The sequence below is a fragment of the Dipodomys merriami genome, unplaced genomic scaffold (assembly GCF_024711535.1).
Source record: "Dipodomys merriami isolate MVZ:Mamm:240054 unplaced genomic scaffold, mDipMer1.0.p SCAF_11, whole genome shotgun sequence".
Taxonomy (NCBI): Eukaryota; Metazoa; Chordata; class Mammalia; order Rodentia; family Heteromyidae; genus Dipodomys; species Dipodomys merriami.
The window spans coordinates 41,957,017-42,429,183 of NW_027202382.1; the positions used below are offsets into that span (position 1 = coordinate 41,957,017).

General features: G+C 45.5%; 5 protein-coding genes and 1 non-coding gene across 22 annotated transcripts; 4 read left to right on the forward strand and 2 right to left on the reverse strand.

Moving 5' to 3' along the window:
* The first annotated feature begins 1,333 nt into the window (after positions 1-1,333).
* Positions 1,334-28,139, forward strand: Zbtb43 (zinc finger and BTB domain containing 43). Of its 2 annotated transcripts, none has more exons than XM_070013816.1 (3): positions 1,334-1,430; positions 5,074-5,191; positions 22,737-28,139. In XM_070013816.1, the coding sequence occupies exon 3, from the start codon at positions 22,760-22,762 to the stop codon at positions 24,161-24,163; it is 1,404 nt and encodes a 467-aa protein (XP_069869917.1). In that variant the 5' UTR covers positions 1,334-1,430; positions 5,074-5,191; positions 22,737-22,759; the 3' UTR covers positions 24,164-28,139. The 2 variants fall into 2 exon arrangements, with proteins under 2 accessions (XP_069869917.1, XP_069869924.1); XM_070013823.1 differs by lacking the exon at positions 1,334-1,430 and adding an exon at positions 3,509-4,103.
* A 100-nt stretch (positions 28,140-28,239) lies between these two features.
* Positions 28,240-78,601, forward strand: Zbtb34 (zinc finger and BTB domain containing 34). Of its 6 annotated transcripts, none has more exons than XM_070013929.1 (3): positions 28,240-28,291; positions 29,319-29,462; positions 71,979-78,601. In XM_070013929.1, exons 2-3 carry the CDS (start codon positions 29,458-29,460, stop codon positions 73,501-73,503), a joined length of 1,530 nt encoding a protein of 509 aa, XP_069870030.1. In that variant the 5' UTR covers positions 28,240-28,291; positions 29,319-29,457; the 3' UTR covers positions 73,504-78,601. The 6 variants fall into 6 exon arrangements, with proteins under 6 accessions (XP_069870030.1, XP_069870048.1, XP_069870023.1 ...); XM_070013922.1 differs by lacking the exons at positions 28,240-28,291; positions 29,319-29,462 and adding exons at positions 49,664-49,733; positions 51,990-52,110; XM_070013956.1 differs by lacking the exons at positions 28,240-28,291; positions 29,319-29,462 and adding exons at positions 52,070-52,110; positions 61,563-61,611.
* A 10,779-nt stretch (positions 78,602-89,380) lies between these two features.
* Positions 89,381-337,266, forward strand: Ralgps1 (Ral GEF with PH domain and SH3 binding motif 1). 7 transcript variants are annotated; one of them, XM_070013843.1, is made up of 21 exons: positions 89,383-89,605; positions 120,839-120,962; positions 125,301-125,408; positions 134,611-134,661; positions 169,246-169,329; positions 176,571-176,660; positions 179,853-179,945; positions 197,490-197,616; positions 294,105-294,242; positions 296,324-296,417; positions 300,677-300,744; positions 310,268-310,394; positions 311,568-311,725; positions 313,646-313,697; positions 316,278-316,358; positions 323,284-323,367; positions 324,427-324,532; positions 326,391-326,483; positions 326,644-326,749; positions 328,905-328,996; positions 332,726-337,266. In XM_070013843.1, the coding sequence occupies exons 2-21, from the start codon at positions 120,906-120,908 to the stop codon at positions 332,753-332,755; spliced, it is 1,839 nt and encodes a 612-aa protein (XP_069869944.1). In that variant the 5' UTR covers positions 89,383-89,605; positions 120,839-120,905; the 3' UTR covers positions 332,756-337,266. The 7 variants fall into 7 exon arrangements, with proteins under 7 accessions (XP_069869999.1, XP_069869944.1, XP_069869954.1 ...); XM_070013853.1 differs by having other exon boundaries at positions 323,287-323,367; XM_070013863.1 differs by lacking the exon at positions 316,278-316,358 and having other exon boundaries at positions 89,384-89,605.
* On the reverse strand, positions 93,217-93,281 carry Trnaa-ugc (transfer RNA alanine (anticodon UGC)). The gene has a single exon. It is a non-coding gene; the product is annotated as a tRNA-Ala (tRNA).
* Angptl2 (angiopoietin like 2) lies at positions 213,010-244,918 on the reverse strand. Its single transcript, XM_070013832.1, has 5 exons — positions 244,501-244,918; positions 231,728-232,592; positions 218,676-218,869; positions 216,940-217,210; positions 213,010-214,660 (listed from the first exon to the last, which is right to left on the reverse strand). The coding sequence occupies exons 2-5, from the start codon at positions 232,542-232,544 to the stop codon at positions 214,461-214,463; spliced, it is 1,482 nt and encodes a 493-aa protein (XP_069869933.1). The 5' UTR covers positions 232,545-232,592; positions 244,501-244,918; the 3' UTR covers positions 213,010-214,460.
* Positions 337,267-338,567: 1,301 nt separating the features above from the next.
* Positions 338,568-469,706, forward strand: Garnl3 (GTPase activating Rap/RanGAP domain like 3). 5 transcript variants are annotated; one of them, XM_070013977.1, is made up of 30 exons: positions 338,568-338,672; positions 355,621-355,791; positions 371,714-371,783; positions 394,189-394,263; positions 405,176-405,275; positions 406,888-407,006; positions 410,797-410,861; positions 413,752-413,815; positions 417,797-417,823; positions 420,852-420,927; positions 421,642-421,740; positions 424,092-424,195; positions 424,437-424,545; positions 426,928-426,973; positions 428,176-428,282; positions 431,940-432,055; positions 433,660-433,764; positions 434,725-434,799; positions 438,251-438,362; positions 444,266-444,364; positions 444,666-444,782; positions 445,481-445,656; positions 446,795-446,953; positions 453,281-453,347; positions 457,440-457,547; positions 459,465-459,583; positions 463,479-463,617; positions 465,189-465,404; positions 467,398-467,524; positions 468,972-469,706. In XM_070013977.1, the coding sequence occupies exons 2-30, from the start codon at positions 355,649-355,651 to the stop codon at positions 469,147-469,149; spliced, it is 3,117 nt and encodes a 1,038-aa protein (XP_069870078.1). In that variant the 5' UTR covers positions 338,568-338,672; positions 355,621-355,648; the 3' UTR covers positions 469,150-469,706. The 5 variants fall into 5 exon arrangements, with proteins under 5 accessions (XP_069870078.1, XP_069870071.1, XP_069870108.1 ...); XM_070013970.1 differs by lacking the exon at positions 338,568-338,672 and adding an exon at positions 339,191-339,386; XM_070014007.1 differs by lacking the exon at positions 338,568-338,672 and having other exon boundaries at positions 355,777-355,795.
* The last annotated feature ends 2,461 nt before the right edge of the window (positions 469,707-472,167 follow it).

A 472,167-nucleotide genomic window follows, 5' to 3' on the forward strand; every position in this document is an offset into this window, starting at 1 on the left:
TTTTTGGGGGGGGGGGTTCCAGGCGTAGGGCCTGAACTCTGGGCCTGGGTGCTGTCTCTCAGCTCTTCAAGCTCAAGGCTAGCGCTCTACTACTTGATTCACAGCACCACTTCCGGCTTTTTTCTTTTTGCTTATGTGATGCTATGGAATCGAACTCAGGGCCTCAGGCATGCAAGGCAAGTGCTCTACCACTGAGCCAACTTCCCAGCCCAAGAATTCTGAATTGAGTGTTAGAAGTCGGTTTTAGAATTTTTCTGTAGAATTCTCTTGGAAAGTTTTCATTTTCTTTTCTGAAGTCACTTGGGATCTGAAGTCCAAACAACAAACATCCAAGCAGGCACACAGCTGGGTAATTGTGGGGTTTGTGCCAGGACAGAGACAATACCCAACAGGTCTGTCTGGCCCAACAGGTCTGACTATCCACCCTCAATCCAAATGTCACTCCGTCCAAATTCTTGCTTCTGCCTGAATTTCACTTTTTCATTAGCTTAGACGTAAAAGAAGAGGCCTTGTTTCCTAAACATATCCCATAGTAGGAGACTCAAGTTGCATTATTGTAGACTTTAAGTCTGTCCTACATCATTTGATTTGAGTACTTGGGAATTCAGAGGGATAAAAGGGATAGGTGAATTCAGGAGGTTTTTTTGGGGGGGTGGACCATATCACTATTAGAGACTGAAAGACACCCTTCATTCCTATTGATAGTCCTCGTGCTTCACACATAGCAGATATATAGAAGCCACTAGGCTTCTATGCCATTTACAGCTCTGTGATCACCCACTAAGTGCCAGATAGAGGGGTAGTCTCTATGGATTTAAACAATCTGTTAGGCATGCTGAAACTGGTTAAGGTTCTACGAGGTCTCGAATTTGTTACTGGCGCCCCAATTGTTTATTTTTTGTCCGTCGTGAGGCTTGAACTCTGGGCCTGGGCGCTGTCCCTCAGCTATTCAGCTCATGATTAGTGCTCTACCACTTGAGCCACAGCGCCACTTCCGGTTTTCTGGTCTTTTATTGGAGATAAGAGTCTCTGGACTTTCTTGTCCAGGCTGGCTTTGAACCATGAACCTCAGATCTCAGCCTCCTGAGTAGCTAGGATTACAGGTGTGAGACACCGGTTGCGCCCCAATTTCTATTAGTGTCCTGAGGGTCAAAAACCTATCCTTCTTGGGACAGAACTGCGCAGGCGCGTGCCTTCATTAATCTGCTCACTGGATGCCCCGCCCCGAGCAGGTTCCGGCCAGTGCACTCAGCTCTCTCGCCTATGCTCCCCCCCGGAAGTACTGACAGTTTCGAGGGGGCGGGACCTGGAAGCGTTTCCGGGGGCGTGAGGCTCTGGGGGTGGTTGTCGCGGCGGAGACGGCTTGAGTAGGCCGGGTGTTGGAGGCCGCTCTTTAAGGGCTCGGGATGTGATCGCTGAGCTCTTGGCAGGTAATGGCGGGATAGGGAAAACGCTGTGTGCGGGATGGAGCAGCGGTGAGAGGAGGAAAATCCGCCGGGAGGCCTTAGCGTGTTCTCCGCAGGCCCCGGAGCGCCCGAGCGCTCCGCCAGGCCAACGGGTCTGCCGGGCTGCTGCGGTGCGGGCGGGCGCAGTTCTGGGGTCCCATGTCCTACTCCATTCCGTCTTCAACCGTTCCGGCGTGGAGAGCGCGACACCGTGGGCCTCTCGGGCAGCCTCTTGCCAAGGTCACCCTGCCGCGCCGGGTACGCTGGGCCGGAGCGCTTGGAGATCCTGCCCGGTTATGCCCGCTGGCCTTTTAGCGGCCTCGAGTTCGAGGCTGCCGTGGGTGAGTCCTGACGAACCCAGGCCTGTGGAAAGGCTGCACCCGGACTTTGGTCGTCTGTTTTCCTCGGTTTCATCTCTCTTGACTCCTCTCACCTGCTGTGTCCCCTGTCTTTTTTTGTACCAGTTCGGCCCCCGTCCACCTGGTATTGCTCGCTGCTTTGCCTCTCGAAACGTCTCTGTGTCTGGGCCTCTGCCTTTATTTCTGTCTCCACCTTGCCTTTCTGTGGCTCTTGACCCCTTGTCTGCCACTCATTTGCTCCTTTCACTAATTACCTGAAAGTCAAATCCACTTTTTTGGTCATCTGATGCCCCCTTCTCTACCAATTTTGGATCTGTCTTGTTTGTCTCTCCCCCTCCCCCCCCCCAACTGTGTTTGTCTAGGCGGGTGGAGCAGGCCTGCCTGGATCTCTGGGCAATGGAAGGTGACTCATGACCTCGTGAAACAACCCACACTGGTGGCATTCTCAGTGACTATAGACTGCAGTCTGGTCTCAACTCTGACAGGTGTCGCCCAGCCTTACCAAGTGTCAGGATGCAACAGCGCTTGGGTAGCAGACAGAAGGCCCATCTCAGGGCCAAAGAAGCTTAATCAGGCTTAATGAATCTTGGTCTTTTCACCCCTGTGTTGTTGTTGTTGTTTTGTTTTGTGGGACTCCACAGCTCTCCATATCTCATGTGCCAGATAGTTTCCAGGATTGTCAGGAGCCTGACTTTTGAGTCACAGCTAATGCATTTCTAAAGGGTAAGGAAGGTCTAAGCGTCAGGTGGAGATCTTTTGCCTTTCGGGACCCTTAGGATAGTAGCTGAATTTCTTGAAGAGCTTTATGCTTAGCTAGGAGATTATGTCAGTTAAATTATGAGAAACCTACTAATTAGAGATAAAAATAAAGAAGACCCTGCTTCACCAACATACATTGGAGAGAAATAAGCTGGACACAAAGACAAATACTTGTTGGAAATATCAGAAATGAACTAACCAGAATCTGTACAAAAATCTGCCTGAGGAGGAAACTTGAAAGATTCTGATGCAGAAAGCTTTACAAGGTTGGAAAAAAATATCATTTATTATCACAGTACCAAAGTGAGGGTTGTTTCTTACTGGGGAATGCCCTTTTATTCATTTCCCTGTAAAAGTCTTGAATTTGTCTTCAAAGTAGTTTATTGCTGAATTATTTTCATATTTTAATGAATCTTCATCAATCCATTATTGTCACTAAAAAGAGACAAACACTGGCAGTTATAATGTTTTCATTTGGCCTTCCTATTTTATCCTTACTGAAAACAGTGACTTAGACATTTTAAAAAGCACTATATACAAGAAGAGTAAAAATAAGAGAACATACTTATTAATTTTTTTCAAGAACTTAATCTTTTCTAAATTGTATTTTTATTTAAGTAGTTGTAATAAAGGGTTACCTAGTTTCATTGATATGCCTTGACTATTATGACTTCATTCTTCCCTTCACTTTCTTTCTTCATTCATTTGCCCCCCTCCCCTTTACCTTCTACTTTTCTGAATATTTTTCAGTCTATAGTAGTCTATGGTTTTTCCAAGTGGTGCCATCAGAAACATTGACAGGCTCTCCAGCCATTATCGCAGGCAGTGACCAAGGCTAAATGCACCACCTGCGATCATGTCCTGATTTCATGCATTTTAAAATGTGTGTCTTAAAATGAGGAATCAGTGCCCTATACTCATTTGTATGAACTTTTCCTTTTTACTTTTTAGTTACAGTAGAGAGATTTTTGTCTTTATATGTAACTATTGAGGGGAAGAATTCCTTTTATGTGTTGCTGTGAGGTTTTGAATTTTAATGAAATGAGTTTCTTATCCTAAATTCTCTTGCATGAGGCTATAGTTAAAACATTTCCTTGGCTTTATTGAAGTGTAATGGAAGCATGACTTTTAGGTGGAGGTTGGGATCTACTATAATGTCTTCTCTTGGATCTCAAAGAACTTACTTAGTGGGCCAAGAAGTGCCCTAGAAGTTCTAAGTATGTTCTCAGTTGTTGCTTAAAATTGGAGGAAGTTCTGAATAAAACTTCATAAACTAGGTGGCTTGCTTTTAAAAAAATCTTAAAAGAGAACTTACTGAGTTCTTAAGCTAAAATGTTCCAATTAGGGAAAGATAGGAGACTGATAATTGACAGTCAAGAAACAAAAGCATTTTCCACAGCATGTTTTATTTAAAAATGGTGTTTTGGTGTTGTGGATTGAATCCACTGAGTCATCCACAAGTTATATCCTTCAAGGATTTGTAGGTTGGTGTCAAACTCAAGATCCTCCTGCCTCAGCCTCCAGAGTACTGGGATTACAGGTATGTACCACCTGGTTTCAAAGGGTATATTTTGTTTTGTTTTGTGGTTCTGGAGATCTTTCTTAGGCTTTGTGCATCATAAACAAGCCCTGTACATTCGACTACACTCCTAGTCTGGAAGGATGTTTTTATTCTGCAAAAGTATACAGGCATTGACAGTGTTAGTATCCAAGTTTTACAAACATGAGATAATGGAAAATGTTAACATTGAAGGAAGATGGTGAGAACTATAAGTGAACTCTGTCTTTGCAATGTAAAATTATTACAAAATAAAAAGTTTATTTAAAAGAATAATACATAGAGCCAGTCCCAGTAGTCCACGATAGAATGGCCAAGGCAGGAGTGTCTGTAGTTAAAGACTAGCCTGGGAATGGTGTTACCTTGTCTCAAAAATTGATAAATAAAATTCAAAGACAAAGACAAAGATAGAAACTCAAAAGTTTCAGAATGAAAGTTTGTATGACCCAAAACCATTGTTTTGAGTGGTTTGTAGTTTTTTTTTTTTTTCCTTCTTGTTGTTGTTCTGGTACTAGAGCTTGAAATCAGGGCCTCAGCTCTATCATTTCAGCCACATTTGCAGTCCAGCTTTTTTCTCTGGTTAATTGAAAATAAAATGCATTTGCCTGGGCTGGCTTGGAACACTGATCCTCAGCCTCCGGAGTAGATAGGAATCTAGGCATGTGCCATCAGCACTGGGCTATTTTTTTACTTTTTTGAGACTTGAGGTTGCCCTATAGCCCAGGCTGGCCTCAAACTTACTATGAAGCCCAAGTTCACTTCAAATTTGAAATTCTGTGTCTGCCGCCTCAATGCTGAGGTTACAGGTATGCACCACTATGCTTGGCTAAAACCAGTCTTGATGTGTTTCCTGTCTGTTACTCAAACAGAATGTTTGTTAGGGAGGCACAAGTACATAGCCATTGTTACCAGCATCTCTTACACTTTCAGCATGCTTTTTTTTTTCTTTCAGAAATCAATGTTATTTAATTTGAAGCAAAACTGAAAAATGAATCCATCTTCGTTCATTTATACATACTACTTTTTGATGGTCATGGCATAAATATCTGAGGAATTCAAGTTTGCATTAGGTAAGCTATTGACTTGCTAATAATACAATTTTTTAAAGCTATTACTGAAATCATTACTCTGTGAGCAAAAATAGCAGGGTAATTTGTACACTTTTAGAGCAAAGATAGTGAAGATTTTTGTGTGTGTGTGGCTTGAACTCAGGGCCAAGGAACTATTCCTTAGCTTTTTCACTCAGGTTGATTCTTCATTTCTGGCTTCTTGCTGATTAGTTGGAGATAAAATTCTCATGGACTTTTCTTGCCTGGGCTGGCTTCAAACTACAGATCTCAACCTCCAAGTAGTATTATAGGCATTAGCCATCGGTGCCAGCTAGGAGTACAGGTTTTTAGTGGCCATGGAATAAATTATTCTTCTCTTCTGAGAGGAGATATTACACATTTTAAGGCCAGTCACTAGCATGTAATTTCACTGAGATGTAATTTCAGAGAATATTTCTGTTGCTTTTTTTGTAGCTTTGAAAATAATAGATTTATAGTTCTATTTAAATCTTGATGTACCCTTCTAAGACATATAAGCTTGAACAGGTCTTTTAATCTGTGCTTTTGTTGACTTTAAAATGAGTTTGAAGATAACAAGTTACAGAATCTGAGTTTATATAATGTGCTTTGTGGGCTGTAAAGCATTTGACTCATGTAAAGAATTTTGTTACACATAGGGCGTCAGTGTTTTTGTACATTTGTGCCAGACTTTAAATTTACCAAAGCAACATTTACTCTGTTTTAATGTGCTTCCTACAGTAAGCATGCAAATTACCATATACTTTGATTAAAGAAATCTCTGGAGGGCTTCAGTACAAATAGCTGGTGGGTCTACTTCCCTGTTTTGTTGCTATCCTCTATGCTTTTTGGTTGTTTAGTCATTGTTTAAATAGTGTATAAAATTTGATGTACAGTTCCTTAGCCAATTAATAGTGTCCACTATTAAATTTGAGATTGGAGTTTTAGGCCACAGGTCCAAACTCCAGGAGTTTCACATGTCAAGTTTGGCCACCAGCCTCCACGAGCAAATAAAGGGACATGGTAAAGAGCTGAAAAAGGAGATTTATTACATGGTGTGTGAAGACCACACTTCAGGCCATCTTCAGCTATCTTGGGAATATAGATATGAGCTATAGGTTTAAGGAGACAGAGAATTGAGGATGGGAGAAAGAGGTACACTTAAAACAGCCCCAGACCCAGGTATGTGGTCAGAGATGGTGGCATGTGATTGGCATGTGATGAGGCATCTATTGCCTCAGGATTGCTTAGGTGAGGACTTTTTACAATAAGAGTCATTGACAATTCACAAGTCCAGTCTCCTGTGGTCTTCTGTCCAATTCTGTCCATTCCTTCTTGGTAAATGACTGCAGAAAAGAATGGCTCAGGTAAAAGGACATTGATACACAATGGAAGCAGAGATGCTTAGACTTCATCCTGCTTTTAATTAATTTGTGAGCCTAAGTAGGGAGTCAGTGTTTTAAGCAGCAACAGCTTTTAAGTACCTGTTACTAACTCCTCAAAGAAGAGATGTTAGAGGTCTAGTTCAGGTACTCTTCAATAAGTTGCACTTCATCTGCTTAAAAGAAGCCAGAGCCAAGCCCCAGAGGCTCATGCCTATAATCCTAGCTACTTAGGAAGTTGAGATCTGATGATTACAGTTCAAAGACAGTCTGGGAAGGAAAGTCCATGAGACTCTTACCTGCAATTATAATCACCAAAAAGCCAGAACTTGAACTGTGGCTCAAGTGGTAGCATGCTAGCCTTAAGCAAAAAAGCTTAGGGATAGTGCTCATGCTCTGAGTTCAAGCTCCAAAACCCGTGCCAAAAAAAGAAAAAAAGAAACTTGTTAATTGGTTTGTTGTAGAATTAAATAAGATATACTATGTAAAGTGTTTTGCATAGGCTGAGGGCATTTGCTGCGGGTGCGAGCTTGTTTCTACATTTTGCCTTTTAGGATTATTAACGCTGTGTGAACATCATGTTTTTTTTTTGTTGTTGTTGTTGTTATTTTTGTTCTTTTCTCTTAGGTGTATGTTAGGAGTAGAATTGCTGAGTTACTGGTAAACTCTACATCAGTTGTACCATTTTACATGCCTATGCAGGGGTGTGTAAAGGAAGGGTTCTAATATCCACATGTAATCACCAACACTTGTTAATGTCTCTTGCTTATCTTAACCTTCCTAATAGGTGAGAAAGGATTTCTCCTAGTTGATTTGCAACTTCAACAACTTCCCATCCCTTTCCCCCTCCCCCTCTTCCTCCCCTTCCCCCTCTTCCTCCTCCTTCCCTTCTTCCTTCTTATCCTCCCCTCCTACCTCTTCCCCCTCCTCCTCCTCCCCCCTCCCTCCCTCTTCCTCCTTCCCTCCTTCCTTCCTCCTCCCCTCCTCTCCCCTTCCCCCTCCTCCCTTTCTCCTCCCCTCTTCCCCCTCCCTCTTCCTCCTTCCCTCTTCCCTTCCTCCTCACTTCCTCCCCTCCTCCTCCCCCTTTCTCCTCTTCCCTCTCTTTCCCCTCTTTCTCCTCCTCCCCCCTTCTCCTTTTCTTCTTCCCTCCTCCACTCCTCCTCTCCTCCTTCTCCTCTCCTCTCCCCCCCCCCCCCCATCAATTTTTGGGCTTGAACTTGGCCAGGATTCTGTTCCTGAGCTCTTTTGCTCAGGACTAATGGTCTACCACTTTGAGCCACAACACCACTTCTGGCTTTTGAGTGTTTAATTGGAGATAAAAGTCTCATGGGGACTTTTCTGTCTGGGCTGGCTTCGAATAGCAGTCTTCAGATCTTAGCCTTCTGAGTAGCTAAGATTACAGGTGTGAGCCACTGACACCAGCTGATTTGCATTTTCTTAATGACTAGTGATACTGAATAATTTTTATAAGTTTATTGGTCATTTGGACATGTGCTCTGGAAAATTTCTAGATAAATCCTTCATCTTTTTTAAGTTTGGCTATTTGTCTTTTTATTTATGAAATAGAAGAATTTTTTTATTTTGCATACAAATCATTCCTTTGTTATATTTTCTATAAATAAATCTCTTCTTTGATCTGTCTTTTCATTTCTTGAAGGTAGTGACCCCTCTCTTGTAAGTCCATCAATTTTTCCCTCTACTTTCCAGATCCCCTACTACATTCATTATCAGACCTTGATTACTACATTTATTGAATCTTATCATTAGCTTCTACTTCATTCTTTCTCCTGCTTTAGCCCATCAATAGTTGAATCTTCCTAAACTATGACTCATAGAATCTCCAAAGTAGTCAGTGCTGCCCATTGCCCACATTAAATTCTTTTTTTTTTTTTTTTTTGGTCATGGGGCTTGAGCTCTGGGCCTGAGCATTGTCCATCAGCAATTCAGTTCAAGGCTAGCACTATACAGTTGAGTCACAGTGCCACTTCCAGTTTTCTGGTGGTTTATGGGAGATAAGAGTCTCACAGACTTTCCTGCCCGGGCTGGCTTTAAACCGAGAACCTCAGATCTCAGCCTCCTGAGTAGGTAGGATTACAGGCATAAGCCATCGGTGCCCAGCCCCACATTAAATTCTTTTTTTTTTTTTTTTTTTTTGTGGGCCTGAACTCTGGGCCTGGGCACTGCCCCTCAGCTCTTCAGCTCAAGGCTAGTGCTCTACCACTTGAATCACAGTGCCACGTTTGGCTTTTTTTTTTTTTTTTTTTTTTTTTTTTTGCTTATGGGTGCTGAGGAATCGAACCCAGGGCCTCAAGCATGCAAGGCAAGTGCTTTACCACTGAGCCACCTTCCCAGCCCCCCACATTAAATTCTTAAACTCTGCCTTCAGCAAGTAGTTCTCTTCATCCTTTCTAGGATGTAGAGCTATCCATCTCTGTCACCTGTAGAAGGAAGCACAGGCAATGATGTTTGTTTTGACTGGAAGAGAGCCAAGAGAATCTCATCAAATTGGTCATTTTTCTCTTGGCCATTTTTACTGTAGTTGAGAATTTTGTTTTCAGTGTAAAGATACATACTAGTTACTCAGTTTCTTCAATATGCCATACTCAGAATGCACTAAATCCCCAAGAGATAAATGAACCAAAATGTCAAGTGACTTAGAATATTTCTTTGTTAATAAATAAGATTCATTTGTAGTTACTTCATTTGTTGCCCAGGTTTTGTTTGTTTGTTTTTGCTTCTTTAGGGCTTTGAACTCAGGGCCTCACATTCTCACTTAGGCTTTTTCACTTAAGGCTCGTAGTCGACCACTTGAGGTATATCTACACTTCAGCTTTTTTACTGGTTATGTGAAGAGTCTTGCAGATGTGTATCCATGTGGACTAGCTTTGAACCATGATCTTTATATATCTCAGCCTACAGAGTAGCTAAGATAACAGATATGGGCTATTGGTGCCTGACTTCTTGTCTATCTAGTTTTGATATCAAGGTTCTTTAGAGTTTTGTTTGTTATTTTGTTTTTTTGTGCCAGTTCTAGAGCTTGAACCTAGTGCCTGGGCACTGTCCCTGAACATTTTTGCTCAAGGCTAGTGCTCTACCACTTGAAACACAGCTCCACTTGAGGCTTTTTGGTGGTTAATTGGAGATCATAGTCTCAAGGACTTTCCTGCCCAGACTGGCTTTCAACCATGATCTGCAGCCTTCTGAGTAGCCAGTATTAAAGGCTTGAGCCACTGGTACCTGGTGATATCAGGTTTTTTTGTTATTGTTTTTTGTTGGTCGTGGGACTTGAACTCTGGGTCTGGGTGCTGTCCCTCAGCTCTTCAGCTCAAGGTTAGCACCTCTAACACTTAAGCCACAGCACCACTTCCGGTTTTCTGAGTGGTTTCTATTGGAGATCAGAGTCTCGTGGACTTTCCTGCCTGGACTGGCTTTGAACCGTGATCCTCAGATCTCAGCCTCCTGAGTAGCTATGATTATAGGCTTGAGCCACCAATGCCCGGCTGATACCAGGTTTTATAATACTAACCTTTCCCCCCCCCCCCCAGTTTATTTCCTATCCCTTCTCCCTTTTAATACTTCTTGTTTGATTACATTGTATAATCATATGTGCCCTAAATATTTCTGTTTTAGGGAATTTTGTTGATGTTCCCTCCTGTAAATTTCTGCTACGTTTTAGTTTCCTTTGTCCTACCTTTAACTCAGAAAGATCTTTGTTGACTGTCATTGTGCTAGTCTCGTGCCTTAAAATGATCAAAATCAGTGGTAGCTCCCAGGTCCAGAGTTTAGGCCCATGACCAAAAAAAAAAAAAAAAAAAAAAGCATGATTTATTGAAATTTTTGGAAGACATCAAATTAAGAAACTCTTAAGATGGCTCAGTGGTAGAGTGCTTCCCTTGCATGCATGAGGCCCTGGGTTCGATCCCTCAGCACCACATAAGCAGAAAAAGCCAGAAGTGGCACTGTGGCTCAAGTGGTAGAGCTGTAGCCTTGAACTGAAGAGCTGAGGGACCAGAGTTGAGGCCCATGACTGACAAAAAAAAAAAAAATACTTTCTCCTATCATCATTGCTTTCATTTTTGATATTGTAGGATATATTTGCAGAACCTATCTTGGTTTTTATTCTTGAGAAGAAAACATTTTGTTTAAGTTTGGCATTTTACCTACTTGTAGATTGATTGCTTCAAAGGTCTCTTGTTGAATACTTGTTAGACTTGATCTTGGTTCTTAAGCTTGGATGTGGGGCTGAACCATAGTCTGTGGTTGAGCATAACTGGAATGACATTCTCAAGAGAGCTTAAAACACTCTAGACTTTCTTTCGTGTTTGTGATGTTGTGATACTGAACCAGAGCCTCTTTTGTGTCTTTGGCCCAGATGACAAATGATGGCATGTGCCTTCCTGGGCAACTGAATTAAGTTGGGCCTCTGACTAAGATTTTTTTCCTCCTGAGGCAATGTGCAACCTGTGGTATCACCCACCTCTGAATGTTGCCAAGCTGCAGCACCTACCTGTGTGTTCCACCCTGGCTTTTAGCTCTGGGTATCTGAATAAAGGGTATAGCTAATCTTTTGCATGGATTGCTGCTTCTCTCTGCATCAATGGGAGCAGGAAGCAAAGTTGTAGGGGCAGTGTCTCTTCTGTCCCTTCTCTACTCTGTCTTAAGTATTTTTTTTTCCTGCCAGTACTAGGATTTGAACTCAGGGTCTTGTATTTACTTTATTGCTGAGCCACACATCTAGCCCCTTCTTGCTGAGGTTGTTTTTCTGATTAGGGTCTTGCTGTTTCCCCAGGTCTGAGAACTTGACTGTGGAAGGTCCTCCTATTTTATACTTCCTAGGGTTGCTGGGATGACAGATGTACAGCATCATACTCAGCTTCTCTTATTTAGAGTCTTGTGAAAGTTTTGCTTAGATTGTCATGAAACTGACTTTTTCCAATCTCAAACTCACATAGTTGGCAGATGTGCACATCTGTGCCCCTGCTTTTGGTTGAAAAAGGGTCTCAAACTTTTTGTCTAGGCTGCCTTCAAACTTCAATCCTCCTGATCTCAAGTAGCTAGGGTTACTGATGTGAGCTACATGTGCTAGCTCGTATCATGTTTTTTTTTTTTTTTTTTTATGGGTGAGTTAACATTTTAATAATCTGTCTTTTAATTGGAGAGATTAGACTAATCCATTTATAATAGAAGTAATTACTGATAAGGATTTTTGTTGTTGTTCTGTCTTGAGTCTTGAAGTTAGGTCCTGGGTGCTGTCCCTGAACTTTTCTGCACAAGGCCAGTGCTCTACAACTTTGAGCCACAGTTCTACTTCTGGTTTTCTAGTGGTTAATTGGAAATAAGAATCTCACAGACTTCCTTGCCTGGGCTAGTTTTGAACACTGATACTCAGATCTCAGCCTCCTGAATAGCTAGGATTACAGTGCCTAGCCTGAGATGGATTTAGTTTCATTTTTCAGTTATTTCTTTTATCTTTTATATACATATATTACTTAACTGTTGCTTATATTCCTCTTCTTTAAAATATAACTTTATTGTTAGTATTAAGGCATTGTAGAGAGCAAGATTGCCATTTTATAAGTCATTTGTGGTTTCTGATGAAGAGTTAGCTGGTATTTTTGTTGTTGTTGGTGGTGGTGGTGGTCATGGGGGCTGAACTCTGGGCCTGGGTGCTGTCCCTCAGTCTTCAGCTCAAGGCTAGTAGTGCTCTACCACTGGAGCCACAGCTCCACTTCCAGCTTTTTTCTGCTTATGTGGTGCTAAGGAATTGAACCCAGGACCTCATGCATGCAAGGCAACACTACCACTGAGTCAACTTCCCAGCTTAGCTGGTAATTTTATTGAAGATAACTCACAGCTTCTCTCTGGTTTGTTAGTTGTTGTTTTTTGTCAGTCCTGGGGCTTGAATTCTGGGCTTGTGTGTTGTCTTGAGCTCGTCAACTCAAGGCATACACTCTACCACTTGAGCTACAACACCACTTCTGGTTTTCTGTTGGTTCATTGGAGATAAGAGTCTCAACAGACTTTCCTGCCTAGGCTGGCTTTGAACTGTGATCCTCAGATCTCATCTTCCTGAGTAGCTAGGATTTTAGGCGTGAGCCACTAGCTCCAGGCTTCTCTCTTGTTTTTGAGATTCTTTTTTTTGGGGGGGGGGCTTGAACTCTGGGCCTGGGTGCTGTCCCTGTGCTCTTCAGCTCAAGGCGAGCACTCTACCGCTTGAGCCACAGTGCCACTTCTGGTTTTCTAGTGGTTTATTGGAGATAAGAGTCTCACGGACTTTCCTTGCCCGGGCTGGTTTTGAACCTCGATCTTCAGATCTCAGTCTCCTCAGTGGCTAGGATTACAGGCATGAGCCACCGGCGCCTGGCTTGAGATTCTTTATATGGCTTTCTACAGCTTGACTGTAAGTTGCTCAGTGTGATCTCTTTATCTTTGTTCCCTTTGAAGTTGAATTTCTTAGATGTCTAATATCAATTTCAGGAGTTTCTGATCATTGCTTCATCAAGAATAATTTTATTCTTTGGCTCTTCTTCAGTGTTTCAATACATACTACTAGGACAATCACTACAGAAAGAAGGAGATGTTTGACAGGTCTAAAAGTGGAGCTCCAAATGTCTAGAGAGCAAAATCCATGTTCTTCCTGGTGGTTGCTCTAGGGAAAATGCAGGTCACCTCTCCATTTGTGTGGCACCTCCCCATGTGGCAGAGCAGAGGAATGGTGGGTGTGCTGCTCTCTGAGTACACTGCTGTGAGTGTGGATCAGCTTCCATAGTTCTCAACAACTATGATTTTGATTGTTTTTTTTCAGTTTCCTGATTATTCTTGTTGGGGTGGGGCGAGCAGGCACTTATTTATGGCACCTATTTTTGTAGCTTCATTTCAAATGTCTTATTCTTGGTCACTTAGAATTTCACAATAGATTCTTGAACTTAAAGGTTCAAGAAAGATGGGTTAGTCAGTAAATGGTACTAGAAAAATAGGCTAGTTCTTTTGGAAGGAAAGGGCTGGGTTCCAGCCTAAGTTTCTGAAGAAGAAAATAACACATATATTACAGATTTAAATGCTTCTTTTTAAAAAAATGTAAGTAATTAAAATTTTTTTGAAGTTTGCAGTGTTTTTCTGTGCCCAGCACAAAATCCTGGAATTATAAAATGGAAAAGAATGGTTACCTTTAAATAAATTTCACTGGGCTGGGAAGGTGGCTCAGTGGTAGAGCACTTGCCTTGCATGCTCGAGGCCCTGGGTTCGATTCCTCAGCACCACATAAGTAAAAAGCCGGAAGTGGTGCTGTGACTCAAGTGGTAGAGCACTAGCCTTTAGCTGAAGAGCTGAGGGACAGTGCCCAGGCCCAGAGTTCAAGCCCCACGACCGGACCCAAAAATAAAAAATAAAAAATAAATTTCACTGTGACAAGAAACTCTGTCTAGCAACTGAAAGAAAATTGCTGCAAAGGATAAAGTTAATTTCCTGAAATTGTAAAAGAAATAAATGGTGAGAATAGGAAAAAGAGAAAAGGGAAAACAATATAAACTGTCCAATTTATTTGAGCAAAAGATAATAGCTGGTGAGTTATATAGAAAAGTAAAATGACTAGTAAATTTTAATAATGTATGAGTCACACTCATGATTAATAAACTGCAAATCAAAATCATAAACGAGCCAGTGGCTCACACCTGTATTCTAGCTACTCAGAAAGCTGAGATCTGAGGATCACCATTCCAAGCCAGCCCGGGCAGGAAAGTCTGTGAGACTCTTATTTCCATTTAACCAGCAGAAAACCAGAAGTAGCACTGTGGCTCAAGTGGCAGAGCGCTTACCTTGAGCTGAAGAGCTCAGGGACAGCGTCCAGGCCCGAGTTAAAGCCCGGTGATAGACCAAAACAACAACAACAAATGAATTTGATTAATCATCTAATGGGTTTTCTGCCTTAACATCTAATCTTGGGGGCTGGGAAGGTAGTTCAGTGGTAGAGCGCTTGCCTTGCATGCCTGAGGCCCTGGGTTCGATTCCTCAGCACCACATAAGCAAAAAAGCTGGAAGTGGTGCTGTGGCTCAAGTGGTAGAACGCTAGCCTTGAGCTGAAGAGCTGAGGGACAGTGCCCAGGCCCAGAGTTCAGGCCCCACAACCGGACCCCCCCCCCCAAAAAAAAAAATCTAATCTTGGAGAGGATAGGATGTGACTTTCTGAAAAGTGGTTGTAAGAAATGAGAGGTAAGCAACAAATATGGGCTCAAGGCTTTATTGGGGGACAGATCTAAGCAGGAATGGAGGCAGCACTTCTAAATACAGAGAAAGAGAGGTTGAACTGCTCCTAGTACATTTACAAGACAAAGAAAGCCACCTTTCCAGAGGAGGTGATTGGGAAGCTTTTGCCTATCTCATTCTGTGTCAGCCACACAGGCCTGGCAGGCACGTGGATGAAGGTTGACAGAGGGAGTTTGTTTAGAAAGACAAGAGAAGGACCAGCGAGGAGATGAAACCTCTGACCATATACCATTTCATTGGCAGAAATTGCCTAGATCTCTGAGTATTGTAATATGGCCAGACTCCATTATGATTTAAAAAAAAAAAAAGTCATTTGGGCATTATGTAATCCTTTAGAGGATGTGGAGGGGGAGGAGTTCCTGCTGGGGAGTGTTGGGGCTGTCCTCAAGTTTTCTTCTCATACGGGGGAGTACTGGGAAAATGAGAATAGGAATGGATGGGTCAATATGGGTGAAGTAGTGAAGGGTATCTGTCAAATGGCCCAAAAAATTACCGCAAGTCTCGTTGGGGTGCTGTATTAGCGCCCTCAGTTTATTTGTGGATGACAGACTTGTGGGCAGTCCAGTCAAAGCTGTGGAGGTGGTAGAGGATCATGTCCTCCCGAAGAGTCGGATAGAAGTGATCAGACTGATAATTCCACACTGGGACAAGAGCGAAGGACAGCTTTCTGACCAACAGGTTTTTGATTAAGATAATATAAACTTCTATTTGGGACAGGTTGGAGAGGGAGAAAGGAATGTGAACATGAACAATGCCTTTAGTGCCAGCCACCTCTTAAAGAGCAAAGAGGTGGGCTGGTGCCACAGCAGATGATTAATGGGCAGTGTTGAAGGGTGGAGGGAGTAGAAAATGGGGGTGATAGGATGAGCAGATTGAAATGTGGAGTTGGGTGGAGTGTGTGGAGGAAGAATTGTGGTCATCAGGGTGGAACAGCAGGTCTGAGTCAGGGAGAGGGGCAGAAAAAAGCCTGAGCATAGGGATTTAAGGGATTTCTCCAGCCTTGCCACTTCAGTGACAGAAGTTATCCAGGTCTGTGAGGATATTAAAGTTGAAGGTTCTGTGAGCATTATACCCACCTTTGGACGTCAGCTCCACCCAAACCTGAGCCCCTCCCCTTCCTGGAGTTCCTGCCAAACAGCTGGCTCCTCCCTCTGGCTGCCCAGACCCACCTGAACTCCCATCTACCTCACTTCCTACCCTCAGACCCTGCTGCTATCTCGATAACAGAGGTCGCCATGTGTTCTCTCTGGGGCAAATATGGCTCCTCTAATAAACATTGTAATAATCTTTTACTTGTGCCTGCCTGTCTCTGTGTGGTCCCCTGACATGGATATGACAGATCCTTACAGGTACCATTCTTGGGCTATCAAGACACATTGTTCAACTGGTATTGAAGCCATACCCTATTAGAAAATAAGCCTCTTGAGTTTCATGGAGATTAGCCAAGAGACAGCCCAAAAGGGTGTTTTGAGGAAGTTTAAGTTGAGAGGTACCCATTTTAGGCAGAGGGTGGCAGTTGAGATCCTGTTAGAGGAATTCTCTGTTGCTCTGGACATCTCCAGGAACACGGAAGAATTCCTAGTTGAGTAGGACAATGCCTCAAGGGGTCATCACCCCTTCAGACAAGTCACTGGGAGCATTTTCCAGCCAGACACCTGGTCTTTCAAGAACAAAATGAAAACAGAGGTAAGGAGGTTTGTAGAGGTAGGAGGTCAATGCGCACCCTTGCAGATCCAAAATGGCTGGCAGAGGAGAGGAAAGGTCACTGTCTCTGAGAAGGTTCAGGAGGCAGGCCAGGGGCCAAACCCAAACCACTGCTGCTGGGTTTCGGCAAGAAATGAAAGGCAAGTGACCAATATGGGCTCAAGGCTTTATTGGGGGACAGACCGGCCAGGTGTTCCAAACAGGGATGGAGATAGCAGCAGTGGACAGGTGTGGGCAGAATTTAAACAGAACTTTAGGGGGCAGTCACATGGACCATAGGAATTCTGGGAGGTGAGGAAACTGTTGCAACTGGGGCGGGAATCTGTAAGTCATACCTGGAAAACAGTATAGCACCAAGGAAATAGAAACTTAACAGATCTTTGTAAACAGGTAGGGACATAGGGTGGGGACTTAATGGGCAGCTGACTCTTGAGACCTTAGTTTGGTAATAAATGTCAGAAAATCAAATACAAAGTCCCTGTAGATACCTTCAAAGGTTTGCCAAGGTAGTTAAGCATCAATATGCAGGATGGGATAGATGAGTAGACAGGAAAATTATATATTATACTTACACTAATGGGCCAAACTCAAAAACTAAAACCAGGAAGTAAATTTCCTGGAAGCAGATAAACTCCCCTTCCACTACAACTCCTTTTCAGTGGTAAATTGCAAGATTAGATTTAGGGAAGCTCTTCTCCTTTGAAATGGTAAAAATCTGGAAATTCTTCTTTAATGGGTAGTGACTGAAAGACTGCTTGTGTGGCCAAAGGAAGTTCTGAGGGTTGTGCCTTACCATCTGTCTAAGGATTAGGAGTAACTAGACTGATATAACCCTGATAGTTGCCTGCTCAGAAAAAATCAAAACCAGATAGGAACCCTGATATAGAATCTTTAGCATTAATTTTCTGCTTGGGACGCAGGAAATGTTTCTCTTTGTTTTTCTGTACTTTATTATTTTAAATTAATTCTTGCTTGAACTTTCACCTTGTGAGATTCTCTTTACTGAAATACCCTGAATGCTCTTCCTTTCTTCCTTCCTTCCTTCCTTCCCTCCCTCCCTCCCTCCCTCCCTCCCTCCCTCCCTCCCTCCTTCCTTCCTTCCTCCCTTCCTTCCTTCCTTCCTTCCTTTGTCATCTGTTGTGGGGCTTGAACTCTGGGCCTGGGTGCTATCCCTTAGCTCTTCAGCTCAAGGCCAGCACTCTACCACTTGAGCCACAGTGCCACTTCCGGTTTTCTAGTGGTTAATTGGAGATAAGAGTCTGATGGACTTTCCTGCCTGGGCTGGCTTTGAACCTCGATCCTCAGATCTCAGCCTCCTGAGTAGCTAGGATGATAGGCATGAGCCACCACCACCATCACCACCCCACCCTGGCTTGAATGCTTTTCTTTTTTTTTTTTTTTTTTTTTTGTCGGTCGTGGGGCTTGAACTCTGGGCCTGGGCGCTGTCCCTCAGCTCTTCAGCTCAAGGTGAGTGCTCGATCCTCAGATCTCAGCCTCCTGAGTAGCTAGGATTACAGGCGTGAGCCACCAGCGCCCGGCTTGAATGCTTTTCTTGAATGGATCTCAGGAACATGGTTTTCAGTGGACACTGGGAAGCTAAGGGAATCCTTTCTCCAGAGACATAAGCATTGTAATATTGTTTATAATTTCAAAAATCCAGACAAGTGAAATTATGTAAGGTATGAGAAATGCTCAAATTAGCATACATTCATGTACCAGAAGACATTATGGTCATTAAACAGAATGAGTATATCTTTGGGGGCTAATGTGGGAAGATTTCTGATATATAGTAAATGACAAAGCAGAGTGCTGAGTAAAAACAGATAATAAATCAATTTGAATGAGTATTCTCAGAGAATATACATGATTTGTTCTGATAATTACACAGGAAGGTTTCTAGAAAGACATTTGTTAGTAGTAATTTTCTTTGTCAATGCTTGTAGTTCAGCCTGCTGCTAGAGTGGAGCTCTGCCACTTGAATCACACCTCCAGTCTTGTTAATTGCTGGTAATTTTTGTTTGTTTGTTTGTTTTTTGGTCCGGTTGTGGGGCCTGAACTCTGGGCCTGGGCGCTGTCCCTTAGCTCTTCAGCTCAAGGCTAGCACTCTACCACTTGAGCCACAGCGCCACTTCCGGCTTTTTTCTTTTTGCTTATGTGGTGCTAAGGAATCGAACCCAGGGCCTCATGCATGCAAGGCAAGTGCTCTACCACTGAGCCACCTTCCCAGCCCAATTGCTGGTAATTTTTGAAGAACTATTCACAAATTACTATCCTTCTACTCAGTCTCCCTATTAGTAGGATCACAAGCCTGAACCAGAGGTACCCAGCTAACTTCTCTTTTTGAAATTACAAATACCTAAGTCATTTATATCTTAGTCTGCTGTGTTTTAAGTCATTAGGAAATGTATTAAGATGTATAAAAATGGATTTTTAGACCCCATACTAAAGTTCAAGAATCCCATGTTAGGCCTAGTTGCTCATCCCCATTAGATAAATAGGTAGGTTTAATAAGGTAGCCGATAAAGAGAAAACCATGTAGTATTCAGGCTGGAAGAGAAGTTTATTTACCAAACCACTGCCCCACCCTTGGTGGTGGAGAGGTGTGGCCACAGGGGCTGGCTGATGTCCCACCTGGGTTTAAGTAGGGAAGGGGGTTGGGGAGAAGGGGTTGCCAGGTGAGAGAAGTTGTAGCCACACTGGCTGCGGATGTGACCTCAGAGCCTGTGACCCTCTCTAGATCTGATAGGCGGTGTGACCTATGGCAGCCCCAGATAAAACCCTGACCTTGGAGGGGGAGATGACTGCCTCCTGGTGTGCCAGTTACCTAGGTGACACAGGTACTGAGCAGAGACTTAGCCAAGAGGTAGGAGTCTGCCCTGCCTTCCCAGGGCGGACCTAACAATCCCCATACACCAAAGGTGAAAGACTGAGAAAGGAGATTTATTACATGGCAGCCATAAAAAGATAACATGTATCTCCTCAGCCCTCTTCCAAGGTACAGACATTTGTCTTAGGTTACATCTGAGAGTTGGAGGCAGGGGGAAGAGAAAGGGATGTGTAATTGAACCAGTCTCAAGTCAAGCCTGGTTTACCATTAGCTCAGTCTTGTCTCTGGAGAAGTTACCATTTTATCAAGGACAGATCAGGAACACATTGTCTCATGGGTGATTTCCTGAGTTTTTCAATGTTTCACTTAAGATGATAAGAAGATGACATTGTCTGTTTAAGGTATAGTTTGCCTTCTACATAAGATACTTATTAGTGAATTTTCTCTTTTCTGGAGCCTAGGGTGGTAGTAAAGTGACTGCAGCAGAGACTAGCTCAGGTCAAATGGCACCAATAAAATTGAGCTATTGGGCTTTTAGTTAATTCACAGGGCCTAGCAAAGGCATCTTTTAGGCTTCTTCTTATGAAATTGTAAGTTAATATTTTGTTAGTCAAGTACCAGTGGTTCATGCCTGTAGTCCTAATTACTAAGGAGGCTGAGATCTGAGGATTGAAGTTCAAAGCCAGCCCATTCAGGAAAGCCCGAGACTCTCCAACTAACTGCCAGAGAATCTAGAAGTGGAACTGTGGCTCAAGTGGTAGAGTGCTAAGCTTGACCATAAAAGCTCAAGGACAGTGTCCAGACTCTTGAGTTCAACCCCCAGAACCAGCACTAAAATAATAATACTTGGTTTAAAAAAATACTGTTTTTAAGGTAGAGGGAGGTGTGTGTGTGTGTGTGTGTGTGTGTGTGTGTGTGTGTGTGTGTGTGTGTGTGTGTGTGTGTGTGTGTGTGTGTGTGTGTGTGTGTGTGTGTGTGTGTGTGTGTGTGTGTGTGTGTGTGTGTGTGTGTGTGTGTGTGTGTGTGTGTGTGTTATTGGTCATGGGTCTTGAACTAGGGCCTAGGTGCTGTCCCTGAGCTCTTTTTCTTCAGCTCAAGATGAGCACTCTGTACCACTTGAGCCACAGCAGGACTTCCAGTTTTCTAGTGCTTAATTGGAGATAAGAGACTCAGACTTAACTGCCCGAGCTGGCTTGAACCTGGATCCTCAGATCTCTGTCTCCTGAATAGGATTACATGGGTGAGCCACTGGCACCTGGCAGTGTGCGTGTGTTTTTTTTTTTGGTCGGTTGTGGGGCTTGAACTCTGGGCCTGGGCGCTGTCCCTCAGCTCTTGAGCTTAAGGCGAGCGCTCTACCACTTGAGCCACAGTACCACTTCCGGTTTTCTGGTGGTTTATTGGAGATAGGAGTCTCACAGTCTCTCCTGCCCAGGCTGGCTTTGAATCGCGATCCTCAGATCTCAGCCTCCTGAGTAGCTAGGATTACAGGTGTGAGCCGCCAGCACCCGGCTTGTGCATGTGTTTTAATACCGGGGTTTAAACACAGGGCTTCACACTCTCTCTTAGCTTTTTAGTTCAAGGCTGCTGGCACTCTTCCACTAGAGCTACAGCTCCAATTTGGCCTTTTGCTGGTTAATTGTAGGTAAGAATCTCTTGGTTTTGTCTGCTCTGGCTAGCTTTCAACTGGGATCTTCAGATCTTAGCCTCCTGAATAGTTAGGATTACAGATGTGAGCCTAATGACTAATCTTGAATTATGGTGTTTTCTTTATTCTTTCTTTTTCTTTTCTTCTTCTTTTTTTGCCTGTACTGGGACTTGAACTCAGTGCCTGAGCACTGTTTCTGAGCCTCTTTGTGCTCAAGGCTAACACACAGCGCCATTTACAGCTTTTCTGTGTAGTTTATTGGAAATAAGAGTCTCATAAGCTTTCGTGTAGAGACTGGCTTCAAACTGTGATCCTCTGATCTTGGCCTCCTGAGTAGCTAGAATTACAGGCAATAGCTACTAGCACCTGGCTGCATTATGGCAATTTCTTAGAAAAGGCAGAGGGATGTGCTAGGAAAAATACTATACTCTTTGGAGTCACACTAACCTAGATTTATATCTCAATATAAAAAAATAAAACAACTATCTTTTAACCTTGGGAAAGATACTTAAAATAGCTGAACTTGAGTATTCAAGTCCTACATTTGCAGAGTAATTTATAAGACAAAGTGGAAAATGATGTACAGTTCCTGCCATATAAAACTTACTCAACATACATTAGTTTCTTCTTGTCAACGCTTTCTATCCCTCAAGAATGACTTTGTTCGGGTTGTCTGATTCTATATCTCATACTTGGAATTTAGTGATGTTTGACTATTAGAGAAGATTGGCACATAGCACTGTTTTATCTTTTGGGCCATTTACAACTGAATTGGGAGGGGTCAGGCACATCTATAGTTGAGTTCTTGTGTTGTTGCTAAGTCTAGTCCTAACACAGACAAACCCACCAGATACATTTACAGTAACAACACATGTAATCACTTATTTGTTGTAGCTTTATCTTCTGGGTCTATTCAGTAGCAGAGACAGTGTCCTACTTGGTCTATAACTTTCAGCACTTTAGGGAGACAAGTTTTAGAAAAACCTTGATACTTGCAACTTGATTCTCTGTACCTCACACGTGTATCAGCTTTTAAGGAGTGAAAATTCCCACCAGTGTTAGAGAAACCTACATTTCAGCAAGAGTGGTACCAAAAGACCAGTGTAATTATCTGGTCCCTTGGCACCAGCCTCTTGTCTATCAGTCTCTACCTAGATTCTTCCTAGTAATCTCCTTTCTTCCTTGAAAAGGCCAGTTCTGTTCTTGCCTCAGAACATTTGCATCTGAATTTCTTTTTCCCCACAATTTTTTTCTGGGGTTAGGATAAGGGGCATGGAACAGAGATCCTCTACTGTGGGTCTACACCTTCAACCCTATTCCCACAATTCTAGTATGACTCCTTCACTTCAACTTGACAAATGTGAGTTGATACTAAGGCCTGACATTCAATAATTTTGGTAGGAAGCATGTTTGTTTTGACTAGAAATATTTACTTTGTGTTCTGTAGGGGATTTATATAGCTTACAGTTGCTATTACTGTGGTAGGTTCTGTTTTCTCACTCACACACTGAGGTAACCTTGAGTCAATACTGTGATGAGTGCTGGGGGACCCAGCTTTTGGTGCCCTCATATCTGTCTTCATACCAACCCCCTTTCCACCAGTACCCATAGGCAAGGAGACTTTATGGAATTTTGGAACTTGTTTACATTTTCTTGGTGATAGAGGAAGAAATAGGAGTAAGTTCTTTTTTAGGCTGGGATTAGTAGTAACTTTCCTTTCTCTTGTAGCACTAAACAAGATTTGTGATGAAATGGAGCCTGGAACAAACTCTTTTCGAGTCGAATTTCCTGATTTTTCCAGCACCATTCTGCAGAAACTGAACCAGCAACGCCAGCAAGGACAATTATGTGACGTCTCTATTGTTGTCCAAGGCCACATTTTCCGGGCACACAAAGCTGTTCTTGCTGCCAGTTCACCCTACTTTTGTGATCAAGTACTCCTAAAAAACAGTAGGAGAATTGTGTTGCCTGATGTGATGAACCCAAGAGTGTTTGAGAACATTCTCCTATCTAGTTACACAGGACGCCTGGTTATGCCTGCCCCAGAAATTGTTAGTTACTTAACAGCAGCCAGCTTCCTCCAGATGTGGCATGTGGTGGACAAATGCACAGAGGTTTTAGAGGGAAACCCTACTGTCCTTTGTCAGAAACTAAATCATGGCAGTGACCACCAGTCTCCAAGCAGCAGTAGTTATAATGGCCTGGTAGAGAGTTTTGAGCTGGGCTCTGGGAGCCACACTGATTTCCCCAAAGCCCAGGAATTAAGGGATGGTGAGAATGAAGAGGAGAGCACCAAAGATGAACTGTCATCTCAGATCACCGAGCACGAATACCTTCCTAGCAACTCATCTACCGAGCATGACCGGCTGAGCACTGAAATGGCAAGCCAGGATGGGGAGGAGGGGGCCAGTGACAGTGCTGAGTTCCATTACACCCGGCCCATGTACAGCAAGCCCAGCATAATGGCTCACAAACGCTGGATCCACGTGAAGCCTGAGCGCTTGGAACAGGCTTGTGAAGGCATGGATGTGCACGCAGCCTATGATGAGCACCAGGTCACTGAGTCTATCAATGCCATGCAGACCGAACACTCAGTCCAGCCTTCAGGAGTGGAGGAGGACTTTCATATTGGGGAAAAGAAAGTGGAGGCAGAGTTTGATGAGCAGGCCGACGAAAGCAACTACGATGAGCAGGTGGATTTCTATGGCTCTTCCATGGAGGAATTTTCTGGAGAGAGGTCAGATGGGAATCTGATCGGGCACAGACAAGAGGCCGCCCTCACAGCAGGCTACAGTGAGAATATTGAAATGGTAACTGGGATTAAAGAAGAAGCTTCCCATTTAGGATTCTCAGCCTCAGACAAGCTGTATCCTTGTCAGTGTGGGAAAAGTTTCACTCACAAGAGTCAGAGAGATCGACACATGAGCATGCACCTCGGTCTTCGGCCTTATGGCTGTGGTGTCTGTGGTAAGAAATTCAAAATGAAGCACCATCTCGTGGGCCACATGAAAATTCATACAGGCATAAAGCCCTATGAGTGTAATATCTGTGCAAAGAGATTTATGTGGAGGGACAGTTTCCATAGGCATGTGACTTCTTGTACCAAGTCCTATGAAGCTGCAAAGGCTGAGCAGAATACAACTGAGGCTAACTAAAAATAGAGGCTGGCCCTTGAGTGGCATGCACAGAAATAAACTATGGTAATTAATGCAAATCTGGGCACAGATGATGCGTGCTACTTGCTATTATGAGAAAAGCTTAAAAAAAAGGAAGATATTTCTGAAAGACCAGCTCTAAGTAGGCCAATTAAAAAAATCTAATTCGTTGGATTGGTATGTGCCAGTCCTGGCCTGGAATGGGTGAGAGGGATAAGTTCATCCGCTGCGCAGCTGGCAAGGGAAACCTTCAAGCCAGCTGTGATTGAGGCAGGTGGACTTGGGGAAAGAGACATCTGCACTTGGAACTGGACTGCAGCCTACCAGTTCCATCTCAGGTGGCAGCGATTTTCGACCACACATTATCACAAGGTCATGTTGAAGTTTTACTTTGCTCTTATTATAGATCCTTAGGTAATGTGGATTTGTTTTGGTAGCTGCTTCACTGAATGAAATGCTACTTATGTAAAAGCTTCAAATAATGTGATTCCTGGGATGAGAAATTGGTTAACACAGCAATCTTGTCTGATGTTATTCTTTCTAAAGGATACTTTAGGACTGGGGAGGGCCTAAGAGGGTGATATTGGAGGCCTGAAATCAGTAACCTATGAGACAAGTTTCAATTTCTGTAAGATGCCATTGTCACAATGTTTCAAACTTTAGTATTTTAATACTAAAATACTTTAGGTGAGTTTGAACTATTGTATCTAATTATAATTCTCTTGAGTGCCAGAGTTAGTTGTTTCTGGTTACCCTTCCCTCAGTTCTGTCTAGTTGTAGCATCCACACATGAGATCCACTTCAGCTAGGAGACTTCTGACCACAGGATGGAGGAGTGCACCAGCTGTTGCTCTTGAAATCATGGTGCTTCCCAACAAGGACACCTGAGACCACAGTTCATGGGATGGAGCTAGAACCATAGCTGAGAGTTGAGTGCCATATTAACCCTCACTGTCAGAATGATAGTTGGGGAGAAGCAGAATCTTGTGTGTCAGGTTATACTAGAAAGTAGATGGCCCAAGAAAAAGATAGAGGAATACTCATATGGAGGAAAGAGTACAGTGAGCTAAAACTGGCAGTTCTTTAGGCTGTGCTGTGATATTTGTTTAAGGGAGAAAGAAGGGTGGGAATGGCTCACACCTGTAATTCCAGCTACTGGGCAGATTGTAGTTCCAGGCCAGCCCAGACAAAAAATTTGCAAGACCCCCCCCCCCTCACTCCGAGCTCAGCAATTAAAGAAAGCTAGTCATAGTGGTTCACACCTGTCATCCCAGCTAGATGGGAAGTGTAAATGGGCGATCACAGTCCAAGCTGGCCCAGCCCTATTTGAAAAAATAACTAAAGCAAAAAGGACTGGGGGCATGACTCAAAGGGTGCAGTACCTACCTAGTGAGTAGCAGGCCCTGAGTTCACACCCTAGAAACCACTGGTTAAAGGCTGAGGAAGAAGTCCTAATTTTAGCAAAATAGTCTGACGGATTCATGCTCCCAAGTTACAGAAGAAGCTGCATAAATTTACAAGTCTGCACATAGCTATATCTAGCAAACAATAAGCCGAGCTACTAGTCTAAGGCCTTTTCTGCTGATCAATCAGTTGTTTTAGGGTCAACAGAAGGCATGTATCCAGAATGCCGTTCAGCTGTGTAGCATGTCTGAAGTTACCAGGATAGGACAGGGTGCTACTGTTTTGTCATCTTTTTAGAAACTTACTGCTCTATTACTTCAAAGTAGAAACTTGTTTTCGTCCAAATAAAAAAATAGTTTTTCTTGGACTTTGGGTGAAATTTTGTTTTAAAAGTTTTGCTTTGCTCTAATGTGATAGACATTACTGGCAAAGGCCTCTGATCTTCAAGCACCCCTCACCCAGGGTTTCCCTGTTGAACATTATCTGGAGAGTGGGGAGAAAGTACCACTTAGCTCTTGCAATCAAGATTTACAAAACATTACATAACAGGGATCTACTCACTAACACTGTATCAGTCTATATAAAAAGCACTTTGTATTTAAAACTTTATTATAAATATATATAGTTGGTTTTTTTAAATTTAGAGACTAGATATTACCTCTTGGTTGTTTGTCACATGAATACTATCTTCTCTTAATGTTGAAACTTTGGCACTGGACAGTCCTTTCTCAGTACCACATGGACATGCATTGAGGCTGGACATATATGTTAGAGACCAGGGTGGGTATAATATTGGCCACTACAGTGAGGAGAACTCAATCTATTGCTCCTACTAATTTCCATAGTAAAACACTGAAGCCATCTGTTCTACCCAAAGCTGGTCACCGCTCCCATGGTATCAGCAGAACTTTTTTTTTTTTTTTTTTGCCTGTTGAAAAGGTTCAGCGTGATGTTTTCTATTAAAGATTCTATTTAAATGAGCACTAGGACATTTGGGGTGGAATCTAAATGGTAAAATTAAAATCTTCTGGGGAAACCATAGTCCCTCAGTTAGGCTGAATCAGCACTCTCATCCTGAGTGGTGATAAAAGAGCTTTTGTTCAGCCAGGAGTGTGGCCAGCCCCTGGGGGCCAGCTCTGCTGGGACTTATCTAATATGTTTGAAGAGTAGTATCTTACTGAATTCCTTCTGTGAACATCAGCTGCTAAATGTAGAACTTAAGTTCTTCACATATGCCCTTTTTTGTAATTGGGTTTTTGTAAAACCTGGGGTTGCTCATTGGGTCAGCCACAGCCTGTAAGATATTTGAGTGTATTGAGATACTGGCTGTGTTCAGGAGGAAGAAGAAGGGACAGCCTTAGCCTGGGTGTTCAAAAGTAAATATTAATAAGATGCTCTTTTAGGTTAGGAGATCATTGTAATGACAGTCTCTTCCCTTAGTGTCAACACAGCTTTAGAAAATCTTCATCCTTCCAGATGAGGTTGGATAGTTGTGGGTGGCATTTTCCAAGCAATCTTTCAAGGATCGTTTCCATACATGTTTAACTAAGGTGTTTGTCTCCTATTTTGAGTCTTAACTGTGATTTTCCTCCATCTTGGTAGTAACAGGCTTCAGACACTGGTGGCATTTGGTATTCTGTGTAGACCATGCCCTTTGTTTGGATGCACACAGATAACAGTAATCCACTTGGTCCAACTAAGGAAGGAATGAAGTGACCGGTCCTCATGTGCTAAGGGCTGTCTTTAGGCTCTTCTCAGCGCTGACCTGTCAGTTTCTATGTCTCACCTTTCTCCAGCTTAATTTGGCCTCTGTTTTTAAGGCTCTCTCCAAAAGGCCCCTTTCCTTATAGGAGTACTTGATGCTGGGCAGGTTCTAGCTATTTAGCAAGCTGTGGCCCCAGCAGCTCCGCTTGCCGAGGGATGCAAACCCTGAGCTGGTGTGGGAAGGAAGTTGAAGAGCAAGAGGCTGTGTCTTCCCCAGGCTGAGGAGAGTTTGTCTACCACAGATCCAGGGGTTTGCTCTGTGGTACTTTAGGGATACTGGAAGAAACCAAGGGATGCATTACCCCAACCCCCTTTTGTGCCACTAATTTAGGTTGCATTCATGGGTGACTAAATTTGTCCAGAGAAACCAGGGTTTATTTTGGTTTTTGGTTTTTTGCTACTTAAAGGTACATGTTTCTTATCTCAATTTCTACTGATAATGCCCTATGGGAAGATGCTGGAACACATTTTGCAAATGTGACTTTTTTTTAAAAAATTTTGCTTGAAGCCTGTGTCATGTCAGTTGCTGCTGCTGCCTTCTTTCTTTTGATGAGGTTCCCAATGTTTCCCCTAGAAAGTTACTTTATTTATGCAAGTCAGGTGACTTAGGCCATTTGATGATAAACAGATTATCATTAGGTGCATATCTTATTGACATTTTGTGAAATGTTATGCCTGTATTGCAAAAGTTGAATAGTTTTGTCTTTATATAATTGCTGTCTTCAGTGTACAGCATGGTTTTACTTAATTGAATGTTACTGTTTAATATTTTCTTCTTATAGAAGAGACCATGCCCTTTTGTATGACATGTTTTAATAAATGTTATCTGTCAATTTTGTAAAAGTTTCGTTTTTCACTCTTGAATAGATGAACACTTCTGTCTTGCTTTCCAGTCTGGCTTTTGCTACCTAAGAATAAGGTCATATCGTGGGCTTTTCATAAGTAAACGCCGAATAGTGGGTGAGTGGTGGGCATTTACAGCCCGGTCCAGGGTATACGTATGCAGGGTATGCCCTGAGTGCCAGCTGGGTCCCCTCACCCCACACATGCCCCTGGGGAAGCTGGCCTACATGCCAGCCAGAATCCACCATTGACATTGGGAGCAGCCAGTAGGTGAGAGAAGGGAAGTGCTCCTCTCTCCTGCCAGGTGTGGGGTGATACCAGTCAGGTGATTTCTTAGGTCTGCTAACCACACCCTCCCCTTGTCCTGAAGCCCTGGATTGGTTAGCACTGTTGCTTTTGCCAGCTATCCCTCCCTCCTGTGCTTCATTGTTTCCTGCCAGGAACCTGGCTCACGCCTCAGGTGTCCTCAATTCACAAATGAGCTCCCTGGGCTGTGATAGAAACACATGGGTATTTACCAAAGATTGCCCAGAATGCAAAGAGCATTATAGAGCAGGCTCTATAAATGTCCCTGTGATGGCTGTTCACTCTTTGTTTCACTTTGCTTTGCCCTCCTTCATCCCTTCCCCTCTCAGACTCCATCCCTGGAGAGGTGGCAGTGCTCTTTTCAGTGCCTAGAGCCCCACGTATTTCCTAACAACAGCTCATTACCAGAGACACTGCTTGTTTTAGACCAAACTTAACCATCTTCCCACACAGGCCTTCTGTTACCACTGTTTGTTGTGAGGTTGTCCCCCTCCCTGTCACTGATTTTGAAGCCAGCTCCTGATTGCTGCAGCTCACTCAGCCCATCTCTGGAAGGGAAAGAAGTTGCCCCAAATGACCCCTGGTCTAACCTCTACTTGAGGCGAGGCCTTCCCTCCTGACCCAGGGCAAGCAGCTCCACCCCTGCATATGATGACCTGTCACTGGGTTCTCTAGTGGTCTCTAAAACATACATCTCCAGGTTGGAGGCTAGTGGGGTGAGGGAGGGAAATAGCACGTGAGGGGCTGGGAGGAGAGTGGCGTGTTTGGGAACAGAAGGGGGTGGGATGTGAGGGGAGTTACCCAGATGGAGCTTATAGCACCTGTGCGGTTTATTTAGCTTTCGTCGGCAGCTCAGGGACCAGTTGCCGCCACAGAAGCATTCCTCGAGACAGTCCTCAGCCCTGGGCGTCTTCAGGGTGCACAGCCCAAGAATTAGTCCACAGTCCTCCAGCCTAGTAGCAGGTCACCAACTGGAAATGAGGTAAGCCCAGACCTGCTGTAGCAGGATATTATTATTTGGTGGATAATCTAAAATAAGTTTTTTCTCTGTGCAGAAATGTGAAGGAGGAGGGCTCTGCTCTCCACTTAAGTGTCCTTAAAATTCTGGAGGTGTGGCCCAGTGGTACTTTGCTTGCCTAGCTTGTCTAAGGCCCTGAGTTTCATCTATAGCAACACCCAACCCCCCCCCCCCCCAAACCCACCTATTTTTAAGCATCTGTTCAGGGATTGAAGATGTGCCTTTGTTTTTCTTAAGGAGGAATCACAAAAGCAAGTGGGGGTAGGGAGAAAAGTCTCTCGGTCTTTAATTGATTTAGCTAATTGTAAATCAAAACTAAACCACTTAGTCATAAAAATCTTGGACCACTTTGAATTTCTCCCTAGCAGATAAGCCAGTAGCAAATAGCCTGACACAATTACAGGAGAGCTACAGTTGTCCTTTGAGTGAGCACACAGGCTCTATTAAAAAAAAAAAGATTAATAAGAATAAGGTAGGTAAATACACATTATAAAAACTAGTGGCTTTTTACTTAGATTCTAGTGATTATTCTTTTTTTTTCTTCCTCATATTCCAAAATAAGAAACGAGTACTAAAGTCATTAAATGTATTTATAACTTAATAAGATACTAGTTACTCCCCAGAGCATACTGGTCTGCCTAATATCGCAGCTAACCTTGATGAATAGAAACTAAAAGCTGCTTGTAGAACCACCCTGTCTTGTTAATTTGGGGTCAGCAGCACAGTGATAAAAAATCTCACTTATTAGGGTCTCTATAAAGGTCCCCAGCAGTGGGGGCACTCCACGCATGATGGACTGAGGCCAAGAGTATAGACACTGCTGGAATTCCCACGAAGATCTTGCTTGGCTAGAAACTAAGCTTTGTAAAGAAGGGTAGCAAAGTGACCTTGACATACCCGATAAAGTACTAATTTTTGCCTCATTTACATGGTATGTTATAGTAGAAAGTATTTTTTGTCTAACTGGGCATCAGTGGCTCATGCCTAGAATCCTAGTTACTCAGAAGGCTGAGGTCTGAGATGTTGGTTCAGAGCCAGCTGAAATTCCTTGAGACTCTTATCTCCAGTTAACCAGCAAAAAAGTCAGAAGTGGAGATTTGGCTCAAGTTGTAGAGCATCAGCCTTTGGGTGGGTGGGGGGGGAGTAACTAAGGGACAGGACCCAAGCCCTGAGTTTAAGCCCCCATACTGGCACACACACATACACACAAAGTTGTATGTGTGGCTTTTTTGGGGTTTTTTTTGAGACAGGATCTTGCTGGATTGCCCAGAATGTCCTCACACTTAATACTTTTGCCCCCACCGCTTGACTGACAGATTGCAGGCATGCACTATCAAAAAGTATTTTTGACTAGTGTTACTGGGTTTTTGGTCTCAGAGCTTCATGCTTGGTAAGTAGGCCCCTTTACCATTTGAGCCACACTTTTAATTTTGCTTTATTTTTCAGGTAGTGTTTTATATTTTTGCCCAGGGCATTACCTCAGACCTTGATCACAACCTAAGGCCTTCTGCATATCTGGGACCACAGGTTCACACTCCCATGCCCAAGTTGTTGGCTGAGATGGAGTCTCATTAACATTTTGCCTTGACTAGCCTCAAGCTTCACCTCCTTCACCCAGTCTTCACCTCCTGATTACTTGGGATTGCTGAAAGGAGCCATCAGCCCTTCCTGTCCTTAGAATTTGTTTTCAAATTGCATTTCTATATATTTTCAAATTGCATTTCTATATATTTGGGAGACTTTGAACCAAATTTCTCAACACTCCAAATGCCAGATCTACTTTAATCGACATAAGGAGAACTGGAGTTGCAGAGTAAAACTGACTCTAAGAAAGGTCTATTGCATGCTTAACGTGTGTTACATATTTGGATTAGCTCATTTAGGATAGAATCATAGGGTGAAATTTCCTTCCAGGCCATAATATGTAGCAGGAAAGGTGACAACTTAGGTTCACTTGAGGTTTTTTCCCCTCAGGGAAAGCCCCTCTTCAGACCCTTCTAAGCCAGCTGAGATGTCTGTATGTGGGATGAGATTTGCACATGTGTCTTCCCATACTTGTAGGGCTCTTGTAGGCATTCCAGCTTCTGATACTGGACAGTGTGGGCCTATGCCTGATTATCTTTCTTGGTTGTGGGTGGTACCCAGCCCTCTTGGAATTCTTGAACTCTGCTGCCTGTGGAGAAACAAGACTTGGTGTCAGCAGTTATCCCTACGTGAACTCCTTGCGTTTAAACACATGTAGAAATTCACCCTAGAAATGGAGAGTTCAGTGATGTTTAAACTGGTAGAAAAGTTCTATCAAGGCCTACTCCAAAGAATGGACCTCTTCCCCTCTTGAAAGTAACCCTACTCTCCTGGGGCTCTGACCACCCACCAGGGCTCATTGTGTTCCCCATTATTCTAGACTGGATCAAGTCTTCCCCTCGAACCTCCTCCCCCACCTCCCCACCCGCCCCTGCTGGTCCTGGAGCTTGAACTCAGGGCCTGGGCACTTTCCTTGAGCCTCTCTGTGCTCAAGGCTAGTGCTCTACCACTTGAACCACAGCGCTACTTCCGGCTTTTTCTGTTTATGTGTACTGAGGAATCGAACCCAGGGCTTCATGCATGCTAGGCAAGCACGCTAAGCCATATTCCCAGCCCCTTGGATCAAGTCTTAACCCTCACACCAGCCCTGTGAGGCACATTCAGTGCCACCCTTGCAAACATGATGCTGACTTGCAGAGAAAAGGAAAGTGCTCTAGAGACAGCCCAAACCCTAGATTCCTTCCTCTGAGCTATCATCCCAGCTGAGGGCTTAGAATGTCCAGAATAAACTCCACTGTCCACTGGTGCCCCAGTAAGAGGCGTTCAAAGGCTAAAAGCTTATCTGACCACTGCTCTGGTGTTTATCGCCAGCAGATTGTGTGGGTCTTGGCACTAGTAGAACCTGCTTATCTCTGGATTGGTGGGCCCCACACAAGGCCAACCTGTTTCCATCAGCCTCTGGGAGAGCCAAAAGGGATTATCCCCCAGGGATCTGAAGGGCGCTCCTCATACTGCCTCCTTCTCCCACCTAATCTACCCTTGATTGTAGCAAGGCTTCTTCCTTCCAAAGCAGCTGACCCAAAGCTGACATCAGCCTACTTGTCCATTGTATGTACTCCTTCCCATTAGGGTCTGACTCTTCTCCTGTGGCTTTTCTTGGTCCCTATGTGGTTCCCTATCTCTGCCTAGTTCCTATGTACCCTCTCCTAACTTTTTCTTTTTTTCTTTTTGTCAGTCGTGGGGCCTGAACTCTGGGTGTGGGCGCTGTCCCTCAGCTCTTCAGCTCAAGGCTAGTGCTCTTACCACTTGAGCCACAGCGCCACTTCTGGCTTTTTCTGTTTATGTGGTGCTGAGGAATTGAACCCAGGGCCTCATGCATGCAAGGCAAGCGCTCTACCACTGAGCTACCTTCCCAGCCCCCCCCCCCCCCCCACTCCCAAACTTATCCTCCAGGAAAGCTCCTTTTTTTTGTCACAGGTTCTTCTCTCTGTCCCAGTCTGTGGCTCTTTCCCTGAATAGCCCCCAAAATTCATACCACTTTTGTTTTATTAATTTTTTTTTTTGGGGGGGGTCTGGTTGTGGGGCCTGAACTCTGGGCCTGGGCGCTGTCCCTCAGCTCTTCAGCTCAAGGCTAGCGCTCTACCACTTGAGCCACAGCGTCACTTCTAGCTTTTTTCTTTTTGCTTATGTGGTGCTGAGGAATTGAAACTAGGGCCTCAGGCATGCAAGGCAAGCACTCTACCACTGAGCCACCTTCCCAGCCCCACCACTTTTATTAATCCTATCTCATTTTGAACTCAGCTTGGTGGTGGCACTTGTCATTATATTGTAATTTTGTAAGTGCCATCCATTCTTTACCCTTTTGCACCCATATCTGCTGGTAGACAGTGAGCTTCCCTGAAACAGAAAGTATATCTTTTGGGGGGACTTTACTGGGCATTGAACCCAGGAGCCCCATCTGTGCTATACCCACCTGACCCCCAACATTTTAAATTTCATTTTTGACAGGAATTCACTGAGTTGCTAAGGCTGGCCTTGATTTTTGATTCTCCTGCTTCAGCCTTTTGAATAGCTGAGGTTACAGCTATTTACTAGCACACCTGACAGGAACTGTGTTATAATGGTCCAAATGGCTGCCCAGCATAGTTCTCATTAATAGCCAATACTGTTGAATGTTTTTAAAGTACAGATGTGAGCCAGGTGATAGTGGCCTATATCTGTCATCCTAGCTTTTCAGGAGACTGAGATCCAGAGGATTTTGGCTCAAAGCCAGTCCAGCCAGAAAAATCTGTTGAGACTTGCATCTCCAAAAGTAATCAGCAAAGAGCTGGGCTGGAGGTGGGACTCAAGGGGTAGACCATCAGGAGAGCAAGCTGAGCAAGGAGTTCAAGCTCCTATAAAGGCAAGAAGAAAAACAAGAAAATAAAAGCAGATGTGTTTGTTGAACCTTAGCTGCTAGTTGTCACCTTGGACTTTTTGCTTCAAAAACCTTTCTAAAGAAGCTGAGGTTGTGGCTCCCTAGCAGGCACTTGCCTATCGCACAAGAGATGCCTGGGTTCCATTTCTGGCACTGGAAGAAAAAAAAAGCTGCAACAACAATCTTTCTTAGGAAATACAGCACCCAACACTCTTATGAAATTGCTGAAATTGCCTGTTAGCTGAGAATTTTGAGATAAGTACAGGTTCTTTTTTCAACTCAAAGGAAAGATTTTTTTTTTTTAATATATGAGCAGGTACTTGACACATTGGCTTAGGTAAAGTCAGGCAGAACAGGGTAGTGGGAGCTACAAAGGAAAGGTTTCTAGATGAGAAAAGTCAGTGTGTAGCAGCAGAGTCACTCAGAGCTAAGCACTTGTTTGGGAGTAGAGCAAACTGGACCTCCATGCTCCTTATTAAATATACCAGCCTTACAGTTAAGCAGAGTGAAGAATTTTGATGTTTATTTCTGCCAGGAAGCTTGTTCTAGAAGAGTCTGTGCCCAGTGAGACTTGGACACTGTTGCAGTAGATGGCCCTCTTTTGTTTGATGCTTCATCTAATACTAACATTTATGGCAGTTGATTCAGAACCAAAAGTTGCTTTTGGACAATTTTCAAACTGTGCTGACCTAAGCTTTAAGTAACAGCTGAGTATTAAGCGTTGGAAAACAGAATTTGAGCCAGACAATATGGGGAATTCTTGAATCAGCTCTGAATGGGGCTTGACATGAAAAGTTTTGTCTCCCTTCCTGAAAGGAGAAAGGGTAGAATGAGATCTATGGCTCTGCCAGGAAGGTATTAGGCAGTTAAGCTGTGGTCCAGGAGGCCTCTTAAGGTATTTATTTCCAATCTTCAATTAGAGGAACCAGCTTGAATATTAGAATATTTTGGAGAATTTTCTCTCCCCTGGAGAGGTGGCCAAGAAAAAATTTAAATCTCAAACCACCTACTATGAATTCAGTGGTGCTAATGTGTGTCTATATTTGTTCTTCCAAAGTACACAATTTGTCTGAGTGAAGGTGACTCATGCCTGTAATACTAGCTACTCAGGAGGCTGAGATCAAAGCCAGCCCAATCAGAACAGTTGTTTTTTTTTTATTATTATTGTTTGTTGTTGTTGGTGGTGGTCATGGGGCTTGAACTCTGGGCCTGGGCATTGTTCCTCAGCTCTTCAGCTCAAGGCTAGTGCTTTACTGCTTGAACCACAGCACCACTTCTAGTTTTCTGGTGGTTAATTGGAGATGAGTCTCTCAGATTTTCCTGCCATGGCTGGCTTTGAACTTTGATCCTCAGATCTGAGCCTCTTGAGTAGCTAGTATTACAGGTGTGAGCCACTGGTGCCTAACTCAGAACAGTTTTTGAGACTCTATTTTCAACAAAAAGCCAGGCTGGGAGGTATGGTTCAAGTGGTAGAGCATTAGCCAAACAAATATGAGGACCCCAGTACAGTTTTTTAAAAAAGCATACAGTTGACAGGTATTAACACAAATATAGAAGACCTTAAAGTAGCTTTATATTCTTTGGTTCAGTCTTTCACTCCTTTAATAAATGTTCATTTATCCATTTATATTTTTAGATGGGAGGAGTCTCATTAAGTTGCTTATTACATTGTCATGAATTTATGGGCTCAAGCAAGCAATCCTTCTGCTTCAGTCTCCCAAGGTACTACTACAGGCATGCACCATTGTACCCAGCCTACTAAAAAGTTATTTAGCCCTGGACTAGGCCTACAAATGATTGGTTCCCTGTCTTTAGCAGTTGTAAAATTTGCTCCTGTAGACAAAAAAATGGGCATTGCCTACTAGGTCCTTTGTTGTCTGCGTCACATAGTTTATTATGTGACAGGCTAAAATATAAGATTTAACCATCAACTTTTTTTTATTGTTGTTTTATTTTTGTTTTTGGTTTTGTTTTTTTTTTTTTGTCAGTCATGGGGCTTGATCTCTGGGCCTGCGTACTGTCTGTCAGCTCTTCAGCTCAAGGCTAACGCTCTATCACTTGAGCCACATCGCCACTTCCGGCTTTTTCTGCTTATGTGGTGCTGAGGAATTGAACCCAGGGCCTCATGCATGCAAGGCAAACGCTCTACCACTGAGCCACCTTCCCAGCCCCTTAACCATCAACTTTTGAAGAGCAATTCTCAAACAAAGCCAACTGTGGATGGTACCTGGTACATTCTCAGCTATGGATATAGTGTAAGCTACTGAACATAACTGACCTAGACAGACTCAGGTTATGGCCACTTCTGGTTAATCGCTGTAGAGTTACCCTCAACCTCATCTGCCTTTTTGGATTTTCAGTTAACTCCCTACTTGCACTTCTGGGTGGAAAGGGATGAAACTTCCTTATTAAGATTCTGGCTGGGAACTGGGAACCAAGTGCCAGTGGCTCTCACCTGCAATCCTAGCTACTCAGAAGGCTGAGATCTGAGGATCGAAGTTCAAAGCCATCAGGTCAGGAAGTTTGTGAGACTCTCATCTTCAATAGACTACCAAAAAGCTGGAAGTAGAGCTATGGTTCAAGTGGTAGAGTACTTGCCTTGAGCACGAAAGCTTAGGCACAGCACCCAGGCCCTCGAATACACTCTCTCTCTCTCTCTCTCTCTCTCTCTCTCTCTCTCTCTCTTTCTCTCTCTCTCTCTCTCTCTCACACACACACACACACACACACACACACACACACACACACACTTCTTGTTTCTACCTCTCAGGAGTTTCCCATTCCCATTTTTTTTTAAGGTGAATCTTCTCTCTTTTTGGGGGGATTGAATTCAGGGCCTCATGTTCTTGCTTAGCTTTTTTACTTGAGACTGGTGCTCTACCACTTGAACCATACCTCTACTACCAGTCTTTTGCTAGTTAATTGGAAATAAGAGCCAATTGAATTTGTGTGCTTAATCCTCAGATGTCAGCCTCCTGAGTACAGGCCTTAGCCACTGACATCCAGCTTGAGATGAACCCTTTCTTGTATTCATCCACTGTAGTTCAGTGCATTGAATTCACAAGGACAATATGGAAGCTGTGTTGTCTTTGCACATTGTTCAATAGTAGTTTTCCAAATGGTGCTGTACTAGGAGGCAGTCATGTTTTACAAACAAAAACACCACAAAAAGGGCCTAATATGATATGTTCTAGGCACTAGTGATAGATGGTAAGTAAAATGAGTTTTTAGGATCCTTTCTCTCCTAGAGTTTACCTAGATAAACCTGCAACATCTCTAATACTACTTTGAGACTTTCCTAGACACAAACAGGAAGAGTGGGTAGACTTCTGGCCTGGGTAAATGTGGACTGGAGTGGAGAAGAGGTATCCTACCCATAGAGAATAGTATAAAGTAAGGGTAGCTGTGGGAACCCAGCAAGAAAGTTAACTGTGTATATGGGGGAGGGGGTTTAGGAGGTGGTTACCATGGTAACATGTCAACTACTGAGCTTTTATTTATGCCAAGCTTCATGCTCTATTCTTTGTGTGTAATATTATTAGATCTGTACTGCCACCCAGCTTGAAAGGGTAAACCGAGGCCTAGAGAGCTGAAGTAAGTGGCAGAGCCAGAATTTTAAACTAGGTACCTGTTTCTAGTCCCCAAGTTCATGATAATTACCCCTTGCTGCTTTGTAAGGTTATGCTGGGCAGCAGCTCTCAGGTTGAGGAGAATCACATTGACTTAGTAGGAGATCATCAGGCTGTCAGGAAAATGAACCTGATGGAATGATGTGACCTCAGTCAGAAGTGATATTTACACTGCATTCCCTACATGGGGGTGAGTGACTAATAATAGGCTTGGCAATATAATCTCTTGGGTGTGGAGCCCAGAGGGAGGAGCTACCAGAAGCCCAGGTAGGTCAAGTTCAGTCAGTGATGAAAAGCTGCAAGCCCAACTCCTGTAGCCTAATTGGGGGAGGAGGACAGTTGTTAACCCATACTCACCAGAACAAGAACTGCAGAAGCTTCTGAACTTGATTTTCTTCTGTGAGATTTTTGCCTGTGATACTGGTCACAAATTCTCCAGTCATGCATGCCAGCCAAATCACATTAGCAATTCCTTAAATATAATTTAAAATTACCATTATGCCCAGAATGAGCAATATGTACTCTCTCTCCGTGATGGTCTTTCTTTGTTTATTGGGTTGGTTAGTTTTTGTGTTTATTTGTGCTTGACCTAGGGTTTGAACCCAGGGCTTGAGCTCTGTTCCTGATCTTTTTGCTCAAAGCTAGCATTCTATCACTTGAATCAAAGCTCCACTTCTGGCCTTTCTGTTAATTTATTAGAGATAAGAGTCTCACAGACTTTCCTACCTGGGCTGGCTTCAAACCACAGTCCTCAGATCTTGAGTTCCTGAGTAGCTACGGTTTACAGATGTGAGCCACCAGTGCCCAGCAGGTTTGGGGTTTTTGTTTTGTTTTGAGACAGACCTCATTATGTAGTCCTCAACATCATGATTCTCCTTCCTCTAGTTGGTAATTACAGACATGTGCCACTGTGTCCAGACTCTCTGATGGTCTTGAGGGGAAGGAAAGGCAGCTAGCAGTGGATGTCATGAATCCCACCCCTTCTACTCATACTCCATTAAGTCTGACTCTTCTGTCACCATCTTGACCTCATTTTCACCTAGCTTGTCACACCAGCCTGACCTCACCCTCCACTCTCTTGTCTGCCTTCATTTCATCCTGCTGAGATACCTCCATCAGGTCCCCAGTTCCTACTACAACAGGCCCAAACTGCCTGGTTTGTTCCTCCTCTTCTTCTCTGTCCTACCTATTCTACTCTAGCCAAAGCCTTTCTTCCTTTGACTCTCCCTTGACTTCCTGGTACCCAAGAGCATTGTTAATGTTGTTCAATATGCTGTCTACACTGTCCTCACCTATCAAAGTCTTGCCCAATAATCAAGGCCATGTTTTCTTTTCTTTTCTTTTTTTTGGGTCTGGTTGTGGGGCCTGAACTCTGGGCCTGGGCGCTGTCCCTCAGCTCTTCAGCTCAAGGTTAGCGCTCTACCACTTGAGCCACAGTGCCACCTCCGGCTTTTTTCCTTTTTTGCTTATGTGGTGCTGAGGAATCGAACCTAGGGCCTCAGGCATGCAAGGCAAGCACTTTACCACTTCCATCTTCCCAGCCCCCATGTTTTCTTAAGAAACTTCCATTCTCCTTCCAGCCCAGCAGCATCCGCTCCTCTGGAGATCCCCAGAAAACTCAGGTTGGGTCATTCTGGTCTCATTTGGTCTCATTGTGTGAGGAAGCAGAGACATTATTATTGTGTTTCTTGCAGCACAGGCCTGGTATCCAACCAATATTTGTTCATTTGAAATCTGACTAGTCTCCTAAAGGAGCCTGGGCATGGTGGTTCATGCCTGTAATCTCAGCTATTTAGAAGGCAAAGAGGTAGGAGGATCTTAGTCAAAGGCCAATCTGGGCAAAAAGCAAGACACTCTTACCTGAGGGCATGGTTCAAATGGTAGAGCACTGGCTTAGCAAACAAGTGGAAGGACTGATATTAAGAGAGGAGAGAAAGCGTGCAAGCGAGCACATGGTGCTGCTGGCTCATACCTATAATCCTAGCTACGTAGGAGGCTGAGATCTGAGGATCGTGGTTCAAAGCCAGCCTGGGCAGAAAAGTCCCCATGAGATTCTTATCTCCAATAAATTGCTCAAAAAAGCCGGAAGTAGCCCTGTAGCTCAAGTAGGAGTGTGCTAGCCTTGAGCACAAAGAGGCTCAGGGATAGTGCCCAGGCCATGAGCTCAAGCCCGGGGGGGGGGGGGGGGGGAGGGGGAGGAAGAAGAAGAAGAAGATAGAGAGATAGAAAAAATCTTCAGTCTTGAGGCATGGCACCTGTGTGGTGAGAGATGGGGGAGAAAAAAATATCCAGCCGGGCACCGGTGGCTCACGCCTGTAATCCTAGCTATGCAGGAAGCTGAGATCTAAGGATCACAGTTCAAAGCCAGCCTGGGCAGGAAAGTCTGTGAGACTCTTATCTCCAATAAACCACTAGAAAACTGGAAGTGGCGCTGTGGCTCAAGTGATAGAATGTTTGCCTTGAGCAGAAGAGTGCAGGGACAGCGCCCAGGCCCAGAGTTCAAGCCCCGCAATCAACAACAACAAAAAAATCCAAATAGAGAAACATCAATTCTTCTTGTGTAAGAGGTACCATTACTATTTGTGTTCTGTCTTGTAAGTTTAATCATCCAGCAAATGCAGTTTTTTGTTTGTTTTGTGTTTTGGTCAGTCATGGGGCCTGAACTCTGGGCCTGGATGCTGTCCCTCAGCTCTTCAGCTCAAGGTTAACACTCTACTACTTGAGCCACAGTGCCACTTCTGTCTTTTCCTGCTTATGTGGTGCTGAGGAATTGAACCCAGGGCCTCATGCATGCAAGGCAAGCACTCTACCACTGAGCCACCTTCCCAGCCCGCAAATACAGTTTTTTAATAACCAGTCACCCACAAGCCAGGCATTGCATCAGAAGGCATTTGGTGACAAAAGGTTGGCTTTGTCACCTTGCAGTTTCTCCCCCGCTCCCTTGGGAATTGAATTGTGGGGTCCACTGGGGGCTCCAGCTGTTTCTGTCCCACCTGAGAGCAGCTATCACAGCCAGTGTGACACAACCAGAGATCAGAGTGGTCACCCCACCTTTTAGCTATTACTGTGGGCCTCTCCACCCTCTCTGTAACAGGCCCATGGCAATTCAGGCTGTATTTTGTTTTTGAACTGAGGGAAAAAAATGAGTAGCTTGGCTGAGTTTGAAAACACAGTCTTCGTCTTGTTCTTTGAGTAATCTTTCACTCTCCTTCCAGCCCATCAGCCTCTTATCACAAACCACTCCTTTCAGAAATCTGGACCCCAGAAAGCTCCCTTGCCTTGGGTAGGATGAAAAGTCAACTTTTTATTCTACAGAAGGCTGGGATGCAACTTGACCTGTGATCAGAAAGCACTTGCCAGGGGTTCTGCAGGGTTGGAAAGGTGGCTTCTGAATCTGAATATGCTCTATTCTGCTCTGGGCCAATTGCATACAAGCTCTTAAAGACTCCCTTAGCAGTTGTACTCTAGCAGTGACTAACCCCTGGCCTTCCTGGGGTCAGTCATGATTGGGGATGGGGTGGGGGGGTGAAGAACTAGTTCTTGTGTAGAAAGTGATCCAAGAAAGAAGCCTGGGGGATTCCTCTCCATGTTCACCTTTAGGGCCCTGTAGTCACAGGAGAGTCAGACTGGGTATGCTTTTCATTGTTCTCTAAGTTAATTTATGTGTGAAGTTTGCTTTATCATTGTACAATTTATTCCTGGACCTCAAGATTTCCTGCTGGCCATATGTACTTTTTTTTTTTTTTGGTAACTGAAGTATGATCAAACATAAAAGAGTTCCAGTCATGCATGGAAAACTCAATGGGTTTTCACAAGAAGACTCCTGTCTGATGGAAGAGGCTAGGTACCGATTACCCATATAACAATGCCTGGAACATACTATGACAGGTATTAGGGAAAGACTTTCTGTATACATTGCCAACAAGGCCAGGTGTGTTTTGGTTCCAACCAGAAGTGTAGGAGGCAGAGAGACTGACTGCTGACTGGAGTACCCGGGATGGATGGAACCTCTGACTCATTTGGCAATGATCACCAAGGTTTGCTGGGCCTTCCAAATGGCTACTTATTCTCCAAGAGGACAAAAGCACTGTCTTTCCAAACCAAGGCATTAAAAAATAAAGGGCTGAGGGCTGGGAAGGTGGCTCAGTGGTAGAGTGCTTGCCTTGCATACATGAGGTCCTGGGTTCGATTCCTCAGCACCACATAAGCAGAAAAAGCCAGAAGTGGCACTGTGGCTCAAATGGTAAAGTGCTAGCCTTGAGCTGAAGAGCTGAGGGACAGTGCCCAGGCCCAGAGTTCAGGCCCCATGACCCACAAAAAAATAAAATAAAATAAATAAAATAAAGGGCTGAGCTGGGTACTGGTGCCTTATGCCTGCAATCCTAGCTACTCAGGAAGCTGTGATCTGAGGATTGTGGTTCAAAGCCAGCCATGGCAGGAAAGTCCTATGAGACTCATCTCCAATTATCCACCAGAAAACTGGAAGTAGAATTGTGGCTCAAAATGATAGAGTGCTAACCTTGAGGAAAATAGCTTAGGGACAGTGACCAGACCCCAAGTTCAAGCCCTTTGACCTACCACCAAAAAAAGAAAAAAAAAGCTGAGATCCTAGCCTACTTGAATGACAAGAAAGCAGCCTCATCTTTGAGCAGATTATTCTTCAGGCAATGAGGTAAGAGGGAGGGAGAGTGTGGGCAGATCAGTGGAAGCGTTTTCTCATTAAGTGGCCAGAGGCAAAGATTCCACTGGGCTAAGCTCCTTGATGAAAGGGGAGTGGAAAATGACAGCCTGTCAGGATTGGGGTGGAAGGGAGGCCTGGACGAGATGGGAGGTGGGAGACAGCCTGAGTGAACCACTACCCTGTGCTACCCCCTGCGTGTGTGTGTGTGTGTGTGTGTGTGTGTGTGTGTGTGTGTGTGTGTGTGTGTGTATGTGTGTGTGTGTGTGTGTGTGTGTACACATTTTAGTTCTGGGTTTGAACTCAGGGCCTGGGCACTGTCCCTCAGTTTTGGTGCTCAAAACTAGTGCTCTTGAGTCACAGCTCTGCTTCTGGCTCTGTGGTGGTTAATTGAGGATAAGAGTCTCAAGGAACTTCCTGCCTTGGCCGGCTTTGAACCATAATCATCAAATCTCAGCCTTTTGAGTAGCTAGGATTACAGGTTTTGAGCCACCATCACCTGGCTGCCCCCTGTATTTCTGCCTGTGCTCATACTCTCCTAAGCCATAGTTCCAACTCAACTACTAAGTACTGGACTCCATAAACTACTTCTCTCCTGATTCTCCTAATAATTGGGAGCTGATAATATTACCATAACCATTTCAGAGATGAGAAAACTGAAGTTCAGACACTGACTCACTTTCTCAGGGTCTTAAGGTTTTTATCACATGAAATCAGAAGTGTCATGAAAATGAAGCATCTGGTAAGGGAATCACTGAGTTGGAAAGCCAAGTGCTGAGCCAGCAGTGGGGAACAAGACTACAGATGTGAGATCAGACAGCAGAGGCCCCAGGAACTGGTGAACACATCCCAAGGAGCTCAGTAGAAGAGGAATGGGCAGAGCAAAACAGGAACCCAGGGCACAGGAGTCACCAGATCAATGTCAGTGGGAGGGAGAAGATTGACAGGAAGTGGGTAGTGCCAGGAACACTGCCCCTTGGCATCTGTGGAATCCTCTTGTCTATATAGAAGGGTAAGGCTAAAAGTTAAAGCACAAATTCAAACTAGCATTGAAGCACTGTCAGTAGGTGGCTCACGCCTGTCATCCTAGCTACTCTTGAAGCTGAGATCTGAGGATGGAGGTTGAACCCAGCCCAGGCAGAAGAGTCCATGAGACTCTTACCTCCAATTATACAGCAAAAAGCCAGAAATGGAGCTGTGGATTAAATGGTAGAGTGCTATCCTTGAGTAAAAAAGCTAAGGGACAGCCCCTAGTTCAAGCCCTAGTACAGGAAACAAAACAAAACAAAACAAAAATTTAAAAACAGTGTCATTGGGGAAATCTCTTGTTTCCTAGGAATGCAAGGTGCCATGTAAGTTCCATAAAAGTATGAGTGTTTCTCCCATCCTCTTCTAAACCTTTGGCACTTTGTAAATGTTTAATGAGTGTCTAGTGAATGAATAAATAAATATACAACAGTCATTTACCTGACAGGCTCTCCTGCAAGCACAGTGTGGTTCCATGGCCAGCGGATTTTATTGGCAGCAAGGTGACTTCACATGTCCTACAGAGACTCCCTTAAATTACTATTTCTGGCAAGGTGAGGATATGTGTGGTCTATAGGAGAGGGAAAGAATAAAAATCAGGCACTGACAGCTCTGTTCATGCTCAGCCAAAGCAAAGGTGGTAGTGGCTGAGAACAAATGCAGACATCAATCTAGACTCACTCCTCATTAAAATTAAAGACAGGAAGGAAGGAAGGAAGGAAGGAAGGAAGGAAGGAAGGAAGGAAGGAAGGAAGGAAGGAAGGAAGGAAGGAAGGAAGGAAGGAAAAGCAAAGAGTAAAAATGGACTCTTTTCCCTGGGATGATTCTACAGGTTCCTGGGGACTCTTCTGATTCTGTTATGAAGAGGAAAGGAATAAAAGACAGAAGGGAAAAAGAAAGAAAATTATAGGCCTCCCCCCCCCCCCCCCCCGGCCACTCTCTAGATCCTCATGTTTGAAATCTTCAGTGAGGCCTTCAAGCAATCAGATGCAACAACTTATCTTTTTAAACAGCTTTCAAGTCTGAAGAAAGCGCTGAAGTCATGTCTAAGGTCAATGAAAGTATTTGCTCTAGGGAAATTTACTTGGGGTGTGGGGGTAGCTTCCATCTTCCTGGGTATCTTTTTAAAAAGCCTTGGTCATCAAAGTCATTCTGCAAAGCCCTCTGACTTCTGAGGGAAGGCAAGCAGTGTTTCTGGTCTGAAGTTTGATGGACAGAATGTTGGCTTTACATTAAACGCATGTGGCGGCACGAAGGCCCTTCATGTGCCGTTTGCTCACTTCACAGAAATCCAGGGTGTGCCCAGCGGGTTTCTGCCTGCTTATAACAGAGCATAGTCACCTTTTTAAACTAGGCTAGATGTTCCCAGATGTCTCCACTCTCCTGACTCCTTGGGAGGAAAAGCAATGTGAGTTGCAATAATCAACCTTAAGATGTTACAGTTTGAGAATGTCATTGATTCTGAGATATATTCTGGATTTTGTGACAGAAAACAACCAACAAGATTAAATGATTAAATATAGGCCTTGATCATTAGATGGCTTTGAATTCCAGAAATGTTTAAATTTTAAGAAAGAATGCTTTTTTTTTTTTTGGATGGGCACTGGTAGTTTACACCTGTAGTAGTCCTAGCTACTCAGAAGGGTGAGATCTGAGGATCATGGTTTGAAGGTACAAAAGTCCCTGAGACTCTTATCTCCATTTAACTACCAAAAGGCTAGAAGTGGAGCTGTCGCATAAGTGGCAGAATGCTAGCCTTGAGCAAAAAGCTAAGGGTCAGCTCCCAGTCCTTGAGTTCAAGCCCCACTGCCAGTACCAAAAAAAGTGCTAGGTGGTTTTGTTGTTGTTGTTTTTAAAGCAAAAGAAGTGACATTAGTCTTTGTTTTCAGAAAAGCAAGAAAAAAGTTAAAAAGGTTCAAGATTCACCCAAAACAACTAGATTCCAATCACTTCTGCAGCACAGCCTGCTGTTCCTCTGGTAGCTACCATAGTTTGTGTGGGTGCAAGTGTGAAACTGTTATTAATGGCTCTGATGAAAAAGCAACACGCAGGTGTTCCTGCATGGGTCTGTTTGCCCACCCTTGAGGTGAAGAAGGAGATGGGGAAGGAAGCCAGTGTAGATGACCAAAATCCTCAGTTTTTCAAATGAGCATATCCCTCAAACGTGGAAGGCATTTTTGACCCTTCTTGCCTATGATTCTTATGAAGCCTGGAAAGCTGCAAGATACTTACAGTTAAAAAGAATCTTAAGCATGGTGCAGGGAAAAGGGGAAGAGAGGTGGGTGTTCCTTAATCATTCATTCACTCAGCAAATGATTAATGCTGACTATTCCATACTATGTTCTCTGCAAGCTGCAGGGGAAATGGATCAATAAAACAATCCATGCCCTCAGGAACATACTTAGAAGCAAAAACAGGTGGCTGCTTATTATCTATTCAGCACATATTTATGAAGCACTAAGTGCTGGGGAATTAGCAGGGAAGAAGTCAAACAAGTTCTCTTGTGGAGTTTACAAGCTAGTAGTAGGGGACAATGATATCAAACACAATTATATAAGTAGTTTATTAATCACAAGTGTGGTTACTACAAAGGAAAAGTACAGAGTGGTGGGAAAGTTAACTACAAGGGACAGTGTTGCAACTAGGCAGCAAAACCATAGAGAGAGGACCAGGAAAAAAAAATTACAGCAGGGAAAGATGCCAGAGGCAACACCTGGGTGTCAGTAAGGCTCAGGTCAGAGAGAGGTGAGATCTATTTGAGGGCTGGGTCTACTTGAAAGCTGGACAGGGGAGACAGGCAGGAGGGGGAAGAGAGCAAGCCACCTCTAGGAAATGAGATGGCTATACGGAAGTAGGTGGCAGCTCTTGAGGCCATCCTCATTCCCTTGCTTTCTTGCTAGCCAAGAATATTTACTGGAATGCAGCCCTGAGGTAAAGTGCTTACCTAGCAAGCATGTAACCCTGAATTCAATCTTCAGTACTGAAAAAAATATTGGAAGCATTATTATATTTACCTGCTGATATACGGATGAACAGTGTAGCACTCAGTGGGAATGAGGTGCTTTGCTCCAGATCAATAGTTCCTGGGTGGCTGACCAGCTGTTTGGACCCAGTTTCAACTGAGATCTGCCACATCACCTATCTATAATTTTTCTACTGCCAGGCTTGGCTAGGGGATGTGGGGACTCCACATATAATACCTTCAACCTAATCACAATTTTTTTTTTTTTATTTGTCAATGATGGGCCTGGGCACTGTATCTGAGTTCTTTTGCTCAAGGCTAGCACTCTTCCACTTTGAGCCACAGCACCACTTCTGTTTTCCTGGTGGTTAATTGGAGGTAAGAGTCTCACCAACTTTCCTGCCCTAGATGGCACTGAACTGCAATTCTCAGATCTCAGCTTTCTGAGTAGCTAGGATTAGAGGCATGAGCCACTGGTGCCCAGCATCTTATCATCTTTTAACAAGAAATGCTCAGAGGTATGAACCACAAATGGTCCCCATTACACAGGCAGTGGGTGCCAGAAGGGTCACCAAGGGCTTTTTCGTCCTCCAGGTGGAATGATGAGTCTTTACAGAGACTGTGATGGAAAGAATCTTAACCCACTGGGATGTTCTTTAGGTCAGTGAACATCTTGGACAGGCTCCCTCTGCTGGCACAGTTCTATCTAGGTGGAAGGCACACCAGTGTACAATCCTGGTGAGGGAGCAGGTAAGGAGAGGCCAATGGATTCATGTAATTGTGTGTTATGTGTATGCCAGTATTGGAGCTTGAACTCAAGGCCTAGGTGCTGTCCCTTAGCTTTTTGCTCAGGCTAGCACTCTATCACTTGAATCATAGGTCCACTTCTGGATTTTGGTGGCTAGAGATAAGTCTTAGGCTTTCCTGTCTAGGCTGGCTTCAGACCTGCACCCCCAGATCTCAGACTCCTGAGTACCTATGATTATAGTCATGAGCCACAGGCAATTGCTTGGTGGAATTCATGTACTTTTTTGTTTAAGGGAGACTCATATCAACTGTGTCCCACAGACTCCCAAAAGGTAGCAGCCCCTCCCCACCCCCCATACACTGATAGGTTTAACCAAATGACTGCAAAGTGTGCTTGAGCTAAGTAATAATAGTAGATCGCTAACAACTTTGAGATAGTGGACAGAAAAGGCAAATAATTAACCTTTTAATCTTTGTCTTTCAAGCATGCAAGTACTGTCCTATAGCCAAGAAGATCCCAAATCTTACTAAAAAATGTAATAAATATCAGTTAAAATGATGAGGCCTAAGGCTGGGTGTGCAGAAGAACAAGAACTCACTGCTCTGAGCATATGAACCAAAATAGTGTTATGGAGGAAACCTGGCCTGACAAAATGAGGCTTTCCTGTTCCTTTCATTGACTTCACTCTTAGAGACAGATCTCAAGAAAAACAGCTCAAGAAGAATAGCAATCAGTAAGCATGACTGTCTGTCTGCCCAGGAGCCTGCAGTTATAGGCTGGCTATTTCAAGGCCTGTGCTTAGACCTTTCTGTTGACAGAAGGCAGAGCTCCTGGTCTAGATCTAGAGATATGCAATAGGTCAATCCACATCTGCCACAAGTCTGCTATTTACCTGCTGTGTGGCTTTGGGTAACTTACTCAATCTCTTTGTGTCTCAGTTCTCTCTTAGGTAAAACAGGAGTAATAGAGTGCTGTCTCTAGAGGTTGCATTAAAGGAGGTCAGGCTGGAGATGTAGCTCAGTGGTATGATGCTTGCCTAACATGTGAAAGGTCCTGGGTTCCATCCCTGGCACTGCAAAAATAGGGACTTCTTATTTTTGGCATTATGCACAGAGTTTGACCAAGGATTGAGAGCTGGATCCTGGAGAGTTAGTTTCTGTTTGCGAAGGATGACATGGCATCAGAAAGTCTTCCATCTTGAAGAGAGGTTTTGTTTTTGGCCTGAACACAGGGCCTAGTTGCTGTCCCTGAGCTGCTTTTGCTCAGCACTTGAGCCACAGCACCTCTTCCGGCTTTTTCTGAGTGGTTAATTGGAGATCACGGTTCAAAGCCGGCCCAGAGTCCATGAGACTCTGAGCCACCTGAGTAGTTAGGATTACAGGTGTGAGCCACCGGTGCAGGCTAAACCAGTACTTTTGATTCCTTGTTTATTTTTGCTACAAAGTCAGAAAAAGAAAAGCAAACTCTGCCCCAACTACTCAGCTGTCCAGAGACTTTCAAAAAGTGGTAAATTCGTCCTAAGCTGTAAGTAAATACCTACAGGTGAGACTCCCACACAAGAGTTTGGGAATGCACAGTTTTTGAGGCCCAAGTGCAAGATCTGTTTTGAGGAAGGAAAAGACCCCTCCAGGGTGGTGGGTGAGTGATTGGGTGGGGCAGGTCCCGAATCCGTGCCTAGCAGCCTAACCTCACTGCCTTCCGCTGTTCGGCCAGCATGCAACGGCCGGCACCGGCCCGGGGACAAGGTAGCCCCCTGAAAGGCTGGGGAGTGAGGGGCTGAGAAGGCACGGCTGGAACGGGCCTGGCCGGGTGGGGCTGGGAGGCCGGGGTCAGGCGGCCCGAGGCCCTGGGCTCCCACCCCGTTGGCTCCGGAAGCCCCGAGAGCGCCCCGCTGCTGGGCCCTCCTCTGGCCGGCAGGGGGCGCCGAGGAGGGCGGCTGGCAGCGATCTGTCGCTGCTCCTGGAGTCCAGATTCGGAGTGGAGGCCGAGGCGGCCCACCGGCCTGTCACACCCGGAGTCGTAGAGGATCCGGGGGCATCCTGACAGAAAGGAGAGGCTCAGACCAGCCGCCGCGCTCTCGACTCGCTCCTGCTCTTGCCCGGAAGCGCGGGCACTCAGGGGGCGGGGATTTGAATTGCTTCCGGGGGCGGGGGGTGCGGGCAGGGGCGGCAGCCGGAGCGGCGGGGACGGGCCTGGCGCCGGCGGCGGCGGCGGCGGCGGTGGCGGCGGCGGCGGCGGCGGCGGAGGGGTCGCCGCGGGCGGGCGATGTGAGCGCGGCGCTCTGGACAGGTGAGGCGCGCGGGCCGGGGGCGCCGGGCAGCGGGCGAGTTGCGGGCGGAGTCGGCAGGATCGGGGGCAGCGCCCGGGCCGCTGTCCGGCTCCCTCAGGGCGCGGCGGGGCGGGCGTCTGCGCGCCCGGTCAGTCTCCGGGCAGGCCGGCCCGAGCCAAGGCCTGGACGGGTCCGGAGGCTCGGGCACCTGCTTGGGCTAGGTATGCGCCCCCGGGGGCCGCTGGGGCTGGGCTCTGAGGTCCGGGCGCCGCCGGCAGGGTCGTCAGTAGCCCCCCGGCGGCTGCCTGGGCTCCTCAGCCTCCGCCCAGGTGGCTCCAGCACCCGCGGCGGTCCGGACTTTCGTCCCTGGTGCCAACTGGAGGCTGGGTGGTTGAGGCCCCTGGAGAGCCAGGCCCGGCCGGGGCTCGGCCCTGTGGGTGGCCGCCAAGGACCCTGAGCCTCCTGCCACCGCCTTTCTCCAGGTAAACGGGCGGCCGAGGCGCGCCGTGCTGGGCCCGGGAGGTCTCCGGGGTCACCCTCGCGCTTAGGCGAGTCCTGCGGTTGTGGAGGGCGGGCCGGGCTGCAGCTGTAAACCTTGCCTTTCTAAGCCAAATGGCACTGGTCTGGGACGCCCTGACTTGAGGCATCGAGCACGCCTTTTCCGCTCTGGGCCTCAGTTTCTCCCTGTGAGAACTGAGGGTTTAGATGAAGTGCCCGAAAGACTTCAGGCTCCACCATGCTGGCTGTCCTTGGGTCAACATGCTGGACAGTTTCACTGAAGACTTTTTTTTTTTTCCTTTCCAAATGTAGACTTCGTAGCCAGTTAATGCATCTTGCTTCAGACTGGCTTGAAAAGGACCCCAAGAAGCGTTTCTAAACCTAGCCTTAACCAGCTTTCACCCCTGACTGCTGTCCCTAGTTTTCATTATTCACATCCTATAGAGCTCTTATAAGCAAGCATTTTGTTGTTTATATTTGCCCATATTCCTCTTTGTTCCCCAGTGCAGGCCTTCTTTGCCTCACATCTGGATTATTGCAACAGTTTCTTAGCTGGTTTCTGACTCCAGAGGCTTCCCCCTCCCCCATCCTTCCTTTATGCTAACGCCAAATTTACTATAGGAAGTCAAAAAATAGTTGGGTGCTTTCTTATTAAATGTCAAGATGTTGTTCTCTGTGGTGGAGGAGAGTAGTTGAAAGCACATGCAGTTTTTACTGTAGAGGTTGGATATTATTACTCAGTGAAAAGGTAATTTTGATGAGACAAAGTTGTAAGCAGAGGTCACATAGGCACAGTGGTCAGGACGGCTTTATGAGGGTCAGGATTTGATCTGGGTGTTAAAAGGATGAGTAGGATTCACATAGGAAAATAGGAGTCAGGATCCCAGTGATCCTGTGGAGTTAGTGACTAAACCAACTTCCTGGCAGAGAAGGGTTCATACTGGAGGGGGAAAAGAGGAAAGATTGGTTGGGGCTAGTTACTGAAAGAACTTGAACACTAGGCCAAAGTTGAAACTTTCCTAAAAAGTGAAGCATAGGTAGGTAAGTGACCAGAGACTAGGGTTGGTTCTTGTGCTGGCGGCTCAAGTGAGAGGCCTGAGACCAGAAGATCAGATAGGAGGCCAGAGTGTCAGACAATTATTCACACCTGAGTGGTACTCTCCTGCCTGCTATGTTTTACCCAGCCACCATCTGCCCTTTTCAAGGCTTCTCTTATTCCCTCCTGTCCCCAATCCTTATTCCTGGCCATTCCATCTCTGCCAGGTTACAATTGCTGCTGGGCTTTCAGTGCAAAATCTCTATTGCACTCCTTCAAGCTCCTGCTGAAAACATACTTCCCCCAGCCGGGTGTTCCCTAGGGCTCTGCCCCTAGGCCTTGGTGGCACAGGATTCAGCACTGCTTCCTTGGGTCACTGTGTTTGTTCTTGGGCTAACTGGATAGGACACTGAAGCTTAATGGTCTCATCCCTTCTGGTGCCTAATACTAGAGCTAGACTTTTAGAATGGGCACTTAAATGCTTACTGAGTTTTGTTAGTAAACAACTTTTTCACCCCATAAATTGACTTTTTTTTTTTTAAGGAGAACCGATTACTAGTTATCAGTCTTCTCTGTCCTATATAACTGAAATTTGATGCTGCCATTTGAGGTGAATGCTTTCATCTTTCATTTTTAAGCTGTGGAATGCACAAAATTAATCTTTGAAACATTAACATGTTTACTACAGATTATGGGAAAAGAAAAATGTACTGTAATTCTTCATTCGGAAGTTGTAGGAAAAGAACCTCAGTTCTTGGAGTCAGTCCTCAATTTGAATCTTAGCAAGGCTACTTCCTGACTCTGAACTTGAGCAATTTCCCAAATTCTGAGCCTTTCTATTTGTAGTGTATAGAAAAATAAAAGCCCATTTCATAGGACTGTTAGAGGTTTTTAAGTGAAAATGGTGTGCAAAGGTGGTAGCATTTTGTAGCACCCAGTAATTTCTTAATATATTTAATTAGTAGGAGTAAATTTATGGAGGTGGAGCAGTGATAGGCTGCCGGACTCTGCTGTCTGTGAATATCTATTAAGAAGTGTTCTGCATGCCTCTGTATCCTACTTGCCTTCCACTTGTCAAAAAAGTCTGTGTCATGAATCTAGAATGCCATCATTGTGTTTTATCCCCATTAATTTTCATGTTACTTTAGTTTAAATTCTGCTTAATGTTTTTCAGACTTAACTGTGTGCATTTAATGTTTTGTAGCTGACAAACTGCAGCATTTAGCTTAGTGAAGGTCATCAACTGAATGCAGTTAAATTTCTAATGGTTATTTTCACGTTGATGTTGATGGCATGGAAAACCTCATGGAAGAATGCAATTCAAGGTGAGCTTTTCTCATCCTTTGCTTATAAAAGGCAGAACATAATGTATTTTTCAGGCCTAATACCCCTGAAATGCCAGCAGTAAGCAGATAAGATGCTACTCCTTAATATTTTTACATTGAGGTCTTGCCCTAAGAAAGAATGTTCTTTTATTTAAAACAAATCATTTCAATTCATGGTTAGAATTTGAAACATGTAACCAGGTGTGTGATACTGCAAGTCTATAGTCCCACCGAGGGTACTCAAGAGGCTGTGGCTGGAGATTGATTGAGCCCAGGTCTTTGGGGCCAGCTGGGTAACATAGGAAGACCCTGCCTCAAAAAAATAAATAGAATTGAGACATTTTGGGGGCTACTTCACTGACAGAGTAAAAGGGCCAGACATTTCACAGACAAATGGCTACATGCCACTTGAAATATAGCATACAGTGACCCTCTTAATTATCACCATGTTAGACCCAGACTGACATTATTCCTGTAGTATATCCTTAAATGGGAATTCTCTTTCCACTTCAAATTAATTAGTAAGAATCCAGCACTAGTAGTAACACTGAATCTCCTCAGTGGGCATAAAGTCTTATTTTCATAGGAGGTAAAGTTCTTACTGGAGAGTAACAAATGTAGGTACAAGTACTGGCCTAGCTAGTCATTAGCTGAGAAACCTCAAGGAAAAGTTTCTTAGTCTGAGATCTTTTCCTCATCTGCACAATGGGAATAATTGCGACATCTGTCTTGTGTAATTACAGAGATTTAGTATGCAAATAAAGAGTGAGTTTAGCATACTGTACACAGTAGGAGCTCAATCGCTGTTAATCCTTCTCTTGCCAGGAAAGTTAAAGAGGCCATTCCTCTCCGAAGCAGCCTCTTATGCTTGCGTTGACTAAGACAGATCACACTCTCTCAGAATTAGTGTAACTGAGCAGACCTGGAGAATGTTAACGCCTTGGTCGGAAATGTAACAGTTTGGATAAAAATGTTCTCTCAGGCTCACATGAATTAATGCAGTAAGAACTCTAAACTTGTTTTCCTTTAAATTAGGATGAGTGCTTCATGAATATCCATCACAGAATGCCATTTTCTTTCTTTTTTTTTTTTTTTTCCTTTTTCTTTTTCCCTTAGTGTTGGGTTTGATCAGCACCAGAATGTTTTGTGCAGCCTTGGTGCTATTCAGCGGCTGCTGCTGCTTTCCAAAGGATTAGATTGTAGCTCATGACAGCTCCGTTTTAGTTTTGATCTAGACCCAGGCAGAAATATCTAGAAAAGTTATTTTTATGTGGTTGTTACTGCTGTTACCATGCTTTTCATCTTCATTGCCTCAATCTTTAAGAGTGAAAATGAGTTATCTTCAGCATTGGATGAAGAAAGCCTCATTTGAGTTGTGTGTCTCAGGTGTCAGAGAGTGAAGCTGGCAGGTGCAAATCTGAGTTAGGAATCATGAGCATCTTGACTGAGAATGAGGGGTCCCTCAAGCAACTTCCAAATTAGTAACCTTATTTTCCTTTCTTGGATGTGTAACTGGGTATTTTTACAGAAGTGTAGCATCTTGTGATGTGTGTTAGAGTGTTTCTAGGTTAGGTGGGAATAAGACACCTTGCTAGATTTTGCTTCCTGCCACAGACTGGCCTGCAACTTGGTGGGGAAGGGGGGGGTCTTCAGGAAAAGCTGAGAGCTGAGAGTGCAGCTGTAAGGGGTGGTCCATTGGTTTTGGGTCACTTGGTTTAGGTTATATTAGCTGACCCACACTTAGTACCTGCCCTCAGAGAACTCATCTGTGGGAAAGCTCTGCAGTTCACATATTTGCAAAATGAGTACAGCTCCAATGGCTGAATGAGTCAGTCTATCTTGAGTCAGTCAGTCTGTCTGTCTGTCTATCTATCTATCTATCTTTGCCAGTACTGGGGCTTGAACTATAGGCCTAGGCACTGACCCTTAGCTTTTCATTCAAGGTTGATATTCTGCCACTTGACCACAACACTACTTCCTGCTTTTTGTTAGTTAACTGATGGAAGAGTCTCACAGACTTTCTTGCTGGAGTTGACTTTGAACCATGATCCTCAGCCTTCTGAGTAGCTAGGCTTAACAGGGTCAGCTATCAATTGCTTAGTCTTTACTCTTTGTTTTATTTCTGCTTGTCATAATGAGGAAGTGGTTCTCAGGTTTTATCCAAGAAAAAGGGATTATAAAAGGAATTTCAAGACCCACTCAGGTGTTCTGCCTATTTTATTTTATTTTATTTATTTTTTTTTTTTTTGGGGGGTCCGGTCGTGGGGCCTGAACTCTGGGCCTGGGCACTGTCCCTCAGCTCTTCAGCTCAAGGCTGGCGCTCTACCACTTGAGCCATAGCGCCACTTCTGGCTTTTTTCTTTTTGCTTATGTGGTGCTGAGGAATTGAACCCAGGGCCTCATGCATGCAAGGCAAGCGCTCTACCACTGAGCCACCTTCCCAGCCTGTTCTGCCTATTTTAGAATCCCCTTATCTGACGGATGCCTATATAATCCTAGTTTCTCAGGCTTAAATCTGGAGGATTGTGGTTCTAGGCCAGACTGGGCAGAAAGACTCCATTTCTAAAATAAAAGTTTAAGCTGGAGGTGTGGCTCAAGTGGTAGAGTGTCAGTCTGGCAAGCAAGGGACACTTGAGTTCAAACCTAAGTATTTGCCCCTTCAAAAAGAAAGTCTTAGGGTTGGAGATTTAGTGCAAGGCCCTGAATTCAGTCCTCAGCTCTGGGAAAAAGAAAAAAAAGCTATAAAAAAGAAAGTCTTTCCGGGTGCTGGTGGCTCATGCCTGTAATCTTAGCAACTCAGGAGGCTGAGAGCTGAGGATCGTGGTTCAAAGCCAGCTCAGGCAGGAAAGTCTGTGAGACTCTCTAATAAACCACCAAAAAATAAAAATTTAAAAAAAAATCCAGAAGTGGCGCTGTGGCTCTAGCCTTCAACTGAAGAGGTCAGGGACAGAGCCCAGATCCAGAGTTCAAGCCCCACAACCGACAAATCAAAACAAAACAAAGTCTCCTCATCTGTAAGTTTTCTGCATTACAGATGAACAGTATGAGAGGATGTTATTAGTTTTCATTTTTCACTTTCCTCATTTAACAGAATGTGGGGCCAAATTATACTTATGCATACTAATCACTGGAAATGCTGTTTTAGGTGAAAACCAGGTATGAATGTTGCCTCTTTCACCAGCTACTATGTTGTAGTACTTCATGTTTTGTTCTCACTCCTTTTCCATGTTGTCTGAGTATTCTCATCTTATGTTGAGGCTCTCAGGACAGTTCTTGATAACTCCCCACTCAGTGTTTTTTTCTTTTTTCCTTCCACCCTATTTCTCCTGCCCCCAGCTAGCAACCTAAAACTCAGTTTGTCTTATCCTAACTGAACTAACTTACACCCCAAAGTAGGTGTCATTGCGAATTTTATAAGTCATGTTGAATCTTTCTTTGGAGTCATGTTCACAGTAGCTACCCCCAGAATTCCATTTTCAAGTGTGTTCCAGGGCCTCCATGCTGTGGTCTGCCTCCATGTGCCTCTGGGCTCCAGGGTCTTGTCCACTCTTACAGCTTGCTGCACTCCAGGCCTCATTGGCCTGACCTCAGCTTCTGCCATTTCTTCTGCCTGAAGTGTTATGTCTGCCCTTTTGAAATACAAGGACATGTTCAAAAATATCTTACACCACAATTTTTTCTTCATTCTGTTTTGAATTTTTGAAAAATGTTTTTGGTCAAAAGTAACCAGTACTGTCATAGTTACTCATAGTTCTTTGTTTCTGCCTCTGTAATTGTCTTCTTAATATAATAATTATCGATTTTCAGCCCATCTTTCTCTATATTTTTTAACTTAAAATTATGTATTTTTAGGTATAAGCCCACTTGTCTTTAAAAAACAACCTCTCCCCCCTCCTGCCCTGGGTGAGGGGGATAACTTCCATTAGTCTGGAGTGCTGGTGGCTCACATATGTAATCCTAACTACTCAAGAGGCTGAGAGATGAGGATTGCGGTTTGAATCTAGTCTGGGGAGGAAAGTCTATAAGACTTTTATCTCCACCTAACCACCAAAAAAAGCCGGAAGTGGAGTTGTGGCTCAAGTGGTAGGTAGCGCTCCAGACTTAAAAAAGAAGCTCAGGGACAGCACCCAGATCTGAGTTCAAGCTCCAGAACTGCACAAAAAAACAAGAACAGCAAATCTTCGAGTGAGAGTAATGCAGCAATATGATTTTAAAAAAGCTGAAAGGACTTAAAGTCTTATTTCTTTTCTTCTTCTTGATCATGAGTCCTTCTTCCAAAGAGTGATGGTGCTAACAATATGGCATTCCTCTCAGAATGGATACTGAAATGCAAGCACTTGACCTGGGAACAACATGGATTAGAATTGCATTTGTGCATCTACATGGACTATATTTTCTTTCTTCTTTGCAATGATTTACAAAACATCAGAAACCATGAGCCTAGAAATATGGAAAACTTTAAGAAAAAGAATGTCATGAATGAATAAATAAATACAGATGATTGTCTATTTTATTATTTATTACCATAAGTATACACACATTTATTATATAAAGTTAAAAGTAATCAAAATGTACAGATATACATGATGCCATTTGCATTTGAGAGAAATGTAAACAAACTTAAAGGTATGAAGACAATGTTGAATCAAGCTGAATAGATCACACACTGTAGTACCTAGTATAGTTGCAGCTGAAATAATTTTGAAGCTACCTCCTATTGCTATTGTGGTGAGTTCAGATGTTGGAGCATCTTCTTCAAATCCCTGTGCGCTTATCATCTCCACATCTCTCCAGTAAGTTTCATGTGTCAGTAAAAAGTTATCTCTTGAGTCTCTTTTGTGTTTTTCAGTATACAAAATACACATAAGAAACCAAATAAGTGTTGGTTGATTGTTGATGCTATTGACAAAGCTATCAGATAGCACCAGGTTATATTAGTAGTTAAGTTTTTGAGTAGTCAAAAATTATAAATGAGCTAGGTGCTGTAATCCTAGCTACTCAGACTGAGATCTGAGGATTGTGGTTCAAAGCCAGCCCAGGCAGGACAATCCCTGAAGCTCTTACCTCCCATTAACCACCAGAAAACTGGAAGTGGCACTGTGGCTCAAGTGGTAGAGCGCTAGCCTTGAGCTGAAGAGTACAGGGACTGTGCCCAAGCCGAGATCAAGCCACCTCCTGTTGATCAACAACAATAACAAAAAAGTTTTGAATGGATTCTTGACTCAGGTTCTGAGCTTTTGTGCTCAAGGCTATCGCTCTACCACTTCAGCCACAGCTCACTTCTGTTTTTTTGCTGGTTAATTAGAGAGGAGTCCCAACTGACTTTCCTGCCTGGACTTGGCTTCAAACTGTGGTCTTCAGATCTCAGCTTCTTGAGTAGATAGGATTACAGGTATGAGCCATCAGCACCTGGATGTGTAGTTATTCTTTTGAGAAATGTGCATTAAGGACATCACATATATGTATACATTGTTCTATTTCTTGGCTATTCTTAGCTAAATCTTAGAGCTCTTTCTATATTAAAAAGCTTTTTTTTTTTTTAAAGCTTCAGGTGTTTTATTGTAGATTTACTTTGTTTTTGTTTTTGAGACCTAGTCTTGCTGTGTTGCCCTGGATGGCCTCACTCTTGGGCTCAAATGACCTCCTGCATTTAGCCTCCCAAATAGCTGGGACTATAGATGAACTATGTCACCCAGGGTTTGTTGTTTTGTTTTATCTAGTCGGTTTTTGGAGTCTCTTCTTGGCTATAGCAAAGAAAAATGCTTTAATAGACATCGTTGTTACCTATGTTATCCTGGCATACTTTTTTTTTCTTTATTCATGTCTGGGGTTTGAACTCAGTGCTTTCAGCCTGGTAGGCAAGCACTCATCACTTGAGCCGTGTCTCCCTGACCACCTCTTCCTGATATAAATTGTGTTAAGTACTATATTTTTTTGTTATCTCAATTTTTAGGCTCTGCTTGTAAACCTACAGGAAGATAAATTCCTTGTACATTTTGATGGATATTACTAAATTATCCCTTATGATTATGTCTATCAGCTCTTTAAAAATATGTACAAATCTGATGGTTTTACAATGGAAACTACCTTACAGAGGTTGTAGCTCAGTGGTAAAGTCCTTGGCATGTGCCAGTCCTTGAGTTTGATATCCCTAGCACCAAAAAAGGAAAAAAAAAGTATCTTTTTTTTTTGCCAAACTTGGGCCTATACTTTTTCTCCCAGCTCCTTTTTTTGTTCAAGATAGGTGCTCTACCACTTGAGCAACAGTGCCATTTCTGGCTTTTTCTCTGATTAAGTGGAGATAAGAGTCTCATGGACTTTCCTGCCCAGGTTGGTGTCTAACTAAGATCCTCAGATCTCAGTCTTCTGAGTAGCTAGGATTACAGGCATGAGCCACCAGTGCCCAGCTCATGTGCATTCTCTCTCTTTCTCTTACTCTCTCTTACATGAGTCAGATATCTTTAATCACAAATAAAGTTAGAACATCTTTTTTATGGTCTTTTTTTTTTTTTGGTTGGTCATAGGGCTTGAATTCTGGGCCTGGGCGCTGTCCCTCAGCTCTTCAGCTCAAGGTGAGCGCTTGAGCCACAGCGCCTCTTCCAGTTTTCTAGTGGTTTATTGGAGATAAGAGTCTCATGGACTTTCCTGCCCGGGCTGGCTTTGAACTGTGATCCTCAGACCTCAGCCTCCTGAGAAGCTAGGATTACAGGCGTGAGCCACCGGTGCCCACCTCTTTTTTTTTTTCTTCTATTTGTTTTGAACTCTATAGCCTTTACTCATTGTCCAGTAGAATTTATGTTAGCCCAATTTGATTTATAAACTAAAATAATTTGGAACCATGTTCCAGAAAAGCCAGGTCTGACAATGTCTCCAACTAACCAACAAAAAGATGCAACTAAAGCCATGTCTCTAATCGTAAAGTACTAGCTATGAGTGAGAAGAATTTGTAAAGTAGCTTCCAGTCAAGTATGTATGCATTTTTCTCCTCAACATGTCCATGCATTTTCTTCCTCAACATGTCGTGTGTGTGTGTGTGTGTGTGCGTGCGTGCGTGCGTGTGTGTGTGTGTGTGTGTGTGTGTGTGTGTGTGTGTGTGTGACCTGGGGCTTGAACTCAGGGCTGAGGCACTGTCCCTAATGGTGCTCTACCACTTGAGCTTTTTGGTGGTTAATTGAAGATCAGAGTTTCACAGACCTTCCTTCCTGGGCTAGCTTTGGACCAGGATCCTCAGATCTTAGCCTCCTGAGTAGCTAGCATTATAGGTGTGAGCTACCAGTGCCCAGCAAGATGTGTGCTTTTTGTCATACACTTTTATGCTGACAAGTGCATTTATTTATCTTTGTGGCTTCTGGAATTTATGCCAGGCTTGGAAAGGCCTTTACATCAGTATAAATGAACTTACCCATTTTTTTCTATTAGTTGTTTTTCGGTGATAGCAAATCTTTCCAAGATACTAGTTTAAGAAAACAAGATACTAGTTTTAGCAAACAACAGGGCCCTGAATATATTTCTCGATATTTTTAAGACACTGTTAAACATGCAGCCACTCTGAAAATGTGGGAAGGAAGCTGTCTTTTCCACACATCAGACCTTTTAATTTAGTAACTGCAGTATCATCATTTTATAAGGGCAGTCACTGACTTTGCTTAAACCCAGCAGGAGTATGGGATGAAGGAAAAACAAGCTCTAGTCACTGGTGTCTCTTCTGGAGCTCAGCCTTGTCTGTTGGGTAATGGTTGAGTGCTTTCCCTGTCTCTCCAAAGCCACTCTAGGTAAATATTTTCCTTTTGGGGAGCCTTGGAACCCAAGTTCCAAGCATTTCCTTAAATGTGGCATTTCAGGACATTGACTTGTCCTACTTCACAATGATGTTCATGGTGGGTCCTTGTAAGCCTTTTGGCATCTGGTCTTGCATTAGGCCTTGTGTTTGTTTTCTTTTCCTGCACCCCTAGCCCAGAAAATTCTTCAGACCTGTGGGAGGAGTCCAGGCAGGCTCCTTGATCTATCGATCATTCTCCCTCCTCCTGTGACTTACCACAGTGCTGCCAGAGTGATTTCCTTTCTCAGTGTTCTGCCACTCAGCATTCATCTTCTTACCGAAGCTGCTGGCCTTACCCTGAGCTCACCTCTGTGATTTGGCTTCCAGACCTGCTGACCCCTGGTGTCATCAGACTTGGCTTTCTCACTACTTGCTCAATCCTGGGTTCCCCTCAACTTACTCTTGCTTTTTGAACACCTTATTCAGTGCTGCTTTGAATTCTGTTGAACTTGGGCTGAACCTTGTGTCTTCTTGGCAGCATCTGTTCTCTGGGTCTTGTACCTTGAAACACCAAAGGGCCACTTACATGAGCCCTAGTTCTGTGGTTTCTAATTAGTTGAGGCTTTAGTGTGCAAAGATTGCTTTTTATGTAATGCTGGTAAAATGAGGAGGGGCAAAGGGATCAAAGCTGTGGAAGGCATAATGCACTTTTAAGCAAGAGGGCCCATTTGGGGTGCTTTTCTGCTTATTGCCCTTACCTCTACAGGTGGTGGTGGTGGTGGTGGTGGTGGTGGTGGTGGTGTGTGTGTGGCGTGTGCGCTACACACACACACACACACATACACATATGGTGGTGGTGGTGGTTGTGAAGCTTGAACTCAAGGCCTTGGCTCTGTTCTTAAGTTCTTTTGCTCAGGACCAGCACACTACCACTTTGAGCCACCACTCTACTTCTGGTTTTTGAGTGGGTAATTGCAAGTAAAAGTCTTATGAGGACTTTTCTTCTTGGGCTGGCTTTGAACCACGACACTCAGATCTCAGTCTCCTGAGTATCTAGGATTACAGGCATGCTGTGATATTCTTTAAAACATTAAAAAAATCCTTATTATAAAGGTGATATACAGAAGGGCTAGAGTTATGTAAGTCAGATATTGAGATATTGAGTACATTTCTTTTCGGACAGTGACACCTCTTTCCTCACTGCCAGTTTTTCCCCTCTTGTCCTTACCCTCAAGTTGTACCTCAAGTGAGTACCACTGCTACATTTGTTCACCCTACAGGGAACAGGGTCCCCTATCACTATGTAACCTAGAGTGACCTTGAACTCAAAATCTTTCTGTCTCCATAGTGCTGGAATTACAGGCATATACTGCTATACCTAGTCTATAGAGATGATTTAGATGTAGCAAGAGGGTGCTGTAGCTAACTCATAGATCTGAAATTGCCTTGTCACAAGCTGTATTCATGATTTCTTCATTTCACCTCCCTGGGGCAAGAGAAAAACCTATAGCAAGCATTCTTTTCCTTCTACCTTTTCCTCAGCTTCTTCTCTTCCTGCACTGGCCTTGGCGTTTTCCCATAGGCAAAATAAAACAGTATAGGGGGTTATAGTGCAGGGATCTAAAAAGGAGACATTAGAACAATCCTGAAAAGTCAGTTTCTTGTACTCTCTGTTTCCTCATCTCTAAAATAGTGCCTGCCTCATGAGGAAAGTGTAAGAAGATTCAGGGAAATAATGCATGGTAAGTGATTATGTCATATGATGCCTAGCATGTATCAAGCATTCTGAATCTGTTGGTTGCTGATGATGGTGCTAAGGAAGGAGTTTCCCAGTAGAAAGAGAGAGCACCCCCTTTTACAGTTACTGAGCCTGCTGAGGGGTGCTAGTGTCTGTGGCAGATGCTACAGTGAAGTTGTCTCCTTGGGTTTGACGTGGTTCTCTTTCTGTGTGAGAAACTTAAGAATTCTGGATGGGTATGGCTTAGTGTCAGAGTACTTGCCTAAGATACAGAGGCCCTAAGTTATACTGCACTAGGTTCTAGCACTGCAGAAGAAGAAAGAATTTTCAAGTAAGAGGTTAAAGAGGTTGAAAGAGCAATTAGTTTGTCTTTGGTCAAAAGAGGCCTGTGAAAATTGAGGAACCAACAGACTGTTTCAACTAATTCCTCTTCATATGTGGTTTTTGAAAGAAGTACTTTATTTATTAAAAAAAATTTTTTTTGTTGATTGTGGGGCCCTGGGCACTGTCACTGAGCTTTTGTGCACATGGCTGGTGCTCTACCACTCTGAGCCACAGCTAATTTCTAAAGTATTTTATACTGAGCATAGTTTTTATAAGCAAAACTAAATATTGTTTAAATGTCTTGGTGTGGTGACACCCACCTGTAATTCCAGCTACTGTAAAGGTGAAGATCAGGATAATCAGGGTTTGAGGCCAACCAAAAAGTTAGTAACCAACTAGTTTGCTGTGGGGGTACATGTCTATAATCCCAGCCACTCAGGAGGTATAGGCAGAAAGATCATGGGAAATAACTAAAGTAAAAAAGGGGTTGGTGGAGAGGCTTAAGTGGTTGAGTACCTGCCTAGAAAGCACAAGATCCTGAGTTTAAACCTCTGTACAACACACACACACAGACACACACACACACACACACACACACAATAGAATGGTACTGTAACTTTACACACACACACACACACAATAGAATGGTACTGTAACTTTACACACACACACACACACACACACACACTAAAGTATTTGTGATGTATGTGTGTAGGGTTCTAAATGTCTAGGCGTATGTTTTTATTTTTTTCTAGTGTGGTGTGATGGAAAAACCTGTGATTAATCTACTAAATTAAAGAATACTAATTTTAATGTTTTTAGTTAGTGGAATAATCAAATTCATTATTGCTTTCTGAAGCAGCTGCAAACTTAATCTACATAAAAAACTACTCTGCATTTTCAAAAATGAATTCTGTTCCCTTATCTCTCTAAGTTGAGAGGCAACTGCATTAAGCTGTATCAAACTACAAGACTGGGGCCTTTATTCATATTCTTATTCTCTCTGGTTTTGTGCGTGAAAAAGACTGACTCTGAGTATTTCATATATAAGTATAGGAAAAATAATTGAAGTTCCAGTTAATGTGCAATTTAGTAATTGAAGTGAAACCTCATACCGTAGCACATGTGACAAAAGGCTAATTTCCCTAATTTCAAAGACCTCTGACAATTCAATAAAAAGGCAAATAAGGACACAAGATAAAAATAGGCAAAGGCAAAGTTAGATTGCCATTAAACATGAAAAAATATATCAACCTCATTTATTTATTTATTGAAGGTCCTGGGGCTTGAACTCAGGGTGTAGGCACTGTCCCTAAGCTTTTGTGCTCAAGGTTAGCACTCTGTACCACTTGAGCCACAACTCCACTTCCAGCTTCTTGTGGTTAATTGGAGATAAGAGTCCCAACTTTTCTACCAAGGCTGGCTTCAAGCTATAGCCCTCAGATCTCAGCCTCCAAGTAGCTAGGATTATAGGCGTGAGCCATTGATGCCTAGCAACCTCATTTATTAATAGGCACATGCATGCCAAAACAATATTGTACCATTTCCCACCTATGGGTTTAGCAAAGGTGAAACAGTTCTCTGCCCACTGCTGGCCATAGTGCTGCTGTGCTGAGTGAAGGGAGAATTGATGCCATCTCCTAGCGGATAGTTTGGCATTACCTATTGAAGTAAAAATCCTTCCAGTTTCTTTGTCAGAAGTTACAGAAGATATGTGTAATATCATAAACCATTCTGTATTTGCAGTGGTTGTTTAAACTACCTCCTGTTTTGGGGGGTTCGTTGAGATTGGCTAAATACAGTGTGGTCATGGAATGCTATTAAATAAGAAAAAAATGTGATCATCAGTATGTGCTGTTATGGGGAGATTTTAAGGTATATGAAATACTCATTTTGGTGGTGGTTTTTCTTAGTATCTTGCTAATAAGCTGTGCTCTGCTGTTTGAGCCATGCCCCTTCATTCTTTTTTGCTTTAGTTATTTTTGGTATTGGATCTCTCATTTATACAGGGGCAGCCTAGACTGCCTGTTTTAAGCCTCCAGGAACTTAGGATATAAGATGTTACCTACCATGCCCAGCTATTGGTTGAGATGGGGGAGTATTATTAACTTTTTGCCTGGCTGGTCTTGAACAGTAATCTACTCAATTTCCAACTCCTCACATAGCTAGGATTATAGGTGTGAGCCACTCTGGATGGCTTAAATACTTTTTTGTTTCTTTTTTTTGGGGGGGGGGGGAATCCGGTCGTGGGGCCTGAACTCTGGGCCTGGGCGCTGTCCCTCAGCTCTTCAGCTCAAGGCTAACGCTCTATCACTTGAGCCACAGCGCCACTTCCAGATTTTTTCTTTTTGCTTATGTGGTGCTGAAGAATAGAACCCAGGGCCTCAGGCATGCAAGGCAAGCGCTCTACCACTGAGCCACCTTCCCAGCCCTTAAATACTTTCTTAAGAGCAGAACATTTTATGCTGATACATGTTTAAAATTTCTCTAGACCATCACTGCAAAATTACTACCAGTAATTATCTTGGGAAGAGGAAACAGTTTTGCTATTTTTTTATATTTTTCTGCATGATCTGAATAATTTTTACTTTAAATTAATTTAAAAATTGACATAAGATACATGTGAGCCTGGCATTCCATGCTTTATGGGGAGAGATCCAAGACCTTACAGAAGCCAGTGAGTACTCAGCCCATAGAGAAACTGCCAATTCACAGGAGTGGAAGATTGCATTGGAACATTTCTATGAAAGGTCTGACCCCTTCTATCCTGGGACCATTGGTCATTGTGTGGAGAACTTGTGATTAATTAATTATGCCTTTTGTTTTCTTTAGCCTGGTAATGTGCCTAGAACTGGATGAACTGTAAATTTGCCAGTTTTTCAGAAGCTTCTTATTCAAGAGTGTTGCTTGTTCACAGCTCAAGGAAAGTCTTAATCTCATTGTTGCTGTGGAAGGAAGTGTTAATGAAGGGGAGAAGAGAGCAAAGCACTTCCCTTCTCATTTTGCAGAAAAATGGAATCCCTCTTAAGTGTTAATCGTGGTTTGCTGTTTTTCTTGTTAGTGATTTTCTTTCAAGTATATTTCTCTACTTCTGAGAAGATAAAGGGCCACTCACAGGCAAGTAGGCCTCAATGGATTCCATTTTCAGTTTTACCTCCTGTTTCAGAAAACTTTCTTGCTGTTCTTTGACCAGGACTCCACACCTTTGGAAAGCCCAAGCCTACCTTCCGTTCACCCTTTCATCCCCCAAATTGCTATTCAGAAACCTTGTGTCCTGGAAAAGCTCTATTGAGTAGGTACATCTGACCTGTGTTAGAAGACAGCTGGTTGCAGTTTGTAAGTTTTGCCAATTTGAGAAAGAAGGACTGTGTCTCGTGTTAATTTTTATTTACTGATAAAGTAGTTATGTATTGTTTTCTGTTTAAAGGCTATTTTTTAAAATGGTTTCAAAGCACCTGCTCATATTATTTGCTGAGTTTTCAATAGTTATATTTGGTTTTCATTGATTTATAAGTCTTCTCTGCCTTGTATGTTATATTTTTCATGATTTTCTTTTTCATCACAGCCATTTTTTAGATATATATATAAAAGTTTTAGTAGTGAACTACAATATCTGACTTGCATTTAGACATTTTTCTTTTAGAGGTTATTTCAGGGTATGCTGTGAACAAAGAGTCTAACTACTATTTACTCAAATTCCCTAAGCAACATCTGTTTAATGATTGTTCCTTTCTTACTGAGTTGAAATGGCTCATGAGGCCATCTCAGTTTTATTTCTTCTTAGATGACAGCCTGGTGTGTCCTCTGTTCTTCATGCCTGGTCTCCACTTTGTGAGTACACTTTCTTTGTGAGTACATCTTGCCTTTCTGACTTGGACATTTTTATCTTTTTGTACACATGAATCCCTTTGCTGAGTAGTTTCCCTGCAGTACCATCACACCCTTATAGATCTAGCTAACCTTTACTTGTTCTATTGGGCCCATCTTAAATAGCATTTGTACAAGTGGCTTTTTCTGATCACTCCTCCATTATAAAAGATCTCACAGGTCTTAGCACCATCCCTAGTGCTTGGCATACTCAGCACATATTTACTAAGTGAGTTACAGTCTAATTATGTGTTAAGTTCAGCTGTATTTTTCTAAATGTCTTTAGTATTTTTTGCCCTAGATCTGTACTGTTCAGTATGATAACAACACGTGACTTTTAGCACTTGAAATACAAGTAGTCCAAATTGAGATGTGTTTTGTATAAAATACATTCCAAATTTCAGAGTATACACAAAAAAAAACCCTTAAGATGTCTCACATCTTTCTAATCTAATTTAATTACATACTATGATTTGATGTTAGGTTAAGTAAAATGTATTGTATTATTTTTTAATATTAAAAAAATGTAGCTACAGATAGTGCTGGGATGTAGCTCAGTAGTTGAACATTTGCCTGGCATGCTTGAGGTTCTGGATTGGATTCCCAGAACTAAAACAAATGAAAGCACTGAAAACCACTAGAAATATGAAACTATAAAAATGTTTGGTGGGGCTGGGAAGGTGGCTCAGTGGTAGAGTGCTTGCCTTGCACGCATGATGCCCTGGGTTTGATTCCTCAACACCATATAAGCAGAAAAGGCTGGAAGTGGCGATGTGGCTCAAATGGTAGAACGCTTGCCTTGAGCTGAAGAACTGAGGGACAGTGCCCAGGCCCAGAGTTCAGGCTCCATGACCAACTAACTAACTAACTAACTAACTGACTAACTAAATAAATAAATTAAATAAATAAATAAATAGTGTGGTGGCAGTAGCTCATGCTTGTAATCCTAGCTACTCAGGAGGTTGAGATCCTAGGATCACAGTTTGAAGCCAGCCTGACAGACAAATTTGTAAGACTCTTATCTCCATTAACCAGCCAAAAAACCAGAAGTGGACATGTGGCTCAATTGGTAGAGTGCCAGCCATGAACAAAAAAGCCAAGCAGGAGCTTAATGTCCTGAGTTCAAGTCCTTATTTGGCACAAAAAGGGCTGGGAATGTGGCTTAGTGGTGGAGTGCTTGCCTAGCATGCATGAAGTCCTGGGTTTGATTCCTCAGTACCACATAAACAGAAAAAGGCCAGAAGTAACGTTGTGGTTCAAGTGGTAAAGCACTAGCCTTGAGCAAAAGAAGCTCAGGGACAGTACCCAAGCCCTGAGTTCAAGCCCCAGGACTGGCAAAAAAAAAAAAAAAAAAGGTGTGTGTGTGTGTGTGTGTGTGTGTGTGTGTGTGTGTGTGTGTGTGTGTGTGTGTGTGTGTGTGTGTGTGTGTGTGTGTGTGTGTGTGTGTGTGTGTGTGTGTGTGTGTGTGTGTGTGTGTGTGTGGTGTGTGTGTGTGTGTTCTAGATGGATATTGAAATCATGTTTCTAAGAAAATATTTCATTGACACTTGCATTATAATTATAAATTCATTTTAGAAGAAAATGTCTATATAGTATGGAATTTTCTTGCTGTCTCTTCATTTACACATTTTTTGTACTCATTTTCTTCCTTTTAACACTTATTTATTATCCCCAGGTATTTTATAGTTCCTGTTATATGGTTGGCTGTAACTTGTTACTATCTTACCTTCTTCTTTTACTTTTGTTGTTGTTGTTTGTCATGCATGGGGCTTGAACTCTGGGCCTGGGTGCTTTTCCTCAGCTCTTCAGCTTGTGCTCTACCACTTGAGCCACAGTGACACTTATGGCTTTTTCTGCTTACATGGTTTGAGTAATCAAACCCAGGGCCTCATGCATGCATACCACTGAGCCACCTTCCCAGCCCTATCTTACCTATTTTTTATGTACAATTATTTTTAAATCTTCTGCTTAGAGAGTTAGATTATAACACAATACAAGTGATTTGCTTGTGTTTTTTTGGTTTTTGTTTGTTTTGTTTTTTTGTTAGTTGTGGAGCTTGAACTCAGGGTCTGGGCACACTTTACCTGAGACTCTTTGTTTTGTTTTGTTTTGTTTTTTTTTGGTTGGTTGTGGGGCTTGAACTCTGGGCTTGGGCGCTGTCCCTCAGCTCTTCAGCTCAAGGCGAGCGCTCTACCACTTGAGCTACAGCGCCACTTCCGGTTTTCTGGTGGTTATTGGAGATAGGAGTCTCACGGTCTCTAGGTCTCTATTGCCCGGGCTGGCTTTGAACTGCGATCCTCAGATCTCAGCCTCCTGAGTAGCTAGGATTACAGGCGTGAGCCACCAGCGCCCGGCACCTGAGACTCTTTGTGCTCAGGGGTAGTGCTCTACCACTTGGAGCCACATCTCCACTCCCATTTTTCTGGTAGTTAATTGGAGATGAGTCTCATGGACTTTCTTGCTTGGTCTGTCTTTGAACCTCAATCAATCCTCATTTCTCAGCCTCCTGAGTAGTTAGGATTACTGGCATGAGCCACCAGTGCCTGACTTGTCTCTTCTTTTTTTTTTTTTTTTTTTGTTGGTCGTGGGGCTTGAACTCTGGGCCTGGGCGCTGTCCCTCAGCTCTTCAGCTCAAGGTGAGTGTTCTACCACTTGAGCTACAGCGCCACTTCTGGTTTTCTGGTGATTTATTGGAGATAGGAGTCTCACGGTCTCTCCTGCCCGGGCTGGCTTTGAACCTCGATCCTCAGATCTCAGCCTCCTGAGTAGCTAGGATTACAGGAGTGAGCCACCAGCGCCCAGCGTCCCTTCTTTTTAATGCCTCTATTCCTTACTTTTTTCTTGCTGCTTTGGTGGAAGGTTCCAGAACAAAGTTAAGTAAGAGTGACAATGGGAAGAAACCTTGTCTGTCTTCCAGGCCTTGATGGGAATGCCTCTATTGAAGTGTTTACCAGAATGTGCTCCAGAGGGAGCACTAATTCTTTGGAATATTAATGTATGTACCTTGAGAACAGAGTTCCATAGTTAAATGTGTTCACAGACTGCTGAGTTAAACAGAATGCTTGTCTGCAGGACTTTTCAGATGGGTTATTATACTAATATGTTTTTAATCCCTGGGAGGGAGGCATATTGAGGCTAGCTCATGGACTTGTGCACTATTGAGTACATTTTGGGAATAACATAATGTATCTTTTGAAGGATGATGTTGCCAGCACTTTGTAGTGATACTGTTTATTATATTAACAAAATATTGTTCTATTTCTAGCTTATTGAGTATTTTTTTCTTACTCTGAAAGGGAGTTAACTTCCTCATATGCATTTTTTTGGCCTAGTACTGATTTGGTCATAGGAATTTTTTCTCCATTGACTTTCCATTATTACTGATTATATTAATCTATTTTACAACATGGAACCATCCTTACATTTGTGTAGCAGCCCTTCTTGGTCATACTATATTCATTTCTTAATAGGTTAGATTTCCTAGTATTTGCTTTAGGACTTAAAGTCTACTTAGACCAAGTAGAATTTTATGCTGCTTGTCATTTTCTGATGTCAGAATTTATGCCAGATGAGCTGAGATGCCTCAAATCTTTCTCCATGCATCTAGAACAGTATGAATGGCCTGAAGATCATTTGTGCCTTGGCACTTCTGTTTCTTTCTTATTCAGCTCTGCCAATGTATGTTATTCTAAGAATATGTCCATTCCATACAATTTCAAAGTCTAGGATAAATAAAGGTGCAAAATTCCTCTTTGACTAAAATATTCTAACTCAAACCTCGATATGATTAACAAAGAATTCTGTTACCATCTAGTCACACCATCTGACTGATCCTTTCCTGAAAGTCTTAGACTTGTCTTAAAATTTCTGATTTTTGCCGGGCGCTGGTGGCTCACGCCTGTAATCCTAGCTACTCAGGAGGCTGAGATCTGAGGATCGCGGTTCAAAGCCAGTGCGGGCAGGAGAAACCGTGAGACTCCTATCTCCAATAAACCACCAGAAAACCGGAAGTGGCGCTGTAGCTCAAGTGGTAGAGCGCTCGCCTTGAGCTGAAGAGCTGAGGGACAGCGCCCAGGCCCAGAGTTCAAGCCCCACGACCGACCAAAAAAAAAAAAAAATTCTGATTTTTTTCTGTGACTTAATGCTTTTTTTTCTGTAATATTCTTTGAGCATAGTTTTTTCTTTTTCTAATTTCATGAGTTGAGTTGTTTCATTTATCTTTAGTATTTAATATAGAAAAGTAAGGCACTAATTTTCCATATTGTACTTCTTTGGTGTTGATGTTTTCTGCTTTTTGTTGTTGCTGTTGATAAGCTCCAATGGTCATGAAAAATTAAAATTTGAAAAGTTGAAAAGCCAGGCACAGTGGCTCATGCTTGTAATTCCAGCTACTCAGAAGGTTGAGATCTAAGCATCAAAGTCAGCCCAGGCAGCAAAGTCCCTCAGACTCTTCTCTCCAGTTAACCAGCAAAAAAGCAGAGTGGAGGTATAGCTAAAGTAGTTGAACACTAGCCTTAAGCAAAAGAACTTTATAGTAGATATCCAAATAGGGACTGTCTCTAGATGCTATCTTGTTTATCTTTCCATCTGTGTTTTGAGATACATTTTTTTTAGAATTTTATTGTAGTTAAGGTGTTGTATAGAGAGGCTTCAGTTCTGTAAAACAGGTAATGAGTATTATTCTTTTTCTTTTTTTTTTTTTTTTTCTTTTTTGAGTCAGTCATGGGGCTTGAACTTGAGGCCTGGATGCTGTCCCTAAGTTCTTTTGCTCAAGGCTAGCACTCTGCCACTTTGATCAACAGCTCCACTTCGGTTTTTTTGGTGGTTTATTGGAGATAAGAGTCTCACAGATTTCCTTGCCTGGACTGGCTTTGAACCATGATATTCAGATCTCAACCTCCTGAAGAGCTAGGATTACAGGGGTAAGCCACCAGTGCCCAGCATGAGTACAATTCTTTTTTTCTTTTGCCAATTCTGGGGCTTGAACTCAGGGCCTGAGTACTGTTCCTGAGCTTCTTTTGCTCAAGGCTAGCACTCTTATCCCTTGAGCCACAGCACCACTTCCAGCTTTTTCTGTTTATGTGGTAGTGAAGAATGGAACCAAGAGCTTCATGTATGTTTAACAAGCTCTCTACCACTAAGCCAGTTCCCAGCCCACATGAGTACGGTTCTTTTTGGAGAATATCATCCCTTTCTTCACTTTCCCCCAGAGAGATATGTTCTTTTTTTTTTTTTTTTTGGTACTAGGGATTGAACCCAGGACGTTGCGCTTGCTAGCCAAGCGCTTTGCCACTGAGCTACATCCCAGCCCGAGAGATATGTTCTTAAGCAAGTTGAAGACAGGTCAACTTGACTCCTGAACCTTTTTGCTGCATATTGTATGTTCTAAGTCCTTTTGTTCCATTTTGATTTTTATCTGATACCATACTTTTAAGTTGGTGTTTACATTTCTTTTGGTTAGGTTTTAAAAGCTAATATATAATTGTTAGAGCTAGTGTTTTGAGTGATCTGCACTGCAGAGAGCAGGCAGGAGGGAGCAGAGCTGTCCCAGGTTTGCAGGCTGAGAACACTGACAGAGGGCAGTGCCCACTGATGTATCCATGACTCTTTTTATTCCTACTGCCTAAAATAGCTCCTCACTAGAAGGTCAGCATTGCTCTGTCATGCACTGCTGAAGGAGAAGTCAGTAAGACAAATAATAGGAAGGGGTGAGTATGCTGACAAGTGAATGTGTCCAAGTGCTGTGTTTTTGAAAAATACCAATTAGAAATACACAAGTAAGGCAAGACAGTCTTTAAATAAATTTACATTTGTATGGATTTTTGTTAATAGAGACCTTCAAATCCTCAAAAGTAGATGGTCCCAGGAAGTATTTTTCCTTAAATGGATACCACTTTCTCATTCAAAGCTAAAATAGCCTTGCGGTATAGTGTTTTAGTTTTGCTCAAGGTGAATGTAGGGCAATAATGACATTGGGTTAATTGATCAGTTCTTTTGTTTTAGATGAATTAAGTGAAAGACGAAAGACTAAAAAAAAAAAAAAAGAGGGAGAGAGAGCCAGAGGAAGAACGTTCAGGCAGTCCTCAGGAAGTACAATAGCTGGTGTCTCAATGTGGTGAGCTTGTGTTCATGCCGCTTGTAAAGTCTTTGGCAAATTATAAAAACTCTCTCTTTCCACAGATTACGCTTCATGTCAGTAGAAATGGACAGCAGCAGTTTTATTCAGTTTGATGTGCCCGAGTACAGCAGCACCGTTCTGAGCCAGCTAAACGAACTCCGCCTGCAAGGGAAACTATGTGACATCATTGTCCACATTCAGGGTCAGCCATTTCGAGCCCACAAAGCAGTTCTCGCAGCCAGCTCCCCATATTTCCGAGACCATTCGGCACTAAGTACCATGAGTGGCTTGTCAATATCAGTGATTAAAAATCCCAATGTGTTTGAGCAATTGCTTTCCTTTTGTTACACTGGAAGAATGTCCTTGCAATTGAAGGATGTTGTCAGTTTTCTGACTGCAGCCAGCTTTCTTCAGATGCAATGTGTCATTGACAAGTGCACACAGATCTTAGAGAGCATCCATTCAAAAATCAGTGTTGGAGACGTTGACTCTGTCACTGTTGGTGCTGAAGAGAATCCCGAGAGCCGTAACGGAGTGAAAGATGGCAGCTTCTTCGCCAACCCAGTTGAGATCTCCCCTCCATACTGCCCTCAGGTACGGCAGCCCACCACCAGCAGTGAGCTCCGGATGGAGACAACCCCCAGCAAAGCTTTGCGTAGCCGTTTACAGGAGGAGGGGCACTCAGACCGGGGGAGCAGTGGGAGCGTGTCCGAGTATGAGATTCAGATTGAGGGGGACCATGAGCAGGGGGACCTTTTGGTGAGAGAGAGCCAGATTGCTGAGGTAAAAGTAAAGATGGAAAAGTCCGAGCGGCCCAGCTGTTCTGACAGCTCCTCTGTGGGGGACGATGGGTACCACACGGAGATGGTTGATGGGGAGCAAGTTGTAGCAGTGAACGTGGGCTCCTATGGCTCTGTGCTCCAGCATGCCTATTCCTACTCCCAGGCAGCCTCACAGCCATCCAGTGTATCAGATACTTTTGGAAGTTTGAGTAATTCTAGCCCATCAAGATCAATGCTAAGCTGTTTTCGAGGAGGACGTGCCCGCCAAAAACGAGCTTTGTCAGTCCACCTGCACAGTGACCTCCAGGGTGTGGTGCCGGGGTCTGACAGTGAAGCCATGATGAACAACCCAGGCTATGAGAGCAGTCCCCGGGAGAGGAGTGCCAGGGGTCACTGGTATCCATACAACGAGAGGTTGATCTGCATTTACTGTGGGAAGTCCTTCAACCAGAAAGGAAGCCTTGACAGGCACATGCGACTCCATATGGGAATCACCCCCTTTGTGTGCAAGTTCTGTGGGAAGAAGTACACACGCAAGGACCAATTAGAGTACCACATCCGGGGCCACACTGATGACAAACCATTCCGCTGTGAGATTTGTGGGAAGTGCTTTCCATTCCAAGGTACCCTCAACCAGCACCTGCGGAAAAACCACCCAGGCGTTGCAGAAGTCAGGAGTCGCATTGAGTCCCCTGAGAGAACAGATGTGTATGTGGAACAGAAACTAGAAAACGATGCGTCAGTCTCAGAGATGGCCCTAGACTCTCGCATGGAAATTCATACAGTGTCTGATGCTCCTGATTAGGATGGTAAAGAAGTGCACCCAAACAAAGCACATTAATCAATGCATATTTGTGATTTGCTTTGTGTAATCTTTTGTTTTCCCAACCATCTGGAAAGCTCTTGGTCTCTTGGCAGTTCTTCTAAAGTTTCTGGATGGAACACTTCTTTGTGTTTATCCTTTCTCCCATTCTGTCTCCCCCAAGGAGCTCAAAGCATGGAGGTCAACGTATCCAGGGAAAACACAGGCTGACAGTATTTTTCTTTGGCTGAACTCTTAATCCCAAACCTGCCAGTGATTTAGCTATGCCAACTGGTTGACCCTACGTTCTCTGCCAAGAGGCATCCTCTCTCACTGTGGGCACTAGCACCAGTGCATTTATTTCCACCGGGAGACTAGGATGCTATCCAGCTGATACAAATGGGTAACCTTTTCTAAGTTAAATTTACTTTTTGGGGGTAGTTAGACTATATATATATATATATAATAAAGTGATTATTATATATATAATTATATATACATTCTGAAATTTGAGTTTATTCTGGTTGAGGTGAATGTAAGAGAAATATATAATTTAATACAATGTGAACAGAGCTTTTAACTCTGTCTCATCCCTACCTAATATGTTAGTTTTGCCCCATGGTTTCCCCTACAGAAGAATGTCACTAGGTTTTCATATCTATTAATCATTGTGTCCTGAAGCAGACAAAGCAAATCACAGTGTTCATAGCTCTGCTTCACAGCAAACTACATAAACCAAATGCCATAAAATTTCTTCAACTCTAGTTTGAAACTGTTTGGAATTTTTGTTCGTTGTCCAGCAAGTAAGCTGGATGACCTGTGGTGCTGACCTTTTTACATAGTATAGTGTTCTATTAGCCAACCCCAAAGGAGCAGTGGTTTTCAAGGTTTTTACTGGCCTACAAATCTACCTTCATTCCGTACTGTAGAAACATACATTCCAGGTAACTGAATCGAATCACTCTACCATGAGTTATTACTCGCACTAAAGGAAAAGAATTTGTAGTTCTGTCTACAAAATTCTTCAAGCAGTGTTGTTTGTTTTTCCTGTTTTTTTTTTTTTCTTTCTCTTTTCAAGCAGCCAGTTCAGGTGCACAGCAACTTTTTCTATGTGCAGTTCCCAGGGAAACTGCAGAACTTGGAATTTGTACTTTTTGTAAAGCTATACTCTATGGGAATTGCAAGCAATATATCTATCTTAGTATTGTGTGTGCTAATGCGAGCCTCTGTGGCTCCCCCACTCTCTCAGTGTTTCCTGCTGAAAGAAACCAACAGTTCAAAGCCCTCTAAGATACTCTGTGTGTCACCAAATCTGTATGTGTGTCACCATATTTTTGGTCATGTGGTGCTATTTTTATGTTCAGTGTCTTTTAGGTCAGTATAGTTGTAGAAAATGTGAAATCCAATGATAATAGTGAATTAAGTTATTTTCCTCCCAAGTTCATTGCTTGAAAAGAGACCTCAAAAGCATGTGCTGGCAAACAGGTTGCTATACAAATACTTTAGCTTCAGTTCACTGTTGTACCAACAGGCTTTACAAGATCACTTTGGTACTGTGGACTCTGGCAGAGAGAACTTTTAAGAACAAGTTGGTGGTGAGTCTTGCTGCAGGCCGCCCAGAGAATGTCAGCACTCTTAATCTCTCTTCCTGAGAACCTGAGCTCTGAGACCCACAACCAGCACATATCCACAGCCACCTAAAAAATCCAGACAGACCAACCTCACAGGCTAGGAGTTAAAGAATGCAGAAATCAGTGTTTGCTGGTTTCCCATGCTTTTCTGGCTCTTAAAATACCAAGAATGGTGGGTTGGGGTGGGGGGATCTCTTTGTTTTGGACTTAATTTTTTTTTTAAGAAGTCATTCAAGCCCTCCCTGTGTGGCAGCTCCCCAGCCGCCCCCTTCCAGTGGTGGCTGAGCAGTAGCACCTCTTTAGCACACAGGATTTGTTCACATGTGAACTGCTGGGCTACACCTCAGTGTTAATTCACGTAGATTTCACTCTAACCTTGCTGCTCCTGGGAGCAGCTCTTGCTAATCGGGTATATAGTATGCCTTTTTCCTCGTCAAACTGCCTAAGTCGGGGTTTGTTCTCTCCCTGAAGCACTTGCTCAACTTTGTGCCTCAAGGGGAGGCTGGACTCCAAGTGTTTACCCACTTAAATGTGTTCTGGGGTTTCAGGTAAATGTTTGTGATTTATTTTCCTTACATGAATAAGTTTGCTTTTGATTTTTCTTTTTAAGAGTTAAATGCAAAAAAAAATTGTGATACAAATTTAAGTTTGTGACAAGAAAGACCCATATCCAAGGACAGAAGAGGTCAAGCTCAGGGAAGGAACCTCCTCTTCACTCAGGCTCGGGCCTTCTGTGAGGTCTCCAGAGCTTTCCACAGGATGTGAGACAGGTGGGGAGTGGAGAGAGCTCTTGAGGCAGTACCTCCATGTCCTGGATCTTGTCTCTGTGTCTGTCTGAACCTTATTTACATGGAGTTCTTGTGTTTGTAAATGTGTTTAGCTGGTTTGAGTTTACCAAAGAGTGACTTATCCAAAATTGTCTTTGACAAAAATATACATTGCTTTGATTGTACAGTTCAGGTTCAAACATTGTAATGGGACTGTTAAGGGGCAGAAAATTGATTGCGTTTCTCTCTAATAATCATGATATCGCATTTTGCAAGTTCCACTTGCTCCCATTCATGTTGCTAACACTTTACCCTCTCTCTCCACTGCTAGCAGTGTTAGAATGAATTCTCAAGCCATAACACAGTACTGTAAAGTTCGCAGGGCTTCAAGGGAGGTGTGTAGGCCAGCACAGTGCTGAGGAGCCACTGAGCTGAGTGCTCCACGGTCTGCCTCTAGTGGGTAGGGCTGTGGGGTGGCTCCACTCTGATGGGCCGCAGCAAGTTGATTGTGCCTTGCATCAGGAGGATGTGCCAGGAGGTTAACATGACCACAGAACAGAACCATTCTCTCCCTGAAGTTCACTCCACGTCTCCACAGACGAAGGACGCTGTGTAACTAGCTCCTTAGAGCAACTCCTTCTGGAAAGCAAAGTCCCTATTTCTGTACAGTTTTAGGTTAGATGTTTCATTTATAACAGATGCAGAAATCAACTAAGAGAAAGTGATATGTGAAGAAATCTTTTACAGTAAAATATATCCTGAATTCCTCTAGGCTTGTTCATAATTGAGTCTCTGAGCTACCTTTTCCATATTTGACAATGTGAAACAGTGACAGCGTCCTTTTCTATTAATGTCTAACCTGTTATTACAAACTGTGAAGACAAAATATTTTATACTTTTACTAATGTTTGTGGTTTTAAACAGTTTTCATTCCAATCAGTTCTCTATCCTCTAATTTCTACTAAAGCTGTAAATACATTTCAAAATATATTTGTAAATACAATTTATGAAGACAAGTAAATTTTTTGGTTAGTGGGAAAGCCTCCCAATCAATTGGCTCTGCCTTGACATATTTTTTTTTTCTTTATGTGTGTTGTTTTATTTTCTTTCCTCTTTTTAAACCGCAGAAAGGATACTGTCAATTCACTGTTAAGCAGAATATACTGTACAACTAAATTGCTCATTTTTAAATCTTTGAGAGCATGAATATATGTCTCTTCTAATGATAGCGGTTATTGCCAACTCTGTTTTTCCCTTAGCCTAGGTCATAAGCCCTGCATATTTTTGTGTGATTGTTTTTATTTTTATTTTTATTTTTATTTTTTATTTTTTGTCAGTCGTGGGACTTGAACTCTGGGCCTGGGCGCTGTCCCTCAGCTCTTCAGCTCAAGGCGAGCGCTCTACCACTTGAGCTACAGTGCCACTTCCGGTTTTCTGGTGGTTTATTGGAGATAGGAGTCTCCCGGTCTCTCATGCCCGGGCTGGCTTTGAACCGCGATCCTCAGATCTCAGCCTCCTGAGTAGCTAGGATTACAGGCGTGAGCCACCAGCGCCCGGCTCTTTATTTTTATTTTAATGTCCTGGATTCTAGGAGGAATTTGCAGGAACACAAAACAAGGGCTGGGGGAGTCATCCACATGAATGAGCTTTACTTTAGAGATCAATGTGTTTTATTTTAACTTTTTTCCTATTTGTTACTGTGACTTTTTGTTGTTGTTGTCATCGTCATTATAGTTTTAATCTATAATGGTTTCCTGTGAAGCCTCCACTGAAAGGGACTCAAATATGCAACAGCTAAACTATTTTCCAAGGGCACATGCCCCTTGAATGGTGCTTCTAGACTGGTCAGGGTTATTTATTAAATTTTATATATGAAAGTATTGGGGAATTATGTAAATTCTTTATATGAAACTAGTTCATAAGTCATAGATTTCATATTACTCAGTGCAACTGAACTGAAAGTTCAGGAAAGTCATTCACATTGTTCCAAAATTGTAACGGTTGTCACCCATCACATGCGTCTTCTTCAGTAAGTGCCAGAGTGGTCCCACTGTTTCTGTCCAGTGCTTGACTTCTCAGCCCAGAAGAGAACCGGCATCCTCTGGTTCCCTCCCTGGGTCTGGCACAGACAGGGCTATTGTAGTTCTTCATCAAGTCCCGGAGTTGGCCTTGTGGCCTTGGTGCTCCGTATGGCAGATTCAGTAAATAGACCTCTTGCTGCCCCTCAGTGTCAAGTTATGCTGTGAATTCAACCTTTGGACTTGAGACCCAAGCCTCTGGTTGCTGCCCTGACTAGAGTAAGAGGTAGACTTACTTTGTTTTAAAATAACCATTTTTCTAATGTGAAAACCATCTCTCTCACCACTTTATTAGTAGGGCTAACATTGTTTTCCGTTATAAATGGTTGAGCAATTTGAATGACTTAACACAGTGTCATTACCTTGCAATATAAACTGGTAACCTCACAACTCCACACTTCATTGCCATGTGAAGTAAATGAAGCTAGCTAAGCGGATGCTGTATCAACTAGTAACTTGCCATTAAGGATTATTTTATAGCATGGAGTTAAGACTATTTATTCAAATGATATTTTACTCTTGTATTCATTTTGTTTTAGATTTGTGACATGAATATTTCAGTGCTGCTTAATTTTGTTTTGAATTCTTGTTTCTTGCTTGTAAATGGCTTTTTTTATGGTATAAAGTCAATGGAAATTGCTGTTTGTAAATAAAAATGCTGCTAGAGCAATCATGCTGTGGTCACCCTCTGTATTTGCCTCTCTTAGCCTCTGTGTGTTTCCCTGGCTCTGACAAACATTTGCTGTATCACAGTTTCTGTAACCACTGTTTTTGAAAGCCTGGGGTTTCATAAGAGACTCTTGTAGTGCCATCATTGTGCTGAAAGAGAAAGAAGCAGATGGAGTTCTGATCTTTCTCTTGTAAAACCAATATTGGATTGTCACACTCCGGTCTGCACCCAGGCTTCCCCACTGCCTGTGGGTACACCTTGCCCAGTCCTTCAGGACTGTTTCTTCTGCCTGCACTGTCATCTTCCTCTTAGCTAGTTCCTTCCCCTCCTCCAATCCAGCTATGGAGCCCTTTTTTCCTACAGCAACCCTTCTAGGTCAGTCCCCTTTATAACAGAATTTTGTTGAGCAGTGTGGTCTTGACCATTGAAGTACTTACTTTAATTTGTGGTTAGGTAATCAGTGGGATTTTTCAGTTGATGCTTCCCTTGAGATCCTGTGAGCTACTTGTTGAAGGGACCCTATGTCCTCACCCTTGTGTCCTTAACATAGGCCCCTGAACACCACAGTGGGTGCTTAGCTAGTGTTTGTAGGACCTGATGGAACAGGGAAGTAAGGCTGTGAGGTGAGTGGGGATTCAGTTTGGCTCCCATGGGGCTGTCTTGCTGACATGTTCCTTACTGGTAAGTTAGGGTTGCTGCCAGGCCAAGTCCTATGCCTTCTCTCTAGGACTCCTTTATGGTGTGGTGACAGTGAGCTAATACATAATGCAGTACTCTGCTTTCCCTGCAAGCTGGACCCTGAGGTGAATAAGGAAGAAACTAAAGAAGATGATGGAGAAAGGGCACTGACATTCCTGACAGGAGCAAGGTCTGGCTTCTAGTCTTCCTGTGCCTCAGCATCATCTTAAACAAGTCAGGCAGCTGTGGCTTCTGATAGGTTTGTTCCTTCCCTCAGGCTGGAAAAGTAGCCCAACATCAGGAAACAGGCAGATCTCTAGAGGACCATCCCAGGAGGCTGTTTCCTGTCAGTACCATCTGGGAGCAGACACCCTGGGTCAGCAGATAGAGCGAGATTATATGGCGTTGCATTGCCAGTAAAGGCCATGGCCTTTCATTTGTCCTGAAGTCAGACTGCTCTTTACTTTGAGTTCCTGCTGATTATAATTCATAAGAGTTGTTGGCTAAGCCTGTTTGGCTTTAGGGAAGCTTATTGTTGCTTTCTAATGTCAAAGGACACCACCAGTCCCTAATTGCTGACTGGCCATCATCTCCTAGGCCACTTTATTGAAAGCTCCTCAAAGATGTTCATATTTATCTCTCATGATGTTTGCTTTGGGGTTTTCAAAGTAGCCAAGCTACCTCACCTTTTGTCAACAAGTAGGGTCCAAAACATCAGAACACAAAAATGGCAGAAAAAGTCCCCCATGAAGGAAATTAAATTAGAAAGCACATAGATTTGGAAAAGGTGTATCATAAAGCTTACTCTTGGAACTCTCATTAGTCGAGAGAGTATACTTTTGTTCCAAAGTGGAGGAACACATATGTTACACTTTTTTTTTTTTTTTTTTTGGTCCATCATGGGGCTAGAACTCAGGACCTGGGCCCTGTCCCTGAGCCTCTTTGTGCTCAAGGCTAGCACTCTACCACTTGAGCCACAGCACCACTCTGGCTTTTTTCAGTGACTGCATGGACTTTCTTGTCCAGGCTGGCTTTGAGCAGTGATTCTCAGATCTAAGCCTGAGTAGCTAGGTTTACAGGCATGAGCCACTGGTACCCAGCATGCACACATATGTTTTGAAATGTAGATATTGTCCAGCAAATGCATGTTTTGAAATGTAGATATATTCATAGCAATATGCCATATCCTGTGTTTTCTACACTCCCAAGAGGATAAGTTCTCAGAACCTTGTCCCTGAAACATACCAGAGTGAAAGGAGAGCTCATTTTGTTCTGCCTCTACCATAAGGGAATTTGGGCCTTATCAGTGTGGGATCTAGAAACCAGGGGTGTTGCTGTTGGATGTCCTGCTCACTCCTGTTATACCAGGGCAGCAGACAAATTTTGCTGGGAAGGCAGTGACACAGTGAAGCAGGAGGGTCCTACCCCCCCCCCCCCCACACACACACACGTAGGCTCAGCCTTGATGTTCTCATCTGCCCAAGAACTCTCCTTTTTTTGTCAGCCTATAATTTACTCCTGGTGGGCTCCCCTCGGCTCACTGTGACTGCATGGCCCAAGCCTCTGAGTTTTAGCTAGAATGGATCCCACAGGTGCTGTGGACCACCTTCAGGTGTGTGTGTGTGTGTACACACATTCATTTAAATGGACAGCTAAGATGGTAAGTCATTTCTAATTCTGTCTTCTTTCCCAGAGTGCCGGAAATGGAAAGATCACTTTCATTTCAGGAAGGGACCTCACAGATAAGTTATGACTGTGCTGGGACTCCTATAGTAGTCCACATACACTTCTACAAGATTCTGCTTATGGAAATTCCTGCATCCTGAGAGACTGCAAGTTTGACAGCTTTCAGTGACACAAAGCCCTTCCTTATCCCGAGTCCCAGATCTGCCTCCCTGGGGTCTGTGCCCTTGGATTTGTTCTCTTGAAGGTCACATGTATTGAGTCTGTGACATCCCATCTCTGAACTATTGTGTGCTACATGTGACTTTGGGCTGACTGTCTTTTCTCAGAGACTAAGCCATGGGGACATTCATCTTTGTCCCTACCCACTCCCCTCCATTTCAGGATTTTAACCTGTAAGACTGTGGGACCTGTTACAGAATCTTTTTTGGGGGGGGGGTCCGGTCGTGGGCCTGAACTCTGGGCCTGGACGCTGTCCCTCAGCTCTTCAACTCAAGGCTAGCGCCCTACCACTTGAGCCACAGCGCCACAGCGCCACTCCGGCTTTTTTTTTTGCTTATGTGGTGCTGAGGAATGGAACCCAGGGCATCAGGCATGCAAGGCAAGCACTCTACCACTGAGCCACCTTCCCAGCCCCCTGTTACAGAATCTTGTTGGAACTGAGGAGACAGAACATAACTTGGAGGAACACGCCTTTGGCAAGCAAATTACATTTGTGTGACTTATTTTAACTAGCCTGTTGCTGCCAGACAATCTGTTCATCACACATCTGGGTGCCTGGAACTGGCTTCAGTGTTGCTAAATTATTTCTTCAGCCCTTCATTTTCTTCCCTCACTTTTCTAAATAGCTAATGCCTTGGCTTTGGAAGATTTTAGCCTAAACTCTAACATAGAGTCTCCCTTTGGTGGCTAATTTTCCTTCCTCTCTGGGGTACCTTGGCTCCACCGGGGACCTGGGCCAGTGGCACTACTCTATTTGGGAAAAGGGATTTGGTCCTGCCTGTGTGTGTCTGTGCACAGAGAAGGCGCTTGAGCCTGTGGCTCATCCAGAAGAAGTAGTTTCATCTACTTCCTCTGCCCTTTAATCCTAGCTGTGCCTTTTTGCTCTGGCCTCTCTTATCCTTGCCTGCTGCACCCTGACTAGGCTGGTGGTGAAATGGGAATGCTTAGGTTTCAGTAACTGAACTACCACTTCCTTCTTTCCCTGCTCTGTGTCACCTCCTGATCCCCTGAATGGGCCTCTTGCCACCAGGCTGTGTTGAAATGCTCCAGTTCTGACTGCGGTTAAGGGAACCAGCTACATGTCCGGTAAGTTTGCAGATTTCTACCCTGATGTTAAGCCCTAAACCTCCACTCCACATACCATTGTGGTTTTGGAGTCTACACCTTTATAAAGACTCAAGCAGCATCGGCTATAATGGTATAGCCTAGATGAAAGAGGGTGGGTTTTTTCACTCCAAGGGTGCTATGGATAGATGAGGCACAGAGAGCTTTGCTGATTCCTCTGGAAAGCTGGTGGCCAAGCCTGGCAACCTTGAGAACTCCCAGAAGATGCAGGATCCAGGTTTTCAGATTATTTCTACCTGGTACTAAGATGGCCACACTCAGGTTCTGGAAGGCAGAGTTCAGGTAGAGCCAGGGGCATAGCCTCTTTAAGTGGAGGCTCAGCTTTCAGAATAAAATAATCTGGGACTACCTTTGACATCTTTTAAGAATCTATATGCTAGCCAGGGGATTGGTGGCTCAGGCCTGTAATCCTAACTACTCAGAAATTTGAGATCTGAGGATCATGGTTCAAAGCCAGCCTCAGCAGGAAAGTCTAGGAGACCCTACCAGCAAAGAGCAGGAAATGGAGCTGTTGTTTCAAAACATGGGAGACTTCCAGCTAAGCTGTGAGTTCATGTCCCAGAACTGGCACACCTGTGTGCACATGTGTCCACGTGTGCTCACACACACACACACATACACACATACACACACGCTTCTAAGGGGAAAAGCACTTTGACTATATTCAAGGCAAAACAGAACCATAAAAAAGGAATAATTTAGGGGCAAACAGCTTTTCAACATATAAAACAAAGCTTTGAAAATTAATGAGAAAAAGACAAATACAAAAGTTTGAGAAGAGGAAAGGAATGTAAAGAAATGATCCACAGAAGAAATATTCAAGCCTAACAAATGCTGTCAAGTCAAATATATTTTGCCTTGCTAGAAAGCAATGAAAGCAGAAATGAGAGACAATTTTCCTGCAATGTCCTACATTTATGACAGTGGAGAAGTTAGACATTCAGACCCTGCTCTTAGAAATAGAAGCTGGTATAACAGATTGATGTTGTGTTGTAATTTTTAATTATGTATGCTCTTTGATACTGGTACTACTTTTTAAAATCCAACCTAAGAAGATACTCAAAGAAGTAATCAAAGATGTAAAATTTATTTGCCTCAGTGTTGATTATTGGAGCAAGGCATGGTGGTGCAGATATATAATCCCAGCAACAGCAAGCTACCACTCTAATAGCCATCAATAAATCTGGTACATACCTTCAATGCTACACTGGAGTTCTGGGGCTTGAATTCAGGGCCTGGGCACTGTCCCTGAGCTTCTTTTGCTCAAGGCTAGCACTCTACCACTTGAGCCACAGTGCTACTTCCGGCTTTTTCTGTTTATTATATGGTTTTGAGGAACCGAACCCAGGGCTTCATACATGCTAGGCAAGCACTCTACCACTAAGCCACATTCCCAGCCCTAGAGTCATTTATAACATTATAAATGTATTACTAAGCCCTTATGGCACATATATGAGCCTTTATATATCCATATTATGCTATCAGGTATAGCAAAGTAGTTTTTAAAGGAATATGTGTCACATGAGACATATAGGTTACAGTATGTACATGTATGTACAAGGTATGATATAGATATATACATAATAGCCTCTACTTAATGCCTACAGGTTTCTATTTGTATTAAATAATGGACTAAATAGGATAAAAATATAGTAGATACTTTAAGAAGCTTCCAGGAAATAAGCTTGGGTAGGGTGGTTAGAGCCACCCATTGAAGTATACTGAATTTTATTTCAAGCTATGACATTTACATTGGACCCTGTGGCCACGGGGAGGCAGTAGAACGCAGTTTATTCAACATTGATGGGGCTTCTACTCTTAGAAACTTCAAGTTTAAAAGGTCTTCTCATCGAGAATATTGCTGCAGAGAATGACAAATCATAAGTCAGAGTTAGCAAACTGTCTCCCTCCCAAGGTAGACCCTTGAAGAAACCTGATGATGAGTTGGCTAGCTAAAAGGAGAAGAGGAGAAAGGACAAGAATTTCAGGCAGAGGGAACAACATGTAGAAAGGTTTTGAAGCTTTAAGAATCTTAGTAGGTATAAGGAGCTGAAAAAGACCAAGACAGCTGAAACACAGGAGACTGGCCTGGGATGAGGTACAAATAGGGCAGTCCTGGTATTTGGCTCTGCATTTTCATTGAGAATCTTGGTGACTGTATTCTTCAGACTTTCTCACTGTTGTGAAGAAGAAGGAAAAAAGCCCACCAGAAACAACTGAAGTGGGGGAGGGTTTACTCTGGCTTCTAGTTTCAGATATATCAGTCTCTTGTGGCAGAAGTATGTGGCAGAGCACAGCAGTTCACATTATGGTAGCCAGGAAGCAACAGAAAAGTTCAGGGTATGGCTGGGAATGTGGCTTAGTTGTATAGTGCTTGCCTAGTGTGCATGAAGCCTTGGTTCGATCCCTCAGTACCACATATACAAAACAAACAAACAAACAAAAACCATGGAAGTGGCGCTGTGGCTCCAGTGGTAGAGCTAGCCTTGAGCTGAAGAGCTAGTGGACAGCACTCAGGCGCAGAGTTCAAGCCCCAGGACCAGCAAGAGAGAGAGAGAGAGAGAGAGAGAGAGAGAGAGAGAGAGAGAGAGAGAGAGAGAGAGAGAGAGAGAGAGAGAGAGAGAGAGAGAGAGAGAATGTCTTCAAAAGATAGTGTGAAGAGAAATCTTCCTAGTGAGCCAAATATTTGGTTATTCATTGTGTGTGGATTAAGAGATGGTCAGAGTGCAGATATATTTAGATCATCAATGACTCATGGCTTGGCTAGAGGTTAGGAATTTCAAAGGACAAAGATTTATTATTATTATTATTATTATTTTGGGTCCGGTCATGGGGCCTGAACTCTGGGACTGGGCGCTGTCCCTCAGCTCTTCAGCTCAAGGCTAGTGCTCTACCACTTGAGCCACAGCGCCACCTCCGGCTTTTTTTCTTTTTTGCTTATATGGTGCTGAGGAATGGAACCCAGGGCCTCAGGCATGCAAGGCAAGCGCTCTACCACTGAGCCACCTTCCCAGCCCCCGGCTTTTTTTCTTTTTGCTTATGTGGTGCTGGGGAATCGAACACAGGGCCTCATGCATGCAATGCAAGCACTCTACCACTGAGCCACCTTCCCAGCCTCTCGAAGGACAAAGACTAGATGATAGTCACAAGAGAACTTTGGGAAAACCTATGTGAATAAGCCTTTCACAATACTCCCAGAACATGAAGATAGAATTGATTATCTGTCACTATGTGACAAATAGCAATGTAACCATTCCCAAAGTTATTGGTTTTAAACAGTAATGATCTCACGATTCAGTGGATCAGCAATTTGTATTGGGCTCTGCAGATTGGTTCTTCTGTGGGATTTTCTGGGAATCATTAATGTAGCTACAGCCATCCAGGGGTTGAACGAGGGCTAGACTGTGATGGTCTCATATGAGTGATAGTTGGGACTGGACCATGTTTCTCTAACAGACTAGTTTAGGGTTCTTCATAAAGCAGAGGAAGAGTTTTTTTAATTTTTAAATTTTTCTTTATGTAGTTGTACAAAGGGGTTTCAATTCAATAGGTTAGTTTCAATTCAATTCAACAGGACAGTTTTAAAGATATGACCAATATCACCCCTTCCATCATTCTCCTGCATCTCTCCTAACCCCACCGATCCCCTTGTTACCTGGTTCCATTTTCAGATATGTTCACTGAATATTGTCACTGTATTTGCCTACCCTTTCTCCATTTGTCTGCTCTATCTCCCCCTAACACCTTGTCCTTCCCAAGCATGCTTCAGAATCTTGGTTTTCAATTTGTTAAACTATAAGTAAGTTGATCAAAGGAGTTACACCATTGGAATTCTCCCCTGCATAGTCAGTTTGTGTATATGTGCATATGACTCTGTATGTTTTCATATATGCTCATAATTTAGATCTAACTTCCATATATGGGCCCTTTGTGTCTCTGAACCTAATTTGCTTCATTTCACATAATTTTTTTTCCAGATTCCTCCATTTGGCAGTGGAAGAGCTTTGAGAGAGCAAGTCTAGAAGCTGCAAGGTTTCTTGAGGTCTAGGCTGGGACCCCCGCCATATTGTTTCTATCGTATTCAACTCATCAAACAAGTCACAGTCCAGCCAAGATTACGGGGATAGAAACAGACTTTTTCTCTTGTAGTGGATTCATGCAAAAACGGTCATGATGGCAGGGATGGACACTATGGGCTGTCTATTATATAGATTTTCTTCACCACTGCTGAAGGCCTAACTTGTCAATATGGCAATACTCCCCAGGGAGAAGTTCTAATTCCTGGCATTGATTACAGTAGAATTTTCATCATGAAAGAAACAGTTATTTGCCCTCACTAGCAAAGAATATTCTAATAAATATCGTTTCACTTTTTCCACAATACTTATGCCAAAACTACTATCTGTCTACTTCTAAAGTACCTTAGTAAGCTGGGTGCCAGTGGCTCACGCCTGTAATCCTAGGTATTCAGGAGGCTGAGATCTGAGGATCACAGTTCAAAGCCAGCCTGGGCAAGAAAGTCCACATGAGACTCTTACCTCCAATAAACCACTAGAAAACCGGAAGTGACACTGTGGCTCAAGTGGTAGAGTGTTCACCTTGAGCTGAAGAGAACTCAGGGACCTTAGTCACAGCCATTCTTTTTTTTTTTTGGTCGGTCACGGGGCTTGAACTCTGGGCTTGGGCGCTGTCCCTACACTACTCCCCACTACTCTTGGGGCCATCCTGGAATCCAGTTCTCCTATCAACTACCTCCTGCATGGCTAGAGACTACAGATTCATAGAATCATACCCAGCTTGTTTGTTGAGGTATGTGTGGAGCTCAGACTGGTTTGGATTCACCAATCTCTTGACTCAATCTTCTGAGTAGTTAAGATTACAGGCATGAGCCATTGTGCCTAGCTTCCAAAATTTTGCTAATTTTGTGCAGGTCTACAAATGATCATCAAAATACGGCAAATATTCATTTGGAAGTTACAAATAAACTTTTCAGATTCTGTAAGAAATGATCAAATGTATGTTTTTTAAAGCATATTCACATCTAACTTCTGGGGTAGAGAATTTATATTTCCCTGAGAATTGAACGTTGCTCTCCCTACATTTTTATGAGCCATTAGAATTGCTAGAATCCTTACTGAAGTTTTAAGTCCCATGTCCTAAGACAAAAATCAACAACTTCTTATTTATCCTGTCCTAGATATATGATCAAGCACTCTGAAAATACAAAGGCCTCTGCTAATACATACCAGCTAATTCTTGCAATTACATCCCTCCTTTGACTGGCCCAGTGTATCCTCAGCAAAGTAATTCTAGAACTTAACCCTGGTTACCATCCAGGCAATCAAGAGAAGAGGTAGGGGCAGAACCAGGGTGGGGGATTATCTGTTGCTTCCGTGCTTGCAGTAGCCCTACAGACAAATATAATAGTATCTCTTGGTTATTGAGTCCCTGGCAGGTGTCAGGTCCTCTCCATATATTGTCTCATTTCATCTTCCTAATAGCTGTAGAGGGAGTTTTTTTTTTTTTAATTATTACATTTCATTTTCAACAAAGAAACAGAGGCACAGAGAAGTAGCTACCTCAAGTACACAGAGCTTGCTGCTTCAGACCTAGGGTTTGGATTCAGGCAGCCTGTCTTGCCAGCTTTAGCTCTCAGCTTTCACCCTGTAACTAGAGTCTATGAGCAGAACCATTGCATTTGCATCTCTTGCTCACTTTAAGTAAAATAAAGAACATTCTCCAGTGACTACTGTTTTCTCAATACCAAACAGCAGAAGGCGCCCTTCAAGGGTCCCCCCAAAGACTCAGAAAAAGCTTCATTTTTACCTTTTGTTTGTTTCTTCTACCAGTTTTGGGAAGCACAGTAACCTAACTTTTCCATACTCTAATGTTATTGGGCAATGAACTTTAAAACTGTCACATGGGATGGGCTGGGAAGTTGGCTCAGTGGTAGAGTGCTTGCCTCCCATGCATGAGGCCCTGGGTTCTATTCCTCAGCACCACAGAAGCAGAAAAAAGCCAGAAGTGGCGCTGTGGCTCAAGTGGTAGGCCTTGAGCTGAAGAGCTGAAGGACAGTGCCCAGACCCAGTTCAGACCGACAAAAAAAAAAAAAAAAAACAATTGTCACATTGGACTTGTCTACATATCCTGGACACATTTGACCTTTCTTTTTTTTTGGTCCGATCGTGGGGCCTGAACTCTGGGCCTGGGCGCTGTCCCTCAGCTCTTCAGCTCAAGGCTAGCGCTCTACCATTTGAGCCACAGCGCCACTTCCGGCTTTTTTCTTCTTGTTTATGTGGTGCTGAGCAATCGAACCCAGGGCCTCATGCATGCAAGGCAAGCGCTCTACCACTGAGCCACCTTCCCAGCCCCATTTGACCTTTCTGAGGGAATCAGAACAGGGAATCAGAATCTGACTTCAATGGTTTCTAATTGATGATTTCTGTATCTTTGGGTGAGCGAGTTAATCTCTGTGTTTATCAGGTCGTGTCTGGCACAGAGGGATTTGGGAGTAGGGGGACAGAATCCAGGTCCTTTCCCAGCTTTGCACTTGCGTGGTTAGGCAAGATCCTTCACCTTGTTAGGCTCAAGGATCTCCGATATGTCTTTTGGCTTTGACAGTCTATGCTTACCTGCAAGAAGTCGTAATGTCTCGCTCACAAAATCTTTTTTTGTTGTTGCTGTTGCTGTTCTTGAAAACAATAAATCCTATGTAGGGATTTAAGGGGAAATTGGTTGAGGCCTGGAAGAATGTGTAAGGGAATGGGATGCATGGCTACTTCCGGACAGGATGGGCGTGGCGGGTCGCGGAGTCTCCAGTGCGGTCAGCAGAGCATCCCTGCAGGTTGAACAGGCGTCCGCAGCCGAGCGCAAAGGCCGAGGCCAGAGAGGACCGCGGCCGCAGCGGCTGCGCACTGGCGCGACCAAACCAGTCGATTTGCGTGTCTCCGCCCCTGCGACGAGCTGGTTGGGGGGGGTTGATCTGATGCCGCACAGTGATTGGCTGTGCCGTCCGCCGCTCAGGCCGGGAGCGGACGGTTCCTACTGCGGCTGGGCACTGACTCGGCTCCCGCGTCGGCCCGCGCTCCAGCTGCGCCCGGCCCGGCCCCGGCCCGGCTCGGCCCAGCCTCGGCCTCCGAGCGAAGGCGCCGCTGCCTCTGGGCCGCTCCCAGGGCCATGAGGAGGCGGCGGCAGCCACTGCGGCCCGCGTCAAGGTGACCGGCCGGGACTGCGGCGGTGGCGAGAACAGCGGTGAGAGGAGCGGCCGGCGGGGCGGGGCGGGGTGGGGCGGGGCCCTGAGGGCCGGCCGGAGGGAGCTGCAGGTGCGGGAGGCGGGGTCCGGAGGGCCGCTGGGGCCCAGGGGGCGGGGCCTCGGTGCAGGAGGCGGGACCGGGGTGGGGGTCTTTTGGTCGGGTTGTGGAGCGGGTCTGGGCGGGGAGCCTGAGGTACCCTGGCCCCGGGGGTAGCGGGAGGCGTGAGGGACTGTGGGTGTGGGGGTGGCAGCGGGAATAGGGCGCAGGTGCAAGGGGCGGGGCTGGAGGAGGCAGTTGGGCGGGGCCAAGGGGGCTGCAGGGGCGGGGGGCGGGGCCTAGGGTGACAGCGGATTTGACAATGGGAGGGGGCTTCGAGGTGAAGCCAAAGCTGGCATGGTCTGGGAAAACCACAGGTGCCAAGGGCGGGGCTAAGGAGACCAGCAGGGGTGGAAGGGCGGGACTCCCAAGTGGTGGCCGGTCCGGAAGCAGGGCCACAGGTGAGGAGCCGGGTAGGGTTAGTTGTCCCTGGAGAAGAGAAGGCCTCTTTCTTTGCTCTCCAGGGGACTTGGGTGGGAAGGGGAACTTTGGGCTCTTGGCAGATTCTGGAGATATGTAGGGTTGCCACTGAAGGGAAGTTGCAGACCTGCCTTTGCCTGTGCTGAGCCGGACTTGGATCTCAGCAGCTCTAGTTACTAGGCCGGCTGCTTCCCGTATGCTGTTCCCTGCCCTAAGTGGGGCGCGCTGTGTTTTTTTTCCTGTTACTGTTGGAAAGACATGCCCAGATTGAGGGGTGGGTGGTTTTCATTGGATGTCTGGCTTTTAAGAAACGTGTGTTTCTCAAAGAGTAGTTTGTGTGGTGCTTGAGCGTGTGTGGATTATTGGCCCCTGGTACCAGATGCTGCTGCAAACGTTTGCAGTGCTAGCATCAAAAAGACTGAAATGGCAGCCAGGTTAGGAGAAAGTAGAGGGATGAGATTTCAGAAGCTTTTGCCTCTGTTGTCTGGAGGTCTTTCGGCTTTTTGAGCTTTGTTTATCCCTTTGAATAATGAGCATCTTAGTGACTGCCTGCGTGTTTCAGAGATTGGATGAATAGTGCTCCTGAACAAATTGTTGGGTAAAGTTATATCCCTTTGTAACATGGATGGACCGGATTCGTGACCAGGGAGTCTAAAGAGAACAGGGTTATTTGTCAACAGGAAAGATCAGGCCACTTTCTTGTTAAGAGTTGGGATGAGGTTTGTGGCAAGGAGCCTCTCCTTCCACCCCCGCCCCCTGGTCCAAAAAAGAGAAAAGACTAGTGGTATTTTGGATGATGACTGCTTCTCCTTTCGTGTAACATAGGGATCAATGGCAAATGGAAAGTGAAGGAAAGTTTTGTTGTTTGCTGACCTTTACACCCCAATCCCAGTGAGGACTCGGAGCTGGAGGCTGTGGAGCCCTGTGGAATTCCTCCACCCCCATCCAAGCATGACCTCATTCTACAACATTCCAGAAGGAAGTCACCAAAAAGAAAAGCATGGCAGATCTTCATTAGGTTCCTGTGGTGGCAGAGGGTAGGTAGAGAGACGCCAGGGTTCCCTTGTGCCCCAGAGCAATGTCCTCTACCCATGTGGCTGACTTTGTGGTGCCATTGTCAGGTTGACAGATCTGACTTCCCTGCATTGCTTCTTTTTGCATTGTGTGGACAGAAGAGAATATGGCAGAAGCTTCTCTGCTGGCCTGTATCTTTCTTCACTGTAGGAACATAGGACTTTGGGGGACCAGCAGCAGAATGCTGGCATTTCTCACTACCACTGGAGTGATGTTAACCCAGTGGAATTGTGAGGATGGCATCTCAGAGATGGGCCCTTACTGGGGCCAGTGCTAGTGTGGCAGGTGCCATAGGTTTTGAAGCAACATGTATGAGTTGTCCCACTCTGTCTTGTCAGAAACTATGTGAATGACTCTTAGAAACCACTGTCCTCAGTGACCATAAGAAGGTCTAAATGTGGTGGCAGGCAAGAATTAGAGCACATGCTGAATAATGAGTTGCTTGGTTTAAAAAAAAATTCTTATTATTGTATGACAACATTCAAAGTCTAGAGAAAAACTGCCCCGGGCCTTCTGTGACATGTCCCCAGTCTATTTTTTTAAAATGGGAGTTTACTTTCAGCACAAAGGGTAAGAGCTCTTAATGTTTTAGTCAGTCATGTCTGCATGAAAGCCTCCAATCAGGTCCTGATGTGTGACTCTGCAAGATTTCTTAGGTTCTCAGACCTTTGATTTCCTTATTGGTAAAACAAGGACAACCACAGCCACCTTGAGGTTATTATGAAGAGTAAGAGAGAGAAGATATTTGAAAACATCCCATCTATTTAGCACTCAATATTAGGGGTCTTTTCTTTCCCTGTCCCTACACAATTTTAGCTACTCACAACACCATGTAGCATGTAAAGAGAGCAGGACTGGGGATTCTGAGACCTCTGCTTCCCATGTAACTTCAAACAAGTCTCAGGAGTTCTTCTCATTCTGGTTTCTAATTTGTATGCTGTCACCTCTTCCTGAAAAGCAGGAGGATGAAAATCTTTCATGTAGTTTCTCATTAAAAAATATGTCTTGGACTGGGAATATGGCTTAGTGGTAGAGTGCTTGCCTAACAAGCACGAAGCTCTGAGTTTGATTCCTCAGTACCACATAAACAGAAAAGGCTGGAAGTGGTGCTGTGTCTCAAGTGGTAGTATACTAACCCTGAGCAAAAGAAGCTCAGGGACAGTGCCCGGGCCCTGAGTTCAAGCCCCAGAACTGCCAAAAAGTGTGTCTTGCATCTTCCTGGTACATCATATGTGCTCATTAAACACTTGTTGAAGGACCAGATATTTTCACTAGAAGGCTGATAAGGCTGGGCATGCTATATATTTCTCAAAATTCTAGCGCTCTGAAGTCTGAGGCAGGAGGGTTGTGAGTTCTATGCCAGCCTTGGCTATAATATGAGATCTTATCTTCAAACCAACCAACCAACCAATTCACTAATCAGCCACGGGCTGGGGATATATCTCAGTAGTAGAGTACTTGCTCAGAATGTATAGTGCTCTGGGTTTGATTCCAAGCATCACAAAAACAAAACAAAAAGATGTGTTGGGCTGGAGATGTGGCCCAAATGCTAGAGTATCTACTTAGCAAGCTCAAGGCCCCTAGTTCAAACTGCAGTATATAAAAAAGGAGGGTGCCAAATTGTCCCTGCTGCATTATGAATATTGTGACTATCTTTAATATGTTTTTTAATTCACCGCATAAAAATACCACTACGTTAGTGCAGTGAAATGTGAAAGACAAAAGTTGCTCTGCAGTCCTATTTCACCACACATAAGGACCCTCTAGTTTTTGTTCACAAGCATACATAGTTGTCACAGTCATAGTCACACACATGTGAGCATTTAGAAAAGGCCTCACAATAAATGGATTCTTTAAATTGTATTTTATTCAATTTTTTTTATTTTTTTATTTTTGGGGGGTCTGGTCATGGGGCCTGAACTCTGGGCCTGGGCGCTGTCCCTCAGCTCTTCAGCTCAAGGCTAGCGCTCTACTACTTGAGCCATAGCTCCACTTCCGGCTTTTTTCTTTTTGCTTATGTGGTGCTGGGGAATCGAACCCAGGGCCTCCTGCATGCAAGGCAAGCGCTCTACCACTGAGCCACCTTCCCAGCCCCTTATTCAATTTTTTAAAGAAGTAAAAACAAATCACACGTGGATTATTATTATTTTTTTTTTTTGGTCGGTCGTGGGGCTTGAACTCTGGGCCTGGGCGCTGTCCCTAAGCTCTTCAGCTCAAGGTGAGCGCTCTACCACTTGAGCTACAGCGCCACTTCCGGTTTTCTGGTGGTTATTGGAGATAGGAGTCTCATGGTCTCTCCTGCCCGGGCTGGCTTTGAACCGCGATCCTCAGATCTCAGCCTCCTGAGTAGCTAGGATTACAGGCATGAGCCACCAGCGCCCGGCTTGAGTGGATTATTTTTAAGGCATGGGTGGGTGCCGATTGTACCATGGCTTTCTTGCCTCAAGCTGTTGGTTACCAGTTTTTTCACCTTATTACCAGCTTCATGTTTGTCTTATAGTCTTCCTCTCACATTCCATATGTACTCTTGATCTTTTCATTGATTCACTTAATCCATTTTGAAAATTGTTTCAACATTGGGCACTATTCTAATTAGGGCACGTACTTCAGTAAGAAACGTTTCTGCTGGGCAGTAGTAGCTCATGACTGTAATCCTTCCTATTCAGGAGGCTGAGATCTAAGGGTCATGGTTCAAAGCCAGCCCAGCGGAAAAGTTTGTGAGACTGTCTCAAAAATAACAGCAAATATCCAGGCTGGAGGCATAGTCAAGTGGCAGAGCTGTAGTTAAATAAGCAAGCAAGCCAGCCAACCAAGTGCAAGGCCCTCCATTCACCTTTCCTCTCCCCCCCCCCCAAAAAAAAGAAATGTTTTTGACTGATATTATAGACACAGTCTTATATCCTCATCCCCATGATGTTTGCTCAGTACTGGTTGCCATTGTTTAGAAGAGACATCGCTTTTTCTTCTCTAGGAATAAAATAGCTCTGGTCCCAGTAAACAATAGGTTAAAGGGAAGTCCATGTATGTGGATGCAAAGACAAGAAAAAGGAAGAGAAAGGAAAGGGATTTGTTTGCTGGTAACTGAGAACTGATTTTCCATTCAGCCCATGATTCAAAGTCCATCTCTGTCACCTACTGGCTGTGTGACTTGGGACAGTTTACCTAATCTTGGCATCTCAATTTCCTTGTCTGTAAAACTGATGATGATAATAGGATCTGCCTTTGGGGATTTCTGTGCAGAGAGATGAGGTCATGCATGCAAAGCACACAGCACAATAGCAGGTCATGTACATGCTCCAGAAGGGCGGGCTGCTGTGGTTTAATAACCTGAAGTAGACTCTGTGCCTTGTCAGCAGATACTTGCAGGCAGTTAAGAGTGAGCCGTGGAGAATGCCTATCGCCACTGCCTTTGAGAGGCTCACGTGCTGTGTGGAGACAGATATAGGAGCCACTGGTTATAGAGAAGTGTAGTGGGCCCAGAGGTGGGAGGTGGGCAGTATGGGGTGTCACAGAGACAGGGCTCCTCAGCTCCAATTTTCCCTCCTTTGTGAAACCTCAGTTTTTTCAGGGACAAGTGACCCTTCCCTTTTCCCTTCTGTGCTCCCTTGATTCTCCTTGTGTGCATATCTCAATCCAAACTGTGTTGCATTTTGATACACATGGCTTTATGCCTACATCTTCTCCCTGCAAGCAGACAGAGTCCCCTGCTTGCTTTGTTGCTGGGTCTCCAGGGCTCTACCCTGGGTCGACTCCTGGGAATGGCACAATAGCCCTCTGCTCAGATGAGTCATGCTTCCAAACATCGCCTACACTTTTATATAAGTCGGCAGGTCTCTGAGCCCAGTCCCTGGACTTTATTCATTCCCTCTTCAAATATTTGAGTGTTGACTCTGACATGGGCCTGTGTTCTGCTACACAATAGCTGTGGGTTCTGGGAATGGCTGGCAATACTTGTCCTGTGGAGTCTTTAGGCTGAGAAAAGACAGACATATTTCCTCCTGATATTCCATGTCCAGATGGGGCTGGGGCAAAAGCACAAGTCTGAGGATGGGCTGCTAAGCTTGCCAAAGTGCACCTCTCTTTCCTCACACTTCCCTACCTGGGGTGGGTGGAGGAGAGGCTTAGGGATTGACAGTGGCTTGTAGATTTTGACTAGGGGAGGGAGAGAAGTCTGTGAGGGTTGTTGCTTGCAAATGGTGTTGCCTTGATCATCACATGCACTCCTTTCTCCTAGAATGATTTGCTGTCCTCATGTGGGCTTTTGCTCACCTTTTCTGTTGGCTCTTGCTTTGGGCTATACCTTGTGATGGATGCTGGGCACATGGACATGGAGCTTTGTCTTGTCCTATGGAAGTCCATGTGTTGAGGAATCACATGCAAATGGGAGGTGACCAAAAGTGGCTAATGAAGTGGCCAAGCAGATTTAGGCTTTCTAGTTCTATCACAGACAACCTGTGCAACTTGGGCCATCCTATATACTTTGTAAAATGGGGTTAGCAGTATTACTTTACAGAGAGATGCACTTAATGCAGCACAGGGCCTGGAAGGAAGCTCCTGATTAGATTGCTCTATGTGAGAGGATCAGGAAGCACCTGTCAGGCCAGGCACCAGTGGTTCACACCTGTAATCCTAGCTACTCAGGAGGTTGAGATCTGAGGATCACAGTTTGAAGTTAGTCAGGGCAGGAATGTCGTTTGTGAGGCTGCAATTAACCACCAAAAAAAAAAAAAAAAAAAGAGAGAGAGAGATAGAACTGGAACTATAGTGGTAGAATGTTGGTCTTGAGAAAAAGTGCTCAGGGACAGCACTCTGGCCTTGAGTTCAAGCCACAGGACTGGCATACACCCACAAAAAAAGAAGCACCTGCCGGGCGCTGGTGGCTCACGCCTGTAATCCTAGCTACTCAGGAGGCTGAGATCTGAGGATCGAGGTTCAAAGCCAGCCCAGGCAGGAGAGACCGTGAGACTCCTATCTCCAATAAACCACCAGAAAACTGGAAGTGGCGCTGTAGCTCAAGTGGTAGAGCGCTCGCCTTGAGCTGAAGAGCTGAGGGACAGCGCCCAGGCCCAGAGTTCAAGCCCCATGACCGACCAAAAAAAAAAAAAAGAAGCACCTCTCGGGCCATTTCCTCTGGTCCTAGCAATCGAACTAGTCAAGTGGCTAAGGTGGCCAATAAGCCAGCTGAGAAATGTTTAAGGACTCCTCAAGATTCTCCTTCTAGACCTGTGAGCTTGGCCTTAGTATTTCATTTCCTCCTCTTGCCCTAACTCTTCTCAAGGAGGGGTTCAGCCCAGCATCATTGTGAGCACCAGCTCTTTGCCTGTGCATTAGGCTCATCAGTTCTGTGAGATCTCCCCCAGAGAGGCATGAATCAGACTTGTCTCACCTGCACTTACTGGGGAGAGGACCCAGTAGCAAGACTTTCTGCTTTTCTGCAGAGCTTTTGAGTCCATTCTGCTTTTTGTGGCAGGTTTATGTCCTGACCCTCAGGTGGACAAAGTGGTGTTAGCCCAAAGGCCAACTGCACCGCTCATAAGCCAGGTTGCCTGGAGCAAGTGAGAATACTTGTTTCTTATAATAGTACCTACTTCTGCATGGTGCTTCCACAGGGTTTCCACCAGGTGGCGTGGAATGGCACTTAGCAGAGTGCTTACACATGAGCACTAGTACATGTAGGCGGACAAAGCTCTTCTCTCACGAAGGCCAGAGTTTTAAGGATGGCTTTTTGGGGTATTGGTTATGGCAGTTACATGAGCCATTGCACAAGGGATGCGTTGAAACTCAAGTGAGCTTAGTGATGGGACTGGTAGAACCCACCCTTCATTGGCATCACAGGCATAATCCTCAGTCTCACCACGACAGCAAGGTACCAGTGAGGGAACGGTGCTATCACCTCAAGTCATCAGAAGAATATTTAAATGTTGGCCTTAACATGCATAGGTTTCTTCAAAAATCACTTTATTTGAGAAAAAAGAATAATGAAAATCTCTTAGTCCATGTTTATTAGATACAGTAATTCTTACCCACTCTTATATAAGTCTGATATCTAGGGCAAGGGAAATCTTTCAGTACATTTATGAATTAAATATTAATGAAAAACAAGTTACTAAATCAAGGAGATTTTGTTTTGTCTCTTTTTGAGGGCATTAAAATCTGTTCTTTGAAATTAGTCACTCTCACTAGTTTCTTACTTTTCATCTTTTCGGTAGCTTTTATTTTTCCACTAGGCACTAGATCCCCAGCTCTGTCAATGGAGTTCAGACTGACTTCCATGGGGCCCCAGAGCTCACTGCCCTGATAGGGCATGCGATGATACATTGTGACCACCAATGATTAGCTTGGAGCACACTCCCTCTGTGGGGAACAGTACCAGCCCCCAGGGCAGCAAGAAGGATCTGAGTGCTATTCCCTTGCTTAAAACCCTCCAATGACTTCTCATTTCTCTTAGAAGGAAGACCAAAGCTTTAGCACAGCCTGTTAGGTATTAGGATGTGCTCTTAAGAGTCACTGTTGGCCGGGCGCTGGTGGCTCACGCCTGTAATCCTAGCTACTCAGGAGGCTGAGATCTGAGGATCGCGGTTCAAAGCCAGCCTGGGCAGGAGAGACCGTGAGACTCCTATCTCCAATAAACCACCAGAAAACCGGAAGTGGCGCCGTAGCTCAAGTGGTAGAGCGCTCGCCTTGAGCTGAAGAGCTGAGGGACAGCGCCCAGGCCCAGAGTTCAAGCCCCACGACTGACAAAAAAAAAAAAAAAAGAGTCACTGTTGGTTGTGTCCCCTGGTGTAGTGTTCTGTGCCTCATTGGATCATGGACTGTGGCTGTCTTGCTCGTGAACAGGTCTTCAGAACCTGGTGTAGCACCTAGCACTTAGTAACTACTCCATAAATGTTGGTGAAATGAAAGGATGAGGAAAATGAACAGGTGCCCAGAACTTACATGAATCCTTACAATGAGAAGGGTATTAGATCAGAGGTCCCTTCAATTGTTCAATATCTCAACACTTCACAACACCAAAAAGGTCTCTTGACACCTATTATTTTAGCCTCAGACTGATTTGGCAGTGTCACTGAGTGTCACCAGGGCTGGCATGATGTGGGTAAGAGAAGGGGAAGCTCAGTAAGGGTGATTGCCCACGAAGTGGCTGTGGAAGAGCTGAGGGTTCTATTGTCCACAGGAGTTGCAGCTGAAGGAGGGGTGCACTGGAATGGCTAGTTGTGATAGTTCATTTTAAAATATAATTTTGCTGGGTGCCCGTGGCTTCTGCCTGTAATCTTAGCTACTCAGGAGGCTGAGATCTGAGGATTGTTGTTCAAAGCCAGCCCAGGAAAGTCTGTTGGACTATTATCTCCAATTAACCAGAAAACCAGAAGTGGCATTGTGGCCCAGGTGGTAGAGTGCTTGCCTTGAGCTGAAGACAGGGCCCAGGCCTAGAGTTCAAGCCCCACAACTGACCAAAAATGTATATAATTTTATTGTTATTATTAAGGTATTATACAGAGGGCTTGACATTTATTTCATAAGTCAGGAAATACGTACTTTTTTTTTGGACTTTGTTACCCCTTCCTTCGCTTTCCCCCAGTTTCCCTCTTCTGTCCCTGCCCACAAGTTGCATAGTACATTTTCCATGTAGTGTATACTGAATACTATGATTACATTTGTCCATTCTTCCTCCCTCCCTCACTTTCTGTGTCCCTCCTTTGCCCTCCCTAAAAAGACAAAAATGGAAAAAAAAAAACTGAAAACCAAGCACCCCCCCATCACTACCACTACCACCAAACCATGTTTCTATTTACTTAAATTAGTTTGCATAAATAGTATTTTAAATATTCAGATGTTTAAATTCAAGTATTTAGGTTCTTCCCCTAAGAGTATCATCCTTTAATCTGACTGTTTATGAATGCCTAGTGTCCTGTATAAGTTATCATGTCCAGTTGTATTTTAAATCTAGCTTCCCCAGATGAAAGAAAATGTGTGCCATTTGTTTCTATGAGCTTGGCTTACCTCACTTAACATGATTTGTTCTAGGTCCATCCATTTTCCTGCAAATGTCATAATATTCTTTCTAATGGATGAGTAGAATTTCATTGTGTATATGTACCATATTTTTTGGATTCATCTATTGTAGGGTATCTGAGCTTTTTTTCATAACTTGGCTATTGTGACTAGTGCAGCAATGAATATGGATGTGCAGGTGTCTTTACTGTATCCTGACTTGTGATGTTCTGGGTAGAAGCTCATGAGTGGTATAACTGGATCTTAGAGAAGTTCTATGTTTAGTTTTTTGAGGAACCTCTAGACTGCTGTCCAGAATGGTCGTACTAGTTTACATTGCCACCAACAATGCAATAGAGTTCCTTTTTCTTCACATCCCCACTAGCATTACTGTTTGAAATATTTTTGTTGTTGTTGTTACTGTTGTTTGAACTCTCGATGTTGGCCAATCTAACTGGGGTGAGATGAAATCTCCCAAATTGTTTTGATTTGCATTTCCTTTAATGACTGGGATGTTGAGCATTTCCTCACGTGTTTATTTACTTCTGAGAAGTCTCTTTTTAGCTCCTTTTCCCATTTAGTGATTTGTTTATTAGTTTTGGGGGGGAGGGTATAATTTTTTGAACTCCTTGTATATTTTGAATATTAGGCCTTTGTTGGATGTATTGCTGGTGAAGATCTTCTCCCAGTCTGTTGGCTGTCTTTCTAGTTTAGTAACTATGTCCCTTGCTGTGTAGAAACTTTTTATTTTGATGTCATCCCATTTGTCAAATCTCTCTATTTGCCATGTCCTGGGGACTCTTTTCCAAAAGTTCCTGCTTATACTTATAAATTCTAATGTTTCTCCTTCTCTAACTTGCAATAGTTTAAAAGTTTCAGGTCTGACAATGAGATATTTGGTCCACTTTGAGTTGATGTTGGTACATAGTGACAAACAAGGATTCAATTTTAGTTTTCTACCTATGGATTCCAGTTTTCCCAGCACCACTATTGAAGAGACTATTTTTTCCCACTGTACATTTTTGGCTCCCTTGTTAAATATCAGTGACGCTATGTATGTGGCTTTATTGTTGTGTCCTTTAGTCTGTTCATTGTGATAGTTGTGATAGTTTTGTTTCATTTTGGATATTTTAATTTTCTGACAGTTGAACTCGAGGAGGTTGGAATGAGTTTAGGGTCCTGTTGCATAACCATGGAATATCCTGGTGTTATAATTATGGCATTCTTGTAAATATCGAAAGCTAGTATTTTTTTAAATTTTATTTTCTTATAAAGATGCTGTACAGAGGGGTTGCAGTTACATCAGAAAGGTGATAAGCATTGTTATTCCCTCCTTTGTTTTTCTCCTACTATCCAGTCCCACCTCACCTTCCCCAGTTCTTTCCCTCCTCCCCCCTCAAGTTGTAAAGTTCATTTCCAACATAGTGTCTTGTGAGTATCATTGTTGCAATGGGTCATCCTGTGTCCTGTTTCAGCATTTTTTTTTTTTTTTTTGGGTCCGGTCATGGGGCCTGAACTCTGGGCCTGGACGCTGTCCCTCAGCTCTTCAGCTCAAGGCTAGCACTCTGCCACTTGAACCACAGCGCCACTTTCGGCTTTTTTCTTTTTGCTTATGTGGTGCTGAAGAATAGAACCCAGGGCTTCAGGCATGCAAGGCAAGCGCTCTACCACTGAGCCACCTTCCCAGCCCCCTGTTTCAGCATTTTGTTATTTGCCTTCCCCTCCCCAAATTAGATGAATGTATATACAAGATGCAAGGTACTGTGGGCTGGGAAGGTGGCTCAGTGATAGAGTGCTTGCCTTGTATGCATGAGGCCCTGGGTTCAATTCCTCAGCACCAAATAAGCAAAAAGAAAAAAAAGCCGGAAGTGGCACTGTGGCTCAAGTAGTAGAGTGCTAGCCTTGAGCTAAAGAGCTGAGGGACAGCGCCCAGGCCCAGAGTTCAGGCCCACGACCGGACCCCCCCCCCCAAAAAAAAAGATGCAAGATACCAAAATCAAATACAGTGACACAGGGATATGCCATGGGAGGAAGAACATACAAAAGAAACAAACAAAAAAAATCATATAGTACTTTAACAACAACAACAACAACAAAGAAAAACCTCTTGTGTCCATATCACGGGGTTAATTTTACTTAGCATCATCTTATATGGTCATATGTACATAGATTTTGAGCTTTTTCTGCTCATCTGATAAGATTATCTTAGAAATATATAATTGCAAAGAGAAACCATGGGACATATATTTCTTTGGGTCTGGCTTACTTCACTTAATGATTTTTTTCCAAGTCTTTCCATTTCCTAACAAATGGGGCGATGTCATTCTTTCTGATGGAAGCATATGATTCATATATATTACATTGTCTTGAACCATTCATCTACTGAGGGCATCTGGGTTGGTTCCATATCTTAGCTATGGTGAATAATGAATGCTATGATAAACATAGTTGTGCTGGTAGCTTTAGTAGGGCCTTGTTTGTGATCATTTGGGTAAATGCCCAGAAGTGGATCATGGGGGAGCTTTATGTGTAGTCATTTGAGGAACTTCCTCTGCTTTCCAGAGTGGTTGAACAAGTTTATACTCCTACCAACAGTGCAGTAATTTAATTGTGCATACTAATCTAATTGCTTATATATGTGCTGGTTGGTTGCGCTCTTGTTGGGAAGATTTTTGTTTTTGCTTTTGCTTTAAAATTTTGTTTTTAATTGTTGTACTGGTTTTAGAGCTTGAATTCAGGGCCTGAGTGCTGTCCCTGAGCTTTTGTGCTCAGGACTAGTGCCACTTAAACCATATGGCCAATATTACAAAAAGACCAAAGACTGAAGTCCAAATGCCCAAGATACCAACTTGCTTTGAGACACTTGCAAACATGAATATCTCTGGCATAGGTGCATCATTTCTTCAATAAGAAAGACTTGAGCTGGGTGCCTGTGGCTCATTCCTGTAAATCCTAGATACTCAGGAAGCTGAGATCTGAGTATGGCTGTTCAAAGCCAGCCTGAGCAGGAAAGTTGTAAGATCTTATCTCTAATTAACCACCAGAAAACTGGAAGTGGAGCCATGGCTCAAAGTGGTAGCGCTCTAGCCTTGAGTGAAAAGGCTCAGAGGCAGCCCCCAGGTCTTGCATTCAAGTCCCATGACTGATTAAAAAAAAAACCCAAAACAAAAACATCTTGAATTTAAGATTTGAGACTGCTTGTGAGAGCAGAGTCAGAGTAAGGGTTGCTGGAGAGAATTATACCAATATAACGGCAACCTCATTCCTCATTCTTCCCTGTTCTGCCAAATCTGCTAGTCTTGGCTGTTCATCCATCCATCCAACCATCAGGTTCTTGTTCAGGGTGTACTGAGTGCTAGCCATGTCCTAAGTGTAGTGCCATTGTTTTGGGAAGCATCAACCACATTCTTGGCTATCTGTTGGCTTACCAACTAGTAGCAAAGTTAAATAAGTAGAAACAATAATAAGTATGTAAAAAGCTACTTGCAGGACCACTAGTAGCTGTAAAAGAGGAGTACAAGGTGCCAAGAGACCTCATTGAATGGCTTTACCTGCTTTAGAGGCAGCTTCTGAGAAGCAGAGGCCTCCAGGCTGCCACCTGAATGGACAGCTGGAGCTGGCCAGGTGCAGGGGTGGCAGCTGCATGCACAGTATTCCATTCTCCCAGCTGGGAAAGGACCTGGTGAATCCAAGAAGTAGCTGAGTGCTGTGTGCCTGAAGCATTGAGAACAAGGAGAGATTAGTGTTCACACTCTGGGCATAGCATTGCTTTTGTGTACTGTACTCAAAATTCCTGATACGTGCTGTCCTAGCTGCTGATGATGCTTTTTTCAGAACTCTTTAGTTGTCACCCAAAGCATCTATTTCTGCGCCATTATCTGCTGTGGCTTCCAGGATTGCAGTGGCCTTATTACTATTACTTTGAAGATTGGCACTCTCTCTTGCTTCTTGAGGGGATAGAAGGAAATCTTGTTCTCATTAGTGCTTTTTAATCATTAAGTACAAATCTGCTGAGTGTAAGGGGGCTTGATGCTGCATTCCTGCCCCTGGGAGCCCATGACTTGACATAGGAGACAGTAAACAGGGCTGCAGTGTCAGGAATGGTAGAGCAGTGGAAATGGGAGCTCATGTGACCACACAAGACTCCAGAACTTAAAGAAAGGCACCAGCTTTTGCAATAAGGAGTATGGGCAAGGGTTGAGCTGGCTTTTTGGCCCCAGCAGCATGTGCTGTTTGAGTGTGAGGTTCAAATAAGAGGGCAAGAGGAGGAGCTGGCAGGAGGTGCCAGCTTACATGGAAGGCAGCTTTGGATATGTTTACAGAGGGGCATGAGGCAGGGTGGTCGATGGAGAATTGTTCAGAAGTTGAGAGGATCCCTATGACCCAGTCATATCACTCCTGAGTGTCTACCCAGAACATTATAAGCCAGGATACAATAAAGACACTTGCACATCCATGTCATTGCTGTACTATTCACAGTAGCCAAGTTATGGAAACAGACTGGATGTCTTACAGTAGATGAGTGGATCCAAAAAATGTGGTAACTATACACAATGGGATTTTACATAGCCATTAGAATAATAATATATCATTTGTAGGGAAGTGGATGGACCTAGAACAAATCATGTTAGGTGAGGTAAGCCACGCTCAAAAAATAGCACATGTTCTCTCATATGTGGAAGCTAGTTCAGAAATACAACAGGGCATGATAAATAATACAGGACTCAAGGCATTCACACACAGTGAAATCCCAAAGGGGATACTCTTAGTGGAGGTGCAATGCCTATGTGCCTTCAATCATCTTAAAGTATTGAAATAAGCTTATTGACATAAACTCCAGGAAATGGAAACAAGAGGTTTTTCTTTGTTGTTGTTTTGTTTTCTTCTTTTTGTCTTGTTTGTTCATTTTTCTGTCTTTGGGAGGATAAAAGGGGCCCAGAAATGGAGGGAAAAAGGGTGAACAAATGCAGCAGTGGTACTCACTAGACACTGTGTTGAAAATGTACTATACAATTTGTGGGTAGGGATGGGAGGGAAAAACTGGGAGAGAATAAGGGAAGGGATGACAAAATGTATGTACTACCTGATTTATGTAACTATAATCCCTCTGTACATCACCTTTATTATAACAATAAATTCTTTAAAATGCAATGAAGTTGTAAGTCTGTGGGAAAGCAACTTCCTGTATCTGCTGAGACACCTCATAATCATGAAAAAGAGAGTGAGTTTGGTTTTGGCCATTTTGAGTCCGGCTACCTTGTAACTTTCCAGTGGCAATGGCCTGCTTGTCCAGAGCTCAGAGAGAGATCTGGGTTGAGAGATGTGTTTGCTCTTACCTGGAGCATCTGATCAGTTTCCTTTGTGGCCTCGGGAAGGAAGGTGGCCATCTTCACACATGGTTTGAATGCTGCTGGCTGGAGGGTAGTGTTGGATCATCCTTGAGAAGATGGTGTAGATGGCCCATGAGGTCATAGGTGATAGGATTACACGTGAAGGTTGTGTTCTGAGCAGAGGATCCTGGCAACACTCCTGGGAGCATTATTATGAAGGACATCTTAGGAAACAGTGCAAAGGCCAGAGGAGGGGGCAGGATGAAAAGCACTATAGGAAAGACCAAGGTACAGGTACCACTATTTCCTAATTCCCTGCAGGGCCTCACTCCTGCCCCTGGGCCAGACCCTCTGTGGGCAACAGTGTCACAGTCAGCCTCATACATTGTTTCATCAGTCAATCAAATCCTGATTCTGCAGAGAAATCACTTTCATTGGTGTGTACAAAGGCTCTGGGAAATTCTTTCCTGCAGTAGCCATTTTTCCCCCTCACATACCTAATGTAAATCACTGTAGTTTTCTGTCACTGTCCCTTTACTTTAAATATTTACATCCTGAGCAGGAAAGTTGCCCACACCCTGTCTATCATTGTGGGGGTCAGTATGGACCTCAGGCCCAGCAGGAGGGTGTACATCAGATCCTAGGAGAGGCAGTTGGTCAGAACCATTGGAGGACCTGGGATAGAGCTACTCAGATTGGACTGATGTGATCTGGGATGGGAAGCCCTCAGATTCAAGGGTGCATCATAGCCCTCTCTGTGTTCTGTGCTTGGAGAGCAGAGAGAAGACTGCTGTAGAGTTTTCAGAACTCAGGGGTGTGGTCTCAGAGTACATGAGATTTGCCCAGATTGCTCGTGGGGACCAAATTGGCAAAAGTGACCCCTTCTGATCGACTAAGTACTCACTGAGATCAGCTTACAGAACCTGGTGGTGACTATTTCATGTGAGAGTCAGTGGGAAAATGGTCTTCCATTTCCTGGAGCCCAGAGACCTTGGAGTGCAGTCAGAGGCCCTGACCCTGGTGCTGAAAGCCATAGCTAAGGAATAAGGTGGGATCAGGTATCATCCCAGGGAAGTAGCTGTCCTTATCTCCAAAGCCCACCTCTGTGGTGAAGCCCCCTGCTCCTGAGGAGAAAGCAACACTTGGGAAAACAGAAGGACCAGCTTGCAAGAAGGTACAGGAGGGTGGTGGGAGCATGTGGACCAGTACAAAGCTTAAAGTGCTATCAGCTCTTGTGGGACAGTGTGAAAAATAGTTCAGAATACAGACTTCAACTCCTGCCTTTGCCCAAATACTCACTGTCATTGAGGATACCACCACTGACTGTGAATTCTTCTTAGACAAGTTACTTAACCTCTTTGGGCCTATTTTTTCATTTTAAATAGATAGGATTGATAATACCTACCTTAGAGAATTATTAGAAGCATCCAGTGGCATGTTTTATGTCAAGGTGCTTTTAACAAAGGAACTTTCACAGAGTAATGCTTCAAAAAGTGATGGTGGCTGGGCCCTGATGGCTCATACCAGTAATTCTAGCTAGTCAGGAGGCTGAGATCTGAGGATTGCGGTTCAAAGCCAGGGAGCAGTGGAGTAGCGTGGCCTTTGGATGAACTTTATAGCCAGCTGGATTTAGTCCTCATTTGATGATATGCATTCAGTGATGCATGGCATGTCTGTGTGTACCTAGATGTCATTCCTAGGGAAAATCCGCTAGAAGGAGTGCTCCAGCAGCTGAGAGGTGAACTGGAATGAAAGACAGAATGGCAAGGCAGAGTGAAGGACTGGCAGTGACAGTGGAGCCATTCCAGTACAAAACGATTTCTAAATAATTGTGATTTTGAGGCTGGGAAGGTGGCTCAGTAGTAGAGCACTTGCCTTGCATGCATGAGGCCCTGGGTTCGATTCTTCAGTACCACATAAGCAAAAAAAGAAAAAAGCCGGAAGTGGCACTGTGGCTCAAGTGGTAGAGCGCTGGCCTTGAGCTGAAGAGCTGAGGGACATCACCCAGGCCTAGACTTCAGGCCCCATGACCGGACCGCACCCCCCCCCCCAAAAAAAAAATTGTGATTTTGATGATAGAATAGTAATTCTCCGAAGATACAACAATAAACCATAATTAATTGTAAAAGCAGGTACAAAATTCCAATTCAAAGCAGAGTGCATGCATATGAACATATTCTATGCTCTAAAGAACTATGTAGATGTGAATTATGAAGATTTGAAAACTATTGGGCAGTAGGAATTCAGGCCTGTAATCTCATCTATTCAGGAGGCTGAGACTTGAGGACTGCAGTTTGAAACCAGCCCAAGCAGGAAAGTCCATGAGACTCTTATCTCCAGTTAACCACAAGAAAGCTGGAAGTGGACTTGTGGCACAACTAGAAGAGGGAAAAAGCTTAGCTAGAGGGCAAGGCCTAGAGTTTAAGCCTCAGTACTGGGGGAAAATAATTCCAAACTAACTCTATGCACTCCGGTATTCTGGATACGTATCTTTAAGCTACCAAAACACTGTTCAGGTGTGAACCTACCTTTGGTTACTTTTATGACAGTACCCCCCCCCCCCCCCGGTACCATTTTTTCAAACTGTTCTGGACAAGTTTCCTTGGTGCAAATCTAAATCAATTCTGTCTCTCTGGAAAAGTTCAACAATTCCTCAAAATGTTAAATATCAAGTTACCATGTGACCCATTCTACTCCTACGTGTTTACTGAGACATATGCCCATAAAAAACCCTGTACATGAATGTTCATAGCAACAGTACTCATAATGGTCAAAATAAAAAACAACCCAAATACCTGTGAGATGAATGGATGAACAGAATGTTCATATATGTTCCCCTAGAGCTCTGTATAATAGTTTTGTTGTTGTTGTTGTTGGTCATGGGGCCTTAACTCTGGGCCTGGGCGCTGTTCCTCAGCTCTTCAGCTCAAGGCTAGTGCCCTATGACTTGAGTCACAGTGCTACTTCCGGCTTTTTTCTGTTTATGTGGTGCTGAGGAATTGAACCCAGGGCCTTATACATGCAAGGCAAGTACTCTACCATGGAGCAAAAAAATTAAGTACTGATCCACACTGTTACATGGATGAACTTGAAACATTCCAAGTGAAAGAAACCAGACACAAAAGTCCTCATATGCTATGATGAAGTGTCTAGAAGACAAATCCATTGACAGGAAGTAGATGAGTGACTGCAGGATGGGGAGAGACTGATTATGGGTTAGGGTATAGGGTGTTCTTGGGAGATGGATGATGGAATGTTCTGGAATTAGATAGTGGTGATCGTTGTGCAATGTAGTGAATATGCTAAAAACTACCAAATCCTATGGCTTGAAAGAGTAAATTTTAGGATAAATAAACTACATCTCAATTTTTTTAAAAAAGTGTCTTTTCTCATTCTTAAATGTTTCTGTGGGGAAATAAAGGAAAGAAAGGTAGAAAAAGGAGCAGCTACTGTCTATTTTGAGACCCTGTGTCTGCCCCAGAGTTGGATGGAATCTCATAGACTTTTCTACCTGAGTGGACTTTGAATTGTGATCCTCCCACCAGAGTAGCTACAATGAAGGAAAAAAGAGATAATATCATCATGGCAAGATTGTGGGACAATCATAATCTTCAAGTGCTACAAGTTGGTATAGCTGCTTTGGAAATCTGACCTACACCAGCGCTGGACACCCACCTTCTGTGGCCCCGCACTTTCATGGTTTGGAATCAACCTAGCACTGAGCCCAGCACGCAGAGTTGCATGGGGTCACGAGGCCAGCAGGAGCTGATGAAGAGCAGGCCTTGCCTCCTTGCCCGTGCACCAAGGGCAGGGGCATTCCTGTGGGACATATCCAAGGCCTTGGGTGGCACCTGAGGCATAGGTCCAGTGTTTACTTAGCCTGCCAAGTACATTTTCCACGGAGCTGGTATTTTCCCGACAAACTGGATCGAGGCCACGGCGGTTTAGGAGGACAGTGACTAACAAGGATTAATTCCTGTGATTTTAGGACAGGTGCTGCCACCTGACAGGTTCATGATGGTAGTAGCAGATACTGACTGTGGGAAAAGTCCTTGACATTTCAAAGAACAGGTTGAAATCAGATCTTGTAACACTCTAGTTTGTCTGATCTGGTTGAGCTTTGAAAAACAAGTCTGGGCCGTGGACCATCAGAGTAAATCAGATTGTTTCCCTGCTCTGAGCATGATACTGTTGGGAAGAGGCAGGCTGAGTCGGGAGAGGGGGGTGGCAGTTGGCTGGAGGTGTGAAGCCCCACATGTGTTTCCAGTGAATTAGGCCTTGCTGACCTGGGCTCTTTTGAGCAGGTGGCCATGCTGCATAGGCCGCCCCAGATGTGCCCTGGTACCTGGGCTGCACTTGAGAGCCTTCGCCATATGGAGTCTAGGGGTACACATGGTTTGGGGGGTCACATGCAGTGGGAGGCTACAGGCTTAGGTGCAGATGGGAGTCTCACAAAACTCATGTGTTAAAAGACTTGGTTCCCAGGTTGAGGCTGTTGGGAGAGGAACTTTTGGATGTGGGACCTTAGTGGGTAATTCTTGTATCACTGGGCACATGTCCTTGAAGGAGGTTGTGGGACTCTGGCCTCTTCTCCATTCCTGCTCTGCTTCCTGTCTCATGAGGAGAGTAGTTTGCTCTGCTAGGTGATTTTACCATGTCAAAATACTGGGCTACCTCATCTTGGACCATAGCTGGTCAAACTGTGAGCCAAAAATGACCATTTTGTAAGTTCATCACTTCAGATATAGTTGTAGTGGCCGAGTGGATTGGCTCTGGAGTCTTTTCTCGGTTCTCACATCAGGGCTTTTCCCTTTCTTTGTGTCTCTGCCCCCTCTGTGTGCATGCTGGAGGCCACCCTGCCATGCTGCCACCCTTTTGTTTCTGAAGGGATCGGATTCCCCCACAGCTAGGTCACCTCTCTGTCTTCCTTAGCTAGGTTCTTGTGCTGGCCCACAAAGCCCTCTTCTCTCTAGGTCAGTCCCTCACCCAGACCCCTAGTCAGAGAGGGCTCCTCACTGGGGGAATATGGTAGGCCCTGGGACAATAGGGTAAAGGAAAACCAAGACAAACGAGATGGGATCATGAGCCTCAAGGACCTGTCTACCATCAGTGCCTCTACCCCACTGGCATTGAGTTTCTTCCTACCCTAGCTCACAGGAACTCTCCTTTCCTTAAACTTAGTTTAACCTCTTGGGATCCTGGCCACACTTGGCATCATATCATGCTTTCTTCCTCCTCTTCCTCCTGGTGGGGAATCCAGGCTACAGGATTGTTGAAAAGGTTGCTCACTTTTAGTGGGGACCCCACTTGTATGGCAGTTTCCATCTGAGTTGTGCATGAGTTGGGCAGGAGTGCTGCTTCCTGCCCCTCCAGGATGGGCTCCAAGCCATATGCCACGCTGCTCCTCTACCTGCTGCCTGAGTCCCACTGGAAAGCCAGCTGCTGCCAGAATACCCTCTCCTCTTAGGCTTTTGGTACTATTGTCCTGGCATCTTGTTTTGGAACCAGATAGGTGCTGGGGTGGCTTAAGCATCATTCATAGGCTGGGGGATGGGGTGTAGCTCACTTATTTTTATTGAGAACATAGTTATTTTTCTGGAATTGGATGAAATAGCCCCGGGCCAGGCGCTGGTGACCAGCACTTCCTTCATAGAGTGGCTCCAGTTAAGGAACTTGACACATAGGAAGCTGTTAGAGAAGTACGTGGTACCCTGATCCCCCTGATGGCCAGGAGCTGCTATTAGTTAATTTCCATAATGGCCAAATGAGGGAAAATAGGAGCTTAGATGCAGCATATCCAGGATTCACACCCAGAACTGGTGAGTTCCTAAGGCAGTTCCCTCTGGAGGTGACTGAGATAGACTGAACCTTGGTGGACAGTAGTCATGACTGAGCAGTGAAAGCAGTGGTTTCCTGTATAAGTGACAAGTGATAGCTGCTGTGGAGGGCTAAGCGGAGGCACCCAGTGGGAGTACTCAGGGCAGACTGGAGTCTGAGAACGGAGGGAGGAGGCCATATTCCAGGTAGCAGCTTCATGATCAGTTAGTTCCTGCTGACCTACAGGACATGGCTCAGTCACTGCTGGGCTTTGGCAAAAGTTCAGATTAACCATCAAGTGTGGGGAGGAGGCTGTCCATCCCAGCCAGTCTTACCCCAGATTCTCCCACTGAAACAGGTCCATTCTTGCAAGCAAGTAGGGTTCGCTACTCCTTTACAAATCTCCGTCTCTTGAGAGCTGTGTGTGCAAATGGCCAGCTCCCCTGTCACCCTATGTCTGTGCAGTGATGATCGCATTCAGCTGTCCCATGACTGTTACATTGCACAAATACATATTGTCAGTTGCCATCAACAATAGAATTAATAAGAAAAAAAACAAACATTATGACCTGATCAAAAACTCCAGTTAGCTAAATAAATTGCAGCAGGACCCTGATATTCTAGTCGTTTCCTGTCCCTGTCCATAGTGGCTATGTTTTTACACACTCATACAATCCTGTGGAAGAAATTGATCATTTATAATACTGGCCACCAGATGGTGCTGCAGTACCAGACATGATCCCCAACTTCCCATGAGCAGGCACTGAGAGAAGTGCATGTTCGAGGTAGCCCAGTTTCCTCTCTCCTAGATATTGTGTTGCTTATAAGCATTTTCCAGTCATATTTTAAATCGGACAACATTTAAGTGTTCAAAAGATAGAAAATGAAAGTGTTGTATAGTGATTCATTTAAGAAGCAATGATATTAAGAGGTTTAGTGAATATACTTCTATTTGTTCACAGGAGTGTCAAAATATCATAAAAAACCTTTGTAAAAAAGCATTACTTTCTCAGTGAAGACTTCTTTTATTTTTATTTTTTTGTCAGTCATGGGGCTTAAACTCGGCCCGGGCGCTGCCCCTGAGCTCTTCAGCTCAAGGCTAGCACTCTACCACTTGAGCCACAGCACCACTCCCCATTTTCTGAGTGGTTTATTGGAGAGTCTCATGCCCTGGATTGGCTTTGAACCACGGTCTTCAGATCTCAGCCTCCTGAGTAGCTAGGATAACAGGTGTGAGCCACAGATACCCAGCTCAGTGAACACTTCCTATGCCTCTCCCTCATTTAATCTTGGAACCTTGTGTCTTTCCTTACTTTTTTCTCTATCACAAATCACCTGCTGACATACTGCATACTTGCTGAGTGATTTATTATCATCTCTCCTTCGTTAGCTCATCCTAGAGGGTTTTCTTCTGTCCTCATTCTCTATCTCTAGCACCCAGGACAGTACCTAACATTCACTTGTTTGAGTGAGTGAATGGAGTGGTTCTGCCCAAGCTCCCGACCACCTTTCTCCACCAGTAAATACTGAAGTATCTCTTCCTTTCTGCCTTGTGCTCAGCATCCTTCCTCTTAGGCCAGCACACTCTACTGGCTGTATGGTGGCACGTTCTGTGGTTTCCATGCTTTTCAGCCTTCACAGGCAGCTGTGCAGTGGCTATCCTGCAATGTGCCTGCTGCCTGTCTGGTAGTCCCCCTGCTGACTCTGGGCCGTGGCATACAGCCTTTCGGTCAGTCCTCACACCACCCTGGGTTTACTGAGGAAATGGTGGAGGCTAAGGGAGGACCAGCCTCAGCTCACAGCCTATGTCTGCAGAATGTCCAGCCAGAGATCCCTGGGGATTCTTCTGCATTAAGATGTTAATTCCTCATCACTGACATCACAGACACCTTTTCCATTCTTTGTACCATTTTTTTAATGATATTTTTTCCTTTACAGAAGTCTTAAGTTTTTAATGTATTTAAGTTTGTCAATAGGACTGGGGCATGGCTCAGTGGCAGGACACTTGCCTAGCACGCATGAGGCCCTGGGTTCAATCCCTGACCTTGCAGAAAAACGAAACAAAACAAAACCCCCAAAACAAACAAATCTGCCAGTGGTTTCCTTGGCTTGCTGGCTTTCCTATCACCCTTGGGAAGGACTTTTTCACTCCAGAATTATAAAAACATACTCATCTGTTTTTCCTCTAGTGCATTAATATTGTTGTACTTGTCTATTTAAATATTTAATCCATCAAATATTTATTCTTCCTTATGATGTTGGGTAAGGTTTTTAATAAATTCTTCCCTCCCCGAGTGAATAGTAAGTTGTTTGGTCAACATTTATAGAGCAGTCCATTCTTCTAATGCTTGAAATACCATTTGGATCATATGTTGATCCTTATATCTGCTTGATCCTATTTTCTGGACTGTGTTCTGCCCGGCTGAGCTGCTCTTCTCCTTCTGTGCCATTTATGGACTGTGGCTTCCTAGCAGGACAAAACTCCTCTCGTTATATTCCCTCCCCTCCTCCCCCCAAAAACACATTTAAGCTATTCTTTAAATTGTTTTTCAGATGAAATTTGGAATCAATTTGTTTGATTCCAAAAATGAATCCCCTTAGGATGGGAGTGAACTTGCATTTATTTTGTTGATAGGTTAGTTAGGGATAGTTGATGACATTAAAGTCACTATTGTCTCTTTCTGGGATTAAAGGTTTTCCTTTATATCTTTTTTATTAGTAAAATTTTGTAATTTTCTGACTATTGAGTATTTCTAAGCACTTTTCTCCTTTGTCAGTGGCCTCTTGTGCTGTTACATTTTCTAGCAGATTATTGTTAGTACAGAGGAAATGGTTGATTTTATGACCGGATTTCTAACACTCACAGTTTTCCTTCAATCTATTTCCATTTGCTTCAGACCTAGAAATACTGTTTCGTTGATATTAGTCTTTCCTCTATTTCAGTGCTGCAGCAGATTTCCTACTTTTTTTTTTTTTTTTTGACAGAACTCTGGGCCTGGGTGCTGCCCTGAGCTTTTGTGTTTAAGGTAGTACTTGACCCACAGCTCTACTTTCAGCTTTTTGTGGTTAACTGGAGATAAGAGTGTCATGGACTTTCCTGCCTGAGCTGGCTTCGAACCTCAGTCCTCAGATTTCAGCTTTCTGAGTAGGTAGGATTACAGGCATGAGCCACTGGCACCGGGCTTCTGACTTTTTTTTTTTTTTTTTGGTTGGTTGTGGGGCTTGAACTCTGGACTTGGGTGCTAGGCCTGGGCACTGTCCCTGAGCTTTTCAGCTCAAGGCTAGTTGTCTACCACTTGAGCCACAGCACCACTTCTGGTTTTCTGGTTGTTAATTGAGATAAGAGTCTCACAGACTCACAGACAGAGTAGTAGGATTATAGGCATAAGCCATTGGCACCTGGCTCTATTTTTTAAAATTTCTTTTTGACATTTCTACATGATTTGCGGTGGGGGAAAGCAAACATATTGACACATTTTGTCATCTGGAAGTGAAAATGTCATCTGTCCCTTTCCATTTTTGGCACCTTCACACCACCCTACACACCTGCAGTGCCCTGTGGAATGTGGGATGCCTCTTGAAGACCCCTGAAGCCCCATACTGCCCCCTGCTCCAGGTTCTCGTCAAGGGACACAGTTTCCATTCCTAACAGGCTTTCTTCTGTACTGTCGAGACCATCTCCACTCCACACTCCCCCCACCCCAGTCGCACCAGGCCTTGCTTTTTTGTAGACAACTTCCTTCCTCTTCCAATAGAAAGCATCAGGCTGCTGCTCATTCTGAAGATTATTGCTCAGGGACCTGGCTTCATGATGTTAGTCAAGAAGGCCCAGGAACGTGTATCATGACCTGCCAAATGTTTATGGTAGAGGGCCCGGGCTGCGAAGGAGAATAAAGTACCCCATCTGAGCTGGGCCAGCACCCAGCTCACTAGCAAAAGGCTCTGAGCAAAGGAATAGGCTTGCATACTTTAAGTGCAGGAAAATGAACCCTTATAGTGTCCATTCAAGTTTTGGATTTGCATTTTGTTTTGAGTCAATCCTAGGGCTTGAACTCAGGACACGGATGCTGCCCCTGAGCTTGAGCCATGGCTACTGCTGCTGCTACTGTTCCTCCTCCTCCTCCTCTTCCTCCTTTTGATGGTTAATTAGAGATAAGAGTCTCAGGGACTTGCCTGTCCCAGCTGGCTTTGAATTGAGATTTTCACATCTCAGCCTCCTGGGTAGCCAGGATTACAAGTATGAGTCACGACCACCTGGCTCAGATTTGCATTTTGAAAGGAAAAATGGTAAGGAAGTGGGGGTGCATGGACTTTCCTGCCCAGGCTGGCTTCAGATTATGATCCTTAGAACTCAGCCTCCTGAGCACCTAGGATTAAAGGGATGAGCTACCAGTGTGTGGTTACTTTATGCCTTTTATCTAGTGTATCACTTTTGTTTTAAAACTTCACAAAGTTACTGGGGTGGGGATGAGCCTTCCCCACTGGTACCACCACAGCTTCAGTTTTTAGGGCCAGGCTTGCTGCTAGGGCCCTGCACATGGGGCTTGTCTGGCAAGCTGGACTCTACTTCAGCTCCGTAAACAAAGATGCTTCTGCTCTCCCTGGCCCTGTCAGCCGCCTCAAGTCCAGGGTGCTGTGAACAGGGTTCAGACAGACGGTGTGTGTGAGAGAGAGAGAGAGAGAGAGAGAGAGAGAGAGAGAGAGAGAGAGAGAGAGAGAGAGAGAGAGAGAGAGAGAGAGAGAGAGAGAGAGAGAGAGGAGAGAGAGAGTGTGTGTGCATGTGCACGTGTGACTCACAACGTGGATATAACATTTGGTGGGTGTGTAACCAGACACGAGCGCCATTTCCTTCCCATTTGTCTTCGTCACAGCTTCTGTGCATGACCCAAGACGGCACCCCTACCCCCACTCTGGGGATGTGGCTCCTCTCCGCATGGGGGATCCTTTTTCATACTTGTCTGCAACATTTGGAAGAAATCATTCTCTTGTAATTGGACATGCCTGGTGTGTATATTTTCTTTGAAACAGCCCACATTGGCTTAAGAAAAAGTGATTATTTAGCCTTCTCTGTAGGGTCTGCATCAGCTGGTCTCAGGCCATTTCCTTGGTTTCCTGAGCCTGAAACCTTGGGGGAGAGTCTGAAAGTTTGGAAGGAGACCAGCTTGCATCTGGGGTTTTCCTTTCCCTCTCTGGGAGCCCACACACACAAGACCAGACTGTGTCATGAGCAGTGAGCGACGTGGGATTGTTCTGTGGTTCTGATATAGCTGCCACGTTCTTAAGAAGTTACATCATGAGAACTGTTTTTGCTCCTGCTGTGTGTTGGTTTCCAGGGAGGTATTAGCAGCAAGGGGGTGCGTGTGCGCATGTGTATGCATGTGCGTGCATGTATGCACACGTGTGTGAGAGGTGAGAGGCAGAGGGAGGGTGGGAAAACAGGGCTTCGGTGTGGTGCAGACTTAGGCCAGCTTGAGGCCTTAGTCCTCCCCTTCTAGTGTCCAGTGACTTTAGATCTGTTGTTTTCCTCGTAGTAACCAAAGCAAGCTTGAGAAGTTGTGCAGGTCACTCCCTGCTTAGAACCTTTGAGTGCCCAAGGATTCCAAGTGCCTCCAGAAAAGACCCATAGCCCTCCATGAGGCCTCCAAGGCCCTGGTGCTCTGCCCTAGGCTGGTTCTTCTGCCTCTGTCATAAACCTGCCAGGCTCAGGTGCATGGACAAAGAATATTTCCACATGGTTCCTGTGGGCACAGTGCCTCAGCTTGGCTTACTACCAAAGACCGGTGCTTCAGTGTGTCCTGAGTTCTCAGGAGAATAGGGGGCTACCCTCATCTAGTCTGTCTGGCCCAGTTCTCCATCTTCAGGACCCTCTGCTGAAGCAGGGAAATGGTGCTTTGGGCAGGGCCTGGCCAGCCAAACCCTCATGGCAGTCTGTGCCATGATACAGAAGCTATGGGACTGTGAGCCTCAGGACCAAAAATGGATGGGTGGGGGTTTCTCTTGGCCTGGCATGGATGTTCTGTTCTACTTGGTCCTGTTATTTCTTTGCATGTGAAATATCACTTGTCTGAGAGTCTCTGCCCATAAATTAGGCTGTTTCTGTCAGTGGCGAGACACGCAGGAGTCAGATCGGAAACAAGCGCTTGGTCTTTCTTTCCAGCTGCTGCCTTAATGGGTCACACATAGTGGCTGCCATCCTTGGTCTGTAGGTGGACTGGGGCCACAGCTGGGAGGCGGGGGTGGGTTGGACCCCTGGCTTGGCTTGGGACTCTCACAGACTCGAGCCCAGAGCTGGGAATCCCCTTCCCAGCGGCAGAGCCCATGGCTTCACAAGGCTGGCCTCTGTTCTTGAGCATTTACAGCTAAGTTTTTGTTTGTTTTAGGGAAGGAGAGTGGAATAAATAAATGGAAACTTGTTGGAAAAAAGAAAAGAATGGATTAAAAAAAATTTTGAAGAGGCTGGGAAGGTGGCTCAGTGGTAGAGCGCTTGCCTTGCATGCATGGGGCACTGGGTTTGATTCCTCAGCACCACATAAGCAAAAAGAAAAAAGCCGGAAGAGGCACTGTGGCTTAAGTGGTAGAGCACTAGCCTTGAGCTGAAGAGCTGAGGGACAATGCCCAGGCCCAGAGTTCAGACCCCACGACCGGACCCCCCCCAAAAAAAAACAAAACAAAACTTGGAGGAGGAGAAGACTAATACTGGAAATAACCTTGCTACTGGTAATAACCTTGATCAAGTATTCACCTGCCTGGGGTGGACAGAGCATTCTTCACGTGTGACCTGGGCTCTCTTGGGAGGCGGTGTCAGGGGTGCTTGAGAGTTCAGCAGACACTGGGGTTGAATGGCAGAATTTGAATGCTTTGGTCATAGCGCTAAATGGCAGTACATTAAATTACCTACCTATGCCTCAGTTTCCTAAGAATCTAAGTAGTCTCTAGCTCCTGGGGGTGTTGTACAGATTAAATAAGCTAAAAACATAATGCCTAGCCAGTGCCTCTCCCTGAACAGTGCTGCTCACCGTTCCTGCTGCTGCTGCTGGAGTGTGGAGAGGTGGCACCTGGCACCTACGTGTGCCAACAGATGGTGCTGGAGAAGCGAGTGGCATCCTTCAGGCAGGAAGCAGGGAGGTAGCCAATGGTGTCAAGGAAGAGGGCGGAGAGCTGCCATGCCCATGTTCAACACAGGACAAGTAAGAAGCGTGAGACCTCTGGTTTGGGGCGGCTAAGCAGGCTGAACTCCAGGTCTGGCTCCCCTTGGGGAGGTCCAACAAGCCAGATACCCTTGGGTGGGAGCCTAGCCCTGCTCAGCCTTGAGCTGAGCGGGTACAGCCACTCACAGTGGGTCACCCCGGCTGTCTTCCCCTCTCCACTCCTCTGTAGTGACGCTTAGGCCTGACCTAGTTGTGGCAATCCTATTTGAGCTGAGCTGAGCTAGGCTGAGCTGGCTGTCTCCCTTCAAGCTGCTCTGTTTTGGCTTAGGATGGATGACTGGGTTGGACTTAGAAGCCCAGCCTGTTTCTCTCATTTAGTCTGGTTTCAGACAGTTCAGGGGGCCTGACCTAGTCTTGAGTTGCTTCTGAGTGCTTGAGCTGGGTTGACTTTCCATCTCAGGTTTTGGACTCTCTGTTTTGAAGTCTGGGCCCGTCATGGGGGTTTCTCTTGGAGGGTCAGGTCTATTTAACCGAGAAACTTTCCATGGGTTCTTCACCATCCTGTCTTCTGCATGGAAAATCCTCAGTGCTTAATATCAGGACTAATTAATCTTACAGTCTCCCCTATCATATGCTAGTATGATGTGTATTTGGTTATTTCACAGATTAATGATAAACATTCAAGTTGAATCATCATCATGAAATAGCTTTGAGTGCTTTGTTTAAATGTCATACTTTTGAAGTTTCTGGAGCTGTGTACCTGCCACCAGCATCCAGTTCTAAAACATTTTTTATCACTCCCCAAACACCCTTGTGTCCATGTGTAGTCTCCTGTTATGTGCATTTTGTCTCTTTAAATTTGCCTTTTCTGGACATTTCCTAAGATGGAATCATACATTCTTTGGATCTGACTTCTTTCACAAATCATATTTTTGAGGTCTAATCCTGTTGTAGCTTGCATCAGTATTTCATGTCTTTTTATAGTTGAGTATTATTTCATTGTATGGATATATGGCACAGTTTATTTGCCAGCTGATAGACATTTGAATGGTTTCCAACATTAGGCTGTTATGAGTAATGCTGCTGTAGACATTCTGTACATTCCTCTGTGATATATGTTTTCATCCTTTTTAGGTAGATACCTAGGAATAGAATTGCTGGACTGTTTTGTTTAACTTTGTTAAAAAAAACTGCCAGATCATTTTCCAACATTATTGTACCATTTTGCCTTCCAGCAGCAGTGTATGAGAATTTCATTTTCCCATGTCCTTGCCAACATTTGGAATGGTCTCTTTTTTCCCCCTCCCTCCCTCTAGCTTTCCTTCCTCCCTTCCTCTCTTCTTTTCTTTGTGGTATTGGGAACCAAAGCCAGGGTTTGTGCATGTTATGGTAACACTTTTATCACAGAGCTGTATCCCCAGCCCCTGTTTGTGATTTTGGTGTTCTAATTCTAGTTCTAATTTTGGTGTTCTAATCTTAATGAGTGTGAAGTAGTAGGTCTTTGGGATTGTAATTTGTATTTCCTTTATTAGGTATTAATATATTTTCATTTTCTTTCTTTTTCTTTTTTGTCCTAGAGCTTGAACTTGGAGCCTCTTGATTTCACTTGGCTTTTTCCAAGGTGATACTCAATCACTTGAGCCACAGCTCCATTTCCCATTCATATATTTTCTTTCCTGAGAGATGGCAGGTTTTGTTGTCACTACTTTTCTTTTTTTTTTTTTTTTCAGTCAGTTGTGGGGCTTGAACTCTTTGTACTCAAGGCCAGCACTCTACCAGTTGAGCCACAGTGCTACTTCCAGTTTTTAAGTGGTTAATTGGAGATAGTCTCACGAGGACTTTTCTGCCCAGGCTGGTTTTGAACTGTGATTCTTAGATCTCAGCCTCCTGTGTAGCTAGGATTAGAAGTGTGAGCCACTGGCGCCCAGCTAATGATGTGGCAACTTTTTAAAGCAGAGAAAGCCATGAATTTATGATCTTTGGTGGCAGGGAACATGCCTTTTCCTGGGAAAAACTGATTAAGCAATGAACGCTCTCAGCCCATTCCTGCTCCTTACTCATAGAAGAGGTTTTAGGTTCTCTAGCTCAGCTTTTTCCTCTTTACCTGGACAGTTGTTCTTTCTTTTTTGTCTTTTTTTTTTGTTAAGTAAATTACCCAGTATTCGGAATAGTTAAGAGAACAGTTGGAGATATATAGGGTAAAGTGGTGATTATGGCATCATATTGTCTGTTGGACTCGAGTCTCTCATGCTCTTGGGGCCTATGTCTGAGCGGTGGGAGATGGAGACATATCAAGGGGGCTGGCACTTTGCATCTTCCCTGATAAGCCCAGGATGAGGTCTTGCCCTCCAGGACTGACCTCCTCATCCTCCAGAGATTAAGTGTGTCCAGAGTCCAGTTCATCATCTTTCCCTACAAACGGAGTCACTCCTATTCCTTTCTTGATGAAGGACACACATCTGTCTGGCAGTGCCCCACAACAAGCACCTCAGCTATGACCTATTCCCTTGCCTGGTTAATTGCAGTAGACTTCCAACCTGTGCCCCCCCATTCCCCATCCTCCCTCCTTTCCTGGTCACTTTCCTGCTGGAGTGCTGTTGGTGGTGCATCTGGGTTTTGTGGTGATGGATGCTTGTGGTGTGATGGTACATGTGGTGTGGGAGCAGCCTGCTCCGCACTGTGTTGTCCAGACACATGAGCCAGACTGGATTTGGAGTGGGTCTTGAATGATGATGCAATGTGCACAGCATGAGCAAAGGCAATCTGTGCCTCAGTTTCCCCCTGCAGGACATGGGTATAGTAACAGGACCTCCCTCCAAGTGGTAGGAGGCTTAGATGGTACATGATGAGTGCTTTGTGGGGGTCAGCTGTCATTTGGGTTGGGGCGATGGAGCAGTGAGGTGCCAGGGGAGCAGGACCAGCTGGTCTTCACTCCTCCTTTGCCCCTTCCCCCGCTATATACACTTGCTTGCCTGTGAAGGCTAGGCATGGTCAGAAAATGGTTGCGCAGGCCAGGTGGGACTGCAAGCCACAATGCAAGGGCAGCCACTGCTCAGTCCTGCTAATGGCTGCCAGGCAGAGATATGGACCCATGCTGCCAGAAAAGCCAGAGTCTGAGTACTGTGTAAAAGTTTCCAGTTTTTAGATGTTGGTAATTAATTTAAAATAGACTGAGTTCTGTACAAGCTCTACAATCTGCCCCTGTGGGCCATAGTTAGCTTGAAGACCAGCCGCTGATGACCTTTCTCTCAAGGTGTCCCCTGGGTGATTGGCTTCAGTTGTCAGCACAGCTGTCCCCTGGGAGGGTTCCATTGGGTTTGAAGCCTGGTTTTTATGAGCCCCTTTGCCTTGCAGGACTGACTCTCAGGCAGGTTATGTCACCGACAGAGGCTGCCCTGAAGCTCCCCGCGGCCTGGAGACTATGTACAAGAAGAATGGTCTGATGGCTAGCGTGTCAGTCACCTCTGCCACTCCACAGGTATGGAGGCTGCGGGGACCGGGTGGCCAGGTGAAGGAGCCTGCTGGCTGGGCCGGTGCATGAATACCGCCATTCTTAGCATGCCCAGCCCTGGTTCACACCAGGCGTGAGATTTGGGAGGCAGTCAGCCCTGCGGATCAGTGTGTTTTCTGAAGTCGTTCTCTTCAAAGAAAAACAAATACCTGTCCAGTCCAGCCATGGCAAGTACCACATTCCATTTTGGTGGCAAGAAGGGATCAGAGCTTTCCCAGGAAAATCTGCTGCCGATTATAAATAAGTCGCACATTCTGGAATGAAGTCAGACTGAAGTCATTCCAGCTGGCCCCTGTTCTTATTTACCTTGTTCTGTAGGAAATGGCTGTAAAGGCCTGGTGGTCTGGGCCGGGCCCCTGTGCAGGGCTTAGGGACTTGCACTCCAAGCTCAGTAATGGAATAGATGTGGGGAGGACAGGTGTCATCTGAGGCCTGGTGCCTCTGTGTCTAAGGAGAATGCCAGCTCCTGTGATACAGTGTTGGCCCTGAGCTCACCTATCTAGCAGGGATTTTGAAATGATGTTGGATAACTAGCCAGTAACTGCAACTAGTTTATTTCCCATAAAACTCTCAAAAAAGCCCTTGTTTTGATCTCTAATCTTGAAATCAAGCTTGTAGGTATTTAAAAAATTATCCAGCAAGGCCAGTATAGTTTAAATAAAGTTGCATCATCATCATCATCATCATCATCATCAACAACAACAACAATAACAACATCATCATCATCATAATCAGTGAATACGTTTGGAGCAACGTTTGATTATACTAGTCTCTTTGTATAGCGTGTGTTTGAGGCAGGTACAATGGTATTACAGGAAAGTTGTAGAACTTGAAATCTCAGAAATAGAGTGGTAGCTAGAGGAATAGACTTCCCCTTCTAGGATGGAGATGTAGCTCAAATGGTAGGACAAATGTGTAAGGCTAGGAGTTTAAGCCCCAGTATCTCTGGTGGAAAAAAAGGAAAGAAAAGAAAAGAAAAAAAAACAGGAAAAGAACTTAGGTTTCTGTTTTTTTTTTTTTTTTGTCGGTCGTGGGGCTTGAACTCTGGGCCTGGGCACTGTCCCTAAGCTCTTCAGCTCAAGGCGAGCGCTCTACCACTTGAGCTACAGCGCCACTTCCGGTTTTCTGGTGGTTTATTGGAGATAGGAGTCTCACGGTCTCTCCTGCCCGGGCTGGCTTTGAACCGCGATCCTCAGATCTCAGCCTCCTGAGTAGCTAGGATTACAGGCGTGAGCCACCAGCACCCGGCTTAGGTTTCTGTTTTTATATATACTTTACACTCCACCTAGAAAAGAAGGAACTTCTTTCATTACCTGTGTGTGTATTGCATGTATACATACGAGTATACATATATACACTGTCGCATTCTGCTCTCTGAATCCATGGGGTCTTCTAACCATGGTTTAAAAACATTGGAAACAAATTATATGGTCCTGAACATGTATAGACATTTTTCTTGTCACTATTCCCTAAACAGTACTGTGCAACAACTCTTGATTTCTTAAAATTAGTTTATATTAGTTTTAGAGGCAATTTTATTATTATATCTCCACACATACTCATACTATATTTCAGTCAATCTCTCTTACCCTTTTTTTCTCCCACCCATCTAACAACTCTTTATTAGCATTTAAATTGGACTAGGTATTATAAAATAACATAGAGATGATACTAGGGAGGCCATGGGAGGCCATTTTACACAAATGACTTAAGCATCTGCAGGTTTCAGTGTCCTGCAGCAGCTATGAACAATCATGTACAGCTACCGAGGGACAGCTGACTGTCCCATATGTATACCTAGCACATGCTAGGTACTCAGTAATATGATGAGTGAATGAATGAATTTATTCATGTACTTAGAGTGCCCAGTAAAGCTTGGTGACTGCATGGCACATTTACACTCATGTGCACCCTTAATTTAGTGCTCACTATATTCCAGGTACTTATTTCCATGTGTCTCAGTCGTTCATGCTCACAGCAACCCAATTAGTTATGTACCTTTGTTTAGTCCTGTTTGTAGGTGAGTAACCTAAGGTGCAGAGAAGTAAAGATGCTGGCTTTGGATGCCACAGATGGCCCAGTGCATGGGTTTAAGCCAGGCTTTCCTGACTCTCCAGCTGCTACCCCCAACATGATGGCATGCTGTCCTGGAAGAGATCAGCTCTGCTAGCCTGACTGAGCTGCTTTCTGGAAGCGGATGGATTATGCAGAATAACTTCTAGATCTTTGTCTGCATGAAGGATGGGGAGATGGAATTCCGTGCTAATCCGTGCCCATCCAGAGCACTTGTTAGGACTTCTCAGCATTACTCTGACTCAGATTCTAAAGGGGGGTTGTCCCTCCCACAATGGAGCTTTTAAAATAATCATTCTGAACCTGCCCCATGCCTTTTGAGCCAACATCTCCCAGGGAGAAGGATCATGGAGTTGCCTTCTCAGCTTATTTCGGTAACCCATACTACAACCCTGCGATATAGATTTAATATCACCATTTTTCAGATAAGTGAGACCCATTAACATGAGAGCATGTGCCTGAAATCAGATGGCAACCCAGGCAAAGCTGGCATTTTATCTAGGTACATCTGTCTATAGAGCTCTTAAGCACTGTAGTTTGCCTCATCTTAAAACCACTTATGGCCAGCAATGGTGATGCATGCTTGTAAATCCAGCTATTCAGGAGGCAGAGACTGGGAAGATCACAGTCCATGGATAACCCAGATTTGAACCTAGCTACTCTGCAGGCCAAATACAGGAGAATCAAAATCTGAGGCTGGCCCTGGACAAAAACACAACGTCTAAGCAGAGAAATAACTGAAGCAAAAAGGGACTAGGGTGTGTGGCTCTTGCCTAGTAATGAAGCCTCAAGTTTAAATCTTAGGATTGCCAATGGGGCAAAAGGGAGAGAGGAGAGAGAGAGAGAGAGAGAGAGAGAGAGAGAGAGAGAGAGAGAGAGAGAGAGAGAGAGAGAGAGAGAGAGAGAGAGAGAGAGAGAGAGAGAGAGAGAGAGAGAGAGAGAGAGAGAGAGAGAATAAGTAGAAAAAAAGATAACTAGGAGTTGAGTTGTAAGAACATCTTCATAACACAGGCCTGCTGAAGCTGGCAGGTTACCTTCCTGCTCCTCTTCCTCTCACTCTCCCATTGCCAGTGGTTACTATTACCTTCCCTCTCTGGCCCCAAAACATTCTTTTTTTGTTGTTGTTGGTCGTGGGGCTTGATCTCGGGGGGGGGGGGGCGCTGTCCCTACGCTCTTCAGCTCAAGGCAAGCGCTCTACCGCTTGAGCGACAGCACCACTTCCAGTTTTCTAGTGGTTTATTAGAGATAAGAGTGTCATGGATTTTGCTGCCCAGGATGGCTTTGAACTGTGATCCTCAGATCTCAGCCTCCTAAGTAGCTAGCCCAAAACATTCTTGTCTCAGTAAGATTGCAGTGTTTTTTCAGATCTAGCCATTTTGGAATGAATGAAGTAAAGAAGAATTAATAAAAATATTTTCTCTAACCTACACTGTGAGATATTGAGGGAAACAGAAGCCACTAACTCCTTCTTCAGGAGTTTAGGTGTATAGAACTACTTAGGAAGATGACACAATTTGGGGTGGTAAGCCTGTTGGATTCCCAAACCTGGACATGTGAAGCAAATGTGTATAGCATTCTGGGATCCATATAGTGAGGGGTTTCATGAGATAGGCCATCCTTGAGGAGATTCAGCTTGCTTCTTTATGGGACCCCCATTCTTCACAGGCAGGATGCAGAATCCTTTACAAGAAAGACTTCTAAATGTGACTTGTACATGACCTGCAAAGCTGAGTGGTTACCCCTAAGGCCTTCTGAGGTGCACTGGGTGATGAGTTCCTCTCCAAGAGAAAATGGCCCAGGTCTACTATTCTCTTTCAGGCTCTACAGATGGATGGAAGCCATGGTCTCATGCGTGCTCCAAAGCTGAGCTACAACCTCTTCCCCTCCACCCCAGCCCTGTGCTTTTCCCCCATGTCTATACTGCTGGCCAGAAGCAGGAGTGGTAACTGATAGTCTATGTTTTGAGGTCAGATAAGAAAGCAGCTTCACAGCTGAGATGCCTCTACTTCCATTACTGTAAAATGGGGCCAGTAATGGTGTGCACAGCTAGGGTGCCCTTGAGAACGAGATGAGGTCAGACATGTGGCGTGTCTCAAGTGGCGCAAAGTGCTAAGTAAAGTTCTGGGAGCTCTTTCATTGTTCTTTTCTGTCGTTCTTGCACCCTCTGCTCGAGGTCTGGGAGCAATGATTCCATGCCAGTCACTCAGATGCCATCGTCTGTGTTCTCCACAGGGCAGCAGCAGCTCAGACTCGCTGGAGGGCCAGAGCTGCGACTATGCTAGCAAGAGCTACGACGCTGTCGTCTTTGACGTCTTGAAAGTGACTCCCGAGGAGTTTGCCGTAAGTACCACAGATTTGATAGGGTGGAGACACTGTCGGACAAGGTGCTAGAGAGAGATGCTACTTGAAGCTTTCTGTCGGGGTTGTAGATGCCCTGTAGACCCAGTGACAGGGGAGTGCAGAATTTATGTACCATGCAGACTTGAAAAGAAGCTTTTGTTCTAGAAATAACCATCAGGGAAGGTGTGGGCAGTGTACACAAGCAGTAGGTGAAAGGAGTGCGCTGCAGCGCAGCTTATGAAGCACATAGAGCATGCACATGTGTTCGCATCGGATCTACACCTGTGTTTATTCCATAGAGCCAAACATGTTACTTGCTATAGTTTTTTTTGCACTTTATAATTTCCTGCAATGACAGATAATATTGTTTGGGCAATTATTTATATTTTAATAATTGTTTTTCTTCAACCAGTATTGGTGCTGGTTTGACCAAGGGGTGGTCCCTCAGGTGGAACAGAGCTGGCTCCTTATTTTGGCACGACTTGGTTTCCTCCTTTTGGGCTTCATGGTTAGAGCGAATATATTGACTCTGAGGTGACCTTTTGTGTGATTTGGGGCAAATTTCAAGGGCTGTGTTTCTCTGCAGGACCATGGAAGTGTTCCACCACACCCACTTTCCTTGTCCCTTATGGTATGGAGGCTTTGTGACACATGAACCAGCTGTGCCATCCTAGGTTCCCTCGTTCACTCTGTGCCAGGCTGTGCTGGGGCCTTGGTGTGTCCAAGGGATCCATTGAAAACCTGCTTGAAAATTTTCTCCCATTAGAATGAGACCCAGAGTTGCCCCTGGGGCCAGATCTCTCCAGCCACGCTCCTTGCTTCTCTTCCCATGCCTCTCCAGCTCTGTACTGGCTGTCTTTTCTCCCCATACTTGCTGACAGCTTCTTGTCTCACTTGTCCTTTGGTCCAGCTGTTTGCTTTGTCTCCGTTTACATGTCAGTGTCAGAGAGGGCTGGCCCCAGGCTGATGTAGCATCCTTCCATCCCTCTCCTCTTACTCTGCTTTTCTGCAGGACTCCTGTTATTACCTAATACTCCTTTATATAACACTGGCTTTTTATTTTTCCTCCCCTTGAATATAAACTCCCCAGGGATAACTGACTTGTCTATTATTCCCCCCCACACACAGTGCCCCAAATATACCTAGCTCATAGTAGGTGCTCAGTAAACTCAGGTACCCTTAAATGATTCAGTTCTTCCAACAGCCCGGTGAACAGATAATTAGCTACCATTTTCTTTCTTTTTCTTTTTGCTACTTGTGGTACTGGGGATTGAATTCAGGGCCTTGCACATATGAGGCAAGCATGCTACCCTTGAGCTAAACCCCCATCCTCACTACTGATTGTCTGATAGAGAAACTGAAGATACATTATCTTATGTGAATCTTATAGCTGGCTGTTTGCAGAGCCAAGTCTGAAACCCTCGAATTGTCCAGGAGGTAATAGTTAGGAGGCAATAGTAAAGTAATAGTTAGGAGCTAATGCTAGGAGGTAATAGTAAAAGGAGCTCCCATATTGGACATGTATTACATTGTACTAAATGTTTTACATACCTTATATAATTTTCTGTTCATGATAGCTTTATAAATTAGGCACAATTATTATTCCTAACTGATGGATAAGCAAATCACTGCCTCTTCACACAGACAGTAGGTGTCCTATCTCATGTTTAACATTGGCTCTATCTGAATATACTTCAAGCCACATATCCAGTTCAAACCTCCAAGTAACCATATTGAAAAAAAAAGCAAAGAGTTGCTGTAAATAATAGTATGTACAAATATGAAAGAAATCTCAAAAGGAAGCCAGGCGCTGGTGGCTCACGCCTGTAATCCTAGGTTCTCAGGAGGCTGAGATCTGAGGATCAGGGTTCAAAGCCAGCCCCGGCAGGAAAGTCCGTGAGACTCTTATCTCCAATAAACCACTAAAAAACTGGAAGTGGTGCTGTGGCTCAAGCGGTAGAGCGCTCGCCTTGAGCTGAAGAGTGCTGGGACAGTGTCCAAGCCCAGGGTTCAAGCCCTACAACTCCTCCCCCCCCAAAAAAAAATCTCAAAAGGTACCTTTTCTTTCTTTCTTTCTTTCTTTCTTTCTTTCTTTCTTCCTTCCTTCCTTCCTTCCTTCCTTCCTTCCTTCCTTCCTTCCTTCCTTCCTTCCTTCCTTCCTTCCTTCCTTCCTTCCTTCCTTTCTTTCTTTCTTTCTTTCTTTCTTTCTTTCTTTCTTTCTTTCTTTCTTTCTTTTTTGGTGCAGGTCCTGGGGCTTGAACTCAGGGATACTGTCCCTGAGCTTTTTTTTTTTTCTTCCCTCAAGGCTAGCACTCTAGCACTTCAGCCACATCTCCACTTCCTCAAGCTGGGCACAGGTGGCTCAGGCCTATAAATCTAGCTACTCAGGAGGCTGAGATCTGAGGATCATGGTTTGAAGCTGTCCAGGCATAAAAGTCTATGAGACTCTTTATCTCCAATAAACTACTCAGAAAAAAAAAAAAAACTGGAAGTGATGCTGTGGTGTAGTAGAGTGCTAGCCTTGAGTACAAAGAGGCTCAGGGACAGTACCCAGGCCCTGAGTTCAAGCCCCAGGATTGGCACATATACACATGAAAAAAAAAAAAAGAACACCCTCCCCCCAACCCAATTAATAAATGGGCTAATGAGCTAAAGAGAGTCTTCTCAGAAGAAATAAAAATAGCCAATAGCCACATGAAGAAATGCTGAACATCTCTGGCCATAAAGGAAATATAAAACAACATTGAGATTCCAGTTCACTCCATTTAGAATGGCCATTATCAAGAAAACAAATGATAACAGATGCTGGTGAGGATGCAGCCAAAAAAGAGCCTTAATATACTGTAAGTGTGAATGTAACCCCGTTCAGCCACTCTAGAAAGCAGTATGGAGGTAGTTCCTCAAAACACTAAACTTAGAGCTACCCTATGATCCAGCAGTTCCAGTTCTGGGCACTTATCCAAAAGATTACAAACCAAGATACGGTAAAGCCACCCATACAACCATGTTTATTGCAGCACTATTCACAATAGCCAAAGTATGGAATCAGCCCAGATACCCCAGGACAAATGGATTAAGAAAGTGGTATATTCACACAATGGAATTTGTATCATTTGTAAAGAAGTGGAAAGACCTGGAAAAAAATTATGTTAAATGAAGTAAGTCAGGCCCAGAGAGATTTAGCTTATAAACTTATAAGGAAATACATTGGGTGGTATGCAAGTGTATTCAAATGTGTCAACTGAAATATAGTAGATTCATGGGAGAACTCAACTAGTGTAATTCCTTGGAAAGGCAAAGTCAAAGTTCAGCAAAATAAGACATTAGGAAGTGGGTACTTGAAATGGGTGGGCTGGGGTCACAGGGAAAGGGGTGGAAAAATTAAGAGGAGAAGAGGAGGAGAGTGCAATCAAGAACTGAATGTATATCCTGCAAAATTAATTCTGATTTTTCTGGAGTTAATTGGGGTAGGAGACTCATGGACTTTCCTGCCTGGACTGGCTTCATACCTCGATCCTCAGATCTCAGCCTTCTGTGTATGTAGGATTACAGGTGTGAGCCACCAGCACCTGGCTAAAATCTTTTTGATTATACCTTTTAAGGTTATTTAGATTTTTGCTATTATAGCTAAGTAAGCATCTAGATTTCTATCCATATCTATATAGAATTATATTGTGTAGGCCTTAATATAGTCTTTTTATAAGCAGTGTTTTTCTTCTGCATGTGTCAATAGTATGTTCATTTCACTCTTTAGGAAATAATATTATGAAATGGGTAACCCAGAAAAATTACTGTAAAAAACAGTGTTTGGATAATTAGCAAATCCAAGTGTGAACTATGTGTCAGACAAGAAACGGTCTTGATCTTAGAAAATCTGTAGTGAAGTATTTACAGGGAAAGAACACTAGATAGCATAATTATTGCCAGCTTAGTTACTCAAAAGAACAGAGTAAGTCATGTCCCTCTCATCATGGGGTACTGGTGGATAACCACTGCTACTTCCTGTGGAACATATATGGTCAGTCATGTGCTTCCTGTGCCTCTGGGAGTGGGTAGACTTCAGGAACAGATCTCAGTAGTGGACTCCTTCTTGTTCTGTTCTTATGGGCCTTCATGGCTATGTATTGTATTGGTGGAGTGATCTAACATGCAGATTTTAGGGTATCTTCTACTATAAAACCTTGTATTGATTTTTCAGCACTTTTTTCCCTTGTCTGTTTGGAGTCTAGGGAGACCCTCATATTAAGGCTGTGCCTAGGAAGAGAGGTGTTATTCAAACACCCCTAGAGGCGAGAAAAGCTATCGTCACCAATTATAAAATCCACTTTTTTTTCTTTTTGGCTATTCAACTAGCTTACCCCTTTCTCTGTAGGGAGGGAGCCACACTGTGACTTGTCCAATAGATTTCCAATCTGTAGGATTCTTCTCTACTGAAAGGTTTTGTAATGTAGTAACTGGCCATTTCCCTTAAAAACCTGGGTTTTGTAGAGGGGCCTGGCCAGAAGGGACTAGGACTAAGGAAGGTATTGCCAGGTGACAGCTTTCTAGGACACTCTGTATCAAGGCTTTATTTCCCCAAAAAGAAGCCACTAAGAGACTTAGTCATGAGTGTTTCTGTTCAGCTCCATTACTGGGTGCATTTACTGGTTAGAAACAAGTATGGGACGGGTCCTGGCCTCACCCCTCAGACCTCCCGATGGCCACCTCTCCCTTCAGGTGTATGATGTGTGTGACAGGCTGCCTCTGCCTTGCACACCTCACAAGCAGCAATCTCTTTACAGTACTTTGGCATTGGGATAAAATGGCATGAAGCTCATACTCTGGTAACTTTTTTTTTTTTTTGTCGGCCGTGGGGCTTGAACTCTGGGCCTGGGCGCTGTCCCTCAGCTCTTCAGCTCAAGGCGAGCGCTCTACCACTTGAGCTACAGCGCCACTTCCGGTTTTCTGGTGGTTTATTGGAGATAGGAGTCTCACGGTCTCTCCTGCCCGGGCTGGCTTTGAACCGCGATCCTCAGATCTCAGCCTCCTGAGTAGCTAGGATTACAGGCGTGAGCCACCAGCGCCCGGCTACTCTGGTAACTTTTACCAGAGTATTTTAGTTAGTATAGCCTCAGGCTGAACCCTACATCCATTTTGGTCAAGGTTGAGTCGTTAAGGATGAGGGAGTCCTTTATAAACCCCTCACTAGGTGCCAGGACAACCAATCTATTTTTGTCTGGTGCCACTGCCTGTTGTGAGGTTGTGTAGAACACCTAAACACACTTTTTGACCTAGGGTCTGAGCAGAGATCAGAAGGTTTCTAAACTTAGGCTATCCAAAACAACTCAGAATATAAGGTTGGCATTAATGCCCTTCCCCAAACCTAGAAATTTAGTAGCAAAGTCTAGAATGGATGTCAGTGGAAAGGAAGTTTTCTCATTTTCACATGGGCAGACTTTCGGTTTTTTCCTAAATGACACTGCAAACATCCTGCTGGTTCTCCTGGATAGGAGGAGTTAACTTGAACAGCAGGAGAGATTTCCAAGACCCTCTGAGCTTTTAGCTCAAATCTCCTGTTTTCACCAGGCCTTTCTGTTCCCCAGTGTGGCAGAATTAATGCAAATATCAGGAGCACTTGACTAACAATCCTGATGAGTCTGGCAGAAGAAATGGAAGTCTGTTTGTACTGCCCTGCCCTGCCCAGGACATAGCTCTGAGCTCTGCAGCTGTAGACTAGGACAGGGCCTGTAGGCCTGTGTGGCTCACAAGCTATTCCATTCCCAGATCACCTGGGCTGGAAGGTTCTGTGATGTCATCTGTCCCCTTGCCACAGAGCGGGAACGGGCATGGAAGAGCCTGGATTCCCCTTGTGCCACCTTCTGTTGGCTTGCCATGCTTCCATTAGCATTTCACCTCTGTGCCCACAAGGAGCGCTATCCCCTGCTAGGGGCCAAAGAGGCTGAAGCCCCTGCTCATTCCTTCTCCCATGCATCCCTGGCCTGTGTCTTGTGCTTTCCAAGATCCCAGTGGTCTCAAACTACTGCCAAGAGCTGGCTACAGTTCTGTACCTGAGCCCTGGATTGTAGTCAGTGGCGACACACCTTATGTATTGTTTTTTCTAAGTGTATTTTTGACAGGAGGCTTTTTGCTGCCTCAATTTTACCACCTCCTTTCAGTTTTCTCTGAAGTAGCTTCAGTGCATGGGTGACCAGCCAAGCCAGCACTGCCTTGTTTCTTAGTTCCTGTATTGGTTTCGAGTCATAAGTTCACATGCTGATTCATGGCTCCATCTCTGTGACTCACCTTTTGCTAATCTTTATCTCTTCCTTCATATATTTATTGAGCATCTGTTAGGCACCAGGTATTCTACACCCTTATTTTAAATTTTCACCAAGGTCCTGAAGGATGAGTGTTACTGTCACCACTTTCTAGATGTGGCACTTGAGACTGGAGAAGTTAAGTCATATGTCAGAGAGCATTGCTATTACGTGACAGTGTTGAGATATACCCCCAGGCTCTGTGGATTACAGACTCCAAGTTTGCTCCACTGGACAGGTTCAGTGGATAGAGGCATCCAAAGGTCCTCCGCTCTTCCTTTTCCCTGGCCTGTCACAGAGGCCTGTTGTTAACTGACATCTGTTATCCCATGTGACAAGTGGAAGGAGATAGAATTGTCAGTAAGGATGTCTTTTTTTGCTGTCCCTAGATGATTTTCTAATTCTGAGGATGGCCTTTTAACTTGATACATTTATTTTTTCTCTAATGATGGCATTGGTGGCATTAAACTGACTGTGGTAAAGGACCAACCAGTTCTTTCATTTCCAGTCTGTTGAGGCCTGATACTTAGAAAATATGACAGATATGTGTGGCTGTATCAGATTGCCATGGAAGTTTTCCAGGGTGTGCGCTCTGTTTAGTACTGATCTCTATGAGTGAATGGTTCAGGGACTTAGACCAGTCTCTGCAGGCATCTTGAATAGCATGTTACCATATAATGTAAACTTATCAAAAGACAAGTATAATTTCTTCAAGCCACAATTTAAAAATAAATTTAAATTTAGAGTAGTGTATAAAATCCTTGTTTATCATTCTGATATTTAGTATTTAACCCCAACTTTGAAAATTAGCATACATTAGTCATATAAGGGGGTTCCACTGGAACATTCCCACACGTGTATACAATGCATCCTAATCAATCACACCCCCACTCACCTCCACCCTTTTCCTGTTTCCAAAACAATTTCAAGTTTCATTGTTCTGTTTTTATACATGTAAACAGCTTGCACCACTTCAGACAACTTTTTAAATTAGAAAAGTAATTCATTCATGAAATAAAAATCAATACAGCGCAAAAATTTCCAAACTAAAAAAAAAATGTTCCCTTATCCTGGGTCCCACCCTCCAAGTAACTCTGTTAACTTTTTAGTTGAAAGTTCATCTCACAGTCAGAAAGAAGGGTGTGGATGGGGATTTATGAGGTGGGAAAGGGATGGGAGAGGCATTTCAGAAATTTCCCTTATCTCTCACCAGCTATAAAAACCCAACTTGAAACAGATTAAAGACTTAAATGTAAGACCTGAAACTATGAAATACTAGAAGAAAACACAGAGGAAATGCTTCAGGACATTGGAATGGGCAAGGTTTTTTGTTTTTGTTTTTTAATAAAACCTCAAAAACACAGAAATGAAGGCAGTAATAGATTACTAAGATTATAGGACCTGAAGAAAGCTTTTGTATTGTGAAGGAAATAATCATCAAAGTGAAGAGACAAGAGAGGTGCCAGTGGCTCATGCCTATAATCCTAGCTACTCAGAAGGCTGAGCTATGAGGATTGTAGCTCAAAGCCAGCCCAGGCAGGAAAGTCCGTGATATTCCTATCTCTACTAAACTACAAGAAAAGCTGGAGTGGAGCTGTGACTGAAGTGCTAGAGTGCTAGACTTGAGCACAAAAGCTCAGGGACAGCACCCAGGCCCTGAGTTCAAACCTTAGGACTGGCAAAGAAAAAAAAAGTGAAGAGACAACCTATAACTGGCATGGGGTTATTTGTCTAGAATGTCTAAGTAACTTTTAAAACCTCAATAGCAATAAACATAACCATAAAACCTGATTAATAAATGGTCAAAAATAGACATTTGTCAAAAGAAAGCCTATAAATGGCCAGCAGGAACCTGAAAGAATCCTCAGCATCAGCCACCATTAGGCAAATGCAAGTCAATACCAGAGTGAGATACTATCTTACTCCAGGAAGAATGACTGTTAATTGAAAAGATAACAAGTGCTGGCAGGGACTTAGAGACTAGGAAACCCTCGTACACTTTAGTAGGAATGTAAATTGGTGTAGCTGTTACAGAAAACAGTATGGAGGTTCCCCAGAAAGTTAAAAATAGAACTATGTATGACCTGGCCACTCCCACTTTTGGGTGTAACTCTAAAAAAAATCAGTATGTCAGAGACACCCAAATTCCCATGTTTATTGCAGCACTATTTATAATAGGCAAGAAATGGAATTAGCCTACGTGTCTATCAGTTGATGCATAGATCAGAATACTTTGGTATGTACACAGAAGGAATAATATTCAGCCATAAGAAAAGCACAGAATCCTGTTATTTGTGGCAGTGTGGATGGAACGGGAGGGCATTATGTTAATGACATTAGCCAGGCACAGAAAGACAAACAGAGTATGATCTCACTACTATGTGGAATCTTAAGAAGTTACTCTTAGAGAAGTTGAAAGTGGAATGATGGCTTCTAGAGGCTGAGGAACAGAGGAGGGTGGGGTAGGGAGAGGCCGATCAGTGGGGACCAGGTCACTGTTAGTAAGAGAGAGAAGTTGTAGTGGGGTTGTTTCACAGTATGGTGATTGTAGACAGCAACTGTGTACTGTGCATCTCACAAAGCCAAAAGAAAGGATTTGGAATGTTTTTACCATAAAGAAATGGTAAATGCTTCAGAAGATAGATATATTTAACCTGATTTAAATTAAACATTACACAACATATATATACATGTTTCAAACTACCATGTAATATCCATCATGTAATAACCATCAGTTAAAATGAAAGTTTTATGTGTTTATCCATTAAAGGAATTTGAATTAATAAGAAGTGCTCTCTTTTGCTCTATTCTGTGTCATGAGAGGAGTATAGCTTCTGGGTCTGAAGTGATGTGACAGTTGTCTTTGATGTCTAGCATTTCCTAACATGGACTCTCTTTTGTTGCAGAGCCAGATCACTCTCATGGACATCCCCGTGTTTAAAGCCATCCAGCCGGAGGTCTGTACTTCGCCCTTTATTACTCTCTCACTAATGCTGTGGTGGGAAAAGAGAGTACAGTCAGTCACTCTCGGAGTGACTCATTTTCTCACTTTCTCTCTTGGAATCTATAGATGGCATGTTATCGGTTTAGGCCTCTTTCCATTTTCACTGCTGCCCATTGTTTGAGTCCAGTGTTGGGGTTCTGTAGAGAAAGCCAGTTGTCTGGTGTATGCAGGCAGGTTGAGCAGTCATTACCCCAGGCCTGATGCCAGAGAGTCAGCATAGATCTACTCCTCCGTGTCCCAGGCTGCCCTGGCCAAAGAGTGTCAGGAAAGGCATGTGAGGGTGTATTCTAGAGGCCTTCCTTTTTGCTGATCCCACATTCTTGGTGGCCGCCTTGCTTGTTATTGAAACCAGTTGCCATAGCAAAATGCTTACATATTTTATGTTAAAAGTGTATGTATGTTTTTAGAAACAGTAATGGGAAAAGAGTTGATTTTAGTCTTTAAAAATTCCTGGAAATATCTGGCAATTGGTAACAAAGAGGCTTTAGTTATTTTCTCCAAGGTTTCATGTTTTTGCTACCAAATAATAGAAGTCCATTTCAAAGTAGCTGAATAGGCAGAAGAGAACTTTATCCCCAGGAGAGAGGTCACCTCACAGAACCATGTGTGGGCAGCCTGGAGGGCCCTTCAAGACATGGGCAGGCTCCGATTCTGCTTTTGTGCCCTCTCTCCTGTCTGCTTTCCCATCTGTGCATCCTATTTGACCTCCCCAAAGGACCACATCTACATGATCCCCGTTTAAGCAGATATCCCAGGCTAGCCCAGTTTAGTTGTGTCCATTGCCAGTCCAGTCACCTGAGGTTAAGATGAGTAAACACGACCGGAGCATCATCCTTGGGGATGAGGTGTAGATCTCAGAAAAGGAGGGTGAAAGTATGGTGGGAGGATAGGCCAAAGTGTTTGCTGCAACCCAATTCCAGAACATTCCTAGCTTTGCAGTACAATGACTGTGAGACTGAGAGTGACTGCATGTCCCAATAAAAGCCAGACAAAGTATCTAAGCCTCTCCAGAGCAGGTATCTATTTATTACAAATTCCAACGAAACGATGTACTGGCTGTTCTCAGCATGTACCTGAAGATGTCGCAGCAGTTTGAGTTTGTGTGTGTTCTGTCCATTACGCTTGGGGAGCCAACCTCTGTGTGCTTGTTTGAACTGGCTGACTTCATCTTTTTCTGGGTTTTTTTTTTTCCTAATGTGGAACAATTCATTGTTTCTAATAAACAACCCACTACCTCTTGGAGCTCTTGGGTGGAGTTTGGTGTGAGGGTTATCTTCGGTCTCAACTAAGGCATTTCTGATGTCCTCTGCTTAGCTGTGATCTGGAACAGTGTAGACATTTGGGGTTTTTGTTCTTTGTCCTGCATATCCCGGGTTTTCAGGTAGCTAGCATCACTGTCCAGGCAGATTGTGGGAGGGAAGTAGGGTATGTGTGTGTGGTGTGTGTATGTGGTGTGTGTGTGTGTGTGTGTGTGTGTGTGTGTGTGTGTGTGTGTGTGTGTGTGTGTGTGTGTGTGTGTGTGTGTGTGTGTGTGTGTGTGTGTGTGTGTGTGTGTGTGTGTGTGTGTGTGTGTGTTATCTGTCAGCAAGGCCAAGATCAAGACTCTTCTCCTAGGCACCATAATGTGGATATGTACCTTGTCGGGGCATGTCTTTGTCTCAAGTTTTAACTAGAAATTAAAGTGGAATGTTAGCCTTCAGGAGTTTAGTTTAGAGGACAGCCTTGGAAACATGGGGTGGCCAGTCCCACACACTACTCTCTCTCTTTCTCTCTTTCTTGCCATATGCCTGCATGGGTCTGAACCTTCACTGTGGTCTGGAAACCAATCAGTACTATTTTGTAAAAGTTAACCAGGTGTAAAGTGAGCATTCAGAGTGATTGTTTGGAGCCATCTGGAGAAACCCAGTCTTGAACTTTTTGGGTATATGACATGCTAAGGGCTTATACCTCATCATCAAAGCCATGGTTCAAAGAAGGAGTCTGGGAACTGCCCTGGCTCTTCTGCAGCTGTTATTGTTAGCAGACTGAAAACTGGAATTTTTCCTTTGGAGGATGCCTGCCATGATGTGGCTAGAACACCCCAGAGTGGGAAGGGCACGAGTAAAGCACAGTTGGAAGTTGGATATAGTGAGACTTTAGAGGAAGAAGAAGCCAGCAGCTGTGAGCACCATGGGCACCAGGAGTCACTGGGGTCCCAGGAGATCAGGAGGCCTGTAGACCAGTGTCTCTCAAACCCAGTTGAATTTCAGAATGAAAAGAAATACAGAGAAAGGGCTTTCTTTTTTTTTTTTTAATATTATTTTATTTTATTTGAAAACATACTGTACAGTGGGGCTACAATTACATGGGCAGGATAATGCATACATTTCTTACCAAGCATTGCAGCCTCCTCCTTTGTTTACCCTTCACCTCCCTTCCCAGCCTCCCCCCTCCCCCCACCCAATTATACCCCCCTCCCCCCCCCGACATTGTAAAGCTGGTTTTGACATGACATTTTGTACTTCTCATTGTTGCAACAGGTCCACCTGAATCCTTAAACGACTTGTTTGCCCCCATCTCCTCCACATGTTATACTGACATCAAATATAGTGAAGGCGGGGGTTACACTGTGGGGGAGGGACATACAAAGCAACAAAGAAATAATCTTATAAATGCGTTAGAAACATATGCATGAAAGAAACGAAAACATTAAAATACATATTTAAGGGTTCATTTTCCTAACATCACATTATCTGACCTTTTCTGCTTGACTCATACCTATACTAGATATTGCAAATAAGGGAAACCATGGGACCTATGCTTCTTTGGGCCTGGCTTACTTCACTTAATATAATTTTTTCCAAGCCTTTCCATTTCCTAACAAATGGGAAGAAAGGGCTTTCTTGTTGGAGATTCTCACTGCACAGGTTTAGAGTCTGAGGACCTGATTTTAAACAACTTATCAATATACATGGTCAAGGGTGAGAACTAAGGATACAGTTGACTATAAGACCAGAAGCAATGTGTTTTGTGAAATTCTAATTCCATAAAGCTTTGTCTTTGCCTGATTACTGACTGAGAGCACTCTCAGTTCAGAAGAATAATTTGGGCCACAGGCTGTATAGTCAGGATGTGGTCCAGGCCTGTTTGAGTCTAGACAGTGTCTGACAAGTGCGACACATGTGGCTCCCATATCTGATGACAGGAATACACCCATTGTACTGGGCTCCCTTGTGGAGGAAACAGCATATACACCCTCCCTAGACCTGTAAGATCCTTTGGGGGTGGAGGGGGTAGAAGGGTAGGGGGTGAATATTGGTGCTGGCTGGGTTTAGATTAAGTGCTGTGGACTTCTGGGGTTCTCTGGAAAGCAACAGGTGCTTTTCCCACCTGACCAGTTTGCCATTGCCAGCTGGCCTCAGGTCTCTGCTTTCTCCATCCCTCTCTGAGAGTTATAGTCTTGCTCTCTGTTATTAGTACTGAGTGGGGGGTACATAGCACAAGAGGAGGGATCAGGAGAGGTAAGATTCCTGCCTTTGGAATCTGGCTACAAAATGTTCTGGTGAGATCTGGACATTTGGGAATGGTGTTAGGGATGGTTCTGGAAGAAGAATGTTCACATGTATAGATGCATGTCATGGACACTCACTTTGAAGGGGGAAGTGGGAGAGATTTGAACCTGAAGCCATTTCACCCACAGTCATGAGTCTTTGGTGCTGCCAGGAAGGTAGCTACCTAAGGGCAGAGGGCAGAGATCCTACCTACTCAGATACTTGCTTCTGTGGTTGGTTTGCCAGGCCTCTATATCTGAATGCCCTGTGGCTCCATGCATGAACACAGGTTTTTTTTTTAATTTAATTTAATTTTATTTGTGAACATACTGTATAGAGGAGTTACAATTACATGGGCAGGATAATGCGTACATTTCTTTTTTTTTTTTTTTTGCTGGTCGTGGGGCCTGAACACTGGGCCTGGGCACTGTCCCTCAGCTCTTCAGCTCAAGGCTAGTGCTCTACCACTTGAGCCACAGAGCCACTTAAAGCTTCTTCTGCTTATGTGGTGCTGAGGAATCGAACCCAGGGCCTCATGCATACAAGGCACGCACACTACCACTGAGCCACCTTCCCAGCCCAATGCGTACATTTCTTACCAAGCATTGCAGCCTCCTCCTTTGTTTACCCTTCACATCCCTTCCCAGCCTCCCCCCTCCCCCCCAATCCCAATCCCAATCCTTCTCCTTCCCCCCCTTCCCCTCCCCCCCCCCCCCCCCGCACCGACGTTGTAAAGCTCGTTTTGGACATGACAACTTGTACTTCTCATTGTTGCAACAGGTCCACCTGTATCCTTAAACAACTGTTTTTTCCCCATCTCCTCCACAAGTTATACTGACATCAAATATAGTGAAAGCAGGAGTTATACTGTGGGGGAGGGACATACAAAGCAACAAAGAGATAATCTTATAAATGCGTTAGAAACACATGCATAAAAGGAAAAAAAACATTAAAATACATATCTAAGGTGAACACAGGTTTTTAAGTGGATGGATGCTGTTGTGGAGGCTTGCGCAGTGTGCAGACTATAGGCCAGGCACCTTGGATTAGTTCTTACCATGTACCTGCTGTTGCTGTGTTCATTTTATATATGGGGAACAGGAAGAAGTACTGTAACCTGTTACTTAATTACCATATTAATCCTCTGTTGCTGTATAACGAATGCTCCCCCAACTGAGAGCTGAAAACATCTCTCAGTTTCTGTGGGGCCAGATATAGGAGTGGCCTCATTTTCAGCTTTCTTAGAAGGCTACAGTCAGGAAATGGGCTAGGGCTGCCATCCTCTGAAGGTATAGCTGGGGCTGGAGGCTTGTTTCTGTAGTGGTACTCACCTGACACCTTATCAGTTTGTCCTGGCTGTTGGTGGTAGCTTCAGTTCTTGATATATGGAACCTTCCATAGGACCAATTGACTGTCCTGTGGCATGGAAATGTCCTTGTAGCCTAGGAGATAACTTTCCAAAGAACAAACAATCAGGGCTGGGAAGGTGGCTCAGTGGTAGAACACTTGCCTTGCATGCATGAGGTCCTGGGTTTGATTCCTCAGCACCACATAAGCAAAAAGCCGGAAGTGGCGCTGTGGCTCAAGTGGTAGAATGCTAGCCTTGAGCTGAAGAGCTGAGGGACAGCGCCCAGACCCAGAGTTCAGGCCCCATGACTGGACCCCCCCCCCCAAAAAAAAAAGTATAAACAATCAGGGAAAGCAAGCAGAAGCTATGATGATGTTTCTGAGCTGGCCTTGGGAGTCATTTCCTCTTCCCAGTGTCTTACTAGCTTTATAGATCAGCCCAGTCCTTAAGGAAGGAGGTGGCACAAGAGCTGAGCACCAGCAAGTGGAAATCATGGGAGACATTTTGAAACTGCCTGTCACAGGCACTTAGCTAACAGGCTTAGGCAGTCAGAGCAATTATGGAACTTCAATGATGGAGACCTTTGGTAACTATGTCACCTCTCTGTCATCATTTCTACATGCAAAGCAGACTGTATTACATACAGAGCATGGTACTAAGTGGCCAGACTGTATGTGCCACCTTCTTTAATGACATACACTTTCAAGTCCATTTAAAGAAAGAGAAACTTAAGCTCAGATCATGTAACTAGTACAGTGACTTGTCCTAGTTGCTAAGTGAGGGAGTAAGATTTGAACCTGACAGCAGGAGTGGGAATTCATAGCTTCTGTTGCTATTATGGTCATTGTTGCTACTGAGACTATTGTCCCACCCATCAGAAGCCTTTGTTTACTCTAGGACAAATACCCTACTCTACCATTCTTTCATCTTTCTGCCTCATAGTCTCCTCTCATATTTTCTCTCTCTCATATTCTATAGAAGTGTTTGTTGTTAACAAGAGAGAGACGAACACTTCTATACTTACACAAATTGAATAATTATTAAGATTTGGCCGTATTTGCTTCATTTACCTCTTTTTGTTTCCAGAAATCTCTGAAAGCAAATGCATAGCAAGTATTTTCCTTCTCCAAACTTCAGGTGCAAATCTTAAAAGCTATTCTTGCATAACACCTACCACAACTAGCAGTAATTCTTTGGGATCTAATTGGGAAAAATTCACATTTCCCCAGTTATCTCAAATATATAAATTAAATGAAACACATAAACAATAATGCTGAAGTCATGAGCCAGCATATTGCGTGTGGCCATCATGTTTCTCAAATTCCTCCTTTGTTCTAGTGTGGGCCACCCTCCTTAACTTGTCAAAGACTAGGCCCCCTGCACTATGTAATAGTCCACAGTCTGAACACTCTGCTTCCTCCTGGTGATATATCTACTAGCTCATATTTTCTTTTCACTGCAAGTTAACTCAAAGGTTTGATTGGATTTTGGTTCTTTTAGGAACAATGTGTTATATTTCATAGGTAACTCACATTACAGCATGTATTAAGAGACTGCCACTGTTTCACTGTTGTCCTCTTTATCCCATGAAGTTGGATCAGGAAGGAAGTCTTCAGATGTTTAGTTTTAGCTCTTAAGCCATTATTGGAAAGTCCTGCTACTGCCCCCCCCCTCTCTCCACCCCCCCCCCCATGATCTCAGCCTCTCAACTAGCTACAATTACAGGCAAAAGCCACTGGCACCTGGCTAGAACATAATTATTCTTTCTTCATGCTTGCCATGACTTTGCTGTAAGTGGTGTGTATTTCCCCATCCTATTAACTTTGGGTTTGTCTCTGTGGCTTGGTTTTGCCAGTAGAAATGGGGAAAAAATTGATAGTATGCAGATTCTGAGCTGTGTGATAAGATAGATAGTAAGCTTCTTCTTCTTTTTGTCTTCTGCTTATGTGGTGCTGAGGAATCGAACCCAGGGCCTCATGCATGCAAGGCAAGCTCTCTACCACTGAGCCACCTTTCCAGCCCAGATAGTAAGCTTCTGCTAGGCCTTTTGAACCTTAATTATCTTGTTTTTTTGTACTTTTACAGTGACACTGATTTCTAACAATATTAATTACTTTTTTCATTATTCCATCATATATGTGTATGTGTGTATATATACATATATATGCATATACGTATTATTTTAAAATAATATCAGAATCACTACTAACTAGCAGGCTGCTGTTTGAAGTTTCTCATTTCTTTGGAATTCTGTTTGTAGTTGGTTCCTTTTGTGCTCTCTTTTCTCTTTTACACACCAGGTGGTCCTTCTTCCTTGGCTTTGCCCCAAAAGATCTTTGGCAGCCCTAGGGCAGAAAAGGAGAGTTATGCTCACTGGTTTTGGAGGCCTCACCCTGAGAGGCCCTGCTGTAATCCTAGTGCCTGGATCACAGTTGATGTTCAATAAATAGCTGCTGAATGAGTGGAGAAGGAATGAATAACCAAGAGGCACAGTGCCACAACACAGCATAATGTGGCTGGGTTCAGGCCCATGGCCAAGGGCGTACCAGCTGAGTGAGTATCAGCAGCAGGATGCCTGTTTTGCAATGTAGCCCCATCCTCCCAGAGCAAAGGCTTTGCTGGGTGAGCTCAATCTTTTGAAGAGGCAGATTTTCACATGGTGTTGGTTATGGGGGTGGGAGTAGAACTATGGCTTGTGGGACTTCAGTTTGTTTCTGCAAGCGGGACCACAAGAGCCTCATCCCAGGGCTCAGAGGAAGCTCTGCAGGTAGTGAGTAAAAGGAAATTGGAAGTCACACAAATGGAGCCATCACTGCTGGTTCTGGGGACAAGTGACCAGCTTTATCAAGAGTTGGCAAGTTAGTGCAGATGTAACTTTGCAGCATAATAGTTCGCAGCTGTGTTTAGCTTACCCAGTGTGGCTCAGATCCCCCTTCGTATTGTGGTGGATTGGGTTGCAAGGCATGTGTGGATTCCTGGCTCCTGGGCACAGGGTGGGGCCTCATGTGACAGAGGTCTGTCTGCCAAGTCTTGGTGCCTTCAGCCTTCTAAGCAGGCACATTTCAGGGTAGCGTTTTATCCCCACCCCATTTCCTAGGAAATCTGTCCATCATACCCAGTTCCTAGTCTACACAACTACAGGTCCTGAGAGGCCAGTTTAAATGTCAGACCGTATCTGTCATTAGTTTCAGCGTGGAGTGATATGCTGTTCTTAGAATGTGCTGGAAATGGGCATCATCTATGCTCTGCTCGACCCTATCAAATCTGAACTGCTGATTGCTGTCCCTCAATGCTGAAGAGCAAGGGCTCTGGTCTGACAGGATTGCAGTTGAGTCTGGCTTTGCCTGACTCATCGTAGAAACCTTGGACAAGTTATATACTCCCTTTATGCTTCAAGTATCTCATTGAAAAATGGAGACAATCCTAGCTTTTAATCTTACAACAGTTCTATAAGAACTCAGTACAATGCTTGCTGTCTGTAGCAAGTTTAGTAACTTATGGCCATTGTTTTCTACCTGCTGAGTTTCAGCCAGTTCTGTGCACTGTGGACTGGAAGGTGCTATTAGGAAGAACATTCAGCAGAGCCTCTGCAGGAGCTAGTGCCCTGGAGAAGTCAGAGCTGCAGAGTGGCTGTGGGCCCTGCACTTGGAAGCCTCAGGCCTGGGTTCACATCTTGGTCCTGCGATTGCCAGCAAGCTGAAGTCCAGAACAGACTTGCACCATCGTGCCCAAAGGGCCACCCTGCACGGAGTAGAGGACTTGGTCTCAAGTGGGGACATCATCATTGGGCTTTGGAAGGTTGAAAAGGCTCATGCCTCTTTGGCAATTTGGGGAATGAGATGGGAACTGGAAAGGGAATTTCAGGCAGAATGAAGTGGCAGACAATGTGTTTAGCAAGATTTAATACTACTTTTGGTGCCTTGTGTTCTGGGGCAAAGGTCAGCCTGCTTTTTTCCCCATTCTGTGGTCCTACAGGGCATCATTGCCAGATACTGGCATGGGCCAAGGGCTTCCCAGAAGTCAATGCGTTATTCTTCTTCCACTGTAGCTGCATGTGGAGCTGTGGAGGCAGGAGTAAAGGGCCCAGCAGCGCCAGGTGTGATGTGAATGATTCAGTGAGATGGAAAGCCGGTGTTTCCTTCTGTCTTCTTGCTACCCTTGCTAACATTGCTCCATCCATATTGTCAGATTTCCAGTCACTAATCCTACCTTTACTCTTTCACTCAAGCATCCCATAGTCCCACAAGAGTGAGGCCAGCACACAAATAAACCATACCAAGAAGTAGTCGGAGCCATAGGGGAATCTGTGAGAAAGTTGGAAGGGGTGAGTAGGAGGCAGCCAGTATATCTGAAAGGTGGAGGTTGGAAGGAGGGTGCTGGAAATGTGAGAGGCTAAGTGTATTGCAGAGACAGAGAGGTCCAGGTGAACATGGAGTCTGCCTGGAGGAATGTATCAATGTCTCTCCTGCAAGACCAGAGTGATGATCCAGGGGATGGTGCCCAGGACACACAAGTACTGATGGTGAGGTTGGCAGCAAAAAGAGAGGATCCTCAACTGGAGACGAGAGATCCAATTAGCACTGAGAGTTGGATGAACGAGGTTTCTGGCATCTTCAAGGAGCAGGGCCATATATGAGGGTCTGGGTTGGGCAGGGAGGGCAGGAAGGCTGGGGAAGGAGGCTTTGGTATTCCAGACTATGGAGTTTTGAGTTCTTCACTAAGGGATTTAAAAGAGGAATAATATGGGAGGTTTGTGCTTTAGGATGCTCTCTCTTGCTAAGGCTAACTCCCAGCTGGAGTTAGGGAGGCCGGTAAGGGGTCTTCTGTAGTAGTCTACAGATGGAAGGTGGAGACATGGACTGGTGATAAGGCTTCTGGTGGCCAAGGAGAAAAGAAATGGGCTGTGGGTATAGAGGGAGAAAATGAGCTGGGCTTTTGGAGAGCAGAAAGAAGAAAGGCCAAGAGGCAGACACCTGGTCCCAGAGGTATGAGGGACCAGGGAGCACCATTCGTAGAAGTCATGAGTGGTCAGTAATGTTGTGTCAGGAGGAAGTGAGGACAGAGGGCTGCAGGAGCTGGCAGCCAGGGAGACTTGGGTATGACCGAGGGTCCACAGTGCAGAAGAGAGTAAAGCAAAGATTTGGGTAGAGAACTAAGAAGTCACAGAGATTAATAAAAGGTTTTAGTTTAGGGTCTTTAAAGTGGAGGAGCTTTGGTGACTGCTTGTGGGTTGTGGGGAATCAGGAAGATCTGATCTGACAGGACCATGGGCAAGAGGACTTAGTGTCTGAGTATTGAAGCCTCTGAGGTGATTGAAGGTGGAGGGGGGAAGGAGTTGTGAGCCAGATCTCAAGGCAAGAGAGCAGACAGGAACCAGTGTAGCTACCCAGGAAAAAATTGAGGACCTGGCCTGTAATCCTTGTGAGGTGGGCACCAGTGTCACCAGTACCTGCATCTGGCCTTTAGGCATAGGTGAGGAGCTTGATGGCAGACAAGCAGGCAAGCATTGGGAGGTCCGGGTGGACACTGATTGCTTGTTCTCCTTCCAGTGGCCCTGAAAAGAACTGCCCAGTGGGGTTTAAGGACAAGGTAGGTATGGTTAGCAAGGAGGTAAGGCCAGTGGGAACAGACATACTTTGGGCAAAGGGGCATTGTGCAGACAGGAGGCTGGTCTCCATGGATGTTTTACCAGGGTGACTTGATTTCACTTCACTGAGTTGGGCCAAGCTGTGTGGAGACTGTGGTGTCAGCTGACTAGCATCTGTCAGGTGCTTTCTAGTTTGCCAGCATCTGGCCTGAAAGAGTAGAGGGCTCCTACACGGCCCCACAGTTTTCTCTGTAGTACAGGAGTGCAGTTCAGGAAAACATTGCAGTGGGTTCAGGAACCTGACCCTCTGGCCTTTTGTCTGGATGTGTTGCCTGCTCTGAAGATGTGGGCATTCCAAAAAGCCGAGGTCAGTGTTGGATGTCAGACAAACCCCCTGTGTCCTTGCTTCTCCTTGGAATCACAGTGTCTGGCCCTGAGAGAGGGGAGGGGAGCTGGCAGCAGGCAGTCATTTGTGGAGAGATCAGTTTCACTGACATCATTAAAACCCCTCTGTCCGGTCACACGCTGGGCAGTTTTCTCAGACCATTTCCTTCCACAGCATCCCATCTAGGCCACTGCCATCTCCCCTTCCGTATTGATGGCAAGGGCCAGGTCACATCTCCACAGTCAGATCTGGCTTCTAGCCTCCTCTTTGAAGCCAGAGACTTCATTCTAAAGCCCTTGTTAGAGCCCTCTATAGCTCCCCATTGCTTACAGGAGGTAGATCCAGTGATGGGCCAGCAGCAGATTTCAGTCTCCTTGTCAGTCCATCACCCATGTGCATACCAGTGCCCCCTGGTGTTTGCTCACAGTGTAGCTCCCTGCAGGATGAGCCTTGTACTTGGAGTGCTGAGCTTGGCCCTCAGCAAATCTCCAAGTTACTGTAACCTCCTTCACCCACCCCCTCATAGCACCCAACTGCTTCTTATACCTGGCACTGTTCATCCTTATCCAGAGATGTGTGACTTGTGAATGCTGGAATAGTTAGGTCAGAATCTGTCTGTTGGATTATACCTCCTGGAACACACTGATCAGGCCTGTGTTCTTTACCCAGCCCCTGGGACCTAGCACAGCGCCTGTGTTTGTTATTCATCAGACACATTTGGAATGAAGTAGTAATGGTAGTAAAAAAAAAAAAATAAAGTCCCCTTGAGCCCTGTTCTATGCTGTACTGCTTCCCCTCATTCAAAAAACAGAATTAGGTAGTAGGGGCGGTCCATGTGTCCTTTGGCTGGAGCTAAGACTTGGGAAAGATGGTTCCCTGCATGAGGCTCATGGGTGCTGATGTGAGTTAGCACCGGAAGCACATGCAGCTGTCTCCCTCCGTTGTTGCTCTGAGTTCACATTTATTTGTTCTTTTGTTTTCATCCACTGTAATTCTCTCCCTCCCTCCCTCCCTCCCTCCCCCCTCTCTCTTTCCCCCCAATGGACAATTTTTTAGATTTATTTCTTTTTTTGGGGGGGGAGTTCATTTTTAATGAATTGCATCATGATGTTGAAATGATTTCTAGTTGCACTGGAAACACAGTAGAAAAGGACTCTCATGAACTCCATGCATGATGGAGATGGGGTAGAGATTGGAGTCCCTCTCTGGACCCAGAAGATCTGCCTTGAAGGTAGGAAGGACCCATTGGAGCAAGAGTTGAGTCTGGCTGCAAACACAAGCCAACATCACATCAGATCCAAGAAGCTAGCCCTGCAACCTTACACTCATATTTTCTCTTTTCTTGAGTGGGGGATATGACATTAGTGTTGGTTAGAAACCAAATTTCCTTTAAGTGAATTAATAACACAAAGCAGAACCTTTGTGGACAGCTGTTTTCATCTATGGGGACTTGGCGCCTGCTTGTGGTTTTGTCTGCAAAAGAAAGAGGGTTTGTTTGGGCTCTAGTTGCAGGAGCAACTGTGTGATTATGGGCAATTTAGTGTTGGGGGGAGGGTCCCAAGCCCTGAAGACAAGGATGTCTGTCTGGCAAACCTTACTCTTGCTCACTAGCTGTAGGGTCAGGAGCAAGTTCCTTTGCCTACCAGTATCTCTTTTTCTATAAGATAGAGCCTAAGTTCTATCCTAGTGTGATGGTGAAGGACCAGAGCACCATTTTTTTTTTCATTTTTGAGAGAAGACAGAGATGTAATAAAGAGAAAATTGATTGTGCTACTTTGTCAAGCTGAGAAAGGACTTGGCACAGCCCTTCACGGGTAAGACCTTTTCTGTCACTGCTCTGTGCCATACTTTAAACATAGTATCTGGCACATTATACAATCAATATTGGTCTATACTTGCTAGATGGAAAAGTGTTTCTATCTGCATGACTCATAGCTTAAGATCCAGGGCTTTGGAGCTGAAAACTCTAGGTTTGTACCTGTAACTATGGTCTAATCACTTTTAACCCCTGGCTCTTTTTCCCTTTCTGAAAAATGGAATTTATAACACAACTGCCTTAAAAGATTGGAACTGAGGGTGGAACAGAATTTTTTCAAGGTATACTTGATAAAACGTGTGTGTGTGTGTGTGTGTGTGTGTGTGTGTGTGTCTGTGTGTGTGTGTGTGTGTGTGTGTGTGTGTGTGTATAACAAACCATGAATACTAAAGCCAACAGTCCTTTTTGATATGTAAGTATATATCTTGGAAACCTTCACCTCATCAATAAAAGACATACATTATCACGCCCCAAATTGCCACTTTGCAGTTCCTTCCTCCTATGCCCCCAACATTCCCTTAAAAAAAAAAAAGGTAGTGTATGTCCTTCCTTCTTCCATTTCAAGATTTTGACTATTCCTTTACATCTCTATGTAAAGTTTAGAATACCTTGTTAAGTTTTACCAGGAAAGGCTGCTGAGAATTTCACTGAATCTAGATCAGTCTGAGGGGAATATAAATTGTAACAATGTTGAGTCATCTGAACCATGAACACACTCTTATCTCCATGGATTTTGTTCTCATCAACACAGTGTGCCTCTCCATGGGTTTAGATTTTTCTCCAATTGATTTCAGCAACATTGCAACTTTTCAGTGCATAGGTCTTATCTTTTGTCAGATTTATTCCTAGATATTCTTTTGCTTTCAATCTATCTATTCTATTTATCTATCTATTATCTATAAATGGGATTGACATTCACTAGGCAGGCACTCTACTACTTAAGCCATACCCCCAGCCCTAGGTTATTTTATTTAGTTATTTAGTTGCTGGTACTGGGGCTAGAACTCTGTGTGTCATGCACATTTGGCCTTTTTGCTCACAATTGGAACTCTACCACTTGAGCCACACTTCTACTTTTAGCTTTTTGCAGGTTTAATTGGAGGTGAGAGACTGCCTAGATTAGCTTTGATCCTCAAAGATCAGCCTCCTGAGTAGTTAGGATTATAGAATCAAGTCACCGATGCCAGCTAGGTTATTGATTTTCTTTTTTTGGGGGGGGGTGTCCGGTCGTGGGGCCTGAACTCTGGGCCTGGGAGCTGTCCCTCAGCTCTTCAGCTCAAGGCTAGCACTCTACCACTTGAGCCACAACACCACTTCCAGCCTTTTTTGCTTATGTGGTGCTGAAGAATCGAACTGAGGGCCTCTGGCATGCAAGGCAAGTGTTCTACCACTGAGCCATCTTCCCAGCCCATAGGTTATTGATTTTCTTTAGCAAGCTTTGATTCATTTTTGCTTAGCACAAGATGTCACACTCTTCTCAGAAGTGGCCATCCCAACTTTATTCCTATCAGCAGTTTGAGTTCACTTCACATTCAATGTACATTTCTCTCCTGTTTTGTGTGCTCTGATCCTGACTGCTTGGGTTGGTCTCTGTTATTATTAAATAGCTACATTTTTGTTGTTTGTAGTTACTATATTCAATAATTCTCAGATCATTATTTTTGTTAACAGATCATTATTTTGAAAACTATGGTCTATGTAAAGAAATTATTTTTTCTAGCCAGGTACTGGTGGCTCACACCTGTAATCCTAGCTAATTAGGAGGCTGAGGTCTCAGGATTGTGATTTGAAGTCAGCCCAGGTAGGAAAGTCTGTGAGATTCTTATCCCCAATTAATCACAGACAAAGCCAGAAGTGGTACTGTGGTCAAACGGTAGTGTGCTAGCCTTGGGTAAAAGTGGCCCAAGGACAGCTCCCAGACCCAGAGTTCAAGTCACAGGATGGGCAAAAAAATTACTACTACTACTACTACTACTACTACTACTACTACTACTAAATCTCCAAATAAGGTATCAGTTCAACTCCAGAAGGGCTCAGGATGAGATGCAGTGCTGCCACATATCTCTGACAGTTTTCATTGTTCCTCTCTTATGACATCTACTGTTACAATAACTAGAATATTTCCCCCTTGAAAGGGATTTATGAATGTATACCTTTATGATTATGCCCATGTGTTTGTGTTTATATTGATCTTAGTGTGAGTCAGAAAAGGTCAAGTGAAAAACATGCAGTGAAGCTTATATAACCTTAGGTTTTGTTTTCCTAGCCAGACATTGAGGCTGCAGGAACAGGAAGAAGCACCCACCAGCTAGGGGAAAGCTGCCTTATTTGTGAGAAGGCAGCTTGACTTGGAAAGGCTGGGAATTTTCTAAAACTCTGATTTACTCCAACACAAAAGCCTCATTTCAGAATACCCTTCAAAACTGCTTATTGCAATGCCAGGCAAAAAGAAGTCACTTGGACAGGTGAGAGCAGAGGAGGCTACAGATCTTAGATGTGAGTGAGCTGTGGGACTGAACAGAAGAAGGAGCTTCTAGCAGTGCCTGTGTCATTGAAGTCATCTCTAGGCTAGTGTGCCTCTTTCCTGGTATTCAGAGGCAGGTTCTGGGAAGAATTGGCAGCTTGTGCCAATCATCACGCAGACTGCTAATGACAATCTCAGTGCAGCTCACTCCTTTTGACATCTTACAGCCCCCTTGGGGAAGTTTCTAGGTCTTCAAAATGGTTCTTTGCCAAACTACATTTTGGCTGAAAGGAATGTCAAGGCTCTCTGTACAGAGGAAGCATCTGCTTTGTCTGGTAGCACATCTGGCTTTGCAGCTTTGATGAAGCAAGAGGCCCACCTGCCGCCATGGCTGGACTTCGCGTGCCAGCACACGTTGGTGGCAGCTGCAGCAGTCCGAAGGCCTCCTTTGAAAACCTGCGATTTCATCAGAGCTGGGCCTGAGTCACTGCCTTCTCAAGAGGTTTTGTCATGAAATGGAGCAGAACAGAAAGCTGCTTCTACTACAGAGGAGCTCACTGCTTCTCTAAAGCACAAGTCTTGAAGTACTTGACTGAACTTCAAACTGAAGTTCTACTATTTTCCATCTTTGAAAGGAAGGGAAAACCCACAAAATAGAGAAAGAGGAATTCATTCATGGCTTGGCTTACCTACTAGCTATTTTTGGCTATGTTAGTGAGGTAAACCTTTCAATTCACCATTATAGACATGGCTGGAAAATGGGCACTTGGGGCCATGCTGTCCTCCACAAGAGGAGACTAGGGTTTGGGGGAGGAGCCAGCTATAGACTGTGTTGCTGGTAGAAAGGTTTGTGAGCCTGGGAGTGGCAAGGTTATGCTACATTTGCAACTGCAGAAATCTGTTGAGGTATGCAAGAGGGACTCTGGACTCATGTCCTTCTGAGGGACGAGCCAGCAGTGAGGGAGGCCCTGACGCTGAGAAGAATGTGGTACTGGTTCTGGTGCTCTTTGGAGCTGGGTGCTATTCTCTGATATTTGAGGACATTGGTGATGGGCCTGGGGAATGGTCATGTAATATGTCAGTATCTTCCCCTACCTATTGTCCATTTGCAAGCATATGTTGGGATCTAAACAAAAAAGTCAGGTTGATTGAATGTTAAGATGTCCCGTGTCAAGGAATGTCACAAGTGTTAAGTATCAAGATTCTAATAACGTGTGTGTGTGTGTGTGTGTGTGTGTGTGTGTGTGTGTGTGTGTGTGTGTGTGTCTCCTAGGGCTTGAACTCAGGGTCTGAGTGCTGTCCCTGTGCTCAAGGCTAATGCTTCACCATTTAAGCCACAGCTCCACATCTAGCTATTTTCGAGTAGTTTCTTGGGGATAAGAGTCTCACAGACTTTCCTGCTCTGGCTGGATTTGAACTGTAATCCTCAGACCTCAGACTGCTGAGTAGCAAGGATTATAGGTATGAGCCACCAGGGCCCAGCACACTCTAATAACTTCACACATATTAATCCATTGAACATTCACAACATTTGTAGCAAAGCAATTCTATTGTCCTCATTTTCCAGTTGGGAGACTGAGACCCAGTGAGTTATCTGAAGTGTCCATGATTTCAGGGCTACCTACAGATGGAGTCAGACACAAATCCAGGTGGTCTGGCTCCTGCATTCACACACCATTCTTGGTAACTGTTTCTCTTATGCCACTCTGCAGTATACTATAGATTGTATATTGATTTTATTAGCACAACTTGGATTTCTTTTGATTCTTTTCAGGAATGATATTTTGTACATAGAAGAAAAGAGAGTGAAAGCAAAATAACCACTAAAGTTATTTTTTTCATTTAAATTTAATGTTAATATAAGTTGTGTCAAAGATGTCATTTGCCTTGATTGGTCACCTTTTCCCAGAGAGGGGGCCTCTGGCTTTCATTCAGTCCCAGAACTCCTGAGACTCAAGGACTGAGATCACATCTAGTTCATCTTTGTCTCCCAAATGTTTGCTGTGGTGCCAGCTGGCTCATAGTGTTTGTCATATAAATTTTCACTGAATAAGAAGTTGTCCCTAAAGAGTTAAGTTGCTACTACCTGGAAAATATATGCTTACTTCCTGTCAATTGATGTAGGACAATACTCAGTCCATAGTTATTCAGCATGCTCTATGGCCAGATACTTACTTAGGGTGGGTCTGTCTACATTCTCTTTTGGGGAAAGATACATGGCTCAACTGGCAATCCAGTAAAGAAAGGTGAGGGCTGGGACAGCATTACACCTGCTACAGAAGCACATGAAGGAGCATCCAGCCTAGGCTGGAGTGGTGGTCGGGCCTGTCTGAACCCTGGCATGTAAATTGACAGGAACTGAAGAGTGAAGCAGAATTTGCCAGGTGAGTGGGAGAAAGAAGAGGTTTTTAAACAGAAGCAGCATGTGCTGAGGCCTGAGGTGGACCAATAACCCTGGGAAACCATCTTACCATAGCTGCATCATCCCACCACACTTCATAGATGGGTTTGGAGCATGGCTAGAAGACACTTGTGTGTCAGGTCAGGCGGTTTGCACCTGACCTGCTGGCAAAGGGAAGATGCGGAGGGTCTTTAGATTTGTATCACTTACAAGGCATACTCTGGCTGCTCTGGGGAGGATGGCCTGCCGGGACAGCAGGTCAGAGACTATTGCATGGTATAGGAGAAGTATGATGTGGCTCACGTGAGGACAGTGCTGTGGAATGGGGCAGCCATTTAGGGCTCTGTAGGTGCTAAGCAGATACTGAGAAAGAGAGGAGAGTGGAGCACTGGGTTGACTGGAGAGAAAAGCTGATGACGGGAGGGTGGGGCAGGGTCAAAGCAGAAGTGGGTTTTGTACATGTTGACCTTGAAAGTGCCTGTGGCGTGCCTTCATGAGATGTCCAGTGGTGGGAACATGGCTCTACAAATAGAATAGAAGAGGTTGGGCTATTCTGTAGACACGGTCTGTATGCCATCACATACAACTCTGGTGTCTTAGAAATCACTCTTCCTGGCCTTGTCTGTACATGGACCCCTATTCTTGTGGAGGGATCTTGGAGGCTGGTGTGCCACTGGAACCTCAGTAGTGGCCCAGGTTCTTCTGAGAATAAGGTACCAGTGGTAATGGAACAGGGATGGGGGGGAGTTGAACATCTTGTATAAGATCAAGAGTTCCCCAGAAAAGAGGAAAACAGGGCTCCAGACTCTTCTCTCTGGGGGAGACTATGACATGCTGGTTTATAGCATGCATTATGGTACAGGCAGAGCTAGATTCAAGGTCCATCTCCATTATGAACTGAAAGTATAAGTATTAGAAGGTTATGGAACATCCCTATACCTTCATTAGTGGTGAAGTAAAATGGTGATGATAATAGTACCTACTTCCTGGGAGCATGGTAAGATTCCCATGGTAAGGAGCTTAAACCTTTATTTAACCCTCTGGCTGGGCCCAAGTCACTGCTTAGTGAATGGTTGCTTATCATATTCCTTTTTTCTCTCCTCTTGGTTGTCATGGTCATTATCACTTTCTTCTCTAAGAGGTATGGAGATGGGTCTAGAATCCCAGTTCGGTTGACTCAGGAAGGCCCGAGAGTCTGGTAGCATTCCCTAGATGCCAGCACTGGGAGCCAGTGTCTTCCAACATCCTCTGGATCTAAAACACCATTTGCTTCTTGAAGATCCTCTTGCTCTAGTCTTGTCTCTGTGTTCATATTCATGTTATGCGAACTTGGTTAACACTGCCTTTGGTTTCACAGTTATAGAGAGATTTGGATGTTAGGAGGTAAGCTTTATGTAGCTACATGGGGTTAAGAAGGGCAACAGAGGGTAGGAGGAAAATGATCCAGATACCTTATATATGTATATAAAGATGTCATAATAAAGCCTAATTTGTACAATTAAAATTCACCAATAAACAGGTTAAAAAGAAAAGATCCAGCTGTGGGAGCCCATCATGCTTTCTGTAACTCTCTGGCAGTGTCCCCTGTGGCTGCTTCTGTGGTCTGAAAGAACGTCTGGTGGGTCTCAGGCAGCTTGCAGCCGGTCTGGCCATCTGGGGTCTGCCGAGGCTTCCAGACCTCCTCAGAGGTGGAAGGAGCCCCAGAGCTGCCACTGTCCCTTCTTCCTGGGTGGTCATAGCAGCATGGCAAGGGCAGGGGCATGGCAGGCAGTAAGGGGTCTGCCTGAGTAGCTTCTGGATGGAAGTGGGCCAATACAAACCAAGAGGCACTATTCCGCTGGACTCCCTCAATACAGTGGAGAGGGTTAGGTACATTGTATGTTCAACTAGAAAAGCCACTTCTAAACCCTTTGCTTCTGTCTGACTGCTGTGTAAGAAGCCATCTTGGTACCTTTTCACTAGGTTTGTACCTGGATTCAATTGAGATAGTGAAGTTGACTCTCTCACCCCAAGATATTTTTAAAAAATAAATACTTTTTTAATAGGCTTGTGTAGGCCAAGGTTTAGGTTGAATGTCTGAGCATACAAGTGGGTTTGTATGTAACAGGAAGGTAACAGGCCATCCCTGTCCCTCCCCTCCCTCTTGCAGAGTGGCCCTGGCAGCGCCAGCCTGCCTGTAAATACTTGGGGTTGCCTCACTGGCATGTCAGCTCGGGGTGGGAAGCAGCCAGATGATTTTACGAGCCATAAAATCAAGCACCAGACATGCTCCGAAATTCATTAGTGTTTGCTTGTCATTACAAATAGCCTGTGTTGTTTGCCTTCTGACTAGACAGGCCTCCGGCAGCACCCAACTTTAGGCGTGGAAGACCCTGAAGCCTCAGCCCTCCTGAGAAACAGAGTTTAGAGCAAACCTTCCGTTTATGGCTCGAGATTGTTTCTTTCTTCTGGGAGTAGGAACTGAAAGTTTGAATCGTTAGACTCGGACTGGTTTTTCCTTCAGTGGAAAATATGAATTTCCTGAATAAAACCTACTCATAAAATGAGTAGTGATCTCATGTTTGTGTTCTCCCTTTTACATTGCAGATAGACTCTTTGGAGGAAGTGTTAGGCCCTGATTCCCCTCTGTGCCTGTTTTGGACCCCAGGTGAGCCTGCGAGGTGGCTGCAAGTCTGTGATGTAGAGATGGGCAGGGGCTGAGCGGTCTTGGCTTCAGATGTGCTGAAGTCAGGCCTTCGGCAGCCTTGAAGTCTGAGTGGTGTCTGGAGGAAGCCCATGTGCATGGAGCCAGATGTCTGAGGTCTCAGAATGGAGTTATAGATTTGAGTGTAATTAGAGGAAAGATCCTTCCACACAAGCTTCATATGGTTTGCTTAGGAATTCCTGAGCCCACGTGCCATAGTGGATCTCATGCCTATTACTCAGTTGTTTAGCACATGTTAACTAGGCCCATACCATGTGCAAAGATCTGCCTGGTGCTTAAGAGGACTCGGGTCTAGGGGGAAAGATAAGAAATTTGCCTGAATGACTGCAAGGACCACACTAAAGGAGGTAGGCTGAGTGCTGTCTGGGGGGAAGTCAGACCTTCTCACTGGGACAGCAGACAGAGCATCCTGGAGGTGGCCTGTCTGTTTTGGTGTATGTGGGACACAGGAAGGAAGGGCAATCCAGTTAGGGGACAGTTTGGACACAGGTAAGACTACGGAGAAGAAAGTGGTCTGGTATCTGGTCCAGTGAATTTGGCTGAAAGGAAAAATGAAGGACCTTGTAGAAAACAACACCAGAGCCTCAAGTGCCACTGTGGAGGCCCCAAATGCAGGCCTGATGCTCTACCATGGCTCTGAATCCTTGGCAGAGCAAGGGAGCCAGTGGGTCCTTCTTTGTCTTGTGTCCCACAGTCCCAACACATTCCAGAAGCCTGCTGTGTTGCCATGGCTGCTGCCACACTTGTGTGCACCTGGTCAAGCTGGAAACATGGTGTTGGCTGGCTTGTCATTAGTGACTCCATCGTACATAATCTGTTCCTGCTTCTTCTACCTCTCCCTGTCCCTGTGCTACTTGCCAGCTCAGGTTGTTCTCTTGCCTCCTCTTAGCAGTGTCACTTACCCCCCAGCAGGCATCTCTGCACCTTGCCTGTCCCTCCTAACCCCAGTGTCCCTGACCCTGTGGTTTAAAAAGTCCTTACCCACATTACTGAGCCTGTTCAAAATCTCCAGTGGTTTCCTCAGTCTGTAAGATGATTGGCAGACCATGTGAGAAGGGGCTTGTCTTGCCCTCTTGTGACTCTCTCTGCACACTGCTCTGTTTTACCTACTCTGGCCTCCTCTCACCCAGGCCTTTGAGCGTGTCTCCTTCCAGCCTGTACACTTGCCATCTCTTCCCAATTGCCTCCTAAGCCAGCCCCATTGCAGGTTCTGTTTGCATTCTGACCTTGCCCTGTCCGCTTAGTGACATATTTACACTTGATGGCTATGATACTTTCCAGGAAGCAAGTGTGCTACCCCCTATCCTCCAAGTTGAGCAGGTTGTCTGTGTATTATTGATCAGAGGGGGCTGAGAGCGTGAGCAGAGCAGCTAGGCCTTAGACTGGGAATGGAGCCATATTCTTGCTCCCTGCATTGTAAAAAGTGATTTCACTCTATGGAAAGCTAGTGGCTTCTGCACACTTTGAAGTAAGTGTCCCTGTACAGATCAGACATTTGAGAAACTCGTTCATTTTTGCTGTTCAGGAGAGAAAATGGGTTTTCTGAAGGAGCTGTTCTTCCTGGTCTACTTGCATGCCAGCCAGCCATAGTCATTGTCTGACAGTATACATGTCAAAACCTCCCCACCCCCTCTAAGACTTTCCACTGTGCAGCCATTGCTGGAATTTATCAAAGTCTGGGGCTCTTTCCAGAAATCATCTTCTGTCCAGGGACTTTAAGCATTTGTGATCCAGAAGCACGTTCCTGGGGTGGGGAGAAGACTCCTGGTATGAAGAACTGGATGATGCTTATCTTGTGACTATGATGGACTTGTCCTGTGTCCCCTTCTGTGTCCTCACCTGCCACTGCAGGGAGGGCCGGGGAGATGGGTGTAAGCTCCCACTTCTAGACCTGTCATTTTCTACTGTCACTCTTTCTTTTCCAGTGTAGTCTTTGTATCCCCCAGATGCCTATCTGGACACTGTACTGCAATCTCCCTGTTTTTGTTTGTTTGTTTGTTTGTTTTTTTAGTGTGACTTGAACTCAGGGCCCTGGGTGCTATCCCTGAGTGCTATCCCTGAGCTGTTTTGCTCAAGGCTAACTTCTACTTTGAACCACAGTGCCACTTCCAGTCTTCTGGTGGTTAATTGGAGATAAATCTCATGGACTTTCTTGCCTGGGCTGGCTTTGATTTCAGTCTTCAGATTTCAGCCTCCTGAGTAGTTAGGATTACAGGTGTGAGCCACTGGTCCTGGGCTCTTCCTCTTCCTCTTGGATCCTTTTGTACTGAAAGGTGACGCTGTGACATCAGCCTTGTACTGTCTTGATCAACTGCCATGAAATAAGTTAACTTCTTCTAACCTCAGTCCTACATAAAATGGAGTGGTAAAACCTACTTCTTCCCTCTTCCCTTTCTTCTTGCTTCTCTGTCTTCTGTCTCTTTCTGGAACCCAAATTTGTTCTGGTCACCTGTCCCAAGACCCTCCTGTCTCACTTCATTTTCTGTCTGCTGACCTCCACGGTCTCACTTTCCAGTGTGCCCAGCAGAGTGCTGATGAGCTCCCAGACCTTTTGGCTCTCTCTGAGTTGACCTGTCCATGCTCCTACAGTGCACTAGAGGAAGGACTGTGCTGCTGTGGTTCAGGTGCATCCTGTACACTGTGTCAGCACGCAAGTTGCTGGGACAGGCTCTGCTGCTGATGTTGTCCAGTGTTTCTCTTCGTTGTGGAGTAGAGCCTGCGGCTTGAGATAGTCATCACTAAGCTTCTCAGAAGTTCTTTTTCCCTCTCTCTAACAATATCAAAGGACTATTACATGTTGATAGTTTTCAATATCTATTCAGAGGGTCATAACTACTTTTTTTTGTCTTTCAGTTAACCATATTCTTTGATGATTAACATCATCTGGTTCTTATAGACAGACCTGCTAGGCTGGGGCTTCTTGTTCATCATTGTGCTGCTCTGGAATAAATAAATTAGCATGAGTTTTATATTCTTTACAAGTCTCAGAGAACACACTGTGAAGTCATGTGACCCTAGAATCCCATTTCTCACTCAGTTCTAGCACTCATCAACATAGAAATGTCTGTTAGTCCACACTCTTCAGTACAAAGAGTAAGTCAGAACTTGCATCTTCCACAGAAGCACATGCTTCTAGAAGCTGCATTTTTATATTTCCTACAATTCTCAGGATGTTCTTGCAGCATGTGAAGGTCGACTAAGACTGGCTTCTGCTATGAAGCATGATTACCAGGTTTACATCACAATGGGAACAGCGAGCAGCAAATCAGATATTGCAAAAACCTAAAGCAATGAGTTAAGAGACAGGCTAACATTTCTTCCTAAAACTCAGAGAAGAAACAAAAGGAGGTGGATATGAACATGAACATTATGAATTGTTTCTAGATGTCATATGGGTACCTGGAGTTCTGAAAAAAAGGGATGGGCAGATGTGAGGAAATGTTTGTAGTATATTAAGATCAAAATCAGATCATGAGACTACTGATACAGGGTGAGCTCAACTGAGAGAACAGGTCTGTGTGCACATGAGTGTGCATGAGTGTGTGCCTTAGTCCTAGAAATGGAGGTGACCTGTGGCTGAGGGTCCAGGCTCTAGGGGCCAACAGATTTGTTTTAATCCTGAGTTTTACAGTAACTACAAATAAGGATTTGAGCAAATTATTTAACATCAACCGAGATTCTGTTCATCTGTAAAATGAGACAATAATAGTAGCTGTCTCATAGTATGGTAAGTTCAGATTGGTGGACAAATGTTTCTAAATTGACTGTCATTGTGTCTGGCATTAGTTCATACCAGGTACATGTTATTGTTTTTATTTTCATTAGACTGAAATATAAGCTTCAGGTTTTTTTTTTAGGTGTTAGGCTAAGGAGTGATTTAAATTTTCTTTAGTGGGCTTTCTGTATTTTTCAGGTTTTCTCTAACAAACATGTACAAGGTGTCTAATTAAGAAAACACCATGTAGGCCAGGTATGGTAGTTCCTTCTTAGAATTGTAGTTATTCAGGAGGCAGAGATCAGGAGGATCACTGTTCAAGGCAAGCCTGAGCAGAAAGTTTGTGACACACCATCTCAACCAATAATCGAACATGGTAGCTCATTTTTGTCATGCCAGCTATGCAGGAAGCATAAATAGGAGGGCCCATGGTTCAGGTTGTCCTGGGCATAAATTTAATATCTTCTTTAAAAGGCAGAAAAGATTGTGAGTATGGCTCAAGTAGTAAAGCAACTGCTTGCAACTCTGAGTTTAAACCCCAGTACCACCAAAGAGAAAAGAAAAGACAGTATATTTGTATATTTGTGTGTCTGTCTGTGCATCCATGTATGTCCTGGGTCTTGAACTCAGGACCTGGGCACTATCCCTGAGGGTTTTTGTTGTTGTTGTTGTTGTTGTTTTATGCTGAAGGCTAGTGCTCTTCCAATTCAGCTACAGCTCCACTTCCAGCTTTTTGGTGGTTAATTTGAGAGTAGAGTCTAACAGAGGCTTTCCTGCCCAGGCTGGCTTCAAACTAGGATCCTCAGATCTCAGCCTCCTAGCCTCCTCAGTAGCTAGGATTGCAGGTGTGAACCATTGGCACCAGCTAGTATAATTCTTTTTTTTTTTTTTTTTTTTTAAGAGAAACTCTGAGTGATGGATTTGGGCAGAAAAAAAGTTCTTTGAAGAAGGAAGAGACAGGGAGTTGAGTATAGTCTCAATGGAAGGGCAGAAAATGGACATGTGGCCCCATGGGTCTTGCATCCGGCTTTTTAATCTTGTTGAGCTGAGCTGCTGGCAGCTGCTCTCCATTCTGTTAATTGGGGCCCTTTCTCTGTCACAGGGATGGAGACTGTTCGCTGGGATGCACTTGGCCGCTGCCTGGCTCCAACAGCTGGTTCTAATTGTGCGGAGCCGCACAGGACTAGGGTTGGGAAGGGAAATGTTTTGGGAAATCCGCGTCATCTTCATGACCCTAAATCCAGTACATGTTTTCCAAGCGGACGGTAGTTTGAGGATTTAACGAAACAGTAGTGGCTGTAAATGAGTTGTTATTCTATAGGAACTAACAAGACTGAAAGCCAAGAAAGATGAATTACTTCTGTTCTTTCCATCATCTCTCCCACCCACACTTTTGCCTGGCTAGGTCCCTCTAGTTCTCCGGCTCACCCTGTGTAGTTTTTCAGGTGAGGAGTCCTGAATTCTTTGTTCAGGAAGCCTGTGTACATCTCTCCCTGGGCCCTGCCTCTTTCCTTTCTCTATACTCATCCTCCAGCATGTGTTTATTTCAAAGTACTAAGGAATTGCTCTCATGTGAGGACATGGAATGGCTCCATGGTTACAAGTTCAATTCCAGTGCAGCATGCGTGTGCTGCTTGGGTTGGTCCTACTCTGCTGCTCCTGTTACCAGGCCAGTCAGGCACTCTGGACACTGTGCAGCTGTGGGGAGCTGTTTCTGCTTCTTCCTCCATCGCTTTTGCATCCCACTCAGAAAACAAAACCAAACAAGATTCAGTGCTTACCTGGCCTCACACCCATCCTTTTCCACCACTCTCCTCTCACTTTTCCCCAGACCCTTCCTGTTCACTGTTCTCAGCTATGCCACAGTCTTCCTGCTTCCGGGCTGTCACACATGTACTTCCTGCTACCTGGACCCTCTTCCACCAGACAACTGTGGAGTATGCCCTGCACCTCCTTCTGGGGATCTCCCCACCAGGCTAGTTTATCCAACAGGGCCCTTGAGGCATCTTCAAATATACCCTTCCCGATTTTTCAAATAATTCATTGTCATCTGACTTAATAGGATCCTCTCTTCTTTTCCCTCTGTGTAGAGCCTGCGCTGTGAGAGTGAGAGTCCGTGTGTTGTGTTCACGGCCAAGCCTCCTAGCACCTACTTTAACTTTGCAAAATAAGCAATTGTAGGAATGCTTTACAAGCTGCCCCTACTACTGCCCCTTCCTTTTCTCCTCTTCCTTCTTGCTTATCCCCCCTTAGGTTTTCCTCCTTGTCCTGTCCTTTCTCAAATGATCACCATTCATCAGTATCACCATCATCATTGTTCAAGAAAAAGCTGAAGACACCTCCACCCACTGCCTTACAACATCACTTCATTGCTACCTGCCCTCTTGGCATCTCTTTTGTGATGTCTGGATAGGTCTTTTGTCCACTTTTAAAAAATTAGGCTATTTGTTGTTTTTAATTTTTCAGTTGTAACCATTCTTTATATATTACAGATGTTATTTTAAGTGTTTCCTAATTCTTCTTAGTCTGTTATATTTTATTTTCTTACAGGAGCTAAATACAGTAGAGGGAATTTTTAAGTTTTTGTTTCTGAAGAATCTCTGTTTTCTTCTAAGCCTAATTTTTCTGATGTCTTGGTCTGTGTATTTCTTTCACTGTGCTGGTTTAACTCAAATACCGGATGGCTCCTGGTGGTTCATGGCTTCCCTTCTGAACTTTCTTGGTAATTGCCAGGGCAGAACACAGTAGTAGGCTTGTCCTATAGAAGGACAGGCAGGGGGTCCAGGTACTTGCAAAGTAAAAACCTACATGTCAGCAAGAGGAGCTTTACTGTGGGGCACAAGAGGCAGCCTATAGTCCCCCATTCTGTTTGCACACAGGGGTAGATGCCTGAGGTGGCAAGTGGCTGCACTACTAAGACCTTGATTCTGCCATTTGAGCTCCCCCAGGCAGCTGGCTTTACCACCCCGACAGTCTCCACACGACAGAGCCTAGCTTGAGCCTTTCTCTTTCTACCAGAAGTGTATTGAAGCCCCTTATGTGAAGGTAGTCCCCATTTGCTGCCATTCTGCTTGGTTTCCTTTTCTTTCTTTCTCTCTTTCTTTCTTTCTCTCTTTCTTTCTTTCTCTCTTTCTTTCTTTCTCTCTTTCTTTCTTTCTTTCTTTCTTTCTTTCTTTCTTTCTTTCTTTCTTTCTTTCCTTCCTTCTTCCTTCTTCCTTCCTCCCTCCCTCCCTCCCTCCCTCCCTCCCTCCCTCCCTCCCTCCCTCTCTCTCTTTCTCTTTCTCTCTCTCTCTCTTTCTTTCTTTCTTTTTTTTTCCTGGGCCTGGGCCTTGAACTCTGGGCCTGGGCACTGTCCCTAAGCTCCATTTTCTCAAGGCTAGTGCTCTACCACTTGAGCTACAGCTCCACTTTTGGCTTTTTTCAGTGATTAATTGGAGATAGTAGTCTCACAGGCTTTCCTGCCTGGTGGCTCTGAACTATGATCCTCAGATCTCAGCTTCCTGAGTAGATAGCGTTATAGGCGTGAGCCACCGGTGCCTGATGGGTTTCCTTTTCTTCTGGGCTTTGTCAGCGGCATCTTGAGAGCAGCATTAGGCAAATGTATGTCATGTTTCATATCACATTGTCTGTTTTGAACATGCAGCAATGATTGTAGGTCATTTGGGGTTTGTCACAGTGACATAATGACAGGTGGCAGGCAGAACGAAGCAGTTTCTTCCTTTTGAAATATGTTTCTGGTGACAGATTAATGACATTGTTCTCTCATATTTGACTAGTAGTCTCATTGAAGGTGATAGCACAACAAGATATTTAATTGTACAGACTATCAAACACACACAAAAATCCACTCATGTTCTGTTAATAACTAGCAGTATCTGCTAGAACTGGGGATTTTACCTGGGGAAGAACAGTACCCTGGATGTGCCTCCCATGGGGAGGTGCTTGTTGCAAGGGACTGGGTGAGTAGAGTGTTCTTCCCAACTAGTGTATCTGCAGACTGGCACATTTTGCCTAAAAAGACCAAAAAGTCCCTTTCTTTTCCATGTCCTATTTTGGCAGCCTCAGATTGCTCTGAGTTTTAGTATTTTGGTTTTTTTTTCTTCTAGTTTTAGTTTTTCTGGCATTAACAGAGTATAGGCTTCAAAACCAGACCAGAGTTTGGGTCCCACCAGGTTCTAGCTCCTGTGTGATCTTGGACAAATGGCAGCCTCTCCCACTATATGGAGATTACCCTACTACCTGGATCCCCATGCTGCCTGTGCATTCAGTAGGTGACACATGGGTGCACTGTCTTGGAGCCTGTAGGCTATTTGGCCCTCAGTAAACTTTGCCTATGTATCTAGAAGCTATGTATCTATCTGCTCCTATGAGTGCTGCTAGAGCTGGATTCTGCTCTCCTTTTTGTCTTTTATGCTGTACTTGTGCAGCCAGAGGCACTGTGTTCTCTTCTGGCATTGGTAGCCCAATTCCTGGGCCAAACTTGCTTCAGGCAGGGGGCTCTCAGAAGCCCTGTTCTATCACTTCCACTATCTTTTCCATCCTTTTACCCAGCTTTCTCCTAGGCTGATGCCTGCTGGAGCCTCAGTGAAGGTATGCAGCTCTGTTCTGGCTTGATTGAGAATAGGATCCTGCGCTTTGCAAACTCCTCTACTAATTACTTATTTCTTCATTAAGAAACTGGAGGTTAAAGTGATCATGAAGGTTCTGTGAAGATGCAATGAGATGGTGTGTATGGAGCATTTTAGCATGGCTCCTTGCATTAGTAGATGCTCAGTAAGTCTTACAGGTGTCTCCTTCTGGCTGGCCCAGGCCTTCATCCCAGGCATCAGAGTCTTGGTGCCCAGGGACTGTTCTCCTGGAACTTCCCTCATCCCCTCATACTCCAATTTGAACTTTAGACTTTCCTGGCCTGGGTTTTTGGCCCCTGTTCCCACCTGCTCTGTGCTTCTCCCCCTGAGAATTGTTTTATTTATTTATATTTTTATTTTATTTTTGTCAGTCTTAGGGCTTGAACTCTGGGCCTGGGCGCTGTCCCTTAGCTCTTCAGCTCAGGGTGAATGCTCTACCACTTAAGCCACAGTGCCACTTCAGATTTTCTAGTGGTTTATTGGAGATAAGAGTCTCACTGACTTTCCTGCCCAGACTGGCTTTGAACTGTGATCCTCAGCCTCCTGAGTAACTAGGATTACAGGTGTGAGCCACCAGTACCCTGCTTGTTTTATTAATTTAACTAGCCTTTCAGTGTGCCATCCACTGGGCTAAGTAAATACTTTGCAAATGCTAATAACATGTCTTTCAAGGATTCATCCTAATGCTGACTTTCTGTGGATGACAAGGCCTAGAGTCCCTGAGGGACACATCAGCTCCTCTACCACATACCTGTCTCCTGAGCCAATTCCTAATCCCTGTCACCAGAGGACAGCCCTACAATGCCTTCCTCCATATCATTCAGACCCTACAATGGACACTTATTTTTTTTTTTTTCTGTTGGTCATCTCTGAGCTCTTCAGCTCAAGGCGAGCAATCTACCACTTAAGCCACAGTGCCACTTTTGGTTTTCTGGTGGTTAATTGGAGATAAGAGTCTACAGACTTTCCTGCCCAGGCTGGCTTTGAATAGCAATCCTTAGATCTCAGCCTCCTGAGTAGCTAGGATTACAGGCGTGAGCCACTGGCACCCAGCTGGACAATTTTGACTAAGATTATCATGTCCCTCCTCCTCCTCTTTGTTTTTTGTTTTGTTGTAGTGTGTGTGTGTGTGTGTGTGTGTGTGTGTGTGTGTGTGTGCTGGTACTGGGGCTTGAATGCAAGGCCTCACCCTCTTGCTTTTTTGCTCAAGGCTGGTACTTTACCACTTGAACCACTCCTCCATTCATATTTTATGCTGATTAATTGGAGATAAGAGTCTCTTGGATTTGCCTAGACTGACTTTGAACCTCAGTCCTCAGATCTCAAGCTCCTGAGTAGTTTTTATTACAAGCCTCAGTCACCAGCGCCCAGCCCATTAGCTCTTCTGAAGATTGTTCATAGGTTTAAGTAAATCTGGAAATTCCTCCTTTGTGTTTTGTTTTTCTCCTGCCAGAGGGTGGGGGGGGGTGGGGAGGGGAATGAGGAAGGAAAAGGTGGATGTGGAGAACAGTGGTGGCGTGACATTGGCTGGTGCCAGCCTGGTAATGGTCCTGGAGTTTTGATTCAGTGACTCTTTGTTGAGGTGATGTGTTTTCCATGTGGACATGTTCAGCGAACGTGATTTGGAGAAGACTGTGATCTGAATTAAGTGCACATGTGGGAGGGTCACATGTTGGCGCCAGCTTCGTATGGCCTGGCAGTGTGAATGCTGCAGGGGTCTTCAGGGAGGACATGTTACCACTCCCAGGTGTCCTCTTCCAAGGATTACCTCACTGGTCTCAGACACAGTCAGGGTCAGGCCTGTCTCAGGCCACGTCAAGGTGTCTGACTTCCAGACCCCTCAGTTCAAAGCTGGTGGCTGGTAGTGTGAGCCTTCTGGCTGTGGGGCCCAGAGACACTTTGCAGGGTGAGCTGAGACCAGTGTTGACTCTTATTGTCATCTAGGAATGCATGCAGGTGGGGGCATTAAGACAGAGTTGTTTTTTTTTTGCCAGTTAGGGATTTTTCTGTAGACAGTGTCTTGTAATAAACATTCGCTTTTGACTGTCAGAATGAATTTCTAAATGAATCCCATGTTGTTATGAGTTTTTATTTAAGGCAGCTGCCCAGACACTCTTTTGGTATGGTCCTGCTGATTTTGAGGTACTGTGTAGACATCCTCTTGGTCTGAGCCTGCTGACTTTGAGGTACCCATGGAATGCCAAGGGAGGTGTTGCCAGCAGGTAGCCAGGTCTGGGCTGGAGCTCAGGACAGGAATGTGGCCAGCACAGGGACATTCTACTAAAGCCATGGTCTACCTGTGCTCTCCAAGTGAAACACACAAGGATGGAGGAGGCAAGTCTAGACAGATCTAGGTGGACCTGGGAGCCAGATGTGGAAAAGAGCAACTGGAAATAGGACTGAGGATGAAAAGCTTGAGGTAGGAGATAACCAGGAGGATGCAGAGTCCAAAGGCCATGATGCCAAATGGCCTGTAAAGGACAGTTGTGTCCCAGTCAGAAGTTGGCCTTACTGGAAGCAAGAGAAGCTACAGGAGAGCAGGAGGCAGAAAAAGGTGAGAGAGGGAAGAAGAAAGAGCAGGAGCTGGAGGAGTATCTGCTATTATTAATGTTGTTAATGGGAGAGGTTTATGTACCCTGAAATATAACAGGAATAAGGAACTGGAAGGAAGACAGGGGCAAGGGCTCTTCTACGGCAGATTGGTGGGATGGAGCCAAGAGAGAATGGCTTCTAAGGAAGGAAGCAGAGGGTTTCTTGAAAATCCCAAGCTTAGTGGCAGGAAGCTTCCTGCTCACAGCTTCTGTTTTCCCTGGTGAATCTGGGGAATGTCCTGTGAGGGAGGGGAAGTTCCCAGGATACTCTGGAAGAATCCTGTGCAGACTTTGGGGCTCTTATTCTCTCTACCTTAGCCCAAGACCTAGAGGGGACAGCCTGGGTGAGCTGTGGGTTTAGTGCCTTGTGTGGGGGGAGAGCGGCTCACCTGGGATGTAGAGGCGCCAAGCCTTTGTCTCTCCTCCAGAGCCAGCCTTGTTTCCTATGGTCAATTTTAACTTAATTATGATCAAATCAGTTCCATAGCACGGGCCTTTTTTAGGCATTAGTGACTGGAGAAGTTTTGTTCTATTACTTCACATTTTCCAAGCCCACTTCACACAGATGGAATCTCTTGTAATCCTGTAAGGCCAAACACAGAAGGAGAATCTCGCCAAAGAGGTTGGCTGAGAGTTGGTTTAGAGCAGATAGAATGGTCTGATTTCTTCTGACATGGTGATAAATCTTTCTGGACTGAGTTTAGGAGGCTCCAGTGCTGAGAAGCACTGAGCCTTCACTCACTCCACAGATGCTGGCTGGGCATCAGCATCAGCCAGGGCCCATGTCTGCCTGCTGCCGTCCAACAGCTTCTTTGGCCTGCAGTCCCTGCTGCCGTCCTGGGGCCACTTTTGGCAGCCTAGTCTGATGCCTAGAACACCCTTGATAGTGACGGGATTCAGAGCAAGGCATATCAGCTCCAAGTTTTTTGTGCCACCTATTTTACCAAAGCATCTTTCTGAAATAGTGTTTCATGCTACCAGAGTTACCATTTTAAACATTACCTGTCTCCTAGTGCACAGGCTCCTTATGAAACTGTCAAAATCCTCAGGGTCTTAGAAATGTTCAAATCAAGCAAATTCAGGACCTGCTTTGGCTCTTACCTGCTTTGGCTCTTACCTGGCAAAACAAGTGGGTTTTGTTCATATTTCAAGACAGGAACAAGTGTAGAGGGAAAAGGAAGGTGGCTTTTGGCATTTGAGTGAGGGCTGCACACTGCTTTCCATCCTTTGCCGCTATGTGCCTCCAGTGTGACCAAGAGCCTGTGTGTGCCAAGATTTCATGAATTATTCTCAAATGAGAATGTGCAGGTTCTGAAGTTTAACATTGCCCGCCACTGGGATGTGGACAGCTAGGATCTGCTATTGGTTTGACTGTGGCAACACGTCACTCCCTTTCTGCCTTCCCAAGTTGGTGTACAAATAAGACCGCAGACTCTGAGTTAAATGTACATGTACATATAAGTTTGGGTTTTATTAAAATATTCCAAAATTGGGAAACAACTGCACCCCAGGTCTTGATTGTCAGTTAACAAACTGAATTTTGTTTGTGATTATAACCCATCTTTTTCAGCATTGACTTTGGGATTCCCAGGGAGAGAGATCTAAAACACACACACACACACACACACACACACACACACACACACACACACACACACACACACACACACACACACACACACACACACACACACACACACACACACACACACACACACTCACTCACTCACTCACTCAAACTCACACACCCCTTCCAAACGGGCAATAAAATGTATTTGCAAAATGATTCAAGTGTTTAGTGGAAGTTGGAGTAGTAAATGCAATTGGGGCAAGACATTCACAAACATACATTCTGAGAATGAGGTGAATCATAGTAAACAGAAGTAAGTCCTTTAAGAGATTCAGATTTTGTTTTGAGAAGTAAAGTCACAGTATTCGTTCTCCTTGGTTAAAAGGGATGTAGTGGGAATTACATGAGATAACACAAGTGAAGTGCCTGGTCCAGGTTGAACAGTGGCATTAGTTGATATCATTGTTTTAGACTTGGTGTCTATATTAGGAGGGTAAGAAGGAGCTGGCAGGGTCCAGGTTGGTTGTGTTCTTTTGAGGGGGTGACTGTGAGGACATGATGTCATTTATAAGTGCCAAGCAGCCAGGAATAAATGTGTCTCAGTTCCTCAGTGGTGTTCCATGTTCAGTTAGATCATTTGTGTGAGAGAGACATAGAGACATGCTCTCACTCTGTAGCTTTGGCTGGCCTGGAGCTCAGATCTTCCTCCCTTGGTGTCATGAGTGATTATTGGGATTTTAGGCCTGCATCACCATCCTTCTAACCAAAGTTGCTGATGACTTCAGCTAGCTTTCCACATATGCCTATCTAGGGCTTGTCTTTGGATCTTAAACTATACTCAGTGAGCCCAGTGCTTCAGACATAACTGCCTAGACATCAAGTTTGGTCTTTGGCCATTTCCTCTGTTCTCTCTGACTTCCCTGATCTGTGTTTGCTATAGCTGATGGGGAATGGACTCTCACTAAGACACCCTAATTATATAGAGGCCTGATATGAGTTAATAGGAGGTTTTGGGACTTTAGCAGCTACCAACTACCTTTCCTTCCTTTGCTATCAAGTCTTATGCTGGGAAAGCTGGGCCTTTGGATAACAGCTTTACCTTGTTCCTTTTATATTACCTCAAGTAACCTATGAGATTGCTCCTGTCATCTCCAGGTAGGAACCAGGCTCACATTAGGTAAAACTTAGGTGCTGTGTATCATTAAATTATAGTGCTAATCCTGCTGGGAAAGTAGAGACGAGGTTCCTGAATGGAACACCCAAGGAAAAACTGTCCTTTGGTTATATGAGAGATGGGAGGGGCCAACTTCCAGAAGTGACCCCAGGGGACCCCAAAAGCTTCTTGGTTGTCATTGTTTTGGTCTGGTCCTTTGCATGACTCTAGAAATGGAGTTATGTGTCCAGTGAAATCTGGCATTCATCAGATTTTAAAATTTAATTTCAAGTTAGCCTAGAATCCTACAGTCAAATATACAGCAAGATGAATCCTACTCATTCAGACATTTATGCCTTTTTCAAATAGATTGCACTGTTAAGAAAGGTTTCAGAGATGCTGGCAGAGTGGCAGTTGTGGGGTTAAGAATATTTTGGCATCAAAATGCAGGAAATGTGGCCATAGTCGTGGGGAAGGGTATGTTGTATCTCCTCTCCTCTGGTTATATTGGTATGTACTGCTACCTCTAGATCCAGCCCTCCTCTCCCACCTGGTGCGCCTCCATGTCCACCTTCCAAGTTGATAGCCTGGTGTATTTTGTATACTGGTTAGAATCTCTGTTGAAACTGACTCTGTGCTTCCTAGGAACTAGCCAGCTGTGGATGGAGTAAGAAGGAGAAACATAGTCTCGCCCCCAACGTCGTGGCCTTTACCCGGAGGTTTAACCAGGTAAGCTACATCCTTTGCATGTACCTGTCCCAATGGCTCTGTTGTCCCTGTAAAGCTGCAGACTCCTCCAAACATGGCTGAGTCCAATCCCATGTACCAGGTACCTGGCTCCAGGTTCAAACCCTTCTTCCTAAACCATCTACCTTCATTCATTTTTGTGCGATTACAATACTTTTCACAAGGTGAATGGACCTGAACACAATTTCAATTTCACATAAACCAAGGTTTTGGCACTTTAAAGTGCTCAGGGAGGTCCTGCAGTGGGGACCTAGCCTCTGCCCACTCCTCCTGCCTCATTTCCCATCCTTCCCTTTCCCTCTTCTGGCCCCGCTGCCCTTGCTTCCATCTCTAGTTGAGTGCATCTATCTTTCTCTGTCCTGTCACGTCCCCTGTGTGCTATTCTCCCAGCTTAGGACACTGTGTGCGTGTGCGCGCAACCCCCTCCCCCCCCCCCCCCCCCCGTTTAATCTGATTCTGATCTTAGTCTGAGTGTTACCTCCTCAGGGAGCTGTTGCTGGGCCCTGAGTCTGGATGCTGGTTCCCTCTCAAATACTCACCTTGCAGTTCATTGCGCCTTATACTTCTGTGTGATTCCTTACTCACTGGCCCTCATTTTTTTTTATCACTCTGTGGTCTCTGCCTTCCTTGCTGGTCTGTGAGTGCCATGAAAGTAATGCCATGCCCATCTTTTTCATCACAACATCCACACCTTGCCAAGTTGAGGCATTTGTATAATAGATGGTCAATAAATTCATGTACAACAAATGAGTCCTATGTTTAGGCAACACTGAACTTCTTGAAGAATTTTTTTTTTTTTTTTGTTGGTCATGGGGCTCCTAGGATTACAGGCATGAGCCACCAGCGCCCGGCTTGAAGAATTCTTTCTTTTTTTTTTTGTCGGTCGTGGGGCTTGAACTCTGGGCCTGGGCGCTGTCCCTCAGCTCTTCAGCTCAAGGCGAGCGCTCTACCACTTGAGCTACAGTGCCACTTCCGGTTTTCTGGTGGTTTATTGGAGATAGGAGTCTCACAGTCTCTCCTGCCCGGGCTGGCTTTAAACCGAGATACTCAGATCTCAGCCTCCTGAGTAGCTAGGATTACAGGCGTGAGCCACCAGCGCCCGGCTTGAAGAATTCTTTAATACTTCTCAACTCTGGATTCACTGGCCCTACACTACTCCAGACTGATTTAGTCTAGCTAGAACCTTGGCTCCAGGTGTGGCAGCTGTATCTCATTTATTGGAGTGGTGATCACTGATATGGACCAAATGAGGGGGAGAGCTTCTAGAACATATTTTTTTGTAGCAAACACCCTGCAAAACCCTTTTTGCATAAGCCAACATTCCAAATTTTTCTTCCTCATTCTTGTTTTTTTTTTTTTTTTTTTTTAATGAGGACAGTGGCCTTGAGGTTACATAATGTGAGTGACTAGCCCTCTGGGTTCTGGGGCTCATGTTCCCTTGAGGTCTTAGCTCCAGCTGGGCCTGCCTTCACAGAAATGCCTGGTCTTGTGCATCATTGTTGCTCAATCCCTCCAGCCCTTTCTAACCTCAGTGTCCACCCAAGGGCAGTAGGAGCCTCAGAGAGGCACCAGATTATAGTCTAAAGATCAAGGCTGGACTAGCAGTAGTATTCGTTGGGGAGATGTTATAGGAGCCAAGAAAGGTCTAGATGTATCTGAATGAAGAGCTGCACACAGTTTGTTTTGGGAACCTTTTTCTTCTTTTCTCCTTCTTTTGAAAATCCTTTCCACTAAGCATAGTCTAAAAACAAAACAAATCAAAACAAAACAAAAAACAGAACAATACAAAAAGCCCAGATGTGCACAAATTATCAAGAGATTCATAGTTTCCGTAACAAAAATATTTGACTGGGAGTCAACTCAATTCCCACCTCTGACTAACTATGGAGCTCCCTGAGGAAAGGCCATCAGGGACTCTGAAGTAATCTGTTTCACACTCTGATGCCAGCTCAGCTTGGCAAAGGCAGTGTAGCTTCTTCTGTGAACAGTTATATTTGTCCTACTCAAACCAAGTGGTGAAATGAGCCAGAAGTAAAGTTACATTTTCTCAAATCCAGTGCTCCGGGAAATGATCTTTCTGCCGGAGCTACTCAGAGAGCCAGCAGCTCTTGGACATAGCTGTAGTAGCTCTGGCTTACAAACTGGCTACATGCCAGACCTGGCTCACCACTGTGGCTGCTTTCTTTGAGATGAGCTCATTGGTAGACCTGACCCATGTGAGGACAGTATGCCTCATTAGACTCCAGATAAAAGAAAGCACCATTTTCCTCATCTGTGACTGAGAGTAATGACAGTGTTTACTTGACACCATTACTATAGTTACATGAAATATATATCAAGAGCTTTTAGATTAGTATCTGCCATATAGTAGGTACCCAAATGTTTTAGAGGGAACTAACGGAAAGTAGGAAGATCAACTGATTTGAAGGAGATTGCCAGGGACTTGAGGCTCCTTGTGGCCAAAGCAGAAGCCTAGGAGTGAGTGTCCTGTTCTGCTTGCCTGCTTCTCCGTGGAGTCTGAATCCTTTGTGATTTATTCATTGAGTGGCCAGATGGAAAAGCTTGACTAGGTTCACCAAAAGTGTTGCAGGCCTGTCAACCTCACGGAGTTCAACATACCATATAGATGTTTTCAGTCATTCTGGGGTCACTGTCATTAGTCAGGTGCTGGTGGCTCACACATGTAATCTTAGCTACTTGTGAGGCTGAGAATGGAAGGATCATGGTTTGACACCAGTTTGGATAGAAAAGTTTGCAAGACCCTTTCTAACCCATAGCTGGGCCCAGAGGCCCACTCTATCACTGAAGAGGCAAGCACTCTACCACTGAGCTACCTTCCCAGCCCCATAGGTATGCTCTTTAACTAGTTCTACATAACATTGAATGGAAAGTCCTGGATAGTGCAATAAGACAAGAAAAAAATAAAAGATACTCAGAACAGAGAGAAAGAACTCAAGATGTCTTAACTCATAGTTTTTGTGATTGTCTATATAAAAGTTCCCAAGAAATCTTTTTTTCAAAACCCTCCTGGAATTAACTAAAGTATAACTAAAGTAAAACACAGGGTCATTATACTGAAGTCAGTTGTTTTCCTGTATACCAGAAATGAAGAAATAGAATTTGAAATGAAAAACAATAGTAGCAACCCAAAACAAAAACACTGTTTTTGATAGCACTAAAACAAAACTAGGGTAATTTATCTTACAAAATATGTGCAAGTTTATATGTGGAAAACTACAAAACACTGTTGAAAGTAATCAGAATACATCTGAACAAATGGAGAGATATGCCATCTTTATGGATCAAAACATTCATTATTGTTAAGATGCCTGTTCTGCCTTTTTTTTTTTTTTTTACCAAGATGGAGCTGAAAGCAAAGAAGGAAGCTCCCACCCTTCCCAAAGCTGAAGCTGAGATGGCAGACACACACTGCCAAGAAAGCAATGCTAAGAGGCGTCCATAGCCACAAAATGAAGATACTAATGTCACTGACCTTGCAGCAACCTAAGACTTTGCAGATCTGGGGGCAGCTCTATACCCTTGGAAGAGTGTCCTCAGGAGAAGCAAGCTTAACCCCTATGCCATCATCAGCTTCTCCCTAGCCACTGAGTTAGCCTTAAAGAAGACAGAATACAGCAACCCACTTATGTTCTTTGTGAATGTCAAGGCCAACAAGCATCAGATCAAACAGGCTGTGAAGAAGCTCTTGATCAGGCCTGCCTATGATATTGAGATGACACATGTCCCAATAGAAAGATGGGTAAAGCACCTGAGCAGGCAATTCTTCAGCAGTACAAATGGCTTATAATTATTTGGAACAGAAAATGTGCACTGAAAAAAATGCAAAAAAAAGTTAACTGGATGGTCATGAAAAAAAATGCAAACCAGTTACAATGTGATACCATTTTGTCTACTGGGTTAGTAAAGAGGAAAAGAATTTTACCAACTGGTTTTGGCTGGTATAGGAAAACATGGATCTGTTTAAACTTGTTGATGGATCAAAGTCAAACCTTTTGGAAGCCAAGTTTTATGTATGTATGTATGTATATATATATATATATATATATATATATATATATATATATATATATATGAAAAGATGTACACTTTTATTCATTTCACCTTCCAAGAATTTATTCTCAGACTTTAATAAAAAGTATACAAGAGGGGAAGGGAAATAACAAAATGCTGAAATAAGGATACAGGATGACCCATTGTAACAACGAGATGTACAAGACACTATGTTGAAAAATAACTTTACAACTTTGTGGGGGAGTGGGGTAGGAGTTGGGGAGGTGGGGAGGGAAGGGATGGTAGGGAAAAAACAAAGGAGGGGGTAACAGTGCTCTACAGAAAATGGATTCATTACCTTGCTCATGTAACTGTAACCCCTCTGTACAGTATCTTTACAATAAGAAACATATTTTAAAATATTCAAGGTGCAAAGGTGTTTGCTACAGTATTATTTACCACAATAAAATAATTAGAAATGGCCTGCCCAACAGTAGGAGCTTATTTCAGTCACTGGTGATGCATCTCTGTGATGATGTACTTGGACCTGTAAAAAACGGCAGACAAATAGTGACTTACAAAAGTTCTTATGACATATGACTAATGTTCACCAGTTTTGTTGAGAAAGACAACGTATGTAGTATATATGGAAAAAAGAGTGGGAGGACATATATTACCCTGTCATCATGTTCATCTGTACGTGAGACTAGTAAGTTTGCAAATGGTTCTTTGTCCTTATCTCTATTTGCCTTATTTTCTGTGTCAAGTGTCTGTGAAATTTTGTACTTAGAGAGTAAAATCTTAAGGGGCTGGGAAGGTGGCTCAGTGGTAGAGCGCTTGCTTTGCATGCATGAGGCCCTGGGTTTGATTCCTCAGCACCACATAAGCAGGAAAAAAAAAGCTGGAAGTGGCACTGTGGCTCAAGTGGTAGAACGCTAGCCTTGAGCTAAAGAGCTGAGGGACAGCACCCAGGCCCAGAGTTCAGGCCCCATGACCAGACCCCCCCCCTAAAAAAAAATCTTAAGACTGCTGCTCTACCCATTTCATCTTTCTCATCTGGCCCTTCTCATCTCCTTCACTGTGGCCCTCTTCAGGCCCCTCTTCTCTCTTACCATTGCCTTAGTGTTCTAGCTAGTGGCCCTGCCCATCAGAATGATCTCACGTGTTGCTCTTCAGAAGCCTCTGAATTCCCCACATTAGATAGCACCATAGTTCTGTCATCTTTCCTTGCTCCAGGACCCATGGTCTGGTCATCCTATCCTATTCCAGTTTCATCTGCCCTCCCTTTTGCACCCCACAGAGCTCCTTCAGGCCTGTCAGGCACCGCTAGTCCTAGTCATGGTATCTACAGTCATACCTCAGACCTGTTTTGCTGTAAGATCTTGCCATGTTCCAGAGCCTGCCCTCATCAGTCATTACTCCCCATTCTATGGTTCACCTGCTTTGAACTTCTTCAATGGCCATTATCACAGTTGCTTTCCAGTTCAGAGATTTCTGGAGAGTTTTGCTTCCTCCCTTGGTCACTTTGGTGCCAGGTAAGGTGTGGACTTCAGTGGGGGTATCACATAACTCTGTTGAATCAAATTGTTTCATCAGAGCTGCTACTACACACTGTGTGTTGCTGCAGATCCAAAGTCAACTCTGTCATTTTCCAAAATTTTGCCAGAAAAAAGTGAGGTTTTGGCAGGCAAGAATCTGTTAAATTATCATATACATATAAAGCAGCACACTTGAGATTATGTGGCATGAGAATTGTACATATTAAAATATATGATCACTGAATTTACTGTTTGGTACTTAGAAGAACTTTCTTCCATAGCTGGCTAGTAAACATTTGAGACTGAATTTAATTTTGGCAATTCCTTGGAAAAAATGATTCTATGGAAACCCAGGCGTGTCCTGGGGGTAACCACCAGTAATTGCACTGAAGAAAACATTTTCTAATGCTCCTGCTTAATATAAAATGCAAACTGTTGATTCCTGGTTTCCCTTTCCTATTTCCTCTTTGAGAAGGGACAGTTTTCCACTCAGGAGACCCTCCTTTATTGCAACAGCAAGCTTGCAATGTGAACTCTGGGCCAGCCTCTGCTTTTTCTAGTTGTGTGTGTGTGGGGGTGGAAGGGGTGCTGCTGCCTTGCCTTCCTCTTCATGCACACCCCCCCCCCCGCTATGCTGTGCCAGTGCACCCTCTCTCCTTTTACTATGGCGGTGGCACTCTTTGGCATGTGTTTCACACAATACTGTTGTGATGGGAATGAGGCATAACAAGGAAAGCTAGCTGTTTCCCAGCAGCTCTTGGCTGCCCCTTCCCTATGTTTTCTTGAGGTGCTGTGAGTCAGCCTGTTCCCACCAATAGCCCCAGCAGCTCAGCACTATGGCTGTATGTGAGAGGTCAGGCAAGAATGAGGATCTTCACTGAAGCTACTAGCACAGTCTTTGGCATGTGCTAGCTACAGAAGAACAAACCCATAGCTTAGGTTGTTTCGTGGAACTTCGAAAGACACTTCTGTGTTGTATATAATTGCTAATCCTCTCTTAGAAAATTAAATTTGTTGCATTTGTGTAATATTGGCAAAACCTCCTTATCTTGAACCTGGCAGGCCATATGGACTCATGGGTGTTATTGTCAGTGTATATTCCTTTGTCTGACCATTTCCATCCCTCTATCTACTCTCCCATTATCCATGGCCTCATCTGGAGTCCAGGAGTCCAGGCCAAATCATCTCCCAGTTCCCTGAAAATTTGTATTTATTTCTTGCTGGGGCTTGAACTTGGGGCCTGGCACTGTCCTGAGCTTTTTTTTGCTCACTCCTAGAGCTTTACCACTTGACCCACAGCATCACTTCCAGCTTTTTCTGAGTGGTTTATTGAAGATAAGAGCCACATACTTTCCTGCCCTGGCTGACTTCGAATAATGATCTTCAGATCTCAGCCTCCTGAGTAGCCAGGATTACAGGCATGAGCCACTGGAACCTGGCCCTGCAGAGACTTTCATGTCTTGGGGACCCAGTCCTCCCCTTGGTGATGGCAGAGGGTCACTGGGAACAGGGTCCCCAGGGATCCAGGTTCAGATGCCATAAGGAACTCAACCTCATGTGTCCTTAGGCCATGCTCTTCTACCTTCCTGGCCTTCCAGAAATCCCACAGCAGCAGTGGGCAAGGGTTGATGGCAGTTAACAATTTGTCTCTGTGCGTATGTTTGTGTATTGCAGGTCAGTTTTTGGGTTGTACGAGAAATTCTAACAGCACAGACTTTAAAAATAAGGGCAGAAATCCTGAGCCATTTTGTGAAAATAGCCAAGGTAAGCTGTTATATTATTTTTAATGTATTTTTGTCTCAAAATGTATTTCCTCAGTACTTTAGATAGTGTTTTACTCTGAGCCTGCTGGACAAGGTCCAACAGTGTTGGGGGCGGTAGGGAAGGTACCACCTGACTTTCCCAGGCAGAGCCTGATGTAAGACCCACCTGGCTTCCTATACCCCTGTACCCTGTTTGTGCTCTGGCAGCATCCCCCACTATCCCTTAATTTCATCAGACAACCATTCTCCTTACCTGGGTTTTCAGTACTTCCACACTGTCCTGGACGCTCTTCATCCTCCTTTAGACCCTTGCAGTGCCGAGGGTGTACTTAGTACCTGTGCCTGTGATCTCTTCACAGCATACATAATTGTGTTTCTAGTCATCAGATTCCAACCACCCCACCCTGAACTAAGACCAGAGCCAGGTGGCCCTGCCCCTTATGCCCACCTACTACCCCCTGGCCTCATAGTTTCTGCCCTTGTGGCTTGTTGGATCCCTTTCTCCTCTTTCCTCATGTAATCTGCTAGCTCATGGCTTTTCCAGACCATTGTCAAATCAGGTAGCTCCTTCTTGTGCCTTTCTCCCACCACCTGTTTGCCAGGCTCCAGAAGCATTATTCTGCCTTGGTTCAGTGCTTTCTTTGTGTGTACAGGTATTGTCTTCCCACCTGCATCTCCAGAAAGCTGTCCTGAACTGAGCTCTTCTGTCCCAGACAGTGTAGCAGCTCCTATACTAGTGGGACCACACCCAGTGCTCACATGGTATCATTCCATCTGCAGAGTAAGAAGGGGACTTAAGGAGATGACCTGTCATACTCAGGCCCCAAGCTAGTCAGTGACAGAACAGCAATCAAAGCCATGTCTCACTGCCTTCAGGGGAGCAGCTCTGCTGCCCCTCACAGGAAGATTAAGCTTGTCGAGCTGTAAGAGATGTTAGGGACAGTGGTCACTGTTAGGTTTTTAAAAAGAGGTAGCCGAGTAAGAACAGCAGCATGCACGTGGTATTCAGGTAAGGAGTAGGTTTATTCATCGTTCCGGCTAGCACCAGGCCATCTTGGTCCTCCACGAGGTGGGGAAAGGCCTGGGAAAGAGAGCTGGGAAAGAGAGCTAGAAAAAAGAGAGAGAAAAGAGAGAAAGCGAGAAAAGAGAGCTCTGGGAAAGGTGGGAAAGAGAGAACTAGGAAAGGGAAGGGAGCTGAGAAAGAGCTAGAAATGAGCAGAGAGAGAGCTAGAAAAGAGAAGGGAGCTGGGAAAGAGAAGAGAAGGAAAGAGCTGAGAAAGAGCTAGAAAAGAGCAGAGAGAGGGCGTCTGGGCCTGGACTAGGCCTTATCTAGGGTATGGTGTGGCCACATCAAATTCAGATGTGACCTCAGCAGATGCAGATGTGACCTGTTCCAGGTGTCCCAGTTGCCTAGGTAACGCAGGTACTGGGTGGAGACTTTGCTGCGAGGATGGTGGAGTCTGCTAGCCATCCAGGAGCAGACCTTACAGTCACGGTGATGTCCCATAGAGTCTCCTCACGTGCCTGGAACTGGTGCTTGGCTCAATGCTACTTGTCCCTTCCCCTCAATTCTATGCTGAGCCAGAATGGGGAGTGGGATGTGGTTCTAGCTCTCCTGGGACTTGCAGTTTGGAACTGAGTTATAGTCCTCACTCAAGGGTACAGAATCCTTCCTCCTTAACCACTGCCCTTTCCTGTACTTCAGATTGTCATGCTGGCCCTGAACCCTGGGGGTATCCCTGGGCAACCCTCCTTTCTGGGCCTTGATTTTTTCATCTGGAAAATGGAAGTGGTGAAAAATTCCCAGAGACTTCTCAGCTTTAGAAAGAAATTTGGTCATAGGCATAGCAATTGAGATGCTAGAATGAAATTAAGTTCACTTAGAGAATCTATTATTACACACAGGAAGCAGTTTGAGATTGTAACAAGATGTACTAAATAAAACATTAACTTGTGTGGTTAAAGTGACTCTTCCAGTAAGAACAGAGCTACAAGGGACAGGCTTAAGGGCTTTTCCTCAATTTTTCATTATACCTGATGTGTGCTGAGCACTGCCCTGGGTACTGACAACATGGTGGTACCTGCTATCAGGGAACACAAGGCAGACAGTGAAGTAAAAATAAGTACAGTCCGAGTGCAAAGGGATGTACAGACAGAACCTATGTGGGAGCACAGACATTAGTCCCCACACTTCTTAGATTTGCAAACATGGTGAACAAAGGCATTTTAGAGGAAATGGCATCAGAGCATCCCAAGATGAGGGAGGAGAAAAGGAGTCTTCCATACAGAGAGGACCAAGCCTTACCTTGCACTGAATATGCATCCCAGGTCCAGGCACTGCCTTAGCTGGTGACAGGCACCATTTCATGCAGGGCAGGTTCCATGATTACCTTCCTAGTTTTAACTACAAGGACACCAATACTCAAAGAATTGGGTAACTTGCTGTAGGAAATGTAAGTCAAGGGAGCTGGGATTGGTAGCAGGTCTTTGGGTTCCACAAAGCCAGCTCACTAAGCTTAGGTTCACTGCCTCCTAAGAATGAGACACCGACATGGTTCCTGTTAGCAAGTTTCCCCAGTATAAAACCAAGAACACAGCAATTGCATTTTTCTGCACTGACTCTGCTATGGCTCATTCTGTGGCCCTCCACAGTAAGGGACTTGTCTGCGACTGAATTGACTCCAAATGTTCTCACTCTCACTGGTTCAAAGGGATCGGGAAGCGGGGAGCAGGAGCCTTGCCTTTCCAGCTGAGAGAGATTATGGAGATTGATAACATCTTTCCTTGGGCACTTTCTTGTTGGGTGTTAAGGTAATCACAATGGAACCCACTGATGCTTGCCGGCAGGGCCAGAGTCAGCTTACAGAAGCCTGTTGGGACCAGTTCAGATTCCTCTAAAAAAGGACTATAAAGGGATTATCAGATCTCATCTCAAGCCATGTTTCTGTCCGGCAACCAGATGATCAGCCTAGGAAAATTTCCAAGTCTTTTAGATGCAAGCTCACCTTTTGACAATTGAGAGACATAGAACATATGGTTCCTATGAACTTCTTAGAACTATATTTTCTACATGAGATATTTTTAAGTGTAATTGAATTTCATAAATATGACAACATTTGGTAATACTTGAGCATGTTTTTCTTTTGTTGTTTATAGCAGCAAAATAATGTATTCCATATCTTTTTTTTTCCAGAAACTTCTAGAACTCAACAACCTTCATTCTCTCATGTCTGTGGTATCAGCATTACAAAGTGCTCCCATCTTTCGGCTGACAAAAACTTGGGCTGTAAGTTAATCTCCTTAAGTCTGTCCCTTTGATTTCTGAGGTCCTTTCATTGCTGAAGACCTGCATGGCTTAAGCCTCAGGCTTTCCCTGGCTGCACTCTTCTAGGAAAAGTTACTGTTGGTTAATGAAACGTTCTTGAAGCATCTTCATGGCTTCAGTGGCTCTAAGCACCTTTTTGGTTTAAGGGTTGGGTAGGGGTGCTCATATAGATGGGGTTGAAGCCCCTAGTGGGGATCTTTCTGGACCCCTATGTGCTTGTTGTTATCTCTAATGGCCAAGTCCGTGCATAACTTCTGCCTTCCGCTTGATCACACTTATCTCTGCCAGGCTACAAGCTGCACTTGGAAAGGTCTCTGGGCTGATAGTTTGCAGCTGCCCTGGGTCACTGGCCATGTTGCCCAGTTTCTCTAGAGAAACCTGTGACCCTAATATAGGAAAAAGTGATTTTCTTCTTCTTTTTTTCTTTCCTTTTTTTTTTCTTTCCTGAGGCCATGGATAATTTCAGCTCAGAGGTGGAGTCTGATAGTTATATAATTGAGTCTGTAGGAAAGTTTTTCTGCTGTAAAAATACTTTAAAAATATCTCAGACCTCTTTATCCTTCTCAGTTGGCCCAGCGCCTGACTTGGGGGAAGTAATTGCTATTTCCATAGCTCATTAGTATTCACCTCTTGGCCCGCCTTGCCTGGTCCAGGGTCTCTCTCAGACATATAGCCCAAGCCTTTCAAGACCTGTTTATATCCCACTGCACTGACAGGAACTGTATGGAATTGTCAGATGTACTTCAACAACTCATTTCCGACCTTCTTTCTGCCAATTGTAGGGCTGGGCTCTGTTCCTACTTGGCTGGCTTAAGGAACCTTTAAAATACTTAAGAAGTATGTTGTAGGTGATCAGAAATGGACCTGTTTCTTTGAATTGAAACTTTCCATTGATTTAGCCCTAGCAGAGTGGGGCCAGAGGTGTTAGCCTGGAGACCTGGAACTAGGTTTGTGTTCAGGTACCATTCAGAGTGAGGGGCTTGTTTTCCATCTGTGCTCAGGACAGCTAATGTAGAATAGCAGTTTTCTATCAGTGCTTTGAGGAGCCCTGAGGTCCTTAGAGTTACCTTAGGGCTTCCCAGGACTGAGGGAGAGGAGCAAGGGCACCAAGCACATAACCCAGGCCCATTTCTATCAGGAAGTCTTTTTTGTGCCAGTTTTGGTTATTGAGCTTCTGGTGAATTACAGCTGAGCAATGGCTTTGGAGATTGAAAGTAAGTTTGGAAGCTACTGGTTTCTTCAGTGGCTGCCAGTCCTGTGATTTCAAGGCCATCTGAGCAGTGAGACTTTTTTCTAAAGTTGCTTGGAAATTCTTTTTCAAATGAATTTTCCATCATTTGATGCTGTTATTGTTTCTTGGGCTTCCAGTAGCTGTGTAGCAACTGGGAGCACTGTATTTTGTATCTTCTCATAGACCTTACTGTGAGCAATACTGTGACTCCCAGGGGCCCCTAGGCGCTACAGAGTCATTGAGGGCAGAGCAAGTGAAGCATCCCAAACAGCCTGAGCTGTCTAAGACCCCTGCACAGAGATGTGACAGGCAGGGCTCATCCATGAAGGTCTTCATAGTCCTCTCCAAAGGATGCTTTCTGCTGCCAGGTCCATGAGGGCAGCATTAGGACAGAGCAATACCAGGACTTCCTTGCTTGGCTGGTGAGCACTGCTCAGTGGGGCTCAGCCTGAACTGAAGCTAGTGAGTCTATGCTGCAATGAAAATTAACTTGCATGACTTCTCGGAAGGCTAGAGTTCAACACCTATCCAGGACCTAACAAAGGTGTACCCCTTCTCCTAGCTCCTCTCCAACCACATGGATTATTTTCCTGCATGGATTTGCCAGAATGAAAGCATATAAAATGGAAGTCCTAAATTCTTTACACATACTAACTCCTTTAATTCTGGCAGCTATCCATTGAGGTAGGTAGTGAGGTCATTCTCATTCATATGTGAGGAAACAGACTCAGTAGGGTGGAGTGATTTCCTCAGGGCCAAGGCTAAATGGCCAAGTTGTCTGGCTGCACAGTTCTCAACCTCAGTCATCAAACCCCACTGAGCAGAACAGGACAGTTCCTAACTACCACCTGCCTCTCAAAAACAGTACAAGCAAGCCAGGCACCAGTGGCTCACATCTGTAATCCTAGCTACTAAAAAGGTTGATATCTGAAGATCATGTTCAAAGCCAGCCTAGGCAGGAAAGGCTGTGAGACACTTATCTCAAGTTAACTACCAGTGGTATTGTGGCTCAGAGTGGTAGTGCACTAGCCTTGAGTGAAAGAGCTCAGGAACAGTGCCCAGGCCCCAAACTCAGCCTCACTTCTTCCCAAAAAGTACAAGCACTGATTAAAATATTTTTCTCCTCTATCAAAAGTGAAACATTAGAACATAGTTTCTAAACTAGAAAGACAGCTAACTAATTGGGAAAAGATCTTCACTAGCACTACATCAAAGGCCTACCTCCCAATATATACAAGGAGCTCAGGAAACTAGCCCTTCCCAAACTTGATACAGCAATTACTGAATGGGCAAGGGAGCTAAGAAAAGAATTCTCAGAGGAGGTAAGAATGGCAAAACACATCAGGAAATACTCATCATCCCTGGCCATAAAGGAAATGCAAATCAAAACAACCATGAGATATAGTCTTACCCCAGTTAGATTGGCCTACATTTTAAATTCTGACAGTAACAAATGCTGGCAGGGATGTGGGGATAAAGAAACACTACTGTGCTGCTGGTGGGAATGTAAATTAGTACAACCACTCTGAAAAGCAATCTGGAGTTTCTCAAAAAACTAAAAATAGACCTTCCCTATGACTCAGCCATACTACTCCTAGGCATCTACTCTGAGCATCATCAACAAGGATATGACAATGACACATGCATATCCATGTTCACTGCCGCACTATTAATAATAGCCAAGATATGGAAACAACCCAGATATCCCACAGCAGATGAGTGTATCCAAAAACTATGATCTCTATATACAATGGAATTTTACATAGCCATTAGAAAGAATAAAATAATGTCATTTGCAGGGAAATGGATGGAACAAGAACAAATCATGTTAAATGAGGTAAGTCAAGATCAGAGAGACAAATGCCATATGTTCTCCCTAATATGCGGAAGTTAGACCTAAAATGCAATGGGACATGACAAAATATACAAAATTCTACATACTCACATACAAAAGAGGATAGTCTTAGGAGAATCCCACAAAGGTGTAATGCCCAAGTGCACATAAAATATATAAAATAAGATACATACTGAAATGAACTCCAAAGATATGGAAACAAAGAACTTTTTTCTTAATTTTTTTTTCTTTTTCTGGTAACTCTGTATTTTTTACCTTATCTATGATGTATTCATGTATACATCTGCAGGAGGGCAGGGGGAGGACACAGAATCAGAGGAAAAAGGGTGAAAAAGTGCAGCAGTGGCATGCACTGGACATTGATAAAAGTGAACTATGCAACTCATGGGTGGAGATGGGAGAGAGGGTAGGGAGAGAATGAGGGAACACATGATACTATGTGAAAGGAAATGTACTTGTTATCTGACATATATAATGGTAACTCAACTGTGTATCACATCTAAACTACAATAAAGTAAATTGGGGGGGGGAGCGAAGCATTAAGAACTTTGAAGATAAGCTAGGTTACTGTCAGTGCCTCCCTAAGCCTTTAGGCCTTTGTCTTGAACATGGCTATTTCTGGCCAGCACCTTGTTGCCACAGCACAGCAGAAAGAGAAGCCAGAGGCCCTCATGGAGGGCACCAATGGCCAGAAGCCAGAGAGTGGCAACCATGCTATGCAGGCTGTACCTTAAAGTGTGAGACAAACTATCTTTTCAATCAAAGTTGAGTTGTTTAAAAGTTCCTGCTTTGGCCAGGTGGCTTGGCTTTTGTTGATTATTCTGTTACAATAATATCAGCAAGACAAGAAAGGAAAAGAGAAACTGCTTTGGGATAAGGAAAGATTTTTGAAATGTAAGGTTTTGTCTTAACAGGTTGTTCTAAGATGGAATTAAGAGACACCTCAGATTGTTCAAGGCATAGCAGAAAGCGTGGGTATGTTTTGAGATTGTTTGTGTACCATTAATCTTATTTCAAAGTTTTTTTAATGGTCACCTTACTTAAATACATCTTGCCTTCTTCAAACTAACAAGTCTTGAGCAGATTGTGAACCTGAGCTCAACCAATCCAAGCAGAAGAGCAGGACCTGCTGTGTGAGGGATAAATAGGGAGCAGCCGGCCTTCTCTGTGTGCTTGCTTGTTAGATTTTTGGCTGATGGTGCACCCTTCTATGCAGAAGAAATATTTTCCTTGAGTAGAAGTGGGATGGGTGGGGGCTATAGACATGCAGGGAGACCTGTTACTTGTCCATGCAATGGATGACCTTTAATGAGGATCAGTAAGTCACTGATCTGCCCATGGCTGGCTTCTGAGGGACAGGAGTTGGAGTTTGTTGGATAGGATAGACTGACTCTGTGCACAGGCCTATACACAGTAGGTTCTCAATAAATGCTGGCTGGATATGCAGAGTCATAGCTGGCCTGGAAAAACACACACAGGGAATGGTTTATTCTAGTACTGGAGTCACTTTGGAATATTTGTCTTCCTCAAAGCTATGAAACCTACACAAGAAGTTGTATCAGCCAATTCCGATTTCCTGAGTACACATCACCTTGCGGCTCGCATTCATTCGGCAGATCAAATATTTATCAAACGCCTCGTCTGTGCCAGGCCCCAGACTGCAGCCAACGCCCTGTCCTCATGGTTTTCACTTTATCCAGGGCAGATAGATGTTATTCAGGAAGGATGAACATATGCCTGGTCTGGCTGCCTCAAGAAGTGATCCATAGATGTGGTTGAATACATTAAATGATAAGCAAGAAATGACAGGATAGGAGTAAAAGTAACTCAGACTATGTAGGGTGGAAAACAGCTGGATGCTGGCTTTACATTGGTGTTCATGGGAGGCACCTCTAAGATGAGGCTGAATGATGGGAAGAAAGCAGCCACGCCAGGAAGTGGAGATAAGCACTTCAGGCAGATGGTACAGCCAGTGCCGTGGCCCATGACAGGGAGTGAGCTTGGGACAGTTGAGGAATCCACAGATCAGTGTGGCTGGGGCTCTTAGACTGAGAATAAAGTCAGTTCTATTCTAAGTGCACTGATGGGCTTTGAACAGCAGATGACATGAGCTAGTTTACAGTGGCTCTTTGTGTTTTTAATTACTGCTGTTACTGTTTAGAAAACAAATTGGGAGAGGTGGAGACCATAAGTGGAAACCAGGGGATTAATTAGGAGGTGAGACAGAGTCCAAGAGCAAGGTAACATTGGCTAAGGCAGGAGTGGTAGTGGAGACAGACAGAAATAGACTACTATGGGATGTGTTCTGAAGGGAGGGTTCCAGGAGAGGCCCTGAGTGGGATGAGGTTGAGAAGGGGAAGGACTGGCAGCTGGTTAGCCGCTGAAGTCTCTTCTATGAACAGAGTGATCCTGAGAAGAGACTCATTTATTGCCAAGTGACCTTGGGACAGAAGGTTTCTGGAGTGTGAATGAGTTACACATTATGGCAGTCACAGGCACGTGTACCATGTGCTACATACACACAGCATGCACTCACACACAGGGCACATATGCAGATGTGTGTATGCAAACCCACAGACAGCATGCACTGTGCCCACAGGGATTCTCTCTTTCCTACTGAATTGGTGCAGATAGTTTGACTGGTTTGCAACAGCAAAGTGGAAACCGAAATTCTTGACATAGAAGAAATCCTGGTCAGTATCCAAAAGGCCTGGTCTTCAGGGTTTGACCTGCGAAGGGAGGCTCTAGGAGCAAGGCTCTCACTCCCAGATATCGGGGACACAAGCTCAGAGAATGACTCCTTTCATCAAGATTTAAGACCCTTGGCTGATACTTGAGGGGGGCAGATATGTGGCGTTTAATCTCAGAGTCATTCATCAGAAGTGCCTCTGTTTCCCGCTTCTGCTGCCATCCTGCAGCAGCTGCCTTCACACATGGGATGCTGGCTTCTGGGTTCTGTGAGCCTGGGTCCAGATAGGGAATAAGCCGAATGTGGAGGCTGAGGGATAGAGGCCAGAAGAATCCAATGCTAGCAGCCTCCAATCAATCTTTTCTGCTTCTCAGATGCTGAACATCATCTTTTGGGATACTGCCATTTCACCCTCATAGATAGGCTGGATGTTGCTGTGCTGTTTGGCACTATTTATCACCCTACTGAAACAACACCTCTCCCAAGGCTTAATTCTCCTCTTGCTGTTGTGGCAGCTGGCTTTTCCTGACTCCTTTGTACCCATGGACATGGCATTTCTACAAGGTCCTCAGTCCTGGCCTTCATGTTCTGTTTTCTTCTCATGGTGAGCATACCAGCTTGGAGAACTTCATCTGTCACCTGGGTACCTCTGTGGTATCTGGTCAGATCCCTGAATTTTCTCTGGAGCCCTAGACTTGTGCTTCAGTGCCTACTCCATCCAGCCTCTGTTTTCAGCTTACACTTGACACATCTGAAATCAAACTTTGTTTTCCAGAAGGTGACAGAGTGTCTGAACACTCTCTCTACAGACAATATGGTATATGGAGATGAGGAATAGGCCCTTCTTTCTTATCTCCTGCTCTAGTACATGAACCCAATAAATGCTGGATAAAATACAAGTCAAAAAAACTCCCAAAGCAGAGCTATACTACCAACCAAGAGGGAAAAGTCACCATGAGCTGAAAAAAAAAAAAAGAAAGCTATTCAACAGTGAGCAGAGCTAAGAGGAACCATTGTAGTTCTGCCTTTGCAGCTGGGCTCGAATGCCTGCCAGGGAAGGGAGTCTTAGTATCAGACCCCCACATACAGGGGAGTGGGTGGGAATTAAGCTGCCCATAGCATTTAAGCATCAGATGTCACCTAGTCAGAAACTGCAACCAGGGAGAGCCTGAAGCAAGCAGTCACCATGAGAATTAGTCGCCCCAGGCTGTACCCATGTGCTATGCTGTGGCATCTGAATACTCATGACCTGAAGTTATGTGCCAGGAGCCCAGCACCTGGAAGAAATACAGGGCCCGGAGACAGAGAGCTATATGAAAGATGCTTAGAACTATGCCCAAGGTTTAGTAAGAGCTAGAGAAGCACTACCTGCTATGATTATTACCAGTATTTTTATTTACAGTTCTTCTTGGCTATTGTCACATGGGCTCTACGTAGAGGCCCTTCTGTGTAGGACCTGGACTGCTGCCATCTCCCAGCTGGTCTGATCTTACAGTCTGTTCTGCACTACTGCTGGAGTGAGCACTGTTAAACACACAGCTCTGGGGTTTCCACATTATGATAATGGCTGATTTTAGTGTTCTCCTTGCCCCTGTGCCCACTCTGCCCTACCTTGCTGGATCAGAGTCCCCAATTGTTCCTCCAAAGCAGGATCTCCACTATAACCATTGTGATGCCACACTTTTGTTGTTGTTGTTGTTGGTCATGGGGCTTGAACTCAGGGCTTGGGTGCCGGCCAGTGCCACACTTTTTAATATGCCATTTGAGACTCATTCATCACCTCTAGTGTTATGATTATTGTGTCAGCATAGTTTTGACCATTGTAATCCACTGTAATCCTGGCTACTCCAGTGGCAGTAGTCGGAGAATCACTGAGGCCAGCCTGGCCAAAAGTTAGCCTCATCCCATCTCGTCAAATAAGCTCTGTGTGGTAGCATGCTTCTGTAATCCTGTGTGGGAAGCATAGGTAGAAGATCATGGTTCAAGGCTAGCCTTAGGAAAAGTATGAGACCCTCTTTGAAAAATAACAGTCCAGAGCCAGTGGTTCATGCCTATAATCCTAGCTACTCAGATGGCTGAGATCTGAGGATCACGGTTCAAAGCCAGCCCAGGCAGGAAACTCGTGAGATACTTTATCTCCAATTAACTACTCAAAAAAGCCAGAAGTGGCACTGTGGCTCAAGTGATAGAACACTGGCCTTGAGCAAAAGAATCTCAGAGCCAGCAACCAGGCCAAGTTTTCAAGCCCCAGGACCAGCAAATAAATAAATAAATAACTGAAGCAAAATAGGTCTAGGGCATAGCTCAAGTAGTATAGTACCTGCTTACATACTGAATTCAAGCCTAGTACTTCTAGAAGGGAAGGCAGAGAAGGTACTGAGCCTAAATGAGAGAGAGGGTTGTTATGTCCTAGTGGGTGATTTTTGAGGGACAATTGCATCTGGGATGCACTTGATACTTGAAAATACACAGGGAATATAACAGGCATTTTGGCAATGGCAGCAAAGCTTCTGTGGATTTTTTTCCTGCCCTCTGATGGTACTGAGGATTGAGCTCAAGACCTTGTACTTGCTAAGCAGGCATTCTGCCACTTGAGCCATTCCTCTAAGTCATACCTACTTCCAGAACATAAAATAAAACCATAAACCTTTTGGCCATGAGCAGCAGAGCATCAACTACCACTAGCAACAAAGCAGTCCAGAACCCCCAAATCATGTACACAAGAGATGCAAGAATTGGCCGGAGGAATTTTCTATTAAAACATGGCCACAATCAGCTCATTCTTTCTCTTTTGATTGGTATTCACAGTTCATACTTTGTGACTTGTGATTGAAACTCTGTTTTCAAGTTGAGCTAAAGCAGCTGAAAAGTAGAATAAGCAGTGGACATGGTAGTCACATGACATGGCATTCATCTGTCCCAGTCAATACCAAACTGCCAAAGGCAAGTTCCCATCCTTCCCCTACCTTTATTCAAAGCAACACTTGCTATAAACTGTTGTTGCCTTAGAGCATCCCTTAGTGCTCCTACCTTGAAGTCATTTCTCATGCCTTCTGTGGCCTCTGGCACCTCTCCAGCCCCATCTATGCTCACTGAAATCTTTCAAGACTCTTTCAGGACTCCCTCACTCTTTTGTTGCTCCTTCCTGAAATGGACTTTGTTCTCCTCCTCTAGAACCCTCTTGATGTTCTCTGACCCTTCTTTGTCTTTGCTAGACTAGCCCTTTAACATTGCCCAGTCAGTTTGAACAACTGTAACTTACATTTTGTGCCTGGCCATTCATCCATCTCCAGACCAGCTCTGGTCCCCAAATGGATCCATGGAAAATGCATATTAGGGAATCAATCTCAAGGTCCCAGCTCCACTCTTGTTTTCTTGTGGGAATATCTCCTAAGATTGTCATGGGCAAAATTAAAAAATGATCACATACAAAGACATCATAATGAAACCCACCAGACACTTTGAAGAAGAAGAGGAAGAAGGTGGGCTAAGGGAATATAATAGAGAAGGTGAACTTGTTCCAAATACACCATGGAATCATTACAATGAAACCTCTGTGTACTATTCATTTAAAATATGCTAATAGAGAATGTTAAAAAAAAAGAAAAGGAGGGAAAATATTATTGGAAATACTTGATGAAAAGTATGCCATGAGAGTATATGTTGTGTATACATGTGTGGGATTGGATACATGCATTTGTGTGTGTGACTGTTAGATACATTTTTTGGGGGGGTCCGGTAGTGGGGCTTGAACTCTGGGCCTGGGTGCTGTCCCTCAGCTCTTCAGATCAAGGCTAGCGCTCTACCACTTGAGCCATAGCACCACTTCCGGCTTTTTTCTTTTTGCTTATGTGGTGCTGAGGAATCAAACCCAGGGCCTCAGGCATGCAAGGCAAGCGCTCTACCACTGAGCCACCTTCCCAGCCCTTAGATACTTTTTTTTTTTGTCGGTCATGGGGCTTGAACTCTGGGCGTGGGCACTGTCCCTCAGCTCTTCAGCTCAAGCTAGCACTCTACCACTTGAGTCACAGCACCACTTCTGGCCTTTTCTGCTTATGTGGTGCTGAGGAATCGAACCCAGGGCCTCATGCATGCAAGGCAAGCACTCTACCACTGAGCCACCTTCCCAGCCCCATAGATACTTTTTTTTAAAGATAAAATGACTCATAAATATAGAATGAATACTTGTTAATGATTTTATTTAACTCATTAATTAATAAGCAAACCAGTAAGACATAGACATTGTTTTCTTTGGTTCTCCAAGGAGAACCCAGAGTACTACACTGTGTGTGTGTGTGTGTGTGTGTGTGTGTGTGTGTGTGTGTGTGTGTGTGTGTGTGTGTGTGTGTGTGTGTGTGTGTGTGTGTGTGTGTGTGTGTGTGTGTGTGTGTGTGTCCAAGTTCTGGGCTTGAACTCAAGGCATAGGCGCTTGTCCCTGAGCTTTTTTGCTAATGGCTAGTGCTCTACTACTTGAGCCACAACTCTACTTCCAGCTTTTTGGTGATTAATTGGAGATAAGAGTTTCACAGACTTTTCTGTCTGGGCTGGCTTCAAAACCATGTTCCTCAGATCTCTCAGCCTACTAAGTAGCATAGGATTACAGGCAATGCTTTTTATACTCAAGTAAGATATGTTATAAGAACTTTTAGAAGCCGGGCGCTGGTGGCTCATGCCTGTAATCCTAGCTACTCAGGAGGCTGAGATCTGAGGATCGCGGTTCAAAGCCAGCCCGGGCAGGAGAGACTGTGAGACTCCTATCTCCAATAAACCACCAGAAAACCAGAAGTGGCGCTGTAGCTCAAGTGGTAGAGCGCTCGCCTTGAGCTGAAGAGCTGAGGGACAGTGCCCAGGCCCAGAGTTCAAGTCCCACGACTGACAAAAAAAAAAAAAGAATTTTTAAAACCAATGCAAAATAATTCAATATTCCCAATGTAGTAAAATTTGCTTTTCTGTAGGCAGGAATTATTTACATGGCTACATTTTCTACTAATTAATTTCTATCTTAATAGGCTTTAAGGCAGCCTTCAGCAAAGATAATAGGCAGTTAATTCAGATACCACACAATTGCAAAGTCATACCTTCCTTATATTACATATAATCAACTCCATTGCATTTATTATTTTATAATACATATTTTATAATACATTATTTTATAATACATATTATTTTATAATACATATATTTTATAATACATATTTTATAATACATATTATTTTATAATACATATTATTTTATAATACATATGTATTATAAAATAATTTTTTTTTCTTATTTTTTAGAAACTGATATTAGGTATCCAAGGAGGTAAAAATTACTTTCAAAATGCGCCAGTTCCATTCCATACTTACCTGCTGAATCCATTGGTCCATAGATTATTGACTGCACTAAAAATTCTTTCCATACCAACTGTGGACACTGGAATTGAAATCGAATTCTGAGCCAGTTTTAACATATTTGGAGCAACAGGCTCATTGTTGAAAATATTTCCACATATCAGGAAATGTTATTCTCTCAGGGCAAAGGAACAAGATACCAATGTCCTCATAAAGTGAGTTTGGAGGAACTTTTCTTTTTCCCTCTCCATGGAGACAACGTTCCAGATTTGGACTACTTTACCAGAAAGAGAAGGTCATGAATAGCCCGCAGAGCACCCACTTCCAGGTCTGGCAGCATGACCTGTGGTCATCCTGGCTTTGACCCGGTGGTTTATTTCTCTCCTGTATCCTTTGGAGTAGTAGCACCAAGAAAATGAGCTAACATGAATAATAAGAGGACTTCATTTCTACCTTGAAGTTTAATTCATTTTGGCTATACATTCATGTGCCATTGTTTTTTTTCTTAGCCTCTTATACATTTTTGCTTTTTGCCTTTTTTGTAGAGTCCTAAACTTCTTTTATTGATATTTTTATATAGTAAGCTCTTGGGTTTAGTTATTTCCATAGATTTGGTAATTAGATTTTTAGCATATCAATTTCTAATTTTACCTGTCAATGTATTCTCCTTTCCCTGCTAGCCTGATGTTCTTAGCCTCTTGAGTTTAATGTTTAGTTCATTTTTATTGATAATAGTTCTTTCTGTTTAACTATAAATGAATTGCAAATGGTGAACTTTTTCTTAGCATTTTTTGGGGGGGGAGGGTCCGGTTGTGGGGCCTGAACTCTGGGCCTGGGCACTGTCCCTCAGCTCTTCAGCTCAAGGCTAGCACTTTACCACTTGAGCCACAGCGCCACTTCTGGCTTTTTTTCTTTTTGCTTATGTGGTGCTGAGGAATCGAATCCAGGGCCTCATGCATGCAAGGCAAGCGCTTTACCACTGAGCCACCTTCCCAGCCCTGGGCACCATTTTTGCTTTATCACATAGTGATAAAATATTTTCATTGTTGGTGGTTTGTCAGTTGTCCATAATCTTGGTTTTTATTTCCTTTTTGCCTAAGAATTATTAGACTATTTAGGAATTTCCAAGGAGTTGGGTTTCTACATGTTCACTGCCTTTGTCATTACTCTCATGCAACAAATACTTGAGGAGTGTTTTTTCGGTGTTGGAAGCACACATATTCAGGGGACAGTACAGAATGTGGCCAGCACTGTCACCTTCTTCACAGGATTTCTTTGCTAAGTGAGACACACATGCTAAAAAGGTAAAAATACATCAAAATAGTAACATATACCATTGAATAAGATCTCAGGGCCCTAAGACTACTAAGTAGCTTCGTGATGCATAGGCACTGAAGGTTCTCTTAATCTCACATCCTTACCTCTTTTCCTTGACATGAATGGTTTTAGTATCTGTTTGACTCCTGGTAAGCAAGTAATCTATTTTCTCATATGTAGTTCTGATGGCTTATTTCTGAGGCTTTCCATAAACTCTAAAATCTAAAGGACCTCAATTCATGTGAGGTTTACAGTTTGTGGTTCTACTTGTAGTAAAAGTTTAAAACATGTGTAAATAAATGCTGTTATTTTCTGAGTAAACAAACTCTATATTTAAGAAACTAAATCTCAAAAGGCTTTTTATCAGCATAATATGTGCACATTAATTTTTAAAAATCACTAAGTACTGAAAGGCTTACTGAAATAACTGACTTTCTGCACTTTCTCCCACCCACCCTCCCCAGAGGCAGCCACTGCCAGCGACCCAGCAGCTTCTTCTGGTATCTGCCACACTTACACCCATGTGCATTTGCCACAATTTCCCTATCCACTTTAGAGAGTATCTAGTGACATTTTCGTGTGATAGATTTGTTTAGTCCCTAGAACTACTCTTTCTTTCTTCAAAAATACATCACTATAGTTAAATCAGTTTTGTTAAATGAGTAGTGTCTTAATGGTTAGGAGTAAGTAAATATACTTTTCTATATAGACAAATAATAAATTATAGCATGTTCTTGAATATTTTCTCATCCTCTTGGATATTCTAATTTCCTTGAAAAAAAAATAGTTCTTGGACCAGGGATGTAGTGTAGTGGTAGAGCCCTTGCCTAGCATGGTAGAAGGTCCTAGCTTCAATACCTAGCACCATTCTCGCTCTCTCTCTCTCGCTCTCTCTCTCTCTCTCTCTCTCTCCTTATTGACCATTTGTTTATTAGATACACATATCCATGCAAATTTTTATAATGGTCTTTATTTTTTGTTATTTATGCCTCCTCCATACCCCATAGGGAGTCTTCTTTTTTTTTTTTTTTTTTTTGGGTCCAGTCGTGGGGCCTGAACTCTGGGCCTGGGCGCTGTCCCTCAGCTCTTCAGCTCAAGGCTAGTGCTCTACCACTTGAGCCACAGCACCACTTCCAGCTTTTTTCTTTTTGCTTATGTGGTGCTGAGGAATGGAACCCAGGGCCTCAGGCATGCAAAGCAAGTGCTCTACCACTGAGCCACCTTCCCAGCCCTTTTTTTTTTTTTTTTTGAGATGTCCATCCAGGCTTGATTCATTGTGGACTAGTTAGTTGTCTTAAGGACTGATACTCATTGGGCTTCCCAGAATCTCCTTTATCATCCCTGGATTGGACCTACTGTTGCCTGTATATTTCTTACTGCCCCTAGTTTATTCCTTCATATTGCTAAAGGAAATTTTCAGTTGTCAAATCTATCATGAGAAATATGTGGGGTGGGGACGTGGCTTAATGATAGAGTTCCTCAGTACTACATAAACAGAAAACTCCAGAAGTGGTGCTGTGGCTCAAGTGGTAGAGTGTTAGTCTTGAGCACAAAAGCTCAGGGACAGTGCCCAGGCCCTGAGTTCAAGCCCCAGGACTGGCAAAACAAACAGAGAGAAAGTTTCTTAATGTTTCCTAGCAATTCATGCATTATTCTTGAGCAGTCTGCCACTGTCTTGACTCTCATTTGTAGGCACTTAATGGACCAATGAGGTTAACCAGATCTAGCTCTTCTGAGTGTGGGAGGGCACAGGTGACAGGATGCATCTCTGCGGTGTTGTCTGTACAGTTACTGGACTAGAGCTAAGCGAGCTAAACATCACAGGGGCATGGGCAGTGATCCAGCTGAAACTAAAGAAATGTAGGCACTGTATACTGGCATGATTTAGTTGGCGTGGATAAGGACATCAGGGTTGGTTTAATTGCTGGGCAAATGTAAATGCTTGCAAAGAAGTCAGCACATTAATAGGGTGCTGGAGGCTCACACTTACACTCCTATCTACTCAGGGAGCTGAGTTGTAAGGATTGCAGTTCGAAGCCAGCCAGGGCAGAAAGGTCTGTGAAATGCCCATCTCCAATTAACTACCAAAAAAGCCAGAAGTTAAGCTCACATGGTAGAGTTCTTTGGGATAGCACCCAGGCCTTGAGTTCAAGCTCCAGGATTGGCACAAAAAGAAACCCCCCAAAAACAAAACAAAACAAAAAACTTACTGAACACTTAGGTGAGGGCCTGATTAATTTCACAAAGGGGGAGGGGGACAGTACACACCAGGTAAGTGGTTCTGCACTGGGTATGAATTATTTGGTAAATTTGTCTCATGCAAAGTCTCATGGACTTTCCTGTCCAGGCACAATCCTCAGATCTCAACCTTCTGAGTAGCTAGAATTACAGGCATGAGCCACTAGCTCCTGGCAAATTCATCATTCTTTAGGAGCTTAAATTCAGGGACCTTGTTATCATATCCTGGTATAGCTGATAATTGAGTCTTCAGGACTGAAGTTTCTGTCCAGGCTAGCTTCCAAACTAGCCTTCCAATCTCAGCAGATTGAATAGCTAGGATTTGCAGGTGTGAGCCACTGTTGCCTGGCTGAATTTGCCATTCTTGTCATTCTGTGTGTGTTCATGCATGTCTGTGTGCCAGCCCTAGGGCTTGACCTCAGGGCCTAGGCACTGTCCTTGAACTTTTTATGTTCGAGGCTAGTGTTCTACCATTTGAGCCACAGATCTACTTCTGGCTTCCTGCTTGTTAATTGGAAATAAGTCTCATGGGCTTTTCTTCCTGGACTGGCTTTGAATGGCGGTCTTCAAATCTCAGCTTCCTGAGTAGCTAGGATTACAGGAATGAGCCACACCAAGACCCGGCAAATTTGTTGTTCTTTGGGGCTTAAACTCAGGGACTTTGCATTCCTATCCTGGTGTGGCTCATGATTGAATCTTGAGGACTTTCCTACCGACGCTAGCTTCCAACTTCAGTCCTCCAGATCTCAGCTGACTGAATATCTTGGATATTCAGAGGCATGAGTCTCTGGTGCCAGAGTGACTTTGTCATTCTTAAGTGATCCTTTCAAATGCCACCTCTCTATCTCTTCTTGACACTTCTCTTGATGGCAACTTATTTAGGTCCATGGTTTCTACTCATTTACCATATTGCTATAAAACATATCTCATTTTTCTATTGAATCAAATTTCCCAAGTATGTACAGACAAATCACCTAATTCTTGTGATTATGAAACTGAAGTAGAGACAACAGTCTTGGATCCTTTCCCTCTAGGCTTTGTAAAGATTAGATGGGTTGTTTACAACAGTGTTTACAAACAGCTAATTCAAGATGGTATTTCCTGTCCATTTGTTACTGTAATGAATTACAGCCTCAAATTAACAAGCCAGTTAAGCAGCTGCTGTTCCTAGCATCTGCTAGCATCCTACTCTGATGTATCCTGTTTTTTGTGTTTTGGGTTTTTTTTTTTTGAAGTGGAAAAAAAAAAAGATCTCCATTGTTTTCAGCACTGAAAACTTCCTTTCAGTTTGTTCTACCTTTTCTCTGAAAGACTATCACTGCTTGTCTACACTGGGCTGTCTCAGGGTTGATCTCATGGCTGTCTCATGAAGATCATGGAGGCATTAAGCAAGGCCTGGCCAAAGCAGCCTGGGTGTTGCTGCCTGGGGATCCTCAAACCCAGGTCCCAGGAGCTGTAGTTCCCCCCAATGCTGGGCAGTCATTGTTCCACTTGGCCTTGCTGCAAGGTGGGCATTGGAACACAGTCTGTTCCACAGTCTGTTGGTCCAGGTCCTTGCACAGACTATAGGGATTTTTCAAGATGAAGTTTAGTCAAGGATGCTTAGTCAAGGCTTAGCCCTGAGCCACCGACTCCAGAAGCACTGGCCCTGGCAGCTGGACTTGAGGGCATTGCCAGCATCAACCACATGTGTGACAAAGCCAGCCCCCCTGGTCTCCAGTGGCCACCCTAGTCCCTCCTCCCAAGTCCGGCCTCCCAGTCTTGACTCCCTTCTTAAAGTCATTGTGTTTGGGGAGACCTGCTGCTATTTCTGGTATTGGACCTTGACTTGGGACATGCAGGACTCCCACCAACATAAGTCCTTCACATCAAGTCTTGGTCCCTAGGATTTTTTTAATATTTTTTTTGGGGTCCGGTCATGGGGCCTGAACTCTGGGCCTGGACACTGTCCCTCAGCTCTTCAGCTCAAAGCTAGGGCTATACCACTTGAGCCACAGTGCCACTTCCGGCTTTTTTCTTTTTGCTTATGTGGTGCTGAGGAATCGAACCCAGGGCCTCATGCATGCAAGGCAAGCGCTCTACCACTGAGCCACCTTCTCAGCCCCTTCCTAGGAGTTTTGAATTCTACTCCTTCCTTTCCCAGACTTGGTGTACACCTTGAGCCACACTCTCTCCAAGGTCACCAACTTTATGCCTCTGCAAGATAACTCTCCAAGAAGCTTGCTTCTCTCCTCACTGGCTGTGGGTACCTGCTCATGCTGGGTGCTTAGCTAGGTCAATCAGTAGATGACTACTTGTGGAAGATAAAGTTGTCCTTTTTTAAAAATTATACCCTACCTAGTGAAATATGACATAGGTAGGTGCTGGGGACTCTGAAGAAGACAGCATAGGTTGGAGTGAGTCACATGAAAGGTCCTGGCACCTTCTGCCACAATGGAGGGTGGGGGAAGTGGTAGAACTCAAGGAAGGACACCTGGTATACCTATAATATAGTCTCCAGGTGACCTTGAACTGTCAGCTTCACTCTCTGAGTTCCATGCTCAGGTTGAGTCTCTGTACCTGAGGGAGATCAGTACTGTAGGGGATGGGGGGCTGGCTAGGTAATGTGATGGTTACCTTCCATGTGAGAATTTGTAAAAATGACAAGCCTGAGGCTAGGAAACTTTCTATCTCCACATGAAGCAGCCTTTTAAAATCTTGATTTATACAAGGAATTGGCACACCACCATCATACCCTTTAAGATGTTTCTTTTTTGTTCTTTGCTCACAGCTCTCCTCTCCCTTTAGCTTCTCTGCTTTATTTCTTTTCTCTCTTATGATCTATAATTTCTTCTTATTCCAGCTTTTGAATAGAAAAGACAAGACCACCTTTGAGAAATTGGACTACCTGATGTCCAAGGAAGATAATTATAAACGGACTCGGGAATATATTCGAAGCCTGAAGATGGTGCCCAGCATTCCCTATCTAGGTAAGAGTTTGAATTGGCTTATTATTATTTTTTTAAGAAACATGCTTAGTGCCAATTAAGATGTTTTTACAGTTTCTAGTTGAGGAATTTCCAGGAAGCAGCAGGGATCATTGGGTAAAGAGGCAACTGGTTGACTTCTTGGATTGGAACATACTGTTTATACTTCCCTGGGTTGGAAACCCAGCTGTGAGGAAGAAACAAGGGATATTATGCATCTTATATATGTGATCTGTGAACCCCAGCCTCCTAGGGTATAGCCCAGACAGGTCACAGCGATGGAAACCCAGGTGCAAACCTGTGTTCTGGTTCTCTGAGTGCTATTTGCATGTTTCATAAGATTTGTACAAGTAAACTTCTAGTATCAACTGATTTTTGAAATTTTTATTGTTATTATAAAGGTGATGTGTAGAGGGATTATAGTTATATAAGTCAGGTAATGAGTACATTTCTTTTTAGACAGTGTCACCCCTTCCCTCACTCTCTCCCAATTTTTCCCTCCTGTCCCTACTCACAAGTCGTATAGTTCATTTTCGACATAGTTTCTACTGAGTACTGCTGCATTTGTTCCCTCCATTCCTGTGTCTCCCCTGACCCTCTAAAAGACAGATATATGAACAAACAAGACAAAAAAAGAAAACAAAAACAACAATAAAGGAAAAAAATCTCTTGTTTCCATATCCTGGAGTTCATTTTGACAAATATTATTACTATTATTATTGGCCAGTTGTGGGGCTTGAACTCTGGGTCTAGGCACTGTCTTTGAGCAACTTTTTACTCAAGGCTAGGACTCTACAACTTGAGCTACAGCACCAATTCCAGCTTTTTCTGTGATTAATTGGAGATAAGAGTCTCATGGACTTTCCTGCCTAGGCTGGCTTTGAACCACGATCCTTAGATCTCAGCCTCCTGAATAGTAAGGATTACAGGTGTGAGCCACTAGCTCCTGGCTTGATAAATATTATTTTATATGATCAGAGGCACAGAGGCATTGCACCTTTGTGTTCCTCCTCTAAGGATTGTCTCACTGTGTGTGAATGTCCCAGTGTATTTTAGAGCTAGCTTCTACATGAGAAAAAACATGTGCCATTTGTCTTTCTCACAATGTGTCATTAGCTTACCTCACTTAAAATGATTTGTGCTAGGTCCATTCATTTCCCTGCAAATGACACAATATTATTCTTTCTAATGGCTGTGTAATATTACATTGTGTGTAGGTACCCATTTTTGGATCCACTGATCTATTGTAGGGCATCAGGGCTGTTTCCATAACTTGGCTATTGTGAATAGTGCAGCAGTGAACATAGATATGCAAGTATCTTCTTTCTGGTATCCTGGCTCATGATATTCTGGGTAGATTTTGCTGGTTAGAAAATTGTATAGGTTTAATGTAAGGAATTAGGAAAAGAAAAAAATATTACCCATTCATTATCCCACCTGAAGTATTTTGCTCCTTACCATTCATTTGTGCAGATCCAAAGCACATTCACTCTATCATCACACCTAACGTTATCATCTTCATTTCTGTGCTGTGACTCCATCAGATGGACTTGTCAAACTTGATTCTGCTTTCTAATATTGACCACTTAACTTATTTCTATACTTTTTGTAGTAAAAATTTTGTCACAAAAACTCTTTTGTTATTACCTTGCCTTGTGATAATTTCCTCAAACTGTGGTTCAGAACCAAACTCGTGCACAAATGTGTGTTTTCATGTACATTTTCAAAATGCTCTCCAGGAAGGTGTGTCAGCTCACATGTTCATTAGAGAGATGAAATCATCTTTCTCTCACACGCACACTGTGCCTCTCCTCCCTCACTCCTTCTCTTCCTTCTTTGTTTCTTTGCCAACTTGATAAATGGAAACTGCTTAGAGTTTTGGCCTTAGGGTTATATTAATTTTAGGGAGTAAAGTCTTTTTATTCTTTTTTCTAACACATTTTTTAGCACCTCTGAAAAGACGATGCATCTTTCAATTGATGATAACACCTTCTAACATTATTTAACTGGCAGCACTTTTTTCTTAGCGATACATGAAAGATATACCTCATAATAGATGACATTTAAATTTATTGAAATATGAATTTGATACAGTATAGAATATATGTAATTCTTCTCACTTTAATATGCAAAATAGTCAAGGCTATACTTTTTCCTGTAATTGCTGCTTTTGTTGCATCCTACATGTTTGGGTACATAACATTCTCAATGATACTCTACTATTCTGCAATTGTCATTTCAGTTTTTCTGTGTGCTATCTTATTTTCCATTTTTATCCTATAAATTATATTTCATTGAATTTTAGATTTTAATGTTTTAAGTTTCTGTGTTTTAGGGATGATACTTGAAAAGAGCATGTAGTTGGACCTTGCCTTTTACTATGGTAGATAACTCTTTCATATTTGTTTACTCTTATGCTGTATAGTTGAACTAAATTGCATTCTGTGCTTTCTTTTTTCATACTTTCTCACCCTCTCCTTGTTCTTTTCTTTTGCTTGCCAAAACAACACTGTCTTTCTACTTGATGGCTGTCAGTTCCCCATTTCAGGTTGAGAGAAATTAGTCCATCCTAACTTTACAAGAGGCTATCCATCAAGGGATGGGATTGTGTTACAGAGTGAGAATAACTTGCTGCCATCTATTGTTTATGTTTTTATTTGTTCCTTTAAAAAACAAACAGAGGGGCTGGGAAGGTGGCCCAGTGGTAGAGTGCTTGCCTTGCATCATGAGGCCCAGGGTTCGATTCCTCAGCACCACATAAGCAAAAAGCCGGAAGTGGCGCTGTGGCTCAAGTGGTAGAGCGCTAGCCTTGAGCTGAAGAGCTGAGGGACAGCGCCCAGGCCCAGAGTTCAGGCCCCACAACCGGACCCCCAAAAAAAAAAACAAAAAAAAAACAGAGTCTTGCTATGTAGCCCAGCATGGTATCCAACTTGAAATCCTTCTGTCTCTGCCTCCTGAATATTGTGATCATAGGTGTGTACCACTATACCCACTTCTGTCTAATGGCTGAATTAGTGGAGGTGATCCAGGATTGTTAACAATGGCTTCTTTTCTCTAACAAGAATGCTCATGAGAGCTGCCAGGTATGAGCTGCCCTCTGTGCCTAGCATTTTGTTAGGCATTTGAAAACACGAGCTCATTGAGTGTTCACAACAGCACAGGCACTGAGAGGTTGCCTGGGGTCACATAACCAGAAAATGATAAAGCCAGGTCCAGGTCCAGATGGTCTAGCTATCAGCCCTAAACTCTGGACACTACCTCTTCTGATTTCCTGTTTCTGCTGTGCAGAGCATTTTTTCTTATCCCTCCATGTGGTTGTCTCTGTATGTTTTCTACCATTTGTGAATTGTGGGTGACCAGGTATTATCTGAAGTAGATGGCATCTGTTCGGGCCTTTTCTTTTTTTAGTGATGTTCTCTGTTGTTGGGTCACAAAGAAGTGCTACTTTGGGTTTCCAGGGTCATTGGTCAGCATTCCCTGGCCTTTGCGCCTCTTGCCACTCAGTGCCGGGATAGATACAGCTCTCCTTCTCCTAGATCACGTCATCCCAGCTGCCTCTCCCTGGCAAGTGCTTCACAGAGCATCCTGGAGTCCTGGACTCTCCTGCTTGGCTTTCCTGATGTGGCTCTGAGTGAGCCCAGCCTGTGGTTCTGTCCCTTTATTCTTTCTCATGACAGTTGCCTGCTCCCATTTGGAAGAAATGTAACACTTGTCTCAGTATTGCAGAGCAACCCTGACATGTATACTTTGGAGGGAGTAGAGTCCAGAAGGTCCTTGGACTCTTAACTGCTTCCTTTTAGGACTGTATGAGGGGTGGTAACTGTGCGGTTCCACTTTGGATAAAAAAGCACAAAGCAAGAACTCTATCTGTCCTGAGGGAACTTGGGGTGGAGATGGGGGTGTCACCTGCTGTCTGATGGTCATGGATAGACCCTGCTCAAACCCAGCTTGAGGTTTCAATCTTGAATTCCTCTTGAAAACCCAACCTGTCCCAGAATGGATTTGTTTATCTTAAGGAGAAGCAGTTACATAATTCCTGGAAAGTACAATATAGGAAAAAATGTCTGAAGCCATTTGTTTTTCTCTGGCAAAATTCTCCCTGCAGGCTTTTCCTCCTAGAGTGGGAGGGAGTTACTCTTAGGAGGAACTTTAGGTCAGTCTCTGACATTTAAAGCTGATCAGCTGATGCCACAGTTCAGCTCACTGCTTCAGAAGGTATTCACCTCCAATGGCAAACATGGGTTTTCTTTCTGTAAGGATTCTCTTAACCCTCTTTGAAGGTTCTATGCGAGCTGGGTTCCTAGACCTCCCAGTGAAGATGCCCATGAAGTCCTTGTGGTTGTCTGACCTTCTGTGTGGGTGTGTACCCCAGCTACTTTACTGCCTAGCAGAGGGCCAGTTGGCTGCACTTTGGTGTCCTGAGTTCCTTGTGAAGCCTAATTTAAAAAACACAGGGAAAAAATATTGCATTTAAAAAATAAGAGTTTCTTTGGGTCAGTATCTTCCAAATTACTTCTAAGTGTGAAGATACTGTTGGGAAATAGGCCAGCTATTTGTGTCTTATTTTATTATAGCTTTTCCCTAAAACATCCAATTCCAATCGAAATGATAGCAAAAGCAGGCAAAGGTCTTTGAAGAATGGCTATGCTACTTACTTTCTAAATAGATTGATTTAGGAGGTGTTTGGTTTTCACTACTTATTATTCCTTCCAGGAAATAACTAAATAAAATTAGGAATGTGATGGATTTTAAATGCTTTAGAGGTGATTCTAAAAGTATCATAGCAGTGTAGAAATTTGTGACTTCTCAAGGAATAAAAAATTAGGTATCCTGACAGTTTTGAATAGCAGAAAATATTTAGACATTCTTGGTACATTTACCCAGACCTCTAAAATGTGAAGGAAATTTCTAAAACCTAAGCCATTCCTTTAAACAAGCAATCTTTTCTCTTTTTAAAAAGCAAGGCCTTTATTTTCAAATCTAAATTCTGAAGTTTAGGGAGGACATTGTTCAAAAAGAGATTTACTCTTTAGCTGACTTATGTAACTGTAACCCCTCTTAAATAACCCCTCTTTAAATAACAATAAATAAATTAAAAATTTTAAGAATTCTAAAGTTTAAAACAAAATCCAGGTTTGGAAATATTAAACATACAAGGTTGAACTGTCTGGTATCTAAAAAGACTTTCAAAGAGAAGTGGGCATTTTTCAATGTACTCCAATGTCCCAGAGCCCCCAGCACAGCCAGGTGAGTGAAGATCTCCTGTTTTGAGCCTGAGGGCAGCTGCACCAGGCCTCGTCTGATAGCAGGTGCTCTCACTCCCCCCCCAAACCCCCCTGAATGTTCAGGGATACTTGTGACACACTACCTTCCTCCTGGAGCTCACAGTCCAGCTGTAAACACTGTCCATGAAGAAGGAAGGAGATATGAGCTAACTGTTATGAAGGGAAAGGCAAAAGAGCATATAAAAGGTGCCCCACCCCATCTGGGAGTCCTAGGAAGGGTTTTCTGGAGAAAGCTGGGTACAGAAGTAGGGAGATGAGCATCCCTGACAGAGATGACAGCTTATGCAAGAATCCTGAAGTGGGGAAAACATGTTTGCTAGAAAATCTGGCTGGAGAATGGAGAATGAGGGGGAGGGTATTGTGAGAAGCAGCTGGTGTGGAAGGGAGGGACTGAACACTGGGAGTGGGGAGCTCAGGTTCTGACCTGACCAAAGGCAGCAGGGAACCTTGGAAGGGTTTTAAGCAAGGGCACAACTGGATTGGATTTGTTTTTTGCATCCATCATCGTGGCTGCAGCTCAGTGAGTGTATCCAGGTCTGGTGGGAGGACAGAAGAGCAATTAAGGGATCACGTATAAGCCTATGGTGAATCACTGTAGTTCAGAAAGTGTTGGGCTGTGGGAAGAGCTTTGCACACAGTTATTAGAGCAGAGTCTTGGAAAGCCATGGGTGGTTGTCCATGAGCACAGCACACCCTGCACTTGGGCTTTGAGAATCCAGATATGCATCTGAGCAGAAGTGAAGGAGTGAGGATGAGGGAGGGATGAAGCAGATGATACCGGTGCCAGGCTTCTGCTTCCTGAGTTGCTAAGATAGGCATCTTGAGGGGTTCTTGCCCTTTCTATGGGGGTGGCCATCCCTGGACCAAATCTAAGAGTATTCACATCAGTGTTATCCAGCTGGCCTCAAGTTGGCTAGTGTCTAGAGTAGTCCTTTCATTTAATGTTCAGCTGAAAAACAATGTCATTCCACATGCAAGAAATCCAGCCTTTTCTCAGTTCCCTACCCCATGTGTTTTCAAAGATCCCTTGGGAACACTCCTTGTTGCTGGTGCCTCTGCTGAGTACCACATCACTGATTGGTTGCCTCCTGCCTTTCCAGCCAGGTTCTCCAGTTGGCCCTGTAGAGAGCTCGTCTTCTTTTCTCCAGGGGGGCAGCACAGCTTAGGGATCTACAAGGGAATGTCAGTGTTACCAAGAGAGCCTTAGCCTCGGTTCTGGCAAGCCTGCCCCAGTTCACAGGCCACACCCTTCTCTCCTGTCTTCCACAATGGCTATAAGCTACAAGGTGCTGGACTTAGCCCAGGAGAGCATCTTATCAAATTTCCCTAACTCAAGCACTCAACCCTCTCTGGAATCCAACTAGTAGGGAAAATCTTCCCTCAGACCCCAGGCTCAAACATGTTCTCAATCATTAGAATGATCTCAGTGACATACAAAAGGCAAGAAGTGTCCCCATTATTTTGTAGAGTGATTAATTGAATATTGTTCTGAATCTTTCCCTTCCAGAAGGGAAAAGATTGCCTTTACTTGTGTAATCTTAGTTACCTTAAAATTCACATTTCTCTAGGATTTTATAGTCTTTCTTAGCGCATACAATACACTAGACCAATAGGTGTTACTTTTTCATCTCCATTTTATGCATAAAAAATCCCACAATTTGACCAATACATAACTTACCCAACACCATAGACCAGGCAGATACCAGGTTTAGCTCGAGAGTCATGCTCCTAGCTGGATTGCCACCCAAACATAACTAGTGCATCCTCCATTTCACATCTGTGTCTCCATGGAGATAAACATTAGCAAGAATATACAGAGATCAGGAAAGGAGCCCTGAGGCAGGCCTTGCTATCCAGAGTTGGAGAACTTTATTCCTTTGTATTTTTATAGCAAGAACCTGTTTTCTTACTAAGATGCCAATTATCCTCTGACTTCATTTAGTCTTTGGAACTCTAATTGGAAACTTAACAACAATAATCATTGCAGTAATTTAGCCAAGTGCTGGTGAAATGACACATCTGTAATCCTAGCTACTCAGGAGGTTGAGGTCTAGAGGATTGTGGTTCAAAACCAGCCTAGTCAGGGGCTGGGAAGGTGGCTCAGTGGTAGAGCTCTTACCTTGCATGCATGAGGCCCTGGGTTCAATTCCTCAGCACCACATAAGCAAAAAGAAAAAAGCCAGAAGTGGTGCTGTGGCTCAAGTGGTAGAGCGCTAGTCTTGAGCTGAAGAGCTGAGGGACAGCGCCCAGGCCCAGAGTTCAGGTCCCACGACTGGACCCCCGCCACCCCCCCCAAAAGAAAACCAGCCCAGTCATAAAAGTACAAGAGACTTTTTCTGCAAAATAGCCAGCAAAAAGCTGGGCTGAAGCTACGTAGTAGAGTGCTAGCTGAGTAAGCAAGCCAAGGGAGCACAAGGCTCTGAGTTTAAACTTTCAAACCCTAGTACCAACAACAACAACAAAAAAGGCCAGGGGTGGGGGGAGTACAGTAATTCAAGTCAGTTCTTTTACCTTATGACAGACATTTCATGTACAAGTATCTCATTTAGTCCTTCTAATACTCCTGTAAGGGAGGCACTGTTTTTAGCTCATTTCATAGCTACAGAGTATAAATAAGATTCATGTTAAAGACAACTCATTGATGAGATGAGTTTAGAAGACTGTCTCTTCTACAAAGAGCACTTGCTTTTCCTGACTCTCTACTCTGTCAGTCATCCTAGGGAAATCTAGCTATCATGTGCTTGGTAGTCCAGTGAAGAAAAGCTAGGTGTCAAGGGATCAAGACCTGCCACAAACACAGAAAGAGTTTGGAAGTAGATTCTGCCCCAAAGTTGAACCTTCCCAAGAAATTGTGGCTTCAGCCAACAACTTGACTAAAGTCTTATGACTATACTTGTTGCCAAATCTATATTGGGATAAAAATCATGTACTACTCTCCACACACAGAAGACCAAGATTGACCCCTAGGGCTGCAGGGAGCACTGAGCTCCTCCCAAAAGCTGATTTGGAGGAGAAAATTCTATAGGCCAAGGAAGTGATTGCCACTTTGAAAGATGATGAGCTAGCTTTGCAGCTCCCTAAGGAAGGACAGTGTGTGTGTGTGTGTGTGTGTGTGTGTGTGTGTGTGTGTGTGTGTGTGTGTGTGTGTGTGTGTGTGTGTGTGTGTGTGTGTGTGTGTGGTGTGGAAAAGTAGAAGATTGTTACCCTGTGGTTTGCCCAGACCTGTGTGTGTGTGTGTGTGTGTGTGTGTGTGTGTGTGTGTGTGTGTGTGTGTGTGTGTGTGTGTGTGTGTGTGTGTGTGTGTGTGTGTGTGTGTGTGTGTGTGTGTGTGTGTGTGTGTGTGTGTGTGTGTGTGTGTGGTGTGGAAAAGTAGAAGATTGTTACCCTGTGGTTTGCCCAGACCTGTGTGTGTGTGTGTGTGTGTGTGTGTGTGTGTGTAAGAGTAGAAGATTGTTACCCTGTGGTTTGCCCAGACCTGTAGAGGCCCTAAGGCCTGCTTGGGAAGTGAGAAAAAGGTCCATTCCATGTGGCTGCCCAAAAAGGCTGTGTCCAAGAATGGCATGAGGCGCCTACTCGTTCCTCTAAAAACTACAGAACTAACACATTGCTTATAAAGATATCACAGTAAAAAAGAAGTCTGTAAAGTAAAAAGTGAAAATTATGTTCTTCCTCTGCTCTTTCTCAGAGGGACTACAGCCAGGAGCCTGGGCATTCAGATATCTCATCCACACCCACAAGTGAAAGTGCCGGTGGGGGTGCACATGATGGCAAACTCCCTGACTGAATGGGGAGTACTTTATGCCTATTGTTTTGTGCCTTTCCCTTCTTTCCTTTGGGGGTCATAGGTCCTGCTCAGGGGCAGCAAATGTACACCTCCCTCCTTCCTGGTGACCCTGTGGCATCATAGATGTGGGCAGTTTATTGGCTGTTGCAGGTATGTGCGGATCTGTGCAGCTGTGCCTCAGCTGTTAATCACTGAGGTGGTTTCTGTGTCCCCCTTTTACAGGTAGTGCTGTGGGGAATGTCCTTCTACCTGTGTCTGTGCTCATCTGTCAGAGCATTCTAAAAAGGAAAGCTAGACATGGAAGCTCTTGGCAGAGACTTTGTACCTTCACAGTAGCCACTGCTGAGAAGGCTGCCATTGCTTTCACTTCACACTGTGGGCACACCTGCTTCCTCACACTCCCCACCCAGATATTGTCTGCCAGCTATTATTTATGCTGAAAAGATACATGAAGGTGGCACCTTGCCAAGCGCACCCTTCTCCACTTAGCACTTCTCCCCAGCCCCGGGTTAGGCAGTCAGGCCTTCAGGCTAAATGATTAGCTGTCCCTTACCTCTATATCTGCTTCCTAGATATCAGTCCTAATCCCTCTACATGTGTCCCTTGTACAGTCCTTCACAGCCTTGATCCATGAACAGGGGCTGCTTGGCTCTGGGTTCCTGAGGAAAAAAGACAGACCTAAACCCCTGCAGGCACACTTGGCCTGGTGCCTGCTCAGCATTCTGCACTTAGCGGAGACTTTGTGCATGTAATCCTTTCCCCTCATTGGGATAACTAGCATGTAGGCCTCTGTCATGACATGGCTCCAGAAGGGAATTTGAATTCCATTCCCTGGGAATGGAATGAGCTGCCTCTCCAAGCTCTGGGCTACTCCCAGATCTGCTGGGCTCAAGGAGGCCTCTCCTCCCATCATGAAATGTCCCTCCGCTTCGACACTCACTGCAACAGAGGAATTCCTCTTGACCTGCTCATAAGGCCAGATTCACTGTGACCAAATGTGAACAGGACATGGGACAGCCAGCTGGCTACCCACGCCCACCTAGGAGGGGCTACATGTGGAAGTACTTTGGGAGGCTGCACAGATGGCATAAACTATCAAGGCTATGTCTGGAGTCCCATGTATGAGCTGAGCTGGCCCAGACTGCCCCCGGTCAGGAGGATGTCTTAGTACTGAGGCATAGGTCTACAAGAGGCAGAGTCTCAGGCCAGGACTGTTCTGAGAGCTAAGAGACTATGATTTCCAGGCCCCATGCTTGGAGGCGTAGAAGTGGGAAATGTGTGGCCCCAACCAAGACTGCAGGCCAGGAAGAACTGTGCATGAGATGACAGCCAGACCAGCCACAAGTGGAACACTGAGTACCAATTGTAGGATGTAAGACAAGATGCTCTCTACCCTGTAGGAGAAGAAGGAGAAAGGCAGGGTCTAGTGGCCATGAAATGTTCTCTATCACTGTCCACTGTTAATATGTTTGCTTCTCTGAGGTCAACCAGGCAAACACTATGGACTGACATATTGATGTCCTGGGACCTGCTGCCCAGCCTGTTGCTTCTATACGGGCAGGTGGGCTGGCTATTCCTGAGGGCAGGAGGCTGCATACATCTGTGGTTTTCAGGTGCAGTACCATCTGTTGATTGAGTTTGACTGGGAACCTTGGTGTGTTCCTTTCCTCCTTGGGTAGAGTGGTTGGTATCACAGAGGCAGGAGTTCAAAGATCAAGCTATCTGAGTTCAAGTTCTAATTATCTGAGGATGCATGTCCTGGACACTTCTATCTCTGCCTCTATTTGTATGTTGAAGAGAGGGTAATTATAGGACCCATCTCCTGGATTGTTGTAAGATCTAGAGATATGTATGCTGTCTGGCACATGGAAAGTACCACATAGATGGTAGGTGGAATTCGTGTCATCTTTAGTGAAATATAGCTAGGAAGACCTCTGTATTGGGGACCTTGGTGGTTTTTGCTTCCAGAAAAGCTATTGTGAAATCCAGCACATCTGAGGAGAGCAGGGAGAGGCCCTTCAAGATACAGCCAGGTGTCACCTGTAGTGTCCCATTTGGGTCTTAAAAGTTTGGGTGTGGGTTAGATATGCTTTTCAGGAGAGGACAGGAGTCTTTCCTTAGGGGAGGGCCAAGGGAATAGAAACCAATCTGATGAGTAGTGGGACAGAATCCATCTAGGTGGCAAAGTATGGTCCTAGAGAAGATGGGTGCTAACAACAGCTAGAATATAGTCTAAATACTTTTTTGGATAGAGAACTAGTCCTTGACCCTTCCTGTCCTGGGATCCTGGGATCTTCCCTTGCCTCTCACAGGGCATCATCCTCCAGCAGCAGTTCTGAGGCCAGAGCCTATAGAATTGGAGTGTTGGAGTAGACATTCAACTTGGACTGGCCAATCCGATCCCTGTTGGCATTGGAAAGTAGAGGTGCTGGCACATAAGCTCAGAAATGCCATCCAGAGTTATGCATGGGGCCAGTAGTGAGAGTAGACTGCAGATGGGGACACAGTAAGAAAGCCAGTGGGATGTGGAGAGGGTTGCTGCTTTGCTTTCTGGAGGCCTTCCCGACAGTTTCTGGTTCCTGGCTCTCATGAGGCCCAGCTGCATCTCTACCCATGGGCTCAGGGAGATACCTCATGTGTCCTTATATAACCAGCTTATTTAATGAGCTGGACTCTGCCAGGTGTAAGAAGAAACCAAACTCATTTTTCCCCAGTGTCTTTTCAAGTCTGCTCTGTGGATGAGTTTTGTTTTTTCCTAATTGAAGCAGAGAACTCGGCAGGCCCCTAGGTCTTCCTGGTGTCAGGGATGACAAAGTCCAGTCCCTTGTAACAGTCTCCTCCTTTCAGACAGTCCTATGTAGCAATCATGCCTGGATTCCTAAAGCCAGCTTTGCAGGCCTGGAGCTGGTCAGGGCAGGAAGTCAGCTTCTTTACTGGAGCTTGGCCAATCCTACTGCTTCTGTCACCTGCCCTCTCAGGTCTCTGGCCTTGGAGCTTTGAGCAAAGGGAACAGGGGATGCAGGAGACAGGGCCTGTCTTCTGCAGCGAGCTGCTGACCTAATCCAGAGTTTGTGCTCAGTACATAGCCCCAGCTCCTCCTTCCCCATTTGTGTGCTGATTTTGTTTACTCTGAATACTTCTAATCCTGTTCCTTAGTGGCAGAATGATACTTTTCTAGCTGACTTTGGCTCTGGTGCTGTCCTGTCCCCCTACCCTACTCCCAGGCCCTTTGTGTCCAGTATCTCCTACTTCACACTGTTCTGGTGCCTGTGGTCTTAGGCTTGGGGCCTGGGTTAGACAGTGGCACCCATGTTTGCTTGTACTATGCTCTGGGAGTGGTCCCTTAGCTTTCCTGTCACTTGATTTTGGTGAGGGGCACCTGCTGTCCATGTGTTGGAAGAGGACATAGCATAAAGACAACTCCCCTACTTCCAGGATCCTTTCTCTGCATTGCTTACACAGAGCCCAAGTGGGCATTGGCTAATACTGCAGCACCCATTTGAGTATCTCTTCAGGATGGTCTTATACCTTGCTCTGGAATGAAGGATCTTGGGAAGCTATTAGTTTGTCCCTACCCTTTAGAGTCTCCAGGAAAATGGAGGCAGAATGAATGCCATTTTCCATTTGTCACCTCTAAAATATTTGCTCCTTTTCTTTAATCTGGTTGCCTGGATATCTCTTATTATAATGAAAGTCTCAAGTCTGAAACAGGTGAGGTGATCTGGAAAGTCAGGGAGGGTCCTCTGAACTCCTGGAGGATCCAGGACTTCTACAAATGGCAGACTCCCATCACCGCTGCTTTCAGTAATCAGCAGGTTTCTCTTTCAGTCTTGCTCAAATTGGCAAACTGTGAGGAGGGGGGGGGACTCTTCAGTGTCATTTGACAATCATTGGCTGCAACAGAAGAAAGTACTAGCTTTGTTAACTTCTGCCTGGGCCTACAGTTGTGCCCACCAGGGAGGAAGAACTCAATATTATTAGAACTTTCTTATGTTAGATTGTAATCCTTAAAAGGACCCTGGCTGGGATAGAAAAGTGCTGTTGGTCTTACTTGGATCTATCTGCATGTTGACTGTTGAGGGAGAAGATCACAGGTACCTGACTGGGAGAACCCCAGGTTCACCCCATTTCTGACCTTACCTCCAGTGCGCCTGTTCCATTCTGAAACCTAGTGAACTGGCCTCCTTCCTCCCAGTTTACTCTAAGAGCAGGTTGCATATGAGGCAGCCTCCTTTGTCTTTTCATATGGCCAGTGGTGGTTTGGGCAAGACATGGATTTGGGTGCTAGAGGAGAGGGACATTTGGGTTCCAAATGGAATGGAAAATGGGCTACTTCACACTGTCCAGCTTGGCTTTCCAGAGCTCTGTGCTTTAAGGTTTGGACCTAAGACTAGTAACTAGAGAAAATGTATGTACCTTATGTTCCTTTTCCCTACATTCCTCCCCCTGCCCCCAACACACACTCTACTCTAGATGTGTGAGGAGATATGGCTATGGTCTGGGCCAAGTTTGGGACATACTCATAAAAAGCATGCAGGTTCTACTGTGACCCCAAGCAACTGGGAAGTGGGAACAGGGTGAGAATTCTCCCTCAAGGCCTGATACCCAGTGCCTTCTACTTTAACTCTCGTTGGAACTTTTTTACTTAATCCCTACCTCATTTTCTGCTCTTCCATAGAGCAAGAATAACATCCCTTCCTTCTCAGAGCCATATGAGAGTGACATAAAAGGGGGAAAAAAAGGAAAATGTCCACTTCTAAGCACTTTGTAGTAGCCTCCTAACCACAACTTTAATAGAAAAAAAAAAGCTCTCCAAGTTGTTTTGCGTGGTAGTAAATAAAGACTGTTGTGTCTAAGTGGCTACATGTATGCAATTTTGACATGCATATCACCCAAACTCTTCAAGTTTGGACTTTTGCCGATAGCGCAGAAAGTACGTATTTCTTTATCCTCTTATGGGCATGCAGTTGGCAGTTTTCTCATCTTTACCAGTCTGACAGGTGCCACATGATGGCTTATCTGTCATTTATGGTACTTCTCTGGTTCCTACACGGTGTTTGTGTACTTTCTTTCTTTTCAAATTCTTTATTGTGATTAAGTGATTACATAATTTCCCAAATTTCACAGTATTGTGGGATAGTGATCCTTAGTTAAAGTCACACATTCTAACTTTCATGGGGCAAATTGTCTATCGTGGTCTATAACATTTATGAGTTCTTTCTTCCTTCCTTCCTTCCTTCCTTCCTTCCTTCCTTCCTTCCTTCCTTCCTTCCTTCCTTCCTTTCTTTCTTTCTTTCTTTTCTTTCTTCCTTCCTTCCTTCTTTCTTTCTCTTTCTCTTTCTTTCTTCTCTCTCTCCCTTTCTTTTTTTGGTCATGGGGCTTGAACTTTGGGCCTAGGTGCTGTCCCTGAGCGATTCAGCTCAAGGCAAACACTCTACCCCTTGAGCCACAGCACCACTTCCAGTTTTCTGGTGGTTAATTGGAGATGAGAGTCTCACAGACTTTCCTGCCTGAGCTGGTTTCGAACTGTGATTCTCAGATATCAGCTTCCTGAGTAGCTAGGATTACAGGCATGAGCCACTGGCACTCAGCCCAAATTTTCTATTACAGTGTTTGTATGAATTTGAAAGAGGTTCTGGCATGGTATGAATATTAATCCTGTATTTGACAAATAAAAATATCAACATAGTAAACATGTTTCTCTTGGTGGATCTTTGCCTTTCAGTCTTGGTCATGTTTTGTTTTTTGGAAGGCAGAAATATTGGTATTTTTCAGTCATATCTTTCAGTCTTATCCTTTTTGGTTTGGGCTTTCAATTGTGCCTAAAATGGCTTCCCTAAATCCCAGATCTGTTTTGCAAGGAGACAGCTCTGGCAGCAAGTGTGGGACTTGGGTTAGAATGAGGGAGCTCAAGCTCCTGGTCAAGAGCCTGATGTAGCAGGGAAAGGAGAAGCGCTGAGGCCTGCACTGACCCTGAAAGGGCTGTGTGGAGGCTGGAGCAGCCTTAGCGATGGGAGGGAGGAGAAGACCTTAGTTTTGACCTACACGGTTAGTACATGGCCGGCCTGGAGAAGTGTCTTGTGTTAACTGTCTTGCCTGGGAGGTGTTCTAGTGCATCAGTGGAAAAGTCTGGACACACTTGGATGAAGGAGGTTGACTCCAGAAAGTGGTACTTGCCATAATTTCTAGTACAAGACTTTCTGGGAGGCAAAATGTGATCTCTGTGGTTGGGAATGCGTCCTGGTGCTGACTCTTACAGAGGCCCCAGTCTAGGTGATCCTAGGAGACATTTCTAAAATAGTAACAAAGGGTACAGATACATCCATGTAGCACTGATGGCTTTTATTGCAGATTTGTGTCATTACAAGGATAATCTGGGAATATATATATATTAAAAAAACCCTCCCTTTTATATACACAGAACATGCTACATGGTACACTGTGAGAAATGCTGAGGTAATAGACACCCACTCAGATGTGGACAGTACCAAATGCCCCACACCTCACATGCCTGGCCCACATGCCCACTGGGAGGATTTCCCCTTCTAGACTCATCTCTTCAGCCTCTGCATTCATTCTGGTAGCACTGAGCCCATCAGGACTCAGAAGCCACCATGTCCCAGTACACCAGCCATGGGGCCTGTGGCCACTGACAGTTCAGCAACTTATAGGAAGTAGCCACTCCTTCCCCATGTGGCCCCATCTTTCAGGGAAGTGGACTTGGGGTCAAGGTACAGACTCTGGTCCACTGAGCATGGAACCTCAGGTTTGTTGCCATCTAGGGCCCCCAACGTATTGATAGTGACTTCTCTTCAGCTGAGGATCTCTGGCAAGCCAGGCTACTATTTGTGTGAAAGTTACAATGATGTGGAGGCTACAGTATGAACGGAAAATACAAAACTGTGAATACATTACGGTGCTGGTGTCACTTGACCTGGCCTTTCTTTACCGAGCCAAAACTGTTCCTTCTCAGAGGCTGAGGGATCTTGCCTGGATAGAAAGGCCTGTGTGGCAGAGAAGAGTGGCCAGGGAAGGAAGGAAAAGCGGTGCCTTGAACCCCAGTGAGCAGCTAGAGACTGAGGCTCAGAAGGCACTAGATGAGGGGGGTATCTGGGTGGAGGTTGGTAAGAAGTCCTGAGAAGGGGGAGTGGTGTAAGGAAGGACAGGGAGGGAGAGCATGAAGTCTGATAAGGTTCTCACAGGGGTTCTTCAGAGGGGAGGTATGGAGCCCCTATGTGAGAGATGAGCCTTTACAGACATTTCTGGAAGAATCCAGGCACCATTGCCAAGGATTCATTTTGAACTAAGGCAACACAGCCTGTGTTCTACCCTTAGACTCAAGTTACACAGCATTAAGGAAAATGCTTTCCTCTGAAGAGCAAAGCTGTTGGTGATAGCTTCAGCATCTGAGAATTGAAAGTAGAATACGTAGTGTCCATACGTATCACATGTGACCTGTATCTAAGCGCATGTACATACAGTCTGCACAGAGAGGCTCATGTACATGCATGTCACAAAAGTGTACAGTTGGGTTTTTAAAGGAAGAGTTGTGTGCATTCCCATCCTATCCTGATAACATGAGGGGTTGTTGGGTATGAAGGAAAGAAGGGGGACAGAGAACACTGTAGCAGTCCAGTTCCATATGTGGCACAGTAACTTTGGAAAGCAGAATCCTGCGTCCCATCCTCCCAGCTGAGATGAACTGGTGAGGCGTTGTGCTGGGGCTACACAGTCAGGGTGGTTCCTGATGATGGCCACGGAGTCAGGGGCGAGCAGGCTTAGTGGAAGGTGTTGGGGTTGGGCCGGATCATCATCACCACTTTCTTGAGGGAGTAGGAGCCTCCTCGGAACTCAGCCCAGTAGACCCCATCCTGGTAACGGCTCCGGTAGTGACCCCCACGGTACCAGACCCCATTGAGGTTGGAGTGGGCACAGGCATTATACCACCAGCCTCCCTTCTGATAGTGGGCGCAGTTTCCTGTGGAGAGAAAGGAGTGAGGAAGTATCCAGGAGGAGTTGATTCCGCCCCATCCACAGGACCATGTCTGGGAAAATCTTCAAAGCAAGAATGCTTGAGAGGTGGACTCTGTCCATTCCAGATGGAAGGCTGGGGTGTAGACTCCCTCAGACCTGTGAGATGGCAGGCAAATAGCTTCCCCTCTCCCAACTACTGTATTCTTATCTGTAAAAAGGAGGATAAAATAACACCCACTGCATAGGATGACTGAGGATTAAGTGAGGCCATGTATAGCACAGTCCAGGCTCCCTGCAGAGGTGGCACGGACAGCACTGCCCACTGCAGGCTCTGGCCTGGGGCAGCTGGGGAGAGGGAGAAAGAATCTTCCTTTTAGGAGTTGAAAGGGGTAGATCAGAGTCTTTATAGAATATCAAGGGAAGTGATGGAATATCCGTCTTTTTCTTCCCAGCCCGAATTCTACCCAAGTAACTTTTCATATTATTTCATAAAAGAAGGTTATTTCCATGAAACTCCTGGCATTGTCACATCACACTGCATTTTGCTGCCAAGGACAAGCCGTTCAGAACAATAATAAGTGTGGGCAAGGTGCACGCAAGCATGCAGGGGCATTGCACCCCACAGCAGGAGGAGTGAGAGCAGCCGCCATCATCTGGGCTGCTTAGTGGAGTGAGGGGGCAGCAAGGAGGTGACCCCTTGTTCAGGGAGAGGACAGCTCTGCTCCAGCCAAGGTTGTGGAGGGATGAGGAGGTAACAGATAGACTGAGGCAGAAAGCTGGAGGAAAGCCTTTGCCTCAAGCACCCCAGGGTTCCCAGTTTTTCTGGGATTTATTCTGGGCCATGACTCAAGGTCACAAGGACCAAGAAACAGTGCTGGGCAGGGAGAGTGCTTGGCACACCAGTTTGTTTCCCATTTGCCAGAGGAGGCCCCCACCAGGCACTTCACCCTGAATGCCCCAGGGACAGAAACCATCTGACAGTGTGGGTCATAGAAGACTCTTCCCCTTGTCCCCTCTGAGGGATCTCAGGAAGTGTCTGTCTCAGCCCCATGCCCCCAAGACAAGGGGCATCTCCTAGACTGCTCTTCAGTAGCTCTGGCTTAGAAAAGCTACCACTTTAGACAGGGACTGCTCTTTCTCCCTGCCCTTCCAGTAGAGCCCATTCAGGGACAGAGAGGGCACAGGGGTGTCTGGGTGGTGTGAGGAGAGGCAGGTCATGTCCTACTTTCCCCTTGATGTAGGGAGAACTACATACTATACTCTGAACAAGGTGTGGAAAGCAGTGCCAACATAAAGCTCACTTCAAACCATTCCTAAAGTAATCCCTGGGGCTCACACATTCAAGAAAGGGAACTTGCAAGATAAGTAGGAGGCGGGGCAGGAGGGATCAGGCTTATCTGGGAAAGCAGACTAGGCCTCAGCTTGGAGGTAGTGCCATCCTTAGGGCGACCTGGGCTTTGGTAACCCACCAGCCTCCAGGGTCTCTGGCTCTCGTCTGAAGGAAATGAGTGTGGACTTTGGAGGTATGAACTGTGGGGTTGTCTTGTACTGTGTTTAGGGCAGATTGTCTGTGAACCTTGTAATTCTCTGTTTTCCCTTGTTTTTAAGTTAATTAAGACTTCTTAGGAAGGACTCAAAGTCCTCCAAAGTACGTGTTCCAAGTATATGATCTTGGACAAATCACTTAATCTACTCTATCCCGTTTCCTCTTAATAGCCTCATTACAGTGTTGCATTAACAGAACATGCTACCATGTTATCATGCTATCAAGAAAGTCCATGGTATTGAGCTAAGTCGTAGACAAAGCTCTTGAGGTGCATTCTCTTGAACCTTCTCCCTGCCCTGTAAGGTGGGTGTTGACCTTACTTCCAGATGTAGGAAGGCCCAGGAAGATGGTATAGTCCAGGGAGGACGTGTGATTGAAGAAGAAGGGATGGTATTAGAACCCAGGGTGTGTGGTCAAGAGCCCACAGACATGAGTGCCTAAGACAGAGAAGTGAGGAGGGCACAGACTTGGGCATGAGTGTCTGCCCTTATCCATGTGATCCACATACTTTTGCCTTTCCCTTTTCGTAAGTGCCACAGTGACCAAGCTTCTCAGAGGGGATTTGAGGGCAATGGCCAAAGGAGGGGATCATCAAACATTGGGGCAGGGACAGGTGGCTTGGCATATCCATCATCCCCCAGGGACCATCCTGCTCCCAGGACCTGGAGTCAGGAGAGATGGCTTTGGGTAACCTCTTTTCCCAACCCAGCACCTGAGTCAGACTCCACTTTTCCTACCTGTGTAAACATCATGGTCTCTGTCCAGAGTGGTGAACTGCTTGCCATTGTGCCAAGTGAAGGAGTCACCTGCATTGCCATGGTATCGCCCTAGACGTAGCTTATAATATTCGCTCTCAGGCTCCACGCGGAAGCTGGCATATTCTGCAAAGACCTTGCGTCCAGACCAGTCCTCCATGGTCACAAGCAGTTTGTAGTTGCCTTGGTTTGTCAGCCAGTAGATGTTCTCCAGGCCCAGCCAGTACTCGCCATCAATGTTCCCAAACCCTTGCTGAGGAAGACACAGGAAAGCATGAGTGGAGACTATGCTGGGCACTCACCGGCACTGGACACTCAGCTCTGGCCTGAGAGTGGCCCGAGAATTGCATGCAGCACAAAGCCAAGTCTGGGCTCAAATTTCTGTTCCCCCATGTCACAGCTCTGTAACTTGAAGAGTCACTTCACATTCCTGAGCCTCAGCTGCACATCATTCACACAGATGGAGAGGGTGGCTCCTTTGGACAGGCAGCCTGTGAACCCCAGTGAACCTCACAGGCACTTTTCTCTCATGGCTGCTACGGGAATGTGTGGTGTGGCCATCAGATAACCTGCCACATAGAAGGCATGTGTCCATTCCAAGGACAGGGTCCTCACCTCCCCCAAGCCTCAGTTTCCTTCTCTGAGGATGAGCTGTGTGTGAGGAGCATGTGTAAGCCCTAGCATAACAGACAGGCATGAGCTGTGACACATGTGTGACCTCTACCTTCCTTCCAGTTCTAGAACCCAGTGGTTTTGCTATGAATGTTTTTGACATGTAGTGGTGAGGGTGGAGTGGGGTTATATACACAGTGATAGCCAGCAAAGTCTTGTAAGTGTATAGATTCATTAGTGACCATTGCTAGTGCTTAGTGAGACCTCTTGCTTATAATGTACACTTCCTGTAAGTTATTTTATGAACTCTCAAAGCGAGGAGCTATCATGAGCCTCCCTAGGATGGGTGAGCCAGGATGTGCTAGAGACTGTGATCTTGGGCACTGTGCTGTACCATCTCTACAAAGAGGGTGTAGAGGAGTCTCTGGGAACATAGGCTGGTCAGGAGGTGGGCAGGGAGCAGCAGGATGGAAGGAGACCTGAGAAGCAGGCACAGCAAAGCCCACATGTGGAGGCTACGAGGAGGTAGACATTGAAGGCTGAGCTGCAATCATTGCTTTGCCATATGACAGCAGTGCAGCTGTGAGCAAGGTGTGTCTCCTCTGTCCTGTTAGTCAGGGTGATAGTGGTATCCTTCTCAGGGGTCACTGTGAGATTAAATGTCATAAGGGATCACTGAATGGTGCCAAGGCATGGCAGGTGCCCAGTGAACTGAGCCACTTACACTATTTTTCTCACACTCTGCTCAGATTGGGTGCAGCTGAGCCCTTGCAGCCTTTCCTACAGCGGGCCCATGAGCTTCAGGACTTCCGTCTGGGCTTTGAGAACAGGGCTTCCATGGGAAGATAGCAGTAAGCAGCTGGGAATAAGGTGCTACTCATAAGCCAGCTGGGGTGGGGGCCTCCCCCCTTCTGCTTGTCTAGTCTGTGGGGCTTTGATGGTTCCAACTGTAAGCTGTTGTCTTGCAGCAGGTGCTAGTGGCACTTTGCAGCAGGTGCTAGGGAATGAACCTATCCTCGCCACCCTGGTGGGTTGAAAATGGCCCCGTCCCCATCTTTACCCTGTGGGGCCAGTCAGGGCAGCGCACACAGGCCTTGGAGGCTCACCTTGTATGTCTCCCAGTTCCTAAAGAAGTTGACGGAACCATCCAGGCGCCTCTGGATGACAGTCCAGCCCCCAGGGTCATGTCTCTGGTCACACCACACCTGCATGAGGCGGTTAGTGTTCTCAGGCTTTACCAGGTAGATGGAGCTGGTATCATGGCCATCTTCCAGGGCCTGCAGACAGTCTCTCCAGGGCCCTGCAGACACAGATGTGCACATGTCACAAATGCCTGTCACTACACCATATTCCTAGCCATCTAACCATATCCCAAGTAGCACAACCTATGCTAGGGCTCTGGCAGGGAGCCACAGGCCTGTTGTAATATGATATAAAAACAAGAGCTCAGAGCCAGGGTTCCAGATGTGTGATCTCCAAGCTTGGTTTCTGCTCTCATCCTCTTAAAGTATGATCTTGGTCAGCTTTCTCGCTTCTCTCCATTCTTAGTTTCTCTTGTTTATAGTTAAAGGACTTATTTTCCTCATCTAGGGCTCTTAGGGTAGAGAGATCCTTTCTGTGGCAATTCCTGGTGATTTTTAAAAAACTTAATTCCGCTGGTAGAAAGAGATTTGAGCCTATCGAGTGTGACCATGTTCACCAGTACTGCAAAGACGTAGCTGTGCTCTGCCAGCAAGGCTAGCCTGTATCCGGTCTTTCCTTTCCTGTACACCAGACACACCTCAGCCTGACTTCACATATGCTTTCCAGTTTTCTGATTTCACTATATTTTCTAATAAGTGACCTTTTGCAGGCCCAGAATTTGGCCAGGTAGCCTGAGACCTCATGGTGTTTCTGAGAACCCTACAGTAGTCTCTGAACACATCAATAAGTGACATGTCAGGGTCTTCCTTATTAGTCTGAGGGAATTTCCAGAGGCCAGTTAACTATACAGATTAAAATATATACTTTTTTCAAGCCCCAAGACAAATAAATAAATAAATAAACAAGCAAATAAATAAAATATGTACTTTGTGCTATATGTGGTGGCTCATGCCTATAATTCCAGCCATGAGGGAAGCAGAGGTAGGAAGATTGGGATATGAGGCCAGCCAGGCAATAAAATGAAAAGACCTTTTCCGAAAAACAACTAAAAGCAGCTGGGTGCTGGTGGCTCACACCTGTCTTCCTAGCTACTCAAGCGGCTGAGATCTGAGGATCACAGGCCAAAGCCAACCCACACAGGTAAGTCCATGAAACTCTTATCTCCAATTAGCCACCAAAAGGCTCAAAGTAGACATGTGGCTCAAGTGGTAGAGAAATGGCTTTGAGCAAAAAAGCTCAGGGACAGTACCCAGCCAGGCTCTGAGTTCAAGCTCCAAGACCAGCGCCCCTCCTCCCCCCCACACACACAAAGCAAAATGGGATGGAGGCAGGGTTCAAGCAGTAGGGCACTTGCCTAGCAAATGTGACACTCTGAGTTCAAATCCAAGTACTACAAAAAAATAAGTAAATAAAATTTCATTTCATCTCTTTACATGTTCCCCAGCCTGAGAATGGTTAAGATCAAAAGTGCTTAAAACAAAAATCCATCTTGCTCTATTAATTTTCACATTCCTTCAACAACTATTCATTGAGTCCTAGTTCCTGCAGGAACTGCACGAGGACAGTCAGAAGAGGAGAGCAGGCCCCAAAGCCCTCATTCAGCTCCACTTCCTGGTGACCCTGCCTTTCTCCCTCTAAGTGTGTAAATGGGTGCTTGTCAGTGGGAGTATGCTCCGCTTTTGCTGACTAGCTCCAGCTTGGTAGCTTCCTTCCTGTCTGGCAGTTGGACTCAACTAGTCCACATGCCCCACAGCCAGTCAGGCAAGGTCCTTGTTAGACATCTCAATAGGCCTCTGCGGAGCCCTTGCAGTGACATATGAACACTGCACCCAGGCCCAGGTCAGTGTGGGTACTGACACTGGACTGTGGGCTCCCTTCATTCACTGGGGAAGCGGGGCTTTTCACCATTTACCTTCCCCTCAGCTCTCGCCTAGCAGGACTCCTAGCACCCCACCCCAAGAAGCAGGTGGGGCACAAGCTTCTCCTTCCTCCCTTCCTCCCTCTAGTCCTCCTTCCTTCCCTTCCAATTTTTCTTCCTTCCTCCTCTTCCCTCTCCCTCCCTTCTTCTTGCCCTCAGTATCCATCCCAAGGAAGGGGAGGCCCGACTTCAGGAAGAACATTCAGGAAGAAGAAAAAGGTGTTGGTTGTGTTTGGCCCAAGCCCCGGGGACAGAGACAGAGAATGGGAGTCTGTCCTAAACAGCTGGAGCAGAGCACTGGTGGGTGTGGGGAACTCTCGGGCTCTGCATCAGGTCAGCAGTGTGTGTGTGGGGGGAGTGTTGATGAGCATACTGGGGACAGAAGATCCGGCAGAACCTGCAAAATAACGCCCACTGAAAGCAAGCCAGCCACTTCCTGCAGAGCCACTGGGCCCTGTAGGATGGTCAGATGGAGAGACTGTCCTCCAAGGGCACCCATAGGGAAGCTTTTCAGGCAGTCAGCCTTGTGGGTCCCTCCCAGTCTTTTTTGAAGAGACAAGTGGTTTCGAATATACTGGGATCTCCGGTCCCTTTAAGAATTTGTGGAGAGCCGGGCGCTGGTGGCTCACGCCTGTAAGCCTGTAATCCTAGCTACTCAGGAGGCTGAGATCTGAGGATCGCGGTTCAAAGCCAGCCCGGGCAGGAGAGACGACCGTGAGACTCCTATCTCCAATAAACCACCAGAAAACCGGAAGTGGCGCTGTAGCTCAAGTGGTAGAGCGCTCGCCTTGAGCTGAAGAGCTGAAGGACAGAGCCCAGGCCCAGAGTTCAAGCCCCACGGCGGACCAAAAAAAAAAAAACCAAAAAGAATTTGTGGAAAGAAAATATAGGTTCATGCAATTTTATTATAGTATTAGGAGGTAATGGACCTCTAAGCCTCAGGTTATTAGTATCTAGCTCTAAAAAGTCCTCTCTGAACTAGCTAATAACAGTAAGATAACAATAGCCAATGCTACTGAGCATTTCTTGTTGGAAGCCCTGCTCAAGTATTTCCATCCTAATCCTCCTCACACCCTTATGAAGTGAAGATAGTCTCTCCATTTTACAGATGAAAACACTAGAGCCAAGGAACATTATGGGACACACATGTGAAGGTCACATGGCCAGTAAGGGGCAGGGTGGGTCTCTGCCCCCACCCCCTCTCCACTCCCCACCCCAGCCCCAGCTGGACTGGGTAGGCCAGAGCCTTACTTGAATGCACTCTTCTTGCACTCTTCTTTTCCCTGATCAGAATGAATTCAGAGTCAGGGCCCAGGCTCTGACCTCTGTGAAAGGGCTATCTTTATCAAGGTGTTAACCCTTTTTAATTTAGCTTTATTGATAATTTGAGTTGTTGTTGGTTGGTTTTTTTTTCCCCTCTTGCATTTACATCTTGGTGGGGATTTTTTTGTTGTTGTTGTTCAGTTGTGGGGCTTGAACTCTGGGCCTGGGTACTATCCCTGAGCTCTTCAGTTCAAGCTCTCTACCACTTGAGCCACAGCGCTGCTTCTGGTTTTCTGGTGGTTAAGAGTCTCACAGACTTTCCTACTCATGTTGGCTTTGAACTGTGATTCTCAGATCACAGCCTCATGAGTAGCTAGGATTACAGGCGTGAGCCACTGACGCCCAGTATACATCTTTGTGTTTTTTGCCCAGCTTTCAACTCCTGTGTGTGTGCATGCGTGCGTGTGTGTGTGTGTGTGTGTGTGCGCGCGTGCGTGTGTGCGTGTGTGTGTGTGTCTGTCTGTCTGTCTGTCTGTCGGTCGGTCTATGTGTTTGCTTGTTTTGTTTGTTTGTTTGTTTTTAAATAGTAAAACCTGGCAATTCTTTAAAGCCTCATAGAATAGTGGGATTAGGTATAAGAGTGGAGATGTGTTTAGTTAGCATTTTCCACTTTCAAGAAAGACTTTCTACATGTCCCTGCAGCCTGCCCTTCAGATGATATGCGGGCCCATCAGCTTCTATCAAGAGCCATGTCCTTCAGTTTCCTTTAGAAGCCCTTTGCAGACCTCTTCCAAATCACCCACATTCACACACATTTTCTCTTCTTACACTGAAGGTACTAGTGGCAAATGAGGGGTGAAAATGAGTCCGAAAAATAGTTGTATTCAAAAATCAGCAGCAGTATAATGTTGTTGTGGCCCAATTAAAATGGCGTGCCAAAACCTTCTGCTTTGATGAGAGAAACCTACCTCCAATAAAGGAATGATACACTGGCAAATCTGTTATATGCAAATAATGTGATCAGAAATCCTTACTGAAACCTATAAGTAACGTGGTGCCAAGCTTGCCATGGTTACACACAAATCATGCCATCCTTGTGAGGCATCCAACTTTGGTTAAAGAATCCATTGCACAGGACATGTGGGGCTAAGAGAAGGACTTCCAGTTTGGAGCAAGCTCAAATCTTGGTATCTTCACCTGACCACTGGGTGACTTTGGGTAAGTTTCTCACCAAGCCTCAGTTTGTTTTCTGTAAAATGGGGAGTGAACACTAGTCATCTGAGGCTATCAGGCTGTATGATAGACGAAAACTTGACATGTTGTAAGTTGTTCACCCTTCTCCCCTACCATGTGCATGTTACTGCTTGCTTTTGAGTTTCCAAAACTAAATCTAACATTGTAAGTATATATGTACGTGTTATAATGTCTATCAATAGGCGTTTTCTACAAGGTATATTTTAAGTCACAGAAGACCACAAAGCTGTCCTGAAATAAAGAATGGAAATAATTTTTGTCAACAAGGCTGAATTTTTGATGTGTAGTGGGCGAAGCACTGCCCTGGAGCAGTGCGAGTGCCCCGGCGGCCGCTATTTATCTTGGCTCCTCTTCTGAAAGGCTGCTCTGCCCGGAGCACCAGGCCAACACTAACTCAGCAGCACCTATATTCTGCACAGTATGAGTGCCCAACCTTGCCTCCATAAAGACCACATTTACACTATAGCCAGAATGTTCCACATGAAGAGCATTGCAGCCGCCATGGCAAGCTGAGACTTTGTGGTTCCTCAGAGAGTCAGGCAGGGTACAGGAAGCACACAGGACATGGGGCTGGGAGGAGGGGAGAGGGACATTGGTACATAGAATATGAGGTATGCAGGTCTCTGGCCTTCAGACCCCAGGTTCAGCCTGGTAAGTATTGGAGGTGATCATACCCGGGCCCTACCCCTGCTTCCTCTCTCTTCTCTGGGTTCTTAATGGATAATCCCATACAAGCCCCAAGGCCTTCCAGGAAATCAGGAATCACCCCCATTCATAGCCTATTCAGTTCTCACCACTTCCTGGCAGGGCCTTCTGATAAAGGAAAGTTGGACTGGTTAGACATGTCAGGCCCAAGTATAACTTCTTCTTGTTCCTTCTCTGTGATCTGTGATGGACCAGTCTCAGCCCAACTTATCCAGGCCCTACAACTGAAGGTGACTTACAATCTGTAGCTACCTTCAAAGTAGTCCTATTCAGGCCCACTTCAGCTTCCCTTGAAGCCAGGACATTTGTGGAGGGGAGAGCTGCCTCTCCTGCCTGGCTATCCCTGAGAACCAGGAAAAAAGAACAAAGACCTTCAGGGCTGTGAGCCAGCAATTGATGGGCTCTTTGTTCCCTAAATCCAGCCTTGAATCTCAAGACTTGACCACCATAAGCTGTGTACTTGATCTTGTGGTGCGGGAAAATGTCCCCCAAGAGCTGTTCCTATGAGTATTTTAGTACCAGTGAGGCCCTGGTGGAGGGGATTCTGTGATAACATGGAATCACCTGCTTTTGTCTGAGAACTATATGTAGTTTTACTCACTAATGGTCTATCTCCAAAACTACTCTTTTCAGCACTCCCCCAAAACATTTTGCTAACGTAAGTGACTAGTTGTAAAAATAGGATCTGGAATTTCCTACCTGAATTTTTCCATCTTGATTAGTAGGGCACATGGACTTCTTAGGTGTGAGTCCCATCCTGGCCCATGATAGGACTCCCTGAGTATCCTGAGAGGTCAGGAGAACAGATTTTGGGTGTGGCCCATGAGGACCAATCATGTCTGATGCTCTAGTTTCATTTATCCAGGAGTTTGGTGAAAAATTACTTTAGTTATGTCCACATATATCCTATGTCAGTTACTGCTTTTCAGTAAACCAGAATACTAAATCCAGGAATAGTTTTACATTGCTAAAGGCATCTCTAGCTCCTGCAGCCTCCAAACTGGCATTATACATATCATTCTGGTCCCTCCAGAAAAAAAGGTCTAAATGAGCTCACTCTGTAGACCACTTTCACTCTCAGACAAGGGGCACGGTGCCTGGGGCCAACAAACTTTTCAGGAGTTTATGAACATGTTTGAGGACTTAAAAAAATCTTATTGGCTCTAAACTATGATGAAAAATTTATTAGAATATAATTAAATTTCTACTGAGTGTAACATCTTGTCAAGTTCATTTATGGAGGCATTCACAGATGCCGCCATAAAATTGTTACTACTTTGGGAAACAATTTGTAGGTTAGATTTTTCTCACTTCCCAAGAATTCTTGAATATGCCTGATGTTTGCTGAGAAATCAGAGCCAACCATAAATTAATTGAGTTACTCTTAGCCAAATAATTTCAAAGCAAAAGTAAGGAAATCCTTTTGAAATTGTTACATTAAAAATATATATTAGATGCCTGAGGTAGATGTACTTCATTGTGTTTTGATGAAGTCTGGAACTTCCCAAGAGCTCTTAAGGCCAGTGAAGGGCATGAAGGGCCCCTGTTTGTGCCTATTTGACTTCAAGATAAACAGCCACTGCAGTATTGCTTTCCAAGGTTTCTAGCAGAGCATTTAGATAGGAGACACAAGGACAAGTTTCTGTAAGTTAGACAACTTACAGAAAACAGGAGGATAGACTTGAAGGGGCCGTGGAGGTCTCTCTGTTCACAGAGGTTGAGCACCTGAGGGGTTCCAGAGGACTGTTGAACCTTGGAGTTTCTGATGGCAGCCACCTAGGTGAAGAGGTCACTGGATGTGGGAGTTCCTAGGAGTGCCCAGGGCTCTCTGAGACACTAAATAGTATGATCAGAGCTCTCCTCAGTGCAGGCACACATCGTGGACCCAAGACTGCAACTCACGGATACCAGACACATGGTTGGTAGTAGGCCTGTGGATGTCCAACCCATTACCTCTTTCCAAGGAAGGGAGCCAGTTTCATTAGCTACTTCTTAAAGAACTATGTTGGCTTTCCTTGATCACAAAGTGTTCATAAACTTTTTAATACTCTATTCTAATTAATGTAATTTTATACTCTATTCTAGCCATCTAATTTTAAATGATCATATTCAAAAATATTTATTAAAGAAAAAGCACTTATTTGGCGAGGGAGAGGATAACATAAGTATTCCAGGTCTCATAGCTCCATAGGCTCAACTTGAGATACAGGGCAAAGAAGATTCAGGCTTATGTGACACCCCAGGAGAGCTGATCTGAAGGACCAGGAGGGTCCATCATCAGCATCCCTTAAAAAGGTCCCTGCAGCCTGCATCCTTAGTTGATGCAGTAGACACTACCCCAAGTATACCATTTTATTACTTTTACAACAGTGACCTAACTATTGAGCTCAACAAACCCAGCTGGTGAAGTTTTAGACACTCAGTAGTGTGATGCTAACTTAATTTTGCTTTTTGTGCATATGTCTTCTTAGAAAATATCTCTAGAGGCTTCTTGGGGTTGATATAAGTTTTCTATAACAACCCACGTGTGTGACTTGGAAGCTAGCCACAGGCTACCCAATCTCCAGGATTTTCTAGATACTTACAGTTTGCCAAGTGCCAAACTGTTGGGATTTCCAGGCTCCCAGATGTCAGATCCCTAGGAACAAGTTGGTAGTTTATCTCATGGGCTGCAAAGACCTAGATTATTTAGCCCAGTGTCATTCTTGGAAAATAGCCTGAGGCACAAAGGAATAGCTTTCCATCATATTCAAAAGCTCTTTGTGTTCAGTTCCCCAAACCCTCAGAGGAGGAGAGAGAGAAAGCAGAGCAAGGAGGAAGATGCCCCCCACAAGTAATCCCCTCCAGTGACTTTTGTTTACTAAGAAGAAACTAGCAAGTAATTCTCTTTGAAACATCACTGCATTACGTAGTTTGCAATGAATTTAGCGATCTTGTTTTGTTTAACAAAACATTTTAGAAAAACAGTACACCATACACTAGAGACGGGAGAGACCTGTATGCTTTTTCCCAAAGCCTCTCTCTCTAGTCTTGAAGGATGAATCTGAATCAGGGGAAGCTAAGCACTTCAAGAAACCATCAGCACTGTGTCTCAACCTTCCCCAGTTCTCTCTGTGTTCAGACAGGATCTCAGGCTGCTGGATTAGCTTTTTTTTTTTTTTTTTTTATTGCATTGGCTTACTTGGCCTCCACAAAGAGTAGAAGTCACCAGTGTCCTCTACAGAAGTTGTCTTTTAATGAAGTGTCCTACTTATAGTTCCTACCTCATGGGTGAGTGAGATAAAATCAAGGGAGAAAATCCACCAAGGTAAACACTCTTGTTCAAGTCATCTGAGCCCAAGCTATAGATAGCTGTGACAACAGGGGTGATTTTCATATGTGTGATGTGACTATCAGCTTCTGGTTTTACATGGAGAGCAAATACTTAAAGAAATCAGGATTTCAGGCTTTGCTGTGTTGTGGTGGTGGGGCGGAGGCAGGAGGGGGGCATTGACAGGCTAAGACCTCAGGAATGTGTTCAGATTAGATAGAAATTGAATGTTGCATTAGTTTGGGGCCTCTGTTGGAACCCTTTCTGAGCTGTCAGTGTGTACTATGGTTCTGTGGGTGCTCGTGCACCTCTACAGGCTGAAGAGGGCCAGCTGGTCCTGGTGGGTATGTAGCAGGCGTGTCTATGTGGTTAGAGCTGTGAGCATTCTCAGCACACACTGCCACCTAAGCTCAAAGTGCCTTTTCAAGGGGCTACTTGGAACCCAGTGCTGGAAACAGATCAGGTCCCTGTCAACTTTGGCCAAGTCAAGCATTCATAGAGCAATTTTCACACCAGTTCCCTCCAGCTTCTCTGTAGAAATGTGCAATATTGCTAAGTGGTTGGGACAGACAATTTGAGTCTCAGCCGAGCTACTTATTAGCTCTAGTGTAATCATGTGCTAAGTTACTAAACTGCTGTGAACCTCAATATTCTGGAAGCTATGAATTCAGAGACTTGTAAGCTCTGTGACAAGAACGCTATGCTAGGAGATTAGAGGGTCCCTAATAGTTCTGCCATTTTATGTTGTGGCCCCCTTCTTATCCCTTTAGAAACAGACTTGTTCTATTCTCTTTCTCCGGAGAGGAAACATGGAGTGTCCACGCCTTCTAGTTTTTAAATATTTGTTTTCTGATAAGCCCTGCTGGGCAGCTAATGGTTAACACCATTCTTCCCTAGTCCAAGTCTGGATGGGCCTTGTGACAGGAGGCTGGTATGTATGGGCTCTGCCTGCTGTGAGCTTTCAGGGCAGACCATATAGCCTAGGCCTTCTCAAACATCATTTTGAACCAAAATGCCCCTAAACGTGGCAAGCCCTGGGGAGAGAGGACAGAAGCCCAGGTATGAAGCCAGGACCTACCTGGGCCTTTTACCCCAGCTCTTAGCAGCACCCGTCTATGTATTCCTCCCTCCTTGACTCAAGATTAGCCTTTCATGGCAATGGCCAAGAACAAGTCATAAGTGCAGCCTCAGATAAGTGGCTGTGGCCACCTTGGACCCCTGGGGAGGGGCATGCAGTGTGCTGGGTGGACAAAACAATGGGGAAAGAAAGATGGCTCTGAGGTTGCTGAATGAAAGATTTAGAAGCTGCCCAGGGCTGGGTGCACAAGTGTTGCATTGCAAAGGTGTTTCTGGCTGAGTGGTGTCCGAGGAATAAAGGCTTTGTTGGGGAGAACACAGAGGGGTTTTGTTTTCTAGGACCAGCACGTACCTGGGCTGGAAGACAGCTGATAAGAGCCCTCTGCTGATTAGCTGCTCTAAATCTCAGTGGAGGGAGAACATCTTCTTTTTCCTCTACTTCAGTCCAGCCCCAGGAATAGAAGGGCCCTCTGCACCACCTTCCCCAACTCTGAGCTGAATGGGAGCTCAATGGTGAGATGAGCCATCATCAAGAGCCATCATACAAGAAGGCTTTGCTTAAAAAAACTTAAAAATAGAGCAGTAACAGGGTGTTCAGGTTATCTCCATAATTAAATCACAGCCAGTTCCCACTGTTCTCCCCATGCCATGCACCTCCTTAAGTAAGAGAGGAAGCCTGCATATAGAAGCCCACACTAGCCTCAAAGAAGTGGAGCACTGGGATCACTTGGGGGCAGGGGATTGGGGGAGAGGGAGTCAGAGCACAGCGTGTTCCTGTGTCTTTGCACAGATTCGTCTCTGTCAGAGACCTACCCATCACTTGGAGTTACCAGGGCCACCAACTCCCAGATGCCCCTGGGTAACTCTTCTGAATTCTTTAAGATAACAATGCAGAAGGGTGTCTGGCCTTTCCTTTCCCTCTAAGAAGACACAGTCATGGCACGTTAGTGTCCTGTAGCCCCTCATGTGTCCCTCTGTGGGACACTTAGCACACTAGGGTATTGCCACAGCCACTGTGTGCAGTGCTTTTAACTTTAGGTACTTCGTTCTGTTGAACTGATAAATTCTCAGAAGGTTCTGGAAATTTTGGCCTCACCAGATGCTCCCTCCCAGAGAAATCCTTTGTCAAGCCAATCATTTGTAGGCTAGGTTTAGGGAATAGACAATGGCCACTAGATGGATTCCAGATGCTTTCATGCATCTGTTCCTCCTCAGGTTGAGTTCCTAAACATCAACGGCCATCGTTAGACTTGCTCCCCCAAGTCTAACACTACACACAGCACGAAGTAAGGCTCAACCGTGTTGGCCTCAACACATGTATGATGTTACATGCTAGATTCTATGTTTGTGTTTCCGCAATACAACCCTTGAGGGTTATGGCTCTATATCCATTTTGCTGAGAACGTTGAGGCTCAGAGGAGTTAAATAATTTTCTCATGAGTTGACAGCTAACAGGAGTGCAGTCCAGATGTAAACCCAAGCTTTATTCCTAGATTCTGCATCTACCAGTTTAGTTCAACCTCAGAAACATGCTGAAGTTGCTCGATTAGAAACCAGAGACACTTAGGCAAGAGTTATTCTCAGTAACCATGAGAGGGGGGCATCATGTCAAGATTATAACTCATCTGAGCATTCACATGGCATCCAAAGTCCCTTCTCTCCCTGGGTAGTCCGTTAGGAAACAAGAACATACCACCCTCTCTTTCATGTCTAATATCAAAACAAGTATTGATGCAAACTGGTCATGAGCATTGAATGCCAGAGCTAAAGACAAATTATTTTAGTTTCCTTGTTTTAAGATGAAAAGACAAAAGGAGACTCAGCTACCCAGGGCCCAGGGTAAACATACCTTTTCACAATAATCCATTTAGATGAATGGATGAGAATAGACTGAAAATAGTGCCTACCCAAAGCTTCAGACAGGGAAATGGAAGTGCAGTCAGTGTATTGTGCTCTAAAGCTACTCAGTGGAGAAAGTCATTCTATTCCAAAGCACTTGTTCTTCACATCTACATGCTAGCCTGGTCTTTGCTTTGTGATGCTGTGGCAATTGCTCTGCCCTTAGTCTAGCTGTCCCCACGGACCTGAAAATGGTGCCACCCTCTGCCTGTAGACTCAGCTCCATCTGGTGTTAGTAAGACTCTCCTAGAACTGACATTTATTTTTAAAGGTAAGAAATAAGCGTAAAACAGGATATTTTCAGTAAAAATAGCTCCCTGGGAGAGGGACTGATTGGAATATATTGTATACATGCATAGAAATGTCACAAGGAGATTCCCTCTCATATAGCTAATATATACTAAAGACAACAACAGTAACAACAAAAATAAACCCACATTTTTTTATATTAAAAAAAAGCAACAGAACAAATAACACAAAAACCCTCCTTACTTACACAGTGAAGTGGCGCCCAAAGCCCTGGCATAGAGCAGGTAGGTGGTTAATGGTTGCAGCCAGGGAGCTGGTTATTCAGCAGCCCATTTGGAAGGCTGATGCTACTTGGACTGAGGAGAAGCTGAGCTCCAGGGAGCTAGTCTGGCTCTGAGGGGACCCTCTGGCCTGCTCCCTCTCAACTGAAGATCTGAAGGCCTGGAGTCCTGAGCACGCAGCAATCAACTCAAGATGTGAAGTGAAAGGCCTCAATGTTGCCTGAAAATCCTAGGCCTACGAGCACATTACCTAACCTGCCCCTCAGGAACTGTGGGGTTAAGTAGGAAACACATGAAAATGCCCAGTGCTGCTGTCTTCATTAAGCTTCCCAACCAGCCAAGAATCCATTCCCTCTCCATCACAATATACTGAGAAATATATTTTAAGTTGAAATGTATATGTAATAGCCAGGTATTGTGATTCTGTCCTATAATCCCAGCACTCAGGAGATTGAGGCAGGAGGATCTTGAGCCTGAGGCTACATGGTGAAACCCTATCTGAAAAAAAAAAGAAAAGAAAAGAAAAAAAAGAAGAGAAGAAGAAAGAAAGAAAAGAAACAGAGAGAAAGGAGGGAAGGAGGAAAGAAAGAACATCCAGAGCATATATAGAAGACATCAAAAATTCCAGGCAGTGGCAGACTATAGGACATGTGTAGGCTTTAGGAAGTGCCCTCTCCCACCCACTGGCCCCAGGCTGTGTTTACCTTATCTTCATTATGATAACACTCTTTTCTTTGGCTTACTGTTTATTGGCTGGCATTTACAGAATGTCACCTGCACCCCCTGCATGGTACACAAGTTTTTAGGGGCAACGTTGTATCTTCCAACACAGAGCATCTCAACAGGGCCTGGGGAAGCACAGGCCAGGGAAGGTTTACCCTCTCCTGGAACCCCTTGCTTCCTGGTTCTTCCTTCAAGCGTCCATTTAAACCATGTGGTTCCTCTCACCCACTGACTTTTAGCAGTCATCCAAGTCCTGCTCTGGTCTCAACTGCCTATTGCCTTTCCCTTGCCTGTGGTCACAGCCAAAAGAAGGGGTAGGATTGTGGAAGGACTTACCTGATGGTTTGTCAGTAGAGGATGGGAGGCTAGTGAGGGCAGGCATGGTGGGCAGAGGGGGTGGCAGCACCTTCAGGTTCTGGTCACTTTGGATTTCGTTGGTGGAGATCTGGTTAATGATGCGGTTGTAGGTGGGTGGCTGGTAGACCCGCGGTGGGGTGGCAGGAGGCGGCTGGGGCATGGGCCTGGCTGCAGGTACCCTCTGGCAGTGCTCCTCCAGCTGAGCGATGACCTCTGATTGGTTGTGGGCCAGTGTGGCCAGGTGCTGGTACTTGTGTTCCAAGTCCTTGTACTTGCTGGCCAGCTGCAGCATATCGGCTGTCTGGTTCAGGATTCGGTTTTCCAGCTGGGAGAGCTCCAGTGCATTGTCCCGTTTGCGGATGATCTCATGCAGGAGTTGCATGTAGAGCTGCGTGACACGAGAGTTCATGTTGCGGCTTTCCTTGCGCAGCAGCTTTACCTCGCTCACAATGCCACCGTCCACTTCTACCAGCTGCTGCAGTGTCTCGATCTGCCGCTTCTGCTTGAGCAGCTCATTATTGAGCAGCTCCAACTCCTGCTTATGCACTCGGTTCTCTAGGAGCACCTCAGGCTCCTTGGAGTTGACGCAGATGGCACCCGTGACCCGCTGCTGGGGCACGATGAAGGTGTAGGTGCACTTGTCTGGGGACTCACCTGCTCGCTTGTACCTGTTGAGGTAAATATACTCTCTTTGTGAGCCTTCTTCTGTGCCCTCAAAAGCATCCTCAGAGCCTACAGCAGCTCCCAGAGTGGCCAGCAGTCCCAGCCACCAGCACGTCATGCACAGTGGACTCATGGTGCTTGCAGTGTGGTGGTTATTCTCTACAAATGAATTTGTGGTAGCCTGAAAATAAACCAGAAGGGAGAATCAGTGACAGCCCCATTCATGCCAGTGGCCTGTGCAATTGTGATCCTGGCCTTCTGGCCAGTTAGAGCATTCCTTGAGTACAGCTTTGGAAGCCACACTGTACTCCCCTGGGGCCATAGGTGAGCAGCTAAAAGGCTAAGTTAGGCCTTGACAGAGATACCAATGAGGGATCAGGGCCATGGTCCTGTCATTTCTGGAGCTTGAGAACCAGGTCTGTGCAGCTTGACACTGGGGAGAGGAGGTATAGGGCAGGCTTTCCCATCCATGTTCCTTTCCCTTTGCGTCGAAACCCTCTGACTTTTACATTTCTCATTCTACACTCAACACCAGAGTTTCCCATGTAGCATCTAGATCTAAGCTTCCTGAGAGCAAGTACTGGATCCCTCTCTGTAGAACATGGTATTGGTCAGGCTTCCAGCAAGTATGTATTAAGTGAATGAATGCTAGACACAGTATGGAATGTGTTCAGTTTGTAATGGACAATGTCAATAGAAGAGTATGTCCGGTCACATGGCTGTGATCTGTGTGTTAGCCAGGCTACAGAGCCCAAACAGGAACAAACAACTGAGTTCTTCTAAACCCAAATATTTTCAACAGCCAGTGGCTGCAAGGTCTCAGTCACTGCACTGTGATTAAATCAGATGAGGCACATGTCTCCTGACTTGTTTTAGTTCTGCTCTTGGACTATTCATCCCTTCCCCAGATGTCCAGCAAACACTATGGTGTGCCAAGCAAGTGTGCTAGCCACTAGGGACATTGCTACACACAAAATGAGCCCACTCCTGCCCTCACGTAGCTTCCACATCGCCACAGAGTTCCCCAGTGCTGTAAAGCAGCAGTATCACATGCTGTTGAAGGGTACAATGGGTCATTGACCTAATCAAGAGGTCAGTAACACTTCCCTGAGAAAGTGGCTTTTACCCTGACCCTAAGGCGATGAACAGGACTTAGATAGGACAACTGGGAGGGAGGATGTATGCTTCCCTCCTCTTGGCCCCCTGAGGGTATTGCTCCAGCAGTCTTCCCCATCTCTCTTGCAGTTCAAGTTCGTCTTATACTCTTGCTACTGTTTCTCGAAACTTGCAGAAAATCTCTTGACTTCACAGTCCCACTCCTGTTATTATTCCATTTCTCTTCTGCACGTTGTCAAAGCCTTCTAAAGAGTTGCCTGAAAGTCCTTTTCCTTTCCACTCCTGAACCCACCATGTCAGTTCTTGTCCTTCCTGTCCACTCTTGTGCTCTGGCCAGGTTGCCTGTGGCCTCCATTTGCCAGATAGATAACCACTTCAACACTTGCCTGTCAGCACTGTGGGCATAGATGGCAGCTGCCTTCTTGAGTTTTCTTTTCAGAGCAGCCTGTCATCCTGGCCCACCTGGTGCTCCTGCTCAGCCTTCTTGACTGATTCATCTTCATGTTCCTTCTCCCCCTCCCTTCTCCCTTCATTTTCCCCTTCTCTCCTCCCACCCTCCTCCCCTCTCTTCTCCTCTCTCTATAACCCAGCTGGGTTCTCCTCTTGAGTCTACACTCCTCCACCAGAGCTCAGCTGTGGCCTGATAGACATGAGCCTTTACCCTCTCTGACCACACAGAAATGGGCCTAATCTAGTTGTTAGTTGTAAAAACACATAAGCACCAACCATTTTCTAATTTCACATTCATTCATGCTAAAATGTCAGCCATGACACTGGCCCCTGGGCCTCTGGGGGCTTCTCCAGTAAGCACCCAGCTCCAAGCTGCACCTTGTGCCAGTCAGTTGGCAGGAATGCATAAGACCCTATGCTCCCGAGGCTGTGCTGGGGCTGCTTTTTTACTGAAAGTCAAAGCTGGAGCCTGGTTCCAGTGGCCAATGCAGGCTATGGGCCAGGCAGAGAGGGGTCATAGAGCTAGCTTCTGCTCTGGTTCTGTGGGGAGGCATAGCTGCAGTGATGTCAGTAGAAACCAGCTGCGTTTGGAAATGTTTGCCTGGTTTCCAACTCATTTTGGCAGCCCTGGAGCTGGTAGCCACTCCCACCCCAGAACAATGAGGAGGAGTGCACCTGCCTTCACTGGTGGCAAACAGCTCTCCACACCAAGCAGACTGGCCTAGATGATGGTCAAGAAACTACAGTGTGCCTGGAAGGCAAGATGGCTGCATGCAAAGCTTGATTTCCCAACTTTTCCAGGCCTCCTGGCTCTGGAGGCCACACAGTATATCATTGAGTTCTGTTTCCTTCCAAGCATGGGCCCTCAGGGCTTCTTTGGAAACCTCTTGCCCTTGGTCTATAGATCTGGAAAGTTAGGCCTCTGTTACACACAGTATGGAATTGCTTCAGAAACCAGAGAAACCAGAGATTGAAATTACATGGTAGCGACATGAAGGTAAGAGCAACAAAGACAAAAACCTCTGTGCCACTGGGACTGAACAGGGAGTGCTGAGTTACAAAGGCAGTGTCTAGAACACATTTTCCACCTCCATAAATCCTTACAGTTGCCCATGGGGAGACACCACCTGCTAGAGAAGAACTTGGTCCAGGTCACAAAGTCTCCCAGCCCAGAAGCAGTCCACGGGTTAGACTAAGTCCTGGCCCTGTCTCACTACCTCTACCGGAAACATGCAGGTGTGAGCTTAGACCATAATGTATTGAAAGAACTTTTTTTTGTCAGTCATGGGGCTTGAACTCTGGGCCTGAGCGCTGTCCCTCAACTCTTCAGCTCAAGGCGAGTACTCTACCACTTGAGCCACAGTGCCACTTCCAGTTTTCTGGTGGTTAATTGGTGATAAGGGTCTCATGGACTTTCCTAACCCAGCTGGCTTTGAACAGCAATCCTCAGATCTCAACCTCCTGAGGAGCTAGGATTACAGGTGTGAGCCACTGGCGCCTGGCTGAAAGAGCACTTCTGAGATTAAACAGTAAGCTAAACTTGCCTTGTGTGAGTTAATTTCAGGTTTTCAAAACCTTTTGTGGATGTAGTGGTTTACTTAGCCACTCCAACACTCACAGGCTAGTTCTTAGTATCACGCTTAATTTAAGAGTGAAGAAACTGAAGTTCAGAAAACTGTCAGCTCACTGGTTTGTGGTCATGTTGCTAGTAGTGGGACCAGTCAGTGACAAGGGGCTGACTGGCTTACAGGAAGAGAAGGAACAGGCACAGTGTGGGATTGTTATTCCTACATTAGGCCAATGGAGACATGGGATCCCAGACAGGTGGAGTGACTTGCCCAGGGACACAGGGACACAGGCAGGCAAGAGCCGGGCTGCCAGAGCTGGACCTGCTCCCTGCCTGCCCTCAACTTTGGCTTAGGCTTTAGGCATTTGTTTTCCTTAAGGATTCCACCCAACTCCATTACCCCCTATCTTTTGCTGGTTTGGCAGTTCTGAATGAGCAGTAATGAGTGTGTTTACTTTTGCTTTCTTGATATTTATTTAGTTAATTGCATCCCAAGAGAAGTCATCACCCCCCCCCCTCAACACAGCACAACACCCACTCACCCTCCCACCCCCACATTCCAACCATTTTCAGCTGGAGAATAGCTCAGCTCCAATCAAAGCCCTGCTCCTCAGTTTCTTCCTATGCCCAACAAAGTAAAGCAAATCCAACTGTTTTCCTTGGCTGGAAATGAAAATAAAAATGACTCTGGAATTGCTTTTCCACATTGCGTTGCATGGGCTTCCCTCTTCCCGCCCCGCCAGTGTGGCTGGTGTGCCCAGGCCGCGTGACAGCCTTGCACGTGGGAGGCGCCTCTCTGTGCCTGGTCCCGCCTAGCTTCCAGTGGGCTGCATCTGGCCCCACTTGGCCTGCATGACGGGGCCCTACACTGTATGTCCTCAGCCCTCTTGCTACCACTATGCTGCAGCCCAGACAATAGGCTACTGTGTGGGAAGCGGCATTTGGTAAAATGGAGCTGTATCCTGCCCTGTGGCAAAAGTGGCTGGCAGGGGCTAGGCTTCTATGTTCTTATCCCAAAGGTAAGAAATTAATTAAGTAAAAAACTACAGACAATTATCACTGTGGCCCCAATACCTAATCTACATCATCTAAGTTAATCTTCCCAATAGTCCTAGGGGCTGGGGAGGGAGGACCCTCCTTGGGAGTGAGGACCCATAATTTCAGAAAAGCCACATGTGGCTACCGTTGTGCACTCTGCAGCTGTAAGGGGCGCAGTGTACATGCATGATCTTCATCGTATTTGTATTGTAGCTATTTTCTACTTTCCTCAAAGATGTGTTTAAGGCTTTTGATGGCAGGACTGGCCATCATTTCCATTTGCAGGTAAGGGAAGATTTGAAGATCATGTGCCCAAATTCCTAAATTACTCCATAGCAGAGCTGGGCAACAAAACCCCAAAGTAAACAGCCATCCCTTGCTATAATGCGGTTCACTTTTTGTGGCTTCACTGTATCGTGTGTTTAAAAAAATATATATATGTAAGTAGTGATTCCTCACCTGACGCAGGAGTTACATTCCAGAGACCCTTGTGATAGGTGAAAATCTGTGAAGCAGCAGTAAGTGGAATGCGAGATAGCAAGGGACAACTATCTAACACTGCTACTTCGCAGTTTCACCTATCACAGGGGTCTCTGGAATATAACTGCTATGGTAGGCGAAGGATCACTGTACACTGAAGGATTTCTCCTGTGCAAGTGCTGATGTGCCAGGAAAGGCAGAAGAGACAATGCTCTGGCCCTCTGTGTAGAGGAAGTGAGAACATTCTTAGGGTCCCTGGGACTAGAGACTGCAGGGGAACCTCAGAATGCAGTTCAGCTCTGCGAAGTTGTTTTGTTCTGAGTCCAAGTCATAGTCCTGCTGGAAAGAGTCACAGAACCCTCAGCCAGCACTGTCCTGTCCACGTGAGCACAAAGGCCACATTCAGGTCAGGAGAGGTGTCCCAGCCCACAGGAGGCCTGAGGAGCAGCCTCTGCTAAGGATGAGAGGGCACTGGAGCATGGGGACCCACTGCCTGGCCCACATGTGCCTGGCTGTCCCCTGATGTCCAGCTTCTGGAAAGCCTGAAACTGGACCTGTGACTGAGTCTGATGAGCCAGAGCATGAATCAAGATCATTAGACCAACATCAAGACAGAAAAGAGACCAGCGAAAACTTGAGCACTGACAAAAAGATTCTCCTACCAAAAGCTGGTTAAAAGAGCTAGCCTGATATGAGAATGGTACCCATGCTGACTACTGACCCAGGACCAGAGGGAAGGAGCCAGATAAAGAAAAAGTTCAGGGCTAGGAATGTGGCTCGGTGATAGCATGCTTGCCTAGCAGGTATGAGGCCCTGGGTTCAATTCCATATAAACAAAAAATAAAACTATTTTTTTTTAGAAAAGTAGATTCATTTAAAAAATAAAAGAAAGAAAAAAAAGAGAGAAAAAGTTCAGAAAAATAAGGCCTGGTGGGGCCCATCTGAGTATGTGACTAGCTATATTGAGGGTATCAGTTATCATTTGTTATAAAGCTGTGTGCCCTGCTGTGCACTATACATTGATGGCCATATGCCCTTGTTGGCCCCATCCGAGCGAGGCTTGTTGTTCTGTGTGATTATTAATAGCACCCCCTTTTCACCCTCAGAAGTATCCCAATAGCTGGCATATCATACATTCCCCTTTCTTAGGAGGCAGGAAACCCAGTTTCACCAGGGTTCAGTTACTCAGAGTAAATATCAGGACTGGGCTTTGGCTGACACTGTCAACCCGCTCCCTACCTTTACTCCCACCAACTAGTGGGAATAAAAGGTGCCTGTTTGTTTGTTTGTTTGTCTAATGGCCAGGATGCAGATATGTCTTACTTGTTGACTGAATGAGTAAAAATGGCTTTTAGGTCAGCACAAGGGTGAGTCTTGTTGGACATTAGAAAGAGTTTCTTGATCTTGCAGTGTTGACCCCAGACTGGGCATCTAGGATGAGCAGTGGCAGCCTCACCTTGGAAAACCTGGAGAGAGGACTGTGTATCATTTGTCCTGGTGATTCACTCCCAGCCTGGAGGCCAGGGAGGGAATAACCAATCTTCAACTGCCATCCCTCTCAGCCCAGGATCCTGTGAATCATCCCCCACCAAAATGCCGTTGGGGGCACCCAGGGAGTTTGTGGCCAGCTAGCTCCCAAATCCTGCCAGCTCGTTCTCGTAAGACTTTCATGTGCCTCCATCCTGCCTTCCATCACCCATCCAGTGAGTCATTGTATGTTTCTACAACTCTGTGGATGATAGGAATACAGGGATGAACCAAAATCGAAAGGCCAGGATTAGAAACTCTTCAGTTTTACCCAGAAGAGCGATAGGGGGCGGGTTCTGCCTGATGCTGGGCCCTCTTGCTCCTGCCATGGATGAGTTGCTAGCTCCAGGGAAGGCTGAGTGTGTGGAGGCGGCTTGTGGTCACACTGTGAGATCATAGGGCACAATGGATGTGGTTAGGCATGGGGAGCTAGTTGCCTTTGCCAGGGGGTGAGGATACTGCTTTTACTTTTCCATAGTGCGTTGTTTAGGAACCTTTTTAAGATTCCCCCAAAGTCTACATACTGAGCCCTATGTGCCAAGAGCTCTGGCCAGCAGAGTAGAGGCGGGAAAGTCTGCAGAAGCCATTGAGAATCCAGCTTCTGAGTTGGCTGCTCCATTTCCAGCAGGGCCTGGTGAGCTCTGGAGCCCTCTCTCAGACGGGGAGAATTGAGCTGGGTAGACAACACTATCTCAGGTGGGAAACCCGGGTCTGGCTGAGGAGCTAGCCACAGGGCTATTATCTCAGCTGTCAGGATGGTCTTGTGAACCATAGTTTCAATTATCCCCATTTCACAGATGAACACACAGAGGCAAAGTGTTGAGGTCACATGCCCAGGACCACAGAGCTGCCACATGGGAGGACTGGGCTTGGAGCCAGCTTGTTACTCACATGATCCTCAGTGGCTCCCTACCTTTGTGTGCCCACCCTCATGGTCCACTGCATGTACTTCAGGCTGCCTTTGCAAAACTCACATGGGATAGAATCACTGGCCTTCTTACAAACAGCCATGTTGTGTCTTCTGCCTCAGAGTACTGTGCTCTGTGCCTTGAGTATCTACCCACACTGCCCAGCCTGCCATATGTCTGTCTTCCTTTCTAAGGTGATCCCACAGGGCCAGTTAATTTCACAGCTTGTAGGGGCAGTTGTGGCTTCTCACCTCAATACCCAGGACTCAGACTGTACTGGCTGACTGTCCCAGATGGTGAGCTTCTTAAAAACAGGTTGAGAGTTATTCCCCATTGAACACTCAGAACCCAGGATGGCACTTAGGCTATTAAACAGGAAGTCAAGGATTTCATTTATTTCACATATTTTCCTGGTCAGCCCCTGTGCAGGAAGCTGGAAATAGAGCAGGAAAAAGGGGGGCAGGGAAAGGGGGAGGTCCCTGCCTTCAAGGGGCCCACAGTAGCAGGCATTCCTAATGTGGTGATAACATCCAGATAGGGGGCGAGAGGTGGGAGGTAAGGTTGAGGGGGAGGGGAAGTGCCCCGATGAGACTGTGTCCGAGCAGTACCAAAGGGAACAGCATGTTCCCTGGGGTACACAGGCTGGCTGGCTTGAAAGCCTTGTGCTGGGGACACGGTCATCTCACAGCTCTCTTTACTCAGCTGGGATGTGTTGTAGAGTTTCAGCATGGGCAAAAACCAACATAGCCTTTGGGGTGGGAGTGGAACGAGACTACCTTGGGGAGGACTTTTGGGCATTTCTACAGGCAGGCAGGTCCTTGGGCATCTCTTGGAGATGAGAACAAAGTTCGTTCTGGTGGTCTGTGCCTTCCTGTCTGAGGCTGAGGCTCTGGGGCTGCTGGCCCCAAGACAGGCTGATTTCACCAGGGAATGGACCTGGCACAATGGCATGATTGTCAGAGGCCGGGCTCCCCACCTACCATTTTAACATTCCTGTGATCAGAATGTGTCTCACAGTTGATGTGTGTATGGAACAGGACGTTGTAACATCTTAACTGCCCTCCCCCAAAGCTGTTATTAATTCAGTCCAGAGAGGAATATGGTTTTGTCTCAGAAACAGCTCCCAAATGAGGCTTCTGACATGACCCATCTAGCTCCACAAACTGCAGGCTGCCTGGGTCTTCTCTTTGGGATGGTTTCTCTAAATTCCCATACAAGATCCCCTTCTCAGTGCATCAAGTCTTTGTTGAGGTTTGGGTTGAAGGATGGCAACAAGCTGGGCACAGGTTTAGATTGGAATCCTTGCTTGCTTCTTCCCCCCCCCCCCTCAGTACTAGGGATTGAACCCAGGACTTGGCATATGCTAGGTAAATGCTGAACCACTTGAGCTATGCCCCAGTCACTTGCTTGCTTTTTGGCCCACTGCTTAAAAAGACCATGGGGAGAGGTGCTGCACCTCCAAGCTTCCATTTCCACTGTTGTAAAATGGGGGCAACCTTGTTTATCTTGGGGAGACCCTCTGAGCTCCTGGGGCCTCCTGTTTATGACTCACACAGTCGTGTGTTAGTGTGATTATTTACTCTTGGCCTGCGGGCTCTCTATATGGCAGCTCCACCCCCATTGTCTGCTGTCAGTTGAGAACATTCCAGATTAAGTGGGCTATGATTCAGAAAGGCCAGAGGCTGAATGTACCTGCCCTAGGTGGGGCTGCTGTCTGTTGTGTTTGCTCTATTGTAGCTACCAGTTGCCATCTCCCAGTGTTGGCTCAGGACTTGCTCAAGTATGGCTCAGGGGAAGAGGTGAGCTCCGATTCTGCAGCTCTAAAGGAATCTCATGCAGGGTCACAGAGAAGGAGTAAGTGCTGTCTCAGTCACACAGATGAATGCTTCCCCACGCTTGGTTCCCACATGCTGGTACCAGGATTCCTGAGCTGTGGGAGACAGTGGTATGGCACACCCAGGCACGTGGATGTGTAAAGTCAGCCAAGGCTCCTAAGAGCCTCCTCACTCTCTCTCTGAGAGCCCCAGAGGCCATGGAACCTGGCAACATGAATCTCAGATGGCCTGGGCCACCTTCTGCGGAGAGAAAAGGTGGACTTGGCTGCTAGAGACATGGGTTAGAGGGGCTGGGAAGGTGGCTCAGTGGTAGAGTGCTTGCCTTGCATGCATGAGGCCTTCGGTTTGATTCCTCAGCACCACATAAGCAGAAAAAGCAGGAAGTGGGGCTTAGGCCTAAGTGGTAGAGCGCTAGTCTACAGCTGAAGAGCTGAGGGACAGCACCCAGGCCCAGAGTTCAGGCCCCACAACTGACAAAAAAAAAAAACAAAGACATGAGTTAGAGAGTCAGTAAGAGAGAAGTGGAGGTGCTTTGCACCAAGCAGTGGAATGAGATGGGAGAAGTTTTTGGAGCCAGACAATCCTGGGTAAGGGTCGCATAGAATCACTCCACTGGGACCTCAGTCAAGTTAACCTCTCTGAAGCTAACTTGGAGTCTACAGATCTGTTTTCCCATCTGTAAAATGGGATGCTACAGCCGAAACTACTTTCTTGGGTTGTGGAGAGGATGAAGTGAGAGAGGAATGTGTCTCATTCAACTCAGTAGATAACTTTATTAACTAACATGGGATACCTTGTCTGCCCTTGAACCTGCAGCAGTGCTATGCATTTTTTTCCCCTGAGCCATGCACTCTACACAACTTATCTGTTCCACAAGACTGCCTTTTTTGAGTAATTATCCACTCGTGTTTTCCAGGCTCTTACAGTTAGTTGGTTCACTGTTTGGTTGGAGCTGCGTGGCGATCACTGTGAACTACCAAGCGGGGCTGTGGCAAGAAACTTGAGGCTTTATTAATCCCACAGACCTGTGCTAGCAGCTCTCACAAAGCCTCTCAGCACAGGAGTCCATTGGGACCTCTGGAGCTGTGGAACAGGAGCTGCTTTCCTGGGCTCAGCTACATCAGTGTTGTCTGGTGCAAGACCTGTCACCATGGCCAGGCTTGGCTGTAACCAATTTCTTGTCTGTCCCTCTGCAACTCCAGGACTGACCCAGCCACTGAATCCTCTAGGATTCAGGCGGCACTCGTTTTCCTGTACCCTATACATGGGTAGAGCCCAGTGGTTGGGGGTAGTGTGGATGCTCTCTGCCTGTGAGGTTGGTGTCTGAGGCTCTGGTGCATGTGTGTATGTTTGTCTTTAGTGTGGACTTTATTCTGCAGGTGGCCCCAAACCTCAGACATAAAACCGCCCCACCCCAGTGTGGGCAGTGGTAGTAGCCACAGCACTGGCTGTGCCTAATGGAGCTTTCTGGAAATCTTAACAGGATGTGTCTAAAAGAGAAAGAGTTTGGGTCCTTGTTGTCCCCTCTGTATAGTTCTGATCATTGATTCTCACTGGTGGCAAGTGTTTCTGCATGTTCTCCACCTGCCAGGCACTATGCTAATGCCTAGAAAGCAGTAGAGTGTGGCTCAGAGTTGCCACACCAGTAGGTTCAAGTCCTTGTGCTGACACCCAGCTGGTCCTGCAGTCTTGGCCATGCTCTTCCTCTGTTTCCTCACCTATAAGACCAGGATGGATAGCAATGTCTGCATCACAGGGCAGTTGTGAGGATCCTGAGTTGGCAAGGGCCTAATACGGGTGTTATTCTTAGCCCATTTCACAGATCAGAAAACTGAGGTTTAGAAAGGCTAAGCGTTCTGCCAGGGCCACTTGGCTAGTACACAGATTCCAGGACTTGAAGCCAGCGCATGAGCCCTGCTTTGCCTGTACTTGGCGTTTCTTTTTTTTCCTTTTCTTTCTTTTTTTTTTTTTTTTGTCAGTCGTGGGGCTTGAACTCTGGGCTTGGGTGCTGTCCCTGCGCTCTTCAGCTCAAGGCAAGCACTGTACCACTTGAGCCATAGCACCACTTTTGGTTTTCTAATGGTTTATTGGAGATAAGAGTCTCATGGACTTTCCTGCCCGGGCTGGCTTTGAACCAGGATCCTCAGATCTCAGCCTCCTGAGTAGCTAGGATTACAGGCGTGAGCCACTGGCACCCGGCTTTTTTGCACTTGGAAAAATCCAAGTATGAGAGCATTTGGTGGCTTCCAAAGAGGCATTCTCAGCTTTCCTGGGAGTCCTGGTGAAAGGAGATCCTTTTCTGAGTAACCAAACTGGCCTCTGGGAGCTCTCATAATCCCACAGCAGAAGCAATAGCTGACCTGTGACACACATATCACAGGAAGAAGGGAAGGACATGTTATCTAATGCTGAGTGCTTTCAAGGGACTTAGTATATGGTGCCTGCGCCATCCCCTTGGGCTGCCATGGAAATTCATCTTTCCTATTTCTTGACTACAAGGGTGGGAGACCTGGGAGTATCCATTGCTAAGAGGGGTCAGGCATCCTGGTGCACACAGAGAAAGTCAGGATAGCCCTTTACCCTAGTCCTAGTACAAGAAACTTGTGGGTGACATGTCCCATCCTACGCACGATGCTTGGCACCTTTCCTGGCCAGCTGGAGGGATATAAGCAGGGCTGGCCAGCCCCAGGGAACTTTGTGACCAAGGGCATCTGGCTGCCCCAGGCTGCGTTTGTTTCTCCCTGGCACATCCTCCTGCTTGGGTGCATAGGAGCCCAGAGCCTGAAGACCACTAGCCAAGTCCTTAGATACCCTGCAGCCTGCTGCCCCTTCAGCACAAAGCTGCATACAGGCACACCCCAACTGCTACCCTGTGCCCCAGGGATGCCTGCCTTCACCCAACGGCTCTTTGTCTGAAGGAAGAAAGTGGGGACACTAATGTTGAAGTCCTCAGTGTCACAACCTGTGTCTCAAACACCACTCCTGCCACAGTCCTGCCCGGCCAGATGCCTTGTTTGGCTCCAAGTGAAAACAGGGAGTGTCCCCCAGGGGGTCCAGCAGCACACAGCCCCACCTGGAAGGGACAGAAGTCTTGAGCCCCAGTTGGGGGACCAGTTGCTGCCCTCCACCCCCTGCCCCTTGCTGCAGAGCACAGAACTGGCCTCTTACCTCTTCCCTACTGCTTGGCTCCCAGGGCAGCTCTTCACATGCTTCACCCGTCCCCTGTCGTCAGCGGGGCCCGGCCATGGCCTCCACGGGGACTCAAGTCGCAGGCCGAACTGGCCTCCTCTCCTTCGCAGCCCTGCCTCACTGGCCTGCCCTGCAGCTGGTTCCGGGGCTGCTCAACCCTGCTTTCCCTCACAGCGCGGTCAGCAGCTGACTCAGTATCATGCTCGGCAGGTCCCAGCTCAGGCAGCCCCACTCAGGGATTGGGGTCCATCCTCAGGCCGACTGTAGCACCTCAGTTGAACTCCCAACTCCTTTGTGGAGCCCTTACATGCCGCCAGAGGAAACTGTGAGCACAGCCTGACCCTGGTTGGCTGCAGGCGTTTCTCTCCACCCACCAGTGCAAGAGGATCCCCCAGGCCCAGAAAGGCTCTGGGCCTCCCCTCAGCCCCAGACAGGGGCGGGCCGCCTGGTGATGTCACACTAGCTCCGGCCCCAGCTGGCCCAGCCCTCCCTCCCGTCAGCCTGCTTTGGCAGACTCCAGGCCCCCCTCCTTCTTTGGCACCAGCAGCCTGGCCAGCTCTGCTTCTGGCCCGCCTGCTCCCCAAAGCCCAGCAGCTCCCGGGGCACCCTGTGGAGGCAGAGCGCTTCCCCTTTGACTCAGGTAATGGGTTTAGATCCGCTGCAGCTGTACACAGAGCTTGGCTGAAGCCTGGAGCTCTAGAACTCTCCTGCGTATCTCTCCCCAGCCTCCTTGCACTGCTCTGGGAGCCCTGGTCTCAGGACAGCAGCCCACCCTTGGTTCTCCTCTTCAGCCCCCTTCTCAGAGGCCTCATTCTACTCTTGCATCCCTGGGGAAAGTGCCCAGGGCTAAAGGTTAGCCAGAGGCAGTGGCTCAGCACAGTAGAAGAACCATGGCTGAGGGTAGGATCCTGCTGGAGAGAAGCCATCACCTCCAGCTCCTGTCCCTACAGCAGTAAATGAGTCAATTCCTTCCCCTAGTGGTCTCTCATCAGGCTTCCTGAGGTCACTTGGAAAAGGGTTTGCACAGGGTTATGGATCTGTGGGCTGGGCAGTTCCAGACTTATATTCTGAGCCTTGATGTATAACTTTGACAGCCTCACTGTTCTTATTGCCTGTCACTTGTGGGGCTCTTCTAGGAACAAATACTGGGATCTTCGGTGTGGAGTCACATTACTGGAGCTCTGGCATTCAGCAGGTTAGAGCAGGAAAGAAGTGTGCCCCACCACCAAGAGTCTTCTAGACTTATCTCCCTGTCAGGTTGGCCAGAGAAAGGAGGAGCCAGGGCTGCTGCTAGACTCCCCTGCAGGGGTGAGGAGGTAGGAAGAGGGTGAGTGCCCAGACATCCAGGACATGGCTCACCATCTGTTTGGACTACAGCATGAGAAATACTGGTGATGACCCTTCTTTCTTCCTTAAAAACATATTAGAAGTGATGATGACATCTGGGGGAAAACTGGAGAAAGTTTCAGGGCACTCTCTCCATCCAAGGCACCGTGAGCTTCATTGGTGGGCACTTAGGCTGACAGAGTCCACTCTGCTTTCCCCCTCCTCAAGACTGCCATTTCTCTCTGTAGGGAACAGACTTGTTTCCTGCCCATTTCTTCCCAGACTGCTCAGGCACTCATTTTTCCCATTCTTCAGTTCCTTCTCTTAGAGATACCAGTCCTTACAGAATACCACATCAGCCAGAGAAATGGGTGGAAGAGTCACAAGTTCTCCCTCCAATACCATGGGGTAAAGATGTCTGCTGCTCTGATAGGTTCAGGTTTATCCATCTTTTGAAGAAACATTGGGAAGTTGGCATGTATTTCTCTCTTCCTTACTTCCTCTCTCCTTTCTCTTCCTCCCTCTCTCCTTTCTCTTCCCCTTCTTCTTCTTCCCTTTCTTTCTTTCCCTCACCCCTCTCTCCTCTTTTTAATGTTTTTGTTAGGTCCCTGTTCTCATGGCTGTCTGGGAGACAGTCTGAGTGTGGTGTATGAGAAGTGTTGGTTTCTAGGGGGACAAGTCATAGGTAGATATGGTGAGTCCGGGAAGGGTCAATTAGAGTTACTCACTGATGAAGTAAGCTCAAGCCTGAGGGTGGCTCGGAATTCGCAGGTAGAGAGAAGATAGCCTAAGCAGAAAGTGAATACGACCCTGTGGTACTGGAGATTTGAACCCAGGACTTCTGGGTTGCTAAACACACACTCTTACCACCTGAGCTATTCCCTGTCCCATCTGTTTCCTTGACTCTTGAGTGAATTTGTGTTTTGGACCAGTAGAATACAGTGAAATGGCTACCTAACTTCCAGTGCTGGAAGAAAATAGGTGGTGTAGCTTCAGAAGCTCTGTCTTGAGGATCTTTGAGCTGAATGATGGACAGCACTGGCCCCTAGACATGAGGAAAATGCCTTTTGATGATTCCAGCCCAGCCATCAAGTCACCCATACCTGTTGTATTACTCTCAGCTCTGCAGTTGTTTTTAGGGCTCTGGATGTGTGGGAGCAGAGATAAGCCATTCCACTGTTCAGTGTCCAAATCCTGACACATAGATTATTTTAGTGCTAAGTTTTAGTGTCATCTATTACAAAAGAGCAATACCTATAGCAGACCCAGAGGCAAAAGCAATTGTAAGGAACTCTGTGTGTGTGTGTGTGTGTGTGTGTGTGTGTGTGTGTGTGTGTGTGTGTGTGTGTGTGTGTGTGTGTGTGTGTGTGAGTGTGTGTGTGAAGAACATTTGGGCAGAATTTCTACCTCATAGGGCTATTGTAAAAATTAAGGAGTGCCATGTTAGTGTAATACTAGGGACCTTGGCTAGACCATAACCCAGTGGATGCTGGCTATAATTTTTCTTGCTTCCTTCCCTGGACCATGAGTATTCTAAGCACAGGGTCACATGTGGGCTACATGGAGTTCTCATATTGAATAGCCCAGCGTGGAAGGGAGAGCTGATGACTTGCAGGTTAGGAAAATGTGGCGAGCTGTGCTAGCTGACCCTGGCACAAATCCCAACCCTGGCACTAATCTTGGATAGCTCGTATTCTCCTTGAAACTTCAGTTTTTCACTTCTAAAAAGGGAATGCTGATAGCTACTGCTTGGGATGAATGTGAGGCTAGATAGGAAATGTACCCCAGCCTAAGTGCAGTGCTGAACATTGTTCAGGAGTCCGTAATCCCCCTCCCCCCTGCCCCTGCACCTCCTCTAGGAGCACCATTCCCACATTCCCACTTGCTTGTTGGACACAGTCATATGACTGAAGCACTAGAGGATAAAAGGAGTTCTCTTCCCCCTTCCTCCTTCCTCTCTCCCTCTGCCCTCCTAGTACTGAAAATTGAACTCAGGGTCTCAAACATTCTAGCAGGTGTTCTACTACAGGAGCAATATCCAGTCCTTTTTCTTTTGAGATTTTTTAAATCAATATGAAGAATATGCCAATATTTACATGGTAGAATACAAAGAATACAAAGAATCTTAAGGTATGTACCATAATTTATATAAATGCTTTTCTATTGTATGTGTTCTCATTAAGGTCTTGTTCCTTTGTTGTGGCAGTAGGGTTTGAACTTGGGGCCTTGCACTTGCTAGGCAGGCACTCTACTACTTGAGCCATTCCTCCCGCCCCTCCTTTTTTGTGTTGGTTATTTTTGAAATAAAATCTCAACTTTATGCCCAGGCTAGACTAGGCTACGGTCCTCCTATTTGTGCTTTTCTTTTTCTTGCTGGGATAACAGATGTGTACCAACATATCCAGCCACTGGAAGAAATAGTCATATATTTTTATGCCTGAGCTGCCTTGAACTGGGATCCCTGGCCCCTTCTCCCTTCCTTTCCCTGCAAATCTCTGCCTCTCAAGTAGCAAGAATTACAGCCTTGAGCTATCACAATCAGCTTGTCACCTTTCTATGAATTATGATTTTTAGGTGGTTCTGATATATGTGTGTATGTGTGTGTGCACATGTGCATGTATGCGTGTGTGTGTGTGTGTGTGCGTGTGTGTGTGTGTGTGTGTGTATGCTTGAACTCACAGCCTGGGTGCTGTCCCTGAGCTTTTGTGCTTGAGACTAGTGTTCTACTACTTTGAACCACAGCACCATTCCCAACTTTTTTAGTAGTTAATTGGAGATAAGAGTCTCATGGACTTTCCTACATGCCCATGCTGGCTTTGAACCTCGATCCTCAGATCTCAGACTCCTTGAGTAGCCTAGGATTATAAGCATGAGCCACCAACATCTAGATAGTACTGATATTTAAACTCAGACTTTGGTGCTTGCTTGGCAGGTGCTCTACTATTTAGCTGTGCTCCCAGCCTTGATTTGATCACCTTTCTTATTATGACTTCTTTTTTTTTCTGTTGAAAGTGTTGGGACATTCTACTGAGATACTATATATATATATGGCAGGAGTTGAGGGTATACATATAGGATTATAGAAGATATACTAAATACGGGCAACTTTGCTGTATCTTGATGCCAGAGTCCTTCCAGCATTGAAAGCTTTACACATCCCCAAATGATCTCCCATTTCCCATGGTGTGTCTTTCCATTGTCTTCAGGACAACAGTATTTTCTTTTTTGTTTTTTTGTTTTTTTTTGGTCGGTCATGGGGCTTGAACTCTGGGCTTGGGCGCTGTCCCTCAGCTCTTCAGCTCAAGGCTAGCACTCTACCACTTGAGCTACAGCGCCACTTCCGGTTTTCTGGTGGTTTATTGGAGATAGGAGTCTCACGGTCTCTCTTGCCCGGGCTGGCTTTGAACCGCAATCCTCAGATCTCAGCCTCCTGAGTAGCTAGGATTACAGGCATGAGCCACCAGCGCCCGGCAGGACAACAGTATTTTCTACCTTCCTTCTTTCCTTCCTTCCTTCTTTGCTTGCTTGCTTGCTTGCTTGCTTTCATCAGTCATAGGGCCTGAACTCTGTGCCTGGGCACTGTCTCTCAGCTCTTCAGCTCAAGGCTAGAGCTCTACCACTTGAACCACAGTGCCACATCCAGCTTTTTCTGCTTATATAGTGCTGAGGAATCGAATCGAGGGCCTCATGCATGCAAGGCATGCACTCTACCACTGAGCCACCTTCCCCTCACCAGGACAACAGTATTTCTGATGTCAATCTATCTTCCCTGTTTCTGTGTACCCTACTCTTCAGGTTTTTCAAGATTTTTCTCTTTATTTTGTATTTCTTTTTATCAGTTTGACCATGATAAGATTGGGTATAATTTTCTGTGCATTTATTCTACAGGGGGATCACCTAACTTCTTGGACAAATGGGTTGGGGAAAAAGTTTTGGTCATTATTTCCCAAAATGATTTTTACTTTCTGTTCCTCCACCACTATCAGTACAAACTTGCTGTTGTCCCTCAAGTCACCAGAATTTTCTTTACTGACTTAATTTTTGTCTTCTCACTTGTTTGGTTTAGATAATTACCTGCCCAGGTTTAAGAATCACTTCTTCTCCAATACCTAATCTGCTAATTCCATCTAAAATATTTTTCATCAGATAGCTGTAATTTTTTGTTGTTGTTCCCCCTGCAGTACTAGAAATTAAACCTGGAGCCTTGTGTATTTTAAACAAGCAACACTCTGCCACTGAGCCAGATCCCCAGTCCTTAGTTTTTGAGAAACAGTGTAACTTAATCTGGCAACTCATTATGTAACCTAAATTGGCCTTGAATACTCAATCCTTCTGCCTCAAGCCTCCCAAGAGCTGGGATTAAAGGCCTGTACCACCACACCCAACTTACGTAGATTATTTTTATAGTTCTCATTTCTTTTCTGGGATTCTTCATCCACTGCTTTATTTTATCCTTCATTTCCTGAAAAAGCTTGTATATATTTATAATAGTCATTTAAAAATCCTTCTCTCCTAAGTCCAACATTTGCTTAGAGAGTCAGTCTGGCTTTAATGACTTTCTTTCTCTCTTGATCATGTGTTCCAATTTACAGATTCTTCACATATCTATTTTTTTTATTACAACTGGACATTGTGGGCGATACATCAAAGACTATATATAAGGTATATAGTCTATGTTTTGTTCTGTCAGGCAGTTAAGTTAGCCTTGTGGAAGTTCAGTTTTTAGACTGTTTAGGTAGCTTTATTTTTATTTGCCCATAGGTGTAATTCTTAGTACAAGGCTAACTTCTAGGGCATGGCCTCAGCTTTAAGTGCTTGCTAAACTGCCTTAACCTGGTGGAACTTGAACTTGAAGCTCCATCTCCAGGCAATTGCTGGAATCTTCCTCCTAGCTATTACTTTCTGTTGAGGACTTTGGAGTGTCTCTCCACATGCATAACAATTTAGGGATTAGCTAAGGATTGGAGGAGAATTTGTTTAGTAATTTTGTAGCCTCCATTCTTGTAGCTTTTGTAGCCATTTCCCCCTGCTGCTTTCTGTTTAGTTCTATGCTTTTGTGCATCTCCACACACCCTGTGAAGTGCCCTGTCTAAGTTCAAAAAGTCATAGGTTGATGCACACCCTGTTGTGCTTTAGCAGATAAAAGAGATGTCCTGTCCTCACACACCTTGTAGAACATCAAGTTCAACATTTTACAGGTACCAATCCATTTTCTCCTCTTGTTATAGTTTAGCTCTTGAATAGCCCCAAAGGCCTCTGTGCTAAAGGCTCAGTCCCCAGCCCAGAGGGCTGTAGGAATATTTGGGAGGTGGGGTCTAGAAGCAAGAAAGTAGGTTTGGGGCAAGCAAGTTCGTTTGGGGTGAGCCCTTGGGAGGGGAGGGATATTGGGGTCTGGGCCCTTCCTCTTCCTCTCTCTTTGGTTCATGGACACTGTGAAGTGAATAGGCCTCTACCACACACTCCTGCCATAATGTGCTGCCTCACCACAGGCCCAAAACACAAGTCCAAATAACCACAGATAGAAACCTCGGAAGTTGTGAGCCGAAGTAAATCTTTTCTCCTTATAAACTTACCATCTCAGGTATTTTATCACAGTAAAGAGGAAGCTGTTTAACACATCCCTCAAAACCTCACGAGAATAGTGCTATGATTCCATTCTACTACCAAGCAAACTGAGGTTTGACTAAGTGAAGTCCTGGCACACAGGGCATACAACTAAGAAGCAGTGGACTGGGATTAAAACTTTCAGATGAGTTTGAACTGTCAATCAGAAAGATATAATGGCCGCTATCAAAAACACAGACATTGACTTCATTATGTAAAGAGGAAACCATATCAGGCAGTATTAAAATTTAATAAGAGTGTTTGGCCCAATTAATTGCTACTCAAATGGCTCTTTTTTCTATTTACTGGCTATAACCATTCATTGCCATTCTCAAAGTGATAAATGTATTTTACAGTTGGTATGTGGTGTAAATGCTGCTCATGTCTTTCCTTGCTTACAAGCCACCTTCACATTCTACATCTGAGACACACATTGGGATGCATACCCTTGTTTAGTATTCATTTTATGCTGCCCAAGATATCATTTATTTCAGAATTCTATTTCTTTGTGATCAGATTACTCTGTTCTTGTTAATAAAGTGCTGCTGGTTTGACTGGAAAAAAAAAAACTAGGAGAGACATCGTTATCTTGAAAGCATTCATTTCTTCAACTCTGCCATACAGTTCAAGGTCTCTAGAATCATAAAAAGACATACCGTAGTTTCATAGGCAACATTTTTTCTTTCTCATTATAACATGATACATTTTACAGTTGAGGACATGTCAGATTCAAGAAGTATGGCAGTTTTAGTCATCAAGACTGGTGAGATTGGCCCAGGGTTGGTTGAAGGACAAAAAGGTAAAGACTGGTTAGGAATGTGGCTCAGTGGTAGAGTGCTTGCCTAGCATGCATGAAGCCCTAGGTTCAATTCCTCAGTACCACATAAACAGAAAAAAATAGAAGTGGCACTGTGGCTCAAGTGGTAGAATGCCAGCCTTGAGCAAAAGAGGCTCATGGACTGTGCCCAGGACCTCAGTTCAAGCCCCAGGACTGGTAAAAATAAAAAATAAAAAAATAAAAGACTTAAAAAGGTAAAGCCCTTCCTTTCCTGGTCAGCCGGTCTTTGAAAGACAGAAGGTTGTGTTAGAGCATCAGGAAACCCATAGAACTGCCAAAGCGTCCATCCTCCCAGATGTAATAAAACAGCTGTCGCTAGGCTGAGAACAAGCCAACGGTCCCTTCTGTCCTGGCAACATGTGTCAGATTCTGTGACTAGCTGCCCTGTGCTAGGCAGAGGAACTGCAAATTCTCAGGCTTTAGTGAAGAGGGCAACTAAGAAATTTTAGTAGGAGATTTGTGTCTTAAGGAAGATTTCAAGTGACACAGAGGCTGTCCAGTCACCACAGAAAGCCCTTTGAGGGCCCTGTGCCTATTACATACTTGCCAGACAAATCCACCCACATGTCAGAACAGAGTGCACACTCAGTTTCAGAACACATCATTAGTGCACTTGTTACCTATTCCATTCACTGATGTTGCATGTTTATCATTAGTCAACAAAGTCTTGTCTGAGCACCAGAGTTAGGGCTCCAGGTCAGTTTACCCCAAAAGCTTTTGCTGAGACTTTCAATTCATCTGTTTTCATTTGTCTTAGGACAGAGTTTTAAGGAGTGTTCATTTAGATTCCACACATCTCTTTTCTACTGCAGCCGAGCCCAGTGAGAATAGAAGTACTATTGTGGTTTGCCGGTTTCCTTTGTTCCTTCATAACCAAAGTTTCACCAAAATTTTCCAAAGCTATTCAAAATCATACCTATTTGATGTAAATTTTAAAAGTAATTTCTAGTAATATCTAGAGCCTGGTCTGGACTAGACAAGACATTTGTCCCAAACAAGAGACTGGGAACAATTATTACTCTTCTCCACCCCTTCCCAGATACTTGCTAAAATCTTTAAGGGCAGCCCAGATGTGGCTGATGTTGTTTACCTTCCTGGGGCCCAATGAGGCAGCTTCTGGCAACAGTCTGATAAAGCAAGCTTCCCAGGAATGAGAGCGGGCCCAGGGGCAGAGGCACTGGTGCCAGAGCTCTCCTACTACATGTCTGGGGTAGGGGTGGGGATGTCCCAGGGACCCAACATAGGCCTTGCACGGAGTAAGAACAGCAGTACAGGAAGCTTGGCTAAGCCCTGCCAGCCTTCACACTACCCAGCTGCCTTCCTTCATCCTCCATGGGCAGGCCAGATAATTCCTACTTCAGCCCTGAAGCTCTGGAGAGCAGGATCTAGCTTCCCTTCTCTTCTGATGTTCACCATGTACTTCCCCAGACCTGCCATATGGCACCCTCCCTATGTCCAGAGGCTGACCTGTATGGATTCCTCGATGGGCTCCCTTTGCCTTCTGGCTTTGGGTTAAGGCTGGCCAGTAGCAGATGCCAGGAGGGAATGAAAAGGGTGAGAAGAAAAAGGAGGCAGGTGTATTGGCAGCTACCTCTCAGCTGGACCATCTCTGTGTTGGTGCTGTGGCAAGTTGTCCAGGCCTGGCTTTGAGTTTCAGCCACTACTTCTATGACTTCTGAACCCCTCTTAAGTCTCAGTTTCCTTATTTGAAACTGGAGATGTTACTATCCAGGGATAGAGTGATGAATTAAGGGCATCTGTGAGTATAAATACCTAATGCAATATATAGGACACAGTAGGTGCTCAATAAATGCTAGCTGTAACAGTTTGAAGCTCATTTTCTTGGGTCTTCTGAAGGGCATCAGCCATTTTGTATGTCTGCAGAGAGCTTTCTCTTTTTCAATTTACATGTCTGTCACCTTCCCAGGACTACTATGCTTGAGCCTCATTACTAAAAGTCATTTCATCAAAGGAGAACTGATCTGTGCCTTCCTTTGCCTGACGCCCCATAGGGAGTCTGCTTAACCAAAGAAAAGAATCTTTTAAACATGATAGAAAGCAGGCTATGGAAAGAGTCCATGTATAGAGCCCAAAATAGCTCTTAGCATTTACTGAGTGCTATTGCTCCACACAGCTCTGGGTAGGGTGCCATAAACTCAGGCAGCTGTGTTTGTCATTGTTTTCTGGCTCTCCCTAGCAAGCATCTTCCTTTCCCAGTCCATTATTCCTCTCCTTGTCCATTGCTTCTCACCAACCAAGTTCCCAGAAGTCTTTGCAAATGGCACTAACCTGGGCTACAAGGCTTTCCTGTGAATAAAATCCCTGAGACTCAATGCTGGAAGATAGGCTTGTCAGTTTTAAGCATTCCCTTCAGCTTTAAGTGTTCCGGATTTCCACTCTTACCCAACAGCTGCCATCTGCTATACTCCCACATGGGTCTGGCCCAGTAGGAGCCCCCCCACCCCCCGCCCCACATGGATTAATTCATCAAGTCCTTAAAACAGGACCTTCCTGGAGAAGGTCTTGCCACCATCTTCCACCATAGCTGGTAAAGCAGCACAGCTCAGCCTAGCCAGCTTAGAGAAGTGTTAGCCACACTGCCAGAAGCAGCAAAGCCAGGGTCCAGATCCAAACAATGGGGATCCAAAGTCTTGATAGACTTTCCAGCAGTGTGAAGTGCAGCCACTTAGTGATGCTCCTGGCCTTGTTTCTTCATCTGTAGAATAATACTGTGTATGTCCAAGTTATTGCCAAGGCTGACACAATGCTTTGTGGTGCCTTGTGATCATAGTTCAGCCTGTCTAGATCATTATTCTCAGGCTCTTAGAAGCTTGAGAATTAACTAAGGTCTGATTCTGTATGTCTGGGATGGAGCCCAGGAATATGCATTTCGTTCTACCAAGTTCACATGAGGACACAGCCATACCCTGTTACTGAAGGCTGCTTCCTGTGTACAGACGTTGGTCCTGGACCAAGTAGGAAAAGTGTGGTTTGGCTTCTTCCAGCTGTTTCCTGGGAGCTGACTGTCTCCCATTTCTTCCTTCCTCATGTCGCTGATCCTGGGAAAAGGCAGTGTAGGAGCCATGTGTTGTTGTCTGCACTGGGAACCAAAGTTGGCACAACTTATTTCATGTTCCTGATTTCCACTTGTCTTCCTGATACAGAACAGGAAAGAAGAGGCACCTGAAAAACTGAATTATCTTTCAGGAATTGTGTCTGTAAATTTTCCTCCAAAACAAGACATGGACACCTCCTGAGGTGCTGCTCAGATGAGGTACCTGGGAATGTGGGTTGTGCTCCTCCCTTCTAGTAAGATGGCCACTTCCTTCCCCAAAGCATGTGCAAGTTGGCAATAAGTAAAGGGCCTGGTAGTAGTGATGGGTACAAGAGGCAGAGGGACCTAGATTTGAACCCTTGGCCTGCTTTTTTTTTTTCAGTCGGTCATGGGGCTTGAACTCTGGGCCTGGGCGCTGTCCCTCAGCTCTTCAGCTCAAGGCGAGCGCTCTACCACTTGAGCCACAGAGCCACTTCTGGTTTTCTAGTGGTTTATTGGAGATAAGAGTCTTATGGCCGGGGCTGGGAAGGTGGCTCAGTGGTAAAGCACTTGCCTTGCATGCATGAGGCCCTGGATTCGATTCCTCAGCACCACATGAGCAAAAAAAAAAAGCCGGAAGTGGTGCTGTGGCTCTAGTGGTAGAGTGCTAGCCTTGAGCTGAAGAGCTGAGGGACAGCACGCAGGCCCAGAGTTCAGGCCCCACGATCGGACCCCCCCCCCCCAAAAAAAAGAGTCTTATGGACTTTCCTGCTGGGCTGGCTTTGAACCGGGATCCTCAGATCTCAGCCTCCTGAGTAGCTAGGATTATAGGCATGAGCCACCAGCTCCCGGCTTCCTTGGCCTGCTTTTGCCAGCTAAAAGGTCTAAGCAAGTAGGTCTTCATTTCCTCTTTTCTAAACCAGGGATCACATAATCCCTGTATTTCATAGGACTGGCATAGCAGCTAAAATGATCCAGAGTTATCCAGAGGACTTTCACTATAGGAAGCACTTTCTTTTTCTTCATTGCAATCACCATCATCATCCAGCCAGGCAAGATAGTACACTGGAATAGAGTGCAAGCTCTGGAACCAGACTTTGGGTTCAAATCCCCACTCCATCACTCACAAGCTGTGCCCTTATTCATGTTACTTCTCTTTGCTCCAGTGTCCTCTTCTGCAAAGTAGGACTTCAGCAGCTCTAGCCTGACAAGTTCTCTGACCACTGGGGCCACAGAAGCACCTGCTGTGCACGTCAGATGCTTCACTGCATGGCCAGCCCACTGTGCTCAGTATTGACTGTCCTCTTCCACATCTGCAGAGGGGCAAGGAAGGAATTCATGTGGGGAGCAGCAGGGTGTCAAGAAGAGAAGAAAAGATCCAGAGCACCTCAGAAAGGCTGTCCTCTCCCACACCCATCAATCCCATTCAGTCTGGCAGAGGCAAGTTCAAGTGGGAAGTAGCTTTTGCTGCTGGAGCCCCTTTCTCCTGCAGCCCTTGGAAGAGCGGCTCTGACTTGAGTGGGGAGTTGACACTCACAGCAGGTTCCAATTACCCTCATGAGCTCAGGAGCATGTGGAGTTAGCGTCCTCCTCCACAGAGCTGCCCTTGCTAGCAGATGTTACCCTCTTTCTGCTACCTGCCAGGCTGGAGCTGCAGTGGTGATCAGCCCCACAGGGCCCTCTCCTTTTTTTCTGCCAGGTTTCCTCAGAGAAATCCCAGCCTTGTCCTTCCCTCTCAGGGTGCTAAGAAATCCTTTATCACCCCCAAAACCTACCCAGAGGGGTCCTCTCCACCAGGCTCTAGCAAGGAGCCCAGACATCCCTGGTTTCTATGTGTACTGAAGCGTTTGGTAAACAGAATGCTTGAGCTGTGAGCATGACTTGCTGGAAGGGGCAAATCCCAGCCGACGCCCCAGACTCACAGCCTATTTTAGGCCTGGTCTCTCTCCTGTGGAGGTCTGTGGTCAGAGTGCTCATCTGGGGGCTCCCCAACACCCACTGTGGAGCCCAGAGGAACAACATGGCCGGTTTCACGTTTGTTTCCTGTCTGAGTGTTGGTCCAGCCTTGGCCTCCTGCCCCCGCCCCCAGACTGTGTGTCTCAGGCCTGGGATCCTCTTAGTCAGTGCTCTTGTCTTGCACCCCCGCGTGAATGCTGTGATTCAGCACACACACTGAGGAGCTTCACTTAAGAAAGAAAGTATTCACGTTGCCATCCAGTTTCGTCTTGCTATGCCAGGCGCCCAGAGACAGCAGCTGGCTCCTACGCGCGGCCGCCCTCAGGGATGAGAGGGCTGTACACCCTCCACATGTAGCCATCTCTCTTGTTCTTGTTTTTTTCAAGACCTTCAGTTTCTTGGCTGCTACACTTAATACACTTACATCTGTTTTCAGAATACCTTAGCAATTATAAGTAGCAGATAAGTAGGATCCTGGGATTAAGACAGTATTTGTTCAGCAAAATACGTGTCATGTATTGGGCCTGACAAGCACCTAGCACTATGCTAGGCTCCTAGGCAGAGTTGGGAGCAGCCTGGAGAACACTGAGCCCTGGCCTTCACCCTTACGCCACCTGAGACTTCCTTTGTTGCCTTTCCTTACTCTGAATTTGAAGAGCCTACATGCTGTGTAGGTGGGAGATGACACCATGACATCATTGCTTCCTTCCTTCCTTGGCATGGGTGTGATGACCTGGTTCTAATCTCCATGGTATAGGAAACAGAGGGGAAAAGCATTAAATGTCCTATCAGGGTTGCTGAGCAGGGCCTTGCTCCTAGAAAGTTCTTGGCTTTCCTGCTATGTTGTTACTATATATACACTCCTCTCTGCAAAACAGCCACTTGTAGTAAGTAAAAATAAATATCTTACTTCTTTATTATTAACAAACTCGTGGCAAACCAGAATCTCTGAAGAGCTAAGAACAACCATGCAATGTTTACCAGACCAAAACCGGCATGTACCTGCCCAGCTCCATCCTCACCAGCATTTGTTGTTCCCTTGATAGTTGGCATTCTGATTTGGGTATGGTAGCTTCTCAATGTAACTTTTATGTGTAAGAATGTTGAACAGTTCTTTGTGTATTTATTTGCCATTTGTACTTGTTTTGAGAACTATCTGTTCAATATATTGGTCTGTTTATGAATTAGATTGTTCTGTTGGTGTTTAATTACTTAAGCTCTTTATAGATTCTGGATATTCATCTGTAGTCTAATGATTGCTGGAAAAGGTAGGGTTTTTTTCCCCCTTTCTGTAGGCTGTCTCTTCATTCTTGTAATTGTTTCCTTTGATGTGCAGAAGCTTTGTTTTTGTTGTTGTTGTTTTTGTTGTTGTGGGGCTTGAACCCTGGGCCTAGGCACTGTCCCTGAGCTCTTCAGCTCAAGGTTAGTGCTCTACCACTTCAGCCACAGTGCTACTTCTAGCCTTTTCTGTTTATGTGGTGCTGAGGAATCAAACCCAGGGCCTCATGCATGTGAGGCAAGCACTCTACCGCTGAGCCACCTTCTCAGCCCCATGAAGAAGCTTTTTAATGCAATACAATCACTTATCAATTCTTGTTTTTATTTCCTGAGCAACTGGAGGCTTATTCAGAAAGTTATTGCCTATTCTTCTATGTCTTCAAGTGTTTTCCCTATATTTCCTGTGGAAATTTCAAAACTTCAGGTCTGATATTAAGATCATTTTGAACTAATTTTGAGCAGGATAAAAGATAGGGATTTAGTTTTGGTTTTCTACATGTGAATATCTAGTTTTCCCAACAGTATTTTTTGAGGTTATCTTTTGTCCAACATATATTTTTGACACCTTTGTTGAAAATCAGGTGGCTGTATCTGTGTGGGTTTGTTTCTGGCTCTTTTATTCTACTTCACTGATCTTCAATTCTGTTTTTTGTGGAAATACCATCCATGCTGTTTTTGTTACTATGGCTCTGTAGTATATTTTTAAGTTAGGTTTGTGATACCATTGACATTGATCTTTTTAACTTAGGATTGATTTATTTGGGATATTGTAGGTGCTCATATGAAATTTTGAATTGCTTTTTTTTTTTCATTTCAGTGGTGAATGACATTAAAGTTTCTTGATTTTTGGTTCTTTGCCAGTCCTAGGGATTGAATTCAGGGCCTGGGTGCTGACCCAGAGCTTCTTTTTGATCAAGATAGTACTCTACCTCTTGAACCACAGTGCCACTTCTGGCTTTTTCTGAGTCTCACAGACTTTCCTACCCTGGCTGGCTTCAAACTGGGATCCTCAGATCTCAGCCTCCTGAGTAGCTAGGATTATAGGCATGAGTCACTGGTGCCTGGCTGTCACTGGAGTTTTGATAGGGATTGCATTGACTCTATAGTTTACTTCTGGTAGTCTAGAAATTTTTACAATATTATTTCTTCCAGTCCATGAGTATAGTATTTTCTACAGTTTCTCTCTTCATTAATTTATAGTTTTCATTGTAGAAGTCTTTTACCACCTTAGTTAAGTTGATTCTTTTGTTTAAAATCCCTAGGATTTTTTAGGCTATTGTGAATACAATTGTTTTCCTGATTGCGTTCTCAGACTGTTCATTGTTGGTATATAGATGAAGTTACTGATTTTTGTATGTTAATTTATATCCTTCTAAATTGCTAAAAGACTTAAAGAGTTTTCTGGTGGAGTCACTGAGGTCTTATAAGTATTGGATCACATCATCTGGATATAAGGATAATTTGAGTTCTTCCATTTCTATTTATAACCTTTTTATTTTTCTTGCCTTATTGCTCTGTCTGGAAATTCAAGCTCTACATTTAATAAAAGTGGAGAGTGAACACCCTTCTCATTCCTAACTTTAAAAAAAATGGTTTTAGTTTTCGCCTATTCAGTAAAATGTTGATATATCTTTATTATTATGTTAAAGTATATTTCTTCTATTCTTAGTTTCTAGAAAAAAACTAAAGAATGTTGAATTTTTTCAGTCTTTTTCTGTATATATTGAGATAATCATGTCATTTTTGTCTTTTATTCTGGTTATGAGCTACATTATATTTATCAATTTGTATATGTTGAAGCATCCTTGCATTTCAGAAATCCAGAAGCTAAGAATGAAACTGATATGAACATGGTATATGATCCCTCCCTCCCTCTCTCTTTTTCTCTGTCTCTCTCTCTCCCCCTTCTCTCTTTCTCTCTCAGTTTTTTTATATAAAAAGGCAGCCACTTGAGCCATACCTCCATTTTCATTTTTTTGGTTGTTAATTTGAGATAAATATCACGGAATTTTCAGCCCAGATTGGCTTTGAACTATAATTCTCAGGTCTCAGCCTCCTAAGTACTAGAGTTATAGGTGTGAGCCTCTGGTTTCAGATGTCCAGTAATTTCTAATTATGAAACTGGATGAACTAATATTTGGTGCATAGTAAAAATTGTATCGTTTTGATTGTTCAGGATTGTTCCTATAATCAATAGGTGTCTTTTTGGTTTGACTAACTTTGATTTGATAACTGGTTTACTGGACATGAGTATAAGATGACTACTTGCCTTTGGGTGCCATTTGCTGGAAAAATCTTTTTCCATTCTTTCACTTTAAGCCTGTGTTTGTTTTTGGTAATGAGATGTGTTTCTTGCAGGCAACAAATAGTTGGATCTTATTTTTAATCCAGTATACCAGTTCCTGCCTTTCTTTTGGAGAATTGAGACCATTAACATTCAAAGTTATTATTAAAAGGCAGACAGTTAATTCCTGGTTTTTTGGGGGGATGGAGTGTGTTTTAGTGTTTGATTAATACTTTAGTTTAATAGTTTTTGTTTTCATCAAAGTTTTTTTTTTTCTCCTTTAATAATTAAAGATAGCTTTGCTGGATTCAGCAGTCTAGAATGTCAGTCATTTTCTTTCAGAGCTTGAAATACATCTGCCCAGATTCTCCTTGCTTTTAGTATTTCTGTTGAGAAATCTGTTATTCTTAGGAGGTTGACTTTACATGTGATTTAGTGATTTTCCCTCACATCTTTCAATATGCTTTCCTTGTTCTGTTTTCTTAATGTTTTAACTGTAGCATGCTATAGATGGGTTCCTTTCTGTTTTGTGTGCTAAAAACCTCCTATACAACCATCTCTTTCTCAACATTGGGAAAATTTCTGCTGTTGTTTTATTGAATATGTTTTCTATGCCTTTAACTTGCACTTTTTTCTCTTCATTCTATGCACATTCATAGATTTTTAACGTGCTATACCAGAAGCCTGCCTGCCTGCCTTCTTTTTTCCTTTTTTCCTCCCTCCTTCCCTCCTTCCCTTCCTTTTTTCCTTGCTTCCTTCTTTCCCTCCTTCCTTTGTTTTCTTGCTTTTATTGTTATTCAGATAATTCTAGCTCATCTACCTGTCTTCAAGCCCTGATATTCAGGTGCTATATGTGGGCTGAGGGCTACTTCTGGACTGCTTTTACTTCAAAAGCTGACCTTCTTTGTGTGTTAGGAGCCACTGTTAGTTACAAGAAGTTTGGCAGCCTCTGTTTGGGGCATATTTTCTCTTGCTTCGTTACCCACCCTCCATTTTGTGCCCCAGGTGTAGCAAGCATCCAAGCCTAAAGGTGTATTCTAAATGCATCAAAGGATGGGAAGTTCAAACAGAGCATGGAGTTCTGCCCTGGTTGGGAGACTGAGGGTCTTAGGCTGTTTGCATGATGGAGCCAGTGCTTTTGGATCCCACCCAGCAGTACACTAGCCTGTGGAAGGGAAGATGCTGTGGAACATTATATGATCCATGGTAACTGGGCTCAGAGTTCTCAGTCCCACTTGCCAGCAATCACACACAGCCAAGAGGCACTTCTAGAAGGCCAGTCTCAATCCTTTCCTATCCCACCTAGCTGCTCCCATACTATGGGAAGGAAGGGGCTGAGGAAATAGCTTGATTCACAAGACCTTGTCTCAGAGCTCTCATTCTCACATGTCAGGAAATACATATAACCAGGAAGAACTTCCAGAGGCCGCATTCCACTAAAACACAATTTCATTGCTCTCGTTCTGAAGTGATCTTCAGGTGATGGAATTCACTCCTCACCAGGGAGGACAAGGCCATTAACCACAGTACCCTTCACTCCCTGAGCTCCTTCCTGCCTAGACCTTTCAGTGGGTTCATGTGAGATCCTCTTCCTCTCTCTGACTACATCTTATGCCTAACACTGGCAGGATGTTCCAAGACTCCCTAAGATGTAATTATTCCATATTTTTAAGTCTCCTGAGAAGTTCAGTTTCAAGCAATATGCCTTTCTGTCAAGGTAGTGCCTCACTTTAGATCTGAGATATGGGAAATCACAAAATGTATTTCTTCTGCAAAGCTAGCCTTCCATGCAGGATCATTCACTGTTATACAAAATCCTCACTCTAGCTTTAAGACTTATCCAGAAACCACAATTACCAGTTTGTTGCCTAGGCTACCTAACTTCTACTCTTTGTGTCTTCAGGTACCTACCCCATACTGCCAGGATTGGATCTGTGGATTGTTTTATACTTGGTTGCTTCTGTTTCTCCATGTCTTTCAGTTGTACTATTACTTCTTTAATGATTCCTAGTGCTTTCCTTCTCTGTCTCTCCTTAGTTACTCTGACTTTTCATTCACAGAGTCTAATGGGTGAAGCTTCTAATCCATAATTCTGGTTTGCTTCTAATCCCTCTTCCTGATTTGCTTCCTGTGCCCAGAGATTCTGAGATGGTGGGCGTGCTCTGGGAAAGGAGAGTGAAAGTGGCATTCAAATAAGACAGATAAGGCATTCAAATAAATGCCTTTCACAAAGACACTGAGGGTGGAATGAACCATATGCCCTCTACCTACAGACAGCCTAGGAGAACCTCCTAGAATCTGAGAGTAAGGCCCTTATCTTTCAGTCCTCCCTCTGTCTGTGGATCTATTTCTGGTGCCGAGAGAAGTACTGGGGTTTGAATTTAGGACCTCATGCGTGGGAGACAGGCACTGTACCACTGAGTCATATCTCTATTGTGCTATTTTTTCTAATTTCTCTTTAAAATTTTACTTTATTATTATTATAAAAGTGATATACGGGAGGATTATAGTTATACAAATCAGGCAATAAGTACATTTGCCTTTCCACAGTGTCATCCCTTCCCTCACTCTCTCCCAGTCCCTCCTATCTCCACCCTCAAGTTGTATAGTTCATTTTCAGCATAAGCACCATTGCTATAGTTGTTCACCCTTTTTGCCTCAAGTTCTGTGCCCCCACCACCCACCCAGAGACAGCCAAATGAAAAAACCAGACAGAAAAAAAAAAACATAAATCACAACAAAGAAAAAAAGCTCTTCTTTTCCATTTCTTAGAGTTCATTTTGATACATATTATTTTATATGGTCAGATGCACCTAGGCATTGCACCTTTGTGTTCTTCCCTTAAAAGTAGCCTCCTTTGGTCTCACTGTGTGTGAATTCCTAAAGACCTGTATAATCTATCATGTTCCAGTGTATTTTAGTCTAGCTTCTGCATAGAGAAAACATATGCCCATTTGTCTTTCTGAGCTTGGCTTACCACATTTAATATAATTTGTTCTAGGTCCATCCATTTCCCTGCAAATGACATATTATTTTTCTTTCTAATGGCTGTGTAAAATTCCATTGTGTATAGGTGCCACATTTTTGGGATCTACTCCTGTATTGTAGGGTATCTGGGATATTTCCATAACTCAGCTATTGTGAATAGTACAGCAATGAACATGGATGTGCAAGTATCTTTATGGTATCCTGGTTTGTGATGTTCTGGGTAGATGCCCAAAAGTAGTATGGATGGGTCATAGGGAAGATCTCTGTTTAGTTTTTTTGAGGAATATCCAGACTATTGTCCAAAGTGGTTATATTAGTTTACAATCCCACCAACAGTGCAATAGGATTCCTTTTCCCCTACATCCCCACCACCATTTGTTGTTTGAATTCACAATGTTGGCCAATCTAACTGGGATGAGATGGTATCTCACAGTTGTTTTGATTTTGTGCTGGTTATTTTTGTGATTGCATCTCACTTCTGCCCAGGTGTGTTCCTAGACCACAATCTTCCTACTGTTTACCTCCTGTCATACACAGACATGTGCCACCTGATCAGCTTCTTCTGTTGAGATGGAGTTGACCTAGAACTGCAATTCTCCTGATCTCACCCTCCCACATAACTAGGGTGACAGATGTAGACACTATACCCTGCTCTTGACTGAGAAAGGGTCTCAAAATATTTTCTTCTAGCCTCTGTAATTTTCACAACTCCAGTCTCCCTATTAGCTAGGATTAACTATGTAAAGAGCTTGAAGATAGAAGCCCCAGCTTTGACTTGGAAGGACTTTGGCAACTGGCAAGAGGCAGACTCCATTTTCCCATGCCAGTTCCCAACAGTCCTGGGGCAGAGGCTAGGAAACCACCTCAGAAGTTACAAAATGGCACCACAAAAACATGAAGGAATGTAGAGGCTGCAGGGGGTCAGGACCTGTGGGTCCCTCAGCCCAGAGAAGGGATTAAAGACATGTAATCCTGGTGGAGAAAGAGAGGAGACCAGGCTTCCTTTCAGCCACTAGAGCCAGGACAAAAGCAAATACAACCCTAGGAGACCCAGATCACTATCTGTGTGGGACTATAAGCCCAGGATGTAACCAGGCCCTCCCCACCTCTGTCAGGCACCCCCACCCCCACCCAGCCAGCACCTGTTAAGAGTCTGAGGAAGTTAGAGAGGAAGTCCAAAAAGACAGAGAGGGAAACATGTTAAATGCAGAGCATTCTCCCCTCCCCTCTTCCCAACTCCTGAGCCATAAATAGATTGCAGGTTGAGAAGGAAAGGAGAACAGAAATTAACTTTGAGTTGAGTTTGAGTCAGGTTTTCAAATGAACAGGAGCAGGTCCTAAATCTTGAAGTTTCTAAATGAGACTATTCTAAAAATGGAAAATGATTTCAAGGTTATAGAATGTGGCCCATATTTCATTTAGGGACCTGTTGCCCAAAGATGGAAAGGGAGTCAACATAGCACAATTTGGGAGTGGGTATTAGAGAGAATAAAGCACTTCTGGTTTGTATCCTCAGTGAATCCAAGCCTTGATAAACCTGTAGTGACCTTGGTCATACAATGTGACCCCAGGTTGGGGACATGGAAGTCCTGGACACTTGAACTTCCCTACAGATGTGCAGAGGCCCAGGATTACCCAATGCACCTCTGCCCATTGTGACAGAAATACTTTCAGAGACTGATGGCTGCCCAACAGGGGAATTCAAATACATACCCGCCACAGTGAGGAGACTTGGTGAATGGGAGAATGGCAAAGAAGCAGGAGCTGGGAGGCTGCAGGGTAGAACTGAGTCCCCCCTCCCTGAAGGTGTGCGGGGAGAGGGGAGGGAGACTATTCAACCTCTCTAGTCTTACTGTCCTGCCTGTGGAGCAATGACGGGGGTGGAGGTGGGCACTGCCCTCCTTGTGGAGCAGAGATGGGGGGCACTGTCCTGTGTGCAGAGGAGCGATGTGGGCACTGTACTGCCTGAAGAGCAGTGACCAGGACAGTCCCTGATAGTTGGGCTAGTCTATGTAGTGAGAGGAAATGTATAGAATGCCTCACTCACCTAACCCCAAGGACTCCACAACTGTGAACCGCAACCTTCATCTTTTCATTAAGATCACACAGGACCTGGTACAACCCCATTTTCTTTCTTTCCTTCCTTCCTTCCTTTCCTTCCTTCCTTCCTTCTTTCGTTCTTTCTTTCTTTCTTTCTTTTTCTTTCTTTCTTTCTTTCTTTCTTTCTTTCTTTCTTTCTTTCTTTCTTCCTTCCTTCTTTCCTTCCTTCCTTCCTTCCTTCTTTCCTTCCTTCCTTCCTTCCTATCTTCCTTCCTTCCTTCCTTCCTTCCTCGCTTCCTTCTTTTTTGTCAGTCGTGGGGCCTGAACTCTGGGCCTGGGCACTGTCCCTCAGCTCTTCAGCTCAAGGCTAGTGCTCTACCACTTGAGCCACAGCGCCACTTCCAGCTTTTTCTGTTTATGTGGTGCTGGGGACTTGAACCCAGGGCCCCATGTATGCAAATCAAGCACTCTACCACTGAGCCACCTTCCCAACCCCTGCAACCCCATTTTCATGTGTGAGGTTTCCATCCTAATGAGTCACTAAGTTAGGTTCTGGGTTTGAACTCAGGACTGCCTTGCTCCAAACCTACCCTCCTGCCTGCCACTGGTGCTCATCAGGGCTGTACCTCTGCTGCCATGATCTCCTACCACAGCTTCCGTCCTCCCTGTCACCCTCCAAGAGTGGAAGAAGTGGTGACTTCAGCAACAGAAAGCTAGACTCCAGAATGCAGGAATAACCTCAGCGATTGGCTATGGATACAAGTCTAGAAATGACCCATGGGGCAGGGCCTGTGTTGCCCAGACTGGGCCCAAATGATCATCCTGCCTCAGCTTCCCAAGTAGCTACAACAACATGTGTGTGCCACTGTGCCTGGTAGTTGGGCATTTTCACCTTAGCCTTGAAAGGAGTTTATATTTTTAGCTATCTTGTAATTAAGAGTAATTGAATTTGACAGAAAGTTTAAATTACACCAACCTGGTTTTGTTTCAAGGTTTGTTGGGGGATTTGTTGTTGTTTGTTTGTATGTACTGGGGTTTATACTCAGGACCTTACACTCTCTCTAGGTTTTTTTCTGCTCATGGCTGGCACTCCATCACTTGGGCCACGCCTCCACTTCCATATTGCTGCTATTAAGTGGAGACAAGAGTCTCTCAGATTTGTCTGCTCCAGCTGGCTCCAAACTTCAATTCTTAGATCTCAGTCTCTTGAGTAGCCACTAGCACCCTGCCACCAGCCTGTTTGATAAGGCTACCTAAGGGGATGGCTATTTTCTTTGCCTATCTGACACTGGACTGTAGTAGAGTACCTGATCTATCTGGTTTAGTCACAGGCCCCTAAAACCAATCACAGCATGTCATATCCCCCACCTCCCCAGGCCCAAGGCCCAGCAGCATCAGCCACAGTGTGCTAGGAAGTGGCATAATCTAGCCGGTGGACTCTTTGCCTGGGTTTTGTGATGCAGCCTCTGGTCTTATTGGCCATGCAAGATTCTGGCAGTCCTCTGTCTTTTACTGTAACCAGATGAGTGCTGTCATTTGCAAGGGATTCTGAGTTATACATCTTTTTTAAAACCTTCCTTTCACAGGAGAAACATTAATCCTTGGGCTGGGTGCTGAGGAGATGACCATGAGCAGGGGAGGTGAGGGCCTGACCTAATGTCCTCCTGGCCTGGCTGGGTCCGATGTTGAGTAAGCAGCAGGTAGAGATGAAGCACTGGACAGACATGGCTATGAGTCCCACTGTGCCACTTCCTAGCCACTTGTTTAATTTCTCTGAGCCCAGGTTTCTCTGTAAATGGGGCCCAAGTAAGGGTTCAGGAATATAAGTCTGTCAAGTATGCAGGTGACCCTCAGAGGATAGCAGCCCCCTAATATCAATATAATACTTCTTTAGTCATACAGAAACTGATGGTTACAAAGGACAGGCCCAATCTTGTGATCCTCCAATGGAGTACTGACTTTGGTGTCAGGAGGGCTCCACAGAGGTACTGTGGGTTGCCAAGGCAGGAGGACAGCTGGAACAACACAGGGGCTGTCTCTGCAGATTTACACTTCCTTTACTATCACATAGCAATCTCCAGAATCAAAGTACTGCTGAATGTGAAGGCTGCAACTTCTATGGTGTTTCCTACTGTGTTTCCTGAGCCATGGAATAGGCAGTCATGTGTCCTGGTTGCATTGTCAGTGTGGGCAGAGCTGAGACAAAAGGCCAGAACCAAAAATTCTACTGAGCCTGGCCAGTATTGATGAGCACCACCATCCATCAAACGACCAGGAACATGAGGAGTTTGCCCTGGTTGCCATGAGTATGGGAGACAGAGGGTGAATGGGCACTGATAATCACAGTGGACCCAAGTACCCAGACCACCTGGGCTGGAGCTCAGCGCAGGAAACAGGCAACAAATGAGCTCACAGAGTGCTCTTGTTCTGAATGTAGATGAAATTCTGGAAAGAACAAGTTCTTCATGCTACCCATCAGCCCCTCAGAGCTAAAGTCACTTGATACTAACCAACCACCAAGGGACAGACCAAAGCCCACATCCTGACAGACCTCTAACTAGCTCCATGACCTTGAACAATCCCATGTCAGCGTCCATGTGTGTAAAGTTCCTTCTTCAGAGGGTGTGTGAGGTCTCACAGAGCTCAAGTCAAGCTGGAAGCTCACTTAATGAAGTTGTTCTCCAGCATTTATTATTACTGTGCTGTGTCACTGTTACTGGTGAGTAGGCAGGCAGCCCTTTCATTGGTTGCAAGTTCAAATTCAAAGTAAACCTGAAGTTTTGCTGTGGGCTTGGGTCCTTGCAAGGAATGGAAGAGGCCTTGGGGAGTTCCCAGTGCCAGGGCCAAAGCCTTCCCAAGCTCCTTCTTATCAGGCAAGGACCCCTACATAACAGTTACACAGATACACCAGAGTCCAACCTGATACGTGTCTGGTTTTGTTGCTTCAGACATACTGGCAAATAGGACTAATAAACTTCTCAGAATAGCTAATGGCATGCCCCAGTGCTCAGGGAATCTGCCCTAGGCCACGTGTGACTCATAGATAGGCTAAGGGTAGGTGAGTGTCAGCGGAACAAAGGTGAAGGAGAAGAAAGTAGGACCTTCCTCTACTGGGACCAGGGTAAGTAGAGGCCCAGTCTGTGGCCTCAGGTAGGCCCAAGTCACCCCCCTCAGATGTGTGCCATTACCATAGAGCAGCTACTGGAGGTGTCATAGGATGGCACGGTAAGCATCTTCATGATTTCAAGTAACTTTATAGCCCAAATTTTCTCTGTAAGTCTATTTTATTCATATCAGATTTCAAGGGCTGGATGAGCTATTTGTCTACCTAATGCATGTTAAAATAGTTACAAATCTTTATCCCTCTGTATCTGAAGCCCTTCTGAAATGTGTTCATATCTGAGAACCCAGAGATTGTTCCAGGATGTTGATGGCTTGTCCTGATCCTTGGTATACAGTGAGCTCTGAATGGAAGCCAGCTCTATATGTTGTTGTTGCTGTTGTTATTATTATCACCATCATCATAGCAGTGAGTCTTATAGGAGAAGAGGAGGGCTTTCTTGCCAGCTCTTTCTCTCTTCCCAAGGAAACTAGTCCTATTCCTTTCCTGTTTTTGCTCCCTCTGGGAGAATTGGCTTCAGGGCACCTGGAAGGCAGTGATCAGCTTAGTCCCTGACTGATGGGCTCAGGTCTTTGGGTTGCAACAGTGAATTCCTGGGCCCAAGAGCCATTTGGATACTTGTGTAAAGCGATAGCTCTGATTACATGTAGTCAAAAGAATATCCACTAGGCTAATGGTCCCTGTTTACTTCCTTGGGCCTAAGCAGAAAACTGGGGGCATCCAACATTCAAAACAATGTCTTAGTGCCTCCTTAGGTTAGGACCCCTCAACTGCCATTGAACAGCAAATGCCTGGGGCCTCTCACCAACAGAAAATCCTGTCAGGACCTCACAGCAGCTCTATTGTGGCCTGCCTGTGTAGGGATGTGTGTCTGTATGGACGAAACAACTAAATCCTGACATGGGTTATTTCTCAATGGTGGGATTACAGGCAGTTGTTCTCATCTTCTGTATTTTCTTGAATGAATACAAATTCTTTGTTTCATTTGGGGAAAAAAAACATCTTCTTTTAACCCTTAAAAACTGCCATGGAAACATTAAAGATACTCAGACAAGCACTCAACAACAAAGAGTTCCTGGGGAGTGGCACAGTGGTAAGAGAGATAGGGTAGGATGCTTTCTCCCCAAGACAGACACTGAAGAGATGGGAGAAGAGTGGATGCCCACAGACAGGAGCAGAGCAAGAGCCCAAGCTGTTCATTTGGGAAGCAGACGCAGTAAAAACAGAGGGCAGAGGCAGAGCAGAGGTGGAAGTAGAAGTGTGGGAGGTGGAGGTGGAGGTGGAGGCCAAGGCAGCTGCAGGGAAACTCAACCCCCAGAAGGAATGGAGAGGCTGAAGCGGACAGACCCATGAAGGGAAGTGTGTGGTTCGATTGCAGGTGTTTCCTCCAGCCACCCTGAGTAGCCTGTACTACAGATAGGATACACAGGATGGGCCTTGCTGGCTGGCATCTGCAAAGAAGAGATGCCTGGGCTTGAAGGTGCTCAGGATATTAGGGTTCAGGTGATCATCTTGCAGTAAGTCCATAGACTTCCAAAGGCAAAAGGGAAGAAGCAAAACGTTTGAGACTTTGTGCCACATTGAAATTTTAAACTTACTTAACATTCAAGATGTTTTAAAAGTGTTAAAGATCATTCCACCTACAGCCACACAACACTGTGCCTGCTCCCCACCCCCCTCACCAGCTCACCTCCCTTGCAGACACCACACTTGGGGTCTCCAGCTCGAGTCCCATGCCAGCCAGCCTCCTGCCCACTGCCAGAGAGCCCCGTGTGATCTCAGGCCAGCACCCCCAGATGCAGGGATTCATGGGCAAGCAAAACTTCAAAAAGAAACTTGAGAGACTCTTTCCAGCCTTCCAGTGGCTTTTTTGTTTGTTTGTTTTTGTCAAGTAAAGAAAAAAGAAATTATCAGCATCGTTTCCTGGAGGAAGGAACATTTTGACACCAACAATATAAATAGGCCATAGTCTCAGAATAAAGAATATTTTCTCCCAAATAAGAACAATTGACAACATTTTGCTGCTCCATTTTTAAAAGTACTTTAAAACATATTCTTTCTTTAAAATAAAAAAGTTTTGAATGTAGGAAAAGGCAGCATAGAGTTTTATTGTGTTTACCTGATTTATGGATGAATTATTGATCTGAATTTCCAGTTGGGGTTTGTATCTCACAGCACACCCCACTTCTTGGTGTTTGTCACAGCTGTTTGTGAAAACCCAGCCTCTCCCAGGCCTGTGAATGGAAATGCCAGCAGCACTCAAAATTTCAGTGCTTTGTTTGGGACAGCTAGGGAGCCCTGCAGAGGCCACAGGCCTTCCCTCCTACCCCTCCCCAGTGCCGGCCAGGAAATAGCAGGGACTGAGGGGCTTCTGACCAGCCACTGCAAATGCTCAGCTCTGAGCATGAGGCCTAGTCTCCTTCCAGGAGACTTGCCTTCAGAAGGGGGGTCAGGGCCTGCCAGCCTATTGCAGATGTCTGGGAAGTACTGGTCTTGCACTGTGATCATAGGAGCAGAAGTGACTAGAGTGTCCAGAAGACAGCCGTCCCTCCGCAGCCTCTAGGAGCCACTGCAGATCCTAAGCAAGCCACAAGCAGCTAAATCAGCAACAAAGAGGGGCACATAGTACCCTCGTATTTGGGGAAGACACCACTGCTCTTAGAACTTTTTGACTCGTTTATTTACATTAGGTGTGTGTGTATGTATGTGTATGTATATATATATATATATGTGTGTGTTGTTGTTGTTGTTATTTTTCTGATGAAAAACTGAAATCTGGAAGCAAATACCAGATGTAGAAGGAAGTTATGTCTTAATTAAAGATTAATTCTTAAGTGGCTCTGTAGCTCAAGTGGTAGAGCGCTCGCCTTGAGTTGAAGAGCTGAGGGACAACGCCCAGGCCCAGAGTTCAAGCCCCACGACCGACAAAAACAAAAAACAAAACAAAAAAAAACTATATAAAGATTAATTCTTTTTTTTTAATGCACAAACAACTGTGTAACAGTACTATAAAATTTTTAAAGGCACTTAAAATTCTGCCACTCCAGTACTTCACGTTCCCATTTTTTTTGTCATATACTTAAATTTTCTTAACCATTTCCCCATTTATTTGTCTGGCATCAGAATATTTCCAAACACTTCATTGGCTCACCTCACTATCAGCCATGTATGAGCTGTTTCCTGTTGCACCAAAGCCACGCTAGCTTTCTGTGTTGGGCTTTTTTCAATTGGGTGATGTAATGGATTTTAGGTGGTGGGTTGCATTTCTTAATTTACATTCTCTGTCTGCTCCATTTCTCTGCTCAGAGCTCCTGGACTTTTTCTCCCTAGCCCATGCGGTGATTTGAGTGATGTCTGTCTACCTCAAAAGACAGAGCCCTAGTGAATGAGTGATTGTTGAGCTGTACATTCTTCTTGTTTAGGTGGAAATTACCACAACAGGTTTTAAAATAAGACAGTTGAAAGATGTTTAAACTATAAATAGATTTCATGGCACCTCTTACTGAGACAAGATAATTCCAGTAATGAATGCAGACGTTGCCTCTGGGAGTATGTTTATGTCTTATTTGAATTCTAGAAGACATCAGAGTGAGGGTTAGCACATGATATATAATTTAAGCCAAAAATGAAAGAGCCCCCACCAAAGACAAGTCTCTTCTATATACTCCATAATTATCAAGATAGAGCCCTCTAAGCAGGCGCAGGATTCCCACAGGAGAAAGTCTGCAGGATGCTTGAAGATGAGCCCCTTCCATCTTGTTTTGCCCTGTCCTCCTGGCCACCTGGAGAGCCAGCTTCACAAGCAGTGGGTGGGTGAGTTGGGCTGGGAAAAGGGAAGCCTGAGACTAATCCAGGCCCTCTTTGGTTCTCTGCTGAGAAGTCATTTTACTGAGGCCATAGCCGTAGACTCTCATCCTCATTCCTTCTACGTTCATCATCTCTGTTTCTATTCCTGTGACTGTATGGACTGATAGCCTATCTTTCCAGCCCTCTATCAGGTAGCCATGACCCACTGTAGCCTTAGCTTTCAGGCCAACCCAGCAGGAGAGAATCAGCCAACATAGAAATATGAGAAAGTTGGGCTCCAAGGTTATATACCTGTGTGACTTTGACCCTCTTGATTTCAGATGGCAATATATAGGCAGCCTTTCTTACTTTGATAGCTAAGTGTTCTGTGAATGTGTTTAGCACATCAAATCCATGATTTCACTCAAAACATCTAAGTAAGAAAATAATATAAATTGCCTTAGCAATTCAGTTCTAGGTATATTACCCAAAAGTATAAAAAATAGGTATTCAAATAAAAATTTGCACACAGTGTTCATAGCAGCATATGCACTGTGGCCAAAGGATAGATGTGTCCTCCAGTTGATAAACAGATAAAAAGTGGTATATGCATACAGTGGACTACTGCTCAATCATAAGGAGGAACAAATCCCTGGTCCCCGCTGTAGCATGGGAGAACTTTGAAAACATGCTAAGTGAAAGAAGCCAGACTCACCAGCTCTCAGTTGTAGGATTCCATTGATAAGAAACATCCACACCAGGCGTCAATGACTCCTGCCTATAATTAATCCTAGCTACTCAGGAGGCTGAGATCGGAGGATAACAGTTTGAAGCCAGCCTGGGCAGAAAAGTCTGTGAGACTTATCTCCAATAAACTACTCATAAAAAGCCGAAAGTGGCACTGTGGCTGAAGTGGTAGAGCTCTAGCCTTGAGTACAAAGAGATTCAGGGACAGTGCCCAGGCCCTGAGCTCAAGCCCCAGGCTCAGCAAGACAAAAACAAAAACAAGAAATATCCAGGGTCATAGAGACAGAGTTAGTAGTCTGGAAAGATGGGGAGCAAGGAGAGACATAAGAACAGCTGACCCATGACTATCTCTGCATGAAGCACTTTGTCTGCATAATCCCTCTGCAGCCTCCTACAGCCCTTGGAGAAAGGTGCTTTTTTTTTATTCATAGAGCTGATCAGTGCCAGGACCAAAGGCTATACCCACATACCCCATGAAAACCTGCATCTTTTCACCCAGGAATCCTCCAGGGCATCCTACTGGGCTGTCTCTTTCTGGTGACACCTGTTGCTCAGCTTTTAAAAACAGAAGTCACTTTCCTGAACTCATTTGTGTGCTCTTGAAGGCTTTAGATTCCTTCTTCTTGATGCTTGTCTTCCAGAGCAAGATGATCACAGGGGACCAAGCTCTCCAGCTTTCTGACTCAGGCTGGAGCTGCAAGAGAGACCATGGACCTTTCTGCCCTCAGGCAGCCTCCCAATTCTGTCTTTTCCTTGTAAGAAGGAGCCTCCAGAGGTCTAGGCTCTCTGTGGTTGCTAAAATGGGTTTATGACTACCACTGAATGAAATTTGGGGCCTGGCTCTGCCACTTAGCAGGTATTAGTTTCTTCATCTAGAAAGTGAATGTAATAAAGTTAATCAAGTAAAGGATGGCCTTTCCTTCATTGTTCTTACCATAACAGTTTTTATTAAATAATTATTTATTTGTTCCACTGTTTGTTTACAGTCTGACACCTCTGAAGGCTCCACAAAAGCAGAAGCTGTTTGGCCTTGTTCTTGCAGTGTTTCCAGCCCGAGAAATCTGGTGGTCTTTGAGACATATTTGTTGAGTATAAGGGCAAATTAATGACTGGGAAATCCTTGGCACAATCTTGGCAACTAGAAAAGTACTAATGGATGTTAGTTGGTAGTATAATTCTTCTTATTATTGATATATTAAAAGTATCCATAAAATAGCTCTGATTCTCAAAGCAGCCTTGCAAGGGTGGAATTATGCTCATCTTGCAAAAACTGAACACTACAACTGAAATGAATGAGACAATTTGCCTCCGTCTGTTCAGACTGCTGACAGCAAAGCACATAAGCCCATCACTGCCCTAGCTTCCTCCTCAGGAGATATGACTCCTGGGAACCATGTCACTAATGACATGAAGTTCTGCTTTAAGCATGCCTGTCTTCAGAATAAAACTCACTTTGGAAGGTGGGACTGTCCTCATGGGTTTGGTATATGAGGAGTTTCTTTCACCCAGACCATCAGAATTTCCAGACTGATAGATACCTCCACCTCTGTGCAGCAGGACCCCCTTGCTGTGATCTGGGGCTTTTTCCTGAGTGCTACATGAAACCAGCTCCCTGAAGTGGGTGGGGTCTCTGTTGAAGGGAGGAAGGACACAGGATTTCTTCAATACTTACTCCAGTGCCATGCCCATATGCTGGCAGCACATCTGGTAGCCCTAGTTTTGTGTGTGAGAATCTGGCACCGAGCTCAGCAGAGACAGAGCTTAACAGCTATTTGGTGAATGAATAAATGAATAGATGAGTGAATGAGTGAATGAATGAATGAAAACGCATTGTGTGCCAAGCACTGTGTCAGCTAACTGAGATTACATCAGTTAATAGTCAGGATGGATTCATGAAGTCAAGGCTCAGAGGGAAGAGATTGCTTTATTCCTGATCACCCAGTGTAGTTGGTGTTCTAACCTATGTGTCGCTGCTACCTGTGCTTCCCTACTGAGGGAGAGAAAATTTCAGCTCTTGCTAGGGCAGAGGCTGAACGGCAGCAAGCGAGCTGCTCTCAAGGCTGTGGCCTTCTAGTTTAGCCTCCCTATAAGCACAGCAGGAAGTGGAGCTAGAAGATAGAGAGGATAGTGGAGAGGAATGGAAGAGGAGGCTCTTTTCTGTATAGCTTGGGCCTGCCATTTTCTACTAATGTCACTGCCACCACCCTAACTATTCTTCAGCTAGGATGGCCTTGTCTAGCAGATATACATGCATTTCCTCCTCACCTTGCTAAGGAGGGAGGCACCATCATTACCGGCCTCCTGCTCACAAGGCCAAAACGGGGACCTGTCCCAAAGCCACTAAGAACGAGTCAGTGGCAGAGTTGGCCCTCTCTACAGACCGCCTGGCTCCAGAGCCCCACCCTCCCCAAGCTGGCCTCCGGATGGCCACTTGATCCCAGAGCAGCTGCTGCCCTCCCAACCATGGCAGGCCTCCCGAGTCCATGTCCCGTCCTCCCCCACTCCGTCCCTGTCCGCTGGTTGGCATCCATGTCTCACTGTCCACTTCCAGTATTGGGGCAGGGAGGTCTCTGAGGGCTCTGCTGTGGGGTCCACCCAGGTGGTGCTGACACCAGGCCAGATGCTCTTGCTAAAACCTAAGGCCAGCAACATGGAAGAGGCAGGATCAGGCGCCAGTGTCAGTAATGTTCAGTGGCTGTAAACCAAGCTTGGTTTTCTGAGCTCTTGGCAATCCATTTGAACTAAATCCTAAGTGCTAATCTGGCCAAAGATATTTCTAGTCCCCAGAAGGACTTTGCCCCTTTAAGGGCAGGGCCTCTGACTCCACGCTCAAGGGCTGCAAGTTGGCTTAGGGTCACAAAGACCAGAGATCACATGACCCATTCCTGGCTTGGACATGAAATGGAGTGGTTCCTAGATGGAAAGCAGGCCCCTGGGGTTCTTAAACCATGGCAGGAAGGCTGGTCTGAAACCTTGGTTCCTTCCACCTATTGGTGGAGATGCCTTGGAAAGCCACCTTGACTTTCTGAGTCTCTTTCCAAAGGGGAAAGGGATGATGCTTTTCCTGGCCCCTGGTAGGTAGGTGATCTGAGAAGCATCTGAGGCCCAGGATGAGGTCTAGTTCTGAGCCTGGCATCCCACAATGCTGGTGCCCTACCCCAACTCAGCAGGCTTTTCAGTAATGCCCGATCATGAAGGCCAGGATGAAGACAGACAAGACAGCACTTACCCAAGTTATCAGAGCCAGACCTGGGATGCAGTCTTCACTCTGCCTTACACTAGCTCTGTGAGCTTAGGCAAGCAACTTAGTTCTCTGAGCCTTCCTTTTCTCTTGTGTAAAATGAGGGCTTCTTGAGACCACGCATCCCCTCTCAGCCTGGAGCTCCGTAACTGCTGTCGCTTCCCTAACCATTGCTGGCCGGTGGCTCGCACTCTCCTACCCATGCTGAGGAATCCTCTTGGAGCCTTAGTTCTGCCAGGGTCCCTGTATATGAACTGAAGGTCACAGAGGCCAGGTTGCTGTCAGTAAGTGTGAAAAGTAGCCTTTCCTTGGCAGATTCCTGCTGCAGCCCAGAAAGGGACATTTGGAAATTATTCCTCTTTTACCACAGCCCTGAATTGAACCTCCCATTGTAGGTGAAATGGGCTTTTCAGCCCCAAGTGGGCCTCATGCGATGTGGCCTGTGGAGAGGGAGCCCTCCTTTGTGGCCCAGTACAGGCCTAGTTTCCATGCTTGATGTGCTCATACCCAAGGAATGGGCACCAAGCACCATTGCCTGTCCTGAATTGGCCTTCACAGGAATGTCCCTCCCAGTACTGTGACAGCTGCACTCATCCTCAGAGCCACTGGCATCATCTAGATCCAATTCAAGGGTAAAAGCCACTCGAGCATTTGCTTTCTGACTCAGTGCTGTGGGCAGTTTTTCAGAGGGGCTTCTTTGTAGACTGCTGATGAGGCAGTGGACCTTGGGGAAATGATTAATAGTGAATTCAGAAGTGGCTGTTTTCTGCTCCCTCCTTCTGCCATGTCAAAATAAGCCATAAATATATGTGGGGAAAAAAAAACAACACAACAACAAGCACCAACCATATTTTATAGTATCCAAAATCGCATAGAGTCTCTTTGGGTCTTTATACCTAAGTACCATAATTACTAAGGAAAAAATATTTTTCTTCCTTAAAAGATCAAAGTAATTGTCAGTTGGCCAGATGGCCACTCACATTTCATGAAAAAAAAAAAGAAAGAAACCAGTCAAAACTCATTTGAAAGGTCAGGGTTCACTTTCACGGGTCTGGACTTTCTGTTTTTTTACCTGGATCAAGTCTGGTTTGGTTTTTGTTTTTAATTCAGACATTTAGCCAGGATGTATCTAGGTCTGGATCTCTTTTCTGGTCCCTGGTAAACTCTTCTGGGGAAATAATGCCTTTCCCTGGGTCAGCTCTCCGTTCTCAGGCCCTCATTTCCTCTTATAGTCTTTCTTCTTGCACCCTTTCCCTTGGCATCAGGGAGACTTGCTGAGTTGGCCTCCACATTCATAATGTGAGTTCCCACAGAATTCACTTGGCTCCTTATTTCCTCTGAGGTTGGCTTTTTAATTTGTGGGGTTTTTTTTGTTTTGTTGTGTTATGTTGTGGTACTGGGAATGTAACCGAGAGCCTCATGTATGCTAGAAAGTTCTCTACCACTGAGCTAGCCCCCAGCCCTAGTTCTTTCATTCATATCATCTGATCCTCTTGCAGTTTCATCTCTGCCAGTTACCCCCCAGAAGCCTTGTCTTCTTGTACCATGTTCAAAGGGGAAAGTGCCACTCTCCCTCCCAGATGCCAGAGTGGACATAGGGGAGTTGTGTGTTCAGCCTTTGCCCCTCTGGGTACTGTGCAGCCTCATGATTTGAGGGTATTCACTTTCATGTGCTCTTGGTGGCTTTTCTTTCCACAGACTGTATTCTTAAACATGGTGAAATCTATTCAGCTTTGGGGTTTATCAACAGGCTGGCATTTAGGTTCTTCTGTGGGCACACTTCTTTTCTGTCAGTAGCAATCTACAAATGAATGTAGGACTCTGAGCACAACGTGTGGGTCAGACTACTCCAGAAGTCCTCAGATCAGCTCCTGCTGGGCAAAAGTACTGTCCTTAGCCCAAGCTTTATACTTTGCTTGGATATCTGAGTGTGGGGACAGACTCTGGGAAGTACAAGTGTCTCAGTCTCATGAGACAAGGCCTAGATTTGTTTAGTATCTGTCCTGAATATCTGACAGATAATATACTAAACTTCTTCCCAGCTTCTAGCAATAAGACTTTCCTTTAGTCCCTTCATGAGGGGGTTTCTGTTGTTTTTTTGTTTGTTTTGTTTTTTTGGTTTTGGGGTTTTTGGGGGGGGGTCTGAGTACACATAGAGATGATAGTAGTATCTCTGGGAGGGGCTTTGGGAAATTGCCAGGCCTGGTAGGTAGGAACTCTCCGCCCCTCCCAGAGCTTTGGATTTTTAAGTAATTTCTTTGAGTCCTTACTTTATCCAGAAACCATACGAGCTCCTCCCACGTGCATCATTCCCGAGTCTACCACAGCCTTGTGAGAGTTATCAGTACTAGCTCCATTTCCCAGATGAAAAAGGCAAGGCTCAGGAATCAAATGAAACACTTCCCCCACCCCGAACCTTAAGTAGCAATGCTGGGACTTGAACACACATGCCTCTACATCTTTCTTTCAGTGTGTATCTGATTATTGTGCGCAGCATCAAATACCAGGAGCCTGGGTTGGAATCCTGTATTTTGAGTGACCTGGGGCAGGTTATCTAACATTTCTGGGGTTGGGGAAAGGCCAAGATATGGAAAGTCAGATTAATAAACCCCATAGAGGTTAAGAACATAACTAACCCATTTTTGTCTCATTTGGGAGCACTTTCATGTCCTTGATTATTTGTATAATTAATACATATAATCCAGCACCTCTCTTCTGCCAGGTTAGGACTATGCCTGTCTGGCTGTCCTTTAAGTTTGTGGCTAAAGTGCATAAGCCACTCCATGAGTACCTTTAGCACTAACATGGATTTCAGGATGGTGGACATCACTGAGTGGTTTGATACCCTGTCCTTGTGGCTTCTCCTCTCCACAGTGACCCACTACTTTACCTCAAGATCCTTACTGAGCAACCAAATGCCAGGTTCCTTACCACTTTGACCTCTTTCTGCCCATGAAGCATCCTTCCACAGTGTATCCAGGGGTATTCTGAGGTCAGCATTGACCCCAAAGCCTATTGGGACAATAGTAGTTATGAGGAAGTATAGGAGCCAGAATAAAATCAGTGTTTAAGCCAGGCATCGGTGGCTCACGCCTGTAATCCTACCTACTCAGGAGGCTGAGATCTGAGGATCATGGTTCAAAGCCAGCCCAGACAAGGAAAGTCCATGAGATTCTTATCTCCAATAAACCACTAGAAAACTGGAAGTGGCGCTGTGACTCAAGCAGCAGAGCGCTCGCCTTGAGCTGAAGAGCTGAGGGATAGCACCCAAGCCCAGAGTTCAAGCCCCATGACCAACCAAAAATAAAATACAATAAAATAAAATCAGTGTTGGAGAACTGGCCAGAACCAGAAAGATGAGTCTCACTGAGGTGGCCAGGAGCCCAGAGCTCAGGGATCAAGGTCTTGGGTCTGGTGGGCAGGGGAGAGGCTGCATATAGACAGAAGGTGGATGGGCTTTCCAGTTTGAAACATGACTCAGCTAGAGATATCCCAGACTCTCCTCCTCTGACCTATCTCCTGCAAACTTGCACAAGTATAAGCCAAACATAATACTCCCTACTTCTAGCGCCCTCTGCTGGTGGGGCTGAGAGCCAGAGTGCTTGGCTACTCAGTGAAATTGGCTTTCAGGCTTGGTGGAAACTGTTCTGCTTGCAGACTGACCAGTTGGTGGCTGGAAGGTAGGCCGGGACCAGCTAGATTTAACTGATTTGAGCACCTCTAATTCACAGTGCTCTGGAGAAGGGTGGAACCCACAGAGGTGACCCTTCTGCAGAGCAGGAGGAACCCTTGAAACCAAAAGTTTCCTAGAACTGCCTGGTGGGGACTCATATGGATCCTCTCACTGTACAGAAGAGTGGGGAGGGATTAGATAGATAAGTGGCAGATGCCGCCTTCCCTCCAGAGGACCCAAAGGGCCTTCAGCATTTTACTTCAGTAAAGTCAGGAAAGAATTTACTATTAGAAAGTGCAAATCAGTTTGGATCTAACTAACCTTCAAAAATCTGTTGCTTATTTCCTAGAGAATGCAGGGATTGGTAACTGAGGCTTGGAACATGGGGTTGGGTTGCAGAGTTTCCATTGAGTAATGAATAAAGCTGAGTTTTATGTTTGCCACCATCATTATTTTTGGTATACTTAAAGACTAGGTACCAAGTGTCCACAGATAAATGAGTGCATTTGTGAAATGGAAAATACTCTGGCAACTGAAGCGGCTGTCTGTGAGCTCACTCTCTGGCCAGTATCCTGGTGGCCTGAGACGGTCAGGGAGCCTTTCTGTGCACAGTAGCAGATCTTGGAGCCAGCATTGGAAAGACAAGCTCTAGACTGTTTTCCTTGGCACATGGGCAGCTTTGGTTCTACCCAATATAGAGGCAGGTTTCCGAGGCTTCCACTGGGGGAATCATCTTGCATTTCCTGTTGGTGATGTCAGCTCTTCAGGACACCCTTTAGAATACTCAGAGAAATAAGGGTATTTAGCTCAGAGATAGTAGAGTGCAGGGTTATCCCTAGAGTGGGGTAGCCAGCAGCCACAGTCATTTTCTTCCGCTAACCAGACTGAAGAGAACTGATTCTGAGCTGCTAGCTACTCTTTGTGCTGGGCCCTTCAGCACACAGTGCTGTGCAACACACAGCCATTGCCCTTCAGAATAGGATCCATGGTGTGGCAGAGAAAAGGGCAACTTGTCCTGAGGCCACAGGGGCAGCTGGCTGGCAGCCAGAAAGGAAAAAGAGGTACAGGCGGTCAAGGGAGGAAATCTCATGCAAGGCTCAGCATGATGATGTGGAAGACATGTGCAGAGGCTGGGGGCATCCTGTGAGAGGGGAGGAGGAGACTGAGAGAAGTCTCTGCCTCTGCTGAGGAGACCTCAGATTGCTTGTTGGTAGATGGTAGGAATCACCAAGTGACTTTAATAGGAGAAGGGCCTGGTCTGATGGAGGTCCAGACTAGACTGGACATGGAGAGGCCAGAGGCAAGGGAATGAGGGAGAGATGATGAGCTTCCTCTGTTAAGAGGCAGTCAGAAAATGTCTGACCTTCCAGCCTAACCTTGATGACTAAGTCTTCAACCAAGAGCTAAGCATGCTCAGAAAATCATTTGCCAAAACAGTGCTTGCTTATGTGTGAGCAAGAAAGGAAAGAGTGGCAAGAAGAAGGACAAAAGGAAGGATCTTGACTTCTTTTTTTCTAAAATAGTGCATGTTTATAACTAAAAGCTGAAATAATATAAAATTTATATGCAGCAGAAGGCTACTATCAAGCGATGGAACAGTATATTCTCATGTGTATGTCTCTGCATATCAATATAGACACACTTAATTTTTTTCACTTAATCTTATATTACAGATTATCTTTTCCATGGCAGTTCTGAGAAATATATTTTATTCTTTTAATAGCTGCATGATATTCCAGTGCTTAGATATAAAACAATTTGCCCAGACCATTCAATTTCTCACAATTATAAATTGCAAACAGTACTACAATGAATATTCCTCATTTTTTGGCTAATTTTAGTAATATTTCACTTCTAGAAAGTGAAATCACTGCATCCTAAAAAATCTGCATTTGAAATTTTGATAAATATTGCCAAACTATTCTCTCAGAAGTTTCTACTAATTTACACTAGTCAGCCTTGTATAAGAGTGACTATTTCCATACACTCAACACTAAGTATCATCAATATTTTGATCTGTATAAATCATATACACACAAACAATCTCATGTTAGTATATCCTTTCATTGATTATTGGTAAGGCACCAACATCTTTCATATCTTTAGACTCTTCCACAAATTGCCCATCTTCTTTTTTTTTTTTTTCCATCTTCTTTTTTTTTGGTCCAGTCATGGGTCTGAACTCTGGGCCTGGGCACTGTCCCTCAGCTCTTCAGCTCAAGGCTAGCGCTCTACCACTTGAGCCACAGCACCACTTTTGGCTTTTTTTTTCTGCTTATGTGGTGCTGAGGAATCAAACCCAGGGCCTCATGCATGCAAGGCAAGTGCTCTACCACTGAGCCACCTTCCCAGCCCCCATCTTCTATAATATTATTTATCTTCATTGTAAATTTGATTTGATCATAAAGAAGGATGTGTCTGTTTTTTTATGAATTTGGGGTTTATGCAACACTTAAGCCTTTGTGTCCCCCAAGATTATAAAATGATTCTTCTGTATTTGATTCTAGAACTTTTGTTAGATTTCAGTCTCTATTTCATCTGGAGTTTATTCTAGAGAGACCATCATTTGTCTCAGCACCATTTATTGCAGGATCCATCCTTCTCTAGAGGTGTGAATGGGTCTGTTGTTGGTCTTATGCTCTGTGCCACTGAACTACCCTTACCCCATTATGACTTCAGTGTTACAGGGCATTTCATAGCATGCTCTGTCTTCATTTTTCTGATCAAGAATGTGTTCATGTGTTTCCTCTTCTAGGTGAACTTCAGAATCAATTTTATGCTTGATTAGGACAAACACACTTCTTTCAAAAGTATTGTTTTCATTCCAAACTTTAGAATCATGAAACTTGTATATTAACTAGGCAATAATTGACAGACTTACAATGTTGTCTTATTGTATATTTCTCCATTTATTTACATTTTCCTTCATATCCTTAAGATATTCTTACTTTGTTAGTTTGTATTTTGTCACAAAAAGTATTATATCCTCCCTGGGTGCTTATGGCTCACACCTGTAATCCTAATTACTCAGGAAGCTGAGATATGTGGATCATGATTCAAAGCCAGCCTCGGCAAGAATGTCTGTGAAATTCTTAATCCCAATGAACTAGCAAAAGGCCAGAAGTCGATCTGTGGCTCAAGTAGTAAAGTGCCAGCCTTGAACAAAAAAGTTCAGGGACAACACCCAGGTCCTGAGTTCAAACTCCAGGACCAGCCCCCACACACACCAAAATATTCCATTCTCATTGCAGCAACTCAGTTACAGAAAAACATAGAGAAAAAGTTCATGTTCATCTATTTCTGTAAGATAGATTCTCCAAAGAAGAGTGATGAAGCACATGACATATGCATACTTAATTTTAGTATAAGAATTTTGTCATTGTTGTTTTTTGTTTTGTTTTGTTTTTAGTGGTTCTGGGTCTGAATTTGAGGCCTCTCACTTGCTAAGCAGGGACTCTATCATTTAAGCAAATCCTTAGCCCTTTTTTGTTTTATTTTCCAAATAAGATTTTACTTTTTCCCCCAGACTAACCTGGACTACAATTGTCTTTACACTTATCTCATGGCTGAGATGATAGGCACACACTACTGTACCCATTTTTATTGGTTGAGATATGATCTTACGAACTTTTTTGTGTGTGTCAGTCCTGGGACTTGAACTCAGGGTCTGGGTGCTGCTTTATAGTCAAGGCTAGAGCTCTACCAGTTGAGCCAAAGCACCACTTCCAGCTTTTTTGAGTAGCTTAGTGGAGATGAGAATCTTACAGGGAATTTTCTGCCTTGGCTGGCTTTAAACCATGATCCTCAGAGCTCAGTCTTCTGAGTAGCTAGTATTACAGGTATGAGCCACCAGCACCCTGCCAAACTTTTTCTTTGGGCTGGCTTCAAACTGCAGTTTTCCAGGTCTCCACCCCCTGAGTAGCTAGAATTACAAGTGTGAGCCACCATGCCTGGCTACTGTGATGTCATTTTTCTACCAAACAAGTTTACTTGCATTAATCTACACATTTAAAAAATTCACTGTTAGGTATTTTAGGCTTGCTGTTAGCATGAATGACCTCCTTCTTTCCATTATATTTTCTCACTGATGATTGTTGGTAGATAAAAATGATATTTGGTTTATGATTTTACTATGAAGTTAATTTTGTTAGTAGGTCTAAATGTTTTTCAATTGATTACTTAGATTGTTGAACTATATCAACAACATAACTGCAAATAGTGCACGTAACCTGCAAATGATGACAGTGTTATTACATGCATCTTTAATACTTATTCCACATTTCTTTGCCTTGTCTTATCACTTTGGCCGTGCACCTAGATAGTATTGAATGATACCAGTATAGCAGGCATTCTTGTTTCTGTTTAGTAAGGCTTTAAAGAACATTGACAATTTTCTAACGTACATCTTTTATCATATTACACAAGTCTGTTTCTAGCTCAGTAAAGTATCAGGGACGGATATTAAAGTTACCAGTGTCATTTTAGCATCTCTCAAGATCACAAACTGTCATATGATTTCACTACTGTATTAAATATATTTGGTTTGCTATTATTTAATATTCTGCTCATTTGATTTGCCAGTATTGTTATTTTAAAACTCTGATGAGTTTTATTCAAGAATATTTTACTTGCTCTATAGGAAATGTACTCATTACCTTACTCATGTAACTGTAACCCTTTTGTATGGTATTTTTACAATAAAAAACATATATATATATATATATATGAATATTTTACTTAAAGTCAGGTGCTCGTGGCTTACTCCTGTAATCGTAGCTATTTAGGAAGTAGAAATATGGGAGGATTACAGTTTGAAACCAGTCTGAGAGACTCAATCTCCAAAATAGCCAGCAGTGTTCCAACAGTGCTGGAAGTGTGGTTTCAGTGGTAGAGCACCAAGCTAGCAAACCAAGTGTGTGGCCCTGAGTTCAAACCTAAACCTCAGTACCATGAGAGAAAGGAAGAAAGGAAGGGGGGGGGGGACTGGGAAGGTGACTGGGGCTGGGAAGGTGGCTCAGTGGTAGAGCACTTGCCTTGCATGCATGAGGCCCTGGGTTCGATTCCTCAGCACCACATAAGCAGAAAAAAAAGCCAGAAGTGGTGCTGTGGTTCAAGTGGTAGAGCGCTAGCCTTGAGCTGAAGAGCTGAGGGACCGCGCCCAGGCCCAGAGTTCAGGCCCCACAACTGACCAAAAAAAAAAAAAAAGGAAGGAGGGGAAGGAAGAAAGGAGGGAAGAAAGAATTTTTTGTGTTTGTGTGTGTATGCCAGTCCTGGTGCTTGAACTCGGGGCCTGGGCACTGTCTCTGAGCTTCTTTTGCTCAAGGCTAGTGCTCTACTATTTGAGTCATAGCACCACTTCTGGCTTTTTCTGAGTAATTTATTGGAGAAAAGAGCCTCCTGCACTTTACTGCTTGGGCTGGCTTCAATCCTCAATCCGCAGATCTCAGCCCCCTGAGTAGTTAGGATTACAGGAGTCACCAGCACCTGACCAAAAAGAGTATTTCAGATGATGCCTCTGTGTCTTCATTAATGATCTTGGTTTCTTTTTTTGTTTTTTAATGCTCCCTCTGCCACATTTTAATATAATAGTTATTCCAGATTCTTAAGAAAGACTTTTAGTGTTTCTTTCAAAGTTTTATAGATGAGTTTAATAAATAATGTGCTAGGGAGGGGGGAGGCGGGGAAGGGAAGTGAAGGGTAAACAAAGGAGGAGGCTGCAATGCTTGGTAAGAAATGTATGTATTATCCTGCCCATGTAATTGTAGCCCCCCCTGTACAGTATGTTCTCAAATAAAATAAAATAAAAAAAATAAAAAATAAAATAAAAAATAAATAAATAAATAAATAAATAATGTGCTAAATAATGTACTTTTAACTATATTATCTTTTTAAGTACTAATATTTTTCTCTTTTTTGGTTATTCAAGTTTATTTCTCTTCTTGAGACTTCTGAAAAGATTAATTTTCCTAGTAAACATTTGTTTCATCTAGGTGTGTAAATATATTGTCAGAAAAATTATAGTTATTTGATTATAACTATACAATTATAATGACAGAATTCCAAGTATAAAATCATACTGTATTTTTTCTTATTTTCTCAGTCATACATACCAAAGATAAAACTTTTCATTTTATCACTCTATTGGGCTTTTGATTGATAAAGTTTCATCATTTCTGCTTCTGTATTTTGTGTTTTCCTTTTTATCTTGTTTATTCCTTTTCTAAATCTTTTTTTTTTTTTTTGGTCAGTTGTAGAGCTTGAACTCTGGGCCTTGGGTGCTGTCCCTGAGCTCTTCAGCTCAAGGTGAGCACTCTACCACTTGAGCTAATGCCACTTCTGGTTAATTGGAGATAAGAGTCTCTTGGACTTTCCTGCCCAGACTGGCTTTGAATGGCAACCCTCAGATCTCAGCCTCCTGAGTAGCTAGGATAAGATTACAGGTGTGAGCCACCAGTAGCTTGCTCCTTTTCTAATTCTATATAATGAATACTATTTATTTATTTACTTATTTATTGTGCCAGTACTGGAGCTTGAACTCTGACCCTGGTCACTGTCCTTAGCTTTTTTTTTTTTTTGGTTGGCCGTGGGGCTTGAACTCTGGGCCTGGGCACTGTCCCTCAGCTCTTCAGCTCAAGGCGAGCGCTCTACCACTTGAGCTACAGCGCCACTTCCAGTTTTCTGGTGGTTTATTGGAGATAGGCGTCTCACGGTCTCTCCTGCCCAGGCTGGCTTTGAACCGCGATCCTCAGATCTCAGCCTCCTGAGTAGCTAGGATTACAGGCATGAGCCACCAGCGCCCGGCTGTCCTTAGCTTTTTAGCTCCAACTAGTACTCTACCACTTGAGTCACAACTCCACTTCTGGCTTTTTGCTGGTTAATTAGAGATAAGAATCTCACAAACTTTCCTGCCCAGACTGGCTCTGAATAGTAAACATCAGATCTTACTCACTCCTGAAAAGCTATAGGTGTGAGCCATCAGTACCCTACCCATTTAATTGTTTAAAATTTCTCAATTATGATTGAAAGCATTTGAACCTATGAATTTTTCTCTGAGAAGAGTTATAAGGCTTTCACTGCATTAGATGTATATAATTTGTGATTTTAGTTTCTCTTTACATCTCTGAGTTATTTGGTGAGTGTGTTTTTTTTTTTTTTTTACCAGGTTTTTTTTTTCAATTTTGTTTTTACCCTTGGGGCAGAGAAAGAAGTGGAATTGCTCCAGACCCACCAAAACCACAGGGATTATGAGTGTGGGAGGTACAATTTTCCCCAAGGAAGATCGAGGGCCATTTCCAAAAGAATAAGAAGTGAATGTTGGACAAACCAAAGTGTCAGCTTCTTTTCCTGTGCCAGTAAAGTTATTGAAGAATTAAATGAGATGATACATGGAACACAGTGCCTATCACAAAATAAGCCCATTAACAGTGGCCAGCTTGATGCTTTCTTGAGCCCTTTCTCTCTTGATCAGAAACCCAGCATGTGCTGTGCCATCCTAGCACACAGTAGTTATTTTCTGCCCCTATAGATTGCTAGATAAGCCTCAGAGCTGAGAAGATTTATGGCTGTATCCTCATTTCACCTCCGGGAACTTGGCCAAGGTTTGGCTCTCCTGGACCCCAGGATTCTGTCCAGACTGCAGGACTTCGCCCACGTGCCTTTATGATTCATGAGCCACCAACAGCAAGACATAAATGAGGCCACGTGTTCTTCTGAAAAAAACATGGCTTCTCACCACCTGACATGTGACTCTTGGGGCTGAGCTGCCCACTTTCTGCAGACATGGCAAACATTTGTCTCCATGACAGTAAACGTTCAACAGGCTTCTTTCTCATAAGGCTTACATAGGATTCATTCTAGAATTACTGCTTTGCATGTGTGGAATCAATTGGCAGACACAAATTAATACTCACAGTCTTGTTTTTCTTAGGGAGTCAGACCAGCCTGCAGAAAATGGCATTGTTTTATGCTATCTTAAAGACCACGCAAACCCTAATAAGCATTTGCTCTGTTATTTCATTTGGAACTTATCAGGACAGTTTATGTCATGAACCACACAAGTGTAGCTCTGGGTGCCAGCACTCTTTATTCCTGAATTCTGAAAGTCGTCTTTTTAGGCACAGTAGGAGAATGGGGGTGAGGTGGGGGGAGTCTTTTATCTTGAAACTGAAAAAGAGAGAAAAAAATAGAAAGCATAAGATGGAAATGCAGACAATTTTCATTACGATGCTGCGGAAGGGTGTGTGTGTGTGTGTGTGTGTGTGTGTGTGTGTGTGTGTGTGTGTGTGTGTGTGTGTGTGTGTGTGTGTGTGTGTGTGTGTGTGTGTGTGTGTGTGTGTGTGTGTGTGTGTGTGTGTGTGTGTGTGTGTGTGTGTGTGTGTGTGTGTGTGTGTGTGTGTGTGTGCTGTTTTTTCCCCTCAACACAGCAGAATTTTCCTTTTTGAAAAGATATCCATGTGAGAAAAACCAAAACCAGACTCGGGCTGGAAGCGAGACGGGTTGGCGATGGGAGAACAAGGGTGCAGTGAGTCCCTGGGCCTGCGGGAAGCCTGGGCCAGCCACGGGCCTTGGCTCAGCCAAGCCATGAGCACTGGGCTCGCAGAGGGCTCTGCACCACCACGGGCCCGCGGTGTCCCTCAGCCTCATAGCAGGGGTCTGTTTGGGAGAGCACTTCCTTTGTCGGCCTGACGCCCTCTCCTTGGACCTGGGCATCCTGTGGACATCTTTGGTGGGAAGCTTGAGTCCAGGTTAGGAGGCAGAATTGGCAGGGTCCCCGCCCCAGCACTGGTCTCTGTCATAAACCTTTGAAGTCAGACAGGTCCAATTTAGCTTTTCTGAGAGCTGTGTGATCTTGGCCCAGCCACCTTTCTTCCCAAGCTTGTTTCCTCACCTATATGGCGAGGAGGGGCGAGAAGGGGCGAGAATAACCTGCCCACGGTGCTGTGAAGGTCCTGTGAGCCCAGCAGGGCCCACCCTTGCCGTTCAGCTGTCCCTCACTCATCCTCACCCCATGTGGGCCCCTCCCAGGCTAACCCAGTCCTTGGCGCTACTCAACTCCATGGCAGCCAAAGCCCCAGGCTGGTCTTATTACTCTGCATCTTCAGGGGCCAACAGTGTAGTGTCGTCTGTGTACATGGAAACAGGAGCTGTGCTGTCCTAATCCAGATGGACACTGCCAGGACTGGTCCAGCCAGGGGTGGCCCCCATGTGGCTGTGGCTGGCATCTGGGCACCATTCATGGCTATGGCAAACACAGCTGGGCCACCCCTCCATTGACATCCCACTGCCACTCCCAGCAGGACCTCACAAGGAAGCCAATTGGGGTTAGCCTGGCTTCTTAGCCACTCTGGTGGTCCTATCCCTAGGCCAGGAGAGTCCTTCAACAACAGACACTTCCCCATTCACTGTCAAGGAAACTGAGGCCCTGGGAAGCAGACAGACTTATCTGAGGCCACCCAGTTGGTAGGTGACAGAATCAGTGCTCCAAGTCTCCTGGCTCTAAGTGCCACATTCTCTATCTTATACTGCAGCTGCCTGTCATGTGGCAGAGCTGGCAGGGCCCTCAAGCCTGGGTGGGCCACTGACAAAAGGAGCTAAGACAGATGAGGGAGGTGGAAAGCAGTAGGTGGTACTGGTAGCCACAGTGCCATCATGACCCCTCCTACATAATGGTGATCCCAAAGGAGGAATCAGGAAGGAAGAGCTTAGGTCTCCTGGGTTCTGCTATGTCCCTGTCTCACCTCACTGACTGTCTGGTGCCAGCAGATGTTGCTGGAGTAAAAGAAGAACCAACCAAAAGTATAGCAGCCAAGACAGACCTGTGTAGGAATCTTGCCTCTACCACTTCTCTACTATATAATCTCATTCATCTGTTCCTTCCTCTGTAAGAGTTGGATAAAACCCCCAGGACAACAGTGTTTTTACAACTCAGTACTCAAGCCCAAGCTCTTAGTTTAGCACCTAGCTAGTATGGACTCTGTGAACATTAGCAGTTTCATCAACATTTGAGTCAGTATCTCCTTCTTTGGCTATAAGCCAAGGGTAACCAAGATATGCTTCATAAGATTGTCGTATGGGCCAAGCAAAACACACATTCATTTTTTTATTTAAAATTTAAATTCTATTGTAAAGGTGATGTATAGAGGGCTCCAGTTATGTAAGTAAGATAATGAGTTCATTTCTTTATGAACAGTTTTACCCCCTCCCTCATTTTCGCCTTTTTAAGTTGATTTTTACCACAAACTTCCTGGGTGTCCTGTTCCAGATGCTGGGACACTCAAGAACAGGACCCGTTCCCATTCTCAGGGCCATAGGTCTGGTGTCAAGTCAAGAGTTAGTATACAAGTGATACAGACAAGCATCTGTTTGAATTGCTGTGACCACTAACTATACAGAGTGCTCCGCACAGTGCCTGGCATGGCCTCTGCCAGAGGTGGTTATTCTTATAATTTCACTATGCTTCATGTATGTAAATATTTCCTATCATGGACTAATATGACACACAAAGCTTCCCTTGAACCGTGATCATGTTTGTTGTGGGAGTGCAGGTCTCTGTGGTGGTTCCTCTTTGCAGAGGAGAATTGTGGGCATGTCAGGACTCCATCTCTCCATCTCTTATGCAGTAGTGAGACACTCGTGTCTCTAGGATACATGTAAGAGGGTCAGAGCAGGGGGAGGAGCTGTGCAGAAATGACATGCTGTCTCTTGTAGGTGCACTGCTCTAGCCTCTGTATGTAGAGCACTACTGCTCAGAATCCTCCAGGACCACAGAACAAGCACAAGGGCCACATTGTCCTCATGGGGTAGCATAGGGGAGCCTGCCAAGCAGAGGTGCTCTCTGAGAAGGGGCTGCTTCTCCTGTGTTTCCAATGTTGAATAGGAAAACACTGGAGCTGCCACCAGAAAGAGCTAGTAAAGACACCAGCACACATGTGAGGCTCTGAGGCTGTGGGCAGCTCCTTAGTGTCTCTGTCTCACCCTCCTTCTGGGGGGAATAAGTTTTGCCTTGTAGTCGACTCTCTGGCCTTACCCTGATTTGCAGTGTCTCTGCTCCTGGGCCTGCTCTCTTTCACCCAGCCTCTCTGAATCAGCAAGCTGGAGTGTTCGTGCATCTGGAACCCTGCTGCCTCATGGCCCACAGCCCTCCTTCCCTGCTTAGCACCAGCTTTTTGTTGTGGTTGAAGCAGTAATGGGATTTTCAGGATTGCCGTTGTGGAATCCTCAGGGAGTTGCATTTTTAAGAGGGAAGAGGAAAAGTAAAGTCAAAAGAAAGTATAAAATTGGTGGACTCAAACTTACCAAGCCTGGAGCTTCTATACAAGGAAAATTGTTTCCAATTGCTAAGATTTTGAAAATGGTGCCGCCAGGAAGAAAGGATGTGGATATGGCCCCTATGAGAAGTACTAGCATATGTTTCTGTGATTTAACAGTTTCCCGTAACAATGAGCTATTTTAGAAACAGCAGAGAAATGACTCATAGCATAGTGGTCCACTGTAGTGACAGAGGAGGTGGAACAGGATTTGACAACCATTTCCATTTACCAGTTGTGTGGCTTCAAGCAGTTTACAAACCCTCTCTGAGTTTTCCTTTTCATCCTCTACAGAATGCATTGTTGGAAGGACAAATAAGATAATAAATGTCAATGTAATTCTCTGGGTAATTCTCAACCATCCAGGCAAAACTCCTACATTAAGTATCAGGTTAATTCCCATGTCTGTAAAATCCTTAGTAATTTAATATCAACTCTTAAGGCTAAAAGTTTTCCTCTGATGACCACTTTGGCCAGAGCTATACTTTTAATATGTAGTGTTCTCATTGTCATGTCTTCAAATAGATCTTTTATTTTAGGGGTTTTTTTAACCTATAAATTACTGATGAGTGTGTATGTGTATATGTTTTCAAGTAATTAGAATTTTCCTATATTTAAATCTTAGGTTTATCATAGGATAGTCAAAAATAATGTGAGACATTTAATTTTTAGGACTTCATAACCTACCTTCCTTCCTTTTCTGTTCTTTTTTCAGTACTGCAAAAAAAATCAGGCCCTTGGCACTTGCTAGGCAGGCATTCTGCTTGAGCCGTACCCCCAGCCCTTTTAGCTTTAGTGATTTTTTAAAATAGGATCTTGCCTTTATGCCCAGGCTGTCCTGTACCAAGATGCTCCCATGTAGTTGGGATGTCAGGCAATACTGTTATGCCCAGCTTTTATTGGTTGAGAAGGAGGTCATGAATTTTTTTGCCTGGAACCTTGATTCTCCTGACCTCTACCTCAAGAATAGTTAGGATTTAGGCATAAACCTATGCCCAACAGTGAGCTTCTCTTTGTAATATAGTATAAATCAGCTTTTGTAACTTTTCCATAGGTATTTGAAAATAACTGGTTTTTGTTTGGTTGGTTGGTTTTTGTTGTTGTTGGTGGTTATGGGGCTTGAACTCTGGGCTTGGGCGCTATCCCTCAGCTCTTCAGCTCAAGGCAAGTGCTCTACTGCTTGAGCCACTTCCAGTTTTCTAGTGGTTTATTGGAGATAAGAGTCTCATGGACTTTTCCTGCCCAGGATGGCTTTGAACCATGATCCTCAGATCTCAGCCTCCTGAGTAGCTAGGATTATAGGTGTTAGCCAATGGTGCCCAGCAATAACTGTATTTTTATTTATATAGAACCAAGTTTATAGATTTTATTATTATAATACTATATCATAGATACACACATACCAATGTACCAATGTTTATATGCACATCTCCACATCTCCAGACATCCCACATCTCCAGACAGACTGAAGTACAGCTGAGCTGTGGAGCCAGTCTTCTTCCCTCTCCCCATAGAAGATTTGTCCTGAGGCCCCTCACCTCTGCATCACTGACCTGTCATAGTCCTGCTTTCATATCATATAACTTACTTTCTTATTACATGCCTTTGAGCGAAGTCTCTGGCTGTGTTAATTTTTGGACTGAGAAGTGTCCCGTTTTTCACTCAAAGACTGGTACTTTAAAGTTTGAGCCACACCTCTCTTTCCAGATATCCCATTTTAAATTGCTTATTTTGTCGCTTAATTAATTTGTGTTATTTGTGATTGTGTATGTTTGTGTTCTCCTGTACATGACATCTTGGACCTACTAAGCATTATTAGTTGAAAACCATCAATATGTATCTTTTTCAGGTCCATTTTTTTTTTTTTTTTTGGTCAGTCGTGGGGCTATCTGGGCTTGGGCGCTGTCCCTCAGCTCTTCAGCTCAAGGTGAGTGCTCTACCACTTGAGCTACAGCGCCACTTCTGGTTTTCTGGTGGTTTATTGGAGATAGGAGTCTCATGGTCTCTCCTGCCCGGGCTGGCTTTGAACCGCGATCCTCAGATCTCAGCCTCCTGAGTAGCTAGGATTACAGGCGTGAGCCACCAGCGCCCGGCTTTTTCAGGTCCATTTTATCTTACTTTGTTACAAGGAAAAGCTTATTGTTGGAAACTATGTGAGCCAGAAATGCTAAAACTCAAACCCACCAGCATCATTTTGGTTGTTGCTCAGATGTTTGATTTATAGTTGTGCAGTCTGTATGAAAACTGAGCAGTCAGAATTGGAATTCAAGCCCAAATAGTGTCTCTGATTTCATGCTTGTGCTCATCTCTTGAGATTAGCCATGTACTCTTTCCATAATTAAATATCTTCTTTAATTTTAGGGATCTATCTTCTGGATTTAATCTACATTGATTCTGCATATCCTGCCTCTGGGAGCATCATGGAAAATGAACAAAGATCCAATCAGATGAACAACATCTTACGAATAATTGCTGACTTACAAGTTTCCTGCAGCTACGGTGAGTACCCTTGGTTGTTGGAATTATGAAACCCTGTATCATTGAAATTTGGATCCAGCATCTTAGCCATTAGAAAGCTCCAGAAACCTGGCAGTCCTCACAAAGCTCTTCATTTTACAATCTTGTGTTCCAAATGTTTAGCAGATCCTCTACACATCGGTTTGATCTCTGTGAACTAGATAGGATTATTGCTATATTGCAGATGGGGAAAACAAGCCAAAAATGGCTTAGTTACTAAGAAGACTGTCCAGTGAGTGTAGAGCTCAGGTCTGTGGTTTCTGGGGCACTCATTCATGAAAGGCTTGGTGGGCAGTTCTCAGGTGCTCTCCTCCAAGCAGATTTAGGAGGAGACTCCTTCCACCTGTGACTCTGCTGCCTCCTATGAACCCAGAAGCCTCCACATATGCACCCAGGTAGCAGCAGCAGAAGACAGAGAAGCATACAGGGTGGGTTTTATGGGCCAAACTTGCAAAAGGTATACATCATTTCTGCCACAGGAGATGATGCAATATACCCTAGCTGTGGGTATGAAGGAAAGGGGGAATGACTTGGTAAGCCGCTGGCCAGGCTCTGCTACACATGGCCAGATCCATGTGTCACCACCTGTAACAGCAGGTGCTGGGAATGGACGGAAGAAAGGTTATTAGAACTGCGAAGTCAGAATGCTGAATCCACGAAGACACTGATTTCATCCAAGAAGACGGGAGATTTATGAATGTGGAACTGAATTGTGAGCCATGTGCCCTACTCCTTTATGAGTGGGTACAAGCCACCAGGCAGAAGTCATGAACAACAGAGGGGAGAATGTGCCTCTCTAAAGCAGGGGTTTCACAAGAGGGTAGAGGAGTACAAGTCTGGGTGAGTCAAGAGGGTGAAAGAAACAAGCTAGCCCCACCTGCACGTACAGGGTATGAGAACTACAGCATCTATCTAGGAGCAGCACAGTGGAGCCAGGGTGGGCTCACAGACTTCCCACGATGGGATGGCAGATCCACAGTCCAGATCAGGCAGGCACTTTCTCTCCCAGTGCCTCAACTTACAGACAGGCCAGCACCTTGTTCCGCTGGCCATCAGAACAGTCATAGATACTGGACTAGGGTCAGGCAGACTCACATACTGCCACTTGAAGTCATTCTGTCCTGTCCAAGCTCACTTGGGTGTGAAAACAGGCTATGCTCTTGCTAAGTCCTTAGTGCAGTCCCTCACATTACCCAGAGTTCAGAGAACATGGCTTTTCCCACTGTGATTCCTGCATGCCCCTCCCCCCATGCCATCCCACCCATCATCAGCTTGTAAAGCAGGTGTCATTGTCCTCTTTTCAGAGACAAGGACTGAGGTATTAAATAAACAAAACAATGTTCAGAATCTCAGTTTAGAGGCTGGCCTTCAAAATTCTCGAAGCCTGGAAAATGAGGGCTCTCCCTACTCCTCTGCTCCATTCCAAGTCCTCCTCTCCCTCCACCTTCCCCTTGACATGTCTGTTGCACCATAGAACTCTCAGGAGTGCAGTGACCATAAGGGTCAGGGGAGAGGGCCTGGTGTCAGTCACTCTATGAAAGAGAAGCAACATAAGCTTGAGATGACCTGGGGTCAATGCCCGGCTCTGCCACTCAGCAATGCAGCCTTTGTCTGTGGTCTGTCTCTTCCTGTGGACAATAGGGACATTATTTCTCCCACATGAGATGTGGGGTGAAGGTTAGAACAAGTGGTCACTGCAAGTCACCTTGTATAGATCCTGGCTCTGGTGTCAGGCCCCTCCTTTCTTCTCAGGACTTGAGATGATCAGCAGCTCCAGCCACGGCTACTGTCTCCATTGAGCTCTATGGGTCTTTCATTGGTGTCACACACATGGTAGGCAGTCATGGGGGCTTGCTGGTTATCCCTAGGAGAAACCTGGTAAGGGAACAGATTCCCAGTTCTGGTGTGATCTGGAAGCGGGCACCATCTTTTCCCAGTTTAGAGCTCTGAATGGAGGCCTCAGCTTCTTGGCCAGAGAACTGGGAGAATCCAGAAGGAAATCAGTGGGCCACTGCTTTGGGCTCTGAGACTGGAGCCTCTGGGGTTTTTTTGGTATTTTGCAGATCACCTTACCACCCTGCCCCACGTGCAGAAGTACCTGAAGTCAGTTCGCTACATTGAAGAGCTCCAGAAGTTTGTGGAAGATGACAACTACAAGTAAGTCCCCTCCCACTCCTGACTCTGGCCTACCCAATTCCAAGTGCTGTTGTCCTCAGCACTTGGATCCCTGTGGCAGCCTGGTCCTTATTGGAACCAATGAACAGCCTGGTGCAGGTCTCCCAGGTCCCATTACCCACAACGCTTCAGGTAGTGAGACCATTCCCTGAACCCACAGCAATCAGCCCCCATACCCAACTTGCCCTTACCCACAAGGCCCCTGGTCCAAGGTAGCTGTTGGTTTATGTCTCAGTGCAGCCTTCTCACATGGCCTTGGAGGTATGCATGTGTACTTCACACGAGTCATGGCACTGGCTTGCCTCTCTGCTTCTTGCCAGTGGTGGCTTTCTGGCTATTATCTCCACACCAACAAGCAGAATTCTCCATGTTTTGTAGATCTCAGTTCCTTGCAGGACTCTTCTGTCTTCACTGGCCATGGCCTCCACCACTATTCCTGTGTCCCCCCACCCCTACCCCTTATAGGTAGACACTCTTCTTAGAAATAGCTCTGTAGACCCTTTGGTTCATCTTCTACTTGGATTCATCTTTCCTGCTCTGATTCTCAGTTCCTTCTTCATTGGTGGCCCTGGGAATTTGTCCAGCATTGCTTTGCATTCGGGGAGAGGATGTTTTGTTGCCATATTGGTTGAATGTCCTCTTGGCTCCTCTTGAGGTTGAGGTCAACTAAGAACCTCCATACTTTGTCACAGAACCTGATAAGAAGCAGGGCTCAGAGAGCAAAGGAAGGAAGGGGTGAACTGCCAAAAAAGAAATATACTGATTACCTGACTTATGAAACAGTAACCCCTCTGGTACATCATCTTTATAACAACAATAAAAAAGAAGGAAAAAAAAGACGCAAGGCCCAGTATCTTGAAATGGATCATTTGCCACCTAAATGTCACTTTATAGGTATTTTTCTATATCTTGTCTTACTTTTCATACTGTTTCCAGTATGCTGCAATTTCTTTGAATCTTCTAATTTGTGCCTACACAAAACTTATCTTCCTGATTCCTTGGTATTCATCTAAGTCAGCAAAAGCTTCTAAAACCTTAGCCACTAGCATTGCTCAGGAGATTTGGGGAGGAGCTATTTAGTGCCCACCTGAAGAAGACACCTGAGCTCTGAACAAGAGCTCACCACTCTGGCTGTGTGTCAGGCCAGGGCCACCTGAATGAAACACTTCCTAACTACCCAGGCATGTAGTGTAGAGCCAGAGATTCGTCTTTTCTCATAGCTCCCTGTGTGGTTCTAAAGATCTTTGGGAACGTAATGTCTTAGTTGTTATTATAAAATAATTTGTCATAATAAAGAATAATATAAAATTATGATCTATTGCATAATAATAAAAAACACAGATAAAAGCCAGAAGTCACCATTAAAATTATGTTCATCACAAACTGAGCTCATTTTATTTACAGAGCATTTGCTGTTCCTAAAAAGAGTGGCCTGGAGTGTAAAATTATTCCCACTTAGTTTCTGGGATAATATTTTCCATTCATGTACCAGTTTTGTGATTAAAAAGACAGTAGTTTTTCATTAACATTAATATGCTTTAGGGAGAAAAGGGTCTATAAATACTTGTGACCATGAGACAATCCTTGGCAAGCTACAGATTATGAGTAATTACTCCTTCTGTTCTGAAGGACATGAAGCACCCCTAGCTCTGCAGCCCGCCTGGGGTTTACAGAGGCCCTTTGTTGTGGCCAGAATTGGAAAACCCAGAAAAGGGTCCTATTTGGAGTGGCAGGAGGTAGGGAGCCTATGAGGATCAACCAGTACACAGTTCCTAGACAACTCACATCTGGAAGCTGGCTCTCCCCACCCCCCCCAAGGCTTCAGGCTTGGTCAGACATCGATGACATTGTACTTCCATCATCCTGTCCCAATCTGCTTTGAGAAACCATACCAAGAAGCCCCACCAATGCTTTGTCTTCCTTAGCTGTTAATCTATTTTATTGATTTAAAATTACCCGAAGTCCAACCACCAAGAAAGCATGTCCATTATATATACATAAACAAGGATAAATAGACTCAAGTTGTGGACAGTACTAATAGAGCTACTTGGGAGGCAGAGATTGGGAAGAACACTGTTTGAGGCCCCATTTCAAAAAATAAGCTGGGTGTGGTGGTGCATAGCTATAATCCTAGTTATAGCAGAGGCATAGGGAAGAAGATTGTGAGCCAGGGCTAGCCCAGGCAAAAAGTGTGAGATCCTGAAATATAACCTGAAGCCAAAAGGGCTGAAGTGTGGCTCAAGTAGTTGAGTAATTGATCAGCAAGATCAAGGTCCTGAGCTGAATCTCTAGTACTGGCAAGTAAATTTGAAATGTTGGAAAAAGTCAGATCATATTACCCTTGACTTTTTTTTTTTTTTTGAGGTGTTTTGCATCAAACCCAGGGCCGCTTTTGGACATGGTAGGCAAGCACTGTGCCACGGAGCTACATCCCCGGCCCTACCCTTACTATTGTTAACTTAAAATACTAATTTAATTTTTCATTGGCCAGGAAAAGGAATGGAAATAAAAGGCAAGGAATTGCTGTTCTAAATATTTCTGTATTTCAAGAGGTATTATTTCCTAAAAGAATGTTCTAAAATTTATAGTAGGAGTCAGGAAAAACACAAGGAGGCCTGAGTCAGTCAGGGTCCTTATAACTAGGTTTCCCCGTTGGCTCTGGCTAGAAACCGTTAGCACTGCCGATCCTCCCCCTCCTCCTACTCCTCCTCCCCTTCCTTCTCCTCCTTTCTCCTCCTCCTCTTCAACATCTTCCAGATCTTTGTTAATTGTGCTATTTGCGCATCACTTAGTCCAGGTTTATAACATTAACACCATGTTAAAGATCCTAGTTCCTACCATTGCATACTTTGAAAGAATTCGTTCTTACCACCATTGTTCCTCTGCAGCTTCTCTGTTCCTGGAGTCTGTATTTTACATCAATCCCTTCTTTAGCTGGATTTCATCAGGAACCAGGGTCCTCCCCTTTTCTCCATCATTGTTCCTTGAGTTCTCCATGGAAACGTGTGTGTCCAATGGGCCTGGCTTTGCCAGCCACCCTCTGCTCTCCCCCAAGCCTGAATTCCCTGCCTTGTGCCTCCTGGCACTGGATTCTGTTGTAGGCATTCTCAATTGTTGGTTGTTTTCCCTCTTGAACATAGTTTATAGATGAGGTGCCTTGGGGGGTGATGAGATCTGGGAAGTTCAGAAGCTCAGGTTGGGAAGACCTCAGAGTGGTGGGTCCTTTACAGAAAAACCTCCCTGCACTGTGCTGGGCTTCTCTCTTCACTGCAGATGAGCACCAGTGGTGGTTGTCTGGCTTCTTCCTTGTCAGCTCTTGGCTTCTGTCTCACAGAGATCATGTGTTGGGTGTTCTCTGCCCTCTGAAGCTGCAGTCTCCTCCTCAGTTTTTGTCGGTCCCTGGGTGGTCTGTTTCTACTTAGGTATTCCACCAGCCCTCTCTGGTTTCAGTCTTTGATTTGGTCCTTTCTGTCAGTCTCCATTTCATCTGATTTCTTTGTTTCAGCATTGCACTTTTCAAGTTTGGTTTTGTTCAGCTCACATCTTTGGCGAGTCTTTCTTCTACTTCAAAGACCTGAGGGGCTCTCCTGGTCCCCAGGGCTGCCTCCTGGGTCCAGCCAAGAGGCAGCACTCTCCCTTCCTTTCTCTTTCCTTCTTTGATGATTCAAGGGCTACCATGTTGCTGGACCCTTGTCTCCATTTTACTCCCATCCAATTCTGTGGTGATGCTTGGGAGGCATCTGGCTCTTCTCTCATGTGTGGGCGGGGGTTCCCTCCTGCTTGATCCTAGGTGCCCCTCTTCTGGGGATGAGCCTGAAGGAGTAGGAGGCCTACCCCTGCTTCATATATGTGGGCTTGGGGTGTCCTTCACCTCCCGGGACTCTCCACACCACAAAAGGACACGCCACTTTGCCAGTCATGCTCCTTGGAGCCTTCCTTTCCATCAGAAAGACCCACATGTTAGCCCATGAATTTGAAGAAGGAATCTGCTTAACCATTTCTCAGTTTCCTTGACTATGAAATGTTCTTTTTTGCAGGATTGTTGAGAGAACTAACACCACTGCCCATTTATCTGCCTTCCAGACCCCTGCTTCCTCATCATGGAAAGCTCTTTGAGACATGAGAGGGAGGAGGGCTGTGATCAGGAGCAGATCTTACACACCTATACACACATATACACACACACATCCTGTCCCAACCCCCTAGGGCCTCTCTGATCTTATAAAAATCTTTGTTTGCAGACTGTCGCTCAGAATTGAACCGGGAAGCAGCTCCCCAAGGCTGGTCTCCTCCAAGGAAGATCTTGCAGGTATTGTAACTACTTCACTGGGAGCAAAACCACCCAGATCCCAAACCTGGCTACTGGGGGGCCGGGACGGGGGACTTGTACAACTGATTCCTTAGAGTGGTAGACTCAACTGTCTGCTCACAGACCCCTGCATGCATCAGACAGGCTTCTGACACATAGGACTTCTGAGGGCTTCTCTGACCCTGGAGGAGCTTGGACTGAACAGCCCCAAGTGTCACCCCCGAGTGAAGAGCATATGCAAAGTAGAGGAAACCCCATGATCTCCTCCAAGACACTTGGACCTTTGTCATCAGAGCTGTACCCCAACACACCCAAGTCTGGATGCACAAGACACCCAACATATCATGCCACCCACCAGACACTGCCTCGCCTCCTCAGGCTTCAGATTTATTTACTTAATGGGGAAGCATACCTGCGGGCATTCTCTCCCCACCCTCCCCTCCTCCACTCCTCTATACTTCCTCCTTGATTATGAGAACCTGAGCTCTGTTGTTTCCTAGCTGTGTCGCCTACACAGGTCTTCAGTGGCCTCTTCCCTGGGATGGAGCTAAGACTGGATTTCTCAGCATAGGGTTGTTGTGATGCCTGGACAAGTGCAAGTCTTTAAAGTGCTCTGCCTGCACCCAGCGTGATGTAAAAGTATGGGCAGCTGTTTAGTGCTCAGGAAGAATCTAAGGGAGCAACAAACATGGCCTCCTACTACTTTGAGCTCATGGTCACATCAACCTGGGTTCTAAGCCATTGAAGCCTTAGACAAGTGACTTCACTCCTCTGGGCCTCAGTTTCCTTGCCTGTGAAATGGGATCAGTCTCAGGAATGTTGGAATGTCAGTCTGGAAGATGACAACCACATAGTGTGATCTATGATGATTGTTGGGAAGAGCGGGCAACTACTAGATGCTGCCTAGCCCCAGCCTTCAGCCTGCTCAAACCACCCAGATACATTCCAGCTGAGGACAGGTCCCAGTGGACTAGGACCCCAGAGCCCGCAAAGCCTCCTGCCATCCTTCCTGCAAGGGTCCTCCGCCCACCTCCAGGGTAGACTTCTAGCTTCTGTGTCTTTCCATTCTTACTTTTTCTGACCTGTAAAATGCACCCTGACCTGGCACCCACACTTGGCAGAAGGAAATCTCAGAGCCTCCAAAGATCCTGTTGTCTACAACTTAGCACCAAGTTATCATGGTACTGCCCAGAGCCTGATTTTCACAGGGTTCCCCCAAGCCAAGTATTAAAAAGTCTTTGCAGTCTCTTTTGGAACCCATTCCCTCCTTTGCTAAAGCAGGGGTGACTGAGGGAAAGCCCCTGGCACTGTCTCCACCTTCCCATCTCTGTTCTTGTTCTAAAACCCTCCCCCAGTGGACGTGTTCCTCCACGATGCTCAGTTTTGCACTATACACTTGTAAAGCGGGTACAGCACCCAAATCCCTCACAGGGCTGCTATGGGAACTTACTAAGGTCATATGTATAAAGCAGCCAGAGCCTGGCACTGAGCATGCTCACTGTGTCATCATCAATGGTTGTCAATGTTATACTACTGTCACTGAATCATTCAGCATTTAGTTAAATGCCACTGCCTCAGGGAAACCTTTCCCAACCTCACCCCACTACTGGACAGGCCAGCCTCTGCTCACAGGGACGTAAGCTCTGGCCAAATCTGGCTCATCCTGATTCTCTGTAGAGGGAAATGTGGCCACGTGGCTGACATTTTTGTCTGTGGTTTTTTTTTTGTTTTGTTTTGTTTTGATGTTGTTGTTTTGTTTGGTTTTGTTTTTTCTTTTTCACCCAGCAGTGACAGAGTTGAGTAATGAGAACAAAGATCTTATGGCCTGCAAAGCCTAAAACTAGTTCCTGGCTGGGCTGTCAGAGGTTTGCTGACCTTTGTATCATACCTTTCTGCAGGCAGCTCTCTGTACCCCCCTCTTCTGGATGGGCCTGTCTCCCAAGCCAGCCAGCCGTGTATTCCTTTGCTCCACATCTGTCTTCCCCACCAGAGTAAAAGCCCCCCGTGAGGGACTGACCTAGTGTGGAATTCCTAGAACCCAGCATGCTCTGGGTCAGTGCCCATGGTCAGCTGCTCTCCCCTTAGCCCCAGCTGGGAGCTCCTCACTGGGCCCCATGGGCACCTATCCTTGGAGGCAGGTCTAGCACGAGCCAGCTGCTGACTCCGCACAGCCTTCCGGAGAAGTGCTGAGGCCAGCAGTTTCTGCACGAGGAGTGAGTCCCGCGCACAGGAGTGTTTTCCACTAGCTTTCCATATCCCTGGCCTCAGCCACGGAAGCAGGATGTGAGGGCTGGGGAGTGTCCGGGAGACTCCCATGTGATCAATGACCCCAGCTTCCCTGACAGCCAGCTGCTGCTGGGGCAGCCAGGGGGTCCCAAGAGGGCAGGGCTCAAGAGCCAGCTCCAGGGAAGCCTTTCTGGGCCTGGCTGTTAAACTGAGCCGCGTGGCAAGAACCTGAACAGACTCAGGGCCAGGAATGTTCCTCTTACAGTCCCAGGAATGGGAAGAACGCAGATTCCCTCAGCCCCTGGGGGTGGGAGGGGGATGGTGTGGGTGTTTGGCTCCAGCTTAGGGCTCTTTCTAGTAGTCACACACCCCTACACCTGCCGAGGAAAATGTTCCAAGATGTGCTTCTTTGTTCACTCATGCTACCCAGGCCTGCATAGGCCACTCCCTTGCTCTGAGCCAAGTGCCTATCAGGAACAAGACAGACACCCATGCCTCAGCTGGGGACACTGCAGCAAAGCCAGGAGGGCTAGAACGTGCATGTTTGGAGCCACAAGGAGGCCAATGTAAGAAAGATGGCTCAGGGTGGGTGGGCCTCTGAGCCTTCCCTAACCAGTTCAAGGACTGGGAGACCTTGGCCTGCAGTGAGTGATAGCAGCCGTGATCTTGAATGCCTCCCCAACCTCAGAAGTGTTCCTGAGTTGTGCTGTTTCCCTGGTATCTCCCGCCCCCCCCCCCCCCCGCTCCCCCAACAACTTTGCACTCTTGGGAAGTGGCCATACAGGCAGTTCTGCCTTCCACAGGCACATTGTGAGAAAGGAAATGGAGAAACCTTCTCATTCCTGGGTCTGTGGAGAAACGAGTACAGGAATGCCACGTTTTCATTTCTCCCCTGCATGTAACGTTTAGTTTGTACAAATGAACTAATATTTTCCTGACAAGAAAAAAAATCATACAGAATGTTGACCCCCCCAGGGAGGGCAAGTTATGTTTGTGTGTGCCTTGGAGCTGGTAAAGACATTTCCAGATTGACTGACCCCGCCTCCATGGCTTCTCAATGGACAGGTTTCCTCTGGAGACTCCTAGGCAGCACTCAAGTCCAGAAAAGCTCAACCTCAGCCTTAACTCTTTGCACTCACACCTCCGGGACTGCTATATGACTCACTTTCTGTCTCTGTTTTCTTGCTGGGTGGCAAGGACCCTGCTCTGTGGTCAGGCAGACCTAAGTTAGAGCCCAGCTACAGTATCTAAGCTGTGGAATACTAGACAGTTGGTTTGATCCTTCTGAGTCCCAATTTCTCTGGGAACAGGAGTGTGGCATGCAGGCTCACACCACAGGGCTGCTGGGGGAGGTCCCTTGAGGTGATGTCAGAAATCCTGTGCTCAGGGCCTGCATGCACTGTTTCTCCTGAGGGTCGGCTTCTGGCCCCCAAGCATTGGATGGTGTGGGCTATGAGGCAGTACCTGGACATTGCACAGGGAGCTCAAGGGTCACATTCTAGCTCCAGCTCAGGTGCTCACCAATGGTGCCAGGGAACAAGACACCAGTTTGTGACACACAGCCATTCTGTATGTCAGAAGATCAGATGGGGCCAGGGCTAGAGTCCCCTGAAGGTATCTTTACTCACATGTCTACTCTTGCTGCTGGTTGTGGCTGGGCCTACAGTGATGGCAGAACATATATACCTGTGGCCTTTCCCTGCAGCCTGACTTTTCCTCATAAGACAACACTCTGAAGGCATCGGACTTCTGCATGGCAGCTGCTCTCCTCCAGAGTGATGTCGCTGGAGGGCAGGGAAGGAGTCACATGGAAGCATCTCTGTGAGCCAGTCTCCAAAGTTAAGCACCAGCCTCCCACTGGGTCCCAAAGAGGCCTGCTCGGGTCCAAGGAGAGAGGATAGAGACCCTGCTGCTCAATGGACAGAGACGCTGACTTTGTGGACCACCTCAGTCAATTCACATGAAGGAAGCAGGCTCACCACCTGCATCCTCATTCCTGTGTTGTATTGAACACAGATTCTGCCCAGCACTAGCCTTAAACACTGCCCATATGCTCACTCAGTGCCCAACACCTGCCTGGGAAATGGGCCAGGGCACTTTGGGCTCTGTCCCTGTTGTTCTGCACACCTGTGCAGAGCAAGTCAGCACCTGCCCTGGATGACAACCGGAGCACGTCCCAACTTTTCCTTAACTTTGAGTCACACACAGTCCCCACTGCTCCCACATGCTAGATTGTATAGGAATCAGACTCCAAGCCTGATCTACATAAAGTCTCACCTTTCCCAGTGGAATGCTTCAGCCTGACTGCTTATGGCAAGAGGTCAGGAGAGCAGGGCCTCTGCCTCAGTCCTGGTAGGGCACTCACAGCAGTGGGTGCATGGCCTTCCAGGTGGCCATCAATGATGCTATGCTTCCTCTTCGGGTTACTCTCACTTGTTCCAGAGAGACTACAAGTCCAGCCTAGGCAGATGCTAATACACTCCAGGAGCTCTGAGGCCCTTTCACAACTCCTTACAGTGAACTGCCCACCAGCGGCTTCTTGCTTGGAGCCCTTCCATCCCTTAATGACATGCCAGCTCTACTCCCAGGAGCCATCTCAGCCCACAGTAGACCTTAGCACCTAACAACTGTACATCTGAGCTGTGGGATCCTGGACAGTTGGTTCAGTCTGAGTACTCCTGGTTTGATCCTGGCGGACTTGAGATCAGAGCCCATTCTCCTGTGACCACCCTGTCCTCTGGCTGCAGCCATCTTGGCATCTTTAGGCCTAAGGGAGGCACTAAGAGTCTAAGCCCATGAATGGCCCGCAATAGACAACCCCCTCCACTACCGCTCTGCTTGTTGAAGAAGAGAGCAGCTGATGGGCAAGAAGTAAGGGCTGTTCCCTCTCTGTAAGCTCTTCTCTCTGGGGACTTTTTGGTGTTCAGTCAAATCGAGGTCAAGCAGAGGAGCCAAGACTCAACCCCTTTTGTCCAACTCCACTGTCCTGCAGTGGCCCCCTGGCATCCTCTCCTCCTGCTCCCTGTGGTCTTAGAGTCTGTGCCTTCTGGCTCCAGGGGAGCCAGAGCACTTGGCAACCTCAGCCTAGATGAATGATTGGACACTATTTTTCAGAAAGAAATGAACCCAGGCCTTCTTGAGAAATAAACCTGCCTATGGTGTGTGAGACACACACCTGGCTCTCAAGGCAGGACCGTGACAGCTGCGTGTGAGACTCACAATGCATGTGAACATAGCAATGATCAGCCAGGCCCCACTAAGAAGCAGGGGCTAGAGAAGGGGTTCCACAGGACTTGACAACTCTGGCAGACCAAGAGGGCTTGAGCCCCCAGCCCACAAACAGAAGGCTCTGAAAGGGAAGCAGAAAGCCAAGAACGAGGAAGCTGACCATCTTGTGACCAGAGGCTATGCTGACACACTGGTGGCTGCTCCTGCAATGAAGAAACATGCACCCAGGAGGAGTCGCATGTAAGCCCAGGGCAGAGGCAGGACTAGAACTCAAGTCTTGTGACTCCGAGTTGAGTACTTTCCCCTCTGCCACAGCTACCTCCTATTAATTTGCAATGTATGAGACTTGTGCCTATTGGAGCCTGCTGCAGTCACTAGCCCTGGCCCAGGGCTGAAGTCCTGGGTAGGAATCCATGGGGACAAGGTTCTCTAGCTACTTCTGGGAAGCTCTGATCGACATGCCTCCACACCGGACTTTTCCCTAACTGGCACCGTGAATGCACTGTCCTCTGCATACCTGCTTGGCCAGCTTCCTAGACACCTACCCACCTTCTCTACCACAGCCTGTGGCCTGAGTCTCCTCTGGTTGCTCTCAACCAGAAGAAGCCACCTAGGGTTCGAAGCTGAGTCCATCACTCATGTGATGGCCTTCGCCTCAAGAAACTCTAGGTCCTCGGGGGCTCTGCCCTCTGTCGCCTCGGAGCTGGATCAGGCTCACACCAGAGCTCTTGCACCAGCCAAGGCTTTGGGACCCCAGCAGCCTTCCCCCATCCTTCCTCTAGGTCCCCAAATCCTTTGTGCTCTGGGCTTCTACTCATTGCACAAGTTCCTGAGCCCTCTGCACCGCAGGTTCCACATCATAAACTTGACATAACAACAGAACCCACATGGCATGTTATGACGCGCTTAAATAAGGTCCAGTGGATAAAGTGTTTGCCACGATTCCAGTAGTTCTCATTATCACCATCATTATTGGTGTTGTCACACTATTGGTGTAGTTGGTACACTTGCTATATTGATGATGATTTTTTTAGAAAAGCAGACTTTTCTTCTGGGTGAAATTACATGGTTACTCCCTGCTCAAACATTAATCCCATGAAGGCAGGATATCATATCTTTTTCTTTTGCCAGGCTGGGGGGGGGGGGAGGGCCCAATACTGGTGGTTGAACTCAGGGCCTCAGTGCTCTACCTCTTAAACCAATTCACCAGCCCTCTTCATGTTGGATATTTTTATACTTTCCCTGTAGCCAGGATGGCAGACACACCTCGCCACTCTCAGCCATTGGTTGAGATAGAGTCTCATTAACTTTTTTTTTTGTTTGTTTGTTTGTTTTTGGGTCCGGTCGTGGGGCCTGAACTCTGGGCCTGGGTGCTGTCCTTCAGCTCTTCAGCTCAAGGCTAGCGCTCTACCACTTGAGCCACAGTGCCACTTCCGGCTTTTTTCTTTTTGCGTATGTGGTGCTGAGGAATCGAACCCAGGGCCTCTGGCATGCAAGGCAAGCGCTCTACCACTGAGCCACCTTCCCAGCCCTCATTAACTTTTTTGTCCAGACGAACCTCAAACTTAATTCTCCTGATTTCTACCTCCCACATAACCTGACTTACCCACCACACCTGGCCAGGACATTATCTTTCTAATCCAGGTTGCAGCTCCGATGCCTAGACAAGAGATAGCCCTGAGGTCAGGACCCAGGAAACATTTGTGGCAGAGGAGATGCAAATGTTATTGACCCCCCACAGGGAGGCGACAAGGGCAGGATCCCCATTTCTGTTTCACAGGTGTAGACTTGGGACTTGGGCTGAGTGGCTTGTCCAGTACAGATGTAGTTGAGAACCCAGGCCTGTCTTCCTCCAGATAGTGTCCCTTACTGTCGCTGCTCATCGTCCTGCATCCTGACTACTCCAAGGCTGTTATTTGAAGGCTGAGAGTTTTTTCTCTTCCAATCAATGAGTGGTCTGTTGGGCAGTGTGTTGGGTTCTCATAATGAAAACCAGATTTTTTTTTTCAACATAGTATCTCGTTCCCCACAGAGACCGTCAATTCTCATATGTTCCAATAAAACTGCTAAAGAAACAGCCACTTGAAGAGCTTTAAAGATTATTCATGGAAAAATTATGCTGAGGAAAAATAGAGCAATCCTCTGAGATAGTCAAGCCACATGGTCAGTTTTTCCATTTGTCCCTGCCATATCAGGCCAAGGCTGTAACGCCTGTACTCTGCTAAGAAGACCAGAGCCTCCACTCTTCACTGCCTGCTCCCTGCCCCTGTCCCTGCCCCTACCAGAGGACACTAAACCAGCCTGCCAGCCTCCTAGTTCAAAAGATGGCCCTAGAAGACACGTGTCTCTGGCACGGATACATGCCACCCCCCGCCCCACCCCCAGACTTGGCAGAGCAGGAACGTAAGGCCTTTCAGTAGCAAAGGGTGTCACTTACTGGCACATAGCCCCCCCGCCCCCCAAATCTGGGTCCCAGCTGAATGGAAATTCTTCTGCTTCCTCGTCAGTCCCAGGCTGTTGGTCAGCAATGCAGGGGAGGAGTGGCAAAGACCCAGAGCAGGGAGAGCAGCAGCAGCTCCAGAGGCTCAGCTCTTCCACTGGGCCCCTGCAAATACTCCACAGCGTGTCCAGGGGGCATCTGAGGCCAGGCCTGCCTCCCACGTCTCACAGCAGAAAGGAGAGGGGTGCATCCAGGCTTAGTTCTGCAGAGAGAATCCAGTGTTGGATGGAATGCACCAAAATGAGTCTTGAGGGTTTGGGAGATCTCAGAAAGGGAAGCAATGCCGGAGTCAGGTGAGAGTGAGTGCCACCCTGCAGTCCCCTCCACCCACGTGGCCCTGGAGGGGGCTCCCTTAATCATGATAACCACACTAGAGGCTGTGAGGTTGGGCTAGGCAGTGTTTGCACAAGCCTGCACACAGTGGTGTGGGTGGAGCCTAGTCTCCTTCCTTTTCCCTCGCTCAAGGGCAGAGTGGGTCTGACCCATTCCAGATTTCCTGGAGGAAAGGCCTCCTGCTCCACAGACCCCTCACACCTCACACCTGGTCTTTCTGTTCCCTTCCTGGTGTGCTATCCAGTGTCTTGGCTCTGAATATCCCCATGAGGCCTAAGTTCAGGTCTTACCTCCAGCACATAGTAGGTCTATAAGCCCCACTTTCTATCTTGTAAAAATGGGTCCACCAAGGATGCAGTGCCTCTTGTACAGCATCAAATCCTAACCATCACCATCATTTCTGGTCCACCCCCAGGGCCCCTGGCCCTCCACTTGAGACCACAGGAGGAGGCTCAGTGCAGCTGACCTTCAGAGCACACGTTCTGCACACAGGGTGGGAGCTGAGTGACTCAGGCAGGGACTGTAATCTGCTCTCAGGGCTGCTGATAAACAAGGCCGGTTCCACCCTCTGGCTTCTGCTCTGCAGTAGTGTGAAACCAAAACAAAGCAGGATGGTTTTCATTCTTCTTATCCTCTCTGGAGCAGAGCCGTGGTGAGAACTGCTGCCTTCAGGTCACAGCTGCTTGTGTCCTGGCATGTAGAGCAGAGGGTCTTCCCAGGGGTGCCTTGGGGGTGAGGGGTTGGTGCAAGGCCTGTGCAGAACCCCTGTGACCTCACAGTCAGAGCCACCGGGGATGACCTTCTCCCTCCACATAGTTCTGATACAGATTTGGCAAGAATCAGAGCTCAAGCTGATGCCAACATGGAAGCCATGGAGCAGGGTCTACTTGCCCCCCTCCATACCAGCCATAGACCTCTGCAGAGGTCTATGCTTTGGGGGCATGCCTCTCTGGATCCCTATGGATTGGCCTATCACATCCTATTCTTGAGACACCACCAGGAGGTGGGCCTTTGCAGTGCAAAGGTGGCCTGTCAGCATAGGAGGAAGGGGTCAGTACTGGACACGTAGAAATATATGTGGCTTGTGGGAACCTTGTCCCGCCTGTGCCAGCTGGGTCAGAGGCCCTACCTCAAATCTAGGGCCCACCTTCCCTGGGCCTCCCCTGTCCTCAACTCCCTTCTCCATATGCCTACTCCTATGACTCCTGTCATCGCTCTCCTCTTCTGTGTTCACAGGCCCCTCGGCAAGCTCCAGCTCAGCCAGGTTCCGCCGGAGGCCCACCTGTCCTGATGCATCTGTGGCTGGCAGCCTTCCCACACCACCAGTCCCCAGACACAGAAAGAGCCACAGCCTGGGCAACAAGTAGGTGACTGAGCCCCAGTGCTCCCCACCCCCCACATCCAGGCATCTGCCTGACCTCCGTGGGGATGGGCTGGCAGGATTCTGGGAAGTTCTCCCACCTCTTTCTGTGGGCTCTTGGTGTCCTTCTTGGGAGTTTTCTCCCGAGTCAAGGCCTGGTTCAGAAAGAGCAGATAGGCAGCTGGCAGCACAGACCGTATGGCTAGTGGAGGAAGGACATGGGAAAGCAAGGGCAGGGGGGCCAACAGAGGTTCCAGAGAACACACTGAAGCTTGGTTAGCAGCCAGTTGCGGGGAACCAGAGTCCTGTGGACACCAGAGATTGTGTCCAGGCAGCTTTGAGGGGTCTCCTGGCATCTGCCCACAGAGAAGTGCAGCTGCTACCAGCTCACCTGCTCTGTGGAGCCCACAGAGCCCACAGCCGGGGACACAGGTCCTCAGCATGGCTGAGGGTGGCCATGCCCACATGCCCCAGGCATTGGGTTGGCACAGGCTCCCAAAGAGAAATCCATCTCCCCACCCCTTTCCTTATGCTGCCTTCCTCCCCATCTTTCCTCCTCCTTTCTGCCTGCTTCCATCTACCACTGAGGCCATAACTGCCAGCCTCCCAGGCTCGCCTCAGAGGAGCCCCAAGGCTGAAAGAGGTCAGAGTTGCTTTCTTTGTCTTCAAGTGCTTCCTCCACCTACTCCCCAAGATGCCTCATGTCTGTGGGGCGCAGTCTCAGCCAGAGCCACACAGGCCTCTGAGGCAGCTGCTATTACTACGCACACTGTAAGCATGGGCCCCATGAGGCTCACAGGTGACACCTTTGTGAGATTGAGGAGGCGTTGGAACCAGGATGCAGACCAGATGCAGGTGACTCCAGAACAGCCATTGTGCCCAGCTCGCTGCCCCTCCCTTTTGCTGCCCCATCACTCACGGCCTCATCTTCATCCCGGGAGACAGGCAAAGTCAGCAGCATCAGTCCCCAGTGGAAGATGGAGAAACAGAGGCTCAGGAGAAGGATGCGACTTGCCCAAGGTCACGCCCAGAGAGAGGCAGAGGCTGGGCAGCCCATGGCTCTGGGTAGGCCTTTTTCCTGCAGCTGACCTCTGGCCCCAGCTCCCAGGGCAGTTGCGGCCACTGATACTTGTCAGATAAGGAGCTTTGCCTTCTCTTTTCCTCTCCATTTTCCAGTATGATGTGTCAGTTGAGTGTAGTTGAAAGTAAAAGTGCGACATTCCCATCGGAGAAAGCCAGGCACCTTCTGGACGACAGTGTCCTAGAGTCCCGCAGCCCCCGCAGGGGCCTCACCCTCACCTCCTCCTCTGCTGTCACCAATGGACTCTCCCTAGGTAAGCGTCTCCAGCCTGCACACCACAGGCGGGGGCCGCCGGCCCAGTGTGTGCTCCATGTCTGTCTTTGTCACTGTGCCGCGCCCAGTGGCCCCTCTCTACCACCAAGTTGAATACCCTGGAGCTGGGCAAGCCTCCACTTCCTGACCTGCTGGGCAACAAAGAGAACCCCAGGTTGCCCGCGTTCCTTCAGTGTCCCCAAGTGTGGCAGGCAGATAGACGCATGCTTGAGTCTGGCTCAACTCTCAGAGTGGCACTTTGGCCCCAGAGGGAGTCACAGGGCCAAGGACCTGCAGAGCAAAGCAAGGCAGCCACTCGGGGAAAGTGTGGGGTGGGCCACTGTTCTTACCTGTGTACTTGTCCTTCCACTGAGAAGCGACGGGAGGGACAGTGCAAAAGGGACCTTGAGCATAAGCGGAAACGGTGCTGTGTCCATGGGAAGGATAGGACTTGTGCCGCGGAGGCTGAGCTGGGAGTCACTTGTATTAGGGTTGAGGCTAGCATTGATCTCTGCTCACAGGTCTGGTTCCCAGCAGTGCCTCTGAGAGGAGGGCATCCCCCTGTCTTCACTCCCTCAGACCAGTGTCCTGTGATGGCCTTTGGCTTTCAATGTGCCTATGCTGCTGTACTCTGTATGTCTGTGTGTCTGTTTGCTTTCCTTAGCAGGGAGCACTCCCAGAGATCCCAGAGGTGGGGCAGATAGTTACCCTGCTGGGAGTTCGTTCTGGTGAGGATTGTGGGGTAGGGGACCAGGAGCTTGAGGGAACAGGTAATAGGAAGACTCAGTGGGTGTCCTGCTGAAATGAAGACAGTCTGAGAGGTCATAGGCAATATAAGCCCAGGGAGCAGCTATCCCAGCAAGTGTGAGACAAGCAAGCCCCTTGCATGCTCAGGGGAGAGTGTCCTGTTTGGATGCAAGCAGCGGGGTAGGACAGCTTGGGACAGTGCATTTCTGATAAGTGTGTATTCCAAGCAGAGCTCTGGGCTCTTGTGCTGGGGAGAGGCTGAAGGAAAGTAGGCTTCTTCCCTGAGACTTGGCTTTGTTCACAGCCAGTGCAGTCCTCCAGCTTGCAGAGTCCCACAGCCTTTGCTCATGGACCCCTTCTTGGCAGGAGCAATGAGATCTGGGTCCTGAGGAGTGTACTCTGGGCAGTGTGGACCCAAGAATGCTCTGTTGGGCACAACATAGCTCTTGGACATCCAAGAAACTGGATGTACTAAACCTAGGCTGCTGTTTCTGAGACAGAAAGCAAGTCAGGTGCTGTGCTGTCCAGCATCCAGGCAAGATCAGATTGTTTGGTTCTGGCTCCTCAAGTCAGCAAACTGGGGTGGAAGCCCTGAGTGAGAAAGAGTGTGTGTGTGTGTGTGTGTGTGTGTGTGTGTGTGTGTGTGTGTGTGTGTGTGTGTGTGTGTGTGTGTGTGTGTGTGTGTGTGTGTGTGTGTGTGTGTGTGTGTGTGTGTGTGTGTGTGTGTGTGTGTGTGTGTGTGTGTGTGTGTGTCCTGATTGGAGCTAGGCTGTTCCATCACCCACTGGTGAGACCATTGCTCAGGCTGATTCATGGGGTTAGGGCTCCACCCCTACCCCTTCCTACTGCTCAGCCTTGGTGCTTTCTCCCGAGGTTCAGGGAACCCCCAAGATCAGAGAACAGAGTTGTGGTACATGGATGCTTCGGTGGTAGGAAGAAATCTCCTCTCATAGAGGTTTGGGGTAGCCGAGGGAAGCAGGGCATCTCAGCAGCCCAGGGTTCAAGATGTGCTTGGGTAGAGCAGGACTAGAATCAAAGTCAGAAATAGCAGCAAAAACCTCCACTCACGTTGTTTACAGGCTCAGAAGCTGTGAGCTTAGGGGCCTGGTAGCACAGGAGAACAGGCCGCTCTGTGCACGGCCACTGCGCTCACTGATCTGTGTTCCTTTTCCAGGCAGTAGTGAGAGCTCAGAGTTTAGTGAAGAGATGTCTTCAGGGCTGGAAAGGTGAGTGTGGCCTCAGCATGGCCTCTCTCCCACGGGAGGTCCTAGGGAGCTGGACACAAGCTCAGTAGAGTGGCCCTTGGCTCCTGGTCACAGGGCAGGAGCAGCATGGCATGGGGGTTCTATGCCCCTGTGCTCTGAGCAGTCTCACAACCTCTCTGGTGCAGGAGTCAACCCAGGAGCACTTTGTCCAGCCCAGCTGCAGAAGCAGACAGGGTCTAAAGTGTGGGTTTGTGGGTTCTTTACACTGGAAGCCTGAGAATCACTGTCTATTTGATACAGGCACATGGCTCCATCTGGTGGGATCCAAGAGTGTTGCAGCCACACAGCAACAAATGGCTTCCAGCCTAGGAATGAGATAGCACCTAGTAAGACCTAAGATGTGACCACACACACACACACGTTCACACACATGCACGTTGATAGCTGTCTGCCCATTCTCATACATACACATGTAGATACCTGCTCACTCAGCTACATACTCGTTATACATGCACACATGTATACCCACAGAAACCTGACATTCTTACACATGCATGTACACTCACAACTATAACCGGAGCTACCTGTAATGCATGCACATTATATGCACACATACACATACACGCAACTCACAAATACCTATACACTTTCACTTGCATACCTTTCACACGCACACCCAGTTACACACATTTCCTCAGCACACATGCATACTCAGTTATACAGCTTTTGTATATACATACTCTCAGTTGTACACACAACAGTTCTCAGCTATATATGCAATTACACTCTTACACATGCAAACACACATGCACATACTGGACACTTTTACACACTTATATTTACATCCCCTCATGCATGTGTTTCACTCATGTATGTGTATCATGCTCGTGTGTGGACAAGTATTTTTATACATGCACATATGTATATGTTCATGTATAGCACACAACACATACATGCACTTGTGCACACACAGATACAGACTCCCATTACACTAAAGCTTCTGTTCCCCATCTCCATAATCATAAAATTACCAGGGGTTGGGGGGATCATATGTACCCTTAAGGTACTGAATGTCCCCTGTGTGCCAGGCACCATCTTCTGCCTTGCTTGGACTCTGCACACTCAGCATTCCTCTGCAGCAGCCATGCAGATTGTCCTGTTGGTACATGGGGAGAGCAGGGCTCCCAGAGGTCAGGTGACTTGCCTGCCTCACCTTCATTATCCTCTTACTCTTACATATACACACACACACTAAATACTCTTCACATGCTTATACTTACACAGGTACACTCATGCACCTATGGGGGGGATATATACAAAGTAATCTGGCAGGAGCAGAGCTGACCAAAACCCACATCTTCCTCCCATCAAGCCCTCCTCTTTACCACCCCATGCCTTGGCCAGAGAGCTGGTGGTGACTTTGGGGCTGGCCCATGGCAGTCTTTCTGTCAGGGTAAGGCTCTGAGAACTCTGAGGCTTGCTCTTTGTCCTCCCCTGGGACTGCCTGAGGAACATTTGCAATGCTCCCATTTGGAAGTTCAGGCAAAGTGGCCCAGTCACTCCAGCTCTTGGCCACCCAGCAGTAGAAGAAAAAAGCTGACATGATCAAGGAGCAGACTCTAGAACTCAGCCCTGGTCAGGGAACTCCTGGGAGAAGAGGACTACACCAGCCAGCATCCCTCCTGGCCATAGACCAATGAGAGGACATCAGACTGGAAACAGGCCTAGGGCTGAGCTCAAGAATAGCAATCACACCTGGCCTTGTCTGTGTCCATTCATTCATCCTGTCATAGATTCCTTCCTTCATTCACTCATTTATCCATTGACTCATTCACTAGCTGTTTATTAAGAACTACTCCCTGCCAGACTGCCTGCTAGCTGCTAAGGGTGGAGGCTGCATGCTTCCCTAAGTGTCACAATGAGAGTAGCACTATTAGGGAGGAAAGGGGTAGAGGCCTTCCTTGTTCCAGAGTGACAGTGCTGAATGCAGTTCCTGAATGCTGTAAGCTTCTTGATCACTCTCCACTCTCCATCGAATGTCCATTACAGGTACCTTAGGGATAGGATGTCCTCTAAGCATTGTCCTCCCTCCTCCCCCCTTCATTACTGGCTCATCCACACAGCACAGCTCTTCTCCAGCAGTCCTTGAACTGCCCTCCAGGGAAGGCATCTTGTTGTCTTTGTCTTAGGCACCTCTTCCTACTGAGGATAGCAGGAGGCCACTTGCTTCAGAAGATGCTAGTGGGCAGGGCGGGGGGGGGAGGGTGCGGGGGGAAGGGAAGAATTGGGTAGGTGGGGAAGGAAAGGATGGCAGGAGAAAAAGAAGGAGGTAACATGCTTGATAGGAAACGTACCTATCACCCTACTCATGTAACTGTAACCCCTCTGTTCAGTATTTCTACAATAAAAGACATATATATGTATATATATATGTATATATATATATATGTATGTATATAAAAGGAGATGCCAGTGGGCTCTGATGTCCCCTCCAAAGAGGCCTGACAATCTGGGTGCCAGCTGTCCCTAGCCTCTGTCCCCAGTGGCCCAGCTACCACTTCCTGTTTCTCCCTCATACCAGCCTCTGCTCCTGTCCTCCAGAGAACCTTCTTCCTGGAAAGCATGCAGATGTTCCAGGCTCTCCCACAGTCCACAGGAGCATTTGCGGCCATTCCCTTGGAGGTGAGCCTCCTTGTTCCATGTTGCACTGTCCCTGTAGCTCAGTCGCTGTCAGGTTGTTACCTGACTCTCCTCTACTCCCAAGTGCTCAGTCCTACTGGATTCCCCTTGCCCTCACAGGGGTCCCAGGCCACATGTTCCTGCTCTTTAGAAGAGTTGGTTCCTAGATATCAGCCTGTCAGGGCCCAGAGGCCAGCATCTGCCCAGAAAAAGCTTCCATACCCAGAGACCCCACCATTTGTCCCTCACAGATACTGCAAGACCGCAGGTTCCTCTGCATCTTTCTACCTAACTTGACTAGACGTGGCAGACTCGGAACTGAGGTGCTAGGAGGGCTGGACCCACTCCAGATGGAGAGGGAGAGGAGGAGGCTGGCTACTGGAAGAGGAAGGGAACAGCCCTCTGCTCTCAACTCTGAAACTTGAACTATGACCTTTGACCAGCTCCCTTGGCCATTAGTCCCTCAAAGCCCCCAGCCCTGGTAAGAAGCTTCGCCCAGACCAGAGAAATGAAGTCAGATTGCACCGTAAAGGGCAGGGAGACTGTAGACTAGTGACTATACACCGCATACAGGTCTGAATCCCTGGTAATATCACCATGGTGGTCAGCAGAGCTGCCAGTGTCCAGCCAAGGGTGGGGTCATTTAGCTGCCTTAGGAGATTATCTTCCCTGTGTCTTAACACATGGATATGTCCACCCAGGGTCCTAAAGATAGTCCTTGACACTGGCCAGAGTCCAGGCCACACATATCTAGTATGTCCTTGAGGTGGACAGCTTCAAGAGCACCCTCACTACTCTGGTCTTGCTGCATTGTGGGGTGAGGGGGCATGATGTCAGCCTGGCAATGTCAGGGTCTGTGGGAATGGAAAATGGTGGCATCCAGGCCAGGGAGGTATTAGTTGGTTCATTTCTAAGTTCCCAGGCCTCCCTAAAGGGACCCATCTGTCCTTGGGCCCCAGATCATGGGGAAGCCTGGGCCTGGGCCTTTGTCACTAGGGAGTGGGGTAAGGGTTCCTGCCAGCCCTGGCCTACGGGAGGAAGGTAGAAGACAGCTCCTCAACACATGCACTCTCCCAATGAGGGGAGAGAGGCAGTTCTGAAAGGTGTTTTCAGTATGTGCTTAGCGACTGGAGACAGGGCTGGGGACTGATGCTGAGCAGGGCTCAGCCAATCTCAGGCCCCTTAGGCAAAGAGGAGAAAGGAGTTCAGCCAGGGCCAGAGGGGGAAGTATCCGGCTGCTTTGTGCTTGGTTTAAAAGCCAAGTGTTGCCACCGAGAACATAAAAATCAGCTTAAGGATCAAAATATCTTAAAGTAGGTTTGTTTTTCAAAAGGAACAAAATGGATTGTAGAGATGAACATCAGTATAGGGATGACCACACAGGTCATTCATCTTGATTATCTCTGCTTTGGAGAATTCTTGAGACTCCCCAGTCCCTGTGTTGTCTTAGGTTTTCCACAATGGGTTAATCCTTCTTTTCTCCTCAGAAAAAGAATTAGCATTTAAGTTTTCTAAAGAAGATATCATCAAGCCAGGCACCAGTGGCTCACACCTGTAATCCTAGCTACTCAGGAGGCTGAGATCTGAGGATCACAGTTCAAAGCCAGTCTAGGCAAGAAAGTCCATGAGACTCTTATCTCCAATAAACCACCAGAAAATTGGAGTGGCATTTTGGCTCAAATGGTAGAGCACTCACCTTGAGCTGAAGAGCTCAGGGTCAGTGCCCAGGCCCAGAGCTCAAGCCCATGACCAGGGGGGGAAAAAAAAAAGACATCGTCAGAAATGATTAGTGTTTGATTTTTAAGAAGCAAAATATGAAAGTGTGTAAGAGTTTATGACAAATATCTGAGCCATCCATCTTCCCCATTTTGACATTGCCAGCCCTGTGGAGGTCTTCTGATATAGACATGGGTCATGATGGGCAGACTAGGAGGGAGAAATCTTTGAGGGACCCCACAGCCCGCAGAAGCCCTTCCAGTGAGAGAGAGATGAGAAAAGGGACATTGCCCAGCCCTCTGTGCAGTAGAGGGGTCATCTGCCTTCCTTGAAAGAAAGAACTGGTAAGCTCATAGAGCTTTCAGGATGCCATGCACAGAGCCCTGGGAGCCCTGGTACAGTCTTGCTGATTGCAGTGGTTCTAACAGGTTAACCCGGTTTGGCTGCTGGCTCAGAGGTGGCTTCTGGAGGAAACTAATAGAGGCCCAAAGGCGTTCTGTGGGAAATAGCCTGGTGAGCCCTCCTGGGGGGTCCAGGTATCTGAGGAGGCTATGAGTGCTGAGTCAAGTGCTGGGACTAAAGAGGTAGCCCAGGAGTGCTCAAAGCTCAGGAGTACCCCCTGCAGGATTTGTGTTTGCATGACATGTCTTGCTTTGTTGAGTTCCTAGGATACCTGTGAAGTGAAATACATGGCTGGCAGTGCCAAGGGCCTAAGGCCAGGGCCACCACTTCTGATGGCCCCTTCTGACCCCTGAGCTTTCATTCCTTAGCTGTGTGATGGGGACCCACATGGTGAACACTTGGGACCTGGAAGGAGCTGCTTTGTAGAGGGACTAGTGTGGGATTTTAAGAGTTCCCGTCAGCCACTGCCTGAGTCTCACACCTGCAATCAGGAGGCTGAGATCTGAAGATTGTGGTTTGAAGCCACCCTAGGCAGGAAATTGCATGACTCTTATCTCCAATTAACTACCAAAAAAAGCTGGAAGTAGAGCTGTGGTTCAAGTGATCAAATGCTAGCCTTGAGCAAAAAAAGCTCAAGGACAGTGCTCAGGCCCTGAGTTCAAGCCTCAGGTTCGGCACAAAAAGTAAAGTTCCTATCAGATGGTGCATATTACCAGCAAGAAAGCCATGCAGGAAGGAAGGCTGAGCAGGGGGAGAAATCTCCCCAAGTGGCAAGTGATGCTGCTGGATGGACTAGAAAGACCCCATACGTCCTACAGGAGGACGCTCTATAAAGAGTGGCATGAGCCACGGGCGCGTGGGGTGAGGGAGGTCCAGTGAGGCCTGTAGGAGGCTAACTGTTGGTCTTAGCAGATGGGCTGTGAGTGAAGAGGCTCAGGGTGACTCAGAAAACTTCCCCTACCCCTCAACACACATATGGCTGCAGCCAGGAGTCCCAAGCTCTCACAGCTCACCAGCGTGCCAGAAGTCTGTTTTGCCTGGGTCTGTCCTTGTACCTGGGTTGAGCAAAACAGCTCAGTTGGATGACCTCCCAAACTTTGGTTATAGTATCTCCCAAAGACTCCATCTCTTCCTTTACTCCCTTAGCTGGCAAGAAAGACTCTTGGGCAGAATTCTCTGAAAGAGGAGTAGGTCTTGTGCTTGACCCTGTCCTAGGCTGAGACAGTCAAGGCAAGTCCCTGCCAGCTGGCTGCTGCTTCATAGGAGCTGAGAGACCTCTGCTTTTCTGTCCAATGTCTATATCCCCACCCAAGAGCCGTTCCTAGAAATGGCAGTATTTTCTTCCATCTGTGCCAGTCCTTCCCGCTGTGCACCTGCTATACGCGCCCCCCCTTCTAACTGCAGACCACATTTCTGAACTTCTCAGTATGCAGAGAGGAGAATGTATGGGTTCACCCAGCCACTAAGCCTCTGAACTTGTCTAGTCCAGCCTCTGAACTAGATCTTCATTGCTAAGGAAAAAAAGTCTACCTTGGGTTTGCGTGTTGTTCTGTCTAATCAGCCTTGGGAAGAGTGGAGACATGCAAAACATAGTTGAAAAGGTACTGCAGGAAGGGTTGTCCCAGAGATCGGAAGGTGATGATTTTTACATGCAGATAAGGGAGAGTCACCAGGAAGTGACTAGGGTTTTCTGGTACAGTGAGCAATGTTGATGAACAGCACCCCATGGCCTGTCCACAGGTGCACCTTCACAGGGCTCTGTGAACTAGATGCAGGAGGACGGGGTGGGGAGCCCTGCCTCAGCTAAGAGGCCTCAGAGTAACTGTGATGTAAGACTTCACTCCTCTCCCCCCCACACACACTACACCAGCAATAATATTAAGGGCTCTATGAAATTTAAACCCCAAGATGCCTCTAAACCTGATGAATGCTTGGGAAGTGATACCTCAGCTAGGCTAGCCTAAATGCTCATGAGGCTGTGCTGCTTTTACTGTAATAGCCCCCACCTATGCTTCCTCCTCCCAGTGCTGTGGCCTTGGGCAAGTGACTCCACCACTTCCAGCCTCAGTTGTTAACTAGGTGGCAGGGACGGTAAGCACCCTATGATCAATGGAGACACAGAAGGAATTCTGCTGAGCACAGTGCCTAGCACCCATCACCATCACCTCCACTACCACTGTCGTCACCGCTGACACCATCATCATCAGCCTCCGGTCATACGTCATCATCATGGTCATTGTCACTGTCATCTTGCCAACCCTGTGAGACGAGGTGTTTTACCTGGTTAGCAGCCTGCATCTTCCCCAGAGCAAACTTCTCATGAGCCCCTTGTCTGCTGGCCCCACCCACCGATCCATCCTGGAGAGGAGTACTTAGCCTCCTGAGGACATATGTCCAGTCACATGCTTCTAAAATGGCATTAGGAAGGCAATCTGTGGCTCCACTAGGGGTCCTCCTGAGAAAGCCCATGATTTCTGGGGTTTACCAGATACCACTGTCTACTCAGATATTCCAAATTTTCCCATGGTAATCTTCTCAGAGGAGAGCAGGTTTCCACACAGTATGGGACAGCCAGAGCAGCCCACACGCAGTAGGAAACAGGCCTTCTATGTGAGCACTTGCATCTCCATCTCTAATAGCAGACTGGGGGCAGTGGCTCTTAAGTTCTGTGTTGCCATGGCCCCCAGGAGGACTTGGTGAGGAAATCAAGGGCCAGGGGTCTGGGAGGTGCCCCACTCCAGGACATCTGCAGTCTAGGAACTTTGTGGCCATTAAGCTCACAGACACTGCCAATGCCTAGCCCCTAAGCTGAAGAAAAGCCCCCCCCCAATATACACACACACAGTAGAGGTGCAGAGGTACACACTCTGAGCATACAGGGCCAGGAAAGTGCTGCATCCAAAGGTATTAGGTGCAATGAGGTATTAGGATATAGAGTTGAACAGAACTGGATTCTAACTGGTTTTTGAGGCTCCTGCACTGGTCAAATAGCTTCACATTGCTGAGCTTCTATACCCCCTTGTGGGGGAGGGTAATGGTGCTTGAACAAAGCTGCAGAGAGTGAGCACTCACCCCCAGTAGCTCTTCCATCGGGCCAAATGTCCTGACAAATCGGGCTAAATCTCCACCTGTTGCGCTTCTCATGGCTCTGGGAAGTCCTATAGAATGATTGCTTTCCAAGCCAGAGCAGTTGGTAGATGCAGATTTCAAGCTCTCCGTGAACATGCATCACTTCTACCAGCTGACAACAAGGAGCTGCTGACCAGGGGGAGAGCAGAATGAGAAGAAGATGGCAACACTCTTCTGCCTTGTGGGAGGAACAAGTGGCCATGGTACACCGGCCTCCACCCCACGTCCTGGAGCAGCATGGAGCAAGGCCCAGAAGAAGAAGTAGAGGAGAGGCTCCATCTCTGAGCCGAGACAGCTGTATCTCAGAATGGGAGTCTGGATCAGAGGAGGAGAAGATAGCACAATGCCTGAACAGTAGACAAAGCCACAACACATAAGACCACAGAAAGCTTCATTGCCAGACCTTGCTTGCAGTGATTGGAAAAGAGATGACGCCTGGAGGCTGCCTGCCTGCCCTGGCCCAGTAGCACTGCCCAGTCCGGGGGGGAAGGGGGAGTGGGGAGGGGGGAGGTGTCTGCAAAGTCTGAGTGCTCCCTCTGTTTATCAGGCGCCTGGGGCTCAGGACAGCCATGCTCACATACTGTAGTCCAGCCAGTAGGTCAGGAGTTGAACACACCAGGGTCTCTTCATCTGTGCCAGAGCTTAAGGGAGAGCAGGGTCAGCCTGTGAGCATCATGAGACCTGTTATGTTGAGGACCTGTGGCATCAGCACAAGCTATGGCAGGTCCCCCACCAGTCATGGACTTGGACGCCTGCACAGTGAGCCTGAGATGGTCATCAGGAACAGTTCCTATCTGGTTGGAGGGCAGAAGCCCTTGGCCCAGTGATACAACAGTGCCCCTGCTGCAGTGAGTGAGAATGTCCTCATGCCACCACTAGGGGCCAGCGGCCTGGGCAACAGGCAGCAACCTAAGGCTGGTCATAGATGACAAAGGGAACATTTGGAAAGGAAGTTAGGACCTTGTCTGACTTTACACAGCCAGTCACATTGCCAGCTGCCTAGAGTGCAAAGAAAGGGCGCATAACAGCCTCTTGCTGGTGCAGCAATGGACACAGGAAGTGAGTCTTCTAAGATGGGAAAGGACACGGGTGAGAGCACCTCCCCTCAAGGAAGTGGAACAGCAAGCAACACACTGCCCTAGGAAGGCCCAGGCTGAAGTATAGGAAGAGAAAAGACACACGGAGCCCGCAAGGAGGCCCTAGAGTCCAGGCTTTCAAATGCAACAAGTTGCAGATCCAGTTTGCAAGGACAGCTGGAACCAGCAAAGGAATCTGTCTAGAGGAGCAGGCGGAACAACACAGGAATCAGTGGTGGACAGGGTAACAGGGGAGCTGCACTTGTTCTAGTCCAATGTGCAAAACTGCCCGCAATTCTGTGTGCTTTTAATGTGGACTTACAGTGGACTGAACAGGCTGGGTAGCTTTGACCAGCTTAGTTTCCCATGGGGTAACTGAAAAGCCACTGAACAAGCAATAAAAAGGACTTTGCAGGATGGAGGCACAGAAGGGTGTGTTCACAGGCCAGGTGCTCCAAGCTGTCCTTGACATGCTTGTAGCAGGAGTGAGGAGCCTGGAGAGGAGGAGGGTGGGGGGAGGACCACGCAGTCGGAGATGCTCTTGCACCTTCAGGAGTATCTGCTCTTTCTGGGCACTTGCTAAAGTTCTCCCTTTTCCTCTGAAGCAGGGGACGACTGTATGCCACGCTGGGCCCCAACTGGCGAGTTCCGGTTCGGAATTCTCCCAGAACCCGGAGCTGTGTCTACAGGTATTTATTTACTCATTCGTTGATTTATTCAACAGATAGCTTTGGGTGGTTTGCTGGGATGAAGCCCTCTGCTAGATGCACCTGAAGGAGAAAGACTCAGCCTGTTTCCATCGTTCTTTTGCTAGTCCCAGGTGCACTGTTTGTCCCATGCAGCAGTGGGGCATTCTGGGAGAGGAAGGGCATATATACGGGCAAGCAAGACTGAAAAATGACAGAGCAAGCACGAGGTTGTGAGCTGTGATCCTGGGAGGGGAGGAAGGGCTGTGTTGTAAGAAATGAGACAGGAGGGGGGTGCGAGATGAGGCTGGGAAGGTGGTGGGGAGAGCTCCATCCAGCTTGGGGGCACAGGAGGAAGCGGAAGTGGAAGCAGGGACAACAAGCACCCTGGGCAGTCATGTGGAAGAAGATGCTGAGGCCTGAGGTGAAGGATGCACAGCCATGGTTGGGACCCGCAGTCAGTACAGCCTCGGAATTGACTGGGCATAAGAGAAGAAAATGCCCAGGTGGCTGGCAGGGGCCGCTGATGAGTGGAGGTGTTCACTGGCAGGCTTGGGGAAAGGCACAGTGGACAAGGCCCCTGTGGGATGTGCAGAGGGCAGACACAGCAGCCTAGTGCTGGGCTGGCCACGCACTTGGACTTTAGCACCTAAGGTGGTACCTGATCTCAAGGGAGAAGGAGAAAGAGGAAGGCAGAGAAAAGGGCGCAGAGAGAACCATTGTGTAGGATCCCTGTTCCTCCCACCCACTCTGCCTTTTCTTCATCCTCCAAACCTGCCAACATCAGGAGTGGCCCCATATTCCTCAGGGACAGACAGAACTGATAGGAGCCAGGAGGGGTCAGCTGTGACTAGGCGCCGGATTATAGAAAACTTCGTTACGAAATCCAGAGCTTTGCCACCCTTACAAAGATGGAAACTCTCAGCTGTGGGAAGTCTCTCCTGCTCTCCTGTGGCCCTGGTGATCATCGATGGGGCACTTGGGGACACACCCCCAACATTATGTGGAGGTGCCTAACCTCAGCCCTTCCAGGGCCACGTCTAACCAGCAGTCTCCCCACAGTCCCACTGGCCCATGCCCCTGTACCCTGGGGAGCTCGGCAGCCGTGCCCACCATGGAGGGGCCTCTGAGAAGGAAAACACTGCTCAAGGAAGGACGGAAGCCTGCGGTAAGTCACATGTACTTCAGTCAGCATGGGCAGCAGTGAGAGGCCTGGTCCAGAGACTAGCCAAGTACTGATCTAGCACTGGCCCAGCCACAGAGAGCGAAGGCCTTTATTGCCACATTTCTAAACTGGAGTGAAATTACACCTCCTCCTGAAGGCCAGAGTGCTTGCATATGGGCTCCAAGCAAGCCAGAGGTATCAGAGGAATTGAAGCTTGAAGAACTAGGAGTAAGAGGGTGGCTCAGCTCCAGGAGGCAGAGCAGCCGGGGGCATGCCTGCCTCTGTGTGGCTTTCCCTCATCAGACCCCCTCTCGTCTCCAGCAGCCTCCCAACACAAGTAGGGAAAGCTCAGGGAGGAAGAATCCAGAGCCTTACCATCCCCACTGCTGGCCTGATGCTACACCTGCATGTCACTGAATTCACAACCCCACTTTTAGACTCAAAGTACAATTCTTCTGTCTCTGTCTCCCACCTAGCTGGGATTATAAACATAAACTCAGCCCCTGGCCAACTATCTGCTCTGTCCCTCCTGTCTTGCTCCAGTTCCACTGGCCTCGGCCACTGCCCAAAGTCAGCTGAAGAGGCCATTCCTCCTTCTGCCCAAGGCCCTACCCACCTTCAGGTGCTCCTGAGTCTCCATCCCAGCTCTGGCCACGTGCCTCTGTTAGCACAGAGTATCACAGCATCCGCTGCAGTGTGGGGCTCTGTGTCTGCCCCCTTGTACAGACCTAGCGCCTCTGCTACCCAGAATGCAGACCACAGTCATTCCAAGATCATAGCCTGAGTGTCCCCAAGGCAGTGTTGTCCCAAATGCTGGCCAGCTCCCTAGTGTGTCATGGGATCCATTCAGTGGGTCGTGTCCAGTATTTTTAGTGGAACAAAAATGGGATTGACTGGAAAATATCAGCGTTCTTTACATGGAAAGTTCCATGAACTTGCAGTGCAACCCCATACAGGAGGAAAGGGCTGCGTGGTGAGGCTGACAGCCTGCCCACAGAGGCACAGTCCTCTTCCTCCCAGATTGGAAGTTCGCCTTTGCCTTTGCCACACTGAAGTGACTCTCCGCAGACCCTAGAATAAAGTACGCCAAACAGGGAGTCCCAGGCTTGACCTCTGGAGATGGCACAAGAGCACAGCGCAGCCAGGCCCTGAATGCTTTCACTTCTACCAGGAAGGCGCTGAGACTGTTGGCCCTCACTCTCATCCAGAGCAACCTACTGCTTTTAGGCTGTGGCTTAACATGCTTGGTTGTGGTGGATGTTGTTGTTTGCAGTACTAGCACTTGATCTCTTAAACTTGGTGGATAGGTGCTCTACTGCTGAGCTATATTGCTGATTAATTTTGAGATAGGGTCTCAATTCCTGCCCAGGCATGCACCTGAACTGTGATCTGTCTAGTTCAGGCTTCCCAATATAGCTGAGATGACAGGGACTGGCCACCATGCCCACCTTCCTCGGTTGCATTGGAGTCTCATGAATTTTCTGTCTGGGGCTGACCTGAAACCATGATCCTTCTAATCTCAGCCTCCCAAGTAGCTAGGATTATAGCTATGAGCTACCAGTGTCCAACTCACATGTCTATTTAAAATGCTTTTCTTCCTGGGATACCTTCGGGTCCAGGTCACCTGAACAAGCAATAATCTATGTCCTGGTGCTGCCTTTGACAAGGTGAAGAAAGGAAAGGCCATATGAATGAGTGAAAGGGGGCGGGGAAGACAAGCCCCTCCTAATGGTCCTGGGTAAAGTTGGCATCACAGGGAACAGTGGAAGCCAAGGAAGAGAGGAGGTCACATGACATGGATAAGGATGGGCCATCGTGCCCAGCCCTATGTCTTTTACTCTGTTGTCCTCTTACTCCTCAGCTGGCCTCATGGACCAGGTACTGGGTCATACTGTCGGGTTCCACCCTCCTCTACTACGGAGCCAAATCATTGCGGGGCACAGACAGAAAACACGTAAGTCCTGGGAAGGGCTCTCAAGCTGGACTTGCTCTAGTGGAAGCAACATGAGGGGACTGCAGGGACCAGGGTGGGAAGAACACTTGCCTGGCCCAAGTCTGCCTCCCTGTAGAGGGAGTAGGATTGGGTCTCCCGACTGTTTCTTTTTCTTTTCCAGTATAAATCCACACCTGGCAAGAAGGTCTCCATCGTGGGCTGGATGGTGCAGCTGCCTGATGATCCCGAGCACCCAGATATCTTCCAGCTAAATAATCCTGACAAAGGTAGGCAGCAGGAGGCTGCTCACAACTGCTCTCCTCTATTTCATCTTCTGCCAACTGTGTGCCCTAAAGCATTAGGAACTCGAGGCTGCCTCTGTCCCTTTGTGCCACGTTCAGATGGCTCCCACCTAAGCAGTGGCTCACACCTGTGGAAACCCTTGGTGGCCTTGCCTTTGGCTCTCATCCCTGGAGTAGCCTCAGTCTTGGAATAAATGGCAATGATGGATGAGGCAGGACTAGGGGGCTGGAGGAGTCCCAAGTCTTGGCCCCTTACTTGCCTGGCCAAAGAGACATCAGCAGTGTCCAGGCCCAAGGCCAACTCAGAGAAGAATCTGTGTAACATTCAAGCATTACAATTTTCCCAGTCTGTCTTGCTTCTCTTCCTCCTTTATGGGAGGGAGAAGTTCTGACACCATACTTCTCAGGACCCTTGTCTTCATGACATGCACAGCAGGTCTTGGCTGGTTTCTGTGGTCACCCAAGTACTGGACAAAAACTCAACATTGCCTGGGTCTTGGATTCTCTCCAGGACTGCAAAATCTCCAAGCACCCTTTCATCTTCATAGGAATGTTTTCTTACAGAGGTTGTGTACAGACAGCTCACCTGGGAATCTTGTTAAAATTCAGGCTTGGATTCTATAGCTCTGGGATGAAGACCAAGATTCTGCATTTCTAAACAGTTCCCAGAGGAGGCAGATAATGGTTCTGGCCAGGGGCCACTCCTTGAGTGTCTGGTTCTATGCTGTCAGCTGAGAAGCAAAGAAACAAAGGTATACAGGAAGCCTAGGGGCTGACCAAGTCACTGACCTCCAAGGTCTCTGCTCCACAAGAGAGTGATTAAGTGCACACACAGGTGTCTGGGTAGTACCTCAGTCCTGGAGTTGATTCCCCAGTGGTCTGGGCCAGGATCATGAGGTTTCACTAGGAAGAAAAGGCTGTGGCCACACAAGCTTGATTGGGAGACCTTGTGGCCATGGAGGCTACAGACCATCCTAGTTCCTGAGCCCAGCGGAGGGAAATGAGAGACAAGGGGTGGCCAGAGTCCACTGAAGGATTCAAGGATCTGCATACTTGGCTGGGGAAAAAATTACATCTTTGTTTTCATTGACAAATAATGGTGTCTCACCTCCGTTGTAAGCATAGACATCAAATAATCGACATGTGAGAAATAGTTGTGCTTTTTATCTTAAAGAGAAATCACAGGTGTTTTACTTCACAGGTTGCAGATATCTCAAAACATCACTGATGAACTGGTGATCTTCTTGAAATTAGCATTGTATCAGACCTGCGACTAGATCTGGTTATTGGTGTATAAATACATACATGTGCACACATAAAAAAAATCATTCCATTTGTTTTTAGAGACTGTTATAACTGGGTCTCGGCAGTATTGATTTTCTTTATGTTTTATTTTATTTTATTTTTATTTTTTTGGTCGGTCGTGGGGCTTGAACTCTGGGCTTGGGTGTTGTCTCTGTGCTCTTCAGCTCAAGGCTAGTGCTCTACCACTTGAGCCACAGCACCACTTCCTGTTTTGTGATGGTTTATTGGAGATAAGAGTCTCACAGGCTTTCCTGCCCGGGCTGGATTTGAACCTCGATCCTCAGATCTCAGCCTCCTGAGTAGCTAGGATTACAGGCGTGTGCCACCAGTGCCCGGCACTTTATATTCTGTTTTACACATTTTAAAGCATTTTTCTGAGAAAGGGTCCTCAGATCTCACCAGACAGCTAAAAGCCACAAATACCCAGAAAAACAGTGGTTAAGGGAGCCAGGTGCCAGTGGATCATGCCTGTAATTCTACCCACTCAGGAGACTGAGATCTGAGGATTGAGATTCAAAGCCAGCCCAGGTAGGAAACTCCATGAGACTCTTATCTCCAATTAACCACCAAAAGACATGAAGGGGAGCTCTGGCTCAAGTGGTAGTGTCCAGGGACAGTGTCCAGGTCCTGAGTGGAAGCCCCAGGACTAGCACATGTACACACAGCCTGGTTAAGAGCACCAGTTCAGCAATAGTCCAAGGGAGCATAGACAGCTGCCTTCCCTGCCAGTTCACCGGGGTACCTTCCTTAGTCTCCCAAGGCTGTTTTCCTTCATACATCACAGGCTGATCCTCCTGTGCACCATCTTCTTAACCAGTGCTTTCTCTCCCATCAGGCAATGTTTACAAGTTTCAGACTGGTTCCCGATTTCACGCGATACTGTGGCACAAGCATTTGGATGATGCATGTAAAAGCAACAGGCCTCAGGTAAAGTCATCCGGATCCCACCTGTCACCTGAATGCCCTCTCCCACCCCCAGGACTCGGAATCACTAGAGAAAGGGCATCTATCTTTTTCCCTCCATGCCCATCAGTTCTGCTCCAAAAAGCCTTTCTGGGTTAGCATTTCTCCTTGAGACAGGGCTCTCCTTACTCAGCTTAGAATGAAGCCTGGCTCCAGACCAGAATTTTGAATCTGGTTCCTGTATCTCTTTTTTTTTTTTTTTTTTTTTGGTACCAGTCCTGGGACTTGAACTCAGGATCTGGACACTGTCTCTGAGTTTTTGTGCTTACGGCTAGTGGCCTACCACTTGAGCCAGGTTTCCCCTTCAGGCCTTTTGGTGTTCAATTGGAGATAAGAGTCTTACAGACCTTCTTGCTCCGGCTGGCTTCAAACCAAGATCCTCAGATCTCAGCCTCCTGAGTAGTTAGGATTGCACGTGTGAGCCACTGGTACCCCACTTTCCTAAAGGAAATGCCACAGAAACACCCCTTTGGGGACAGGAGGTGGCAGGTGTGATGTTACCCAAGGATCAGGCTCCAGGATCTGTTTAAGTCATTTCCTAAAGTGATATCAGGAATATCCTAAAGTGACTACTGAGCCTTCCTTCCCCAACCTGCACAATAATAGTAGCAGCTGGTATACTGAGGGCCAATCATGTGCCAGGCAGCTTTGAATTGGGGGGGGGAGGGCAGAGGTGACTCTGCTCCCCAGGCAGGGTTGTGTTGATATGGGCTCCCTTTGGGCTGCTAGACTGACTCATGATCTGATCCCTCCCACCCACCCCCACTACTACCCCCTCTCTCACCAGCCATAGTGTAAAATGCAGCTATTAGCAGTATCCTCCCTTGTCTCTATGAGCTGGTTCTCACTGAGGATCCTGAGGCTCAGAAAATGGCAGGTGCTTGTTCAGGGCCCCATAGTTAGTGAGTGGTTGAGCTGGGATCTAACTCAGGGCTTCCAGATTCCTGCTTCTCTCCTTGCTGTCCTAAGCTCTCCTGCCTCCACTCCCCTAGGGACCCTGGGAGCACAGGCCTGGCTGGCTAGGTGCAGGGAGGCTGAGTTTCCTTCTCCTGCTGGCAGGGTGGGCGGCAGTGGTACTCCTATCCCTAGATAGGTGCTTCCTGTCCACAGGGAGCGCCAAAGAGTGTATTGGAGTCTCCTGACTCACAGAACTTGGGGTGGAGGGGTGCTCTCCTGTGACCTCCAAGACATAAGTTAAGGAATGTTCACTGAAGCATTGCTTTTGATGGAAAAGCACCTGGAAACTACCATGCCCAGCAGATCTCTCCAGTGTAACACCTGAGAGCCATTGGAAAGACTGTGGGAGGTCCCTGAAAGTTGTCCCAAGTAACAAAGCAAAGGGCACTCACATTGGCAGGTGCACTCTTGCTTGTGTTAAAGTACATTTTAGTAGGTGCATGTAAAATTTCTACAAGGATATATAAAAGAACCAAAATTCTATCATTTTTAGAGTGTTTATGAATACATCTGTCTCTCTAGGTACACACACACACACACACACACACACACACACACACACACTCACACACATGTGTCAGGGGACCCAGAGCCTCAGACATGGTAGGCAATATGCACTCTACTACAGAGTAGTACAGAGCTACCCCCCACCCTGGCTTGCACATGAAGCTGATGTCACTGCCCATCAACACAAGGCCAACAGTTTGGACCCACTGTCTTCTCAAGGCAGTTCAAAGGGAGCAAGGGGGAGAGGCTTGAATAGGGCTCTAGTGGTATTCAGGGAGGAAAAGCTGGACCTGTGCTCCCTGCCCATTTGCTCTGAGCACCACTGTCTTAGGGCACAACACACTGAAGCCCATCTGCACACACACAGATGGCTCCAAGACCTGTGCACAAGGAAGCCAGGTGGCACCAGAGCCAAGTGACAGCTCTGAGGTGAGCCGCTTGGCCAGGACAAGAGGCAGGAGGCCCTGAGCAGGGACCAAGTGTCCATCTGTGGGACAGCAGCCAGAGGGTGGCAGCAGCTGCCCAGCAGACAGCAGGGGACCAAGTCAAACTTGCGTGACAGAGCTGACGTTTGGTCCAAAGGACTCCTGGATGGGATTTACATACAAATGTGGCAGCCTGTGGTGATATTCTGCTGCTTTATGTACTGCTGTCCTATTTTCAGACTTAAGGGGAAGGCATATTTCCTTTTAAAAAAATGATATATGCATGTAGAATCTCTACAGGGATATTTAACAGGACCTTTTCATTTCTATTTTACTTCTGTTCAAACATTCCCACTCTGTGTTGAAACAAAAGGCAGGCAACTACCAAAGCCCTGAATGGTAGAGGGTTTCCTCCGCCAAGCCCAGTCCTCCCGGCCTGAGGAAGGCTTCCCAGAGATGCCTGCCCACGGAGAACCTCCGTGCAGTGACTAAGATGCCATTTCTGTTTTGTGTGTCTCAAAATTGTTGTACTGACACTGAATCCACTTAGACCTTATTTATAACATATGTGTGAAATACAAACATCAGTAGAACAAACACCCAACTACCCACCACCTCCCATCCAAAACACAGAAACCCCAGTCCTTGGAGCTTCCCCTCCCTCCCCTTCCTAATTCTCTCACTTCCACCCCACCCCCTCCCCACCCTATAGCCACTGTCTGGGTGTGCTAATTACACTTGGTTTGGTTTGGTTTGATTTATTATTTCTGTTTTTATTTTATTTCAGTGCTAGGCACAAACCCAGGTCACACATGCTTGGCAAGTGTTCTACTGAGCACCAACCCCAGCCCTTCTTTATAAATTTAGAACACATATCATCTCGGGTGCATTTAAAAAGAGAAACATTTTTATAAATAGAACCATGCCCACATCTTTTGGTTCCTGTGGCTTGCTTTTTTTTTCTTCCTACAACATGTTCCTCAGATTCATCGGTGTCGGCCTGCGTGATTGTCATTCATTCCTTTGTGCTCATCTTTTCTCTTCGTCCTCCTGCCAGTCCTCCCAGGATGGCATCTTGCCTTTTGCAGTCATGAGAAAGCTGCTGAGAACATTCTTCTAGAGGTCTCTGGGGACACAGCGATGCATTTTTAAAGATCTATTCATTTTGACCAAATTGACACAAAAGTGGTTTGATGAGTCAATCACTTGTGATCAAATCTGGATCCCACAACAGTGCTGGGAGGAGATCTGGGGTTCAACTTGGTGCTCATAATCCCTCGCCCAGCAAAGGAGCTTGAGATCTCATCCTGAGCCATCGCTTTGGGAAGGTCTCCAGGTTCACAGTGTTCCCCACACTTTCTCCTTCCCCTGTGCTTCCACTGGCCTTGCCCTGCCAGCCCCAAATGTCTTCCCTTCCCCCTACTCATTTCGGCTCTGGAGGTACATGCCCCACTCCTGCTACCCCAAGCACAGTTGTTTGCTTTTCACTTTGCTTTGAGACTAGAGGTCAGATCGTGGTCAGATCGTGGGCTGCTTCTCACATGGTGTCTGTAGCCTCTCTGAGCCTCAGTTTCTTCATCTTCAGAGCAGGGTGCTTCCAGCACCTGCCTACAAGAGTCAGTGTTGAGGACTGGAGGATACTGGAGTACTTGGAGCAGTACCCTGCTGCATTAGTAACAAGGGACAGGCATCTTTATCACTAGGCCCTCTTCCTGTCTGACCCACAGGTCCCTGCCCTTAGGGAACACCCTTGTCCTTTCCCAAGGACTGGAACTTTAACAAGAGGCTGAGCTTTCTCTTCCAGGTACCTGCCAACCTTATGTCATTTGAGTAAGTCTCTGCGGGACTTGGCGTGACTGCAAAGGCTTCTGGGAGCCTAGACTGGGCCTGGTGGAGAAGAGCTGCCCTGGGCATGGGCTGTGGCCAGGACACTGGGAGCCTCCTAACCGGATTCCAGGGACACGGCCTGTGGCCTCACAGTCCCAGAGGGCTCTCCAGTAGGGGACCCATCCGTCAAAATCCCAAGCGACTGTCATGATTCATCTTACAGCACCACCTCGCAGGGTGCTGTTGGACCCTGAACTGCACACCTGTGCCCCTCTCTGGGCCTCATCTGTCCACCAGCCGCTTCTGCCATAGACAGCATTTGGCCCACGTTGGGTTCTCTGTGCTTCCTGCTGCACACGGAGTGGACAGTGCAGACTGCAAGAGGGACCAGAGGGCGGGGACAGCTGCAGGAAGGTGTGTTACACCCCAAGTGCACGGGGCTGTCTGCCCACAGGGCTGCCTCAGATTTTGTACACCCCTGAAGTGTCCCCTGCGTGTGCGTGCCATACATGTGTGCGTGCAAGCGAGTGTGAACTCTTTGAGAAACATGCATTTTGGCACTAGACTTGTGACATCACACCCTTCATTTGCTCTGAGGCCCTGCTTTCACCTTTGGTTCCAGCCTCATCCAACGAGAAAGGTCAGAGGAGTGCGGGAGCCCCCATGTTAAGGGTCCCTTGCGTTCTTTTACTGTAAACAAACAATGCCTTAAATTGTGTCTTGTTTTCTGTTCCTATGGGTGCTATTCATCTGGAAGGCCTGTTCCCAGGGCCCCTTCTGGGCCCTTCTGGGCCTTGTTGCTGTCAACCCATCAGAGGCAGGGTGGGGCTCGGGACTGGAGACCTGGCTGCTGGCCGGCATGCTTCCTTCCATGCCCTCTCCTGGCAGAGCCTGGGGCCCTCCTGTTCCACCTGCTCCCACTGTGCCCCCGTGGGAAGTTGCGGCATTTGGTCCAGGTCCTTGGAAGCAGCATGGAGGTTGCTGGGCTCACAGTGCCCAGTGCACAGAAACCACGTGCTGCCAACCTTCCCGCCAGGCAGGCCCTTGCTCCCATTCCACCCCTTTGCCTCCACTGCCAAGGGGGGCCTACCAGGATTCCTTATCACGCCAGGAGCTGAGTGACACTGAGGCCTTAAGCTCCCCCAGTCTTGCCCCAAATGCAGTCACCAGCAAGTTCTCCATCATCCAAGTCCAAGGGCACAATTGACAACCACATGATGAGAGAGAGTAAAGGGTTCAATTTTTACATTTGGGTAAGAAATGTTTCCACAAACAACAGCATTTATCTGTCACCTTTGTGTCATAGCTTAAAGTGACTTATTTTGCACAAATACATTTTTATTCAAAATGATTGCTTCCCTCCCCCACCTTCTTTTTGAGACAAGGTCTTGCTTTATAGCCACGGCTAGACTCAAACTCTCAATCATCCTGCTTCTGCTACCTGAATTTTGGGTTACAAGTATGTACTACCATGCCCGGCTAAAATGATTATTCTTTATTATCATAGCATCTCTCTATTCCCCTCTCTTTCCTTTATTTTGGATATGCATAACATAAGAAGGAAATCCATAAACAATTTCCTGAAAGGGACAGAATCTGGGTCCTTGTTGTACTGTGGTTTCAAAGCTCACTCTGACCAGGCATCAAACTACCCTCAAGACTTCTGTGGCAAAAGCTTCAATTTAAAAACTACCCAAGGATCCAACATGGTTTTTTGATCCAGTGGTGACACTTCTCTGAAAATGTGAATGAACTGGTCAGCCAAGTAGTTGTTACTGGGGTGGTACTTTGTGGTTGAACCTTATTGCATCTGGAAGCAAATGCATCTTAACCAAATGCTCCTTTGGAGCAAAGATCATATTGTTTGATGCCAATAGGAACTGCAGGTGGTTTCATGGATGGCATCAGACCTTGACCACAGCTGCCTTGTACACTGCCCCTACCAGGGGTCCAGTTATGTGCACCAGATTCTACCAACAACTCTTCAAATTGGCATCTAGAGGCTGAGTGACAACACCAAACACTACAGACACCTCTGACCAGAACCTGCCACGGTGTCACACTAAGCTATGTGAATCAGATCCTGTGTGCTCACTTCCAAAATGTCAAAGCTTGGATGAAAATACAAGACTGGAGCATTGGCTGATTATTTCCTGGGCTTCTCCACTCTTCAAACTCTCCTGGTTTTTCACTGATGAAATATAGTCACCAAACCCACAGCCCCAGAATTTCACGCCCCACTAGATCATTTTATTTTTTGCCCTTAACAGATTTTTCTTATCCTTCACCGTCTTTTATTCTCAGCCTAATTTTGAAATAAAGAGCACAATCACAATTGTTTTCAAAGTGTTTAGTCTCCTCACTAATCAAGACTGATCCACAGCCCTTCCCAGAAACATTCTAACCTTGGGACTCTTAAAGAAATGGCTTGGACTCTGTTGATGAAAACAAAAACACCTGTAGGACTTGAGAGCCTGGAACACACCAGAAAAGTCCTGGAGACTGAACTGAAAGATACTCTACTCTCTAGGCAGGGACTCAGGCCAAGCATGTGAGTTCAGTGCCATGCATTTCCCTAGTGTGGGCTTGGCACTTAGCTGTAGGTGGGGAGGCCTGTGAACCTGGGGCAGGGAACCAGGCACAAACCAAGAGGAGGAAAGTCCTGGGGTGGATTCTCACCCCGGAGAGAACCTGCATTGCTGTTTCCCTCCTTGACTGTCCGTACTGCACAAATATCTGTGAAACAATCAAAAGTGTTATGTCTTGCATGCATAGACTGTAATTTTCTTTAAGCAAACAGATTGTGGAACTCCATCATGACAGTTGTAGGATGCTGGCTACAAATGGGTAGGTAGCTGGTAGCATTGTTATGGCCCCAAAGTAGACCACTCAACCTTCCTCGCCCTGGAAGGAGTCATTATCATCCCTCTTAGTTGGACATGTTTTGTCACTCAAGATCTGCCAAGCTCATCCTGGCAACTGAAATACTTTGTGAAGGATGGGTTTGGTGGGGGCATTAGAATGGCTGTTTTGCACATGCCCAGTGAGAGAGTACAGAGAGGCCAGCTCCCTCCCCATCCCACACCATCCCACATCCTGTCAGATTGAGGTGCTAAGGAGGTGGACACTTGGAGAGGTTGTTTGCCAACTGATTTCTAACTTGTTTCTCTTTCTTACAAACATGGCCAATATTTCTTTCCTCATCTAATTTCCACCTCCCAAACCCAAGAAAGGTGTATCTTTAAGGATGTGATTTTTTCAGATGAAAAGCTGTCCATGAACATAGGAAATACTTTGCAAGCCAAGCCTGGTTGCTGATGTTTGGAACCACCAGCTGCCAAAAATAAATAAATAAATAGCCTCCCAACTTTTGTGTGACCCTCTGAGTTTAATCAGCCTGCCTTCCATCAATTGTTGTTGATATATCAGGTGATATATCAACAATACAAGAGTCCCTTTGAAATAACAGTTTCCACCCATCCATTCCTTCCTTCCTTTGTGACAGTCTCTGCCCAGGGTATATATGACAGGAAATAAGATCCAATCTGTGCTCATGGAGCAGAGCACTGAGGAACATAATCCCAACTGCACACACCTCCTTGGGCAGTACCCTGCCTCTCCCATCACCCTAGGTTCAAATTCTATACACAGGTTCTTTTGGAAAGGCTGAAGAGACACAGTCTTGCTCTGTGTCTTCCATCACAGGGATTGGGGCGGGGGGGCTCCTTGGAGCCATTGAGCTAGAGGCCGGGTGGCTCAGAGCCAGGGGAGAATAGAGAGGACTCTTACAGAGGAATGAGAGAGAAGGATTCGAGTGTTCACAGTATTCCTTCCATAGGCTTTTGTCTGCAATGCTAAATTCAAATACAGTATGAATGACAGCTACGTTTTCTTGGGTGTTGAGAATTTATAAGTTGGATTTCAGTCCATTCACATGCGTGTATTCCCGTGGCAGCCCCAAATCCCTACTCAGAGCAGCAATGTGATCTGTTCATTTTGTAACCATTAATCTCTCTCCATGTCTGAATGACTGTGACCATTCAGTAATGAGATAATAGTAATTAATTTATTAGTATGGTATAATCTTTAATAAATTTTGTGCCAAAATGCATGGTTTTCCACTTAGCATTTAAAATGTTGCGTAGAGAGTAGTTTTTCAATTTCTTATGTATTCTTCCAAGTAAGTTGAAAATCGATTTCTACGTTTTAGTTTGTTTCTTGTTAAATCTGTTGCATTCTCCTGGGATGTCTTTTTTTTTTTTTAGTTCCAGCAGATCCCTGCATGCAGTTGTGAAAGGACTTTCTCTAATAACTTGTGAATTGTCTCATCCGCAATAACCACTGGACATCAGCCCTCTGTGGGATTCTTTAGATTTTTGGTGAAGTATTTTGTTACCTCAGTCTTGTATCAAGTTGCTGTATTTTTCAGCTTGTTACACTGATAATTGTTTCACTAATTAAATACTTTAATGTACAGGCATCTTTGTTTACTTTGAAATTAAATGTGTTTTCCAATGACTATTGCTCCACTTATTAAAGTCACACACATTCACTTGGCAGTTGCTGTGCCAGATGTAGGCATGGAGGAGATACTGGGTGCTCAAAGGTCAGCTGAGGGTAACTAGAACATAAGCAACATAGGAGCCGTTCCCTCAGGAAGGATATAGGGATAGCACTGTGGGCATTTGGGGGAGGGAAGTGGGGACCTGGGGGTGCCTTAGAGGGCAGAGATCATTTGAAGATTCAGTTCAGAGATTGCAGGACACTTGGAGGCTGGGCATCAGGGAGACAGTAGTGGGGTACTGGTGGGGGAAGAGGCAGCTTGACAATCAAGTTGCTCATATCCTTTAGGTCTGAAATGATACCCTGGGAGGATGTTTGGCTTAAGCCCACTCTAGCTTACTTAAGAGAAAAAGGAAGGCTTATAAGAGCTGTCTAGTAGAAACTCAGGAGGCTCCAGAGGGCCTGGGAGGAGAAGTGAAACACCATTTCAGTCGCTCTCTTGTGGCTGCTCTCCAGGTCTCCACCATCCCCTTCGTTCTCCCTTTCTGAATATGAAATTGCAAGGGAGACCAGGTCCTATCAAGGCCTGAAAGTCATTGAATCGAAATGATCCACAGGAAGCTTGGGATCTCCCCTCACCCGCTGGCCTGCTTGGTTTCCCGCCCAGGTCTTCCAAAACTGCAGTAGTGCATCCTCTTCGTGTACAGAAGCCTGGAGCACATGCCGGTTCCCTCGCTGCTACAAAGCCTTGCTAGCTGAAGGTAGCCCCAGCTCACCTCCTCGCGATGTACAGGCATAGCGATCCGGCTTTATCTAGCTGGGTCCCTGCATCCAGCCCACAGGGCAGTCAGTGCTCAAGGGCTCTTAGGCGATGCCTCTGACTTAGGAAGAGGGCGTGGTCACAAAGTTGGAAATGATAAAACCTGAACCAACCAGCCTGCAGAACGCTAGCCCCTCAGCCTCTTTGTGTCAGGAGCCATAAAGGGCCACCAGGAGACTGTAACACCTCTTTGGTGGAGAGCGCCCTCCTGAGCTGGGGACTTTCTCAGTGGAGCTGAGGGCGGGCATCCTCTAGGTGCACGCGGACAGAGGTGAGGAGAGATGGTGTGGGTGTGGCAGGGAATGGGCGTGGCCCGTGCGGGGCGGGGCCTCTGTGTGGGCGGGGCGGGGCTCTGTAGGGCTCGATTGCCGAAGGCTTGGGATGAGAGCCTGTCTGGAGCCCGGGTTGTGGAGAGAAGAGGCGGAGCTCCAGGATTGGGGCCACGCCTGTGGGCGGGACGTACGGATGGTCCGCCCCCGAGAGAGGGCGGTGCCACGATAGAAACGGACCCAGAGTCTCCGGGTGAGAAGGGGCCGGGCCGCTGAGGGAGCGCGAGCCCGGCTTCGAGGGCGGGAGCCGCGCGGGCACGCCGTACTGCCGGGTAGGTGAGCAGGGCCTGGGTCTTCGGTGAAGGGCGAGGAGCGGGACGTGTGGGACCGTGGGAGGGAGAAAGTTGAAGATGGGGTGGGCATTTGGGACCTCTGGGCTCCGCATAGGTGGGGAGGAAGGACCCCCGCGGGGCTGCACCGCCCAAGGTTCCAGAGGAGGACGTCAAAGTTCAGGGAAGGGCCTGGTGCAGACTGAGGGGCGTGGGGCGGGTTGGGTTAGGGTGTGGGGTGGGGAGGGGCGGGGCCTCAGGTCAGTTAATAGGCATGGGATCGGTGGGCGGAGTTGGAGGCGGGCTGGGGCGGAGCCTGGATCCAGCCGAGGGGCTTAGAGTGGCTGGGCTGAGCTTGGACGGGGCAATGGGCGTGGTCTCGGCCCGCCTGGGGGGGGGGACCAAGGGTCGGTTAGGCTGCAGTTCGGGGCGGGGCTTGAACCGGGCAGAGGGGAGAAGAGGCGGGCTAAGCTGGGGCTCGGGGCGGGGCTAGGGCGGGGCCTGGGCCCGGCGAGGGGCCGGGGCGGGGCGTGGGCTGCGGCGCGGGAGCCGAGCGTCCGGCCGATCCCAGCCGAGGCCCGAGCCCACCCGAGTGTGCCCGAGCCCGCAGCCCCCGCCCGGGGCGATGGAGCCGGAGCCCGGCGGGGCGGCCGCTGCGCTCCTGCGGCAGAAGAGGGCGGCGCTGCGGCGCAGGGGGTGCAGCTTCGAGAGTCCCAGGTACCGCGGCCGGGGAGGGGTGCGGCCTGGGGGTGGGGGACGGGAGCGGGGAGCGGGCCACGTGGGGGTTCGCCGTGCGGGGCCCGGTGCGGCGCGGCCGAGGGTGGGCGGGGGTCGGCGCGGAGCCCGGAAGAGCGGCCTTGCGGTCTGGGAGGGCTCAGCGGGAGGGCAGGGGGCGCAGGTCCGAGCAGTCGGGCTCCCCGGGACCTCAGTCCTGTGGCAGGCCCGGCACGCCGCGGCCCGGGTGGGTCTCGGGCTGTGGAGAAGGCGCCCTGCCCGCTTCTAACAGATGCTCAAGGACAAGGTCGGAGCCCCCAAGTGCAGAAGAGGGGGCTCCCTTCTCCTGGCGTCTGCCACCGATCTTCCCGCCGCAGGTGCCTCCACACCTGCTGCCTCCGTCCCGCCCATCGCCGGCGCCGGGGACCCCAGCCTTGCCGAGCACCGGGGTTCCCTCTTCCTGGCGGACATTTTCCTCTCCCCGGGGTCGCCGGGGCCCCTTTGCAGTCCCCACCCTCGTTACCTGTGGCGCTTCCCTGAAAAGCCCGTCCAGCGCGGTGTGCAGCCTGGACACACCCTCCTCGGCTTGGGGCTGACCGTGTCCTCCCTCCCCCTGCTGGACTCCTGTCCTCAGGCCCTGCCTGTAATCTCTGCTTCCAGATAGACCTATCCCTCTCTGGAGAGCCCCAGAGTTCACCCCCTGCCCGCCCCTCCTCACCCCCACACACTGCCTTTTCCTTACACCTCTTGAACCCACAGCCTACCTGGGCACTGGAAGCGTCTCCGGAAGCTGAGACCTGGCCCTCATGAGGCTGTCTCCCTGAGGAGCTCTCCATCATCCGCAACTTGGGTGGGGTCTGAGGTGGGGACAAGGAGAAGGACCAGAACATGGGACCCTGGTCCCCAATGAGGCAGAAAAGAGGGTTCACTTTCTAAGATACAAAGGAATCCCATCAAGACCCCTGAGTGGGTCCTTCTCCATCCTCCGTGCTTGGCCCACTCTGCCCAGCCTTGGCACTCCAGCAGTGCTGATGAGATGTGAGCAGGAGACCACAGGCATTCTGGTAGCATCCCAGGCCTGGCCCATCAAAGGCCTTTACAAAGGTGTGTGGAATGAACAAATGTCCAGCAGGTTGGCGGCTCTTTCTTTAAACGGAGCTGCTTCTCATGGATGCATTTGCTCCTGTCACCCCTTTTCTTTCCTTACACTATTCTACCCTTTCCTTTTTGAATAGTGCCCATCCCCTTCTCCAGAAAAGTCTTCCTTCAGTGAAGGCTGAGCTGTGTGCTGGGTCAACAGTTTCTGGAGTCCACAAACCATTGCGTGTGATAGTCTGGCTACTACATCTCCCCTTCCTCCACTAGCCTGAAAGAACCACATCAGAATACTCTGGCTTTGTTCTCATGGGGCTTACTCACAATTGTGGTTGGAGCAGGACAGATGAGAAAAGGTATACTAGGAGATAAGATTGAAGAGAGCCCACAGCTAGATCCCTGAAGTAGGCCTGAAGTAGAAGGTTTAGGGGAGCACTGTCCCACAGAACTTTCTGCCATGATGGAAACTTGCAATCCACTCCATCCAGTATGGGAACCATTAGCACCTGTAGCTGCTGATCACTTGAGGTGAGCTCAGCTTTGGAAATGAATGTGTACTTGTACTTAGCTTTCAGTGAGTAATGTTTACTATAGTGGACTGTGCCAGCTTACCTTCCTCCCATGTCTTCATGACCTTTTGCACAGAGGGAATGACTTTCTAGTTTCCAGAGCCTTTTTGCTTCCCATCTGACTCTCTATGAAGTTATCTTCAAGATAATAGGGATTACCAGATTTGTGTTGGTGATTGGGAAGTTTGAAAACATAGAAGACATAGTAACTCAGTTGATAAATATCCTTCCATGTATCATCTGGTCTTTTTCTTTCATACGGATGCATATATTTATATTTGCATTTTAACTTGATTTTTTTTGCTTAGTATGTCAGATTTTCCCATATCCTCAAACATTTCTTTCTTTTATTAAAAAATTTTTTTGTGAGTGGGGAAGGTGGCTCAGTGGTAGAGTGCTTGCCTCATATGCATGAGGCTCTGGTTCATTTCCTCAGCACCATATAAACAGAAAAAGCCGGAAGTCTCACTGTGGCTCACGTGGTAGAGCGCTAGCCTTGAGCTGAAGAACTGAGTGACAGTGCCCCATGGCTGGAACTTGTGCTGGGCTTGAACTAAGGGCCTCTCACTCTTGCTTAGCTTTTTCACTCAAGAATGGTGCTCTACTACTTGAGCCATACCTCCACTTCTTACTTTTTGCTGGCTAATTGGAAATAAGAGTCTCTTGTATTGTCCAGGCTGGCTTTGAACCACCACCTTCAGATCCTAGCCTCCTAGGTAACTAGGATTACATTTATGAGTACCAGCACCCAGCTTCTCAAACATTTCTTAAGTATTTTAAGTTGCTGTATAATATCCTGTTGTATGGATTTATTACAATTTGTTTAACTCGTTATTTATTAATGGACATGTACTTCATTTCAAGTTTTTTGCTCTCTCTAAAGATTCATCGAATCCATGTGCATTAGTCTATTTAGGAAGATAAGATCATAGAAGTAATGGGAATTTATTGGATCAAAGAAAATGAACATCTTAAAGGCTTTTGAAGTGAAGTGCCAAATTGCTTTCTGGAAAGTTTTACCAATTTATTGTTCCCTCAAGAGCATATGACGAGCCTGACCTATGATTATGTATCTGCCCAGTGATTTATTGTTTTAATTTTAATTTCAGTATATACTGATAAAGTGAACATTTTCTTTTTTTTTCTTTTTGTCCTGGGGCTTGAACTCAGGGCCTGGGTACTGTCCCTGAGCTGCTTTTTGCTCAAGGCTAGCACTCTACCACTTGGGCTACAGCACCACTCTGGCTTTTTCTGTTTATCTGGTGCTGAGGAATCAAACCCAGGGCTTCTTGCATCTAGGCAAGCCCTGAAGTGAACTTTTTTGTATTTTCTCTTGTATTTATTCATGACATACTTTTTTGTATTTTCTCTTGTATTCATAACGTACTTATTTTTATAAAATATATGCATGAACTTTGGAATGTTTGTCATTTCCTTATAAGATTGAAGTTCTTTGTATTTTTAAGGGAATTAATTTTTTTGGCTAAGTATATGGCAAATTTTTTCCAGTGTACTATTTTCATTTTTACTTTATGGTACTTTTGTGTGTGTGTGTGTGTGTGTGTGTGTGTGTGTACACGTGCATGAGCACCTGTAGGGTATTTTGTAGTTGTATATGGCAAATTTTTTCCAGTGTACTATTTTCATTTTTACTTTATGGTGTGTGTGTGTGTGTGTGTGTGTGTGTGTGTGTGTGTGTGTGTGTGTGTGTGTGTGTGTGTGTGTGTGTGTGTGTGTGTGTGTGTGTGTGTGTGTGTGTGTGTGTGTGTGTGTGTGTGTGTGTGTGTGTGTGTGTGTGTGTGTGTGTGTGTGTGTGTGTACGTGCATGAGCACCTGTAGGGTATTTTGTAGTTGTTTCTAAATTTGGATCTGATTTCTTCCACCTGTTGTGCTCAAGTTGAAGAAAATTTTTTAACTTTTCTTTTTCCTGAGACCGGGACTTGAATGTGGTATCTGATGTTTTCTTACTCATCGACTGGTGCTTTACCACCTGAGTCACACCTCCAACTCCAGAAAATATCTTAACTTAAAATAGATAAATGTTCATTTACAATTTCTCCAGTTACTTTGATTGGTTGAAAAAATTACCTCCTTCATTTCTCACCGAAATGGCCTCGCAGCTCTGGCTCTTCTTGTGGAACATCTTAACCATACAGGGGCTCTGTTCTGTACTGTGGCCAGTTGACCAGAAAGTGCAGAGTGGCACTGGAGTGTATGGATGTTCAGAGCTCTGCAGGTGCTTCTGGGGTGCAGCAGGGGTGAGATCTGGCCTCTTCTGCGAGCCTTTTTCCAGACTAGCCTCCCTTACCCATAGTCCTCAGTCGCTGCTCGCATCCCATTGTGTCAGCCTCATGTTGAGAGCTACTCATCTGATCTGGCCATCATCTTATTAGCAAGCAGGGAAGGGACATTGTTATGAATCTGGCCATTTGCTGATAAATAACCCACGTTAGCTCCAACCACTGGTGTGTAAACATTAGTGAATATAAAGGAACAAGGAGGGGCCAGGCTCTAGTGTTCTGTCAGGTGGCAGTGAGGAAGACTAGTTGGGACACTGATGACATGAGATAGGACATTCACACTGTTAGACAGCTTATACTGGACTTGTTCACAGATTGGATTCACAGATAAGGCCTTTGGAATGAGGTTGACCTATATTATTAGAGTCTCTGCCTTTTCACTGGTCACCTCACATTGGTGAACTTGGCCAAATGGCTTAAACCCTCCCCAACCTTGCTTAACTTGCTTGTAAAATGACCTATACAGACCTATACTGATGTGAGCTTTAAATATATGCTAATTCACGCAAAGTACTAGAAACAGTGCCTTCAGGAAGCATTACTAAACGATAGCTGTGGTGGATGAGGTGGATGAGAATTGTCAACCATACCTATCTTAAGAAATGTATCTGTTGCCTTTTTTCCCCTCCAAGTGATCAAGAAATTCAAGTAATGAACCTGAATTATTTTAAATTATTCATTAGTTGCTGAGCTGTGACCTTTTGGCTGCAACACCTCATGGGGACTGAGCCACCTTGGAGCCCCAACATTGACAGGTTCCGTACAGGTTCCTTATCAGTAAGACTGAACTTAGCAGGCAAGTCCTAAAGATCAAAGACTCTCAGTGCTGAATGGAGGAGCTGTGGACCCCACCTAGGTCGACCTGTCAGACAGCGGTCCTCAGAGTGGGTCCCTAGGCCCAAAGCAGCAGCATCACCTGGGAACTGTTAGGAATGCTCAATGAAAATCGGAGGGTGGGGACTCAGCAGTCTGTCAGTGTGTGAGCACCAATGCTCTGGAGTCTAGTATTGTAGTTTGCAAAACTACACACATAGGAGGAGGGCTATTTAACCCACAGCTTCCTGGGCAGAAGGCCAGGGAAGTTGGGATTTATATTCCAAACAAACTCACAAATAGTGCCAGTATTGCTCTAGCCTAGGGACATAACCAGTCCTCTAGAGTGTGCAGGAAACATTCCAGCAATAACATTTGGAGCTGATCATCCAGTGTCTGTGTATTTCGTGTAGGTCAGGGAGCCCATAGTTATAAGCCTTTTCACTAGTGAGCAGCTCTGTTATTTTCCCTCATCCTTGTCATCCTCCACTCATGATTCTACAGGACCAATGCCCCCAAGTGAAAGCAGCTGAGGTTGTGGAGTGTAATTTCAGAGTCAAGTGGTTCTTCTACCTGGACCATAATGCACCAGCGTCATTTCTGATAGGCTGTTTTATGAGTAAACATTTTTAAAAATATTATCAGAGACTATCAGTGACAAGCAAAGGAGAATTATAGATTTGTGCTTTGCAAAATGCTGTAGGGATACAAGCGTTAGGAATGGATGGGCACAGGTACTTAAATAATGTCATCAGTAATAATGTTTTTGTTTTTCTTCTCAGGGTCCCTCACAGAGACAAAGACAGCCAATTACTAATTTGCCTTTCTACTGCAGCAGAAAGATGGGGCTTCCCTCTTAATGGTTCTAGCACATGTCCCAGGGTTGGCACTCATTGGCTGTCTTTGTTGCTGTGGAGATCCTTGAAGCAACTGCTTAGGTCAGAAGGGGATGAAACATGTTAGTTGACTGGACTTGGATCATGAACTCAACATGGATCTAAGGGGTTAAAAAACTTCAGTATATAGGGAGCAACAGGTGATTTCCCAAAGGAGAATCACCATGTTGTCACCAGAAGGAAGTGGAGCCAAACAAAAAGCAAAGTATCGTGACATCTGAGAAACTTTTCTAAAATACAAGTGCCCAGATGCCACTCAGAGTCACAGAACTGGGCTCTCTGTGGGGTTTTTGCTGTTGTTCTAGTTATAAAAGACTGCCTTGGTTAAGAGATTAAATTAAGTTTGCTCTCAGTTCAGCCACTGTGGCCGGAGGGCCCCACCATGACTGAAGAGTTTGAGTTACAAATAGAAATATTCCCCAATATTGCTCCACAAATGATGGCTTCCTTATTAGTAATGCATAGAGCCCACGCCTTGGGAGAACAAAATTGATGCCAAGACAAATGCTTTCTTATTCTCGTGCATTGCTTTCCAGGCCAAGATCTCTTCTGAAAAGAGCAGTTGTTCATTATTCATGTGGTTCCCTCCTTCCTCCTTTCTTATGTTTCTCCTGACTCTTGGATTTCCTTGTTGTTGTTTTCTGCATTTCAGGTAGTTTTATAACCAAGTACTTCAACATGAGTAGATTCCAGAGTCTTCGTTCCTCTATATTATGCTGTTATTCTTTTGTTTGTGCCAGGCCCTTAAGTATTTAATCATAAATAAATCTGCTACTGTCAGCTTCCTTTAGGAGAAACAGCAGTCTTCCTGGGAAAGACTAGAGAAGCTGTCTCATATCGGGCTGACATAATGGGCTCCTAGGGCCAATGGAAGAAAATTAATTTTCATATTATGTCTGTTCTCCTAAAAGCAGGGAAAAAACAGCCTTTATTATTCACTGAGATTTTAAATTAATGCAGACCAGCTTCCTTTCTTGGAGGAAGACAATAGTCAAATTAGTTTTGCTTTAGAAGGTTAATATGAGAAATTAGGTTTGGCCGTCTGGTTTCCAGAGAGTTGAAGATTTGAAGAGAGATGAAGTCTGACAAACAGTGCTGTAGGAAAATTGTAAGAGATGCAGGCTCGATAGTGAGTCTCATTGCTGCTTTGCCTGAGGAAAAATTTGAAGCAGCACACAAAGATAGAGAGAGACCGGAATACAGAGTTCAGAAAAAGAAGAACTACACATCTTCTTGTTTCTAAAGCTAAGATCTTACTCCGGAGGTAGAGGCAGGAGGATCAAGATATTAAGTCTGGCTGGGATGCCCATTGTAAGGTCCCATCTCAACACCAAAATATAAATGGAAAATGCTAGGGGTATAGTCCAAGTAGTGGAACTTTGCCTTTCATGAACAAGGCCCTGGGTTCCATGCTGTATGCATGCATACATACAATCATACATAAACAGGTGAGGCAAGGGAACTAGGATCTAAAGAAGACAGTCAACAAATATGAATTGGTATTGAAATATAACTACCCAAAGAGATTTCCAGAAGGCTGTTCACTGTAGGTTTGCCTGTTGTCTTTGGTTGTTGAAGCTGCTACAACAATGCCTTAATAGCTCATAATCGTCAGAAATTTATTTCTCACAGACTTAGAGGTTATAAGTCCAAGATCAAGGCACCAGCAGATTTAGTGTCTGGGGGAGCCTGTTTCTCAGACAGGGTGCCCTCTAGAACGGTTCTCACATGGCAAAAGGACATATGAGACTCTTTTCACCTCTCATACAGCGGTGCTCCCCATTTGTGATCCCTCCTCACCTCATCACTCTCCACAGACCTTCTTACACTGTCAGATTGGGGGTAAAGCTTTACCCTTTGGGGGACGTAAACATTCAGACCTTTCCACTTGTTAAAGTGTTGTAAAAAATCCATCAGTCAGTACAATACTAATCACTAGAAATGTAATTTCAGTCTAGATTTCTGACATACATGGTAACAGATACAGGCTCTTCTGGTAATAGCCAATATGTAGAGTCATGTATATATTTTAACTCTTTTTTAGTGGCCACTATAAATCAGTGAAATTCATTGAATATTTTATTCAACCCAGCATATCAAAAATACTATCCTTTCAACATGCAATCAGTATTTAGAATTATCTACACAGTTTGCTTTTTTCAGTAAGTTCTTTGAGATTTAGGTTGTGTTTCGGTTACAGCGTGTCTCAGTCCAGACCAGCCACGTTGCAAGGCCTCAGAAGCCACTGTGATTGGTATTGCTTTATGCTTACTTGCTGTGTTTTTTTGAAAAAAAAAAAAAAACAGCAAGGTTTTTGTTTTTATCTTTAATTTGGCAATGAATCACAGTGAAATAAAGAAAAAAAGGGAGTTCAGAGATTTCTTGGAAACCATTGTATCAAGGCTATGTGATGTGATTAAAATTTTTTTCTATTTTAGAGAAATACACTTAGTATAAAGAAAGGCTTGAGGCATTGCTCAGGTGGTAGAGTAAATGCAAGGCCCTTAGTTCAAACCCTACTACTGCCAGAAAAAAATATCAAGATTAGTATAAATATCTAAAAAGAAAAGGAGAGAGAGAGAGAGAGAGAGAGAGAGAGAGAGAGAGAGAGAGAGAGAGAGAGAGAGAGAGAGAGAGTGTGTGTGAAATGTGATTGACTACATGAAATGAAGTGCTAAAAACTGACCCTGGGTTTTAGCATCCCACAGTCATGGTAGCCTTTTGACAAGAAGTCTTAGCAGTAGTGTGAGGATGGAACCCTCTAAGAGATAATGAATATAAACAAAACAACACACATAGCTCTGCAGGAGTGGAAGAAAGATGACTTGAAAGTAGTCTTTTGTTTATTTTGGCCTGGGAGTTTTAGTTTTTATTTCATGAAGCTGTTTATATTGAATGAATATGATCCAGTAAAGGAGAAGGATTTCAGTGTAAGGAAAGTATGTTTTACTTGAAAAAGAGAAAATGCTTACCGGTTATAATAGCAGCCATCCCACATTTGAAGAATAGCATGGAAGAAAGACTCGGGCCCACGTGGTGTGCGGCCTTGGCTGCACCTCACATCACAGAGACTGTGAGGCGCAGTAAATCAGAGGACGCTGTACATGAAAGAACACCCCCAGCGGGCAGGGCTGCCCCGAGCTATGATGGCTTTAAAAGCAGTTAAATTTTTATTGTTGGAGATGTGAGAGCATCTGTAAGCTAGACTCCTGTTTCCTACCTATTTTAAGTTGTCACTTTTGGATCTTAAGTTTTCAGCAGCATGCTTGAAAATTGGCCCCAAACAATGTCGTGCACTAGTAGATCGTGCTCCAGAATCACAGTGACCCCAAATACCCTGCTTGTTGCCAGCTGTGTTTTTGGATGCCCCAGCACCTCTACTGCCTAGGCTGAAGTGACTAATGCTTTAAAAGGACCCTTTTAGACTCAAAAGCAACCTTCCCCACTGGTGGCAGGGCTCAAGTAGTAGAACACCAGCAGAGCAAGCAAGTCTAAACAGGCACAAGGCCCTGAGTTCAAATCCCAGTACTGCAATAATTATTATGTTAATAATCATTCAAACCCCAGTACTGCAATTATTATTATTAGGATTATTATTAGGATTATTATAGCAGCTCAGAAAAACAAAAGTAACCCTCCTACACATTCCAATGAAAGTGGAGTCCATTTTTGTTGCTTACTGGAAGTCACCCCCTTGTCCCTGCTAGCAGGAATCTGTACCTGGCTCTCGCTCTGCATCAGGTCACCTCAGCCTTTAGGCACACAGTCCCACATGTCAGGTTTTGTAAAGGGCTTCTCAGTAGGAATCCATCGCAGACAACTACTTTCCCTGGTATAAGTAGAAAAAGAGAGTTGATCCTGATATAAGCAGTTAAATGCTTACAGAGTCATCAGAAAGGCTGGGAAGCTAACGAGTGTGAGCCCCCCGGCCTGCTCAGCATTGCTGTAATCAGAGAGGAGGCTACCACTGCACAGTAAGAGGTTAATCTGAGGTCTGGAGGTGTTGCTCAGTTTTAGAATACTTGTCTAGCATGTGCAAGGCCCTGGGGTTGATCCCTAGCACCAGGGGAAGAAGACAAGCAAACAAGCTGATCACTCAAGGAGCCAGAAACTACTGCTGTCTTCAATAGCTGCAAAAACACAGTGCCAACTCTGCCTTGATCCCCAATGTTGTCAACACTCTTCAGAGAGTTGCAGAATCAAGAAGCTGTGAGAGGCTGGGGCATGGATCAAGTGTAGAATACCTGCCTAGCAAGCCCAAGGCCCTGAATTAAAAGTCTAGGATTGCTCCAGCCCAATATATACATAAGTGTATGTATGTATGTATGTATATATATATATATATATATATATATGCATAAAAGTTAGCAAAACCCTCTCTGAAAAATAATAAAATCAAGAAGGTTGGTGGAGTACCTGCCTAGCAAGTGTGAGGCCTTGAGTTAAAACCCTAATGTCTCCAAAAGAACAAGAAGCTAGGGGCTGGGAATGTGGCTTAGTGGTATAGTGCTTGCCTAGCATACATGAAGCCCCAGGTTTGATTCCTCGGTACTACATAAACAGAAAAAGCTGTGGCTCAAGTGGTAGAGTGCTAGCCTTAAGTGAAAAGAAGCTCAGGATCAGTACACGGGCCTGAGTTCAAGCCCCAGGACTGGCAAAAAAAAAAAAAAAAAAGAACAAGAAGCTGCTGGCTCCAGACTCACAGCACCTTGTCACCATCTGCAAAAGCATGAAAACTCCTGGTGCCTCTTTTTCCCTCTGCCTGGCTCATTTCCAAACCAGAGACTCTTGGAATTGCCTCTGTTCTGTGGCATCTACTTCATGTTCTAAGTGCTAGTGTTTCAGTATGGGCAAGGAGAAGCCATTGCAGAGGGCCAGGCAGTGGCTTGCTTTAATCACAGCAAAAAACAACCTAGACCCACTGATGGAAAGCTGCTGAAACCCCAGTAAAGGCTCCTGAACTTCAGGAGGCTGCCATCTTATTGGATAGAGGGGAAGTCTCAGGTGAGTAGCTGAAGTGGGCTTGCCAGAACTGTTGATGGAAGTGATCACAGAAGAGCCTGCCTTTCCTGTTAGGAGCAAAGCTAAGGATCTCTAGAAGCACTGCTGGCCATTAAGTATTCCCTGTGTCGATCCCTATATCTGTGCTCTGTATCCACCCCCTGTGGCAAGCCTGGCTTGGTCTCTTACAGACGGGTTGTCTCAGAGGCTGCTGAAGCAGTGAGCAGGGTGCTCATCTCCTCATCACTGTTACCAAATACCTGGCAGAAGCAACTTAAAGGGGAGAATTCTTGTCTATTTTAGCTGCTGGTTTCAGAGTTGTGTCCTTGCTTGTTTGGCCCCATGAGCTTGGGCAGAGCATCATGGCAACTGGAGCATATGATGGAGGAACTATTTCATCTCATAGTGTACAGGAAGGACAACCTTCAAAGACATGTCCCATTGACCTACTTCCCTTACCTCGCCCCACCTTCTGGCTTCCACATCTTCTGAGCACCAGGCACTCAGTCCAATGCAAGAGCCTGTGGAAGACATCGTGTATCCAAACCATAACAAACAACCTGACCCAAGCCACCAGTGACTTCAAGGAAGGCCCAGTGTCCCGACATGTTCTCCCTATCCTAGATGGATAGTTTGCCAATGTTTTCAGCATTCAGGTAGTCATTCATTCATTCAAACATTCCCAGGATGCCTCTGTGCACTGGACACATGTTATGAACAGGCATGGACCACTCTCCAATAAGCAAATGCATAACCAGCATGGCTTCTGTGAGTGTCAGCGCCACGTGTGGACACAGAGAGAACTGCAAATATCCACTGCTGCCCTGGCTCAGCCAGAGCCACTGCTCACTTGACAGTTGACATCACAGGCCAAAAAAGCTGAGCTTGCTTGAAGACCTGTAAGAGTGTCAGCCTCTGCCAAGACCATGGTGCTGATGGGTGGGCATGGCTCCCCCAAATCCTCATGGTTCCTCGTAGAACCACTGAATGTCAGGAATTAATGTAGGGGGCGTCTGCCTCTGGAGGAGCAGAACTGCGGTCTTGTTTCCTTGTGTGCCATTTTGCTCTCCTCGGGGAGGTCTGCCTCCCAGCACTGGAGACCCTGCTTGTTACTTTGCAGTTCTGTTCTGTGCTGTCTCGCCCCCCTCGTAGGCCCTCTCCAGGTCTAGCCATAACTGCTATAGCTGTGAAGAGCATCCGGAGCTCCCTGATGACCTCAGTGGAGCACTGTTGCTCCTGGAGGTCAGTCACGTTCCTCTCCACCCCCATCATGTAGACCCACAGCACTGAGCTTCAAGACACATGAAGGCCTTGCAGGATTTGGCAGAAAATGGTCCTGGAGGTTGTCCTCAGCCTGACAGGAGTACCTTCTATAGAAGGTTTTCTGAAGGACCCCTCACCTGACCACCACCGTTCCCCCAAAAGCCTTCTTCCTGCCCTGTCTAAGATCTTTGTCCCAGATTCTTTCAAAGTAGTCTGTTGTATGATTTGACCTTTTGTTCTCTTCATCCTCGTGATGCTGACAATTGCATATGGGGGCCATACTAGAAGATTCTGCATGTTCATCTAGCCACTGAATCCACCTTTACTGCTTCACTAGTAATGGAACTGTCTTGACCCTCTTGATCTAAGCGGATTGGGGCCTCTCTCCCAGCTTGCACTGGGAGGCTATCCTTGAAAAGTGTGAATACTTCTGGAGCCAGTGGGAACAGAGCCGTCGTTACTGCCCCTGGATTTTGCCTCTGGTCCACTGAGGCTCCCTGACCCTCTAGCAAGCCTTCCCTTCATAGCCAGACAGCACCACCCCCTCCGGTGTGCACACTCGAGGGCAGCTAGGCCCCTTCAGAAAAGGTCGAATCTGAAGTCTTGTAGCTCTTGGCCCTTTTGGCAGGTTCACATGCACTTTAGCTTCATATCTTTGAAGAGGTTTTAGCAGTTCAAGTAGAAGACATACTTCCCTCAGCCTTTCCTCAGGCTGACCACCTCCTTTTTTTTTTCTTTTTTTTTTTTCAGTCATGGGCCTGAACGCTGGGCCTGGGCACTGTCCCTCAGCTCTTCAGCTCAAGGCTAGTGCTCTACCACTTGAGCCACAGCGCCATTCCTGGCTGTTTCTGCTTATGTGGTGCTAAGGAATTGAACCCAGGGCCTCATGCATGCAAGCCAAGCATTCTACCACTGAGCCACCTTCCCAGCCCAGGGCCACCATACTGCCTGACTACCCGCCAGTTCCCATTCCCCCAGGAGGGTGTGATGGGGTCAGGCTTGTTCCTTCCCATTACACAGACTCCCACATTTCTTTCCACATGTGTACATGTAATTGTACCAGCAGGTCTCTGGAGTTTTGCCTAAAGTTTGGCCATTCTCTGTTAAAACACTTTTTTTTTCTTCTATCTATTGGGCTGTTTTAGAGTTCCAAGGATTTAGGCAAATGACCACTGCCTTCTTTCCACGAAGTCCTTTACTGTTAAATGTCTTAAATTGACAATAAATACAAAATATGTCTGAAGGATTAGGAAACACCCACTTTTAAAAATGGAAGTTAAGACTAGAAAGGCTAAATGAAGTGAACAGATTAAAGTTACCAGTGATGAAACAAAATCCAAGCAGAAGATGAAAGGTGAGACTTGAACAGACTCATAAAGAATTCTAGAGTTGGGGCTGGGAAGGTGGCTCAGTGGTAGAGCGCTTACCTTGCATGCATGAGGCTCTGGGTTCAATTCCTCAGCACCACATAAGCAGAAAAGGTGGGAAGTGTCACTGTGGCTCAAGTGGCTAGAGCGCTCGCCTTGAGCTGAAGAGCTGAGAGACAGCCCAGGCCCAGAGTTCAGGCCCCACAACCAACCAAAAAAAAAAAAAAAAAAAAGAACTCTAGAGTTGTGGTTAGCAGATAAAATTAAATAGTAGAAAGGTGCGAAAGAGCTAACACTTAGATGTTGAAACAAAATCTGTATTTTAAAATTATGCATACTTAACACAGCTTGCTTTGCACCGCCTGCCTGTCAGTTGTTCGGTGTTACCTGTGGCAAGCGGTCACCAAGCTGACAGCACATCCATCAGAGTAAAGCTGGCCTTCACACGGCTTAGCCTCAACCTGAAGCCTTTCTCGGCTCATTGCAGATCGCTGCTCTTTCTCGTCTCCCTTATTGGGGTCTTGAGAATACTTTCTCACTAAGTCTTTTTGCATGCAAATATGATCTTTATCATTAAAAGTCTCTTAAGGTTCAGAAGAAAGTGTCTCTCTAGCCTGAGCCCTACTTTATTATTATTTTTTTGCTGTTTTGGTGCTGGGGCAGCAGTAAACTCTGGTGACACCGAGGTTCGGTGGCACTGAGTAAGGAACCTTGGCTCACCTATCACAATAGCCACTTGCCTTTTTTGTCTCAGGTAGAAGACAGAGCTTTAATGTCTACTTGCTGCAAAGGTAAGCAGCCTGAAGCCAGCATAGGGGACGACTGGTTACAAGTCTAAGTCAGGCAAACAGCAGGTGGCATGTAGGGCCCAGAGAGAGTGATGGGAAGAGCTAGCTGAGTTATCACTTACTAAGAGGAACCCCAAGGGGAGGTACCTAGCAAGAGAGGAGAGTCCTGGGCCTGTGTGGCATTCCTAGAGCAGCTTGGAGTGCCAAACACATATTGTGGTAGCATCACTTCCTGTGGCATCCAGCCTCAGCAGGGCAGCTCCCTCTGCAGATGGTTACTGCCCTGACCAGCCCTGACCCACTTGGCCTTCTCTCTAGCCTGATCATAGTCTTTTAAAAACCAACAAACAAACAAACAAACATTGCAAAAGAGCACCTCTTGATCAGCTGTTATCTAAGATAGCTATTTATGTTTTTGTCCTAAGGCTTGAACTCAGGGTTTTTTGCTGCTTAATTGGAGATAAGAATGTCATGGACTTTCCTGCCCAGACTGGCTTCAATCTACAGTCCTCAGATCTTAGCCTCCAGAGTAGCTTGGATTACAGGCATGAGCCACTAGTGCCTGGCATGATTTTTTTTAAAGGAAATAAGAAAACAGTTTATTCTGAACCAAACTTGAGTGTCTAGCCTGGGGCTGGTGGCTCACGCCTGTAATCCTAGCTACTCACGAGGCTGAGATTTGAGGATTGTGGTTCAAAGCCAGCCCGGGCAGGAAAGTCCATGAGACTCTAATCTCCAAGTAACCATCAGAAAACTGGAAATGGCTCTGTGGCTCAAATGGTAGAGCACTAGCCTTGAGTTGAAGAGCTGAGGGACAGCACCTAGGCCCAGAGTTCAAGCTCCATGACCTAACAAAACAAAACAAAACAAAACATGAGTGTCCAAAACTTGAGAAGATGGATGCAAGTTATCCTTCACGATGTGTTGCCACTTTTTATTTTTATTTTTCCACTTCCAAGTAACAGGATTTTGTTGGTTGCTTGTCTGTCACGTAAGGTAGAAGTGAGTGAGGACATTGCTAGACATTGCTAATTGGCTTGGAAAATCACTCCAATTGAAGGAGCAGGAATGCCTCCTGCCTAACAATACTGCAAACCTTCCTTTCCCACCTTCTTCTCTTCCCACCTTCCTCACTATGTGAGCCAAGAAAGAGCAGTAGGGTCTCAGGAATTCATTTCTTAATTGATTTCATGAATAATCCAATTTCCCACTCAGAAAGAATTTGCTGTTTATATTAGATGGGGCTGTATCCTTTTTGTCTCCCGTGTTGTCAGTCCTTGAATATTTTAGCTGGAAATTAGATGAACCAAGTATTGTGGGACAATCACAGTGATGACTATTAAATCCCACCTCCAGAAGTTCTTGACATAGCTTCCCTTACTGACTCATTACTGCCTTTTTTTCTTATGATTATTTAAATCATCATTGTACCTTTAAACCTATATTAGCCCACCTTTTCATTATGATCACAAAACACTAGAGGATGGATAAGTTTAAAAGAAAATAGATTTTTGTGGCTCACAGTTCTGATCCAAAGGGTGAGAGGTTATATGGTAATGACCTTGCTGGCTGAGCCGTGTGTGTGTGTGTATGTGTGTGTGTGTGTGTGTGTGTATGTGTGTGTGTGTGTGTGTGTGTGTGTGTTATGTATTTGAGTATGCATGTGAGCACACACTCTCTTCTAGTAAAGCCACTGGGATTCAGTCATGAGGGCCAACCTGTAATGACTTCATTGAATCCTGATACCCTTCCCAAGGTCCTGCCTCTAAACACCAGAGTTGGCTTAATTTTCACCTTCTTGATACCTTATAAAAGGGATTAAATCTCAACACAGGGACCCATGCAAACCATACTGAAATGATAACAAGATCCCGCTATCTTGGCTCTGGGGGTGGTGTAACTCATTGTTGAAGGGGTATCATGGGACTTGAACTGAGCTGGGGCCGTGCCTGCTCCATGCTCCTGAGCACCACTCTGTAGGCTGGTTGTAGTGCTGCCTCAGTGGGCACCTGGGTCTCAGAAGAGCCTTAGTGTCTCCTCAATGCTTACAAAGAGGCTGCCCTTGGGGAGGGTACCAGGTCGGGCTGTGGTGGGCCTGCCTGCTTCTCCGGTTCTCAGCATCTCTCCCACCTCCTTCTGCTTCAGCACAGTGCCCCAGCCTCCAGGCCCACTGATGGAGCCGCTCACCAAAGGGTCCTGTGGGAGTCAGATGGCACAGACCCTTCTGTGGAAAGCCAAGTCATCTCTCTCCTTTGGCATCCAGCCCCTACAGACGTGGCCAACGAAAGACCCTGAACTAGAGTCCCAGGTCAACCTGTAAGTAAGTAAAAGAAGCAGCCTCTCAGCTCGGGGGGGGGGGGGGGGTGGTAGTGGTGGTGGTATTTCTCTTGCTGATGTCTTAGACATCTATTTAACAATATTCACTAAGTACCTACTCTGGACAGACCCTGTGTCAGGATGAGCAAATCAAATTCAGCCAGCCACTTATCAAGTTATGATTTGGGAAATATTTACAGAATGCCTTCTCTGTCAGCATACTGGCATGCAAGAGAAAATGTCTTCCTTACCCTTGATAGAGGAGCTTGACTATGGTGGGACAGCAGTTCCCCTAGCCACCGCCAGGCAGCAGTCTGCCCCTCCCAGACCCCACTGTCCCACAAGAGGCTTGCTCCAACATTTGAACTTGGAGGAAGGAATAGAAAGTTCATTTGGCTGTAGGCAGACTCTTTGCCAACAACAACAACAAAAAAAACACTGATAGTAAGGAAATGTATGCTTTTATCCAGACTTTTTATTTAGTCTACCATCCTTAATTCTTAACTGATTCCAGAGAAAGAAGGGTTGATTTGTTGGTAACCATTCAAAGTTCCAACAGTTGTGAGACAGGTGGATTTGGAAGGCAGATCTGCTCATAGCTTTGCTTTCTTTGTGTTTCCTTGTTCTTTCCCATCTTTATCAATAGAGTCCTTCACACATAGAAAGTGCTGACTAAATATTTGTTAGGTGTAAGTTAAGAGTAATCAAGCAGAGATGCCAGCTGGACATCTTCTATAACAAGGAAGGTGTGCCTAAAACAGTGGAAATGGAAAGAAGGAGCAGGACACTGAAAGATGTTGTGAGATTCTGCAAATAGGCTCATGGGCAAAGTGGAGTGTGCAGGGTTATACATTGCAGGATTATTACTGTAGCAAATATTGAAAACCATTTAATTCAATGGCTTGAGTATATAAAATATGATATAGCTACACAAATAGAATATTATGTAGCCATAAGAAAGAATGCAGGAGGTTTTTGGTAGTGATATTTCCTTAGAAAGACACCAAGACACAAGTACAGTTATTCCCACTGTCATGGGGGATGGGTTCCAGGACCCTTAACCCCTGCAGATATTGAAATCCATGGATTACATAAAACAACATAGTTTGTAAATAGCCTACACATATCTGCCCACATCATCTTATGGTTACTTATACTACCTAATACAACATAAGTGTGCTTCTGGTAGTTATTATACCGTTTAGGGAATACTGGCAAGGAAAAAAGTCTGTATGTGCTCAGCACAGATGCAATTTTTAAATGTATTTTTGCTCCATGGCTGGTTGACTCTGCAGATGTGGAGCCTGTAGATACAGGGGGATAACTGGTGTTTGCATAAGGAAAGGGGGAAGGTGAACACACAGTTCTCCCCGTCTCTAGAGGATACACAGGAAGCAATCCAGGTTTCCCGTGGGGAGAGGAAATGGGGGCTGAGGGCAGGCAGAGGCAGCATTGTTTTGAAACAAGTGAATGTGTCGTCCTTAGAATAGTGAAATGCAGATGCACAGACACAACCTTGCAGCTTCAAATATGATTCTGTGGAGGGAGCCTGGTGGCTGGTTAGCTGTTGACATGAGAGGGCTTAGGAGATGATTGTAACATTGAAAGGCTGGAAAGAGCGGCAGACCTGTTAATAGTCAGGAGTGGGTCTGCTTTGGGACTTACTGTGTTTAGGGAGCTGCTTGAGTGTCCATGTACGTATGTCCACCAGTTGTTGGACTGGGGAGAAAATCGGAGCTAGAAGTTTGATGCAGAGCAGTGAGGGCCTCAGGGAGGGAGGTGACCTGAATTGCAGACAGAGCAAAGGGATCATCATTCTTCAAGGCAATGTGGAATTCAGGGTGATGTGCGGGTGGACTCTGAGGCACATGAAGAAGACTTGCTTGTTGCTCAGTGTGACCTAAAAGCAGGTGGAAGATAGACTTGCTGTCTGCAAGGACATCTTGGCCCCTTTCTGGATGTTCTTGTCTCTGTTGAGGCCTTGCAGGAATAACCTCCAGGTATACTGTTTGCTCTCTCCCGGGCTCTCTCTCTCTCTCTCTCTCTCTCTCTCTCTCTCTCTCTCTCTCTCTCTCTCTCACCATTACTAAGAATGGTAGTCCTTTGACTATTTGAGTCTTCAGTGCTTTCCAATTTTGTATTCCACAAGGACCAGCAACCCACTTGTGTTCTCTCCTCACTCTCTGTACGGCACAGCACTCTGTAAGGGCATGCTATAAATAGTCATCAGAGACTGGTGCTTTGTAATCAGTGCTTTTAACAAGCAGAAGGCCCTGTCCTGCCCTAAATTCACCTGAGTTGACACACATTTCTGTGAACCCTACTTTGGCCTTGGACACAAGCTGATTGTTCTTTCTGTTGGTTAACATGTTCTTAGTTTTAACATCATTGCCTCCTCTATTTCTGTTCCCTCAGTTTATCTATTAGTCCTCTTTCTAAAGAGCCATCTCCTCTCATCACCCCAGAGTACCCTGAGTTTCATGATTTCCCTTGCTTAGGAGACACTTTAATGGGGTTGGAGGCCTGGCTCAGTTAGTAGGCCACTAGCCAATGAGCCATAGCATCAGGTGCTGAGTTTGTGTTTCTGTCTTGGGCCTAAAAAAAGAGACTCTTCCAGAGTCAGAGCTGCTCAGGGAGCAAACATTTTAGGAAATCTTTCAAAAATATAGTTCGACCTTAAAAACACTATGAGCCGGGCACCTGTGGCTCACACCTGTAATCCTAGCTACTCAGGAGGCTGAGGTCTGAGGATCGTGGTTCAAAGCCAGCTGGGGCAGGAAAGTCCAAGAGTCTCTTATCTCCAATAAACCCCAGCAAAAACCAGAAGGGGCGCTGTGGCTCAAGTGGTAGAGTGCTTACCTTGAGCTGAGCTGAGGGACAGTGCCCAGGCCCAGAGTTCAAGCCCCATGACCAACAAAAAAAAAAACCCACCATGAAAAAGTCAGTGTTTTTCTGGTAGCATAGGCACGCCAAGTATGCCTAGAGGAAATTAGTGCCAGGGCCAGTGTGGAGTAGATTCCAACTAGTCCACAGTCTTAGATCTAACAGAGAAATCATCTAAAATGTAGCCCAGGACCTTCTCCCTCTCCTGGGTTATCTCAAGGTGAGATTCCTTCAGTTCCACAGCATTCATTTGTATGTTTAAGACTAAATTTTTCACGTGTCAGTACTAGCTATGAAAGGATCCCAGGACAAAGAAGCAGGGAAACTCAGCCTCTCTCTACCCCCATCCCTGTCTACTGAACGGCATGAGGGACGCTCCTCCCCTCTCCCACACCAAGAGAATGACTGTTTCCACTGAAGACAGAAAAAGCAGCAGGTGACTCTGCCAGACAGACCTTGCAAGCAGCCCTTGTATGCCATTAGTCGCCCCAGATTCACCTTTCCATAATTTGTGCCATGTAAACAGAAGCCCATAATTTATCACCCTTCATGTGAAAGTAGCATATAAACCCCATGTGGATTTCCATTTATCTTCTGAGGATCCTCCAAACATGTAAAGTTAAAAATAGAACCTGGGCACTGGTGGCATATACCTGTAATCTTAGCTACTCAGGAGGCTGAGATCTGAGGATCATGTTTTGAAGCCAGCTCAGGCAGACAAGTCTGTGAGACTATTATCCCCAGATAACCACTAAAAAGCCAGACATAGAGCTGTGGCTCAAGTGGTAGAGTACTAGCATTGAGAGAAAAAATCCTCAGGGACAGTGCCCAGGCTCTGAGTTCAAGCCCCAGGACTGGCGCGCGCGCGCGCACACACACACACACACACACACACACACACACACACACACACAGGATTTGTATTCCTTTAACAGGTTAACATATCTTTTGTCAGTTATATTTGCAGGGCTCAAATGCAGGAATTAAGAGGGTAGAAGAAAAGATTTTCTTCCTTGACAACTATGTACCCAAAGTGAGAAAATTTTAGATTATAGCAAATGCTAGCTTTTTGGTTTTCCAAGGGATTTTTTTCTTCTCTGTGTGGCTGCTCAGGTGTGCAGCATGCTGATGAAGAGTGAAGATGCACAGTGTCCCTCGTTTCAGTATTTATTGTGCTCAGACCAGACACCAGCAAGCGCTTCATGAGCTTCTTCTCATTAGGCCCCACAGGAAGGTGCCATGACTACCAGTATTTGTGGAATTAATTCATCCATCAAGCACTAGTTTACAGTTTTCAGCACTAAGGCTGGTACTTCTTGCCAAAGAGCTAGGAGTAAATTATTGATGGATTTAGATAGAGTTCAATAAATATCAGGCAATCTCTGTGCACATGGAAGTTCTCTGAACATTTTGGTTCCGTTTTATGTTATCTCCATGTGTGGGATGTCTTAAATTTTTCTTGCTGAGCTATACTTTACATAGAATACAATGCAGGGATCTGAAGAGAATGGCTGGATGTGCTTTGACAGCTGCCATCGATCAAGTTCTCATGTCAGGAGACCCTTAAGTGTGTCACCTGTTTATTGAAGGGCACCAGTCTATACACTTACCAAAGGCCAGCTTCACCGGGAACTGTCAGCTAGTGAGCTATGCTGCATGTTCACTGAGATGGCTCCCATAGCATTTTCTCTGTTTGTTCTTGTTCCTGGCATTGAATTGAAATCATCTTCTTGAGATTAACCAGAGATAACACCTGCAGTATTTCTGTCTGACTCAAAAACAAAATTTCATGACTGCTTTACAGTTCCCCTCAGCCGTCAGTGGAATGTGCCCAGGGATTGTCTCTCCAGGCCTGACCTACAGAAAGAGCATTTGGTGGTCTATGTATTGTGTTTGTTCTGTCCCTTCCTGAGGTACATGCTCAGTGCCTCACTCTCCTGTGCCACTTCTGTGAAGAAGACATCTAGGCCAGGTGAGGTGGCTCACACCTGTAATCCCAGATGTGCAGGTTGCCATCAGGTGGAGGATCACTGTCCATGGCAAGCTCTGGGAAAAAGTACAGGATCCTATTTTTTTTTTTTTTTTTGCTTATGTGGTGCTGAGGAATTGAACCCAGGGCCTCAGGCATGCAAGGCAAGCGCTCTACCACTGAGCCACCTTCCCAGCCCCAGGATCCTATTTTTTTAAAAACTCAAAGTGTGGGTATGTATGGGTCAAGTGATAGAGCATCTGCTTAGCAAGCACAGGACCTTGAGTTCAAAACCCAGCAAACCAGGAGCAGTGCTGTGGCCCAAGTGGTAGAGCACTAGCCTTGAGCTGAAGAGCTCTGGGACAACGCCCAGACCCAACGTTCAAGCCCCATGATCGACAAAAAATAAAATAAAAACAAAAACAAAAAAAAATACAGCAAACAAAAGAAGAAACCTAGAGGACATGATGGCCCTGAGGAATTTGAAGGACTTTCCTGTACAGTAAACTTTATTTTCTGTGACTCCAAAGAGTTGGCCATCTTGCTTGCTCGCTCCCTCATTCAACAAAACCCTCCTAAGAGCTACCTGTGTGCAGGCATTAGGTCCGACACTACAGATTCAGCCTTGACTAGAAAGAATGAGACTTCAGTTCTGATGGGAAGCAGTTGTCAGTCAAATCCCTTTTGGATTCCTAGTCTTAGGGAAAGGAAGGAGAACTTTGGAGCGGACATACTTGGGGCCTATGGTAAGATGCACAGCAAGATGAAGAGAGAGACAGGAAGGCAGTGTGGCTGGAGGCCTGGAGGAGGGGGTGTGGAGCCAGACTAGACAGGTGGCCAGGGATGTCTTAGTGATGGTGAGGAAATTAGGGGAAAATGAAAGGGTGTGGCTACAGGACCAGCTGGTGGAAATCAAACTGTGATGGATTTCAACTTGTTATAGTAAAAGAAAAAAAAAAAACTTATTCAACAGGATGACTTGGAGGGCCTTAGGGCATAGGGCGTTTCTTCTTATCACTAGTTGTGGGTGAGAGGCTGGAGAGTGATTTTTCAAGTACCCAATGCAGGATACCCTGGCACAAATAATAGGTTGAATTCTGCCTCGATCTCTAGACCTGGAAGTTCCTAGAAGTCTCTCCCTAGCTTGTGAAGGAGGCAGAGATGGGATGGTTTCCTGGAACTCTGTCGAGGAAATGCCTGTCATTGGCATCAGAGGTGAGAAGGGAGCCAGCCCGCGCCCGCGCTCCGGAGCTGGCTGTGGCAGGAGCTCTGATGGGGGCGGGGGCGGGGGTAGGAAGGATATTTTTGTTGAAATTACAGGTGCACAGATCCTACCCTGAAGATGCAAGCAGAGAGGTCTGCAGTGGGATAAGGCATGTACATAATTGGGTGAAAAAAGTCATAAAGCAAACAGGAAAGCTTTTGCAGGGAACAAGTGAGATTATATTTATGACATGGTGGTAAAGAACTTTGCAAGTCAAAATGAAGTCCTTAATGGAAAAGATTGAAAAGAGGAACATTAGGATTTTCTACCTGCTCAAAGATACCAAGAACTCTGGAAGAAAACTTCTTGGATTAACCAAAAAAAGTGTTGGTATTGAGAATATATAAATCCTACAAATTTATTAGGACAAAAATACAATAAGAAACTAAAAAAGGGGCCTGGGAATGTGGCGTAGTGGTAGAGTGCTTGCCTAGCATGCATGAAGCCCTGGGTTTAATTCCTCAGTACCACACACACAGAAAAAGACAGAAATGGCATTGTAGCTCAAGTGATAAAGCATGAGCCTTGAGCAAAAGAAGCTCAGGGACAGTGCCCAGGCCCTGAGTTCAAGACCCAGGACTGGAAAAAAAAAAAAAAAAACGAAGAAAGAAAGAAAAGGAAACTAAAAAGGGATGGACAAAGGATTTGAAAGAGGCAGGTCATAGAAAAGAAAGACCAAATGGCCGGTAGGCATGAGAGAGGCTGTCCCTTGATCTGTCCGGGGAATATACATTTGAATCATACCTCCAGGAGGCACCCTTCACATTGGCGAACACTAATTTCTGACAGTACCGAGGTCTAGTTAGCTATGGAGCAAACAGAATGCATGAACTGCTTAGAGAAAAGTAAATTGGAACCCAGATTTGTTCTTAGATGGGGAAAGGAGCAATGCACAATAGGCATGAGCCTATTGTTTTACTTCCAGTTCCTTAGGGAAGGCAATTACTCAATGGAACACTTAACAGGGTGTTTATGATATTAAAATTGAGGCCAAGCATGGTAGTTTATGTTTGTAATCCCAGCTACTCTAGAAGCAGAAATCAAGAAGATCATAGTTCAAGGCCGGCCCAAGAAAAAAGTTAAAACCTCAGTTTTCAACCAGTAAGCTGGACATGATGGTGTGTACCTGTAATACCAGCTATGTGGAAGGAAGAGGTAGGAAGTTTGCTGTCTTAAGGCTAGCTCCAAGCAAAAGGGAGAGAACCTATCCAAAAACTAACTAATGCAAAAAGAGCTAGAGGCATGGTTTTAGTAGAGTTCTTGCCTAGCAAGTGCAATACCCTAAGTTCAAACCTCAGTACTGCTAACAGCTAAATAACTATACAAGTTAGAAACCAAAGGAATATCCAAGAACAGAGGAACCATGGGGACACTGTCCATGTGGTAGTGAATGAGGGCTATAGGTGTCACCAGGCACAAACGTCAGAGCATGTTGCTCTACCAAAGAAGCTAGTGACAGGAAGATATGTGTGCTGGGGTTCATCTGTGGGAAACCAAGGCATGCTGAGCAGTGCAGCATAGCATTTCTGAGTGTGTATAGTAGACATATGAGCACATGGTGACTGAAAACGGCAGGGAGAGGTACACAGGCATTTCTACCATCGTGCTGATCATTACTTCATTTGGTATCATTTGTTGTGAAATGCCTCTTTTTTTGTGGATGTACTGTTATTTGAACTCAGGGCCTCATGGTTGCTAAGCAGGTATGCTGCCACTGGAGCTACTCTGCCAGCTCCTGTTCTGCATTGGTTACTTTTGAAATAGTGTCTCCTTTTATACCCAGGCTGACCTAGACTGCGCTTCCCCTACTTGTGCTTCCCTGTGTCACTGGGATGACTGGTGTGGATCACAATAGCCAGTCATTGTGCATCCCCTGTCATTTGGGATGACAGGTGTGCACATTGCACCTAGACATTCCCCAGATTTTTCTTCCCAGGCTATCCTCAAACCATGATCCTCACATTCTTAGCTTCCCAAGTATTGGAGATAATAGACCTGAGCCCCTGTACGCAGCTTTGAAACCTTTCTTAAGCCAAACTAGAAAAGAGACTGAGTGATTCTGATCTGGAGTTGAGTTTGAGAGCTAACGTGTAGAATCAGTGCCTCTCAGATGTCAGTGTTCAGCATGCCTGGTGGGTCTGATTAGGATGCAGGTTCTGTGTCATTAGGTCCCGAGGGATCTTCCAGCCTGTGTATCTAAACCAGCTCAGCTCCAAGTACCTTACACACTTAGGTGCTTCCCCAGCTAATGCGGCTGGGTACAGTTAGGAACCATCTGTGAGAACTTCTAGAACCTGGGGAGACAGGCTTTGGAGGGATCCCAAAAAAAATTGAGCTCAGGTGGTTAAGGGACATGTGTAGCACCAGACAGCACATTTCTATTTAACCCTTTTTGGTCCTGCATTTACAGATCCTGTGGGAGCAGTACTTCCCAAAGCAAATGACACTGGGTTGGAAAGCCTTGCACATCTAACCTAGCAGGAAAGGAGAAGAGTTGGGAAGGAGGGGGGCAGGAGTGAGACTTCCACTTTTCTTTAGGTGATGCCTCCTGGGTGTCCAGATGGTGGGAAAGTATGGACTCAGATTTCGTGGGTATTGGAAATGTTGCTATACAATTGACCAGACTTGCTGTGGACAGGTGTGCTTTCTCTTCTTATTCCTGAGAAGTCCTGCAGACTTTTTCATATTCTCTGTGCTCTCTATGAGGTCAGAAACTGTGTGTCTCAGGTTCAACACCTGGCATACTGCCTGGCTCCTTGTAGATGCTCAGTAACTTCTCATTGAATGACTAAAAGAGTTTTGACTCAGATGTAGACTTTTTCTGGGTGGTACTGGGGACTGAATTCAGGGCCTTGCACTCACTCAGCTTGCTTGCTCAGATGGCACTTCACTACTTGAGCCATTCTTCCAGCTCTGCTCTTTGCGGATTATTATAGGGATTAAACCTCACAGACTTTCTGCCCAAGTTGGCTTCAAACCACAATCCTCCAGATTTCAGCCTACTGAATAGCTAGGATTATAAGTGTGAGCCAAGTAGCACCCAGCAACATAGACTTTTTATTTAAACTTAAGATCATTTTTGAGACAGTCTTATTATGTTACCCAGCCTGGCCTAGAACTCCTGGGCTCAAGTAATCTTCCTGCCTCAATCTCCCAAGTATCTGTGACTATAGGTGTACATTACTGTACCTGGCTTTTAATTAAATTTTCTATTTTGACAGAACCATGGATTCATATGTAGTTATAAGAAATAACACAGAGAAGAGTTTAGGCATAGCTGGAGTGACAGGACACTAGCAAGCCAGTGCCACAAGCAAAAGACAGGTGAGGACTATAGGAAGGAAGAGTCTACCTACCTTTCAGGGGTTCTTTTTTTAACTACAGTGCAGTCTTCCAACCGGGAAATGGACTCTGAAAGGATTCACCAATCTTATTTCAGTTTCCCCAGTTTTCATGCAGTTTGATCTCATCTGTAGATTATGTGTCCACCAGCACAGACAAGCAGCGCACCAGCTCCATCCCCACAGGGCTCTTCCTCTTGCCCCATTATGACCTCCAGAGCCCCTTCCCGCTATCATTTGCCATCTCAAGAGTGTTATGTAAGTGGATACCTATTGGATGTAGCCTTTGCACTTAGTGTTGTTCCCTGGAGATGGTGTCCACATGGCTGTGGACAGCAGTTGTGTGTCCTTTTTGATTGCTGAGTAGCAGTCCATAGTGTGAGTGTTTAATTCTTGGCATTTGATAGAACATCTGGATTGCTTCCAGTTTGGCCTATTATGAATATAAACCTGCTGTGAACATTTTTACACAGGTTTTTTGTGGCATAATGTTTTCATTTCTCTGACCAATTACCACCGTAACTGCATGTTTGGTTTGATAAGCAACTGCCTTTTTCCGTTCCCTTGTGCATTGTAGAAGCAGTCTACTCCACCTCTGCAGTTTGCAATGATCACCACTTCTTATATTAGAGCAGCTATTCCTGGGATCCAGTAGACTCATTAGTGAAGGAAACCTTGCAGCGGACACTGTAGACCACTAACCTATCAAGAGAACCAGCACTTCCTCACAAACCTAGTGGGCACATGATTGCCATGGGAGAAACGTAATGCATAATGTTAGAGAGAAGAGGCCTAAAATGAGAGAGATAACTGACCAATGGCAAAGCTAACATCGAGTGCACCTGCAGGCAGTCAGAATATATAAGGAGAGGGGACGGTGGGGCAGGGATAGGAGAGGGGTGGGCACACCTGGACTGGGAGCAAAGGAGAGCAGAGGTAAGTATTTGTTCCTTATTAATTTATTGGCAGTTATTTATTGAGCAATCTATGATGACAGGCACTCAGATCCATGCATGTTACAGATAAGGAAATGGGTTCCCACTGGGTCACAGAGGCAGTGAGTGGCAAGGCTGAAGCTCCAGTCCAGCACTGTCTGAACACTTTGTGGTTAGTGCATCTTGCTAAGGAAGACTAAGCAAACTGTGTCCCTTGAAACACAGCAGGGAGACAGAGAGCTGTCTGGAGAGTTCTAAGAATTGAAGGGCTCTGGTTTCCTGGATCCTTCATGCTAGAAATCTTCCTGCTTCCTTCCAACTTTCCAGTGTCTTCCATGCCTTCCAAAGAGAACAGAATTCCTCCATGTCATCATTGGAAATTAATGTTGGGTTATATCTCTGTTTTTTGGTGTCACTTGATACCTCCTCAGAAAGCAAGACAACTAGTCTTTAATGTGGCGCTAGCTCTTCTGTGCTTGCTGCTAGCACAGCCTGGACTCCCTCCAATTTGCAACCTGGAGTCAGGCAAATGTGCAGTTACAAAGCTTTCTGGCCTTCCCTGGAGGATCCCTTCCATCTGTCTCCTGCCACCTGCTTGCCGGGCCTGGGGCACTGCTGGGCCCTTAACACTGGGTCCCTGGGATAGGCTTCAGATTCCTGGTGCCTCTCTCAGTTCTCTCTGCTGCTCCTGGAAGAGTCCTCATTGCCACCACTGCCCTTCACCCTTCCACTAGGACAAAGCCATCGAGGCCTTGCTGGTGGGGTCTGGCCAGTTGTGAAGGTCCACCTTGGTCCCAGGTCAGCTGGGGGAAGGCCCAAATCACTGAGTTGGGCTTCCAGGTAGGGACTGCCTGATTCCCTTGTTTTCTGAATTGGGTTCAAGAGCTTTGACTTTTAGAGGGTGTTATCCTGCTTTCCAGGAAGCTGACTTATATCATGGCAATTTGTCCAGCCTCTGCCTAGTGCTGGGACACTTTGTTTCCGTCCTAGGCCATATGTAGAGATTTAACACGGAGGTCTTCCGCTCTGTGCGTGCTTGCAAAGCATGAGCTAACATCCTCACACATTAATTTGCTAAACCAGAAGGTTTCTATTTAGAGCCTGGACCGCATGGCAAGTGGGGAGCTGGAAGCTCCCAGTTCCCGCCGGCACCTGCCTGCTTTGGGCGCTGCAATCTTGCCAGATTTCACTGTCTCTCTTCCTGTCATGGCAACAGTGGGTCCTGAGTGTTTTCTAGGTGAGGTCATCCTGCTAGACCAACACCCGTAGGAGGAGAGGTGACACTGAAGTTTCTGGAAGCTCTGTGCCAGGAAGCCTGCTTCTTGGTCCCTGGTCGTCCTTACTGTTGTAGGAGGGAAAAGGGGCGTTCTAAACCCCAGAAAGTTAGTAGTTATTTATTCTATACTCCCCTCTCCTCCTACCTCTCTCTGAAAAAACATGAGAGGAAATCATATTAATACTAGGAACTGTAATCCAAAGCTAACCCTCAGTCGTTTCCATGTACTAGACATTATGCTTAGGACTTTGCTTCTTTCTAATCAAATGAAGTTGGTGATGTTTTCAGCCATAGCTGGGAGATGCGGCTAAGAACCCGCACTGATGGCTGAAGCCATGGTCTAAAGGAGGACACTGGGCGTCTGCCAGCGACAGCACCCTTGGCTGAGGATTTAAGGCCTCCTTCTTCCTTACACAAGCGCTGCAGGGAGGCTCACGGGTTCCTTGGGGATTCCGGAGCCATCTGGAAGAGCAGTATTTTTCAGAGCATCATCTGCAGGCCACCTGCATCAGAATTCCCTGGCTGCTGGTGGGGACCACAGATGTCCCTTAGAGGGGGCAGTCAGGGAACCCGCATTCTTACAAGGCTCCCTCAGCCAGTGTGATGGAGTCAAAAGTCTGAAAATCACCACTGTGTTATGTGAGTGTATTTTCACCAACAAATCCATTACAAGTAGGCCAGAGACCCACTCTCCACACTGAGAACAATCATTTCTTTTCTACAAAGCCCAAGCATAAGCTGGGAATCTTGGAGCCTGCCTATAACCGCAGCACTGGGGAGGCCAAGCAGGATGCTTGCAGGTTGGAGGCCCAGCCTGAGCTACATAGCAGGACTCTGTCTCAAAAAGAATAACCTCCCTGCCCCCCCCCACACAGCCTGTCAGATCACTTGGGGTTTGTGGGCTGTCAAATGTCTGTAGGCACCCATCAAGTAGAACAGTGAAAGAGCAGCCACAGACATCATAAACAGTGATGTGCTGTTTCACAACAGGCAGAGTGGGCTGGCTTGAGCCTTGGCCTGCCATCTTCTGACACCATTATATCCCTGTGGAGTTACATCCTGCTCCAGGCACCCTGACAGCCTCTCCTGTGGAAGCGGTTCTCACAGTACCTTCTGGTCCCTATGGAGAGCAGATGTAACAGATAAACCTTGAATCTTAGTGACTTCAAACAATGCCAGTTATTTCTCACTCATAGCTCAACCCGTGGAGGGAATTTCTAGTTGGCCATGTGGTCATTTAAGACCAGGGCTTTTTTTCCTGTTATGGTTCCACCCCTCTTGGTACTCCGAATCCCTCTGTTCATCAGTATGAAGAGGGAAGACACCACAAATTAATTATTCCAGGGAATTTTTCCTAGATAGAGAAGAAGTACCAGATCACACTGTCTGCACGTCAACAGTCAGAACACTTTATTCTTGTTTGGGGTTTCTCAATTCCTGGGGGCCCTTGGTCCCTGGAGGCTCTCCATTCTCATCTATCTTTGTTTGAATCCCATTTAGCTTTCACCATAGTTTCTCTCTTCTTTGTAAAAACAACAACACAAAAACCCAAACCTTGGGAAGATTAGCCAATAGGAACTAATACAGGCCTTCACTCTGTTTCTGTCTGGCCCCTTTCCTAAGGACTACAGCCATGGAAGATATCTCAGGTGTGACTTTCATCAACAATTTTACTGCTCTGTAATACAGAGGACCACTTTTCCAGGTTCCTTGACAGCTCCTTCCTGACCACTGACCTTGTGCCAGGTATTTTAGGGAGGTGCTGTAATTGCACCAGACCAGACACCGCCTTTGTTTTGAGTTCAGCTATAAGTAAATTGTCATCTGTGATTCTCTGAAATGGTCTTCCACATGGTCATGCAGAGACCCAGGTTTCTTCCTCCTTGAAGCTGTCTGCCTGGGGGTCTTAAGAGTCTGTCCATCTGGGTGGCCTCCCAGGGGATATTCTGTACATGTTGTCTTAGCTAAGGCTCAGTTAAGTCAGAGGTACCAGCAAAGATAATCCAATAGTGCTAGGATTACTCATAGCCAGGCCTACCTACATGGAACAACTAGAGACCAGTGGCTGGACAGGGAGGACGCTAGCAGGCAGCCTGCCCTGGTTCTTCCAATGGATGCTGTCAGACATGAGCTTAGGGGACCTGGCAGATGGGCACGTGCGTTGAACACAGCATTTGTTATACTTTCCCTCTGTGTCAGGCAGTGGACTAGACATGGACTGGAAGAAGAAGCTCCGTATGGAGCCCCGGACCACCCCACTCCCCACTTGCACTGGATCTCTGGAGGGAGGGCTTTTTGACATAGTTGCTTTGAGAGCCTTCTGCAGCCCAAGAAATGCAATGGTGGGAGCCAGCAGCAAGCTCTCTCTGCACAGTACTGGCTGAAATTAGATCAGAGGGGAGAGGGCAGCAGGCATTCTCATTCTGGGGCCTTTTCAGTTGTTTTCACGGCATACTGTTTTCCCTCTGAGGTGTCTAGGGAGGGGGTTGATCTGCAAATAGAGGGCTGTCGTGTTGGCACTTGCTTCTGACTGGTGGTACCATATTTAGAGTCCTCTCTGAGATGCGGAGAGCAGTTCAGTGAGGGGCCAGAGCCTTCCCTTTCCCTGTCTCCAGCCTTCAGATCTGAACTGCGGCCAGTGTTGATGGCATCAAGAGCCTGGCTGAACCCAGCCATGGGGTAAGGTCTGGGCAGACAGAGCGTCCACTCTGCCCAGCCTCTGTCCAGGCACAGGTACTCCTCTTGTGAGAACCCACCATCTGTTGGTGTCTCGGGCCTCTGTGGAAGGATCTTAGCACTGAAACAAGGGGCAATGGCAGTGCCTCCAGGAGGGTTTCAAATTGAGCAGAGGGGCTGAATTTAAAAGACCAGGCTAGAACATGGAGGGCAGTTTTTAAATTCTGTTTTGGACATTTGATTTGGGAAGAAAATCATTTCACTATGAGAAACAGGGAGGTTACCCAGGTGAGATCCAGGAGCCCCTTCCAAACTGTCTTCGTTGGTTTGCTACATGTTTTCAGCCAAGGGAATGAGGAGGACAAAAGGTTAAATCTCTCCTATAAGATTAATTCAGCCATCTCTCTGAAATGGTGGAGGCAGAATACCATTAGACTCTCTAATCACATTTCTCCCATGCTGTCTTTCTTGGAGCCTATCAAACAGCGTCCTGGGAGAGAGTCAGTTCTGTGGATGCTAAACATCACAGTCAGTCTCTTTCTGAATGTGCAGAGGGCCGTAATGTAGAAAATGTAGCTACTTTGTAAGGAAGGATGAAAAGGTACTGAGTGCACCTGTCTCTGCATGTTCTATTTCAAATATTTTTAATATATGACACATGTAATTCCTGTGCAGTTTTCTTTGCTGTTTTATTAGAGTTGTTTGCATGGCATATTAGAACCAAACTTATCTAAATGTGTTTTGTGGATCTCTGTTGGCTTCATGAGTATTGCTTGGGGTCTTAAATATACAAACTAGCCAATAAGAAATGTGCCTTTTGAGGATGTAGCTGTGCATTCCAGATGCAAACGCAGTAACAATTTTGCCTGTTCTAATTGCTCTTTAACAACGCATGTGAGTTTTCTTATCTGAATTAAGCCTGTTTAGGTGGGGAGGGAGCAGACGGTGGAAAGTATTAGCTGCTGCTATATTAAAAAAATATGCTCGGATGATAGATTTTTTTTTTAGCTAGTCTGTTAGTCCTGGTCTTTTAAAATATTGGCACACAAGAAAATGTTAAGATGGGGGCAGGAAGCAGGGCCTATGGGGATTTGGGAGTTCTGTCTTCTCCTTAAAATATATCATTAAATGACGCTGGATATTTTTATGTCACATATTTGGAACAAAGAAACTCTCTTAAGCAAAAGATAATTACAAGATCTGGTTCAGCAGCTTTGTGCCTTGCCTCAAGTTACTGCAGGCTTCCATTCCCTTTGGTATTATAGAAATGAAATTATAAACCACCAGTAGCCTTGGAAATTTCAATTGATTGCAAATGACTAAATATTTAATTCAATCATTGCATATACTTCCAGGGATGACTCTGGCATTTTTCTTTTGACTGAGGGCTCCATGAAAGCCAGGCTCTGCAATGGCTGCTGGGGACTGTGTCTGTTGCAAGGAGGCTCCCCTGCAGTGAGCAGCCGGGCACTGTAAGCCTGGTCCACAGCAGCCCTGTATGCAAATGGTAGTCGGTTTTTGCAGAAGGTTTGTGGCCAGATCGCTATGTATCATACTGATGAAGCATTTTTGTTCCAGCTCTGTCTCGGAAGACCTAGGCTGTAGACGTGGGGATTTCAGTAGGAAACATTATGGATCTGTGGAGCTGGTAAGTTTCTGCTGTCTGTTCAGTGGTGGTACATTGATTTAGCTTTAGAGACGATTGCCAAAGCTCATCAGATCTTTTGTTATGTGTACTGTTAGAGCATGTGAGTACAGTGTGAGGATTCAATTGGAATAAATATCTGTTGAAAGGCTATGATAATTTGATCATCTTTATTTGTTTCTATTGTTATATAGTTTAATCTCGTATCTTCCAGCTTATTAAAAAATATGTTTTGGCTTGGTAATTTTTTTCTCTATTCACAGTAGATAGAATTAAATAAGTTAATTTAGAAATTAAGAAAGGTAGTATTTCATTTTTATATTCTCTTTTGCCTCAAAGTTTATAGATCTAATTTTCAAGATTTAAATATTGAAATACTTATTCTGATCATCTATACCTTTGCTTTCTGGATATGTGACAAGGAGTTAGAATATTTTTGAGATCTTTTTCTGTTAAAATCATAGTGGTTGGACTAAATAAACAACTGTAATAGATAAAGATATTTGGAATGAAAATAATCTATATTTTCCTAAGAAGTGAGATTGGAATTTGTGGTTTGATTTTTACGTGTGTTTTCATTAACAAAGGTACAATTAATTTTTAAGAGACAGAACTGTGACTGTTCTTTTTACTTGCATGGAAATTTGAACAAATTTCAGGAAAATGACTCATAAAGTCTATTTATTATTATATACCACTTAAGGGCATTAATATTTCTATTTTTTAATGAGTTGCTTGTATCCATTAGTATGGGGCCCAATTTTCCCCCATTAATAAAAGCTACATTATTACAAGGTTTCGATAGTAAAAAAATTTATACCAGAGTTGTGTACCAATAGCATTCAACTTTAATTCAAATGAATATTATGGACTTGATTGGGAACCCAGCCCAGGTCTGAGTTTCCATTTTTTTATTTTAGTTTTCTTGAAAATATAAAATAGGTTAAGAGTTCATTCTTGTTCCTAAGGAGCAATCGGGTAGATAAGATACAATATCTAAAGAATGAGTTTAAGCCACATAAAAGACACATTGATTGACTGAGTCAGTGCCTCTTCTGTGTTGGTCCCTGGTGACACTGCCTCTCCTCAAGGAGCATGTGCATGACTAACTCTGAGGGGGATCTGGAGAACAGAGGGGGACACACACATAGAGCATGAAGAGAGGGAGCGACCTGTTCTAGCCAGTGATCTCAGGAAGTAGCTTGGAAGGCCTCGTGGAACGCTGTAGGTTGTGGGTGGGTGGCAGAGAATAGACAGTAGATATGGGCAAACAGCATGATTCTTGGCAATGATGTGTTCCAACAGCAGTGAGCAAATGGTCCTGCCTCACAGAGACTGAGACAGCAGAGCTTACTAGTTACAGAGCAAATAGGCTTTGAAATCAGACAGACCAGGGTTCACATCTCAGCTCCACGACTTGCTTCCATGCCACATAAGTTGCTTCACTTCTCGGCACCCTGGTGATACTTAAGAGCTTGTGCTCTGACATCATCCTTGTCTCATCATTCACTAGTGTGATGATCTTAAACTTCTTTCAGTCTTAATTTTCTCACCCATAAGCCAAGACATTAATATTATCTTCCCTGAAGGGTTGTTGTAAGGACTGAGACAATGGACTTAAAAGTACCTCACACATACACATCCGTGTTCACGAGCTGTAATAGTGAGATGAAAATCAGTAGCAAAAGGAGAACTTCCACTGTCATGTGAAGACTTTGAACTTGGCCCAAAGTAATATGGAGCTCTTGTAATCAGCAGTTGTAGTATTTAGGCATATAACATGAGTATAAAAGTGAACTCTGGAGACATGGGCTCACAGAATATCAGAATGAGTTTTCACCAAGTTAGAGAGCAGTGGATCATAAACTCACGGAGCCATCACAGTTAACTGGAGGGCTTCTCACAGCACAGATTGCTGCTGGGCACAAGTGTCTCAGGCCTGTAATCCTAGCTACTCAGAAAGCTGAGATCTGAGGATTGAAGTTCAAAGCCAGCGCAGGCAAGAATGTCCATGAGACCCTTATCTTCAATTAAGCATCCAAATCTGGAAGTGGAACTGTGGCTTAAGTGGTAGAGTACGTCTTGAGTAACCAACACACACACACACACACACACACACACACACACACACACACACACACACACACACACACACACACACACACACACACACACACACACACACACACACACACACACACACACACACACACACACACACACACACACACACACACACACACACACACACACACACACACACACGAAAGGTTACTGTGCCCACCTACTCCCCCAGATCCAGAATTTCAAAGTCAATAATTAGCCCACAATATGGATTTCTAACAAGTTTCTAGACTGCTGCTGCTTCTGTTCCAAAAACTACTCTTGAAGGCCTTCTGCCTTGAAGAGTTGGACCCACCATCAGTTCCCTCTGATCTAATCAGGCAGCTTACTACCACAAATTTCTCACTTCACTGCCCCTTCCATCTTCAAGATTTTCCTCTGGAGGGGTGTGTGTGTGTGTGTGTGTGTGTGTGTGTGTGTGTGTGTGTGTGTGTGTGTGTGTGTGTGTGTGTGTGTGTGTGTGTGTGTGTGTGTGTGTGTGTGTGTGTGTGTGTGTGTGTGTGTGTGTGTGTGTGTGTGTGTGTGTGTGTGTTGAGAGTTTATAGTTTATAAAGTAAAATTTAAATATATTAAAATGTTTGACAAGTGCCAGTGACTTATTCCTATAACCCCAGCTATTCAGGAAACAGATCTGGAGGATTGTGGTTCAAAGCCAGCCTAGGCAGAAAAGACTCCAGATCCAATATAACCACCAAAAAGCAAGGCTGGAGATTTGGCTCAAGTGGTACAGCTGAGCAAGTAAGCTAAGCAAACATGAGGCCCCAAGTCCAAACCTAGCACTGACTTCCTATGAACAGCCTCACCAATTTGCATCAAGTATTTTTATCTCCTTTTGGCATCTTCACATCTTTATAGCTGCTAAAAACCTCTTTTTCACATGGTCATAATGAAATTATACATTTAATTTTGCATTCTTCTTTATTCACTTAACTATGTTTTTGGTTTTGGTTTTGTTTGTTGTGGGGCTTGAATTATGGGCCTGGGTGCTGTCTCTGAGCTCTTCAGCTCAAGGCTAGTGCTCTACCACTTTGAACAACAGCACCACTTCCGGTTTCTGGTGGTTATTAGGAGATAAGAGTTTCACAGATTTTCCTGCCCAGGCTGGCGTTGAACTGCAATCCTAAAATCTCAGTCTCCTGAGTAGCTAAGATTACAGGCATGAGCCACCAGTGCCTGGCTTAACTATGTTTTATAAACCCTAAACTATGTAGTCTTGGATTTACCATTTTAATCTGTGCATTTACCACCAACTTGATGATAAATGTTTATCTTTGTAACCATTTCCCTCATTTTGTAAAATGAGGTGGTTTCTAGTTTTACCATGTTAAAAATGACACATGCACTGTTGGTTGGAATGACTGGAAAAATGAAATGAGCAGAGCTCTGGTTTTGCTAAGAATCTCTTGAAATCATGACTCTGTTTTAAAAGGGAAGTGATATTTTCTCTCACCTCTGAAATATACAGAATAGACAATCTTGGTATTCGTGGGGGTTTGTTCAGGACCCTCCTTGAGTGGTGACATCTGAGGATGACATATTTGCATATAGCCTATACATCCTCTGAATACAGTAAAGCACCTCAATTATTTATGATACCTAAGTCAATGTAAATGAGATGGAACTGTGGTGACACTGTATGTTAGGAAATAATGACAAAAAACAACAGTCTGCACATGTTCAGTATAGACATACTTTTCCAAATATTTTCAGTACACAGTTGGCTGAGTCAGCTGACATGGAGCCCATGCCATAGAGAGCCAACTGTACTAGTAAATTAAAAATCAATTTGTGGGTCCTGCGCATTGACAAAGTAACCTCTCTTTTACCTGATGTGTTGAAAATTGCTGGGATCCCAGAACTCAAACTTCACAGAATACCCAAGATTCTAGAAGATTTTAAATTTAACATAAATGTTGGCTTTAGACCCATTAGCCATAAGTCCTTGTGCAGAACTAAGCTTGGCCATTCACAATAGTAGCAAAGGCAGAAAAATGAAATTCCCTAAGTACCTAAGAACTGAGAACCCCAGATCTCTGTAGCTTAATGGCAGAACTCCTTAGCCCCCTTTCAACAAGTATTTTCTGAAGGCAGTGTGGCAGGCAGCATGCTAGGCACAGAGAGAGAGACAGAGGAAAAACCAGCCAGCTTATCTGTTTCCATGGAGCTGACTTCAGAAAACAACTGCCTCCATTTTTGTGTCCCCAGGCTGTGACCCTCCCCCGACCTCAGCTGGGCTCCCTGCCTTTGAACCAGAGCTTGCTTCATTTTGAGGAAGAGAGATGCAGTCAGTCTAGCTCTAAAGTCCTTTTCTAGAAGGATCTGGTGAGTCTTGCAGGGAGGAATGAGGCGCACGATGTCCCGCTGGGCCTCCTGTGGCAGGAAAGGCATCCAGCTCTATTCTGTTTCTCTCTGGCCCATCTGATTTCCCCTGCCTGGCTGCTCTGTTCTCCTCCCTACAGAGCAGCCCCCCGATTGCACATCGCTTCTCTCTCCAGTCCCCTTCTCTTGTAGGAGTTATCGTTTTAGCCTTCATGCCTATGTCTCTGATTCATATTTACATTTTTGAGTTAACTCCTTGCTGTCCATGTGTAAGTTACCTTCCACCTTAATTCTCTTGCATCACACATCCCACTTTCCCAGCACTATTTGTTAAAAAAAAAAACTATTCCTTCCCCATTGAATGATCACATCACCTTCCTTGAAAACAATTGGCCATACACACAAGGATTAATTTTGGGCTTTCTCTTCCATCTCAGAGGTCTGTATGTCTCTATTGTGGTAGATGGATAGTCTAAAATGTTGGCAACACAACCAACCTGCCTCCCTCTCTCTCTTTCTATCTTTTCTTCCTTCCTTTCTTGGCAGTATGTGGGTTTGAATTCAAGACCTTATGCTTGCCAAGCAGGTGCTCTACCACTTGAGCCACATCCCTAGCCTCAATGTATTTGTTCACATGAGATCTTACTAACTTTTTGCCTGGACCAGCCTGGAACTATCATCCTTCTAATCTCTGCCTCCTAAGTAGCTACAATATGATTTGTTTTCTTGAAATCCTCCCTTGATTGCCCCTTGTACTTCAAGCCAAACTATACACCAAGGATCTGTGTGATTATATGCTCCACCTTGCTCTTCTTCTTCTCCCTCCACTCAGTCACCAGGCTTCAACTTCTGGCATATTGGTCTCTAGACATGCTGAGCTCTTTGCTATACAACTTTTATTCTTTCCAGAGCTGCTCCTAGGAGTTAGCTTCCCCAGTGAATGGCTGTTTTCAGCTTAAATGTCACCTGGTCCAGGAGGCCTTCCCCGACCACCCGATCCACAGTGGTTCATTCCGGAGGCTCTCTGACTCATGGTCCTGCTTACCTCCTCAGCACTGCTCATCAGGCTGTGTACACTTTCATTTATTTATTTACTTACTGCTTGTCCTTTAGAGATGAGGGCAGGATTCACATCTGCCTTGTTCATTGTTGTGTTTCTAGGTCTGGTACAGAGCCTGTTCTATACTAAGTTCTCAGAATCTTTTTCATTACTCAGCTGCTTTCCAGCTCTCTCTCCCTGCAGTCTTCAGCTCTGCTTCCTATCACCAGCTCTTTATCTTTAACCCCCGTTTCCGATTCCAAATGGAATAGTGCAGATTGGTTCCTGTTAGTACAGGTAAGAATCCCTCATTCAGACAGTGGTACTCAAGATAGTGGAGCCATGTGGTATAAACCTGGCTTTTTAGAAGCATCCCTTCAACAGAGTTTTTAGGGGAGGCAGATTTTCTCTGAAGAGGATGTAGAGAAAAGTTTAATGAGGGCAGAAACTGGTATGAACTCCCCAATAGGTCTGTCACGTTCCTTCATATAGCAGACTGTTTGAAAGCACTTCATGAAAATTTCTTTCTGTACCAGTAGACTCTAACCCCTGGTACTTTTATTAATCCCTTAAGTGCAGATACAGATAATAAGCTCCCTAAAATAGGAATCATGGCTCTTTGTAGGCATTGAGTTCCTGGTACCAAGCACAATGCTTAGCTTTAGTTACTTAGCAAATATTGATTGAATGAATGTGTGGTCCGGTTTGATTGAAATTAGAGAGCAGTCTACCCCATGAAAAATAAATAAAGGAAGGGAAAACAAGCCTCTGTGAATCCCCACCCCCAGCACAGTTAGACTCATTAGCTTGCGGTATGTTCCACCTAAAACATATGCCATTTTTCTTCCTGATAAATTGTAAGTCCAGTCTCTGATGGCAGCTTTCCAAGCAAGGCACAGCTATCACACTATCAGCCGTTCTTCATTGCTTCATATCGAAATCTGTCAGGAAAAGCATGAGATTGTTTGTAGCTTTTATTGATCCTTTCTTGGCCTTTGACTCGGCTGATAGGAAAGTGATGTGGCATACATGATAAACAGGATGGGCACAGTATAGACCTCTTCCCGTCCCCCTGCCCAACCAGGCCGCCAAGTCTCATGCAACACCTTCCCGTGCCCCCCCCCCCCGACTTCCGTGCTTCTGGGAAATGATTTCAGATCAGGATAAAACAGGATAAAATGTTGTCTGTTCCTTTGTACACTTGTGTCTTAACCAAACAGACTCGCCTTGGGTGAGCTGCATGCATCCCTCCAGGCTGTATAGCAAAGAAGTAGCTAAAGGAAGATGGGGGTGGAGGGGTGTCAGAAACTCAGAGCTGCTTCAAAAGGCGTCTGGCTTTGTGCTATCGAATGACCATCCGAGCAGTTAGCTGTGAACTGGCCTGGCATCCACAGATTCTAACATCTGAGGTTTTGACTGAGGACCCTCAAGGTTTTCTATGTAGTAATTTGTATTTTTGTGGGGGCTCAAATGTGAATTATACCCAGGGGACTGGTATGCAGAAAGACAATCAGTTGCTAATGAGTATCTTAGCTGCTGGACCAGCATCCCTGCTAGTCCAGGGCAGTTTTTTTCTTTTCTGTTTGTTGAGGAGACTTTTTGTTTTCATGGGCATTTTATGGGTGAAATCATATTCTGTATGGCATTCCCAAATTGAAAGATTAGAAAAGGCACCAGTCTGTTTCCCTCAGGAACATCAAAACATCAATAATTCAACACTCTACAAATAAACTTCTGCTTTGGGCATATACTCTCCAGTATAGCTGGCTGTGTCTTACAGAGCAGGTCACTGCACTTGGAGCCTCTAAACAGGGTTTGTCCAGGTGTTTTCAGACACAGCTTAACACAATGGGACCCACACTGGGACTTCTTTGATTTTTTTTTCCCTGCCTTTGTGGGTGATGGCCTTACTCACTTTGAAATTTTCTCAGGCTAAAGATTATTATTGTGATGATTGCAACCATTTTCTGTGAGTAGGAAGGGGAGACTAGTCATAAAATGACTTATGCATTAGAATAGAACTCGAAGTCTTTTGTTACAGTTATTGTTTTGTTATTATTATGATGGGTTTTTAACATTTATTGAATGCCAGCCACGCACCACAGGGCCTACCACAGTGCTGAATATGTAAGGTGCGGTACTTCTTTAATCCTCACAAGCATCCAGGTAAGGTAGGTATTACCTGGCTATGTATCACCTTGTGGGTACTCAGAAGACATTTGTGGATAGCGTGTGGATTTCCCTTTACCCATGATCTCCAGAGGTCTCACAGCTAGCAAGTTGCAGAGGTGACATACAAGCCCAGGCCTGTCTGCTTCCATGAGCCCTGCACCCATGTTCTCAGCCTGCGAGCCCTTCTTGCTGTTTGCAGGGGTCTCTCAGAAAAGTAGGTTGGTCAAGAATAAACACTGCTGCCCTATTCAACACCATGAAGTAACTCTGCTTTTCATTTTTACTCAAATGTATCATTTCAAACTGTTTTTTTGGCCAAGACTCAAAGGTTTTAAGAAGCATGTGCATAATAAATAATTATCCAGAGAGATATTCATGCCTTAAATAGTCTAAATTCAGCTCCCACATCAAGCCAGAGTATATGGCACCTACAAATACACTTGGCCCTTTACCTTTCCTGGCCTCTCTCAGATTTGCATTTCTTGATTTGGGGCTTGGCCTTGTGCCTGTAAGTTGTTTGATGGACAGTGTGGAAAACAGCCAGATGGACCGCATCCATATGCGGGTCTGTTCAGAACGCTGCTGGGCACTTTCCTCACTCTGCCTGCCACACAGTGTCTCCGTTCAGGAGCCTAGGCGAAACACTTCCCAGGACCAAAAAATGTCACTCATCTCCCGAGAAGCTGGTTTGTTGTTAGCCTGCTAAGCAGGAGGGGAACCTGAAAATGAAAGGGTATTTTCCTCTTTGCAGTGTCTTCTAGGAAGCTCTGAAGTCTTATTTATGGCTTGTCTCTAACAGCCTTCATAGAATGAGTCCTCATCTGATTCTTATTTATAGTTTATTTACCCACACCTGGTCTTCCCTTGTTCTGAATGTGCTCTGAATCTTATGTTATCCTTTGAGTAAGATGTATTCAGTAATCTGACTTAAAGCCTTTTAAAGATATAAGGCAGAGCATTTAAAAAATACTTCTGCAATCAGTCCTTCTGTTCCCCATTGACAATTATCTGGTTTATAGAATAGTTTTTACTTTTCCTCCCCCCCGCCCAACACACTCTAGTTTTCCTTACAGTGTGACTTTACAACCCATTTTCCTAGGAACATAAAAAAAAAATTTCTACCACTTGACCAGCCATTTGGTAATCAGCTAGAACACTGAACTCTGTCTTAATGACACAGGTAGCTGGAATACAAAACTATACCAAAATGCACCAGCTAAGCGCAGACAGCATGAGAAGGCCACACACATCCAGTTCTTCTCCAGTTCATCCTCAGGAGGAGCCACCTCTGTGCTCTCTGGTCTTGAAGCTAGAGACACTAATGTCCATTTCCTGCCTCCCGTGGGTCAGGCCTGCTCCTGCTCGTCTCTGAGGTCACGTAGGTCCTTCCTGCCTAGGCCCACGTTGTCCGTACCTCTGGGCCACTCCATGCTTCTGCAGCTGCCTCAGCCCAGCCCATGGTCTCTGGCTTTCACACTTGTGCTGGCAGCCTGAGGTATCCTGGGATCTTTGTCCTTTGACTCTAGTGGTCTTTCTTTACCTGATGGAATATGGTGTCCCACTCTACTATAAAACCATGCTGAAATTGTGACAGTGCCAAACATTTATTTCTCATCACTAGATATACAAACTATAAACACATTGTTTGTTCCTAATTCTTCTGCACAGGAAATGGAGTAGAATGGTTTCCTCCCTGAATTGTGTTCTCTTGTATCCTCAGGAGGCAAAATTCTCACAGGTCTCTAAACATAGGTTCTTCCTTGGTTCCTGTTTGATTAAAGCCTGGGCCTGGTGCATTTTAGTGCCCCGGGCCACATCCACCAAGCAGCTGCCTTGACTCTGACATTATATACACGTATGGAAAGATCATGATGAAATTCCTTGCCATGGAATAAATAAAAAAATAAATATACAAATAATAAAATAAACAAAAAATAAAGGAGAAAATTAAGCACTACTGGCTCATGTCTGCAGACCTGGCTACTCAGGACTCAGGGATTTGAGGATCACAGTTTGAAGCCAGCTTAAGCAACAAAGTCCAAGAGAGTCCATCTGCAATTGACCAGCAAAATGCCTGACTGGAGGCATGGCCCAAGTGGTAGAGCGTCAGCTGTGAGCAAGGAAGCAAGGGAGAGTGGGAGGTCCTGAGTTCAAGCCTTGCTACTGGCACAGAAAAATTAAGGCTGGGAAAAGTAAAATATATATATCGTTGTACTAAGTAATCAGTAATGTAAGTAGAAGCATTTTCCAAAGGGAGGCATGGCTCAGTGGTACTGCGCTTGCCGGGCAGACAAAAGGCCCTGAGTTCAACCCAGTTCTACCACAAAACCAATAAAATGTTTTCAGTTTTCTGAAAGTTACTTTTAGAAAAGCCCTGTGTTATCTTCTGGGTTTAGAGAATTTGACTGTGTGCCACGAGCATGCAGTGTGAAACCCACTCTTCTACTTCTGGCGCTGTTGAAGATGAAAAGGAACTTATCTTGCTGCCAGCCTCTCACCAGATAGGCTCTGAACATTAAGCACTCTTTTTATAGGCCCTCAGAAGCATAGCCCTTTGAACTTATTAACTGGCGAACAGCAGGCAACTTGGGACAGTGTTGCCCGGGGGCTGTGGGTCCAGGAGTATCTGGGAGTCTCCCTGAGACCCCTTAAGCTGAGACCTCTCTTTCCTGCTTCCTTCCATCTCAGGACACACGTCCTCTCCACAGTTGGACTAGCTTTTTACCTTCTTCATTAGAGAAGGAAGCATCTGCCCAGTGTAGCAGCTCATGCCTGTAATCCAGTCACTAGTCAGGAGGCAGAGTTTAGGGGTGCTGTATTTTTTTAGGTCAGTCTAGGACAAAAGTGTGCAAAGCCTCCAACTCTATTGGGAAGTGTAAATAGGAGGATCCAGGTCCAAGCCAACCCTGGCAAAAAAAATTGAGGCCCTATCTCAAAAATAACCAAACCAAAAAGGGCTAGAGACATAACTCACACAGTAGAGTACCTGCCTAGGGAGTGCAAAGCCCCAAGTTCAAACCCTGGACTACAGATAAAAGAAGGGAGGGGTGGATGGCTGACATTGGAACACTTTTTAACCACTGAGCAAATTTAGTGAAAAATACGAAAAAGAAAAAAAATTCCAGTGTCACCTAGCATGAGTGACATCCCAGAGGAGCCCACAGGCCCACCCCCCTGCTACTGCTGAGCCATGAGTAATATTTTATATTGAATTATTTTACCCATTTAATTAAAGCGGTTATTTTGAGTTCCTTTCTGTGTAAGAAAAGGATTCTGTGCTTTTCGCCCTCGGCTTTTTAATTGGCCTATTGCTGTTATCGCAGTGTTGCAGTCTTTTAAAGCAGCATCCCAAACTGCGCTTGCTTAATAGATGTGCAGACTTTTTAATTACTTGGGAAAATATTTCAGCCATTCTCTTAAATTCTCTTTTGAGTCTCGCATCTGTTTCACAACTTCTCTCTGACTTTCCCCTTTGGACACCTTCCTGTTCCCACACTCCTCTTGTTAGGGTCCTTGCTAGGGTCACCAAAGACCACCTCGCTACCAAATCCTGTTGGCACAACTCCATCTTTGGTTTTCTCAGCCAATCTGCTGCACTGGGCCCGGGAAAACCTTCTCCACCCTCGTGTTACCCTCCCGTGGAGTTCCCCCTTCCCCCCGCCCCCCACATCTCTTGTCTTTGGCCTACTTCTTAGGATTCTCTTTTGACTCTGTTCTCACTGTCTATGTTTAAATCAGCAAGTCTCACATCGAGAGACACTACTAGCTTTCTGTCTGCAGATGTCTGTCGGTGGACTCCTTCCCCAGACACCTACAGTGCATGCCTCCTGGGGTCACCCATGGGCAACTGGAACTCACCATGTCCCAAACTGAACTCTCCGTCACCCCTTTCCCCAGGCCAAGCACTGAGTGGTCTGATGGCTTTACCTTCTGTTGAGCTGCAAATTCCAGTAACCAGAAAACCGCTCGTGGCCATGTGCAGTCTCCCAGCAAATCCTGTGGGTCCTGTACTCTGAACAACATGGGCGGCTCCGGGCTCTTCAGCCACACCAAGTCCTTGGTCAATCCCAGATGATCTTGAGTGGTTTGTATATGTGCTCTCGTTGCAGTTTCACAACCACCTAGACAGAGATGACTCCTGTCCCCTTCCCTTTTGCACAAGGGAAATAATTGAGATTCAGAGAAGTTCGTTTGTCCACACAGCTGTCGAGAGGCTAGGCTGGCCCTCCCACTTTATCCCCGGTAGATTGTGTTCTCTTTAAATCCCATGATTTGCCATTGTTACAGGCAGCTTTAGTTCCCATCAAACCTTAACCATGCCTAAAAAAGAAAAAAAAAATCACTTGAGCAATGGATTAAAAACCACATTCTGCATTGCTGTGTGTGGAGTGGGCTAGGCACAGCATTTTCAAACAAGATTCTGTTGCAGAAATGACTTTTATTTCCTTTCTTAATTGGTATCTTGAAGAAAAAGGGTAAGAACAGAAGAAAAGGGTCTCTTGAGAAGAAAGGCTAAGTACCTGCATGCACTCCTCTATCTGTGTAACATTTGTTTGTTTCCTCCTTCGGTGAGCTCCTGGCATTTTCTCCAGGTCTCCTTGACATCTCAAAGATTCCATTCAGCCACTTCTTGATAGGATTATATCTGGTTTGTTTGGTTTTGGTTTTTGGTTTTTGATTTTTTTTGTATCCTCAGCTGTAATTAACTGGATTCTGGGGCTTTGATTTCTTTAATGCTGTGAAGAATACATTCCCTCACATGCAGTTCTCATGCTTTTAAGCAAACACACAAGCTACAGCATCAGACTGCAGCACCTCTCTTTTAGAGCATCAAGCAGGTAGGTACTTCTCAGCCTTCCATGGTTTTGATCAACCTGCTGTTGGGCTTTAGCTCATGGGACATGGGACCTAGAATTCAACAAATAGGCCTTTACACCTACTGTTACCTGCTCTCTGGAGCCTCCCCCTACTTCCCATCCTTCCAGAATGCTCTCTGACCTGACTTCTGCTGGGTCTTATCTCTGCCATAGCCTTTCCTACTCCACCTATGGGCAAGTCATCTTTCACACTTTAGAATACTTTGCATCTCTCCATGGTTCCCATCATATTTTGTGTTGACCACGAAGTGCACTGATCAACCCCAGGGCCTTTGAGTTCAAGCCCCAGTAACTTGAATTCAGCTCAAGAAAAAAAAAAGCCAGAGCATAAAGGACTGGAGGCATGACTCAAGTGGTAGAGTGCCTGCCTAGCAAGCATGAATCTCTTGAGTTCAGACCCCTATACTGACAGAAATTTTTATTATTAATTATTGCTATCGTAGAGGTGATGTTCAGAGGGATTACAACTATGAGTCAGGTAATGAGTTCATTACCTTTCTTTCGTACAGCGTCTTCTGCTCCCTCACTCTGCCCCAGTCCCTCTCTCCCATCTCCACCACAAGTTATATAGTTCACTTTCTTCTGTGTCCAGTGAGCAACACAGCTGCACTTTCTCACCCTTTTTCCCTTGAGTTCTGGGGCCGCCTTCCAACCCTTCTGAAGATGCGGGGGGCCGGGGGGAAGGGAGTGGGGAGAAGGAAGAAGAGGCTATCCTAACCATCTAAAAAAGAAGAAAAGGAGAAGTCTCCTTTGCCATCTCTTGGAGTTCATTTCAATATGTATATTATTTTATATAAATAGGAAGAGGCACTTAGGCATGGTGCCTTTGTGTTCTCTCCTGAGTATCCTCTTTCGGTTTCACTCTGTGTGAAAATCTAAAATCCCTGATAGAAAATGTTAAAAGAATAGTTAAAAGCCAGGCGTGGGTGTACATACCTGTAATTCCGCACTCGGGAGGCAGAGGCAGGAGGATCCTAAGTTTGAAGCTAGCCTGGGCTACACAGTAAGACCTTGTCTCAAAAGAAGAAAAAAGCTTCCTTTTTTAAATTTTCAGGGTCCTACCTAGCACTGTCATAGTCTCTATGTTGGAAGGTCTTCCCCCTTCTTAGGAAATCTTCAAGCTAATCCAAACAGCTCTTCAGAGCCTGTGCTCTGCATTCAGAGCATGCACCTGGCCTGGGCTATCGCTGTCCCCTTGGGGCCACAGCTGCTCCAAGCTCCACAGCTGCACGGCAGGTGATTGTGTAGAGCTTTCTGATCCATTTCCGGTGTGGACTCACTGCTTGCCTTGTAAAGCTCTGCTGGAGTGAGATAGGCCTTCTGTGCTTGCCGTCTGCTGCTCTGAACCAGTGGCTCGTCGGGCTTTAGGGGCCATGGGGGTGGTCTGGTTGGAAGGAGGGGGATTGTGAAGCTGTGTTTGCTTTGCTCTTTCTATTAGCTTGAGAAAATGCCAGCTCTCTAGGTCAGAGAGCAAGATGGCAACTTTGCAGAGCCCAAATCCCCTCCAGCCCCAGCCCCGCTCCGGTGTGGCATGTTGATTTAGCTGCTCTCTCTAGGACACTGCTGCCAGGACTCTGCCTGTCTCTCTCCTACCTGTGGCATTTTGTACATGTGTGCCGGATGGAGCCTTGTTCCCACACTCTTCCTTCCTTCCTTCCTAATTTGAGAGTAGTTACTGCAAGATTATAAAGCAGATCCGTAGATGCAGTAGTTCATCCTTCTGAGAGGCCCTGTCAATCTGGTCTTTCCTCCCACTAGCATCCCTACCTTCTTGCAACATTGCTGCTCCTGCCCAGGCTCAGAGGCCACACGTGTGATCCCAGCTACTCGGGAGGAAGAGATTGGGAGGATCACAGTTCCAGACCAGCCTGAGCAAAAAGTTGGCAAGATTCCATATCATCCTATAAGAGCAGGCTATGGTGGCATGCACCTGTCATCCCAGTGACAGGAGAAGATTAAGCAGGATTGAAGTCCAGGCTGACCTGAGAGTAAATACAAGATCCTATTTGAAAAATAACTCAAGCAACAAGGGCTGAGGGTGTGGTTCAAGTGGTAGAGAGGCCCTGAGTTCAAACCCCAGTGTCATCCAAAACCACAAGGGAAGGTAGTCTTTTTCTTCATCTGCCTGGTAGAGAGACTTAAGTTGAAGGGCTACAGAGTTACTTTCTTCTCAACAGCACAAAGGCGCCATTTTCACCACGGTGCCCAGGAGAGTGCTATCTGTCAAGGCACTTGGAATGGGAGATTACTTAGTACCCCTGCTGTAGATTCAGGAGTTCCATGCAATAAGTGGTCCTCTAACCCCAGGCATACTAACTGAAGACTTGTTGAGCCTAACAGGCGCCATGAGGCAGAGCATCTGAGTGGCCCTCCAGGGCTTTGGGCTCGTACCTTTGGGGCCTCTGATCCCTGTGACAAGGACACTAATTTGAACTCTGTACATACAAGTGAGCGGCCAGCATTTCTCACCATCCAGCCACTCGCATCCCTACCCTCTGTTGTCTGCCAGCATGCCCAGGGATGGCCTGTGGCTTCTCCACGCACCCCTTAGGAAGCTTCTTTCTCAGGTATTTCATCTTCAGCTCTCCAACTTCCTTGGCTTTACTTTAAGTCTGTGGCAGAGCAGGAGCCTACCTTCTCTGTGACGCCTTTTGTGGTTCCAGCTAAAAAGACCCTCTCCATGGGCCTTTCCCACTGTTTTTTTGAGGTAGGGGTTGGGGAGAACTGAGGTCTAAGCACAGAACTCTTGCCAGGCAAGAATTCTACCACTTGAGCCACATCCCATCCCTTCGAGCTCTGTCCTCCACCTCCTGTTGTCCCCATTTCAGAGATAAAAGAAACCAACAGATATAAAAGAAAGATCAAGTAATTTTCTCAGGGCCACAAAGCTAGGAAAGGAAATGTGCAACTGAGGTTGAACCTGATCAGCTAGGCCCTAAAATGTGAGAGAAGGGACTGTGGGAGGACACTGTTTGAGATCTCATTTACATAACTTTACAGAATTTCTTTACTAATAAAAGGATTGTTCCTGAGAAGCACAGGTGGCTCATACCTGTAATCCTAATTTCTCAGGAGGCTGAGATCTGATGATCACTGGGCAGAAAAGTCCTCATGAGACTCTCATCTCCAATAAACTACTCAAAAAATCTGGAAGTGGTGCTGTGACTCAAATAGTAGAGTGCCAGTCTAAAGAACAAAGAGGCTCAGAGACAGTGCCCAGGTCCTGAGTTCAAGCCCCAGGAACAGCAAAAAAAATTTTTTTTAAAATAAGGATTGGGCTGGGAAGGTGGCTCAGGGGTAGAGCGCTTGCCTTGCATGCATGAGGCCCTGGGTTCGATTCCTCAGCACCACATAAACAAAAAGAAAAAAGCCGGAAGTGGCGCTGTGGCTCAAGTGGTAGAGCGCTAGCCTTGAGCTGAAGAGCTGAGGGACAGCGCCCAGGCCCAGAGTTCAGGCCCCACGACTGGACCAAAAAAAAAAAAAAAAAAATGTATTTATTTTAATTTCAGAAAGATTGTCATTTAATTGTCTTTAACATGAAACTAATGACATTTTTACTTACAACTAGTTAATAACACTTGTAGGATCCTGGGTGTTTAATGTTTATTTTTGGCAGTAGTTTAAATTGAATTGCTTGCTAAGCAATGCCCTCTCCCACTTGAGCTACCTCCAAAGCCCTTTTTAAATCCTTAGTTGTTTTTCAGATAATCTCAAGCTTTTTGCCCAGGGCTGGCCTCAGACCATGATTCTTCTGCCTATACTTCCTGAATGACTGGAATTACAAGCATGTTCCACCACACCTGATTTATTTATTAAGATAGGGGGATCTCAATAATTATTTGGACAAGCTAAGTTTAAATAGTGAAAGGATCACTATCTAAATATGAATAGTTTAATAGTTTAAACAGTGATCCTTTCACTATTTAAGCCACCATATCCAGTCCTGTTTTATTTTGTTATTTTTATTCTACAAATGGTTATTATTATTTAGATATTACTTTTTCCTGAAGTTTTACTTCAGGAAACACATTGAGCACAGTTCAGTATCACATGACTCAAACACAGAGATGATGAGATGGGCCAGAGCTTCTGTGCAGGATAGCAGATCACACAAATCTCCACCATTTGGTACATTTAAGAAATAAATAACAATGCAATTTGCTCAGAGTTGCATGGACACCCCGCATGTCCAGTCCTGTTGGCTGGACAGGTCCATATTCAGTGTTTGTACTTGGCTCTCCAGAGTAGCAGTCATGTGCTGGGTGTTTGAAAAGGAACTGATGCAAATGAAAAATGGGAGAGTGATATATTCCTTCCCTTCTCCCTACCCCCACCTCCGTGGTGGGGCTTAAACTCAGGACCTGGGTGCTGTCCTTGAGCTTTTTCCACTCAAGGCTAACACTTGACCACTTTGAGCCACAGCACCACTTCCAGATTTATGGTGGGGTGGTTCATTATAGATTTTCATGGACTTTCCTGCCCAGGCTGGCTTCAAACCACAATCCTCAGATCTCAGCCTTCTGAGTAACTAGGATTACAGGTGTGAGCCTGGCTGCTTTTTTTTTTTTTTAAAGGCAGGATCTTACTGTGTGGCCCAAGGCTGGTGTTTACTGTCATGCCCAGCTGGTACGTGGTTTTAAATAGTATTGACTTGCCTGAGATTTCTCAGATGTCTGTCAATTCTGTTCTTTTTCATTTCTGTTCTTCTATAGATCCCAATCTCTGCCTGTCACAGGTATAGTTCATGTTTCCTTTTTTTTTAATCCTCCAGAAATTTATGCTTGATTTTCTGGTTTTATCCCTCTTTCATTTAGTTATAAAAGCATTTAAGAATATTGCTAGCATGGCTGCTCATGCCTTTAACCCAAGCTACTTGGGAGGCAGAAATCAGAGGATAACGGAGGCCAGCCAAGTGAGACCCCCCATCTCAACAACAAAAAAAAAGCTGAGCATGGTGACATACTTCTATGATTCTAGCTGTGGGGAAAGTATAGGTAGGAGGATCAATGTCACAGGCCAGTCCCAAGCAAAACTTCAATACCTATCTGAAAACTAAAGAAAAAAGGCTGGAGACATGGTTCAAGTGGTAGACATCTATCTACTTAGCAAGTGCAAGGCCCTAAGTTCAAACTCAGTACCACCAATATATGTGTGGGTATATTTATATATGTAACTATAGTTATATATATATATATATTGTGTGAATATTTTTTCTTACACATCTGGAGCATGTTTTGCTATGTATTGTCCTCATTGTTGTAAGTATTTGAATAATATCTATTTACTAATCCTGTTTGGCTCATGTGTATTATCTATAGTTTGTGTGTATGTGTGTGTACCTGGGACTTGAACTCTGGGCCTGGGCACTGTCCCTGAGCTTTTGTTCTCTACTCCTTGAACCACAGCTCTACTGCCAGCTTTTTGGTGGTTAATTGGAGAAAAGAGTCTCATAGCCGGGCTCCGGTGGCTCACACCTATAATCCTAGTTACTCAGGAGGCTGAGATATGAGGATCGTGGTTCAAAGCCAGCCCTGGCAGGAAAGTCTGTGAGACTCTTATCTCCAATAAACCACTAGAAAACTGGAAGTGGTGCTATGGCTCAAGCAGTAGAGTGCTCGCCTTGAGCTGAAGAGCACAGGAACAGCACCCAAGCCCAGAGTTCAAGCCCCATGACCAACCAAAAAAAATAAATAAATAAAAGAATCTCGTAGACTTTACCACTTGGGCTGGCTTTGAACCATGATCCTCAGATCTCAGACTCCTGAGTAGCTAGGATTGCAGATATGAACCACCAGCTCCTGGCTAGAAATGTGTACTTTTGAATCTCCAGTTGTTTTACCCTTTTGCCTTTCTCATTCAGTTGCATTATACTAAAGCATGATCTGTATAATTTTTATGGAGTTTTTTGGAATTTTTTTCAGTTTTTGAATTTTCATGATTTCTGTTCAATGTTAGATCAGCACTTAAAGTTTAATAAGTATTTTCAGAGTTGAATGTTCATCAGTATGGAGAAGTACACCTGTAACCTCAGCATTTAGGAAGCTGAGGCAAAGTCCCGAGTTTGAGGCCCACCTGGTTTGCAAGTGAGACCTTGAATTCATTGTACCTGGATGGGTGGATGGCGTGATTGCATATATGTTCAATGTGTAGCTATTAAATCATGCCTGTTTAATTTTATGATTTGATTCCTCTGTTTCCTTATTAGTTTTTGCCTTGACCTATCAGAGGATATACCAAAAGTCCCCACCATAATTATAATTTTATAGACTCCTACTTAGCAATGGTTTTATTTTATTTTATTTTTATTTTTCTTGGTTGTGGGGCTTAACTCTGGGCCTGGGTGCTGTCCCTGAGCTCTTCAGCCCTAGGCAAACCACTTGAGCCAAAGCGCCATTTCCTGGTTTTTATTTTAGAGTTAAATGTTATAAAATATTTTTTCTTTGATGTCTCTGAGTTTTACTTGATGATTTTATTCTTCCCTCACCATGTTTTTTGTTCTGATACTTGAGGGCTGTTTCCACATTTTCAGCTCTGAGCATGTCACAGGACCAGTGGCTCGCCCGCACCCCCATCTCAGACTATGTTCTTTGGTTTAGAACTTACAACACAGTGAACAGTCCCACATTTGCTTTCCTCTCAAGTCCAGCCAGCAGTCGTGAACGGGGGCGGCTCTGCCTCCCCCACTCAGCACAGTGTGGGTTCGGGGAACCTCGCTGTCCCTGGCGTTCTGGCCTGTGGAGGGGAAAAGCTCAGGAGAACCCAGGGAACCTGGCTCCGTTCCCACTGAGTCATCCATGTGTCTCTGATGACAGCATGAGAGACTGGGCTGGGCTTCTGAGCTGTGCTGTGGCTGCTTAGCCAGGTTCGGATAGAGACAGAGTCATTCCCGAATCAAATCTCCCTGTACTAAAATGCAGAAAGTTGATTTTCTGCAGTTCTGATTGGCCAAGTTGGAGGTTTGAAAGAGATCTAGAGAAGACAGCGCCGGCATTGGGGAAAACTTCCTGCAGCATGGATCTTTCTTCCCTTGGGTCACTGGGGTGCTGGTCTGCCTTGCATCAGTTCTGTCAGCCACTGAGTGGTACTTTGGGCCACTTGCATGCAAGTCCTTGTCCCCACACCCACCCCTCTGGGCTGAGTCAGGCTACGTGACCCTTCCTACACTTTGGTTTTTCCCTATATGACAGACTGAGCACTGAGGAATGAGCGCACCCTGGTTTCTAGGCCTTAGCCTCATTTTTCTACTGCTTTGGTCATTTTCAACAGGACCTTGTACGACTGAGCTACATCAGGGGCTCTGGGGGTGCTAGGTGCCACAGGGGAACAGAGGGAGTGAGAGGAGGCAACTGCAAATCAAGTGAGTGAAGCAGTAGAAACCACAGCCCTGCTGAGTGCTCGAGGATTTTCAAGGGGCTCTTTGCCCAGACTGGGAGGTCAAGGGAGGCATGCTGGAGCAGTGGGGCCTTGGGTGTGTCTGAAGGAGGAGGGAGGAGTGGGTTCTTGAGGGAAAGCCGGAGAGGGGCTTCCAGCTGAGACGCCATGTGGCACGCCCCCTGGTGGAAAGAGGTGGTGCTGCAGGGGTGGGATTGCATGCAGTCTGTTGGAGAGGGGCGAGGGTGAGCACATGGAGGCCACTTAGGAGGTGCCACAGGGAGAGGTGGTGGACGAGGATGGTCATGGGGGTGGTGAGAGAGACGGTAAACACACCAGTTGGAGTCCTGAGTTACTTGTCTATCAGTCTCACAATCCTGAGTTCAGAAGGAGCTAAACTTCTAGCCATCAAATCATTCAATGATTTAAAATCATTCCGCAAGCAATGTGCTGCTTCTCATCTCAGCAGAGGAAAAGGGCAGTATTGACTGAGCCTGTGCCCTGCAGTATAGAGGTTGACACTTGGTTTGAAGACAAATGAGTGAATCTGTGACTGGCTATCAGCTCTTGTCCCTCACGGTAGCTACAGTTCAGCCAACCTGTACTTCAGAAGTGACGAGTAAAGGTTGTGTCCTCCCTCTCCCTTTGATTCTCCTGTGAGACAGTATGAACTGGTTGTAGGGCCCAGTGCAGCACCCTACAGTGACCACAGCATCACACCCAGATCCTCTGCTGCCCCTCCACTGTAACGTGGGGGCAGGTGTGTAGCAGCAAGGAAGACCTTGACTGACATGTCTTCACTGCCCTCCGAGAATGACAGCCTTGACCCTGGAGGCCTAAATGTATTTGGCTTCTACTTAAGAATTGGCCTCTACTGAAATCTGAGGATCACCATTCAAAGTTTACCTAGATGGACAAATCTGAGAGACTTTTATCTCCAGTTAACCAGCAAAAAGCCCAAACTGGAGGTGGGCTCTAGTGGTAGAGTAGTTAGTAGTAGGTAGTAGCTAGTTAAAAAGCCAAGTGAGAGCACAGGGTCCTGAGTTCAAACCCCAGTACACACACACACACACACACACACACACAGAGAGAGAGAGAGAGAGAGAGAGAGAGAGAGAGAGAGAGAGAGAGAGAGAGAGAGAGAGAGAGAGAGAGAGAACTGGCCTTTGTAAAGTTATAGAGCAACCTATGAGATCGCCAGCTGCAGTTTCTGCCTCCACGTTGCCCTCAGCTTTGATAATTTACTAGAAAGACTTACAGGACACGCCAGAGCTGTTGAGCTCACTTATGGCTTGTGACAGCCAAAGGACACAAAGTCAGTCTGAAGCTTCCTCCCAAAAGCCAAAGGCAAAACTAGTGCTCTGTTTGGACAAGGCAAAATTCTTCTGCTACCCTCAGTTTAGCAACAGTGTAGGATCTACTGCCAGACATTACCTTGCAGGTGGAAGATAAAAGAGATAAAATGGATTAAAAACTTGATCTTAGCTAGGCACTGATGTCTTACACCTGTAATCCTAGCTACTCAAGAGGCTGAGATCTGACGACCATGGTTCAAAGCCGGGAAGGGCAGGAAACTTCATGAGACTCTTATCACCAACTGACCACCAAAAAGCTCAAGTCATAGAGTGCCAGCCTTGAGCAAAATTGCTCAGGGAAAGTGTCCAGACCCTGAGTTCAAGTCCCAGTGTGCACAAAAAGTACCTGTAACAATGGGTTCTGACAGATGACCCTCCTGAAATCACCACTAGGGGACTGAGACAGCAGAGCTCTAAGCTGGCCAGATAGAAGGATTTCCTGGAGTTCAAGTGGCGGGAAGCAATCCTTGGCCAAATTCATTCCCACATGAATCTGGGATGTGGAAATTGTTGGCAGATCTTTGCTGCAACTTGTGGGTATAAATTTAAACGATTCTTTTAAAAATAGGTCATTTTTCCAAGTCGCTTGTGAGGAATTTTAGAAGTGACATCCCCTCCATTCCCTTCCAGTCACCTCTTCCTAGCATGGAGCCATTTGCCAGTGTCACTTTGCCAACACTCAGACTGCCTGTCGTGGAAACATTTTTTTGGCCTTTCAGAAACTGTTTAAAATTGAATGAAACACAGAGCTTTCTCTGATGCTGGCTGGAGTTCACGCACTCACTCTTTCCCCAAAAGGAGAATGAATTTGAGACATGCTTTGGCCATCCATGAGCTGCTGTTTGTCTTAAGGCTGTTTTTCCAGGGGCATCTCTATTGTTTTTCAGTTGTGGAGAACCTTCAGGTTTAGATTCCATGCTGGTGTTTCCCATTCATGAAGGCTGGGTAGGCCTTCTTCCCAGACAGCTAAGGCCCTGGGCCCACTGGCTTTGAAGAGCTTTGGGTAGAGCTAAAAAGCTGGTAGAGCTAAAAAGGACTTGGCTTCGGGGTGGAGGGTGGGAGATGAGTACTGGCTGGTGTTATAAGAGCAGACAGAAGGGGCATTGCGTATGGCAGCCCAGTTACCTAACTGAGCACTCTTCTCTCCCTAGCTTATTTCCAGTGATGCGGATGGAGCCATCCAAAGGGCAGGAAGATTCAGAGTGGAAAATGGCTCTTCCGATGAGGTAAGAGTCCTCCCCAATTCCTGGATCATCACCAAGCACAGGACTGTAGCACCAACCAGTTTATAACCCTTGTCACCACAGATGACTTGTCTAAATGGAGTTCTGGAAGGGGTAAATAGAGCTTTGCTTGAAGCAGGTAAGAGGAGAGGAGTGTTACTACACCAGCATGCAAGGTGCTAGTAATTGGGTAATACAATCCTTTAAAAGATCTGTCATAGAACCAGGTAGATACACAAAGTTGTTCTGACAGCACAGAACCTTTTGTGGTCCCAACTCCTCTCCACTTTGCCAGCCTGCTCAGCAGGGCACTGACATATGAACAGGTCCAGGGTCTAGGAGGGAACTGCACAAAAGTTCTGACCATAAACTTTGTCTTCACTCTGAGGCTATAATTAATGATGGTTGTTGCTATGGTAACCACTGCCATATTGCCACCATGGCTCTCCTGACCACTTCCAGTAGCGAATTCTATAGATTAAACTTGAAAGGCCACAGGATTTGAGAAGTCATTACTCACCTTCCCCTTGGGCCTGAGCCCACTTGCCATTCCTGATCTGGGCTAGGCCCTGAATAGGTGCCCCCTGATTCCACCAGAATGCTGTCAGCTGCCCCACTCACCCCCATGCTCACGGCAGCCCTTTCTCCCCGTGTGGCCTAGCTCCTGAGAGGGGACCGTATCCCCACCACCACCACCACCATACACAGCAGGCTGCCTCCCTCCCTGCTGAGCCAGGCACAGAAGCATCAAACCCTGGGTTTTTTTAGGGCTCCAAAAGCCAGCAGCCACCATGCTGTCTCTCCTGGGAGACCTAAGCTCTGTGGCCACTGGGACACTGGCCTGCTGCCACCAGTTGTGCAGAACATCAGCTTGGCACAGGATGACACTGCACCAGCTGCCCCCAAGCCACCTAAGCAGAGCCCTGGCCCCCACTGGGACCTGGGTCTGCAGGAAAGGACATAAACAGAGCCATCATGTGGTCCTGGGGTCACCCTACACTTTGTCACAAAACACGGCTCACTTGGTTGTCACCTGGCTCTGCCACACACCAGGACAGGTTTTAGGTCCTGGCTGGGTTGTGGTCGGAGCAGCTCTGAAGTGTGATACCGTGCGCCATGCACTGGCTGCTGGAACCACATGGAATGGTGCTGATTCCACCCATCTCTGCGGACAGGCCTGGCTCCTACTGCTCTTTGGAATACTGATCCTGGGATCAAATGCTGTCTTAGATTCTATTTCCACCAAAGCCATTAAGCATGAGTTCTCAACTGAAGCACCCTGCTTAGGCTCATGGTGATGGTCCTTAGTTATATGCTCCTGGCCTTTTACCCAGTGTGAGACAAGACCTAAAGGCACTTGACACACAAAGGAAAAGAAATTGGTTTTTCTGGGTCAGAGCAGTTAGTAGAACAGAAGATTCAATACAACAGCCTGACTTGATGGCACACATCTGTAATCCCAGCTACTCAAGAGGCAGAAACAGGAAGATTGTGAATTTATGTCCAAAGCAAAGTTATCAAGACCCTTCCTCAAAAGCAAAATAAAAATGAAAAGGTCTAGGGGCATAGCTTGTTTTAATACCTAGTACTACCAAAGAAGGGGGAGAGGAGGAGGACAAAGAGGAGGAGGAGGAAGAGGAGGAGGAGAAAGAGGAGGAAGAAGAAGAAAGGAAGGATCAAACAATTTTAAATTTTCAAGCCAGGTGCTGGTGACTCACATCTGTCATCCTAGCTACTCTGGAGGCTGAGATCTGAGGATCAAGATTCAAAGCCAGCCCAGGCAAGAAAGTCTGTGAACATATTAGACTCTTCTGAGACACCTGATTTTTCAGACATTTTCTCCCTTTCTGTGGATTTTTTTTCCTTTCTTGATGTGTCCTTTGACGCACAGCTGTTTTAGATTTGATTGTGTCCAGGCTTCCGAGAGTGAGAAACCACTACCTGCTTAGCCAGAGGGGCTTGGTCACGTCTTACACTGCTGTCCCCTTCACATAACTTCAGCTTTTTGTTTGCTTGCTTGCTTTTAGCATTGTCTGTCTAATCGTTTTATTCTCTGGAGAACGCTCATTTCAATCTCTGAGGGGCTCCATGGTTCTCTCTTCTCGCCCAAACCCTTCTCCCTTTTTTCCTCTCCCTTCCCCCTCCCCCTCTCCTCCCTTGTTTCTTCCCTTCCTCTTCCTCCTCTCCCTCTCTCTTTCTGCCTCTCTTTTTCCAGCTTAGTGTGATTTTTTTAATGTGCTTGGAGTCATAGTTATATGATATTCTTGAATTTTAATTTTTAGGAATAATATAAGGTCTATAAGGAGTTATAAACCCTTTTGATATAGAGGGTTTTAGTTTGCTTTTGCTAGCTGCCTTTAAACTATTCTTTTGTGTGTGTGGGGGTAGAGGGGTGGTCCAGGACTGAAACTCAAACTCAATACCTGATGTTTTCATTCTTTGGCTAGTGCTCTACCAACTGAGCCACACTTCCACCCACTGCCTTTAAACTAAATGCTTAGCTTAAGACCTTCAGTCTTCTGGGTGGAGCTGCAGATTCCTGGCAAAGCTACTGGTGGTCACCAGAGCACAGAGGAGCTGCTGTACATACACCATGGTGTCTAATCGTCTCGGGGTGAACTCTTCTGCTAAGTGTATAATTCAGCATCCCAGCTGCACACAGGCTGTGTCTCCTGCTCCACGTACCTGCTAAAGTGCACCTAAGCATTTGAGACTGCCCTCTTACACCACAACCCCCTCCTCCAGCTCCATAATTGGCTAGAAGGACTCACAGTACTCTGGAAGCACTTTACTCATCATCACTGGCTTATTATCTATAGTGTAACTAAGGAACATTCATTGGGGGCCTTGTGCGTGGTAAGGGGCAGGGGCTGGTGAGGGGCTCCAGCTGCCATGTCCTCATCAGAGTGTCCACTGGCCAGGATTCCATGAGCCCCAGGCATTAGCTTAGGGGCTTCAGAGGTGTCACAGGCATTAGTGACCAACTTGTTCTCCAGCAACCAGTCCCCATCCCAAGGCTACCAAGAGCCACCTGCTTAGAACAAAAGGGTTCCTGTCACCCTTCCCACCTGGAAAATGCCACAGTGTTTGTCTAGGCGCTCTATGTCAGGAACCAGGGTTCAAAATCAAATGTGTATTTCCTGTTATTCCACATCCCTATGCAAAAAAAAATCTCCCTTTCAGAATCTAATTGCTAGGATGTTCTTTCCACTGAACAGAACTTGCCTAATTATATTTTCCACTCAGAATTCCTATTTTTGTTCTCTGTGGCCCCTACTGTCAGCAGAGCCCTCTGCCAGATGACAAACCTTCTAGCATCCGTCGTATCCTCATTACTGGTCCTCACACACATGTGAGATCACTGATGAATCTCTTCATTATCTTATTGTAAACATTTATAAATAGTCACCCACATTAACCCTTCTGTAGACTACTCCCTCTCTACTGGTTTCTTGTCCAGTGTCTGCAATTTTGGTAATAATTGTAAAAAATGAGAGGGTACTTCCCAAGTGCATACTGTGTAACAGAGTTTTGATTGGAAAACTATTTCTTTTTAGCTGACAAAATAATTATGCATCTTTATTGGGTACAATGGAAATTTTGACTCTATATATCTCATATAATGATCAAGTTGGGACAGTTTATCAAGGTGATGAACCTTTTCTGTGTTTATCTTTTGTGGCTTGTTTACAGTGTTGGGGGTCAAACCCTGGGGCTCATGCATACTAGGCAGGTGTTACCATTGAGCCCTACCCCTCACACACACTGAACCCTTCCAATGAGGTCTGAATGCAGAGTTTCAGGTATGCTGCACACCATTACTGGGGAGCTGGCCTGTCCACCTCCTTGCTAGAAATCCCAGTCTCCATTACAAAGCCTACCATGCACTGCCTCGCCAGTCCCAGGCTGTATCTGGTGATTGTCATTTTCACATGCGGTCACATCTTGATGTAGTGGAGATCCTGGGGTTACACAGAGCTCGGGACACCCTCACCTGCATGGTGTTTCATGGTAGAGCAGAAGAGACAATACCCCGATTTTTACAGACCTCTTGGTTAGCACAGGGAGGATTTTTCTCATACACTATTGGGGAATAGGGAAATGTGTTCAGTCTTTTGGGAGGGCAATTAGCAATAACTAAAAATATTAAATGCCATTTGGCCAGCAGTTCTGTTTCCTGTGTATTGCAGCAATATTTATAATAGGACAAAGAACTGGAAAGAACCTCAGTTTCTATCAGTTGAGGAATGATGGTATAAATTAGGGTCCTCTACATACTGGAATGCTTGCTTAGTCTAGCTTTTGGAAAGAATGAAGAGGAACTGAGAACAGTGACTCATGGCTGTAACCATAGCTACTTAGGAAGTAGATATCGGGGGAATCAAAGTTCAAGTCCAGCCCAGGCAAATAAGTTCACAGGCCTCCATCTTGTCCAATGGCTGAGTGTGGTAGAACATGCCTGTCATTCCAGTGGCATGGTTAGGGGAATCAAAGTCCATACTGGCGAAGGCATAAAGCAAGACTCTATTCAAAATAACCAACACACACACACGCACGCACGCACGCACGCACGCACACACGCACAAACGCGTGCGCGAAGAGGGACTGATAGAATGGCTCAAGTGGTAGAGCACCTGCCTTAGTACTGAAAAGAAAAAAGTGTATGTACCACCACAGAAAGACATTTAAGTTACAGCACTGGACATAAAGGAGAATTGCTGGGTAATTTGCATGCTACCATCCTATTTCCATTTTTTAAATAAACGTCCATATGCAAGAAAATTTATAAAAGGACATAGAATTTCACAGTATTTACTTCTAGAAAATGACAGTGAGAGGCCAGGAAAGAAATTGGAGGACCAGAACTTTCCAGATTATGCTCTTCTTTACTAGTTACATATCTTAAAATCTATAGTCAGTGGAAATGTTTAAATATTTAAAACAGAACCTATGCAGTTATTAAGCACAAAGTTACTTGAGCAACAATAGTTCATGCCTGCAATCCTAGTTATCTATGAGGCAGAAATCAGAAAGATAGTTCAAGGCCAGACAGGGCTAGGAGGTATGGCATCCCATCTGTGTAAGACCTGATACTGGAAAGATCAAAGCTGTAGGTCAGCCAGGCAAAAGAAAAGTTTGTGAGAACCCATCTCAACAGAAAAGTCTGGCCATGATGACATATTCCTGTTATTTCAGCTACAGTGGGAATCAAATAGAAGGATCATAATCTGAGACCAGTCTAGGATACAGAGCACTTACCTAGCTAGGACAAGGCCTCAAGTCCAACCCTAGTACTGTCTAATAGATATTCCCAGTGTAATACATATACTATAGTCCCATTTATAAAAATGAATTGTGTGTGTGTGCTGAATGTGTGGTAGCCTGTGGACATGACATGTGAACACATCTTTGTAAATGCATAGCAGAGGTCCGAGATGATCCAAGTCAATCTGGAAGCACTGGGATATTAAATAACGGAAAAGACAGGGAGTGGGGCAGAGAGGAGGGGAAAGAGGTAAGAACTTTGATTTTTCACTTTTTTTTGTGGTTGTTGTTGGTCGTGGGGCTTGAACTCTGGGCCTGGCCACACTGTCCCTCAGCTCTTCAGCTCAAGATGGGCACTCTACCATTTGAGCCACAGCACCACTTCTGGTTTTCTGGTGGTTCATTGGAGATGATAAGGGTCTTATGGACTTTCCTCCCCAGGCTGGCTTTGAACCTGGATCCTCAGATCTCAGCCTCCTGAGTAGCTAGGATTATAGGCATGAGCCACCAGTGCCCAGGTAGGTTCACTTTTTTTATAGCTAGTTTATATCTATGTTTATACTTACAGTTCAGACATTTTTAGCTTCTTTTTTAAAGAAGCTCTGCCACTGTTACCTTAGCAACTTCGACTAGGAGCTGAATTCAAATCAGTTAAGTGGCTGAGCACCAGTGGCTCATGTCTATAATCCTAGCTACTAGAAGGCTAAAATCTGAAGATCACGGTTCAAAGCCAGCCTGGGCAGGAAAGTCTGTGAGACTCTTATCTCCAATAAACTATTCAGAAAAAGCCAGAAGTGGTGCTGTGTCTCAAGTGGTAGAGTGCTAACATTAAACAAAAAGAAGCTCAAGGACAGCACCTAGGCCCAGAATTCAAGCTCCAGGACCAGCCCTCCCCCCCAAAAAAAAAATTAGTTAAGTGCATCCATTGTGTTGAGCTTGCTCTGGAAAACTATAGACACTGCACGATTGTGGAAGAGAATGCAGACACTGCAGGAATGTGGAAGAGGCTGCAGACACCACAGGATTGTGGAAAGCTACGGATCTGTCTGTAGCCTGAGTGTCTGCACTGCGTGGATCCCTGCTTGAATATATTTGAGATCAATCTGACAAAAATGGTTACTTAGAGTCTTACAGCCTTTTCTACCTGGCCTGGCTTTGAATGTTAATCTTCCAGGTCTCAGCCTCCTCAGTAACAGGGATTACAGATGTGAGCCAGTAATACCCAGTTGGCTTTGCACTTAGTGAAAATCACACTCAATTCCAGTGTCCACCAACTGGAGAATAATATCTGGGTTGTGGCATTCATCCTATGGCCCATATGGTGATGAAAAAGAACAGGCCACTGATGAAGGAGTAACAGATGTCCCTGACATGACAGAGAGCCAGACTCACGTGACTGCACCTGCTGTGATTCATTTCTGTGAAGTTCAAGAGCAGGCAAGAGGGGTAGATATTGGTGATGGGGAAGTCAGAATACTGGCTCTCTCTGGGCCTGTGCTGGGGTAATAACAGGAAAATGAACATGGGAGCTGTCTCTGGTGCTGAAACTGTTTTCTGTGTGGACCCAGGAGGTGGTGGCAAGGGTGGAGACATAAAAAACTCATTTGGCTGCACACTGCCCTCTGCTGCTATGCCCATCAGAAGCCAGCATTTATTTTCAGAGTTGGCCTTCTGGGGTTCTGGGAGGCAGGAGGTGCTTACTCTCTGCTTATTTTGCAAACTCCTGTGTGTATTATCATCTTTGCACCTTATTGTGTGTGCTGTTAACAAGGGACAGAAAGTGTCTTGCTCTGTGAGACTCAAAACTTTAAGAGTGTTGGGTTTTTTCCTCTATTTCAGTTAAGTATTCAGTGCAGATGAAAGTTAATTAGGTATCTTTTTAATCCCTTAAAAAAAAGGCCTCATGATTAACAGTTTGTGCTGGGTGCATGAGCCATGCCACTGCCCGCAGCTCTTCCCCTCTGCCAGGCTGGCTGCATTGTGCCCCTGTGCAGACCCGCCCATGCCACATGGCCACCCTTAGCCCTCTGTCTGAACCACTGTCCCCAGTCCTGTTTTTCTTTAGTTATTTTTTAGATAGAGTCTAGTGTTTTTGCCCAGAAAAGACTCATATTGTGGTCCTCCTAGCTATGGCCTCACATGTAGCTGAGATAACAAGCCCTATACCACCATGCTCCACTTATTAATAGTTTTTTGTGTTGGCTGACTTCATGAACTGCAATTCTCCCAATCTCTACCTCTGGAGTAGCTGGGATTACAGGTATAAAGCACTGCTCCTGGTCTACAGTATTGTTTTTAAATGTACAAAATAAAATATACAAGATTACATAGTGAAGTAGTCAGGCCAGCATCCTGAGCTGGTTTTCCCTCTGTGTGGTCAGCTGGTGGCTGATGCTGACCGGTGGGCTACACCCTGCCTGGTGGCATAGTGGAAAGAGCTGTGGACCAGAAATCCTGCCAGGGCCATGTTTAGACAATGGGTGGCTGTCAATATGAGTCCTATGGAAATCCCATTAGGAGTGAAATCCTCTTGAGTCTCCACAGTAGGTGAGAATGAAGACGGCACATCTCCACTAGGTAATCAGAACTGACGAACAAAGAAATGATGGACAGCGGGAGTGTGCTTATCTTGAGATGCTCAGGACAACCCTCACCTGCCTGTTGTTCCAGCCAGGTGTGCAGACCCAAATATCATGACCACCTGCACTAAGGAAGGGTCAGTGCTGCACTCTTCAGAATTGTCCTTGTCACTGGGGATGTGGCTTAAGTGGTAGAGGACCGACCTATCCAGTGCAAAGCCCTAAGTTCAAACCTCAATGCCACCAAAACCAAACACAACTGTCCGTGTCAGAAAAGTGTCTAAAAGTGTCTAGAAATGGTAGAAATGTTGCAGGTGAAGGGACCCTGAAGAGACATGATTACAAAATGATCATATAATGACAGGGTAAAATGGTTTATGTGTGAATCAGCTGCTTAGTTTGGAATAAAGATGGGAAATTATCATGTGGATATCATGTGGATATTCAGTCCACAGACCATGATAAAGCTGCATTGTGGATAAGTAAGAAAATACCTTGAATGGTTCAGAAAAAAAAAAGATGTATATGTGTGTGTGAGAGAGGGGAGAAGAGAGAGAGAGACAGACAGACAGACTATCTGGTCTGTCAAAGACAGAACAAAACCTTGCAAGAGACGGATCAAACAAGCCAGTGTACTAAAACATTCTCAGCAGCTTTTATGCACACTTAAAATGATTTCTAAATAAAAATGTAAATATACACATACATGTAGAAATAGCTATTTTTAAAAAAATCAAGAAAACCCCCAAACAGCACAATGATGTAGGAAAAAAAAACTTGAACCCACAGTTTTACTCCCAAACAGGTTAAAAAGACAGAACATAAAAAAGGGCACAAAAGATGATGTAATGGCTAAGATTAAATAGGAAAAGAAAGCACCTCTGAAATGAGAACTGGCTTCAGTTCCAGCTCTGCCGCTGGCTACCTCTGCGTCCTAGGCGACACACTTACACTCCCTCCGTCTCCACTTCCTCACCGGAAGAAGGGAGTTAAAATAGAATCTCAGAAAGTTGGCGGTGGCGTTGGAGATAATGCATGTAAAGTGCTTCGCCTGATACTTGGCATTTAGAGCGCTCAATAATGTCAGTGTTTCCGGATGATGGCAAAGACAAAAAGCGCCCTCATTTCTGTCATAAACCAACACAACCCTGAAAGCAAGACAGAAATGACTACAGAGAAGCAGCTCATCTCATGAACAACTCTATACATCAGTCATTGCTTATTAAACAAACAGTACACCCTCAGCTAGGAGAGGGATTGCAGAAACCCAAGAGCTGTTCAATGTGGGAAGAGCTGTTGCTATGTGCGCTGCATTACATCACCAGGATGTCCTTCATTTCACCTGCTTTCTCAAGACTTGCCTCTCCCTGAAAAAAAAAAAAAGGCTTTTGATAACATTTAATATTCATTCCTGAGGTCTCTTTGCAAAATTCTTCAATATGATCATGACAGAAATTCTTTGGTATGATCACAAAACCTATCACAAATGTGTAAATAGATCACTAGCAGCAAGTTCATTGGAAAGCCTGTGCCCTCATTACGGGTGGTCATTACATGGCTCCATGTAGATGGCCACAGAGCTCCAAGAGAGCAGCAGCCAGGCATTCAGATAAATGGAAAGCTTGCACAGTGAGCTGTGGACAGTTCAGACATTTCTGTAAAGGTATTCAAAGCCTCATAAAGGCTGGAAATGACAGTACTCAACAATTACAGTGGGGTCCGTTGATACATTTCCAGGGGAAATCGATCTATACGCCATAGCACACATGAAAATAAACACTAGACAGATTACAATATGAAATAGAAGAGTTAAATTTTCATGACATCTGGAATATAGAGGTAAATAGTTCCAATGACAGTGGTATGGGGAAGGATTTTATAACATGATACTAAAGATAGGAGCCATAAGAGAAAAATATTCAAATATATCAATGGCCAAAATCACTGTAAACAAAATGAAAAGGAAAAATTCAATCAGAAAAAAATGTTTTCCATTTATTTTAAGTACTTTATCAATAATTAAGAAAACAGGCCATACAATCAGGTAAGGAATCTGATACAGATAATGCATAAAAGGAGAAGTGTAAATGGGTAATAAATATGAAGGAAATGTTCAATCCATCTGAAATACAGACACAAAATGCACACAACACTGAGATGATATTTTTGCTTTAAATTGGGCAGACAATGCCAAGCCATTTAGGGAAATGGCACGTCAGCCTCCACTGAGGAACTCTGATTTTGTACCAGTCTTCCTAGATGTCAGACTGGTACCATATAGATCATTGATGAGAAGCATGTCCTTTGGCAATGCAATTCAACATCTAAGAATCTACCCTAGATATGGACTACTAAGTGTGCATAAAATGACACTAGATGCTCTTCACAACTTTATAACAACCTACAATCCTTAAATGAGTTCTATTGCATCTGTATAATAATTTAGAACAGGGCCACTAATATTAACATTGCAAATGAGTGGTGCCTGCCTGTAGTTCCAGCCCATGGGAAGCTAAAACAAGAAGTTTGAGCCTGCCTGGGCTATATAGCAAGACCCTGTCTAAGGTTGCCATTGCAGAAGTGTGTTGACTGACACAGGAAAATACACTAAGTGAAAAGGCAGGTTCCAAAACTGTGTGTGCACTATGATTCCCTTCGGTAAGAAAAATACATAAAACTTAGCAAAGCATTCATATTGAATATCTTTGGATTTTAGTTATTCCTTGTATTGAAACACATTCCTCACATCAGTTGGATACTTTTTATTACATGCGTATGAAGTTCTACAAAGCATATGGATTTGAATAAAATATGCCTGTAGGGGACACTAGCCCCAAAAGTTGTGAAGCCTGGGTACCAGAAAAGGGGAGGTGCCTATGTTCAGATTAGAACTCACCAGGCCACTCCGTGCTTTCTCCTGCACCTGCAGACCTCCAGAATTCTTCTGAGATGTGAATGTGTACTGTCTTCTTGTGTGTATGTGCTTTGAACAATGGTGTTTTCAGATTCATTGCCAGTTTCTGGTTTCCTTTCTAAATAAGTCTCCTAATGGCACAACTCTTCCATTACAGAATGCAACCACTCTGCCAGGTACTTGGCGAAGAACAGACGTGCACTTAGAGAACCCAGAGTACCACACCAGATGGTATTTCAAGTATTTCTTAGGACAAGGTAATTATGCCATCGTGGTGGTGGGGAAGAAGGATGCTCAAGGGGAAACAGGTGCTGACGAGGTGGGGCCTGGTGTGAGCATGCAGCTCAGGGTAGGCAGCCCACCGGCAGCCCACCGATAGAGGTCAAGGGGGCAGCTCAGAGTCAGCCTTAAGAGTACCCTTGATTTTTGGCTTTGCTTTCTCTTCTTTTTTGGCTGTTTTGTTTTCTCTACTTTTTTTTTTTTTTTACTTCTAATCCTGGGGAGTTAAAGGGGATTCAGTCATCTGAATAGGTACTTAGAGAAGAAGAAATTTAGGTTAGTAAAACAACTTTGAAATGTGCAAAGTAAGCTCTCTACCTAAAGTGACTTTTGGACATTTAGTTGAAGGCACCAGGGGTGAGAATCGGTGCCCAGAGCTCCTGTAGCACTGCAGGCATTCTGCTGTAGGCTCTGGCTCACTTAGTCATCAGTGAAAAACCATCTGCCAGGCAGTGTGCGATAGTGAGGTCATGTCACAAAGGCTCATGTAGAATGGGCTTGCACCATGGTTCTGCTGTGATACACCACAGGACCTTACGCAGTTACCCTACCTCACTGAGACTCAGTCTCCCTGTCTGTAAAGTGGGGTATTACTAGTCCCTGCCTAGCAGGTTTGAACAGAAGTTTCAATGAGATGTGCCCATAGCCAGCACCCCCAAGAACTCAATTTCTGTTAGCTTTTAGACACTGTACATTTAGAGTGAAGGACTCACAAGATGGTTAGTGACAAGATGTTGGAGAGGAAGGACCATCAAGACTGTGGGATCAAAATGAGTTAGAGAAAATGCTTATTGAGCTAATGCTCTCATTTGTAGAAAATAGGATGCCTGGACTATGAAATGAGAAGGTCTTCTCAGTTCACTTAAGAAAAGTCTTCTCATTATCCTTTAAGAAATCTTAGAGTACTACTCTAAGAAGTTCATGTATTTGGCCAGGCAGAATTTACATGAGTAGGCAGGGGAGTAGAGAAGCACTTATAAGGAAGGAAATCAGCAAGAAAGCTGTGTAGGTGTGCAACATAGTGCTCAACACAGCAGTGGTCTCACAGAAAAATAGTGCTATGAGTGTAGACATCACCGACTGCATATAACAGAAAGCCTGACTCAAACTGGCTTAAACAGGAAGGGGTAGAGCAAGGGTGGGTTCTCAAGCTAAGGCCTTCAAAGGTCCAGGGCGGTTAAGGATCCAGACCTTTCCCCCTCCTCTGCTTTGCCATCCTTATTGTGGCACCTTGGCCCTCCTCAGGGTTACAAGATGGCTGTGGCAATTCCAGGCATCACTTCTAAGAACTACCATGTCCAGTGGAGGGAGGCCATCTTGAGAGTGAGAAACCGGCTTCAGAAGCCCCTTGATAAGAGGTCTCCTCCTGTCTCATTGGCCAGTGTTTGGTCACATGTTCATTGCTGAGCCAACCACTGGCAAGGGAAGGGGAGCACATGATTAGAGATGGTGAGCTGGCTCCTAGTGAACCAGTTTGAGATTATTCTGGATCCCTGAGCATGCTAGAAGGGCTAAGCTGCGTCCCCTGGTAAGGGTGACTCCAGGAACCTGTCAGGCTATATTCTCACTGTTCTAAACCTGTTCTTCCAGTCCATCAGAATTACATTGGGAACGATGCAGAGAAGAGCCCCTTCTTCTTGTCTGTGACTCTTTCTGACCAGAACAATCAGCGTGTCCCTCAATATCGTGCAATTCTTTGGAGGAAAACAGTAAGTGCCTGGCTTACACTTGCAGTCTCCTCACGATCCAAAGTTTAGTTGGCAGCATTGTCCATAGTTGGCAGCAGAGGCCCAGCGAAACCTTTTTCTGTGAGATTCTGGCAGTTTGGATATTTCAGGGTTATTCTAGTCTGAGATAAGACTGCAAGCTCTGACATGAGGAGGAACTTCTTCCTTATCTATAAGCCACTAATGGGATGGGTTCATTTCTCTCTGTCCTGGCCTCTGGGAAGACAGAAATCTGTTTTATAGAGGTTTCAGGTTATTAACCTTACCTGACACTGAATGCAGTGAATTGGCTCACCTTCAGCCAACAGAGCAAGTGCTGGGCTGTGCTCCTCCTGTCTTTGTACAGTGCTCAGCCAACTATGACAGCCACCATTCTGCCAGGGTTTGCCTTAGGCTCCACCTTTCATCAGTTGTATGGGTTAGAAGAATAATTGAAGATGAACTAGCAAATGCAAGGTGGGTTTGCAAACACCTCCTTGGAGCAGTAAGCTGGAAGCTAATCCCTTTCACCTGGAGACACTCAGGACACACATGGCTGCCTTTTCTCCTGTTTCCTCAGCCCTTTCTGCTAATTCTCAAATTCATCTTTGACTCATTTTTAAAATTTCTTTTCCTTTGAGGAGAATTTTTACAGACAGTATGGTATTCCGAAAAGTACAAACACATACAAACACACCTGCATGTATGCATACAGAAAAAATAATAGCAACTTCAAAAATCCCAGAAAGACTCTCCAGGACAAATTGCACATCAAACTGTAGTTAGAAACTTTTTATAGTGGTTTAAAATAGTTAATACTAATAACAATACAATCTAATACTTACTGAGCACTTACCATATGCCAGGTGCTATACTAAATCCTCTAGACAATTACCTTAGTAGATACCATTGCATTCAGGGAGATTAAATGACATAGCCAACGCCACAGCTAGTAGGGGGCAGACCAGGCAGAGCTCAAGGTCGCCACCATTGTACATAATTAATTCTGTTTGTAAATCTCTGACTCATATCATTTCTCACACTCAAGTATGCACTGATGAAAGTTAAGAACATGTCTTCTGTGTCCTCAGTTTACCCACAATCTAGCAAAGCAAATTAATAAATGACACCAGAGTTTGGCTTACCCTCTGAGCTATGCTGCCTCTACCTATATAAACTCCAATGATATGTTTTAGGGCTTTTTTCCTTTTTTATTTTTATTTTTATTTACTTGAACTCTGAGCCTGGGCCCTGTCTCTGAGCTCTTCCACTCAAGGCTAGCGCTCTACCACTTGAGCCACAACACCACTTCCAGTTTTCTGGTGATTAGTTCAAGATAAGGGTCTCATGGGCTAGTTCCTGCTTGGGCTGGCTTTGAACTGTGATCCTCAGATCTCAGTCTTCTGAATAGCTAGAATTACAGGCATGAGTCACCAGTGCCCAGCCTTTTTTCCTTTTTAAAGCAAGTTTGGAGTAAAAATCTATTAGATGTTGAATCTTACTAGTAAATTATTTCCTGCAGAGAAGTGTCGCACACTCCCTGTGCCACCGTAGCTGGGCCCATCAGGCAATGGGCACAGCTGAACTGGATGCAGAGCCCAAGCCACAGGCATAGGAGACCATGCCGGGTTTCTCAGCAGCAGCTCAGTGAGAGCTAGTGAGAGGAAGCCATGGCTTCCTCCAGAGCCTCTCATCTTCTGCACCAGGCAGGCAGTTTTCTGGTTATGTTTTATTTTGTTTATTTGATTGTTGATCGCAGCATTCCATTCTCTAACGGTTTCAGTATTCGCTTTGAGATGCCTCTGTCTCTGGACAGTCAGTCTTTCAGCGGCTTCTTCCTTTTCCTGTTCCCCGTGAGGTTGGTATTTGGCTACTTGGGCCTTGTGGTAGCAGAAGAGGACCTTGGGTGCACACAGCCTCCACATTTTTTCTGATTTTCTTTTGTGGAGTGACTGTCTGATCTCTGAACTAGGGACTACTGAGCACTAACTGGTCTTGCACCTGCCCCCAGCATTAGCTCCTTCTCATGATATCCCTCCTTGGCTTGGTCCCAGGGTTCTGCTCGTCTCTGAGCCTCTCAACCATTTCCTGCAAGCCATAGGCTACATGTCAGAAAGCAGGAGTGTCAGCTTTTATACACAATGTGATCTCTTTGGTCACCCACACTGGCAGCCACCTCACCTCTGCCCTTCACCAAGTTCTGACAAATGTCACGTGAACCTCCCATTTCTGGGAAAGGCATGCCTGGGAAGTGGGCCTCTTCCCAGATGCTCTAGGTGCTCCAGGACTGACCTTGCAGTGCTCATCCAAGTCCTGTCCTGGGAAGGCCCTGACATCTATCTACTTAGTTTTCCAGTCCTCTCCCTTCTTCCTCCCTTCCACAAAGGCAGGAAAAGGTAGTTTCTCCCCTCTCTGCCTGTCTGGAATAGATGTTCTCAGCATTGTGTCTTCTTCCTGTAGGAAGTAAAAATCCTCTTACATGGTTGCCAGATGCTGAGGGAGAGAGGGAGGATAGGACAGATTCAGGAGGAAATTTTTACCTATTTTCATCTCTGAAGCTGCTGTCCATATTATAAATGGTGCTCTGCACCCTGAAGAGAACAAAGGTGGCAAATCGCCCTGGAGCCTGGCTGCAAATGAGAGATGGGGAAAGCTTCCTGTGCGGTGCTATTGAAAGAGAGATCCATACAAAGTAGAAGAGGAAGCAGGGAACTGCTCCAAGCAGAAGGAACCAACAAGGGCCCCACTGTGGAGTTACTCTTGGTTTAAACTGTAGGACCATTGTGAAGGAGGTTTAGGCTGGCATCAGGAGGAGTCCCTTGTACTGAGCAGGGCCCCGGCCTTCCTCAAAGCCTCTTACCTAGGACCTAAATCCTGTACCCAGAGCTAGGTGTTGCCTGGCTACAAACGCAAGTGCTGAAGGGAGGGAAGGGACTGAAAAGATCCAAATATTAGCAGAAGTTGGTTATGAAGCCCTCCTTGGCTTCAGTCTGGAGGCTGAGAGGGCCCCACAGTGCTGGACTGCGCTATCTCTCAACCAGCCCGGAGCTCACCTTCTGCTAGGTCCTAAAAAGCAGTTAGAAAAATAGCAAAATGACAACCCTACTTTAAACAATCTGTGTGTCTGTGCTGGGCTTCTCTAAACACAGAGAAGACCTTTTATAAAAAGATTCACACTGACGGTAAAAAAAAAAAAAATAAAAAAAAATTCATTCGTGCAATACAGCATATAAAAAGACAGGGATCAAAGTCCAGCCACTCAGAGGTGATCTTACAACATTCTTCTAGATGTCTGTCCATGTGTCCATGTACACACATAGCCTCACACTCACACACAAACGGTTATGTGAACAGAAATGCTCAGCTCACACCTGCGTGCCTGCAGTGTGTTCGCCTCATGTTGCCCTGGTTTGTCTGTGCCCTGACTCACCACCAGTAATCTAAGACCTCCCACTAGGTCCTCCCCTTAAAGATCCTACCACCTTCTAATAGTGCCTCTCGCTGTGGCTGAGCCTTTAACACCGAGGCTCTTGGGGGGCTACTCTTTCAAAGTATAGTAGATGGCTCAGCTGCTCCCCACAATTTCATAGAAGGACCTGTATCTTGAAGAGTTGGGGAGAAGGGAAGATGCTGTCAGCTCTGAGCAGGATTTCTTTCCCAGCACAGCATGTGTTTATGCCTCTCGTAGAGCAATGAGAAAGATCAGACCTGGTTTCTTCAGTGGCCTGGTGAGGATCCTTCAGAGATGGAAGTTTCTGGACTCATCACTGATTCAGTGCTTTGACTTTTCCAGGGTACCCAGAAAATATGCCTTCCCTACAGTCCTACAAAAACACTCTCTGTGAAGTCCATCTTAAGGTGAGTTCTGGTGAGTGGAGCCACTTCTCTGGCGGCAGGCCTGGATAGACCCGTTACTGGGACCATTCTAGTTATTAGCTTTCCATTGAGCCTTGGCAGCATGCCACACCCACCAAGCAGTTGGTACATGCCCCCATGTAGTCTCCACAGCAGCCCCACAAGGCAGGACTGCCATTGCCCCCACCTCACTGATGAGGAAGTGGGGATTCAGAGAGAGAGTGGGACCTCACAGCTGGCCCATGTTGGAGCTGAGGCCTGAGCTCCTGCCCTGAAGCCCGCTCCTGTCTGCATTCCTGGGCCCACTATTCTCCTGCATTCACTTGGCACTTTGGTTTTCAAATGAAAGTCAAGAAATATGTTTCCTTTCATTTTTTTCTACTTTGAAATAGAAACCCACATGTCAGCAAAGGCTCTCCAAGGAGAATGTGCCTATTCTTTGCCAAACAGAAAGTTAAGTGATTGGAACATCTGCCTGCTCCCCGCTCAGCCGCCTCTCATGCCCCTTTTCCTCCCTGCCCCCGGTTCTCCCATGCTGTGGTGGGGAGAACTTCCCTGGGGAAAGCCGCCTCTCCAGAGGAGCAAGTCCCCTGGCACCAGCTAAGATGTCACATCGTGCTAACAGTAGCGTCTTTGTCTGTCTCTGTGCAAAACGAATCACAGGCTCTCTCAGTAAACCTTTAAATTAGCTCCATGAGTAGCCCTCCACTCTCTTATCAGCATCAGCTTCAGAAAGGTAAAGCAATTTGGCAAATGCCTTGCTGCTGGTGAGCTGCCAAGCAGGGATTTCAATCTAGGTCCTGGGGCACCAGAGCTAGGGCTGTTCACTAATGCCCTCTCACGTAGAGGACAAAGCTTGCCCTTTGCCCTAATCTTTCCCTCTATTTGTCTGAACAAGGTTGTGGCCAATGTTTCAGTGTCCCCAGGTAAGTATACCCTGTAGCTGGAACATAGGGACCAGGATGTGTCTTCAAGTGACAGACAATCAGTTAAGGACTATAACTGGCTGATCAAGTGGCACCAAGATTAAGAAGTAAAATAATTATATCCCATTTGTAAACTTGATTTGGTCTCCAAATTGCAGGCCTTCTCTTGCCTGCTCTAAGCCTTAGATTTTTCTCCAGAATAGTCTGAGGCCTGAGTTAAAGAAACAGTGGCAAATAGATTAACTTTTTTGTTTTTGGTCGGTCATAGGGCTTGAACTCTGGGCCTGGGTGCTGTCCCTCAGCTCTTCATGCTCTCTACCTCTTGAGCCACACAGTGCCACTTTCCGGTTTTCTAGTGGTTTATTGGAGATAAGAGTCTCACAGATTTTCCTGCCCAGCTGGCTTTGAACTGCCATCCTCAGATCTCAGCCTCCTGAGTAGCTAGGATTACAGGCATGAGCCACCGGCACGCAGCTTTAGATTAACATTTTTATTGTTGTTGTTGAACACAGCGATATCTTGCTGGCTGTAAGGAATAGTTCATTTTAACTTACTGTGAAAGTAATACTTTGAATTACACTGGCTTAAGTGTTTCTGTGAATCTTTTTCTGTACTCCTTCCTTCTTTATTTTGAAGATTACATGTTTCTCTCTTTTTTTGTTATAATTTCATTCCCTTGTATGAGCAGGCTCTATCCAGAGCCTATAACAGTGTGATTTTAAAGATGGGGAAGACCAGCCAGGTGTGGCAGCTCCCCTGTATGGTAGAGACCTAGAGATGGAGATTCAAGGCCAACCCAGGCAAAAAGGAGTTTGAGACACTCCATCTCAACCAGTGGCTGGGTATGTTGACACATACCTGATATCCTAGCTGATTGTTATAGTACCGGCTTGTCCTCCCCAGCACTTCAGGTGTGCACAGGTTGGCCTAGACATAAGGCAAAAACCTTCCTCAAAAATGACCAACACAGGCCTGGGAATGTGGCTTAGTTGTAGAGTGCTTGCCTAGCATGCATGAAGCCCTAGGTTCGATTCCTCAGTATCACATAAACAGAAAAAGCCAGAAGTGGTATTGTGGCTCAAATGGTAGAGTGCTAGCTTGAGCAAAAGAAGCTCATGGACGGTGCCCAGGCCCTGAGTTCAAGCCCCAGGACTACAGCAAGAACAATAATAAAAAACCAACACAGAAAGGTACTAGCAGTGTGGCTCAACTGGTAGAAAACCTATCTAGCCCCGTCCCGGGGCTGCGGCCTAATAAAGCTGTTGAACTTGAAAAAAAAAGAAAACCTATCTAGCAAGCATGAAGCCCTGAGATCAAGCTCCTGTACTGCCAAAAAAAAAAAAAAAAAGGAGTAGTAGGAGAAGGGTGGAAGAGGGTCAAGGAGAGACTAAAACCACTACAGTTGATGCCAACATAGCCGGGGAGGGTCTTTTTTTTTTTTTTTTTTTTTACAGTTCTGGAGCTTTAACTCAGGGCCTAGACACTGTCCCTGAGCCTCTCTGTGCTCAATTCTAGCACTATACCACAAGCCATACTGCCACTTCCAGCTTTTTTCTGTTTATATGGTACTGAGGAATCAAATCCAGGGCTTCATGCATGCTAGGCAAGCACTCTACCACTAAACCACATTCCCAGCCCAGGGTCTTCTTTTGTTATAAACATAAACTTGAAAACTTCTTTCTTTTTTTATGTCAGAATCTCTTTATGTAGCCCAGGTTGAACTAGGACTCATGATCAGCCTGCTTCAACAGGAGTCAGATAAAAGGAGTCAGCTAACTCCTGGCTCTGCCACTAATCAGCTTTGTTGACCAGTTATTTAACTTCTAATCCTTCAATTTCTTCAACTTTAAAATGGGGAGAATACAGCCATGATTTTCTAGAAAATAGAGTTCTGAAGAGCTGAGGCTCGCCTCACATTAGTTAAGCTTCCATTACCCTTATAATTCATTCCATTCATTCTGTTTCAGTGCCATGAATCTGGACAAGTTTGAGAAAGGCCCAAGGGAAATCTTTCATCCCGAGATACAAAAGGTACCAGAAAATTCTGTGTTTCATAATTGTGTGAAATGGATTACCCTGTCAGGACAGAGCTGGCACGGGGCGAAGGACAGAGCTGGATCACCTGTGTGTTTTCTTAAACTCCCCATGGGAGAAACACGGGCTGACATTCTGACCTGCTAGATTAATGGCTGAGAATCTGTATTTTTCAAATGCTCTTTGACTAGTGCTCATGTGTCACGAAAACTGAGATCACGGAGCTGCAGGGCCCTTGATCCATGAACAAACAGGGTGTGTGTTCACCAAGAGACATCTTCCCCTGAATGATACAGAACAATGTAGAATATGAAAAAGATCTTCAGGAATTAAGCTCTTACCCATTTAGCCCATTATTCTGGGCATCAGGGAGGATTAAGAGTGTCCAGAAAGCCATCCCTGTTATCTTAGGACTTGATGCAAAGAGAGAACTGTGCCCAGGGAGGGGGAGTCATAATTTGGATAGTGTTCATTGGAAAAATAACCACGCTTAGAGCTGTCATCAATTTAGCTTTGAAGATTTTAAAATCCCTGGAAACTTAGACCAGACATCCCTGATGGTATGCCAGCCTATGGCCCAGCTGGGAAAACAAGGGAAGTGGCTGGAGGAGCAGCTTGGAATTCCATCTACCAGGCAGCAGGGAGCTGGGGGAGGAGGAGCTTTAAGACAGAAGCAGAGTACTTAAATTCACTTTGTATTTTTTTACTTTACTTTTTAGAGAAATAACTCAGGATACAGTAGCTTGATAGGTACATGAGTGATCTGACATTTAAGATATAGATAGCTTTGAAAATAAGGCCCTTAGCTCCTAGCTTAACCAAAACATGTAGAATTGAGAATTCCTATATCTTTTGTTTTAATTTTTATTTTCTGGTCTGAGGGCTTGAATTCAGGGCCTAGGCACTATTCCCTGAGGTTTTTTGGGAATAGCACTGTACTATTTGAACTCCACTTCCAGCCTTTTGGTTATTAATTGGAGATAAGAGTCTCATGGACTTTACTGTCCTAGCTGGCTTTGAACCATGATCCTCAGATCTCAGTCTCCTGAGCTAGGATTATAGATATGAGCCACCAGAGCCCAGTTTTGTTTTGATTTATTTTTTAAAGTAGTATTTTTACCATGTGCCAACTCCAGAAAAATCTCAGGCCAAAAAAGAGGTGTGGGGTTAAACTAAGGAAACTTAGTCCCTGCTTTACCTCTAAGTAGCTGGATGGCAAATTTACACACGAATTAGAATTATGAACATGTCAGTACTGTATGCCATTATCACTTACTCTTAATCCTTTCTTTCTTAGAGCCTAACAGTAACCCACACTATTAACTCCACTTTCAGACATAGACCCCAAGGCCTAGAGGCTGACCTGTGGTATTTTTCTTAGCCTCTTGCTGCTGGGTAAATCCCTCTGGCAGAGTTCACCTCTTCCCTGCCAGCCCTAGCTGCTTTCTCTCTACAAAATCAGAGGACAAAAGATTCAACAGCTTTTAGTCTACCCTGCATCACCCTTACCTGTTTGTTACCAAACCAAAGATCCTCTAAAACTTTCCCTACAATTGCATTTTCACTTTTTCCCCTTGGGAGTGAAGCTTAGGCTATACAGTTGGGTTATTTCAATCTGCCATCAGATTCCTAGTGATTCCCTTAGGAGCCATTGACAGTGGGCTACAAGGCCAGGAAACAGGCCTTAACAATCATAGGTCCACAGCGTGAGCAGAAACTAAACCCAAAGAAAGCATCTTCCCCAAAGAAGGAAAGTGGCAGGTGTGATTGAATGTGTTCTTCCTCAGTTCCTGGCTGCTAGGAGAGCTGTAGTAATATTATTCTCCATCAGTCCCTTTCCAGAGGTCATATGTGACTGAGCTTAGCTGGAAGGAGGTGGAGAAACCCAGATGTTATCTTCCTGCTTTTCTCCATCCACTTTGGATAGTTGGGGTAGGACTTTCCCAGATGACCAGGGATTGTAGAAAAATCTGTAGTGCTAAACTTGAATATTTAAGCATGTCAGGGTTTTAATATATATATATTTTTTTAATTTTAACAGTGTTGTCAACCCCAAAGCAACCATTGGTCATGCTGCCATCAAGAAGGGCCAGTGGGACTGTATTAAGAAACACCATTAGGGGCTGGGAAGGTGGCTCAGTGGTAGAGTGCTTGCCTTGCATGCATGAGGCCCTGGGTTCGATTCCTCAGCACCACATAAGCAAAAAAAAAAAAAAAAGAAACACCATTAGTAGCCAAAATTAGCCCTTCTGGGCTCCAATTACAAACTGGGGAACAGCAGAAAGCCCTAACTGATACCAACAAATTTAGGAATAAGAATATTTCAAAAACCTGAATTGTGCCAAGCACTGGTAGCTTGTGCCTATAATCTTATCTACTCAGGAAGCTGAGATCTGAGGATTACAATTCAAAGCCAGCCCAGTCTGGGAAGTCTGTAAGACTTGTTCCAATAAACCACCAAAAAGCCAGAAGTGATACTATGGCTCAAGTAGTGGTAGAGTGCTAGCCTTGAGCAAAAAAAAAGCTCAGGGGGGGCTGGGAAGTTGGCTCAGTGGTAGAGCGCTTGCCTTGCATGCCTGAGGCCCTGGGTTCGATTCCTCAGCACCACATAAGCAAAAAGAAAAAAGCCGGAAGTGGTGCTGTGGCTCAAGTGGTAGAGCGCTAGCCTTGAGCTGAAGAGCTGAGGGACAGCGCCCAGGCCCAGAGTTCAGGCCCCACGACTGGAACAAAAAAAAAAAAAGCTCAGGGACAGTGCCCAGGCCCTGAGTTCAAGCTACGGGACAGACACACGTGCGCATGCGTACACATACACACACCCCTGAATGGTGTCAATTTGGACATTGCCACACCAGAACCCATGGCAGGAGCAACTGCTTCAGAACAGACAGAATTTGAAGTTAGGAAGCTGCAAGTGAGAGTGACTTGACAGCTCGTGACACCCCTCCGGCCCTCCGGGCAGTGTTGGACCCTGGGCTTAGCCAGGACACCTGGTACAAGGCTGGCCACAGAGGACAGCTTCATCACCAGGCCTGGCGTCACAGAAAAACATCCAGTCCTCATAGCAGCTGGGAAGCTGACAGACGCGAGCTTCTTGTCTGTGCAACACAGTTGGTGCAGAAGGAGCACCGCGGTGTCAAAAGAACCAGGCTCCAGATCTAGCAATTATCTTCCTTCCAGGTCACGTGGCCTTCACCCAGGCCCTGCCGAGCCTCCTGTGCACCACTGTAATTCCAGAACAGTTAAATGACATCACTGGGTGCTTGAGAACACACACACCTATGAAAAGGGAAATTGATCACATGCAAATTATGTAGATGTTTCAGTGTAAGAAAACAGTTTTTTCTCAGAATTTGGAAATGATAAAGACAGTTAAATTATGAAAGATGCCTCCTATGAAGTAAGCTGGAGGTTTTGTGTGCCCCCCACAGTTCTTTCAGAATTGTCAGGTCTCTGTTGGACATGGTCCACTCAGAAAGCCTTGGGCAGGGGGACTGAGGCTCCTCTGCTTCCTTTCCCACCTGTCCCTGCCCTCCTCCCCATGGCAGCTGTGGCTTGCCTGGGCTGCCCCCTCCCTCTCCCTCATCCACTCAGCCCTCTCAGAGCCTTTGGCTTGGGTATCTGCTTATCAACTACAATCTAATTTTTTTAGAAGTACTGGAAAAATAGGACTTGCATGGGATTCATTTGCACATTTATGTATGGAGTGACAGAAGGAAAGCAGTCAAAGTGGATTTAAGGCTCCCTGAGCCAGGTGTTCACACACTCATTCAGGGCCATAGCTACAAAGACAGAAACCCCAGTAGCCCAAATAACTGGTGCCCAAACACATCTAAATACAGGGCCAGGCAAGGATTCAAAGCCAGAATTCTTTCAGAGTCACTGTTGTATCCTTGTCTTAGCAGTCAGTCTTTTGACAATTGTTGAATTAGGGTGGTCACTATTAAACGTGGACATAAATTTTAATACATTTCTTGGCAGGACTTGCTGGTTCTGGAAGAACAAGAGGTGAGTCGTTTAGAAGTGCTTTGTAGTTCCTTCTCTGTCAGTGTCTCCTTTTCCCATGACTCAGGTATGCATGGCATGAACTTGCTCTCACAGCTTAACTTTATGAGGGGGGAGGGGGTTTAAGGTACATTTTGGAATTTTCTATACAGCTAACTATAAAGACACAAAAACAAGCCAGGAGCCAGTGGCTCACACCTATAATCCTAGCTACTCAAGAGGCTGACATCTCAGGCTTGTGGTTCAAAGCCAGCCCAGGCAAGAAAGTCAGTGAGACTTTTATCTCCACAAAAAGCTGAAAGTGTTCACTTAGGGCTAGCATTGGCTAAAGTTCTCCTTTCCCCAGACTTCCTTGTCCTGTCTGTGTGGACTATCATGGCCCCTAACTCCCATCATCCCCCTCTTCTTTTGCACTTGCCTGATGTCAGTTCAGCTGAACCAGATCTTGGACTTCCTGACAGCCTCATGCTTGGTTCTTCTGGTCCAGTGGCTCTCAGAGTGGGCTCCCTGGACCAGCAGCCTCAGCATCTCATAGAAATCTGCTAAATGCACACTGCCTCAGACCTGCTGAGCTATATGCTTTGGGGCAGGGTGAAGCAATCTTCATTTCCTGATCATCCAGGAAATCCTCAGATCTGGCCAACTTACATTTCCACTGTCTCAGTCCTTTTGCAGTCATTTCAGAAGGATCATCTGTTAGATCCCAATTGTTATAGGTACTGTGTGCCACTGTCTCAGTCCTTTTGCAGTCATTTCAGAAGGATCATCTGTTAGATCCCAATTGTTATAGGTACTGTGTGCACATGCATGCGCGCGTACACACACACACACACACACACACACACACACACACACACACACACACACACACACACACACACACACACACACACACACACACACACACACACACACACACACACACACACACACACACACACACACACACACACACACACACACAGAGAGTCCTAAAGCTTGAACTCAAGGTCTCGGTGCTGTTCCTGAGCTTTTTTGCTCAAGACTAACATCCTACCACTTTAGTCACAGCTCTACTTCCAACTTTTTGGTGGTTAATTGGAGATAAGAGTCTCACAGATTTTGCTTCCTGGGCTGGCTTCAAACTGCGATCCTCAAATCTCAGCCTCCTAAGTAGCTAGGATTAGAGTCATGAGCCAATAGCACCTGGCCTGTTATAGGTACTTTTTAAATGAACCCAAGAAAGAAAGAGATGCTAACATCTTGGAGACATGTGATTTTGTTATCACTTCCGAGATGGAGAAATAGAAGTGACAAACCAAAGTGGGTAGATGTTCCTGAGAAAATCCAAGATACTGATGAAAAATGGTTTGTGAAGAAGAGACAACTGGTGAGAAAGCAGTAGCATCTGGCCATTTCATTTCCCTTCTTGTTTATTCTGCACACAGCCATGAACATTAATTAATTTTCCTCCAGTGTCCCCAGTACCCATGGCCAGCCCTTCTGATTCAATAAAGACACATGTGATTCCTCTTTCTGAAACTGTGCCTCTAGTGGTAGAAACAGACAAATATGTGAGTTCAAGAGAAGAACGTGCAAAAACAACAGTCTGAGGAGAACAAATAAGTACTCAGAGTAATAGTGGGGTGGGAGGCTTTATATGGAAAGATCAAGAAAGGCCATTGGAGCTGAGACCCAAGAGCTGGAGAAGAATTCAAGTGTGGGGATTAGCTGGAGTCAGCTCCCTTCTCTGCCTCTGTGTAAAAAACCACTGTTCCTGATTTATGTGTCTCTTTCTCACAGGTACCTTGAGAGCCTCAAACTGGGGTTACTAGTTGTCCTGAATCCTGGCATTCACCTTTGACCTCTCTCCTCTGACCCATTGGCCAGTGCTGTAATCACTGTTCCTTGTCTACCCCTTAATTGACCACCAAGATTTCACCAATCTAGCCATGGGTCATTCTTACAGTTGATTCTTCCAACAATGGATTTCTTTTTATTATCATCTACTTTAGGCATCTAAGACACGATAGAGAATAATCCAGTGAAAATTCATAAACTCCCTCTCAGCTTAGAGAGGAAAATTAAAAATACAATTGAGTCCCTGTTTCCCACTTCCTGACCCAGCCCTCTGTCTTCCCCACTTCCCTGTAGAAGCTGCGGTCATGCATTTGCTATTTGCCATTTCCACAGATCAGATTTTAATTAATCTGGTGTTAAGAGTTGAGGAAGAGAAGCTGCACATTTGGACTAATTACTGCTTGCTTGGCTCACTTTATTTTTTATTTTGCACATCTGTTTGTGACTTGTGCAGATTAAATATCTCCAGGAATTGGAGAAAATGCGCTTTTAGTATAAATTGCCCACAATTTCCATTTCTATTTCTGAGAGAGTCCACAAGACATCAGCCTAAGATTGTTATGTTTGGTTTTGAATTACAATTAGCTCTCCTTTGCTGGCTGGGATTTGGGCTCCTGCCGATGGGTGGGTTTGAAGATGGTACCAGACCCAGGGTCCCATGGCCCTTTGTCTTTGGCATTCTGTTACCCAGAGTAGGACCTGCCTTTCTGTGGGTACCATTAGTAATGAAAATTCAGATGCATTAATTTAATATAAAACATATCTCATTTTTAAGCTATATAAAAAATAAAAGCCAGGCACTGGTAGCTCATGCTTGAAATCCTAGCTACTCAGGAGGCTGACATCTGAGGATTGCTGTTCAAAGCCAGTCTGGGCAGGAAAGTTCATGAGACTTATCTCCAATTAACCATCAAAAAGCTGGAAGTGGAGTTATGGCTCAAGTGTAGAGTGTCAGACTTAAGAGGGACAAAAATGCTGAGGGACAATGCTTAGGCCCTAAGTTCAAGCCCCAGGACTGGTGCAAAAAAAGGGGGTAGGGGATTAATTATTGTTTACATTGCTTAAAAATTGGGACAAAAGACTCCCCCAAGTATATATTCTGGCAACTGCAGTGGTCCTAAGTAGCAAACAGCGTATCTCATAATTATACTTTGATTTGAAATTAACAGTCCTGCCTTTGTCTTTTTGTAAGGGCTCTGTGAACTTCAAGTTTGGGGTTCTTTTTGCCAAAGACGGGCAGCTCACTGATGATGAGATGTTCAGTAATGGTGAGTGGGCACTTCCTCCTTCCTGCTGATGGAAACCTGGGCCTGCCTTGTAGCATTTCTGCCAGTGAAAATTGAGTTTGTGGGCTTCAGCATGACTCAAGCGGTAGAGCACTCTAACCAGCACAAAGCCAAGTTCAAATCCAGTACTGTCAGGAAAAAAAAAGAAGCTCAGTTTGTTGAGTTAGAATCTTTAATACAAGAAGACAGTGTTACTGAGTAAATTTTCTAAGGCAGTTGTAATTCAGTCTTATTCACTTTGCAAATATTTACTGATCACCTAGTTTCTACCAGCCCCTGCTCTGAACACTGGAAAAATAGGCCAAGTGGAAAAGCACCTGGATTGAGAAAAAATTGTTGTACAGTGACTCTAAAGCAGTGGAAGATTTTTCTGTGCTTTTTTTAAATGATCAGATGGTTTCCTCTTCCTGATGTTTTACATTTTTCATGTGAAAGACCTGTGTATTATTAAGAGAAGCAGTAATAGCATCTTCATTCTGCAGTACTAAGCACCTGTAACCCCAGGGTGGCTGTAGTGAGATTGGCTTGGGGAAGTTCCCTGTGGCCTCGGGTCATGGAAATATACTTCTATGCTGTTTGCCTGCTGCATGCATCAGCAACACTGAGTCTGGGTCTGTTTCCAGGCGAGTTCAGCATGTAGCTAGAAATATGGAATTGATACCTGTACCTTCCTCATGCTTTTCCCTCTTCCTGCAGAAATTGGAAGTGACGCTTTTCAAAAATTTTTAACTCTCCTGGGTGACACCATCACTCTAAAGGGCTGGACAGGCTACCGTGGCGGTCTGGACACCAAAAGTAAGCTTGCCTCTGGATTTGGTTGTAGTTGATGGATTTTGTTAGCCTGCCTGCCTGTGAACTTACACCTAAGACACGAGGCCAGCAGTGATTGGAGGGAAGTCAAGCTCCACAGCCAGTCTAACATGGGTCACTGGAACCTTCACTGTCTTCTTTGAGCTATGCAAAACTAAATCACCTCAGAGCCCTTAGGAAAAGTCCTGGCTAGCCCATAAATACAATCATATACCACCTAAAGACGCATCCATCAAGGATGCCTACAGCTGGCCTATAAGATTATATTGCCTAGAGATGTCACAGCCATCTCAGTTTGTGTAACTTACCCAAAACAATAAAAATCACCTAACAACACATTTCTTTCTCAGCAGTCATCCCCATCATTCAGTGACTCCTAGCTCTACCTACCAATGAGCACCTTCCATGCTCCTGGACTGGACTGGGTCCTGGGGGCATCGTGTGCATACCTAACAAAGTGGTCCCTCAGATTTTTAAACAGATGCCTATCAAAGTAACTTAGTGCTGAGTACTTACAGGAGCTAAGAGGAAGAACAGAATGTGCTCAGGGCATTTTACCAAATCTGGGAACTGGAGCAGGCTTCCAGATGAGAGAGGGAGTGATGAGTAGGAGCAGTTTGAATGTCTCAAGGTGAGAAGAGAATTCCAAGCAGCATAAAGATCCTGAGGTAGGACAGAACATGATAGATTCTGGAAGTTAAGAGGGTGTTATGGCTGGAGGGGGCAGAAAGAGACCAAAAAGGATGCGATGGACTGGAGCAGGGGGCCCTGTGGGGTTCAAGGTCCCCTTGGATGTTGTGAAGCAGAACAGTGAGATCAGGTACACCTTTGGGAAGAACCTGCATAGAGAATGATGTGGAAGGAGCAGGAAGAGGAGCTGGTGGAGAAGAGTTGCCTTGGGCCAAGCAAGAGGTGGCAAATGGAGGGTGACAAGTGCCTGGATTCCAAAGCCCTTCCAGGGCAGAGGTCCAAGCACTCAAGCTGATCTCAATGGGAGGAAATGGAAGAAGGGCTCGCACTGGTCCCTAGGTTTCTGGTTTAGAGTGCTGGCAGGAGGTGGCACCAGCTGTGAGACTGGGAATTCAGAGAGAAAGCATCTGAGAGATGGAATCTTAGGGGAAAGTAGATAAGACTAAGTGGAAGCTTGGAATCTCTTAGGCCGAGTTATATCTGTGTAGCATTTCTAACATTTCTCAGTGCTTCTTCTTTGGTTATTTTGTTTGATCTTCAGTCTGGCCTTGAGGAAAGTCAGGCAGGTAGTGAGAGACTCCTTTAGCCTCAGTGTGACAAGCCTGAAATCCAGGCACACTCAGACTCTTGGAGCCCATCTCTTCACCAGCCCATGCTGGCTTCACCTCACAGATTCTCAGTATGGAAGCAGTGTGTGAGGGTGAGACTTGTGTCAGAAGTACCACAACTTCCAGAGACCGGGTTGGAGAGGTTGGGTGGAGATGGAGGGGAGGTAAGAAGGGATGGAGGAGGTGGGAAGGGATGGAGGAGGTGGGAAGAACTGATGGAGGGAGGTGGGAAGGGATGGAGAGGCTGGTGAGGAGGGTTTTTCCCAGCTTCCCTTGGACAAGCTCTCCGTGCAATGGTGAAGTGAATTCTCAGGTGCCTGCCAGCTGTCTTCCATGGCTGACTCTCTGCCCCTTACCATCCTGTCCACCATCCATTAAGCCCCTGTACATGAGGCCGTCCGCTAAGCACTTGGCAGGCATTGCTTTACTGAGTCTTCCCAGTATTCCCGTGATTCTGATACTAGTTTTATTTCCACTTCCAACTGAGGCTCAGCAAAAGGTGACTTGTGAAAAGTAACTAGCTTTTAAGAAGTTAAAATTACATACATACACACACACATATATATACACACAAACTGTTAAACTCTGGTGGTGAATGGGGTAACACAGGTACCCCCAGACCTTACTTTAATCACTGCAGTTCTGCCAGAAGTCTCACTTCCCTTTATGGACATCATAACTGTATTATCTTGTGGGAATCTCAAGATAACACAATACTGGCCACAGTACCTGAAAGGCAAGGAAATATAACACACTCTGCCTTTTAGCCCAGACTTCCCTTGACTTCCTCTATTTCTAGCTAGGCATGCATCAGCCAGTAAGCGAGGCACGGAGGGAGATCTTTCCTCATGGGTAAGAGCCTAGCATCAAGTGGAGACTTGACACATACATGATCCACTGTTGTTTCCACTCAGGTGGATAATCCAGAATCATCTTGAAGAGTGTTCTAGACGCCGTATGCCTGCACCCACAAATGAGAACAGTTTCCATATGGATTCAGACTTCCACATCTACTAAATGTATACTTGTATTTTTCAGATGACACCACAGGAGTAAATTCGGTTTATACTGTATACCAAGGGCACGAGATCATGTTTCACGTTTCTACCATGTTGCCATATTCCAAAGAGAACAAACAGCAGGTGCGTGTGAGTGTGAACACAGGGGATGGTCTAGTGTGGATGGAACAGAGGTAAGGAGGCTGGTGAGGAGAGGAGATGCAGGCCTGACCTGACTGAGGCTGGCTGGGGAAACGTGGAAGTCAGGAAAGGAGGCTGGAGCTCTTTGATGGCCCAGCGATTTATTGCCCTGTGTTTTGCTCTTTAACTGTGACTTACCATGTCAGATTGCCTTTGTCAGTGATATTATTTATGCGAACCACAGGTGGAAAGGAAGCGCCACATCGGAAACGATATTGTCACCATCGTGTTCCAGGAAGGAGAGGAATCTTCTCCCGCCTTTAAGCCTTCCATGATCCGCTCCCATTTTACACGTATCCTGGGTCTTCAGAAGTGCTTCATTTAGCAAACTTGCTGGATTTAGGATGACCATTCACACGTTTGCATTGTTAGACACTGAGACCCACTATTTTCCTTCTTCTCTCCTTCCACCGGAGTAGGGCATGGATTCATTCTCAGAATCCTTGGCTTCTGAAACATCTTCCCTTTCCTCAATATGTAAAATGAAAAAACTTCTTGCTATTTATTGATGAAATAGAAGAATGAAAGCTAATGAGTCCACTGAGAAATTTTTCTTTCTTTTTTTTGTTGAGTAGTATCTTTTTTATTATTATTATTATGAAAATACCGTACAGAGAGGTTACAAGTACATGGGCAAGGCAATGAGTGCATTTCTTATCAAGCATTGTTGTCTTCTCCTTTGTTTCCCCTTACCATCCCTTCCCATCTCCCTCCCCCCATCCCCCTTCCCCCACTCCCCACCCCCTCGCACCAAAGTTGTAAAGTTCATTTTTGACATAACATCTTGTACATCTCATTGTTGCAATGGGTCCACCTGTATCCCTATTTAAACAATTTGTTTTTTCTTTTGTATAAAAATGTTCAACTGGGGCTGGGAAGGTGGCTCAGTGGTAGAGCACTTGCCTTACATGCATGAGGCCCTGGGTTCGATTCCTCAGCACCACATAAAGAAAAAAGCCGGAAGTGACACTGTGGCTCAAGCGCTAGAGCGCTAGCCTTGAGCTGAAGAGCTGAGGGACAGCACTCAGGCCCAGAGTTCAGGCCTCACGACCGGACCCAAAAAAAAAAAAAAAAAAAAGTTCAACTATCCTAGCTACTCAGGAGGCTGAGATCTGAGGATCATGGTTTAAAGCCAGTCCTGGCAGGAAAGCCATGAGATTATTTCTTTAAAACTACCCAAAAAAGCTAGAAGTGGATCTGTGACTCAAGTGGTAGAGAGTCAGCCTTGAGCACAAAAAGCTCAGGGACAATGCTAGGCCCTGAGCTCAAGCCCCAGGACTGGCACAAAAAAAGTTGAAATTGCCAAATTTCCTTTTTCTTCAGGGAGGATAAGGAAATTATAGTTACAGTGAAGATGCATATGATTTTCCTCTGCTCTCATCCCTAAGTAATACCTTGCCATATTCCCTAGGCTTTATGTCTAACATTTCCTCAGTCTCATGGTAGTTTTATTTGCATAATGGATTTCCCCGAGTACAGTATAGGAGGGGATGTGAGGTGACTTTGTAAATAAAGTGATTTTTATCATTTCCCTATGAGAAGTTTTAGCTTGGGGGTTTGGCACCTTTGTTTGTAGAAGAGGACAAGCACATAATTCATGGAGATTTGTTTCCCTGAGTCCAGGCTAAGAATGGGAGATGGGGGGAAGAAGAACTGGAGTATTTTTAAAGAGCTTTATTGATATTTCACTGGCTCACTGATTTTTTTTTGATTGGGAGCAGTGTTGGGATAGATTCCAGGGCCTCCACGTGCTGGGCAAATCCTCTGCCACTGAGCCCCACCCCTGGTAGTTATACTGTTCTGGACTTGTAAGCTCCAGCCCAAGTTAGGAGACTGCTTAGAAGCTGCCACCAGCCGCATTGGCTTGTTGTTTTGGTTTCTTTTTTCTGCTGTGTTTGGTCTACCAGAGCCAGAAGGAGAGAACAGGAAGGTATGCAACAAAAACATTCCAGTTGCTTTCCCTCCCTAAATGTGTGAGATGAAATATATGACTAATTTTATGTTGGGATTTTGTTTGTATCTACAATCAAAGGAATTGCTCTTTTTGCTGTATTGGCTGCTTAGCTGTTTAATATCTTCATTTATTTTTCTTTTTCTGAAGCTTTGGAGGTTTGTAAAGAAGTTGGAGTTCTGTCTCAACCAAAGTGATAGATGCTCCACTCACAAAAGAGCTGGTCCAAGAATAATTCTGGGGATAGAGATGTAGCTCTAGTGGTAGGGGGCATGAGCACAAGCATAGGCCCTAAGTTCAAACCCCAGTACCTATCAACAACAACAAAAAGATTCTGTAATACCAACATTAAGGATGCCAAGGCAGAAAGATAAGTTCAGAGCCAGCCTGAGCCACATAATGGTACCTTGTCTTAAAAAAATCATCAACAAAGGGCTGGGAAGGTGGCTTAGTGGTAGAGTGCTTGCCTTGCATGCATGAGGCCCTGGGTTCGATTCCTCAGCACCACATAAGCAGAAAAAGCTGGAAGTGGGGTTGAGGCTCAAGTGGTAGAGTGCTAGTCTACAGCTGAAGAGCTGAGGGACAGCGCCCAGGCCCAGAGTTCAGGCCTCACAACCGACAAAAAAAAAAAAAAAAATCATCAACAAAGAAGGATTCTGCACAAAGAATTTTCAAAACAGAAGCTATAAATTGTTGTTGACTAATTTCCTTGACTGTCCTTAAGATATTTTTGCCTTAGTGAGGTATGACCAGCAAAATGATAATTATAGGTAAGTAAACCCATTTAATTATCCTGTTTTACTTGTTGATTTGGCATTGATTATATTACCTTGCTGACATACTTTTTTCTGAATGGATCTAATGTGATTGCCCTCATCTTACAGAACTTTCTTCAAGGTCATCTCTTTTCAAGAAGAAAACTTATTCCATTTAGTGTTGTCCTGTGCGGTGAACCCAGGGGTCAGGGTCCCTTGACCTTGGCCTAAGTAGCCTCTTCCCTAGGCTACTGCCTCAGCATTGATCCTTGTGTTCTCAAAAGTTAGTCTTGAGCCAGGCACTGATAGCTCACACCTGTAATCCTAGCTGCTGGGAAGGCTGAGATCCTGGAGTCTCAGCTCAAAGCCAATCAGGGCAAGAAAGTCCTTAAGCCTCTTATCTCCAATTAACCACCCAAAAGCCAGACATGGAGATTTGGCTCTTGTGGTGAGTGCTGACTTTGAGTGAAAAAGCTGAAAGACAGCACCCATGCCCTGAGTTCAAGCCCCAGGACTGGCACAAAAATAAAACAATAATAATAAAAATGCAAAGCCTTCCCAAAGGTATTATGAGGTGAAAGGAGCATTACTTCTCCCCAGTGACTCTGAGGCTCTGTGGAAGGTATTTATCCCCTCAGAGCCTCTGTCCTCATGGGGAATGGAGGTATTGCCCTCCTGGCAGGCCTGGTAAGGACCAGAGTCAGTGCTGCATCTTAAAATCCCAAAAATACTGTATGCACTGTGTGCTATGGTACTATTGCTGGTGTTCTCAGGGACCTGATCCTGGCTACAACCTGGCAGGTAGAGGACTCAGGAAGACATGGCCTCTTCCCTGAAAGCACGTTAAGCTAGGAGAAGCCCAGGCTTCTCCTAGGGAATAAGGGTTCCTCATGTATCACACACAGCACCAGGCACATTACAGGAAGATATCACCAATGTTGGTGATATCTGAGAAAAACCAGCTGAGGCCTAGGAATGTAGCTTATTGGTAGAGTGCTTGTCTAGCATGCATGAAGCCCTGGGTTCGATTCCTCAGTACCATGTAAACAGAAAAAGCTGGAAGTGGCTCAAGTGGTAGAGTGCTAGTCTTGAGCACATAGAAGCTCAAGGACAGTGCTCAGGCCCTGAGTTCAAGATCCAGTACCAGCAAAATAAATAAATAAATAAGAGAGAGAAAAAAAAGAACCACCAGCTAATTCTGGATGTTCTCTACACAGGTTGAAAATATTTTCAGAAGAAAGTGTGCCGCTGTTTGGCCCACCCTTGCCATCCCCACCGGTGTTTACAGACCACCAGGAATTCAGGGACTTTTTGCTAGTGAAATGTAAGGTGCCATTTTGAAATATCTGTACAGTTTGCCCCATGATGCTGTGTAGGAAATCATTGTTTAAACAGTCCATGTTCTGAAACGACTGTATACAACATGTATTTTGAGTAAAACTTTTATTTATCATTATTATTATTATCTTTAAGTAGTTGTACAACACAATATTTAGTTTGCTGGTGGCGTTGTGTAGCTGTCTCACGGGTCATCATCTACCCGTACTGTTGTGTCCCAGAGCCTCCCAGTTTGTCCTCACACACAAACTGGCCTTTGGACCCCAGTTTCCCAGGGTGCCATTCTGAGCCTCTTCTGATAACTCTCTGCTGATAAGTGCCTATCACAGACTGGGGTAGAGGTGGGGAATTGGGTGATTATGAGGTAGCACAAGGATAGAGGAGTTATTCTGAGCCCCATTCTTCTAAACCTCTCCCCAGAGCATTTCTTGGTGGTTCTGTCTGGAAGGGGGAGATTGTCTCATTGCTTATCAGAACCAAGTTACAGGACTGTAGCACTCCATGCAGCCTGCCAGCCCCCAGGCCCTGGCAGTGCCATCCGGTCTGTGCACTCTGTGAAGAGGCCAGCTCCAGCCTTCTGCCAGGCACTGCAGCTGCTTCCGCTGGTGGCCTCCTGTCCCCTCCACCTGTGCACACAGCCTTTGCCTAATTCTGTCACTGTTGCTATGCCATTTCTGAACATTTGGAAAAGCTCCTGGCCTCTCCTCCGAATCCATCTTGGTGTCCATTGAGTCTGAAGCTTCAGAGTACTTTATGACACCTGCTCTTAGCTTCCAGTTTTTTTAATCCTACAGAATAGGCCAAAAATAACAGCAGAGGCCAGGGCAAGGGACACACATATCTGTTCCCTAGCCCCTCAGCAGTCACACAAGGTTTCTGTGTCTGTCTCCCCAGACCAATGAGACTGGAAGGGATGAGTGCCATTTACCCTGATTCACCAAACACATCCTGGCCTCAGAATTGCTCTTCCCACACAACCCACACCCCCTGCAGAGATCTCCACACACCTCCCAACCTGCAAATGCAGGCTCAAGGGTGCCTGGCTGTGTCCCTCCACGCAGCAGAGGCCCCAGCGTTATTATCTCCCATGCCGTCACCTACAAGAGGTCTGAGGACAGTGCCCCTCGGCCACATATTAGGAGCAGCAGATACCACATCAACTTGCAGAAGATGATAAGCTTGCCTCTTCCTTCCCAGTGTCTGTGCCTGTTATTTCAGAGTCTGGAACTAGGATTCCGGTCAAAGACCTGGCCAGGCAGGTGAGGAAATGAGTGTTGTGGGCCATGCAGGGGCAGCAAGGAAGCCTGGGAGCCATGTCAGGCTGGAGAGCATACCCCCTTCACCTGCCAGATGGCATCTTTCAGTAGCCTGCCCAAGACTGTGAATCTTCAAAACAAACCAGACACTGGAAAACTGTGAAACTGCTTTAAAACTGCAGTGTTTGTGTGGCTGAAGCCCCAAGGATCAGGTTAGAAAGCTGGAAATAGAGAGTTAGTAACAAGGAGCAGGTGTAGCAGCTAGAGGCTGAGAGCATCTGGGAAGTTGGGTCCAGGACAAGGGCCCCAAGAGCCTGTAATACCTTAATCCTGAACTAGAGGATCACTCAGCGCCACTGCAGACTCCACTTGTGTGTGAAGTCTGTCAACAAACAGAGTGGCTCAAGAGCATCCTCAGAGATGTGGGGTGAAGTGAGACAAGGGATTCTGTGGCTCTGACACTGAAGATCTGAAAGGTGGCTAGGCAGAAAGAGGTGGCAGAGGGCCCCACAGCTGATGGAGAAGGCCCGAGGCAGTGATGGAGAGTGGCCAGGGGCCAGGAGAGCGAGAGTCCTCAACAAAATAGTAAAGCCTGGGCCCAGGAGGCCCAGAGTAAGTGTAGCAGAAGGCTTCGTGGAATTAGGCCAGGAGAAAATGCCAAGATAAAATAGGAAATGGCATTTCAACAAAACTCTTGGCCTTTTCCCTTTTTCCACCCAAACACATCATTTTAAATGAATGTTTTAAGGTACTAAGGAGAAAAACAAAATCCCAGGTCACAAAATTAATTAGATACAATAGTCAAAATTCCTTGAGCGATGTCTTGCTAAACCCAAGACAACTTGTTCTCAGAATACAACCTGTCTAGGGAATTTCTGCTCCCAAGTAGTTCCATTTTTTTCACTTTACAAGCTCTGACCTTCCTTTAGCCTTCTGTATAAGAATACTGGTAGTTAATGTTTATTCAGTTCCATGTGTCTAACACTGCAATATGAAATTTTATGTATATGTATATATTCATTTATTTGATAACTCCATAAGGGAATAGGATTATACCCATTTTATGAGTTAGACACTGAAGTTCCAAGAAACTAAAAAACTGCTTAAGAATATATACCTAGCAGCAAAACTGGTATCCATACTCATTACTGTCTTGGCTTCAGACTCCTTTACCACACTCTTGCTGTTCTGTGCGCTAGTGTGTAAGTAACAGTGCATTCCACTTTATTGGCTTAATGTCTATAATCCAGTAAACCCTACCTTCTTCCAGAAGAAACGCCCATTAGGTTAAGACTCCCAATAGTCTGCTAAGACAATTGTTGTTGTTTTTTTCCTAACAAAATGGCAGCCTGATGGGTTGGTCTGATGGGTTGGATCACTGGATGGATGGGTCAGGCAGTAGTTAGACACATGGCTAAACAGGTCTTTAGGTAAAATTAGATGGACCCTCTGCTTAGGAAGCTTTCCATGCAACAAAGGAAAGATAAACAACATACCTACAGTGTATATGGATCTGCACATAGAAATTTAGAAAGTTTGTAAGCATTCTTCCATGATGGGAAGGACAGACCAATAGCAATACCTACAAAGTTAGGTTATTTTTCATCAGTGTGACAAATACCTGAGAAAAACAACAGAGCACAATTACAAAGGTTTCAGTTCCCAGTTACTTGGAATATCATGGCAGCAGATCAAGACAGAGGAAATCGAATCTGCTCACCTCATAACAGCTAGGAAGCAGAGAGAACAAGAAGGGGACAGAACAAGAACAGCTGGGCACTAGTGGCTCACGCCTGTAATCCTAGCTACTCAGGTGGCTGAGATCTGAGGATCACGGTTCAAAGCCTGCCAAGCAGGAAATACTGTATGAGTCTTATCTCCAGTTAATCAAAGAAAAAGCCAGAAGTGGCACTGTGGCTCAAGTATTAGACTGCTAGCCTTGATCATAAAGGAGCTCAGTGACAATGCCTAGGCCCAGAGTTCAAGCCCCAGATTGGGGAAGGAAGGAAGGGAGGGAGGGAGGGAAGTAAGGGGAGGAAAGGAGGGAGGGAGGGAGGAAGAGGCCAAGGGATGACTGCCAATAACCATCTTTCTCCAGCTAGGCCCCAGTTTCTAACAGTTCTGCTGCCTCCCATGAATGCCATGGAATTCTGAATCCATCACTGGATCCCTTGATGAAGTCAGAGTCTTCATGGTATTTTGTCACACTAATGAAAAATAACCTAACTCAATCACCCCTCAATGATTGGATCTAACTGCTGGGACCAAACCTTCCACACACACACCATGACAGCAGAAGTGGGTGGTATGGATCATGCATTTTCTTGAGAACATTCTTCAATAGCTACTAATGCCTGTAATTCCCTTTTTCATTTGATTTGTTTTAGTAATTAATGGTGAAAAAGCCACTTTGGAAACCCCAACCTTTGCCCAGAAACGCCGGCGTACTCTGGACATGTTGATTCGTTCTTTATACCAGGATTTGATGCCAGATTTGCACAAGGTACTTGGGCCCATGGCCTTCTTTTCCTCCCTTGGGACCTGAGCGGGTAGCACAGTCCTAGCATTGAGGCCCTGGGTAAAGCATACAAGTCACTGTCCAGACTCCCCTGCTACCTAAAGAAAGCCACCTGTTGAGTGTCAACTACAAGGACATGATTTTTTTATCAACTTGAGGCCTATGGAAATCGAGGCACAGGTTGGGGCCTGAGAGTCAGTGCTCCAGAGCACTGAAGAGTACTTTGGGATGGAGGGGGTGCTGCCTTCAGTAGAATTGCTCAGTGTTACCTGGGCCATGGAGCTGATGGAGAGACAACAATAGGGACTGTTTAAAGAGAGATGCTTTCTTACATTTGCTGGTAATTTCTTGCTAGCCCCATAATCAGGTTCTGAAATAAGCATTTCCATTTGTTGGAAGCCCACTTTGTGCTAGACACTTGCTAGGCCCAAAGTATGTCCACTCTGATGAGACCCTGCCCCTTCCTGGCACCTCTGGGCACCTATGTTCTTTGGAGGCTCCTGGACTCAGCGTGAGCTCACTAGGATCAGTGACTCATTAACACAGAATAAAATCACGTTTTGTCACAAACATTTCCTACTTAACAAGGAAGTACAGAACAAAATGGGGGGACTCCCTTAGAATCTAACCACTTCTTCATAAACTCCAGTAAAAATAATTAATTGCTGCTGCTGATGTATGCCCCAGGGAGGAGCTAGAGCTTCTTGGCTCCTTCCTTCCCTTTAGCACATGATGCCATGCATTTACAGCACTCTTTGATTTCTGTCTGCTCGATGCACCTTAACAACCCTCAGAGAGTGAGCCAGGCTAGCACCAGGCCTGATAAAGCAAGGCTTCGTAGATAATCTGTCCACTCCTTTCCTTCCCTAAGGTCAGGGAAGGGTGAAGAGACGGCAGCAGGATGAGTGCTCACTCCCATAGCTCCAACACACCCCACACTTCCCCTTCCTAGCAATGACCCCATGTACTAGTCCTTTAGGTCCTTCATTCTGTCAGCTTTGCCAGCCTCTGTGCTCCAGGAGGACAGATACTGTGGCTGTCACATTCCTAAGCTCATCACAGAAGTGAGTGCCAGGTCTGTGCTTGCTGAGTGAGTGCCCCACTTATCTGACATGGGTTGGAGGCTGTGCCAAGCACCTTGCATACATTACCCGGCTTAATCTAAACAGCACAGCTAGGAGACAGATACCCAGTTAACCAGCTTGCCCAAGGTGGCCCACAGGGCCACAGAATCCCACAGCTCTTAGGGGTCACTATTCCCATTGAATTCAGTGGATTGCCTTCCACGGGCACTGTTCTTTGGAAATGGCATCCTGGAGCCATGCAACACTGTCAATAAATGAGGTAGCTGCAGGTTTGGCTGGTCTCAAAGCCTGTGTTCTCAGCTATTATACAGTGCAGGCTCTGCACCTGTAGATTCTATCCCTGCATTTAGCATGGCCCTAGGACATAGCAAGGGCTCAATAAATGCTCCCTGGGTGAATGAGTAGCAAGAGTAGAAATTAGACCATTTGGACAAATAGGTTTGTGCTTAAAAGATACAGCTCAATAATTATTTTTGGAATTCATAACTTGTTTTTCTTTTTCAGAACATGCTTAACAGACGGTCTTTTAGTGATGTCTTACCTGAATCACCCAAGTCTGCACGGAAGAAAGAGGAGGCCCGCCAAGCAGAGTTTGTACGAGTGGGGCAGGTGGGTTCTGTTCTGAAACCTCTTCTGCGAAACTTGTAGTTAGGAGTCCATCCAAACTAGATGGCTCATGTGCAGAGCCTGGCTTCTTGCCACTGTAGGAGCTCTGTGACTTCTCCGAAGACTGTCCCAGAGACCCCACCTGAGGGTTCTGACAGCTGTGTGGATGTGGCTTCCTATAGGCGCCTGTGAGAACACAGCACTCTCAGCAGTAGGATAGTTTCTTTAGGAAGGAAATGCTTCAGGTTCCAGCTTTGGCTCCCTCTTGTCAAGAAGTCATGGGCCATTTGCCTGTCACCTAGGCAGATAGAGGGGAGTTAACTTGGGTGATACACCTTGGACTTTTCCCTGAGAGCATACATATCACTCACAAAAGTCCCAGATTTCTACCCTGTTACCTGGAAGCAATCATCATATTCACTCTCTTACCCCATGCCTTAGATGAAGTCACTCTCCCTTTGCCTCATTCCCATATGACACTAGCCTTTCTCAGTTCTAAGCTTCCTGCCTGGTCCCATATCATATCGGAAAAAGAGGAGGGCTGCCAGCTGCAGATAAGGTTTGACCTGGAAGTAGAACACTTATGTAAGTCAGGGTGAAGGAAGATCCTGTGATCAAGAAAAACTTGAAGACAAAAATCCCGTTTTCCAAAAAAAGATAGCTAGCTTCTTTCAGAGATTCAGAGCCATCGAGTTTGAGGGAAGGCCTTGGAATCTATGTTTTTTAATGCTTAGACATCACAGTACTGTTATCGAAGTTAATGACAGAATGTATCTGGGATGATTTGGACTGGGACCCAGTTCTTAAGGCCCCACGATGGCCAGTCATTTCTGATTGTCAAGGGTGAGTCCACAGAAATGATGATTTCTGTTTCTTCCAGTTTTTTTTCAAATTGCAATTGTTTACCCTGATGTTCTTCTACTGCCTGAAAACAAACTTTAAAAGAGATCTCTTTTCCATAAGGCACTCAAACTGAAGTCCATTGTGAGAGGGGACGCCCCATCAAGCTTGGCAGCTTCAGGGATCTGTAAAAAGGAGGTGAGCGGGGTCTTTCAGGATGACCTGTGAACGTCCTTTATGCTCACTGAGATTATTGGGACTATTAGGAAAAGGTTTGGGGGTGGAAGAAAGAAGAACTTATTGCCTCTAGCATCTTCAGGAAAGCCTGACTGCATAGAGTATCCTGTGTTTCCACTCCTGCCTCTGCCTGAATGGACAGAGCAGAGGTCTAGGCCAGGTCCAGGCTACCAGGCTGGTTCTACATGGTCCCTGAAGCTTTTTGTGCCTATGTGTTATATTATGACCAAATATGTGCTCTGGTACAAGAGGTCTGGGTCCTGCTCATCCCTTAGAAATTAATGTGATTCTTGGGCCTACACTGAGGCAAAGATTTTTCACTAAGTACGGGTTCAGGTCACCTCCAGTTTCTGATCTACTAAGTCTGTGTGAGGCTTGAAAAATTGTGTTCCTGACTAGTTCTGGAAGCCATGGAGGTGGCTGTTCAGAGGAGTATAGTTGAGAAACCACTCAGCCAGCCAAAAAGTTCTTGTCTTATTCACTTCTTATGTCCACTTTCCATGGGGAAAATGCTAGGTGGGTCATCAATCGTAGCACAAACTTAGCATACCCACACTCTGATGCAGTAAAACATCTTACATGTTTAATTTCATTCCAAATATGTGAGTTAAATGGAACAAAGTCATTCATAGCACTTCACTAGAGAAGGGTCCACTAGAAAAGCAAAAGAACTACAAAGGCATCTGCTTTAGTGATAAAGGTAAAGATGATTTGGGCCTACACATTTGGAAGACTGCTAGTAGGAAAAGATAAGCTCAAACTATGGTTGATCCAAATGCTATAACCTGCCTCATACTAGACCAATGGCCAAGCCTCCTCTCTCAAGACTGCTCATGTTCATGGTAGGGATGCAGTGTTCCTGAGCATATCACAGTACGAGTTAATAAAATTCTTGAAAAGTTCTTTGGCATACATTCAAACGGAAAGTCTATAAAACTCTAACTTGGTCACCAATAAACAACAAAGGGCAGCATCCATTGTTGAGTCAGAGGCCCCCACAGGCCTCTCTTAGAGAAGACCTCCTCCTCAGAGGTCCCACAGACTGTTGTCAGTTGACACTGTCAAGGCCACAGACCAATGTGCTGCTGTTCCCTAGCACCATCTTGTTCCAAAGAACAGGGCTTTGCCAAACACCTATAATCATAGCTCCTCAGGAGGCTGAGATCTGAGGATTGTGGTTCAAAGCCACCCCAGGCAGAAAAGTCCATGAGACTCTTATCTCCAGTTAGCCACCAAAAAACTGGAATTAGAGTTGGTGGCTTAAGGATAGAATGCCAGCATTGAGTGAAAAAACTAAGCAACAGCACTGAGTTCAACACACACACACACACACACACACACACACACACACACACACACACACACACACACACACACACACACACACACACACACACACACACACACACACACACACACACACACACACACACACACACACACACACACACACACACACACACACACACAGAGAGAGAGAGAATAGGGCTTTGTCAACCTCATAGGCACCCATCATTTCATGAGCTGTGTTGGCGGTCTCTGAAGATTCCCCAGAAAGCCCTGCACTCGGGTGGGCAGGCCCAGAGGCCACGTTCCCATCCAGAGTCTGCACCGAACTTCTCACCTGGCAGAAGGGGCCTGGCCTAGGACAAACCCCAACATCATCAGCAGAGCATGTGGGCCCACATCTCAGGTGATCCCTGACGCTCCATGCCCCGATGTTCAGTAGATCCCCAGCTCTTGTAGTTACTGGCACCTCTGAGAACCATGAACACCCCACACAGCACACACTAAAATACCAGTGGCTAAAACAGATGGCATTTTGAATACGAGAGTCTCTTGGGCAGGAGTGGGACAGACACATGTGCTTCTCGTCCACCCACCACAGCCTACCTGCTGACATTAACAGTTTTCTGTGGCTTATAATGATGTTATAAATATCCAAATGGCCCTGGGTAAAGCAAAACTTCTCACCCCTGCTGTAGATTGTCCTTTTGGGTGAAGGGCCCGTCCTGCATATTCGTTGGCCAGAGAACACATCATTATGAAGATGCAGTGGTTCTGTCTGAATGCCACCCAGAAGCACTGGTTTCCATATCTGTCTCCTGTATTGCCTTTATATTGCCATTGTTCCTTCATGTCCTCTTGCTGCAAGTCACAAGCTCAGAGTTGCCAGAACTCATCCTGGGGAAATGTCATTTCAATTAGTAACCTGTCCTGTGTAGCCTTTTTTCAATTCATTAAACATTTCCATATGCTTTAGGTGATCTTTTCCAGATAGTGCAGGTCTCATCTTAGCAAGTCTAATGCTCTTCCCAAGGCTGTGGGTTTTCTAAAAGGGGAACATGCTCTGCTTTTCTAACATAGCAATAATCCACACAATGTTTACCCCAGCTCTAGCAACTGCAAGGTAGTCCTCAGAGCCTTTGTGTGACTCAGAGGCTGCTAGCACATCCTCCCAGACACACCCATGTATGCTTACATCCTCAAAGTCACACCCATGTATATTTATGTGTAGCTGCAGGTGGGACATGACCCACCTGTGTCTGATTGAGAATAGAGGTAAAGACATAAGACTCCAGCTTGTCCCCAGAAATCTCCAAAGACTACCAAAGCCTAGGACTGAGCTAGGAGCTCTGGAGGGAAGTGAATGATACCACTGGACATGTCCATGGTTCTGGTGTCTCTGAAACCCTAGTAGACAACCCAGTGACTTCAGGTGCCCACCCAGCCCAGAGACCATTGTCAGGAAGAGCAATCTAGGCCTGCAATAAAAGTGATGATACTAAAACCCCAGGAAAAGGGTGCAATATGGCCTGTGGAGGGAGTCGTCGTTTCCTTGGTAGTGCTTGCTGTTTTCCTACACACATTATTTTTTTCTTTAAGATTTTGTAAAGTAGGTGGGCCAGTAAGCCTTTTCCTAATAAGATGGCATCAATCTCTTCTGTGCATATTGTTTCATGACTTTGTTGAATCAGCAACACAGGAATCTTGACTTATTTACAGTAACTGTGGGATTTCTTTTTAAGATGAACTAACCTCAAATTTCTAAAAAGTAGGCACTGATTGGCCAGTTTCCAGATGTTAAAGAAAACGCCTCGCTTAGGACACATTGCCAGTGTTTGCTTGTCTAGCAACATTGTCGGTCTCTGTCTGCCATAGTGCATTTCACTGGGGATCAAAGAGAAACAGGTCATGGTGCCAGAAATAGGGGCACCGTGCTGCTTTCCTATCACACATGTATTTGGAAAATTCCTCTCCTTAAGTGAAGTAACTCAGTCCAGACCCCATGTATCTCCCACGAGCATCTGTGTTACTGTTTCAGGCATCGGTGTTCTGTTTGTTTCTGTTTGGTGGGCATGGGTGTTTTTTTCTGGTGCACTTATTGTCCGATGCTTGTGTTGCCTCGCAGCCGTGGGAACCCCAGTGTTTCTGCAGCAGTTTCCCTCACGAAGCCGTGTGTGCAGATCCCTGGGGCCAGGCCCTGCTGGTTTCTACTGATGCTGGCGTCTTGCTAGTGGATGGTTAGTGAGTAGCTGTTCTACAAATGTCTTTATTTGTGTGGCTCATGGTACTGCTCAGGGAGTGACTGAGAACCAACTCAATGTGTGGCCCACAGGGACCTGGCAGTTTGATAGCTTTACAAATGAGCTCCATTTTCAGGGCAAGTAGAGGGTGGATATTTTGAACCAAGCACGCTGGAACATGACTTCCTAGGCTCACCCCTTCCCCTAATCTTTGATTAGTCTGGGGATATTAAATGATATGTTATAATCTCATTGTCAGCCAATACTTTTCATGGCCCTGACATTTTATCTTAAATCAAAAGGGGACACATTATTGGGCTGGGAAGGTGGCTCAGTGGTAGAGCGCTTGCCTTGCATGCCTGAGGCCCTGGGTTCGATTCCTCAGCACCACATAAGCAAAAAGAAAAAAACCGGAAGTGGCGCTGTGGCTCAAGTGGTAGAGTGCTAGCCTTGAGCTGAAGGGCTCAGGGACAGCGCCCAGGCCCAGAGTTCAGGCCCCACGACCGGACCCAAAAAAAAAAAAAGGGGACACATTATTTAGAGTCATTCTTGGGAACAGTCTCTGAAAGTTCAATGCCAGGCATGGTGGTTCATGCTTGGAATCCTAGCTACTCAGGAAACAGAGATGGGAAGGAATGAAGTTCAAGGCCAGCCCAGGGAAAAAAAAAGTTAGCAAGACTGTATCTCAACAAATAATTTGGGCATGTTGGTTCAAACATGTAATCCCAACTAGCAGGAGGCTGTGGGTAGAAGGATCACAGTGCAAGGCCAGTCTTGGGCTAAAATATGAAGTCCTATCCAAGTAATAACTAAATCAAAAATAAATTAAAAGGTTGAGACCATGGATCAAGTGGTGCAGTACCCTGAATTCAAACTATGAACAACAACAACAACAAATTTAGTTCTGAAAGTACTGAGTGTCCAAAACAAGCCATATGAGTGAGGTAAACTATTTTTGATGAATATAGAAACAGAACAGTTAGACAGGGAGACTGATTTCAGCCCAGTAGAAAAGCAAACTTTCCCACAGTCAGCTAGCCCAACCTGCCCTGGGGCAGTACCCTGTCACACAGCTGAATGACCCTGGGCCAGGCATGATACACCCACAGCCAGGATGCTGTGGCAGATGTACAACTTCAGATGGATCAGGGTGTAGACAGGGCCAGCAGGAGGTTCTTTTAGTTTATTCCAGACTCCTGATGAATGTGAGAGGAGCAAGGTGCTAAATAAACCCTGGCAAAAGTCATCTTCTGGACTTGGACAGGGCTTCACAGACTGCACAGAGGTGGCTGCCCAGTCTCTGGTATGACCATACAGACGTATCATGAGGATCCTAACACCACCTCTGAGAGTGACTCAGTGGCACCCCTTTGGCATGGTCTTTTCTCCCTAAACCCCTCCATAGCACATTTACAAAATGCCAGCTCTGTGTTGCGCCCTGTGCAGCACCTTCTGCTTACAGCAGGAGAGATGACCCTACTTCAAGTGAGCTGTTTTCTGACTTTGTTATTTTTGGTCTGGGTCTTTCTGTGTGTGCTAGTCCTGGGGCTGGAACTCAAGGCCTCAAAGTCTCACTGAGCTTTATTTCTTGTGGCTGATGCTGTACTATTTGAATCACACCTCTACTTCAGCTTTTTGTTGGATAAGTGGAGGTGAGAGTCTCGAGGATTTATCTGAATTGGCCAACTTTGAACCATGATCTTCAGACCTCAGCCTCCTATAGGGTTATAGGTGTGAGCCACTGGCACCCAGCAGTATGGGTCTTAATTGTGTGTCCATGACCTAATCATATCTATGGCTAATTCAACAGAAAGCAGATAATTTAAAATTCATCAATTGAGAATTTAAGTCCTTCATTTGAGAAACACTATAGTCTAAGGAAAGTCCAGGGCTAGGGCTGGGGCTCAATGGTAGAGTGCTTGATAAACTTGTGGAAGGTGCTGAACTGGATCCTCAGCACCAAAGAGAAAAAGCCTCAAGGCTCTCTAAGTGGAAGGAATTTTAAGAGGCTGATAAAATCTTACAGTGATGAAAAATGATGAGGCATACGGGGACAATTACAACCAGGAAGAGGGAGTCTAGGGATTAATCAGTTACCTGTGTTTGGCATATAGTAGCAGCTTATTAAATGGTAGCTGTTACCTTTGCTATCTTCCTGGGAATTTACTTTAACAAAATCCTTAGATTTTGCCAAAAGCACATAGGTTTGAGCCTAAAGAAAAAAAAAAAAAAGAAGAAGAAAAGAAAAACCAAAACAAATCTCTGAAAGGCTTAGTCTGGTCTCCTAGCTTCATAGATCAAGGCCTAAACAAACGAGTGACTTGACAAGGTCACATCTGCTCAGATGTGCTTCCTATCCCAGTGCTCTTTCACAAACCAACTGCATTTTATTAAAACTCAGGTACAGGGGTTGGGGATTTAGCTCAGCCTATCAAGTGCAAGGCCCTGAGTTAGGTCCTCAGCTCTGGGGGAGGCGGGGTGGAGACACGGGGAGCTATAGCCAGGGTTGGGGAATCATGCCTATAATCTTAGCTACTCAGAAAACTGAGATCTGAGGCTCTCAATTTGGAGCCAGCCCTGGGGAGACAAATCTGTGACGCTTACCTCTAGTTAACCAACAAAAAGTTAGAACTAGCAGTGTGACTTGAGTGATAGAGTACCAGCCTTGCTGGGAAAAGCCAAGGGAAAGGCCCTCCCTGATTTCAAGCCTCAGTACTAGTGCATGTGCATGCACGCGCGCACACACACACACACACTAAGCTGTACCAGTGTTTTTGTCTGTGTCTTAATGCAGAACACACACACACACACACACACACACACACACACACACACACACACACACACACACACACACACACACACACACACACACACACACACACACACACACACACACACACACACACACACACACACACACACACACACACACACTAAGCTGTACCAGTGTTTTTGTCTGTGTCTTAATGCAGATTTCCAAAACTATAGACCTGGGAAAAATTTGGATTTAAAAGAAGGTTCAATTATTGTAAAGCTTCCTAAAAACAAAGAAATCTGAGTAGGGTTTTTGTTCTAAGTATTGGGATTGAAACTCAGGGCCTTCAGTTTACTAAGAAGAATCTAAACTGAGATTACCAAGTCCTTTCTGAAGTTTTAATGTTTATCAATCCAAAATTTAATGGTGGTGTCTGATACAGAGATTGTTGTGGTTTTCCAAAAAATTCTTTTCTTCCACATTTGGAGGAAGTCCATTAGTGGCTATATTCACCCACCACCTGTATAGATAAATTACATAGATTATTTTTTCATGTCCTGACTATGCAGTGATCCTTTGTTTTTGCAAAGAAAGAAAATATCATTTAAAGTTCTCTTTGTACTCTTTGTTATGCCGTAATTCTCTTATATCTTTGTTTACCTTCTTCTGGTCTACACTTAATCGTATTATGAATTGTTTTGGTGAGTGAATATGTCCATTTGCTCCAGGCTGAGTTTCACTCTAGCCCATTAGCCTTTGCTTAATTTTATTAGACCTACCCAGGAGAGTCTGCTCCTTTCAAGGTCATTATTAAAAACCAAGATCCTTTGCTCTCATGACTGCTGCACAACCTACTTTGAAGGAAGACTAAATACCAATTTTGGTTTTGCCATGCATTTTGGTTTCACAGTACTAGAAAAGCTGTCTGTAAAAGATTGCTTCTTCCTACAGAGATTACAGGAAGGAAAAATTAATGGAGCAATCATTAATCACAGGTCTCTTTGCCCTGTCCTTACTTCCTCTGCCAGTTCAGCTATCTGAGAAAGAGTAGACGGAGAATACATGCGAATTTTCTGTCTACTTGGTTTGGTAGCTCTCCTGTTTCCAATGTCAAATGAAGTATTCGTGTCACCTTTGTCTTCATAAACTCAAGGTGTGACCTTGAGCAAGGTCTAAACACCTGTGAACCCCAAATTCCTCATTTACTAAATGAGAACATTGCATATCTCCACCTAACTGGGTCCTTTGGACATTCTGAATTAATAGAAGACACACTAAGCATTGGAGTCTGGCCCGTAGGAAGCCCTTGGTGTGTGTGATCTGCCATTGCTGTGCTGCTCTTACCCCAAAATGAGGTAATGGCAGTTATTTACCCAAATACAATGACAGATATTCATATGGGCATCTTGTATTCTGAACACTGAAGTCTTCCCTGGCAGCAGTACAAAGACTCTGGAATCAATTCCTTTTTGTAAGGGGCCTGGGTGGAGGAGGAAGGAAACTGGTTCATGAGCTGACATAAAAGTCACAATTTTGGCTGGCCGCCGGTGGCTCACACCTGTAATCCTTAGCCAGTCACGAGGTTGAAATGTGAGGATCAGATTCGGAGCCACACCAGACAGAAAAATACCCATGAGCCTTTTTTTTTTTTTTTTTTTTTTTGGGCCCAGTCGTGGGGCCTGAACTCTGGGCCTGGGTGCTGTCCCTCAGCTCTTCAGCTCAAGGCTAGTGCTCTACCACTTGAGCCACAGCGCCACTTCTGGCTTTTTTTGCTTTTTGCTTATGTGGTGCTGAGGAATCGAACCCAGGGCCTCGAGCATGCAAGGCAAGCGCTCTACCACTGAGCCACCTTCCCAGCCCCACCCATGAGACTCTTACCTTCAATTGACTACTCAAAAACCAGGAAGTGGAGCTGTGGCTCAAAGTGGTAGATAGCTAGGCTTGAGCAAAAGAGCTCAGTGATATAGCACCCAGGCCCTGAGTTCAAGCCCCATGACCAATCAAAAAGAAAAAAACAAAAGAGGAAATAGAGGCAAGCCCTGAGTGTGTGTCTATGTGAGCACCGTGGCTGTTCTGTGGCACATCCAGAGTTCCTGGGCCTGCAAGAGCTGGAGCTTCCTCCGCATAGAGGGTGGCATTAATCCTAGTGACTAGCCCCTGCTCCTGCCTGGGTATGCCCAGGAAGGGTTAAACTCCCAGCTACATTGGGATTCCTAGAAGGGGTTGGGGGCGGGGTACATGTAACTGAATTATAATGACCAAACACATACCTACAACAGAGCCCTAGAAAACTGAATGTAGGTGCAGAATGAGGCAGCCACTGCCCTGCGTGAGATACTCTCACCAGCCCTGGCCATGTCTGCCTGGCCCTGATTCTATACCAGACTCAGCCTTTTTCTTCAGAACAGTCTTAATCCTTCAGCCCTTATGTCTAGAGCCCCCCAGGGACAAAATAATTGTTAACAATTTAGGATCCCAGTAAGTAACCTTAAAAAGGAATTCTGTGTATAATTCAGTCTTTAGTCATCCAATTACCTGAAATCTTCCAGAGTATTTCAACTCGATAGGTTGTCCCCCCACTCCCCACTATGCAACATGTCTAATTGATATTCTCTCTTTACTTATTTTTGTCTAAAAAAAAAGATTTCAAATTCCTATATGGAAACACATTGGAAATTTATTGTGGACATAGACACAGAGCAGGTGAGGACAGAGCATGTTTTAAATGCAAAAAAAAAATTACTTTTACTTTCCTGGGACATAGAAAATGATCTAAGATATGGTGTACTTTCAAATACTATATAAAAATAAGAAAATACTGAAGAGAAATGACTCACATCATTTTTTCATGTGATACTATATAAAAATAAGAAAATACTGAAGAGAAATGACTCACATCATTTTTTCATGTGGTGTTTAGCCCTTCGATAGAAGCCCAGTAAAACATGGGGTTGAGGTATGTTGCTTTGTCTTGTAGTTCGCATGCTTTCTCCCAAAGCTGAGTGCTTGAAGTTCATGTATAAACCTCAGGAGAGTTCTAGAAGCTGACTCCTTCCTTGCCCAGGTAGAAGTGGGGTCTGGATCTCCCACAGACACATGCCATAGGTCACAGACCAGCCGGTAACCAGCCTTCCTTTTCCAGATGACCTTCCATCTGTGCCCGTGTTTGACAGAACGCTGCCTGTGAAGCAGATGCACGTGCTTGAGACTCTGGACCTTCTCATCCTCAGAGCAGACAAAGGTGCTACCCCTCTGCGCATGCTCTGTGAGGGAGGAAAACCTTGGCCTCCCATGGCGGCAGTGAGGGGGCCACCAGGGTCTCACCTCACAGGGGAGCTGTTGTTGCTTTTCTGGTGTCTGTGATGGGACACACTTGTTGAGGGGGAGGAGACTGAGCAATGGAAAAAAGGGGGCTGCATTGCTAATTATGGTTGTGTCAAAGTGCTGAGAGATGTCTCACAATTCTACACACCTCCTTCCTACTGTGCTACTGTCATTTTGCCTCTCCATCCCCTTCTCTGCCTTCTTCCTGCTGTCACCAGGGAAAGATGCCCGCCTCTTCGTCTTCAGGCTGAGCACTGTGCAGAAAGGCCTTGAGGGGAGGCAGGCTGGGAGGAGCAGGTCTGACTGCCGAGAAAACAAGCTGGAGAAAACCAAAGGTGACTTGGTCTTCCTACTTAGGAAGTTTCTGCTCAATTCATTACTTTTTCTCAGGCAGCCTAGGTTTTTACTGAAAATTAAAATGAATAGGGAAGTTGTTGCCTAGCAAGCCCAAAGCCCCGAGTTTGATCCTCAGCACTGCACATTGGGGACTAGAAATTCTAGGCCTCTATCACCAGTTTTAGAGGTGAGTTGAAGTCCGTTAGCAATTCTGTGGTCAGTCATGGGCCTTGAACTCAGGGCCTGGGCTGTTACTGAGCTGTCTTGCTCAAAGTTAACACTCTACCATTTTGAGCCACACCTCCATTTCTGGTTTTCTGATGGTTAATTGGAGATAAGAGTCTCATGAGGACTTTTCTGTCTGGGGTGGCTTTGAACTGTGATCTCAGCCTCCTGAGTAGCTAGGATTACAGGCATAAACCACTGGTGCCTGGCTGAGTAACAATACTTTAAGGCTTTGTTTCCTGGAGTTCTGGTCACCTCCACTTCAATTTCTGTCTGTAGTAAGTTTGAGACCAAGCCCACTAACAGGAAAATAGAAGGACTGTCACTACTGATGTCATTTTCATGTCCACTCCATTTTCCTTGGTATCAGAATCATCCTCAGCTGACCCCTGAGTGATGCTTAACTTCCAGGGTTCTTAGGAACAATTCCAGACCACCTCCTCTGTTGCACTTCCGTCATTTGTCTTCGCAGGCTGCCACCTGTATGCTATTAACACTCACCACAGCAGAGAGCTGAGAATCGTGGTTGCCATTCGGAATAAGCTGCTTCTGATCACAAGGAAACACACCAAGCCAAGTGGGGTAACCAGCGCCTCACTGCTGTCTCCCCTGTCAGAGTCTCCTGTTGAAGAATTCCAGTACATCAGGGTAGGTTTCCTCATTTTTTTTTTTGGTCAGTTGTGAGATCTGAACTCAGGGCCTGAGCACCGTCCCTCAGCTCTTCATCTCAAGGCTAGCGCTCTACCACTTGAGCCACAACGCCACTTCTGGCTTTTTTTTTCTGCCTATGTGGTGCTGTGGAATCGAACCCAGGGCCTCATGCATGCAAGGCAAGTGCTCTACCACTGAGCCACCTTCCCAGCCCTTTAAAGGATTCTTTTGTTTCTGTTTTTGCTTTTTGTTGGTCATGGGGCTTGAACTCAGGGCCTGGGCACTGTCCATGAGCTCTTTTGCTCAAGGCTAGTGCTGTACCACTTTGAGCCACAGCACCACTTCTGGTTTTCTGGTGGTTAATTGGAGATAAGAGTCTGCCCAAGCTGGCTTTTAACCTCAGTCCGCAGATATCAGCCTCCTGCATAGCTAGGATTACAGGTGTGAGCCTCCAGTGCCTGGTGATTCTTTATGTTTTAAAAACTGCAGTACCTCAAGCTGTGAGATCTGTCCAACACTGGCATTCCTATAGTCTACATGGGAAGTGATCTTTGTGTAGGGTTAAGACCTCCTTAATTGTGCCTGTCAATTTCTGCACGTATTCAGCACAATGTGAAGTCAAAATAAGTTAAAAATTGTTCTAAATAGGTGTCAAACTTCTTATTCTTAGGAATATTTACTTAGGGTCTTAATGTAGCATAAGCTGTAAAATCACATTTCCACTCCACCATATGTAAACTGACCAGAGCAGTCACTTGACCTTTGGGCCTCAGTTTCCTCAGTTGTAAATACAGCAGTGGTCATCCTATTTCATGAGATTGGTACAGAAACAGTGCTGGCACCTGAACAGCTAAGCACTTTTCATTGGCAACAAATAACACCAAGTTATTAGCGATTAATATCACTGTTACTGTCACTGTGTGAAGGCTAAAGCAGGCCACACCATGAATTCCTATTGCTTCTCCCCTTTCCAAGGACAGAGGTCTGAGTCTTGAGATATAGGAAGGAGAACTCTGTCTCTGCTTTCCTGCAGCACAGGTTCTGCAGAAGCCTGGAGGAAGGGCTGGGGAGGGAGGCTGACTGAAGGTGCAGTCTGTGCCCCAGCCTGTCTCTTACATCCTTCCTAATCACACAGGAGATCTGCCTGTCTGACTGCCCTTCGGTGATGACCTTAGTGGACGGGCCAACAGAAGAGAGTGACAACCTCGTCTGCGTGGCTTACCGGCACCAGTTCGATGTGGTGAATGAGAGCACAGGGGAGGTCTTCAGGCTGCATCACGTGGAAGCCAGCAGGGTGAGTGATGGCCGGGGGACAAGTGGGAATCAGACAGCAGGAGTTGCCATGGTTTAGATAGATCTAGAATTTTGTGCTGTGTATCTGTACTAGCAATATGCTGTTCGGGTTGATCTCCATCAAGTTGCACTTGTAGAGAGAACCAGAGGCTTCTATCTACTATAATACAACTGTCCCATTGTCCTGCTCCACCTTTCAGGATCTCCCCTGCATCTCCATGCTTTCAGGGAAGGCCTTTGCCGGGGAGGGCCTTTGGAGAGCAAGCTTTGTTCTCTGTGGCCTACAGACTCACAGACTGGGGATTAGGTGGCCAGGGTGGGTACAGCACCCCTTCTTTATCCCCATAGGGCCCACTACAAAAGGAAGACAGGATGGGTCTCCATTAGGACAGAGAGGGGACCATCACTGAGGGTCTGCAACCCTTTTGCTGAGCTGCATGGAGAACAAGGATGTCTTGATTTGGGACACATGTAGGGCCACCAAAACTGTCTCTAGAGATGACTCTATAGGGTGTGAACTGTTGGCACTCGCTGGAAGATGGCAGACACTCCCCACCTGAAGCCTGGGATCTGTGTCACCAGAATCCACTCCCTGTCACCTGAGTAGGTCACAGAGCTCCTCAGCTCACTCCGGCTACGAGACAGGCAGGGCATGATATCAAGGAGCCACTTGTTCAGGAGCAGCACAAGCTAGCTTCCTCACTTAGTGACTGAGGACACAGAATAGCAACATGGCCCCACAGACAATACAGCTCCCCTGAGGGCTTCCACACCCACAAGGCTCCCCCACTCCACTTCAGCAGAATCAGAGGCTGGATTCTCTCCTAGGCCGTGCAGCTTGTGTTAAATGTGTTCTACCCAGATTTTCCTTATAATTGCTAATTACTATTTTAAGAAGGCTTAGCACCTAATTAGAATGAGATCTTAAGAAAGAAAAAAATCAGAAATAGAAAAATCCAAATCTAAATAGGAGGCCATCTGTCTGCAGCTGTCATCCATCACCGTGGCACCTGCCATTTCTCTTGTCTTTACTGCTGAAGCCCATCTGAGGAGCCTTAAAAGCCACAATGCCTATGTGTCTCTCCTAGATGCTTCCCTGGGCAGAGAGGGGTCATGGGGACCTATTAAGGAGCCACAGATTATTCTAATGCTCAGCCAAGTCTGGGAGCCAGGGGTGGATTCAGTCATCACCTCAACCCTGCTGTCACTGCCTTAGAGCTTGCAAAAGTTCAGTGTTATGAGCAGACTCCAGGACAGTTAAATCACAATTTCCTTGGTCAGACTAAGGGTATGGTTCAAGTTCAAGGTCACAAATTCAAACCACTTCCAAAGAAAAAACTTACTCAAGAGCTAGGGCTTTTTGTTTTTCTGTGAAGGGCCAGTATTGAGTTTAAACTCAGAGCCTCAAGCTTGCTACTCCAGGGTGTCTGCCACTTGAGCAATGTCCCCAAGCCCTTTTTGCTTTACTTCTTCTTCTGGTAGGGTCTCCTGTTTTTGCCCCAGGACAGTCTCAGAGGGTGATCACCCACCTACCTTCAACCTTCAACTGTAACTACCATTACTGGTGTGTGCCAATTCTGGGGCTTGAACATAGGACCTGGGCACTGTCCCTGAGTTTTTTTTGTTCAAGGCTAATGCTCTACTACTTGAGCAACAGCTTCACTTCTGGCTTTTTTTTTTTTTTTTTTTGGTCCAGTTGTAGGGCCTGAACTCTGGGCCTGGGCGCTGTCCTTCAGCTCTTCAGGTCAAGGCTAGCACTCTACCACTTGAGCCACAGCGCCACTTCTGGCTTTTTTCTTATGTGGTGCTGAGGAATTGAACCCAGGGCCTCGAGCATGCAAGGCAAGCGCTCTACCACTGAGCCACCTTCCCAGCCCCACTTCTGGCTTTTTAAAAAATTGCTTTTGTTGTTATTATAAAGGTGATATACAGAGGAGTTACCGTTACATAAATCAGCTAAAGAGTATGTTTCTTGTTGGACAGTGTCACCCCTTCCCTTGTTAACTCCCAGTTTCTCCCTCCCATCCCCACTCACAAGTTGTATAGTTCATTTTCACCAGTGTCCAGTGAGTACCACTGCTGCAACACTTCTGGTGCTTTACTGGCTAATTGGGCATGAGCCTCACAGACTTTCCTGCCTGGGCTGGCATTGAACTGCAGTCCTCAGATCTCAGCCTAGGATTACAGGTGTGAGCCACTGACACTTGGCAAAAGCCAGGAGTTTTTAAATAACCCTCAGGAGATAATGATATACAGACAGACCCAGTAAAATGTGTCCTGACCCTCTTCCTATCTAAGGCTTGAGCCCCAGTGCCCTAACACCTGCAGGGCAGCAGCTTCTCCTTAGAGCCTCTGACTCTTCCAGTCTGTGGACTTCTGGGAGAGAAGGCCCAATTTGTCCTTTAACAGCCAGGCACAGTGGCTCACACTTGTAATTTTAGCTACTTAAGAGGCCAAGATCAGGAGAATCACAGTTCAAGGCAAGCCTGAACAAGAAGTTCATGTGGCCCTCTTCTCAACCAATATCTGGGCATGACGGCACACTCCTGTCATTCTAGATATGCAGAAGGCTGATATCAGGAGAATCACAGTTCCAGACCAGCCCAGGTTAAAAAAAAAAAGTTCACAGGATTTCCCCTCCATGGAAGAAGCTGGTCATGGTGGCACATGTCTGTCATCCCAGCTATGTCAGGAAGCATAAAATGAAAGCATCATGGCCCAGGCACAAGCTTGAGCAAAAACATACTGGGGATATGGCTCAGGGGTAAAGTGCTTGCCTAGCAAGTGTGAATTCAAACCCTTCTACCACCAAAAGAAGGAGGAAGAGGAGGAAAGAAAGAAGTTGTTGAAGTTCTGCAAGTATAAAAGTAATTTCTGCTTTTCATAACTGCATGTGACCAGCAAAAAGAGGCGAAAAGTCATAGCCAACAGATCTATGTCCAGTTAGTCCTTCCCCTGGCAATTGGTTTCTTATGGCTTAACCTGCTTTCCCAGGGGAACAGCCTTTACTTTAGAAACTGTCTACCAATTTCCTCAAGACAAATTTTTGTTGCTTAGTGACTTTCATCAGGGTATCTACAGAGAAAAAATAATGTTATTAGACTTCTTTCAGTTACTATTCACTTACATTAGTGTCCTGATGATTCATTAGACTGCTTCTGGACATTTTTGTCTTAAAGTTTATAAAAGTCCAGGAAGAACTGGGCTTAAAATAGTTTTTTTATGACTTCTATGTTTTGTTTTTTCTGGAACAATTCTAAAATAATCTATCTTATCTTTAATGTACTTTTTAAAAAAGATAAAGAACATTTCCATAAAGAGCATTAAAAAATCTTTTAATGAAACAAAGAAATTAGTCCCCCTTCCCCTCCCTGGGTCCTGGCTGGGTGAGGATGTGGACAACCTTCCCGGGTGAATTGGCATCTTGGAGTGCTCACAGCACAGGTGGGCATGCTAAGGGAGACACAGGTATCTTTGCAAGGAATCGACTGTCTAACTGGGGATCTTAGCCCTAGAAGCATGGAGAGGCAATGAGCAATGTGGTTGCTAATAACTAGTCAGAAGCAGGCCCAGCTGCAGCAAGACTAACCTTTAACCAACAGTTTCCTGCAGCCGGGAGTTGGTGGCTCACTCCTGTAATCCTAGCTACTCAGCAGGCTGAGATCTGAGGATCACAGTTCAAAGCCAGCCTGGGCAGGAAAGTCCATGAGACTCTTATCTCCAGTAAACCACCAGAAAACTGGAAGTGGCACTGTGGCTCAAGTGGTAGAGCGCTTGTCTTGAGCTGAATTGTTGAAGGATAGCAGCCAGGCCCAGAGTTTAAGCCCCACGACTTACCAAAAAAAAAAAAAAAAAAAAAAGTCTCCTGCAGCTCAAACCCCCAGTGCAGGGAACTGACCTGGCTCAGGTCACTGGAGATTTGGTCACAAATGGCACCAGTATCTGGGCTGCAATATCTGCTGCCTGTAGCTGCCTGTAGTGCACCAGTGCTGGTTGGACTGATCTAGACTCCCACCTCTGTCCCTCCCTCTTCCCATACACCATTTGATTCCATTTCAGGTTTCATTCCACCTCAGGTTCTTAGACAATCCTAGAGAGGAAAGGCTGAGATCTGAAGACTGATTTTCTGCCCAGGCAGACAAGTCCAGGAGACTCTTCACCTCCAATTAACTAGCAGAAAGTCAGAAGTGGAGGTAGAGCTCAAGTGGTTGTGTGCCAACTCTGAGTGAAAAAGCCTAGAAAAATTGTGAAGCCCTGAGTTCAAGCCCTGGTATTGGACAGAGAGAAAGACAGAGACAGAAGAGAGGGAGAAGGAAGGGGAGAAAAGAGAAAGGGGAAAGAGAGCAAGGGACGCAGAGGGAGGGAAGGGGGGAGGAAAAAAAGGAAAGACGGAGGGAAAAGAAGAGAATAAAGGTTTAAGGAGTGCTAAAGCAGCATCCTATTCTGGAAAGCAACATCAAGTTCATTGTACCAACAGGCCAGCCATGGCCTACTGCCCCAGCTCTGGCAGCCAGCACTAGCCTCATTCTCAAGCCAAATCTCTCCTGGAAGGCAGTACACACTGGATCTAGAACTCGGCTTATTCCTGAGCTTAGGTTCTCCTCTTGGCATCTGCCCTGACCCTGTGGTTCTCAGGTGGACACCCATCCAGAACCATCTGGGAAGTCTGACCACTGGGCCGGCTGTGACTGCCTCTCAGCTAGGGTGAGAGGGATAGGATTCAGACTTTTACTTGTTTCAACTCTATATTTGGAAGTTTTTCAAACACATATTAATGTCACTTTAAAATGCCAAGAAAATGATCTGCTTTGTGTGTGTGTGTGTGCGCGTGCACGTGCGCGTGCGTGTGTGTGTGCGTGCGTGCACACCAGTACAGGGGCTTGCACTCAGGGCCTGGGTGCTGTCCCGTCCCTGAGTTTTTGTGCTCAAGGCTAATGCTCTACCACTGGATCCACAGCTCTACTTCTAGATTTTGGGTGGTTAATGGAGATAAGAGTCTTGCAGACTTGCCTGCCTGAGATGGCTTCAAACCTCAGTATTCAGATCTCAGCCTCGGGAATAACTAGGATTATAGGCATGAGCACTGGTGCCCAGCAAATCTGCTTATTTTTAATGGTATGGAGGCTGACACCTGCCAGGCCCTCTCCTAGAGAGAGACAAGATGTCCGTGTCCAGGCGTGAAAGGGTCACTGTGTTAAGTGCTGGTAAGCATCTGAGCAAAGTGGCCTGGCATGTCCCAGGAGGATGTGCTCAAGTCCAAGCTGTGACCTCTGTCCCTGAATGTTACCCTGAGCTACAGTTCGCCTGGTCCACCTGGCAGTGTCAGTCTGTTCATCCATCAGCAGAGTCAAACGAAAGGCCTGCTTGGAGCAGCTCCCTCAGCCTGGTGCCTAAGTGCAGGCCTGGGTCTGGAAGGCTGTGTGCACTTCCCTACTGCTGCCCCTCACCCCCAAACACACACAGGCTTAAACCTGAACCACAGTCTGCCTTGGGCTCCTCTCCCACTCATAATAGCCACAGCCATCTCCAAATGACCATTTCTCCCTCCAGAATCTTCCCAACAATCTATGAACACTCATGTCCCCATTTTTACACAAAAGGACACTGAGGCTCAGAAAGGAGTCTTACTTACATACCCAAACCACACAGCAGAGGCAGGACTCTGAGCCAGGCTGCCTGACTCCAGAGGTCATGCCCTTGAGCCGAGTTTGCTGATGCCTCCACAGTCAGGTGGATGGGGACACACGTCATGTGGAAGTTCAGAGTCCGGCTGAGCTGAGAGTCTGGCTGAGCTAAGTGTCCTGTAACCCCAGACCTCTGAGAGAGTACAACTTGTGAGCCTGTATCTCTAAAGCAGCAGGACCTAGGTGTTATGTGTTTGATCACATGCCAGGCCCAGCAAGCGTGCTGAGGAGACAGCAGTGAAAGAAACAATTCTGCCTCAGGAGCCTGACATGACAGTCTGGGGAAGGAGCAGTGAACACTGAATGATGCAGGCTGTACAGAACACTTAAGCAGGGGGTGGGAGATAGAGCAACACAGGGTTATTATATGGGCTCTGAAACCCTACTTCTTTCTGATTCCCAGTGAAGCACTGATCAGTTTCTCACTCTCTAGTGCCTGCCTTAATTCAGATATTTCTCTCCCATACTTGTAGTCATTGCAGCCCTGCTCCCTTGTGGCACCCATGCTGGGTACCAGAGAAGCAGAAGTGACCTGCCAGGACCCAAGTTTCAGAGGGCCAAGGGCCACTCCAGACATGCTAACTTGAGTCTTTTCCGAGTGTCCCTGTCCTGCCCACCACTACCGCTGCCCATTATCATTGCAGGTTAATTTCGTTGCAGCTATTGATGTGTATGAAGACGGAGAAGCCGGCCTGCTACTGTGCTACAACTGTAAGTCAAGGATGCGTTCTTCTGTCTGTGCACCAACATGGACTGTTCCAGGCAGCAGAAAGCAGCCTATCCTTGCATCACCTGGCATAACTGTGCTCCAGGAAGTGTCTAAAACTTGCATTCCCCCACACCCCACCCCCGATTTCCCACCATACCCTAGACTTCTTGATGACTGGTGTCAGAGCCACAGCCTGTGAAAATGTCTCCAGATGTGGCAGGGATGGCAGTGGCCTCCAGGTAGAGGCCTTAATGTGTGCTTTGTGCTGTGCTTAGGGTACAATGGTCACTATCTCATTCAAGTTATATAGCTACTAAGCCTCAGGCCAGGGATTGCATCTAGGGCCCTTTTGACTCCAGTACCCCAAATATTAACTTCTGTTATTGCAGGTTGGTATACCTTACATGAAATGCTTAGAAGTGTTTCAGATTCAGCTCTTGTAGGATTTTGGAATACTTGCACGTACATGACGAGATATCTTGGGATGGAACCAAGTCTGAACACTGAGTTCAGCCCAGAGCATCGACATTTTGACTGTGAAATGTCACATGAGGTCAGGTATGGGATTTTTCCACTTGTTGGCACTCAGAAAGTTTCATGTTTTGGATCATTTTGGATTTCAGGTTTTTGTGTTAGTGATGCACATCACATTTTGTTTGCATTTCTCACATGTTCATGAACTCAGCCTCATAGGGCTCCTCAGCCTACTGGGTTGATTTGGATCAGGTCAGATAGCAGGGTGGGTTTGGGGCAGACCAAGGCATCAGGAAATATCTTCAAGGATTTTCAACATTTTCAACAAAATAGATTTTCTTTCTAATAGCAAAAAGAAACAAGATAATTTTATCAGTTTAGAATAGTAATGCTGTTTATAGCTAGCAGATCACGTGTGTATGTGTGTGTGTGTGTGTGCATGTACATGTACACACATACATGCACTGATGCTACAGCTTGAACTCAGGGCTTGGGTGCTGTCCCAGAGCTCTTTTGCTCAAGGCTAGTGCTCTACCACTTGAGCCACAGCTCCACTTCTTGCTTTTTAGTGGTTTAATGGAGATAAGAGTCTCGTGGACTTTCCTGCTCGGGCTTTGAACCTCAATCTTCAGAATTCAGCTTCCTGAATGGTTAAGATTACAGGCATTAGCCACCAAAGCCATCCAGATCAGATACTTTGATAAATTAATATGTGGATTAACAAACCAAATATCAGCAGAGAAATTTGTTCGGTATTTTCAAAGGTCAAGATGTGTGGGAATGCTGGGTGCTGATAGCTCATACTTATAATCCTAGCTACTCAAGAGGCTGAGATCTGAGTATCATGGTTCAAAGCCAGACTGGGCAGGAAAGTCTGAGAGACTTGTATGTCCAATTAGCCACCAGAAAACCAGAAGTGTGGCTGTGGCTCGAAGTGGTAGAGAACTAGCCTTGAGTAAAAATGCTCAGGGACAGCATCCAGGCCCTGAGTTCAAGCTCCGACCAAAAAATTAAAAAAAAAATTAAAAAAGTTATAGGAAAGGAAAATTTTCTACATTTAGTTGCTCTTTGAGGATTTTTTTGCTTTTGGAGACTCTAGGGTTTGAACTCAAAGCCTCATTCTTGCTAGGCTGACACCTCCATCCTTGTTTTTCGCTGATCACTTTTAGGCTAGTTCCAGCTTTAGGCTTCCTTTAGTTCCTGGGATCTCAGGTGCAAACCACCATGTCTAGCTCCCCTATGTGGAGACAGGATCTTGCAGACTTTTCTGCCTAGGCTGGCCTGGAACCACGGTCCTCCTAATTTCAGCTTCCCATGTATCTTGGGATGACAGGTGTGTATCACTGCATCAAGCTATGGGTTGAGAAAGAGGTTCAGAAATGTCTGTCTGGGCTGGCCTTGAACCACAATTCTGTTCTCAACCTCCCAAGTAACTAGGACTCGTCATGAGCCACCATACCTTAAACCTTCCTCAAAATAGTTGATCTTTCAAATGTGGTCTTTTCATTTCACTGACAATTCTGTGGGGAAACAAAATTAACAAAAAGAAATTAAAAACAAACAGTACAGAAAGTAAAGTAAAATTTTAAATTTTAAAATTTTTTCAATTAAAAAAAAAAAATGGGAGCCGGGTGCCATTGGCTCACATCTGTAGCTACTCAGGAGGCTGAGATCTGAGAATTGCAGTTCAAAGCCAGCCGGGGCAGAAAAGACCATGGGACTCTTATCTACAATTAAACACCAGAAAACTGGAAGTGGTGCTGTGACTCAAGATAGATTGCTCACCTTGAGCTGAAGAGCGCAGGCACAGCACCCAGGCCCAGAGTTCAAGTTCCACAACAGACAAAAAAAAAAGAAAAGAAAGAAAAAAAATATAGCAGAATACTAAAAAAAAAAACTGAGGTATTTCTTTTGACTTCCTGAAAGGACATGGGGATCCGAGCAAAAGAGATGCTAAGTACAGCAGTAGGTTTTATTTTTCATTTTATTTTACTTTTTTTGGTGCCAGTACAGTAGACAGTGGTTCATGAATGAGGTAGTTTCAGATGGTAAAGGCAGAAGGGAAGGCTTTCATAGGTGAGCACAGAGCAAAGGAAAAACACGTACTTGGTTCCCTTGGGGCAGAAGCTGTTCGTGGATCTCCTACTTAGAGGTCAGCTAGCAGTTCCTGGTTCTTTTCTAGAATATGACCTACACACTGTATTGGGATTATATTTGTTTACCTACAAACCCTGGACACTGGAGCCTCCTCAACCTAACAGCTTCCCAATTATTTGAACAGCATCAAAAGAAAACTGTGGCTCACTGAGAGTTTCATAAGCACATTGCCCTGGGCAGTGATTGGCTCCCAGACTGCCAGGCAGCCTCTGCCCAGGCACCTTTGCACACTACAGGTTAGTTAGGATGTTATTGAATCGGCACAGCAAGTTGGCCCATGAGCAGTTACTCTTAAGAAATAATCCACAAACTGTGATGGATGAATTCTTGATTGTCTATTATAACATCTTTTGTAAAGTGGGAAGTTTGGGAAACTAAATGGGAAGGAGAGGAGACTACAGCAATGTAAATGTTCATGTGCTGGAAGAATGCATACAGGAATGTACAACATATTGATAAAAGCAAATTACTTTGGTTTGATTTGGTTTTTGGTCCTGGGATTGAACCCAGGGTCTTGTTTATGCTAGACAAGTGCTCTACCACTTGAACCAAGCCTCCAGCCCTTTTGTCTAGTTTTTTGTCTCAAGCTACAGTCTTGCTAACTTTGCCTGGGCTATCCTGGAGCCCTGAGTTCTCCTGTCTCCTGGCTAATAAAGCTGTTTTTAAAGTTAGGAAAAGTAGTGAGCACCTGTATTTGGGAGGTAGAAGCAGGAGGATCACAAGTTCAAAGCCAGCCTAAACTACATAGACCTTATCTCAGGAAACACTGTACAATAATTTCAAATAATTTTTATGGCTAAATATATGGTTTATGTAATAGGAGGTGCCTTTGTTTCTACATGAACATCTCACTATAAGCTAAGCCACATGGACTTGGGTCTAGGGTTCAGAACAGGTCAGAACCAGAGTGATTAACTGGGCCTTAATGTAGTGCTAGCTCAAGTTCATCGAGGGGCTACAACCCCTCACATAAAATGTTGGGGACAGGGCACAGCTCCCACCCCGCTTGTCCTGAAATGGGCTGAGATTGCGTCCTCCACCCCAGGCTGCCATCAGTCCCTGTCCAGGTCTTGTGTGAGAAGGGGTGGCAAGAACAAAGAAGCATACTGGTTCTTCTGGTAGACTCTAGGTCAACTAAGATTCTCCTTGCCCAAATGTCCTCATCTGTAAAGTGAGAATAATAACAGCACCTTCTTTCTAAAGTGTACAGACTAAATGCCTAGAGTATAACCTCTTCCAGTCAGCAGTTGTTAGTATTCATATTCATAGAAGTCATGTTATTCAGGCTCAACTTCCCTGTGATCTGTCTTTAGCCTCAAGGCAGGATTGCTCCAGCTGTCTCTAAAGAACTAGCAGTGGGGGAAAAGGGGTGGGTGCTGTTCCAGTGGCCTGCTTTCCCTCTCTGACTGCAGTGATCTAAGTGTTGTCTCTAACAAAATGAATCACTGTTGTTTTCCCTACAGACAGTTGCATCTATAAAAAGGTGTGCCCCTTTAATGGTGGCTCCTTTCTGGTTCAACCCTCTGCGTCAGATTTCCAGTTCTGTTGGAACCAGGCTCCCTATGCAGTTGGTAAGAAAAACATTTCTATGCCATGTGAAGCCCCTTGGCACAATTAATACACACTAAAAAAAATAACAGGAGAATAAAACAGGCTCCACTGGGGGGCAAATATCAGTGGGAGGAAGAGAGGAGGGTGAAGGAGTATGAATTTGGTTGGAGTACTTTATATGCATATATGAAAACAGAACAATGAAACCATTTGAAATTGTCTTAAGGGGAGAGGGAGAAGAGAGAGTGATTGAAATTATGTACATATAAGCTGCTCTTTAAGTGCTCTTTCTTACTTTTTCTTTTTGTTCCCCTTTTGAGACATTTGTCCCATCTACTTTTTCCTCTTCTCAGCCTGTGAGCATTTGGAAGCAATTAAATATCACTTGTAGGCATTTAGTTGTTATTTGTGGAGCTTGTTTTTCCTTTTAGGACACTGATTGGCTTTTAGCCCTGGTCAGTCATTTATTTATTTATTTATTTAGGTACTGAGGTTTGAACTTGCTAGATAGTTGCTCTACCACTTGAGCCATGTCTCTTTTTTATTTTGGAGCCTGAAATTCTTCAATCACAGAATGCCTACCACTGAAACTGTGACTTGTGAATGGTAGTCCTTGTGATTGTGGCTCAAGATTCCTGGCTGGACCTTGCCTCTGAGAGTCAGATCAGAGCAAAGCATGTTCCAGTTAGGACTGTTTTCCTCACAAGAAGATTCTGCTATCAGCCCACATTATAGAAGGTGAGGGGACCACAGGAATGGACCCAAGATCCTAGGGCATCTGGTCAGGCTCTGGTAACAATGAGATGTCGCAAAAAGGGGATGGTAGAATGGAAAATGAGCCAGATGCTGGTGGCTCATGCCTGTAATCCATGCTACTCAGGCAGCTGAGATCTGAGGATAGGGGTTTGAAGTCAGCCCAGGCAAGAAAGGTCCCTGTTAGACTCTTCTCTCCAATAAACCACTCAAAAACCAGAAGTCGCACTGTGGCCAAAATGGTAGAATGCTAGCTTTGAGCATAAAGAGATTCAGGGACAGTGCCCAAGCCCTGAGTTCAAGACCCACACTGACCCAAAAAAAAAAAAAAAAAAGAGTGGAAAATGACTTCTAGGTTTTGAACGCCACTAGAGGTCACCTGAGAGATCAAGCCAAGGGTGCTGTGGACTGGGAAGCTTAGAAAGTAGAAGCCTGGCAGTCCCAGACACTCAAGGAGGTAAATAGGAAGATCAAAATTCAAGGCCAAACAAAAATGTTGACAAGACTTGGTACAGTGGCATGCACCTGTCATGCTAGCTATGTGGGAAGCAGCAATAGGATTGTGGTTCAGGCCAGCTGAAGCATAAACATGAGACCCCCCCATCTCAAGAGTAAAGCAAAAAAGGCAGGGGACATGACTCATATGGTAAAGCACTGGCTAAGGGCAAGGCCCTGAGTTCAAACCCCAGTACTGCAACAACAACAACAACAAAGAGTTAAAAAAAGAAAAGTTTCAGCCCCTTTGGGACCACAGGCCAGAGATTCATAAAGGAGTTCCAACCTGCTGGGGACACACGGCTGGAGTTTCCAGGCAAGATGGCATGCACCCAGGGAGAGGATGTGTAAAACATGGACTGGACAGTGGTGGGAGGGGAGAGGGTGGCCCATGGGATCTGGCCTGTGAGTAGCCAGGTCTGGTACTGGGGCTTCAGAGGGAGAAATGGCCATGTGAACTGAGGAGAGTACACACTGGAGGCAGATATTTAGCCACAAAGGAGGTACTCGGCCCATAGGAGTACAAGCCACCTCAGCACTGGGGTCCTGTCCATACAAGGAAGAGGAGAAGCATCAGAATAGGAGAGGTGGAAGCTTCTAGAGCACTGAGGGTAACGGTGAGCCAGTCATAGCCAGTCTGCAACCAGCAGGCCAGCAGGCCGGGCTGTGACCGGAATGTTCACTTGCAGTGTGCGCCTTCCCATACCTCCTGGCCTTTACCACCGACTCCATGGAGATCCGCCTAGTGGTGAACGGGAACCTGGTCCACACGGCCGTGGTGCCGCAGCTGCAGCTTGTGGCCTCCAGGGTGAGTAAAATGGGGATTTCACTTCTGTGTTGGGTTCAGGGGGCCCCAAAGCACTGTGAGATCTGAGGTGAGCATAGAATTGCCTCCCACCACGTCAGACCAATGGCAGCCGCACAGCTGCTGGGCCGCAGGGCCAGAGACGAAAGGCTGAGCAGTGACTGCCCAGGTTCTCCTGTGGCCTCCTCACGCTTCAAAACACTCGGATTTGGTAGATGTAGCCACTGGGTGCTAGTAGCTGATTGAGGGGCACTCAGTTGAAAAGACACCCCTCCCACACTGAGCCAGTTATTTATGTCATTGTCACATGAAGACAGTCTGAGTCTAGAAAAGTAGGAGCCCTTTCGTTCTTGGCCACTTTCTAGGCCCAATTTAAGTTTGTGCCTGTAAACATGGCTCATAGATTCTTCCATGTCTCAGAGGGATACAGGAATGCAGATAGCATCCCAAGATGTTGTCCATTGCTGCCACACAGTCCCACAGCCTTCATTCCAGTCCCTGCCCACAGTTGGCTCCCTGAACATCTCTGTGCCTGCCAGGCTAAGCTGGGACCTATACCCTTGTGGCACTTTGTGTGTGTGTGTGTGTGTGTGTGTGTGTGTGTGTGTGTGTACGCGTGTGCACACATGTGCGTACATTTGCACCTGTCCTAGGGCTTCAACTAAGGGCCTGGGCACTGTCCCTTAGCTTTTCTGTTTAATGAGAGTGCTCTACCACTTAAGCCACAGCTCTACTTCTGAATTTGTGGTGGTTAATTGGAGATAAAAGTCTCATGGGCTTTCCTGCCCAGGCTGGCTTCAAACTGTGATGTGCAGATCTCAGCCTTCTGAGTAGTGAGAAATCAGGTATAAGCCACTGGCACCCAGCTTCTGTGGTACTTTTTCTGGGCCATGGGCACTGTTCCTCAGCTCTTTAAGCCAGAGCACCACTTCTGGTTTTCTGGGGGTTAATTGGAGGTAAGAGTCTGCCAGGCTGGCTTCTAACCTTAGTCCTCACATTTCAGCCTTCTCAGTACAGGCATGAGCTACCAATGCCTGGCCTGCAGCACTTCTCAAATTTTTTCTAGTATTATTATATAGATGATGTACAGAGGAGTTATACTTATTTAAGTTGGTTAGAGAGTACATTTCTTTCTAGAGAATGTCACCCCGTCCCTCATTCATTCCCAGTTTCTCCCTCCCATCCCCACCTACAAGTTGTATAGTTCATTTTCAACACAGTGGTGAGTGCCACTGCTGCATTTGTTCACCTTCTGTCCCTCCCAAATACAGATAAATAACAGGACAAAACAAAAAGAAAATAAAAACCTATTGTTTCTATTCTGGAGTTCATTTTGATAAATATTATTTTATATGATTAGAGGCAAATAGGCATTGCACCTTCGTATTCCTCCCCTAAGAGTATCCCCCTTTGGTCTCACTGTGTGTGAATGCCTAGTCCTGTATAATTTTATCATGATCCAGTGTATTTAGATCTAGCTTCCATGTATGAGAGAAAACATGGCTATTTGTGTCTCTGAGCTTGGCTTATTTGTGTCTCTGAGCTTGGCTTACCTCACTTAACATGGTTTGTTCTAGGTCCATCCATTTTCCTGCAAATATCGCAATATTCTTTTTAATGACTGTGTAAAGTTCCATTGTGTATAGGTACTACATTTTTTGCATCCACTCATCTATTGTAGAGCATCTAGGTTGTTTCCATAACTTGGCTATTGTGAATAGTGCAGCAGTGAACATGGATGTGCAGGTGTCTTTACCATATCTTGACTTGTGATGCTCTGGGCAGATGCCCAGGAGTGGTATGGCTGGGTGATAGGGAAATTCTATGTTTAGTTTTTTGAGGAACCTTGAGACTGCTGTCTAGAGTGGTTGTACTAGTTTACATTCCCACCAACAATGTATTAGGGTTCCTTTTATCCCACATCCTCTCCAGCATTCATTGTTGTTTGAATTCACAATGTTGGTTAATCTAACTGGAGTTAGATAGAATCTCAGAGTTGTTTTGATTTGTATTTCCTTTATAGCCAGAAATGATAAGCATTTCTTCATATGTTTCTTTGCCATTCTTCTGAGAAGTCTCTCCTTCACTCCTTTGCCCATTTAGTAATTGGTTTACTAGTTTGGGAGGGGTTAGTTTCTTGAGCTCTTTGTATATTTTGGATATCAGGCCTTTGTCAGATATATTGCTGGTAAAGATCTTCTTCCAGTCTGTTGTCTGTCTTCCTAGTTTAGTAATTATGTCCTTGTTGTGCAGAAACCTTTTGTTTTGATGTCATCCCATTTGTCAAGTCTCTCTCCTATCTACTGTGCCACGAGGACTCTTTTCAAGAAGTTTCTGCCCATGTGTGGCACTTTTTGATCCTGTCACTGATCACACTTGGTGGATGGTGGCTGTTTATGTGTCACCTCCCTACCTCACCATAGCCATGAGAGCAGGGCCCAAGCTGCCTTAGTCACCAACAGCACCAACAGTGTGTGCTGCCAGTGCCCAGCCCCCAATGTTGGAGGAAGTGTGCATACGCATGTCCATGTGCATGTATGTGTGTTAGTTGATTAAATATTTTGCTGATAGTTTTCAGTTTACAAATAGTAGTATACAGTGCTCTTTATCACAAAATATTAGCCAGCTAGTTCTCACAAAATGCTTTTGTTAATTTTTGCCAATCCCTGCTATTCACAGCAAACCTATAGCAGTAATCCCACCATGATTTTACAGTGGGATGGTATTCAACCCACTCATTCTTTTTCCAGTAAGTTTAGTATCAAAGAATGTAATGTATAGTCACACATTATATTGCTATACTATTAAACTATCATATAGTTTAATACACAGTAATGTTAATATGCTAACAGTGGTTTAATAGGCTGTTACATTAATGGAAAAAGCAATCAGTCATTACACTAGGACTTATTGCAGCTTCAGCACTAGATTCAACACACTTTTAATTTTCATTGGCAATATCTTCATTTTTTTCCCAGTACCAGGGCTTGAACTCAGAGCCTTGAGCTCTTGCTTGTCTTGCTTGCTCACAGATGTAGCTCAATCACTTGAGCCATCCAGCCAGCTAGATTTTTGTTGGTTAATTAGAAATAGAGTATCCCATTTTCTGCCCAGGCTGGCTTTGAACCACAGTTCTCCAGGTCTCAGCCTCTTGAGTAGTTGGGATTACAGTTGTGAGCTATCGGTGCCTGGCTTTAGTCACTTTAACTTTAGACAAAATAATCAAGCTCTGATTTGCATCACTTTCCATTTTCTGTGGCATAAATAGTCCACTGTGGTTAGTGTCCTGTCTCCAGTGCTGTGCTCAGAGAGTGGAGTTAGGACAAGCAGAATAGTAGCCTCCAGGAATGTCTCCAGTGAACACAAGCTCTCGATAACAGAAACCACAGATAACAGTAATATGGTGAAATAATTAGGAATGGCTGGATTTTAGCATTGAATACCTTTTAACATATAAGTGTCTGCCATTTAAGTTTTTTAATGGATGGCCTGCAAAAATTTCTGACAGGTGGCTCTTGAGAGTCATACTCAGAATCCTACTACTACCCTTGTCACCAAAATCAGCACATATAGGGTGCGGGAGTGTTTGCTGCATCAGTGAATGAATGAGCCATTTCTTACCTGTAGTCCTCAGGGACTCTGGGTATGTGACACATTGGTGTCTGCCAGAGTAGGGGAGGTCAACAGGTACATCAGGAAAGGGGGTGGGGAACTGGACCATCAGGAGAGGCTGGCTGCACAGGGAAACCTCTGGAAGCCACCCCAGCACAAGGTACTATACTGCAACCTCCCAGGAGGGCAGGAGGTCGCAGACCAGCCTGGACCAATCAGAGGCTGGGGAGTGGTGCAGGAAGCAGGGATGCCAGGCAGCTCGGTGACACTTCCTCTCTCCTTCCAGTCGGACATATACTTCACAGCGGCCGCAGCTGTGCCCGAGGCTTCATCTGGAGGCAGCTCCAAGGGGGCCAGTGCCCACAGTTCTCCTCAGACACCCCCAGGCCGAGACACTCCAGTCTTTCCTTCTTCCCTGGGGGAAGGTGAAGTCCACTTTTACTCTCCTTACTAATTTGATCCTTTTGGATTTCTCTGGTTTACTGTCAAATATCTACACATGTGATCACTGCCTAAGAAATTACTATTTAAAGCCATTTTTTTTTAAAAATGGGATTGGAAATATGGCTTAGTTGGTAGAGGTGACAGCCAATGAGAGAAAGTATACTGAATTTATAATTTATTATTAGGTATTAATCTGAATTGATTATATACTTAAACCTGACTTACAAGCTAAGAGACTACCTAGGAGGAGAAGGACAGGGAAAATAGAAAAACAGAGTGCATAACTCTGTAACACATTGTATGTATATATGAGAGCAGCTCAGCTATAGATAGATAGATAGATAAATAGATAGATAGATAGATAGATAGATAGATAGATAGATAGATAGATAGATAGATAGATAGTAGGGGGATGGGGAAAGAGAAATAGGCCTCATAGATGAGTGGGATCTAGCCAGAGGGTGTTGTGCTGGCTAGGAGGATAAAGGATGTTAACTTCTATCCAAATAGATTATTTGTAACTAAGAAAATAGAACAAGGAAACCTGTCAGGAATGCTATTTTTAGAGACAGCAAGAAGTGATTGGAATAATATATAGAAATAAAAATCTTGTGATTTAAAAAAATTCAGTTATGAGAAATATTTCAGTGGGGATAAGGGGGATCAAAGATTTGAGAGCATCCAGTTTGGTTATTTCCTTCAGGGAGGTTAATTATAGTGGGTTTTACTGATGGGTGTGGTGGTACACACTTATAATCCCAGCACTTGGAAAGGTTTCTTTGCAGTTTTTAGAGGGTTTGTTTTTATGTGTGTGCTGGTATTGGAGCTGGACCTCAGGGCCTCATGCTTTTGTTTGCCTTTTTTTGTTCAAAGTTGACATTCTACCACTTGAGCCACACCTCCACTTCTGGCTTTTTGCTGGTTAATTGGAGATGAGTCTTGTCGGATTTTTCTGCCCTGGCTGGTTTTGAACTGCAGTCCTCAGATCTCAGCCTCCTGAGTAGCCACCAGCACCTGGCTAACACGAGAGAGGTTAAGGAAGATGAATCCAGCTCCAGGCCAGCCTGGGATACATAGTAAGGCTATCTCAAAACAACAAAAAATTGTAAAGTCCATTTTACAACTAACAGTACATAGGTACTGCAAGGCCGTGGCATTGCACTGCATACCCTGTTCTCCCTGTGGGTAGCTTTGCCTGTGAACTTCAGCAGCCTTGCGTGGTTCCTGCCTGCTGGCTGTGAACAGTTTGGAGTTGCACAACTTCTCTCCACACCAGTTGCCTTTGTCACTCACCATTAAGATAACTCCAGGACTCTAGACAGCTTTTTTTTCTTATCTGGCCTATTTCCTGTGCAAGCATAAGTAGTGAACACATTTTACCTAACTTGCCCTGACACAACACAGACCTATCACACACTCATGTAAGACCAGGGAGATCAGCATGAAACATAAAATCTTCCTTCAGGCTAATGATATTGAGGAATAAGAAGTTATTCTCTTGTAAATAACCTGGGCCTAAAGTTCTGATGTTCTTTTCTTAATTGTGTTTCAGGTGAAATTCAGTCTAAAAATCTGTACAAGATCCCACTTAGAAACCTTGTGGGCAGAAGCATCGAACGACCGCTGAAATCGCCCTTGGTCTCCAAGGTCATCACCCCGCCCACTTCCATAGGCCTTGGCATTGCTGCCATTCCTGTCACACACTCTTTGTCCCTGTCTCGAATGGAGATTAAAGAAATAGCAAGCAGGACCCGAAGGGAACTGCTAGGTAATAGCTTTTTTCCTTTTTTTTTTTTTCTTTTGTGACTGTAGTGGGGCTTACACTCAGGGCTTGGGTGCTGTCCCTTACCTTTTCTGCTTAAGGCTGGTGCTCTACCACTTGAGTCAAGCTCCACTTTTGGCTTTTTGGTAGTTAATTGGAGATAAGTCTCATGGACTTTCCTCCCTGGGCTAGCTTGTAACCTTGATCCTCAGATCTCAGCCTCCTGAGTAACTAGGATTACAGATGTGAGTCATCAGTACCTGGTGGTAACAGCTTTCAGTGTTTATGTTATCAGATTTGTAAATAGAATAGCTGATTATAAATAGTTTATATATAGTATAAATTATGGTACAAGTTATAGTACATCTACACCAAGGAATTCCTTATCATTTGCCGCCAACAACTATTAGCACAGAAAGCTACTCAAGCCATGTTTAAAAGGGAAACAAAAGCTTATAAAATACTAGTCTGGAGTATACAAAGTTTTTAAATAGAAGTATGTATCTGAGAATCTAAGAAAGTATTAGAAGTTACAGCTTGTAGTTTTCAGACATTTGATATTGGTCAGCCGAAGGCAGGAATCTGCCACATCTTTATAACTACGTCCCAGCCCACTTGTCACTTCCCACAGCCTCTTGCTATGGTCGGGCCTGTGGGGCTATCCAGAGGCAAGGTATACCCCTGCAGTACAGATGGAGACCAGACCAGAGAAGCATCAAGCACTGTGGGCATCATCAGAAGCCTAGACAGTTTCATAAGCATTTTTTGTTGTTGTTGTTGTTGGTCATGGGGCCTGGGCACTGTCCCTCAGCTCTTCAGCTCAAGGTAGCGCTCTACCACTTGAGCTACAGCGCCACTTCCAGCTTTTTCTGCTTATATGGTGCTGAGGAATCGAACCCAGGGCCTCAAGAATGCAAGGCATGGGCTGGGAAGGTGACTCAGTGGTAGAGCGCTTGCCTTGCATGCATGAGGCCCTGGGTTCGATTCCTCAGCACCACATAAGCAAAAAAGAAAAAAGCCAGAAGTGGCGCTGTGACTAAGTGGTAGAGCGCCCAGGCCCAGAGTTCAGGCCCCACGACCAGACCCAAAAAAAAAAAAAAGAATGCAAGGCATATACTTTACCACTGAGCCACCTTCCCAGCCCCTCATAAACTTTTTGGAAAGAAAATAAATAGGAAGTATTTATTTACAGGTTAAACCAGTAAGAACTGGTTTGCAAAATTGTATTGGGGGGGCTGGGAAGGTGGCTCAGTGGTAGAGCACTTGCCTTGCATGCCTGAGGCCCTGGGTTCGATTCCTCAGCACCACATAAGCAAAAAGAAAAAAGCCGGAAGTGGCGCTGTGGCTCAAGTGGTAGAGCACTAGCCTTGAGCTGAAGAGCTGAGGGACAACACCCAGGCCCAGAGTTCAGGCCCCACGACTGGACCCCCCCCCCAAAAAAAAAATTGCATTGGGATCTGCAGGATAAAAGTAGCAGGACATCAGCTTTAGCACATCTCTGACTGCAGTAATGTCTTTGGAACAACTGAAGGAGGGGACTCGGCTCACCCAATAGGGTAGACTTAACACTGATGGAGCAGTTTTCAAAGTTGGTGTCTTACACTGTTTGTAAAATATGAACATTCCTATTTTCAGTCTGTTCTTCTATGTGAAAGCTCTATCTGTGGACCACGATTTTACATATTGTGCTTTTCAGAAACTGCACCTTGAAGAATGACAATCACTAGCCACAGGACTGTGGGACTGTCTCCTTGTAGGACTTCCGAGTCTGAGGGTAGGGGTGGCATTAGAGCAATGCAAACATGCTCTATGATCATAAGGGATGAAAAGAACCTTCCAGCAATAAGGAAGCTACATTTGGAATTAGATATTCCATCATTTTCTTGACTCTGACCCAACTATACCAATATGCCGTAGGACTAAGGGTTTTTTTTTTCTACTTCCATGGCAGCATCATGGTAATGACAGGCTGACCTGTGATATCTCCCCTGTAATCCAGGTCTCTGCGACGAAGGCGGGCCCAGGTCAGAAGGAACACCAAGGGCCAAATCAAAAGCCCGGAAGCGGTTAGAAGAAAGCCAAGGAGGCGCCAAAGCAGAGACAGTGAGATCAACTAGCAATGACAGGTAAAGGCAGTGTCGCCCCTGCCCAGAGGGTGCCCTGTGGGTACCATACCTGTGCACAGAATGCCCTTTGACCCCACCACACAGGGTCAGCATCCAGTTCCTCTTAAGATCCCCAGAGGGCACAGCTGCCAGGATGGAGTCTCCGCAAGTGGGGCCTCGACAAGGGGTCCCTAACAAGTGGGGCTCCTCACTAGCAATCAAGCAAACACTGAGAGAGGGAGGGGTAATTCAGTAGAAGAACACTTGCGTATGAGCAAGGCCATGGGTTGGTCCCCAGCACTCCAAAAACAAAAAATATAGTAATAAGAGATTTTACATTTTTTTCTGTCAGGTGTGGGGCTTGAACTCAGGGCCAGGGCTCTGTCCCTGAGCTCTTTTGCTCAAGGCTAGCACTCTACCACTTTGAGCTACAGTGTCACTTCCAGTTTTCTGGTGGTTAATTGGAGATAAAAGTCTCACAGACTTTCCTGCCTGGGCTGGCTTTGAACTGTGCCTCAGATCTCAGCCTCCTGAGTAGCTAGGATTACAGATGTGAGCCACCAGCACCTGAGTAGCTAAGATTACAGGCATGAGCTACCAGCACCCAGTGAGATTGTAATTTTTTTGTCTCAGAAATTTGATAGATTTAAAAAACTATTAAGAGTGCAGGGAAAGCGAAGCTGCCCAGTCCTACAGGGCATGTGAACAAGCTCAGCATCACTGAGTGGACACTGGCTGTCCTTCAGTAGTGCCATGCATGCTCCTTGGGATGGTACTTCATTCACTCAGCACTCATTTGATGAACCCAGCCCTGAGCCGAGAGCTGACACAGGAGACAACCAACCCCTCTCTGCCTCTGGCGGGTTCACAGGCCAGTGGAGACGGCCAACCGGAGCCTAAGCAGTGACTGAAGGGCTAGCAGGCAGGTGGGGAGGAATGCCACCCATCCTACACCTCAGACACCAGGAAAGGCTGAGCCCTGTGTAAGACCAGTAAACACAAACCTCCAAGAACAGTCCTTGCTTCAGCCCAAGCTAGATGACACGCGACTTCACATCCTAGAGAGAAGCAGGCAGTCACCCTTACGGAGAGACAAGTTAAAACCTCAGTGGCAGGTAGATGTCCATTTTGATAGGGGATCAAGAAAAGTGTTTAAGGAAATGGCATGGAACCAGGCTTAGAGTGCATGTAAGGATTTATGGGAATAATTCCTATGACATCCAGAGCCTGCAGCCAGAGTGGTATGGTCAGAGAGAAGGAGAGAGGCAAGGAAGCAACCTCATGTGCCCGTGCTGTCTGCCTGCAGGCCCTGTGCTGGGAAGGGGCTTCCTGCACTCCCTCACCTCCCCATCATGGAGGGGGTGCAGATAAAGCTGATGAGCCCAGATGAGCTGGACGCTGCAGACAGGAGAGGCCTAGTCCCAGGGTGTCCCCAGGACGCCTTGACAATAACACTTTTCTCTTTCAGAATCCCATCAGGCACCTTGGAAAGTCCTTGGACTTCGGAAGCCAATCCCGACAGGCATTTCCACTCGGCAGGCTCAGACCAAGATGCTGTGGTAGACAGAGAGGGCGACCCTGCCTCGGCCAGCAGCCTCTTCCAGCTCATAGCTTCCTCTGATGAAGACGTTATTGACTTGAAGTAGAGTCCACACTTCATCTGCATCCTTAGTTTTCTTATGGAAGTTTATACTCTTTAAGCAGTTTTAACATCATCTCTCAACAAAACGTGGCTCTCAGCCTGTCAGTGATCTATTGGACCAAACCTTGTGTACCCTTGGCCAGTTTGGGTCACTCTCCAGTGTCCGGTGCCATCTTTCCTGACCTTTGTTTTTTTTTTCCATTAAGGAACCATCAGTTTCCTTGTAATAAAGGTGGTAGATTTCATTGAAGTTTTAGATCGAAACTTTGAATAAATCAAAAATCTTCATTCTTATTTACTGCAACCTTCTCATATTTTATATACTTAGGTGGGAAATTATTATTTTCATTACAAATTTGATTTGTGTCACACAATGTCTTCTTTTATAAAGAAAAGCCATTGCGTTTAAACTTTATTATCAGTAAGTTTTCTTTCTGCACTTTGGCCCCTGTTACTGTTTGACTTCACTGTGATGGAAAACTCGCTCTGCTTCTACCTGTGGACTCGAGGGGGATGAGTGAATGCCTGGGTTGCAGAGGGTCCTCTTCCTCCTCTGTCTCTTGAAAAATAATAAGGCAAGGGAACTTGTCAGTCTGAAGAGTATGTTGTCTGGTTTTGTTACTTTGAGATCATATGACCAAACAATTACCCTAATATTCCATGTCCCCACTTTCCCCAGCTCCATCCTCAGGGAAGAAATGGCAGGGGGTAGGGGGAAGAATGGGGGACCATAAATGCAATAATGAATGTGAGCCTCTGGCTGGATTAAAGTAGAAAAATCTAGCTTCTAGTGAAACTGGCTCAAGTGGTAGAATGCCAGCCTTGGGTGGAAAAAGCCAAGCATGAATATGAGTCTCTGAGTTCAAACTCCAGTAGAAAGAAAAGGAAAGGAAGGAGAAAGGAAGTAAAGGATAGAAAATCTAGCTTCACTGACATTATTTGTAAAAAGTGAGCATCATTTACCCTTATTAGTTGATTCCATTTTATTATACCTCTTCTTGCCTATACTTCTCTCTGGAAAGCAATTCAGTAATGTGCCCCCCTGAGAAGCTCTGAAGAATTCTTCTGCAAGCCTGTAAGTGAATAGACTACTCGGTAGGACCTTGACCTCATGGGTTTGCAGACATCCAGGTCCTCCTTCCTGGTGGTCCTTGCACATTTGGGGGAGGATGCTCCTCTCTACCTTTTTCACACAGTTCAGCATGACACAACCAGGCTAAAGGTGCTTGGTTCCTTTGTAGCATAAGTAAAAGAAGCAATGATGTGTGCCTTAGATGTTCCCAGGTGAACTGTTTATGACCCAACATGGCTTCTCATGTTTGTAGAGTTAGCATTCACATCTTGGTGCTTGTTAGATCCTTTTCACATATGAGGACCCCAAAGTCAACAAGACACCATCTCACCAACAGTTTTGCAAAATTAAGTTAATTATTCTGCTTTTCAAGGGAACTGAGGCTTAGAAAGAGGCCATGATTTGAACTTTTGAGTTCTCTGACCCCAGAAAACTCCCTCACAGAGCCTGGTATCTGTTGGAACTGTTCGGCATTTTTCATGTTTAACTAGTAAGCTTCATGAGCTTGTCTCCTTGTCTTTCCTGTCACCAAAAAAAAAAAAAAAAAAAAAAAAAAAAAAAATTCTTGCTGAAGTAGAAAAATCAAGAGCTTCCTGCCAAATGAACAACTTCTTGATAAGACAAGAGGCCAGGATCTGAGTAGTAAGTGGAGAAGGGACAAGAGCTGGATGCTGCTCATCAAGTTGATGGGTGGGGTGGGGTAGGAGGCCATTCTGGCAACAATATATGCACACTCATGGGCAGGAATAGCTTTATAGGAGTCGGCAGCTCAGAAGGCTGACGATTGCCACTTGCCACTGGCTGAGTTACAAAGGATGCAGTCTAATTTCCATGTTTCTCAGAGCCTTCCTTCACCCACCGCAGGCACCAGTCCTACTGTTGAAAGGAGAGCAGATGACGGCAAAAAACTGTTAAGTGCTGTGATAAGAATTTGTAACTTAAGCATGAGATACTGTAGAAATACAAATGGTCAAGATGGGGAAATGTTAACTGCTAATACACTTAGGTGATTTCGATGAGTCAAACCATGTAAGCAGACCAGCTAGGATTTGATTGCTTGGTGGTGTTGGGTCGTTAATAGAGACGACTCAGCTCAGAGCTGTCCTGGAAGATAATTAGCGTCCCCACTTAGAGGTTACAGGCATCTTACAACCTGGTTCTTTCCAGAATGACACCAACACTTGCCTGCGCTCAGAGGGTTGGGTATGAATTGGGTGTGGATGGCAAGCTTCTACAGAGCCTGATCGCCCTCGCCAACGGCGGGGTGGGGGCTGGGGCTGGGATTGCGGGGCACCCATGGGCAATAGCCACTAGAATCCACTAGAATTGGGAGGTAGATGAAAACTCAAGGGTCAGGCTTACCTGTGCAGTCACGCGGAGGAGGAGGGACGGCGCCCAACCCGGGCCCTCAGTACCTGGAGTTTCTACTAGCTCCTGCCTTCGCCATCCACCGCGATCTGGAAAACGTGGCGGCGGGCCCGGAGGGGCGGGGCGGGGCGGAGGGGCAGAGGGGCGGGGCGGGGCGGAGGGGCGGGGCGGGGGCGGGGCGGGCGCAGATGGGCGGGGCGGGCGCAGAGGGGCGGGGCGGGGCGGGGCAGAGGGGCGGGGCGGGGCAGAGGGGCGGGGCGGGGCAGAGGGGCAGGGAGGAGGGGCAGGGCGCGCTCAGCTCGAGGCAGCCCACAGGAGACCACCCTCCCCCCAGCCCTGCGGCTCTCAGGAGACAGCTGGGGAAGCAGAGTGGTCGGGCAACGCCAAGCTAGGCCCTTGGTCAGCGGTTAAAGTCGAGCAGGAACTTCAAATCTGACCTGGGAAGGCTGTTACCGCTGCCGGGAGGGCAGCAACTCTGGACTAAGCCCACGTGCTCCGTCTGCGACCCACTCCCACCCTCATTGGTTAACGTTAGATTGAAGGGCGGCTTCAAAACAATACCCCGCCCTCCACCCTCAATGG

Bases quoted from the DNA above. Each gene is read 5' to 3' on its own strand.
- Ralgps1 (XM_070013843.1), top strand. From the start codon at position 120,906: ATGTACAAGAAGAATGGTCTGATGGCTAGCGTGTCAGTCACCTCTGCC. The intron at 134,662-169,245 runs GTCTGTACTTCG...TGTGCTTCCTAG, and splicing joins TTAAAGCCATCCAGCCGGAG to GAACTAGCCAGCTGTGGATG. The intron at 326,750-328,904 runs GTAGGCAGCAGG...CTCTCCCATCAG, and splicing joins GCTAAATAATCCTGACAAAG to GCAATGTTTACAAGTTTCAG.
- Zbtb43 (XM_070013816.1), top strand. From the start codon at position 22,760: ATGGAGCCTGGAACAAACTCTTTTCGAGTCGAATTTCCTGATTTTTCC.
- Zbtb34 (XM_070013913.1), top strand. From the start codon at position 65,745: ATGCCTGGTCTCCACTTTGTGAGTACACTTTCTTT. The intron at 65,780-71,978 runs GTGAGTACATCT...CTCTTTCCACAG, and splicing joins TTTGTGAGTACACTTTCTTT to ATTACGCTTCATGTCAGTAG.
- Garnl3 (XM_070013970.1), top strand. From the start codon at position 339,295: ATGGAGCCGGAGCCCGGCGGGGCGGCCGCTGCGCTCCTGCGGCAGAAG. The intron at 424,196-424,436 runs GTGCGTGTGAGT...TGCGAACCACAG, and splicing joins CCAAAGAGAACAAACAGCAG to GTGGAAAGGAAGCGCCACAT. The intron at 444,783-445,480 runs GTGACTTGGTCT...TTGTCTTCGCAG, and splicing joins CAAGCTGGAGAAAACCAAAG to GCTGCCACCTGTATGCTATT.
- Angptl2 (XM_070013832.1), bottom strand. From the start codon at position 232,544: ATGAGTCCACTGTGCATGACGTGCTGGTGGCTGGGACTGCTGGCCACT. The intron at 218,870-231,727 runs GTAAGTCCTTCC...CTGTGTCTGCAG, and splicing joins CTCTACTGACAAACCATCAG to GGCCCTGGAGAGACTGTCTG. The intron at 217,211-218,675 runs GTGAGCCTCCAA...TGTCTTCCTCAG, and splicing joins GGAACTGGGAGACATACAAG to CAAGGGTTTGGGAACATTGA.